This window comes from Agelaius tricolor, unplaced genomic scaffold (genome assembly GCF_023055355.1).
Source record: "Agelaius tricolor isolate 1412-34295 unplaced genomic scaffold, bAgeTri1.0.p SCAF_2, whole genome shotgun sequence".
Classification (NCBI taxonomy): Eukaryota; Metazoa; Chordata; class Aves; order Passeriformes; family Icteridae; genus Agelaius; species Agelaius tricolor.
The window spans coordinates 42,030,106-42,567,989 of NW_027269262.1; the positions used below are offsets into that span (position 1 = coordinate 42,030,106).

Consider the following 537,884-nt stretch of genomic DNA (forward strand, 5'->3'; position numbering starts at 1 on the left):
CAACCTGTTTTGCAGGAAATGCTCTAGCCTGCTTTAAAAATACTTTCATTTTACCTTTAAGTTGTTTCAGCTCCCCACCTTTAAAGCCTATAAAGAAGAGGTGGTGTTGACACCCCGGGGAACATATGTATGAATGTAAATACACTGTATGAGTCTGTAACTCTCATTCAGAATATTTCTTAAGAAGGCACCTGTTTAAATAAGACGTGAAAGTCTCTAATGCAATATTCCCTCTGTGAATAATGTAGCAGAAACGTTACAATGAATAACCAGAAATGTGGGAGTTTCCAGCAATCCAGTTTAATAGTTTCTTCGTATGTCTGTATTTAAACATCAAACAGACTTCAAACAAAACAAAAAAGAGTAATATACAATTCAAGAAAATACCTAAAGCTATTACAGTTTTGGTTTCCCCTTAGTTGATTTACAGTTATGTACAAAACTGTCTTATTTGCAATATCCAGTAATGTTTTAATGATTTATTTACATCAGCTGGTGCCTTTCACTATGCAGTGGAATGGTCTCCTTTTGTCATTTATATTCATAGTTGCAAGAGCCAACATTTAGAGGCTATTTATGGATAGGATTAAGAGATGGGCTGAAACAAGGCAAGATTCTCACTACTGACCTCCAGCATTCTCTGAAATCCCATTTTCAGATATAGCTGAAGGAAGACTCTATCCCCTAGTGCACTGATAATCAGTATACCAGTCAGCATAATAAGGGATCTCCACTGAGAATAACATTCCCACTGATGTCAGAGGGAGATATATGTGAGCTGGAGGAATAGTAAATTTTAAGCAGATAAATTGTATAACTCTGGCGCTAAAGGTGCACCTTACTTCTCCTGTCAGAAACCTCCTAAGCAAATGAAGACATAAAGTAGGCTCTAAGTGTGTGGAGGGGAATACTTTCCAATTTTTCTTATACAAGAGATAAAATTAGAAGGGGGAAAATAGAATTTTATCATAATATGCAAACTGTGTCATAGAATCACTGAATAATTTGGGTTGGAAGGCACCTGTAGAGGTAATCTGCTCCTAGTGGTTCAAAGCAGGGCCAACTTCAAAGTTAGTCAGCTTTCAATTTAGTGCAGATTTTTCAGGGCCATGTCAAGTTCTAAATATCTCTAAGATGGATTTTGCACAACCATTGAGCACCTGTTCACACATTTGACCGTCCTTATGGCAAATTAATTTCCTAAAACCCAATCAGGAATTTCACCTTGAAAATATAATCTAACACATATGGAATAAATCATAAACTGTCTACTGATAAACAAGAGTCTTACAGCATGTATAAACCAAGTATAACAAGCATTATTCTTACAGATTTCAGAAGGAAGAGTTCATTTTTTCAAGATATATTCAGCTATCTAGTCAGTAGTTTAACACAACTTGGAATCTTTCCATAACTTAAATCACAGCACAAGATATGCACCATTCATGCTCATCAAGAAATACCAAAATTTCTCCCTCTTTTGTAAGCCCAGTAGTTTGCACCTTACACAGCTGTTGCAGAACAGCAGGTTTATGAAAGCATGACTATATGCAGACTACTCACACAAAAGACATGAGGGTTTCAGCTTAGGATCCTCTCAACTAAGAGGAAAACTGTTTGTTTGGGGAGCAAAAGACAGGACTCTGTTATAGCTACATGTACCTGATGTTTCTAAATCCTTTTTTTTGCCATTGCCTGCCATGCCTTTTGATTATCAAACTTGTTTTGTGTCTCCCAATGTGAAAGATGAAATCTACAGTAACAACAGCTCTTCACATCCAAAAGGGTTTTCTAATGTGTATAGAAAGGCAGCCACTCACTCAATCTTTCCATCTCCACAAAATATTATACAAATATCTACAGGCTGTGTGTTCCCTTTGCTTCCCTCCCCTTGGCAAATTAAAAAAAAAAAAAAAAACCAAAAAAAACAGACAAACTAAAATCAGCTCAGTCTTCATATTCAGCCTTAAATTCCACGTGTGGTACATCTTGCTTCACAATGATTTGAACAAATATAGTCATATATGACAAAGTGCTGTATCCAACCTGGAAAATCTCATGGAAGCATTGGCGTCTTACACAATATAGATTTTATGACAGTAACAGTCATGACTGGAATACAAGACTGCTGACATGTGCATGTGTATTGATCATAACTGCTGACCAAGGTATATGGAGCTTCATAATTAGAACTACTTCTCTGATTTTATATCTTTAGAAGGAAATAGGAAAAATCTTCCACGTTAGTTGTGGGCATCAAAATAAGTCATGCTTGTTTTTATCTAGAGAGATACATTTTTATTATTTTTTTATATAGAGAGAGACAAATAACACCAAAAGAAACACACATTGAGAGGCTGGTGGGTTCATTCACATGGGAGAACTCATTCATTGCATTTAGCAGAAGTAAAAATAAGGTTTTCCCTCTATAATCCTCTTATAAATTCTAATCTTCAGTAGAGTAAATGAGATTCAAAATATCCTTTATCCCGATAATACAGATGCACTGAGTAGCTCCAACCACCAGCATGAGAGAGGTGTGTGGAGGGAAAGAAATGTAAAATCACATGTTTAAAAAGGGTTTCTGATTGCTGTGGGAATCATGACAGCTGAATGGAGAAAATGTTCCATAGGCATTTTACCAGAATTACAGGATGCAGGAAGATGTTGCCTTTCCAGTCTCTTCCCTGGTTTGGTTTTGTTATCTTAATATTTGTTTGATAAGCCACAGAGCATTCTCAGGCTATAGCAACAAATTATCTCTTTGAAGGTCTTCCTCATTTCCTGGCTACGAAAGGCGTAGATCAAGGGGTCGATCACCGAGTTGCACATAATGAGGATGAGGTACATATTGAAGTGAGACATGAAGCAAACACAGTAGAGGTTTTGAGGGCAGGAGATCATCAGGATGAGATGAAGGAAGAATGGAGCCCAGCAAACAATGAAGATGCCAAGAAGCATAGTCAGAGTGATGGCTCCTTTCATGCTGGTTCTTTGACGGACAGAGTTGTACCCAGGCAAAGCTGCGATTTTCTTCACATGAGTACGAGCCAGGAGGAACATATGGATGTACAGTGAGACCATGAGGAACAACATGGTAAAAAACATAGTGATGAGACAAATGACCACGTAAGTTGATTCATAGTAAAGAATGAAGATAATGCCACAGCCCGTGCAAAAGGTCCAGATGCATGCAATGATGAGCCCCGACCTTTTCACTGTCATGATGTTGTGATAACGCAGGGCATAGAAGATAGTGATATATCTGTCTACTGCTATAGCCAGCAAACTGCACATGGAAGCCACCACAGATATGCAGATCATGGAATCAAAGACATTGTCTATATGACGGACAAAGGCATCTTCCATGATGATGTGTCTATTGTTTATTAAGTATATGGTTATGGTCTCCCAAGCATTAGACACACTAACCAGCATGTCAGCCACTGCTAAACTGCAAACAAAAAAATACATGGGTGAGTGCAAGTTCTTGTTCTTAACTATTGCACATATAACTAGTATGTTTTCAAGGAGGCTTACAATGCCCAGAGTTAGGAACACCTCAGCTGAGATGACCACTTGCTCACATGGCGATGACTTGCTCTTCGCAGTAGGCACAGTAAAGTTGCTACCCAAGGCACTCAGGTTTAGTTCAGAAACATTGAATTGAGAGGATGTGTTCATCTCTGGGAGCTAACACATTCTGTTCCTTCTGAAGGGCTTGCCAAGGAGTGTGGTAAATGCATTTTCCAAAAGGCAGAAGATCCTGCCTAAAAAAAACATAGCATGACAATTACAGGCAGAAGTTGACAACATAAATACCAGCCATTTCTATTTAATTTGGCTTGTACATGTCCCACCTCTTCCACACCACATTCCTTCACTGATTCTAAATTAAACTTTGACTCAGAGATTTTCTACCTATCCTTACTGGGAAGTTAAAATCACAAACTGATTAAAAGATTCCTGCACTGTTCATTCATAGTTTTGTTTATTCTATCTGGTTCCCTGGAGTACTGCCCCAGAATGTCCTAGAAATTCTGCTGAAAAGCAAACAAAAAACAGTTTTCCCAGTCCCAGCTCTCAGACCCCAGAAATGCAGGAGGATGTGACATTACGTCCAGCAGAAACCCCTCACTTGAATACAATATAGAGAAGCTTCTATTATTGACACAATAAAGGATTTAACATTTTCAGTAAAAGGTTTAAATGCTTTCCTGACCTTTGTACATTGAATTCGGCATGAACTATATCATAAACAGCTTATCTGTGCAGTGTTAACATGCTCATTTAAAAGCACGGTATTAAAGACCTAACCAAGGCAAATCCATACATTTCAGGACACACTAAGGTTACAGAATTGGTGTGAGTAGATTTCTATTGTAAAAGAAGTTTTCTCTTCCAAATCCAGAATAGTTTATTCAATGGTTTTCTGGTAATGACAATATTTAGGGAAAGCTGTAAGTCATCACATTTTCAATAAAGGGAACATTTAAAGCTGATTGTCAGTGACTTGTTGCAAATACAAATTCAAAGCATATCATGCTAAACAATTTTCAGTTTCAAAAAGCCACTTTATATTTGCAATCAAGAATTTACTGTACCTATTTACCAGAGCTGCTCCTTCGGCTGCTTTTCCTTGTCTGCAACGTTTCCTCCAGAGAGCCGAAGTTTCAGCCCCCCTGGCATCTGGGACTGCAGACTCCTTGGTGGCAAAAGATGAAAAAAAAATAGAGGGAAAGGAATTAGTAAATCCATAGAGTCAAAGCTGACCACGTTTAAATTACTTACTGTGCAACTGCCTTTTTATAGACTCCAAGCAATAATGACTTCAGTACTCAAACTGTGGCTCCTCCTCCCCTTCTTTGCCCCCCTGGACTTCTCTTGCCACAAATCTCATAGCAAAGGCTTGGGTTTTTACCACCATCTAGTGGCCTTCCCCTCTCTTTCTAACTGAACAGGGATTCTGATTTGAAATTCATTATGAGCTTTCTATAATATTAAAGGGGGAAAATGGACCAGACATGCTCCTTTCCTTTGTTTTCTTTGTTGTTCCTAGTACACTGACAATAAGTTCATCCTACAATAGTACTTCAAAAGAGGAAAAAAGACTGTTCTTGAAGTGGGAGGCTTATTACTGCTATAAGCGTTTTTTCTCATATTCAGCTTTGCTGGGATTTTTTCAGAAATAAGAACCCCACTGTTATAAAACTTACAGAACATACAGTCAAACCCACCATGCCACTAATATAAAATATATTTAAATAATTTGTATTAAAACAATTGAACAAATAAACAGCTGTGTTCTGTGCCCCTTGCTAGAATAGAGATTTCAGTGCAGAAATGGAAGGAGCAGCGTATCATGCCAGGAGCCTGGGCTCCCCAAGATGGATGTGGATTCCCCCAGGGGCCCAAGAGTTGCTAAACTCAGTGCTCAGTATTCCAGTGGCTGAAGTTCCTCTGTGGGTGTAGCAGTCGGGCAGCCAATGCTCCTTCTGGGCCTTGCCCAAAAGGTTCAAGTCCTTAACAAATGGTCTCTGCTTCCAGGTGCAGGCTGGGGGACGCAAAGCACAGACCTTCCTGACACTGCCAAATGCCCTTCTCCTTAGCTGATAACCACACAGTCAGACCATGCAGGATCTGAAGTTAACTTGACACAGGAAGTCTCTGCTTCTCCAAATCACCACTTTTCCAAAAATCAGTGGGTTGAAGATTTTTCATGGTGTATAACAGATCCAATTGCTTCTTTTTAACCTACAGCATTTTTCTTAAAGCATCACCACCAATAAATCCTAATTTTCCTGTGCCACTTTGGTGTTTTCATTGTTCAGCTAAGGTTTATCACTGAAAAGCAGATAAATCCCTATTTCTAATTAATGTACTCCACAGTAGGTTTTTCTATTGTCACTGCTTGCTTCACTCTAACCCTTCACTCTAGGGATGCAGAAACACCAGGGCCATTATATGAAATATTTTTATGTACAAATAGTCCCTGCACAAAGGGTGACAATGAAAAACATTTTTTTATCATTTTGAGTAAAATGTGGCTCTTTTAGCATTATAGAGTTATAGTCAGGAGATGAACTTTGCCTATCCCTTCTCTCCAGTACTGGAGAGAAATTATCACAAACTAGAGGTCACGAACTATGGTCAAGTGCAGCTGTTAAATCTGAGTGGATCATGCCATCTCCTGAACACACACACTGCCTGCTGTATCTCACCTGTGTGCCAGTTCTGAGCTCTTAGTTCTTTGCCATGACCAAAAGAAAAGAATAGAAAAAGATCATCTGCAGTCCTCTTTCTGTTCTTTAATGTAAAGCATGTTTTTGGTAACAAGTTTTCAGCAAAGTTAACTTACCTCAGTTAACTTTGGTTATCTTTTCCATAGCTTTTGATTTTCCCATTGCAGATCCTCTAACTCAGATACCTAACAGTAAATGTTACTTGTTCCTGTGTTCTTATATCTAGCAAGAGCTGTGCAGGCATTGTACTCTTTCCCTTTCCAATTACTTCTCTTGCAGTACCCAACTTGCTTTTTGCTGTTGTATATCATATTTTCTCTTGTTAGGTTCAGTTCATTCCATTTACAAATTGCTCTGTATGTTCAGTTTAACAAAGTTCTTTGCAGGCCAGCTGAACTGCTTTACAAAAGTTTTCAGTGTACCTGGTAGGGCTCAGCAAACCAGCCAATTGCAGGAAATTAATTATTCATCAGACTGGGTGGTTTGGCTGTTATTCCTTAGAGCAATGCCAAGTTTCTTACATATAAATTATGAATCAGCATTTGGATTCTTCTTCCACAAGCCATACACTGCAGGTGTAAACCTTGGTACAATTGCTTATGCTACACCAAAAAAAGTCCCTTATTTACAAAACTTGCAGAAAAATTGCCTGCCTGGAAACTGGGTGGTGGTACAGATGCATTTTTTTCTTATGTTAGAGGATGAAATGAAAAAAATACTTCCCTCCAAAAAAGAGTTCTATTATTATATTGGTGCAGTAAGCAGCTCTTTAGTGCTATAGCTTGACAAGCAGGTAACTGAAAGGACACCCGAACAGCAGTGAGTGGAGGCAGGCAAGTGAGTTTTAAAGATTTGAATTAAAAGGGTATGGGAGCAGATCTTTGGATTCTCTAGGGAAGAATCAAAGAACAACTTCTCAGCTGCAGGACTCCTGAATGAATAGGCTTGGGTTTATGATCTCAATGTTCAGCTCCCTCAACCAAGAAATTTCTTTGGGTTGTAGGAAAAGAGATTGAAAGTGCTACAGAAAGACATCAGTGAATAGCAGAAAGAAGTAAAATAGGATTCTGACAGAAAAAGAGAAGCCAGGACCTGTCTCAGTCCCATGCCATACTTTTCAGCTGTGAAGTGGTTGAGAGAGAGCAGAAGCCACTCCAGATACATTTGTCTCTCAAGCTTTGTCACCAACCAGATTGGGAGCCATGACAACATCGCTGGCAGAAACAGCTGGGCCCTGCTTGCCATCAGCAGCGCCAACAATCCCAGCCAGAATCCCTTTTGCCCTGCACATCCACTGGAACTACACTGACGCATAGGGCAAGTTACATCACGTCCAAACCAGCAGGGAATTGCCATCTGAATGATAGCAAGATACTGATTTTATCAATAAATGGATAAATGAGGCCAATGGAAGGACATGTTCCCAAACAAGTTTCTATAGAAGAGTTGGTTACACTCAGATGCATTCTGGTATTAATCTATGCTAATCTTAACAGGTTCAGAGAAGTGTTGGTGGTGTTAATAAAAATTTACCAAACTTGTCTAGTGCTAACACATGTAAGAAATTCAATTCCAGTATCCTTCTGCAGCTCTTTTTATCTATTTGATGAAAATTTCACATATTGTTTCACATAACATAACTAGGATTGGTGCTCTTGGCCTATTTATGAAATCCCTCTTCTGTCTAATTCTTGTCTATGTTGTCATCAGCAGAATATTTCAAAGTCACAGAGGATCCTTCCAGACTGCTCTAAGAGATAACCTGTGCATGTGCCAAAAGGGAAGATCATGGCCTTCTCTGCATTCAAATCACATAACAAATGTTCTTTAATTTCTCAGACCGAGAAAACTATTTGTCCTGGCCTGTGTACTGAGTAGCCTTGTCTGAGCCCCATCAAGGTCCTCACTGTTAGCTCCTCAGCATTGCAGTCAGTTAGCCTTTAGGAATGACAGCCAATTCATTGAGATTAAAAAAAAAAAAAAAAAAGGCTTTATTACTCCTTGTCCTGAAATAAAAAAGCTGGATGAAATGATGACAGACTGTCAGTATTTCAGTCCTCTTGTCTGCCCAGGGGGTGTCTAAAAGCCTAAAAGTAAGGCTTTGCAGTAAGCAGTGGCCTAGTGAATACTTTCTTTTACCTCATGGCCCTAATCTTCAAATCAACATCTGATCTTTTGTATTTTTTTCAGAAGGAAAAGGAAGTCTGAAAAAAGGCATCAAAATATAAAGTAATCTGTGCCCTGTTAAGGGTAGGATCAGCCATACTTAGCATGACTGTACTAGCACTTTTGGCCATCAACCCCTTCAGCTGAGTCCTTCAAAATGGTTTGAGATAGTATCTGGCCACTCTCAGTTAGTGCCTATCAGTGGTGCTTCTTGCATTAGAGTACAAAGCTGAGAAAGATGCAGTATGGTACAAAAAGCATTTAAGAAAGATTTATCCTAATAACTTAAAATGGATGATGTTGTAACCAGCCTCCCAAACTGCAAAAGAGTGATTAGAGTTTTAGTAACCATCATTTTTTTGTGCCACTAAATGGAGCAATGAATCACCCCCTAGCCTTGTGCTAGAGGGTGGGTCAGCAGTACAGACCTGGTGAATCAGAAGGGCCACCTGCAGTCTCCACAAGGCACAGAGAACCAGCAGGAGACTGTAGAACTTTCTGACAGGAAAGAGAGATGATTCCATATTATACAAACAGACTGGGATAAAGAAAAAACCAAACCAGCAGGTGCTGATTTGATACTTCTTTCTGGAAGGACTGGTTGAGACCCCAGAGTAATTTACAGCCCTTTAAAGGACCTCAGTAGGTTGGAGAGATGAGCAAAGAAGAGTCTGAAATACAACAGAGGCAAATGCAGGGTCCTACTAGCAAAGAGCAAACCTTCCAAATACAGTGCACTGTGCTTAAATCATCCTTAACCACTTTATCTTAGTACAAAGTACATGCTCAAATCTACTTTATTTGAGTGTAAAGAGGCAAGAATTCCTTGGAGTGAGTGACAAAATTCTGATTTCTGACTTTTTTATAAAGTGCTGGTCTAAAGAGATCCCTTGAAAAGCTGCTCACTTCCATCTTCCTTTCCTCCAGATAAGCAGAGGAGCACAGCATGAACCCTTCCCTGGGAGCACTGCACTCCCCACCCTTTGGGATGGCTTGCTTTGAGCAGAGCCTTGACAACTCAGTGTCTCTTTGTCCTGTGCTGTCTCTCTAGTCAAGTGTTGGTATTTTAACATAGCATGAACATGGAAAGGTAACAAAGCAGCTGAAGAAAAACCTCAAGGAGATGCACAGTGAGAATTATCCTTAATTCTCCATCTCACAGACACATTGCTACACGCAGAAAACTGCAGATGCAGTAATGTGTGCATGCTGCTCCTATTAAGGCAAGTGCAAATGTCTCTGGTTCAATGCACATGGTAACTAACCATGGATCCATGTGCTACACTGGCAATTTTCAAGAACACCTGGGCAACAATATCAACATTTTTCTCTTTTGTAGTGTTCGGTGCTAATCTAATATCTCTGTACTCATACATAGGTTCTTCCCTCACTCTCTGTACCAGTTGGCAAAAAATGCAGCTACTTCCTATTCAATGAGGTGTCTTAAGTGCAAAAAGAATAATTAAATAACAGCCATTTAGCTCAGAACTCAATTTTTTTTCTGTCAGTCTATTACTACACTATGTTTTCTGATCTTTTTGGCAATAAAATCTTGCAATAAACAGTACCTTGTTATGTCAGGATTTTTTTAAAATCACTGTATCCTAACAGAAAAAAATAAGCAATATTATTTCAGAAATTGGAATTATTTTCCTCCTAGTATTCACCTGCTAAGGAGTGAAAGGGTGGAATATTGCTATGGCTGAAATGAAAGCTGTCAAAATTAAAAAGGTTAAGTTATGTTAGTCAGAAACAAAGAGACTTCCAGAAAGGAAAGTAGTTCAGTATCAAATCTGAACCCAGAATATCTTCTATACTGCAGTAACCAGTGCATGCAGTTGTACTATTGAGAACTTAAATCAGTTTACAATAAAACATTGTCCTCAATGGTAAGCTGTTCGCTGCCATACAAAAATCGAGTGACTCTCATGGTCCTCCCAGATTCTTGGCATTTAAAATTTCAAGCATCATTAATCCCTCACAAAAGCAGGAAACATGTCCTGATGTATTTGGTGTCTGATCCATTATTAAAAGTGAAGCAGAACCTGAGAAAACTCTTGTGATGCTGATTTGCTGAGGGTGCTGCTATGATGCACCTTCCTGGCTTTCCTGCATTTACAAATTGCGTAGTTACAAAACATCATACAATCATTTCCTTTGAGCTTGTTGTGAAACATGAATAAAAACCCCTTTCCTTTCTCGCTCCCCACCCAAACAAACAAATCACAACACAAGAAACACCAAATGATTTCAGAGAGAGGACAAGCAAGCTCTGGTTCTGATGAAATTTAACCCTGAGCCAGTGCATGGCTTAATCATTCAGCTAAGAGGGATGGCAGATTTGTGTATCCAAGAAATCACTTGCTTTTGGATCAGTTGGGAAATCAATTTCTGCAAGAGCTAAGATAGACTATGCAATGGTTACTCAACTAAATTGTATTTCTTCATTCCATCTCCAGCGGCTGATAAATAAAAAGAAAAAAATAATGTTTGGCATCTACAACTTTCATTACTTTTATTGTTGAGCTCCTCATTAATTACAGGGTGGAGATCAATGCTGGCTAAACATCACAGCCTTCAAAGGGGTGAATACCTGCATCTTGTCAAAGTGCTTATTAAAGATGTTGAATACCTACCATGGTTGAATACCTAACATTCAAATTCAAAGGGGTTTATCTTTAATCCCCCAGATGGGAATATTTCAACCCCAGCTAATTGAAAGCTGGGGTTGAAATATTCCCATCTGGGGGATGAGAGATAAACCCCTCAAACTTCTGGGCAAAAAATTAAGCCTTAATCTTAAGGAAAAATCCATTTTTTTCCCCCTTTGAATCTGTACTTGAGTTACCAGCCTTCATGGCCTCCAGGGCTGACAGAAAACTCCAGCACTCTTCAAGAAATTCCCTGGGGAGCTGAGAGGGAAGACACAATTGTGTAGATCCTTCACCAGAACATGACAGGAGCTTCTGTTCCACATGCCCATGTAAGACACATTGATGGACCAGCAGTTTGGTACCAGCAAAACAACATGACCCTCTAGCTCTGGAGACTGACTGTATTCCTTGTACTCTCCTCTGGACATACAAACCCAGCAGCAATGTTGTAACTGAGATTTAAACAGCAAGGATTGCACTTGTTAGCATAACTCCTTTAATGTCACATACAGCTACAGAACATGGCTCTGATTCTTAAAACCAAGTGTGCTTTTGTTGATATATCGTGGTCTGTCGATGATCAGCTCATACAAAAAATTTCCTGAAAGCCAGTAGGGAACAATTAAAGTCTGAACGCTTACAAATGCACAAATTTGTAGCTAAGATATAGCCTCTCCAGGGGGAAAAAAGGTTCAGTGAAAGTAGTAGCTGTGTACTAAATTTATATATATGCAAATATTTTTTTTCAACAGTAAGGGACAAGTTAATCCAAAGATTTAGGTGAATTAGAACAACCAGGCCAAAGAGAACTTGCAAGTCTTCTGACTTTTCTCCAGAAAAAAAAAAAATTGCATGGAGAGTAAGTTCACAGGCTCTTATTCAAAAGATGATACAAAAGGAGCCTCATCTCCAGCAATAAGAAAGAAACTTGGTCAGTATACATCTCAATTTTACAAACAGAATTAATATTGACCTGCAGGACCAACATTATCAAGTTCAATTATACCACCATTTCTGACAAACAGGAAACACAATGTATACTTCCCCATACAACACAAATTTAGACTTAGCAGTAGGACAGTTGGAGCTTTGTCTTAATACACAATGAGAAAAAAAACTAGAGAAAATCAATTATCTCTTTAAGTATGTTCATCTAATTTGAGGTTTGCAATAAGCTGATGTTTTTGACGCTGAGTTAAAATTAACTGTTACTAACATAGTGATTTATAGCCATGAGAAAATAGAACAGCAACACAAGTAAACAGCCTTCTTTTTCAGGGTTACAAAATTCTATTTTCAGCAGACTAGGCAAGACTGGGAAAAAAGTTGCAGTGCTTCTCAGTTATAAATAATACAATTAATTAAAATACAAAGGCAAATGAAGGTTTAATATTACAGCATTTATAAGAAAGATAATTGAATCAACTAATGAAATTTCCACCTCTTCATCTTCATTAGTCCTTTAAAAGGTAGTAAATTTGTCAGTAACTAGATGCAAGAAGAGTCTCTAAATTATTTTGACATTATCACAGCAGGTTCGTGAAGTGCCAGAAAATAACAAGAAGGCCATGGGAATTGCTTAGGAAGCAATATCCTCTACAAGTCAGAGGGTACAGTGAGAAGAAGTTCAGGACTCCTGTTTCTGTGGAATAGATATATTTTTGTTATCCTGATTGTTAGTGCTGGATTGAGCCCAATGTAGAGTTCATGCCCTACAGTGGATGATCAGTATCTGACCTGGCACAGAACGGGGTGGACAGGCAATAAGCACTGCCCTAAAGCATGACACTATCAAGTTAAGCTATCAAAATTGTTTAAAGAAATTTGAACCAGCTGAATGAGCCTGTGTTGCATCAGAGCTTTGCATCACAGCCAGGTTCCTAACAGAGGATCAGAACATTATCTTTACTCCAAATTCAAGCTGCAGCTCCTACATCCTTTCCAGCTGAGATTCTTGCCAATTTTAATGTTGCAGGCTAATGTGCCAACTACTTGAAACTGTGTTAATAAGGCTTTTTCTTTGTGAATATGTGTACATTATACACAGCCAATAATACCAAAATACATTGCATCTTTATCTTTTAGCCCTGACCATTTTTTTTCTATTCTGCCAGCCCATTTTTATTTTATACTTAACTTTTGATTTTGTCTTTCTTGAAGCTGACCTAAGAAAACTTTGATTTTTTTTTCCCAAAAAACATTTCAGAATAGAATTTTATTAACAGCAGAATGACTACTGCTTTTGAGATTCAGGAAATATGTTTGGGTCATTAAGTATTGACTTAAAGGCTCACTCCACCAACGGAACTCTTTGCCAAACCACACCCTTAGACACCAAAACCACTCTTCTACCTTAAATGCTTCTCACAAACACATAAAATAAATACAATTGACTTTACTTGTTGATTTGTTTGCCAACAAACTACACCTGTTAGCAGGAATGTAGATGCAATGCAGGGGGAGAGCTCACCCAGATTTGCTGAGGGAGCCAATTAGTAGATGAGGGCTATGAGGTGACCATGCCCAACAGAAGGATGACAGTGATTCCTGTGCTCCTCCTCTCCTGACCCAGAACAAATCACAGCATTTAGCTGCCTGAAAGACCACATATTTTCTTATTTAAGAGGAAGAAGAGTTGAGCCCTCTGACATTTGTTGCTGTTGCGAATCCAGCGCTGATAAAACACATTGTCCAGGGAAGCAGGCCCATAATACCAGATTCTGCTGTCTCAGAGGAGGGTCCTAATGAATGGTTGCTATTAAAAGATCATGACTTACACTTGTTTGATCCTCTTCCCTATCCAGAGAGCTCACTTTGGTGTAGACTCAACAAATAGCATCTCCTACAGTAGTCTCTTGGATGAACAACTACTATTCCTTAGAAAGGGGGAGGCTTGGAGTTGAAGCCCCTGACTCCAAGGGCACTCTGGCACCACTGGCCTGAGTGAGAGCTTGGGCCCCAAGGCTTTTCAATGAGATGTAGGCATCTCCTTTACTGCTCAAGGCCATGCTTACAGGGCTAAAATGCAGCTAATGCTATATTTATTCTACCTACAATCCCAATCTCAGTGTAACCATGATAGAAAGTGTGTCAGATGGAGCACAAAGGTTAAAAACACCAGCTCAAGTAGCTTCCCTTCCTCTCTCAGTGTCAACAATAGGTTAGAAACTGTTATAAAGTAGTTGATAATTGTGAAGCATGTTAGTTTGGTTATGGTAAAAGGGGTTAAAAGGGTAGTTATAGGAAATACAGTACTCAACATACCATAATACACCTGAGTAAAGTACACCACCACCCAAGCGAAACAAGCCAGCCTGGACAGAACTGTAATGGGCCAATCAAGAGCCTTCAACCTTCATGCAAATGAAGGATCGAAACAGAAACCAATCCAAAGTGACAAAAAACAGGAGAAAAAGGGGCATCTGACCCAGGTAATCTGTGCCACTCCACCTGGAACATCAGGGACATCACTGCTCAAGAAAACCCAGTGCCAGCACTGCAGCATCCTCAATGGGAACGCTCCTGCTCTGCACGTGGACCCCTTGCTTTAGGCCTTTTATTTTTTATAATAAATGCTGAAATCACTTTTAGTACTGGGAGTGTGATCCCGTTTCTAACACCAGGACACAAGGCAGCACTCACCAAGTGAGCGATGCTGGCAGGGCAGGAGCAAGAGCTGGAACACCCAGCTGTAAATAATATTCCCAAGCCTTGAAGGTTAGGAATGCGCACAATCATGACAGGAAGATCAAATTCCATTTCAGCTTCCACCATCTATTTTAGAACTGAAATATCACCTAGAGAGATGTGACATCTTTGCCAGGAGAGTTTCCCCTAGCACGCCTGGTTGTGCTTGAGCAGATGGAGATATTTCTGTGTATAACATCTGTCGTTCTGTCTGTAAATGCGCGGAGCAGTCCAACTACACCTCCAGCAACTACAGGCTTGCATCTGAGGGAGGGGTGTGGAAATCAGAAACAGACAAACAAACATTACTACTGATTTTGAAAGTCAGAGTTCTGCAGTTAATGACAATGGCTTTTTACTAGGGTCCAATTGCTGTTCTAGCAATTTTTTTATTTTTTTTCAATTTATGCACCTTATGTAAGGTGATAAGAGGTAAAGTATTGTATCTATGCCAGGAGCAGACACACATGTTGGGGACCAATTATCACAAGGGGCTGGAGAAAATGCTCAGACAACAGAACTGGAGCAGAAGGCAGGAAACCCCAGGTAGTACACTAAATAACTAAAATGTCATTATTTACCTTTCTTGGTCAGGGGTGAGAAGTTAAAGGAATCCACAGAAATACATTCCACTGTCCCAGATTTCTTTCATTAGTCCAAGATAAAATGTTATTTTATTAATTATTTCTGTTTCAATTAGCATTTGGGAAGCCAGTGTCTTCTGCTTGATCCATAAGATGAGTCAGCTTGTTTCTTAGTAATAGTATCAACAAACTAATAGTATTTTGCAAATTCTGGGTTTCCTATTAGATTAAATTCTACTAATTGCTTTCAATAAGGAGAAAAGTTTAAGTATACGAGATTGAAGTAATTTGTTACCTTTAAAACCACAAAAGTTGCACTGGGTTTTACTACTAAAATCCAGTAAAAAAAATTGCAAGATTTTAAGACAAAATTTTCTGAGCAATTGAAGATAGATACAATTGAAGATACCTCTTAATACATCTGCTTTAAGTAGTGAATTAGCAGCACATCTAGTTCAACTGTTAATGAGAGAAAAAGCAGAGCAACCTATCCTCACACACAGAAATACTGACTGATTTCAGAGAAAGCAATGGAGCTCTCAGAACATCAACAAGACACAGCTTTAGTGAAAATTCCATCCTTCAGCTTTTCACTGGAGCATTCTGCCCAATCTTTAAAGCAATAATGGTAAATTTGGCCACTAGTAGTTCAAACCAATTTGCTTTCTAATTTGTCTTTTTTATCTTCATGGACATTTTGACCACAGATTAGGAAACTGTAAGTTTCAAGGAACAGATTCAAACAGATGGAAGCGAAATACTGCACTGAAGAGGTTGCTGTGACCTTCAGGTCTGGGCGAAGCCTTGTCCAGAAGCCTTGTCCTTCAGTCCTTTTGCCTCTCTGTGTTTCTTCACTATTAGTAAAGGTCACCACAGCAGAAGTTACTGGAAGTTGCCTTGGAAAACAGTCATGGAAAGTTACTCAAAAGCACATTAAAGTCTTAGGTAAGGTTTGATATCCTTGGGTATATGTGGCTGCCATTATTGCAGTATAGAGTTGTACAATCAGATATTCTCTTCAGTGTTGCTTGTTTTACTGATGTTGAAGAGGTAATAGAGATCTTCTTGCTCATCTTCATTTTAGATTATTCCATTTTCAGGGTTTAACCCCAGCTGGCAACTAAGCACCGCATAGCTGCTTGCTCCCAGTAGGACAGGGGAGAGAACCAAGAGAGTAAAAGTGAGGAAACTCATGGGTTGAGATAAAGATAGTTTAGTAGGGAAAGCAAAATACATAGACATGCAAAGCAGAGCGAGGAATTCAACCACCACTTCCCAAGGTCATTCACCACATCCCTTTGGTCAGTTAGAGTCAGCTTTCCTGGCGGTGTCCACTGACAAGTCTTTCAACACCCCCCGATCCTCCTTGCTGGCAAGGCAATAGGTGAAGCAAAAAAGGCCTTGACACCGTGCAAGTGCTGCTCAGCAATAATGAAAATGTCCCTGAGTTATCAGACTGTTGCAACATACATTCAAAACGTGTCCCCATACCTGCTACCGTGAAGAAAATTAACTCTATCCCAGCCAAAACCAATGCAATAATCCAGTGATTTCCTTCTCTGCAACTTCAAGTGAATGTATAAATGTAAAAGAAAAAATAACTGAATACTTAATTTTTTCTCTTAGTTGTCTTTGTTTCTTTCTGGACATGTAATAAAAAGTGATTCAAGTCTGGCCAAAAAAATGCTTCTTACAAAGTCAGCAGTGAAAAAAGAAGTCTACTCTTGGAGTTGGAACAGCACTGAGTAAAGAGATACCAAGGATAAATTTGCTACAAAACTGCCCACACTACTGAAGTTAACACTGAACCCATGTAACCAAACTCCCCAAAAAGTCTACTTTCTTCTCTAAACTTATCAAAGGTGAGAAACTAAGTGGTACATTTCAAGCAGCTACAGTAATTAGCACCTTTCCCATCCAGTGTTAATTGCCTCCACAATAACAAGAGTCATAATTATGCTGCACTCCAATTTGCACTTCGTTACACTAATTGCACAGCAACCAAATTTTGAAACTTTAAGTAATGTACTGATAAACAGAATCTTCACTATGTGTCACAAGTGTTTAATTGCATTTCAAGGCAGCAAAAACTTATGCTGTGTAGGTGTGCTGAAGTAGATCACTGTAATGATCCCACTCAGTGAGTGGAGCACAAATACATTATATAAGGGCAGTCACCAGCAATCGTCTTGCCTTTAGCTTTGTAACTTACAGACTTCCAAACTTGCTCATCTTGCTATCATGTTACTCCTTGTTTTGTGGTACACACTGCTATTTAAATATCCATGTGCACAAATAAATTTAGCAGCTAATGGAAGTGGCTTTGATATTCATTAATACTTGCAGGATTTTAAGAGGGATCTGATTTTCAAGGACTGCCAAACAGGTCATCTTTTAAAAAATCAGATCTGTTAATATTAGTTTTAATAAGGTGCCTTAAAACATAATTTCCAAAATCAGTAGCTTCTTAAAATTCAGCTTTGTTGCATCATGGTGGGTTGGGCCTGACTAGCAACAAAAAATCCAGCCTGACATTTGCCCTACACCCCTGCTGTAGTATCTGAAGAAAATATCAGGAAGGTTAGAAGACTAATGGATCAAGATAATTACATTTTAATAAGAAAAGCAAAAGTGTTGCACACAGGCAAAGCAAAAATAATTAATTCACCACTTCCCATTGGCTGCTGGATGTTCAGACTCCTACAGGAAAGGTGGGTCCCAGCATCCACGATGATTATTTGGGAAAACTAGCACCACAGCAATCAGGACAACCACAAATGTCTTCCTTTCTTCCTCCTTTTCCCCAGCTTTTACTGCTGAGCTTGACATCATATGGTATGGGACCTCCCTTTGGTCAGCTGGGGTCAGCTGGCCCAGCAGTGTCCCCTCACACCTCTTGCCTATCCCCAGCCTACTGGCATTTGCAGGAGTGGTTTGGAGAGAAAACCTTGGTGCTGTGATAGCACTGCTCAGCAGTGGCCAAAACAATGGTGTATTATCAAGAGTGTTTTTGTCACAAATGCAAAGCACAGCTTCATTGATACAAGCTCCATCACAGTGTGACAGCAACAAAAGACAATCAGGTCTTTTTGCTTGTCCTACACACACACACACACACTCACCCTCGCTGTCTCTGATGGGCAGTCTGACTCATCCTAAGAAAAGAACATCAGGTGGGAATTGCAGAAGGAACTGTCTGGACAGTTGCATAATTGATAGGCTCCAGAAATGGAGGAGGTGTGATGATTGATACACATGGTACACATCTGCCTGCAGAAGGTTGTAAAGTGCTACTGGACGCTGGGAGACCTTGACAAAGTGGTTTCCTAAGGTTGCAGGCAGCTTGTGGTGCAGACTTCCCTCAACAGGGATGTCTGCAGGGTACATCCAGCCTGAAGATGCAGAACACAGTTTTGGATGGGTGAGTAGAAGTTCTGAGGTCTGATCACATACAGAGATAAAATCCTAAAGTAGCTCCTTAGGTGCTTTGTTTCTGTATTCCGCAAGGCCAAAGACTGCAAAACTGTACATTTCTAGCCAAACCTACTTATATTATAATCCTCTAGACCTGCTTGTATTAGATACTGCACTGGCAATATTTAGATACTGTACAAGCAATAAACCTAATTGTAATCATCCACATAATCAGTGTCATACTTCTCACACCTGACCAAGAGTCATCTCTCTATCAATCTGTCACACCCAGCAAGACCCCATACAAATACTTTCCATATTTGACTTCTCCAGAATTCCTGTAGACTTTGGCCATACTGATTTGTCTATGTTCTCTTTGTGCTATTCCTTCTCTTATTTTGGCATGTAGGCTGACTGCAAGCCCACTGGGCAATGCAACTAACTCTTCTATAATAAATAGTAAGATAATGCCCTCAGAGTTCAGCCTGTTCAGAAGAGAGATTACAGTAAATAATTTAGAATGCTTAAAGTATTACAATATGCTGCTTGGAAAATACCCTCATTCAAACTAGAGTATATATTACAATGCTTAAGTATCGCAGCCTAATTGTACAACCAGACACTGGATTTCTACCTTTAAGAAAAACTAAACTATTAGATTTTGGGACACTTTAATTCCATTCATCCTTTGTCCACCTCTCTTTATCACCATTCAGGCTGATAAGAACTCCATCCCAGCCAGACCTCACACCAGAACTTTCTCTTTCCTCTTTCTGGTAGCAAGGGACCGCTATACTTTTAAAGCTATTCCTCAGCATTACTTCAGTTTTAAGAGTGAAACTGCAGATGTCTAAAACTCTGCATTTGAGTATGTAGTCAGCATCATAAAACACACAACTTTCATTTTTTTTAAAAGCCCAATAAAAATAATAATTGTTGTGAATAATAGAGTGCCTGTATTTTACTAGGATGACATTAGCACCTCACAAAGCTACACACAGGTCACAAAGCACCTTTTCTCCTTCACTTAGTACACAATCTTGAAAAAGGATGCTACACGTGTTAGTGCTCTGGACTGCTCAGTGGTTTTTGTCAGGGTGACCCTTACAAAAGAGAAAGACACAAGAAAATTACCCTGTCCTAGGAGAATGCAGTCTTGGATTTGAGAAGTGTGGAACTCCAGGGAAAAGTTGCTATGAGGAAACCCGGCCCTGGTCTTGGGCCAGCAAAGAGGGGACTGAGTAAAAAGGATACATTCTGTCCTGGAGCCCCCATTACATCCTGCTGCTCCCAAGACAAGCATCACTGGTTTTATCTCCACAAATCTTCAGACATGTGATACCACTCAGCAAAGGGACAAAGGCAAGTGCCAAAAGAGGAAAAACCACATGTTCAAGATTGACATCTGCGTAACCACCGGGCTCCTGAGAATTAATAGGACCACATGATGAGCCTGCATCCTGATTACATCCCATCTGGGCAAAATCAACATGAAGGAGCTGATTGAACTGTGAACTAACTTGACAGAATAATTGTGCTGGCTGATAAAAAACCCCAGAGTTACAAACCACTCCCTTAGATTGTTAAGCTCCTCCTGAAAGAAGGTATAACAGCTCCACTAACAAGCCAAACAGTGAGAGCAGCAAAAATAGGTCATCTCCAGCACAGGAAGTCTTGACTAGATCAGTATTTCACAAGTGTTTCTTTGGTAGCATCAGAAACTGGAAAGGACAGTGACTCCTCTAAACACAGCATACAGCAAGTCCTAATTGCCATCTACTTCTGTTTCCCATCTACTTCTGTTTCCCAAAGGTCTGTAACAAAACTTGACCCTTTTTACAGTATTTTCCACCCTGGACCCTACTGAAAACAGTCAGAAGTTAAAATCTTAAAGGGAGCCTAGAAAGGCTAGGGATGAAAAAAATCACCATTTCTTTTGAATCAAGGGCACACCCTAGCTTTCTGTAGCCTCCTTAGAAATTCCCAGCCCCTGCTATTTTGGGAGATGGAGAGGTGTTAATGAAGATAGAGGGTTCTTGCATTAAAGAGTCTTTGCTTTATTTAAAAACCACTTTAAAATTACTGTACTCAAAATACAATAGAATAGACACACACAGCCTAAATAGACAATACTCACAGTGTTCCTGTTGATATGAAAGGGAAAGGGAAAACTCCAAATGTGAGGCTTTGAAGCCTTTTGAGTCAAATATCTTGCAGAACAGAGGCTATATGATACATGGACCACCATGACGATTTACACTTGAAAAATGATTAAAGGTATTCAAGTATTGAGGATCTCCAAAAATAATTGTATCACAATTTTAATTGTGAATGGTAAATGCAAGAAACAGAATTTAAAGATATATTGAGTGTGATTTTAAGGGCTACTACAGCCAAGTATGTCTTCTACTAATAAAACCTACTACCATGCTGTTATTGTGTACTTCCAGTTACACCAGCATTCTGATGTGTTTAAGGAAATACCTGTTATTTTATGCTTGACTCATTTTCCTCTGTCAGACTGTAATTTGTCGGTGTCATTAATGGGTTTGTGGGTCTGTGAATTACAGCTCCTGGCAAATTCTGCTTCTGAATTTGCCTGAAATTCCCATGTGATTTACAGAAACAGTTTCCAGGTGTTGAGGTATCATCTGGTTTCTAGCAATGGCAAGGAAAGTTAGTGCTGAAATCAGCAAGGCAAGGGATCAACTAACTTCTAAAAGAAGACAGCCAACAGTATAAAATCAACTTTCCAAAGTATGTTTTTAGTTCGGAATCAGGTACAATGCACCCAGTGTTGATATGTCCAGGTTCTCCTGCATAGCAAAATTGGGGTGAGTTATAGAGCACTGTTGGAAAACTCCCTCTGACTGCAATGTAGGTCAGACTGAAGCTTGGTCTTTGTTTCATGTGGCTTTTCATCCCAACAGCGTGTGCTAAACATCTTCAGCAAGTGTGAGGGGACTCAAGTTTAAACAGGCTCAGAAACTTTGGGACAAAAGTTATTGACAGATGTAATACTTTCAAACAGAAAACAAATGGACTTCTGTATTGGCACAGATCTACTGCAAAAATACCTACAGGCTTACAGTCCCTCCTTCTATAAAACTGGAGCTTGACCACAATTTTCCATGGTGCTGAGTACCAGGCACAAGGGTGACACTGAGCACGTTTATTTTGGCTCCACACAATTGTCATGATTGTCACTACTGGGCATGGGAAGTGCTGCTTTCGAGCCTGAGACTACAAGAAAGAGTCACATACTCAGTATCAAGGGAACACCCTCTCCCCTCATTTCAATATGATCCTGCTACATTCACTTCTGCCATTTGAGGATGCCTTGCCTAAATAAGGGATTTTCTTTCCAAGTACCAGTGAGCCTGCAGCCAGAGAAGACAGCCCTGCTGCAGTTACTCCACTTTCCAGTAACAAGCTGGAGATCTGCATATAAACTTTGGCTGCAGGCAAAGCAGCTTGTGCTCCATGAAGCACATGTCCTGGATTTATTTTTTCCCAAGCAGAGTAAAAATTACAAATATCTTATGTTCTTCATTTAATAAAATGTTCCTCAACTAAATTGCTCAATGATTCATAATTCAAAACAAAATATCATTTTAAATTACTGATCATTTTCTCTTTTCTGGCCTCTGGAAACAAATGAAAAGATTTAGAGGAGGATTGGAAATAAAACTTTGTGAAGGCATGAAATAAATTTTTGGTGATTTCATTTTTCCCTTTCCCACCCTGCTCCTATTTCTATCAACAGAGAACATGGTCTGCCAGCACTTTTTAATGTAAGGAAGGCCCTGGTCAAAATCTACAATGTTTGGGCTGAAGAATGGCTCTCTTGGCTTGACTCTGTACAGGCATTGTCCAAAGAACTAAGTCAGAAACCTATGGCCTTGGGAAAATGAGAGAAAAAGCGTTCTGCAATTATATTCCATGGAGACCTGGATCCGAGAGAAACACATTGTAGCAAAGAGGAAATTTTAGAGACACGCTGTCAGATCAGCTCTGTATACCAATTCAATTGATGCATAGGAATAGGGCAGAAAGACAAGAACCAACCTGGTTCTACCAATGAAATAATAACAGCTACAGGGAGAAAAAATGTTATGTTATAAAAAATGTTTCCTGGTTTATGGTACAGGCAGAAAAAAAATGTTATGTTATATGCATAAAAGCCAACAACGAGCAGATACAGCTGAATCAAATGGCTTTTAAGTGATTCTCTGACAGTGCTAAAACACTACAGAGTAGGCCTGTTGCTCCTTACAAATTCGTTTCTGGCTAAATCAGTCATCTTGACAGGAGAGCAGAAATATTTTTGTGTGCAACACCACACAAAGCCTTTGCTGAGTCATTTTTTTCTGTCTCTATCAGCATACCAATTGATATCAGAATTCAATTGCTTATTCATGTATTTGTACTAGTTCAGGATTTCCCAGACTCCTGAGCTCTTGCTGGTGGTCTGTATGTCTACCCTGCATTCATTCTGCTGCCTGCCATACATCATTTTACAAATTGGTATAATGGCCCATCAGAGCAGTGCCTGGCATGTCTCATTAGCATCCTTTAATTACAGCAGGACTGAATGGCATGTCATTTACTTGTAAAAACTATTCACTGTACAGTACAAAAAAAAGTGATTATAAGCTAATCTCTAAGCTCTGGCTTCAAGTTGGATGTGGCATTTTTATAGACATCTATACCTCATTCTGGTAGTTCATGACAACACATCCCCTTGACAAAGCTGTTGCCTGTTAATAAGCAATTTGTTCTAATTCGTTATCTCACACTTTATTAAGCATAGGGTAAACAAGGAGCTGGGAAATTCTTTTATTGCTTATTTGTCTAGTAAGTAAATGATCATGCTAATTTGAGCTACTCTCTTAGTTCCTACTTTCTGATTCCAGTGTCTAAAAGGAAGTTTGTATTTCAGCTGGAGTTATGTAAGTTTTGGAGTACAAATACAAACTAACATGTTCTGCCTGAGTGTTGGGGCCTTTGCCTGAGCTCTCTTGCTGTCCCTTCTTGCAGAAAGTGATGGCAATGAAATAACTCTGAAAAAAAAAAAACTTTTTTGGACTATGCTTACTCTGCTCAACATAGTCTTGAATCAGGATTCTCAAGGAATCAGCCACAGAAGGGGAGGGGAAATGTGGGGAAAGCAAGAAAAATGGTAGTGTTAAAAAAGAGGAAGGGGTTTCTGTAAGAATTTGGAGTCTTCTGAGCAGGTGTGTAGGAATCAGAACTTCAAATCCAAATACTTAAAATTCCTCCTCTGTCCAGTTTCAGAAATTTAAAACCTCTGTATTACCAGCCATTTGTACAATCTCTGCCAAGCCAGCCAGATAACAGAACAAAGTTTCACCTCACAGCACAAGGCTAAGTTGCAGAAACACTTATTGGTCTTAGTGATTGATCTACAAGCAACTCTGTCATTGGTGTCTACATAAATGTTATCACCTTAGTTGATGAAAGTAAATTATGTTTTTAGATCTAACATGCTTAAGTCTAAAAATAGTTTTAAGGTGACAGAAATAAAACAAGTGTTTTACTGTGCAAGTGCAAAGTCAAGATTAGCCAGGTTGGTTTGTTACTGAAAGAAGGAAAAATTACTACATCCTCTAGGGAATAAATGCCATTTTCCATTTAGGCTAAGGAGAAATGTGGTTAGCCCCACTAGCTGAATACAGAAACCCAGACCATGAGTTAGTTTTTCTCCACCACACTGAGCACAGCCATCTTTATACTGGACAAAGTGGGCAATATTAACATCCTCAATGAATCAGGATTTGGTTTCATGCCCACATAGGAGGTTCAGCACACCAAATGGCTGAATCTTTCACACCAATCTTGTGAAAGATTTATTTTTCTTTTTATAAGCCATACTTTAGTGTGTAACTGAAAGATTGCTTCTAGAAAGGGCAGCTGAAGAAGAAAAGACCTAATAAGCAAAACCAGATACTGTCTGGAGAGAAATGCATCTTCAAGAAGGGAATAAAGATAATATTCCCCTCACTTAAGACGTTAATTTAAAGGGGAAATTGCTACTCAAGGTGCAATGAGGTAATGTTCTCTGTGCCATTAACTGCCTCTGGCCTTGAATCTGAAAGCAGAATGTCATATTTTTCTCACTGTGGCCAATTTATGGAAAATTCCTTGCCTGCTACACCCAGAATGTCTACATTGCTTTGTCAGGCATATTCCATTCAAAACCTTATTTGTACTGCAGGATTCATGGTATTTTCTCACATGAAATAGATGTGTTTCATACAATAGGAATTGATTATTTAAGCCAATGACCAGTGAAGACTGAAATTCATTTTGAGTAAAACAGAAAAATGGGCCCTGGTTATTCTGCACTCCAATTTGAAGCAACTCCTGCAAAGCTGGAAAATGTATTTTATAAATAAATGTTCTTCTCCCCAAAATATTCTCTGTATAGAAGACTTAGTTACAATAATTGAACTGATCAACTCACAAAGGGAACTTGAAAAACGTTTTTTCAGCAGAGCAGTGATAGAAAAATAGGGAACAATGAGGGAAAAGGAAACACACACACACACAAAACAAAAAAAGATTTTTTTTTTCTCTTCTGTTTATTGTAAAGTGCACTGTCCTACCCTCCACAAACCATTTTTAAGACAAAGCCTAATGAAATTAGTTGCTGAGACAGAAAAATTCTACAGCAGGCTTCAGCAGTGACTCCTGCACAGGTGCACAGACACTGCATATGTTCTTCATCAGTGCACCTAAGTCATCTTTGAAGTTAGAACGCATTGACAACAGCAATGATGACTAAAATTAAAAATTGTACTACAAAAGTAATGTTAGAATAGAAGAAAATCATTTAAGACACTGACTCTTCTCTCAGGCTGGCTGTAGATGAAAGTCAGCTAAGAAACCAACATTTTAGACAGTCTTTTAAAAGTGACATCACTATAAAACTCCATTGTTTTGTCTTGAGATTCTTAAATAATGCCACAAGAATGACAAGTTTAAATGCTGCAGAATTAATGGACTTGTACCTGCAGGAAATTCTTCCCTCTCTTCTCTTCACGTCTTAGAAAAAAGGGGCACAACTTTGTTTGGTGTATGAAAATACTGAAGGCCAAATTACACATTTCATTCCCATTTATCTTAGGAGCTGACAGAGACCTCTGAAAAGAAAAAACATAAAACTTGCTCTTTTTGCCTCTTTTTTTCCTAATACATTGCTAGTGATTAATAAAACAGCAAGCCCATTTTCATCAAAAGAATAATTTCATAAAGCAACCGTAATTTTATAATATGTATTTCCATATATCCCTATTCCCCTTTCCCCTGTACTGCTGGATGGGAGGACGTAGAGAATTCAGGAGTGAAAGTTGAGCCCAGGGAGAAGAAAGGGGAGAAATTATTTAAAGATTTAGTTTTTCTCATTATCTGACTCTGATTTTTCATTGATAGCAAATTCAATTAACTTCCTCAAGTCAAGCCTGGTTTGCCCATGACAGTAACTGGTGATTGATCTCTCCCTGCTCTTATCTTGAGCCACAAGCCTTTCACTCTCATGTATTTTCTCTCCCCTGCCCAGCTGCTTGGTGGGCAGCTGGCATCCAGTCAGGATCAGCTCACCACAAACATACAATAAAATATTGCTGCTTTGCTTGAAACCCTTTAGCCTGGAGCTCCAGGGAGACATTGTTAGGTCTTTCAGTATTTAAAGAGGGGTTATAAAATAGGTGAAATTAGTATTTTATCAAAGCCTGTAGCAAAAGACAAGGTGTAACAGTTTTAAACTAAAAGAGGGTAGATTTGAATTAGGCATAATGAAGAAATTTTTCACTGTGGGGTGGTGAGGCACTGGAAAATGTTGTCCAGAGAAGTTGTGGGTGTCACATTTCTGGGAATATTCAAGACCTGTCTGAATGGGGCTTTAAACAATCTAGTCAAGTGAGGCTGTCCCTGCTCACAGCAGCAGGGATGGACTAGGTCATGACTACGTGATCTTTATTGGTCCCTTCTAACATGAACCAATCTATGATCTATGAAATAGGAAAAATATTCTCACAGAGTTAAAATAAAACATTAATTCATCTTTATTCAGGCACAAAGTCATAGTACTAGCGAAGGCAATGTTCCTCCAGGAAGGGCAACATAGAAAACCATTGTCTTCTGATTTAAGGACCGGTCTTCAGAGGATAATCCATTCTTCCACCTGTCTGTACAGCATCAAACATGCAAGTTATATCACATCACAAGTTAGTGACACAAAGCACCAGCAAAAAAAATCATATTTAATTTAACCATTGAGAGGTATATCTTTGGGGCAGCTTAGGAGTGTCTCCTCAATTTGTGCTACATATCAAATTTACCTTAAATGGGCATTAGACAAACTATGTAATCAGCCTCTTGATTACCATAGTTTGGATTCCATGGTTTTGCCTGAAAGCCTCCTGTGGGCTCAGACTCTGGGTAGCCAGCCCAGATCCTGCAGTTTCTAAGGGATCCAACAGTACACCATCATAATGAAGGTGCAGGGTGCCCTGCACACTCAACAGCAGCCCATTTCTTCCCTGAGGCTGCTGTTAAGAGGAAACAGTGATTTGCTTCCAGCTGAAGAAATACTTAATTAAATCTTTTATAAATTATATAAAGAAGCCAAAACTTTCCAACCTTGTAATTATTGTTATTTGTCCAGCTCACAGCTCTTTTATAAAGAAGCAGGCTTCAGTTCCAGCTGTTTGTTGCAGATATGTACACTGCAGGTGTCAAAATGAACTAAAGAAAGAAAAGGACTACTTGAACCAAAGAATTCCGAATAATTCTGCTACCAGAAAATTACTGTTCCACAGAGAAGTTTCCTTGGATTATAAAAATTAGAGACTTAAAAGCTGAATCTTATATATAAAGCAAGGCTTTCTTTGTGCTTATTATTTCATGTAGTATTTTGTAGTCTAAAACCTACAGAGTCTAGCCATGTGTCTTGTGTCTAAATAATTCCACCACTGTCCAGCTGGAAGTGAGTGCAAACCGGGAAGGAAGTTGTTACTAGCTGGGAGCTAGTAAGTCACCAGCTGAGTGGTCTTATTCCAAGATTGTAAGAGAGCCATAAAAGTTAAGAACAAAGTGAGACAGTATGACTCCAGCAATGACAACACTGTTACTCTAAATCCCATGGTGATGTTCATGCCACTGCCAAAAGCAGTAAATTTTTAGTTTAATCACAATTAGTGATTAAATCAGACTTTCAGAAACACAGCTTCAGTGAATTCATACAATACTGTGAGATGCAGAGGGAGAGAGCCCAACCCTCATGAAGCTGCCCATTGAAAAGATATGGCAAATGACCTAAAAAAAATTCCTTTCCTGGGACTTAAACTAATAACAGCACAGTTCAGTCAAACCTTAAATGTTCAAACACCTTATCCTGCAAATGGACCTCAGCTGCTGGGAGACACATTAACCTGAATAAAAAGACAGCAATGTTCAGAACCAACTTTAATAAAATGAAGAAAGGATGACAGCTTCCATTAAAATGGCATTAGAAAACCTTTAATTAGCAAAACCTAATTTATCAAGTTAGCTTTGTTTTACCTTACATCTGTTCTCTAAGTAACAGAAACATTCAAGGCAGTACATAAATCTCTGATGGGGTTTGCTGTAAGGGAGATTAAGGGAAAGCCATTTCACAGCCATGTAAAATGAAGCTGCCAAAAACTTAACTCTAGTAACAGTTAGTTTAGTACACAGCGTTCATAATGTCACCACAAAAGGATTTCAGACTTTTTCTTTATATCTCAGGTGAGGTTTCTTGTTCAAAAACCACTCCAACACTTTTCTCCATGTCTTTTGGCACTGAAATGACCTGATTTTTGTGCTTCAAATTTCTGAAAAATCAGGATGCTTATTTGCATTCACAAGTAGCATTAACAGATGTCCATTTCCTCATTTCCATACAGACATAGGTTCTAATTTGTGGCATACAAAGAACAACAGGAACTGAGATTACAAGATTACTGTTAATCCTGTTTGATATTAGATCCTGCTTCCTCCAGAAGCATTATTATTCTGGCTTATAAATGGCTTATATTACTCCACTTATAAGTGGATTGCAAAAGTGGATTTATTATTAGCCCCTTAATTACCCTGCAGATGTTTTACACTTGTTGCTCTTCAGCCGAATGTTCCTGAAATTAACAGTTTTCAATGTCTTTAAAAAGAGTTTAGCAATTAGGACACAGCATATAATTACTATTTTTCATAAAAATAGTTATTAGAGTGCTTTATTAACTAGACTATGACTCAAAAGGAAAACACTCATAGTCAAAGGACTGAGATGTTATTAATGTAAATTAAACTATTCAAGGGCTGTAACAGGAGAACGTGTAAGATTTGCAGCCCACCTGAAGGATGGGATGCCATTGAGAGGAATCTGGACAAGCTTGAGAAGTAGGCCCATGAGAAAATCAGGAAGGTCAAGGTCCAGTGCAAAGTCCTGCCCCTGGGTCAGGATAACTCCCAGTATCAATGCAGACTGGGAGATGAACAAATTGAGAGCAGCCCTGCCAAGAAGGACTTGGGGATTCTGCTGGATGAGGTTGGGCATGAGACAGCAATGAGTGCTAGAAGCCCAGAAAGCCAACAGGATCCTGGGCTGCATCCAAACCAGTGTGGCCAGCAGGAAGAGGGAGGGGATTCTACCCCTCTGCTCTGCTCTGGTGAGACTCCCCCTGCAGTGCTGCATCCGCCTCTGGCGTCCCCAGCACAGGAAGGACAAGGACCCGTTGGAGCAAGTCAGGGGAGGCCCCCAGGCTGACCACAGGGATGGAGCACCTCTCCTATGAGGAAAGGCTGAGAGATTTGGGATTGTTCAGCCTGGAATAAAGGCTTGGTGTGACCTTAGAGCAGCCTTCCAGTAGCTAGAAGAAGCATACAAGAAAGATGGAGGGGGACTTTTTACAAGGGGAACAAGAATAAGGGAACAAAGGGAAATGCCTTCAGACTGAGTATTTTTGAATCAGGTATTAGGAAGATATTCTTTACTTTGAGGGTGATGAGACACTGGAACAGGCTGCCCAAAGCATTTGTGGGTGCCTCATCCCTGGAAGTGTTCAAGGCTAGGTTGGATAAGGAGGTCTGCACAACCTGTTCTAGTGAAAGGTGTTCCTGGACACGACAGGGAGGGTAGAACTTGATGATTTTTAAGGTCACTTCCAACCAAACCATTCTCAAAGTCTGTCTTCTAAAGTCAATTAAATATCTTCCACCAGGCAACACAATTGCTTAAGCCTTTGCTTGAAACTTAAGCATGAAACACAGCACATGCTGACCCTCTTGGTTACAGTTCTCACACAGATCTGAACTGTTTGCCATTAGGGAAGAAACTAGAGGAAAAGGTTGCAATGTTTTCTAGCTCCTATTCCCAACTCATACATCTCACCACCTAGTTGAGGGAGGACAAAATGATCTACAAAGTTCAGTTGCCATTTCTGATTTCCTTCATAGTGTAAAGTGAATTTGAAAATGGAACCACTTAATTGGTGCAGTGTGGTGGTGTTTGAGAGTCCCCAGGATGAGGGAAGAGATGAGAATCTTGATTCCATGTTTCAGAAGGCTGATTTATTATTTTGTGATATATATTATATTAAAAGAAAATTATATACCAGAAGTGTACTAAAGAAAAAGAGAATGGAGACATCAGAAGGCTAGCAAAGGAAAGGAAGGAATGATAATAAAATCTTGTGACTGACCAGAGTCCCAACACAGCTGGACCTGTGGTTGGTCATCAAGTAGAAACAATTCACATGAGACCAAAGATGCATCTGCCACATTCCACAGCAGCAGAAAATTATTGTTTACATTTTGTTTCTGAGGCCTCTCAGCTTCTCAGGAGAAAAATCCTAGCAAAAGTATTTTTCAGAAAATACATCAGCGACAGTTCAGCACCAGGTATCACTCCTACTTCTTAATTCAGGAGATTACCAAATGCCTTCCATTGCAAAAAATCATCCAGCTCAGATGACTTTAGCACTCCCCTATCTTCAATGTCTCATCAGCAGTCCTGAGAATCTAAAGGCTCTGCTCACCTTTAATTGCTTCTCTAAGGTCATATGGTTCTACTGGGAAATCATGTATTTATCAGGAACTGTTGCAGGGCTATGACCTTGCTGGAATCATGGAGAAAGGTGAGATGACCTGCATGACTGAAGCTTTGCAATGAAGATTTTTTTACAGAGTAAGGACTAAAGAGATGACAAGTATAGGTGACATTATAGTGGTTCTTGGCTACAAGACACCTGAAGAGAGAGAAGTGGATGAGGTTCTCTATGGCTGGAAGCAGCTTTACATCTACAGCCCTGGTCCTCAACAGCTACAGGAGGGATAACACAGCAAGATAAAAGCAATTAAGGAGATTCCTGAAGAGCATCAATGACTTCCTGACCCAAGTGACAGAGGAACCAAAGATGGTCTGCTGGACCTCGAACCACCAACAAGGAGCTTGTTGAGGATGTGAAGGTCAGAGGCTACCTTGGCTGCAGTGAGCATGAGATGCTGGAGTTTAGGATCCTGAGATGTGTTAGCAGTGCAAAAACCAAGCACAACATTGGTCCTCAGAAGAGCAGATGTTTGCCTTTTCAAAGGTCTGCATTGTAGAGTCTGATGGGATAATGCCCTGGAGGAAAGGGGTTCAATAAAGCTGATTATTATTCAAAGATCACCTCCTCCAAGATCAAGAGAGGTCTATCCCCATGGAAGTCAGGCAAAAATGCCAGAAGACCTGTGTGATGAACAAGGAGCTCCTAACTAAATTCAGAGGGAAGGATACAGAGTGTGGAAGGACAGACAGGTAACCTACTCGAAATACGCAGTCAGGAGAGCCAAAAGCCCACCTGGAACTAATCAGGCCAGAGATTTCCAAGGCAACAAGGGCTTCTATAAGTGTATGGATAACAAAAGGAAGACTGGGAAAAAAGTGCAGAATGGGGCAGGGCACTTGTGACACAGAGCATGGAAAAGGCAGAGGTCCCAAATCTTTTCATCATCTCTGTCTCTGCAAGGAACAATGGCCTTTCAGGAATCTCAGGCCCAGAGACCAGAACAAAAAGTTGGAACAAGGAATGTGTCCTTGGTTGAAAAGGATCAGGTCAGGAAATACTTAAGCAAGTTAGACATGTGTAAGTCCATGGACCCTGATGGGATACACCCACAAGTATGGAGGGAGGTGACAGGTATCAATATGAGTCCACTCTCAAGGATCTTTGAATACTCATAGGAGAAGTGTCCAAAGACTGGAGGAAAGCAAATGCTGCTCATATCCTCAAGAAGGTCAAGGAAAATGATCCAGGGAACTACAGTACTATCCTCACCTCAAGGAGGTGATTGAACAAGATACTGGAAATTATTTCCAGGCACATGAACAACAAGAAAATTATCAGAAATAGTCAGCATGGATTCATCACAGGGAAGTCATGCTTAACTGACAGTACAAACTTCTATGAGAAAATAAATGTCTAGCTTGATGATGGAAAAGCAGTGGATACTCTGCTTTGATATTAAGAAAGGGGTTTTTTTTTGCATCCACCATCTTGGATGTACAATGAGGGGAAACTGCAAACAGAGTAGCCAGTCCAGAGAGTGGTGATCAGTGAAACAAAGCCTTGTTGGAGGTCACCAACAGTGTATGCCAGGAGTTGATACTGGGTCTAAATGCATTCAAAATCCTGGAACATCTCATACAAGGAAAGGCTGGGAGATCTGGAGCCAGGAGAAGGCTCAGGGCAGCTATCTTATCAATGCATTCAAATACCCAAAGAGAGCTTGTAAAATGGCTCTAGGGCCTTTTCTGTGTGCCCAGTGACAGGACAAGAGGCACACAATGCAACACAGGAAATTCCCTCTGAACACCAGGAGATTTTTACTGTGAGAGTGACCAAGCACTGGCACAGGTTGTCCAATGAGGTTGTGAACTCCCCACTAGTGGAGCTGTTCAAAAGCTGTCTGGACAAGGTCCTGGCAACCAGCTCTGGGTGAACATGCTTGGGCAGGGGTGGCGGTTGGACCAAATGACCTCCAGAGGTCCCTTCTGAACTCAACCATTATGTGATTATGTGATTGATATGTTAAGATTCACTTAAAAGAGGAAAGACACTTCACTGTACTCTCTCTGTTTTTATTATTCTTATTTCTTCCAAAAATAGCATAACAACATATTTTCAAATGAAATTTGATACAAGAAATCCAACAAAACTAGCTTTGACGCACACAAATTTCAAAGAAACATTTCAGTACTTCTAAAGTGTCACCATTTTTAGCAGTTTCGTAAGTACTAATTCTAGAAAACAAGAACATCTTATTGTCTTAATTTCAGCAGCAGAACTGACAGATTCTACTGCTTCAGTGAAGGTTACAAGTGTTCTTCTAGATAACAAAAAATAGGAGTCATGGAAGAGAGTACAACCTAATTACAGGGGGAAAGCAATACAGGTAAAAACTCTTATAATTTGAACATTTAAGTCTTAACAGAAATGTTCTCTTCTAGGTTTGCTATTACTTTTCAAAATACTCATGTACCATCATCATTTCATCTCTAAGTTAAATCTATTGCCCAACAGCAGCCATCAGCTACCGTTGGCCCAAAACTGGAGAGAGGAAACATGAAGTATTCAGGCCTTTTAAGTAATGGCTGGCTACAAGCACCAGGAAAACCGAGCTAACACTGTAGAGAAACCGCTAAGCCAGCTCTAAGAGACTAACAAGCAGTTATGACAGTAGTTAGGCACAGTTCTGCCTACTGTATCATTTGATTACATGCCCAAAGTAAGTATGTGTCTCCAATTTGGGGATTGTTACCCACAGGTACCAGAGTGTGTGTGCACATACACAACCCTCCCTTCCAGAGACAACTGCTGGTATCCTCAAATAATACACAGGCTCCCCTTTTGGTTCATGATCCATGACATGACCATGTTTTTTATGCCTTAAGACTGCAATGAGGTCCCCATCACCACCAACAGCTCATTCTACTGCCAAGCCCATTTGGAATTTTATGAAACAAGAAAGAAAGGCATCCTAAGATCTGTCTAGTAAGTTTCAAGAAACACTAAAACTATTGAAAAGTCAGGAGAGTCTTTAATACAATAAAAAATGTTCAGTAATCTGACTTAAGCAGCTGTTACTGATTACCGCATAGCCATATTTGGAAAACGAAGTCGAGATTTAAAACATTAGAAATTGAGTACTTTCAGAGCAGTTTTGTACAGAACAAACTCATTTAATCTTAAAAGCACCATGAAGTGACACTACATATCAGCAAGCAGGAAAAACAAGAACATCATGGGATTTTACCATGTAAAATACACCATGAATACCACTAAGGTAGATTTACAATGCAGGCTTGAGCACAGCACAGAGGTTCTCAAACTGACTTGGGTATTTTTTGCTCTGCATGCAATGTAGACATACCCTCTATGCTGAACAGATCTCATTATGAATTAACTGAGCTCTGCTGAACAGTATTTAGGCCCTCATTCTGCATTATCAAAGTCAATGTTCTTCCATCAACTTCAGAAGGTGCAGGGTCAGGCTCGTAATCACAAACATACTTCTACAAACAAAACATTTGTTTCTAACAAAGTTATGTGAGTTCAAACACAGGTTTTGAGAGCATGCAGATTGCTTACAAATGCTTAAAAAGACTGGTTCAGAATCTTTCTTATATATACACACACAAGTCCATCTGTCACAGACAGGCAATGTAACTCTGAATCACGAGCTTGCTCTAGTTTTTGGTAGTGTCCTGCACACGTCTGATAATTAAAAAATAAAAAATAAAAAAATAGTTGCCACAATGGATTTCTGATCATTCCAACTTGCACGTGGATATGATCCCTTCTTGCTGCATCCAATATGTGAAGTTTCATGGTTGCTTCTCAAATGCAAATACTAAGTAAATACCTAAAAAAGAAAATGAGAGTATTTAAAGTTTCAGCTTCCTTGGTGACTCAATTAAGTTTTCAAAATGTAACCAGGTTGATATTATGCCCAAACAACCTGTTAGCAGATTATTGAAATGACAAAAGATCTTATGATTTTCCAGCGATTAACTCTAGCATTCCACTCCAGCATAGTTTTACATGCTTTCAGAAATGTGAATCAAATTCATAAATTACTGTGCCATTCTACATAAAAAGAACATTCACTAGCACCTGAAAAGTCATGCAAGTTAAGTTTAAAGACTCCTTCATACTTGCAATAATGGACAATCAGGGTTGAAATTATTAACTTCATTTTTAATTGAAAAGTGAATGATCTCATGATACATATTACCAATTTTGATGGACAAAGATGAAATTATAGCATTTTTTCAAGTCCAGAACAGTATGATTCTATTAATGGATACTTGTACAATCCACACCAGCACCCTTAGTTGGCATATATTACAACAACTTAGTTGGCATATATTCAGTGCCAGCTAAGCCAGATGTTTCTGTGCTCCACACCAGACAGACATGTTAAACCAGTTACTTGAGACCACATTTATGGATTTCCACTTGATTTCAACTTTTATTTTAAAGAGTGAGGTGCCATAGCTACTTCCAAATCTTTCAAGACAAGATTATCAGACATTCCTCAGCAACAATGCAAAGTTCCATGTAAGGAACAAGCTGTGCTAATACTATTATCAGAAGCTCAATACTCCATATGTTTCTTGAAAAATAGACTCTTAGGAAACACAGTAATCAGTGAACTTTTAAAGGTATAAATATTTTTTTAGGTATGAAGAGGTATAAAATTATATAAAAAGCCCCTCTCAAATATCTAATTGAGATAATACTTCTAGATTGCAGGAAATTTATGTCTACCTTATAATTCACAAATTCAAAAATTAGATAAAGTAAACAGCATTTTTTGCTTTTAAACTACTATCACAACCAGTACAATGGCCTGCAAAAACACCAGTCCTGGCTGGCTGCACTTACACATTTCCCTCACAATTTCTTGAGATGTGCACACTACATAATCTATACACAGACATTTTGAATTACACAAATAACAACATCTTATTATATTTAAAATCTGGATTTTCTTCCATGACGAACAGGCTATTTTACACACTTTTCAAAGCAGTCATTCAGTCAATAGTATTTTCAAAACCATTACTTACTTGTTGCTTCCCATTCAGATTTACTCAAGGTTCCCTAGAAGGGGACAAAAAAAACCAGTTTCAACAAAAAACAAGGAAACAAAAAAACACTGATTTAGCTCCACTTTTCACTGACCAATGTCTAACCACCCACACTGACTGGCTATTTAGGGGCAAGGAAAGCATTACTGTAGACCACAGATATTTACAACTCCACTACAACTACGATGGTCGGGAACTGGAAGATCCAAATAATGGAACACACTTAAATTAAACAGGTACAGGAGAATGGGCCAACAGTCTGCTGGTCTGGATGCCCCTGCAATGCAGAGCATGCCTGTGTCCATCACCACCCAGCAGTGTGACCTGACCTGGCTCCAGGTGCTGTTCAGACCGAGATGCCCAGTGTGTGTGCAGAAGCCAGGAAAAGGCCTTACACCATGGTGCTGCCAACTTCCTCAGGAACACTGCCTGCCTCAGCCCAACAACACTCCACAGCCCACAGAAACTCTGTTTGCAAGAGATGCTCACCCTCACTCACACATTCTGGAAAAACAGCCTGCCTTCCAGCCTTGGAAATTCCTGGCTCGGCTGATCAGATGAAAGCAGGACAAGTTCACAAGTAAAAAGCTGGTGCCATTTACCCCACCACTTAAGAAACATAATGCAACAAAAAGCTGATTTTCTGTTCTGCCCACTCCATCCCCTTCCAAGGAGTTATCACTGGGGCCATAACATAGTCCATATGCTACCCACTGACCAAACCTTCACCTTTTAAAATAGCACTTGGCAACAGATGTTTTTGGTCTGACTTGGCTGTTCTCATGTTCTTAAGCCTATTCCTTAAAATAAGCATTTTTCTTTTTAAAAATTTTTGAATTTCTAATGTGAAGAGCAGGTTTCTTCCTTGATGCAGGATTTTTATATGTGCAGTAAAAGGACTACATCTTCAAGAATTCAGAATGTGAACAGTAAATGAATCAATGATTTTAAAAAAACTAAACAACAAAGCCAAGTGGAAAAACTTTAAGCTGAACACCCTCATGCTGTATTGATGACAATGGAAAGAATGATTTCAAATATATACAGTGTTATGAAGAAAGCTTTGAAGTCTCCCATCAGAGGATCGGAATTAATGCTTTAAATCAGTATTGAGAAGATCCAGACATATAAGAAGATTCATCAAATTAAGAATAGTTAAAAAGAACAGCTGTCAAGTAAGATGGAAAAAATATCCTTTTCCTTCTGCATGATTACAAATTTCTTAACAGCTACCAAATAAGGTGAACTTGATTCTTTGAGTATGGGATATAGGTTAGATGAACCCCTCAGCCCTGCAGCTCTACAATTTTTCACATGCAAGGAGACAGTCATACCAACTTCACTGCAGTTGAAATGAAGAAGGCAGCACAGTTTGAAAGATCAGGACCTCAGTTTTAAGACACCATTATCTCTAGTGAAGAATGAAGGAACTTACCAATGGTAACTTTGCCTTGCCATCTTTGATAAACTCTTTTGCATGCTCATAATCATCAGGTTTATCAGAAACAAGCCTGGAATCACCATGTGTAGAATATGGCTGGAGAACATAGAATAAAACATTGAGTAGTGAGATACATTAATCACATCAAGTAAAGGGTTTGTCACAACACAGTCCACAACAGAAGTCAGTAAGTCTTAAAAATATTTTAAATTTACATCTTTCCTTTATAGCACCCTCAGGAACAGGTCTGATGTTCCCTACTTACCAGAAAATCTGACACCCAAGAATTATAAATTAAGTTTTATCCATATATCTCTAAAGCAGGGGAAACAGAATAACTATAAAAACTCTCCTTCATGTACAGCTCATTATGAGCATTGCCCAGATATACCTTCTTATAGAAGAGCAACTATACCACCAACTCTTCAGCAGAAGTTCTAAGAAATGAGCAACTACAATTTCAAGCAGAACAATTAAAATGCTTCAATAACACTCAAGCTGTAACAGAAGTATACAACAGGTTCTTCAAAACTAAGATGTACTTATTAAGGATCCCAGTTACTAGTGATCTGTGTAAATAATCATAAAAATGCAGTTCTCAGATATAAGTGGCCACTACCTTAAGAGAACTCTCTCTTTCCCAAGAGGGAAGATGGTAAGACAAAGGCTGTGTCTGTGCTACTGCCAGTGAGAGCCCTTACAGAGCACCATCACTTTTAGAGTCAACAAGTGCAATCAACTTGCAGTCTGACTCAGATGAGTAAGTCACCAATTAGTTGATCCGAGAGTTTTCTGCAAAAGAATTCTACTGTTTGAGGGAGGAGGGAAGCACAGATAACTGCAAGTAAAACCAAAGCCTCAGAGGTGGCCTGGAAAAGCTTCTCTGAAGCTGTTAAAGTTATCCAGGGTGAGAGTTGGAGGATAAACAGAAAATGCAAGAACATTGGGCAAAAATATATGCTCAGTTACAGTTAAGTACCATTTTGTTCTATGAATACAGACTATCCTTTTATTCCTACAAAGATTCCTTTCTGTCTTTTCAGTCAATATTCCTTGCACAAAGGTCCCGTTTTCAGTCTCTCTGCTGAGGAAGAAATGGATTACAGTCACCACTATCTGACACTTGGCCTGACTCTTGGGCTTCTGTTTCCTGCTTCACAAGAACAGAAACTTGCCTCAGTATTGAAATATTATCTTCAAAACTTGAATCATCTATTGGGTAGGACCTGTGCTGAACTAAGAGAAGAGTGTGAGGAAGAAGGAGAGGCAGAAACAAAGTGTTATGAACAGACCACAATCCCCCTTCCCATGCAGAGGAAGGGAGAGGAGGTAGAAAGGTCATGAGTGAACAAATGAAGCTGAGCCTGGGATCAAGCAGTGGGTGGGACAAAGGTATTTTTAGGCTTTCATGTTTCTCACCTTTCTACTCTTTTTTTTTAAATTAATTAAATTAGCCTTCTCCAAGTTCAGTCTGTTTTGTCTGTGACAGTAATTGCTAAGCAATCTCCTTGAATTTATCTTGACCCACAAGTTTTTTTTTTCTGTTTTCTCCCCCTTTCCTGTTGGGAAGAGGGAACAAAAGTGCAGGTCAATGGGTGTCTGGCAGCCAGTCAAGATCAACAACCAGCCCCAGGAACTAAATACTTTCTATTTGTGGTCCTTACTTAATTGTAAAATGTTCACAAAGGGAACTTCAATTATTGTGCAAAAATTAACAAGATGTAAAACTCTATTAAAATCAAACAGGTCAACTCCAAATTTACCTCCAAGGCCTGCATTCTCCTTAACAGCATTTTATGCTCCTCGTTCTTGATTTTTTCTTCATAGAATTCCCGAAACGTCATTTTGTAGACTAATTTCATACCATGCTTCTTTGCCATTCTGTCAAAATAACAAACCTAATTAGGGAAGCCACAAAATTATTGTAGCTTTATTTCCAAAGGAACAATTTTAAGCCACAGTGACATCTTATGGTATTCACTAAAATAACACTTCTTTACAACTTGTTTCCTTAGTAAAGACATTTAGATTAAAAAAGCTGCAGTTCCACCACAAATTGCATGGTTTTGTTTTTTTAATTAGGACATCAAAAATCTACACAGAAGTAATTTACAAACGTTTTACTAGAAAAGATCTCTTCTCCTGAAACATATAAGTTCTATGTGGACTTCCAGAAAGACTACACTTTTCCCTGCAGTATCTATCATGTCAGATATTATGAATATATTTAGAGAACTTCTTTCTACTGTATTCAGTAGCTTATATCTCAATTTTATGTTGACACCATGGACATGCAACACTGAAGTTACAGCTGTAAGTGACAGATGCTGTTATTTTTCACAGAGAACTACAAATGAAGCTCTTGAACAGGCTTGAAGGGAAAGCTTAGTACTGTTTAACCATACTGAGCTTGAATAGCAGGAAAAAAAAAACAGTATGGAAAAATTTGTCTGTACCTCAGGATACAGCTGGGAAAACCAAATCCAAGGTCACAGAGAAGTAACAGCAAAATATATGCTTACAGATGAAGATCATTTAGAGGAAGAAAAAAATCATCATAGCAAAAATCCTATTAACATCTAAGGAAAGGTGGAGAAGACAAAAAAGAGGCACCATGATGAAGGAGATGCACAAGAAAGCTTACTGACAGACTAAAAAAGGGGTAGAAAGAAACACCTCAAAAAGTTACAAATAAAGAAGAGAAAGTTTTAAAGGTTTGCTGACAGATCCAATATATCAGATCAGATGGTCCCTCATGAGACATAGTTTAAATCCTTACAGCTTCTGACCAGAGCATCTTCAACAGAGTTCAATGGACAGATTACAGATATGGATAGAAATGCAAGAAACCTCTGTATGTGAAGTAACAACAAAAAAAATTTAAAGCTGAAAAATATAATAAGAAAGCCAAAACATAATTTTCTGCAAGCATTATGCAATGACACATAAACTAAACAAATGTTTATTGTGTTCCACAGTTTTTATTGTATAATAAATTTAAAACGTAACTTACTCTTCCAGTAAGGGAAAGTAAACCAAAAACTCAGGGACATCAACCACTTCTTCCAAATGAAAATCATACTTGCAGCCAAATAAGGGATAGTCTCCCTTCTTTTCAAATTTTACATTGTACACATCATTCCCAAATGAATTTGTTTCTGAAGCTTCGAGTCTCTTTCTATAGAATGAGATATAAACAAACATTTATTGACCGGTATTGAACAGGCAGAGAAAACTACACATAAGAAGCCTGAAAGTATTTGTCCCAGTAATACTCAGTGATCTCTCTAATTTCCCACTTCCCTTATCTCATAAGGCACTGAAACAATGAAATGAAGCAGCATACTGGGTTTTAACAGGTTATTATTCCCACACAACACACCAAGGACAAAATGGACCTAGAAGATGAACCTTTAGCCCAGACACACAGACAATCTACATGGACAAGACAGGCTTCTAGAAACAACCATAAAACCTTGACAGTTTTTCCCCAGGCTGTGGAAATTTTGACACTAATAAAGTCATGACAGAGGGATGAAGTGTATGAAGACCTGTATTCCCTAACAGAAGAGCCATGAGGACATAAGACAAGGGTAAGTATTACCTGTTTGAGTCAAGTTAATGAGTGAGATTCTTTTTTATTCGATTCCAAAATTGTTGCAAAAAATTATTTTTGCTTGCACAAACATATTGGAGCACTGTAAGAACATCTATCACTTAACAATGCTTCCCAGAGTTTTGGAAGACTAACAGGATATAAGAGTACTTACACAAGTTCAAAGCTGTTTGGAGTTGTGCCAATGAAATAACCTCCAGGAGAGAGGTTCCCACAAGCATTTTTAAGCATCATGTCAGCCTGCTCATACGTCTCAAATGAATAGTGGTACACAAATTGACAACTGCAAATGTCAAAGCGCATATCTGGATCATTGTACTTGGATGACAAGAGATCCTGCAACAGATAAAATAGAAAAAAAAACTACAGAAACAAGCATGATGCACTTAAATCTAACAAATACACTACATTCATGATAGAGACCAAAAGTCAGGAAAATTAACTTTTATGTACAAGGACAGATAGAACAAAGCATGCAACAGAAAATACATATGCATCTAAAACTAAGCTGTAATAGCAACATGAAATTATCCCTTTCTTCCCTAGCCAAGTCTCTCTTTCCTCTCCCCCAAGTTGACAGATGACATGAACCTGCAAGAGACTATTTCTCAGAAGAAGGAAAGCCAACCAAGAATTCAAGCAGACCCTTCATGCAAGGCTGAGAACAGGTTCAGCTTTTCCAGAGATATCCTGGAACCAGGTAGGTTCTGTATCAGCCTCTATCAGCAGGGCACTCTCAGCCTACACTTCTAGGAAGCAAAAGCAGTTCTGTTTACAAGACTGTCTCCCCTAAGGCTCAGCCATGCATTCACCACTGCCTCCAGACAGTCTAAGAAACCTGCTCTACCACACAAGTAGAGGTAGTTTTAAAGGTACCTATTATAGTAACCAAAAAGAATTTTTCCTTTCTAGTGGCAAAGTGTTAAATCAGCTAAATCAGAAGAGGTCCTTTATATATTCCAGCATTCACCAAAATAGTTTCCAACATCCCATGGTGTCTCACATAACTCCAAAGCTAAATTCTGTTCCCCTTGTCAAGTAAAGAATAGTGAAAGCCCCAGATTTACTATCTGGAAAAGAAAACAGCAGCAAAATGCACCAAAGTACATCTTAAGCAACCTTCCAGTAACCCCTATGTCTGATTCTCCTGTCAGTACAATAATCCAACCTTAAAAATGTATATACCCAAATTGTTGCAACACTACCATAGAGAACAATAAATCTCCGAAATATTACAAAGCACAGGAACTGTACCTTGGTACTATCTGCTTGTATGAATTCTGCATCAAAAATATGTTCATTATAGCGACACCGGGATTTCATTTCTTCATAGCGGTGCTTGCACTGCTGCACAGAAATGTCAGCAATGTCTATATATGGAAACAAAATAAACATAATAAATATAATGAATGGAAGTTTTAAAAATGTGTACACAGCTCCAGACAAGAAAGCTGGAGTGATTACTGGAACACAGAAGGTACAAAAAGGTAGGATAAAAAAAATGAACTTCAGTTCCATTAAAACAGCTCAGCTCCCTGGGATTCTTAATACTCTTAAAAATATTAAAGATGTTGAAATACATCTCTGGTATGTCACATATTCTAAGACTGCTTCTTTCTCAGTCATTGAAGACAATATGCAATGAATTCACCTAAGAACTTTGTAAGTAAATTGATTAAATGTATTTGAATGCTGCCCACTGAATAATGCAAGAAAGAACTCTAAAATGTGAAGTACACAAAATCCCACTGAAAGAGTTTTAGGGAATTTCAGTCCCTAATTAGATTTGGAGTTAAGTAATTCTTTCTCTGATTATACTTGGGATACTTTCTGAGAAAAGGGAAGATGTATCATTCTCCCAATATCTAAGCCAATTATTCAAACCAGAAATTTTTTTAATCTGCTTTCGCCTCTACCCCGTTTCTGAGTCTGAAAATCTTTAGTTGATTTTAACACCCAAGACCATTTTTTTCTCACAACATTGGGGGGATTATTTGGTTTTTTAAATGCAACTCTCCTGTATGTGTTTCAGAACAATTAAAAATACTACAAGAGATTAGATGTGGAAGAAAAGAGATAAAATAAAAAAGTCAGTATTTTCCCCAGGGCCACATTTTACTTAAGGCAACCTGTGGCAATGGTATTTTTCTTTAGTGATACCAGTTTTTATATTATAGTGACACCAGTTTTCAGTTGAACTGAAAGCTAAATATTGATGAATCTTATATTTCTGCTAGCAATCAAGTCATATCTTCAGATTAAAAGACAAAACACAACTTTTTGCACAAAAGGTGTACATTACATTCTTCGATTGACTGGAAAAAAAGAAATAATAAAATACTGGAGGTGTACTTGGTTTCCCATAAAACCTGATGTAGTTTCCCTAGAAAGTTATCACACTTCTTACCAGTACAGACGAGTTTTTTAATTCTGCCTTTTTTCCATTTCAGTAAGTCTCCACCTTTCCCACATCCTAGATCCAAAACAGTTATATCACTCTTCTTCTGTCGTACCCGGTCTATAAATTCACCTAGAAAAATAAAAACCAGGAGCATGTCAACATCTCTGCACGTGTATTGCACCTAAAAGCCTAAAGAACCAAAAGGAACTGAGAATTTTAAAACACTCAGACCTCACATTGCCTATAAATCTCTTAATATTACAAACTTAAATCTCTTTTTTTTTTCTAGAAGAATGAAAGGAACCACAAACTTTTAAAACTGTGGAGAAGATTAATATTTTCTGTGCTCAATGTGCTCTGCATGTAACTTGACTGAGGCTCTGAACTGTTTCCCTGGCTAAGGCAAAACTGCACATGGCTAAACAACCATCCTGGACACAGGGAGACAAACAGGGTTCCCTTTCATTAGCATGATAATGAATGCAGATGTTATTTGAAAGTATGGGAAAGCCTTTTGCAGAAAGAAAAAGCCAATTAAATGCATCAACCACAACATCTCCACCCAGTCACCTTACAGAAATGCATAATGTTTTTCACTCACTCTCCCAGGCTTTGCAATAACAGTAGCTACTCCTTTGCTGTCTTTCTACCCTACATACACCAGTCACATTTTTTCTTCCCCTCGAGGCTGCCTAGATTCTCTCTGCTCTGACTGATGTTGGCGTATTATGTAAAACATATCAGCCTGCTAGCAACTTTTCTTCACAGTAGGAGATATGAAATATGTTTTGATACAACTGCTATAAAGCCACACTGCTGAAATTCTTTGTGACAGAAAGGCTTCAACACAGGCTTGAGGAACAGCTTTATAGAAATCTAAATATTGCTTCTAACTGCTCTGATACAACACAACAAAAAGCAGCATGCTAAGACAAATGGTGCCAACATCTTCTGGCACAGATCCCTCTTCATGAACCTGTGGTGCTGTGCTGATGATTCTTTTCTTTGTTGGCAGATATTTGATGGCTTTGTTTCCTCAATTTGGAATTAATTTGTGGAACAGCAGACTTTGCCTTTAAATAAAAACCTACTGACTCTTAAAGAACTACATCCTTTAGCTTTCCATCTTTTCAACCACTGACTATGGGTAATATATGGGTAATACAGAAAATATTTATGTGTTCAAGCTTCCTGCAGAACTGCTTAACCAGGATCTGAACAGAGAGTGCTTTGGGAAAATGCCTAAGAAATTATTTGAGATAGATTGAGCTGTTCTTGTTTGAATCTAAGAACACTTAAGTTCTTTATGATTTAAAACTGTACTTTTCTCTTTAAAAATGCCATGGAGAAGAACAGTTTCCAGTATGAACTTTTTAAGTCAGTTGATCTTTAAAACTTAAGCATATGCTTAAGTTGCATATGCCACTTAAGGATATGAACTCCAACAATACAAAACACTATCACAGAGATTCAAATTAAATATAAATATAGACAATTTACTGTAGCCGAAAAACTTACTATATATTAGGAAACGAAGTGTTACACTCAACATCAGAAAACAGAAAAAATTACAGTTTGATACAAAAGTTCTTTACATTTTAATCATGTCTAAGCAATCAGTTAAGGGAACTTACCAATGAGGACACTCTTTGTCCAATTATTAAAGTTTCGGAGGTAGAATATGCGAGACTGGCTACGTTTTTCCAAACCAACTTCTTGAAGTTCATTATAATGTGCAGCTACAGCTTGCCCATGGCCAATCACATGCTGCAGAAAGGAAATCACACCACAGAAGATACAGTCTCAAGCAGTCAATTCTTTTTATGACTTAGTCATTTAATCAAAAGACACACATGTTCACTTCAAGGATTTAAGAAGGCAAACAAGCAATACTATGAAGAGCATCATCATTATAAAGAGATTTCCCATATCTGTCCTGGTACTGATGTCAGTATTTCAATTATCACAGCAACACTCACAAACTTAATCCCCTTTTCAGTTTATTCAAGCAATTTCTGGATGATAGATACTGCCCAGCATCTTTCCTTCACAGAAATACTTTCAGTTCTCTAACACTCTCAACCATGCTCAAAGAACACGTTTCATTCTTCTTAAGTCTGGGACAGAAGTAAAGGATGTTCCTTCTCAAGGCACTTTGAGCCTCTTCAAAGACCCTGTTTCAGAATTTCAGTGTTTTCATGTGACAGAAGTGTATAAACTGCCAATTTAACCAAAAGGCCAACTGCCTGATGTCACATTAAGGTCCAAGTGGATGACCCCACTGCCAGAGATTTAAACAGACCATGATAAAGGAATGAGAGGAATCATTTGACAACATATTCCATATAATGCTTAAGAGGTAGTTGTAGAAATGTCTCTGATTTAGCTTTAACTCAAAATACTCCAAGAGATTTCTGTCCAGCCTTAGCTTTAAGTACTACAAGACAGTACTCTCCCCTGTTACACAGAGAAGCCGTCTACATACAGATATTATGCTCCCATACAGATATTATGCTTCATATATATGCTCCCATATACATGAAGTGAAAATAAATTATAAGTAAAACCCAAAGTAACAGAACAGACACAACCACAACCAGCACCGACTCTATGAGGTACAAAAGCATTTGAAATAACAGTACAAACCAGAATGAAGCCATTAAAAGCATTCCTAACAGTTCACTACAGAAGTCAATATTCCTGCATCTTGCTAATCAAATAGCAGTTCCTCAAGGGAAAAGAAGGTTTGGCTGATAGAGGTGAATTCTTCAGTGTTTCATATACTTCTGGAAACATTCAGAATGAACACAGCCTTACTTGTCTGTGAAATCTTCATAACCTCCTCACCTGTTTATTACCACACTGGGCTGACCAATACTACCAAGTATTTTGACGACTTCTATTCTTTTCCAGGGTAAGCACAGATGGCTCCCTGAATAGCCACCGAAGGCGACAGAAGCTAGAACAGCTGACACAGACAAGTGTGGGGGACATGCTCATACAAACCATTAGCACATCTCAGCTGCAAACAGCCATCAGCAACATCTAGATGGTGGCACTTATGCTCAGTCACCTCTCTCCATCCTTAGGCTACACAAACCCAAGGTAGTTCTTGCTCATCTAAGCCTTATTCTCCCTTATTAAAAGGATGAAAGGGTTAATAATGTTTCTACCACAACAAAGGACACCCTTTATTTTGCCAGACTGCGAAGGCATATATTAACACACGGAGAAAATTCTGGGCAGATAAACAAAACTCTAGGTCAGACATTTTCAAATTATATTTAAATATCCTGAAAGGATGACCTAGAGTGGATATTAAAGCATCAGCTTCTACAAGCTCATACATAATAAAGGACAGCATCATGTAAAACATTACCCTTTTCACCTTCCCAGGTGGACATATAAAAGGAAATACACTTTCTGCTGCTTTTGAAGTCTTAAAATACAAAGAAGCACCTGTAAGTCTTTCACTGCTTCACTTTGCCAACAAATCATACTGAAATTATATCACAGAGGATGCAGTCTGTTGAGTTTTGCAAACTACACAGTACCTTACCAAGGAAATAAAAGGACAAAATTACCTTATGGAAGAACTTCCCAAGCACAGGTAATTAGACTAACACACAGATAAACAACATACATGAGAACTGAGTTCAAGATATGGAACCTGGACTAATGCCAGTAAACCCTACACTACACTACCAGATTGCTACCACAAGGAGGATGGAACAGTCTTAGAATTAGACTAAGTATGTGCTGAGATGATCATCCTAACTGCAAGGCCTCTTGCTCCTCTGTGAAGCCCAACATCATTGTGCACCTGTTACTTCCCTAGGAAACATTTCCATACTTGTTTTGTGCTGGCTCACAGGCATCTACCATAAATATTTTCATTTTTTTTCTTGAGCTAAGGCTTTGAAACAAGGACTTGAAAACAGCTCAAAATAAATGATACTCACTGCTTTCTTAGCAGGTTCATCTTCAGAATCTAAATTCTTCCTCTTTGCTCTGCCATCCTGACCACCACCATCAACTTCTTTGTCATTTTCAGTGGACTGCTCTGTACCTGAAGCAGAAGTATTGCCTTCACACCCAACACCTGAAGCTGACTCTAAAGCAGGAGGGGTTTTCTCCACTTCTTCATTTAAATTCTTCTCTACTTTCTGTTCTTCTGTCTTGGTTACTTCAGCCATTTTGACTGGTCCACTGATCAGAATGGATATCTAGAGGGAAAAGAAACAAACCACCAAGAATTTTCAGTGCTGAAAATTTCACTTACTTGTGGTTACAATCGTGACCTTCAAACATAATATTGGCATTTCACCCTAGACAACATATAGACTTCAAATTTGACCAGCTGTTTAATAAAGGCAGCTCAATAAAACATGTGGAACTTAAAAGTACTCATTAGATAAGTTCAAATTAAGATAAATTGTTACTTTTCATTTTAGAGTCATCTTACAAATCTTTATTGACTCAACTGCCAAATATTATTTGTTTTTTTCTTTTCTTTCCCGTAAAAGGTAACCTACAAATCAGTTTATGTTTAGAAACACAGAGAGATTCTCTCAAATTAGTAAATTTGTTATTTAAACTGATATGCTTTGAAACCGATGTCTTCAAATAGAAGATCAAGATGGGTTTTTATGAGCAAATTTTCTTACCAGTTGTGGATTTTCCAGTTCGCCAGGAATATCCACTATGCTCTGAGCTTAACTAATATGTGGAATATTCAGTTGCACCTGTATTTCCACATCTGCACCTCACAAATATCAACAGGGGCTGCAGGACTGCAAACAACTCCTACAAAGCTCACTTGGTCTCCAGCACATCCCAGCCTTCTTTACACTAGCACTACGAAGCAGAGCACCTACTTTTTAACATGGGATGGGAGATTTTTAACTTTTTAACAAGGCATGGGAGAGGGCAATTTGGCACCCCCTGTTCTGAAAGAGTGGCCTAAAGCACCAAAAAAAAAAAAAAAATAAATAAAATCCAAAAATCACATTTAAACGCCCCGTATCCAGGCTCAGCTCCTAATGAGGGCCGGAACACATCCACTGAATGGACCACCACACATAAGCACCAGAGCAGCTTTCCTCGGAACAAATGGCCTCAAAGTACGCCTTACAAAAATAATTCTTCCACTACTGCACAGCACCACAGCGCTTGGTTTGGGAGGCAGCAGCAGACCCCTCGTTATCCTCACCGGGCTATTCCAAGATGTTTCGAAAGCCCTAATTGTGAAACGATCCGACTTTCACAACTAGCGATAGCAACCAGAGGAAGCAGCAGCAGCTCCTTCAGCCGGAGAGCTCAAAACGCCTGCAGTGATGTGGGAATGGCCCCGCCGGCCTCGGGACGCTCCCGCCCCCTCCTTTCTCCCGTCCCTCCTTCCCTTCCCCCATGACGGGGCTGGGAGGCCTCAGGGCCTCCGCTCCCGTTAACCGGGCGGCGGCGCCCGTGGCTTCTCTGCGGCCCGCCCGGCCCCGCTGTCCGGCGAGGCCGAGAGCTTCGGCCGGGCCGCCGGTCCGCCCGCGGGCAGGGAAGGCGGCCCTGCACGGCCCCGGCCCGGCACTCACCCGGCTCAGCGCTCCGCCATCCCTGTTTGTGGAAGTGACGGACCCCCACGGCGGCGTCACGTCCTGGGAGGGACCGCGGGGAAAGGGAGCGGGAAAACGCGGCGGCGTGCGGAGTCCTGTGAGGAGCGGCTGGGGCTGCTTAGCCTGGAGAAGGGGAGGTCTTGGGGGGACCTTATCGCTCTCTACAACTGCCTGACTGGAGGGCGTAGTGAGCTGGGACCAGCTTCTTCCAGCGCGCCAGCTTTGGGAGAGGGGAAATTTCCATTACATACTAGAACAAGTTTTTCACTGTGAGGATGCTCAGGCGTTGGAATAGGTTGCCCAGGGAGGTGGTGGAGTCGCCCTCCCTGGAAGTGTTTAAGAGACGCCTGGCCCTTGCGCCGGGTGATTTGGGTTAGGGGGTCACAGTGGCAGTGCCAGACTGACGATTGGGCAGGGTGGTCTTAAAGGTCACTTCCAAACTTGGGTCTGTGAAAGGTGGCGGTATCTCAGCAGGGGCAGAGGAACTACGAGTCCCAGGGGGCCTTGCGAGAGGGGGGCGGTGCTCGCGCCTGCGCAGTGGGAGGGCGCCGCCGGGCCTGAAGGTGATGGTGGGGACGGGCGCCGCCGCACGTTGCGCGGGGCGGGCGGGGAGCGCAGGGGGGTGGGCGTGACGGGAGCGGCCGTTGGTGCCACCGGCGCGTGCCCGAGGCGCGCGGGCCCCTGAGGAGCGGCGCGGGCCCGGCACGAGGTACCCGCGCGGCGGGGGCGGGAGCGGCGGGACCCGCGGGATCGGGAGGGATCCCCCTCCGCCCCGGCTTGTGGGGGGATTGGGCTGCTGGCCCCTTCCTCCCGGCTGCCTTCCCTTGGACCAGTCCGCCTTGCCCGGCGCTGAAGGATGTCGGCCGCGACCCAAGAAAGCGGGGTGGAAAGAGAGATCTCCTGGTAGGGAGGTGACGCTGGATGGGCCTGGGTGTTCCGCGGTGGGCTGCTGTTGCAGCATCTGGGTGGACAGGAAGGGACTTGGGGGTGGGAGCTCAGGCTGTGACTTTTTCACGAAGGGCAGCGGCGATCCCGGCCCCCCGGTGCCCAGTGACAGGAGCCAAGGGAACGGCACGAAACTGTGTCAGGGGAAGTTTAGGCTGGATGTCAGGCGAAGGTTCTTCACCCAGAGGATGGCTGGGCACTGGAGCAGCCTCCCCAGGGAAGTGGTCACAGCACCAGCCTGGCAGAGCTCAGGCGTTTGGCCACAGTCTCAATCACAAGGTGTGATTCTTGGGATGTCCTGTGCAGGGCCAGGAGTTGGCCGTGCAGAGGACATCGATGATCCTGATGGATCCCTTCCAAGTCAGCATATTCCGTGGTTCTATGTTACCACTGAAGGACCGCGGGTGGCTTATGCCCCTTAAGGGGGTTCTTTTTCTAGACATGCCTGTGTCTTGTCCTTTCAGAAAGCTTGAAGTGACTGTACAAATGTTTTATTGTCCCCTGTTATGTTTCTCATTAGTAATCCGCTCCTGTTAATTAAATATATCCAGTCAGAGAAGTCATCAGAACTTTTGTTAAGGCTGTTAAGTGAAACATGGATCTATGTCAGCTATTACAAACTACTTCAGCCTCACTAATGTCTATTAACAAAACTCCCTCTACCAACTGTCCTGAAAAAGAAAACGTAACATTGGACAGCAGTATGTGAAGTGTCCTAGAATTCCTTACCAAAGCCAGTTCTTAAACTGAAAGTGTTCTTCAGCTTACCCCAAGGTGTCATTGCTGGTACAAGTATAAACATAAAATGGTTTGCCAAAGTTTTGCTGCTTTGGGAAGAGATAGGGTGCAGGTTCCTCGTTTGGAATGTGTTTTGCTGCCTGTGCTTATGTGACTTGCAGCTGTTTCAGTGTGGGAATTGCATGCACAGAGGATAGTATGTCCCCACTGTCCATCTCCATGGAGGTGGGGTGACAGCAGGTGTTGATCTCCTTTTCTGTTTAATGGCTGTTTGAGGTAAAAAGGGCACGACTGACCCTTGTGGCAGCGTTACTGAATTGCACTCACTGTCTAAAAGGCACTTCCATCAGGGAATAAAAAGAAGAAATCATTTGGTGATTTGGGTACGTGGATATCAGGTGGCTTCCACATGGCAAAAACTGAGTAGATAAATTCAGACTGTTAAGGAGTCTGTAAGGAATGTAAGAAGTTAAAGACTTGTCTGGTGTGACTGTGTGCAGGTCTGCTTCACAGGCTATAGCAGCTGCAAGAAAAGTTTTGATCTGGTTTGGTTTCTAAAAGATTCTGTGTAGTTCTCCTGCTGTAGATGGTCTTTTCTGCAGGTAAACCACCCCACCTCTTGTGTATGCTCATAGGTATCACTTGGAAACTGAAGTGTGGTGTTTTTGCCAGACGGGAGTTCTTGATGTCCCCTAATGTCAGATAAGAGCCCTCAGTTTGCATCTTGGCACATTTCTGGATCTGCAGGGAGTTTTTTCCAGTCTTGAAGACAAGGGCATGAGAAATTCAACAACAAGAGCAGGAAGAACACTGATTTTTAAAATTGTAAAACTGCTAATGGAATCTCAGCAAATTCCTTGTAATCAGTTTAGTCCTGCAGGTTGGAAAGACAATCCAACATAGTTCTTTTTGGTGTTAAATCAGATAGCTGAAGATGAACTTATTTTCAAAATTAGATGCTGAAGCAAATTCATAATCATCAATATTTCAGTATTAGGAATGGAATGAAATCACTGAAAGGACTGAGACCTGGGCCCAAAACCTGCTGGGAATCTTCCTGGACAGCCAAATGTCATCAGAATGGATCATAAGGATTTAACCTTGATATGCTGATAGGTAACTACCCAGTTCCATCACTTTAGATCAGGGATCAAACTCGGGGTCAGAGATTCTTAATGACTATATGTCATGGTATGCCCCTGGTAGATTTTTTTACTTGAGATGAATGGATTGTGCAGTGGGACAATAACAACAACAAAAAAGAGCACTGTTTAAGTTACAGAACTTTTTCCTAATTTTTGAGTTTTGAATCATGACACCTCTAAAAAACACACATTATTCTTTTTGTCCCTGACAGTATAATTCCAGTGAGAGTAAAATGTTATTATTCAGTTAAAAAATCCTTATGATCTATTCTGATGACACCTGTGATTCTATTTTCATAAATTTAGTTGAGTCTTGAAGGTACCAGTACAGGTGTGTTAAGTCCAACACGCTTTGTCCATATTAAATTTTGTCCAGAAAATTGTGATTTAAGCAGGTGCTGACAGGCAAGAGTGGTGTGCCTGCCTAGGACTTTTTGTCTGGTAAAGACTGAAGCCACATCTTTTAGGCATTGGCATTTCACAGTAGGATTTACTGTTTGGAACTTTGTGCTCCCTCTAAAAATCTCCAACCCTTTGTAGCCCAGTGCCTTCCATCACTCCGTTTTCCTCTTATCCTCTTCAAACGAGCCACATTTTTTGTTACGTTTCCAGACATGACCCTGCCCCTTGGAAATAAATTCATCTGGATGGTAAAGCTCTGTTTGTTCACATCAGGAAATGAAAGGGACACTTAGATGGGCTATAAATTTTAATTCCTTGCATCTCCTGTTTTATCTTGTCCTGAGAATTGACCTTGATCCTGTGTAACAGTTTTTATGTAAACCAAACAAGTTGTGTGGCTGTGATTGTGGCTTTGTAGAACATTGCAGCAGATATCTCCTGCAGCTCTTTAGGACTTGCCATGTCCTTGAGGAGAGGGATGGAGCAAGGGAATGGTTGTTAATACAGTCAGGTGCTCATAAAAAAATTATAAAACAAATCAATAACTTTTTTTCCAATGGATTAATTTTGTGGGTTGGAAATAAAAATGCAGCGAGTCTCTTCCAAAAGTGGCTGGTGAAAGATTTCAGTAAAACGTGACAGCACTTACCTATAACTGCAGTGGTAGTGCTTAGCCCCAGCGTGAACCAGGCAGTTAACTATTCTCTCTTAATATTTTGTGAATTTGAAAACTGGCTTTACTGATGTTAAAATTAGATGGCATCCTTTGCTTCCTGCTGTCTCAGGCCATAGGACAGTACTTTCTGATGAGAGATCTTTCTGTGCTGAGCCACAAGCCTTGGGCCTTGTTGATGACATCTGGCAGAAAGCGTGCTTGCAAAGGCTGCAGTGTTGCAGTCACAGGATTCCTTTCCCAATCTGAATACAGCAGTGTTGTAATGCTGCTGCTTCAGACTGTGAATAGGAATGTTATTAGGGTTCTAGTACTAAAGTCTCATCAGAGCTCCTTCTGGTGTAAAGACACAGCTCTAAATCTGATGCACTTTCAGACACTTGGAGATGGTGTAATTTTGTTGTTTGCATGCCTCTGTGCAAAAAATGCTGTGTAAGGCAGTAAACTTGAATAATGGGCAAGAAGGTGTAGGCACTCAGGTACCAAGACCTTAATAAAAATAATATTTCTTTTATAAGAATTGTTCACGTTCATTTGTAGAGATGTTGGGAATAGCGTTTACTGAAAATTAGATGAAGACTGGTTTTGAGTGTGTGTGTGTTGTAAATGTTATGATCAGCCTCTTCACACATAATTTTTCAAGATATTCTGATTGATACTGCACATATTTCCCCATATGGAGAAATTTGAATTCACAACAGAGAATTCAGCACTTACTTTGAATATTTAGAAAAGATTTGTACTGGAAGTGAATGTCTGCCAACAGTAATTCTGCTGAAAGATGAACGTTCTGTATTTTTTGCTGGGAAAAATGACAGCTTTTCAGTGTTTGAAAGTGTGAAATAAATGTGGTGAGAGAATAAAAGAAAAAATCTTGAACCCAATGCTTCCACTGTGAATTCTGTTTTTACGGAAGCTGGGATGTTTTTTTTCCAGTTTCACGCTGGTTTACTTTTATTCCTACTTTGTTTCTAATTGTAAGGCTCCAGAGTTCTTCCTTGACAATGTTTTCTGGGCATCTTTAGAAGCATTTTGGGTGAATTTGATGAGTAAAAGACTTGGTACTTAGAGCTTGTTAAGTGTCTTATAAAATTATTACATAATATAATTTGTCCTTAATGTATTATTACAGATAGTACTGTTGCTTGCTGTTGGGTTATGGAGAGAAGAAACAACAATGAGGCAAGACCTGTAAAGATCCAAGGTGGCAAAAATGGCATTTATCAAGGCTAGAAATGAAACAGGTTTGGTAGTCACCGTGGAAGGTGGGGCAGAAGGCTGTACAAAGCTGATTCTAAGATCAAAGTTTAAGTATATTCCTACTAAATGCCTTTTATAATTAGTCATGATAAAGTATTTGAATATCTAAGATTGTATTCTGTAGTTTGGTGTGGTAGTTTGACTCTGGCTGGATGTCAGGTGCCCACCAAAGCTGCTCTACCCCTCCCCTCCTCAGCTGGCCAGGGAAAAGAAAATACAATGAAAGGCTCTTGAGCTGAGGTAAGGGCAGGGAGAGATCAGTCATCGCTTGCTGTCATGGGCAAAACAGACCCAATGTGGGGAAATTGATTGGATTTATTACCAGTCAAATCAGAGTACGGAAATGAGAGGTGAAACAAATCCTAACATTTCTTCCTGGCACTCCTCCTTCCTTACTGGGTTTAACTGTACTTCCAGTTCTCTCCCTGCTCTTCCTCTCAGTGGCACAGGAGGACAGGGAAGGGGGTTACAATCCATTCCTCACGTGTTTTCTCTGCCACTGCTTCCTCCACAGGGGGAAAATTCTTCCCCTGCTGCAGCAGGAGGTCCCTCCCATGGCAGACAGTCTTCCACAAACCTCTCCAACATGAATTCTTTCCATGAGCTGTAGTTCTTCATTAACTGCTCTGGTGTGGGTCATTTTCCACTGTGTGCAGTCCTCCAGGAGTAGCCCATTCCAGCATGGATCCCCTATGGAATCACAAGTCCTCTCAGCTAACCTGCTCTAGCATGGACTCCTCTTGCCCCAGGTTCTTACAGGACCTTCTTCAGTGTGGGTTTCCTACAGGGTCACAGCCTCCTCCTGGTATCCACCTGCTCTGGCATGGGCTCCTCCACAGGCTGCAGGTGGATCTCTGTTCCTCTCTGGACCTCCATGGGCGGCAGGGACACGGCTCCCTCACTGTGGTCTGCACCACAGGCTGCTGGCTTGTCCCAGCTCCTGTGCCTGCAGCACCTCTCCCTCCTTCTTCACTGACCTTGGTGTCTGCAGGGCTGTTCCTCTCACATGTTCTCAACTCTGCTCTTCCCTGGCCTCAATTACATCTCTGCAACAGTTTTTTTTTTCCTTCTTAGCCGTGTTATCCCATGGCTCTACCACCATCACTGATGGTCTCAGCCTTGGCCAGCAGTGAGTCTCTCTTGGAGCTGGCTGGCATTGGCTCTCTCAAACATGTGGGAAGCTTTTGGCAGCTTCTCAAAGAAACCACCCGTATAGCCCACCCTCCACCAGAACCTTGCTGCACAAACCCAGCAGATCTAGGCAAAAAGGCTGAACTTTATTTGTGTCAGCACCATCTGTTTTTGTAAAAGTCACTGTATCTGCAGTGTGTCTCTAATTGTTTCATTACATTTTTCATTAAAAAATATTTTATTACAATTCCAAAGACTTTAAATATTAATTATTATAATCCACACTGTCTATATCAGTGATGTGCTGAGTGACCAGAAAAGCTATGAATTAAAAAATGAACTTGGCTGCTAGAATCCAAGTTGCAAGTAGCAAGAAGTCTTGAGCAAAAGTTCAGTTTTTGGCAGCAACCTTTTGACTCTCATTGATGACTCTATTAGTGAAAATGAGTGTGCACTGCAGCTCTGAATTTCATCATAAAAGAAATATCTGAGCTCTGAACATAGAACTAATAACCATATTTCCAGTGCATTTCAGTGTGTGTTAAAGTGTAGAGTCAAAACACTTTAGATGCTCAGTGAGTTGAAAGAGGTGAGGAATTTGTCAAATAAAATACAATGTACTATTGAGAGGGAAGATCCTAAGAGCTTCTCAAATAATGTTTTCATGAAGTGTAGAAAACTGATCTGTGTATTTTTTTGTTCGTGTTTTAGCATCTAACCCCTCATCAGCTCAGTTGTGGGTTGGTTTGTTTTTTTCCTGAGGGAGTTCAGAGTCATATGCAGGAAACTGCAGATTTGAGGCTTGCTTGTGTGAAGTCCCTTTCCAGCCCCTGTTAGTTATCCAGAGGAAGCTTTCCACTGGTTTGTACACCAGACCACTACACACATGGCCCTACAGCCCCCACACCTGCATGGCAAGGGCCCTGTGGCTGGAAACCCTCTGAGAGACAACCACAAATGTTCTAGGAGGAATGAACTACTGATACCTTCGGATTCAGGTACTACAGAAAGGTACTACCTAAGTGGAGTAGAAAGAGAGTCAGATCTTAGTTTGATCATTAGCCTAAAGTGGAAGGTAGTGTGAAGAAGCAGATTAATACAGCCCCTGCTTTTAGCTAACATAAGGCTTTTTTTGGCCTTTTTTAGCATAGATATATAATATGCCTATTTTTAAGCTTAGTTGCAATCTATAAGCATAATTTCTCTGCCTTGCTTATTGCAGACATGTCTGTAGAGTGACAAATGGACCCAAAAAAATCAAACCAGATAGCACTTTAAAAGCCAAATTTTTCCTTGACATGTGCCTATAATCTGAGAGGCTCTGGAACTGATACAGAGGATGATCCAGCAGCACTTGTTGGATGGAATCATACACAGCAGAAACCTTTTTGTTGAGTTGTACTTACATAAAAATTCAGTAGAGGGCAGAACGAAACTTGTGAAAGAAGGAACCAGCGGTAACAGATGGAATAGCACCAGGTATTAAAAACAGTTCTGAAGAGCAGAAAGCAGTACAGCTGATTGTGATCCTTTCTTTTAGAAGCATTTGAGAGAGAGCATTCACATTTTCATATAAGGGCCAGCTACATGCAACCTTAAGATCCAGTACTTTCCATCCCAGAGGGAAATGAGTTACCGTGGACATATTGACTGTGCTAAGGCTCCTGTTTAGCATTCCAGATGTATAATTCAACACACAGGCATTGCATTACGTTCTCCTGCTTTATTTGTCCTCTGAATCCAGTGTGCAGACTTTACACATGTCTGCAATATCTTTTAGTCTTCCTAAAGCTACTTCTTCTTGTCCTTTTTAATGTTTGAGTATCGGAAGATTGTAGCAGTGAAGATTACTCGGTGTATACGGACTGTGAAAAAGTTTATTTTACTTTTTTGATTTTGCTCAGGGTGTTTTAGCAAGAAGAGTAGTTTAGGTAAAATAAGACTAACAAAGTTGTTGTCTTATCTCCACTTAGCAGTATGAGTTGTAATAATATGATCAGTTATAGCATAGCATTTACTAAGTGAAAATAGTGTAGAGGTAGGGTGGGCCTAATGCTCTAGGGTTGTCTGTCTGCAAAGGTTTAGTCTTTTGTCCTTTTTAACATGATTTTACCAAGTTTTAAATAAATTCCACTGTGACTTATTTTGCATTACTCCCTTTAACCTAAAATGTGGTGTTATATTTTCAGACAGTCCTGAGTGGTAGACAAAACCACACAGCTAATGATGCCCAAACTTCAAATTATAAGCAATTTTCTTAGTTTAGAATGAATAACAGATAGTTTGAGTAATACTGCAAAAGTAGTAAAGATCAAAATAGAAATTCTAAACGTTCATTCATGCACTCAAGGTATTAATACAAAGCATAAAAAGTCCCTGTGCACTGCCACTTTCCTATCCATGCTTAGTGACTCCATGCTGTACCAACCCTTTCCAGTTACCAAGAGGTTTATAGTTTTATTTTACATTAAATTTAAGAAAAACAATGCTTTGCATGTATTGAACTAGTCTTAAAATTATTTTAAAATATGTTCCCAGACTTTTAGGATACCCATATATGTTTTCAGTTCAATTGTGGTTTTCCTATTTTCTTATTTTGGTTTATAAGCTTGGCAAAATCAGTTTTGGGGGTTTTTTTATATATGCTGTCAATGAGTTCTTGAAAAGAACAAGTTAAATCTGAAAACAAGCTTTGGGGGTTTTTTATTATGTTTAGTAAAAAAGTAAGCAGTATGGTGGTGTTGTTATTAAACTGAGCTGCTTGGATGAGAGCTCTGTATTTGCTTTTTATGCCATCTGAAAGATGAGTTGAAAAGGATTTCTGAAAACTTGATTTGTTTCCTTTCTAAATTCTGCTGTGTCTGCCACACACAATTCTCAAAGTTTTCTAGATTTTACACTAAATATGACAAGAATGTAAATTAATTCTCTGTTTCCATAGAAAGGTGCCTTGGGAGTAGAAAAAGCTCATGGATTTTCATTGGGAACTCTCCTGTGGTATAATTAATGTTCTTTTTTTAAACAGTAACAGAACAAGTGAAAATGCTTTAAAGTCATCCATATTTACATATTGTGTCCAGAGTGTTTCTGGTATAACTGAGAAAATAATCCAGTGTTGTCTACATATACTATACCCTCAATTCCCTCAGATGCTTTCTGACCTCTTTTACAAATGAACTTAAGTTTTTGCCATCTTTTATGCACTGCCAACTTCTTATATTTTAATTTTTCTGATAACTCAAAAAACATTAAATGTAGCAGGGTAACCATTTTTAGACAAATTATCCTGATGAAAGTGTCATCTGACAGTATCTGACACATTTTCTCTTTCCAGCAGTAAATATCCACAGCAGCCTTTGCCATACCTGTATTGGCCAGGCCTGTTACTTCTGTGTTTCCCAAAGATCTCCCAAGGTTTTTTTGGTATAGAACGTGTTAGCACACATCCAAAGCCAATGAGTTTGCAACAGTCACATAAACCAGCTCTGTGGCATTTAAAATTCCTGAACTTTTTTTGTCCTTGGGAACAAAAAGCAAATCTAATATCTACTTCCTAATTGTCACTGGAAAGTAGAGCAAATGCAAGAGCTAGGATGCTCTTGTAGTATATCAGATTCATGCCAAAGCTGATCTGAATTATAACACAAGTACAGAAGTTTCCTAACCAAAACCTTCAGCACTGCAATGAGAAGCTGATCTGTTCTTTTCCTTGAGAGGCCCCTAGAGTACTCCCTTGATGTCAGAGGCCTTCTTAACAGCTCACCACGAGACAGGGGTGCCTTTAGGAATTAAATGGATGTCCAAGAATCCCAACCAGGAGTTTGTCTTGAACTGCCAATATCTCTACAGCTCAATTTACAGTCTGCTGGAGATCCTACTAAATAGTTAGCTGGGATGTGACAGTGCTGAAGAGGAGACCATATCACAAGTGTCTGTGTAGCATTTCATGGTTTCTGTAGCTGATATCTATTCTGTGACTCACCACATGGAATTCTTGGAGCAGAGGACTTGAGTTATATTTGTCCTTAGACAGATTTTTTTTTTCTTTGTGGCATTTTTAAGAAAAAACTAATAAAGTAATCTAAGATGCTTTAAAACACCTTTTCCCCTGCTCCCCTGCTCCACCCTGCAGATAAGTGCTTTCTCACCTTGGTATTTGGAGCTTGTACCTTCTTGGTACTCCTTTTCTGTATCTTTGCAGCATGATGTAACAGCAGGAAAAATGTTAAACACACTAAAATGAAAAAGCAACTTTTCAAAAGTCACTAGGTGCAATTGTGGGTAACATTCAGGTTACTGCCCTGACTTCCTTAGAATCTGAGTGTTCTTAACAACCTAAAGTTACAGGGGCAGTTGTATAGCTTTTGTAGCTCCAGTAATTTCTTTGAGAAGTGTTACACTTGGAGAAGAAATTGTGTCTCAAATCCATAGGTTGACACACTTCCTGCTGCCTGTTGAGTGCACAGGGTTTTAGGAACTTCCTCTCACTAATTTTCTTAAATGACAAGTTTCTCTGTATTCATCTCACGTTTTAGAGGGATGAAACAGTTAGTTTCATATTTATTTGGATCTCCAACCATAATAATTGTGTACTTTATATGTCCTGATAAAAATTTGTTTGCATTGTTGAGCCAAGTAACTAAAGTACAATTGAGCAGCTGCACCCATCACCCCTTTAAAAATATTTGTTTCTTTAAAATGAATTTACAAAGTGTATGCTGTATTAATATGTTCCTTTATTCATGTGCCTTTCCTACATCATGCTGTAACCTTTATAATAGTTCCCTCATGCCAGTGCTTCTGGACAGCAGTGTAATACTCAATGTACCAACACTTCAAAAGGTCTCTCCTTTGTTCATTTAAATAAGCAAAGCACTTCCCTGTGAAACACAGTAAGGTCATTAGGAAAATTTTTACCTTGTTTCAAAAAATGTTGTCTTTTATCCTCTCAAACATAAGCACTGTCATATCTTACCCTTTCCTTATCTATCAAGCTATTGTGCTTCTCCACATTTTAAAGTGGAGAAACAACCAGTAAGCAGTTATGCAGAATTTCAACTAGAACCATACTATCTGCTTACAAGGTGCAAAACCTCTTCAGAGTCTACTGTAGATGTTTAGATAACATTCCTTTTGACCTGCCAGGTCATGCATCATAGAGAAGAAAAGCCTTTAATTAATGACTTTCAAGTCCATCTGAGAATGCAGGAACAAAAAGTGGCATGGAAAGTCTTGTAATAGCCCCAAAACTTTCTCTGCTCTAAAGCCATTGGTGACATTCTATTTTAATTTTTAAGTTTTACATGGTGCATGTAACTCGGTGAGCAAAGACCTTGAAACTCATTTACTGATCACAGCAGTGTCATGTGCTGCCTGACAAGCATTGGACACAGTGGTGACCCACACTCAGGAGAATGGAACCATTTCCTCCCCAGATGTTCTGCAGCCAGTGTGCTGGGTCAGAGGTGCTGGGACAGTGCTAGAATGCAAAACCTAGAAACAGTGCTCTGAGAAGTGCTGCTGTAAATACACTACAAGGAATGGGAAAATTCAGAAATGCTTCTTCAGCTTCTCAGTCCTATGCTGAAGAATGATCTCTTCTCAAGGCTGCTGGAATGCAGTGTCCTGTTAATAACATAAATTATTCAAAGTTATGGTTTCCCCCATGCTGCAATTTGCAAAGCTTGTTTGAACCAGGTATTTTTCAATAGGGTACTGGTGAACAGTAGAAGTCTGACTCAAGAGCCTCCAGATTCCCGTAGGTGGACGCCTTTTGCTGAGTCTGCTGGCTGGAAATTGAGAAAATCTACTTAGGGCAGACACTCAGTGCTGTGTACTATTAGTGAGAGAGGAAAACAGTTCTCTGTAGAGAATGTTATCCCTCAGGAAAGACCTGTAAGTGGCAGTAGGCAAGGAATGCAGTTGTCATGTTCCAAGTTTGTTGTTACAATTTCTATAAATCAGTGAAGTAGTTGGTGTATGATAGAGTGCCATCTGAACACTTGAGTTTTACTGAGTGTTTTCACTGCTTCTTGTTTTGAGAAGCAATTGCATTTGGATTTCAGAAGTAAGCAAGAATCTCTGCTTCTTGTAAAACTAGAGATACCACAAGCAATTGCTGCTTCCAATGAAGTCTTACAGAAAACTGAGTCGTGGAGAGCCAGTACCTGTAGCTGATTTACTGCTCCATGAGCAGCAGCAGCACTTCCTGACTCCCACCAAGTTCATACTCTGTCAACAGGACAGAGTAACTGCTTCATATATGACACAAGTTCCTTTTTTCCCCATTGATGCAGTACCTCCTGTTAGCAGGAGTTCAACAAAAGTGTGTGGCTGTGTGTCACAAGCAATGCAGAGGTTCCCAGGGAGTTCGAAACCTGGGAATTTGTCTTCTCCCCACATCAAACATTGTAATTCTAGTAATTTCCATTAATTCAAGTACAACAGTAGCATAAAACTACCTAGAAAACATACAGGCAGGACTGTTCCAACAGATCCATTTGGATTATGAAACTTTCCTCTCTTGGAAGAGAACAGTAATTCAAAGTTGAGGAACTTCTAAAATTACACAGAAAAAATTCTCCCATTAGCATGTCAGTATTCTAAAGGGAATTTACACCAATAACTCTTCAGTTGCAAGGTTTCAGGCTGACCAGAAATAAATCTTCATGGGATTAATTTCCTCTTGTTGCTATTTCTCTAAATGTGCCTTTTTTTCACTTTAGTAGGGGCCTCAATGTGTTCAAGACATATATTTGAAAGGTGGGGAACTAGTGGAAGAGTTGCAACTTTTTGCAGATACACACCTTACCATATCTAGAAAGTAATAAAGGGTATGTATGGTTTCACTTTTTTTTTTTTTTAAACTTCCTCCTGTGTTAGGAAGTATTGATCATTTTCTGCAGCCTAGAAAAATTCACTGCTAAAGCACCTGGCATATATCTAAGGTGAAGAGAAAGCATATGTGACGTTTCAATTAAATTTCAGTGATCTCTAGTTTGGATAAAGAATTGTGATAAATAAAAATGGAAAAGCATTAGTAATGTACAAAACTTGTAATGTAACTAACTTAAGTGGCATTTGTTACATCAATTAGCATCACCTTTTTTTTTTTGGAAGGGAAGGAGTGCTAGTTCCGTAACTTGCAACCATTGAATAAAGGAAAGGAAAGAGTATTTCACAGTTTCAAAGCATGCTTTCTGGGGGGTAAAAATTACTTCTTGATGTCTATGCATGCAAAACTAAATTCCTTTCTTCTTTGTGGGGAAGCTCTCAATAGTTATTTCAAACTTTCAGGAGTAATTGGTAAGTATTAAAAATCATAAAGTTAACTGGGTTATTCCACAGTTTTAAAATATTCTTTGCATTGCAGTGTTTGGAAAATTGCAATTCAGTTTTGTTCATGTTAATATATGACATTCAACAGTACCTTCCTCCTTCCTGACAAATGTTACTGACAGACTGTTACAGTTACATTTGTTACTATTTAGGCTATTGCTTGATCATTAATAATTATTTCTATTGGACTTTTTCAATTTTATGAACTTCTATTGAAAATAATATAGAACATGAAAAATTTTACCAAAACTAAGAATGGACTGACACCAAAAATAAATTTTAATTGCACTTACTTCAGTGAATTTATAATGCATTTATGTATGCTCAAGGTTCACTCAAGTTATCAGATGCTACTATAAGTGAAGTTTAAGGGTAACTTTTCAATGGCTGTGCCAGGTTATGTAGATAAAAGCTGTAGAAGTAAGTAGATTCCTAAACTCCTAAGAATGTTTTTTGGGAGTATTGCGATCATTTTAGCAGTGAGGAGCAGAGTATGTTATGTGAAGGGACTATTTTAGTTCAGAATGCTGAAAAAGTGAGAAAATTATTTCCTTCATTCCAGAACGTAACTATTTCTGCAAAGAAAGACAAGGAAAACCTCTTTAAAGTAGAATAGAAAGCCATTTAAAATTTGGGAATTGTAAGTGGCATTGGAGCAAGTAGAAATCACACCATTGAAATGCGGTTTGTTTACTCTTGTTTCTTCTTTATAGAAACTTCATCCACACTTCTCCAAAATGCAGCGGAGTCTGTTCCACTCTGCATCTCAGCTGGCACATGGGACGTGTTGGTTCTTCCCTCGCACCGGTGTCTTTCAGTGCTTAAAAGGACAGTCTGTGCTGCCTAATGTGGGATGCAAAGTGATTCTGGCACTGGACCCTCCTAAACGATGTCTTCATGCAGGTGCAGCTCACTTTGCCTCAAAGAAAACTGCTTTTTCATCACAGCCAGCAAACACTTCTCACAAAGTACCAGAAGAGAGAAATCCTTTGCCTTCGGCCACTGATGCGCCCAAGCAGAGCCCTGCAGAGTCAGATACTTCAGAACCTGATCCATTACAAGATAAATCAATTAGTCTTGTTCAGAGGTTCAAGAAAACTTTTAAGCAGTATGGGAAAGTCATGGTTCCGGTGCACCTTGTGACTTCCAGTGTATGGTTTGGATCCTTTTACTATGCAGCCATGAAGTAAGTTGGTATTTTGTTGCAGTGCCCAATACCATGGTTGAATTGAGATCTAGTGAATGGACATATAACTTATTATTGCCTGTTAAAAAGTGCCTTTATACTTAGAAATGTAGCTACATTTTTGACTAAAGCATAAGGTTAATGTTGAAAGTATATAGGATTCATGAGAGTGTCATGTAGATACTATTACCATGCAGTTATTGCTGTGTACCAGGTATTGTGCTGACATTTACAGGAATGCTCATCTCTCCAAAATGATGAATGGATGTAAACAGCATTGAAATTATTAGTAATCTCTCAAAAGGTAAAGATAGGGATTTGGAATCCTGATTATGAATGGCTAGTTGAGATCTTTATAGACCTTTTTTTTGGCCTTGGACTTCATCCCCAGTCCTTCCTCATAACTGGATTTTCATTTCATGGATTTACCTCCCTTAGCTGTTCACAATGTGTATCCCCTCCTTTTTTGTTTCTGTTTCCTGTCTTTCCTGCCATCCACTGAAAAAATTGCTGCTGTAGACCATACTTTTTAATTGGAAATTAAATATTTGTGTGCTTAAAAAAAAAAAAAGGTATAAACTAAGTATTCTAATTTTAGGGGTTTTTTTAGTTACAGCATATGCTAGATACAATTCTGGAAAATGGCATTTATCAGAAAAAACTACTACATCAATTATGAGCTGCTAGTTTGCTAGTTCAGATGAAAGAGGTTTTATTTATCTGGAAATAGTTTTCTAAATATAAGCAAATGTTTATCTCTGGACTGCTGGTGTTGTATATTTAATAATAGAAAGCATGAAACAACGGGGTTTGTGGTGGCAAGGATGGAACTCTGACATCAGAATGCCTTACTGCACAAGTGTTTGTTTTAGTTACTCTAACCAGCTGGCATAATTGCCCTTTCTGGGAGCTATAGATCCAAATGTCATTCTAAATTTAGCTCATGTCAGAGGAATAAAGGTCTTGAACTATAAAAATATTTTGCTTTGAATAAATTCAGGTTGATGCTTATGTCCAGACATTTCACACTGAGTGAAGATTACTTTTCTTGAAACTCCTAAGCCTGCTGCTAAAGGAGATATTTGGCAGATGAAAACAACTGAAATATTCAACTAGAAACTAATTAAACTAATTATAACAAAGCTTCAGTTTGTTATATCACAGGAGCAGTGCTCTCTTGAAGTGGAAAAATAACTCTCAGAATGACTAATCATAAAGACTAAACAGCAGTGGTTTATGAAATGGCACAGTTAGAGCTGTCTTTCAGCTCCTACTAGATCTCCATTCCCTACTCTGGGAATTCCCTATTCTCTACTCAGACTGTAGGTTCTAGTAACTGTTGGTAAATTACTGCCTGTTACTGTTCTTGCTGCTAAAGTGATTGCATGCTCAGAAGAATGCTTAAAATATTAGATAGAAATAGAAAATATTGAAAACTCAGGTCTTCTATAACTGTGTGTAGCTTTCTTCTATAATATAAAGATGAGCTTTCCTTTCTCTTTTGGTGTTTTCCTGGATGTCAAATAGAAAGAAATTGTGATAGGAGCTCCCTCCACCATCTTGACAGCTTATATTGACACAGTAGAAGAACTGAGCACAAAGCCCCTGAAGTCTTGTCTATGTAACATGTTGCTTCCTTTTCTTTTGCCACATTCCATGTTTGATATATTTAGAAGTGAATGGAGAACATTGTCTGAAATTTTAGTAGAAAAGAAGGTAATTTTAGGCATAACAGAGCATGAAATTGAACATGCACAGCTGGAACCTGCGTAGCTGTCTTACCACCATTACATCTTCTTACCTCAAACATAAACTGGGACACAGGTAAGTTAGAAACCATTCCATCCAACAGAGATAATATAAATGGGTCACCTTTTGAAATGCTGAAAAGAACATTAATTTTCCTATGGTCAGAAACATAAATCTTGTAAGTTTATTGCTTAGATAAAAAACCACTTTGTTTTCAAATTATGAAGTTTGTGTAATAAAGAAATAGTACTCTAAATTACTGTTCAGGTTTCAAATTCCCATTCAAGTTACCAATGTTTTTCTCTTTTATAGTGGGGTGAATGTCGTTCCATTCCTAGAGCTGATTGGCTTACCAGACAGTGTAGTAGACATCCTGAAAAATTCCCAGAGTGGAAATGCACTAACTGCATATGCATTGTATAAAGTAAGTATAATTATAGTTTGTAAATAAGCTCTAAGTCTTGCCTGGTGAACTAAACAGGGTTTACTTGTTTACAGCAGAAAGAATTAATTAGCTTTCTTCGATACCTACGTGTACTTAAGCATTCATTTTGTGGTAAAAATAGTCCCATGCAAGTTGATATGTGTCCTGTGTTCCTTCAAGGAGTCTATCTGTATTTCTAAAATAACTTCTTTGCTGCAGAAGTATTGCAGCCTTCTGAGATGACAGTTAAGTTATTCTTCTGTATCCCTGACACAATTAGCAGGGACAAAGAGGTTAAGTCTAAACACTTCATTGAATTTCAGATAAAAGGACAGTTATTTTTATCCTAAATGATTTTTTGTCTTCCCCTTAGATGTCCATCACTCTCAAGTATTTTCATTGTCATTTGAATCAATTACTTATATTCAGGTTTGGGTTTCCTTTTATTGTTTTATATGTGCAAAGTCTGTGTTTGGGAAACTTGAAACATGTCAGACCATTCAAAAACAAGGTACAGTATTCACTGTACATGCCACTCAATTTGTTTTGTTTCTAAAAGTGATGTCCTTCTTGCCTGTTTTCAAAGGGGTTACTTTCCCAAACAAAATGTGAAAGTACGACTCTTTCCAACTTTTCCTTTGCCTAAAAGAGACCAATAAATAAATACAGTTAAATATAAAGATGTTGTTATAGCTGGGAGATCTGGAAGTGTTGGAAGAAACTCGGTGTTCATATGCAGTCTGTTCTGAATTGCATCAAGATGCTGAATGCTTGTCTACAAGCTGCACAGGGAGGGTTTGTGTGTTGATGAGTTTATTTAAGGGTGGTCTAATGCCCTTGCTGGCTCTGACAAAATGATACTTTAAGTAAACGGTATGCATTTCTAGGGGATGCACTGTAAACTGGCTTATTTCCTTATAAATTGAAGATACCTTTAGAATCTGACACTGGTCAAAATAGATTTTCAACATAAAAAAATACCTTTTGCTGGATGTTATTTTCCTATTTTATCTATGTGGTGTATTCTTTGGTTTCTTTAAGATTGCAACTCCTGCCAGATACACTGTGACTTTGGGAGGAACATCTGTCACTGTTAAATACCTACGTAAGCACGGCTACATGTCCACACCACCACCAGTAAAGGAATACCTACAAGACAGGATGGAAGAAACAAAGGATAAAATCACAGAGAAGATGGGGGAAACAAAGGATAAAATCACAGAGAAGATGGGGGAAACAAAGGATAAAATCACAGAGAAGATGGGGGAAACAAAGGATAAAATTACAGAGAAGATGGGGGAAACAAAGGATAAAATTACGGAGAAGATGGGGGAAACAAAGGATAAAATTACAGAGAAGATGGAGGAAACGAAGGATAAAATTACAGGGAAGATACAAGAAACCAAAGAGAAAGTTTCATTTAAAAAAATAAAGGAATAGGAGAGATGCTTAATTTTTGGATATATCAAACTTAGCACTTTAACCCTTTGTGAGGCAGGATATGCAAAGTGCACTTCTTAGCTTTTCTTTCTTTTTTTTCTTTTATATTTTTTACCCTTTGTCTGGAGACAACAATTGCTACATGGATTTAAAGGTTAAAGTTCCTTGGGGAAGAGGTTGTGACCTAAAAGTTTCAATTTTCAGAAGGAAAAGTGAATCTCAGATTAGAAGTTAACATGTCCCTTGGTAATAATGTTAAGAATTACTCTTCCCTCTTTTTTTTTTTTTTTCCCATACCCTCTTCCTCAAAATGAAGACGATTTCTGCCAAGAGCCACTACTCTGTTCTTCTCCCATCATAGTGCACAGCCATGGTTCCACTAGACTGAGTCTTCCATTAAATAAGAATGAAGATTTCTCTGTTGGGAAGAGCAGCATGTTTAGAGTTTTAGAGCATGTGGTACCAAGCCTCTTCAATCGTGATCATCTCTCAATTTGGAGCAGACCATTGTCACTGATACTGCACATGAAGGAATTGATGGATGAGCTACTCAGCAGGAATTCATTACAATGGCTTCCTTGGCTTCAGCCAGGCTGCTGTGGTTTATGGGCTGAGACTATGAATCTTTCTTGAACAGTGCATCTCTTCAGAAATCTCAACTGAAAGCTATAGGAAGATGAGTTAATCACAGTAGCCATACTGTCAAGTATACTTTGTTTCCTGAAGTTGATTTACAGTACAAAGTCATTAAAATCAATAATTGTATATTAAACACTAGGATTTGTTCATTGTGTTAAAGTTTACAAACCTGCTCTGTTTCATTTTTGAAACAAAAAAAATTTGAAAGAAAAGTTTTTTCGAGAAATTGCTATACTAAGGGGCTTTTTAAACATGTGGAAAGTTAGAGTTAAAAGAACCCCAAAGTTCCTCCTCCCTCAGTAAAACAATTTGACTAAAATAGGCATGATTTCTGAGACAGCGATCACAGTCTACCAAACTTTTTTCCCCTAGATTAAGTCAAGCAAACACTTATTCATACCTGAAGGCTGAAATGTTGTCTCAGATGTCATAAAGGACTAAAGTTGAAAGTGTTCTATTTGGCTGGGCAGGCAAACTTCTCTCAGTTTTATTCAAATGTAGGCTGAATTGAAGTCTGTTTTTCCTATTTCTGCTACAGATCTCACTTTGTAGCAACTCAGCATGTGTAAGTTGTTTAACAAAGGTGCTTTTTTTCGGGGGGATATGGGGAAGCAATAGAGTTGGACCCTGAGCATTGCAATCGACTGGAGTGAAAAAAATATAGCTGATGAAGTATCAGCTGTGCCCCATTGTCCCGTTCTCATTCAAGTCACTGAGGGCTTCTCCATGTTTAAGTGAGTTGAACTTCATTAACTTAATTGTGCAGGATTCATTACATACTTCTCTGCCTCTGCCCACATGTTAAATAGTAACTGCAATCTAATGCCTACCTCACAGGGATGTTGTGAGGAATAATCATTGTATATTCAGTGACCTGAAGATGTAAAGTGCCATGTTTCTGATAAAAATTATTAAAAAAATATTTCTGTGAACTCTTACACTGCTACATACTACTGTTAAGGACTAGAGTTAATAGATTCTATTTTGTTTCTCTCTTTTAGTCTGCTTTTCCTTACTGTCCCCCTGCACACAGTCTTCTGATGTTGGCATTTCTTCTGATTTCCCACTTTTGGGGGCAATGTTACCCATGTCCTGCAGGACCCTGCAAGGCCCAAAGTGTGCCCTGGTAACATTGCATGGTTACTCAGTCTGGGGCCACATATGGGACCCTTTCAGTGCAACTTACACACAGCAGGGATTGCACAGGGGCACCTTGGTGTCCTAGGATGAGTTTTTAGCCCTGAGACGTGGTAGAACTTGTTCATTACAGCACCTCTTCTTGCCCTTCCCCTTGCCCAGCCGGCCTGTGACCACTCCAGTGTTTATTGATCCGTCTCTACTCGTGCTATATACAAAAGCTGGTTGACTTGGAGTTGACTGTCCTGTGTGATCATTTCTGTGGCTGCAGGAACAGCTCGCAGGGACTCTTGCCAAGTGCCTCCTCTGTTAGGTGGTTAATTTTGCAGCATGGAGAAGCTTGAGGAGTTTCTGGGACAACCACTTCCTCCACCCAGCATGTCAATTGACAAAGCACAGTTACATGGATCCATTTATACAAAGCCAGAGGAGAAATCTTCAAGACTTTGGAAATCTGACCTGGAGAGCTTTTGTGACAATTAGTCACATGCTTGATGGTCTTGTCTCAAATTGGCCTTCTATGGAACCTCTGCCTTGTTAGTGCAGAGAGCACCTGGGGAGTTTCCTGGGCCACCCAGGGAATGAATGTAAGGCCACTTGGTGCTCCAGCCATGCTGCAGTTTTAACTAGGCTGAAGTTGACTTCTGTTCTATATCTCACAAATTATTGCCATGATACTAAGGTGCAGTTCTTGTTAGTGACAGTCGGCCTTAGCGTGAGTCTGCATGGCTGGCAGCCAGGGGCCACTACCCTTGGAAGAGGCAGTGTGCCTGCACTCTGCTGGCAGGCTGGGGCAGGCAAGGGGCACCTGGGGACAGCGTCTCCTTCTGGTGCCCAGGCCAGCACAGTTGGCACACTCATAGTGGCAACTTAAGGTGGAACAGCATCAGTGAGTGCCTTCAGCAGCAGAGAAGGACAGGGGAGCAGGTGCCATGGCCTGGGAAAGCAGTTTGGGCACAGCACCAAGAGGCCCTGAGGCAGCCCACAAGTGACCCAAGCAAGGGAGTGCCCAGTGAGTGCCAGGAGTCCTTGGTGAGGTGAAGAGCCCAGAGAGAAGCCCAGCAGCACCTTCTATTGCCCGTAGGACCATTCAGTCAGTGCTACCAGGGCTTGTGTTTTTACCTCTTGCTGTTCAGCATCCTCGTGGGTCAGGGCTGTCCCTTCAGGCTCTTGAGGGTGGGTGGGGGTGTGGGTCCCTCCACCTCTGCAAAGCTTCAGAAATCTGGTGAAACTAAGACTGAGACATCCATCACTATCTACAGCAGGGAAATGGCTGCTTTGGCCACCTCTCCCACTGCTGTCTGCTCCCTGCCTCATGTGTAACTCCACTGCACAGCATCACCAAGGGGCTGGACCTGAAACTGGGACAGTGCTCAACTGTAAGCCTGAGCAGGCTGGGCCTGCAACTGGGCATCCCAAGATGAGTCCAGAGTACATGCTGTGATCAAAGCAGGGAATCTGTGCCAAAACTGGGGCCCCGGGATGGAACTGGAGTAGATGTTAAGGTCCAAGCAGGGGGCAGATCTGAAATCACAATCCAAGATGTGACTGGAGCTGAAGCTGCAAACCAGTGCAGAGCCAGAGCCAACATCACAACTCCCTGCTTGGCTCAGGCCTTAGTTGCTGCTCAAGATAGGGAAGAGACAAAATCAAAGCCCAAGCACTGTCCAGAGCCAAAATTGCAGCTAAAGGTGGGCCCAGAGTCAAGATAACATCCCTACTGGGACTGGAACAGTATTAGGACAGAACAGCAATCACCACCTGAGGCAGTGCCAGAGCCAAAAAGCTCAACCCAAGATGGGCTGAACCAAAGCCATGGCCAGAGGTAGGGGCCAGAGCCTCACTGCTGCCAGACTGCTGTGGTACTCACTGTCTGAGCATGGACCAAAGCCAAATTTGAGTTGGAGGCAAGTAGTGGTCCAAGACAGGCCAGGAACTGAAGATGATGAAGTTTTAGCTCTCATATTTTTCAGATTCTGTACTGCATTAGTATATAACTCTGAACTTCATATAAAGTGTTAGCAAGTTCTCTTCATAGCTGAAACAAAACAATCCTTTTCCAGCCTGTGAACCAAGGTCACCAGGCTCTTGTACTGCCCAAGGTGTAACCTTTGAAGGCCTTTTTTAATAAATACCTACTTTATTTCTCTTACTCTGTCTAGCTTCTGTTCTAGGTAACCTCTCCAGGCATCCAAGTCACAGCCAAATATTGGGCCAGAGCTGAAATCATGCCAGAAATGCCACTGAGATGAAGCCACAGACCAAGATGGGGCTACAGCCACAGCCACAACCTGCTATCCAGCCCTAGCCACAGTCACAGACCAAACAGGTACTGAAGCTGAAGTAGCAACCTGGTATTAGGCCAGACCTGTCTCAGAGGCCCAAGATGTGTCTGGAACTGAAATCATGGCCTAAAATTGCAATGGAGCTAAAGTCACATCTAGAGATGGGGCCAGAGCTCAAGCCATGGCCCAAGATTTCCCCTAGAGGCAGAGTAACAGCCCAAGATATGACAAGGAACAAATTAGCAACCCAAATAGGGGCCAGAGCCACAGACATGCTCTGAGATTGAGCAAGAGCCAAAGATGAGGCAAAAATGGCACCACCACTGATGTTACAGCTCAGATGAGGTTGGAGCTAAAATCACAGTCTGATATAGGGCTGGAGCCAAACTTATGCCTTGAAATGAGGCCAGAGCCAAAGTCACGGTTCAATATGGGACTGGAGCAGAAGCCATAATCCTCACCGGGGCTGGAGCAGGGGCCAGAGCTGAAGCTCTGATCCAAAAACTGAGCCAAACTCATGGCCTCACAGTGGACATGGCTTGAAAATAGCCACCAGTCACTGAACAGGGAAGAGGGGTGAAATCACTGCCCAAGAAGCAAAAGTTGCAGCCTGAAATGAGCTAAAGCAGAAGTCATGAACCAAGCAGGGACCAAAGGCAAAGTTGCAACTGAGTATCAAAGCAGAGACAAAGATGTGGATGGCCATGTGGCCAGAGTCTAGGCCACAGCTTGACACAGCAGTGAAGCTGAAGTAGCAGCCCAAATAAGAGCTGTAATAGCCTCCCAATGGGGGCCAGAGCCAAAGCTGTCATCTACCATCAAGCAGTTGGCAGAGCATCTGGCCAATATCAGGCCAGAGGTTAAGTCACAGCTCAATACCAATCCAGAACCACAAATGCAATCAGAGCCAAAGCAGGAGCAAAAGCAGGAGCCCAAGGTGGAAATTAAGCCAAATTTGTGGTGCAAGCCATAACTTAAGCCAAAGTTGCAGATGAAGATGTTTCTGGAGACAGTCACAAGCCAAGAGGGGCCAGACCCAAAGCCATTGCCCAAACAGTGGCCAAGTCACAGCAACCTCATCAGGAGGGGTCAGACCCAAAGCAGTCACCTGAACAATGGCCAAAGTTACGGCCAAAGATGGGGCTGACACAAAAATCTCAACCCAGTGTTGAGCCAGAGCTGCAGTAGCAGCCTGAGGTAGCCAGAGCTCAAACTGCTGCCATAGATGGGAGCAGATAGAGTCTCACTCCAGTATCTCTACAAAGCTGAGGTTAACAGCCCAAGCAGGCACCAGTCACAGCCCAAGCAGGGACCAGAGCCAAAGTTGCTGCCCCATGTCAGGCCAGACCCAAAGTCACAAACTGAGAAGGGCAGAGCAGAGTCAAAGACCAAGCAGGGGCAGAGCAGATGTGGGAACCTGAGCTGGAGCTGGATTCAGAGCCCTGTATCAGGCTGGGGACAAGCTGGGCCAAGATGGGACCAGAATCAAAGCTGTGGCTCAGGATGGGTCCTGGAGCTGTGACCATTACCAAAGACGGGGCTGGAGACACAGTAGAGGCCCAAGGTGGCTTCTGATCTCTACTCAGCCTGAACAGAGGTCAGACCTGCAGCCACAGCCTAATGGGACCGGATCCAAAATCACAGCCCAGCCAGGGGCCAGAGCTGAAGCCTGATACCAAGTTGGAGATGAAGATACAGGACCAAGGAGCAGAGGATGGAGCCCAGCTGAAAGAGTGATATACAGCCAGAGCCAAACCTATGACCAATGCAGGGCTGGCACTCAAGTACTGGCTTGAAACAGGCAGGAGAAAAAGCTGCAGACCAAGATGGAGCTGAGTGGAAATGGCAGCTCAATATAGGGCCAAAGCTGAATTCACATCCTAAGCAGGACCCAGAGTCAAAATCATGGGCCCAGAACCTAAGTCAGAGCCTGACAGGAGAACAGCTGAAGTCTCAGCCCAAGAGGAGCTCAAATCTTGGCCTAAACAATGGCTGGAGCTGAAGCAATAGTGAAAATGGGGCCAGTCAAAATAATGACCTGAACAAAGACCAGAGCCAGTCACAGTTGAAATTAGTGCCCAAGCTGAAGGTGCAGCTGAGCCTTTTGAGCAGGGTTGGAGCCAAAGCTGTGACCCTGTAACAGGCCAGAGCAAAAATAGTGACTCAAGATGCTGCTGGAGCCAAAGTTGAAAAAAATTCCTCTGATTGTGTCCCCTTCAGGGTGTCAGCTTAGGGCATTGCATCTCATTCATCCTTGTTCATCACTTACCATCAACAACAATAATAATTAGAGAATTGTAATTATCCCCTGGCAATTAGCTGCCTATTTTTATGATCTTCTTAAGTAGAAAGAATATATCTTGATTTCAAAAGCCCGCAGGGTAACATGTAGTGTTAAGTTTGGGCTTGAGTTTGATGAATTGATTGGACAATCAGAGAGGAGGGAACACAGGGGAGGATATTCAGGCTTGTTTAGGAATAATGCCCAAGCATGCTACAGTTCTCAAGTCAGCTCCATTGCCATTCAAGTATTGAATAGTCTGTGTCCTCCTCTCAAACTCATGCTGAATCAAAAATCTTATGTACTCTTGCAATCAGACTAAAGTCATAAAACTGATGTAATTTCCACCTGAAATGCTATGCTGAATCCATCAGAACTGCAGTTGGGATCCAATATTTAATATGAATCAGAACTGTACTGCTGGGAGGCTGGTAGTGGAACAGATCCAGCACCAGTAATTTCAATGGGCTGCCTTGGTGACCTAAAGCAGGCATGCAGAGACAGCACAGGCTCCTTGTGAACATTGCCTTGACCTGGCCCTTGTGCTTGCTGATGACCTTCCATCTGGGATCACAAAGCAGGTGGAGACAAAATCCAACCCCACCATGAGGTTCTAAATACACAAACTGCAAGTTTGCCTCACATCCTTTTTTTGTTATCACTTCACATGGATTTGTTCATAGGCACAAAAAGAGTTGCCAGAGCTCCTAAGGATGTGGATATGAGAGAACATGAGAGATCTCATGAGCAGTGATGCTGTACTTTCCCTTCAGCTGAACAGACTCTGCAGTAAGTGGTGCAGAGTCCCCTCAGCTGGCACTGTCAAGCACTTCCACCAGCACATTTACACCAGCTCTTTATCCAGCCACTGCCTGAGAGCCACCTTGGAGCACCTTTCCCCCAAAAACAGGTGCCTGCACACAGCTGTGGCCTCCAGCTACCTCCCAGATGTGGCAGCTGTGTTTCAATGCAGAAGGAGACCTTTGGATGAATTGTAGTGGAGAAAGGGAAATTTCTCAGCCTTGGCTAACTGATGACTAATGATATGGTTAGCTAAATACCTGAATAAAGTTTTTATCCTGGACTAGATTAGAAAAGCCATGAAAATAAAGAGAACACAGTGTCATTTTATAGAAGTGACCTCAAAGTTCTGCCTAATGTACTAACAGTGTATTTTCTATTGCTGGATTGCTGTGCACTAGCCCTCACACCTCTGCACAGCATGGGCCCACACACAGACAATCTTCTTCAAAAAAAGAAGCGCCAGTGCACAAGCAGCACTCAAGCTACAGCTGCAGTTTACTCTCGAGCACAGTTTCACTGCAGACAGGCACTTCACTTCTGTGCCCTGACAGGTGGGGATTTTAGTGCACCTGATGCCATTTCCCTGACAGAGCACCATTTTACAGTACAGTGCCTGATTGCCCTGGCATATGGCTGGAGATAGCATGCATATTATCTATAGGTATAAGATACAGCATGACTGTAGAAGGTGAGAGGGCCTGCATGCTGAGTACTTAATGCAGTTATCACTCAGCCACAGGGCTTTTCATGTTTGCCAATGCACCTCTCGCTGAAAGCTGTGACACCCAGTAGTGCACCTGTAACTTCCCAAAACAAACACAGTCAGTCACTATCAGCACCTTTGATCTGCAGAAGGAGGGGGGGTTAAAGAAACCAGACTGACTCTGCAGTCCCTCAGTCAAGCATTACCTGTTAGGCTTTTCCTGACAGTACATTAGTTGAAGTTACCTGCTCATCAACTTTTCCCCCAAGAGATATAAAGTTTGCAGCATAAGCAAATTTTATAGCACTTACAATCCTAACCTCATTGTCAGGAAAGAACTAGCTCCTATCCTTTTTGCTGTTGCCATAAACCCTACTGAGCAGTTATGCAAGCACACTTGTGCTTTTATATTTGACTTACATGTCTTCTTCACCAATAGTAAAGCCAACCAGGGCAAACTTGGCTCAGCTCATGAAATATTCACAGCACTGTAACACAATTACACGTGTATGCATATATACAGGGACATGTAATAAGTGGGAATGTTCTCACTGCTTTGAGATGAAAACCACTTTTTTTCTTTTCCCCTAAGAATTTCTTGCTGCCCAGGGTTAAATGTAGGTCAAGCTGTCTGAGCCCATGTCTGTGGCACACAGAGCAGGATTAAACTGGAATTTTCCACTCAACTCAACTGTCAATCACTATAATGTCTGCAAATGTTAAATTAAGCTGGAATGATCTGGTGTTGGCACTGACGGGGGGCTCAAGGGTGGCATTTTGGCCTCGGTGAAAAAGATGCCCTCTTTCTCTGAACAAGGGGTGGCTATGTCCTGGCTGCCTGCTCAAAGCCCTGCCAAACAAAAAATAGCTCTGTACAAGACAGTGGGATGTGTTGGAAGTGGGCAGAGAGAGGGACTGGGAATGGTGGCAGGGAAAGGTTATTCCCAGTATTGCCACAGGCTGCACTGAGACCTGGCATGTACTTCTTCATATGTTTCCTCATCTTTAAAATACTTCTGGCACCTTTCTGCTGCTGCTCTGCAACACACTTCAGAGTGGAAACCATTAAAGGATACAAAATACTTTGTCTGATTTACAGATTAGCCCCTTTTTTAAGGAGAGCCAGCCTTCAAATGTCCCCCTCTAGCCATAGCAGAGCATCCACAGGCTTAGCATGTGGCAGGTATCCCTGGGATGGATCATGCAGTCCTGCCAAAATAAACAATGTATTTAAGGCAACTTGGAACACCTAAGGCAAGCAGAAGTTTGCAGTTAAATAGTAAAAACTGCAGCATATAGCTTCCCCCTTATGTTTTGGGACATTCTGGGAACAAGTAGGGTTACTGACTATACAGGACACTGAGAAACTCAGCTCATCAATTTTACCACATGTAAAGAATTCAGTGTTTCAGCTCTAATCCCCATTCTCAGGCTCTCAGGAGCAATCATTTGGCAGCCAGTCTGGAGAAAAAAATGTAGAAAACAAGCAGAAAAAAAATCATGCAAGTTTTTAGTTTTCTTAATCAATGCTAGAGTTCTGCAAAAGCAGCACAATGCAAACTGCACAAAAAGCAGGGCATCGCCGCAGTAGAAGCGAGCTATTAGAAGAGGATTCAGCAGTGAGGGTTTTAAAATGTGCATTTTAATTAGAACTCACTTAAAGCACAACCGATCAAAACAGTGATAATGAGAGAAGCCTAATTAATTTTTGTCTAAGTAACGAAGTCTCATTACAGAGGGGTCTTTGGAAGAAAAGGGTTTGGGATGTTAAAACCAGGGTGTTTGTAATGAGACACAATACTGCTGGGAGCCTGGAAGCCAGACCTAGAGGTTTCACAGGACTGCAGCAGCCACTATATTAATCTTTCAGCAGAAAAAAAGTAACCCTACTGAGATGAGACATCCCATTTACAGCTGAGTTGCAACCATTGGCAGTGATATTAAAACACAATCAAACAGAATGGCATATTATAAACTAAATATAAATACAATTAAAACCAGATTAAGTAAAAGATCAAAGCAGGCTCAAAAAATGCAGTTTCCAGGGAGTTCAGGGTTCAGACAGTAGAGGAGGAGCAGAAGCTTGGAGATTTAGAGTACTTCTAAGGACTAAGGAACTAGCAATTTTCTAAATACTAAAGGAGAATTAAAATGCTGTAGATGGAGGAGAGCAATCTCAGGGTGGTTATAGGAAAAAAATATGATTACTTTTGACCCAAAAATAAGTACTGTAACATTTAAAGAACTAAGACATTTGAAAAGAACAGCAACAAGGGGAACCCCCCTGGTTCCTCTCTGATGGAATGTAAAAGCAGCTCCACAGCAGGCTGCCTGAAGTGGGATGGACCCTGGCTCCCACTGCAGACCTCCTCCTGGAAAAGACCTGCAAGAAAGCCCCAGGTTTGAAGTGTCAAACTCAGCATCACATCACAGCAACACAGACATCAAACTCCAGCAAGCACAGGTATAAAATATAAACCAAGAAAACTATGTTATTAATAATCATGCTAAATAAACCATCACTTTATACACAGAATGTACAGAAACTACCTGCTCTTTCCCAGTCTTGTTAAGCTTTAGTATGGCAAAGTGGTAGGTGCCAGCCATGGATAATTTGATCTCCCTTGCAAAGATCTGTATCACCAAAGACAAATCTTTGCAAAGGATCCTTTCATCTGTTTTTTTACTGAGAGCATCATCCCTCTCTTCATCCCATTACTGGACCACAACTGCTGTTTTTTAAGCACTGGCCAAAGCATGTCCCAGCTTTCTTAAACCGGGTTGTGAATCTCCCTCCCACAAGCCATATTTTGCACCTTCATTTTTTAAAGAAGTTTTGCAACTCAGTGCTTTGGGGGCACTGCTCATCCCCCCCTCCCTGCTGGTCAGTCGGCACTGCTGTGCCAGAGGCCGGCACCACCAGCAGGGCTTTAAATGAGATCGAGGTGGGGTTGTTGTCTGAAAGGAACTGAAACCACAAACTGGCTTAGATTAAGTGCCTAGACTGAACTCCAGTGTGTGACAGGCTGTCCCTGCTCCAGCCCATCCTATGGCAGAGGCAGGGCTGGAGCTGTCCCAGCATTAATCACCAGAGTGTGAGGGTTAGAAGGCAGATCTTAAACCCTCATCAGACACAGCAAGGGAAAGAGACAAGTACTTATTTTTACCAAAGTCACTCTAGTGTTCCAATGCTTTTTTGTTTTTTCACTACAAAGGGAAAATAAATCCAACAGGAGACAAATGCATTTAATAATTTTTAATAATTTTGTGCCATGGTTTAACCACAGCATATTAAGAACAAGCATAAAATCTGTATTTAAAACTAACAACAGCACTTAGAGCAACATCTTCCTTTAAAAGTATTGCAATAAACAGACCTTAGGTCTAAAAACTAGGACATCACCATTTGCTCAATTAAAAGAGTCAGATACACAACAGTTGAAATCTTTTTCTGTATATAACTGGGAGTTACGGTGGAAAATAAGCAACAAATTAATTGTGTTAAACACAAAATAAAATTTAAAAAAAATAAAAAGTAAAGCAAGCCAGGCTTGTCATAGCATCACATGAACAGCTATTGAGAAATTCCAATACAGTTGTAAAAAGACTTACTGTTCTTAATAGCTTTGTTTTACAACAATAAATTTTAAAAGAAAGATTAAATATTGTTGATAGTGCTGTACATATTTCAGAATAGCTTGAAAGAAAATGGACAAAAATAATAGATGTGTTGAAAATGTGATCTTGAAAGCCACAATGTTGGAAATACAAAAAAAAAATTAAAATCCATACAGCAATAAAGCATTTTACACTGTAAATTAACTAGCAAGAAACAACAAAGAAAGGGTAACACTCTAAAAACAGGCATTTGATGGTTAATTTTGAGTGTAACAGCCTGACTGATGTACATACCATCATGAAATGCTCTGAGCACAGCAGCATTGGGCAGTTGAGAGTTATACAAAGATAAAACCCCATCAACACTTGTGTAGTCTTTATATTATGAGTAGAAAAGCTTTGTTAAAGAATACTAAAGTGATTTTTTAAAAATTATTATTATTATTATTTTTGCTGTCCAGGTCTATGATGCCTGAGGCTCTCGTAACTTCTGCTCATAGTCCTTTTGAAATCTTGGCTGCCTGCTGTGCTTTGTGGTAAATGGAAAAGCGTGAACACAGCTGTGAATACACTTAATAGATAGATAGTCTGCTCTTTCCACTGCAGCTTCAAAGCAAATTAGTGCCTCTAAAAGAAGACATGCTCGTGTTTGGTCCACTCAATATGCATGTTTTGTTACAATAAATCCTACTCTAGATTCCTCCAGCAGGAGGTTTACTCTGTACAGTCTTCCTAGTGAAGGCCCGGGGTTTTTTGTTTGCTTCTCTTCCTTCATGCACAGAAGTGGTTCTGCAGTGCAAACAGAAACGTGAGGATGGCCAGGCAAGGCACACTTCCAAAACAATTACTCCACGCCCTGACAAACAATAAATGATTTAACAAGTGACAATCAGGAAATATGTGTATTTACCTATGGTACATGCTTACTGACAGAACAGCTCAACAAAGAGAAGAATGTGATGATACAAGCTACCTATAAGGGCACAATGATGCAGAACTGGCCATAAGAAACTTAACACACTTCTTTAAAACAAAAAAAAAGCCAAAACAACCATGGTCAACATTTAGATACAGGACTCCTGTGAGGGCTTTTAAAAAGATATTTACAGACAAAGGTGTAGATGCTTCAGGTTGACAGAGAAGCAGTGAAGGAGTGTGCCCCAAGGCACCATCCTCCAGCGTGACGGACGGGTTGAAAGCCCACTCAAATCAGAGGAAGCCCCACCACTGACTTCACTGGCCCCGGGTAAGGCCCCCTGAGTTTCAGCACAGCACTTTGCTAATCGTCTGAAAAACCGAACCAAAAGGCCATCTCAAACATCACCCAACACCTTGCTACCTTACATCTGTGGTTAAAGCCTGGCAAGTATAAAAAAGCTACATACAGACAGGAGCGTCTATGAAAGAGTAGTTGGCATCCATCTGTGAGAGGACGAGTCTGTCTCGGACTGTTAAACTTTTATATCACCTACTGTCCTGGGATAGTCAGAACTAACAGGTTAGAAAAATAAGTACAGCATCTGCAAGTCCCTACACTAGAACTTCATGGTGAGTTTTCCTGAGGTATTTGCTTTACCGAAGAGCGTGCGGGGCACGGGAATGGAGCGCCAAACACGGGGAGACACCGGGGGAGAACCAACAACCAACGGAGCCTGGCAAGAAGCTGAAGTGTAACATTACTTCACACACCACTTCCCCTACTGGGTTTGAACAGGTCTAAGCATTTCTCTGTAACCTTAAATATGAACCTGGGTAAGCCATTGCTGTCAGAAGCCAACACAGCAGCAGAGCTGCCAACTCAAAGCTCCCACTCAAACCCTGCATTTCAGCTCTCTACCATTGGGGCCACTCTTGTCCACCCTGCAAGAGCACAGGTCACCAGGGAATCCTTCCACACCCCAAGCCCAAGGACAGTCTGTAATGGCAGCATGGTGCACCAGCAGTGGGCACAGAGAACGGTTGGCTGTTGTCACAGAACTCTCATTGGCCTGGTTTTGATTTTGCAGGGATGGTTTGGGTCAGTTCCCACTTGTCTGAGCTTCATTTCAAATCTAGGATGTGATTAAAAAGGTTTGAAAGTTTTAGCCCATTTCTAAGTTAAAAAAAAAAAAAAGCTAATCAAGGATAGTAATAAATAATGTATCTGCTTGAGAAGTAGTAACTAATACTGGTCCAACTCAGCAATAGCAAGGCAACAACCAATATGAGAAGCATTTAGTTGCAAGGTTAAAGCTGTGGAGGTTTTGTTTGTTTTGTGGTTTTTTTCCTTTTTTTTTAAAGTGACACATTAAAAAAAAAAAAAAGAAGAAATCTTCACAGCAAAGATGCATCAAACGACTAATTGCTATACACAGGCTTGTCAAAAAGGATTTGTTTAACCTTTTTCCCTTATGATATTATATTGATATTTAATAGGAAAATAAAATACATAGACTTTTTGTCATTTGTATGCATTCATTTGCAAACTTTCTTACAAAAAAAGGACCAAGCACAGATTGGCATTCACAAAGTTTATGCCATTTTTTTGTGTTAAAATTGGTATCATCTGTACACTATCTTACAGTATTAACATCTATTTGTTTTCGTATGTTTGTTTGTTTGTTCTACCCATTGGGTAGGATATGTGCATAATATATTCAAGTTATACACAGCACCATACAAAGAAAAAAAAGAAACTAGAAAAAAAGACAGACAACTGAAAAAGCACCATTTTAAGTGAGGCACAACAAAGGTGGGAGTGTAAGGCCAGATGCAAAGCCCCCTGAAGTTGGCAAGAGTCTTCCTACCAACTTCAGCAGGCCTTGGATCAGGCCCTCTTGAGTGCAAGGGGATTCCTATTTGCTCAGACCTGAACATGAGGCACCTTAGTTGCTTACAAACTACTGACATGCAAACCTCCTCAAAATTATACCTAATAAGGATGTATTTAATTGATTAGTAAACCTACCATAGCAGACAGACAAGCACAAACCAAGGAGAGAAAGGAAGAAGAAAAGAGACAGCTTTGTCACCCACGAGATCCTACACACACCGTGTTGTTTCAGGAAGCTCACACACCAAACCACTTGAAACAGCAGCAGCAATATAGCAAAGAAAAAGCATCATCTCTGGCAGTAAATCACACTTCTGTCAGAGGGAAGGGGAAGTATATCTTCGTTACAGTTTTGTTTTTCTATCATTAATCAACATAAAAAGGTAAGCTCTTTTATAGCAAGAAAGCAACACTAGCAATACCCGGGTTGCTTGTGTTCAGTCTAAAAACAGAATTGACACCAGCAAGGCAGAAGTAAGAGCCAGGAGAGTCTGTGACACAAAATGGTCCTTGATCTTCCCTTTCAAAAGCAGGAGAATTGTACTGGGTGGTTACCAAAACAGCATTAGCATCCCTGAAATACATTTAAAGCCAATGACAATTTCAAGAAAACATCAGTAGGCCCTCCACTGCGTGTCTGTGGTACTAAAGAGTGCAGCAAAGCACTTCATCCAAACACCTACACTTCAGTTTGCTGGGAAGAGGCAATGCAGGTCTCAGGCTGGTTTTGGAGGATGAACTTAGTGGTGCAGCTTCTGTTTATTCCCCAGAACTGTACCAAGAAAACTACTCTTTTTTTTTTGCTGGTGCAAGTGTGCCCAACAGGGCTTTTGCCACCCCAAAAATGCAATCAGAGGTGGCTCAAAAGGTAATTTACATCTCTGATTAGTGAGGGTAGGCTGGCAAACAATATATTAACTAAAAAAAATCCTGCCGACATTTTCAGTCAGCATACTCTCAAAACCCTAAAGTTGAATTTCCTAATGAAACATACAGACCAGTTTTTGGACAGGAAACCTCTCTAAGTTCAACACATCCTCACAAGGGACTATTTCATGTTCTAAAAGGCCTCAGACAACTCAGTAAGACTGCCTCTTTCCAGGGACTGAAATGATTGACACATTTGGGGCTAGTGTAGGAGAAAAGTTGTAATTGTACTGGTTGGCAAGCAGGCAACACAGTGCAGAGAAAGACCAGATATGTGTAATTACATTATGTGCAACAGCCTTTATCTAAAAAGCAAGGATGTAATCAAAAACCAGACTTCATCTGAACCCACTGCACAGAAGGATCACTTGGTTCTCACCATCAGCTAGGTCTGAAAAACATGCTTATGAGATTTAGGGTACACTAAGTTTACTTTCTTTCTCTACATCAATACACGAGATCTGCATTGGGGTTATTTATCCCAAAGCACAACGATTTTTCAAAGCTCACCCAAAAGGAGAGAGAGCTGTTGGATGGAAGATGCATGAGCACACCAGGTCACAGGCAAGAACTGGTGCAGCAAGAAAGCCCCCTACTGATAAAAACATAGGTCATGACATTTACAGGACTGAAAAGCAAATACACCTCAGACTTCCTGCTGTTTGACAAATGACCTGCCATTGTTACTGAGAGCACAACACCGAGCCATTCAGCACTCCTGGAAGGTGATCATGGAATAGAAACTAGTACAGACAGAATCACAGGGACAAGTCTGCAAGCAGGTCTGCATATGCATGGACATGACTTAACTGTAATGACCAGAGAGAACCTGTGATAACCCTGAATACTTTCAAATGTGCCAGCAAGCCTATTGTTTATCCTTGGGGGGGGAAGAGGCAAAGAAAAATATTGATGTATATCTATTTTTTACACACTTGCTATTTTGTTTTCCTTTGCCTACAAAATCAGGTTACCTTAGCTACCATTAGCGCTCAGGGATAGAGTCAGAGAAAGGTCAGCAATCAATCCTCTCCAAAGCATTCAAACATTCCTTCCAGATTAGAGTGTCAGTTCTAAGGCCCAGTATCTCACTACCTGGCAGGGTTAGAAATGATCACCTCAGACAGCACTGTTCCAGACAGCCTCCACTCAGGGCTCTCCAGCAGGACAAGGATTTCTTCCCTATTGCAAAGAAGTGCATTCCTTAATAAACAATGCAATTCTGCTCCTTACCCTTCCCTGCACCTCATTCACAGAAAAAAACCAAGAACTCTCAATGACACTTCAAAAAAAATGTATCTGCACCAAGAACATTCTGGGATTTGGCACAACAAGCAGCTTCCAGCTGGGACAAACTGGCATAAGCAGTGGGCAAGCAGTAATAAAAGGTCAAATGAAGCACAGCTTCAGTCATGGCTCCTGCAGATTCCATGAGTGCAGGAACACAATCATCTTCCTCACTGGCCATCAGGAACTTGTACATGGGGCATATGCTTGAGTTGTCATACTCCCAAGGGAAATTCATGCTGTAATAAAGTCCCCTCAGCCCAAGACTGGCCTACATGCAGAGTCCATCAGTGACAAGACCAGGAGTAGCATAATTAGATCCTCCCTGATGAAAACATCCTATTATGCAAACTCCTTTGAATTCTGGACATGCCACACATGCCAGGAAAGGGATCTGAACACTGCACTGCTGGCTGGGTACCCCCCTTCCTATCTCTCACTCACATCTTTTAAGCAGCATCCCACTCAGTCTGCTTGTCCAGCACTGAGGCAAGCCCAAACACAATTGTTCTAAACATAGGTACAGAATTAGAGCTAAGTGCCAAGTGCTCCATTGGTAAACTGGGAGAGAAACAGGTTTTTTCCTTTGCTAAACCCCCTGCCTTTTCTAGCCCTGAAAGATCATACAAAACCACCAAAGATGGGGCATACTTAGCATCAGGAAGAGAGCCATGCCAAGACATGTAAGGGAAAAATTAGTCTTTGCAGTAGGACAGAGGTCACAAAACTTTATTTCATAAAGGTGCATTTAAAAGAAAAAAATAATCTTTTAACCTGAAAATTTCTAACGTGGGGACATCACTATTCTGAATTTTGGGAACATGAGTTACTGGGCAAAGTCAGAAGATGCAACCAGAATTCAGGCAAATATGATCCAGCACACAGAGAACACCACACACATACTATGTGGGTTTTGTGGTATGAGACACATACACCAGAAGATCAGTATGGAGGCAAAATCTACACAATTAATGCTACAGTGTTTGCAGAAATCTTTTATAATTTATACAAAATTTCACTGAGTGGCTCTGGGATACAGTCTATCAATTCTGGATATTTTCAAAGCTGGTCTTCCATAAATGCTTCATAGAATTACCTGCCTTCAGAGCTCACTCCCTAAGTCTATAAAGATTGATAGTGCTATCTAATTCTGGTACTTCTTTTGCCATTCTGTTCTGTTGTCAAGAGCAGATTTTCTACCAAGTCAATGGAAGAAAAAAATAGAAAAACAAAGCATTTCCATGTTACACTGTTGACTGCCTTTCCATTGGAGAGCACTAATATCCATCAAAAACCAGCCTATTTACTGCCAAGAGAGGCCCCAAAACAGAAGATTACAAGCTCACCTATAGCAAGTGAACTAGTCACTACACTCCCAGAGCTGAGAGTCAGCACATTACATGTGGGAAAGCAGAGCATGACCTTAAGCCATTAGAGTGTCCAAAGGAGGGCCCTGAGGGCGATGAAGGGTCCCAAGGGAAGCCATGAGGAGTGGCTGAGGTTACTTTCTTTGTCCAGCCCAGAGGAGACTGAGGGGAGAGCTCAGTGCAGTTACAACCTCCTCATGGGGAAAAGAAGAGGAGCAGGCACTGATCTCCTCACCCTGTTGACCGGTGACAGCATCCAAGGAAATGGCTGGAAGCTGTGCCAGGGGCAGTTTAGGTTGGGTATTAGGAAAAGATTCTTCCCTCAGAGGGTGGCTGGGCACTGGAACAGGCTCCCCCACAGCACCAGCCTGACAGAGTTCAAGAAGCATTTGGACAGTGCTCTCAGGCACATGGTGTGACTTCTGGGGATGGTTCTGTGCAGGGCCAGGAGCCAGATTCAATGATCCTGATGGGTCCCTTCCAGCTGAGCTTGTTCTATGATTCTAGGATGATTCTAGGATGAGAAAACAAAGATGCAAAAGGAGATGCAACTATTAAGTGAGCAAATACCAAGTTATTTTTAAAGCAAATACCAAGTTATTTTAAACAAAGTTCTAAAGCACTGGAAAAGGCAACATTTTTCCAGGCAGAAAAATTTTCTCATCCAAGAAAAATTAAGAGACAGCATACTGGACAATGTTAATGGGAAGTGCATAAATCTACTGGCATGCAGAGAGGGTAAAAGATACCAAAGGGCTGTTTTTAAAGAAAGAACGTTCCCAAGAGGCAACTTTGAAGGCAACTTCAAGGCTCACTCTGCTGAGATCCACACATGGAGAAAGTCAGTCTTCAAGCAGCCCAAGCCCAGGTGTGCTCTGCCCTGAAAATTGAGTTCCAGCTGTTCTCACCTCAAGGCTTGTCTAAACAATCCTCATTTAGGCAACAGCACAGTATCTGTGTAGGCACACACATTCTCTGGCTTAAAGGCTCACTCCTCAAGTGACAAAAGTCACTGAAGACCAAAACCAACATTTGCTGGCTTTGTCCTCTGGTTGGGTTTTGTTCGTTTGTTGTTTTTAACTAAGAATTATGTTTGTAGGTTCTTTGCAAAAATCTAATTTCACAGCTTTTATTCCCAGGAACCAGACAGTGGTGAGAGCCCCAGCTGACTGAAAGCCACCTAGTCATCTTCTAAACACCTGTACTGTGGGTCTGAGAGGAAAAAAAATAAGTGAACCCCACCATACAATCTCTATCTCTCCCTTCAATTAATACATACAATAAAAGGCAGCTTTACTCTGCATTACCAGCATGACTCAGACCAAAATAACAACTACAGAGACAAATGGGGCTGTGTATTCAGACTAACAGTTATACAAATGTTTTTAAACTAGAAAAAAATCAAATTAACTTATGAAGAAAACAAATCTACACTGAGGCCCAAAAGACAACACGCACGCAGACACACACATACACACAGTTTTGGCATTAAAACTCTGCATAGATCAAAGATGCACTTCAGTTATCAGAGTCCCTCGTGTACAGAAGTCCTGCAGAAATCCAGCTTCCAGCCATGGGACCAGGGCATTGATGCCCTTGGGGCACTCAGCAGCTGCTGCCCACAACCAAGCACAAGGCTCAGGAAAACAGAAAAAAGTGAAAGATCTTAAAGTGAAGAGGTCTATGACACACTCATACACCTATATATTAGAAACTATTCAAGCTAAGACTCTAAAGATTCTTACTTTTAAGTCCATTTCCAAAATGCATTTTAAGTGCAATTTGTGCTTTTTCATGTGCTTGTGATGCCACTATCACCTTCTGCCATCAACTGAATTCCGGCACCGCGCGTGCTTCCACACGGGAACAGCCAGTGGAGAAATACCCCAGATGCCACAACACAGGCAGGGAACACTTCCCAACTACTCTCCAGGCCAGTATAGCAAAAATCAGGGCTTACAGACACTTGGTGAACCCATGAGTCACCTTTAGCCATGAGCACAGTCCTGCTGGCGTCACGCAGACATCAGGCACCCAAAGGGTTTCTGCAGCAGGGCCCAGAGCAAATTGGTGTGCAGGGAGAATTCCTGGTGCTCCCATGACCTTGCCAGGGATACTTCAGGAGCCAGCACCACTGCCACAAGTGCCCTTGGTACTGCTGCAAAAACACCACAGGGGGGGTTTTGCCACAAGGGCTCCCTTCACTTCAACAGGACAGACCTCCAGGACTGAACTTCAGCATCTGAAAGGATGAAACGGAGAGCGAAAACCACGACAGCCTCACATACTTGAACAGCGGAGCAGGGGAAAAAAATCCCACCCTGCATTTTCAAACCATTTATTGCATAATGTCATGATATGTGACTAAATACATTTCAGGCTACAGTGAGGACAGAAATCTCTAGCACAGTAAGTACTGGTGATACTGCATTAGGACAAGGAAAAGAATGGCAGCACTTAGAATCAATACAAATCAACGCATCTGGGAATTGTAGTTTTGCCATTTATGAAAGAAATCATCTACACTGCAAAACAGCTAAACCTTAAGTGATGGAAAATGCTGAGATTTCATATTTGCCTTCTTCCATCCAAAAGTCTCCAAGACACTTCACTGATACACTGTTATTTGAATGCAAATTATTGCAAAGACAAGCGTCCCTGTATTTTTTGAATTGTAAAAGTCAAGAGATGTTAGCCTAAGTCCTGTCCCCATCTTTTAGCAAACCCGGGGGGAGGGGGCAAACTCCTCCAGATTACTTCTAGGGCTCTATCATTATTCCACAGGTGAAACAACAACATATAGAAGAACTTCACATAAAACAGTTCCCTCATATATATTTTTTTTTAAAACAGTAAGATAGTGCAACTTTTTAAAACACATTTATCACAACACAAATTAATTCCTTGCATTCATCTAAGTTCTCAACTTTATACCTTGGCACACAGAACAGGAATTTTGTTTCATATTAAAAAAAAATTCACATCCTGGGAGAAAAAAAAAGCAGACTGGCCAATTCTTCCCCCATTTATCTAGCAAAACCACCTTCTTCCTTCTGCCATTCAGTGAGTATAAAACAGGCTGTACAAGCCTCATTTCTGTGCTAAGTTAACTTTTAGAATTAAATAATTGAAATAGTTTATTAAAAAAAAATAATATATCCCCCCCCCTTTCCCCTGAAACACTGCTCGTAGACAAACCGAATGGAAGTTTGTATTTCTTTCAATCTGCTTTGCATGCAATTCCCCTGAAAGGAATCAGAAACAAAGAACTGGTTTGCACGTTTGGTTTTACTCAGTTGTACCACGTAACAACACTGTGCACCGGAGCACGGGGCTCTTCCTCCACCGCCCTGCTGGGCTCTCCCGTCTTCAGTCCAAACGCACCTGGGCAGGTAACCTAGACCAGGTTCCCTGGCTTCCGGTCCTGGCCTTTGCTGGGGACTATTGTGCTCTCTGAATTGTTCTGCTGAAACTGAAGTCTGCTCCCCCTCTGCGAGGAAGGAGGCATGTTGCTGTGCTGGTGATGGAAAAAAGAGGAGCCTGGGTAATGGCCCATGACCTCGCTGTACGTCGGGGGTGGTCCTTCCATCCTTCCATTACTGCTATAGTTGGTTGCACTTATGCCCGAGTTGCTGCTGGGTGGGCAGGGACCCCCATTGTACATGGAGATGTCTATCAAGTCGCTATCAAAAATGGTTCGGTTGGGCGGCGCCCTGACGGATTCCCGGTTGAGCTCCATCTGCTGCTCGGGGTCCCGGAGCTGCAGCGTGCACGGGCCCTGGTACGGCGGCGGCTCTTCGCCGTCCGAGAGGGAGATGGTGGGAGGAAGGTCAATCTCATGCTGCATGTAAGGGTAGGTGGGCTGGAAGCGACTGAAACGGTCCCGCTGCATAAAGGATGGGGTGGTAAACCTGTCCCTGGACCTTGGGGCGTACATGATCTGAAACGGGAAGAGAGACACGCGTGACTCCACCGCCGCACCCAGCGCCTCAGCTGCTCCAGTCCTCACCCCGAACTGATAAAACACAGAATGCTTCTTTCTCCACCTGTCTTAGAGGTTAAACCCAGCAGATACCATGCACAAGCGCAGCCACATGCCTGCAGGTGAAGAGGAGGAGATGCAGGAAGGATCCGGCACACTCGAGAACAGCTGCACGAAGGAAGCCCAAGACCCCACACAGCTCCTTCTGACACTAAAACAAATTATTCTGTTTCTGAAACCAGGAAATTAATTCTCTCTAGTCTGGGTAATTGCCTAGCTCTACAACAATGCCCCAGTACTGAATTTCAGCTGCAGTCTAAGCTAAGCTTCCCCCTCCTACTCAGAGTTAATGCATCCCCAAAGAATTCAGATGGTCATTTCAGTACAATTTGTAAAGCCTCAGCATATCTCACGCCTTCACCATCAGAGTGTATCAGATGTCCTCCTCCCCCTCAGTTCTCAGCCAGAACTCAGCCTCTGGGGAGAACCTACAAAGCTTCTGCATTGTGATGGAAAGTATGTCCTTGGTATATTAAAATCCTGGAGAAGGACAGGCTTTACAAAAGGAAGCATTCAAGATACTCTGTGAGTGGTGTTGCTCCTCACTTGGTCTATCCCAGATCTGGACAGATACAGCAGCTTCTTAGATCTAGAGCTATCAAAATGCTCTTCTCTTTTTTGGATCCCTGCAGGGTCTTCAACCTCTGGCCTTCACAGATGCAGGGCCAACCACCAGGAAGGTCTGCTGCTGGTCACAGGACAGCTGGACTACTCAGAGCAATACACCCACAAATAACTGTATAGACAAGGAATCTGTGCTAGCTGGAAGAAGGGAGACACTGGCGATAGGATATGTGCTGTAAATCCAAGAAAAGTTCAGAGACAAGAGGAACTGGTCTCCCAGCTTCCAATGAATACTCAAATTACTGAGCCACTGTGGGAAAGAGACACACCTCCATCACTTACTTGCGAATGCCTACTATGACACAGGGAGTGCTGATGGAGATGAGGTGTCAGGTAGGCAAAATTTCATTCTTTTATGAAAAGGTCTCAGGAATTTATGAAATGTGTGTTAAGGCGGGCTTAGATGACGGTGTGAACTACACTGAAAAAGCTTCCTTTACAAAAAATAGATGCATGTTTTTGAAAGAACCAAATACGCGTTACAGGAAAAAAAAGAAAGCACTTGGTGAAGATAGTCAGAAATCTGTCAGTACCTCTGAAGCACCCTGGCGTGAAACCGAGCTTTCTGAAGGCCACAAGCACCCCTCCTGAAATGTGGAAGAAAAGAACAAAAAAAGAAAAATTAATAGATCACATCACCATTCTGGCTCATTATCACAGCTCTTACCAGCAATCATCTTCTAAGGACTGGCTGTCTCCAGGAGCTAAACAAGCAACATCCCACCCCTTTCTTTCCAAAACATGAGCAAAGAGCAGCTCTGCTCCCAGGCAAGTCAAGCTTGGTCCATTTTGCAAGTGCCAAGATGTCATCCACTGCACCCAGCCCCACAGGCCATAAGGATGCAGCAAGCTGGTGGTGTCTGAGAGAGTGTGGAAATGCATGGAGATGACAGGAGACGCCTCAGCACCTGTGTGCTGAGCAGGTACCTGTCACCTCCCAAACCAGCAAGGGTGGCAGGTCTGACAAAGGTCTGCCAGCCAGGATCCCGATTACACAGCACAGGCAAAACAGTTCACAACAAAACCTGGCGTCTGTAATCTCAGTGGAGTGACAGACACGCTAAACCCGGGGATAATCTGGTCAGAACTGCCAGTTGCCCAATTCCCACCACAAACAGCAGTTAAAGCAGCTGAGGTTTCAGCCACTTTTTCAACCACTTCTCCAACCACCTTCTCAGGTCAAAATATTTTCTCTCTCGCCCCTTGAAATGCTGTTCTGACACCGTACCAGCACTCAGGGCAGAATAAAGGGGTGAAGAACAGTATGTCAATAAGGGAAAATTGCTTAAGGTGTATCATTATTTTTCTTCTCAATTAATTGTTTGGAGTAGCAGTAACTCCCACAGCGAATTTATTTTATTGAAAAATTTTGAAGCAGAAAAGGACATATCAGAGCAGCTATAAAGCTCAGAACTTCAATTTTGGTGCACAAAGAGAAAATCAAAATATTGACAGTCATGACTATTTTCTTGATGTTAATTCAAGTTTTACATACATAAGAAATTTCAGGAACTGGAAGGAAAACGCATACTGTCCCCAAAAGCATTACCATGTATAGACTGCTTCCAAATCTTACTGTACTGCTTCTTCTCACCATAGCATCTTTCAACATATTTCAGAAGTAAAAATAGACCCAACTAGATGTTCATCATGACACTCAGAGACCAAATGCCGTCTGTGATCTTGTCAGGAGAGTCCACTGCAGAGAAAAGCTGCTCTAAGAGGACTCTCCCACAGGATTCAGCTGCTAAGGGAAATGCTCTGAATAGCAAAGCTGGTACACTTCTCTTCCGCAGCTTTAGAGAGCAAAGATAGAGAGAGGCTGACAATTGCAATTATTTACAACTTCCCCAAGTATTCCCCTTTGCAAAGACACAAAAGACAAATCTTATGCAGAGTCACTTATTTCAGTGCCTAGATGTGGTTCTGTCACTTAAGGAATTGTAACTGTGGAACTATATACATACATGTATATACACACACTTGTGCACACATTCCTTTCCATTCCTTCAGCACCCAGATGCCCTCATTTTGAAATATCTGAGGGTATGTTTGCACAATTAAAGGCTATCAGGTTATCAGCAGTTGACCCAACGGGCTCCAAACCCCTTGCAACTGTTTGTAAAACATATTAGTCAAAGCTAAAGTTCTCAATTAACTGCTCCTGAGTTACAGGCTCAGAAAAAAAGGCAAAACCAACAAGCCAACCCAGAAAGAAATAAAATCTACCTCCACCACTCATATCACTTAAACTCCCTTATGAAAAGGAGCTGCTGATGAGGATGTGGAAACAACTTCCATTCTAGGGCCCATCTCCCCAAAGGCAAGAGGGTAAGATGAGCTGAGAGAGATGGTGCAGCATATGGAGAAAAACTCCTTGCATGGAGATGGAACAGGACGTGCTCACTGAGCCAAGTCTCCCAGATCTGCTACCAGCCATGCCTAACAGAAATAACTTTTTAGAAGAGAGGAGTTGCCTGTTACTTCTACCACTGATGCCTGAATGCCAGAACAGTCAAAGGCCCTGCCTGGAGCACTGCAGCTGCTACAGGGATCCCACTGAGTAACCAGGGCACTGGGATAGTCACACCAAGGTGAGACCAAAGGAGCCCAAAGCTCTCCCCACTCTGGGATAACTACTTGAGAAGGTAAACAGCCTGGGATGCAGTTGAACTCTGAGGCTGTGAGATCCTTAGGATGCAAGGATATGTAACAATGTTGTTCCTGTGACAGTATGTCCTACACTTCACCTGCAGCTCCTCCCTTCCCTAAGCTTTCCACTGGAGAGAGCAGCAGACTGAATCAATGATTTGGCAGCAGCCAACCCCCAGCAAGATCTCTATCCCAGGAGCCAGAAGAACTCCCCAAGCAGATGGCTGGGTAACATGTGCTCAGCATGCCCACACTTGGAAAATACCAGGCTCAAACCATGCAGACCACCCTCATGGCTGGTCCAATGACACAGCACAGAATCCTCTCCTCACTGCGGCCAGACTAACTGATCCAACACAGAATTTCTGCCCTCCTGAAATCACTGCATCTACCACAGGAGACATACTACCTACCTTTCTGAGTCTTTATTTAAGGGAAACTCCCCTTTCCCTGCACTGGGTAGATACCACCTAACCCTAGGCTTGGTGCCCATCAGCTCCACTGATCTTGGGGTGATGGAAAGAGGTGGAGATGAGAACAAAGTGCTGCAGAAGAAAAATATCCCCATGACTACACTTCTCCACCCTGAGACACAGATTTAGGAAATAATGTGCTGGGATCACCCTGACCAATCTGGGGTGACTTATATTGAGGGAAAGTGTGAGTTCTTGCTCCCTACTTGTCCCTGTGCTTACAGACCTTCCTTTGAAAGCTAAAATGCTTCTTCCCCTGTGCTCACATCAGTGAAAATCAGATGAGAACTGACAGCATTTGTATTTATATTAGGGATTTGTACAAGTAGTTATCAGGTATGTGCAAACAAGGCTAAACCTGAGCAAATGCAATTTACCCATATTTTGATGAGGGCAGTACCTCATTTACCTGCTTCTTACAGACTGTCAATAGCTAGGCCACCTCAACATGCTCCTTGTTCAAGAGACTTCAGGCATGAGCTTCAATACTTAAAAGTGACAAGGAGAGAAAGCTTATGTATTTATTCCCTATAGTGTATTAATTTTTAACACTGTTGGGCTTTGGAATGAAAATCCTAGCACCTACCAATAACACAAGCAAGAAAAACCTTGGGGATCCACCTATGTCTTTTGCTGACCATTGTAATTTTTGGGTTTCACCATAATTTACAGAAATTAACTTTGTGATTAGGTTTTGAAATAGCAGCATCATTTAATAAATCCAGCTGAGTGATTACTTAATTATCTCATGGTGATGATTATTTAACTCAATATTTAGAGCTTAGGAGACTCCATAAGCCTAGGATAATTTGCTATTTCATATCTTACAAAGCTTTAGAGCCTCCAGAATTAAACAGTGTAAGAAGATGACTTTCTGAGGACATTTTTAAACACTGGAGCACACACTGTCACCCAACTGCCTCAGCTGAGCATCAGCCCCTTGACAGCCAGCAGGAATGACATTTACCAGAAGAATGATTCTTAACTCAGGAGAAATTATAGGTAAAAATTTACACTTAGCAAAATGTTTTCCTCAAGCTGTAATAAAGCAAAAGGATCCCTGTGCTTGTTAAAACTGGGATAGAGTTAATTTCTTTTACAGTAGCAAGTATGGGGCCATGTCTTGGATTTGTGAGCAAAACATTGTTGCTAACCCAGGGATATTTTCATTATTGCTGAATTGTCTTTACACAGAGTCAGGGCCTTTTCTGCTCCTCACCTCAGCCCACCAGCAAGGAGGCTGGGGGTGCACAAGGAGCTGGGAGGGGACACAGCCAGGACAGCTGACCCCGCTGAGCAAAGGGACATTCCAGACCACATGGCATCATGCTCAGTACGCAGAGCCGGGCAAGAAGAAGGAAAGGGGGACTTTGGGAGCAAGAGCATTTGTTCTTTGCAAGTCACTGTTAGACAGCATGGAGCACCAATGCCTGGCAATGGATGGACACATGCCTGTCCCTGGGCACTGGTGAATGAACTCCTTGTTTTGCTCTCCCTATGAAACTCTCTTCTCAGCCCACGAGGTCTCACTTCTGCTCTCCCAGTTCTCTACCCCAGCCTGCTGGGAGCAAGTGGCTGTGTGGTGCTTAGTTGCCAGCTGGGGTTAAACCATGACAATCCCATGTAATCCAAACTTTTCTTTTTTTTTTGCTGACTGTTAAGGAGATTTACAGACTTTCTCCACTATTAAGTTTCTGCAAAATAGAACTTTGCCTGAAATTATGTTTTCTGAGAAACAAAAGTCAGTTTTTTACTTTCTAAAATGCATTACAATTATTAAGAACGTCCCTCTTTTCTCCTTAACACAGGTTTTTATTTTATTTTTATACAAAAACATCCACACACACACACACAAATACACACATTACTTTTGCAAGTGAAATGTTCCAGATAGCAGTGTAGTTTCTGCTTTTGGCCCTAGGTGGTACATTACACCACACTAAAGCACTGGCTTGCTGAAAACACTCCAGGAAGGCACAGGGGCTCATTCCTTCCAGTATCTTCCTGGGTCACACAGACCACCACAGCTTTGAAGATGGCAACAAACACAAACAAAACAAACTATTGTGCTGTCCCCAACAGAATGGTGAGTATTCCAGCAGGTTGTTCCTTTAAAAGCAATTCCTCAAGGGCAGGAGAGGTGACGCTGTCTAACAGAGCAGTGCACGGCCCCAAGCAGAAGTACTAGAGAATTACAGAGAGTGCCAAATCTCTCACACATAATCTGCCTCCCTACACTTACTGCAATTATTCCTGTTACTTAATGCTTTAAAAGTTTTATTTCCCCATCTTCACAGCACTTCATCACTTTAAGTAATCTTCATTTCATTCAACTGAAGGGAGTAAGTACTGTTATCCTTTCTCCTTTGTTTGGAGATGAAGCAAGTTGCCCAAGGTGACACCCAAAGCCAGTGCTCCTTGCTTCTAGCCCTACCTGCAGAATTCCTGGACAATCCTGCTCTTATTAAACATACAATGACTTTACCGTGGGAGACTTCAAAGGGCAGCAGCCGAGCTCACTGTCCCTCTTGGCAGCACTCCCTGAGGAGAGGCAAGCCCATGTCCCTCAAGGAGACAGCAGGAGCATACAGCGCACATCCAGACCTTGCCAAATGATGACTGGTACAAACAAAAAGATTTGGCAGAGCAGAGTGGTCTACAGCGCTCACACTCTCTCCTGGCTGTGGACTGGGTTCTTGTTCCCAATGGGATTTTCTTTCCTTTGCACATGTCAGTAAGAAAATGAGAATGAGTGGCCTAGGGACACCAGCAGGAAACAGACAAAATAATGCCAATGCCAGTAGGAAATAATTTAAAAGACCGGCAGGAAAGACTAACATTTGAAATAATGACAAATCCCTGAGCTGTCAATATTATTGACTATTTTCTGTCACCCTCCTGACGTTCCCCTTTTATTCTGAACTAGCTGGTGCAGGGCAGAGGGGAGTATTTTTTACAGCTGTGCTCCTGGAGCTCAGCATCCAAGACTGGCATTCCCAATGCAGGTTTAATGCAAGCTGAGCAGCCTGAGCAGCAATGCTACCCTCGGTGCTGGGAGGCAGGGGCTGGTCAGGGTGAGCATCCTGTGTGATGGATGCAGGGATTTGCTGCCAGGAGTAGGCCTGGGGCAGTACAAGTGTTCAGCACTCATTCAACATCTACTTTATAAAAGAAAACAATGCAAAGACACCAGGATAGGGAAAAGGAATGAAATTAGGAATGTCAGAAGCTTATTAAGTACCTCTCTGTAAGTCAGTTAATCTCTTTCCCCTCAATGTCCCCGTGGAAATCACTGGTGATGACATTAAGAGTTAATCATTGGGAAGCAAGATTTATATTTGTTTTATCCCAGCAAACAGCAGAGTGCCACAGCAGCAGCTCAGCTGCAGCTACCTACATTCCAGCAGGACACTTTTGGCTGCCAGCACCAGTGTCCTCCTGATATCAGGTCAACAAAGGCACAGCCAGCAATGCTGCAGCAACACGGATCTCCCCTGGGGTATCACACACACACCCTGTGCACACATGTGCCCTGCCAGGGCTGCCACATGGCTCTGCCCCAAATTCCCCCAGCACTGCCAGGAGCATCAGTTGCTCCCACACCAGAGGTTCTGCTGTTTCAAAGTGAAGCAGCCCCTGGGCAAGCTCCTGGTGTACTCCACACCCCACGGCTTTTGTATCCCTCTCAGGTGCTCTGCAACCCTTGGCTTGCTCCCAGCTGTGAGGCCCAACACTGCTGATGGATAAGCCAGCAGCAGGAAATGTTCAATATTTTATCCATTGTGATACAGACACTGTTCAGCACCTTGCAGGCTCACTCCAGGCTACTGCTCATGCCAGCATGGTTATTGCTCAGCATCTTTCCACCTCTCATAATGAGGGCCCCAAAACTCTTATTTCTGTTAATGTAAAAACAGGGCTGGAATGCTTAATGGCCTCACTAGGAGAGGGCAGGCAGCATCCCCAGCGCTGCAGCAGAAGCACCCACTGCTCCTGAGCCCTCACTGTTTGTCCTGCCCTTGGGCTGCAACCTGCTTAAGGCCTTGGCCCAATAACCAAGGTAATAAAATACCAAAGACCAGGGGAAAGACTGGAAGTTAATACTCCAGAAGAATGAAAAGAAAAATAAATAAATATAAAGATGAACAGAAAACTGTATTTACAGAACAGGCACGTAACAACATTTAACATGCACTTGCAGAAGAGCAGCCTTTTTTTCCTATGACTGGTCCTTTTTCTGCCCTTCAAACATTACTTCAAATCTTGTTAATAGTCTAACTTCTGACTTGGCCTGAAAGTTGAAATTCTCATTATCATCCTCTTTTATTTTCATTTTATTTGAGGGTGTTTCTTCGGGGCCGTTTTGTTGTTGTTGTTGTTGGGGGTTTTTGTTGTTTTTTGTTTGTTTGGGTTCTTTGGTTTGTTTGTTTTTGTATAACCACAAAGAAGTTCAACCAGAAAAAGAAATCCACTAATATCTTTCATTTAAAAAAAAGAAAAAAATAAAATCCACTAATATCTTTCATTTCAGAAAAAAAAAATCCACTAATATCTTTTATTTCATTACTTCTGATGCCTAACCCATGAGTTTTACAGGTGTGAGGCTGGTAATAAAGGCAGCAGGTAATTTAGCTGATCACTTCTATTACACTCTGTAGAGGAACCAGAATAAGAGAGATCATTTATTCAATAGTTGATCTTTATGCAGCCAGAAATCTGTGCAGGTCAGCCACCACTCAGCTGGTGGAAGGCATGATTATCCAGAAACAGGACAGGCTTAAGGAAAAAGAAAAGTGAAGGCAACAAAAGGACCAAAAAAAAGAAAAAAAAACCAAAAAACCAAAACAACAACAAACCAAACAAAAAACCCAAACAAACAAACAAAAAAACCCCATCTGAACAGGAAAGGCTGAGTTCTACATTTTGATACACTTCTGCTAACCCAGTTACAAGAAAGGGCGTTCACTTCAGAACTAGCCAACAGTCAAATAACTTGCTTTACCATCTTCTTTCAAGAAACATGTCTGAATTTCCTCTCTTCCCATTCACTATTTCTCTCCCAAAAAAAATACTTAAGTCACAATAATATTTTCTTCAGGTATTAGTGGTTAACAAACATTTATATCTGTTTTCAGAGTCTATATACCATTAAAAAATATTCCCTTGCAAGAAAATCCACTTGGATAGCGTGTGCACACAGAGCAAGGTGTGCCTGGCACAAAAAATGAATTTTAGAAGTGTATAACCTGCATCTCACCACTCACACTATCTATTATCTTGAGCAAGCCATTTCACTGTGGACAATGAGAACAGAGTGGTCATTTGCAGTTTCTCACCACAGAGCACTTACTTCAGTTTTCTGACCCTTGTTCTCTGCACATTGCTTTTAAGGTTTGCACTGCACAGCCAGTTTCTATCAGAATTTCCTTCTAACACCTGACACAAAAGAAAATTCAAAGTTTTTGACATCTCAACTCAGAGACCTGTAAATCCCCATTCCCCACAAGTATGACCTTCTTCTTATAAGAGCTGCAGCTTATCAGAAATTCAGATGAGTAATAGTGATGACAAATCTATACCAAAGGCTTTCAGAGGAATTAGTAACTGGTTCTTGCCATCCCCTCATCAATTCCCATGAAGTGCTCATTTGGCTGTGATTATCATTACTTATAATGGTGACATCAAACTGAAACTGAGACAGTGTTTTAAAAATTATTTAAGATCAGTTCTGGGCACTAAAGCAGCTCCCAAGTCCCTGCTGCCAAACTGCATGTTCTTCTTCACCAGAAGGCAAAGTTTTCTCCCTTGTGCCCAAGAGGAAAAAAAGAAAAAAATCACTGGCTCTGATAACAGACAATAGTAATGAACCATACAAAGGAAATAATGGGTTATTTCATGCATTTGACAGCTTACTACAGTTTAAAAAGATTTGTGAAAATGAAAATGCATTTCATTTATCTCAAACTATTTCATTTTAGGCATCTGTAGCAATTACAGCTAACATTTTTCAGACAGAATTGTGGTTCTTGAATTACAGTGTCCATTTCAAAGCAACATTCAAATTAATCTAGTCAATTTTTCCAGTCCTCAAGTCCATGAGGTGAAGGTTTGACAAGTTCCAGTTTCATCTGTAACCAAATTAGAGCTAACCATTCGTACACTACCCAAGTGCCAGGCAGTGAGGCAGTGAGCCTCTGCTTGAGGAGGCAGCTCCTTTCTTCCCCCTGCAGCCTCCAAGGAAAGAGCAATTCACCCCAGCAAAATGGCACAGGTGATGTACTAAGAGACAGCTTTGGGAACCCTGCATTGTCATATTGTACAGCTGACTTTCAGCAGGGAGCTGCCAACTGCCAGGGAGGCAGCTCCACAGCAGCCCCGTGGCATCTCTGCCTCCCCTGCTGAAATCTAACCCTAACAAAAAAAGCAAAAGCAAAAAGCCAGCAATTAGTGTTCAGCCAGAGCAGTCCCCTGAGGCCTCTCATCATTACCTTGGCAGCTCCCTAAGGAGCACAAAGAGGGAAGAAACATAAGACTGGGATGGATAAAAAGGTGAGACTGTGGTGTTAGAACTGGTGTAAACCATTATGATCACATCTCTCAGTTATAATCCGACTTTTTTTGACAGCAAAAGGAAGCTGTGAACTCAGCACTGTTACCAGGAATTCAATGCATCAAAAAGTGACTTCATAAATGGCCCCTTGGCCATCACTGTCAGCAAAGGGCACCTCTCTGGGAAAAGCACATCAGAAGGAAGGACCTCCCTGCAACACCACAGGATGCTGCACAGCTTGTGGGGGGATATCCCAAGGTCAGGGACACACTGTGCTTAACCCTCACAAGGGACCAGAGCATCCCACCCAGCAAACTCCTGGCTCACAAGGCAAATTAGGTGCTCATTTATTCTTGGGTTCACTAAACACACTCTTAACAAGTACTGACTGAGATTCTAATCTTAAGCCTTTGACTCTGTAACAACACATCTTAAGCACGCCAGGTCCTTGGAGAGATCCTTTTCCTAGCCCCTTGTTGCTGTTTTAGTGGAACAAACTCAACATTTTCCTGGGCCCTTACTGGGACAGTGGTTTTGATACAGCAAACAGCCATGGCAGCTTCACAAAACAGTAACAGAGATAAAACCCCAGGATATCAGACAATACATGGAAAGTCATAACAACATGTATTTCAAATCTTTGCACCCCAGCTCATCTCCATTCATTCCCCTTCCACGCTCCCCTCTCAAAGTACAGCAGCAGCAAGCACAATGTCCCATCTAAGCCTCCAAATGCAAAATGAATATAGGCTACATAAAACATATCAGGGTCTAAAAATAATTAAAGAGGGTGTACCTTAAATTTGCGTTACAAATTTGTTTTCTAATGACAAATACAACTCTGGCAAAAGACCTAACTATAGGGAGTATTAAAAGTGATATCAGAAGTTTTTCCAGCAGCTTCCTGTACCAGAGCTCTTTGGGAGACTTTGCTGCAGGCCCCTACAGCCCAAAGAAAAGGGAGTTTGGTGCAGGGGGTTCACACTCACCGTCTGCAGAGTTTCCTCCTGCCTTCGGCTTTGGCTCTGTCGGTTGATAAAGGAGCGTGTCGAGAGTTTGTAATGGTTCAACAAGCAGATGATGACTACCACCATAACAGTTATAACCACGATTATAATGATGATTTGAACAAACTCCAGTTCAGCTAAAACAAAGGAAAAAAAAGAGGAAAATGTGTCATCAACACACAGAAGGTTAACCCTCAAAGCAACAGCCTGAAAAGACACTCAATATTTCTCTGAGACTGATCTGGCTTGAGATACTCTTGCTGTCCATTCTGCAAAGTTTTGTGATGAAAACTGTTCTAAAAAGTATGAAAATTATTTCATTTTTGCCAGAGCAAAATGACCAGCATCAGTGGCTGTAGGTCAAAACTAAGAAGCTTCTTAGTGATCCTTCTCTGCAGCCTCCAAAGGAAACAAACTCTTCAACATAAACACCGCAGATGAACTTTTTGGATAAAACAATTTCACTGAACAAAAACCCAAAGAAACCTCATACACACAAACCCCACTCTATTTTAATAGCCACCTGTAGTACCAATAGAGTCCAGAGAGCTTCATAAGCTTCAAAGCCTGAGAGGAATCAGGACACTGATTATTTAGTACACTAACCTTAATTTTTTTATCAAGTCAAGAGCATGAAAGCTATTTAACTAGAGTGGAAAACCTTAAGCCTATTGAATCTACATGCAGTGTCTTTTTCAATTACCACCTTCTCTCCGAGTGTAACGCTAACTTTTCCAGGCCTTTCCCAGTCAGGTAAAAATCTAAAAAGAGCTCTGGTACTCTAAAACAAGAGATGTTCCCCCACGGATAAAAATGAAACCAGGGCCCTGGTTGTTGCAAGAGATACAATTACAATGAACTTCGTCAGAACCCATCATCTTATCTGAAGCCCTGCCTATACCACAAATATTAAGTATATTTAGAAATGAGTCACTCTTGCACCCTTTTGGCTACACTGGAGCAGCAAGGATGAGCAATGTAAGGGGAAAAATTGCCCTTTGCAGCTACCTAGTTGATGACATTTCTATGGAAACTGCATTGCTCACAGGGGATGCTCTCATCTTGAAAGACAACTCCAGTTAATGGGAGGAGGTCTTTGGTTGCTAGGCTGGTAGAAAAAGCAAAAAAGCAGCTCAAGTTGCTCAGTTTCAGTACTTTCCAAAAAGGGCACTACTTTTTGGATGCAAAAACATGAACTTTGGGGAACCGATACTAAATGTCTGTTTTAAAAAGTTAACAAGGAAAGAGAGATGCCATATGAAAATGAAAGGACAGAACAAGTATCAGCAAACAAGCCCCTTTTCCCCCCATCTTTAATTTGCAGCCATGCTCAGCTTTCTGTGTTACAGCAGAACACTGGTACAGACACAACACAACTATGAAGCTGAGCTACAAGAACACCACTAAAACATAAAACCCAAGATGAACCTGCAGTGGACCTAAAGGAAACCCAAGGCAGTTTTGTTATTCTAAGATCTCTTGCAAACAAAACGCAGACTGCAGGAGCCGCAAGCGTGCTGGTGTCCAGCGGGGGCTGGTGCCAAGGTCCAGCTGTCTGTCACCAGCTACCGGCAGGCACAGCCACAGCACCCGAGTGCCGAGGGTCTGCAATCGTCTCCTGAGGAGTAACTAAGCCTACTTAAGGCTAAGGAAAGAGTACAGGGCAAAAATATGTCTATCACTTTATCACTCTTCGCTGTAAAGTACTTCCCACTCATCATTAAGACCACCAGCGTTTTCAAAGAATTTGGTTAGTCAGTGCTTGGTGCTCTGCTTTTGCTATCAACCCCACAGGCAGGTCAGTGATCTTTCTTTTTCCCCTCTCTTGTGTCACTGGAAGCTAACAACGTCAGCGCCAAAAGATCAAAAAGCCAGAAGAACAGAATTAATTTAAAAATAAACCCACCCAAATCACAGTTAAAAGTCTTGGTTTTTCTTGGCTCAGAAACACAGAACACAGACTTCATACAGCTGACAACTTCTGCGATTCACGTTCTGTGGCTACTCAAGTACTAAAGGGTTTCTTTATACAAACTTTTTTTGGGTCCATGTCACATTTTACACTGGAAATTGAGAGACTGTTGCTAAAGGGCAACATGCAAAACAACCAATGTTTATTTGGGCTTTCCTAGAATGCACAGATCACTAGAATGACATGTTACTTCTCTATCTGCCAAGGACACAGTCTTCTAAATTTATCGAGACCCCTGCATTTCAGTGCCGAGGGACACTACCTCTCCCTTAGAGATGAGTGATTTGGTCTGTGACCACTTCCCGTGGGAGGGAATCACTTAAAAATGTTTGATTAAAATATGGCCACACAATAAAGAAAATAAAAACCACAGCACACAGCTGTGAGCACATGGGATTTCCCACATTCAGTTTGCATTGTAAACAACAAACTGCAACAGAACACCTTAATGATGTTCAAGAGGATTTCCTCAATGGAAAAGCACGGGGAAAAGATAATTTTAAATCCCTTCTTCCTCCTGAGTGACATTCCTGCTGCTCATTAGGTTATTAGCGGTAAAAAGCAAAGGCAGCCTGCAGCAGCAGCAGTCTGTACTTGCTGGCACTGATCGAGGCCATTTAAATAGTTCCTAGCGGCTGCTGACAGGCACTGGGTCACCGCGGCCCCCATCGCGTCCCCTGCCCGACACCTGCCAGGCGCGAAGGGCCACCGCCTTCCAGACAGGCATCTCCTCCTCCCCACTTTTCCCGTAAATTGACTGGGAAAGAAGCCGGGCAAAGGTTCAGGAGGAGAAATGCTCTGGTTTTACTACCCTGAGCCTGTCACACTCACATACATCCGCTTCTTTACGCGCAAGAAACAACGTTTCTAATAAAAATTCTCCAGCGGAAAAAACCCTAAAACCAAACACAACGTTTCAGGGTAAACGCCCAACACGGAAAAGGCAACGCGCTGAATCAAATTACCTTCTCAGAAGAGCTCGAAAAGAGAGACATAATTTACAGCCCTAGCAGCGATCACACCAGACCGTCACCCCGAGCGAGCCTCCCCCCGCACACAGATCCCGCAGCTCCGCCGCCGAGCGCTCCCGGGCTCTGCAGTGCCCCGGGCCGCATCCCGCGGTCCCTGCCCCTGCGGACCTCCGCGCCGGTACCTCTTTCCAACAACAGGTCTTTTAACCGCGCATCCTTCACCGCTGTCTTGTTAAGCCGCTCACTGGACATGCTCGCCTCCGCCGGGCGGGGGGCTCAAGCCGCTCCGCCAGCCCCCGCGGCGGGCACCGCATCCCCGGCAGCCCCGGGCTCCATCCAGCGAGGGGACACGGTCAGGGAGGCTGCCAGGGAACCTCCCGCCCGCGCCTCTCCCGGCTCTCGGAGCGCGGCTGCCGCCCCGCAGCCGCAGCCGCCGCCGCCGGAGCGGGCGGGCACGGCCGGCACCGGCCGCTCCCGCCCCGCCGTGCCCCGGCCGCGCGTGTGCGCGCACGCACGGACACCAGGGTCCCGCCGGGCTCCGCGCCCGGGGCGAAACGAGTTCGGAGAAAAAAAAAAAAAAAAAAATCGAAAATCCCAAACCACAACAACAATAAAAAGAAAAAAAATTAAAAAAAACAGTCGACCGGCGAGAACAAAAAGAACGGAAAGGCGCTGCCCCGCTGGTGGGCGAGCCCCGCGGGGAGGCGCGGAGCGCAGACAGGGAGGGAAGGAGGGATGCAGGAAGGTCCGTACCTGAGCCGCGCCGCCGCCGCCGCTCTTTAAGCCCGGCCCGGCGCGGCGCGCTCGGGGCGCCCCGGCTCCGCCGCCTGCCCGGCCCGCCCGCGCCTGCGCCGCGCCCGCGCCGCCCCCGCGCACGTGCCCGCGCCCCGCCCCGCCCCGCCCGCCGCGACGGGACCGCGCGGGGCCGGACGCGCTCCCGGCCCTGGGCCCTTCAAAAGGCACCGGCAGCCAAAGCTCGGCGCCAGCGCTACACCGACAGCGAGAGGGATCCCAGGATCCTCCCAGCTGCGCGGCCCCCGCTTCCTTATCCGAAGTTTCACGGGCAGTCGTGTGTGTCTCCGCGTGTGCGTAAAATATTAGGGAGTCGCATCCCGGAGCTGTACCGTAAAACCATAACCATCAGAAGGAACAATGATGGAACAACAACCTCAAGTTAAAAAAATAAAACCTAAAGAAGGAGGGGAAAGAAGAACACCGGGCTCCAGCCGCATGTGTGTTTCTTTGGCAGAACTCCCAGCTCCAGCAGTGAGTGCTGCCTTCCTCTGAAGCCCTGTGCCTGCCAGTGAACCCCTCTACTGTCCCTGAACCCCTGTGCCTGCCCCTCTCTGGCTCCTTTCTGGCTGAGGAACGCTGCCAGGTGGGTTCCTCATCCCCCTTCCCACCCGTACTCGCACTCAGCACCACAATGGAGGCCAGCAGCAGGGACTTAGGGCTGTCCCTGCTGCCACTGTGCAAAAGAGCAGCACAGTCCCACAGGGTCTCTGCCATGTTAGGAAGCACTGTCAGCACCGTGTCCCCCAATTCCCAGGATATTCCTTCTATTCTGGCTTCACCATCATGGCCAAGACTCCTCCCGTTCCTAGTTACTTCTCTGGATTATGGTGGCATCCCCAAAGCACTGAATGAGACCAGTGTGTTTACGTGAACAGGAAAAGTGAGTTCACCCTCTGGGCCACACTTGGCCCGGGCCTTGGAGCTGCTGAGAGCAGAGGAGATGGTTGCAATGCTGAGGAGGCTCCATGCCCCTCTCCAGCAGGCTGTGCATGGCTCAGCTCACAGCAGCACTGCTCTCCCCCACACACAGCACAGGCCCCCAGGACACGCTGGCAGACCATGGAGGCAGACCCACTGCTGCCCACGCCTCTCATGTTTGTAAATCCCAGGCACCAGCCTCAAATATAAAGATGCCCTAACTCAGAGTCAAAGAGCAAAAGCCAGGAGGGGAAAGAGGCTGAGAGGAGTGGGCCTGCTTGCAGTCACCTATCAAGCTAGCACTATGAAGAGCCAGGGGGTTAAAAATATTAGGGAGACAAATCCTGCTATATATATCCACAGCACACAGTAGGGCCCCTCTCCTGGTTACAGGCTATCCCCACTGTCTGGATTTATTAAACTGTTGTTGACGTTTAGCTTGATACTGCAAGGTCTAAGGCCTCAATCCAAACACAACAGTCAAGCTGAGGGACAGTGATTGTGGACTGTAAATATCCTTTGAGAGTTCCTAGAAGAGCAGAATGAGTTTAAATTATGTGTCAATAGAATGCTTTTGTGCAAGTGGAATATTAACCAAATACAGCACTGTTACCAGCAGAGATAAGTAATTCAGTACAGATAGCAGATGTGAAGCGCCTTCAAAATTACAATCTGATTGTCCTTAAACTACTTTGAAGACAATTAATTCAACAGACCAGACTTCTGAACATGGCTGTTGTGTGGGCATACCCACTCAATGTGTACAGAGCTGCTGCTGAGGCCAATTACCTTCCTGTTGCAAACTCTTTGTTTTCAAGGACGTTTTAAGATAAAGTTTCTGACCAAAGACTGACCTACATACATCATTCCCCAACCTCATGTTTAAAATTAGAAGCTGGTTTCAGATGAGTGCAGTTTAAAGACTACAAAGAAAGCAGAAAACAAACCCAACTAATATACTGTCATTAATGCTTGTCCTTTACTCATACAATTGAACTGTAGATGTTTAGAGTCTTCAGTTTCTGACGAGCAGAAACTCATGAGATAAAATAATTGCTTTAGCAAGACTGGGGACTCAGCACACAGACTGGTAACTAACACACTTTACTCCCTCTCTAGCCCAATACCCACCAACTATTATTGTGCAAGTGCAGGCATAATGACTGCAAAATGGTCACAGACTTCTGTGATATGCATCCTCAAGAACATCCTCAGAACAAATATTTGGCTCATCACCTATTTATTAAGAATTTATCACAAACTTTTTAATGTGAATCAAGCCCTGTGCCAGAGAGCCCATATAAGATTCTCTGTCCACAAAAATGGGGGAGCAGCTTCCTGCTAAAATTCCAACTAGCAGGTTCCACCGTGACCTCTGAGCAGGACCGCTGCTCTGGCGTCAGGGTAGAAGCTCCTTAAGCAGGTTCTGGCACAGAGTCATAATGCTTCTCCACAGGCCATTACAAGTCTAGCATATTAATGATAAAACCAAGGGCTAGTTAAACTTGGTAACAGGTGAAATTTTATGAAGGACATGTTCACTGATCTGTCTCCTCAGATCATTACTGAGAAAACTAAAGACTCATTCTGGAACCCACAAGAACAAAACCTGAATTTTTTATTTTACTGCTAGTAAAGATGTTAATCTCAAGCGTAAAGAAACAGTCATGCTTTGGTGACCAAAACTGCACACATACTGCTTTCTCAATATGACTTTTACATTTCTGCTACTCCTCCTTTTTTTTTCTCTGATTCTCTAAAGACATTACTGACTGTGGGCAGCTTCTTGGTCAGTTGTGATACTTTGAAGAATAAGAGAAAACCTGCAGTCGTCAAACTGGACAATAAGGGGGTGTTTCCTCCTGCCTGCAGCCAGCCCCTTGGGGAGCCTGGACAGTGGGTTTGTGTGCAGAGGTGCTTCTCCCTCCCTGCACTGGCAAGCAACTTCAAGGCTTCAAGCAACTGCAGATGCACCCACTGAATGCCCCATGCCCCCACCTCTCAAACTGCCTCCACCTGGGGGAAATCTTCACCTTTCTGATTAAATCTAGAGTTTGTCAGAAAAAGATGGAGGAACAGCACCAACCGAGGGAAAGAAAAAGTGCTTTTCTCATAGGCAGTGAACTCCAGTAACTGATTTGCCAGTAGTATGTGTCCAGATGTATTATGTTGTGTTTAATGTGATTAGGTGCAAGGAACAAGCAGATGGGAGCACTGTGGAGAGATTAGCAACAAAACCCAAAAGAAGTAAAGTTGGTGGAGAGAAGAAGACAGTATTTAAGGCCTCTAAATTAACTCCCTGTTAAAGCTGTTCTTTACTCTGCAGTAATAAGAAGGATTAGGAAATTCAGGCAGTCCTTCATATGCATAGTTAGTTGCACAGCCTGAGTGATCCCTGTGCTGGCCATGCATGCAGTGGTTTGTTTTCCTCTGCTGGAAGGAGGGTTCAATCAGGGACACTGAATTATAACATGCTGATTTAAAAGTAATCACCGTTTCAGACCTGACTAGCACTGGCTCTGTTTACACTGGCGAGTGAGAAAATCTACTTATGAATTATCCCCACTGCAGTTCTATTAGTCCTCACATGTTGGCTTGACATAGGCAATTTACAGTTGTCTGTTCCAGCAGGGTTAAATGGTACAGTGAGCATAATGCCCTGGCCCTGCTTACCCTGCAGATCACACTGCTGGTAACTTGGATGCTCCCCTGCCACTGCTGAAAAGCAGGTACAGAATTTCCTGGTGCTGATGCTTGAGGAATGAGAAGCTCTGAGCAGGGAAAGGCAGCTGTAAATATGAGGAAGATAATCAACCCAGACTATTCAGACCAGGAAAACATCTCCAAGGGGACAAAGTCACTGGGTGTCTGAGAACCACAATTTCCCACCATTAGGGTGAATATTGTGATCCATGTGTTTTAGTCATTGGCTGCTTCAATCCTCCATTTAGTTCTGTCCAAAATTAGTGAACAAAATCAGCTGTGCTGAAAATACTGCACCTCCTTCCACCCTTAGTTTTGATCACATTCCACAGCTTTTGTCACATTTTGAGCTCAAATCGACTAAGTGTAAAAATGAGCTATTTAAGTAAGAGAAAAGGCAAGAAAGGATCACAATATTGTTTGTTTGGGGTTTTTAAAATTCTGTTATTATTCAGAGCTCTCCCAGCAGTAATTGCAGTTAGTACCTGGTACTGGATTCTGTGGAGTCTCTGGTTGCAGCATGACTACCCTGCCTAAGCTCCCTGTGGTTTCCAGACAATTCCCAGCAAGTACAGGAAAGAATCATCCCTCATTATTAATATTTTTTTCTGTTCAAGCAGGAGCTGGAAGAAATGCACTAAGCACCACATTAAAAAGCTGAGAGATCACATCATGCATTATCCTGCCATAGGAATGGATGAAAGTTAAATGAGGGATAGAATTAGCATGGATGCTAGAATTAAGCACATGCAAAAATCCACTTCCAACACAAAACTGAAAGCCCTGTTGTAGAAGTATAGGTTGCTAAATAAGCTATTAGTGGTATTTTAGACACAGAAAGAACGTTCATTCTTCCACTAAAGAACATACTTCAGTTACAGAGAGTCTCCTGCCAGGTGGATTATTCGCTCCATAAATCTCAATTGCCAGCAAACTCCCTGGCAGCCAGGAAAAGAAAACAAGGGGCACTCGACTGCAGGTTAACAGACTATCAAACATTTTACTACTTTCTGACTTAGGTGTATGCAAAGACTTTAAAAAGCTGGACAGTGCAGAAACATCACAAGGAAACCCAGCAACCCTGGTCTAAAAAAAATATAATCTCAGGGCAAGACAGAACAGAGATAAGAAGGGAAAGCAGAACCAGGATTACAATACAGTACTAAAAATACAAGTAGAATGTGAAGAGCTGTGTTTTATTTCTGACATGAATATAATCAGCTGGTTTAGAGATACAAAGCTCTGCTTCACTGATGGTGCTGTCTTGTACCTGAAAGTAAAGGATGAAGAGAGAACCTGGAAAAAGTATCTGAAGACATATGGGGAACAAAGGAAATCAACAGAATGCAAAATTTGAGGTCAGCAATGACATAAAACTAATGCTTTTAAAGAACTACAATGCCAATATAAGCTAGTGTTAACATTTAAAAGAGGGCAAAGGAAAGACTTCAATACTGGTAAATGAATCTACATGCAAAACAAAGGAATTTGTTTTCTTTCATCCTGCAGTTTTCTTATCATTTGTCTTGCAGCATTTACATACATGCTGTCTGGATGTGTAATCATAAGGGAAATTAACCCTGGATAACCCCATGCTGCAGCACGTTTACAGAAATTGCTCTAGAGAAAACAACTCTAGGAATAAAATGAGGGATGTTCAAACCATCGGAAATCAAGTGAGTCACAGACACGATAGGTCTGAAGGATGGGAAAAATCTCTTTATGAGAACATGCCATTAAACATTACAATCAAGCATAAAATTGCTCTGCCACAGTATTTTGCTTTATTTGCATTGTTAAATTTCTTCTCCTAACAATAATGGATAGTTTATAGCACTAATGATTTATACAAAAGGAGCTGTGTAAATGCATCCCAAATGGGGCCTTCTTTCCTAAGAACCACAGACTCAGTTTCCTTCAGCTTGATGGCAGATCAGTGACTCACACAGATTTCACATCTGCCTCAGGATACAATGGCGCAGCTTCTAACGAGGTTTCACGATGGATTAAGCTCCTATGGTGCAAGAGAGGTGTAAAAACTTTTGCCAGTTTAGAAAAGCACACAGCATTTCCACGAATTGCCATGGTGTAAGAACTGCAGAGGCTCTGCCATTAACAACTGTTATCAGATTGCTAAATTCATTACTTCTGGCTTCTGCAAGGCCACTTAAAATAAAATACATGACTGGCATACAGTTCATGTATGTCCATGCACAGAAACACAGCTTTTCCCCAATAAATCAATGTAATTCATCATTTTGTATACGAGCATTTAAATGTGTCTGCAAAACACATTCACCTCATTTGCAGTGCACCCTCAAAAGAGTGAGGATTGAGATTTGTAGTGGACAAAATTATTTGGATTTGCTCTCGTTTATAACCCTCTTTATGATATAGCACAATAATTTATTCCCAATCCACAGCATTCCAAAACAGTAAAGTTAGACTCCCTGAAATCAGAAATCAGAAGAGTGACAGAAAACATCCCTGTGGGATCCACCTAGATCTTAACTTTCCAGAGTGTCCTTGACCTTTATGTCAAAATTAAGGTATTCATTCATGCTTGATTCCAGCAGCTGAAGCATTAAAAAAAATCATTTAATTTAAGGCAAAATCTTGAGAAAGGACAACACTGGGAATAAGAATCAGAATCTAGTCAAGATCTCTTAGGCCAGCAAGAATGAGAATAATTGCAGATAAAAAGTACTCAGGTCATGGGGAAGTATCAGGAAGTTTGTAATGCACTTCTTTTCTGACTAATGGCCTAAGTGAGAGTGTGTGGACAATAACCCTCAAGCAGGAGATGTGAGGAAGAAATAGGAGAAGAAGTCCACAGAGAATGTCAGTTGTCAGATGCTTCCTGCAGTTTTTCCATAACCACTTATCGGGAGCCAGTTTTAACGCATCATCACAGGCATTCCTCAGCAAGCAGCAGCGTTTCTGTCACTTCCTTCAGACTGGAAAAGGAGTAAGACTTCCCAAAAATACATCTTCTAGAAAAGAGGAAATTAAGCGAGCAAGCTCAGCACTCAATGGAATGGGATACCTCACTGCTACTTGTGAAAAGCAGACCTCTGAGTAAACCACCAGCGAAATGACAACCACACTGCAGAAGCTACCAGGATATTTTTACCACAGCAGAATATGTTATCTTTTCATTTTGTAGAAAGGCAATAAAAATTCATAAGATTCATGCTCTGCATTTAAAGAGAAAAGCTTGGTAATACAGCATTCAGACCACATGGTTTTTAACATTACCATGAATGGTCTAAGTTCTTCAGTCTTCTGACATGTTCACAGGGATGGTGTTTACATTGACTTGTTCATAGTACATCATATCACATTTTAATGATTCAGTTCACTCTGACAAAAGGAAACATCTGCCATAATTTTTTTCTTTCGTGAACTTTATCACAATTAAAAATCTGACGTTTCACCAGCCTGTGTGCCAACTGAGAAGAACGCCAAGTTCGGCACTTCCCGATACATACAAATGAGTGCGGCATGAACAGCTAGTACCAACAGCACCAAGCCATCACTGACTTGTCAGCTCTCACCACAAAAGAGAAGAAAGATCACAGTTTGTGGGCAATAGTTTTATAATCTTGATCTGGTTTCCATATGACAGAGTGCAAGAGAGAGAAAGCAAAAAAAAAAAAAAAAAAAGATAAAAAGAACGTTTTGCAGCTCTGTGTGATGACAACATAAGATTTCTATGTCTTGCCCTATTGCAGCCAGAAAAATATTAAAACAGCATGTCAAAACTGGCATCACTTCTAAAAATGATTTCCAAACATTGCTTGATGGACAGCACCCTAGCAACTCGATACAAAGCTTAAATCTGCATCTATTTTACATTAAATGAGACCAATCCCACCCAAGGCAATGACAGAATTCTCGTTTTCAGCAGAATTAATGGTATCTACAAACTCAAGCCACTTCTGAGACACTACATGTGACAGTAAGGCAGCTTGACCATTTACCACGAGTACCCTGTGTAAGGGCAAGCCAACTTCTGTATTTTTAGGCAGTTTAAATTACACTGTCATTTCAGGATAGAAGCCAAGAGCCAGGAGCAAAACCAGCAGCCATGCAGTGCTAGCTCATACGTAGAGTAGCAGAGTCCCACTCTACTGTGATGTTACTGAGTCCAGGCAGTCAGAGGGATGGATGTTTCTGAACAGAATCCAGGACAGAGATGGGGTCTCAGTGATGGTTGAGAGATGTTTCCTAACACTGCTGCTCCATCCATTTGTTCCCTGTAGCCCTAACATAATATTGGATCAAGTAGGATACAATTAAACTTGAAGTGTCTCATAGGAGAACCTCAGGTACCAAAAAGGAAAAATGACCCTGTATACAGAATATACAAGACTGCATACAAAGTATGGCATAGATGCTTAGGGAGATGCATAATCTGCTAGCTGTGAGATCAGACTGAGACTGAGTTTCTCCCCTTAACTCTGTCACAGTGACCTAAGGCAAGTCCTTTCAGCTCTTCCTGCCTGTCCTCTCCATTCTTCTCTCTCTTGGTATCACAGCAGCACCTATGCAGCACTTCCACAGAGCACAGCCTCACTCACCTCAGCCTTCACACGCTGTCCACTGCCAGTGCCATGTGTCATTTGGGCTGCTAAGCTGCTTTTGAAGATGACATGTGAGCATCAAAATCACAAAGATGCATTTTCAAAATATGCCCAGTGGTAAGTGAACAGGTGCCTTTTCCTAGTTAGCAAAAGGCTGGTCCCAAGGGACCGCAATGGTATTTTCCTGTGTGTGACAGCAAAAAAACCCAAAATTTGCTTGAAATCTTACCAGATGCACTGGGAGATGATATCTAATGCATCTTACAGTTGGTTGGCTGGTATTTTTGGATGGGAGGCTGCATTGCAAACTACTTCATCCTGTATTCCCACTCTGTACAACTGCACATCCGATATTGTACTGACTCACCGGTAGCATTTTTGTGCAGCCCACTAAAGAGATAACACTACACCCCATTTGGGTGGGGCAAGGCTTTCTGGGCAAACTGACTTGTTGGAGAGGAAGTTCTGAGAGTAAGATACTTGTTTTTGGGGTCACAGAGAAACCATGATCTCTTGTGTATGCATTCAGAGCAGGAAAAACACATCCACTCCCTCTCACTTCTCCATGTTACCCCATTGGGGCAGCAAAACTACTGATGCTTCACATTTGGTGCAGCCCTAATTTTTAATATAAAATGCAGTTTTTCATTAGGATTAGGGTAAAGGGTTAAAACCAAATAAATCCAAGTTTTTATGCAGCCTTCAGGGAGAAGGCTAAGCTTTGTGCCCAGCCTAGGAGGGGATGTTGCCCACACAGCACACCTTCCAGACTGCCTCTAGGCAAACCCAGGGCAGACAAAGCCTTCTGGAGAAGCAAAGGGCAGAGAGATCTCTCCATCATCCTTTCCACTCTGGGATCAGGGGTCTCTGCCACACTTCCGATCCGCTGAGTTTTAAGTCAAAGCTGCAGAGAATCAGCCTGAGCCAGGCAAGCATTTTACAGCGCTGCTCTGTGATCCCCCTGCCACCGGCGCCGCTTCACGCGTTCGTGCAGCGACTCCAGAAACAGCCTTGACTGCTCACCCATTAACTGAGAGGTGCGAGTCAGGTTTGCACTGCTGGGAGACAGGCTATTTTTACCACACTTAGGATGTGCTGTCACAACGTTAAATCCCAGTTGCAGATTTACCAAAAGCGCTAAGGGGATTTGTCCGGGATTTCAGGATGCCGGCATCCTGATCTGCATAGCAGCTCAGACCAGGCTTTTTGCCATTCATAAGTCCCAGACAAATGACTCGTGAGAGCGTGCAGCTTGCCAGCACGGCGCATACCCAGCGAGCACGCGGGGTCTGGGACGTGTCTGACACCAGAGGCATGTGCTGGCCACCTGCACACGGCATCCCAGCCTCCCCCACAGGCTTCACCCAACACCTGGCTGCGTCTGTGCGCCCTCTCTTCCGCGTACCGTGCCTCGGCACACCGCACCACGAGGACCACACATGTGGCACAAGCCTGGCCACACAGCCCCTGCCCTCAGGCAGGGCAGTATTCACTCCTCGTACATCCCACACCATTCCTGCTTTCTCTGGTCTCAACCAAGTGCAGCACAAACTTGCAGTTGCTTCCCTTATAAAGTTTACACCCTGGAGCAAGAGCTTCCCAGCCACTTCTGCCCTCAGGGATTCAATCTCCTGGCTGTGGTAGGTACTCAAAAGGGTCTCCTGGGAGAGATCATTGATGGCTCATGGATAAAGTTTGAGTCTTGGATAAAATCATGGATAAAGTCTAAATTGCTGTCTGACACACAGGATGGTGAGGCTGAGGTGCTGCCAATACCTTACCTGACATATTTCCTGCCTTGAAAGTTGCATGTCATCATATTAGCACAGTTTTGCTAAGTGAATTAGAAAAGGCACGCCCTTTCCAGGGTTTATCCTGGATTTTTTTTAGACACACCAAATACCTTGCTGTTAATGCATCTGGTCTCTGGTTTACACACCTAAGGCAGGAAGAAGGGAGTTGCTCAATCCATAGCTGTGCATATAAGAAGCATGAATCTGTCATACAACCCAAACTGGCTCTCAGCTTCAATCTATCCTTTTTTGGGCAGAAACAGCTTAGACATTTTGAATTTAAAAAGACTCTGGTAATTTTTTCTTTATTTCCTCTCATATTTCTTGCTCTGAAAGCTCAATCTACGACTTTTTGTTCATTGTAAGTGCCTTACCCAAAGCCAACTTAAACCTGAACACCTCTAAAAATTTTCAGGAAAGTGGTTTTTCTGTTTGGCTTTGGGTTTGGTTTTTTTGTGTTTTTGCTTTTGAGGTTTGGGGAATGGAAGAGGGCGGGGGGGAAGGGAGGGTTTAAGAGTCTTAGAGTAAAGAGTTTTGGTTCCTAGTATTAGAGGTAAGAGTTGTGGTTCCCAGTGTTAAATCACAGAATTTTGAGGGTCTGGTCTTCTGCTAAAAAAAAAAAAAAAATTGCTCTTTTTTTTAGCACAGCGTGAAATTTTGTAACTTAAAGAACTGAGTCCCAGTTTCCAAAATGTTCGTATTTTATCTTTTCTGCTCTATTCCGCTGTTTCTTCAGTTAATACTTTAACATCCTGCCTGAAACTGAAGCAGTTTTAGGTTCTGCGTTGCCTACACATTTTGTCATTTCTAACACGACAGTTCTGTAACCCGTTTGTTTTCTCAGTGCGTCTTTGAGCATCACTTGTACTTCACAGTGCAGATGTCTAATGCAGATCAAGGCGGGCGCTGCAGCATATTCTGTTCCAAAAGACATCCCCACCTCCTCATTTGTTTTGCAACATGGCTATCAAAGCACTAAATAAATAACATAATAGTTAACATATATCCATTGTCTTATATATTATGCATGGTTTATACATGTTACCTAATTTCTTTACTCTTTTGGAATAGATACAGAGGTGATCTCTTTATATAAATTGTGGATACAAAACAAGATAATAGCTAAACAAAATAATCAGATCAAAGCCCTTTCTCAAATTTCTGAGGCCAAAATAAATCCCATTTATAAGAAAGAACACACACAAAAAAAAATTGTAGACCACCTCTTGCAAACAAATGAAATGCAGGCTAAAGTTTGATTGCAGCTTTTTCTCAGTGAGCCTCTAGCCCAAATCTGAAACCTGACTTCTCTCCCTTAAAGCTCACACTCGGAGGCATGGCTCACTGGTCAATGCAATCTTCAGGGTTTCCCATCTTGAACAATTTATTTTCAGGAACAAAGCCTGGAAGAGATCCAAACCCCCCGTGTGGATTGGCAGCAGCTCAGGATGCTGTCTAGGTGTGTCTGGCTTGCCCAACTAACAACTCTTTCCAGTTCCTCCATGCAGAGCACACTTGTGTTTCACCATACTGCAGAAAGCCACCCATAAACTTCTATTCCCTCTTTTCTAAAAAGGACACCAGTTTCTCCCACTAGATCCCCAGCTTTTTGGGCTGTCAGACACTTTGGGGTTTAGCTGGTGGCTTAGAATTCAACAGTGAATGTACGGTTTAGAATTTACAGCTGGGAAAACAATTTCCCAAAATATCTGTATGAATGCAATGCAGAAATATGCCACATTATAACAGTGAGTATTCTTTCTCAAAATGGAAGTGTTAAATTTCAAGCACAGCCCTATGCCTCAGATGAGCCAAGAACCTTCTGAAATGAGTAGCAGGCCTTGCTCAGCATGCTGTGTGGAAACCAGCCTCTTCCTTCCTGTGCCTCTTGCCCCTCCAGGTAGCCCTGGCACAGCAAAGCAAAGTTTCTCAGCTGTGCTGTTAAGCCAAACTCCCCTTAACATTGTTATCAGGACAGTGTTTCCCAGCTGTTACCATCAAACTGTTAAATCCTGAAATGGGTCCATCTGAAGGTTATTTGTATCATAGAATCATTTAGGCTGGAAAAGACCTTTAAGATTATTGATTCCAAAAACAGTCCAATTTTTCATGTACAGAAACACATAGGGAAACAAACGCTAATATTAATCTGTTCAAACAGCAAGAAGTCCCCCCCCCTCCCCCTCCCCCATGCACGAAGCTGCAAAAATTAAATCCATAAGGACATTTATAAAGCATATCTTATTTCGGGGAGAAAACAAAAGTGACTGACACAGTTATTTGTCAGCGCCGGTAAATAAATTTGCACGGCTTACAATGTTTACCCTGGAGTACAGCTGAAAGATCCATTCGAGCTGCATTAGAAACCCGCCTCAATGACAAACTTCAGCTCCCCGCTCTAGCAAAGCTGATGTATTGACTAGACAGGTAGATATTAGGTGCTGCGACTGTCTGGATGCTATGGAAATGATGCCGCATGCATCTGACCGTTGTCAGTGGCAGAAGACAAGCGCCGGCCTCATTCTTATTCCAGCCAGGAAAAAGGCCTCGTCTGCATTAGCCTTTTTACTGAAAGGCTGCCATATTTGTCAGTTCAGACGCATGTAAGATAAGCTCTTTCCCCGTTATCTAATATTTCACCAGGCAGTGGAAACGAAGGATAAGCAGAACCTAATAGTCTATGTGGGCAGGAGATCTTGAATGCTGTCAAGCTCAGCGCAAGGCCTGGATGCCCTAGACAAGGGGAAGTTTACAGCAGGAGTTAATCACTTCATTTTGAAGAAAAACTCACAGGGATTTGGAGAAATGGCTAGGACTTATCCTGGCTACGCAGCAAGCGAGGAGACGAGCGTAAAACCCTTAGTGCAGCATTATACTCAGGGCCTCTCCCCTCTTGTAATGTAGGTACTGCTTGGCTAGAATTCCAGCCCAGTCAAAGGGGATTAAAGAAGGCAGCTGGAAAACCACTGCTTTTCCTAAGCAGCTGGACAAAACAGAAGGACAGGCAGCGAGAAGCAAACTAAAAAACGAAACTCTGCATTCTTGAAATGTCCTGGGCTGATCAGTCCCTTGTATTGCAGCTAGCAGAGATGCCAAAAGTACTGCTGCAGTCTGATTTACCTATACTTGTACACTCCAAAACTGCCCAAATTGCATGCAGAATTGGTAACAACCTGGCAAAGAGATCAGAAAGGCTCTTGCTCAGTCGCAGGACTCCCTGGCAAGCACATATCTTAACAGGCTTTTCTGCTGCATAATGTGAACACAACAGTGCTAAGAGAATTCAGAATAAAATTGAGATAGCCTGTTTAAGAGCTCACAGAGTAAGTCTGGTTTAACAGCATGTCTTCTTAAGAGATACACCATTTCAAACAGTAGTGACTATACGGTCACAGTGCTCCCTTTTAATGTACTGACATGAGAATCCAACCATATGTGGTGCAGCCCCAAATGTAAGCTTTATACGTTGTTCTGGCTCATCCTGAATGTCCAAGCTCTGCCCAAACAATTTTGTGGGGTTTTTTTCCATCTGCCAAAAGTGGAACTTTTGGGCATGACCGTTCAGAGGTGCCCTGCCAAAATGTATGCGACAGCCTTTAAGGGAAGGGTTATAACACACGTGTGGGATGTGGTATCCAGCATCCCTCTGCTGCCTGTTCCCAATCCACTGCCCACTCTTTAAATCACCACCTCAGTGACACTTAGGTGAGCTGTGTCCTGTGCATGGACTCCTAACGTCAATGCTGCACTTAATACCTCATGTGGTCACCAATAATAATTTTGACCCTCCCTGGAGTCAGCAACGCTTTGGCAGCCGACAGCAGCAGTCCCAGGATAGCTGCTGTCACCACGTGTGCCCGCACGTGACAGCAGCTCTGCCGTGTCGCCCACCTGCTCCCACTGTGGGATGATGGGGACTACACAAAGTCACAAGAAACCTATTCCCAGGGAGTCAAGTGCTCCTTGGCGTCAGCACTCGCCGTCCTCACGGAGTAGGCCAACTGGGGGAAGATGCATGTGGCATGTGAGCCTGCAAGGAAAACAAAGCCTAGCCTGTGTCTAATTTTAGGCTTGGCAGCCCTAAGGATGTTCTGGGCTGTCTTTATCTTTGGCTTTTCCAACTCCTCTTCCTTTAAGGTCATACCCTTAAAAGCTATAGTGCTGTCTCTTGCCCCAGGTCTCTTTCCTTCCCCACACCAGCCCAGTCAGAAGGTACAGCAGCTTGAAAGGCCTGACCCCCTGGAAAGCCTTCCTTTCAGCAAGCTGGCAGGACAGCCATCCAGGAAAAACCTTCCAGCCTGCCGGCTCAGCTGGGATAAAGAAGGGACTATCCCTCATGCTTTATTTCATCACCAGCTGGTTGCAAGGCTTTCTGAACCGCCCTTGTCCTCGGGTCAGTCAGAGTTTCTCTGCCTTTTTTCATGTGAACCTTGCAGTGTACTTTTTCTTTTTTTTCAATCAGGTACATTAAGTACTTCATTTAAGGTGAATCAATCCCAGTTTTATGTTAATGGAAAAGGAATGGGAAGGTACCAGGAGCTGATGCCACATGGCCAAGCTCCATTTCCCTTTACGGACTCCCTCCAACCCCTGTCCAACAGGACTCAGATTCACCCATTCCTCACACAGGAGCAAGATGCCATAGGCTAGCTCTGCAGAAATTGCCAGGAGGTACAGACAGGATAACACCAAGTATCGTCCTGCTCTAAGCAAGCCACAAGCTCCCTGCTGTAGCATGATGATGCTGGACCACAGTCCCCACATGGGAAAGCTGCTCATTCCCCAGGTGCATCAGCCTAAGACTGATCCCACCATCTAGGGCCAGCTCCAAATGCCAGCTGCAAGGAGCATTTGCACAGCTGCCAAGCCTGCACTTGCAGTCCCAACATCCAGCAAAGCAGTGCTCCATTTTCAGGGAGTCTAGAAATGCAAAACAGAGAAAAAGGCTAAGGTGGCTTTCCAAAATACTTTGTTTCACTCCTAATCCCCAGGGATTTATTTAAAAGCTGGAAGAAAAATATAACCTACAGGTACTCCTTTATCCTTTACAGCATTCCACCTCTGGCAGTGTTTTCCACCCATGCCCAGAGAATGCAGCAGGTTACCCAGCCTGACACCAGCATTGCATCCCAGCCCCAGGGGCACTGCACAACCTCCTGGCCATCTCTGGTAGGGCTGAACAAAAATACAGATTCTGGAGGAAAGTGTCTATGGTGCAGTCAGTCATACACCATGACCTCTTACTTCACATCCCAGCTGCCACTCTGAAGCTTGCACAGAAATGAATAATCTTATTTTCTCTGCTTTTTTTTTGGTTTTGTTTTTTTTTTTTTTTTTTTTCCAGGGGGAAGGGGGAAACCTTGATTACATAGATGTGGCTACTTAAAAGCAGTCTCTAGCAAGTCCATTCTTGGCTGAAACAACTGGGGCAGAATGGGTCTCTGTTAATGTTACATTTAGTCATTAAAAATGTGCATCTGTGATTCTAAAAGCTGCTAGAGGCAAAACACAAGAGAGAGATACATACTCAGATTTACATTCAGTTTCCAGCCGGGGAGACTCAGTGAAACTAAAATTAACATCTCTGCCTTTCATATGCATTTCTGGACAAACATATATTGAGTAATAACCACCACTGCTGTACACATTTGAATCCTCTTTCAGCAAAAGCCTAAATGCCTTTTGAAAAACTTAAATAATTTAGCACTGTGATAGTGTGAAGTGTGTTAAGACACTTTTATATACTACTGCATCTAGCTCTGGGGTACATCACAGGAGACGTCATCTTAAAGGAGCAACACACAGTGGCTTAGGGCAGAAAAACAGTTAACAGATAAAAGGAACAAAAGTACTTGCACTGGATGGGAAAATATCACACAGGAATAATAGATAATCAAATAAAAATAGTACAAACTATAGAGTGGAATCTTTAATTATGACTCACTACAAAGACTTTGGTTTCACATATAACCCATGCCGGTTAAACAACATCTTGGTAAAACTAGTGCATTCTCACCATTCATTTGTAGTACTAGAGCATAAAGATCCTTCAGTCAAGGATCACAACTTCAGTGGCCCGAGCACTGCACAATTAAAAAAAGACAGCCCTAGGATTCTGAGGTCTGGAACTATGACAAAGAAGATGACTTGCTTATGAAAAAGGAGGTGAGATTAAGGCGTAAAATGTTCACATCCACTGCAAAAAATTCCGGGTATTCTTAGCTCAACAGCTGCCTAGCCAAAAAAAACTAAAAAAAAAACCCCAAAAAGTGAAAAAAAAAAAAAAACAACCACTCCAAGGAAAGCCTTTTTAGGACTTTGACAGCAAATAGTCTTTCCCATGGATCAGTGTAGGGGGCCTTTTACTGACTCACCAAGACAGTTTTCTGTTGCACTGGGACAATCCCCTATGAAGCCACATGCAGTAAATGCACAAGCAGACTAAGGGGATTAGAAGGAGAAATTGGCATTGTATTTCTGTATTCCAAATTCTTTCTATTCTCTTTTTTTCTGAGCAGTAAAAGAAACTGTAAAAACAAGGTCCAGACACTACCTGAAATAAAGCTGTTTCCTCTTGTCCTATTGCCTAACTTTTAATAGTATTGGTGTCTGAAAAAACAACACACACTAGGAAATAAGTGAATGTTTAAAAAACCCAAAAAGACCAACTATAAGTAAATTAATTAGATGGACACACAGTTCAAATTCTGTGCCCACAGGCTGGACCCAAGTCTCTCCTTCATCACCAGCAACTGGAAAAAAAAAATCTTAACGCTGTTGCATTTTTGTGCAATCACCCAAATTTTGTTTTGTTTATAGGTTATGGGGATCAGAAACAGAAAACTATACCTGCTTTCCTGTAACAGTTTGCAAATTTCACAGCCCATTTCAAATAACTTCTGGCAGATTTTTTTTCCTTCCCAGAGCTCCTTGGAGCAGGGAAGTTTTAATAATTTGCTCATGCAATGCCAAGCAGAATACAAAGATGAAAAAAGAAAGGGAAAAAAAAAAAAAGAAAAGAATCACCAACAAAATAAGCTTCAATGTTAAAAAGTGGAGAAATAAATTAAGGTGAAAGTAAGGGGGTGAGATGAATCAGGCACCCACGCAGGTGCTCAGAAGTGATGATCCAATGCTCTCTGCTCTGATTTCACAGTTCAGGAGCTCCTTGCACACCGCTGCCCTATCTGCAGCATTTCCATGCTGGAAAGAAAAGTTTCCATCTACAACTCATTTATTAAAAAGTGGCTCTTTAGGCTATCATGATACACTAATTTACAGTGCTTAGGTTTACTCTGTGTTTTGTTGCTGAGGAGAGCAGAAACAAACTTACTGTTCTTCTTCTTCTGCAGTGGTTTAAAAGCACAGCACAATTTCAAGGGCAGATCAAAGTTAGACTAATTATTTCCTTTCTGTATATCACATAACTTAATGTAACAGGTCACTAGGGAAGGGGAAACAAAAGATGAATGTATTTGCACACACCAACAGCAAACACCAAGAAACAAGGAGATTATTTATATAATAAAAAGATGCATAAGGGAAAACATCAAAGCCTATATTAAATATACAAACCCACAAATATATCACCAATGGTGCCTAAATAACTAGGGAAATGAACTGGCTGCTCTCTTCTCCACACTTCACATTAAACGTAACTGCTGAGGTGGTTATATCCTTCAAGAGCCTTTAGCACTACTGATGATGAAGGTTTGATAATTCTAGTATTGCTCACTTGATGTTAATCCCAATACTACAAAATACATTGCCATTGTTTTCTCTTGTTTAGAAACATTTTAATTTACTCAGGCCATACCCAAAAGACTTGGGCTGCAGTCAGGAAGGCTAGAAACATGTTTTGCTGTATTTTTTTTTAATGAGACTTGACATTCTTATTATACAGTTCCAGGAATCAGAGTTTTAAAATACTCTAGCTGTCATGAGAACTGAAGAGTGGTCAAGAACACAACTTGCCTGTAGAAACTTGCAGAAGCAAAGAGCTTCTACTCTCCAATTCCTCTCTAGGAAACTTTAACAGGCATATTCCACTTATGTTACTGTTCCTTTGTCCTTTTCCCAGGTTACTTCATCTGCTAGTTGAGAAACCGCAAGCTTTGAGGCAAAAAACCCCCAGTGTGTAACTCCAGTGTGTTGTCTACCTGTCAGCAACTGCACAAGCAGACTCCATGTCCTATCCTCAGCATTCCTACTTCCACCACAGCTTCAAAGTACCAACAAAAGGTATGATGGCCCCAGCATACAGTGACTCCTCCAGACAGGACACAACACACAGTGGCATCTGTCAGGGGTCAGGCACTGTCCAACTTCTCTTAAGACCCATTACATTTTCTACGATTCAGGACAGCTTTTGGTAAAGGACAATACTGCTCCTTGTTTTGAGATCTTCCAGTGAAAACCATGTTCTTGGACAGTATGTTTTTCAATGCTCAGAGGGTGAAGAGGTTCACTGGAATAGGAGGAGAAAATGATAGGGCCATTTTCAAGGCATGGAATTGGGGCTCTTCAGGGAAAGCTCTCCTCCAGGAGTGGCAAAGTGTGCAGTCCTGCAGGAATAATACTTTGATATTTATTGTTCTTTTCTTTCACTTCTGGAGCACCAGGAAGGTTGTTGCCTGGCTCACCTCCAGAGAGGGTTGCGTGGATCAGGCCGAATGCAGAGAACTACAGCCTGGCACGCAGAGATCTGAGTAGCACACCTAAGTTTCTACAGTTAAAACCACAAACAACCCTGGGCGCCATCTCTACACACAAATAAAAGGCCTTTTATTTGCTTGACAGTACTCTTTATTTTTTCAGTGTGTGCCCTTTACTGTTCTTTGACTAAGAGTACAGATACAGGCATTTCTCGCCCACACAGTACTCAAATGACTTTCAAACCTTTGTGTTAGCTTGTCATTTTTTGGTAGCTTTCACACCCCTATTGAAACAAAACGTAGACAAACCCTGAAAACTAAGGATCTCTCCAGACATGTCTAGACTCTCAGTTCAACCAGGCACCATATTTCTGAACTCTCTAACCTTTATGGGAGGTGACCAAAGCCAGCTCAGACAGACTAAACTGACACACTGCCAGCTAATACCCTGAACACCTTAAAATGCAAATAGCTCTAATCTTATTAGAAATGATGCAATTCACCCTACCTCAACAGTAAGAGGGGGCAGGGAAGTAAAAATACTGTTCTTAGCACAAGCTACAGTTCTCATCAGAAAAACAAAATGGTAAAATTTATGAATTACAGCCATTTACAGTTAAAAGAGCCAAAGAATTAGGATTTTTTTTTTTTTTAATCCATATCCAGCCTGGTAAAAGACTATATCTAGGCTACGCGTGGGAGGTGAAGAACTGCCACCATCTCCCAAAGACATGACTAATACAAGATTTGGTAAGTCAGGATGACAATGCTGTCTTTCCTCATACTGTACAACTTGGATGAAAGCAAGTATGTAGGAAGGTAGCTAGAACATGCCAGAGGAGGCTCAAGCTGTACCCAGCTACTATAAGACAGGCATCTCACTAACTCATATGGAGCAAACAACATAGAAACAGAAAAAACAGCTCTTTGCAAGGCAGAGCTGTCATGCTCTCCTCCCTCCTACCTCCATTGTGGGACAGTAGGAAACCTGCACCATACAATGGAGGAGCTGGGCAGCTGTGAGCCAGTTCTGCTTGGAAGAGGAATTGTGCCACTGATGTGGTGAGCCTTGCACACCACCTGATTCAAATTGCCTAAACCCTGCTCATTTACAACCTGTTAAAGTACAGTCTTGACTTCTGAACATAAGGTAAATGACGAGTGGTGAAAAGTTCCCTTTTTCTGACGGGCTACTTGGATCCAGTACCCTGGAAAAGTAATGCTGCCTTGGATTTCTGCAGGCTCCTCCGGCAAAGAATTTCCAGATTCCTCCCAAAGACTTCCAAGTCCTGAATCTGTCCCTCAGTGGAAATACCTCAAGTGAGGCTGCCCAGCTTGAAGCTCATGATGGATCACATTTCCAGATACTGAATTCACTTCTTTTCCAGGAGCAGAAATGTATGACCAGCCAGGGTAATTAAAGTATAAAAAAGGACACTGATAATGAACTGGTTTCTATCGTGCCATATCAGCCAACAAGCTGTGCTGCAGTAGCACAAAAGCCTTTCAGCCATGCTAACAAGCAAAGGCACATGGGAGAAAAGACTGCTGGAGTTTTGGAAGCTATTTGCTGTGGTAATCTGCAACTGGTGTAGAGCAGCATGTACAGAAGGAGTGTGGCAACTTGACAGAAAGCGAGTAGCAAGCTGCTTCTCTTTTATTGCGGCTTTGCTCAGCTGGGTTGCCTTATGCAACCACCACAGGAGCAAATTCACCATGGGAAGCAAGAGAAAAAAGATTGATTTCTCTTAAGCCCTGTAGAGCTCCATTCTCAGTTTTGCAAAGAGTGCAGCCCCAAAGCACAGATCCTATCATATGAAAGACCCGCCAAAAATAAAAACCGTAATAATTCTCTAAACTCTAGGGCATCATCAAACGTAGTTTGTCTCTAGATCATGGATTACTGTTAAATTAGGACAAATCTCTTTTCAAGTGACATCTCAAAGTAAAACAAAACCAGCCACACCACCGAAACCCAAATGAACCAAAAGCCCTATGGCCTCCTCTCACAACCAGACGCATATATATCCATGTTTCTGTCTGTTTTGGATCACAAGAACATAAATATGAACCTATGCTCAGAAAAACATTCCTATGGCATTAAAAATTGCTAACCAGTCTTCCACACTGAAACCCTTGGTTTAAGTCAGGTCACAAAAGAAAGGATGGAACAGTCTTTGTAAGCGAGCTGGGTTTTGCTACTCCTTTGATGGATTTGAGATTAGGGATCTGGTGACAGTCTGGCAGTCATCAAATAGAAGGCCAGCAGGAATGTCAGCAATTAAGGGAGACCTGTGAGGTACAGGCAGGACCTAGAAAAAATCCTCAGTAATGAGAGTAAAGTTTGCCTGTGCCATGCTAGCTGGAAAGCAATTCTCTGCAGTAACTGGTCATCTTGTAAAGGGAGTTTCAAAAACTCTGGACAGCACAATGAGCACTGTCTCTCAAGTTGCACTGGGTCACAAAATTCATCAGTTCCATTAATAAAAAATGAAATGTTGCCAGTGTGGGGCACTTTGAGCAAACCCTACTCCATGGTTTTTATTCCTGCTTACATAAGGGTCCAGCTCACCTGAACTGCAGCTCTGCATAGAAATTTGCATGGCTACTGCTGGTTCAGTGCTAGAAATCTCAGACTACTCAGTCTCCAAATTACTGCTGAGTGTCATTAATGTCCCAAAATAAGCCATCATTCCTATTACCATTTGGATTGCTTAACTTTTTCCTACAGGATCAGAGCATTGACTTGGAACATTCTGGATCTTTATGTTGGTTTAAGTCTCAGAATGAGTTGGGCAAACAAAATGTGAAATCTGAGTGAACAGTGGATCACTGGGACATCAAGACAGAAGTTTCAGGATTTTCTTCACAGCCTTGCAGACTCCACAGAATTCAAGGACTCAAATGGCAACAATGTTGGAACAGAATAGTGTAAAAAACGAGGGGCAGGAGGGCTTCCAGTTGCAAGCCCCACCTTCAAATTGCTAGAAGGACTTAGGTCAGTCATTCCAAGTCAATAACCTGAGACCCCTAGTGCGGAGCTTCTCCCAAGGAAAGCATTTTGCTCACGTCTTCTGCTCCTGTTCTTTGGCTCTGGCCCCAGTGCAGCACTGCTGACTGTCTAACTCCCATAATCTGGCATGTAGAGACAGGAAATTGGAGAGGCACCACACTATTGGGAACAGAAGTTGTGCCAGCACAGCGACAAAGAAGTAGGAGATGAGAGATCTCTTCTGTAACGCCCCATGAACACTCTCAGCAAATCCATGTGGACTGCCACCTCTGTGCCACAGAGAAGGAAAAATATCACCCAAAAATAAAAAAATAAAAATAATCTGAACACTGAAAGAGGAATTGGGAAGTTTTGTATCATTTTCCTTCATGCTGCTAGCTCATTGAGGTTACTGAGTGCAAGGGAGGGATGGTAGATGGACCACAACTGTTCTGCATGGCATACACTGCTGCATGTCAAAGACACAGCGTCAGAAAAACAACAGGAACCATAACAACCTTTAAGAGTTTAACAATGCTTCAGCTGCTAGACCTCTACCTTGGAAACCTGCCAGGGATGGCAAAATGCAGAGGAACCACAGTGATCACAACATGAGGCAGAAGAGAGATCCAGGCCCTTAGAAGACACCTGTGACACAAAATAACTTTTTTCACCCATTCAGGCCATTTTCTTGGCTCACCTTGCCAGCACCTTTGAAAGCCACACAAGTCATTCTGATAGATACAGCACACACTGCAGCATTGACTGCCCATGAACTGGACAGCCCTGCCCAGAGCCATGGAATCCTTCAGGCTGGAGTGGTCCTGGGAGGTGCCTCATGCAATGCTATGCCCAAAGCCAGGTCAGCACTGGAGTCCAGATCAGGTTGCAATTTATATTCTGCTGCTCAGATCGACTGTTAAAAAATACCCTTTAACTCATCAGGACAAGAAGGGAACTCCACTAACTTAAATTAATCCACTTTTAAAAAGGCATTAAATTGGTATTTTTTTGGGTCTAAGTAAGGCTGGCGAGGGTTTCTGAAAACAAGACATCTTGGTCACTGAAAATACCTCTAGCATGAGAGAACTTTGACAGAGTTCATGAAGTTGTGGCACTGACTGTCTCTTACCCTTACACAGACTACATGTGCAAAGAAACCCTCAGACAGTACACTTTAGACCTGTCTCTTGGTGAAACAAGCTACACCAGCAGAAATTTTTTAAAAAAATAATTTCATTTATCTTCCAAGTTCTGCTGAATGTGCTAGGAGAGTGATTTACGCACAACCCTTGCTGATGTGCCATTTTCTAGTGCAAACTAAGCTGCAGTCATTAACTAAGAGAGAACTTCAGAGTACAACAAGTTTAAAGGAGCTTCCCAATCAGTTCAGAAATACATGCCAAGCAATTAATTTTTAGAAGTATAGCAAACAAGTCACTGATAAACACACAGTGTGGGTATTACGACTACAAGCTGATGTGATACCTTAAAAACTCTCCAGGTAATATGAATTCATGTTTTCAAGTGCACCAGTACTGCAACAGCTCTGCTTACAGCCCACAAGCTTCCAGGGACAAAACAGTAAATAGGAAAATTTTCTCTTTATTTAATTTAAACAGAAAAGTTCTCAGATCAGTCAATGAGTTATGTTTGTGCTACCAAGGTAAGCGACTCTCCAAACACACTAGGTTCAAAGCTGCAGCTTCCTCCTACACGTGGGATTCCTGAAACCTCACTGGAGTACTACATTTTTTTTAGGAAATAATTACATATGCTTTCATTATTTTACTTACTCTGCTCTGTTCTGGTTCCAGAGGGTTTGTTTTCCCTTGCCCCGAATGATCCATTGCCACTTAGGCTAAAATTACACATAGCTGGCACATACACAGAGAAATATGAAGAATAATTTTTAAAGTGATTTGCTTTTAAAGACAAACCAGCAGTTACTAATCAGTTGACCTATTTCTACTCTAATTTACCACACTTAAAACACACAACCCAAAAATCCCTCTACAGAAATGAAAAACCACCTCAAAACTTAACTGGGCTAGAGAAAGAGGTAAAGATGCCATTACCTATTAAATTTCCTCGGGGAAAGAAAATTGGTATTTAGAAATAAGATTAACTATAATAAAAAAGAAGAAAAGAAAAGCTCAGGGAAACGATCCAGGTCATGAGGATGGTATTTCCAATTTTTTTAAAGCTGCAATGCAACATTCCCAAGTTGAGCAAAACCTGCTCCCTGCCCTCATGGCAACCCCACCACAGAAATGCCAGTGGCCATCTATCTCCTGTTCCAGTTCTTCGTGTCCCACACCTTCAAACCCAGGGGCTGACTTCTCCAACTAAGCACGAAGCTTTCCACATGTCTGAAGGAAGACTAGCAGGACTAAAGACATTCCTTACAAAACATGTCCCTGTGGGTATTGGCCAAAGAGTCTGTTTTATTGGTATCAATATTTTCACCTATTTGTGCCTTTCCTTCTTTTTTTTTTTTTTTTTTTTTTTTTTCCCTGTGTTTTGGGTTTTGTTCTTGTTGTTTTTGGTTTTGGGGTATTTTTGGTGGTTTTTTTTTTTTTTAATTCTTCCTCCTTGAGCAGGCAATAGAAAATGCCTGATCGATTTCCCTCTTCTTGGCTGGCACAGATCCTGGTCCCAGTGCTGGGGCTGGCGAAATGCCTGTTGCTTCCAGTGGGAAGAGGATCAGGCCCAGTCCTGCAGATGTTACTCATGCAAGTAACTCCAGCTCCACCCTTCATTTCTCACATCCTCCATGCTCTGCTGCTTAAAAAACAGCGCCAAAAAAAAACCCAGGGCCTCTTATGCCTTCTTGAAATTCTTACATGATGCCCCTCAAAGCTCTTGGTCCTGCTGATAACATCCAGCATTTCACATCTGGGACTGCCAACACGAGGCCATTTGCAAGCAGATTTTGGTGGGAGCCACACACCATCATCTTTATTTGTCAAGGACTGTTGGTCTCCTGGTCTGTGGGAAAGTAGAAAGACAACAAAACCATCTCCAATGCTGCAGCATTTGCTCACTCTTTTAGAAGTCCCAGTCCCTGCAGTTATGTTTCTTCTTGAGAAACTTGGATTTCTTCTAAAAACTGAACTTTCCGGGTTCCCATAATTGCAGAGAATAGCCTGAAAATCTGGCTTCAGAATTTCTCAAGAGAAGATAAAAAGCCAGTAAACAAATAAAAAGAACTGGAAGTTTCTGTTGGTCAAATGTAATTTGTTGATTTTTCTTAACATCACTACTTTAAGCAATTCTCTCTTTTTTTTTTTTTTAGTCTTGGCAAATTATTTTTGAATGCTTTAGAATGGCAATTTGCTCTGAGCTAAATCCTGATTCAGACTGTCATCACTGAATAGTAAAAAAATATTTCTTCACCTGTTTGTCAGCATTATCCAACAATAATTAATTATATTTATTTATATATATATTCTTTTATAGTAATGCTTTAAACTGCTTTATTGGATTAGAGACATACTTGGGAAACAAAGTCCATTCCCAGTCTAGCAAGCCCTCAAGGCAACTAAGAGACTTGGATCTTGTTTTATGCTTATGAAGCTGATGTAGGAATTGTAAATATATACCTGTGAGACACTCTAGATTGGGAAAGAAAAGCTGACTGCCGCCCCTTCACAACTGGACAATCTACAAATCACTGTGTAATTGGGCTCTAGTTGCTGACCTGTGAAATGTGCATTATTTCACTATTTCCAACTCAAATAAAATGATGCTCATTAGAAAAATGTTCGGCTTGCATTATTTGAATACTCAAAACTGTTCTTCCCTAAGCAGAACTGAAAAAGCAAACAGGGATATATTTTATTTTTGTATGTATGTCTACAGATACAAGTAGGGTCGTTTTTTTTCTAACCACACTTTGTGCCTGTAGGACAGCAAGAAATGCAGCTTGGACCACTGCAGATGTCTAAGAAACTCTTACAGTGCTTAAGGAAAGAAAGAAGTGAATTGTATTTGCCTAATGTCTATGTATTTTATGCATGTGGGTGCAAGAACACATTAGCTGTAGCCCCCACTTTGCATTGTTGATCTTTAAAAAAAAAATACAGAGAGAAGAATGAGACTTTCAGTGCAGTGGGGTCAGGCCGTACCATGGGACTGGTGTCTGGCACTGGCATGGCCCAGCTGCACAAAGTCTCTCATGCCAGTGTCACAACCCAGCTGCTACAAGCGAGGGCTATTGTGCAGTGGTCACAATCTCGAGCAGCAGCCTGCGGGGCTGGACACACACAGCCCTGTCCTGCCCCCACCACCGGGAACCACGCCTGCCCGAGAGAAGTTCCCGCTCGCAGACTGGCACTGACTGGGACTTCCATGCTCCCAGAATTTATGGCCCCCTACACTCTGTATGCTTGCAGCAGCACAAGAGGGGCTGGCTGGCTGTGCTGGGGCAGAAATGCTTCCCCCACCCCTGAAAAGAAACCCTCTGTGTTTTCCCCTGTGCCCAGCCCCGACAGCCGTCCTTCCCCATGGCCCACCATCGCAAAACAAGCTGCATTCAGAGAAAAAATCACAAGGAGCTATTTCATATGATATTTTGTTTTACCAGAATTTGAGCATGGGGTTTCCAAAACACCAAGATGAAGATCTCTGGAATGGCCTCTTAACAAAGTATATCATCATAGCAAAATTAAAATGCAATTGATTTAAATTTTTTGATGCCAGAAATGAGAAGCAGGAGGTTGGAGAAAAGATTTTCAGCAACAAGGAATTAAACAAACTAATAAAAAACACTCATAACAACAGTGCAGTAAGCTTTGAGACAGCTTAAATATAATACATTTGATTCCAGATCTAGTCCTGCCAGGCAAATAGGAAAACTTGAAGCTATGTTGGGAAAGTCAGGCTTGAAAAACTAAGCTGGACTGTTTGCCCACCCCACCAAATCTCCTGGGTTTCTGCTGTAGTTTTCCTTATTTTAAGGGAAAAGTTAGGAAGCTGTTATCCTGGACCTTGATGTGAGAAGTAGACATGCTTGAAGAAGACCTACTTTGACTATGGTGTACAGACAAGTGAGTGAGACTCAAGGACACATTTCTGAGAAAAATAATTGCAAAGTATGCTGCTCCAGCCCATCAGGTGATGGAAAAAACAGCAAGCGAGTTTAAGGAACTGCCACTGCCATGCAAATAATAAGATGTTGCAGACAGGGGAAAAGATGGGACAAGATAAAAGTACCAGGAGAACATGGTGCTTTCAGGACTGACTCCAAGTTTCTACACCTGCAAACCATTCTCATGGATTAACACTAACACACAGACTTTTACTTGGGATTTTGATTCAGAGCAAATAAACTCAATAGTAAATCATGTAGAAATTAAGAATTACCAAGGCTTTTCCTTTTCAACTCTCCCCCAATGACTTCAGGTCTAATTTAAGCATAAAAGATATTTAATGTATTGAGACAATTTCTTAATGGTGAACTATAATTTGGGGGCAAAACAAAGACATTTGATTCTTCTGGAAAATACCTATTCCCTTTTAAAATGGTTCCAAAAAGCACCTGTTTGGAATGTGCACAGACTCAGAATACTGCTTGTGTTTACAACACAAAAAAGTAATGTATCAGTCCATGCTGAGCTGTCAGGAACTGTCGTCAACTGACCTCACCGTGACTGCACATGAAGGAATTTTCCAAAGAAAAACTTCAAAGAATTTTCAGATACTGAATGTGAGGTACAGTTTTGGGTGGGCTTTTTGTCCAGGAAGATTCAAATAATCTTTTTCTAGTTTGTTCCTGAATTTTAAATGAGATCAGGAAAAAAAAATCAAATCAGTCATTTCTTCCCTTCCCACAGAGGACTTTTTTGTGTATGTTCTCTGAGAAATGCTTATATTTAATCAAGTGTAGCCTTTCAACCAAACACTCCCTAGGATTAGGCCAGTATTTACAACTACACAGAATATTTTGCAGCGCATGCAAATCCTTCCTCCACTAAACTGCTCAGCCTTTAGTATGTTCAAGTAGTAACAGTCTTGAGGACTTGAGGAATTGCAGTTCTGTAAAAACCACCCAAAAGCCCCAACCAAACACATGATAAAACTCTTTAATCCAATTCCCACCTTTTGTTTTTCTCCTGTTATACGTGTACTTTTCATATCATCCGGATTTTTTATGCAGAGAAATCTGAGAGCGTGTTATTCCATATCTTATTTCAGATTTTTTTTTTTCTGCTTCTCTTTGTTTTTCTGGGAATATGGGCTAAGGAGAGGAGAACTCTTTATATCCACATGGAAATTGGACTCCAATTTTGGTTTCTCCCATAATGGCTGGAATCAACTACAAGCTCAGTGAAAACAACTGAGTTATTTTGGTGGAAACTTCAGCGAAAAAAAAAAAAAAGAACTAGGCTATTGCTTCACTACAGAAATAGATCAGTGATGTGTGTTTATGCAGTGGCATTTTTCAACCATGAACTAATAAGAACATTCAGCTTGAATATTCCACAAATTCCTTAAGATCCTGCTGCCTCTTCCTGGCACTAGCTCTTTGTTAAATTTAATGACTCCTTAAAAGAGAAAAGAGAAAATGTCCGTACCACCTGCTAGCAGGCGTGAAAGCTACCTAGGTAGACCTGGTCAAAAAAAATTACACTGGAAACTTCCATGCATAATGAGTATTTTCTTGAACACATGAAGGGCAAATAAAAACCCAACCTGTTTCAAGACAAATTCCTGTCTTCTCCTTATAATCATCCCAACCCCCACCCCAACCCAAAAATGTGATTTACCAGAAGGAGCTCACAATGCTGCTCTGGCTGAGAAAGTACACTGAGAACTTCACAGGAAGCCCAAAATAGCCTGAAAAGAGGAAATGGGTGGGGGTGAGGTTCTTTCTTCTGCTCACAAAGGACTTTGCCAGCCGATATAGATCAAGTAAAAACAGTCCTGACATGCGGAGCACACTTGGTGACAGTCCTCCCCTCTTTTCCCAGTCTGGTCTATTTTAAGATCACATCACAGGAAACTTGGCAGCTACATGTTTCCGAAAGTTGCCCCTGCCACTTCCACAAGTTCAAATCGTTTGTAAGGGCACAGCTCACGGCACAGAACATTCTGAGGGGACACAAAAGGTAGTGTCAAGCTACCAAAGGCAGGTCATTCAAAGAAAGGAGACAACAATTGATAATTAAATGAAGCTGAAAACACCCTCGCTCTTCTGTCCTCTATTACTGGTTTTTAAAGAAATACAACATTTACATGAGCCATCCAAGTGCTGGCAGTACTTGTGGTGGATACTGTCTGTGTGTCTGCCCAAAGAATGAAGTCCTCTGCACCAAGACACTCAGTTGTGTGGGCTGTGTCCCCATCATTTTGTTAAGGACTTTCTCTCACCTCCTTATCATTTTTTCAGAAAATTTTAACACTGTTAGCTGCAAATTTAAAAAGGACGTGTGTGTGTGTGTGAGATTTCATGCAGACACAGAACCAGGAACAAAGAACAATACTGTTGTTTTGTGTCAAGCTTCAACTCTGATTCCCATTAAGCATGAGTAGGAGGAATGTTAATGGCATGGTCTGGTTGGAGAAACTGATGATAATTAGAATACTAACAAAAATGCAAAAGCACATAAACATTGCCAGAGCCTTCACCCTACATTATAAAACCATCCATATGTACAAAAGCAGCAACGGTAGATTTTCTGAAACTAGGAAAATGAACAGCAATTATAACTAATAATAAGCTCCTATGCTTCTATTATTCTATAACCATATTTTTTACAAATGCCAAAGTTTCCCAGTCTCCCTTGTTCACATAACTAGGTTTCTGAGTAAACAGAGCTCAAAAAAATTTTGGGGAAAAAATATTCTGCAGAAGAAAGATATACTACTTAGGCTCATTGGGTAAAAAAGAGTCAAATAGATGCTTATCTCCATTTCTCAAAGTAATTTATTTCTGGATATGGGAAGAGCATTCTCATCCCCAAAAGTCAATTTTAAGATAACTGTAAATACAAAATACAGGTTCTGAAGTTCAGTCTGTACACTAATATGGCTATTGGAACACCATAAATCTGGAGTGGCAATCTAAACCCATTTTAAAAATGCCCAAAAACTAATACTGTCTATGAAGAAAGAGAGCACGCCCTTGCTGCTTTATGATGAGTAAACCTACACAAAAGCTTCAGGGAATTTCATGCAGCTGGTATTTTGTCTTTCAGTGACATCTGCCTCAAACAAAAGGCCACCAGAGGACAGGAGCATTAGATCTCCTCCTGCAAAGCTCACTCACTGCTCCCATGCTGAATATCACTGCCCCCTCATGCGAGGGCTCTCTGCTCAGCTTCCACACACAGATGGATTATCTTAAATTGCTCTAAATAACTCCTACTTGCTATTCTTGAGCCCTTTATTCCAGGCTACTCTGTATTCTTAAACTGTACCTGAGTCACCTTCATGTGTTATCCTTGTTGCTCTGGGAAGCTCGGGGTTTAGTAAACAGGTTAAGCAAATGAAAAGATTAGCCAGTATCCATTCAAATGGATGCAAGATGAGATTACACTGAAAGAAAGTATATTAATGAAGAAAGTTTTCTAGAATCTAAATAGCATGTACTGCACAAAAAGAAACCACGTGCAAGTTTTATGCTTGAGCCTTCTTGACTTGGTATTGAAGACTATTACCAACACTGCCAGCTTAATGGGCAAACTGGGATCTTTGGTTGCCATACAGGCTGGACAAGATGGATGTTCTGAGTTCCCTGTGATTGAAATGAAATAAATTGGAAGGAACTAAAATTAAGGTGGCGACTAGCTGATAGTATTATTTATGGAAGACAGAATAGCACAGTGTACTTACATTTACTCCTCACCATGTGTTAATGTGTATTGCTACATCAAACAGCATGAAATTCAATATACTGAAGTACTCTTCACTAAACAAAAGAACAACTAAGGCAAGTTAAAGCAAAGCTATTTAAGAATGAATACTGACATTTGAGAAAGGCTTGAGATAACACTTCATTCTTTTTCAGGTTTCCCTCCCCTCAAACAAACATGCTAGTGACACTTGGGCATGACAAGTCACCACCAGTTCAAACTCAAAGCATGCCAGGGACAAAAGCAGTAGGTGGGAAGCAACATGATCCAACCAGTATGGCAATGAACAGGAAATCTACAGAGGCATGGAAGCAATCCATTCTTCTCTGTATCTCTGTCACAGTAAGCCCAACCCTCACATCTCCACTTTCCACTGGCCAAGAGATAGGCCATAATAGCTATTTATCTATAAAGGCACTTTACAGACACCGTAGAAAAATTCTAAAAAAGAACCTTGTATTCCTATGTCCTAAAAATAACTCTTCACATGAGCTGGCTTTACAGTCTTTGTTTCTCCATGTTATATGGTCTCTCGGCATGAACACGTTCAGGTTCTGGTAATTACGCCACCATCTCTGTAGAGGGATCATCCATCATCTTGAATTGCTAACAAATCAGCATCCTCAAAATTGAGAAGGGCAAAGGAAAGGCTAGAATGAGTTCTCCCCTGAAAATTATCTGTCCTGAACAACAGAGAAAATACCTTGGATGTAAATCTGATCAAGCAGAACTTAAACTGGCTAAGTTTTCAGACTGAGGAACTGCAAACTGACAGGAAATGTTTGGTGCAAATAACCCAGCCCTCTTAACAGTTTTCTGCTGCAGTCCTTCAGCTGTGAGATAAGGTGACTATTACAATCACTCTTTACACAAGCAGAACCCACACAGAGCTGAAGAAGGTTTTCCAATTCAGTGAAATCAAAGAAAGGAAGCCCCCACACTGACACCACTGCATGTAGCAGCACTGCACCCACGAGCTGCTGCGGTGCCACGCGCAGCCCACGCACATCGTGCGGCCATAACCAATTAAAGTTTCAGTGGGGGATAAAGGCAAAGGCTGGGTTGAGAAATAGGCACAGCAAGATGAACCCACTGCCCTGAGTACCAGTTAGAGGCACATGGAAAAGCCAAGGGAAAAAACAGCTGTGTCTACACAGTTGTAAAATCTGACTCGTGGAGAAGCTGTGAGCATGACACATTCCTTGCCTTCAATATACAACTCTCACTCTGTGCTTGTCCTTACACCCATGCCATGCAGAACACCATTTTATCTTCTGAGTTATCTGGACTGCTACTTTTTTTTTTTAATTTTTATGACATACAGTAATTTCATTTAGTGGGCCACATTTTCAGAAGTTCTCAGCATCCAGAAATGTTGAGCTTTAGAAGAGCTCAGCACACACATTTTCTGACACAATAAGAAGAGCTGCTGAAACCCCTCCTTCCCCCCCTCCCCTCTCCCAATTAAAAGAGAAAAAAAAAAGTTTAAAATTACATTCTAGCTTTTAATAACAACTAAAAGCTAAACCCCAAATCTCTCCTGGAACTCGAATGCCCCTTTCACAGCAAGTGGCAGTGAAATTCTTGCAGGGATGCCACCAGCTCTGTATAACAACTTTTATGGTGGCTCTAATCTTTTGAGCCTATTGGTTAGCTCGAGGCATAGTTACAGCCATGTACCCTACCAGTCTAGTGTTCACACATGTACACTTATTTTGTTTTTAAATAACAATTTTTCTATAGCTTTTCAGATATGCCCATCACTCTGTTTCCTGTTAGCTACTCAAGAAAGAGTGGATCCTGATAAATCCAAAAACTAGCCCATAGAGACTTCAGCGCTGAGCCAGTGCTCACTGGGGTGACATCTTCTGCTCATTTACAAAAGTCAAAGTCTTCCAAAACCAAAGAATGGATCAGGATGGAACTGTGTACACAGAGCTACTGTGTCTACACACAAACATTAAAAGAAAAAAAAAAACCATAAAAAATCGAATATATTGGCAATCACATTTAAAAATGCAGCCTATCAGAGATATGTCTCATGAAGTGAAGGATCTGTTCTGCAGCTAGGAAGGGTTTGTCAAGAAGAAAACAGCCACTGTGGTGAATGCTAAGGAATGTAGCATTCGCTCCATCAGCTCAGCCCCAGGTGTGTTGGCAGGCTCACAGAGGGGCTGTCAGCTGGGGAGAAATGCCTGGGGCACCACTGAGAGAGGGGCAAAGGCAGGTCCTGAGGGACACCTGCACCAGGAGCTCTTGGAAGGGATGAGAAGGTGCTCCAGGCCACCTGGTGGGCTGGGACACACCGAGCAGAGCAGGGACTGAAATGGTGAAACGTGATGCCAGCAGACAAGAGGTGAAGAAGAAAATCAGGCAAGCTAGGATAGATACCACCAGCATTTCAGATAGGTGATGTTTTTCCACTCCTCTTTAGCCTCCCCTGTTTGGATCACAGGATGCCCGTCTCCTGCTGACGGAAAATGTTTGGTGAAATCAAGTCCTCACTTGCGGGCTCCACAGCTGGGAGCTTCCTCTACCACTTCCCCTCAAGTTCCCTGGGTGGGGGTGTGTATCGGTTTAGGCAGCTTTAAGGAGCTGGTTGGAAGCCTTCTGATGGGATGGGATGGGGCAGAGAAAGGCACTAAACAACCGTTTAGCTATGAAATATCTACGTTTAAATCCAATTATTAATTATTAAACAATAGGAGGAATTTGATTCACGTTTATTTATTGCTAAATAGGTGACGGCTCAGGCTCGCCCCCACCTCTCTCCCTGAGCCCGGAGAACTGCTGTACTGCTTCCCGGCCGGATGAGGAGGGAGGGAAGGAGGGAGGGAGCCCTGGCGTGCCGGGGCGCGGGAGCCCCGCGGTGGCGAGAGCCGCTGCCGGCCGGCGCCGGGGACACCTGCCGGGCACGGGCAGCGCCCCGCAGCCCCGGCCCGGCTTTTTCTGGAAACATGACAGCCGGCCCCGGGAGCCGGCAAAGGGAGGGGGACCCGGGTGCCCGGCAGGACGCGAAGGCGCGCCGTGGCGACGGTCGCTAAGGGAGTGACAACAGAGGATCAACAGAGGGGCTGGGGCCGGGGGGCGGCGCGGCTTTGGGAGCGGGCCCCGCGCTGTCCCCAGCGCCGCCCGCCTGCCCCGCACGGAAATAGCCGTGCCCGGCCAGCCCCCCTCTGCGCCGCCCTCCGCTGGCAGCCCACCGCGCACGGGCTATTTTTGATCGGCCCGAGCAAGATAAAACTTGAATCGGGGAAGCGCGGCTGATTTACGGCCGCTTGGAGAGCGGCGTGCTCGGCTGCGGACGAGCGGGAAGGCTCCGCAGCCTGCGCAGGAGGAACATCCCCCGCCACGGCAGCGCCCAGGGGGCCGGCTGCCCTCCCGCCCCCAGAGCAGCCCCGGCCGGGCCCGGAGCTGGCAGCGCCTTTCCCCACGGCCACGCTTCCATCCCGCGGCCTGCGTGCCCCCCACGGCTTGCCAGCCCTCTCACGAGAGGAGCGGATCGGTGTCTTGGGACCTATTTGTCGTGGGCCACAATACTGGCTGTGGGATCGCCATCCTCCCTCCTGCAGTTCAGCGCTGCATCCGCCCCGAAAGCTGCTGTGCCGGCCCGAATCTGAGCCTCTGCACCTGGACAGTGGGGATGGGCGACTAAACCCAGCTTGCTTAAGCTCATGCTGCCACATCGGACATTAGAAAACAAGGAAGATGTGGAATCCTCTCATGACAGAATTAATGTTCTGAACTGCAGCAAATGCCTTGACAATCAAAGTTATGTTCCAGCAAAGCACTAACAATAATCTCCTACACTGCTGTGGCAAGGCCCCGAGTTGTGTTACATACGCTTCTTTTTTTCTTGGTGAAAAGGAGAGGAAAGAATTATCTTCATTTACTAAACTTCCATAACAGCAAAGGATTGGGTACCTTTAAAAAAATAACAGTATTTCAATGCAAATATAAACTTATCACAAGCTTCCTGAGGCACATGCAGCATAAAGGCAGTATCACTGCAGAGAAGGTATCTGCTTTCAAGGGGATTTGCATTCTCATTGAATGCTGGACCAGGTCCAGAGCAGCCGGAGGATAACCACCCTCTAACCTCCCTGCGGAGACTTACAGAGACGAGACTGAAGCAGTATCATTTCTGACAGAAATCAAATCCTGGCTACTGCACTGCTGGGAACACTACAGACAAGAAGAAAAAAAATAGGGAGGAATTGGAATTAAAACAATTCTGTGAAGCTCATTTAAGTAATACCTTGTCAAAGGACTTGATATGGCAACACACTGCATATTTACTGAATGAATACAGAAGTTAAGTGTCTCCTAGCGTAAAATATGATTTTAACAAATGGAACATGCAAATGTTAAAGCTGACCAGTTATAGAACATGGGCTCAGCTGCATGCCTAGGTTAACCAAGCTAAATAATACATCTAGTCAAATCATACATGAAACCACAAAGAGCATTCAAAAAGCACAATTTTGTTCAAATTCTCATCAGCCCATATCACAGCACTAGCATTTCAGAGGACAGGATAATTCCTAGTGATGTGTCTCCGAAGATTCAAAGACAAGTGACCTTAATGGAAGCTTATGAATGTTAGGATATTGCATTACAGGTGCCAGGCACATATTCAGTACCTCCTTCTTGATGTAATGCACCCAGAGACATAGATAAGAAAATCCCAGGACAGACTGATGAGCAGCTTCCAGGTATTCCCTATCTTGCTGTACTCATTCTGATGTAGTGGTAGAAACCTTTGAACAGCCACACAGAACAAACTGGATCATAGAAATTGTAAGCAATTTTTGAATGCCAGCAAAGCACAGGAGGCAGCACAGGAAAGGGAGCAAAATGACTGCACAAGGCAGAAACCACTCAATTCTGCCAATCTGGCCAATAAATGAGTACTCTTCATATATTGTGTTCAGGGTCAGTAAGCTCTAAGACTGTCCCAAAAGAAGAAGCATCTGAATTGTATTAAACCTACAGAGAGAGACCCTTAGCTGTGGCTGGACTGTCTGTGAAAATATGTCTAGACTACAAGAAAATGTCATGTTATAGAATGTCCTAATTGGCTTGTTTAAGCTGTAATACTAGCAACCCAAATTATAGATATGCCAAACCCAAAAGACAGACAGATATAAAACCATTACCAAAACATTATATGCATTTTATTTTTCAACCGATACTTAAATGTGTACTTCTTTAAGCCACAGTTTAAAATACTTCTAACTAGAATATTGTTTTTTTCAGTTTTATAGCATTTGTAGCAGAAATATTAATATTGGTCTGAAGAATGCATGAACAGAAACAGTCTGTCAGTAAAAGCAACAGGAAGGGCAATAGAGCAAAGTCACGGGAAAAACCCCAAAACATTTTGAGAGCCATGGACACACTGACAGTAATCAGAGAAGAACTGAGGAATGTGGTGTTTGCACCACCAAAACTTTGTGCCCTGGGAAGCCCACAGCATGGATTAGCTGAAGACCTGTGCCCTGACAGAGAGAGGATAGCAGGGAGGTTACACCACACTCTACATGCCCCTTCTTTTCCTGTTCACCCAAAAGGGAAGATGATTGAAGCCAGGAAGACACTCACAGCAGGCAAACCCAGGAAACAGCCTGCAAGCTGAGATTCACCTAGGGTGAGGTAAGCAAGAACAAGAGGTGAAAGGATAATAGTGTGTTTGATTGCCAAAGGGTAGAGCAAGCTACACAAAAAACAAGGCATCCCAGATGCACAAGTCAAGCAACATGGTGACAACTTGGTGGGTGTCCTCCAGGGACAAAACTGATCCTGGCCAGATCACTTCTTGGGCACACATCCCTTAGCCCCCTTCTTAAAAGCATGGGGGTTGGGAGAGTGGGAATGAAAATGATAAGAAGCAAGTGTGGGACAAACCAGTTTTGTTTAAAACAGATACCACCTTCTCTTTCCATAACGTCTCTCTGAGGGTTTTTTTGCATTAATTTTCTTGTGTTAACTAGTGACATGAGCTTCTCAGATAATCATTAGAACTTCAGAGTTGAAACTTGCAGAAAATGGTGGAATATACAATGAAATCACAAGAACTAGCAGGCAATACTGCAAACAATTTAACACACTATCACATAAGAAGCCCAAGTGATGGAGAACCCCACTGCTGTTTATTTTATCTAGGTAATGATTTTTAAAGTACAATTTTCTCTATCAAAGTGTTTAAAGAATGTTTGCTTAAAAATACCTCACTTTCTTCCCTGCTTTTAAATGTCCTCCTGGCAGATTTAAATGGGCTCTATGAAAGCCTCCATCAGCAGTGCAGTTAAACAAGGTTTGGGGTCTGATTGTATGTTAATTTTTTGCATAGAGACATTTTCTGAAGAGACAGGAGAAGGAATATACAGTAATTGTAGCCTGCCTCTAAAAATGGGACAGATTTACCAGAGGGGACAGTACTTATAACATCAAGAGACCTGTCAGTGTCAGTGCTTTGCCATCACATGTCTGTGTGGGTTCTTTCTCTGCCTCCACATCCACAGAAATCTGGGGATGTTTGCCCAGGGAAGGCAGCTCTTCATCTGATACAGAATTCAGGAGCTAATGCAGTTTGCTATTACTTGAGCCAAACATTAGGAAAGGCAAAAAAAAACCAAAAACAACCCAAAAAAAAACAACCCAAAAAAACCCAAAAAACCTGGAGCTATTCTAGATTAACAATTTCCTCACAGAATTAAAGCTGAGACTTACCTGAAAATAAATTGACTTTTATGCTGAAATGAATTGGTCACAAAGCTTTGGGGGGAGAGGGAAGGTGCAGGGGGTGAGTGTCACATCAATATAGCTACAGCTGGGTAACCACTCTGCTAATGCTGTAGTGCAGATCCTCACAGAACAAACTAGCTCTAAGATCTGGTCTCTTGTTTCTGCACAAGAACACTTGGTTCATTTACAGGTGCGAGTCCTACCTAAGTCGTTTATACCAGCACATCTGTAACACAGACACCTCTACAGTTGTATGGAAGTTTCTCTGTGATGCTATACCTCTTCCTAAATGGGAATTCTCTGATACTGGACAGAGAGAATCAGTACTGAAATCAAACTGGTTCACATTATTTTCAAAATAATTTGTTGCAGTACAGTGGCTGCTTCCAAATGCTGGTTGCTCTTCAAGCACCAGTTGCTGTTTTCTGGGATTTATGACTGAAAGAATTAAAACCAAAGAAAACTAAAACAGATCTCCAAAGGATACTAATAACTCCTCCAAGCTCTGCCACATTCTAGATCTTATAACAATAGTAAAATATTCTTAAGGTAATAGATATGGCTCTCTAAATTTAAACATTTTTTACCAAAATGTAAATTCTAATTCATTATACAAATATCCCATATCCCAAACAACGATCCATGCAAATGTTAACTAGGTGATCATTTGCCCCATTTGTACATATATTTAAAGAGCAGCTGAAAATTTGAGCCGGTGTAAACGCATATGCATGCCATTGTTTTGCAAACGTAGGACTAGTGCCCTGGAAACATTCAAATGCCCAATGGCATCAGTGGGAATTGTAGGATTTCAGCATTTGGCAGAACTGAGCCTTTTCTACATGTGGGTATAAACACGTTTGCTTGCACATAGAGACGTTTGGAATAAAAGGCAGATGGACAATAATTTCCTATTCATCTGGACACTCCCAGAGATTACATTCCTGACCATAGTTTTAATGTTACAAATTAAGATTTGGTAGTGCCTTTAAACATAGTTCATTTATTTTCTAAGGATTCTGGATTGTGGTTCTTAGCAAATTAAGAAAACATATTTCCAGCCAGCAGACCAATCATACTATTAACTCTCTCACACTTGCTGATAACCTTTAAGGAAGCTTTACTATTTATATCACAGCCATGTGAAAACATCCAAGAAGCACATTAATTAATAGTGATAATAAAAAAATAAAGCCTTCAGTCACGCGTTCCATTCAATCACTTGTACCCATATATTTTTAAAATGAACAAAATACATTTCCAGTTTGACAGGGAATTATTTTAAGGCCCTGGTATCCCTTAGAATCTCTTCTCACGTCTTTAGATGTCTGCCTTTCGCTCGCGCGGCCTGAAATGTCTAGACATCCAAATTAAGGAGTGACCAATCACTGACAGGCTGCTCTCTCTGCCTACAAGGTCAGCACTACAGAGGCACACACGCTTACACACGCTGGCAGCAGGCACTGCAGCAGCAGACCTTTATTTGTGCACAGAAATATTGATGTTGCTAAGTGATCTGCAGGCAGCCACTGGCCCTAAGTCTTTGTGTTTGTTTGTTTATCGCTGTGACTTCTTTCCCAAGTAAACAATGCAGCGGTGATGCCAAGATGGAAGAACCTATCTAAATTAAAACAGCTCTGGAACCTAATTTATTATGTCTGCATGGTATCAACCTATTGCCTTTTTTTTTTTTCCTCCTGATTTTGTTCTGTTAAGTCAGAAGGAAAAAATTTAGGAGGAACTTCAAAGCACACATGTCCCAAATGGTCCCAATCATCCTCCTTTTCTTCAGTTAACCAATAAAAAGAATTTATTTGCAAAGGTCCTTCTGCATCTTATGCTTGCTGACACCACATTTAAGGAAATTTTTTGATATTAAAATAAAGGTCCTGTATTAAATTCATATGTTTAGTCACTGGAATAAGTCACTGACAATCGTATCTCATCATACCACATAATAAGTGTGGACAGACTTTCCTTATCTAAAAATTCAGTCCAGTTCCGTTCAGTTCAATCCCCCCAAACCGAACATACACCCACAGACGCACACACAACTTTTCTGAGTCATCCCTAATTTGAAAAACTGTATTTTGGGGTACTAAGAGTAGATTTTCAGAAGCACAGCTGTCCATGACAGGGAACCTGTTCAGAGTTTTCAAAATAAGTTTGCTTTCTTGACTTCAAGGGAGTCAGACTATGGAGAAGCTGGCTTTCCTTAATCACCTCCCCTGGCTGTCTTTCAAAGCTTCTGGGGCATCCCAGCAGTGCTGCAGGCCCCCAAGCTTGTGAGCCCCTGATCCACTGAAGCTCCCCAGGGGAGGTGCCCAGGTGAGATCCCAGGGAGTTCTGCAAATGCAGGTCCCAGACTTCACTGCACTGTCTGCAGGCGTGTTGGGAGAGAAACAATCTCCTCCTGGAAGCTTCCAGATTCCCAGAAAATTTTACAGTCAACATAGTAGACCATTAGATTGCAAATCTTTTTTTCAACAGAAAAATATTTCACAGAGCTTTGGCATAGCAGTGATGCCCCTGAAGCCAGGCCACTCTCCCTCTCACCTAGAGCAGTGCTACTAACACCTGGAACCACACAGAACTTATTATTAGGAAAACAGCGAGTGTATTTTGACTTTGATTTTATTTTAGCAGCAAGTTACAAAGATGACTACCAATGGCAACTGGCTGTGGGAAGTGCACCTTGAGGAACACTTCAAAACTTCTTACATCCTACTGGAACAGCAAAAGCCTGCCCAGCAATATAAAGATGAAAATGAGTTGAGAACTAATGTAAAACAGTAATTCAGGTAACTTGGTTTTGGTTTTACTCTAGCTTCCTACAAGTCCTGTAATAAATCACAAGACACCTATAAACTTCTGGGTTTAATTGTCATGCACATACCAGTTCCTCCCAAACTCTGTTTCTCCCTCTCCCAGAAAAGCAACAGCCAGTCTACAAACCCAGGATTCTGCTGAGTGACTACATTTTGGATGTCTGATACATAACCATAGCCCAAGCAGTGCTGCTCCAAACCATCTTCCAGTCAGCCACCTGAACCAGAGACGGCAGCCATCAGTCCAGCGGGGACAGGACAGCTCAGTCCCTTTCTCCCTACATCAGTAATTTGCAGGATAAGTCACCAGTCCTTCTCTGTCCCTGTCTGTCCATCTGTACAATGTAAACTGCAACAATACCTTCCAAGCCAAAAGCACTGCTTTTAGATTACATAGATCAAAGACCAGAAATGTACCTGTTCTGGACAAAAGGAATTCCTTGCCTTATTCCTGAGCTGCTTGCATGACCAGCACTGGGAGCAGACCATTCCTTCAGGAATCAGGAGGTAAGTGTACTAATCCTTATTCATCCAATCAATACTTTCCATTAAAACATTATGTCTGAAGATGTGCTCTGGACAAATACTTCTTTTGTGGGGTGTGCCCTGAACCAGCACAAATACAAATGAGGGAATAAATAAATCATGTTTTCATCAGAAAAGATGTACGTTAATTAGAAATGTTCTTTTCTAAGAGACTTCAATTTGTAAGAATGAGATGCTGAAAGAACAGGCACTACATTGAAGGACCTGACTTACCTGAAACTACAATATAACCTCTCAGGCAATCAACACACACTGAAGAGCACATAATCACATATGAACTTATTTATATTGCTCTTCTTCCTCTTTTCTTAAAAAGCATTTTACATCTCACTAAAATTCTAATTGTCCTACTGAAAGTTCACGCTTCTGATTTTGTGCAGAGGAGAAAGCTTATTCACAAATAAACCTCTCAGGATGGAAAAGTGACAAGGAAGAAAAGATCAAGTTAGACAAGTATAACTGGAAACTCAGATGTAAAGATTTCAAATATTTCAAAAGATGCCTTGATAGGTATATTCCCACCTCATTCCAAGCAAATAGGATTAGCATGTATTACAGAGAATTTTATGCCTCAGTAGACGGCCCTAATTATATTTCACACTGCTCTGAAGATTCCTGTAATATACACACATCTTTAATGTGGAATTTTATACCCTATTTATAGCATATAGGCTCTTTTTGATATTATTACTTTTCTATGAAAGTTCCTTTGAAGTCAGGTAATTACCTTGAGCGAAATATTTAGCCTGCTGTGAGAACTGAACCATAAGATTTGTGTAGAACAAGTAAGTCATCCTGTAGCTAAATATAAAGGTTTCCAAGCCACAAGTGGGGATGGAAACATTAATTATGAAGACAAAGACAAGCATGCATTTTAGAAGTAATTTAAAGTGAAAGCTGATAAATCTGTATGGTGCTACACCATGCTTCATTCACATCCCTAAAAACTATTTGAGCTAAGCACTAAAGAGAGAAAGCATTTAATTACTCGTTACTATCCTTAGTAAAGCCACAGACCTAGCCAGAGTCAGACTGTAACTGTGAAGAGCTCAGGAGGAGTTGCTAAGATGGCTAATAATGATCTGCAGAATCTTATCCCTAGCCAGAAATGGTGCAACATTAAAGACTTGTAAATCTCAATTCTTCCATACTAGATGAATGTGTGTCTCTTTCTCTGCAAAGCTATGAATCTCTTTAGTGGGATAAATCATAGAATCAAATTACGTATGGCTACCATTTATCAATATACAAAGTTGTGTCACTTTCGTATTGCATTTGATCTAGGACTGAACCATGACCATTTTTATTTGACAGCAGTGTTTTAAAGAGACATCCCTTGTAGTGAGAAGTCACTAGCAGATTCCCCTCTTCACCTCCTCAGGCACAGTTCCTTGAAAATACCTAAAAGTACAGGATGTTAAAAAACGATGCCATATGGGTTTGCAATTTGTCATGCAAACGTTGTCCCTCATAAGCAATGCATAGCATAACACATGAAACCAAAACTTCAAGATGTAACAGAGCCATACATACTGTGCATACACTCACACACAACACAAAAAGCCAGTCAGGCAATGCAAGACCACAAAACCAATTTATTATCATTTTTTACAGGGGGAAAAAATTCACCTAATCTGCTGCATCCAGCCAGGTTTTCCCAATTGCATGCACTTCAGCAATCTGAGAATTAAAACCGCTGTTTTGCTTAAATTTTTTGCTGAAGCAAAAGTCTAGCTTCATGTTAAGAATGCTTAATAAAACCAACACACATTAAAAACAGTCAGCAAGGAGTGCTGCAATTAGGTGCTTGCACAGTGCTTCCCTCTGTGCCTACATGCAAATAATTTTCATCTTATATGGACCTTCAGAATCTTCATCATGGTGCTGCAGTGAGAGAGACCTCCTCCCTTTTTTGTTCACGTGAGATGTAAATGTAAGGCCACTGATTGCTTATCACCATTAGTTTATAGAATATAATTACTTGGAAATTGGCTAAAAATATAAAGCTCCCTACTCCAAGTGGGATCTTGTCACAGTGTAATTGAAAACACTGATACCGCAGTTTCATCCCCAAAACTTAGGGTGGAGGACTACAACTAAAAAGGGAGATGAGATATGGTCCATAAGAACACAAAATGCTGGAAGAAACACTTAGGATGACAGAAGTATCCACATAGATTATAGGGAACATTTTCCTTTACAGAATATAAAAATGCTATTGAGTATGTTCTTCTCGGGAGGGGGTGGGAGGGGAAGGTTTGGACTAATAAGGGCAAGCATAGGGAAGACAGGCATAGAATATCCTCTCTATTGAGCTAGTCAGATGCAAAATTCACTCTGATTGCTGTGGGATTCTCTATATAAAGCCAGAGTCTACTGAGTCTACAGATTGCTTCATGTTCTCAGCGTAATTCCTTCCATCTGAGCGAACTACGCTCAGCATTTTAAGGGAGGCACTCTTCCATCCTGTGAAATTGGCTGCACATAACTTTGTTACAATGTCTGCAATTCTCTGTATTCCTATTCTTCCTTCCCAGAGTAACCTGCTGAAGGGACTGCAGCACGTACATGAAAGAAACTGAACTGTCAGGAGGAAACTTTAGGAGGGAAGAGGAGAAAGGCTCTGAACTGCGGGCTCACAGAATGGTTGAGGGAAGGAGGGACCTCTGGAGGTCATCTCATCCAACTCGCCCATGCTCAAGCAGGGCCACCCAGAGCAAATTGCTCACAGCTGTGTCTGGCTTCTTCTAGCCTTGCTCTGGCAAATGAGGGGCTCAGTTGGAGGGGAATAATTGCAGCTGTCTCACCTCACCCCAGGATGCTACAGGACACACGCCTTTCCTAAACCATTTCTACAGTGTCTCTTTTCTGAAAAGTTCAACCTTTCTTTAAAGGCTTCCAGTCAGAGCCTGGTGGCATCTGAAATCAACTTTTCTGATGACACAGTCTGACAAAGGAGAATTCCATTTTGTCAGAGCTTTGTTCCCAACTGCTGTATCCTAGCCTGCAAACATAGCAAAATGTCTCTACCGGGAGCGAGTATGCAAACAAACAAAAAAATGCTGCAAAAATATTCAGTGTGAAAGAAAGCCACACCCACCATCTAGGTCTGTCCACGTCCATCTTTTCAATGTATTTATATCCTCATGTTGCAGGTTTGTCGGTTTATTAATCGAAAAATTTGTCTGTGAGAGTCTCTTGCACGTTCGTTACACTCTTTATAAAGATATTCCTTGCAAATGCCTTGAGGTCACACTTAAAACCATGGTGTGAACTGTGCCAGACATGGAATTTGTGAAGGAGCTTCTCCCGGGCCCGTGCGTGCCGTCTGCCTCTCCGCGCGGAGCGCTTCCGAGGGGAGCTGCAAGCACGGCAGGCAGGGCCTTCCCCAGGCGCCACGGCTGCTCTGGGTCACGGCCGATTCCCACGAGATGCCACGGCAGCGTTTAATCTGAGTTTAATCTGAGATTTTTAACGATGACTCCTGCACTGACGCAAAAGTCTGCCGGCGCGCTGCCTCGCTGCACATCTCTCACGATTCGCTTCCCTCACCGAGTGCCTGCAATTCTCCCTGGATCAAAACACTGCCGGTCTCTCCCTGCTGACAGCAGAGCACTTGTTTCTTTAGGGCTCCTCTGCAAAACAAAGTTGCAGTAACTTGAAAATAAAGGGAGTTTTAGGTTGTGTGATCTACCTGAAACGCCACTCAGGCAGTGAAACATTGAAATGGTAAGGAGTTGAAAATAAAAGGAAAAAAAAAAAAAAAAAGACAAAAAATGAAGAGTGTGGTTTTGGTTTGCTTTAAGGTTTTTCAGCTTTGATTCTTGTCAGTGCTACTAGTGCTTTGATTTAAATCAGTCTTGAAATCTTTAGTAAGAAATTTAAACTGAAATGGAAAATTAACACTGGCTCATCAGTACAGCCCCTCAGTTACACAAAATCTCCAATACGAGTTGGGAAAAGAACAATACAATGACATTTCTTGTAGCCATGCATGAAGTTGGAGAGAAAAACAACCTTTTGCCAAAAGCTAAGTAAAAATTTCCTCTTCTTTTCACTATCTTTATGGTTTCTACCCCTTTTTCTGCCTGAGACAATATTTCAGCTGGCTGTCTGGGAGCATTCTGCAGAGAAGCTCCCACATCACTGGATGTGTCCCTGCCTGTCCATGGCTGGGGAGAAAACAGTTAAGTTCAGCAGCAAAGTGACAAGAGAGGCAGCAGCCTCTGGGAGCCATGGGAACAACAATTTCTACAGACTAGAGGCTGAAATTTCAGAGGGAAATAATCCCAACTGTCATAGCCAGGTCAGAGAGCAGGGCCCCAATGGCACTGGCTTGAGTTTTAAGGCAAAATGTTACCAGAGACATGTGTGGACCTGACTTTACCATCCTCTGAAGGGCCATAATAATGACATCCACATACCTGCAAGAGGTAATAAAACAAAGCAGGAATTTTGCCTGCACAAAATGTAAACATCAAAACAGATGGCGCAGTTATGTTAATCAGTTAATGTTTGCAGAGTGCTTTGAAGATGCAAAGCTCTGTAAAGGTACTAAATACTTACAGTCTTGTCTAGACATCATCAAGCTCATTTTTAGATTGCAACCTTTCCAGGCCAAACAAAGCCTCTCTGTATATGGTTGCACTGTTCCTTCTGTAGCAGTCTCCAGTCTCAGGATGCATTTGCAAGAGAGGAATAACAGAGGAGCGGCTCCTGGAGATGGAAAGCCCAAGCCAACAGCTCCTGCTAAAGCAGCATGAAGTAGCACAGCAGAGGGTAGGGCTGAATATCATCAGGGAATTAGATGGAAGTCAAAATGTACTATACCAGATTTCACCAGAGAAACAGGTAAAGATTGAGGCTGTCACAACAGATAATCCCTTAAAAAACAGTTTGCCACAATGGTGAGAACTATATACTTGCACTAACAAGCCCTGATGAGAAAAACCCATCTTTGACAGAATAAACTATGTATGTAGACTTAACAGAGCTGTGAGAAGTGCAGAGGCAATCTTCATCACCCATAGTACAAGTATGGAATTTAACAAAGTGAGTTATGAACAATGAGATCACAGATTGTTTTGAGGCTTGGGAAAAATCCATCTAAACCATTTCAAAACTCACACTTTTTATTTGCTCTAAGGAATGTGGAATGCAAATAAAATTAAACTCCAGGGGCTTATTCTGCAATAAGCAAGCCTTCTGTGTCAGATTGCCTTGCAACCCAACCCAAACCTTACTATTCTGACATTAAGAAACCACAGATCTCAGAAACCTTTTCCACTCACATTTCCTCATCAACTCAGACTTTAAATGGGGAAAGAAGTCTGGTGTTACACAAAAGGTGCAGACAGCTGAAACACGTAATCCTTATTCATGCCCTAAAAATAGACCCTAACTGACCACCCAGTGCATAACCAGTGCTACTGAGCATGGAATTGAAGTTTGGAATGGAGATTTCAGTTCAGCTGCTAGCTTGGGGCTAGGTGAGGAGCTGGCACGTAGAGCCAACTTCCAATCCCTCTGAAACAGCCCCCTTGACCCATTCTGAAATAAAATTTACAAGACCCACAGGGGAATAGCATCCCTTTGCCTTGAACAGAAGCTCAGCTCTGGTCAGGGGGCTTGGAATCAGGATAGAAAAGACTAAAGAAAGAGAGGTGTGTTTGTGTTTAGGAAATTGATCTTTTTTACCCTAAAAAGAAAACGTGGGTGTTTTTTTTAACCTTTTTTTTTAATTTCCAGACTGAAGGGAAAGATGGCTTTATTCTTGTTCATACTTTTGAACCATTCCCCAAAATCTACTTTCTTACTGTGCTGAGGGAGTATGCCAGGAGTCTGCAACTAACTCACTATTCCCATAGACAGCTGTGTAACAAAGGTCCTGTGCTGCAGACTCGCTTGAATCCTAATGACAGGTAAGGTTGTTCTCCTGCTTTTGAGCCTTTTCACTTCCGTTGTTAAACATTAATTTCTAAGCAGAAGGAAAGCATTATTATTATCATTATAGCTCTCATTTATCAATTTGTTCTCAAATAATTTGTCACCTTCCCCAAAAGAAAACTTTAATTGGAAATGGATTAAATTAATAAAAAAACCTTGAGTCCTTTGTACTGGCAGAGCACATTAAAGAGCAATGCCAACACCATGCTGACTTCTTTCTTTCCAGGGAAAGCACTGCCTCTCCCTCTTTGTTACAGCATGTATATATAATAAGTCAAATTTTCAGTCTCATCTTAACTGCGTTACCAACTTTCCTTGCCCATAATTTTGCATATGCTCAGATAATTATGTCCTGAAATTTGCAAATACAATTACTTGCTGACACACTTTGTTATCTGAATGATAAAGTATTTGATTGTATCCAATGAAAACAATATTAAGACAGGGAAGCAAACGTGTTTTAGCAAACGTAATGCACCAACTTAAGCTTCTGTTGTTTTATGGAAACATGATCCTCTCACAGCATGTCTACACCCTGTAGAGAAGTATTGTCTGGAGACCTGACATTAAAAGCAGGAAAGCCACATCCCTGCATTACCACGTTTGCACTTGCCTGGTAAGAAATACAGCTACTCAGGAACAATCACCTTTTCATTCTTTCAAAACACAGAAGTTGGCTTGCATAAAAATCATCAAGTTAATCATGACATATCAATGGAGTCACTAAACAACTAACAAAAAGGTGCTGCCCAGTTAAACTAGTTTAGCATTCATATTGCACCTTGGTATCTGTAGGTTCCCAACATGTAATAAAACTTCTTGATTTCTCTCCCTAAGAGAAAATTTGCAAAAAGTGTTGAATAAGAACCCTGATCAGAACAGCAACTCTCAAGATACTGGGATACAGTTTAGCAGAACTAAGAGGTTTTTGACTGAGTTTAGTTAGATTTGTCAGTAACTTCTGAAACTACATTTATTTCTCATTGGTTCAAATTTAGCAAATCTTCTATTACTAAAATTGAATAGGAAATCCTTAAAACTGCACACTGGGTCTCTGAGAGGGCTGGCCCTCTCTCACCACAGTTTCACAGAGCTCCTGCTGGATTTCCTAGTGCTCACCATAAATGCAAACAAGTAACTGGAAAATCCAGATGGGGTTCAACTGCATTTCAAGAACAGTTATGACATAAGACTTTCTTGATACAGAGCTCAGATGTGATGCTGAGGAGATTACACTAACAACTCTTTCTGGTTAGCAACTTACAGGAGAGACTGTGAAGTAGGGGTAAGCAGCCTGTCAATTATGTTTAAAGATATTATAAAGAAAAACCCAATTAATAAAAAAAATACCAGTGTACTTACATGCTTTATCAGTAAGATCATGAAGAAAAAAACTTTTCATTAACAATATTATTCTTTGTGTTTGAACATACTGTCATCAATGGAAGAAACTACTTAGAGCCTGGAGTAATTTGTTTTAGGTCTTGAAAGTGGCACTGAATAAAAACACATCCAAACACAGTGAGAGATATTTAACAAATTAATATTATATGGAATCAATCAACAGAACATGAGTTACCACTTCAAACTATTCAGAAATTGTGGCAGCACGTCTATCAGAGAGCTTAAATATTCTTTTTTCTTTAATTTTATCTAGTTTCAAAGCCTTCAGGGATCATATGTCTAAGCTTTTCTTTGCAACTGAGAGAGCTGGAAATTAACCTTTTTTACAGTGAGACCAAAATTCTTAAGTATTTCTATGATCAGTAGCCGTGGAAAGCAGGTTTTGAAGAAAATGCAAATCAATGTCTGACTACAGAGGAGGACAGTAAGAGTTGATAACTGTAATCCAGCAATGACAACACACCATAAATTGGATATTAACTTCAGCAAGAATCAAACAGCGAAATTTCAGTGAAGTCTTGAACAGTGTCAGCCTCCAGCTGTAATCCAGAGTGTCAGCACTGTGCTGGCCAGACCAGAGTGCACAGGCAGAGAACAGGTAGCCACTGGAAGCTGCTGAGTATTTACAGCTGCACTTGACACCAGTGTCAATGTACAAGGGTCAGGACTCCTTTGTCACCACAAGGTGACTGCACTCAGCCATCCATATCTACATGCTCCAGCAGCTCAGGAGGAAGCCTACACTTCACCAGACCCTCCACAGGACACATCCTACCAGCACTCAGTCCCTGGCTCCAGGGACAAGCACAACACTGTTCCCCATGGGCTGCCAAGTGTTGCGCCTTAAACCGACCTGAACTTGCGTTTGTGTTCCAGACTTTTGTTCCCGTCGCAGCTATGCAGGATCAAAAGGTGTTTACTCCTTTGCCTTGGTAGGTTCTACACCAGGGAGATTTCAGGAAAGTGTGCCAAGACTGCCAATCAGGGCTTTCATGTTGTTGTTAGAGCCTAAGGAGGGATGACACAGTGTGTTTACAGCTCATGCAGCTCTGAACTCTCCAGTTCCCTGGGCAGAAGAAAGACAGTCATGATCACAGTGCCCTGATTGCAGCTTGCACTTTGTTCAAATCTTTGCAACCTTTCTGGAGTATTCAATGCATTTTGACGAAAAAGTGCTCCAGAGTGCAGGCATAAACAGTTGGGAAAACATTAAGCCTCTCCTTATGAAGTGAGAATAAAAATAAGAAAATACAGGCTGCATTAAATATAATAAATGTCTAAGAAATCCTCTTTGAGTTGATACTTTGACTCTACTACATTCACAGGAGACAAATTATTTTGGCACATAGAGATAAAAAATTCTCAGCTCAAGTTAACATTGTACCACAATTATCAGATAATTCTAGTTTGACCTTTAAAAAATTATAGTATTTCCAACCTTTCACCCACTCTTAATTCTAAGTGCTGTATATCAGTTCTTGCAAATTAGACAAATGTTTTTATTTTGCAGACAAGGAAACAGAATAAAATTTTAAAGTGACTTTTCCAAATCATTACTAGACCTGAAGAAAACTTGAGAAGACCCCATCCTGTAACTTGCATGATCCATTAATCAACATTCCTGACAGAGTATGTAAGTATTACCTACCACCCCTATAAATGTTTACATTACATCTACAGAATGGCTACATAAGTTGAATAAATTGCAGTAAACTAATCTCTTACTGGGCTGCTTTCCTGTTGGGTCAGCACTACAGTCTAGGTCACCACACAGCTGTAGGAGAACTGTCACAAGGAAGTGGGCAAGAACATGTGGCCGGAGGTAGAGAGCAAGACCAAGTGCAGACAGAGATAAAATTAGACACAGAGAGCAGACAGTGATCTAACAAAGTCCTCTGGGTTAGCCACAGGGTGCTGTAGGGGTTTTTTATTCATGCATAAAAACATAGAAATATGGGGCTGAAGAATTCACATATTTACTAGGCTGACCCTCCTAGTCTAAGGTAAGAACAAGCACATGCACAATGCCCGTGGCTGATGGTTGTCTGAGCTGTTCTCTCCTCTAGTGAGGATACTGTATTGAGTAACCCTCAGGTTGCCACTGATGATGTTTTATCATCTCAGTAATGGAAAGATCTAATAGACTTTTAGCCAAAATCAGCTCTGTGGCACATTGAATTGATTTCTTTGCTTCCTCTGGAAATTATGGCAAGCCATTGATTACTGATACTTAAACACTGACATTTTTCATATCAAAGACTTCTGTCCTTTCTGGTCTCCTTTTTTTCCAATCTTTTCTCTGTGGTTACTTATTTGAAATCTCTTATAATTCAGAACTTTCTCCACTTCAGCTTTGTCTGGGAGAGAAGGAGAGAGGGAGGGAGAGAACTAAAACCAAACACAGTATCCCTCTGATGAGGATCAGTACCAAACATAGCAGCCAAAGACTTCCATTGTCTGATAGTTGATTTATCCTTACGTGCAACAGTAAATGCTGAGTGAATTCCAACAATATATTTTTATGTGGAGAATAAAATTAAATATGATGCAAGGAAAGTCCCTGCTCTACTTTTGAAACAACATAATTACACACACATTCTCACACACATTAAAATCTGGCTAGCTGCCTGTCTGACCTACAAATTTCATTTCTTGTTATGTGCTTTTATTTATTCAACATTCTTCATTGTTCAGAAATGTTGTGCTATGACCTTGTCACTACAGTCAGGAGCCTGAGCAGGAACATCCTGGATGAGACAAAAGCTGCACCTGTCAATAACTGCAAGGACTGTCCTTTCAGACATGGCCTCTCCAGCCACTTCAGAGGAAAGAAATTAAAAAAGAGAGCAAGGCTTCCAGCAGAAAGGCTTCCAGTGAACAGAAAAGAAGTGGACCAAGTGTCAAAGGTTCACTGCTGCCATGAGCTAACATAAGCAGGTGTTTGGGAGCAGGTCTTTCTACTTTCATAGGGCTACCCATATTGCACACTGCCAGTGGTCAGAGGGACTTGCATACACAGGTTTCTTTGCCAACTTCATATCTTTCTTTCAAAGATGGACCTGAAAGAACCGAGAACTGCAAGCTGCCAGAAAAACAGGAATGTGGGGCAGTGACTGCTTAAGCTGGATATGTGGACTGATCAGCACTGGCTCTAATGCCCTTTGCTTTTTTCCTAATTATTTTTCTGACAAATAAGTTCCCAGAAATATTTGACTGTAGTGGAAAACACTTGCATTTGCACAGCTCAGGACAGGTAAAAGTGGCTGGACAGCACAAGCTGAAGTCACCACCACTGCCTCAAATGTGGAGCCAGACTCCTCAGTCCCTTTGGTCAGGCCTGAGAAATACCAAAGAAAACCAGGAAATCAGTTCAAACAAAACTATTTTTATATCTTAAGAACCTGCAAATCCATTCATATTGATTATCTGAATATTGTAAACTACATGTTTTCTCATGACATGCTACACATGTTGGGCTTCACTCAAATTGCCTCTCATATCTCATCATAGCACAAGCAATCTATAATGTTTTTGCAAATCAAGGCAATGGATTTCCTTTAATTTCAGCCAGCAGCTGTTGAAGCAGACCAATAAACAACAGCGCAGTTCCCACTGAGCTCCAAAAAAAGGCTGTAAATACATTTAACAACCTGCAGCATAAACACATCTTCTGCTTTTAACCCCCACTGAATACCTTTCAGAGAGTGTTTTAGTTATGTGTGTATTTGAAGAGAAGAAAGGCTTTAAAGGACACGAATGAAATGCCTCTTTTTTCAACGGACGTATCCACACTCCCTGCTGCATTGCATCTCCCAGATGAATCAGCAATCCACAAATACCAGCAGCTAACCAACATTCTGAAAATGAACTCAGTAATCAGCCTGATTAATTTAACATTTACGTATTTTAACGTGGAAACTTTAACTTGGGGAATACGTGACAACTGGTAGAAGTCACAGCAGCCTGTAATTGTGTCTTGGTTGGTTGGAGGTATTTCCATAACACACTCCTACTGCCAGTACTTACACCAACTCAGACCTCTGAGTAGCCTGTGGTGTTTGACACCACCCCAAGCTGAGGTTCCAAGGGTCTCCTTCACGTGGACTCACACCCCAGCTAGCCACCACAGCTCTTTGTGCCACCATCCTACAAAAAACATCGTTGAGTTGGTCCAGCATAACGCTACCCAGCTTGTTTTTTCCTGCAGAGCTGTTTTTCCAGACAGATCTCTCCAGCAATGGCTCAGCAGCTCGGCCTTGCCAGCAGCCCTTCTGCCAACACCTCGGTGGTGGCAGGCAGATGCAGAGCCAGAAGGCTCTGGTGCTGATTTTGCCAAGGAAGCCACTGTCTTACCGAGTTACGCTCTCAGGAGGCAGCAACCTCTAAAACTCCCCTTGAGCTTAGCTAAGAGGTGCCACCACAGCAGCATATACAATGTGCTGAGGCAGCTTCCAACTTAAAAGACACAAAAATAAAAAAGGAGACAGAAAAATCAACCTGAAATATTTAAAAAGAATGAAACTTGAATTAAAAATTTAATTGTGTTTCTTTATAGCACTGAAGTACCTGGTGCTTCACCAAATCAGCAATTCATCCAAGAAGCACTGAATTTGTATAAAATTAAACCAATTATAGTCTTTGCCATCTTTACTAAAAGTGATGGGCTTATAACCCACTGCTTGGGAGAAGAGTCCTTGAGGAGAAATCTCCAACCAGGAGAGCTGGTGATGCAAGCCCCAGTGCCTCCCTGCCCCTGAGACCAGTCTATCACAAAGTCTGGATAAATTAAATCAAAGCCAAACATTCCCTGTTGCTGGTGCAGGATATCTCACATTCATACCAAGTGAAAACTTTGCCTTAGATTAAATCTCTGAAAAAACAGGATATGCTGGGGAAGAGCTGGTGTACATCTGCTTGCCATTTCAACTCCACCTCCAGCTGGGGTAAGCAGGAGTCACTGGGAAGGTATTAACACTGTTCTCCAGCCAGGACCATCCCACCAAGGATACATAAGGAATGACTAACAAAGGAGACATCTGTTTATGCAGTGTGGAGTGTCACTGGGAAAATCATCGTTTTGGCTGTGTACAAATCCACTCTTCTGTGTAAGACTGTAGATCTTGGTATGGTGCTGGACTCGGGGCAGGGTAAAAGTCAGGGGTTGGATCAGGTGGCAGATTCTGGCATTAGTGGTCAGGCAGTCAGTGAGAAAATCACTTTGCTTTCTGTCTCTGTTACTCCTTCCCTTGCTCTGTTCCTCGTCTTCTATTTTTGCCTTTGTTTTGCTTTATTTTTTTCATTTCAACACATTGAGTCAAAGATTGAAGACTTCTGTGCAGCTGTAGGTTGCCTGGCCATTTTATGACTTATTTTCTTTTCTACCTTGCTCTGTTTCACAGTTTTTTTTACTATTGCACAGCACTCCAGTCTCCAGAGAGTTTCTGTCCCTGTTTCTAATTGCAGTGCATGTAAAAGGTGCTAAGTTTTCAATAAGAACAATAAATCACTAATAAACCCAGAAAGAAGAATTTGAAAATGTTTTTCCTTTAAGCAGAAATTAAATTACTCAAGGGGAGTGGGGGAGAAGCAAAGACTGATCAGAGAAGGCTTACAAAATCTGTTTCCGAAACAGAGAGCACTTACCTGAGCAAGGAAAACTGCCTCTGCCAGCTTTAAAGAAAACACTCAACCTTGGGCTTCCCCAGGCATCCCTGTCAGGATACAAAAGGCTCTGCTGACACCTGTATCTGCTCTAAGTAGCAACTTTTACCAAGCAAGAACAAGACACACTATTTGGGGCAAGTAGTGACTCCCCATGTGAGGCTCTGCTGGGGTATGCAGGAGATCCAAGGAACTAGGAATAACCTGATTCATCTCCAGTTCTGCCTCCATCTATGAAAAGATCTTCAGGTAGGCACTGCACTGCAGCTCTTGTGCTCCCTTGGTTTTCTTAAGAGCTTTCTGAAGGTTCAACTACCCTTGACTCCAAACCAATCCACGGAAAGCACATGGTAATTAACTACAGCAGAATACCTTGTTCCATTGTAAATGTTTAACCTAGTCAGAAAACACCATGCAAAGAGTAGTCAATCATGCATTCACTATTGTTACTGAGGAAAAGACAGCTGGAAAGAAAAGATTTTACTACTGTTTGATAAGGGCAATGAGAAGTGCCTTAAAACAGGACAGCATTATTTGAAATTATATTTGTGCAGTAACTAACACTATTTTGAATGCAAGTGAGTGGAAACACAATAATTCTCAGCTAAAAAAAAAAAAAAGTAATGTGCTTTCCTGTCAGAAAACCTTCAAGCAAATTCTTTGTACACTGGCAGGGAACACCTTTGGTTCTGCTTTAGTCAAAGGAAAAAAGTCAGTCCTACACTGTGAAACAGCCCAAATTAGTGTTCCTAAAGCACTGATGGAAACATGGGGGGGGAAAGAGTTTGTGACAGTTTTTTGATTTTATTAGCTTAGGCATTCAGCTTCTGGAAAAGATGTACAAATTACTATCTACAGTGACATTACCTCAGCTACATATTTGTAAGAGAGGCTGAGCAGCAGAGTCTGGGAAAAGTGCGAACTATTTCTCAAAGTAACCTCTTGTCCGTCTGGCACATTTCAGGGGACAGAACGTCTGGGTCACATAGGAAAGAAGCTGGAGTCTCTGTGAACCTTGACAGAGCCATGTTGCAAGCTGCATGAGCTGCTTCAAATGAGGCAGCTGAGGGGGGGGAGAGTGCCACTCTAAATGTCTCACAATAGCAATTAAAATACTGTAAAGCTTCTAGGATAAGAGACTCAGCATTGCCAATCCTTGAAATTTTATTGTAAGTCTCATGATCCTCTATTTAAACTCATAACTTTTGAAAACAACTGATTACCTTGGAATCAGCTGACATTAAAGAAGGCCTCCAGCAGAGCTTACACAGAAGAGCCTGAAAAGTCCGAGTGGGCTACAAAGACTCAAGAAAATAACCTGTTTATTAAAGGCTCATGATCTTTAAGCTGACCATGATTTTGACAGACTGGCTCATGACTTTAACAGTTGGTGTGAGCCATAGCAGAGAGGTGAAAAAGCCCCAACAAACCCTGCCTAAAAACTAAGCCTAAATTAATTCCTCAACAGCATGAGAAAATTGGCAGCAGGAATGGAAAGCTATCTCCGCATTGTCTTGCCTTTGAAAGTCTCTGAACTGAACAAAAGAACATAAATCTCATACTTCTCTAAATCAAAGGGTAATAATTAAAATCAGCAGAACTCCAGAACTACGTTGGGTTTATGGAGCCATTCCCAGAGGAAAGGTAATAAAAAGTGGAAGAGAATCTCTGACTTGTTGGTTCCAGCACGATAGCTGGAGCCTGGCAGTCAGCTGCAAAATAGGTGCAGCAACTTCAGAAACAGGAGATGTGGGAGCTGGTGGAAAACAGATGGATGGTTTGCCTACTATGCCAGGGAAGGTTATTTTTTGCTGCTTCTGCTTCCATCCACACAAATTATAATATACATCCTGTGGATGTTGACTGTGAGGGAAGTGGGGCGAGAGGATCAGGCTGCGGCCACAGCAGTGGGAGAGAACCATCAACACTCATCAAAGGAGCCTGGATGGGGAAAAAAAACAGTCTTCAAGTAGGCCAGATCAAGATAAGAGAGATGTAACACCATGAATAAACTATCACTTCCACCTTTGCTACATTTATCTCTTCCTTCATCATTATTTCTCCACTCCCCCCCACCACTCCTTCAGATTTCCAAGTAAGACAGAACATCGAGATGTGCACTTTAATTTAAAAGGGAAGGCAAAGAGGAAGACACAAAGAGATTAAAGCAATCAGACTTACTTCTCGCTTGGAAGTTTTGTTTTTACAAAAGGGAGGAGGCTGGTCTGATTTAAGTCAACAGTGTTTTGTCAGGGTATCATTGCTGCAAGCACTGGAGCACCTCTAGCCAAGAGCAGCTGAGCCTGCTGGCGAGAGCCACACCAGAGACAGGAGCAAACAGGGCAGGGAAGTTCTTCCCATCCAGCCCATTTGGCACATCACCACAAAAGAATAAGAACGGTGCTTTTCCCGCAGGAAAAGGGTCTGTTTATCTCTATTAGACACAGATAGGTATATCCTTTTCATAGTCCTCATCTCTGTAAAGCTGCTAGCATGCCAAAAAACTGCTAACAATAAAAAGCACACTTTTTTCTAAGATGGAAATTAAAAATAGTTACAATCATACAAAGAATTCCTGGCAACTCTCATGCCTGTTAGGTCTATCCCTGCTTAACTTGCTGCATGGAAATAATTTAGAGGTGGAAAGCCAGCCAGGCAACTCACAGGAGACTTGTAGTCCATATTTTTCTAGATTTTGGTCAATGTCTTATTTCCCATTTGTTTTTAATATACCCAGGATTCCTCTCAGACCTGCTAAGCTCTGCATTGCTTTTGTTCATTCAGTTTAAAATCTGCTCCACACATACCAGAAAAAAACAAAAAAGGAAAAAAGCTTTGGGGAATGGAGCACATCTGCCATTAAGACTGCATTAAGCTTCCCCAAAGGCACTTTTCCCTGGCCCAACACACCTCTAGATAATGACCACAAAGCAGAAGGTTAGCAAGCCTGGTCTTCTTCATTTAAGTGACCATACACTGAAATGGTTAGAGGGAAACACAGATGTTGTCCTTAAAATGAGCCCATGGACACATGTCAGCCCTGCTCCCAACAGCAGGGCCCAGCTTCAACAGGGAGAAGGGACTAGGAAGGAGCAATGGGATCTAATCCAACCTTTCATGCACCTGTCCTGCGGTGAGCAAAGCAGAGTGGCTCAGCTGAGAAGGGCTTGTGCCCCTACAAAACATGAGGCAACTACTGCCTTGTACTGGTGTTGATAACCATTCCTGAAGCTCTGGCAGATGTTTTTACTTCTGGCCATCCTTGCCACAGGTCCTGCCCCCTCACCCTCCAAGAGCTGAGCTGGTCAGGGCTGAAGGAAAGGATGCAGTGGTTTCCAGGAGCAGCTTCTGCAGAGCTGACAGTTGCACTGCCCCAGCTGCAGAGATGAGTCTGCTGTTTGAGCACAGCTTAGCAAGGCTTTTGAAAGATGTTTTTGCTTCACTAGCAACGGAGTCAGTCGCTGATCGGGCACAGAGAACTTTCCACTGTGGAGACACCAGATAAATTGTTAGTTTATTGGACCCTGTAACCATTTGGAAAAACTGGGATGGTGCCAGGCCCAAGCTCCAAAGTCAGGCTGATGTGTTGCTTGCATAGTCTATGCTCATGCAATAACACTGTACAGACTGATAAATCAGTCCATGGAATCTATTTATATGTGCCTGCTGAGATATATACTACCAGGTAGAAGCCTTGCATAAATGGAGATATTTAACAGCAAAACAGGGGTAAGATTGTGCCTGTATCAAAATATTTTCAACCCAAGCCTTTACATTAAACTTATACCAGGCCAAATAAATGCTACTGCCTGCTTTAGAGAATGTAAAACTAATGTGTTCTGTTGGCGATTAGTATTTGTTTACTGAAACACTCCATGTGCTATTTGAACCTGACAGTTACCAACAATTTGCTACACACAACAGTCCTCAGAGTCACATGCTACCCTCTTTAGTATTTCCTGAAGTGTCCCAGCTCTGCCCTGTGCTACAGAGGAGCAAGGATGAGGCAGAGGTAGGACGGAACACGGCGTCACATACAGACATGTCATGCCCTACCAGGAACTGATAAGGCCGAAAGCAATTTTCATGTAAGCAGCTCAGCGCTACAGATAAAAGCACATGAACGCCTGTGTTGCATAAAACTTTTCAAAGGCTGTGTGTAGTAAGATATGAAATCAAATTAATGGCCAACACGATATTGTGTAAGCATAATTATCAAGATGATGGGATGTACTAAGATAATTTAAGGAATAGTAACAGGTTCGTAAATCTTGCCAGATATATTTATCAGATTGGAATATTTTGAAAACCTCACCAAACAAGCTCTGACTTTAGAAAGAGGAAGATTAGACTCTGCTGTTGCACATCTCATACAAAAACAAAACAGAAAGGTCAAAGCAGTGTGCCTAACATAAATTGCACTTGGAAATTTCATTACGGATTGGCACGCACTCTATTCGCAGCATCATCTAAAGTTACCTTCAGCCAGGAAACGAAAGATAAAAGCTTCCTCAATATTCAAGAGGTATAAAAAAAGGAAAACAGTATCTCAAAGTGTAAAGCTGTCCAAAATGCTCAGTAAAACATATTCCATCTATGAAAATTAGGCTCTAGTCAAAGGAATATTTAAGGACTATTCTGCTTCCTAGCCTTCCCACAGGACCCAGCCATGCTTCCCAGGCACAGATCATGTCCTAACTCAGCACATAGCTTTAGCTCTAATAACACAACTGCAACTCCTTTTAGCCTGAGCTACACAGACAAAATTAAGCATGCCATAACTTAAGATTTAACAGTATCAAATTAATTCTTTAGCATAATTGTAACTGTAGTTGATATAAGATTCAATTTTGCCCATGAAGAACCAAAAAAATTTTAGCATATCTTGGGCAATGATTCAACCACCTAGTAAGAAAAGAATTTATGTCATATATAGTTTAGGTTAACATCCACACATACCATACTAGGACCTCTCTCTGATGCAACAGATTTTATTCCATTCCATGCTATGCTGTCAACAAAAATGTTTCAAGGCTTATTGTTTACAACATTTTAAGCCAAAAATAACTAAGTGCGTCATAGGTGCTTACAGAATCATGGAAGTTAGCAGGAATATCTACACCAATGCTTTTCTCCTCTAACAAAGCTGAAGAATGTGCCTTCTTCTGTGCTGATTAATGTGAAATAATAGGATGTCCATAACATCTTGGGTGAAACTTCTGCAGTGAGGGTTAGGGACTTTCTCTTGACTTAATTCTTTGAATCAATTTTACTTCCAACCATGTACTTTTATTCATCTAAGATATTCAGTAGCTCAGTAATAATTTTAAAACCCTTCCTCTGTGCAATAGCTTGAGTCAGGTGTTTCACACGGTTTTAAAGAGTCATCTGATTTGAAATCTGGCCACATCATTTAACAGACCACCAACTCTAGCTGAAGGTGGAACTCTCTTCCAGGTTCTGCGAATTCCCCCCGCCCTTCCTCAGCTTCACAGATTCAAAACAGATGCCTTTCCATATGTTGTGAAGATTAGTATTTGTTTGCTATTTTGGGCATGAAAAATACCATAAAGCATGTGTCTTTATTCTAGGTGCACAGAGCCATACCATTCTAGGGCTCTGCAATCTCTACAAAGCCTGACACTGGGCAATCTGCAACTTGATCAAATCTAAACTAAAACAAGGCTTACTGGGCCTTGAGAAATACTACTGACTACTTTCATGAAAGGAAACACTTTTCCCTGCAATATGCAGATGACGGTAGAATTGGCTGCTGAAGGCTGTCGAGGGTAAGAATTTCACAAAGCGCATGATGACATCTGTACAGATCAAAAGGCTGTCCAGAGTTGCAACAGTTAAAAATTCAGCAAGAATATTAAGTGTCTGACTTCTGGGTTTAAGCCAATCATGATTAGAAATCAAGCTGAAGCTCAATATGGAGCACTTTTTTTTTTTTTTTTTCTTAAACATTCCTCTAAAACCGTAATGATTCACTCATGGACAATTAAGGCAGATTTTCATTAGGGGGGATTTTCATTTTCATTCCCATCCAGCTGTTTTATTGAGCCAAGGGTGTTCCAGAAAGAACATTCATCTCAGTCCCAGCCATAGTGAAAAGAAAGTATGACACGGGCTTCATCACCTCTCCAGGAATAGGATGAGCTCTCAGTGGGAGCATGACACCCTGTGGCTCTGGCACCCAAGAAAGAGGCTCCCACTAAACCCACACTGGGAAAAGGTGGAGCACACCACATGGATCATGCTGGGCTGTCAGGGCTTATCAGCTCCTGCTCAGCATAAGCTCTTTGGTACACTATGGTGCAATCTGAGGGAAAGGGCAGCCCAGTTCAGGCACAGAGGCAAGCCCTGAGCTATCTGTGCCTTATGGTACCTAAGGCACCAGAACTTGAGGAGGTCAATACACTAACAGCCATGTTCTTCTGCAAGAAGCCAATGGCCACCACCATAGCTCAGTGCTGATGACAAATGATGGCAGTGCTGAAATAATCTGGAAAAGATGTCAGCTAAAGAAATCCTTTGAAGCCAGAAGGGGCTCTGCAGGGGGAAAAGGCTCTATTACTCCTGATTCCTCTTAATCTGCCACACAGGTAGTTAAGGTTGACTATCTGAGTGTGGGACTCCAGTGTTCCTTATCCATAACCTATTCACCCTGCCTCATTGCATAACATCTCCTCCTGCATCCTCTGACTCTACTATGGGCTCAAATCTCCATCTTTTGTCTTTCTTTATGTGCTTATGAAAGAGCTGTACACAAGCAGGGCACTAAACAATTTACATGACTCACCAGGGATGAAGGGGGATTTGCACGTAAAAAAAGTATCATCGAGTTAGACAGATGGCTGTTCTGCAGGGGTTATGGCCAACAAAGAGGCAGCAGAGACTGATCAGAAAAGGGAGGTCCAGACCAACAAATTGCCAAGCACAGGTTTGGCAGGGACTGTTGATTGAGGCAAGATTTATGTAGGAGGCCATCCAGGTAATTTTAAGGCTAGATCCCTAGGCAAACACGTAGGCAAAGGACTGGAGAGGCTGCTTGTTAGATAAGGGGTAAGTATGCCAGTTTTGCCAGTATGCAAAGTCTGATGAATAAGCCTTGTTGCAGAGAGGGCTGCGAGCAAAAACTCCTTTCTCCAGCTGTGTAAGCCCTCCAGTCTCTGACAAGACACAAAATGAACATTGAAAGAGAGCAAGAATGCAAGGAAACCATCCAGTGATGTAAGTCAGAAGAATACCCTAACCTTATCACTGCCAAATTTCTGCAGACAAAACAGCAAGGGAGACTTCTGAGAAGGAAGGCTCCTATAGTGCTCAGAGGATGTGCTCCTGCAAAGGGGCTTCCAAAAAAGAGCATTGGTGCTGAAAGGACAAAGCTAAGGAAGTTTGTTCATGTCACTCTCCTTCTAATCCTTCCACCAATTCCTCTTCCTCCATACCAAAACTCCAGCACATAAATTGCTTGCTTTTGCTTTCAAGACCTATTCATTTCCTACCTATCACATCTCATTTCTCACTGAAATATCAGCTCCTGTCTCTGATCAACCAGTGATGCCAACATTCATCACTAACTTCAGTGACAAGCTGGGACAACAATCTTTGCAGGAGAATTTGCCATGGATATGAGCAAGACTGTGTTTGTCAGGGCAAGAGAAAGTACACAGCAGTAGTTGAAACATGAAAGTGAATTTTAGTTAGATGAGAAGGTGGATAGCAACAGAAGATGTTTTGAGAAAATTCTAATTTGTCTGAGACTCTTCTCAGACTCTTCCTGCAGCTGTAATTCCACATACTCTCTTCCAAAATCAAAACAAAGTTGTTTTCTGAGATTCTCATTACTTTTGCAGTCTTTCCTTGCTTTTGCCTTAATGCAAAAAAAAAAAATCCCTTGTTTTCTAAAGGAAGCTATCCAAACAAGTATAAGGAAAGATAGTAAAACAATCATATAGAAAAAACAGAGAATCCAAAATCTTAATAGAGGCAGTAGAATTACTACAGTAAATGCAGGGCTGAATGAGCTGCAGACACACTGCATGGAAACAAACATGAGAAAACTTTCAACCTTGGACTAAATTTCAGATTTAAGTCCCAGCTTGAGTTGGAACTTGACAAATACTTAAGACATCCAGAGAGCATTTAATGTTAAAAAAGATAGATGTCAATTACACTTCTGTAGCACTCTGCAAGGACTAAGTATTAATCTATCCTTTTGCCAAAATGTTCTAATTTACACTACGAGATAGTGTGAGGAGTAAGCAAAAAAAATATCATTGGCTCAGTACAAGCCACACTAGGCCAACAAAAGTATTTCCACTTGAAGATGAGAAATTATTTGCTAAAATTCTTCATACAGTTAGCACTTGACAGGGGATTTTTTGCCCCCGAAATGATACACATCCAATGATAATTAATCTGCCAGCAGATCTGCCAGAATGGGCCTGACACAGCAGCTATTACCAGTGAAGCACAAAGCCTTTACAAGATGAGAAGCAGCAAAGCTATCACGTCCTTCAGGACTGGCAAGGGGCCAGGTGATGATGGGTTGCCACCTAAGTACTGCAAAGCCCACCAAGACCGTGTAGGTCCAATCTCACAGGCAGCATTTCAGCAAATAGAGCAAAGTAAACTTTTGCAATCCCTCCCATTAAAATATCAGTTCTTTGATGGGCAGAGACCCTCAGACAGGCAATGAGGTGCCAAGGATAATGGACACAATGCAAGAATTCAAGTGGACTAATCACTGCAAGAATGATCATCCAATTTTATAACCCAGTCTGTATTTGAGCACTTGTTGAAGTACAAGAGAAGGCTTTAATACCACATTAACTGCAAGAAAGCAAATAATGTAAATGTAAATGTAAAATAATGTCTTCTTTGGCAGAGGAAGTAGGGGATCTGTTCCACATCATGGTAGAGTTGCTGGTTACCAAAAGGGCTTTTGACTGTGTGGAGTGAAAGAACTTTTCAAAACTCCCGAAGGACATACACTGCTATTTAACTGTGAGTATGCTTTTCTTTTGGATATACAAATTTTAAAAAACAAAACTTTTTGTGGAATACTTCTATTTCTCTACCATTTGAAGTACTTGAAAATATTGCTCACGCTACTATTTCAACTTAAAATTTCTCCTGGGAGCAAATGAGAAGAACTATACAAAAAAAGGCAATAATATGAACAACCAAGTCTATAAAAATTATACGATGCCAAAAGAATGCTGCAGCCATTCCAACATTCTGTTATTGATATTTAGAGGTTGGTTTGCTGAATCTTAAGATATTCAAATTAACCAAGTATTTGATGTCACTATTCTGCATTCCTAGGTTAACCGAATCTGAATGATAATTTAAAGTGAACAAAATAAAGCATGCCCTGGTTAGGTAATGGATGATGAAGTACAATTAACATCACTATTCAAAATAATGGTTCAGGTTCTGTTTGCTATAGAATTTCTGCTTGGTTCAGCAGGAAGGAGGGTTAGAAAAACATTTACAGCTCCCTACTTATTTGTCCAGCCTTGAAACACAGACAAGCCTCAAATTTGCTTTAAAATGCAGCAGAAAGAAAAACTCAAAACATCCTCTCTCAGCTAAAAAGAGATGAAGTACTTAAACCACAGCTTCTCCCTGTCTCCACCATGCTGCCTGAAAATACCCATGTCCTAGGATTTGGTGAGGATGGCATCAAGAGTAACTACCTTAGAACAAATCTCCAAGATATATCTGAACACAGCCCAGTATAGGTAGCTGTGAGGACACAAAAGATGAACAAATAGAAAAATATAATGCATTACATAGACAAAAATTATATTAACAGAAATAACTGGATTTTGTGGTGCTGCAACTAAATTGCAATGCAACAGCAAAAATCCCTGGAAGAAATATACAGAGATTAATAACAAAATAAAAATCCAAATAGTTTAAATTCAATACAAAGCAAGTAGCTGCCTGGGAAAATATTAAAAGCAGGATTAAAAACATGAAATTGCAAGCTTTAATATCTTTTGTCCTTTTTCTAGACCAAAAACCAGACAGAATTACCCTTACAGAAAAGACAGACACATTAGGATATAAGCATGTGTTGCACCAGACATAATTCACCTGCAGCTGCTAAATCAGAGGGTCCAACAGCCCATGGACAGATAACACAGATCTGTGCTCCTTTCCTTCTCAGCAGGTCTCCATATAGCACCAGCAATAGTTTTATCTGCTAAGCAACCCAAACCCGAGATGTGGCTTTAATAAAGCTTTTTCTGTTTGTTTGGTGTTTTATTGTTTTGTTCTGTTTTGTTGTGTTTTCTCTCTAATACCAAACAAGCACTGCCTTGCTTCTCAGTGTTCTAATACACTGTACTGGGCACTTCTAATTTGTAAAGAGAGCTTGTTTGAATGGAAGAAAAAATAATTAATACACATATACACAAAGCTACTTTAGACTTCTTTTGGGAGTTTCTATTTGTACAATAGAAAATGTACAGGATAAGATCTTGAAAAAAATCAAAAGAAGATTACACAACTTACATTTGAATAAGGTTTAGATTTTCAAAGCAGAGCATTTTGTAAATTATTGTAATGACATACACACACACTTTGCCCCTCTTCCTTTCTCTACCATTTAGCTTTCATAATATAAACATCAGATGCATTTCTAGAACAGCACCATTCTCCAAACAAAAGGAAGACATTTGACTTCGTTATGGTTGAGAAAACATAACTACAGTTTAGGAGAAGAAAACAAAAAAAAAAGAAAGGATTCTAAGGCATTGCAAAAAGAAGCAACTTTAGAAAGCAGAAAAATTCAGAGATCAAGCTTGAAATCTGTATGTGTAAGGCTGTGAAGATGCATAGCTGACAGAATAGAAACACCTTAACTCTGTTGTCTGGGAAGGCCATTTACCCCACCCCTTTCTCCTCTAAAAATCCCCACAGAAAATCTAACAACCTCAAGAAACTGTTATGGAGGGTGGAAAGTGGTAAAGCGACTTCATTCATAGCAAATTCATTAAATTCTTTATAGAAAGAGGGCATGTCAAGAAAGAAATCACAAAAACGGTCAAAAAACTGTTTGATGCTATCCCACTTCCCCTTCTTTGAAAAAGCTGAGGCTGAATACAATATATAATTAAGAGGTGGTAAAGTGTTAACCAGATAAATACTTTGGTATCTACTGTTGGAGGTGACAGAAAATAAATTGTGCCAATAATTTGCATTCATTGTCGGTACAGAGCTTCCCTGTCCCAAAGGCTCCATCTCAGAATTAAAGGTGGAGGCATAAGATGCTGCAACTGCCACTCACTCATACTTTCTTAAGAGTCCCCATTTTTAATATAAATGCTCTGTGTGACACTGGATGAAAGCCACAAGGTTTTTTTTTTTGAAAAAACAAAGTTTATCATGCAGGGTAACGGGGTAGAACTGCACTTCAATTACCTTCTTAGGTAGCAGTGAAAACCAAAAACAGGAACTCAGCATTCCAAGAGATGTTTTGCATGCCCCAACTTAATACCAAACATTTCATTTGTTTACTAACAGGCGCCATCTGAACAAAGCTGCAGTGCACTAAGTTACATGGGAAGTCTGATGAAGGTCAGGACATTGCTTGATGTTTCATTTCCACTTGGCAACAACCAGAAGCTGCCTGCTACTCCTGGAAAAAGAGTGCCCTGGAAGGAAACTCCATGCTGAACTGCTTCTCAGCTTCCCCAGCTAATTTATACCTGAAAGGTCTTAACCAGTAGTTACTGAATTTTTCCTGATGCAATTTACTCCATTTCTCTTTTCTCAGATTTTTTTCCAACATTATAATGGAGAATTTCAGCCCTTGATTTGCTACCAGGAACTTGTATCTTTAAGATTTCAAGTATTAAGAACATTTCCAAAGAAACAAATATGTTTCTAAACAACTCATCCATATCATATTGTGTATTGATTTAGATTTGCAAGGGCCTGGAACTCAGCAGGAATTTCAAATGCACAGGAACCAAGTGTGTTCCCATCAGCCTGCTGGTACCTACATATGTTGCTTCTGAAGAAGCTGATGATCCTGAACTGGCATCAAACACTTCTCTGGCAAAGAGATATTATCCATGGCATTAGATACCAACCAACAACCACCCAGAGCTGCCTCCTCATCACTCCTTGCAGGAAATGTCTGGTCTCAGAAAAGACCAGCAAGGCACTGGCACTACCCCTGCAGTGACTCAGGAGGGGTTTATCAGCTGCTGGCTCCTTTTGAAGGACTTCATACAGTCTGAGCTGTTCTTCTGTATATACAACATTGACCTATATCAGTACCACCACCAGCTGATTTCGAATTTCATTTTGATGACTGTTTTTATTATCATCTTCTCAGTAAATAAATAACTAATAATTGAAAAGAAAAATCAACAACAGACAGACATTGTTTATTTGTGTGCAGAAACATTTCAAGCTAGAAAATCTCAGAAGTGTTTAGTCTTATCTGCTCTTTATAGACTCACATCTTGCCCTCTCTCTCCTGCTTTACTAATCTCTGGTGCACATGCCACACCTCTGGACGTGTGGTAGCATGATCCTTACAATGATGTGAACCCCTCCAAAGTCACATGTCTTACTATGACTCAAAACCTGTCAGAACTACAAAATCTGGCAACAAAATTTCTAAGGCATTCTGTTCCCTTTCCTTCTGAGAAGGGAAATGCTTCCAGTCAGTCAGCAACAAAAGCACCTGAAATCATCTCCACCATTCCCGATTTCCCAATGCATCAAGCCCTCCTGGACTGCTTTCCCTGCTAAGGTGCTTTTTGCCCAGTATGGAATGATAGCAGAGACTGCATCATAGTGAGCAAAATGATGCATCACAGATTCCATGGGGAATTGTAGACTAGTACATGTGACACTGTGCCCAAGTGACGTAATTTTTGTGCAGCATTGCTTTGATAAGTGAATAAAAAAGAAAAGACATAAGATATAAAGGTCTGCTAAACAGCTTCAATCCTTCCCTGGAACTTCAGCAGTAAAAATAATTCACCATTTTACTGCTTTAGTCATCAAATTTTATTGCACTTTTGCTAGCATGAATGTTTTTTTTCTTTCTAACACTCTGGGACTCAGTGATTTGTAAGGTCTCCATGTTCAGCTTAGAGCAAAATAAAGGTGCAAATGTTAATACCTGTTACAGTCATTCCTCTCCACTCCCAGCTTCCCTGTGCCTGAGACCTTCAGAGCCTAAAATACATTTAACAAACTGAAGAAAAGCATTTGCAAGGCACAGGGTGCTCTGAAAGCCACTCACTAAAAACATCACATACATAAATATGGGGCTACAATCCCAACACTTTGCCTCTACAGTAATGGCACCAGTTTTCTGTTTTCAGAAGCAGTGTTTGTCTTTGGGGTTTTTGTCCCTCCGCAACACAAGGCTTCTTCCAATTGCACTTGAGTGGATACTTTCTTTGGGTTGTTTTTTTTTTTTTCCAGGAGACTTTTTTCACTTCCAGACAGCATCAGAGGAGTCATAAGATCTGGTATTCAAACCTGAAACTACTGAAGTGAAGGCAGTGTGAACCCAATTGCATTTCCAGCCACACATTTTTAATTTCATATGTATGATCACACACCACTGTCTTTGTATAAAGCAAAGAACAGACATTTTGAGAGTAAATTTAAGATGTGGCCCTTCAGTTAAGTGGATGTGCCAAGCCAAAAGTCAGGTTAGAAAGTAGCAGGCCAATGTGATGTGACATTTCACCTTTCCCTCTGTGCAATCTTCCCCTGTTCATGCATTAAAGGTTTATGTAACTGGATTTCAACATTACATAACACGTATGAACACATAATTCAGCATTCACAGCTGAATCGAGTAAGTGCATGCATTACCAATGGTCTAACAGTAATTTTCTAATGGTTTTAGAGTTAAAAGCTCTGGAGTCCAACTTTAATGATGATTACCTCCAGAACTCAGGAAAACACAACCTCTTTATGTATCACTCCATCTGCCATTTAAAAAAGGGGGGTGATATGATGTCAACCCCACTTTAAGTGTTTTCATGGCAGTTAAATTGCTATTTGTGAATTATATTAAAAGCTTCAAGATAAGATGTTTCAATTAAACTTGTTAAACTGCCACATTCAACACATTATCATTTGTCTGTATATCTGCTCTGTTACTTATTCAATGAACAGTGATTTGCACAAGTTCACAGTGCATAAAAGCTCTTGGCATGAGATCCAAGAAACCTCAGAAGGCTGGAAGTGACTATTGAAGATACACCAAGTGTGTTTGTATGACCATCAAAATATAAGCACATAGCTGTATCTATTCACATCTGCCTTTTTACTACATTCCTAGCATCACACAAGCTCTCTTACCTACTCTCAAACACTGCACAATCCAGAAAAAAATTACTACAGGAAGCAGCTTCATCTTCCACTATGCAAAACCGCATGACCCTGGTCTTTGGGGAATTCATTAAATCTTTTTGTAAGCAGTGTTTTATTTGAGCAAGGGTAGTAGAGGGCATCCCACACACAGCTGTGTGTACATGGGGACAGATACACACTGTGAGTAGAGTGAGATCTATGAACACTTTTAAGATTCTGAAAATTATTAACTTAATAATTTTTCCATAGATCAGAAAACTTTATGAAAATATGTTCTTCTCCTTACCTAACCTCCAATTCAACATTCACCTCTTAATTCAATTTATACTATTTTTAAGCTTCTCTCATGGTACCTTCCACAGTAGGAGATCAGAAGATCTCCTGATCTCCATCCAAAGATCAGAAAATATAGACTAAATAATGTAATGAATCAACAGACTTGAAAGAAGTCAGTGAAAAAAAAAAAAATCAACATTTTGGGCAGCCCACTAGCAGAGGAAAGTTCCCTAAGGCTGATGCATTTTCTTTCATACCATATTTTTACCACTTTTGAAAAATACTGCCCACCTTTGGTTATGGCCAAGGCTAACTCCTGTTTCAGTAACTAAACTGTGCTTTCAGAATTCTCTTATATGGCAACTAAAAAAAAACAGGCCCGAAACCCCCCTAAATTCTTACTAACTGCACCACCATGTTAATGATTAGTAAAAGCTAAAGTACTTAGGACATATTTTTTGTCTCCTCTTTAGAACATCTAAGTACATAGGATATTGCAAAACCATTTCAATTAAACTCTGGTTTCACTACTGTGATATAATTTATTAAGCCACTCTTTCTGCCAATTTTTAAAGCTTAAGAAAAAAACCCACTAATAAAACTTTAACCTGTTGTCCTTCAGTATCTGAGATACTTAAAAATCCAATATCTGTTTTTAACAAGATACAGAAATGTGAACAAAAAGGAAAATCTACAATAGATGTTGTGAATTGAAAATCAGTTATATCAGAACTACAACTGAAGCGTGTTAGTAAGAAAAAAGGACCCTTGGACTCTCATATCACTCCCCCCTCCTTCTGCCCCCAATCCCAATGTGGCCAGAACACAGTTTTTTGCTCCTAAATTGCCAATTCAAATCCATCTTTAATTGGTAATAACTGAAATGAATTGTCACCTTGAAGGCTTTTTAGATTATGTTAAAGAAATCTGAGTTCCAAGTCTAGCTCCTGGAGCAAAGGTGACCACAACATGCCCCTTGACAACTGATTCAACTTGGCAAGTTCCTTTCCTGGCTGATTCACAAATACAAGAATAAATGGATATGGAAGGGGAAGCACCTTCGAGCTTTTGCAGGCAGCAACAATTGTGCCTTTCTGAAGAGCTCTGATGAAACGTGCAGGCAAGGCACGTAGGCTGTTACTCACACTCCTTTGCTACTCTGAAGATACAAACATGGCAGTATTCATTCATCCCACATGTTCTTCAAAGGAGATGTTAAAATCACACAGGAGTCTGTGAACAGCTGAATTAATGACATCTGATTTGACCCAGAGCTTTCTGGTTCAGTAAGACACAAGCACTACACAGGAGTTCTTCCAGTAGCTGAAGCATCCATGTCATCCCCTTCTTGCCCCACGCTGGTGCTGACTGGGATGGGGCTCTTCCAATGGGCTCACTAGCAAGGACTCTCTTTCACCTGCTTCTCACTTTTGAAGAAACCATTCCATCTCTAAGACCTGCTCCTCTTTCAAGGAATTCTTGGTTCCAAAATACTTGAGAAGGGTGTGAAGCAGGCAAACAAACAGGTAAATGAATGTCTACATACGCATACACGCACACGTGTACGTATGAACACAGAGTTCACAGACTGTCACCAAATTCTTATTTCTTTGGGAATTTAAAACTGTGAAGAAATGTTTGGCACTGGGTTTAGTACATAATTTTAATTTACTTTTAAGTGTCTGGAACATTATCAGAAGAAAATATCCAGAGCTTAGCAGCATCTGGTAAACACAGCACTGTGTTAAAAAAGCAGTTTGAGCTTTGTGAAGAATGAAAGTCGGCCAGAGCTCCTGGCTCAGTGGAGATGAGTGCTCAGTTTCCCTGTCCCCCAGGAGAGCAGCTGAGCTCTCTCCATGCAGCTGCAGGAGCCTCCTGACACTTGCTCCCTGTCTCTGCTGGACCACAGATAACACTGCTGAGTACAGAGTGCATCCTCCCACCGCAAACCCAGGGCCACAGCAGCTGGGAATCAGCTGAAAATTTAGGATGTTGAGGATACTCTCTTCCCATGCAGCCTTCCCAGAGATCTGGATGCCACTGATGGAGTATGGTAAACAAAGACTCAACAGGCTCTTCTCAGATCTGAGCTCTGCCTATTCCACTTCTGTCTGCAAAATACATGACAGTATTTAAACTCCTGCTATTCAACCTTATGCAAAAAACTCTTCTCTTACAAGGCATGAAGGAAACTCTTTCGTCTTGTGTTATAATATAATGTGCCAAACAACTTTGTTTGTTTGGAGTTGCAGTTTTATCACTAAAACAATAAGGAACTGACAAAATCAGATTATCAATATCCAAAGTAGAATATGATCTGAAATGCTGATAAGTGAATGAAAACAATCATCTAAGGAATTGAAGACATTGCATATGGACATTGCATATCCATTTGACAGCTACTAATGATACTGCTATAAAAAAAAAAAAATCACCAAAAAAAAACAAGCTCTGCATTTTATTTATTTATTGATTGATTGATTGTATATTACCTTACCAATCCTTATTGATTGATTGATTGATTGTATATTACCTATTTATGAAGGTAAAACAGGATAGCTGTTACTTTTTAGTGGCATGACATCCTTGGGTAAATATCACTATGTAGTGAGCTCATAGGATTTGTAAGGAAGTGGTAAAATAAAAGAAAACATTTAAGTCAAGAAAATATAGAGGGATTACAATTCAGGGAGGGGGTGCAGGCTGAAGAGTTTATAATCATCAGGTGAAAGGATACATCTGCTTGCTTAATGCAAAGGTGCCACCATTTAGTCACTGAATCTAGGAGTCCATGGTCACATAGGATATATATTTAAGAGGAAGTAACTTACAGAGTGCCAGCCCTGTTTTATCATATTAACGCAGGCAGAGATTGCTGATAACCATGCCATGATGTTGGCAACCTGCTACATGTCCAATTTAGATGGAGATGTAAATTGTCAGGTCAAAAGATAAGCCACAGGACAACTTCTACACACATCAAATTTTTGAGCAGAAGCAAAAGTGCATGCCAAAAAGAAATGAGTAACCAGTGCCTTACACATTTTTTGTCTGAGCCCTGAAATTGAAAACTTTTGTTTGGAATATACTGAAAAAATTTGTTCACTTTTGGATGATCACTGGCCAAAAAGCAGCACAGGTTGTGCTGGCACAGTACATAACTACTGAAATAACATAATATTTTCTGTCACATCTTAAGCAATGCTGTTCTTTCTTTTGCCTTAAGTGAGGAAATATTCTTAAAAAAACCCCGAAGATTATGTTCCGCCTCTGTTTTCCCCTGAGAAAGATTTAGAGAGCAGTGTCATAACTCAATGTCCATTCTTCTCATCTGCAGATGACAGAATGGAAAATGCCACTTTATTTCAGAAATAAGCTACTTTTTTCGTCTTCTGTTAGTCATTCCTGCCTGCAGGCACAAGGGTTATGGAGATGACGCCTTCAAACTCGTGTTTGGAGTACTAGTGCTCTTCCCATCTGACAAGATAATGCTTGCATACTCTGATAACTTAGGCAGCTCAATCTTTCAACAAACCAGCTGGCCCCAATGCTATAGAAAATTTAATTCTTAAATCAAGAAGCCAAATTACTTTTATAATTTAGGTACAAACTAACATCCAGAAATACTTTGTAGTCTACTGGTACTTTCATAGAAAGGGCAATCTGACTTTGCCAGTCTTCTACTGGCAAAGTCTGAAACATGTTCGATTGAGGTCTTCTGCCTACATCAAACTAGTTCAAATCACTTGTAACAGGAGAGTGCCCTTTGTTTGACTGTGAAGTATTGGAAATACAGGAGTGATAACAGACTTTGATTATCTTTTATATTGCAGAGGAAAGAAAAAACAATTAGGTCAGAGACCTCCCTCAGATACTTTGGTGAAATACAGAGCTTTGACATAATTTACTGAGATCAAGCAAACATCTTTTTCCTTCCCTGCTCCAGAGGCCTATAACCTCCCACTGTTCTCTTGAGGAATGTCAGGGCACAGCTCCCCTTTTGCTGATGGTATGTCTTTTACACTACTGCCTCTTAAACCCTCACTATGAAATGGTGCTATTGTCTCTGAAAATGATAACAAAATCTTCATAACCAAGGCTGAACATTTGGTTCCCTATTTCTTTTGTGAGCTTTCTTTACCATTTCTGATGGAAATTTTAAGCACTGCTTAACCAAAATGATAGCATTAACAAATGAAAACATTCAGTTCTACCAATAACTGGAGAGTGGAGAACCAATGTCCACTTCTGTGTTTTTGTACTGTCTTTATCCCTGCAGCTGAAAGAAAAAGGATTTTTTTTTTCTTTAAAAGGTGTTTCTCCTCCTTTAAGACACTCAGGAAACAGCAACTTGCTGCTGTTTACCAACAGAAAACATCCCTGCTGAAAAATAACTCAGCCATTATATGGGTCTATTGGTCCTGGACTATACATCTCCAGTCCCCACACCATTTCCAGGAGAGTGATGCAAGTTTTGGCATACACTTTCTCAGAATTAGGACCAGTAAGTGTGAGGAGAAAAGTTACTTCCAGAGTTTGGCCACCCAGTAGAGCAGCTCAGGTAGAAGCCACATCTGTCCTGGCAGGACAGAAGAAGGTGGAAGAGGCCAATCAGCCCAAACCTTTTCTCCATTAGGTAAGTTCCTTATCGTTTTCAACAGCTGAGCAGACTGACCTTTAAAAATACATCCACTGATGAAAACATAGGAAATCTACGGTATAAATACTACTTCAGATTTATCAACATCAAACCAGAAGAACAAGAGGCTTAATTTCACTGTGACTTTGCTTCATGTTTTCTTGATAATGCAAGCAATGGAGCCAAGTCAAGAAAAAGCACAAAGGTATGGGGTCTCCAGCTTCCTGCAGGTTTGAAATGGAAATACCTGTATACATGGGAAAATACTGGCATGCCAGCACCAAGGGAGAGTGACCTATGGACATCTGCAGCTCTTGAATTCACAAAGGCATTATTGTGAGGACTTGGACAAATCAGTAACAGCGATACTGTATCCTGGAGTCCTTGAACCTTGCTATGGAAAAAAAGAGTAGCGGTAGCCAAGCAGGTGGATGCAAGAGTAGGATGCTCTTTTAAAGGTGTTGCAACAAAAGCAACTGTTGTTTTTGCTGGAGGTTTTTTTTCCTCCACTTTGTTTTTTTCCTATTACTATTTTTATTACTACTTGTCAGACTACTTGTCTGAAATACATTATGAGGCTTAATTTTTTAAGGAATATACAGCATGCTGGGAGTCTGTGATAGAAGACACTCTACACAGGCCAACTATCATAATTATGCTATGATTTTACACCCAGCAGGAAACTTATGATTTACACCCAGGAACAAAGCTAAAGAAATGATCTAAGGTAGCCAATTAAAGTTTTCATAAAGAAACCCTCATCTATTCTCAAAACCCCAAAATCTCCTTTTATAGCACAATCCTCTTAGCATTTATCTCTCCCTTCCTCATTAATCCAGTTTCACCTAGCTGGCACTGACACATGCAGAGACGGGGAGGCAGATACACATATACACACACACTTTTTTCCTTCTCTTCTTCTTGACCTTTCTGATTTGGTTCAGCATTTATACTAGCCCACCTGTCTGGCCAATCTCCCCTGCAACGTGCCCTTCAAGATGAAAAACATCGCTTGATAAGGCACGGTGACAAACCTCACAGAGAGCAAGCGTGTGAGCAAAAGGGAGAGAAAGCACTGAGGGAAATCGCTTCTAACCAGGATCTGCTGCTGCACAGCTAATCAGGCAGGTATTCAGTTGTTCACTCCTGCAGACTTGCTTAGCATAGAAATAGGCTGTCTGCCCAGGAAGATGAGGTAATGTCTAGGTTTAATGCCAATCTCTGTAACTGGCAGGACACATCGGGTAAATATTTCTGCTGCAGGAGACCACATTAATTTGATTTTGCTACCAATTTTCATTATTGTTATTATTTCTATTGATATGAATATGCATGAGTTTACCTGCTGACGCTGAGGATGAAGGGGGCACAGGGCTCCAGGTGAGGCAGCCTTCATGCTGCAGCACTGTTTTCCCCCCTCACACTCCTCCCCACACTCATTGCTGAACACTTTCTCCTTTCATCTTCTTTATGAAGGACCAGGCATTTGTCTGCTCAATTATCTCCTCTAGTCCATTTATGTAGTATTAGATCCCCTTTTCCACTCACAGCACATGTTTTTTCACTCCTTATTTGTACCACAGAACCCACCTTCCATTCAGTACTGCAATACTGTGGTCACCCACAAGTGCTTCTGCTCTACCTGCACATTGACACAGCCAGATCTTCTCTCAAACTGTCAAACATGAGCAAAACCTCCATCAAACAAAACTTCCCACAAGACACTGCCCAGCAAATAGGCAGAGAGATCTTTTCCCCCTCTTTGCTCTCTTCCCAAGCAGAAAAGATCTTAAAAGGGTAAAGTGAAAACATAAACAAGAAATGAGGGTCAGTCTGTCTGTCCCAGAGCTTCACAAACATAGCCAGAGCTCTAAAAGTTAAGAGATGTTTGAAGTAAGTCAGGAGCATAAAAGACTGCAAACAGTAGCAAGAGAGAAGAGGAAAAATCCTGCAGGAACAACAGCATGAATGAATGAATTCTCCACAACATGGTGGCTCCAAAATGAGCAAAGAGTTGTGTGGGGGAAAGGTTTCATGATAAAAGAGAACATCAACTTATGGTCTGAGCAGAGGGTTGCAAACTAAGAATTGCCCAAAGTGACTCATTCTTGGCCTTAATCATGCTCTCATTTCACTATCAGTTAGACCAAAACCAACTATCTGTGCCTTAAAAAAAAAAAAAATACCCCAACCTCTGCCCAATATACCACATTTTCCATTTCTAGATCATTTGCTTTTCAGCTCTACAATCTACTTGAAAACAATATCCTGAGGATACAACAGTGCTTGTTGTAGGTTCATATTTGCTTAGAAACAGAGACAAGGGCAAAAAATTTGGTTTTGGCAACTATAACAGTATTCAAAGTCTTTATGTTGCCTTTATTCAATTGTAAAAGCCTCAAATATAAATACAAACAGGTATTTTCCTCCCTTTTCATGAGGCCACTCCAGAGGAGCAGATTCCAACTACCTAAATACTCTCCATATCAATTTTAAATCAGGTTTCTCAGCATAATGGGTACAATCACATTTTTTGTGTGATACCACACTTGGATACCACACTCCAAGACAGTTCCATGAAAACTTGTTCCAGTCTGGAGAGACTGTGTCAGCATGGAGCTCAGGCAGAACCCCTCTCCTCCAAGGGGGTCTCTCAGCCCCAGCAGTGGGACACGCTCACATTGTCACCAGTTCCCTGGTCAGAACACATCTGCAAGTCCCCAGTTCAGACCCACCATGCAGATGTTTGCATCCCATCTTTCAAAACACTCATTTATATTTCTATTAATTGTTGTGCACAATTATATTAATTTGGGGTAAAATCAAACGTGGTTATTTTCTTCTGTTCAGAAGTTTACTGTGTTTAAAACAATCTTCTCAGTATTAAAACTGACCAAAATATTGAAAACTGCTAGCAAACCTTATGCATTAAAACTACTTTTTTTCCTGGTCCTACCTTTAATGTCTTGAATGTCAGCACATATTTTAAATCATATAACATCAAAGAGGGGAAGGATATGTTTGAGTTCATTCTTTTACCTTAGATACCTGTATATAGACTATATATTTCAATTTAAAATCTGTTACCACTTGTGATCAGCATTCAGACACTGAAAACAGCACTCCAGTTCTTCCCTCCATTCCTCTGTGCTTCAGGACATGCCCTCCTTTCAAACCATGCTGTTCCATTTGGTTCCACCATAACCACTCCTTGCACCAGATTTAATTTAAAATACATGCTCTACCAGATGAAATAGAAATATTTGTTTCTGTGGGGTTCAGCCAATCTAGGGCAGATATAATACAGACTTATTCACTTTTACTATATATGTGTATTTTTTAAGTTCTTTGTAGCTTCTGCTGAAGAAACTGCTCAGACATCACACTTCTATTACAAATTTGTTTCTGGTTCATCACCACCAGCAATTCAAAAACATGACAAGAACATTTTATGTAAAGGAAGACTAAAATCTTCATGAAGGTGAGAGGCAGAAAGTGTCACAATTTCTTCCAGAGAACTCTTTGTGGCAAACAGCAAGAACTGAAATGGAGGAAACTCATAGAAATTGTCTGACCAAGGCGAGGCATGTGTTCTTTCCTCTCATGTGCACTGGATACCAGAGATGTCTGACAAACCTGAGACTGAGAATGAACCAGGGACCTTTGTCAGAACTAGAAAGAAACGTGACTCTGTTTGGCAAGAATGTGGTGACTATTCCCACGCTGACTGCAAGCCAGAGCATGAAGAAAGAAGCCGATTTTCAGTATTTGGGATGGGCAGGCACAGAAATCCAGCCTGAAAGGGAAAACATCTCCCCTCACTATGAAGCACAGCTAAAGTAAGATCTGCAGGCTTGGTGCTTGGTGCTACTGGGACCAAGTACCACCAAGTACCTTTGCCCAGTACGCCTCAGCTACTTGAGCTGACAAGACAAAGGTTATAAATGTGCCCTGTAAACTGCTTTTCCTGATAGGATTATGTTTTCATATCACATATTCAACTGAGGCCATGCCCTGGCAAAAAAAGACCAGTACAGATTTGACAGGTGACACATTAAAATAAATTTTCAATATTTTGTAGCAGAGCAATGTGTCTGTTTAGAGAAAGGCTGGATATGCTGGCTGCAAAACAGTAATGGTATCCAAGTTTTGGACATTACCAGATTGCACTGTACACCAAAGTGCTAACACACGTCCTCGCCTGCTTCTACTTGCTGCCAAAAACCCAACAAAACAGGTTCTCATCTCTGGGTCCCTCAAGGTAGCATGTTTATAAGGGACAATTTCATTTTAAAAGACTGGAATTATTTTCAGCAACTCCAGTTTTAAGCCATGATGTCACTGATAGACAGTAATCAAGGAGAGCTGCTTTTGAGTGCCAGTACCCTGTCAGGTTGATGATACCTCAGTTTTATGCCCTGAAGTCCCTCATTCTCTCCTGTATGAAAGCTCCCTGGAGAGGTTCTTAGCAGAGACTTACCCACTTTCAGGTCCTACGCTTGAGACAAACTCCCATGACAAGATAAAAAGAAGACACAATTCTGACAAGATTCCCATTGCAACATTTGGTCTTCTCAAGGATGCCCAGGCTCAATAAATGTTCATAATTATGTCAACAAGAAGAGCACATCCCTATGAGTGTTTCTGAATTCATTTAGTAAAATGACAGCAGTTTTTTAAAAAAAACAAGGAGAAAGAGGTGGAAAGGAGTGTCCCAGCCAGAACACAGCTCTGTGGGGAGTTAACACTCTGCACTGAACAGGCCAAGCTTGAGACAAAATCCTGCTCCAGGGTGTCCTGCCAGGCTGAGGAAAGGGAGCAGGGCAGAGGGTGGGCATGCCCCATTCTCCCTGACACTCTGTGGGTGCAGGCAGCCGGAGCAGGAAAGCCACGGCCAGGTCTCTGTGATCACTGGGCTAGCTGTGACAATCACATGAGGTGGCAAACAGACAGAAGGGTACCTTTAGGAGGTAGGAAAAACAAAAGGGTCTCTTCTTTGGCACTACATGGGAACTCACAGCAGAGCTGCACAGCTGGAAAATGGGGATCAGGCAACTTTACCGAGCAAAGGTTTTGAAAACTGGAAAAGGAGGTGTGATGGATACAAAAGGGCCACAAGGAGAATTTAGTTTACTAAAAAAAACCCGAAAAAAACCAAAAACTGAAAACCAAAAAAAACCAAACAAAAAACCCCAAAAAACCCCAAAAACCTAAAAAAAAAAAAAAAAAAACAAAAACAAAAAAAAAACCCATATGAAAACAAAACACCCCCCCCCCAAAAAAAAAAAAAAAAAAAACCAAACCAAAACCAAAAAACCCCACACCCAACCAATAAACCCCAAACCAGAATCAAGAGGATTTTGACAACAGGGTGTACTAAGGGCATCCACCACTCAACAAATCTCACACATACCTCTAGGCTGATGTGAACTTTACACTCTCCCCTCCAATCTGCTGAAGAAATTCTCCCAAACCCCCTCAAAGTGGTGACAAGTACTCTTATTCCTGCTGGCTGCCAAACTTCCTTCCTCCCCCAACCTGTTAGGGCAGCAATGCAGGAAGAAGATAAAAGAGGAGGAAATAAAAGAGCCTCTAACATGGCTTTCCTAAAACAAAATCACTGAAGACCAGGTGGATGGATCTTTCCTGAGAAGCTTCTTATTTGTCATGTTCTAACTGTGCATCATAATCATGGGACTACAAAAAAAATATTCAGCTTCCTTCAACTCAAACAGAAATCAGGCAGCTGAAGACAGTGAATTAAGTAAATAGCAAACAAAGAAAAGCTCTCTTTTTTTTATTTAGTATTTAAATATTTTCCAACATATGTTGTCTTGTAAAAAATATGTGAAATTTAAAACTTAAAAAATTCTGAAATGAAATGTTTTGACAACTTAAAAACTGAAATACTGGAATACTTCCCTAAAAAATTTATTTACCAAGTGTGACAGAAATTTTTGATAAGACTGAATTAGCTGTAAACTCTTTTTCTCAGCAAGCTTACACCTCACCTTTTCTGTGGTTCACACTCCTGTGAAGTTTAGCTTCTCAGTCCATCTTCAAGATCAATTTTTCACCAGCAGGTCAGACTACACACAAGTCCAGAGGTCCATGAGAAAACTTGTATTGAGATTGACCTGTTGCCTTTCAGAGCATCAAGACATCATTCAATTCCCACTGATGTTAGCACAGAAAGTCCAAAATTCAAATTGTTTCCTAATTTGTTAACTAACTTTGTGGCAACTTCAAACACCAAACAAGATATTTCCTAATTACTTCCTTCACATAAAGCCACATGTTTTGTTTAATGCTGAGGTTTTGTGAAAGCAATCAAACTGGTTTTCTACCCTTCTTAAAAATCCTAGTCCACCTGATTTATCACCACATATCCTTGATGACAAACTTGTAAGGGGGTTTCTCTGAGATGCTCCTGAACCAGGAGTGAGCTTCAGATTTGAGAAGCTTCTTCACATGTCTCTACCATGTGTACTTCCAGGACTTTTAGAATTACAATTTATTACTTCTTTAAAAAATGTCTTGATTGCTTCCTCACCATGTGCTCCCAGCCCCTCTTTTGTGTTCCTCTGTTGTTCCTCTGGGTAGCAGACAAGCAAGAAAAAGCATTGCAGATATTTTCACATAGCTAATCTTTATGAACCATCAGTGTTTCTGACAAGCCATTACCTACAAACTATGGCTATTACCAGAGGAAAGACATTTTTCAGCTACTTACAAGGATACAGCAACAGCTTAAAAACACCCTGACAAGAACATTGTATGCATCACTCCAAAACTTTACACAAGCCTGTACCATCCCCCAGCAATCTTAAGTCTATGGGGAATAATTTTTCTTTTTGTTCTGCTTAAAGGTTTCAGGTTTGCACACACAGGCAGTAAAACCAGGCTCTTGCCAGAAGGTGAACAAGTTAATTCATTGGAAGTAGCAAACCTAAAGTTGTTTATTAGGCTGACAGAGACAAAACATTTGTTTTCTGAAACCAGTAAAAAACCAAACAGTAATTTTTTGTTAGCGTGGAGCTCTAATTTTTAAAAGGCCATTGACAGCTATACCTCAAATTAATTATCTTTGCACTAATGAATTAACTTTAAAAGTGTGATAGAAATGAATACTGGATTATATTAGCCCTTTCTCCAATTCCTCTTGTCCTTCCACAGATCTGTGTGGAAGGCTCCTCCTTGCCCACCACCTGCAGGTAACCCGCCTAGCAAAGGATGGACACGGTGGCGAGTTACCACCAGGGAAATAATGGCTCCTGTAGAACCAGCCCGACAGATTTGGCACCATTTCAGCTCAGAGAAGATCATATGAAGAAAAAATGTGAATGATGCTTTCAACCACCCACTGGTGCCCACTCGTGACACTGTTTGCTCACACTACCCACGCCGCAGCGCGCGGATCGGTTCCAAATTACCACCTCGGAGAGAAAGCGCCAAGTGGAAAGTTCCCCAACTGTTCCAGAACAGTGTGGTTTAACATCAAAATGCCTCAGCACACAACAGTACCTTCCTCACTTCTGACCACATTTATTTCCTACACGGTTATAGACTATCACATTTTACACTCCTGTTTTCCATAACAGCTCATGACACCGCCCCTTCTCTAGAATCTTTAGTGGAACTCAGCATATGGCAGGAGGATCACAGAGATCTGTTGTATCAAGGTCTAACTTAGCCCTGTGAAGCTATCATTGTTGAGCTGAGATGGCTAAAGCAAAGCCAGGCTTTCATCAGGTGGAAATGCACCAAAATTTACTCTTTAAATAGAGCACATGGTAGACTGCTGTTAAGTCTCAGGTCTTTCGCTACTATGATACATTTGTTAAAACCATTTTTTAACACAGCAAGCTCATCAAAGTTTTCATTTACCATAAAATGGTTTCCACTGACAATAATCTACCCTATATTCTTGACAATCAAGCTGCTGTAGCCCTTAGGACTAGAATGGAAGTCCCTTCAGCCTCTCAGATTTCGAAGGCTACATCTGCAACATCCCCAAATAACAGATCACTGTTGTTTGGGGGGTTTATTACACTTTGTTGTATGCAGGAGAACATAGACAAGGGCTTTTATTTGCCATTTTCACTGAATATACATCTCATGTCAGCCAAAGTGAAAGCTAACACAGTTGGAATATACTAAATGTCAATATTTAATCTGGCCTTTCCTTTCCAATTTTTTTAAACCACAACGCATCATCTCAGCATGATTAATAACAGCTCTTCTGTTTCTTTCCCCAAACCAACCTAAGGCATTTTAGTTGCTAGGTAATGTTTTGTTGCGAGCTGTCCTCCCAACTGTAGGAAAGATTAAGAGATCTCAGATGGAACCAAAGACAGCATGCCAGTAATCACAGCTGAAAGACACTTGCACTTGACATCTTGAGATGGGAACAACATGTCTATTGTTTGGAGCCATCAGTCCTTTGCTATAATGCATGACAGACAAAACCACTTACCTTGTCAAGAACTGGGAACCTTGTCAAGAAGTCATTTGTACTGATTGGATAAACAAAAAGGGGAATCTGGAGAAGCAGGTTCATAAAAGAAACAAAATGTCCTAGAAATGGCCCATATTCACCATTACATTCCAGAGAAAAAAGGAGCTCTCCATCTACTTTAACTGCTCCCAGGAGGATCCAATACTCATAACGAAATCTTGCATTGGCCTCAAGCTTCCACAGCAGCTTTTATAAGAATACAATGCATCGCTGCCAAGGGAGTGGGTTTAGCCAGAGAAAAGAGAGTTTTGGCCAAGACATTCCTCCATCTGACTAATCCTTGGCTTTCCAAGAGCCAGTTAGAGCCACTGGCAGTTGATTCAAAAAGCCTAACACCTTCTTAGTCCCAACCTATATGAGATAATATTTCAGCAGCCCTAAATCAGACAAACATGCAGTCATGCTGCATACTTCCTCCAGACTTTAACTATTCTTTTTCTTTTGCCGGACCAGGAAATTCATTCTAAAACCTAAAACACTTTTTCTTTTTTTTTTTTTTCTTTTTTTTTTTTTTTTGCAAGGATCAACATTCTTATTAGCATATTTACAAAAATACATAGCCATATCTCTGAGTTTCCCAGCAATACCCTTGGGAGAAATAAAGGAAGCCAGACTGATAGAAGAGTTATACTCCAAAATTACCATGCTGTGTTCTTTGCCAAAGGGCAATTTGTCAATGCAGTTGACAAATTGAAAAAGGGGAACATTTTTAGTGCCAGCCCCAGAAAACAGCAGAAGTGAAAAACAATGCTCAATCCCTCACTGAAAATATCACCACACAGCCTATAAGATAAGGAGAGGAAATAAAAGGGAAGAAAAAGAAATCGCTGCACCAAGGAACCTAGCTCCCTAATCTTATATTCTCTAAGACTATCCAAGTGAAGAGAAACACAGTTTGCTTTTTCCTAGTTAACAAGTTATTTGTGCATTCTGGAGGTACTAAGGCTCCCATCAGAGATCCTTTTGTACTAGGCACTGTAAAAACATACTAAAAGGACAGGCACCCCCAATGGCTTTATTATCTAGAATAAATAAATTACCATGACCTACAAATGAATTCTCTAGTAGGGTGGGTAATTAAAACCTGGAAAGGTTGCCACATGGTACTGACCATCACATGGAGTCTTGAAGATTGTATTTCTGTCTAAAAAAATGCTTTCAACTAACTTACAGGAAAAACTAAATGCCTAACTCCTAACAGGGAAGGTCAAGCTGAATAATTACAGTGATCAGTTCTGCCCCTTGAACCTATGAATACCCCTGATTCAGCCTCTTACTGTATCAAACCAAAGGCAGATAATTAACAGTACCACACTCAGCTGCTACTAATACCCACTGTTCTGCAAAAGGCAACAATGGCAAGCACAGTTCAGACCTTTGGCCACCAGGCAGGAGTGCATCCCAGTTTTATTTTCTTCTGCACATTAGAGCAAAGTGCTATGCCACAGCAAGTTACTGGATTGGATGGAGTGATATTCCTCAGTAACATGATATTCCACAGTAACACAGATAACTTTACTTCTTCAGTGCTTAATATCATGGGTGTTATGGCTGTACCTGGTTATGCTGGCAGCATCTCCCAGATTGGAACACTACAGGAATTTTCCTGCAGTGGTCTAATGACACATTTGCTTCCTTTTTTAGTGTGAATCACTTGGTTCAAGCCTGGATCTCAGCTTATCTTGATGGGCATATGAAAGTTTTGATTTGATCTCTGTTCTGACTTCTTTTCTGAATGTGGCATGCAACAATTTATTCCAAGTAACACCTCTAGTGTCAATATTATGAACACCATATACATGGAATTCCACAGCCTTTTACATCCTCAAACTAGTATGTCTAATGTAGTCCTTCAGGCTCTTAACTCTCTGGGGTTGATAAAGTGGCTTCTCCATAAGCAAAGGGCACCAAACCCATTCTTTTCTACCATCTACAACTCTTACTTTCAGTTTAATTAATACTGAACCGCTTAATCTTCATTATATATCTCACTGTGTCTATGCAACTGCTTTGGCTACTTGGAAGCACTAACCTACTTGTCCCCAGTGACTTCTTAATGAACTGCATTCTCCTACTGCATGTCTGAGAGCTCCTCTCCCTTCGTTATTTACAGGCCCACGTGCACAGGTGGTCATAAACAATGTGCTACATCTATACATTATTCATATGGTGACACCATATTAACGAAACTCATAAACGCAGAGCAACCTTAAAATAAAATTGATTTCTTCACAACAGTGTTCTCATGAATTAATACAAATCTCTGTGAGACATTTTGCTCCCTTAGGCCCCCAAAACCTTCCTGGACCAAAGCAGAGAAAAAGCTGCAATATGACCTTCAAGATTATACTGGGTTTTGTTATTGCAGCTTTAAGTAAGCTGGCAGACTTGCTTGCCACATCCCACACCCTTCCCACATCCCTGCCAGTTGTCTTGAAGAGTGAAGTCAAATTAACCTTAAAAACCTGAAGTAGTTGGCCAGCAGCTGTGGAAATACTAAAAACAAGGAGTGGTTGAGCCAGCCAAATCACTTCATTTCCTCCGGCAACAGCAAAGAGAAAATGGAATAGGTAAAACCCTGTAGGACCCGGGGGACTTTGGGTAATATGTATTTGTACTGGAGGGTGAAGTTCTCCCTTCCTGAATCAGAGAAGAGAAATAGATAAGAGAAGTTGGTGTTTCAGGTTAAAAGAACATCAAAACCCCAAGTAAACCACCACACTCAAAATTCAGCAGTTCTTCCTTCTTTGCTTGAAAGTCATTGACCGAGTATGACTTTTATTCTGTTCCTATTCTAGTTTGGATTCCAGACACAATACAAAGCACAGAGAACACAAACTCACTCGTATCAAAGAAAAACAAACCAGTACCCAACAGCTCACATAACCACCACTTTTTAAAACAGCTCTGCTTATAAAACATTAAGGGAAGAATCATTTGTGTCCAAATGCCATTTGAACTGGCATTGCCACCCAGGAACACTGCCCAGTATAATCAGTAAGACAGATTCTAACCTTCAGGGATATTTTAATCATCACAACCATCCATGGTTATCAGTTCAAATTATGTGTCCACCCCTAAAACGTTCTTCAAGGAGTGTTCAGTGTTCTGGCACTAGTTTTAGGGCATGTATTTTATGACACAAGTAGATACAAGTCTAAGAAGACCACAGCATTTGCAAAATGGCATAAGCATGCCACCCTCCTATAAAATATAATAAAAATCTACGTCAGATCAGCGCAGGGCCTAAAGTTTTATGTAGAGCAGACATCTGCTGGCAATCACCACCAGCACAGATCCTGGTTGAACACTGCAGCAGGAACATCTTAGGTGCTATTTGTCCTATAGGGTTGATGCTGGTTTCAAGCCTAAGGAAGCTCCATCAGGGCAAATAGCACTATCCCTCAAAACCAAAAAAACAACCCAAACCAGTCCACCCTACAGTGCTACTCATGACAGCTGCACCAGAGTTATTCAGCCTCTCTCGCTGGTCCAGAGAGGAGCAAGGAGCAAGATCAGGCAGCTCTAGAGAGGGAACCTTCAGGACAGCCCAGCCTCTCTCTAGAGGAGTGCAATTATCCAGATCTGACTCATCTCATGTCTGCAGTTCAGCCGCTTGCGCTGCATTTTACTGTTGCTGCCATCTTAAAAAAACCCCACCAAACTAAACCAAACCAACCCAACCCCCTTTCAGCTGCAGATAAGCATCATCATCTGCTTAATAGAATCATATCACTCTTTTCCAAACTCAAGAGATGAAAGGCTTCTCCTTCCAAAAGCTGCGAGACAGCGAATTAAACATTGTGATAAAAGAAGTTTCCGATCAGCAGGTGCCTCCTGTGCTGGCAGCAGGCAAAGATCCTCCTGTCTGTCAGCAAACACGGCGGCCCCCAGACAATGAGGGCTCCCACCTTGGGGCCCCTGCCAGAAGCTCCATCACCGCCAGTATCAGGTAGCTGACAGCACACAGCGTTGTATGAGCACAGATTGCCCCAAGGTCACCCAACATTTACCTTATGGTTAAAAGCCAAAATGAGATTATCCCCATGGATGCCACCTAATAAACACACACACCAAGCTGTAAGGGATGCCAGAGTGTCTGTAGCGATAACCACCCGCAGTGCTCACACAGGCTGGCAGCAGGGAAGCACAGAGAGGGAGCCTGCCATGCCTGCTCAGCCCCCTTTGGGAGGAAATCTAAACAGCCCCACGGCACACTTCATGGCCCAGGCATTGTGCTTTGCTTTTTAAAGCCTTGCCCTGTGCACAGGACGAGTGGCATCACCTGAGCTGCCTCAGTGTACCCAAAGCAGCACTGCTTCTTTTCAGCAGGAACTTTGTTGGGTGGGTACTTCAGCTGAAGTCTACAGATTGGCATGAGAGTTATTACACAGAAAACCTATGCAGCAGACACCTGAAATGTGGGCAGTCCTCAGAAAAACAACTTTGCTGTCAGTATGAGCACTGCAGAAAAGTTCACTTTGCACAGACTCCAAAGGTGTTATTTTTAATAATAAAGAGAAAGGAAAAAAACCCCCAAAGTAAGAGGAAAAGCATACAGAAACTATGGAGAAAGGGCTGAAATGAGATTGCTTGGGGTTTTTTTTTATTTGTCAGTTGCAAATATAATTTCTATGATGATGCATGTGTGTAAATAAATAAATAACAAGTGGATGCCATGCCAGGAAGAGATATTACTTCACAACAATTCAGTAAGTTACTGTCACAGACAAAACCATCCAGCACAGACCAGATGCTCGAAAAGTCCAGATCACAAAACCTCCCAGTTTCTGAATAAGGCACTATTTTGTCCTGAAACCTCCTCTGCCGTCCCAATGTGTTGACAACTGAAATTCAGGGGCAGCTCCACTGCCAACAAGGAGCAGAGTTTGCAGCTTGCCCTCTGCCAGCTCCTGTCACGTCCCTTCCCATCCCCTCAGGAACGGCCCACACCAGCACCCCCACCTGCTGCATCCCCACTGGTAGGTGGGACACCAGCAGCACACATCACACACATCTAACAACTTTTACAGTCAATCTGGGGAAGTACCACCAGAAAAATAAATAATCCTGCTCTGGCAGCTCAGGATCAGATCAGTTAAACACATCTAACTGCCCTGGGAAACGCTCTCTCTACGAATTATTGAGAGCTAGGTTTGGAGTTGTCTAAATAATTTTAGGTGCAGCCTCTCAGGTTCTCACCAGCAATTAAAGGCAGTGAGTACTGGTCCAAAAAAAAAGGTTAAAACCTTTTAGGATCATGCCCATATTATTAGCAAATGCCTTTTTAAAACAATTGGCAGTTTGACTTTGTTGCCTCACAACATCAGGAAAACAAACGTCACACCTCACCCCAACTAATAATGAGCTGACTTCACCTAGTCAGTGGACAGACATTTGTGTGGCCCCAAGAATATCCCACTGTTCACCCTACACCAGCAAAAAGCACCATATGGCCTACTATATTGGTGTCATATCTAATTTCTGAAATTATGTAGGGCACTCTTTCAGAGAACTAGGTCGCTGTGATATTTTGGATGCAAAGGTCTTCCACTCTTGGAGACCTGAATCAAACTTTCATGTAAGCACAGTGCTTGTTGCTATGACATAATTGCAGGCTTGTTTATGTTATGAATACTGTGTAATGAAGTCTGCATGCAGTCTCCTCTATTCTGGGATTGATTGAAAGTACTTTGACTTATGAATTATGGCAAACATTTTCAGTCTGGGTATCTGCTGTCACAGAACTATTTGGAAGGCAGTGGGGCAGAAAGGCGTGCACAAGGGGAAGGTGCTCAAGGACGTGATCAAAGGAACAAGAGTACTACTCAAAAAGCAAACTCACCAAAATAAAAAAGTGCATGAGGTAGAATGTTCCTTACATTGCTCTCTGCTTAAGCCAGGGTTATTCCTAGCAGCCCCCTGCCCCTCTCCAAACAAAACTGCTAACTGTGCCTAGGAGTCACTGATGTGACTCAGTGCATACATCAGTCTCTGAATACACATTAATTTAATTTGAGGCAATACACCAAGTCATCACTATTACTTCCCTTCCCTATGGCTGGCACAGCCCTCTAGCCCTCCCAAAGGAGCAGGGTATTACCAGAGCAGGAAACACTGGCATAACCTTTCACAGTTAATTTGCTCTTAGATCTCAGTGCAGGAAAGAAATATTTGGGCATGCAGTATTATAACCATAATTTCCCCACCCAAGGTGGCAAAGGGAACAGCTCTGCTCTACACAAATGCTTTTGAGTACTGATCTGAAGCTTAGAGACATTGAGATAGGTTAACATTTTCTTTTCCAACTTGCATGCTCCCATTCCCATAATATATATGAGAGAAAAAGCGTCTCCAGCTGACTCCCTCACAAGGGCAGTAAATACCCCAACAGGGTAACTTCACCTGCAGAGTCATGGGTGAGTCTTGTCATGGTCTCCTCTGACCAAGCCAGTATTTTTACTCTTCACAGAGATGTCTGCAATTTCATTTTAAGTGAAGTTTCAAAAATTGTGAACTATTTCAAGTGGGTAATGGAGAAGAGAAAAAAAGAAAGGAGAGAGAAAAAGAGACACACCAGCCTAAAGGCTATTTAAAAATAATTTTACAGTTTTAAGAAATAATTCTTCAGGAACATGGAAAGAACATTACTTTGGAATGGAGTATACAGCTTCACAGCATTAATTGCTCTACCTGAGAGCATAAAAATAATTTAGCCAGGCTTCTGCTCTCAGTGTGGAGCCAAAAAAATTGATTTCATAAAACTGAACCACAGTACAAATTTATTTTCACAAGGAAAATGTACCGATTTTCTTTTCCTCCAGAAAGTAATATTTTCCTTGAGTTTGTAATAAAAGGCAGTGGAACTAAATATCTAGTCTGTCTAGGAAAAAAAGCTAGGTGTCAGAAAGGCCACAAGACTGTATAAAATCGTTTTCAAAATGGAAGTTATGAAGAGATTAACTACATTATATGCTCTAGTAGGGAAAAATAATGGAGGGACTAAAGCTACATTCAACGAGGAAAGAAAAAGTCAGATTATCAAAGGGCAAACCATCACTCAGACCTACTTCAGGGTTTGGAAACCAGATTCAAACACTGCTGAAGAACTGTCTCCCAGGTGCAGACAACATCCCTGAACAGACAAACTCCAGTCACTACTTTCTCTCACACACAACCACACACATCCCACCACTGCCTGCACCTCCATAAGCCACCCTTCCCAAAGATGCTTTTTCAGGAAAAACCTGTCTGTGCTTCTGGGCATTCAAAATAGGGAACCAAAATGGTGGGAAGGCTTTGAAGGACCATTGACCCTCAAGTTACTTGGGCCGTGTTGTCCCTGCAAGGTGGCTGCAATACCGGCCTCGGTGAACAGAAGGAGATGAGCTCTTGGCTCTCGATCCTGCCTCCAAGAAATTCGTCTGCCTGAGGACAAAGCACCAACAAACTACACTGAGAAAATTTTATGCATAGATAAGAGCAAAGCTAAGGGCAACACCCGAAAAACCAAGTTAAGCCAGAACATGGAGTGCTGAAGAGGTTGTATCCAAATCAAAAGGAAAAAACATTTCCCTCCTGGTATTCACATTTTTATGGCAGAAATAAACACACACAGCACCTTTAACAATAGCTCCAAAATCAAGAGAGAATAGTTATGAGAGGGTGAGTAAACCAGAAAGCACTCACTGGCAGAGATTTGCATTCAGCTGGAGGAAAACCAAAACAAAATACAAGCGCAGGGTAAGTTGAGCGCTAGAGGGGTGCCAGAGGTCCCCATAAGGTACTGAGATACACTGACTGAAGCACTTAATAGAGTACCACGAGCTCAATATTACACTATCATGCTTTTTCAAAGTCAAACTAGAAAGTTACCTTACAGCAGAATTTATCTTCCTGAACAAGACTCTGTGCCGCCTCTGGTAATTTGCATATTGTCTGCATTGTTTGCCAAATGCCATCAACAACTTCTCAAGGCCATTTAAAATTGGTAACTTGCTATATCTGTTTTAAATTAGCTGTGCAGGTGTATATGGGTTCTTTGGAAAATTGGTTCAGCTTAAGGGGGAAGGGTAAAGCCTTTAGTAAAATTGTAATAACTGGAAGATAGACGTGCTTTTTGAAAAAAACGCCAAAGCAAGAGAATGACCTCCAGCTGCAAGTGCGAGCAAGCTCAGTACAAAAAAGCACCAAAGTGCATTTTGCTGTCAGCCTCTATGGGCCAAATCATAAGAGGTACTGTAGGGAGTGTTTATTTGCCAGGGACAGCAGTTACACAAGGCCCCCTTCCTCTCCTGCTGCATTACATAAGCTTCCCTGTCTAGACACAAGCTTGACTTTGACAGAACATGCTGGTCCTACATTTTTCCTGGGACTTTTCTCACCATCTGGAAGCTACAGGGGAACAACAATGAGACTCTGCCTCCCCTCAGCTGCTTATATAAAAAGTCTGGGCTCTTAAAGCACTCAGTGGAGGATGAAGAGAGTAAAAATCTAACTGCTTGGATTTAATTTCTTACTTCAGTGAAATTTCCAAGAGGTTGAGCTGTCATGCCAGCATAGACAAGAATCAATATTCCTCAGTTACTTCTGCAAATAAAAAACAGAATCTGCCTAAAAAAAACCCACAGAGTGAGGGATGAAAAGAAAAGAGGGGTAATAAAGGACAAGGAAACTACACATAAGCAGGTTATATATAAACTATTTTATATAAAACACCTTCTATACCCCACACACTTTTTCAATGCTTCCTGGCAATAACAAATGGCATTTTGTTCTCTGGAAAATAACATAGCCTAAATCAATGACATGTTGAACTCTAATACAAGAATGCACTGAAAGTAACATACGGGTTTGGTTGAGGTCACAATAATGCCTTTGCTATACAAGCTAAAATACCATCTTTTACTGGAGTTCCAAGAGAATCTGGCATCTTAATAACTCTTAAGGCAAAATTGGGGTAGAAGAGCATCTGTGAGACATCAGAAATTGGTTGGAGTTCATGTCCCAAGTTCTGTTGTCCTTTGACTCAAAACACAGAGAGACAAAAACAAAAAAGAAAAACGCCACAGCCAATATTCATAGCTACTGAAAATTTGTTTTTTGGCAGAAAGCAAACAAGAAAAAAAGATAACAAAGTTGATCTCTTAGTTGAAAACACTTGGACATCCCTTTGACTTTTGTCTGGGCATTGTTTGCCCATCCTGATCCAGTGGTCTGACATGAGCCAGCCTGTGCTCAAACAGGTGCAGCTGGACTACCAACAGAAAATATAATTTTGCATACCTTAACAAATTTCTAGATGCTAGCCAAAAACTCAAATCCAAATAGGATTCTGAAAAGTATCCTCTGGATCCCGTGCAAAGCAAGGCAAATATCACTTGAGAAAGGCCATAAAATTTAAAAAACCCCAAAAAACTGTAGTAGTAAGTGCCTTGTTAGTGAAGCTCAGCAGCAATGAGGAATTGATCAAGTTGGCTGTCACCAGTGGGAATCGCTATAAAGGTTTTTGGCAGAGGGACTAGGATAGGATGATGAAGTATTTGCTTAGCTAAGGAAAAGAAAAATAGTAATGTTTAATGCAATATATAGTAAAAGATATTCACAAACATGTTTCATGACAACCCTATAAACTCGAGAATTTTCTGCTGTGACACAGGAGGACTGAAGGATCTGATGAAAGGTGGAACAAAAAGCATTTTATTCTTATGCATATATAATAAATAACACCCTTGCCTTTTGTAAGAAGCCAGTTAAAAATTGTTTGGCATCTCCCAAGATTCCTCCTCTTTGATCTCTCTGCCAACATGATCCATACTAAATGAAGAAGCAGAGCTTACACTATATATCTGTCAGTAAGATTCAGGAGAGGCGTTGGGAGAGGCATCAGGAAGGCACATCATGACATTTTCACCTATGTCATTTTTGCAAATTAAGGCAGAGCTTGCTATACAAGGAAGAGGACAAAAAGCCATCACCTCTGTGTGCAAGAGCTGTTAAGTAATGGATGAATAATGCAGAACAATATGATTAAACAAAATGCCATTGTTCACTTACATATGTGGAAGAAGGGGGTACATAAACACATGAACACATTTATGCAACTCTCCTGGTCACAAAGAAGAAAAGGGTGCAAGTGTTTTGACTGCCAACACGAAACTTCCATCCTCCCCATACTGACAGTGTTCATATCAGATGTGATTCTGGGTTCTTATAATCCCTCCATTAAAGACTGATAGTCTCAGCACAGCAGTCTCAGGACAATAAGGAAATCAAGGAAAGAAGAGTACAAGTGACCTTGTAACAAGAATGTAAACCAGCCAGATGTGGACACACTGGCCCATTTATTCTCACTGGCAGCTTCACAGCTGTACAGTGGCCAGGGACAGTCGGTACCTGCCACCATAAGGAAATGTAGAAAATAAGGAACAATAAAACTGAAGTTACATAAATTTGGGACAGACCTTAATTATTCTGCATACAGCCAAAGAAAATGTCTGGCCATATAGTTGTTAAAAAAAAGAAGTGATGAACTAGCGAGATCTGAATGTTCATAAGAATTAGGAGAGGGAAGTGAAAAGCCAAATATATCCTGTATCAGCATCGGCTTGAACAGTGTTAAAATTGTTGCGAGTGGATAGCTTTTGAACAGCCTGCATGAGATCTCACCTCCCTGTGCATTGTACAAGTGTCCACAGCACAAAGCCATCAGCCCAGCTGGCACCCTGACTGTTACAGCAAAGAAGTCAATAGCTCTACCTGACCTGAGGACCAAAGACATAAAAGGTGTTTGCTGCTGAGACACCAATGCTGGGCAAGCTCGTAGTAGCAGCGTCCATATGTTCTACCCACTGAAGTACTGCCAACAACAAATACTCAAGAATGTGAGTCAGATGCCATAAAATTCCACATTTGGCATAAAAACAGACATTTCTTTTAACAAATAATGGACTTCAACATTTTATTTCCTTCTAATTTCTGAGCACTTACAGCTTCTAGGTATTTTTTAGGAACATTAGGAATGCACTCTTCAAAAGGAAGAGCTGAAATCTTGCTGAAATCCCAGGATGCTGGCAGACAGGCTTTCCAATAGAAAAGAACCATATACCATGAGAAAAGATGCAAATCAGAAAGTTAGCAAGACTTTTACATAAGCAACATCAAGATCATCATCCAGAGAAAGCCAAGAGGACGGGAGTGCGTATCTTCCTTGCCTGAAGTCCAGAGATCAGAGCCAATAGCTCATTTCAACTAAGGCTACTTCAGCTCTTGTACAATAAGTGATTTACTTGCCCTTCTTGAACAATTTGTGATTTTGACACTAAAATTCCACATTGCCATTGTCGATTTAGAAGGAGAATTGCAGTTCTGCATGCAAGCACACAACTGAGTTATACTTCCCTGTTCTCACTGGGGGAAAAGAAAAAAACCAACAAGTTTTTATTTTAAAGGGAACTGTAGCTCAAACAGACTTTTAGTTTTGGAAACAAAAACACTTCTCAGAAGAAGCATTTCTTATAAAAGCACTAAATTATCAGAAAGCAGCACACCACACCTAGGGGAGCATCATCATTCTGGGAATCACCAGATCTCTCTCTGCCAGCTCCACTGCAGAACCCCAGCTTTCCTTGGGGGACCAAAAGCAGTTCATTCTTCACTATCAACATTTCTTCAGTCTGACAAACTCAAAACTTGTAAAACTCAGTTAAATATCCTGTTATTGAAGAGAGCTGATGTCTCTTCTGAAGTGAAAATGTACTATGACTTGGCTACCTTAGAACTCTGTGACTCAGACCTGGGAAATTTGCAGTTTCACAGGATAGTGTCCCTTTAAATAACTTTTTCTCGGTTTCATTAAGTTGTGTATTTACTTTAAGGAACATTTCTTCACATCAGAGTCGACAGAGTATCGTGAATTATTCCTCAGTGATTTCTCATCATACAGACAGAAGGGCTTCCACAAAGAGGCAGTGGGTGGGCAGCAAGTCAGCTGATTATCACCCTCCCGTGGGAGCTGCTCTCCTGGAAGCTCCCCGCCCAGCAGAGCGGACACTGAGGACCTCCCAGGCAGTGACCCAGGGGCTCTCTGTTACTCAACAGTTGATGCCACTGGCTTAATTCACAAAGAGATCCACTGAGACAGAACAATTTGGTTTTCTTCATCCTTGTACGAGCGGTGTTAGCGCTGTGTAGTGAACAAAAGCCAAACTATGATTATGTCTGGTCAGTTATTAGCAAGTCCACTTCTCCCCTCCTCTCCTCACCCAACAAAAGCTGTTTCCTCTATTATTCATTACCCCCATTCTCTGTGGTTAAGCCAAGGCATAGAAGGGACAGAAGGAGAGAATAAACTAACCTGGGGAAAAGCAATGGTAAGAGTGGCCACTTGTGGACTATGTAAAAGCCTGAGGGACTGCCTGGGTCCAGGTACCCTGTGCTTGCTGCCTCTTACAGACCACTTTAAGGGCACTTCCCATTTGCCATCCTGAGGTTCCCCGCAAGTGCTGCCCACCTCAGCATCCCCCAGCTGCAGGACCTCGGCCATCCCAAGGCTTCTCTGGTGGCCAGCTACCCCTGGCAGCTTGGGATCTGCAGGGATGGCCACAGAGGTGACCACAGCACATCCCTGAGAGCTGCAACCCCACGGATCTGAGCTTTAACGTGACTGCAGTCAGTCACAGAATCAGGTCTGAGTCTGAGCTGGATTCACATCTTCAGGCAGCTGGGCTGAAGCTCAGCTTCTCCAATCTCCTCTCCTTGCAGAGCCTCAGCCCACGCAGGTTCTCTGCGCCCATCGCAATTAGAACTCCAAATTGCCAGGCAGGCATGGCAGTGACAAATCTCTCTCCGTGCCTTTACACTCCCCTCAGCCTTTGCCAGATCCAGCAGAGCCTGTGAGATGCAAATGCTTTCACACCTACGTGTTTTGTTTAATCAACCACAGATGCTCAGATTGATTGAGCAGTGATTTGCATAGATTAGCGTGATGTCAGTATTTATAATACAGCAGGAATATTATGCCAAAATCCACCCCTGAGGAGGTATCTACTCACCAACTAAACTAATAAGTGGATGCAGCTTATATCAGAAAAAGAGACTAAAATTAAAAACTAGGAATCTTCAAGTCAGATTGATCAGATTTACTCAATCTTCCTCCCTCTCTTGTGGGTTTCTTTCTTCTTATCTGTCTGGTGACATTGGAGATTTTCCTCCACACCTTCCCTAGAACAATTACAACAGCTGTCAAGGCTGTCACTGTGACCAGATCTACCTTAAGTAAAGAAGATATACAGTGCAAAGTGGGTGTTTCTACACATTGTAATTATTACCATCCTTGGAGCTAGTTGTGGGTGAAGATCATAAATGTTCCTATTAAAATATTTATGTTTTAACAAGAGTGAGAAATAAAATGGAAATTATTTCCAATTTCAGCTTTAAATCAGCAAGAGTTGGCCAAAATAGGTCTGAAATCTGTAAGTTTTTTGCAAATAAAAACTCAGTGTTTAAACAAGACTTAATTTCAGAAAAAAAGAAATTGTTAACATTTCTAAGCAGCACTAATCCTTTTTCTCCTGGCCTAAAATACAGATAGCTACAAGATTCACTTTTGTATTCCAGTAATTTGCATGGTGACTACCTTTATTTAAAAAAAAATAAATTAAAATACCCAGAATAAATAACTCAAGAAGATGAGCAAGAAAACTAGATTAAGTGCTGCATGCTTTTCTGGAATTCAAGTTACACATTTTTTTGAATTATAGCGATAACAGTGAGTACAGATTACTCTAGACAGGCGATAATCCCCATTTTGTCATATAAGAAATTAATACCTATGTAACAGCCAGCCCTAGAAAACATCTATCACAACAGCAGGGTAGAGAACTTCCCTTGCAATGTGAAGCAGTTACCATCACCAAAGGAGGAAAGTACAGTCAGCTGTCAGGAGATGCAAGTTGTACAAACAACACAAACCCCAGGTACTTCAAAAAATAAATCAGATGTTATTTTGCAGAGCTTCAGAGCAACTGGCAACATTACTACCACTGTACTGATATAGAAAACTAAAGGGTTTTGTTCACCCCAGAGTTTCAAAACAAGATTTGGCACTGACTTATCTATTTTACTGTGTGCTGCCAATGACCAATCTATTTTTTTCCCTTCTTTTTTCCCCCTCCTTTTCAAAAGAACAGCCCAGGAGCACATTCCAAACATTATACCACCAGTAGGCACCAAAATCCAGAACCACACAATGTAGCTCAGGCATTACTGCCATGGCACATTACCTACAATTTCTTTTTTTTTTTTTTTTCCCTGAGTTTACCTCCTTAGAGGATGACAGATGGTTTCCAGAACACTGAAAACTAGCTTGGGGTTGAAAAACCCATGTAACTTGTTTTGAAACCCAAAGGTATTCTGGTAAGGCTGAATAGGACTCTTAATTCTGTATCTGAAGGTTCTTGTAATATTAAGAGTAGTACAGAGACATTTTGTTGAACTGTTCTTTCTTTTATGTATTTGATAGTAAACATAGTGAATCAACAATTCAGAGTGTATTTTATCTATGTCTATTTAGGTTTTACTGTAAGATGCTGTCCAGTTCACTGCCCTAGCACTACCTAACATAACCATTCCTGGCAGTAACAGTTATTACTGACTGATTTTACTGCCCTCTTGCAGAGGCTTTGTACCAAAAAGTTTGTTTTACCCTTACTTTTACGTGAAAGTTGTGGTATTTCTAAGAGTAGCAAATTTTTAAATGGGATTTTAGCTGGAAATTTAAATGCACCTTTTGCTCCCATTAATTTTCATGGAGCATCTGCATGCACTGATGCATCTCCCTGTACTTCCACTAGAGAAAGCAAAGCTATTAATAAACCACAAGTGAAGAATATATGAAAAAAAAAAAATTAAATGGGAAAAATGTCCCCCAATACACAATCCTGTCCCCAAACATCAGGATAACACAAAATAGAAAGTGCACAAATTCTTGAGGATAACAGGCAGGGTAGGAAAGGACTCTGTGTACAGTGATGCCAGCAGAAAAAGCATGCATTCACTCACTATTTCTGAAGTACATGAATATGCACTTACCTGTCTATAAATTGACCAATTTACCATTCAGAAAAGGCAGAGTGATAATTAATGTACAAGGTTAAAGAGAAAGGAAAGAAAAACAAACTCTTTCAAGAATGCAGCAAGAGAATTTTCTGCCTGCGGCTACATTAGCCAAAATAAGAACGTCCACTGTACAAGATCTCATTTCATGCATGAATGCAGCTCTGGGTCACAGCTCTACGCTCTCTCCCTCTGAAGCTTCCCCATTCACACCTCTACCCCAGCCTAAAATACTGCTATTTATAAATGGCTTGGAAAACTGGTATCCCATCAGCCTCACAGGCTTTATAAACAAATGTGTCTGTCTAATCTGATACTGAATTTGTAGCATTTTTCAACCAGGAGTGGTAAACAAGATGATGCAGAAGGCCATTACTTCCAGATTCAGGCAGAATGTTATTGACAGATGAAAAATTGCTCCTATTTTTGCCTGCAGAATTAGGAACTCTGCTGTAACAAAATGAAAACTCCTTCCAATTTCCATTAACAATTTTTTTTGGTTTAATGGCAGAACCCAGGTTCATTTTTGGGAAACCATCCTCCTCAAAGCCAATTAAGATATGGTTTATCAGGATAAACAGTGCTATTTCTTCTATTTCAGTTTAGGAACAGCAAAATTGTTCAAATATGTCCTACATTACATCCTGGGGAGTTGAAGTCTGTTGAAATAAAATGAGGGCAGATACCAGGCTCTAGACCAACAACTGCAAGGCTGACTTATACAGAACAGAGTAGTAACATACATGAGCAACTAATTACATTGGACTTTTTTATCCACGTTAGCACAGCATTTTCCTAGACTAATGCAATTATGCTTCTGATACTTAACAAGTTTTCTGAGGTATCTCAGCAATCTTGACTGCGTCCACATGGATACATCTTCTGATGTTAGGTTGTATAAACAAACTGATTCACAAGTTTCAGCCATCAGTGGACAGTCTCCATATGCAAATCAGGCACAAGCCGAGAGGGAAGGCAAAATAAATCCAGTATGAACTTGCTCTGTGCACCTGTGGAATTGCTATGACTGCAAGTCAGATAAGCTGCAAATAACAGTTTTATCTGTCTAGACTAAAGGATTAGATTGGCTTGCAATCAACTGCTTCAAATAAGGCAAATCTTTGGAAAAGATGAAAAAGAAGAGAGGAAAATTAGTATACAAGAACTCCTTTAAAGACATGGAATCACAGAATTGTTGAGGTTGGAAGAGACCTCTGGAGGTCTTCTGGTCCAAACCACCCTGTTAAGCACGGCCACCCAGAGCTAGCGGCCTGGGCTGTGTCCAGGCAGCTTCTGAATAATCCCAAGGACAGAGACTCCCCACCCTCCCTGGACAGCCAGTGCCAGGGCTCAGTCACAGTGAAAAAGAGCATTTTCTTAAGTTCAGGAGGAACCTCCTTTGTTTCAGCTTGTGCCCACTGCTTCTGGTCCTGTCACTGGGAAGCACCTGGCTGCATCTCCTGTACATCCTTCCTTCAATGTATTAATGTACACTGATCTGATGACACCCCCTGAGCCTTCTCCCTCTCCAGGCTGAGCAGTCCCAGCTCTCTCAGCCTTACCTCAGAGCAGAAATGCCCATCATCATCTTCACAGTCCTTTCCTTGATTCTGCCTGGTAGCACCACATCTCTCTTCTACTGGGGATCGCTAAAAGACACTTTTTCCAAAAGACATTTTTCAGTCTGAAAATAGTAAATGTCTCCAAATTCAAACCAGCAAAGAGTAAAGATTTACTTGGGATGGTTAATACAATTCACTTTCTCACTCAAAGATAATAAGCTTTTTTTGTTTTAAGGGGCAAGTACTACTATTAGACCTACAAAAACCCAGGGAAGTCTCTAAACAAAACTGTTGATGCATACCAGAGATGCATACCATAATTTATACATGTCTTTTTCACACAATTTATAGCTGTCTTCTAGAAAAGGCTTGAAAATTACTAAAAAGGAAAGTTTATTAAATTGTTTACTGTTCAAATACATTCTGAGGCAAAAATAAATGCCTTGCCAGCTGGTGTTCCTGTGCTCTGTGCAAAGAAGCAGTATTCGACACTTATCTCATAGGACCCAAAATTCTTCTTTCTGACTTTTTTTCCCCCTAAACCATCAGTTGTTTTTTTCCCTTACATTTCCTCTTTTAAAAAGCAAGATCAATAAACAAATTCTTGATGTAGCTGTTTGCATAATGTCATCAACACTGTGGGTGAACACAAAGTGATCCTTGAACTATCCCTCACTGGCCAGGGCAGCTCGGGCTGGGAGTGGTGCCACAGGAGGAGCAGACCCTGTTGTGTCCCAGACCTGAAGCCTCAGGTGCCCAAACTCTGCAAATGGGGAGCTTTCCTGACCCTTTCAAAGTCCTGGTTCCTGAAGCTTGAAAGAAGGAGGAGAGAGGAAATAGGAGGGAAAACGCATATGCCTGAGTCCTCTATCTGAAAGGAAGTAACTTGATAAAGGTTGTTTAAAACCAGCATTTTAATGAAACCAAAGGCAGGATATTAACTTTTAAACTACTCCTGTGCACGAACTTTTCTAGTCTATGCTGGGAAAAAGTAACAGCAAAAACATGCTAATCTTGTTCTGGCTTACTAGGAAGTTATTTATAACACACTTCAAAATTTTGGAAGGTTATATTACGGAGGAGTTGTATTGTCTATTGTTTTACAAGCAGGTGCAGGAAACTCAAGCAGAGCCAACATGCTTACTAAAAAAAACCAAAACAACCAAAAACCAGAAACCTCTGGTTTGTTGAACTTGCTTTTTGTACTTATTCTCACATATTTAGCAAATGTAGATATGCCATAAATTAATGTTTACTAAGCAGAAATGGAGACACCATGCCATTGTCCTTATGTTTTTTGGGAAGCTGAAAACTTACCTTAAAATTGTTCCTTCTGGATGATTTAAGATGACTGAAGACATGTAATTGAAAGCAGCTTTGATAGGGAAAGGCAATTTTTTTTGCAATAGTCTGCTCTGTGTACTCCAAAACAGAGACCAGAAATCTTCTTGGTTTTCTGAACGGACAAGCAATAGAAAATTGTGGGCGTTCTTTCTTTCTTACTCAGTTCTGGCTACCCAGAAACAGGAGTCACCTATTGAACACACCTCATGTCACTGGGGAGGGCATTCCCCAGGTCCTATAAAGCAAAGAAATCCAAGCACAAACAATCCAACAGTACAAGCACTATCAAAGGAGTCTGTATTTTAGTCTAGGTGAAAAAACACTGACTTCAAGAAACAGATGTTGAACAACCACAACATCAAACAGCTGCCAATTCTGAATGCTTTTCTGATCTTGCACATTAGCAGCCAGAATTTTGCTTAATTTTAGTGTTAGATCAGGTAGTTGAACACAAAGCCTGTCTGGGGAAGCTATATTTATGTACCACTTATCTGTTCTTCCCCTCAGAAAATTCATTACCCAGTCTTCCTTCCTGCTTAACCTTAACCTCGGCTTCCAAAAAAGTATCAAATTCTGCTTGCACAGTGTTCTTTATAATTAGACACAAATTGTTCAAGACGTTCAATTACAAAGTTTTCTGCTCTAGCATCTAAAAATTCTGGATATTAATAAAAGTTTTAATCATCTTGAAAAAAGACTATGCTATCACAATTCTGTCCTGTGTTTTAAATTCCTCTGAGCAGACAGAAAGACTGATATATTAATTATTACTACTCACATAGCCACCATTCTGTGAATTTTAGAAGCTGGATTACAACAGTCTTACAGTGTTTAGAATACCTCTGTCAACTGAGTTTTCATCTACGGTGTTGGATACAGTAGAGCTTATTTCATACTATACTGTATTTTTGTTATTTTATATAACAATTTAAAAATTAAATTCTCTATATTACATTCTTTTGTGTTGATATTACTTTTTGGTACACTTGTATTATATAACCCCATACAATAAAAATATGCATAGGTGAATGCACATCCATATATGCATGTGAAACAGGCAAAAGAGGTGTTCATATCCTTAGCAGCCTTTGATAGGTAATGCACACACACCAGTCCAGTGAAATTCCTTAAATTATCCAGCCTAAGTGTTTAAGTACTTAAGTACCAGGTAAGGCCAAAACAACGTACCGAACCATACACTGTGGCAAAAGACATGCAACGTGTCCAAAAACTGTTCTTTCATTTCTGAAGATATTTTCATATTAATATACATTTTTAACCCGATATAGGCATAGAGGGAATTTGCTGTCTTTATATTCAAGTACATATTGCCTTGGTTCTTTCTCTCTCGTCTCAAACCTCTCTCCGTTGTCTGCTGTCTGCTAGCAGGTCAGTCTCCCGTTGTCATTTTGCACATTTTATTTCTTTGGTCACTGGCATTCATCAACAAAATTTATTTCACTGGCACTTGTCAACAAAATTTACCCACTAACCTGCTTGCTGATGTTGACATTTTCCAGGAATATGTGCGTCACTGTACGAGGAACTTAAATAAAATGAAAAAAAAATGCAGATTTCCTGGAAGATGCTAAATTACTTTGTCCCTTATGCAAAGTCCCTTCAGTTACACAAAGACTGGGCACCCAGTGTAAAGTCCTGCCAGATAAACTCAACCTCTGCCCTTTGCTCTTTCACACCAAGTGACTTTTTCCCTCACCAGCTTCTGCTTTCACAGGCTTGGGCTTGGGAGTTATCTGTGGCACTGCTGGTATTCTGGAGGATGTTTTGGTTTGTGTCTTGGTTTAGGGTAAATTTTGGGAGGAAACTTTTGAAGGGGTTTGGTAAGCAGTTACGATGGGTAAATACAGGAATGGATCACTGGATGCTGGAGAACCCTCTTGTTCCCTGTTGCAGGGAAGCCTTGCTCCCTGCTTTTTTGCATTTACTTCAGGAGCTTCTGGGCTTTTTCCCCTTTTATTTCTCTGCTGTACAGCTGGCTCTGATCATTAACAAGGGCAGACAGTAGCAGCTGTTCAAGGGCCAGCTATGTTTTCTTGCTTTTCAACATACCTCTCTGTAGTTTTCCTCTCACCTGTATGCTTTAGGTTGGAGAAAATGGTTTTCATGATGGCTTGCCTAGGAGATGATTCCAAACCTAAACCAGAAGGTTTCTAATTTAACATATGCTCTTTATTTCCTTCCCATGGGGAAAAAAAAAAAAAAAAAAAAAAGGTGTTGGAACTACAACTGGACAGTCACTGGTGGATGAGGCGTAGGATAGTCACAGATCCAAAGGACTGAGTGCCCCTTTCCCAGGCACCAAGAACATCACACCCAATCTGAAGATGCTCAGTGTCTCAGTGTTTCTGAAAATAGTTGGAACACATGCATGACCCAATGAAAATGAGGGGTGCAGTGACATCATGTGACTGGACACATTTCTATTTCCAGCAAAGAACTTTACATCCCAACTAGCACTGTTGCACTCACTCTATAGATCATAATCACACCTCCAACATGAAAACATTTGCACTGTATGTGATGAACATATCACAATTTACCATTTTAGGTAATTTGGATATTTTTATGTCAATACAGGCTTCACAATCATAAACAAAAAGTTTTTAGTCTTCCTGTTTACTCAGAACACATACAGATTTAAAAAACAACCTATTTTACAAGTTTATATCATAGGTCACATTTTCTTTTAACAAATGTTTACCCAACCAGAACATTATTTTTTTTAAACAACAGAGAACTAGGACAAAAAGTCCGAGCCTGAGGACACAACAAAACGATAAAAAACAAGGACTCAAGACAAGCCAACAAGAATTTTGGGGCACTTCACATGGAAGGCTCTTTGGGAGAAGATGAGTTTCATTATAACCATTCTTTGTTCCAAAAGCATTTTTTTTCCCCAGTACTCTTGTACACAAGTAGATTTGTTCTAAAGTGTAAATTACTGACATTCTTAAAGTCAGTAATGAAAAACAAACAAACAAACAAACCCACAGAAGAAAATATAACCTGTAAATACTTAAGTACAGCTACACCAGCAAGAGGTGAAAGATTATGCTTTCCTCAGGCAGCAAAACTAGTCTGTAGTAAGTCAACTTAGCAAAAAAATACCATGTCATATCTCCTTGTAATCAGTTGAAGGAAGCAGATCTTAACAGATAAATTAAATCCAAACAACAGAGATCCAGTGGAATCTTCCAAGAAAAACAAACAAAAAAAAAGGCTAACCCCCCCCCCCCCCAAAATAAACACAAAATCAAACAAAAAACAAACAAACAAAAAACCTCCCCACAAAACAAAAAGAAAAAATAAAGAAGAAATCAGCTGTGCTCATTTCATTGAAAAACATTAAGAAGTATTCCAAGAAGCCAGTTTCCAGGTTGTTTTTTTCTGGACTGAGCGACTAAAACTACCAAACAGGAACACTCTGATGGGGGCATGGTGTAGAGAGTACAAACCCACTTCTTCAAGAGCAGTGAGGAGGACCTAAATCCAATCACACTTTATTTTAATTAAAATTAGTTCATTAGTTTGTTTATAATAGTATTTAGCTTATCTTAATTGTGTTTTCCTTTTGTGTAAATGAACTTCAGCTGACATGCTCTAAATTTTTTTTATTACTCTTTTCCTCTCATGCCCTTTTCAACTGAGCAGTTTAGTTAACATCTATTTCTCAGAATACATGCCATCTTTGAGAATTTAGCTAAACATGCTGAATGAAGCCTGTTTCTGAGAAGACCTTTAACAACACACCAAGCTTCAGTGGTGTTTCATTTCCCAGAGCACAAATCTCTCCTTGAGCTTGCTGTAACATCTGACTTATCACTGGGAATGTACAAAGTTTACATTATGTTTTGTGGAAAAAAATACAGAAGTCAGCTCAAGTTAATACAGACCCAAATGACCTTCTCAAAAACAAAACAAAAAAAAACTTAAGCTTCCAGAAAATAGCTCTTTGTGATGAACTGGGTACTTTTTCAGCAGATTCTAGCTCTATAGAGCCTTTCAGTAAACACTGAGCACTCTGCACTCCCTTCCAGCACACTGTGGACACTGCCTCATACTAAGGAGATAATATAAATAAATTTAAATAACATAAATATATTGATAAATAAGATCTAAATCTTTTAAAGCTGAAACTGCTCCTTACACAGTGGCAAATTCATGCAAAGCAACCCTGTGACCTGACACAGGTCTATGAAATCCAGACTCTGACCCTGAACTGATTCTTGAAAACTCCTCCTACAGCGGTCATGTGGGATGATTTTAAAGAACAGGAGAGTGGAAAGGGAAGAGAGAAAGGAGAATGGAGAAGGGACCCAAATTTCCAGTTAATTTTCTTTTTTAAAATCCACATGGTTCAAAAACCTAGTGTACAACACAGGACAGGGTTACAATTCAGCAGATACAGTATGAATACTTCTTTGTTCACTTTATTCTTATATATTTTGCCCCAAAGAACAGAAGCCATACTGTTAGACTGGAATATGTCACCAACTTGATTCTTTCATCTGAAACTGAAGTCTAAATGACTCCTTTTATCTTCCTTGCTGCCTTATTGTCCCTTTCCAAATGCCTGAATGAAAGCAAGGAACCTCAAAGCTGTCAGTGGACACTCTAACACCCACACTTTAACCAGAAGGAGTTGGATTGATTTGGCAAAAAGGATTTTAGGAGGCAAAACATCAAAGGATGGCAGGATGCAAGAAGAAAGAGTGGGATCACTGGCTAGTTCCATCCTTGGCATCAACTGAATCAAAGAAAGACAAAGCCATATTTCAGGAGCTCCTTTCACTTCTTTCCTCAGCAACGGGCAGCTGAAAAAAGTAGGTAGGATTCAGTGAAAGGAAGCATTTTACTTGAGTTTAGTACTTTTACCTACAGGCATGAATTCAAGTCCTCACAACCGGTACCAGCATACTACACACCACCATCCATGTTTTGTACATGCTTGTTTTCAGCACCAGTTCGAGTTGCCAGTGTATCTGTTCACTAAGAGAATCACTATCCTACAATCAGCAAGTCCTCACACCCTTCTCTCCCAACCCAGAATTTGCTGAAGCTTACCCAATATATAGATTTGCTGTGACACGAATTAACTACACCAAGCAATGCTTTAAGAGAGCCCCCTTTATGCCACCATGTCCCAGTTTTGCTACTCTGTATGTCCATATTAAATAGGCCTCCCTGGATGTGTTCTGTGTGTCTAGTTCCCTACTTCTTTTGAAATTAAAATGAAAAAGTAGTAAGCCCTTGTACTATATTTGCTGAAGTAACTGAAGACATGAAAGAATTTACACTACAAACACAAATACTATTAAAACTCAGCTTCCTCTGTATTCATGCTATTTAACCCTCCTCACCAGCAATGGTGGCAATCTCTAACTTGTCTTCTTCCTAGTCCTTGGGCTCCACAGCTTGGTCAAAGGAGCTGCAGCTGAACCAGAGCCATGCACATGCTGCCAGGTCCCTGGTTTTTAATCTGCCAGTCATCCATATGTCTGAAATACATTCAACACTTGAAACATTTTAATTTTTTTTCTTTTGTTTTTTATATTTAAGCATATTTACTACATTTAGTACTTATGAAATTAACACTCAGGATGAATCATCAGATATCCAGCACAGCTCAATCAACAAAGCTTCTTTCGATGCGAGGTTCTTCCCACCCAGGCCGATCAAAGGGCCCCAGACAACTTCAGTTATGGGTCTTTTTAATCACTGCCTAATTTAGGAGTGAAAGAATGATGCCACGTAAGAAAGAACAAGGTCTGTTTTCACCAACCTGAGCTGAGACACTATATATGAGCAATTAGGACCCTAATCCTGCAGCACTTAATTTCCCAATTGCTTTTACAGGGTGTTTAAAAGGATGGATTATTGCTTGGTGTTTTCTTCCTGAAACACCAGCAGTACAATTAGGCGTTCCAAATGCCCCAAATCTGAATAGATGAGGATTTGCAGCGCTCCACCTGGAGCAGGATCCTCACTACCGAGATGCTCGTGCAGAGTAGAGTGGCTGACTGCATGAGCAGGACCATGAGCCCCAGAGCTGCCTGCTAGGGTTCCTGCAGAAACAGCAGGACCCAAAACCCCAGGGAGTTACGATGAACTGACTTCAGGACAAGCAGCAGGAGGGGCAGCCGGCACACACAGCGAGTTTCGGATGGCAATAGCCAGGCAAGGCAGGGCGATGTCTTTGGGAACTCCAGCAACTTTTTCTTCCCACAACCTGCCACACCTCCTGCTTTCTTCCCACCTACTGACTCGTCAGGCAGCCTCACTCTGCCTACCACAAGTTATCCATCTTCCAGTCTCTCTACCAAATCTCACCCAATCTGTTCACTCTCAGACTTGTACTGTCCCTGTTTCTCCATCCTTCATGGACACACCTAAAAAGCCCAGGTGTTTTTTCTGAGGATTGTCACTGTTGAAACAAGTCAATGTAACATTTTGTAGAAGTCTCAACTCTTTTAAGGCAATTTACACTACAGACGTGTGATGTAACAAATTAAAAGTTCTGTCAGAATACAATTACTCCTATGAGCAGTGAAAATACTGTGCAAAACTGCAGTGCATTGTAAGGGCTTCATGTCCATAAAACATGTTTTATCCATGCCTAACTTCAACACACTGCCAAAGGCCAGCGATTAGCCTGTGAAGGAATCAAATGGAGGCTACAAAGTCAAGATGGGGCTTTATTCCTGTTGAAAAAATAAAATATTGACAAGATTCAAAGGCCAGCAGGAGGATTTAGAGACCAAGGCCTTCAGGAGCGCAAGTGATTCAGTCACGTAGAAAACAAACACCTCTGCAACTGAGAAGATTGGATGCTTGCTTATTTGTATTCAAGAACCTTTAAAAGACCATCTTCTACCCCAGCCCTCTACCAAAGATGTGAAAAAACCCAAAACACTATTCTGCAATCTTCAAACACTCATGTATTTGTCACTTTTTCATTTCTATTTCCCAGTGTTCGTGCTCAGCCAGCTCTCCTTCACAAACATTGTACTTCAGCAGAAATCAAGGCACTGTTGGCAAGGAAATATAATGCCATGTGGAATAGAAGGGGTTTTTTTAAAGATTAACAGTTTAGGAATGTAGGTGATGTGGTATCATCACCCCTACCTGTCCATCTGGAAGTAGCACTTTAAACCCTGGTTTCTAACACACAGTGCCCTGCCTTCACTGTGTTTCCCACAGAGTAATGTTCTGTCACTGTGGATCATGGATAGATACAGCTTCATGCATAACATGAAGCAGAAAAAACAGTCTTTTTCTGATATTTTCTTCTGGTTTTAACTGAGATAAATAGATCACTAAGAAAATCCCAATAACTGCATTTCTATTTCAGATTCATGTGATGATCAAAGATTTTTAAACCTCAAAAACCTATTTCACATCTGCAGATTTCTAGCAGTGGCCCCACTCTGGAAAATCTCCTCTGGAGTTGGTTTTTTTTCCTCCCCCACTGGTAGACAACTATAATTAATTAGAAGAGAGGTGTGTGTGTGTATGTGTCTGTCTGTCTGTCTGTCTGAATAATGGAATGAGACACAGCTGGTAAAACTAGCAAAGCATAAATGTAATGTCTTGACCACTTGCTGCTATTACAAAATCCTATGGCATTTTTCCCTTGTGTATTAGTCTTGCAATGGGGATAATTACATTCTGTCTGCTTAAATCCTCAGCTTAAATAGCTACTATGGTCACATATAGAACACATTTGTGTGTCTAGCTCCTACTTAAATGACTTAACTGCTGCTGAAATCAGGGACAAATATACCTTTTGACTGGGGCTTATATATGACATAATTAAAGAAAACAATTTCTATAAAAAGCCTACGCAGTCTGTAGTTTACTAACGTAATTTTTCTATTTAGCTGGGAAAAAAAACCCCAACACATTCCCTATAATAACCAGTTATCCACCTAGTTAAAAATATGCTATAAAGTCTGTGATTGCTCTTTTTCAGTCAGAGACCACCAGTGTAATGAAAATGCACTCTGCAAGCAAGATTTTTATGTTTAAATAACATCTCACCTTTTTCACTAGAGAGGCCAAAAATTAGAAATATTAAAAACAAAGAAAACCTGATATGCTTCAAAGCACTAAGTTTAGTTAGCCCTGCAGAATGGAGAGAGGAATCCTATTTATTATTATTACTATAATTTAATCCAGCTCAGTATATTGAAAAGCACTGCAAAATTTTGTATCTGTGGGTGCAATTCAAAGGTCTCTGAAATCTATTTTTATTGTGCATAAACATTTCTGTACACAATTATTATTGTGACAAATGATGTCTTTATAGAATCCATACTAGAAAGTATGGCCAAATACATAACTGAAGTGTTCCAGACAATATGGAGAAACAGTTTTGCTCTAATTTCTAAACACAGAAATTAGGCTCTCCAACAGAGATCTCTAAAGCCCCATTTGTACTTGAAAGACATGTCTCTTGTTTTGCTTTATTCTTTGCTAGCCAACAAATATCTCATCTGTATTCAGCAAAATACACCTTTCAACTGTGGGAGGAAAAACAATGTTTTAGCATTCTGTGGGGAGGCAAGATAAGCAGGGGGAGAAGGGAAGGGGAAAAGAGGGATTATTTCCCCAGTTACCTGGAGGTTTAGAAACAGTCTTCTAATTCACAGGCTTTTTATATGGATAAAGAAGGAAGTTGTTCCAGGAAAATGTGAGAAGCATTTTACTAATGCAGAAACTGGATCAGAGAAAAATCATCTCTGTATTTATGTGCTGGCATCACATTCAGAGTCACTCTTTCTGACCTACAGATGTGCCTTTTACCTGGAATACAGCAGAGTATAGAGTAGAAGGTAATTTATAACCCCAGTGTGGCAACACTAATTGTGCTGTCTGCTACTGCCTGTTCCTATAATGATGTGCAGGACTGAAATGTATCTCGGATCTGGACTTCACAAAAGAAAAAAGTCTGTTCTAAGAATATATGCACATGTGTGTGCAAGCATGCATGGTTTTTTAGGGCATATAGCAGCTGGAAATACTAATACTTTGCATCAAAATTCTTAAGAGATAATACAGCAAAACACAAACTTAAGATAAATTGCAGTAGTTTTCCTAAGGAGCTGCTTGTCACACAGTAATATTATCCCATCATTTCCCCAGCTATGGCAGCTCAGAAATTGGCTCTTCTTTGCTGTCTCATCACTGAAAGGGGTACAGTGAGAATCACCAAGGGGGTAGTTTAAAGTTGAGATGGCACACACTGGGTTCATTAGTATGACAGGAAGCAAAATGGATGAGTCAGATTTCCCCTCCAGTGTTAACCCAAATGATAGCCCTTCAAGGGCACAGAGAGCTGATGGTCCTGTACTTACAGCAAGCTACACCAAGAAATTAATCTGTTGTAACAAGGAAGTTCTAGGCACATCACTTTCAAAACAATTTTAATTGAAGCATGTTACTTATGGGACTGTGCAGCGATTGAGACAAGTGTGAAAAGCAGATGCAGGACTGCACTCAAGCAATCACACCAACACCAACGTTATTCAACATTCCAGGCACTAATTAGCAGGAGGATGGTATCTGAGTAATAGCTGGTGGTGCATCTATGACCACACATCTGTTTCCCACCTCTCTGCATCACTGCATGTTCACAGCCTACACACATTTCTCTCCCAAAGTCCTAATTAATGGAGAGCTCGTGTTGCAATAGGCAAAGAAACTGTTATCACCTCCTACAAGAAGAGAAGACCTACAAGTGCTGTTCACTAATGTTGGACATTTATATATGGAGTTCAGTACATTGTGTTTAAGGAGTAGACATTTCTGAGGATCTGGTTTATTAACTGCATGAGTTGAATGGACAGAAGGGCTGTAGGAAACTTCAAAGAATCAAATACCAATCCATATTGCAACACATTTAATTCTAATCCTTGCTTGCTTAAACCGGCTTCCTTTGTAATTCCTAGTAAACTCTTCCCATCAGCGTGCTCTCCTGTGCTGGAGATGTGCTCAACACCCCTCCCAGGGCTACAGCACGGAGTGCAGTAGGAATCCAGCACAGGCTGGCAGAGATACCACAGTTTTCACTTGTTGAGCAACTCAGTGTGCCAGCCTCACTAGATAACCACCTTCTATGAAAGACAGATACACAAGACAGTCGAGATTTCTGTGTTGAAATATGACAGAGGGTTGTTACACGCAGTATCAGTAAATACTTAAGTCAGGGAAACTCCACATAAGGATTTTGATCACAGCTGCCACAAGAAGTATTATAAGCCACTTATTACAGACTTCAGTTTCACACCAAATTTAGGAACCCACATGTAGTCTTCCTGGATAAGGATGTTCAGTTCTCCAAAAGAATGAGAAAATGTCCTCCCAAGCTCTCAACATGATCTTGTAGCTAGAAATTAACTGAATGCCTGAAACTTCATCCTTATACATTTCTTAACAACCACCCCCTGGATAAATTACACACAAGTGGACTTGGTATTGAGAGGCTTCCTTTCTTTAAGTATTTCTAAATCCTGGCCTCAAAAGCATTGCATGGTAATGAGCTATACAGCCTAAAGACAGCAAAAAGATTTCTTTTGTATCAGCTTTGAATTGTACTGAATGATATTCTAATCTTACCACACACACCAAGTGTCTGAGCCACCTCTGTTCCACACCCAGAATTCTCTGTACCTTTTTATTTCCCCACCCTTTACCCAGACTCAAAAGAAAATTATTCCAAAATATTTGGGCTCTATACATATTCAGGTCTGTTCACAGTTTCTTTCTGGTTTTTTTCCTATGTTTTCAACATCCACAGTATGTTTCTGTGCTGCAGCAACACATCATTCTAAATAAAGGTTAAATGTTGATTTATGTAGCAGCATCGTAACATTTCACATCCTATTTTTATTGACTCAAAATACTTTATCTGACCACAACTCTATTCTCTAAAGAGATCTTCATTCAGCCTTTCATAGTGATGCTTTTTAGTGGTCCTTTTCCTTAAATTACACAATTAATTAGGACCTAATAAAATGTATAATACTTTGCCCTCCAGCATGAATTACTTGCATTAATCAAGATTGAATTTCATTCATCATTCTATTGACTGGTGACCTCATTTGATTAAATCCTTCCGAAGTTTTTTTTCAAACTTCACTAATACACCACCAAACATCATTATGTTGCATTACATTCACCACGTTTTAGGATATTCTGCTTCAATTGTGGAATTACACTTGACTAATGAAACTCTTCCCTCATCTTTTGTCTCTACTCACATTTTAATACAAATTATGTACCCAATTTTTATGTACCTACTTAGAAACTATCTAGCATATCCATTTCCTTGTTGCCACACAAGTAAAAAATTAAATATACATGTATTAATAACAGACAGTATGTGTTACTGTTAATGTACAATATATCACAAAGCACATACTTTCAATTTTTTTCTTCTTTCTGTCAGCTTATAATTGCACTTTTTTCCAGCACATAATACCCATTTTCTGAGGCTATTACAGCTTAACGTCCCTTTTCATGTTTTTCAACCACATAAAAATTTCATCTTCTTTTATTACTTCTGCAAAGTAGATGAAAATCATTAACTCCCTTTTTAAAATAAGGAAATTCAGAAAGAAAACAAAGAATTATTTCATCAGGATTGCACAGGAAGTTGGTGGCAGAGATGTCAAGCAAACTTGGAACTGGTGGCAAGCCCTATTCACTAATTGACAAGTCTTCCATTCCTCATATCATTTCAGTCCTTCCTTTAGTTTTCTAACATCAGTGAAATTTATTTTCCTTGCACATTATCCAAGATGCTTGTCAAATGGTTTGAAAATGTGGTTTGAAACCTGTGCTCTACACTGCAGCAAATTTATTTGCTGGAAGAGCACCACCAGCCTTGAATACTCAGGGCCGGTTGACTGATGACCTACATTGTCATAGCCTATCAAAAGTGATAGGTATTCTCAGCGAGAGATGCACCTGATTACAAACAAAAGCCACATGCACCTTTCCTGCTGATAATTAAACAAGCCAGTACTTTTGTTAGGGAGAAGGAAAAAAAAAAAAGAAGAGGTTTGCAACATAATGATCCCCATCAACATCTAGCAAATCTTTGACTGGTACAAAAGGTAATTTCTTCAGGAATATCCAACTCTGCTGGAAGTACGTCAAGACCATTTCCTATTGAAAGAGCTGAAAGGTTCCACAGGATAACAGCATCATTGTCATTAGCTGCAAGGCCCTGAACACAATGGAAGAGTGTGACCATTTGAAATGCCATGAGGTGGGCGGTGAGGCTGAGGCACTGGAGTGGAATACAGGCCACTGTGACTGTTCCCCATAAGACTATTGACTCTTCTCTGGGAAAGACTGGCAGTTGAGCTTTATATCAGACTGTGGCTCTACAGTTTCTCAAAGCAAATGGTTTATTCTGGCTCGATGAGCTCAGTTTTGAAACCAACAACAATAAAATGATCTGAAATTTAGTAGGAGATGTGGAGCATGAACTATCCAAGAACTGGAACAGCAATCCCCATCACCAAACACAAGGGTACACCGATTCCTACAGAGCCCCTATTTGAATAAAGATGGCCCTAGCCCAACCAGCTTTAGTCATACCAAATTATTTATACATTTGTTATCTTAGACCACAAAAAAAGAACATTCTAACTCTTAGTAAAATATCAAAGAAAGGAAGATTGTTTTGGAGGACTGTGCTGCCAAGAACACAATAACATCACCATCAGCCCCCACACATTTGTTATTGCATTCAGCACAAGTGCTGGATTAACATCTGCACTGTAAAAATTAAGCCCATTAGCTCCTTCAGCTTGTTAGCATATTTTAATACTGTGATCACAGCTTTCTATTTCTATCAAGGTGCTACTAGGTGTCAGACTCAGTATTCACATAATGCATCACTATTATCTCTACCCCCCCCCAGGTCCCTCATGTGTTTTGGTTTCATGAAACTATTACACAGTGATACTGAACAGAAAGAAAGAAGAAGGAGGAAACTGAGAAGGAAGGAAGAAACTATCAGTGTAGCAATACTGCTGGAAAGATAAGCAGACCTGTGATCTTATCAGGTATGGTTGGACAATGCTGTGTTCGATAAATCTCTAGCATCTTAGACTGCATTGTTAAGTTAGAAAAGTCATCTAACACACACAAAACACAATTGATTTAGCAACTCACTGTCCTGATCTGTTTTCTGTTAGCTCCTAACAGTAACTCAGTATAAAGAATTGGTTCCACTGTCTCATTTATGGTCTAAATAGAATGTGAAATCCTCTTTTAGTCATGATTTTAAGCCTTAACCTGTAATTAAAAGAACAGTTGTTTTTAAACAAAGATAGAAATACCAATTTGTGTTTTTTGTAGAAGCTGATTATAGATTTTTCTATGTTGCTGGTATTTTTCTTAACTCTAACCAGTCTGTATTCACTCCTTAGGTTTGCACACAACCTGCACATATAGAAAACAAAAATAAGCCCAAGCCTGCTCTAAGATACACGTGTACACCCACAGTATCTGATGCCTGTGTGCTATACAGTCACAGGTGACTAATGTGTTTTCTACATGCAGTAGGCTTTGTGAGTACATTTGTTTTCCTAAACAGCCAAGACAAATTTAAGCCTGCAAGATGAACTTGGTTCACCATTAACTATAAAGCTGACACACAATCCACAAATCCTGACTAAAAAAACCCACAACATCACTCAGAAAAAAAACAGTAAACTTAGAGAAACTAAAAGTCCATGTTCCTCACAAAATAAGTGAAAATACCTAGGCAAATTGTCTTTCCAGCTGACATGAATTCAGCACCTTCTAGCTCATGTCCTACATTCAGAATGCCTCAATATGAAAAGTATGCTCTGCATACAGAAGAAGCCAACGGTGCCCACACATCTACTGGTTAGTGAAGGGTTGGTGGATCTTTGCTTATTCTCACACTTCAGAAATGAGGTGTTTTCTCTTTACCCTAGTTCTGCCCTTTCTAAATGCTAAATTATCTCCAGAGGACATAAACCCCATGCTCTTCATGAAAAGCACTGAAGCATTTCTCCAAGGAATCAGGTTTACTGGGAAAAGCAGAACTGTTTATCTAATTTGCTTTTACTCTTTCACTTAGCATCTGCAACTGGCTAGTGCTAGATTTGATGGTGAGCTAGCTGGGCCTTTGATCTGACCCAGGAGAGCTGTTCCTATGTAGTAATTTAACTAGCTAGCATTATTCCAATAAAGCCCCATGACTTAAGCCAAGCTGCACTTGGATAACCAAGTAATGGTATATTACATTGCACTAGCCTTGGTTCAGTCCAAAAGAGCCCAAACCCATGGATGGTCCCAAGAGACCCAGACTGATGCTTCACTCTTCTGTTTCATTTTTCTGTTACAAAGAGTGACAAATAATGAGATTTTCAGAGTTATGGAAAAGGGGGAAAGTAATTGTTAGTTCTTAATTCCCAAACTCTTTTGTGTTCAGGGAAAGGTCTATTAGCATGTACTTTAGAGGGGGAGGGACTGAGGCACAGAAACCTTAAACCATTCAAGGATAAGCCACCACTGAACAGAGCCACTTGTATCTCCCTCTGCTTTTGTGCAGGCACAAGAGTCTGCACATCTGAGCTGAGAGCAGAATCAAGGACATGACACCAGCCAAAACAAAGTGGAAGCTTCTCAGAGCTCATCAGAACCAGACCAGTCTCCAACCCAACCCGTGTGCCTGCACAAACACTTGCAACCACAGGAGGCAACAGTGGCTTGTGCCACTTTCAAGCACTTGCAAAACTATGAAGACCATAAGGGTTTCTCAGGCTTTCCAGTCTGAGAAAAATAGCTACACACTAATGACCAAAGCAACGTGCTTCGATTAAACACTACATGATATGGAAAAACATAATTTCACTCACAATACAGACCATTTTAGAGATCATTGAAAAGCATGGATTTCTTTAAGCATGATGCTGTTAATTTACGTAGAAACTTCAGTGAGAAATATTTCAGTGTGCATGTATTCATACCAGAACTTACAAGCAAACTCCCAATTCACCTTGATCTCTAAAGCTGTTACTTTACAGCAGAAGTAGAAGATGAGCCTGCTTAGGAAAAGTTAAAGTGGTTCATTTCATCAGGGAGATGAAGAGTTTCTGGAGATAAATGGTCAGATACATATCTGCAGAATGAAAAGCAATCAAACATCACAGTCTGCAACATTCTTAGAGAAGGAAGGTGATCTGGTCTGACTTCAGGTCCTTTTCTGGTGATGATTTTTTTAAACATTATTTTTTATTAAACCTTAACAAAACACTTTCAACTATAAGAAAATATAATTTATCTTCATTCTGCCTAAGCTTCTAATGCTATACAGAAGAAATAGTTCCCAGTGGCTCCTCCAGGCTTGTAGTAGCCAAGTGCAAACAGTACAAATGCAGTGCTCCGCCTTAGGAGTATTTACCAGCAATAACCAACGTGACTTGAATGAAAGATGGGGAAAGCTGTGGCTGTAAAATTCACACAGCAAGATTTCAGAACAGCATTTACAGTTTAGCTAAGCAAACCTAGCTGTCTAGTGCACAGTCCAGTGTGACCCCTGCAAATGAAAATGTAGCAGGGAAGGGCAGCAATGGACAATACTTACTAATATACTGATGTGAACTGAAAATAAAAGTAACAAAAGTTGCTCAGTTACAACCTAAATGATTTCTGATGTTGTGTTCAAGCACCTACTAGGTGTATGTGAAATAATGTTGGAAAATAATTGTCTCTCAGTTTATTCTCTTTCCAGGGAGAGGATCTTGCCTGTGGTATGAGACTGCACTGTGGCTTTCCTACTTGAGTTTTACACCCGCCTTGAAGAAATGTTTATGCTACCATGCACTTCTGGTGGAGAACCAATGTGTACAAAGGATGCCCTCAGAGTGTGTGGGAGGTCATTTCACAGGCTCACAAAGGTCCAGGAGGAGCTCTGGTGACTTTAAGAGCCAAGTGTATCTTTAAGATACAAAGTCCCATCGTGCCCAGCAGTACTGCTCTGAGATTTTCAACCTGAAGTTTAATCACTTTCTAAGATACATAAAAATCAGTCTTTGAATGAAGATTTTATTACACAGTATACTTTGAGAGCTTGCAATTTGCATTTGTAAGAAATCAGTAGCCAAAAAAGGGGACAGAAGAAATCACAAGGATTACCCATCATGATCATACTGAGAAGTAACGTTTAGTAATGGAGGAAGTTTCCTAAAAGTTAACAGGAGTTGAAGGACAGGTGAATGAAATGTGCATGAAGAGCAAACACAAACAACTTTAAAGAACATTTTTTCTAGATTTTGATTAAATGTGATACAACTGACTTACATACTTTGAGGATGAATAAAATAGCATTTCAGAGCTACTGAGATTCCCACATTTTCATCTGCACAGTATTGTGAGCTTTTCTTTCTCTCTTTAACTGTAAATATGTGATTCATGTCCAGCTGTAAACTTTGTGAAATGGAAATTCCTTACCAGAAGCCCAGTTTAGCCCTGTCCATAAGCAGATGTAAATAACTAATTTTGTACCAGCACATTTCATGGTTGTTATTGGCCACATATGCGTGTGTGTGTGTCTGGCTTGTCCAAGTCACTCACAGTGTCAGGCGTTAGGGGAAGAATAGGTAAACTCCAACATTACTAACTTCCACTGCAGTTTTGTTACAGCATTCATGGGACCAGGATTCTATTTCATTTATTAAAAGCCAGGGAATACAGTATTTTTTAAAAAACAAAATTTTAAGAAAATAATATACAAAAGTCACTTTAATGTTTTGCTCTTTTTCAAATTTTCAAGATCATATAATTGCTAACGTTCCGTAATGTGCAATTTAACAATATGCAAGAAGGAAACTATTTCAGAACAAAGCACAGAACCTGATTATAGCACTTCAAGAAACAGGACTGCACTATAGGCTGAAAACCAACTGGATTTTCTAAATAAAAATATCTATTGAGTATTTAGTGACATACACACAGAACTAAAACCCAAAGCACTATGATTTATTCTGCAATCTGAATTCCAGAGAACCTCCTGCTTTTTAAATAAATTAGATATGTATCAAATTGAGGGTTTTTTTAAAACTCTGCTGGTCAAAAAATATTTCTCGCTCCATCTACATTAGAAATTTCCTTATCATTAATTGTGCTTGGTGACAGAGAAGGGACATGTAACAGCATGAGAGATCACTAAATAGCACAAGATGTGCCCTAGGCTGTGGGTCTCACCTGCTTACCCACAGCTTCTCCTTTCCAAAGGCAGCCTCCTGAAACCTCATCTTAACAGCCGGGGACACTGGGAGCCCCGGGTAGGGAAACAGATGAATCTTTCTGAGCAAGTGGCCAAATAAAGAAAACATAAGCAAGGAAGTCAGCATTTTCCAGCGTATACTTTAGTCACTTTTGTGGCTATAGCAGCTGATAAATACAGGTGACCGGCACTCTTTTACAGCGTGCGCTTCATGGCCAGATGCTGCCTCTCCAATGCCGCCCCTCCCGAGATGCACACTCCCGGCTAAACCACCCCGCAGTCCCTGGGCAGACGCGGCTGAAATCAATACTATGGTACCAACATCCCTCTCCTTTCCCCCCCAAAGCCCCCCAGCAGCCAAGTTTCGGCTGAGCCCGGTATTGACCGGCCCCCAGCCCGGCGGCAGGCTCAGCCCGGCTCGCTATCTCTGCGAGAGGGGAGCACGTCCTGCCTCTCCCCAGTCACTTAAGCCGGCGTCTCACTGCTTGTCCTTAGAGACCACAGCTCCACTCAGGCAGAGAGCGTCTAGACAGTATTCATGATCCATCTGTCTGGCACAGCCAGGCTGATGACAAACTCTATTAGAGCCGAAACAATTTTTTTTTTTCCTGCTCTTCCCTCCTCCCATCTCCCTTTTCCTCCGAGAAGCAGTAATCTGACACTGAAAATTACTATCATTGTTGCAATGCTCAAAATAGCAGTGCCAGACTTTCATTAACATCAACGCTAGACTGCTAAATATTTAAAGAAATGGATAAATTTCACCTGAAGTGGGACAGCCCGGCACACATGAAAGCAGAAGCACAATCAAAATGTAAATCTAAGCAGTTGTTTTTATCTGCACAAATTCGGTGTCACAGTCAGGAGGGGGATGCCAAAGGTCTCTTTAAACAAAATATTTTCCTTTGATTGAGCTTTTTGTTTTTAAAACAGAATCATTCTCCAACCCCCTGCAGATCCCTACAAAGCTCAGAGCTGACAGCAGTAGGTGGGGGTGGTGAAAGGGAGAGCTATATATTTGATTTGTTTGGGTTTTTTTACCTTGCAGAGGAAAATGAACTCCTACAGCAAACTCTTCTATGCCAAAACAGCCATGACACATCACCTCCATCAATGCTGACAACTTGAAATTTGATGTAGACATAATTTGCACATGACAAGAAGGATTTGTTCTCACTTATTTTATTCTTCTGTAAATTCTCAAGCATGTCAATATTTGTGTTTGATATACCCACAAACACATACAGATCACAGCAAAGACAACTACCTGCACTGTTTTCCACCAAACAATTCAAAACCCTAAAATCTCCACCACCACAACCCTTCTCAATAAGACATGACTTGGACACTGCAGTCTGCAGACAACAGACTACACTTCCCATTTCAAAATCTAATTTACTTTTAGCAGGACAAGGCAGGCTGATCATTTGTTGTGAAACAAAGGGAAATGCTCAAACAAATGAACTGTGTCCTTCTAGATGCAGGCACATTGTTTCAGTTCTTTGGAGTCCAAATTCTCCAGATCACATGGAGTGGCAAGCGGCTGCCAAGGCCAAGTCTGCAATGTTTAAAATCGTACTCTTTGCCTCATTTTTCCTATCATGGCTTTGTGCTGTTAAATACACCCTTGACCTCCAAGTAGTCTTAAAAGAACAGTCATCTCCATTATCTCAATCAATAAGCCTTTACAGCTGATGAAAACAAAAACAAGTAGCCCTACTGAAAGCTGAATGGGCTCTGCTCAAGGCGAGCTGCAGGGAGAGATGCAGCAGCACTGGGTGTCCTCACGGAGGAGGGGAGGTGTGCTTCAACATACATCACCAAACCTGCACCCTGGTGCAAATCAAGCAAGCTGTTACCTTAACATGTTCAGCTTAAATGCCTTAGCATGTATTTTGATCAACTTGCTGGACTGCAGCTTGTGTCATCTAAAATCCGACTCTAACACACCTTGGATTTTCCCAGCTGTCCTCCAATTTCTCTGTGCTATACAGAGGGAATCACCCAGCAGCAGCAAAAGGCAGCCCTACCTATAAGTCAGCAAAGGAAAATTAAGACAACCAAAGGACTTCAGAGATACTTTTTGTTTTCCTTTTCACATGTGAGACATTGAGTTCAGCAGCGACATTTTTACAAGGGCATGTAGTGATAGGACAAGGGGGAATGGCCTGAAGGAGAACAGGTTTTAGATTAGGTAGCAGGAAGAAATCCTGTACTGTGAGAGTGGTAAGACACTGGAAAAGGTTGCCCAGAGAAGCTGTGAGTGCCTCATCCTTAGGAGTCTTCAAGGTCAGGTTAGATGGGGTTTTAAAGCAACCTGTTCTAGTAGAAGGTGTCCCTCCTTGCCATGGCAGGAGGGTTGGAACTAGATGATCTTTAGGGTCCCTTCCAACCCCAACAATTCTATGATTTAAAAGACTAAATTAACAGCTAGCACACTGGAGCCATATAAGAATGGCAAGGAGAAAGGAGCACCAGATCTGGGAGATGTGAACTCCTCTAACAGTAAGATAGCATCTCCTATAATCACAAGATCTAGGGAGCAGGTCACCTACAAAAAAAAAAAATCTTTCTATGCTATTGCCCATGCAACGTCACTAAACTGAACAAGAAGCTCCAACAATCCATCCTGGATTTGGCTGCTGGCAAGAACACAAATAAGAAATGCTTCAGCAGCTGGGAAATATGAGGTACCACTAACACAGCACATACTGCTTAAATAAACTAAAGCAGAACTTTCGTATGAAAATTTATTTATTTAGACATTGGATATTTTTTCTATCACAGGAGAACAGAAGGTTTGAATACAGCATGACAAAGGGATTCTTTGAACAAACAGCAGAGGGGAAGGCATACTGCTTGTAGTGACGACAACGTGCTGTAGGTAAAGACAAGGGCAGTCCCAGGGAGAAACAGGATACCCTGCTTGGACGTTAACCAGCACAAACTAATAAGTGGCTCCTTTCAATAGTTTCTTTCTCATTTAAGAACTGCACAAAAGCAAGAAGATGCAAGAACAGAGCTTATATGTAACACTGACCAGAAAGAAATACCTGGTTTAACTTTCCTCGAGTGATTTTTTTTTTTTAAATACTAATTTTCTTCTTATTGAGCTGTATTACTGTCTTGTTACTAATGAGAGAGCAATGAATGTATGCACTTCTGTGTTGAAAGGCAGCCTGCTCAGCTGGGACATTTCAAGAGCATACACTCTGTTGTACTCTGGTAGGGATCCCCATTAAAATCATTGAGCAAAAGCATGCACACATTTCTTAATTCAACATGTCATCCCTCTAAGGCCTGGGGACCTCACTTCAGCAAGTATTCTAAAAGCATTTTTTCAAAGCTGGAATAAACCAACACAACTGATGTGTCCATAATAATCTTGTTTCCTATTACCAACTGGCACTGATTTCTACCATGTAGTAGTCTGTTTAATAGCCAGAACATGGTAAATATAATTTGAATACAGTTTATGGCTGTATTATTTTTCTGTCTGGCTTTGATCTTCTTTTTCTCTTTGTTTCACCATTAGGATCCTGTTTCACTGGGATTTGTTTGTTTTTTTATATTTAAAACCAAAGTCTCTTTATGTAACAGCACTTTTCACACAGTCCCTATTGCAACAAAACAGTACAGACCCTATCAATATCCCCAAATGCAACAAATAATGAACTGCTCTATCTGCCACCAGGTGAGCAAAAAATTAAACATTTCCAAATCCTCCTTAGCAATGCATTCAGTATTTCTTCTACAAACTCCTCATTTCCAATGATGTTGCAAAACTAGCAAATATGGTTCTTGAAAGACTTAATAATAAGACTGTTTATATAATTACCCCTCTTCACTTGGACTCTACTCGGGAGATCTCAAGTAGTAAGCCTGTTGAACACCATATTTTAGAAGCAGTCATAGAAAATTACCAACTCTTAACAGATTTAAGGAAACATAATTCATATGAATGAACTTGGGGGTTTGTTGGGGTATTTTTAAACACCCATGGATGGGTGGTAACAGCCCTCAGAGCTGTAAAAGGCTGACTGGAGGAGAAAGCTGACTGTCTTTCTCCAAGTCCACTGAAAAGTAAGAAAACTGCTGCCAACATGCACAACTTTCCAGAGACGGGATCATGAAACACACCAACTGCAATTCCCAGGAAAGCAGTAGGGAACCTTTTGCTGAAGGTTTTTCAGAGACACATTTTGTTTGGTTTGGTTGGCACAAACTTCATGTCACTGGAGGCTAGGGGGATGACTCGCCAGCTGACCAGGCAGGCCTGTCTTCATGATCTACAGCAAGACCAGGGGGGACAAATGTGACTTAGGGGACGACCAGGAAGTTTGCAGATCCTGGGTCAAGCAAGTAACCATTTATAGAGTCCAAAGGGCTTTTGAGGAGAAGGTGCCAAGATGATACTTGATTACTGCACAACTGTCACCAGCACAGGGGGATACTGCAAAACCACTGGCGCCCTCATTGTCAGACCTCAGATGAAGAAGGGTCTGGGAGCTCCACCTAAGAGGCTCCACCTAGGAACTCACAGGATGCCACCATCACACTGCAGCTGTGCAGGGCCACCACCTGCGATGCCACAGCTGCTCTTCATCACCAAAGCCCTTCCCTCCACCTGCTACCACTGCGGGTTTGGTGGCCGCTTTTGGAAAAACAGTCGTGCTAGCTTGGTTTAAGAGAAGAGCTGTACAGTATCTCAGTCAAAAACATTTCCTCTATTTGAACATTACAAATACGGTTACAAGTTTTGCATGAATAAATAATAAAATGTAACTTTTTTACAACTCAAAAGCCAATGTTATGGGCAAATGTGACATTTTGATTTGGATGCATCACCAAAGCCTATGTCTTGTCTGGGACTTGGGAAAGAGTTCCACTCAAAACCAAACAAAACAAAAATAAAATTAAATAGCCTAAAAGAATACATAGGTCATTATTATTTCAAAGCCACTGAAATCACTGCAGAGGTACCAAAGTAACACAAAGTACAAGATTTAAATGATTTAGAGTAGAGCATTTAGGAACATGTCCACTTGGAGGTTAGAGGGTACAGGAGGACAGATATCCAACACCTGACTCCATCTTCTATCCTGCTTATAGCCCCATGCATTAATTACAAAAATTACAGATACATGCTGCTCATAATTATATATAATATTACTAATAACAACATAACAAAACAGATATTCCTAAAATATAATCACAACCAGAAGTGAAATAGAATACTGAGGGATGTCAGTATGGGCAGAACAAAACTGTCTGGAAAGCAGAAGTAACATAACATACTTCTATTGTACCTCTGTGTAAGAAACCTTATTGGAAAATTTATCACCCATCCAGAAAGCTGAATTGTAGTTTAAAAATAAATTATTGCACAAGAAACAAAAGCAAAGGCAAAGTTTGATTTCAATGTACATGACTGAGGACAAAGCACTAAGAATGCAATTCCTGTGATAAACTCTGTGTGCAATATTTATGCACTGAAGAACAGCAACTAAAGATATTTTAAATATATCAAAGGTCAGTAACCTACCAAATGATGCTGATCTCAGCACCAATAAAACTAATAGGAATTGTGAACTCTAGAAAATTATAATTTTCTTGATAGTCTTAATAGCACATAAAGACTTTTACACAGACAGAGCATAGAATATTTTGTAGAATCCTGGAAAACAGATATTTAATTATGCTTTCTCAGAGGCCACATATGATCCATATGATTATAACCACGACGTGCGTAGCACAAAATCCCTTGGAATAACTAAAAATTTACATGCATAGAATCCTGGGGGAAGTGCATCACAAATCCTGCTAGTTCTGAGAAAAATATTATTTACTTTCTCTGTCTCATACTCCCTTGATATCATACTGCAGATCAAGATTCCAAAACGAGTCATTTCTGAGGTAGCCAGACATATTTGACATACATGGATGCTCGCAAGGAGCCAATACTCACAGCTGAAGATGCCTGGAGGTGGATGCTCTGTTACAAGCAGGCAGTTCTCTTCATCACTGTTATCCCCACAGTCATTCTGTTGGTTACAAATCAGTGAACCAAGATACAGGCATTTACCACTGGCGCAGGTGAATTTGCACTCTGAAAGGCAAAAGAAAAAGAAAAAGTGAGAAAATTGATGCCTACCCTTCTTCAGTGCTAAAATGACAATCTTTTCCAAGTAGATGCTATAATGGTGGGTGGGTCTCTGGCATTTCAACACCAACACAAACAATTTTGTCCTTACAGCATTGCATGTATAAATATATATGTGATGCATTTCTGATCACCAGAATCAAAACATTAGTAAACCAGATTTGCCACTTGGGAAAATTCACCTTTTTTAATAATAAGCAATATTTTTTGCAGTTCATGTTGATTATAGTTTACTTTGGACAAAGACTGTGTTCTCATACATGTTTGTGTGGCACCTTGCATATCTGGGGCAAGACAGCACTATTAATAAAAATAATTGTCCCACATTAAAAAAAAATCTTGCATCAGCTGTAAGGCAACAGTATAGCTTGTAACCAGGAACAATCCTGTTCAGTCACAGACAATTATTCCTTAACTACCTTCCCAAAGCCAATTTGCCAGTCTCCCACCTAATTACAGTCAAGCCCTTGGTGTCTGCACATTAGAATCCCACATGCTAGTGTTCTTTATAAGTTAGTAAACTTCTAAAATGCCTATAAGATGTCTGAATGCTAAATCAGGCATGGTGTAGCTTTTACACTTTGTTTTTACAAAAAAGAGAAAAGTTTCCCCTAAATATGATTCTGTCATGAGAACAATTCCTATGAGACCAAGTACACTTTATAGCAAGTACAGGAGATGTAATTAGGAAATATTCACAAAAATATACACACAATTATGAAAAGCTTTCTCACTAGGATTGCTCCAAAGTAAAATACTTGTACAGAACAGAGAACACACTATATCTAGACAAACTAAAATTTAATGATTACACTGCTAGTATGTTGACAAATTCTGGTGATTGTCATTCACAAACAGAGTCAAAGCAGACAGAAATAGAAACTCTCACAAGCAGTTTATTAAAGGAATGCCATTCCCAGAACCCTGGGCTTCCCTAGCACTACAGTACAGGTTGGCTGATTCTGCTTCAGAGAGATGATTTCTGGTCCTTCCCAGCAAAGAGGCAGAATTTGTTCATCTTCAACAGCATCAGCAGAAGACTTTGCTTTAATCTTAACTTAGTCTGAACTGAGCCAACAGGACCTCCAATTCTAAAAGGTCCCTAAATCAGTTACCGAGGTGTGACACTTAATCACACGTGTCTGTTACATAATGCAAGCACGGTAATAGCAAAGGAGAGGAAAAAGAAACTGAGAAAGGGAGCGAATTCATTCTCATTTTTCATTTGCTTTATAGATAAAAGCAATTTGCAGACTTCACTCTGAACACTTTTCAAGAGTATTAATGATATTTTGGTATACATACCAGCAAGAGCCTGCTGCAATAAAAAATTGTATGCATAAATATGTGTAACATATAAAATGTTACTTAGGAATATAAATAGAAGGTATGAAAAGCAAGGAAAATAAGCATTTCCTGAAGGGGAAAAAACAGATCTATTTTGCTTGGTGGAAGTGTACTTATAAAATAAGTATTTGCCTAAATGAGGTCCTCAAATTTAAGCTTTTTTCAGTCCAACCCTGCAGTCCCTAACCTATTAATAAAATACTGTACAAACAAATTATTTTCTTCTGTTTGTTACTCTGTTCTTCTCTGCAACAACAAAGAACTGAAGAGGTTTTGAAGGGCTTAGATTCCTTCTGAGTATAGACTATAAAAAAAATCATAGCCAAATGAAGTAAGCCTTTGAAACCTGTGGAACTGAAGAGGTCATTAACAATTACTTCTGACTTAAAAAAACAGGCTCAATATTAGCAATCTGATAATTACAATGCTTTAGGACTCATTTCTGCAATTTCATAAAGAAACTGGAACAAGAAATGAACAAAGCTGTCTTGGAAGGTTAGAAGAGTTGCCTTGAAAGGATTCAAACTTCCCAGGTATCTTAAAGGAAGAATATCACACCGGGTTAAGTTAGAGTGGTAAAGAACATAATGCTTCTATTAGAAAGAAACAATCACCATATTGCAGTTAGAATATGTGGCATGCTACTTTGGCTAGCTTTTACTGCTTTCCTGTGCCTTTGTGTTGAGTCCTAATGTAATGCTTTCCATGCTTCCCCCATGGCTGATGTAAAATGCTCAAGCAAGATGTCAAGTCAAAAGCAGTTAAAGCAAAGAGCTCAAGGTGTCTGTTTGCCACCAGATTATACAGTTTTCACACAAAAGACTAGACGAAGCATTACATTTTTCACAGCTGTATTAAAGTCTTAAAAGTTCTGGGGTTTAACTAACATTATCATAAGAGGACTAACCAGAAGAAAGGATTTGTGATTTAAGGTGAAGTGAGGGGGTTGTCATAGATAACAGACCACACTGAAATTTAGAATCAAAAAGCAGACTAAATCAACTTTTCTTGTAGAATATTAAGGATACTTCCTCATTCCCTCACACATGTGAAAATAGCCATTGTGAAGGTGCATTTTAAAAAAAAGTGTCATGAGGCCTCTTGTCCCCTTTTTGTTGTGCCCACATTGACTGGAACATTGCTCACAATACCAAGGAAATTCTGTGTTGACTTGAAAATGGGGCGTGTTGTCAAAAATCATGTTGCCTTCTATCTCCTACCAAATCTATTTGCCAAGGAAGCACTCATCTTCTACTGGCCCTGGCTGGGATGGAGCTAACCTTCTTCACAACAGACCCTGTGGTGGCTATTTGGATTTGTGATCCAAACAATCAGTGTTGGACAGTGTTGTAGGACAGTACTGATGTCACAACCATATTTTGGTTAGTACTGAGCAGTGCCTGCATGTCCATGGGGCTTCCTCTTTTTCTCACTCACACATCTGCAAAAGTAACACCTAAATCTAACAAAATATAATATCTAATGGAGGACACAAATTTGCAAAACTTCGTCTGCATAATTACATTCTGTTGAAGTTTAAAATAAATATTCAAAGAAAAAATGTATTGCAGGAATAGGATAAATTTATTAAACAGATTAACCAATGAGAATACAGATACTTCTGACCATAGAATATACTTAGCATCTGGTATTTGCAACTTGTGAACAAAATTTCAGTACCTTAAATTAGTTTGCTTAGTGAATGCATTTAAGCAGTGCTTTTACTAAAACCAGAGAAGAACCCTTCCTTGTAAAGCAAAATGGGTCAAAGTCAGGTTGAGGGAGGTAGTGGAAAGCAAATATTAGAGTATTTTCAAACTGAAATAAACCTGCAGAGGTCTGTACCAAAATACAAGAAGTGACCTCAAAACACTCCGACCAGGTAATCCAGACCAGTCCAGACTAAACCACTATGCCTAATGACACACCAGAGAGACCTTTTCAGTACAAAGTCTTGTACTTGGCCTGTCTAGACAAGACAGGGGGGAAAGATCCTGTTCTGACAACATGCCAGCATGATCCTTCTTTCATGAATAATGTTTCAAAGCTAGACAGTTTCCCTTTTAATTTTCAAGTGGCAATTAGTGAAACATCAGTCAGTTGGTCAGCAAGGCTCTGACTACAGCTAAACCTGAAGCAGGACGACAGCTACTGGAGGTTGAAAATATCAACCCTTCTTATAATTATGTCTTACTATGTTCATAATTATGTCTGGAGCATACTTTAAGAAAAAAACCTATATGATACAGTGGTTCTTCAATATAAAATTTTAATAAACGTACTTCCAGGTAGAACTTGACTATCTTGAAAAAAAAGGAATTCTAAGGATACTATTATGAACATTTCCTATTTTTAGAAACTGAATGCAAGTAGTATAAATACATATATTGCACACATGTTCAAGGTAGATGCCTGAATGCATAAAACTGTCTACAATTACCAATATACTACTGCATTTTAAATAGTTTCAAATAGTTAATTGAAGGTTATGTTTCTGTTGCTACAGCAAAATATGGATTTGCCTCATGATACAAAAAAACTACCCTGATCAGATTTTTTACTGTGAAATGCAAGATCTGATTTATTGGGTAGGCTTATTTTATACTTTCTGTGCCTAGCCAACAAGATAATTTTATCCTTGCATTCAACTTAATTCTTTTAGACTTCATTTACACTTGACTTCATCCATATGAACAGCATTCCCATTGTTTTGTCATCCCACTTACCGCAGGGCATTTTTAATTATAGCTAAGTGCTGTTTGTTTTTCTAATGTAAGCCCAACCACGGGCCAAGGAAAAAAAGCAACGAAGTGTCATATTGAAAAAATATGGTGGTTTAGGCCACTGTTATGATGCATGTCACAGCTGCTTATTTAACGGGTCTGAGATGATTATCTGACCCAGGGGCAGAATTCTCTTCCATCCATTCGAATAAAAAGTAAAGAACTCTACATGCAGCCAGTGACTCCAAACTGTTGTGACCAAACTGTAGTAACACGCTTCAGACGCACAAAGTGAAATCCCAAGTGATGGCTGGGACTCCACCGGAGCTGAAAGGCACTCTCCCAAAATCCAGCAGACTGGCAGCTGCCTGGGCAGCTCAGCCAGCAGAGGGTGATCAAATACCCTACTGAAGTCATGGAAATGGAAGGTAAGGATCTCTTTGCCTCCAGGTGGGTGGACCTAGATCTGCAGAATAAAGGCCTAATTTCTAATTTCTCATAGAAAGACACAATTTTAAGAACATCATCATACTTCCTCATACTCCTGCTCATATTGCAGCATGTAAGAGCCTGAAAGAAAATGTGTTTAAAGGGCACCATCACCTATTATAAGGCTAATAAGAGGCAGAAGCAGTAAAATGGGGAGGGCAGGAGGAACCACACTTCAGTAGAGATTAAAGAAATATAAACCACAAATACCAGAGTCAGTACAATAAAACCCTGTTCAGCCTCTCACAAACATCTGTCTGTGTATTATTTTTAATATTGTAGATTGTAGCTTTATAATGGGAAGTAAATCATAAATAGGAGACATGCACACAAGGAGCATGTTTATTTGGGAAAAAGCTTGGTTAATAAGGAAGATGGCAGGCTGCCATGCAATCTAATAAACCTCCACTGGTGCAGGGAAGGGAGGGATAAATAGGTCTGTACAAAACAAAAAAGCACTTCACAAAAAGAATGCCAAGCAGAACACCAACAGGAATGAAAGAGGATCAGCTTATGCAGGGTAAGGAGCAGAGCTGTAAGCCACAGCCAGAGGCCTGTCCTCAGCACCCACGGCCTCACACAGGACCAAGGAGTGAGGCTGCTCCCAGAGCCACGCCACGTGGGGACAGGGACCTCCTCTGCCCAGGGGAGATTACAGCCTTAAAACCAGGCTGATTGAAAGAAGATTGTTACTGGTTCACAACCAGTCTCATTTACTCTTACAGTCCCCCATGCTCGCTTGCTTATCCAGCAATTATCTTTTCATCTACTTCTTAAGGCAAAGCCTGGAGCTATGCCCTTTAATGAGTTACTATTTATGTCAGCAGCTAAAGGAAGCAAGCACAATATTCTTGCACACAGGTAGCGAAATCCACTGCTCAGTTCACCAGTTCAGGGCATTAGGACTTTTCACAAAGCTCACCTTAATTAATAGCCTGAATAAAATTACCCCAGACATTGTGGGGGTAACCAAAAGAGCTCCTTTATTTTGAGATTGGTCAGTGAGGTTAGTTTGTGCCTGTGATCTTTCTTCACAGTATATACCTGTCTCTGGTGTGAAAATAAAGAGAAAAATCTCATCCTGGGGGCCATGGGGGCATTAAGAGAAGAGTTTTTATCAACACTGGAAACTAAATTCAGGAGACTCACTGTCACTGAGCCACCATTCTGTCCACACAGCAATTCTCCACAGCTTCACCTTGAGGACCAGCAGCAGCCCTAAGCACATCCCCTCAGGAATGAGACAGCAGTTCCCATCACAGCACTCATCACTAATGGACAAAGCCTCTCCAAGGTGATCTCAAAGACTGTCAAGCTCACACAAATTGCCAGTTCTGGCAGCATAGAGAAAAGCCAAAAAAGGATAGGCTCTTCTATTGCCACCCTCATAAATGATTTGTTCTATTTATCACTTACCTTCCCATAAAACAGCAAGGCAGTATAAATACGGAGTTCAATTTTCTGCCCTTCCACCCACTTGCTTTTCCTGGACTGGCAGTGTTTTGCCTGCTTATGCCCACAGAGAACTGAAATGCCAGGACTTCTCAACAGAAGTCAAGAACTGTGTCTCCTTCTCCTCATTCATGTGAAGATCCTTTACATCCCCACTAAAGCCCCCTGACACCCTCTCCAGCCACACAGCTTCTGCAGAAACATCCTTCCGGCAGCGTGTGCCTGGCACTCCCCAGCACAGGGACTGGGACCAGTGCCAACAGCTCCAGCAAGTGACAGTCTGGACACTGCCCCAGGGCTCCACTTGGGTCAGAGCCCCCAGAGAGAAGGACGTGGCACCACGGCAGACACTCACTCCACCTGATGGGAAGAAATGACCTGTGAGGAGGGATGGGTTTCCAGAAGCCATGGGAAGGCCTCGTGTCTGCCCTGACAGACCCCACAGGAGCTGCTTGTACTCCTCTATATGCACCAGCAAAGTTTTCCAAGTCAAGTATGGGGAAGGGGGGAAGGAGCACCGGTGACTCAACTAATGACACTCTCATTTTCAGTTGAGAAATTACATGAGGAGACGATTAAAGATACATTAAGCATGTACCTTATAATTTTTGTCAAGCAAAATGTCATTATCATGGGCAAGTGCAGGTAAGAAGGGTATATGCAAATGAGATTTTCTTAACATCTCATCCTCCTTAATCATAATTCAAAGAATTCTTGAATTATGGTAAATATTTTAAAATTATCTTAGTTGGTGTTCATCTTAAGAAATCTTTAATGATCACAAGCAGTGCCACTTACTAGGTTTGTAGAGTACTGCATATGTAGAGGAATATAAAATAAAAAAATCACATTACTGAAGCAGTTTGTTGCTTTTCCTTTGGAATACTGTTTGCTTGACAAACAGCTCAAGACAAGACCGTTTTATCAGGCAACTTCATAAACTCTGAATCCACAGAAAAAAAGACTAAACCATGTCCCTTCACAGATACCTTGTGGAGTTTTGACTAAAACCAGGCCCAGATGAAGACACACAACAGTTACTGCAACATCCAATGATTATTTGGGGTTGGGGAATATGGTTTGATTGGTGGGGAAAAATGTTGTCCTTATGTATTTTGTTGTTAAATTAGGTCACATTAAGACTGTGACCCCTGTAGGGCAGGAACTGTTTTAAGTTAGCTCTCCTAGGAGGTACTGAAGAACAAATACCATTCTCATCAGAAATGGTGTAATGGTACTGAATCAAGGAGGGGTCTGAGAACAGACCCGAGAACTGGATTCTTCACAAAAGTAATGCAAAATGAAGGCAAGATTATACTGTGTTTCAGTAATCAACCTAATACTGATGACAGAAATCAAGCTAATACTGACGACTTTTTTTTTTTTTCATATGTCTTCCTGAGCACAATGTGCAGAAAATCTAAGAGAATTTGATGCATTTACTGTGTGTCAAGATGCAGGACAGTTATGGAGTTTCCACTGTAACAGGAGTTGCAGATTTCCATGGACAACAGCATTCTTCTTTCATTTCTCAGTGGCATTTGAATTGTGCAATGCACACTAATGTGAGTAATGAGAAATCTGTTATCACCTGGATCATGTTCTCTGATCCACACCTGCAAAGATTTGCGTGTTCCTGCAGTAAATATCTTGTCACTGTTAGATTTTGTATTTTAAAAGCAATTTTAACTAAAGTCCAATTATCTAAGAAGTGTCTAACTCAGTTCACTGTGCCTCAGGGTTCAGATAAAAATATTAACAAAATAATACCTAGATTAAAGGGAAATTGATTGCTCTCAGTGGTTTGCACCATAGAGCATGGACAAAGTTTTTTACAAACTAGTACTGTCTTGTATCAATTCTTACTAAACTCTTCCCTCTTTATTCATCTCTATCTCAAAAATGAGTCACACATTCTATTCACCTTAGTATTTTTCCCAGAAGTCCACAGTTTCTTGGCTAAGTCTTTTAAAGAAAATAAACAAAATAAATCCTTTCTACCTGTCTTTAATCTTTCTTTTTACCAATTGCCATGAACACTTCCTCTCAGGTATGTACTGTAGTGCAAATGTATACAGACTCCCACATATATGCATTTCCATACAGTGGAGCTGGTATTCATTTGGTTTGCCTAATATTTTCCACTATAAATACCTTGGAGAATCCCTCCCATGTTCACTGCATGTAGCAGGTCTGTGATGCTGAGCTGGAAGAATACCCCTAGCCTACAGAAGTGCCTCTTCTATGCCCCAAGAAAGTCTCTTCTGCTTTTACAGAAATAAAAACTGTTTAAAAAAAAACAACAAACAAACAAAAAAAAAAACAAAACAACAAAAAAAAAAAAAAAAAAAACAAAACAAAACAAAAAAAAAACAAACAAACAAAAAAAAAAAAACCAAAAAAAAAACCACCAAAAAAGCAGTTATCTTCTTATTGTCTGCATCAGGGAAGTCTCTGGCAGCACTCCCAAATAACTCAAAGGTGCAGACACTGTGAGGCTCCAGCAGTACCACTGGCAGAGCAACAGCCCAAGCCATACTGGGACAGCAGGGGAAGAGGCAGATGTGCTGCAGTGGGGAAGGGAGGTGAGCTCTGCTCCCCCTCACTTTGACACAAGATTTCCACTTAACTTCCAGGTACAGCCAAGTTCAGCCATTACTACAACCACCAGGTGCTCCTCTTTCCTCCCCAAGTGCTCCCAACATCAAGGACAGGAGGCAGACACAAAGAAGAAATGTCAACAGAGAGCCAGCATTTTATGCTTTGAGAATGCCTCATTTAGCAACCTGTGCAGCATAGTTTTAATAAAGATTATTTCAAACTAAAATTATGAGATTTTATTTAAGCATCAGCAACATTTTTGACCAGCATGCAGGTATTTAACCAAGATTATTTAACTATTTCCACGGCCAAAGCGCTTACAAAGCAGACTGTGCAGAAAACACTGATACAGGCATTGCAAAGAAATCTCTACCATTTAGATCTTTCTGTTGTTGCAACAGTATCACTTAAAAATAGACAGTGTGTTTAGGACAGTGCATTTCAGGCTGTGAACGTGAACATACTATTAACATGATGCTGGATGGCGCTGAGTCTCTCCTTGCACCATGCATTGTCTTGGGTAACTTCACAGCAGAGAAAAGCACAGCAGATTACTTCCCTTCCCTAATCTGTACTCAACTTTGCAGATACACTGAATGTTGAAGTGAAAAAGTACCTAATAAGTAGACCCAAGCCTAACACAATGCAAAACTTGAATATAAACAGAGGCTCTAGTTCACAAGCTCGGGCCACGACTACACTGCATGTGATAACCAACAAAAACAAAAACAAGCTGGAGCACCGTGTCCCCGTAACTGAGGGCTTTTTGCTGGCACTGCTGCCCAGTGACAGCTGGGGGGGACATGGCACAGCCTTCCCCCAACATCAGCTGCTGTTCACACCCACCTGCAGCCACTCCTCTGGAAAGAGACAGAGAAACTAAGGAGGCTTCTGACCTGTCTGCTTGAGTCAGGGGGACCACATGACCCAAACTAAGTCTTGGCATGGTGAGGAGGAAAAGACTAGAGTGGGTCACCCAGGGAGGACTGGTGGTGCCTGGGTGTCCAGGTGTGACAGTAAGGGCTTTGTCTTCACACCTACACATCTGGCTTGGGTGAAGCCACACAGCCTGGCACCCTCTTGACCGAGCTGGCTTTGAGAAGTTAACCATGCTTGTCGCTTCCTAAACACAGTTTTGCAAAAAAAGCTCAGTCTAGTGGACACCTGGTATGCACTGTACCAATACACCTGAGCAGTGCCCACCTGCCAGGCACATATCCAGCTGTGACCTGGGCTTGGGGTACCACTGATGGCTGAAACTGGCTTTTCTGACAAAATGTGCTTTGCATTCTGAGATCCAAGTAGGACTTGATCTACAAACCACACTCCAAAACTCTGACACATTACCTCACGCCTCTGGCTGTTCTGGACATGATTTCTGTCTGTGGTTTATCTTAATAAGCTGGACTGGAAACTGCTGTGGTTGACATGCAGATCAGTCATGCCAGCCTTGAGACAGCAACGTCTGTCAGAGAGGCAGTGCAGACAGCCAATAGCAATAACCATTTCAGACATCTAATTTAAATCTGCCACTGTATATCTGTCAGAAGCCCCACAGAATTTTTTGGGTGGGGACAAGAGAGGGGCCCAGGATAAATCTCCGGTTACAGCGCAAGCTATCAGTATATCGATGACAAGTTAAAGCATGTTAAAAATTGTACAAATGATGTGCTGAACGCAGAGAACCTCCCAGCCACGAAGGAGAATAAACAGCCAGAGCACTGGAAACTCAAGAGCAACTCACTGTGTTTTAACTCTAGGCAAGGTAGTTTGTATTATTGTACCAGCTCATTATTATAATCTGTTCAAAGATGGTGATAATTTTCTGTGTTTTTGTAAGTCAGGATAATTGAACTGAGGTCAGTTTCATAGCACTGTTCCCTCTTCAGAATACTTCAAATAAGAAGCTCATAGTAAAGCAAAAATGCAGTTAATACCACACTGATCATTTTCTAGCAATGACAAAGGAACAAAGTATTTGTTAGAGCTTCCTAATAACCCTCTAATTTAGGGTCCTTATGCTTAAAAAATTATTGAGACACTAAGAAACACCATCTAAATGGATTCATTTTCCTTGGCACTAGGAGGTATTTCTTTAAAACATAACATGTCTTATTATTGAATGTTACACTAATATACAAAAATTACTTCTCCAGAGAAGAGCCCAGTCTAAAATCCAGTATGCAGATTAAGAATATTTTATAATCTGCAGGCACTGCTTTCAGATAAATGGATAGAAAAAGAATGATCTTAAAGAAAGAAAAAAAAGTCCAACAGCTACCAGTACTAGGTAAAAAACAATCTAGCACACAAATGTTTGGAAATCAAATTCAAAGGTGAATGAAATTCTACAGCAGTGTAATATAAGGGTCCCTGATTTTTTCCTAGTCCAGTTCTCAGATACTTACTGAGACATAAAAAAGGCTACAGTTAAATAAACACTGTGAACACATTAGCACATTCTAATGTTTGTGCATCTAATCTGTTGTTTTTAAAATCTGAGCTGATATGTGGTTTCTAGCGTGCAAATATCATCTGCTCTACACAGTATTAAACAAAAACATTCACCTAAAGTACTTCAGCAAAAGCTTCAACAAACCCTTTGTATTGTGTGTTACAGTGGATTAGGAATTACCTAGAAAAGTTGCAATTAACAACAGTGGGGCAATAATAGTGAAATATGTATTTTTATACTTCATGAAGTAACTGTCTTGAGTTGACAGTAAAATATTTAAATGTGCTCTACTGCCTAAAAGACAGAAGCAGTGATGGCAGGACAACACACCCTGATAAAAGGTCATTTAAAAGGGTAGGAAGTCCCTTTCATAATGGATTAGTATTATAAAAAATGTAAGAAAAATTTCCTTAAATGACCTATGTGTTAGGGGATTTTGTGAAGTTCACCTATTTTAAATAGCAAACAGCACTTTAATACTTATTGGTATATGGCATGCAGTCATCTAAGCCTTCAAAATGGGATAAACTATTTAAAAAAGATGAGCATGTTTGTAACAGATATGCACATAAAAGAGTAATAACTTACAGTCTTCAGAGCATTTTGCTGTTGTTAAACTCATAGCTGACATGGTAGAACATTTGAGAGAAGAATACGGTTTGGGTTTAAACATGCTTTCTAGAGTTCCAAATATGACCTCACACACCCAGTGTTATTTTTGTCAAAGCTTAAAATACGGAATGAAACAATCTTATTCTGCAAGCACATATTAAGCAGACCATTAATAAAAGAAAAATTACATTCTCTTGTGAGTAAAACACTAACATTCACATGATGTCACACACCAGAGTATCTGATTACTCTTCTTGAATGGCAAAATTTTGGCAGAGCTGCTGTTAGCTGAGACGGACTCAGTTTGCTTTGAGGAACACTGCTCCTCAGTGCTATTCCTCAGGTTGCAGTCTTTGATTTCCATGGCAATTTTTTGGGAATACAGCTGTAGAGTGCTGTTGTTTGGAAACCTTAATTAACTAAGTTAGGGCAAACATCCTAAATGGCAGGTATTTGAGAGACACTCACAAAGGAATAGCTGAAGAAAATAATTCACTCTATTTCAGATTTCCAAATAGAACATTAGGATCCTTCAGAGAATCACTGGACTACAGCTTTTTAGAAGCATAAACCCATCAGACAAAAAATTGGGTAAAAATTAATTCTATTTGATGACATCAATGATGGAAGGAATTCACATATTAAGCATCAAAGAAATGGGCAGTGGGTATGGAAGGCTAGGCATCTTTCTAATAGTGTTCTGATGTTTGGTAGGTCTGTCTCATTTTGACATTTTGGGGGCTAATCACATGTATTTTAATGAGAACTCACTTCACTGAATTCCACTCCTAAACGTGTATTTTAAATAACTTGCTCGCTATTTTCTTTGACACTAAAGGTGACCTATATATGTTAAGATTGTGGAAAGATACTGTGAATATATAGAGAGAGATATAGGAACGTGGAAAAGGAAGACTAAAAAAAGAGAGAGGAATGTTTTGCCCCTTCTTATTTTTTTAGAACATTAAGTATTTCATTCTCTCATATTACAAGTACCTAGAGATGAGAGAGGACTACTCCTTAAATCACTTTAAAACTCTCTAGATAATATCTTCAACTTTAATGGGGCTTCACATATTTATTTCACTTAAAGCTTATTTATATCACATGCCTAGCAATCAGCAGCCTACATCTTGTCTTTTGCATAAAGATTTCTCCAAGTGTCTTCTAAATATTTTTTCTCTCTCAAGCCACGCATCAACAGCGAAACAAGGAAAGAATAACCTGATTTTAAAAAGAATCTTATCAGTGTTATTTTCTTATAAAATAATTTCCTTTTTCACAACATATAGGCAAGTACCTTGCAAAGAATTAAAATCAAAGAACAAAAAAATCCAATCTTTTTGTATTCTTTCCTTACAAAGTTCACCTTTCATGTACCATTATATAAAGAGACATGTAGTTTCACATGAATATATCTAACAGCAAACACAAAGCATTGGAGGCCAAGGTTTGAAGCAAAATCTGGCCTAAAATGTATTGACCTGGGGATTCCTTCACAAAGCACTCAGCCTGTGAATTACTTCATACTTCTTAAATGCAAGGACAACATAGAGCTCAAAATCTCACTGCAGAACCATCTTAAAAAAGCATTGGCTTGCTTTGTATGGAAATTTCCATGAGTCAATAGGAAATGCATTTTTTATTTTAAACACAGTATCAACTGATTTTGAATCCATGTATCAACAACATATTATATAACCTATGATGTGATTAGGCAACACAGGTTGCAAAAGCAGATTCCAAAAACACATGGAATAGTCCTGCCAGACTGTGCTACAATTTCCCAGCTTCCGTTTTAATACTTGATGTCTGCATACAAAACCAGCAGGCCAAACAAGAAGACTGGTCTGAATTATTTTCATTTGATATTCGGGAGAAAGGAGATTTGCTGGCTGCTGCACAAGGGAGCTGCCTGCAGTACTGCACTATTACATTTGCAAAGCATGCAAGACTCAAGTCCTGTAAAGAACATGGAGCAGCAGGAAGGGAATGCATAACACTGTGTACCAAAAGATCCAGGGGGAAAACTATGATGCTGTCTTAAATAATAGTTCTAGAAATTTTTCTTACAGTAAAGTCACAGAAGGTTTTGTAAGATCTTGAAACAAAAATGTTACAATTCTTTTCTTAGCTGCAGTTTTCCCACAGTCTATATGACACTGGGCAAGCTGCTTGGATCTTCCCAGCATATCTAGAGCTGTAATAATAGTAATAACAATAACAGCAATAATAATAATGATGATGATGATGCCACTACTGCTGCTGTTAAATTATGTAGACCTGTAAAGCTCACAATGACTGTAAGAAGGAAAGTATTTAGGCAAACTGAACAACATTACCATGTGTCTCAGTTTAAACAAGAATCTCTATTTTTAATAATTTTAATAATTTTCTAGTTCCATTATTTTTATCTCATCAATTATTAATAAACGTCTGTTATCTGCACAGATTTTCTCAATGGAAGCTGTTTCAGTTGGGCCACCCAGACAGCTATAAGATGAGATACAATGCTCTTGCTCACTTCCATTTAACCCAAACATTTATCTCTAAAGACAAAGTAAACCAAAACAGTTTTATGTCCCATCTTGCACGACAAGCCACTTTTTTTGTTTTCTATGTTCAGACATAGTTTCAAGCATCTCTTTTCAGCCAGCTACAGAGAACAATTAAATCAGTACATAACTAGCACTGCTGCAGTGGTCAGTGGAGCTTTACCTTGTTTATCTTTCATTTCCTGAGGTAGATACAACACCTGAAGAAGAAACCCGGAGCAATATACTTTTAGAAGACTAATCCATATTCTTACTTCCCAGGATCTAATCTCTGTTCTCAATGAAGGCAACAATAAAGCAGAACTTCCCTACAAGACTACAAAGATTTCAATGAGGAAGAATGATTAGAAATTTCTTGCACCAATATACAATGATGTCTTTTTCCCTGATGACATTTCCCCTAAATATTTCAAATTGAAGTAGTCAGAAATATGAAAATGCTTTCTCTCTGAATGAAGGACATGAATACTAGCAGGGTATATGAGGCATCCTAAGGATGGAAAGCTGCCATGAGCTCTGTCTAAAACACTGTGCATCACAGTCTGTGTCAATTGTCCATGACCCCGTCACCTCTCCACCCTGGAGGCCATGAAATTGGGCCTGTCTGAGACAGCCATCATATCATGATAGATCTGGGACAGTTCAGAACATAAAAAATTATTGCAATGTTAAATTATTAATTTATGAGAAAGGTGTAAAGGTTTGAAAGAGCTACTCAGAGATTTCTGCTGAACCTGAAAAAGGTTTTGAAGAGGAATAAAAACAAAAGCACAGTTAGTGGACAACTGATTCCAGCTATAGACTGTCTTTGTTTTATTCCTTGCCTTGGTTTATTATTCCACTCCCCAGTATCTTAGGGAAGGATAATTTTAAAAAGAACTAAAGATGAGCAGAGACCAGTAATTCTTGTCTTAACTGCTACTAAAATCTGAACAGCCATTTTATTTTATTGCCAGTTCAGCCATTAGTACCATGGGTCAAGGGCTCAAGTTCACTTCCCTTTGACACTGTGTCTTCAGTCACAAACTCAGTCATGATAAAATTTCTCACCTTTTTCTCTCAAGAGCCCAATTTCAACTGGACAGCTATAGGATTATAACAGGAATTTCAACAGGATATAGGACTACACCACAAAACAGGGACCATGCTTTTCTGTGACTGCATGCAGCCCTACACCCTACTGATACCCCCAACTCCAGTGAACAAGGAATGCCCAATGCTGATGGAAAGGAGTCTCCTCTGCAGCAGCAGTCACAGTTGTGCAGATGTACTTGCAGCACGTGACAGATCCAGGTGCTTCTCCCAGTTCTCCTATTCCAGAAAAATGAACAGGATAATTAAGCATGTTGGGATATACTAAGCTGGCAGATTTAGTACTGAAGGAGAACACCTTGTGCAGTAAGCAAAGTCCTGATGCATGCTACATTACCTGCAGGGCAAAAGGAGACAGCCTTATTTGTGTGTCAGCTTCCCCTCCATCTTGCATCCAGTGATTTCCTACTTTCTCCTGCCACGCAGAAAATACCCTTATAATACACAAGTTTTCAGTCTAATCTAATATTGATAAGGTCATAGTTTTGCTGGCAATGCCAGTTAGCTTCTGAAAGTGAGTTTCATGTATGAGCTTTCTTACTACAGACAGCCAACAGACACTGGTCCTTCAGAATTAAAACTAATTCAATGTTTAAAATATTCACAACTATTTTTTTAAGGAACCACATGCACACACAAATCAGTGCCAAATATAACGAAAAGGTGGAAGTCAGAAGATTTTGTGAACTGTGGATTTGCCATAGCTGTTTTTTTGCCATGACAGATATAATGCACATTATATACAAATGTCATAGAGGAACTGCCTCCACTGCATTCAGTGTGAAAATCAAACATTTTAAAAATTGATGAAAAGCCTATCATTGATATTAGCATATTATTTGACAATGTCATAAATTATTAGATGTAAAATTACACAGAAAGGCAAATTTTAAGTTTCTTAGAAGTCCTCAGTCTATCTGCACTTAGCACCTTAGATGTAGCTTCCTTATAATTGATATTTCTAGATTTTTTTTTAGGTATTTCCTTCCTTCCTCATGAAATGTAAAATCTACCATATGCTTGCTGTAAAACTCTAGTTTCAGAAAATTTTCTAAGGTTTCAGGCTACTGCTTCAATAATAAAAGTTAAAAGTTACTACAGAAACAAAAAATCCAAACTATTTTAGCATTAAAACTTCCTTTCTTAGAAGGAAGTTTTATGGGGCAGTTGTGAGAAAATTTTAAATGCCAAATGTGCTTGAATAGTTGCAAAAAGCCACCATCAACAAAACCATCTTACATGATGGCTCATGCAAGGTCTCCATGTACTCTTTTAAAAATAAAAAATTAAGTTAAAGAGTAACACATGTTGTTAAAGCCCAGAATCTAGGATTTCAAGAACCACAACCCATTTCTGCTCCTCCTGGTCCTAAGTTTTCATCACTTCACACACATTTGAATCACAAATAGTTGCATACCTTGCTGCTGCACAAGGGGAAGTGTTAGATGGCATAAGCAGAGCCCCTTTAGACAGTCTGATGGCAGAAAGCTTCTAACTAAAGCTTAAAAATCCCAATTTTGTAGGAAGGCTCCTTACACATGATCATCTCTCACAGAGGACGAGAAACAATGGTCTTAAAAAAAGATAAAAATTTTGGTCTTCCTCAAAATGTGTTGTAACTCAACACACACAGCCACCAGTCCATGCCCTGCTAGAAGGGATCTTTCAATCACTCCTTAGCATACCTCATGCACAGAAACTGCGACAGACAGCTTGGTCAGCTCTTGGCAAGAGAAGCCAGCAGAAGCCAATCTCTCGGGCTGTAAGCTGGAACAAGAGGGCTGTGATGGCTTCCAGCAGAGCCCCCTGTTTGACTGCTGCTTCCTTTCCATGAAGAAGAAGGAAAAACACACAGAGTCAGGCTCCCAAGCTACCAGCTGGACCACAACCCCTGAGAGGAGATGGTGAGTCTTATCCAAAGGCTCTCCTCCTTTGGAACAACCACCAGGAAAAGGTGATAAATGAGGCACATGCCCAGGGCAGCTGCCAGGAAACTTCTGGTCCATGTATTGAATCCCTTGTGTGCCCTTCCATTGGTCCCAAAAAATCTTGCCGAGGCAAAGGAATGTGCAAGTGGAATGTAGGCAGAGCTCTGAGAGGAGCCAGGGATCAGAAAGTAGGAGGAACATTCAAACTGACAGAAAACTGCAAATGCTACAAAGAAGAAAGTGACTAACCTGCTCTGGGAAAATTCCCCTCGCAAGGACGCAAAGCTGTGTGGTGTGTCCCTGAAGCCAAGGTGATTTGACTGAGGAGCATGAAACCAAGCTTTAAATAGGCTGCTTGCATCACATATGACAGGCCACAAAATAAATACTTTGGCTACCAATAAGGTCTGTAGTGAAGTCTGAGGGATGGGAACAACATAGAAAACTGAAAAGCAAATCACAGGCTCAACTGCTTCATCGGGTTTTGAGCTTAGGTAAAAGAGTCAGCCCTTCTGGCTATACCCAGAGTGAGAAATGTGAAGGGAGAACAAAGCAAAATGGCTGAAAGTAACTTTCATTCAGGCACTTCAAAGAAAATAAGGATATGTGTCCTGATGGCAAATTCTGAAATTACTAAGCTGTGGTTTATTGTAGACATGGCAGTTTAATCAAGGTAAGCTTTATAAAGAGACACGTTATCTTTTAATTGATCAACAGATACAAGTGGAAAAAACAGGCCAAGTTTGGAGCTTGCAGACCTGTCATTCAGGATCTTTCTCAAAGACCTCAAGAAGGAGTTGCAGTGCACTCAGATTGTCTATTTTCTCCAACTAAATCAGATGGTCTAATAAAAGAAACTACCACCTCCTATAATTTATGCCTTGTAGAAAGTACTGATATGGGGATGTATAGCTCCACATGATATATTTCACAGCAAATGGAACAGCTCTTCTCAGTAACAAGAATACCCATGAGATCATCAGACTTGCAATGTCTTCCAAAGTCAGCCTAAGTTATTACAGGGAAACTGAATCTCCAGATTTCTAACAACAAAGTCCAGAAGAATAAATTTCAGAAGGAACATTTCACTTGACACACTATGCAGTCACACACCTGCCAATATCAATATCTAAACTCTAAATCACATGCTATCTACTCTTCATGACACCAACAACAGTCGGTCAGGAGAAGACACAGAGCCATTAAGAAAGTACATTGCAAATTTCAATTACACTATCATAGGAAGTAAAAAACAGAGTCACTTTTTTTTCCCCAGAGGAAATACACTGAAATAAGACACCTGTTATTACTACTGAGAACCAAAAACCAAAGTTATGTCCTATCTCCAGCATGACAATTGTCATAGCTTTTCCAATTACCTTTATTTTAGTCTTTGTTCCTTCAATTTTTATTCTTTCAATTTCTTGTTTTAACATAAAACGATTTGCTATTTTCAGGTGCAGTTTGAATTCTCTGTAATTCTTTCTAATATACAAACTCAGACAGCTAAACTTAAATGGTTATTACTTGTTAAGAATACAGAAATCTATTAAGTGATCTTATAACCCAAATAACATTTTGCAGAGTCTGCTTTTGTTGTAAAACTTGACAGAAGAAAGAAAAACCCTTACAGTATTATCAATATTATTTCAACCAAGCTGCAGAACAAATTTAAAGTAAGGAGGGAAGGGTTATTGTCTCACTTCACACTAAGCTATTTAGTCATTCTTAACCAACAACAGTATCAATGGCAGGTAAAAATATTCTCACTATGTTAGAACATCTGCATAGTGGTTAGAGAATACACTTCCACAGTGGACCAGAGCAGTAATGCATCTCTCCCTATATATCTGAACCTTTATAACACTATGAAACTTGAAATACTCTTTTCTAAATGGACATATTTTTCAATTTTGTCTCTTCTGGTAGATGCATTTAGCAAAACTAAGTGTTCTTAACAGTTCAAGTTTTATTAAAATGGGAGCTCTTGTACCATTTACATGAAGACTACATTGTTCTTTATTTCATTTCTAGTTTCTGAAGAACAGTCTTGAAAGATTAGAGTACAATAAAGGCATAAGGGTCTGCAGATATTCTACACATCACCCTCACAGTTTAAGCTGCACTCTGGAAACCTCGTAACAGTCAGAAGATATTGACAATCTTACATAATATTAATCAATAAAAGAATTCACTTTGGAATGCCTTTGTAAAATTATTTCTATTTTTATATCTCAAGGATTATTGCTGCACTCAATTTAACGATTCATTACTACCACAGAAGTAAAATGAACATGTGAGGTTAACAGCTATAGCTATTAGGTGTAACCTAACCAGCATTATACTGCATAATTGATCTACTTTCTTCAAGAATAATATTCAGGAAAAGGGAATTACTACTACCATCTCTATAAATAGTACAGAAAGCCTGGGGCAAGTGTGTGGGATAATAGCAAAGACGAGAGACAGGAAAATGGGAGCGCACCAAGAGTTTATTTATAAATATCTGGGAACTCATTGCTTGGCATCATGTAATGTCTACACAGTCTCACACTGATCGAACTTTTAGACTGTGCCTCTATATTTAAGAGCATAAAAACTAAGAATGAGCACACTAGACTTCTGACACTCTTCCCCGAAATGAATGTTGCCCTTTCCCAGTTGAAACTGTTTCAAGATTGTCACTACAGGGATAAGATTTCCAGAGTTTGTTCACTGTACAAGTATTTAAGTTTGTTCCCTGTACAAGTATTTTTTCTGATCCACTGTTGGCAGAACTTCAGTGTGGTTGAAATGACAGCGATATCTGTTAAAAGAATCATCTTAACCACTATATATCTAATTTTATCTTCAGCTTTACCTTCTGCAACCATCTCAAGTCAGGCTTTGATGTTCTTCTGCCTGTCCAAGAGCACTATACCCAGGAGGCAGGCTCAAGCACATATTTCTTTCAGGATGGAACTCCTCAAGACCAGTTCTGTTTTAGATATTGTCCCTAGGTCTCACTCCTCTTGCCTTCTATTTCACATTAACATAACATCCCATTGCCTCTGAACAGCTGGAAAAAAAGCAATTTCACTTTCGCCAACCTCCTGTTAGCAGGAGGCTACCACCTACTCTGGTAACAACAAAGCTGTCTTGTGGGCTGAACCACAGTGCCATGAAAGGGGACAACTGGGGGGTTTTGTTCACAATCCCAATACTAATTGAAAGCAAAATGCCAATATGGCAACAGCTGATTTTACTTGCATGAGAATTTTCTCCTTGTTGCTTGTCCATTTCTGGTTTTAATGATGGTTTGTTTATGTAGCAGAAGATGTCTCTTAGCAAACTGAAGAATCTTGAATGCTTATTAAGAGATTTCCTGGAGATGAAGAGCTCATATGCCTGAATATTTGTGGGGTTTGGCATCTTCTTTGTTTGACTTTCAAACAGACCACTAGTTGTACTATGAAACAGAATCTTTCCACAAAGCTTGCCTTTCTGTCCTTCAGATAAAGCAAATCACATAAAACCCAAGACTTTCTGAGGATCTTCAACTTATGTCTTAAGATACCACATCAAGTCTGATCCATAAGTGTGTAAAGCAACAAACCAATGAGCCTGCATTACATTAATGAAATTATATTTTGCATTTAAAGACCTTTGAAAAAGAAGTGACGCTAATATGGACTGCTTTATTTGTATTCATCTCACTACATTTTGTTCTCATAAATTTCAATTAATCCTACTCTGTAGTTGGCAATTCAATGACAGAGTTTCTTTAAGCCTTTTAGTAATACCCCATATACTTTAAGCAGTTTGGTATCCCAGCACTCTCTTCTGCCCAATGCACAATTAATACTTGCAGATGAGAAGGGTTGGTTGTGTTACATATTTTATGGGCAGCTGTAATTCTTCTTCAGAGAACTTCTTTCCAGCACTGCTGGCATAAAGCAAGCCAACAGTTTCCACAAGAAATCTTACCAGCTTACATTCTTCTCCTCATGGCAGCAGGTAAAAAGTACAAAAATACAACAGAGAAAATATGAGAAAATAGTGCATTAGGTACATTAGTGCTTTTTGTTATAACCTCACCCTTCATACAGGGTTTAAATTCAGAGGCTGTAGCTTTAGTCCTCAGGTCTGCCAGGCTCCCAACTCACCTCATATCAATACTGCATCGGTGTCCCAGGTGCCTGTCTGCAAACACTGGACAGCAATACTTTTTCTTTCTGCTTCTATCTTGTCTTTTTTAGATGCTGAGGCTTTAAAAAGAGCTGTCCCTTCACTGTTTTGACACAGCAGAGTCCTCATCTCAGCTGAAGGCTCTTTGGTGCAACACTGATCACTACAAGCAGGAGTCATGCCTGAGAGAACATTATCTTGTTTATCTCAAAAAGAAGAAAAACATGGTTTTAAAGCAGCGACATACTTGAAAGATTGTACAAAAGCCACTAAGTCAATGCTATGGCACTTTCTCCATGCATACACTAGAGAAGCCACTGAATAAAAACATCTTCAAGAACCATACTTGTTGCCTTTCTTGTTTGGGCTTGTCCCTATTTCTTTTATTACACAGAAACTGTCCAACAATTTATATAAACAGCAGTGGCTTGGGCACAAAGGTTATGATTGCTACAGCAAAAAAAAAAAAAAAAAAAGGATCTCCAGTTTACAGATGTCACCTACTTCTTGAGTTAAGAAGAGTGAGGCCTTTCTGAACTTTAGCATTGCTGTGGCAGGTCATATGTCTCTTCAAATTCTCGCTCTGAGCAACTGGAAGCAGATATTATCCTGAAAGTATTTCTTTTGAGATAAACAAATCAAGAATAATAAAGATCAGAAAGAGGAAAAATGGAGATGCATGCCCAAATTCCAATTTTTCCGTTTAAATCAAGCACTGACTGAGTGCACAGCCAGGCTGTGAATCCATCTTCAGCCAGTATGAATTACTGGTTTGTATAGTCTGAGCCTCCAGGCTAAACAGACAATTCTTAAACAATTCATATGCAAGCCAGTCTTCCAGGCTTTTCTGAAGCCATTACCTTGTCCTGAGTCTACCTATCACCACCTCAGCATATGTACACCTACAACACAGGCATCCAGCACTATCAGCCATCAAATGGCATTGAACTAAATTATTTTACCCACTAACAGCAGAGACATATTTATCCTCAGAGGCGTGGATTGAAGGTGCTGCTTAGATGCTGGCTGTAGAGTAAGATTCTTCTTGGGCATTTTCATAATGAAAACTCTTCATTGTTAACTCCTCACAATTCAAACAAAGCTTCCTCTATTCTTGCACTGAAATCAGAAGGGAGTGACTTTCTTGTGAAGTAAGTGAGAAAGCTAAGAACACAATAGGATAGAAATTTTTAAGAAAAAAAATCAAACCCTACAATATATGAAAGACATACTGCTCAGTCTGTTCTCCATTGCTAACAGATTATACTGGGATGAAAGAGAGCATGGAGACAGACTTGTGGCTCTGATGAACAGGGAGAGTGTCCCAACTTGCCATCCACATACCAATACATCTGCTTAAACCCCAGGGAAACTCAACTTCATGGCTTTCAAAGTTTAAGGATTCAGCAGGCCAAACTACTGGGTAAGTTTCATAGGCAAATGATAGTGGTGTGATCCTAATAAACTATAGTGGAAAGGATTCAACTATGATACAGAGGAATGTTGGTTTGCTATCAAACTCCAAGTGCCTGGGCTCCAGATACTGCCAAAGCCTTCCTGCTTGAAGCCCCCTTGGCAGAGCAATCAGGACAAGCACAGCCTTGGGTCTCAGAAAGCACCATTGCCATTACAGCTATATCATGGTGATGTATTCTCACAGGGAAAAGAGTTTCTTTGTGTGTTTGTAAGAGGCTGGAAGGGCTTGAAGGCTACACCATATTAGCAAGTAATGATCTTACTAGAAACCGACCATTTTGGTTATTCACTGTTGCCGAGGGCTGAGTAGAAATTAAAAAGGGTGTGAGTATCCCTCTAGAAAGGTTTTGGAGCAGAGGTTGGGCAGCCCCCAGGGAGAACACCGGGGAGAGGCACAGCGTGGGGTGCACGCCCAGGTGGATCCATGCTGCTCCCTAATGAAGTGCTCCGGCTGAGAAAGCCAAGCCCCAGGATGGGAGGCGCAGTCGATGCGGGCACAGGAACCCGTGTGTTCACAGATGGGCTCAGAGCATGGACTGTGCCCACCCATAACACCCACACCAAACAGCAACAAAGAAAGGCCTAGAAAGAAGTTAACACCTGTGAAGCCTGGCTTCTTTTGCTAAAAAAGCAAAAGGTTGTGAATATCAGAGAAGTGAATGTAGCATTTAATCTGCATACAGGGTATTACCTTCTCCTCAGTAACTTTTAGGCTCTTCTACCACATTTATCTTGTAATGTCAACTTTCACTTCTCTGTTTACCCAGACTGCAGTCTGATTTCTAAAGGCATTACTGCAGCACAGAGCAAAGAAACATAACACTAATCCATACTGGTTTTTTTGGTGGTAAAAGAAAACTGACAGAATATCAAGTCAAATGGGTCTGCTTGACATTACAGAAAAACCAAACAGCAAAACATTAGCCCAAAAATTTATCTCACCTCAAGACAAGTGCCTGGGAATATCCCACATCATTTTTACATGAGTAAAATTTGTTTTTTTCTAACAGCATTTATGTTTCCAATTAGCCACTGCATCTCTTCAGCTTCCAACACGGCACAGTCAAGTGCTTCTGTAGCTTTGCACTGATTTGGGGCTTAGGCTTCCTCTTTTAGCGCTTTTAAGTCTGTAACAAAATGCATTTCTAGCCTGCCTCACACTGGTGCTCCAAGACAAGGAGGCAGCCCCACTCCCACTGCTGGAGACCACCAGCAGCAAAAGGTAAAAGCCTTTTCAGCAGTAAAAATACACTCAGCCAGCAATGGGCACAGCCTCTTTCCTCTAAAAAAAAAAAAAAAAAACAACAACAAAAAAACCAGCCTACCTAATTAATTAGAAAAACTTAACAGAAAGCATAGACTGCAAATTTAACAATCAATTTTCACCACTTTTTCTTTTCTGAGTTTTACTTGAGGGATGATGTGTGCATTTTGTCCTTTCAAAAAGTCTGCCTTTTTATTATGATTAAGCACTGAAACATAGCATATTTACAGCTAAATTTATTGTCATATTCAGTCTGGAATTGGCCATTTGGCTGACTAAGTTGTACCACACGAAGGCATCGTGACATGTACTATTAAGAAATGAGAAATGGCAGATGGGCATTTCCAAAGAACCATCAGCTTTGCAAATGGCAATGCTACAGCTGAATATCTGCTAAAAATGGTTACCCAAAGGTGAGGATCCAGGCTTAACATCCTCCCTGAACATGCTGGAGCGTTTCCTCCCACTTTGGGAAGAAGTTTGCCATTTCCAGCAATACACTACTTCATAGAATAATTTTAATAATAGCATTGGCCAAGATATTTCTCTCAATTTGAACCTTCTTTTGCTCTGGTGTGCCCAAACCACTGCTTTTCATTTGGCTCTAGACTGTCAGAACAAGCAGCCCCCACACATGTACCCAAAACTACACCTAGACTGAAAATTAAAGGACATCAAAATGAAATTTAAATTAAATAAAAAATGAATGAAAATTTAATTTAAAATAATTTTTTAAAGTGTTCCCATATCAGAATAAGCAGGATGTTGCTTGATACGAATGGTGTTATATCATGCAGTAGTCTGCAATTCCAGGTCCACAAAGAATCCTTTTCCAAGTCCAGGGAGCCTCAAGTTGCTTCACAGGGCACCACATCACTGCACTTCCTCTGGAGTCCCTTTGGCTTCTTTCCTGCCTTTTTTTAACTGCTATTCATTGAGCTCCATGTGGCTTCACATGACAAGGCCTCTTCTGGTAGTGACTGCCACCCAAATTGCCCCCCTTAGCAAGTGGAAAAGGATGTAGGGCTTCACTGAAACAAGCAGTGTACAGGAAGGAAGTCCTGTACCCCAGTTAAATATAAATCTGAAAGGAAAAGCATTTAAAATGTGAAATTTTTAGCCTGTCTGACATGTCCCTCTGTTTCCAAAAGGACTGCGACAGTTCAAGAAGCAAGTAGTTCCTGGCCAGTTGGAGATTAAACAGTTCTCCAACATTTTTAGGGGAACTACCCATTTTCTTGAGGTGAAAGAAAACAAAGAAGAAAATACAGTATTTGACCTACATAAAGTTTGGGATCAAAACTGAAAAGCCAGCCTTCTAGCTTGAAGAAAATCCTAAAGCAGAATGCATTCTTGTTCTAATCACTGACCATGAGGACAACAGAAGAACTGTGTTGTGACCAAAAGCTATGACTCTCAGGTGCCAACAGTACTTTCAAATTCATTTTCACAGTTTCATACTCTTCTGTAATTCTATTAAAGTTTTTAACCCTGAAGAGGAGACTTCCAAACAATGCAATACTATACTTAAAACAGTACTGCTGAATGCTACTGAATGTCACACATTTAGATGGGTAACTCTTAGAGACCATGGTTATATCTTCTTCCATGTACTTTGGCTGAGAATACTATCTGTACTCCAAAAATTGCTTACCCTAAATAAAATACCTAAGGAATACAATGGAATATGATCTGTTACTATCTGTGTGCTGAGTAAGGGGCTTTGCAAAAGAGCAATCTGTTTCTCACAAGAACTAAGAGACAGAGTTGTTTCTGAGTGACACAGTAACCTTGAAAATTCATAAAATAAGAATGCAATTGTTAAGTAAATTGCAAACATTTTAGTAAGGGCAGAACAGTTTCATGAAGGAGATGAAAACAAAACTAGAACAGAGAGGGGTGAGAATTCTCTGCTACATATTCAAGTTGAATTTTAAAATGAAATGTTTATCTGTACTTGAAAATCATGCAAATAATGAAAGCAGCAATGTGGGAGATCTGTATTAATGTATAAATTAATTTTCAACTGTTTTCAATATTAATTACACTATATACTTAATATAAGACATTTCAAACCTGTTTTTCTATTTTACATTGAGCCTCAATTATAATTCTGAGAAAGAAGGCTACCTTCATCAGCAGATATATCAGTTACAGATCAGTTTTGCTCACAAAAAAGAAAACAACCTCAGGGGATTGTTGATTTGGCTTTGCCTTATTTTTGGTTATTCTTTAAAATTACCTTTTAAATATGCTTACTATATAAGAGTGGCAAAAGTGTTTCTTAAAATACTTGCATACTGTGAAATGGAAGAATGGATGCAGCATTTCTGTAATATTAAAATATTTCTATACAAGTTGCACAGACACAGAAACATGTCACACCCCCAAAAATAAGACATCTAAACAAGGCCAAGCTATAAGGAAAGCAATGGAGTAATATCCCAGCAAAAGGAGAGTTAATACTTTAAACACCCACGACTCCTAATCTATTTTTTATCAATTATTCCAAGAGCTCAACAGAACCTACTTAAACACTTACATGATAGAATAGTACAGGTGAGTTACTAACTTTTAAAATGTACATTTATTATCCAGGGAACCAGCAATAAGAGCATCATTTTTACAGAAAAGTAAGGCTAGAAGTGCTCTCATGAAGTCCATTCCCCTGCCCCAGAGCAAAATCAACTATACATAAACTATTCCTGACAGATATTTGTCTAACTTGTTCTTAAAAACCTTCAGTGACAGAGGCTTTGCAACCTCCCTAGGCAATCGGCTGCAGTCCTTAACTATTCTTACCATTAGAAAGATTTTCCTAATGTCTAACCTCAGTCTCTCCACTAAAGCAAACCTGACTGCTACTTTGTGCTCTATCCCCAGCAGAACTGGAAAACAGTTTCTATTACTTTACTCTTTACATGAAATTTCCATATATTTTTAAATGGTTATCACATCTTCCCTCACTCTCTCATTCCCTAAATGCATAATGGCCAGCTAGGTCATATGCAACCTGCTGGAGCAATTTATCTGCTCTCCCATGTAGTCCCCTCAAGGAGCCTCCCTATTCTGGCACTGCCACCCCTGTACCAGAGACATCTCCACCCAAAATGCAGGCAGTTAAGCAAAACAAGATGCAGGGAGAGAAGCCAAACTGGATGGCAGCCTCTGAGATTGCCTTCCTGCAAAGAAAGGTCCCACACCAACCAGCAGAAGCCACTGCGGAAGAGATGCAATGTGGGGAAAGGTACTCACCCCAGAGAAGGGCAGATGAAGAGAGGAAGGGTTGAGTCTAGAAAAGAGGGAGAGAGGCTCTTATAGGACCTGGAAATAGGTTGCAGTTGGTTGTCTGGAAGTGGGAAAGGTCTGGAAACAAAGGTGAAGGAAAGCAGTGAAAAGCAGGAAGATTACCAGAAGAGTAGATAATTTGGACGAGAAGTGAAACCAAATGTACAAGTGGGGAGGGATGAAGGAGCTTCAATACAGAAAGAGGGGAGGAGATCTTGGTACTGATGGCAGAAGAGGCAAAGAGAGGTTGGGCCAACATGAAACACAGGAAGAAATGCAGCAGAAGTCCTGTGTGCCAGGAAATACAGCACAGAGGTGGGGACACTGGAGAAGCTCCACCATGTTTCTATGAGCATGAGCGTCTTCTAACAGATGAATTCTCTTTCTCTCCTACAGCAGGGCCTGTGGAAGTGCGAGCCAAGCTGAGGATCTGCTCCTTGGGAGTAACATGGTCTCTCTGGATATGGCCCAAGGTCAAGCTTCGATGACAATGACTTTCAGACATAAGGCTGCGAGGGATTACGGAAAGATTTGAGGGTGCCATCACTTTCACAGGGAAAGGTGTGAGGGAGAAGATATGCAGCTATGACAGAATGGGATCAGGAGATGACAGAGAAAGTCAGTGCTAGATTGAAGGGCAGCAGCACAGAGCCTCTTACTATTTATTCTGGTTTCCATAGTGCCAGAACTAATAATCCCTCCAGCACTGCTGAGGGTCACAGGGCAGGAATGCCTCTGAGTCAGCCCAGGTCTGACAGAGCTTCTGCTGAGATGGAGTTAATAAAATCCTCATGAACCTAGGCTGACCTTGCAAGGTCAGGAGACTTCATACACTGATTCCTAATCCATCCCACAGTGTTCCCATTATCCTTTGATCATCCTGGATGTCTCTGTGCCATACACTCCCCAGTGATGGAGGGCAGACTTCAGAATCACACTGTTCTCCTAAATGAGCACTCAAAACACACACTAGTGAAGGAAGTGGCTGATTTTAAAAATAGACCTTGGCTGTCCAGAATTGCCACTGCTGTTATCCCAGCACTGGCATGGCACTGGGAATGGCCAGTGCAGAAGGTGCAGAACTTCATGTGCAAGCGAGAATGTACAAAAGGTCCTTCTGACCATCACCCCAAAGCAGTGCTGTGTCACAGCCACATCTTGTCATGGCCCTCAGTGCATCAGACATGCCCTGACACAAATCTGTGCTGCTTCTGGCAACCAAGGGAAAAAAATCCTCAGAAAGTTTGAGTTACTGCTACTGGTCTGAAAAAGACCCTTTTTGCAGTTCCCAGGGGTCATGTTGTCTAGACCTCTGGCCATTCATTCTGCTCTTCTCTGGATGCTTCCAACAGACCCACAGAGCACTGCTCAGAGTAGAAATAGTACATCAGCCACACAAATGCCAAGTAGAGTGGAAAAATCATTTTGCAGGCAGACTCCTGTCCATATATTCTAGCACAATATTCATGGCACAGAATTGTTGATTGATAGCTATTTTCTGAACTCTTGCAACTGCCCATCTGTTTTCTGCAGACCTGGTGTCTCACCAGTTATTCTACATTTTGATTTGCACAGCTGATTATTCCTGTTGAACTACAATTTAGAACTTGTCCTTGATGAACTACATCATATTTATTTCAGATCAGTTCTCCAATATATCACATTAATTTTGAATTCTAATCCTGTGCTCAGAGGGTTTACATCCTCCCCCTGGTTGGTGTCATCTGGAAATTTTGCATGCAGATTCTATCATCTAAATCATTAATTAAAATATTGAATATTTTCTGGCAATCTAGGGCAGAATCCCACTTGACAGATCCTTCTGGTTTGACTGTGAATCACTAGTAATTATTCTGAGAAGAGCTTTCCAGCCAACTGTGTACCCACCTTGTAGCCCATTGTGCCACCTTGTTTATGAGAAGCTGAAAAGACTTCCAAAAATCAAAATATATTATTTCTCTGCTCACAGGAAAATTAGGCTCCATTGACAAGGTACCTTCTGGGAAAAAAAATCCATGCAAATTCATTTATCATATTATTATCTACAGGCTAATTATTAAAAAATTCAGTTGACTATTTGATTCAAACTTTTTTCTCCAAGAATATAAGGTAAGCTAGCTACTCCACGGAAGGACCCAGAAGAGTTTATACACAGGCGCAGTGTTTGCTCTTTCATAGATTTTTTGAACTTAATCTGTCCTCCAAATGTTCTCCAGTGAAGCCACTAATTGTTCAGAGATTGCTTCAGCTATTTCACCCAATGTTGAAGAGATAATTTAATAAACTCCATCTTGTTCTAAAACACCCATTATCCTATCTCATTAATTTATAATCTGTTCTTTTCCTGCTCTAGTTGGAATTCTTACCTTTCTCAAGGTCGCAGTTCTTTTCCTGCCACTTGATTCCAGATCAGCCTTTTAGGCAAAGAATGATACCAAAACTTACATGAACTACTAAGTCCTCTCTGCACCATCAGATTGAGTTTTTTAACTGACATTTTGTAATTCCCTGTCAACTAGTAGCCCAGAAACTCAGTCTTCCTCTTATAACTACTAAGAATGTGGTATGTTTCTTTGTTATCATAGCCTTTATTAGTTGTACCTTGTTCTGTGAATTGGCCTACCTGATTTAACCCTTGCATTTTTCTCATCTTCTTTTACACTCATCTCCAGTAACATAATGAGTTTCCACCTTAGGTGGAAAGAACTGAGGACTGGCAGAGAGCAGCAAGGACTAGTCAGATTATCAGATCATATAATTTTGTCTCTTCTTGCCCTTTTTTACTGGAATGCCTTTCATCTGGGCTTCTTTTACTCTTTATTTTGACTGGGAAAGAATAAGTTATTTCCTTTTAAAATTGCCAGAATTTCTCAGGTTTGTATCCCAGGAAACATTACCTATCAGTTCTATAAGCTCAGTGCAATATACTTTCTTGCATACTATTGTTTTTATTCTCAAATTCTCTCTTCTCACCTTCTGAAGAATGACAGGCTCACTCTTTCCTGATTGCTACCACTCAAATTGCATTTTACCATCACAGGCTCAGCCATCTCTTTCCTAACCAAGCCTAGGAGCACTTCCCTTCCACTGCTATTTCTACATTCTGTAATCCTGAACCTGTTATACTCACATGAGTATAACATGATAAATACTGAATACTGTACATATATAAATGAATACTAAACATAAATACTGAATTCAGTATTTAGCATGTAAAGTGGAAATATTCAAATGTTTGCTACTGTTTGGTAATACATGATAAACTGACTGGGTGAGCCCATGTCTTGGGACAAGAGCCATCTGCAAAAAAGGGAATCTTTGGCATCAGTGCCAGTAAAATAAGCATACAGACAGGATCAAAATATCTCCTAGCCATAACTGCAAACCTTTCCAGGTAACCGCAAATAGCAAAGTGAAAAGGAGGTTTAGGAAAGACTCTGACCGTGGCTGCACAGAGGCACTGTCCTCCCCAGGCTTCTTTTGCCAGCACTCTGGCCAGCTGTAAATTGAAATTATTCTTCTGGTTGTTGCAATAGCTGCAATCACTTAGCATGTCTAGGTTCAGTGTTGACACCACCCAGGCTTCAGATATCAAAACTTTTTTGTACAAATTAGCTCCCCTCTCATGTGGCCATGCCCCCTCTGCTGCTAGCAGATATTGTTATCTCCTACAGCTAAACTGGCATTCCAACAAAACAAAAGGAGCACTACAGCAAGGATCAGAGGAGTGACCATAGGCACCTGCCATTACATTCTTATTGCAACTCTTAAATTAGCATAATGCAGTCCAATAGATTTCTCTGAGAAATACATACCTACCCACTGTTTATTATTGCTGAGTACATCATATAAATCTAAAAAGGAACAAGAAAGATCTCCAAAAAGTAAATACAGATATCAATTTGATACAAGTTGGAAGTTTCCTCCTCATACAAAGGAAATATAATTCAACCTGTTTCTTTAACAAGTCTCCTGAATGTTTGGTGCACCTTTATGTTTAATAATTCTTTAGTACAGCTGCCAAGATTTGAATATGTTTATTAACATCTTTACCTAAGGGCAATTCCAAAAGAATATAAGAATTTCTTATAGGAGACCAAGCAATCTTCATGCCATTAAGTCTCCAGAATAGGTCTGAATCTGAATCTGCTGGGTTGCACCACTGTCTGACTGTTGTCCTGGGCTTCCCAGGACCCCAGTTTCATATCTCTGAATTTTATGCAGCTCTGCTTGCCAGGTGTTTTCCATCCAGCAGCAATCATGAAACCTCAGCTTTCCAACACAACCCTCCCCAAGCACCCTGTCACAGTGCCAGCTTCTGGGAGCTAAGGGGCAGCAGACACAGTGTCAGAAGAGTGTAAAACTGGACAGAAAATAATATAGTAATGCAAGGGTGTTAGAAATAATAGGGTTTCCAGCAAAGGAGAGAGCCAGGTTAAGGAAGAGAGCAGATATCCTCACAGTTGGGAATTTTGGTTGAAAGCAAAAGAGTGACAAAAACTCCCAGGAAAGAGCTGAGGACTGGCAGAGAGCAGCAAGGACTAGAACAGCAGTGGGGAGCTTTAGGAGTGTGCTGCTGGCTAGACAGAGGAAGGAGAGCCCTGGGGTTGTCCCAGACTTCACCTCTCCCATCAGCACTGGAGCACATGTGGAGGAGAGTTCCTGTTTCCTCTCCTTCAGGACACGTCTCACTGGCATGCACAGAAACCAGGCTGTAAATCAAAGCAAGGCAACACAGACAGTTCAGAGCTGCACCACCACTTCAAACTGCTGTGCTGGTGCAGACAGCTAGACACAGAACCACACCCCACTGCAGCCAAAACTCCTTCTGAAGGAAAATATTTTATATTAGAAAAATAAATCTCTTGCACGCACATCACTAGTTTACACTGTGGTACTAATCCCTTATCCAGACCTACCAAAACAAGAGTAATATCCAGTTGATTTTCTATGCATTTTTTGCTGTATCTCAGCTGGCTGGCAGACATGGAAACAAAGCAGCAGGATCTGCTCATCATCTCTTCCTCCTCCTGCCTCTCAAATTAGAAACTATCCCATAGAGGGAAAGCACTAAATGAACTCCAGCAGACTTTACACTAGAGGGAGCTTTCCTCAGAAAGTTACACCAGCGTGGCATCCTCTTTCTCGTTGCATTATTTTTAATCCATCTACAGAGAAATACACCAGACTGAGGTGAAACTGTTCCCATTTAAACCCTCCAGTTTAGCCAGTTCAAGCACTGCAGCAGGCCAGTGGTGCAGAGGGGGGAGTACAGAGAGGGTGCCTGGCAAGGTCTGCCCAGAGATGTGCTCCAGCAGACAAGATAAGGCTCAACACTGACATGTTGCTGAGAAGCCTCCTGATATGAACCATGTCCATCCTGCAGCCTCACCAAACTCCTGTGTTGAGCACAAGAGCAACTTTACAGACTACATTTTATACTGACCCAAGAGACCACAAATGGTTAAGCTGTTAATGAGTACTTTAACGAGGAAAGCTGAGATAAACTTTCCCCAAGGCTCATGGCCATCCATTTCTGAAAGCAGAAACATGGATAACTGTGTTCCTCACTGCTGATCCAAGTGTTGAACTGGTCTTCAAGTGAATTGTTTTTAAATACTATTTAAGCTGAAAGTACTACAAGATGCTAATGACAGTCAGGACCCATTCATTTTCCAAACTCCAGTAAATCATCCTGAGAATATGAGTGGAACTAGAACAGTGTCACATTCCTATTTTCTGGAAAAATCCCTTCGCCCAGGACTTTTCTCCTGGGAAGCTGAGAAGACTCAGAGAAAAAGGAAAATAATAATCTGATTTGCTTTTCCTGTGTTTTGCTGCTTTAGAATCTGTTTGGAGATTGTTTACCACAGGTGATTGTTTAATTGGATTTCTGGGGTGTTTTGACTCAATGGCCAATCAGGGTCAAGCTGTGTCGAGGCTCTGGAAAGAGTCCCAAGTTTTCATTATTATCTTTTTAGCCTTCTGTGAGTATCCTTTCTGTATTCTTCAGTATCGTTTAGTTTAGTATTCTTTTAATATAATGTAGTATCATAAAATAATAAATTAGCCTTCTGAGAACATGGAGTCAGATTCATCATTCCTTCCTTCCTGCCACGGGGCACCCAGCAAAGAGAACAGAAATCCTTACCTGTGAAAGCATTTGTGGCCTGAAAACCAGCTTCCTGCATACTGCTCTTCCAGAGAAGCTTGAGATTCCCGTCTCAACCTGTCCTTACTGGAGACAACTGCTGAGCTTGTTGCTGTCAAGTCACTTCCATCTTAGCTCCTCAGAGTCCATTTCTCTTTCCATTCCTGTATCTGGCACCATCCAGTTCCCACCTGTTCCCAGGTCTTTCGATGTGTAAGCAGAAGGGATCTGCACTGAAACTAAGGAGAAGTGTTGGACAGTCCCATCAACCAGCCAGCCAGAGGATTTGTGCCATGATGAATGTGAAAATGAAGCAAATCTCCTGTCAAGACTTCCCTTCCCTTTTACAATTAAGTTCTAATCCTGTGTTCATCCAGCACCATTTTTTCAGGTCTCGGCCGATGGTGATGTTCAATTGTCTCTCCTCTCTTGTGTTCCTCTCCCCTCAGGCACGCTCACTGAGAAATTAAAAAAGAAGAGATTATGTTTCCTGATGACCTGTAGCAACACTAAAATTAACAGACTCGAGGGAACAAAAACCCAAAATACATTATCAGGGATTGATTGTACACATTAAAGGAGATCTTCAGAAGGCAAATCTTGCGATTTTGCTGAGATGCAAAGTGTGACCACACAGCTCTTTGAAGTGCAAAGAGGAACAGTGCTGAGGGTGTCATATGCATCTCTGAGAACATGATATGATTTACATTTCAAAAGCCATATTTAGCAGAGATGGGGGCAGCAATACAATAACAAAATTGCAGTTAAAAGAGAAAAGGAAAAATACTCAAGGCTCTCAAGTCTAGTCTATTCAAAACCACAGTGAAACTATTAGCATTTCATATAGCTGCTTCCCTCCTTTTCTGGAGCAGGAAAAAAGAGAGCTGTGTGCCAACACTATATATGCCATTCTTACAGTCTTCTGCGGTTAAAAACCTCTGCATTTCTTCCTGTCGATTAACAAACTTTGTATGTCTTGCTGTAGATTATCTTTTAAAAATCTCAATTGTAACTCAGATGATACAATTCAGGTGCCTTCAGACATTCAATGAGGTTGGTTAAAAACACCCACAGGCTACACAGGCAGAAAGGTGGTTGCATTTCACTTGATACTGCTACTCCTATATAGCATGGATACTTACAGCTCACTGAAAACTACAGCTTGTTCCAGGCCCAGGTTTTAAAAACTAGGATAAAATTACTTTAATGGGGTGAAAGTGAACAGCAGACAGGCCCATGTTGAAGGAGAAGATTATTGTAGAAAGCAAGGAAGAAAGAAAAGAGGACTTGGAGGAGAACCCATCACTCCCCAGCCATCCTGTTCCTCGTGCAATGATGCTCGGCTCACTATCTCCCAGCTCAGTGGCACAGGCAGGTTGAAAATATATCTGTGATGATCTTATGACCTACTAATGGATTTTAGATTATGAGTCCAGCCAGGGCTTGCAGTACAGGATTGGACCCAAGGTCTACCTGCTGGAGCAGCCCCTGTCAGAGTATGGCAGTCCCAGCAGCCGCTGCTTTGCAGAGCATTGCAAGAGCCAGCTCAGGGAGCAGGTGGCAATAACGCACTGCTTGTTCCCCAGCCCCACATCACCCTTCACCCTGACCTGCAACATCTGGAGATGAGCTTATATGCTTTAGAACAAGCCTGTTTTGGACTCTGAATATCCCAGAGAGTCCAAAACTGCAGAAAAGACTTCAAGACTGCTCCTTGGGGTACAGTCAGCCAGGCCTCGAGGGCTTCATCAGAACCCACCTTGGGTGAAGGACAGAAAGGATCTCTCCTCAAGTGTGCCACTGAAACCAAGTGAGCCTGACACCTGATGAATGTCATCTTCCTTGCAACATATTGAATGGAAGCTAGCTGCTAGCAAAGATTAATCTCAATGGTATTGCTTTTCCCCCCAATTTTGTAATGCCACTATTACTGAAGAACATGTGTTTTTTGTCTCAACACACAGCACAGGAATGACTGATTAGTTACTTGTATTCAAAATCTAGTCATTTGCATTCAGAGCAAATAAGGTTACAGAACAGATTTTAAATGTTTTCCCCATTTCTTACCCAAACATCTCAACCTAATAGAGAAGAAAGTGGAAATTAAGGGAGAAAGAAAAAAAAAAATGTGTAGTATCTTTTATCAGAAAACACTGCATAAAAAATTTTAGAATAGTGTTTAAAAAGCCATTATTCCTGAATATTATAAAGGTCCTTGAGATACTTTTTCAACCCTTTGAAGTGCTCAATGCAACTAATAACAATTTCATATGAGGCTATTTTATTCTAAAATATATATAAAGGAGCAAATATAATATACATACACAGCAGCATATAGTTCTTTTGGGTCTTAACACTGTGCTCATTATTCTATAATGACTATAGGTGGATGCTGTACTCATTTCCCAAGCTTTCTCTCTAGAGGCCTAAGTTTCCTCTATATTTATAAGAGGAGGTCCATATTTACATTTACAGTCTTCTAACTTTTGATTTTGGTTTATAAATCCAAAATTTTGATGTTTCTACTTTCAACATTTTCATTTCACATCTTAGAGATGCTCAAGAGATGTGCAGTAATACATCAGCATCCAGGGAAATTCTCCTTTTTGATTTCTATATATTAGATATAAAAAACTTCTAATTCTTAAAAGAATAAAGTATTTTCACTTTACTGAAAATTAATATTTCATTAAAAGAATAATTATTCTCCACATCTTCAACAGTTCTGCTAAACTAGTTAAGAACCCAGTAGTGCTGAAGAAATGCTACAACACAGACACTTTCAGTAACCACTGCTTATTCACAAAGAAAGATGTAATTTTAACAACATTACAAGATACTGAAACATCTCAAGAGTTTATTCAGACCTTAATATTCAAAGGATAGTGCACTGCATCTGGTTTAAGTCCTTCCTTAAGGACTCAAGGTATGCTGGTATCTCTTGGTTGCCCTAAATGAGCATTTTCTACCACTGCAAAAGTGCTCTTCTCCAGTGCCAGGTAACGAAGTCAGAGGTGGATGCAGGATGGAAGGAACTGGAGCAGGATGTTGGGGCAAGCCTGTGCAGAGCTCAGCACTTGCTGGGCCTTGTCACAATTCAAAACCAAGTTCAGTACTTATAAAATGCTTCTTCCTTACAGCTGCATGGCCTATTTGGTGATCCTTTTCATTAGGCAGACTTTAATCAGTCACATTTGCACAATTTCAGGTTTCTCAGATTATGAATGCATCCAGGTGAAGATGACAAAGCAGCCCAAATGATACCACAGCAAATAAGGAAAACTGAAAATTTCAATTAAAAGAGCATGCAGAGCTACAACCTTTCTATTGTACTTCACATTATCCAGAAATTTTCCACTAAAGCTGAGCTTATGTTTAAAGGGAGGAGTTTTATGTTTGTTTCCCAACACACTGGTATGTTTGCATGCATGGAAAGGGTCAGGACCTCTGCTGACACATTTCAGCATGGCTCAGCCAACTCCACTGAAGCCATGTGCTTATCCTTTTCTACCAGAGTGGTGCAGAAATGCTGAACCAACCTGCTTAAGGGCCCAAAAAGTGAAAATACCCATCTGAAAATGACAGAATAAACAATACTGATAGAACTATAATAAGGTGTGATCTTTGATGTAACTTTTTTGCAACCTGCAGAGACCCCAGTGGGAACTGATTAGCTGGCAAGAGAAAATGTGGACTAGAAAGAATAGAGATTTTTCTCTTTGCTCCATCTGTTGCCTTCTTTCCAATAGCAACAAGAACTCTGCTTCCACTTCTGCTTTCATTCACCTACTCTGCAGTGTTTTATGAGTCTCAGAAGCAAACCAGAGCAAACCATTGTGCTGTATAAATATGTAGCTGTAAGGATTTTTGGCTACTATGCACTTACACAATGGAATATCTAGAAGAAAAATCAAATCCACTTATTTTCATCCTCTCCACTTTTCTCAGATTTGATCCTGAGAAAGACACCACCATCTAAACCTCACATGAATTGCAAACAGAAAGTATTTTGACTATTTAACACCTTTTGTGTCTTACACATTCTCATGTTATTTTTAGCTAGTAAACATGTTATTTCCCTTTTCTAAACTTTCAAAGATGCAAAAGGGTAACGGTAAAAAAAGAATCTGAGGGAGAAAAGTAAGCAAAGAGTATAATTAAATTCTGCATTAATATCTACATTTTATGGAGTATTATGCAACCATCAGCCAGGACAAGACTGGAGGAACTTGTTCTGAAAGAAGAAGTGAAATATTGCTTTTTCCAAGACTGATATTTCTGTAACATCTTGAAAAACTCAAAAGCACTGGCTGACATGTAAATGCTGCAAATTGGTTTTTTTGTTTGGAGAGGGGATTTTTCCATTTCCTTTCACTACATAAAGTCTGCTTCTCTGGCTCATGTTTTCGTTCCCACACAGGCTTGAAGAACTCACTCAGTGTGTTGCCAGAAGAGCTACATCCATAGGAAACACTTCCTGTGATAGCCCTTGGCATCCTTTGGGATGGTAAAGGACAGCATTTCACTAAGGTGTACAACACATTTCCCAACAGGAATATCTGTACAGGGAGCCCACACATTCACATTTTTAAGAAAGTTACTGGACAACTTGTGAGCTGTGCTTTAAATTAAATTAATCAAGGAAGATCTCATGCTTGGATTTCTTGCTTTCAGGTGAAGGAGTGTAAAAGGGGAAACAGCTGGAGCTTTCCTGCCCTGCTCTCCCCGTGGTCCCTGCAGAAGGAGGGTTGGCAGGGGCAGCCCCAGCAGAGCTCGGATGCTGCCGGCTCCGCCCTGCCCCATGGATGAATGGAGGACAGGAGCAGGGCAGGCTGGGCTGGCAGCATCGCTCCAGCTCAACGGGAGATGGGAGCACATCTCCAAGGAAAAAACTCCTCCGGCTGAAACCCACACAAGTACTCAACTATCAGCATGCTTCAACACTTGGCTGGAGTAAGGCCTATACATCCCATAGGTTAAGACAGCATAGACTTGGATATTTCTCTAAGTAGTTTTCAGGTAGAAAAACACTTCCAACATTTTTTTTTTTAATTGAACTGGTTTTTTTCAAAAAATCTTTTAAAGTTTGCTAAAGCCATTTAAAATGCTCTTGTGCACACATATAGCTCATCTGTCCAGCTCCTTTTGGATTTACCAAGTTTTCCAAGCTTTGTTTTTGCTTTTCACAGAGATTCAAAACTAGATAAATTAATAGCAACCAATTATACCTGATCTTCAGCGGTAAGGTCTGCATTTTACTGTGTGATCCTCATATATTTTATTTTATTTACTTCTGTCTATAATTTGTCTTCCTTCCAAGATAGCATTGCACCAGTGCTAAGTAAATCCTGCTTCTTAGGAAATACTGTGCTCCATAACTCAAAGACCACTTAAACTCAAGGCAACTTTCACAGGAGACCGTACACAAATCAAGCAGAAAAACAGATGTTCGAAATATGTTTATCTAAGCACATCTTTCTCTCTCTCACACACACACACACATATATATAATTTGTTTTTACTTTCAATCTCAATATTTGCATAGGTCAGTTGGGACTTTTTAAACAGCTGCTGTATTTTACTTTTTTGGTGCATTTCAGCAACATACAAAATGAGTTAGTATGTTAAGTTATGTTATACACATTTATATTCCTACAGATATTATCAGATACTCTTAGGCTTGTCAAGGAATTGTGTCCAAGCTTCTTCTTACTTCTTTTTTGCTACAGCACTCCCTACACTAGGGGAAATGGAGCACAAGCAAAGCAAGGTGGTCTTTTTTTATTAGCTGAAGCGGGAAACAGGTCTTGAGAAGAGCCAAACCCCAGCAGTGTTTTGCCTAGCCTGTTGAGAAAATGTTCTATAAAGCAAAATATATCCCAAACACCAGCACATGCCACAAAAAGCATTGCAGACAAGATCCAGTTAAAAAGGAAAAGGATAACTGTTTCAGTACTGACACTTCTCCTCTTCCTCCTGTTTATTTCTTTCTGGAGTGAAGCAACAAACTGAAGCAATGGCAAAAAATTGGTCTGTCTGGTAACTTCATGCTGAAGTAAATAGCCTCTGGTAACCATGTAGAAAGTATTATTCCCCAGAATCACAGAATATGCCAAGTTGGAAGAAGAATTATTGAGTCCAGCTCCAGGCCATCCCCAAGAGTCACACCATGTGTCCAAGAGCACTGTCCAAGCAGTTCTTGAACTCAGGCAGCCTTGCTGCTGTGACCACTTCCTTGGGAAGCCCTTTCACATAGGAAGAAATCCTATAAATAACCAAAAATGCAAACAAACATGCCACATTCCCTTCCATTCATCTTGTTAAGTGAAATAATTGAATCCTCTATTTTCTATCTCTACAAACAAACTAAGAAGCCATACATTATATCATATCTGTGCTGACAGAATGCAGTCAGTGGAAATCTTTACTAAGATCTCCATGGCAAACTACTGGATTTGGATGAGAGAATTATTGGGAGAAATTGTACAAGCTGTGTTACGCAATGCAAGTAAGAAGATTGCATTGTTTATTTTTGCAACTTAATAAAATTATAGTTATCCAAATCTGTCACACAAAATTATTAATCATGCTTCTCTGTGAACCTGATCAGTCAAAAAAAAACCTGACCTCTGAATTTCATTTGCCAAAATAACAAAAAGGTAGTAAGAGCAGAATCCAGTCTTAGTATTTTTCCAGAAAGGGTCACTATTTGAATTTGCAGAAGGCTGGTAAAAGCAAAAATTTCACTGAACAGAAATTGAACAGATTGAGAAAAAGATGACAAATTTTTGACTGGTGTTTCTGTGACTTGTTTGGGAAATGAGCAGTAGACAGAAACCATGGGAATCCTGCATATCTCAAGACTTTGAGTATCCAACATCCAGCTACAATCCAAAAGGCATTAACAATGCTGCACACCACTGGAAAACCGTGGTTGTTATTCACAGCTGCAGAACCTGAACCATCCTGACAAGGAGCAGTAGGACACAGAAGCGACTCATTTAACCCTGGCATGCCACAATGGATGTGTGAGCAAGGAGAGGACACCTCAGGAGAACACAACACAGCCACTGCTGCTCTGCTGTCAGACCATCATCAATGCAGAGCTGAGCATACGACGAGACACATTTGTCTCCTTCTCCACTCCCACAGAAACCCATGGCTGCTTCAAGAAAATCTTTCTTCTGGCTCCCTTTCACCTCATCCTGAGAACCCACCACACAGACACACTCACTGTATGTTGTTTACAAGCTCTCCATTTGCCAAGTTTCTGGTTTTTTATCAGCCAACACAAGCTCCTCAAGCTCTTTATTTAGGCTTTTAGGTGTAACAGGGGCACATGGTTATTTGCCATCTCCGTGCATTTCTGTTGCATAATAAAAGCAAATGGGCAGCGCTTGTTTTCTGGAGCAAATTACAATTATGTCACACATGCCCATCATCCCAAGAAGATCCAATGTCAGGTTTCCCCTCTCCACTGACAGCTTTTTCTGGGCAAGGGCATCACGTCCACCAAAAAAAAGGTGCACAGATGATAGCAGCTTCTCCCATTGCATCGATTAGAGCAGCCAAAACACCTTATTACACAAAATGAAGACACAGACACACATACTACTTGGCTCAAAAAAGTCAGACTTGTGTGGATCTAGCCAAGCTGCACTTTGTTTCTGAAGGCAGAAATATCTGCACATTGTTCTGGAAGGAAAATGTAGAAGACAGTATCTCTCATGTGAAAATCTCAAGCATCTTGGGGACACGGAATGGGAGAGTCCTCCCACAGTACAAGGGACAATGGAAGTAAAATATATGGGAATCTAAAAATTCAGGGGTTAATAAGAGTTACCCAAAATTATTCCAATTTCTGTCAAAACACAAGGTACAACTGAAAAAGCACAACACTATGCTCATTTCGACAAATGCAAAATGCAGAGGAGAACAGTTCTAACTGTAAAGAAAAAAGAACTGATGCTGAAGAGACCCTCAGGGGTGAGGAAGCTGCTGGAGAATGAAATCACTGTCTTGGAGTACAAAGCTACTACCTGCACAGCACTGGGGTTTGCTATGCACAACTCTGGGGAGTGAGTGTGCTCGGCCAGCCTCAAGAAGGACATAGTGTTCCTGTGCAGCTGGGCCTTGACCAAAGCAAATCCTCTTCTGCTAAGGAGTCAAGCATGAGTTATACAATTGAATTAGCATAAACTGACACCATATTATTTGAAGAAACACTGATAAGAATGGCCTAACTTTCTGGAATGCTGAATCAGTCAGTGCAATTAACGCCCATCTGCTGTGATCAGCAGCTGTTCAGGAGGGCAAGGAAAGTAAGAGGAAAGTCCACTAGTATTTTATGCACACAAAACTAGTTCTATCTTCCTGTAAATCAAGCCATACCACAAAACTTCATTTCGTTTATTGACAGTGTCTCAGGAGCCAACATCATCTGCATGCTGCGTGAAGAAATGCAAATGGAACATTATCCAGACAAGAAAAACCCAATTTGAAGAAAATGTTGACAGCACTGAGCACATCAGCTACAGGGTGTTCCCAGCACTACTTGGAGCAGCACAGGAGACACAGGCAGTCTGTGCAGTGCAGGCTCATGTGTATGCTTCTCTCAGCCTCAGGAAGGCCTGCAACTGTTTCTGACTGCACAGATCCACTTTACTTCCAGTACCATAGAAAACTTACAAAGATGTGTGACTGTATCCAAAGGGACCCTTGTTATAACAAATACCTAAAACTTCTGCTGTAGAATGGCACCAGATTTTAGATGACTGAAAATCCATGAGGTTTGCTGATGCACTCTCTACCAGCTTTCTCACACTAAACTACAACCATCTACATGAAATAACAGGAGTTTTAAATTCCTGTTTGCCTCCATTAAGACCAGGTCTCCATTTTGACCAGTATCTAACCAAACTGGTAGGTTTAAATTGCAGCTCCATCATTATGGGTGAGCTCTGAACTTAATGGAACAATCCAGATGGATCCAAACCATTGCTTCAACGTGGTCTCCTGCTGCTCTGCTTTCCAGAGCATCCACTTGAATGTTATCCTCTGAATGACACTACAAAACAACAAGATTAATATGTATCAGAAGCCATATCTGAGCAAAACTTTCTCCTGTGTCCATGGTGGTTTTGTCCATGCCAGACTAAGGAAAATGAACTTTGCTTTATTACTCAATAATCCAGATAACACTGAGGAAAGTGCTCTTTCAGCATTTTAAAGGTGTGTGCTTTTAAATCCTACAGTCAATGGGACATAAGTAATTGCCTCAGCAAGTCTTAGCTGCAACTAACAACACAATTTTACTCCAGCTTTCAACACATAAATGAGAAAAGGAACAAAATAACGGGTTAACATTTCTTGTATTTTTCTTGGACTTGGTACATTGGACTTCATATTTCTGGGCATGTTATCTGATCTCTCTGGGCTTCAGATCAAGTCACTAAAGTACATATAACTTCTACCTGTGGATTAAGGAGCTATAAAAAGTTTAGGGAACAGAAGTGTTACTGGTAAAACAGACAGAAAATGCTAAAGCAGAGCTTTGATTAATTTGATTTTGTCCTCAAGAGAGTACATCATTCTGCCAAAATCCAAACCAATTCAATTAGCATTGTAAAATCATGCCAAAGAAAGAGTTTTAACTAAGGTAGAGTCAATGATTCTTTATTTCCAGGTAATACCAACATACATACTCTGCTTCAAGTCTGGCCTTTTTCTTCAAAAAATCTACTGGAAAACTACTCCAAAAACTCACCAAAAATCACATGCAAAGCACATCAGGAAAACAGTATCCTGAGGTGATGAGCTAAATCTCATGTCCCAGAAAACCACAGTCCATTCTCTCCAAATCCCCATTACTCAAGATACAAAAGCAAAAGAGGTTATTTTCTTCCTGTGCTTGAAGGACAGCTTTTTACATAAACAAACTGCAAAAAGACATGGGAAGCAATGCTGTTACCAGTTAAATCTGTGAAATTCCCAAGAAGCTCTTGCTTAGCACAAATAAAAGAGAATCTCAACTCACTCACTTCAGCTTTAATTCATGAAGCATTCCTAACCCTAACTGGCAAAATCAAACAACTCATTAAGAACACTGTGTTTGTGTAATCTAGTGCCTTATCTATTTTCTGCCAATATTTTTAAAATAATAGATATATTTTAATATGCCCTTGCTATATTTTAAAATCATTCTTGCTATGCTCACATACAGTGTGTGGATGCAACTGAGGCCTGTGACTGCATGGAAGTGCAGAAGTGTGTAACTGACACAATGCTGACAGCGCCCCTCAGTAACAGCAAGGGGAGGTTGACCAAAGAACTCAACAATTGGTATTCTTATGAAGGAAAATTGGGCTGATTTGTTTTTTTTCAAGCAAACATCCCATTCAGCTGTTCTCTTTTCGTACTCTCCACACACACCATCCCTTAGTTTTGTTTTGTGTTTTGCAACAGCCTTTTAAAAGTACAAACCCACAACTTTTACTTTCAAATGTCCATGAGATTACATGTGCAATATTTCAAGCCTACTAGTCAGTCCTCTCCCCCAGCACCACAACCCTCTGCAATAAAGACAGATTCCTATAGGAAGGGCCTGCACAGTCGTAATTTATAAATAACTGCAAACTGTAATTAAAGCTTCACAACCCCATACAGAAACACTACAATCTCATATTAGAAGAAAATAATGATCTCTGCAGATGAACAATCATTATCTTCCTTGTTAAGTCATGGAGCTGCAGCTTTGTATTTCCAAGCTGTTAACCTATCATCAGTCCTACCATAAAAAAAAATACTTTTTGCCTTTCAACCCCCCCACCCTCCCTTTAAAACAAGGGGAAAATTTAATGAGAGTCCGACTTTGTGCCTTTGATAATTAAGCTTCCAATATCATGAAATTTGTTCTAACAGGAGCATCTGCTTGCTGCATTGCAGCCCTACAGCTAAGAAAGCATTGGACTTATTAATAAAATACAATAAAGAACTGAACATCTGGGTAGGAAAGATTCACAGAAAGGGAGAAGCTTGTTTTCCTCTCAAAATATTTAGGAGACAGCAAAGCTCATCCAAATAAAATGTAGTTTTTCTGTTGAGGAAGCAGCTGGAATCAATGATGCTGATTATTCTTATTGCACTATATCCTGCTGTAAGAAACAAACCTATTTAGAGGAAACAGAGGGGAAAGCAAGGAAAATCCCTCCTGTAATAATCTACCACACAGTAAAAGCTCCTGGTAGTGCAACCCATTGCCATGCCCAAGGAACAGGCAGATGGGTATACATAAGTTCTTTCTGCTAACAGCGCTGGCAGAAAAGGGCTTCGTATCAACACTTCAAATACTGAAAAGAGAAAACAGGACAAAAATAAAACAAGAAACACTAAGATCCCAGAAGAGTTAAATAGCTAGAATTTTGGATCAACAATTTGAGCATCTTATATAACACAGTTCATCATATGGTACCCAGTCACTCATGCATCAAGAGCAGAAACTGGGTTAACTACAAAATTTCTCAGAAACAAATTGAAACCTTGATTTTAAAACACTTCTAAATGTGCCAGATATTTCAGTACACTGTTCAAAGTTAATTACCATCAAACTAAATATCTGTGCCTCACATTCTTTTTAAATGCAAAATCCGTGGGGCTGCATGCAGATCCTGCAAATGGCACTCACTTTCTGGAAGGCTTTGCAGCATTTCTTTGCACCCTTGAGCTAAGGGAACATGAAGGTGTCAAAAAACCTTTCTGAAGCAGGATGGCCATCCCAGAACCCACAGGTAAACTGCAATCTTCCATTCAGCAGTGATGCACAGACTTGAGTGCACTGCCCCACCTCTGGCTGAAAGGGATACACCCCATGCCCTGGGGACCACTGTCTGCCCTCCTGTCTTCTGGGACAGCAGAAAAAGGGCTGCTATCACTGAGGGGACAACCCCAGAGGAGCTGCATCACATCTGTCTTCCTATGGCAAATGGAAGAATTACTTCTCTGAGTCCCATTTTTTGGAAGGAGTCAGTTGCTACCCAGTACATGCGTAAGCTAGCAAGACTGATCCTGATTTATCTAGACATTTTTCTGCCTCTTCTTATTTCTTCTAGCTTAAAACTCCTTGTCTGGTGTTTGTTGGTGTTCTTTGTTCTTAAACAAGGTGCAAGAAAAAGCAACCAAAACAATGTGTAATATTGTTCCCTGCCATGATGACAGAACTAAAACCAAACCAACCAATGTTAATTCAGTGCACATTATGGATTGGTAATGAGCCATTTTTAGTCACATATATCTTCACAATTTTAAAAGTCAAAGGTTTTGCTACTGTTTGCATCATCTTATACATAAAAATATGTCAATGTACACCCTATTTTTTATCTGTTGAGACTTCATGACATGACTGAAGCTCCACATTTATTTTAGAGTGCAGAAAAGGCTCTGGGCTTTTTTATGAAAATCACACAGAACTCACGAGGAAAAAAAAATCAAATATGCATTTGCAGAGAGAGCTGTGTGGATTTTTAACAAATAACCAAACCAAATTTACATTGTAGCCAGAAGCAAACATCAAAAACTCCAGTTCAGAGGGGTACTTTTTTAGTAACACAATCACTTCAGGAAACCATTAAAATAGCACAAACTTAAAAGCAGCATTGGCAAAAACTGAATGTAGTTCAATTCCGGTTTCCAACTCAATATCTCTTTTGCACGCATATGCTTTGCCTTCCTTACTCAGCTTCATAATATAAACCACCAAAGTGCACTTAAAAGTCTGAACTGACAATGCCAAATTTTAATTGAAACAAATGAGAGAAGTTGGGCAACATATGAGCATTTTATAGGGAACTTAGCAGCAGTCACAGCTGGGATAAACCTCCACCCCTACAAGTGAGAAAGGGATCTAGTTTCCTCCTTTTATTTTAATCCTTCCTTCAAAACCCCAGACAAATCCGCTAAATTAAAAAAGAAAAAAACCACTGCAAACGAACAGTCTGACAAGGAGTGACTTCAGGAAAAATGTAATCTTCTCCCTCTTAATGAATGAAAATACATTCTCCCAATTCAGAGGCACTTTCTTGCAGCCTTTTTATATGTCAGCAACTTGCAACAACCTCTTGTCATTTTAAGTGCTACACAAAATGTCTCTGAAAACTGTTGGTGTATTTGTGTACACACTTGTGTCTGTACAAAGTCCTAGATGCAAACCATGCCTGCAGTAAATGCTCTTTTAGAGCATTTCATGCCATCACTGCAGACGTTTTACTGCTTAAAGAGAAGACTAATTTACACTAAAAGGAAAAATCACTTCACAAGAATATGAACCAGTCCTCCTACAGGTGCTTTTGCTGCAATTAATAAAGCAATTTTGTCGTGAAAGTGAATGGAATAGAGGCAAAGGACACCTACAAAAATATCAGGAACTAAACACATAGCATTCAAATTGAAATCTATTAGCAATACCTCAAATCTAAGTTATAAAAACCAGACTTCTCTCTGTTATTCCAATTAGGTGGATGAAAAATTTCCTACTTCACTGTTACAGCTGCTCCTTAGGAAAGCATTCCCATGGATGATAAGGCTGGGTGGGAACAGCCCAAGGTGGCTGTCAGCCATAGCACTGTTAAAAATTATTTGCTTCTACTTGGTTTTGGGAATGCAAAAAGATCATCTGAGATGGAGGAGGGTAAATCTGTCTCCCTTTCCAACCAGTTCTTGACTCCTTGGGTGAGCTCATCAATAAAACATCACTGCTTATAATAGTCATGCAGTCCACAGAGAACTACTCTACGATTACAGATGTCACTAAAAAGTCACAGCCCTAAATTACTTCTCAAATGTATTATGCAAATGTAAGTAAATGTATTTATTTCTGCACCCAGCTGAATCATAGCAGAAGTAAACTTCCAGTTTTGTTGCCTTACTGAATTTTTTAACTTCAAATCTCACTTTCAATCTATGAAGTACATTATAATACAGCTGCACAGAAAAGCACCTCTATAATGACAGTGAAACCATAAAATGTAACTGCTGCACCTGTTCCCCTTGGGAATGCTGAAGATGCTGGGCAAATGCCCTTTGCCCACATCATTAAAACAAACAAAGCCATTGTCATGAAATCATTCACTGTGCAGAAACTTTTTAAGTTCTTCTATTATCTTTTATAGCTTAATTTGAGCACTGAGAATCTCTAGAGTGCTTTGCAGCACATTAATAAGAGACACTTGCTTTATAAAGTTTATCATTATTACTATACAGCCTATGTCAGCTCATTACACTCAAATTTGGGGGTTTTATTTTAAAAAATTTTCCTCAGCCCAAGACTTGACTTTTTCAGTGAATGATAAAGGCAGTGGTGGTTCCCGAGGTCTCTTTCACAGAACTGCTGCTGGTTCATTTTCCATACTGCTTTGAGAGCCCATTATTTCTAAAACTCTGAAAGGATCTTCTCTGAAGTCATGAGGCACCAGACCCTGACTGCACTGCTATTTCCCTCAGTAAAATCAGGGGCTACCAGAAGTGCTACTGGAAATGAAGAAAACAATACCGGAAGTGGCAGCTGGCAAACAAGGGAATGTTTCAGGTTTTAAACAAACTCGTGTTTCATACAGCACTCAGGCTACTTAAATACTGTAGAGCTTACAGTAGTAGCCTGAGCTCTTTATCCAATAAGTAAAGCTGAACCTGACCTGGAGTCAGCCATTAGAGGGGTTTGAAGACGTGACATGATGAAATACAGAGGCAGCAGAGGCCAGACCGACACCAGCAGCTTTCATCAGCCTCACAACAATCCCTGAGGGCCTTTCCTGTTCCCTGACAAACTCTCTGTGCAGGTGGATGCCCCAACAGCAGTAAGAGTATAAAACCCCACAACTGGGATGGCTTGGCTCAGCCCCTGAGGGCTAAACACCCCTTACCTTGGAGTCAGCTCCGTGTGGGCCTTCCCGAGGCTGGTGCAGCTCAGCCGCCCTCGGGAGCCCTTCCTGCCTCAGTGCCCAGGTGGGAAACATAGGGGAGGCCCAGAGCTGGCCCACCCAACTCCACCCAGCTCCCACTGGGAAGGATCCATGGGGGCATCATCAGCAGGGACCTCGTGTTTCTGGAGCCCTCCCCAAAGATGTTAACCCCCACCTGGATGTGGAGCACAAGCTGTAGCTCAGCACAAGGCACTTAGTCAAAGCCCCCCGTGATGAGTACAGCACATCAGAAGCACCACTGCGGTGCTTTTGGCAGAATTTTCCTGATGTCTGATGCTGTGCATGGCTGGTGTATTCCTGTAGGATGCCCAACAGACAGATCTTGGCCTAAATCTGCAAACAAACTTTTTCAAACAAATCAACCACACAAAGAGTTTTTCAAATCATGCTTCACTTTGTTAACAAATACTGGCTGTCAACACTCTTGTGGTTTTTTTTTCCCCCAACACATTAACCATGTTGGATTTCTCCCAAAAGGGGTACGAGAAGGGACAGGTTTGCTGGACCATCAAAGGCATATAACATTTTTCATTTTTCTTACACAGCAAAAAGCATTATTTAAACTCCCATTTCTTCATAGAACTTCTTTGAACAGAATTTATTTACCCAATTAGTTCTAAAACCCAAGTCCCTAAGCAAATAAATGAGTGCTTAAGTATGGTGATGTTTAATTAATATTGCCAGAATATTAACTCATTTTTAACTATGAAATCTCACTGAATCATTTTAGAGACACATAAATGCAAAAAAGTTTTTCCTCCATTTCTACCCAGATCCTTGTGTACTCAAGAGAGTGCAGGTAATTGATAAAAAAAAATTAAGAAATCTCAATCTCTTTACGATCAAGAAATATAAACAAAAACTAAAAAGGTGGGTTTTTTCTACTTTGAGTCTGATAAGGCTTGCAAAATTTCTCCATGAGCTCTGATACTCTCAAACAAACAGTGGAGTCATATCAGTCTCATGTTGATGAAAGCATCATGAGACATTTCTCTTTCTGATCAAACCCTTGAAGGTACAGTACAGAGAACATTATTAAGATGTTCAAATCATGTTCCTAAAAATGATTGTGTCGTTCCCAGTCTATTTGGGAATATGCACTAAGCCAATCAAACTGACAGGTGTTGCAGCAGAACTCAAAACAACCCAAGTCCTGCTGTTCCTGGAGCCCAGCAGTCCAGAAGCTCAGACCTTTTCATACTGACTGTGTCTTCCCAGTACTCCCCAGCACAGCACTTCCTTTAACACTATTTGTGTTTTTCTCAGAGTCCAGTACAAAAATGCTTTCAGAAATGAAATATGAATGTCTGATACTGCTTTTTTTCATTGTCCTCAGAACACTGCCTCAGTCTTAGTTAACAACTCTGTTCAAACCCTGCTTTGACAGGAGAACCATGTACCCCCTCAGGGGCTTTCAACAGAGCTCTTTATTGCATGAGTTAGATGTGGGTACACTTAGGTGAAACAAGGAACATTTTACTGGTATTTATTGGTAGCACTGGAAAGTTAAGAAGCAAAAACCAAATTTCTGCCCAATTTCTAAATAAGCAAGGACCATAAGTTTCTCAAAAAAAAGTTTGCCAGAGTATTTCCTTTTTATAAATGCAAAACATGCTTTATATTAATCCCATTATTGTAAACCATGGAGCCATTCTGACTAAAATAAAACACACCAGAACATACGCAGCCAGCATGAAAAACTTCAGTCCAAAAGTAAAAGACATATGAATTAATGTGCAGCTGAAAACAATCATACAACAGCAAATATTTAATAAAGAGCAGTAGTTAGATTACATACAGTTGTTTTACAGTATGTGGATGTGTATAATTCACACACATTCCCTTCTCACTTTGGAACCCTGAAGATTAGCAAAGATTCCCTGGAAAACTTCTACAAGAAGTATTTCCCCTAATAGCAAAAACTTTCATTAATAATACAGGAAAAGGAATGCCAAGAGTATGAGTGTAAATCCTTGGGCAGTAAGCAAGGTAGTTACCAAGACATTATTCTTATATAAACACACACAACCCATCCAAACACGCACCAAGAGTCCATGATCTGTTTACAATTAAATCTGATGCATTTCCTTGTATGTGTAAAATATGTATGTGAAAGATTCTAAATTTCTGAGTTTAAAAGCCTGTTCCTGTCTAGTTGGGACATTCAAGGAGACCTTCAAATCTCCGAAGAGGAGGCTTCCCCAAAGATGTTTCCAAGAAGAAAAAAACACACAAGGAACAACACTAACATATTGTAACACTAATGTAATCTATTACAAGGCTATGCAAAAGAATTTTTAAAACTAATTTAATGTGGTAAGAGGGTAGCTCTTTGCTCCCAATGGATGTGGATGTAAAACAATCTCCAGAGTACTGTCAGAGCACTTTCAGGAGCTATCACCAAGAGCACTGTGGTTACCAACCACCTTGCAGGCACTGCATCTTCCACTCTCTCAGAACAAGAGTAGGAGATAGTGCAGGCTTGACAGCTTCTGCCTGCTTGCAGGGTGAAGGCAGACATAGATGCTGTCATGATTCCATGGTGTCGGCATGACAACAAAATTAATGCAGAGTCCACTAACCAAAGACAACAAATTTTAAAACTTCAACATGTGAATTTGTTCTACTTAGAATAAGTGGGGGAAACAGGATCCTCCGCAGCTTGTCAAAAGAAAGGGCAAATATTTTTCTCTCTCCTTGAGCTGTCTTCTCACGAGGTTAGTCATAAGAGAGCTCTGCTATAGCAGAAAGAGTTTCACCTAAAACAGGTGAAAAACCAACCAAAGCCATTGTTGACAGTGGCTCTGCCTCATACTGTCCACTCCAGCCAGACCAGAGGAGAGTCTGGGTAGGACATGGGCTGGAGCAAAAGTGTTTCTTAAATCTCCTATGGTCTGCCAGAAACAGAAAATAGGAGGATGCTAAAATGCAAAAGTCACCTTGCTAGCCCTTTAGGGCCAAAAATAAACTTTAGCACATAGAAAAAAAAAAATCCCTATTTTATAAGGCATATTTTTAACAAACCGATTGGTCAGGCTTTTAGAGTTCATACCCAAGCAATTCTTAGCAAATATGAGGGATAAAAACTAAAGAATCTCAAACAAATCAATTTATCAACCAGGAAAGTCATAACCAAACATTTAATAGAAGACTCTACTGAACTCAGTTGCTAACTGCTTAATGCTACCACCTAAATTTGACTTGTTAATCGTGTCCTTCTTTTAAACCAGAGGTCTGATTAACAGCTTTCAGGTTAGTGTTTAAGCTCATGATATTAAGTCAAATGCAGTTAACGGAGCAAGTTTTTTCATGTTAAGGAGGATGAAAATATTTTTCTTTTAGAAGGTACAGCCTCTGGCTATCTCCAAATTAGAGAAAAACTACAAATCACAACTTAAAATAAAACATACTAGTGAGTATGTTACTAAAGACAAAGTAGAGACCATCTGAAATTGCCTAGAGGCAACTAAAAATACTTGCTGAGGAGAAACAAGTCATCTTTGCTCCAAATGTAAAACCACCTCCTGACAGCTCTCCAGGCAGAATAGAGGAGTTAAGAAATACAATTCAGCTTTGAAGGGTACGATCTCTCAGGGTTTGTGAAAAGCTGTTTTAGATAAATTATGAAAGAAGTGAGTAGCAGAGATGAAGGTAAGGCAAGACTGGAGAGAAAGAACCACGCCAAAATGGTTTGTAACAGCCAGGACAAATGCCTTTTGCCAAACTCTACAGGACAATCCCCAGTAAGAGCTATTTCCCCAAACAGCGATGAACAGAAATTATCCTCATGAGCACTGCTTTCTAGCCTTCTATGCTGATCAAGCTGCTGCATTTTCCTCAGGAAACCTCAGCCTCTCTAGTTTCTCCAAATGGGATGAGAAATGGTTTTAAGCCTTCCAGTAAGAACACGAGGAAAATCCATGAGGACTTTCTCGCCCTGCCCTCGCAGCAGCTGTGCACTCAGAAGAGGGGACAGGCAGCCAGGGACTCCTTCCACCCCCACCATCCACAGAGTTGGTTGGTGCCCTTCACTCCTCTTCATGGACTCACACAGGTCTCTGCAGATTTGGTCCAGATACCACTGGGACCACTTTTGGGACAGCTTCTCCTTTCCCCTTTCCCCAGCATGTGTTCCAGCTATGCTAGTAACTCCATCCCAGCTGGACACAGCACTCCCCACTGCTCTGTCCTCCCTAAGAGCGATAAGGATTGATGATTTTCAGGCTCAAATCACATCTCCCTGAGGTAGTGGTGACTGTGAAGGTGGAAGTCCCACAAGCAGACTACTCCTCCCTGGCAGTGAGCAGGGCTTGTGTTTTGTGCCAGTTTTAAGTCCAGAGCCTAGGAACAAGCTGTCAGGGATTTCTTTCAGTGCTGCAGTCTTCACGATGGGTTGGCTTCTGCTCCTCAATAACCCCTCCATACAAAGTATGAGAGCTGAAAGCTCTGCTTTCATCAAAACAAGAAAACAATGAAGGCAGCACCTCCACTTTGGTTTTATAAGTCTTTTTATGAGTCATCATACAGCATGAACTAAAACTAAAAATCTATGTTGCCTAGTCACTTAAAGACAAAACACAAGAAAGGCCTTTGTTTCACAAAACGTGGTTACTTGAATAGGGATAATATGAAGAGCTCCTCTAATTAGGATTAATACTTCTAATACTTTGTGCCAGGAGACTGATTCCTTTAAAAGGAAATGTAAATGGACATAAAAAGGTCGTCAAACTGGAGAGGTGTTTATTAGTGCATCATCAATAAAAACAATCGATAATTGAACACAGTGTAGTATATGGTAGAGATAATTCATGCTATTTATGTATAAAATATTGTAAAATCCAAGCTATGTCTTTGACCACCCCAGCCGAGAGCAGAGCCTTATCTGTTAACGTATGAATGGAGCCTTCCTGGGCCATGATCACTGACTTCCCTGGAATGTTCCAGCCACTCAAGAGTGATCTTCACATCGGAGATTGCATCTACTACCCAGTGCCACCCTGTTACATGTGAATGCCAACTTCTCCGGAGTGCTCTGACATCATCTAGACACCTGGAACCAGACTTTTGTCTAACCCTGCACATGTATGGCCCCGGTTCTGCATGTGAAGGAACACAAAGGAACATTCGGTCATTTCTGCCCCAGGCAGAATAAACTGTATATAAGCTCACTGCACAAAGCAGCTGGTGTGAACCAAGGGGAGACTCTGACATTCAGGGGTCAGATCCATTTGTTCACCCAGCGCCGAAACCCGGGCTCGACGCTGACTCTTGGCTGTGGTGGTTGTTTTTCGAAATTCTATTTTGCTGACGATCTAATACATCATTGCTAAATTTTCTTATAAATTTGGCTTCCAATTTGATCATTTATAACAACAGTGAGCATTCATTTCTATAAGACTCACCCGGATTTAACTTAGTATTATTGTTTGGAGAGAGATGTGACTTAGTTTGAAGAGGAGTAAATACATTTTTTCTTTAATAAGGATGTAAAGTTTATGAGACAGATATACTATATACTTTTCAAATATGAATTAGGGGTTTGGTTAATTTTTTAACCTTGCACTGGATTTTAAGTGTCCCACGTGTCAGCGAAATTCTGCCCTCACTTCATGCAATGGGAATTTTACTAATAACTTCACTCTGAGCAGAATTTTACCTAGGGGACCCACATTCATTTCATAATTTTATAGGTAAACCCAAGAGCATGATGCCTTATACAATGAGGACAGAGCTTGAAGAAATCAGTAGATCTTCCATTTTATGCATTTTCCAGGCACGGATACTTAAATACACTAAGACTTAGGGTAGCACTGTGTGTATTTACTTTAGTTTTCAGCCAAGGATCACAACAAACTCCTAAGCTTCATTTTCTCATAATCAACTGCAAACCTTTCTAAAACATTTGGGATATTTTATCAGAGCATAAAAAGGTTTGCACAACTACATTACTTCAAACTCCTATCACAAATTACAACTTCATATTCACTATGGAAACAGAATTTGAGTTCACTTGAGAAATAACTAAGTCATAAGGATTTAACTCCCCCTGCTATTCATTAAAAATAATTATTCACTGCATAAAGGCTTGGTGCTGAGTGAGTGAACGGTCAGGCTGGAGAAATCCATTTAGCCGTGGAACAGACATCTCAGATGCACCAAAGGTGCCTTTCCTCACGCAGCCCCCTTTATTGCTCAGCTGGAAAGACTATCTGTAGAATAAGATGAGACCTCAGACACCCATTTAGTTCCCCACTCCTATATTGGCTTTGCCGATAGGAGCACTGATTACCGACAGACAATAATGATTTTTGCAATGCAAACATCTGTGCAACAGAAAACAGACTGAGATCAAATTAATGGCCTGTATCTCACTATTAAGCAGGTACCAAATAGTAAAGATGTTTTTAATTGCTGATAAACCTGAATTCTTACTGAAAATTTAGCCAATAGAAACATCAAAAGTTTTATAAATCTACAAGTGAGATGCCCTTCAATACCCTTTTGAAATAAAAGAAAAACATATTTTTTAAAAGTAAATAATCAAACTACTCTTAGGCAAAGCTCTAACTAAGGTCTGAACATACAGAAATCCAAATTATGTTAGTTATTGGTCTCACTGTAACAATAACTCAGCCATATTGCCCACGAGCAGCAATTAATTAAATTTAATAAGGAATGCTACGAGTTGTTCCTGTCTTTAAAAACCCAGTCAGGGCCCTAAACAATGCTGCCTTTCTTATTCCAATTTTCAAATGTTTAAAAATCCAATTGAACAAAATCATCTTCAATGCTGGAGAAAATCCCAATGCATAAAAAATCACTTAAGTGCCCTATTAAACGAACCAACCAAATCTACGTGGCAAAGGAAATGTCAGTTTTTAACAGGTTACTGAACACCTCCTTTCAATAATAGAAATATAATTTATCTTTAATAACACACAAGTAGTTTTTCCCCATCACTAAACTCTGAGTCAGGAATTCACTGAGGATTAAAAAGCAAACATTAGAAAATAGGAACTTGGTGTGCTGAAAATTCTCTAGTCACTTCAATGCATGCAGAAGATTTTCCCTTTCTTTTTCCAATGAACAGGAGGGTGATCTTAAAAAGCTTGGAATTCTTTTCCTCTCTTTACTGTTTGAATATGAAATGTCATCATACAACAGAAAGCCAAGGGAAAAAAATCAAGCATTATACAAGTCCATAGTACCCATCTAATTTCCTGGCTACTACAGCACAAGTGATGAATGGGAAACCAGCAAAATTTTTCCAACTGCCTTTCAGAAAAGCATGTCACCTGAAAAGACAGTGTGAAAAATAGTGCCAAAGTCTCTCAGAAAAAGTGATCAGAGACAGCCTTTAAAGGAGTAACATTACAAATTACTGCCTCCTGAGTAAAAAGTTAAGTAACTGATCATGTAAAACCATAAAACTACCAAGACAGGGACCAAGGTATCCCATCTACATTTGGAAGACAGGTTAATGCAATCAGCACAAAAAATCCATCACACTGGAAAACCACTTGATTAATCCAGTGTATTACATGTTCACACTGTGACTTCTCTAATCTGATGTTGCAAAACTCATCTGCTTCCTCATTTATGCTTATTATCAATGCCATCAACATTATGCTAAGACAGAAAAGTTTAACTAGCTTTGCAGAGTTAGTACAGAAAGCACTATAGCAGCATAAATTCCACTGGTCTGCTCCAGATTGGGAAAAAAAAAAAGCCTGAAATAAATAGGGAAAAATGGCAAACAGTAAGCACTTTGAGAGCTGGATTCATAAGTGCCAACAACTATCTCTCCTAAGAAATTCCTGGGTTTGCCACAAATTGGGCTCAAATTCTGAGGATTTTCAAGCCATATTCCACAAGGAAATTCTACGTCAGATTCAAAGTCTCTTTTCCAAATTCAAGGTGCAGCTTTAGCACTTTTTACTTGTTCTTTGAGGAAAAATGTCTACAAGCTGGCTAGGACCTATACTTGCAAAATCTGCTTATGAAGGCAATCACTCCTGTTCAAGCCTATGGCAGAGTTCCAGGTGCTTAGAGTGTGAAACAGGAACTCCACTGAAACGAAAGGTCAACGAGCCCTGCATTCCCACCAGGAAGGAAGACTGGAAGGGCTTTATAGCAGCAAATACCTCAGGAAGGATGCCCTGGCTGTCAAATGCCCTTGCAGACAGGTGGTGAACTCCTCCCAGCATTGTCAAGGGCCACAGGTTCCTTTAGACTCTGAATTCCCTTGCCATGCCACCAAACAAGGATACTTACCCTAAAGGAATTACTTGCTAAAGAAAGCTCCTCATAGACAACCTCTTTCAGTCAGGAAGGCTGAGAAGAAAAAGAGGAAGAAAGCAGACGAGTATTTTCCGTCCATATTTCCCTTTGTTGGAAGCTTGTGTGCTACCTTCAGTGCAGATCCCCTCTTGCCTATTCAGCCTGGGGACCAGCATGCCAGCAGCAATCAGTAAATAAAAAAACTGACTCCCAACTGCACATGTTATTTGCAGCTCAATAAAAAATAATGCTGGGTCTTTGACACGTGTTTATATAACACCTAATATAAAAGGCTTGTTTCTCATGAATAAATATGTGGTGCAGGCCGAAGTCTGGAAGCATTTTCTAACTAAGAAAATAAAATCTGTGAAGTCTAAACTCCAATTCAAATTTCTCCTAAGCTTTTTAGACCTAGGGTTCAAGTTTGAGACCATATGCAATTAAAACGAAGTAGACTTGCCAAAATAAAGCATATTTTGTGATGCAGTGATCTTGACTGATTTGGTTTGTTTATTTCTGCTTACACAGAATTTGGTAAACTGCGACAAGTGACTCTGCTAATGCAAGACAAATTCACCCACCTGGAAACAACCAGTATTTTAATATATTTTAATGAAAATGCTCTAAGAGTAAACAGTAGCCTTTCCTACTGGTTGTACTAGTTATTGTAGAGCCTTATATAGCTTAATCTGATCATGCAGCTTCTTCTTATCACACATTACAGTGCTTACACTTGGAAAATTAGTATTATAGCACTTTAATCTTTATTATTCTCTACAGTTTGGAGTGACCTGCCTCTTCAACTTTATAAATAACCCAAATACTCTGTATGCTTAATTTGCTATCACCATAGTAATTTTTTCAAAGGATGACTCAAATTCTTCCTCCAAAATTAAACGCATTTTTTCAATCAAGTCTCTTTTTGCAGAACTAAAGCACTGGACAAAATTTTTATTCAAAAAGCCCTTTCTTCTTCATGAAAACGTCATTACAGCAATCATAATAATCCTTTCTTTAACATGAAACACTAAGTCTTATATAAGATGTGTTTACAACATTTACTACCTTGTTAATTCTTTTGTTCATGGAGCAGGCATTTGCTATGACACAGTCTGTCATTCTCAGCAACTCAGTGATTCATCTGCCTTTCCTACACTTATCTTCCAACCTGTCTTTCCTAATTTTTTGTTTCACTTATCACTGTTTCAGTACTGCTCTCCCTCTTTAGGTTCTGAACCAGGCTTTTTCTTTTTCAATACAAGGTCTAATGTTTGAAAAGCTTTTGAGCTCTGCCATTTGTGGTACTGTGATTCATTTATGTAAGAACTACTGTTTTCTGCAAAAGAAAACCAGTGTTACATGCCAAATAATTATAAACAGTTAACTTACCCAGGTGTTATCCAGGGTCACTGTCGTTAATGGAAGTCACAGCTACCAAAGCAAAGATACATGCAACTAAAAGCCAGGTCTGGAACAGGGCGAATTCCCTGATACAAGGAAAGGAGCTCTAGGAAGTTCAGTTAGGTCTGACCTCATCCTGACCATTTTGGATAAACACAAATACACTGGTTTAATTAATCACCCTATATATAAGTGTTTGCTTTGTTCAGCTGCTAGAGAATCTCTATAATAAGCGTTCTTTCTTTTCCAGAAATTTAGATTTTTTTCATGGCTGTTGTTCTTACATGAGATGAAAATGGAGAGCTGTAGCACCCACATTATTTTCTTCTCTTCCTCACTGACACTGAACTTCCAACATTCAGAAACTACTGGAATAATGAGATTACCAGTCTCATATTAATTTTCATATGCTAACATAAAAATAATATCACACCACCGTTCTCACTCTGCCATTGTATATGGTCCCATTTTTTTAGTTTTAAACTAAAAGATCCCTGAAAGATAACACCCATAACTCTTAAGTTTTCAAACTCCAAAACCCTTCAGAAACACTTCCCACATGGCTGGCTGGCACTCTTGATCAGTGACAAACTGATGATTGCACAAGAGGTCAGTTGCAGTACAATTTATTTTTTCTTTAAAATAATCCTGGCATCACAGAACTTCATGCTTTTCAGACATATTTGCCATCCAAAACCCAGTGGACAAGCCTACACTACCTTCAGCTTCATTACTTCTTCAATCTGAAATGCAGGTTCACACACATACTTAACTAAGACACTGCTGCAGATCATCTCATTAAAAGTAATACAATACTTATTTTATCTTACCTTTTTTTATTGAGACAATTTATCTACAAGACCATCTTTGCTTTATCAAACAGTATTTTTTAGAAGTTTAGAATCAGTTCAGTGGGATTCTGTCATGCACTGCATTCACTCAATTTATATCTGCTCAAAAAACTACTGTCAGAAAACAGAGCAGTCACTTGCAGAGCATCTACTCTGTCAGGCACAGAACAATCCAGGCTCTATCCCAGAAACACAAGCACGTTTCCACAGGTAATTTCTCCACATCCTTCAGATGGCATTAAACCCCCATCTAAAACTCACTAAATTCCCAGGACTAAGGTAAATCAGAGAGAGCTACAGATGAACCGAAGTCCCAGGACTTCTAGAAAACATCACAGTGGTTTGCATCACCTTTTACTAGCCACCATGAAGTCAGAAGAAACTCTCCACTTTCCACAGACAAGTGCTACTAGATTTTTGATTGGATAATGGATTACAAAGCAATGCATCTTGACACTTTTGAAGTTAAATTTCAAAGATACACATACAATACCAAAGATAATTGTTTGCATCTTTGATACTTTCAGTAAACATTTTGCAAAGAAAACTATAAGCACTGAATCCCCTGAACATGTTACTACTTTTTTTCTTTCTAATATTAAAGCTATTGAAAGAGTTGGGATGAGGAAGAAAACAAAAAATACATTTCTGTTTCATAAATTGCAGCTAAAACAGACCTTAGGAGGACACAGTCTTGGCCCATCTGCCTCTCTGATGCTCCAGCAGAATATAAAAATGGTTGGAGAGCTCAGAAGAAAAGTCAAAATTATCCAAATGCCTGAGGCTGTAAGATGCTCTGCAGTAGAAGTAATTCAATCAAAAACCACAACTAACATTACCTTGCTAGCCACAAAAGATTTTTTGCTATTCTTTTGTCTCCTGAAATGACAACTGAGAATCATAACCTTTCTGGCAAGCAACACAAAAGATAGATAACTGTAACAACATTAGAAGAGCTTTGGAAGACAGATGAAAAGAAGGAACAGATGTAGAGCAGGTGCCTGCTCTCTGCTTATAAAATTATGTCTTCTTGGGGTCACTACTGAAATAACAGAAACCTGAAGCAGAACACAAATCCTGACAAGGTTCCCCTCTTGAGCTTTTAGACATCAAATATAAAACTTCAGGCATTCACTGTTACTAGGTAAAGTCCAAGGGCCAATGATTTTCTTACTAATTCAGGGAATGACCAAAAATAGAAGACAGCTTGCAGCACTCTTTTCAGAGCCAACCTATGGAGATCACAAATCCCAAGAAGGGTTCTTGCTTCTTCTCTCACTGAGGAGTGCCTGACATGACAATTCCCTAATACTCCTACCAGGCACCATAATTCCATATCCTCCCCTCCTGGCAGGCCCATTAAAGACCAGCACCAAGCTCTGAGCCACAGGCTCTCCTGACTAAGCTGTGCCCAGTAACAACTGCACTTATTAGGAACTAACAAGGACTGAGCCACCTGAGACTTCTTTATCACAAAATCTTGGTTCAACATCTTCACATGCCCAGTAATGATTTGCCTCATATTTGAGTTTCTCTAAATCACATGAGGTGCTTTAAGCTGCATGAGAGGACACATGAAGAAGCAGATGGCTCTTATCCCCATCAACTCTGCAAAGACATTCCCTTCAGATGAAGTTTGTGCCATGAAAGCAACTGTTTTGGGGATCTAACTTAGACATCATGTTAATGACTCTGTCTCTGCTCTGCCAAGGAAGCTGGTAGAGTTGTATCTCCTGAAGAAACAGAAAGCCTCTACTGGCACACTGCACCTAGCACTATCACTAAGGGTTGATGTACCTCTTGACTAGTGACACAATGCAGGACACAAAACACCACTGCTGGCCTGTAATGCTTGCCCCATTGCCCAGGGCCAGGAAATGTTGCAAGGTGTTATTAAGATGCTGCCTGGTGTTGAAGTGAAAATCCTGGAGCTTACACAGTCATTGTACACTAACCCAGAGAAAGATCCCATGGACTTCCTAGAAACCTTTTCTTTTAACCTTATGTTGATAGATCATCTCTAAATGCACATGCACAAATCCACTTATTCTTCAACTTTCTTCAGCTGATATGCAAGGAGGAAACCTGCAATGCCCCTGGCAGAAATTGCCTAGCAGAGAACTCCCATAAGCTTTTAGCAGCCTCTTTCACCTGCTGAAAAGATTGTCTCCTCCTTGAACTGACACCAGGCTACCAGAGGACAAAAAGCTTTGAAGTCTTCAACAGCTGCTTTTCACTGTAAGTCAACAGGGGAAATGTATAAGCAAGAGAGAGAGTTTTCAAAATAAATGGATACTATTTTATGATACTTTGCAGTCAGTCAGTGGTGGCAAGAATGACTAACAGGTTCCCAACACTTAAACAAAACCTGTGTTTCATCTAGATCTTCCCCAGCACAAAGCTGGGTTCTTACACACATGGCAGAGGTGTGTGGTGAGATCCTGGGCTCTGATGACTAAGAACAACAATATCCCAATCAAGGAGCAGAGAAGTATTTTTTTGGAGCTGAAAGCTTATGCAGAGAAGTTTCAGCAGCTCAGCAACTTCCTAGTATCTGGCTGGCCTCACTGAGCACAGCAAGATGAATCACCATGTTCTGCAGAAGAGATCTTCATTCCCTCCCCAGACAAGATTAAGACCTTTCTGTAAGTCTTTTTAGGAGGAATGTGTTTTGTGGCAACATAGAACCGGCTGCCTGTAACTTTACGGAAGTACTATCGGCAAAAAAGGAAAATCACTTGTATTCCTTGTATCAAGGAATCAACACCTTGTATCGATGTACAAGTGGCATAGAAACATGTGCAGATGATGATTTCCACTAGCAAATATGCCTACAGAATCATAGTATCAGAAAATACCCTGAGCTGGAAGGGACCCAAAAGGATCATCCAGTCCAGCTCCTGGCCCTGCACAGGACAACCCCAAAATCACACCATGAGCCTGAAAGCATGATATTTCTTGGCTGTGAAAGGTATTTTAAAAGGCAGTCATAAAGCATTCATCTCTGTGAACATTTCTGCATAAAAACTTGTGGATACCTAGGGGTGATGTGATTAAAGGGTTTCTAGAGAAGTTGTTAGTGAGCAGAAAATCATCACAGCCAGCATCTAACCAGCCAACTGCTTGAATAATACTGACCTTAAACACTCTGCTACCACATACAGCAATACATAAAATAATTTTTCCCATTCCCTCCTGTTATTTTTCTCCCTGCTAAAACATCAGTTCTCTATTCCTGCAGCAAACAGCAAGAGCAAATAACTGGCTTCTTCATCAAAACACAACACTGCCAGGTAACTAAAAGCACCCACATTTCACATTTTCAGACTACAACAATAAAACTGTACATGACTGTTACCTGCTGTTGGAATTCAAGCTTACAACACAACACATAGTCACATACCCATTAGTTAAAGTATGAAACATGTTTCTTTCTTCTAATCTTGCTATTTATTTGCTAGTAATGTCCCCAGTTCTCAGGTCATGTCTCCTTATCATTACTGCAACAACAAAAAAAGCTGCCAGCAAACAAGTACAAAGATTTCAAAACTAGAACTGACTACAGGGAAGTGAAAGCTTCCTGCAGCTGCTTAAACAGAGGTTTTGTTTCATGCTGTGGTCTTAACAGGACAGCAGGACACTGTCACTCAACTCTGCTAAATCCAGTAATTTGAAATTAATTTTTTGTTCTTTTTTTTTTTCCTGGTCTGTTTGTTTGTTTTAATATCCCCCCGCCTCATCCAACTGATTTTTATATATAACTTGTCAGGAGCAAAGGTTCCAGTCACATGTGAATGGAAGAGCATCTAGCAATTGAAAACAAATGAACCTGTTTCCAACTGTGCCTAAGTTGTATTACTTCATTTTCACAGAAAAATCTTTACAATAAACACAGAAATCCTGGTAACATTTAGGGCAGGGATGGGAGAACAAAACTGGGAAAAGGTTTAGCATCACTTGGCTGCTGTGCTTAGGTAGGTTGACATGAATAATTTCCAGGATGGAAATTGTTGTATGCAGAGGAAACTAGTTTCATACACTTGGAGGACTGACATTTGAAATATCAATAAGCTACCTTTCCCTTGAGAATAACATAGCTGCGTTTTGCTGGCATTGCAAATTCCTTGAGTTATTATCTGATCAGGGATTAACAAAGAAAAAATGTAAAAATTAAGCTTGCTGATCAGTCACTCTTGTCCATTACCTTGTAATGGAAACATTTGCATTCAGCTTCATGAAAGTATCATCCACTTTGTGGGTGTATCATGGAAGTCCATCATTTGTCCTGTGAACTCCATAATCCTGACTGAGTTTTTCCTCACTTGTGATGGAAACAGTTAATTGATTGGAGACACATTGGCATTAACATGTAATCATGGCTACAAAATTATCCACGTTTTGTAAGTACTCTGTATTTTACCTCCTTATTTTTCAAATACTAACTTGGGTTGAATAAACAAGACCAAAAAAAAAAAAGAAAGGCGGTAAATTTAAGAAACCCATGCATGAAAAACAGTATTTAAAGATTACTGTTAGTCTGGAAAGCATTAAAAAGGGGGACATAAACGTTTAGTTCAGGTCTGGTTAAAAGATTTCCTGGCTTGTCATTAAAGAAGAGATTTTCTGAGAGGCCCAAGGAGACAGTCTTGAAAGTTAAGCACAAAACTGGGCATTCAGACAAGTCTTTTTCTTGCCTGATTCTGGGTGGGTTCATTTGACCTCTGGCAGCCCACATAAGTCAGTTCATCAAAAAGAGTAACTAAATTGGGGTACTCGGTCTGAAAGGTTTAAAGCCTGACAGAGGTGCTGAATCCTGTAGTTCAAACCTGAGTGAGCACAAGGTAAGAGCACAGGATTTCTCTTTAAGTCAAAGCCTCCCTCTGAAGCTTGGCACCCAGAGCTGATGCCCAAAATAGACTCTGTGAAAAATGTTAGCCTGAATTTCCCTTTCCCTCAGCCTGAGCACTTCAAACTGTGATCTGATGTGAAGTAAAAATGAAAATTATAAAGTATATTATTAAATACTTTAGATGTTGCCTGGAAAGAATAAAGTTATATTTTGTGAAGAGCCATAGCTCCTATACCGGTGTGGCTGCAGAGGGTGGAAAGTTAAATGAAGCAAAAAGTAAACTGACTGCTGAAACAGAAGTAGGGGAACATCCTGATCATTTGCACTGGACTCCATCTATTCTGTGACTGACAGACAGTTTTTCACCACTGTATATGTCTGGCAACTTGAATGTGCCAACCTGTGATTATTATTGGGGTGTCAGACAACGATGTAGAAACAATTGTCTAAACCAAGCCATTTTCCTTTTGTTTACTTCCCTCTACATTCTTGCTTCAAACAAATTAAAAACAAATTAATGAGTACTACTTTTAAAAAGAAATTTTCATTTTTCCTTATAGCATGGGTTCTCAATTCAGGCAATAATTTCACTAAATCAGTGGTCATTCAGAAATGGTACAAACAGCTCTGGGTACTACAACACAGCTTAAAAATAACTCCACACGAATTTTAAAAAAACTGTATTGCTATATTCATACATGCTCAAGATAATTCAACTTTACAGTTTTGACATCTGTAGCTTATTAGTCTCTTAAGTATGTAAAAACACCATTGGCATTTTTCATATTGCAAGTGTCTGGAGATAATGGCCGTGCAGATTTTGTACAGAACGGTGCAAATAAACTTGCCAAACTTTCATCATCACTCCTTCGGAAACTCTGAGGGGGCCGATTAAATTGGCATTTTGTTTGACATGTACACAGAATGTGCTTAGCATGCAGAAAAAGTATGGCAATAAACCTTGTCTTAACAGCTGTGTTATTTTAGCTAATGATAAACATGTATCCACATATCACCACAACTTAAATTGGTGAGAAAAGCTTAGTCACCCCATGGAAAGAGAGGCCATCCCAACAGAGGAAGTTTTTTTTTTTTTTATTTCTTACTATGCAATTAATTGTTTCACCAATAAATACAAATACATAAACAGTTGTTCTAAACTGAGTAAAATTTATTATCCTTGTAGCTTATATTCTGTCTCTGACCTTGCTGCATCTATTCTTTACCGACTCACTCCTACCCACGGGCACATGTGTGCAATTACCACTGATCTCAGTGGAAGCTGTGATTGCATAAGTGAGCAAAGTTTATTTTTCAGAAAGTTTCCTTACAGTCAGAGGGCTTTGGAGGGCCAAAAGGCTCTTTTTGCAATCACCGTGGCTCATTCCATTGTGACTGCATTCAAAATGCAAAATACCTTGACATGTGAAATGCAGACGTTACCAAGCAAGACAGCATATTGATTTGGTTAAGCCATTTAATTTTGACAAACTGCCAAAACAACAAGAAAAGAATCGCAAACCTGAAATATTGGAGATTTCAGCAGCAGCCTATAATGAACAGGGAGACAATGAGTACCCAGCAACCTCTAGGAAGGGATCGATGCTCTCCATGGAACTGCAGTGACTGGGAATTTCAGACAGTACCCTTCGATTTTCTCCGAAATCTTATCTTTACAAAGTAAACAAACACAAGATAATAACCTTTAAACTTTCCACAGCCATTCATAAGGGGATTCATCACTGCAGAACAGCAGCAGACATTCGATATCAGTCTCTGTTCAATGCATGGTACCCCGTGTATCACAAAACTCCCTCTTTTAAAAGGCACAGGTTGCCTTCTAAATTAATTTCATTGCCTTTTAAATTGCCAATTCCCAAAATCATGGCATTTAATAAAATAATCAGGGTGCCTCAGAACAATTTTCCAGTTTTTCTCTGGATTAAATTTATCATATAATGCATTGATTCTGCAATTTGAAGTCTTAAAAACCACTAAATACTACCAAAAACACTGCAAAAACCGATATCTAAGTTTCAAAATGGAAAAAATTACCATTATTTTCATCATTAAATAAAGAAAAAAAGACAAAACTCGGGTCAGATTTTAAAATACTTACTTTTTTACATAACAGCAACCAATCTTATTTTGGCTCCTATGTTCATAAATACCTGACGCAAACTAACTATGACAGAGCTTTTAAAGAGCACGTGCTGAAACATTACTGGACTCTATAGATATGTTAACTAAATATTTTAAAACACCCTCAAAATTAGGTTAATAGCTACATAAAAGCAGACTTTTTCAAACCCAACTTTACATATCCATCTTCACTGAATAAAAAAAAAAACCACAGGTATTTAAAGGTTGACAAATACCTTCTAATTCCTTGGAAACAACAGCATTTAGACTACATTACCTCTGTATCTTCTTCAATCATAATTGTATAATTTTATTACACTGGATATAGAAAAAAGAATAAGAGGTAAGTGCTGCTACATTACTCCCTGTATTATTTTTTACAGCAATTTGCAGGACATCAAGAGTAAACACAGCAGTTTACAAACCACAAAAGAAAGGTCATTACTCCAGAGAGCTTACAACTACAGCAAACAAATCAAGTACAATAAACCTTCCATTCAAAGGAGATATGAGGACATTCCTCTTTAACATATTAGTGAATCATCATTAAAGAAATCCCTAAGTCAAGCAGCACCAAAACAGCACCAAAAATTGACAAAAAGGGGCACATTTTTCTCCTTGCCCTTCCTTACTCACAACGTGGATCCTGTAAACAGCAGGCAGATGCATGTCAACTCACTTCTCCATCATAGGCCCAGAAGGGAAGACATGGAAACACATTGTGCCAGAGACACAAGTGACACCTGTCCAAAAACATCCTTTTTTTTTTAATTTCTTTGATTAAAAAATCTAGTCCTTGTTGTTGTTCTATTATTTCTCTAGAGTCCTATAATGATATTCTCAGACTTCTAAAGCCCATACCTCTTTGGTGTATTCTCATGGTTGCAGACCTTCATAGACTCCTTCTGCCACATGCTGTTCTCTCTCAGGTCAGGGCTCCTGCAAGGCTCTCCCTGACTGGCTAACCCACCCCCTTTTATCCCAGTCATCTTCATTGGTCACAGCTGCAGCCCAATTAAGGACATCGCAGCTGCAGCCCATTGAGGGCAATGTGGACCTCTGGGGCAAAGCCTCTATACAGATATTCAAATACATTTCCTCTACTATATTTCCCCCTTTTCTTTTACTTGAGTTAACAGTTGTACAGATGTTCAATTACAATACATACATTTCTCCATGACTTGCAGAACATGTACAACACCCATATTTTCCCATGACTCACAGGCCATGTACAACCCACATAGCTCCTTGCTCAAAGGCCATACTCTTTCACAGCTCCTTGAGCCAATGGCTATGTTCTGTCGCAGCTCTTGGCCACCACAGCTCTCGGCTGCCTTATCTTCTGTTAACTATCACACCGGGGTCACTAATTGTTGTTGTTCTATTATTTCTCTAGAGTCCTAGAATGATATTCTCAGACTTCTAAAGCCCATACCTCTTCGGTGTATTCTCGTGGCTGCAGACCTTCGTAGACTCCTTCTTCTGCACGCTGTTCTGTCTCAGGTCAGGGCTCCTGCAAGGCTCTCCCTGACTGGCTATCCCACCCCCTTTTATCCCAGTCATCTTCATTGGTTACAGCTGCAGCCCAATTAAGGACATCGCAGCTGCAGCCCATCAAGGACAACCAGGACCTCTGGGGCAAAGCCTCTATACAGATATTCAAATACATTTCCTCTACTATAGTCCTTAGTGATCACTGCTGAGGTGTGCACTCCTTTCAATTGAAAGAATCCATTCCTCCATAGCCCAGGAAATTTCCTTTCTGGCTTATGCAGCATCATCAAACTCCTCCTTCTACTTTTGAGGGACACATTTCATAAATCCTCACCTGCTACTGCCTACATGTTACCAGAATTTTCCCAACACTGAAGAAAGCAAGGAAGCTTGGAAAAAACTGTGAGGGGACAAATACAACCTTCCATAAGCAGGACACATTTAAACCTGTAGGTGTCCGTGGGGAAGGGTGGCCAGGGAGGTCACTGGGGCCTCGAGCAGAGCCCTCCAGGAAGAAAAAGGACAGGAGAAGTAGGTGTGGCAGCTTAATCTATGAGGCAAAATAATGTTCTCTCTAGAAATAAAATATCTCCTCAAAATTATTATTTAATCCTATTTTTCTTTCCACTACCACCCCCAAACTCAACCCTACTTTCCAACCAAAAAAACACTGGAGAAGTCTACCACTTAGCTAAGTGAGAAAAAGTGGGGAGAAAAAAAAAAAAGGCAGTGCAAACACCAGTAAAGAGAAGGTAAAAATGCTCAATATCTTTAGCATCAGTCAATTCCCAACAGTAATGTTTAGGAAAAAATAATTACTCAAAAAGATGTTCCTTTTAAGAAATTGTTTCCAAAGATCACTGTCAGACTCACCAAATATTAAGGTTTCATTTATAATTGATTAACATAGATCATCTCTTTCCATACCCACTTCAGACAATTAATTTTATATTATTAATCATTATGAACAAAAGGTGGCTATCAATTAGCATGGTGTTTTCTTTAAAAGATGTACAGCTGATAATGAGTAAGGTATGAATACAACAAGGTCTCAATTGGAACTGTCAATTGCTTGCCCATTCATTAAAAAAATCATTCCTGTGTTACTTGTGCATGACTATAAACCTGAATATAAAGTGGCACATTATTGTCTGACCTCCTGCCAATCCACCTGCCCAGCTGCACTGCTACAAGAAAATTACTGAAGATGTTTTTTGTAGCTAAGTCAGGAAAACGTCTGGAAATGTTAATACTGAGGTTGGCCTTTGTTTAACAAAAGCAAATAGAGATATATTGCATTTCCCCAGTAAGCCCCCATCCTTATGCTTAGAGAAGAGGGAAGATAATTTACCAGGTGTACACATAATCTATGCTGAATTACAAAAACACTGGAATGAAAACAGGAAGCTGCTGAAACACAAGGGAAAAAAAACCAACCCACATCTAGGTAAGGAATCAAATAGCTTAGCTTGATTGTATGGGAGACCAATTAAGAGCCTGGATCAGTCAATTACTTCAGGGAGTAAAGTTCTCCTGGACCACATTCAAGCTGACCAAATGGCCTATGCTAGGCAGAAGTGTCTTACTTTCAGTATACCCAAATTTGGAATTTTTGGGACTTGCCATCTAGTCCAGTGTACACCCATTATGGTAACTTCCATCTTGTATGTACCCTCACTACCTTAGATTTTATTTGCAACTTAGTTCTGTAGATTAAAATTATTTTCAGGATCTTTGTCCCATTATCTAGTCTGTACTACATTTGTAAAGTTTTGGGTCAAAGCATATAACAAGAATTTAGGGGAAAAAAATTATATCGGGCCACATGAGATACTGTTAGGGAGATACTTTATTTATTTTTTCTATAAACCAATGTCAGCTTTTATTTTGCTGCTGTTCTAAATTTGTAAACATTTTAAAATGCCATGTTTAACATTGTCATGGGATTAAAAGCTTTGGTCAAACACAGTCATGTGCAATACACCATTCTTGGTGTACCAAGCAACAAGCAATGTGAATTATCCATCTTTATGCCCCAGTGCACTCAATGAGACATCAAGTCCTAGGAGAAAGAGGGGGTTCAGTTCTACTCGATTTTTAAATTGTATTCTTAGACAAAAAGTCAAAAGTTGACAAAATCAAGCCTCTTCCCTTGTCCTCATAGTCTCAGCCCTTCAGAACTCAACCCTTCAGAATGGTGTAGGCTGGATGAGGCCCAAGGCATCCATGACCCAGCATTGCTCCCCACAAATGCCAGAGAACAGATGTTTCAGAGCAGTGGAAAATAAGAGCACTGGAGATGCTGGTGGCTCTTCCACTGGGTTTTCTAATAACAGAAGTCTTCAAAGACAGAGACAAATGCTAAACAAGCACCCAAGTGTGTTGGAAACAGCATTTGGCAGCTGAAGCTAGACAAATATTGTAAGAATGACCTTGTATAGCACAGACCTAACAGAATTGCAAGGTGCTGCAAATTTAGGCAGTTGCACCAGAGGAGGTTTAGATTTGATATTAGGAAAAATTTCTTCACTAAAAGGGTGGTCAGGCACTGGAACAGGCTCCCCAGGGAAGTGGCTGAATCACCATCCCAGGAAGTATTCAAAAAATGTGTAGATGTGGTGATTAAGGATATGGTTTAGCGGTGGACTTGTCAGTGCTGAGTTAATGGCTGGATTAGATGACCTTAGAGGTGTTTCCCAACCTTAATAATTCTCTCCTGTGGAGGGACATCCCTACACTTTACATACACAAAGAAGGACTGTCCTATAGGAAGCCAGGAACCTTGCAGTTTGCACAGTACATAAATCATCTGGTACCTACTTTGTGAGTGTTTGAGAATAAACTTAATTTCATCAGTGAAGCAGCAGCAGTGACCTCAACCAGAGCCTCAAAGAGAAACAGACAAGAAAATATAAAGGTGAGATACCAAACTTGGAATTACTAACAGACATCAGGAATGGAAAAATCAAAGCCAAACAAAACACTGTGACGCTGGGCAGTGGCTTGCCTAACTTAAATAAGCAACAACCGTGGTGCATAGAAACAATCACCAGAGGATTTGCTTGAAAGATGAACTCTCATCTATCCTTTAAATGCCCAGCAATGAAAACACTGGCGGAAGAGAAGAGTGAACATTACTTAAATATACTCCTAAAAGCAGACTCAGAATGCTTTTCCTTTTTAAGCAAACATTAGGAGAACAGACCATTCTGGTGAATCAGAACTTCTAAGCTAACCAAGTGGGGTGAAAGAACAGTAATTCATGGAGAAACAAAATAGGAAACAAAAGGAGGAAGAGCATTTACTCTTTGCAGAGTTCTGCTTCAGACTGTAGTCCTATAACTACAGTGAAGAGATAAACCTTTTCCTCACTATTTAGGAAACATCTCTTCCTCATAATAGAAAAAATGCCAGATCATCTAGAACTCAGAGATTTAGGTCTGAAATGACACAGTCTGCATGATGGACACATACTTTTGTAAATAAAGTAGTCCAGGATGGGAGGTTATCTATGAACATAAATGTCCTGCAAGACACTAGAAATAGTTGGCAAGTCTGATATACTGCATTATAGCTTAAAGTTGTTTGAAGATTTTCTTTTTTACAGATATTAACATGTGTAAGTTTTATATGTACATGTTTTATAGAAAGTGTTTAAGAATAACCAGGACCCAAATAAAATTGCAAGAGCCTAACTGAAATCATACTTTAGTTGCACCTATTTTATTATTTAATGTTACGTACACAAATTGTACACCATGCTCACAATATTTTATGAATGATAATAAATAATCAAAGCCTTAGAGGAAAAAAGGCATAAAGCTTTAAGTAAAAGGGGAGAGTCAAATGCTACTGTAAAATGTAACATAAAAAAAAATATAAGGTAGACTTGTTTTGTTTTGGTTTTTTTAATGTGTTCATCAAGTGAGAGTAACTACTACCTTTGCTTGGCAAATGGTCCCAGGTAACTACCAGGAATCATTGCAGGAAGTGGAAGAGTTTTTCTCATTAGAAGGTAAAGAAACACAGGAAGCCTGGAAATGAGAATAAGGCAATTCCAGAACAAGTAACACACTTTGGGGAACGCTGCAGTAGCAAGAGTTGAAATCAGACAACCATCCTAACTCAAATGAGCCAGTTAAGTAAGCCTGTAAGATTTTGCTTTTCTTTCCCACTGCCTAATTTAAGATGTTTTACCACCCCTATTGATTCCACCCATTAAACTGTGGATTTTGAGATTGCAAAGAACAACAGAACTTTTCCAGGAGGAGTCCAGCCCCACGCGAGAAGGACAGAAGGACCAGCAGCTAACTCCAGCAGATGTGACCTTTCTGAAGCAGTATTATTCACCCTCTGCAAGCGGGGCTTTGACACATTAGCACTTTATGACATCTCCAGGCAGTATTTTATCAGCAGGGCCCATCCAGGCATGATGTGCACTTTCACAGTGCATTAGCATATCCAGAGGAGGCACACTGCAATGGCCTTTCCTTGTAGGACAGAGTTGAAGTGTGAGACAACATCACTGACATTCTCACTGACATCCAGGAGCTCCTCTGCATGTCCAAAGTTCATAAGCATGTAAAACTCAGCACTGTATAGGGAAGAGACTAATTCTCACCTGTTAGTACATTCATCTTTGACCTGCTTATAGTCTTATATCCTGAAAAGTTCATCACCATAACATGCAAAATAAGGAGGAAAAAGTTAGGAAAATACTGCTCTATATTCTACGTACAAGCTGAATGCTGTCAAATGTCACTGACAAAGTAAACAGAAACCTTGCTTCTCGCCTTACATTTGTACTGAACAGAAGTAACCCTGGTGAAATCAGTCAGCACAGGTATACAAAGAGAGGGAATGTGGTCCAAAGAGTAACATAACCCTTTGCACACAGACGCAACTCAGCAGAAGAAAGAGCTGAGGAACCGATCTGAGGTCACACAGAAAGATGGCAGAGCAGCCTGTAAGAGATTTCTCCTCCTTAATCCACAACCAGTTTTGCACTCATTGTCGCTGGTGGCCACTGAATCCTGGTCGCCTGAGCAGGGAATTCCCGCAAGGTGAAAATTCCCCGCATTGCTCAAATCACGAACAGCAATCTGCAGTTACCCCAAACCAGTTTGTAGCACACGAGCTCTGGGTGTAAAACTAGACTCAGACCTAGCTCATTATTATTGAAAACATTTAAAGCTGCTTCAAAATAGAACTTGCAAATTTTAGTAACAAAAATTTGTCCTTTCTCTTCCCTCTTTTATTAAACATAGCAAATGAGCAGAAACTTGGGCTTACAAGCCCTTGGATCTGAGCACCTTTGCCAATGTCTGACTGCCTTCACCATTTTCTGAAACACAATGAAGGCATTCCTGAAGAAAGACTAGTTTTGACTTCACTGTCACACTTTGATTAACTTGAAGACACAACATAGCTCACTGCTTGAAAAGGCAGGACAGCAGGCATTCTTATAAGCATTAGGATAAGAAATTTGGTTAAATCGTTACAATATTGAGACACTCTTGTCGACCTTGATTTGACTTTTTCAGGAATTCCAAGAGGTTTTTCTTAAATAATAGATGCTAAACAAGGGAGAAGAACTTCATCTTAAAAACAGAGGCAAACTGACTGCATCCCAAGTGTAGCTGTGCTTCTCAAAGGATTTGCACCAAGAATTTACCTACTTAGTTGAACACTTTATAACCAACGTTCCTATTATAAAATATAACTTTTCTTAAAAGGCATTTATATCCCCATATGACCGTATGATACATTTCACTCAATTCTGCAGTCAGAGAGAATCATGTTTATATTATAAAATTTTGGCTAATGTTATATACAGAAACCAACTTTAATCTGCATAAATCTATTTCAAAATAAATATTGCAAGCTAATGTTCCTTTTTTTTTTTTTCTGCATCTTTATCTTTAGGCTTGAGCACTAAGTGTTGAAGTTTATCTCATACATAAGACAGTAACACTAATCTACTCCCTCCCCAAAACATCAACAAATGGAGCTATGGGTCATTGAGCCAAAAAATTAAATGCTGAAATGTACATCCAACAACTACCCTTCACTAGCAGATATCCGGTGGAGAAAAAAATAAAAGTCAAACCAAAACAATTCTAATGTCTAGTCAAAAGAAAACATCCAGAAAAGAAAAGGCTTAAATTCAGTGCCACTCTTCAAGTATGAAAGGCATCTTGTTACAGCTTCAAATCTTCTGTATTGTCTGCTTAAACACAGCTAGAACATGAGGAGAAAATTTACGGGACTTTATCATGGTTGGCTTGGGGGAAGGAAGAGGTTTCTCTGTGAGGTCAGGCACAGGACATTATTAGCTTTTTTCCTTCAGCTTTTCCACACATTTTCCTTCTACTGCTAACAGGGCAGTCATTTTTCCCATAGAAAACTGAGTGGCCAAAGCAGCTCTAAATTAAGGTTAACCCCCACTATAAACAGGCTGCCACTTCAGTGAAAGGTATGCTTTTTTCCACTCAAATTCCAGTCCATATTTCAGCTGTACGTTTGCACCTGATGAGCTTCAAGCACCATACATTTGACAAAGTGCTGCAGTCTGAAGAAAAATACAAAAAACTTGTAAATATACTGTTACCCCTACTACTATTTTACTTTACGGGCCTTCTCCTTAACATGGGGAGGGGAGACTGGGGCACAGAGGAAAAAGCTTAATTAAATAATATAAAAATAGATTACTCTTCCAATTTAATTCATCATGATTTTATCAATGGGAAAGAGACTGAATTTTATAAATATATATTGTCTAAAAGCTGTCTCTGCAGTGTTCCCAGTTCAGCAGTTATTCATGCAGCAACTGCAGTCAAAGCTCAAGGCAGATGTCCTAAGAACAGGACATCAGCAACCTCACAGGAAAACAGAACTGGAAAACATTTTAAAGCAATGTTGGGGAAAAAATAACATTTACTAACTAAAATGAAAACAGAAAGATCAAACACAGCCACCATACAGTTCATCCTTTTCTAAGCCCAGTAGGGATTTAAGAGAATTTAAAAGAATTTCTTCATATTGAATTGGACAAAGCTGAGAGCAACTTCATTGTAGTTTGAAGTGGATTTAGGATAATTGCTGTCCAGAAAATTGATAGTTGGAATGGCTCTAAGCACACAACCACAAGTGTTCTGTAGTCACAGAAAAGGAAAGAGCTAAAAGACATCATATGACATTTCAGAGAGTTACAGAGAAATAGAGGGAAAAATAGGTACAAATGCTTGTAACTAAAATGCATTTACTAAAAAAATATATCTAGGCCTGGAGTCATTAAAAGGATGCATTAATATGAATATTTATAATATATTAAAACAACTTTCAAGTAATGCACTGAAGAAGACCAGAGAACAATAATCAAGAAATGAGGAAAGAAAACACACATATAATCAGCATCATTTAAACAGCTATGATAAATGAAATAAAATTTTGCTAGGCAATACTGCAAGATATGCTATCAAACTTACAGTTCTACTGCCCACACTGGAATATTTTTAATCACTAGCAGGATAAATCCTGGGCACAACATAGGAAAAGAGAAAGCAGAAGATTCAATATTTGAAATGAAAAAAAAATTATCATCCAGTCTATCTTCCTCATTAGTATTTCAGTGTCTAATGCACTTAAGTTCAGGATGGAGAAAAGCAATTCTCATTGCCTGCCCTCCAAAATAATCAAATCTGTACATTTCTTTTTCTTAGAATTCCCTTTTAAATATAAATTCCTTGTGATATATTTCCCCTAGTACATAGTAATATTGTAATGTGCTTCTGTATAATGTTTGCTCTACAAGTTTGACATGAATTCCTTAAATTAGAGTGGTATTTTAGGGGGAAAAAAACCAGCTTTGAAGGATGCATCATTTTTCCAGAGAATTCCACCAGATACAAACTTTGGACCTGATGATTAACAAGACCAAACTTCAGCTGTATTAAGATAAAATCCAAACCTAGTATTTCACATTCCATCAAGAAGATGGAAAGGAAAAAGGACCACTAGAAACAACCCTCTGCACACATGAAAGCCACCCTACCATCACTACCAATCTCCTTTGGTCACATTAACTGCCAAGCAGCTGCACCCTCACCAAAAAATCTCAGCCAGACTGATCTCAGTTTACTAGAATTTTTCAGAAGACAAGATCTTTGGTAGCAGTCTGCCATAGCTCATACAAATACTTTAATTTTCCAAAAGAAAAGGAAAATGAAAACATCTCTCTGGTAATTAATACACAGTTCAATATAAAATATTAATGTACCTTCAAACGCTGATTATTCAGAATTGGTTTTTTAAGTGTTTTGAAATTTGATGTTCATTTTGCACTAAATGTGCTTATTTCATCTTCAGCAAGAAGACTGGTTATAAGCCAGCAACTGAAAAGGTAAATGAAACTAAACCAAAAACTTGTATTAAATTTTTTTAAGTCCTGTATTTTAAGTGTATCTTTCTCTCTTTAACTTAATCCTCAAAATTATAATTAGAAATTTTAGAACAAAGACCTTATGCTGAAAACACAAGTTCTCATCTTCCAAGGTTGTTCCTTGGTGTCACATTTGTATAAATACTGTTAGTGTCACACAGTGTCGGTGCATGGCAAAGGCTGCTATCACAGCCTGGAACACTTCCCCAGTGCAAGCAAACCCAGTGAGTCCCCAAGAATTGCCCAGCAGCTCCAGCTTAATAAAGCCAGAGTCATGCCCTGATGACCAAAGCTTCACTTAACAAACAGTAAAACACATGAGCAAGAGTTTCTCTGAGTTTTGAGTTAAGGGGGGAAAAAAAATCAAACCCTTTTCTTTGAAAAGCTAGAAAGTCTAAAGCACAAATAAAAACTAGAAAGTTGGCAACAGAGTGAGTTTTTATAGCAGAAGTGTAGAATTAAAGCAAGAGCATTCAAATTTGCCTTCATCTAAAAGAGCCTCCTCAGAACCATGAAAACTCTATCAAGTGATAATTTGTTGAGTGTGCTTTAGCACTGCAATTTGTATTTAATTACAGTTCCACGGTTATTCCTTATTTAAGCTATAATGCTCTCCAGGTAGAATGCATCTCACAAGGTTTATTGCATACCAAGGGAAGAAAACCTTGCTTCTTCAATCACCAGAAGGGCAGCAAAATTTCCCATGTACTCACTACTACATTACAGAAATGGCATTTTTAAATATTACGTTCATGTACTTGGACTGAAATTCATACATTACCTGAAATCAATGAAGATTTAATCAAAAGTTTAATTTGCATCTAGAGTCTAAGCCTGCAATATTAATTTAATATCACTGAAAATGTAATCAATTTCATAGGTGATAAACAAGAGGGCAAAGGGTAATATTATCATAAAAACAGAGCAACTGCCATATTCAATCCTTTGGGATTCTTTAGATCCTGCTATACTAGACACTTATGTTTTATTTAATCAAGAACTTCAGACAACAGCCATAACTGCATGATTCAGAAACAAATCAAGGCCCATCAGTCTGCAGATGTATAAAAAACTTTCCCCACTTCCCTGGTCTGTGTCTTAGGCATTTGTTAAGCGTTGAAGCTTAACAAGACTTAGTGTCTCTTCCAGTGAAAACTCTCAGCATTTTTGCAGTAATTGGCATTAATGTTGATATTTCCTACTCCAATGACATCTCTTTTTTGTTGGTGAGGAGAACACAATCCATGCAGCAAGTGATGAGCTGCCCCAAAATTAAAACAAATATTAACAATGAGGAAAAGTTCCAAGCTCAGAAAATCTCAAATTACATTTTTTAGTTCTGCAAGACTGCAATTTCTTCCAGATGACAAAAAAAAAAAGCTAATGAATATGTGCTGAACTGAATTTGACACAAAACCACCACTCTGAACTTAGGAAGTGAAGCACATCTTCAGTAAAACAGAGAAAAACACAGATAAAAACAAGAAAAATTAGGGAAAACATAAGGTCTCCTAACAACACAGCAGAAATATTCCCTGCTCCTTCATCACGTTTCCCTTACAAGACCACATCAGAACTTCCTGCTCTAAACCAAACCCCATTTCAAAGCAAACTTTTCTATCATTAGGCTGTCATCAGTCAAGCTGTGCTCCGCCACAAAGAGTACTGTGTTTAAAAAAAAAAAATTGAAGCCAAAACACCAGGTCCTGTGAATTTTCCTTAGAAAAGAGATCAAACTCATGATGTCTTATCAAAGCCACATCACCAAATAAAAATAAAACCTAAAGCAGGTAAAAGAAACATCTAGTTCATGAGACAATAATAAGCTACTAAAAGCACACTAGGTGCAGATCTATGTCTGGATGCAGTTGCCAGCTACAGGATTTCCATTTTGTACTGAAGTTCAAAGCAGAACTTCCCTGATCTGTGTGCCAAGCTGTATAGGAAGACGAGAAAGCTTTGGTCGTCTCTGATATGCATCTGTCGTAACTAAAAGTTTGTGCTGCTAAAATATCACAGATGCCACAACAAAGTTGTTTTTCATGTGTAGGCACTGAGGGTCCAGTCATGTCAATACCTCTACCCACCTACATCTGGGAGACCTCTCAGCATTCCTAGAGGAGATGCCATCATGGCTAACATTCAGGCCATGTGGATGGCCTTGGACAAGTCTAATCACTGTACTGACTGTATGGGTGAGGAGCTGTAAAATGAGGTCAAAATTAAAGGTAAACGGAGAAGATTTATTATTCTTTCATATTTAAAGTGGGTTTTTTTTAACTGAAGTCTTCATAAGATTTGCTTGTTAAACCTCAAAAACCTCACTGCTCTAGGACACTGCTGATTCACTGTGGAACACAGGGTATTTACGTAAGAAATCCTTTCTTTTGTCATGTTTTGGATATTGGCTTTCCTCACATGTGTGCAAACACATGTTCTTCTGAATTAGCTTAGACAAAAAGGCAGACTAGCTTGCAAGAGTGAAGGAGTCTAAGTGGTGCTGACTTTTTCACATTTCAAATGCAAATTATTTATTCAACTACACAATGCCAAATCATTTAAAAAAAAAAACTCTATAAAACACATTCCCACAGCTAACCCTATTGTAAGTACAGAATGGAGCAACTAAATTAAAATGCTACCTAAAAATGTTATTTTATTAGTACTTGAGGCAAGTAAATTAAGGTTTATTCGAGGTCATTTGCATAATAAATATAAAACCAGTATTAAACAGCAATAGCTTCTTCTAAAATGGCTTTTGATGCCTCTTCCTCTGATTCAATGAACATGATACAAATACAGGCACATAATTCTAAATCAGCTATAAAGTCCTAAACACTTTTTCCATCAGAAGTGTCTCCATAATAACTATAAAGACAACATTCAAGAAGCAATAATAATACATGCAGAAACTGTGCTCATCTATATTTTCTAAGCTTTTATATAAAGATTTGACTTAAAACTTACATCAATTAAGACAGTAGATATTCAAATGCTTCCTATAAACAGCAAAACCGGTGTCATGGCCAGAATTTTGGAAAGAAAACAGAAATTATGTAGAAGAGACAACCTGGCTGCAGTACCCTAACACACACTTTCAATGAAGACTGGAGAGGAGGAGTCTGGAACACCCCAAGTTATCACAATATTATAGAGTCATTGCTTTACAAGCAAATAAACTGCATTTCCAAAGACAGAACAAAAACGACACAAACTTTTTCAGAAGTTACTAAATGACAACACAACACAGTAAGGTAGTTAAGCTTCATGACATCATGAATCTTCAGTATTTTGTCCCTGCTGCTTTTCCTCTCCCAGAACCAAACTGAGAAATGTGTGGATATGAATGAACAGTTCACATTTTTGTAGGTATTACCTGAGGATCAGGTAATACATATGAAAATGTAATTCAAGAGTAATTCAAGAGAGCCTGCAATTTGCTGGGACAACTGCAGGAAATGTGTTTTTCAGCCACACATATTAAATCACTGCTTTCTTTATAAACATTAATGGAAGTGTTGAGGCATCTAAGACCTTTACACAAGAAGATACAAGCTGACAGCAGTAGCAAAACCACAAGAGGTATGGCTAGTATTAGAAACATGGATGTGGATTTGATTTTTCAAGATGATCCTTTGTTAAGAGCCAATTTCAGTTTTGCAATCCAGCAAGGAACACCATGCCTCATACCAAATTCAGGGGATAAGCTCTGCAATTCAGCTGAACAACATTTGTCTTCTCTAATCATGATGCCTTGCACTTTTAAGATTTACACTAATTAAACTAGAAAAGGTCACGCAACTGAAAATGTTCATGATTTGGGAAAGACTTCATAACAAAATCTTTCCTGTCTATCACTAATCTTCTATACACAATAACTGTCACTTTGATAAAGTGTCTCTGTCAGCCTGCTTGTGATTATACACAAGAAGCATCAGCCTTTATCCATTGCAGGAGTTCATGAGCTTTTTCTTGCAAACCTCAGTGAGACAGAGCCACAAAAGAGAGGAAGAGGAAGCAAAACCCAGCACTCCTCAGGATTACTCTGTCATCTGTTCAGGAAACAATTTCTTTGTAGTTTAAGAACTTCAGATTTTACTTAAGGATTTCAATATTGAAATTCCAGAGTAAAAATATGTATACAGATAGGAAAAAGAGGAGACAGAAAATACCACCTTGGTTCTAATCCCAATCTCTGAAGATCAGCTGCAGTGTGATCTGCAGTTCTTATGTGTCTCTTTCCTCATGGGTTATCTGATAATATTATTATTCTTCCAATGTTTGAAACCTTAAGACCCTTTATAGAGGATCCACTCCTTCCTCATCCCATATAGTACCTTAAAAAAAAATGAGACCAGAAAGCATTAATTATGTCTTAGACTTTGTCAACAACCAGTGAAAATGCTTAAATGCTTAAAATGCTTCCGCATTTACAGATAATTGGTGAGAAACTGATCTGTCTTTAGTTTAGTTAGGAATTTGAAAAGATGTTGGGGTTAAGCCCTGTGTTCTGAAGTCATTCCCAAATCTGAATAATCTTCCAGGCATAACCCAGAAAGCTGCTCCCTCTCCAAATCTCTTCTTCTCCAACTTTTCTTATCATGCAGAAAACTTTTTTGCCCCAACAGCCTGCTTTTTCTCAGGTATTTAATGGGTGATTTGAAAGAAATAAAAGGATGAAAAGAAAAAGGTTCCTACCCTTCACATCACAGTGACTGCACAGGACCAGGAGGAAAGCCTGCATTGCAGCACAATTCTATCAAACCTTTGGGCCTTTCAAAGGCTGCAGAAATGCCTTCCTATTGCTGAAGGAGGTGAGAAAAAATAAAAATCACACAATCTAACCAGCCTGAGAACAGTGGGCTTAAGAGTAAGTGTTCATTCAGCACAGATGCTGACCGAGCAGGTGAAAATAAAATGCTTTCAGAACCTTTCACAATCTATTTCTGGATTAAATTCCCAGCTTCATATGGTTTCCTGCCACTTTGAACTACACCTTAATGTAGCTACCTCTTCAAACAGTATTCAGTATAGCAGACACAAAGAAAAACTTCAGAAAGTACCAAAAAAAACCTCACAACTACATATGTACCTAAATACATGTGCTGCTGCCATTCAGCCCAGACCCAGGAAGTTTTTCCCAGGGAAAAAAACTTAAACAACTCAAACAATTCATACAACATAAAAAGGAAACCCCAACAACCTTGCACCTTGTGTAAGGAAACCATATCCTCAAGTGGAGGAACTAACATACATATATCAGAAATATAGTATATACTAGAAATCTCCAATAAACTCACTTCCAAGATAGCCATGCCATAGCTCTCTTTCAACAGAATCCAACAATCAGACTGCAGCTACATTTATTTCCCTTCTCATATTGCAGGCTTTCAGGATATATTCCTCTTTTGTCACAGTCCTCATCTTTTTCTTTTTCCATTAGGACACTACAGATTGCAAAGGCTAAGAGGAAGCATGCCTGAGCCAAAAGAATTTTCAGTCTAAAGAAAACTGGTACAAAATGAACTTCAGAACTGCAAGTTAAGAGGAAGTTGGTCAAATTCAGTGTTCAGAAAATAGAGCATAAGCTTTTCTGTGGGAAAGCTTCTCCATAGTAACTAAAACTGCAATCTGAGCATTGACTCCTTGTCAAAAATACCCTCAACATAAAAACAAAGTACAAAAGCCTCTGAAAAGCGAGAGATTTCAATGACCCAAAAAAAGAGGACAAGAGGAGGATCCTCTAAGCATATACAATTTCTCTGCTGCTGATCTATTTTACTAGTAAGGAATGACAGAAAAAAATATAACAAAAGATTACACAGGTATTTAAAACATATTCCAGGTAATATTATTAGGGCAATTAGTAAATTGGTGGTATTGCTTCTCCAGCAAGAGGAAGGATCAATGCAGCTGACTCTCAGCATTACAATTAGGGATCAGAGAACTGTTCATCCCTTAAAACTGCTAAGCTTTAGAAATTGGCCTGTATTTTTTCATGTCAAGTCTCTGCCTTGTCTTAATTTTTAAAGTATTTTAATTTCAGACAGAACATCTCAGTTGTTTCACAAAGAAGAGAGAAAATATCTTGTTTAGTCCTTGTTAAAAAGACAGACTTTATAAGAAAAGTTTCAAAGACTGGTGTTTCCAAGAAAGGGTCTGGGGTAGTTTTGGATAAAGAAGATACCCTGTGACCCTCAGGATAATTTCTAAATACATCTCACACATCTTTCAAAAGATCCAGATTGCTCATATTTTTTGTAATACAGCTGAGGTCCTAAAAGGGTCTGATCTGACCAACCACTCCTTCTTTCCCACCCCACAAGGAAGAACCCCTGAAGAAATGCCCACCACCACAGAGAGCAAAGCAGTCCAAGGAAGCAGTCATTGTCACAACTACGGCTGCCTCCTGTAAGCATCAGGACAAGCTACCATCAGAACTTAAATTTTTGCAAATATACATAGTAAGGAATCTGCTTTTCAAGAAGAGGGGAATGTTTCTAACACTGGAGGCCAAAATTCTAGTTGAATGATATTTCAAAGTTTATGCGTGCAAACAGTTTCAGCAGCCACTAAAGCATCACACCCTGATAAAGTGTACCTCTATCCAGAGGGATCACATTGTGCTTGGAGGTTCTTAGGATTCACAGCACAAAGGAAACACCACATGCATGCCAGTCACCAGGAATGAGAGGCACAGCCACTGCCATTAAAACCTGGCACACCCTAGAGAACACAGTAACAAGGACAGCAGGGAGAGCGAGCTCGCTGCACCTCCAACTTGCCTTTGCCTCCCTTCTACAGGGAGGTGATGAGCATGAAAAAACCTATTACGGTCATTTTCCCCACCATAAAAACCATAGTAAATGATAGGGACAAATGAACTATGGCCAAGAACACTCCATTAAGTCAGCACTCTGAAAGTCTCATGGTTTCTTTTTGCTTAATATTTTGTACATCACAGCAAGTTTCTCTAATAACGTACAGCTCAGATTCTTACATTTCCAAGGGCTTATTAAATTAGCATAGGCAAATATGAACATTTTCATATGGAATTAAAGACAAATATTCAGAATTGCAAGTGAAAATAAAATAATATCTGGCCCTGTACTTAAAATACAAGGAATAATAAACTTGATTTATTAATATCACTGAAAAATAAATTAGATGTTCATAAATTAGGTAACTCCTGAACAATCAGGAATTTTCATCCAAAACATTGGGGGATAATGTGGAGAGAAATTCTTTCCATTTATTATTAAATTGAAAACAAACCAAAAAAAGAAACCCACACCACAGGCCACTGTATTTTTCCCAAGATCATTAAATACAATCTTGAAACAACTCTCCAACCTTCAAAGAATTTCTCTACCCTAACTGAAACCAGGACAGAAACTTTGCCATTTTTTCTTGGAGGAATCCTTGCAACTGATTTCATTTGAGAACTTCCTCATTGAAGACATTAGCAGAGCCAAGAAAAAAATGTGATGCAGCATAAAATCATGCAAAATCAATTTATATAATTGTCAATACATCCATTTTTTGAATAATAAATTGTTCAAAATTTCAAGAAACTACAAAATAAAATCCTGATGAATTTTCCTTAAAAATCCATGATCTTTTCCCGCTCTGTACAATTTCCAATAAATTACCCTCAGCTTCAAAATAGTTCATTCCTGTGAGACTGGTTTCAGTTTCAGGATTGCAACTGTGTGGTAACTGCTTCTCTTTCTGTTGTTTTCCATTTCCAAACGTAGGCTTTGATCCCCTCGCTCTTGCTGGTAGAGCAGTCGCCTCACACACACAGTCTCTCTTTGAAGCCTTCCAACAGTGCCAAGAAAGAAGCAGGCTATGGCAGCAGGCTCAGTATTCTCTGGTTATGCAACAGATTAGATCATTATCAACAAAACTGGATGCCTCCAGCAGAGAAAAGAAATGGGGAATTTGAGAGCAAGTTTTTCTTTACTTATTGTATTAAGGGTGGCTGCTTGGTCAGTTTGAAAGGAGGAAAAAGTTACCTCCAATTAAGAGCTGGTCATGTCAGATAAGATTACAGTGAAAAGCCCCATAATAAATATTACTGTCACATTTACCAGTCAGTTCTGTTCTTTCCTTGGCACCAAAGTTTTCCCATTCGTTGTGTAATGCAAAAGAAATACTTGGCTCAAACTAATGCCAATAATTTAAGAAGTCTGATTTAGCCACATGGATTTCATTCCCCATAGATCAATGACCGTGTGCCAACAGGATGCAGGAGAAGAGTCTGGATTCTCACATACCTGCAGAGGGAATATGTGCTTCTTATCTATGATATATACACAGCCTGTGCATGTGGATATCTTACACATCTGTCACATTTCTGTCTTCTCTAGTTGCTCCAACAACTTTTAAATCATCAATTAAAGATATTTCAGTTCAGAATTCCACTTCAGTTAACGGATAAAGCACCTACTGATTGGGCATGCAGTAAATATAGGGATTTTGAATCTTCATATACAGCAGAAAAATACATACTTAGTAATTTCTTAAGGGAATTCCTTGTATAGCTGCATCTTCCAGATAATTTTGGTTTCCTGCATGAAACAAATCCCCCGAGTCAAGTTCTGACAATTAATGTATAGTGAGGAGGAGAGATTAGAGAATATTGAACGGATTAAACAATTTACTGTTTGTATGTAAGAATCCAGCCACTGAGGCTTACAAATGCATGCAAATGAAACCAAAAGGCTTTGAGAATCTTAACTGAAAGCTTTTATAGCTTCTACAAAAGACATTAAGAGTAGTTAGATGCTGGTTATAGGGAAAAAGCAAGTATAAACAGTTTAATATAGAAAAAACTATATGGTTGCTCTTAATAAGAGAGAATATTCTTATAGTGTTTCAATGTGTTAATTCTAGATCATTATAAATTTTTAAACTTGGAAAGCACTACAGAAGTTGAGTTTTGCTTTTCAAGTTCCTACAAAACAAGCACTGAAAGTATTGTGCATTACAAGATGAATGTAACACTTAAAATGACATTATTCAATAAAAGAAGTACTGTTAAGAATGGCAGAAGTTACATGACCAGTGTAATTTGTGTACAAATGCATATTATCATGAGATCATCAGTAGCTTAAAGAAAATCTAGAAATCAGAAGCTCTGTGTTCTGGGCTTTATTTGCAGGAGATACTTTCCAGACATGAGATTGCCTTTTTTTTTTTTTAATTTCTAATACAGCTGAAAAATATTAAGCCAAATAAATTATGAGCATAATAATGAGCTCTTAGTCCTCACTTATTACTGCCCTTCTTTGATATTATCACTGAAGGATCAGAAAACCATGTCCCCCATCTCTCTTGAGCAATCATACAATACTTTACTGTATGATTTGACTCTTTAGAAGCACAGACCTAAATAAAATCAGGTGTTTAGCTGGACTGCCTTCATCTCTATCTTTATCCCACAGTCAATAATTATTAAAAACTACATATGAAAAAAATAAATGGCATTCCCCCCAAATCATGCCAGAAGAAAAATCACTGATGAGTCAAAGCTAGTCTGTAAGTGGGACACAAAGTATGATTCATAAGTCATTGATTTGGGTTTAATTCTTGAGAGAGAAAAAGCTCCATCAGTAACATCAGACAGAAACTCAAACTCTCATTACAAAAACATAACATTAAATTCAGTGAGTCTTTTCATTCTGAACATTTCTGTTATGTGTGTTCACCACAAGGGTTTGAAGCCACGACCAGTAACCTTCAGCAGCTCCTGCAGGCAGTGAAATCTTGCAGAGGACACTGAGTGTGCTGGGCCACATTCCTGAGCTGTCTTCTACACAGCTGCAGGGCACAAGCTCTGTGTCCACCACTGGGGCAGAGGGAATGGGACCTCTCTGACTGAAACCACAACAGAACACCAATTATGGCTCAACTCGGCCATTGCCAGCATCAAGTTTATCAAAGCAGATGAGATTCACTTAATTCGCCTTCTTTTTTTTCAAATGTAATATTTAGGCAAACTAGACTATAACACTAAAAAAAGGAGATGAGTCCAATGAGATGATGGCAGAGGAACCAAAAGGAACAAGGAGCACCACCACTACTTTCAGACAACAGATCAGACACTAAGCACTATGTCAAAATTACCTCTGGGCCACAGCTTTTGTAGCAAATTGGGTTTTCAAGGGCATTCCCTCTCCTCTGCACTACATATTTATCTCATGTCTTTCAGCCCACACCCAAAACAGAGGCTTTGTGCAGTAATTCCATTTTAAGCCCAAAGGACATTTATTACAAGAATATTTTTAATATTTAAAGTATAGTAGAATATATATATAGAATTCTAGATCAATAAAGAAACAACAAAAAAAAAAAAAAAGAGACCAGGGAGCCTTTTTCATTAAGGAGGTAATAATACAGTAAAAGGATCCATAAAAAGCCTCATTCAAAACCTAGTATGACCTTGCTGTTCACTCACATCCTTCAAGCTGACCACTGAAAGAAATATAAAGTAATATTCATTTTCCCACATGCTCATGGCAGTCCAAACAACAGCTCTGACACTGGAAACAGACTGGCAAAGTATTTTATTTATCTTTAACCTCAGCCATGAAAAATGTGAGAAATAAAAAATTAAAAAGCCACGCTGCTATCGGACATTTCACAATGTAATCATACATCATACCTGTACAGCAGAAAACATGCAACAAGACTAAACTTCTAAAATGTAGCTGCATATAAATGTATGCTGCTTTCCCTGTCCTGTCAGCTAGCAGGCCTTTAAAGGAAGATTATCAAAGGCACTCCAGTCACTGTGATGTGAAGACAGAATAAGTGAGCACGACCTTGAGTTCTCCCTTTGTATTTCATGGCATTTTTTTAAGTATTTTTAAATCATCCAAACAGTAAGTACTAACATAGCCACTACTGAATTCACATGCTTTTCAATAGGATGATGAAAATTACTTGAATGAATGTCTTTTGGCTTATGTGCTCATTTACATTCCCCTCAGGAGTAATATATTAGCAATGTCACTGCTATGAACAAGTAGGTGACATATCAATAACTATCATCTATTAATAAATACTTTACTCATTCCATGAGGTTAATCTTCATATGCACCCGTGAGGCAGGAAATTATAGTCAGTATTTCCCCTGGGGATGCTAAAGTCATGTTATAGACTGTCCTAGTCCATGCAGTGATTCAGGTGTCAAAGCCATAAGTAAAAAACTGTCAGAGACCCTGCCTCCTAATCCTACATTCTAATCACTGAATTTTGCCCATCTGATGAAAGAAACTATAAGAATCATGCTGCCTTATCATAACTGAAATTTAAAACTGACATTTATTAAAACTTTCCATTAAAAGGGGAAATTATGAAACCCCCATGATTTATCAACTGATCTCTCCTTCATCTTCCAAGGACATATGTGTGATAACTGCTACAGAGTTACTGCTCCCTCAGATTAACACAGACCTTTATTTGGAATAAACATCTTTTATAAGGAACTTGATAATCTTTCCTCTATCTAAATTTATTGACTTCTCTTTACCTGGCTCCTAATCCTCAAATACTCGCTGGAATGTGAACAGAACATTTATGATATGAGATACTGCTACTGTTGCCAAGAAAAGAAGGAGAAATACTGAGTTAAAAAAAAAAAAAAGAGAGAGAAATGTTAGAAATGTTTTGCTGCACAACACAAAATCACTGCTCATTTCCCCAGTTTGTTTCTAATAAAATTAATAAAGCAATGAGTTGGTAGGCACTCCTCTACTTCTACAGGAGTTTAGTGATTGCCTTCAGGAAGGGAAAACTCTTGTGGCACTCACAAGATGCAAGAGCATTATAAAAGTAAGATTCTATCCATATGTTAAATGTTTATTTCCAGCACATCTGTCTTAGCTCAGTAAATGTTTTTAAACTTACAAGGACACTGACTTGAAGAACTCCCTTTAAAACTAGTAGGAAGTGTATGAACAAATCCCTTAACAAGCTTTCAAATCTCTACTCATGAGTTAAAAGAAAAATTAGGTTGCAAATCTTTCAAGATCTCAAGGAATTCAGAATGTCACTTGTCCAAACCCCCACCCCCAACATGTACCCTCAATGTGTGCAGCAATGCATTTCTGTTATCACCCAGAATCCAGGAGGTGAGAATGTGAGAAATAGTGAAGTTCTAATGAATTTTTAAAAATCAGTTAGGAGCTCAGCAAGGAGATTTGAATGGGTTCAGGGGTTTGTGAAGATTCCTTCCATCTCAATTGTCAACTGCCTGCTCGTGCTGAACATACTGATGAGGAAATCCTCGGAGCATGCAGCAGCAGCCCACTGCAGGGACCTACGTCATTGGAAATGTTCCAAAAAAAACTTTGGTGCCTGAAGAGTTCTTTCCTATCCACAAGTTCCTTAAGATAGAAGGAAATTAATGTGGCAGGTTCTGGTAAGCACAGACAATGGCACTTTTTGGGTGGGTATTACCTCACCCAAGAACACCCACTTGCTCATTTTTCAGCTGACTGAAGACCAGCTTCTTCTAGTTACAGCCATTTCCTCCTATGGGGAACACTAATTTCCACTGTTGCTCTAACAATTAGAAGACAACACTAATCACTGCAAGTACTACAGGCCTCTGTACCCCATCACACACACACAAAAAACGCTGCTCATTTCTACCGTGAATTTCCAGCTTAAAGGGGAGTAGACAGATCAATCTTCACAAAGTCTTGAACACAGCTCTTAAAGCATATTCTTCCATAAGAGCTGGGCCAATACAAATGTTATTAAAAGCAAAGGGAAGGGGCTGGATTACCCATGGAATTATATAAATTATGAAAACCATAAAAGCAGATGTCAGTCTTGAAACAAAACACTAATTTAACTGTCCTCCGTGTAGGCAAAAAAGCAACAACACATTCCTTGATGAAAACCACTCCTTCTAAGCCTGAAAGCAAAATTAAGCTGAAAATACAGGATTAAGCACTTCACCTTGTTTTGTGGGGAGTTTCACTGAGCACAACAAGAATATTCCTGTGTGCTTTATGCAAGGGTGTTTACAGGACAAGACTGAATTGCTGAGCCATTATTTTACTTGTGGCTCAGGAATCATTCCAAAGCAAACATGAGAGTGAATATAGCAAAATATATTTTCAAAATTAATCAAATGCATAAAAAAATTTAAGCTATGAAATTCTGAACTTCATCCAGGTTGCCAAAGTTCAGGTCTTGCCCTTCAGTTGATCATCAAGATTATTTACTGCCTCACTACTAGTCAGTACTGACAGACAAGCAACCCCAAAGTCACTATCACACAGCTCAGGAGATAAATACTTCTTCCAAAAAGTAAATATCTCCAGAAGGAAAACAAAATCCTGTATATTGCTGATAGTACAAATAAACAATACAGGAAGTGCAAGCTTTTCTGTTCTATATACAACATTTTTCCATGAAGGGATATGTTTGCTCATATGTGAGAAGGAGAATGAAAGTAAAGGTCCCTTAACTTTATTTCCACATGGTGGTAGCTAATCCAGTGTATACAACAAAATGGGATCCAACAAATCTTATCTATTAAAGTGAATGTTCTGGAATCTCACATTCATTCTCCTATCTCAAGAGTGAAAATTATTTTTATCTTCTAAAAAAAATTATTCTATGCTTATGAGCATGCACAACATTTAAGATTGTCTCCTCATCTTTTAAATTCTTGCTTAAAACTAGCTCTTAAAAATTTCCATAGTATTTCTTGCTATGCAGATAAACAGTTTCTCTTGTGTCAATGTCAATGGGGCAGTATTTGATACAACTTTACCCAAAAGCAAGCCAATACCAAAAAATATGGGTAAAATGTAGAAGATGCATGCGTTCATGATGCTTTATCTTCTCTTCATTTAGGAGAAATTCTGAAATTTGAGCCATCCACTATAAGAAAAGAAACAACCTCTAACAACAAGAATTTCATCTACCCAAAATGCTCCTCAAGGGTCTCCAGAGAACCAGGACAACCCAGTGTTTCATGGCACAGACTCCAAAGCACTGAAGGAAGCACAAGCCAGATCGGAAGAGTTAAATAAAGCAGCTAAAATTCAGCAGCATTGTGAGCCATTCCAGACTCTGGTTACTGTAACCTACACTGGGTGTCCTCTGCATAAGCACCAGTGTGACTTTGTGGACTGCTGAGACTCAGTCTGTTGCAACTGGCATAAGTTGCCACAGGCGAGTAATCACAAGAAACTGACCTTGGCAAAAGCACATTTTACACTTCACTGCTGTTCAACTGTGTTATACTAAAGAGAGAGCAAGTGAGCACAAGCAGAAGGGGGAGGGAGAGAGAACAAAAGGGATAGACAGCATAAAAGTGAATGTAGCCATTTTCAGCTTTACCTGCTTTTAAGATTTTAAGAGAGGTACATCACACCTCCAATGCACATCACAACCTACACATAGTTACATCAATTCTGCATGGCATCATTTTTAAACCATCAGGGTGTGAGGAGATTTTTGGAGGGGGAGGAAAAAGGAGACTAAGTACTAAATTAGAAATGAAGATCTAAAAAAAATTCTCCCAACAAGGAGGAGCGAAGTATAGAAGACAATTACAACTTCACATTTTCTTACCACTGGATTAATGCATAAATGAGGATTTTTAAATTGTTTCTTCCTCTTGTTTGGCTACACCTGTTGAGAGTACATTTTTGAATCAGCTGCAGCTAATAAAGCCTAAATGTATTCCATGAGGTGTGCTGCAAGATGTCTTAGTCCTAATTTTTAATGTTTCAGCTCAACTTTACCTTCAGCTCTCAACAGCCTGGCAGCAATTTGCAGGAACCAGTATGGTAAAATCCCCACTGCTGCACATACAGTTGTGTCTGGCTTTTCTCAACCATCTTTGATCTCCAATGGTTTGAATCAGTTATTTCCTGCTAAATAATTTTCTTAGTTTCTGCATTACTTTTCTTTGGTATTGATTACTGCATCTCCAAAGAAACAGGACCTGGCAGAGCAAGATGGCACAGGATCCCATCATTAGTGCTAACCCACATCCTGCCCAAATGTTACAGCAAGTTTAACACAAGGATCTAACCTTGAGGGTATGTTGCGTTTCCAGGACATTCTCTGGATGAAGCAAAACATGCAGAAGCTTTGTACGAGTTCCAAAATACCGAATCACTCTCCACTTGGGAAGTGTACAAGGTATGCAAGTCTAGACAAAATAAAATGAGACCACATGCATTTGTATCTGCTTCCTTACTGCTCTTAGGTCAGTGGCCTAACAACTCAATGCAGCTTCTCTTCCAGATCTTGAAGTCTGCTTTTTTCCTGTGCAGACAGTTTCTCTATTCCTCATCTGGTTCCATAAATAACTCAAAACCCTGCTAACAAAAGCCAGCCTTTGTTCCTCTCAAACATGCAAACCCTTCACATCTCTGTCTTCACAGTCTCCATTCCTCTATTAAAACTCCCCGTCCTCTGCCTCAGTCCTCCAAATGTCATTACTACCAGTAAGCAGAAGTGACTTGTTTTGGACACAGCCATGTTGTTACCTTAAACCATTCCCATCTGACATGGTATAATGACCTCCCCTGTCAGTGGCCAGGGAGATACAAGACTCAGCCCTGACAGCAGATGGCTGCTTCACACACACAAATTCGCTCAGCAACTCAACAATGATACCATCACGCTTAGCCTATAAATTATGAAAACAGCAATTCTATGAAGCATGACCTAAAATTCCAAGGGACTGAAGTATTTCCAAGTCTGAACTTCAGATCTGGGTCAAAAAGGTGTCAGCTGTGGATCTGCAGAATTTTAATCATCTCATCAGACTGCAGCTCTGTCTCTCACAAATACATGATGTTTGTAAGGCCCACAGGCATGCTTCCTGACACTGAGGCAGGACTGTCACAGAGGGCTGGATGGGCCACAAAATACTCACTGCTTCTGTGAAATGTGTGAGAAACTCTTGCAGGGTCTAGACAGAAAGTAAACTGATGTCTGTCACATTTTTCTGACTACACTTGGGCACCAAATAGACTTATTAAAATTTTTATTTACTAAGACCTATAGTAATTAGTTATAGTACATAGGAAAAGATAAAGTAAAAAGGGCTCAGTAGTTCTGCAACAATTTCTGTGGTCCCTCAGGCTTGGCTGCCTATGGTCAGCATTTCTCACAATGACACACAGCAAAAGAAAGAAAAGGGTGATGAAAAGAAATACCTGATGGGTACTCATATCCACAGGAAGAACAAGTCTTTGCTTATACTAGGCCAAAAGTTAGCAGATATTGGTATTACACAAGAGCACCCTCAGCTGAATGTAAGGATTTGACATCTCTTACTTCTTCAATACATATCCTAAACAACAGGTTATTGAATTAGTCTCTCTCTTTGCAGCTCCCTCTGGGTCTCCCAAACCACACCGTATTTTAAGTGTATGTGTCAATCAGTACTGCTTCAGTCATTTGACTATATAGTTCACTAGCTAGGATCTCATTTTCAAGTAATTTTACTCATTAGGCAGAACAGAAACATTAACTGGGCCTTCCCCATCCATACAAGTAATTACAAACAGGCTGGCTACTGCAGGCATCTCTCTTCTCTTTCCTCTTCCTTCGCCACCTCTTTCAGGTTAGAAATTGCTTGAAACCAGTACATTTCCACAAAATATACAAGGGCTGACAAATCAAAATCTTTTAACATCTAAAAATTACCAAGAAGGTTTAGCTATAGAAATATATATATGGGTATGTAACTACACAAAGTATCCAAAAGATGATGATTCTCTGGTGTAGTATGGTTGAAATGTTACTAGAATGGGATTAATTTGACCTAACAATTCCTTTACTGGAAAAAGATTTGTTTGAATTACATTTACCTTTCTTGAAGCGTTTAAGAAAGAAGTCTTGTCTAGTTTAAACTCATCCAATACAACATAACGATATCCTTGAAGTCCAGAGAGTCAGGAGAGTCTTGCTTCTAGTTGTGAATACTGAGTGTGATCTACAAGAAAAAGAAAGTGGGGGAAAAGGTTTGGTAGACAATTCTTTATCTTTTCAATGGGTCAGTGTTTTCAAAATCCTTACAGATAATGGCCTTGACTCCAGAAGTTCAATCAATCAATCAATCAAACAATCACTACTTGGTTTCCAGAAAGAAGCCAAAGCAGATTTATTTTTCTATGTTAAATATTCTGTCTCTCTCTCTTCACTGTCTTAAACATGAAGATATTAGAGTGAAAGGTGTGATTTCCTCTCCGTATTTAAAAAAAACCAAAAAAAAACCCAAAAAAAACCCAACAAAACAACTTGCAATTCTTTGCATATTCTGCTGTAAATTTAAAATTACCATCAGGGAATTTATAACTTTGTTTTAGAACCTACAGAAGAGAAAGGCTACAGTTTCTCTGATGTGTAGTGCTAACACAAGTCATAAAGCCAGTAGCAACTCTTGAAACAGAACTAAAGCTATGAAAAACATAAAATATCCTTTTCTCTTATTAGACACTTCAATTAATCAACAGCTATTGGGGAATAAATTAAGTACTCAGCAGCTTTGTTGAATAAGCGTGTTTTAGTCTGGAAACAGCTGTGAGAAGTTCACCAAATTTTATTCTCTGCATTGTCCTGCTGCCTCTGGAGTTTCCACTTTCCTAAGGAACATCACTTTTTCTGGAGAGCACATTGAGCCCATAATTTTGCAGATACTCGTTGGGTATAGTATCAGCTCAGTCTTTCCAGTTCTTTCAGTGACAGCAAGCAAACTCACAAAAGCTTTGCCTCAGATTTCACAGGCATGTGTGTGCCTCTCTCTCAGTACCCAGGCCGACGTGCCAATATGTAGGATTAAACTTTTTCCAAGGTTGAATAAGCCACCATCTGTCTATCTTGTGTGGTGCTGTGCGCCATCCGGGAGACTTGTCCCTTAGAGCATGTTTCTACCATATGTCACTCCTGAGTGATCAGTTATGCCAAGACATTTGGGAAAAAATGACTAAGTCGAGCTGGAAAACCCTTTCCGAATTCCAGAGGAGGTTTGCCAAGCCTGTATTTGCAAATAACTTCACATCCACTGGTTTTTGCATATATTGTGCATAACAATAAATTATGACCTTTACTCAAACAGACATGAGGTATGTGCCTTCCACTGTCCAGAACTCAGGGACTTTTTAATAAGCCAAAGGATTCAAGTATGACACATCTCCAGGAAAAATACAAGAAACTTTTACAGCGACTTTTACGATCGCTAACTTAATAAAGGAAAAAAAGAAGCAGATGATAAGAATATATTTCAAGAAAGACTCAGTCTGTTTTTTTAAAGCCACAACAACCAGTTATTTCTTTCAGAAGACTCAACTAAAAATAGCTAAGGCAACTGAATACAAGAATTTTTCCTAATTGCAACCATCCAACAATGACCATCTAAAGTGCTCACCTGCATGCAAAGTGATCACCGAAACTAAACGTTAAACTGCTGATACAGTCCATGCAATTAGAATTTGTCTAATAAAGAATATTACTCTATCCTATTTTAGATTTAAAGAACCATTTTATGTTCCAATTCCTCAATTATTAAATTAAAACTCAAGCCAACATCATTCTTATGGCCAGCTCAAGGCTGCTCATTTACATAACTGACTTTCAAGGGCACTTCCTCACACAGCAATTAATACCAGCAAAAAATCCACCAGATCTGTTACCTAATATTAAGGAGGACATTCTTGAGAACATTAAAAGAAGAAAGAAATTAGTAAATCGTTAATCCAGCCTCCCTGAGTAAGATTAACATGGAAAGGAAATCTACTCCTAAGGGCAACAGGAGAAATATTAAATATGAGAAGACAAATTATAGGAATTATTACATTTAGTGACAAAAGTGAGATGAGGAGCAATCCAAGAGAGAACACTGACCTTTGTGTTTTGCCTTCAGAATTTGGACAATCATTGAAAAAGAGGGAATACTTGAAACAAGGATTCACTACAGCCCACTAAGATTTGTAGAAAAAAACACATCAAAAAGCAGAAAATGTTCATGTTAAACAAAGAAAACCACTACTGAAAAAAGGTTATTATTAAAGGAAAATGAGGTAAATTATCACCTTAGAATGGATTATGATTTTTTTTTAATGTATCTAATTCAAACTGCTTCCTTATGCACAAAGAGTGAAACTTGCAAAGGTGAGGATGTTGGTAACAAATTAGACTACCAAGGAAAGAGAGCCTCCTACTGCAACATGGACTTGCTGAATGGAAAGAAGAGAGGAAAATAAATATAGACCAGCTAGGCAAATCTGGACTACTTGCCTACATAACACACCTAATGATATTGAAGCCAGCATATTTTCTGAAAGGCTCAGCTCCTTCCTGGCCCACTCCAACAGCCTGAGGCATTCACACTGTTGAGCCAAGAGAGACTGGAGAGGCTGGTTCTACAGCACCAACTTTCTGCTAACTCTCCTTATTCCAACAAGAAACCTTTAGGGTAACATGCACCTGCCCTAATGTCCTCCTTGCATCCACCTACAGGTCGCAATAATCTTCCCTTCAGGATGAAACATGATTTGCACATAAGACTGACCAACTCAGAAAGTTGCAAATGGGGACAAGAGGGGAGGAGGGAAATTCATCAAAGCTGCCAATTAAGAAAATTCTTATTCTGGAAAAAATTTGCACTGTGAAGCCAGTCAACAGCTTCCTCACAGGAAGAGCAGCCATGCAGCTTCTGCACTGTCATCTCTTGCCAGAACTACAGCAGAAACAAGAGTTTCTCTTGAGCTTCTCAACAAGTATTGTGGAGATCCACACATATCAGTAAGGAAAAACTATGGAGCAACATAAAGGGAGAAAACACTGAAACCTGGACAAAGATTAAAATTTTTCTTCCCCTTTATTTTCGGTTTGGGGAGGCTCAGGATCCATCACCCATTTGTCCCACACCAATGCAGACATCCAAACAGGAATCTTATCACTCCTTGGAAATATGATGTTTTTTAATTTGGTTTAATCACTAGAAGTTCCTTGGAAATTCTTGGCACATGCAGGCTGATTTCTTTTGTGTTCCACTTCAAGTATGTACTAAGCCTCATCTCTCCGTTGTTCTCACAAACTTTTTAGGGAACTCTCAAGTCTCCTGAAATTCAAAAGTTCAGGATTCCAATAACCACATGCAAATCCATTCTTCTAGAAATAAATTCACTCTTGTGGCACAACTAAATGTTTCTGTTATGTAAATGCAAAACTTAACTGAAACATCTACTGAAAAACACAAAACTGCAACACCTCAAAGGCAGCAACATTGAAATTTATTTCCACAGGAAATCTCATTTAGTGGGTATGACTTCAGAGACAGTGTTTAAAGACAAGAAGGGCTCTTCAAGCACAAGGCCAAACCCAAAGAGTAGTTATGTCCTCTGAGCCACCCATCTGCAGGGTATTTCATACATTCCCACAATCATTCATCACAATTTGCTCCCCAGTGGAGACTCTGGCAAGACTATTTTATTTCAGTGACCACGAAGTAATGGAGAAAATGCAGGTTGATGGGAAGCTATGAAATGTCTCTAAAAACTGCCAAGCAGCCAGTCCTCTAACATAAAGTCCGTTCTGCAAGGGCTATGGTACTGCAACATAAAAAGAGTTTGCTTTTCAAAAATGTTAATGCAATATTAAAACAATACACATTCTCTTTTCTTATGAATAATCAATACTCATAAACTAACTTGAAGAAAGACAATCTCCATGTGCCATGTGAAAGCAGTTCAGAGTTACCTTTGCTAGGGGTGCAAAAAGAGGCATTGTTGAGGCAGAGGTAAGCCTTGCTTTTTCCAATCACAGAGATAAAGCAGTTTTACTCACATAGCTTTCCTCTTCCTCACTTCCCCCTCCTCCACACAAAACCCAAGAAAAGCTGCCATTGCTTCAGGTCAAAGGAAAAACAGGCCCAGCTGCCGTGAGCCAAACAACGTACAGGTTTGCTATCTCCCCTGCTGTTTTGGCTCGGGCTCTTCAGACTGGAAAATTCAGAAGCACGATCTCCCAAGCTCTATAAATGCCAGAACCATCTAAGAGGAAAATAGGACAAGGCCACCCCCAGGCAAGTTTGTACTAAAATCTGCTGGCTGCAAGGCAAAAATACAGTAAACATCACATAGGGACAGACTGCTCCTCAGAAAATATTCCACAAGAACAATATAGCTTCCAAAGAAAGGCTGCGCTAAGGGGACTTCTGGAGGGAAAAAAAATGCAATGTTTTAAAATCCTTGTGAGGAGTTAGTAAGCTAATGGCACACTCAACGACAAATTGTTTGACAGGCAATATGCTTTTGACATTAATCCAAAGAAGAAATGTAAAAGCGACATTGAATGTTCTCTATGAAATAGTAACAAATTGGGTATCCTAGAATAGTCCTGCAGCTCACTAAGGAAATTTTGCTTTTGTCTGAACAACTGATTGTGTGGAATAAAACAAGTAATAAAGGCAATTAATCATCAATATCACCACCCTGTCTTTTCAGGAAGGACAATTTTAGTTAAATTTTTGCAGTCCTTGAGAAATGAACTTTGCAACTGATTACAGTATGTTTTAACGTGCACTATACTGACTCAACCTTGAAAAACAAGCCAAAAACAGAAGTTGAAACATCCTTTTTCCTGTGTAGCTCCAATTTGCAGTAGCAAGAAGCTAAACAACATGCTCTCCACCAGATGGCTGAAATAAAAAGAACACTCCTTCTGATTAATTAGGAAACAAATGAATCTGCTGTTAGCACAACAAGTTACCATCAGGAAACCTGGGTTCCCATTAAACTTTGATATCTGTGCTTTCTCTGCAACTGTGTTCAAGACCATCCTCAGATCTGTCTCTCATTACAGAAGCAAAGTGTTAAACACCAGTCCATCACACACAAGTATCACACCAGCCACTGCACAACCAAAAGGGGAACTGGCCCTTTTCACAGACATCACCACAGTTCTCCTAAAAGAGAAAGCATCCATCACAGCAGAAACTAATTAAGGCCTCCTAGTGCTGTGAGGAGAACTGATAGGTAAAACCACCCATCCCTTGTCAGGGTTCAGTGAGCAGGGGAGGCTCATGCATGCACACCCAAGCTCTCCAGCTGGTCCTGGAAACGGAAATCCCCAGAACAGATATAGTACAAGGAGCAAGGATGTGACAGCCCAAGCAGCAGAGGCCAGCCCATGGTTCCCTGCCAAGGGAGGCTGCCAAGGCTGACTGTGAACATCTCAAGTGAAGGTTCAGGATCCAGTGCAGGCACTGGGAGGAGAGGGATGACGGCATAAAGCACGTGGGACTTGCACAAAAGATGTGTGAGTGCATGCACTTAGAACATGAATATAATGTTTGCTGCTATGAGCTGAGTGACTCTGGGAAGAAGGAAACTGAGCCTACCTGACGCAGGAAGGTGCAGATAAAAGCAGTTGGTATTGTCATTATTCCTCTGGTTTCTTTGCATGAACAACTGCAGTATTACACCAAACTTTAAAGAAGGACCATTTCAGAAGCTGGCTATGGGAAAGAACCTACCACGTTTCAGGTATAAAGGACAATTTTGCCTTCTTTACTGATAACATGTATGCCTAAAGAGGCACAATGCCTTAGTGAGAATCCAGGACGGCCAACTAACCCACACCTCTACAATTTAGAGTATTTCTCCTATGTGCACAATTGAAGTTCTCAAACATGTCAAGTGTGTTATTTTCTAGGGCCAAAGGGAATGGTGGAGACATTTATTACAAACTAAATCTAGTCTCCTTTTTAAAATCCAAGTAAAGGTACTGTATCCTATTAAGTAATTGAGAAAGCTCAGACACTTGAATAAGAAAACCCAAAAACACTTCTCCACACATAAAAAAAATAGGTTTCAATAATTTTAGATATCTAGGAAGGCCGTTGAATTGTGCTAAATGACTGTATCTCATTTTTTCTTATAGGCTGGTGATAGTTAGGCACTCTGGGAAATACAGGGATACACAAAAATGCAAAAGAGTAGAGAAGACACTAATATTTCAAAGTGCACCTACCCATTACATCACACATACAATTACAAGGGGAAAACTATTTTTTGAACCTTTACATAAGGTTATGAAATAACCTTAAAATGGAATAATAATAAATGGAAATACTTATAAATAATAAATGGAAAACTTCAATAAATGCAATATTCTTTGGCACAGTGTTTTTAGAAGACCCACTTCTGTTTGCTTACAATTTACTTGATGCCTCCTCTAAGACTCATGTTGGCAGAGACAGTGAACAATTAAACCTGTGTACTCTCTCCCCACTCACCACATTGAAGATCTCAAGAATATCTTCCAATGTGTCTTCTTCTCAGGACAAAAAAATCCCTGTTTCCTGTGGACATAAGCCGTTCCATATCTCTTAAAAATGCTGCTTTTCCCAACATTTTCTCATCCTGTTATATTGTTTCTGAGCTGAGGGACCTGAACTGCACATGATGCAAGATGCTGGTGAGCCATGAACATACAAAGTGGCAAAAAGGATGCCATCTCTTTAATTCTCTATTCCTTTATTAATATTTCCTAGTATTTGATTTGCTTTTCTGATCAGTGCAGAGTAGTGAGCTCTGGTTTTACACTGCTGTTTATCATTACCTGGTAACTGACTCACACATGGCAACAGCTCAAAACTCACCATTATTTTTCCCCTATGTAGACCACTTTATCCACACTGAATTTTACCTGCCTTTCCACTACTCAGCCATGTCAGTCAGTCCTCCAGTTCTTCATGGTCCACTTCAACCTTACTACTATGAGCAAGTTACTATCATCAGCACGCTTTCTCACTTCATCAACAAGGTCCTTTCCAGTGTACAATTTATGGGCTGAATGCACCAACCAGTCCAATTACTCTGGTGACTGAGAACCACTTATTCCTACCTTATTCCTCCCATCTTCTACTGACTCTTCCCAGAGAGCTTGTATTCATCTTGGTAACACGTCTGTAAATACTGCATTATGAAGTAGATAGTATCCTTGTTATTGACAAATTCTACATTTTTGCAGACAAGATGTAGGGGAAAAAGTAATGTCATTTTCTGCCATTTGATTAAAAAAAAACCCCTAAGTGTTTGCATATTTTAAACCCAAATATCCAGGGAATATAAAGTAACACCTCCTTCCTTTACATACAGCCGTAAGTAAGAAGTAGCACAAGCAAAACAACAGCAATTTCTCCTCTTGTAACTCTTCCACAAAGACAAGACTTTATTAAATCTTCTAATAATTTTTAACCTGAGGATCAAAAAGAAAGCAAATATTTTTAAAAAAAAAATTAAATATTTTTCTGCTGTCTGCCAGCTGTGTGGGAGTGCCAGCAACTGCATAGCAACAGAAAATTTTTTGAGTCAGCAAATTACAGCTTCCCCCAAGTTTTCTCCTTGATCTTAAGCAAATTGCTACTATTCTTTACTAGATTAATTTATTAATATTCATCCCCCTAGTGGCTCATTTTTGCTGACCATTAAGTTAATGGTGCAGGGAATAATGTCTTTCCAGCCTCCTAACCTGGCTGTTTCCTACCAGCCTACCACAAAGGGCACCTGAATTCTGAAAAGATACGACTATGATTTGTAGGAGTTAGCCATAGGAAACTGATTTCACTTGCTCCCATGTGTTCCTGCACATTAACAGTAGCCACAGCCCAGCCCTTGAATGATTGTCTGAAACCTGCAGTGACTCCTCTCATCAAAGTTCTCTCCTAACATTTATCCTAGGACTATTTGTGGCACCCTCAGCCTCTTTGATATCACCAATTCCAGACTCTTTGTACCTGGCTTATTAGTGTGAAGAGTGGCCAGAAGCTCTGAAGAGCACAAGACACAAGGTGAGTGCTGGCACCCTCAATTTACATTACATCTCATACCAAATAACTATGTTGTCATCAAGCTAAAAAGACCAAGAAAACAGCACAATGGAAAATTTCAACAAACTGTGGCTTCATCATTAAAATCTCTATTTGAGTTTTTTTGTTGGTTTCATTATACAGAGAGGCAGAGAGCTCTCTAAATAGATTTGCTTAGTTTCCATGTCTGTTGCCAAATTTCCATCCTGTGGAACCAATTTTAAATAAAAAAAAGTGTCTCTTCCCATCCTCTGTTCCTTGGTGTCATTCTTATTAAGGATACAGAGTAAAAAATGAATGGAAATGAACTAGTCACAGTGGAGTTCAAATCCAAATATTAACTTTTTTAATTGCCAAAAAAAATTCAGATCACTTTGATCCATAAGTCTGTCTTTCTTGCAGCTATGGAAAGTTTTTAAACGGAAGGCTGCCAACAATGACTTTGTTATAAACTAGAGTTCACAGTTGTTTTTATGGAATTTTGTCTCGGTAACTTTTAGCTCAGCAGTTCTCATGAAAATATTTCCAAACCACCAACTTGGCTAAATATTTCCAGCAAAGCAAAATAATCCCTAGCTCCTAAATACAACTCTGCTTCTTTTTTTAACTTCAGTTTATCCTTCAGAAAACTAGTACAGCTTTAAACATGGGAATGACAGAGAGGGGAGAAAGGAGACAAAAAAAATCTAAGAACTTCAAGCAGCCTCTCATATCTCTGGGTCATAGCAGATGCAGGTCTGGAAATGGAGATGAGATTTGGGAAATAACCTCCCACATATACACAGGTATTAATAGCAATAGCAAATAAAACCAGAATGAACACTGCAATTTGGAACAGTGCAGTACGTGCCTAACAGAAAGCTCTCAAATAGATTTAGCCATTGTTAGCCCATGCTCACTGAGAGAATTTCCACACTAACACAAAAAACATTATAAATGGGAAAGAAAATCTGATGGGCTTTGTATTGCCATTCTGTTTAGCTCTTTTGAAGAGGGAGTGTAAAGGAATCATTTATTATAACCCTTTTCGTATCCGTCAGATGTTGCATGTTTTATGTAACTATAACACATTTGGCAAACTCTTCCTACCTACCCATATGCCAGGGAAAAGCTCAAACTGTGTAAGAGAAACCTTTCTTAACAAAGTGAATTTCCTCGTAGAGAGGAACTGCAAGTTGGACTAGGGCTCCAAGATTTCCAGGCCCTCCTCTCTCCGCGAAGACTGAGACTTCCACACAACCTAGAACGCACACATCTGCCTCCCTGGGAAGCAGAACTTTCCATCCTGTGCTCTACACATGCCAAAACAGCAGTTGCACTGGGTCATTCCACACATCAGACCACAATACAGACGCAGTACAACCAAGGCAAGCCCGCGTCCGTGCCCCTACAATGGCTCTTTCAGAATGAGTGCCAGATGTGCTGGCCAGTGCCCTCCATCACCAGTGACCAGGCCCATTATTCCCCAAAGCACAATAAAAGGACCCTGGCATCCACAACTCCACCACAGACTCCAGGGCAGCCAGCTGGGTGTGAGAGTCCACGTGGGATGCACTGTTCTGCATGCAACAAACCCCTGGTCTTTCACCTCAAGCACAAGAGGCCCCTGCCTCTGATCTTGAACTCAAACCTCATCCGTCGTATGTATGAGACCAAAATGTGCAAGCTCCATGGGTAGTCCTGAAACTTCTATCTTCCAGCTTTTCCCCACAGTACATGGGGGAAAATGGCAGCAGCTGTGATGAGTGGGAGCTGCCACGAGAATACCCCAGCAGAGGAAGGAGAGGAGTGTATGGAGAACATGTAGGAAGCTATGGAGAAACAGAAGAGGGTACACCACAAAGCACTTACAGCACAACTTGAGAGAAAAACAAACCACCCTCAAACAGTGGGGCCAAAAAAGAAATGGCAGTGAGGAAGAAAATGATGAGAAGAGTCCAGGTGCAGAAGAATGGGGAGGCTGTTCCAGGCAACCAAAAAGGATCTTCCTTCTTGATTCATCCTTAAAACACATTTAAAATTTAGAATTTCAGACATAGATTTGCAGAGCAAACTGATAATGCATTTCACTCACCAGAGCTTTCACCTGCAACCTATCTATGCAATTTTAAAATGTTCTCAACTAAAAACATCTGTTAATTAAATACTTCACATAAATGTCAAACAGTTGTGTTATCTTGGTAAATACGTGACAAAAAAAGCAACCTCACTATAAAATTCATATTTTCACTAGGAGACTAAGCAGGAAATACCCTTTGCCTTCAAACTTGTGTGGGACTTTGCAGATAGACCAATTGCTTTATGTAGCAGGATCATCCAGTCAAGTTTTGTTGCTGGCTTTGCTTGGAAAGCTGCTTCACTACCCTTTAGAGACTTTTGAGTTGCAGACAAAAATATCTGTACCTCAAATATATGGGCACAATTTAAAACTGTGATGCATTGTGTTAACAAGAACTCAGGCAGCCATGGATTGCAGCAATTGTGGCAGGGTTTCTGCAAGAGAAGATCGGAGGTGACTCTTTTGAATGCAGAAAGTGAGCGGCCAAGTGACCAAAGGGGGAGGCTGCAACAGGGCTAATTGCATCTGTAGAAAATAGTGCTAAGCTCATCCATGAAACAAGAACAGAAAAGAGATTGAAGAGATTAAAAGACACAGCACTTGATTTTTAAGCTAGGAAATGAACCCTGCAAGGAAGTATGAAAGAATCAGGATGGGACAGACAGAGGGATAAGAGCAGGCTGCATGAGAGACCTACAGGACAGAGGTTGTCCTGACTGAATAGGTTTGACCAGTCCAACCAGTGCTTTACATTGTCACTGCAAAGAAAATGGGAAGCAAATCCTTGTATCACCTTTCTGGCCCACCTGAATGCACTGCAGCACTAGATCTGAACCTGATGGGCAAAAGCAATCTTCTGTGGACAGGACAGGGAGAAATGCATTCATTTGTCAGCTAAAAGGGACTGCCTATCACCTTGAAGTCTTGTCTGTTATTTCTAAAAGGGTACCAAGGCACTGGATATTAACATTTAGAAACCAAACCAGGTAGACAAGCTCACAGGAAGGAAGATTAGGTTTTCTGACTTGTAAGAGACGTCACACTAAGCAAAGCATGGGTTTTGTTTTCCAAAATGTAAATTTATATAACAAATTGTTTCAAACAGCTAATAAATGCCTCCAGAATTGCAGAGTGGTTTATACACCCAAAAATTATGGAAATTAATAGACACTTCTGGATATCAATTTTCTGAGATTCCTTTTTTTCTGGCCCACTGCTCTACAAACAAAATGCACATTGAAAGAAATGCACAGATGGCCAAAAATACTCCTGCTTCACAAATATACCAGTACTCTAGATGGATTACATAAAATTCTCAAACTTTCTAGATCTGTCAAGTACACTGTGTGAATTATGCTTGCTTAGAATAGTGATAATGCAACAAGTAACTCCAGTGTTGTCTTATACAAGCACAGAAAACAAATGTATCAAGTCACTACTGATTTTCAAACAGGCAACTATTTAATCCTTACTAAAGTAGGCATGAAGAATATCAATTAAGGTATCTTTACACACAAACTGAATCTCTTCTCCAACCAGTTTATGATCCTGTTCCCAATTAGGCTTAAAGCTACTGATGTTTTTTAAGGTCTGTTTGGGTTTCTGTGGCAAGATTTTGGTAGCAGAGGAGCTACAGGGGAGGTTCCTCTGAGAAGCTGCCAGAAGCTTCCCCTGTGTCTGACAGAGCCAATGCCAGCTGGCTCCAGGTCAGACCCACCACTGGCCAGGGCCAAACTCAGCAGTGATGGTGTAGCACCTTTGCAGTGGTGTAGTAAAGAAGGGGGGAAACTCTGCAATTTCAGCCAGAGTGAGGAGTGAGAACTTGTGAGAGAAGCATCCCTGCAGATACCGAGGTCAGTGAAGAAGGAGGGGCAGGAGGTGCTCAAGGCACAGGAGCTGGGACAAGCCAGCAGCCTGTGGTGCAGACCACGGCGAGGGAGCTGTGTCCCTGCAGCCCATGGAGGACCACAGTGGAGCAAGAGCCACCTGCAATCTATAGAGGAACCTCAGCTCAGAGCATGTGGATGCCCAAAAGACTAAGGGAAGTTGTGGGAAGCCCACTCTGGAGAAGGCTCCTGGCAGGATCTGTCAATCCATGGACAGAGGAGCCTGCACTGGAGGCACGGAAGAGTGTGAGGAGGAGTCCTCCCTGAGGAGGAAGGCGCAGCAGAGACAACATGCCTTGAATGGACCACAACCCCTATTCCATCTTCTCCTGTGCCACTGAGGAGGAGGAGGAGGTAGAAAATACAGGAGTGAAGTTGACCCTAGAAAAAGGGAGGGGTAAGGGTGAAAGATTCAGTTTTTATTTCTCATTATCTTTCTCTAATTTGATTTGTAATGAATTACTTACCTCCCCCAAGTCAGGTCTGTTCTGCCCATGAGGGTAGTTGCTGAATCATCTCACTCCATCACTTTTATCTCAACCCATGAGCCTTTCATCATATTTTCTCTCCCCTCTCCAGCCAAGGAGGGGAGTTGTACAGCAGCTTTGTGAGCACCTGGAATCCAGCCAGGGTAAATCCACCCCAAAAAGTCCCAAATTATTTCAGAAACAATGGTCTCAGCTCTATAGACTGAGGCCAGCCCTGATGAGAATCACATTCTCCTGTGTCTTGACCAGGCTGGATGGGATTTTGAGCAACCTGGTCTAGCAACAGGCATCCCTGCCCAAAGCAGGGGGGTCGGAACTAGGTGATCGTCAAGATCCTTTCCAACCCAAACCATTTTATGATTCTATGACTTAGCAAGTTTTTCTTTCAAGAGTCCTCTCTGTAGGTGTGTAGGAGTTTGTGCTTTGAACGCCTCCTAAAACCAACCAACTTTACCAAAAGGAACTCAGAATATGTCCAAGAGCCAGGCAATGTATTCAGGGATGGAAACGCTGACAACAAATCATTTCACATGTGCATTGTACATTTCTAACTAAATATTGCTAAATAAAAAGGCAAAAGCAAAGAAAGCAAAATGCTCAACCAAAAATACTTTTAAAGAAAATTGGGGGAAAAAAAATATATATATACTTGTCAAACTGTCTGCAGTAACACTAGATTTTTCCCACATGCACCTATTATGCAAATTTTTAATACAATTGTATCTCAACACATAAAAAATGTACTCCTATTACACTTGACATACTATCTCAATTATTTGATATGCTTGTATTACCAATATCCTGCATAGTACATCACATATATTGTATGCTTCGTCCTACTCTGCTCCCAGACACCTTCTCCAATAAGGCTGTCACAGCACCATCTCATGACTTGTACATTTTATTAATCTGTAGTGAAACAAGCTGAATGCGAACACAATCATTTTAACTGTTCACATTTCTAAAATTTTGACAGTGTGTGTCCTAATTTGACTCCATGCATCCCTTTAAAACATCAAAGGTGTATTCATACCTCCTTATGTCTCAAATGATTTTGGTTATGGTATTCAGTATATAGGTAATACTACACATGCATGTAGAATGCCACGTGTGACTTAGTGGCGACTGTCATGCGTCACACATTGCAACTTCCACCCTCCAAGGAAGAAAGGAACATTTATTTACAGTTGCATCCAGAGCTGAACTCCTCTTTGAGACAGAGAAGAAAAATTACACAGTCTACTAAAAAAGTAAAATAAAAGGAATTTACTAATTCTGTGCCTAATCTTCCCCTTTGTAGCTGCATTAAGACAGTTTCAGGCGCAGAGAGCGCAGTGTGCTGTGACAACCCCATCCACTATGTCACGATACTTCACCACGTTTCTAAGTTCTGCAGCTTATGCAAGCTCCCAAATCTTCCGCATAATACTTACTCATCCAGCTGGAGAAAACACAAATAATCTAAAGAACCAATAATATACATGGTTTACATAACACACCCTGCAAAACAGAACTGTGGGACCAGCCTAATGAATTACAGCCAGACTGAGGCTGCGAGGGCCCCGAGTCCCCAGCTGGCTGCGCTGGGCACTTTGCACCGTGCATGCTCCTGGATCAATCTCTGCCCTGAGACACGGACACAGCATCTGCACAGGCAGTACCTGCTCCACTTGTTAGGGCTCAGATTCAGCTAATGGCACACCATTTACACTGTCTTCTAATATTTGCCTCACAGCAGGTGCTATCACAGGAAAAACTTACCACCCATTGCCACTGACTGCTGGGGGAATGGTAACTGCATTTGACTGACAGACAGTGAGTGAACCAACTCAACAGAGTCACCTGTGCCAATGAGGGTGTCACAATCACCAGGAATAGAGGGAATCAGACCACATGGTTGAAAAGAAATAGTTTTATGTACATAGAGTGTCTTCTCATAACTGGCTTCGTCTCAAAAGAGCTCCACTTTTAAAAACACCTAAACACGAAAAGTGATTCACTGGTAACCGTATCTGAGTTTTTCAGTATCTTATAAAAATCTAAACCATAGATCTTAAAAGGATACCAGCTTCTAGAAGATCAGAGTTCCATTTATTTTCTCTTATCACATCATTTTCACGTTTGTTTTTTCTGATGTTCATTTAACAACTTGCATTATTTTGATGTTCATTTAACAAACAGGTCCAGACAGCTACTTTCCTTTTCCTGTCACCAGGCTTCTGCTAAGCAGCAGGGGTAAAATCATTACAATACAATAAGGAAACAGAAGTTACTAGACAGATTTCAGCAGCTTTAGTATACAGAACTGCTTGCAATTTAGTCAGTAGTTAGGACTGATTATGATAATTTAACTGTTGATGTTACACAACACAACTCCCAGTGACAGAAACATCTATGACATGGAGAATCAAGTGAGGGAGAAGGGGCAAGAACAGAAGAAATGTGAAAATCCCAAGAAAAAGGGAAAATAGCAGATTCAAAAAGCTTTGGAAACTGCAAATGAAGGCAGTGAACTGAAAACGTATTTTATAAAAACACAGACTGTTTTTCCAGACAGCTAAATATTTCTGCTAATGGATAACACTTCCTTAATATGTAATTTCTACATGGTAACACTGAAATAAGGAAATGGAGGGGAAAAAAAAAAGAAGCAAGCATCATATACAAAAATTGCCAATTTCTGTCCCTAGCCATCTTTTCCTTCTCTGGTCTGTTTTGGAGAAACCACAGCATTAAACAGAATGAAGGCTGTAACTAGAAGCTTAAATATGACAGGATACAGACACTTGCCTTCCATGCACACTGTCACTGTGAATTAGGCATGAGTTGACAAGCTAAAGACCTGGCTTGCAGTCTCATCATTCAATCATCCATCCAATCTCATCAATTGAGCAAGGCAGTAACACATGTCCCCTCCAGCTTAAATGACAGCAAAACTGTGGGTTGTAATCACAGGTCATCTTCAAATGACACTTACCATTAAGGATGGCTTTGTTCCGAATCAATTTTTATTGAGAATTACTGTAATACAGTACTTCTCTTTGCTTCTTCTAACTCCTGAATTTAACACTGTTTAGAAGAATATTTCAAAATTATAATTTCATCGTTCTCTAGGAATAAGGTAACGGCAAATGACATTAAGCAGAAGTCAAAATTAGCCATTTGCAATCCAAAAGCACTGACAACAATAAGGTCACCTACATGAGCACCCACAACTGAATCTTTAGTTAGTACTAATCTATGGTGTCTTAGCTACAGTCTAGACTATTTTAACCATGTAGAAGCTGTCTCAAATTCCCTGGACATAAAAATTTGAAAAATAAATCAAAATGTAAATAACAACATTAAGTATCCTTAAAAAAACAGTTACACATTTATACATAGCCTCTAATGTTTTCATAACAAATAAAATGCATCCTTTTTCTAAATTTGTCAGATTGATATTTTGTTCTTTATTTCTCTTCTACAGAGAAGCGTTCCTCTCTTTTTTTGGACCTTGAGCAGTAATTCTGTACTAAGTCAGCTGAGTGTGACCTGAAAGAATGCTGATGGAGCCAATGGGAAAAACAACAGGAAGAAAAGTTTTAGTTCTATATAGGGTATAGAAAGGGTAGAAGTAAAGTGAGAATCACTACTTCAGAAAGAGGACAGGCTCATCTGGAACTCATTTACCAGTTTTTAAACAACAAGAATCCCTTAATAAAAAAGGGTCAAATCCAACAGACACCACAGCAGCATCTCTGATTTTCAACTAGTCAGAGAAATATAATCAAATCTCTATTAACATAATTTGCTTTGTGATAGTTTACAACAGCTGAGGATCTGCCTTAAGGATAACTGGAAATTTATTTGTTTGTTCTCCCACATCACTAGACAAGATGTGCACATTTCCCAAATTTTACCAAGTTTAAATGAAATTCTAACCACCCAGCACAGATACTTCATCACAAGTTTATTTTTCTCTATGGCACCCTCGCCACCTTCTCTGGCATATCAATCTCAAACATTTGATAACAGCTACCGAAAATATGGGAATAGACTTCTGTGACAGCATATAAACACTACCAAAAATACACTTGATTATCAGAAAATGTATTTTAAAATTTGCACCTAGTGAACAGTTAAATATACAATTTTTCCATCAATCTGACAGAAATGTGTTTATCCAAGCCAAAAGTAAGGAGCAGCTTTTATGATATAAGGATATATCATAGGCTCATACAGTAGCTTGCATTGGAGGGGACCTTTAGAGGTCACCTGGTCCCATTCCCCTGCCATGGGCAGGGACATCTTCAGCCTGATCAGGTTATTCAGAATCCCATCCAACCTGACCTTAGATGTTTTAAGGGCTGGAGCATCCACTACCCTCTTTTAGCAATCTCTGCCAGTGCTTTACCACTCTCAGAAGTAAAAAACTTCTTTCTTAGATCTGATCTAAACTGTCCCTCCTTCCATTGAAAGCCATTCCCCCTTGTCCTGTCACTAGAGACCCTTGCAAAATGGAGAGGGCTCCAGCTCTCTTGCAGGCCCCCTTCAAGTACTGGAGGGCAGCTCTAAGGCCTTCCTGAAGCCTTCTCTTCTCCAGGTGGAACAGCCCCAGCTGTTCTCTCTCAGCCTGTCTCCACAAGAGAGGAGCTCCAGCCCTCTGAGCATCCTCATGGTGCTCCGGACTCACTCCAACAGCTCCATGTTCTTATGCTGGGGACCCCAAGGCTGAACCCAGTACTGCAGGTGGGGTCTCACAAGAGCAGAGTAGAGTACATCTATTATGTGGATAAACGCACACAGAGTTTTCCAATTAACTGCAATTTCAAAAAGATAGCTATTATATTTTAAACAATTCACATTTTCACTTCAGTGATGTTATAAATGATCCTATGTTTCCCAAAAATTAAAGTACCAGAACTGATGGAGATCCTGAACTGACCATGCAATCTGGCCCCTCTGCTAGTTCTCCCATCCTGCCTGGATGCATCCCTTGCAGCTGATCTTTGAACAGAAAGCCTAAATTTCAAAGGATTTTCAACAAAATATTTCTGTTGTTTCCAGAACTGAGTGCTGGGAGATGCAAGGCATGTACAGGTAATTATTTACTCTTTCTAGGTTTATATCAAGTAAAATTAGATTCAGTTTGTTCAGAAAGATCAGTGTGACAAACAGTTCAGTCAAGGAAGAGTTCTTATACCAAAAATCACACTAAAAATTGCTTTAAATAATAGATGTTAGAAGATAAGGAACAGTTTAAAGCTCAGCTTCCTTTGTATTAGAAGAGTTTTAGGCTGCAACTTGATTATTCCAAAAGCTTTAAAAAAAAAAAAAAAGAGAAGAGGCTAAGTGCATACAGACCAAATCAAGTATTTTGGGATAAGCACAACAAACTTGATCATTTGTATTTATTTTTCTTCAAGCTCTATCTCATACCACATATCCTCAAGGTTATCTTTTTATTTAATCTTTGTCCAAATACACTTTATTTTCTCACTGAGATAAAATATTTTCATTACACTTTTCAAGCTAGGGAAAAAAAGTACTAAAACTTATTGATATTATCAAAAAAGGAAACTTCTAAACCAAGATTTACAAAATAACTTGGAAAATAATTCCAGATGTCCAACACAGAACAGTAAATCTATGAAAAATCCATGAAAAATGAGCAATCAGAAGAATATTACCTTTGGCATATTCATGATGACAACAAACTTCACAAAAGCCCTGAGGAATGGCAGATATTCCGTAATTTCTTTCCAGTCACTTCTTTATAATTAACTTTAAATGTGCATGGGAGGTTTCCACTGCCAGAGCTGCACTGCTTCTGTGTAAATAGCATGTATCCAACCAGGGATACCAGAAATAGTTGTGCTCCCCAAAGTCAATACAATCACCACCTCACTCCACTGGTATGGAAGCCCTCACACTGGTGGTTCTTGTGGTGTAATGTTTCTTCTAAGTAGCAAAAGATCTGCTGAGAGCCAGGTAAAAAGAAGATTGTTACCCATAACAGCTCCAGCCACACATGAGACATGGTCTCCCCATATGACAAAGCAAATCCAAAAGGCAGAAGGCACACAAGGTATGTCATAGGCAGGTCTTTGTATGACCTTCCAACAAGTGAGGCTCCCGTAGCAATATTTTAAAAAAAAGGGAACTCGACTTTTACAACTGGCTATAGAAAGAGTGACCTTGAACCTATGTACCACACCCAATAACTTTTTTTTCTGAGACAGTGCTTAGTTAGAAGGACTTCATGTTCAAGGTGACAGACTGGCAGTAATGAAATGTGAACTTTTCCACTTCTCTTCAAAATCACCAGCAACAACACAGGGAACTTCTCACACTGTCCAGTTCAATTTCCTTCTCACTTAATTATAGATCAGGAGTAATTCCACTACAATTAATTAAGTTACATCAGAGGCTGACAAGAGAAGTAGCAGTCTGTCTACAGGATGACACAGGGAAAGACGGCTGTTCTCCCACCACAGCCATTCATTTTTAGCCTCAAAGAACATTAGCCCATTACAACTGCACTAATGACCAAAGCCATTCAATCAAAGAGCAATTAAAGTTCTGCAAAATTAAAGTCCAGAAGTCCAGTCCTATTTTTTAGGAAAGTACCTTAATGAACAATGTAAAGACAAGCCTCAGAGCAGAGCTCTGCAGCTTTCCTGTTTAAACTGACACAAGAGCCACAAGCAGAGGAAAGGAGGGACAGTCTGCAAGGACACCGCCAATGGAGAAATGTCCATCAGTGTGGTCCTTCTCACCAGGGCTCTGCTTTTAGCATTCCCTTTGGCAAACACCCAACATTTGCTGGACAAAGAATACCCCCCCCCCCCCCACACACACACACAAACCTTTTTTTTTTAATTTGCTCCTCCACAGCCATAGTACAGACTTCATATTTAATTCCCCATTTTCACTGCAGAAGGAACAAAATGCTCTGGTGAATGCTCTTGTACACCCAGTCTACAACATCCACTCCAGAACCAAGCAAGACATCCAACACAAGTGAGAGTTTCCAGGCCTGGGCTGAGTGTGAATAACTACAGGTGAAAGTCACCTATAACCAAGGTTCCTTCATTTCTGAATATTTTTTAACAGTATCTACACTTTTTCAGTCATTTGCCACTCCTGTCTCAGAATCTGGTTTATCCATCAGTTTCTCCACATCCACCTCAAACATTCAGCATTCTCTCAGCTAATCTCTTCCCTGCTCTGCTCATTTTCCTGCCACTGCTTCTCTTTAGCTCTTCACTACACAGAGCAGCTCCATGGTCTCTCTCTCTATAAGAGTCACCACCTCGCTCATGTTTTACCAACAGCAGAACGAACCTAACTCCCACCCAGCCATGGGCCAGTCACTGCAGAGTGACTGTAAAACCGCTGTAAACCCAGTTTAACAAGCAGAGTGCAGACTGGCACTAGGACAACAGACCTGGAGCACGGGAGGGGAAGAGAAGCAAGCCAAGACAAGCAGGGAGGCAGACACAACTCATATTCTTTTGGGGGCTTTCTCTGTACTGCACAGATGTTGCCTTATGCAGCTCATCATGGGAAGCAGAGTGTGAACAAGAATCCTGGTGCTTCAGAGACTTCCAGGGAAAGGCTACCCAACTTAGGGTATGCATAGGAATGCAGCTGAATAAAAAACCAGAATGCACAGGAGAACAACTTTTAATGGAAATACCAATTACATGTCAGAGGGCTAAGAAAATGGCATGGGCTGCATTACAGCAGACATCGTTTTAATACTTAAAAATTAGTTTACTGTCATTTAGAAAAAAATAAATTTGAGGCAACCAGCACATGCTTGAGTATGACTAAGGACAAAAAGTTGAGCTGCACAAATCTGAACCAGCCACCTTTACAGAGTGGTGGCTGCTGCAAACCTGAGCTGCAGGGTGGGCTGGCACTTTCCAAGGAAACTCAGGGACAGTCAGTTCCTCCCTGCATTTGCATTCACATCAAAAAGTCACAAACTCAACATGAGACTGTATTTTAAGTCAGTACCCAAGAGGCACTGTGGAACCTTCTGTTTGTACTTGAGTATTCCTTCTCCCTTTGTTACAATCACAGAAGATGGAGACACACCCCTGGATCTGATCCATCGAAAACCTCGTGGATCCTCTACATTCCTAACAATGTTTACTGACATTCTGATGGGCCACCCTTAATAAACGCATGAATAAAGACAAATTATTTATTACCTCATGTGAAAAATGCACAGAAGTCTGCTTTAACCAGCCATTCCAGATCCATTTCCACTTCTTGTATGACAGCATGTGTTCTTGTTATTTACTGGGAGTAATCACACAGGTTACTGGATAACTTTACAGCAACATGTTTGCATTTTTTTTTCTTGGTCTAACTCTCCAGCAATGTTTCTTTCTGCATTTATCCTGATGACTTGAAGTGAAATAATTCTTCTAGCCTAGCCATTTCTTTGTTTAACAGCAGAAATCCAAGTGTTTCTGGATTCAGCAAGTCTGAAAACCACAGGCACTGGCAAACCACAGTTCCCTGCAGCATAAAGTTGACAAATAGCATGGGAACAAGAGTTAGAAACTATGTATCTTTTCAGCTGCATCCCAAGTACCTTACATGGAAGACTGGCCTCACTGAACTCACTGACCAGCATTTTATTGAACAGCTCAAACAAAAGGGGATGTACTTACATCTATTTTAAGCCAGTAATAAAAAAATGCCATCCATTGCTGTCAGGCAGCATGGCAGGGAAAATTATTTTTCCATAGTTATTCTTCACATCGCTCTTCCCTCAACTTACTCCCAAACCCAGGTACTTGCAATTGTTGACACAATTAAACAACCATTTTTATAGAACTGGTCCCATAGAGGGTAATCTATAAAGGCTCCTTGTTTCTAAATAGGGGTTTTTATTGTTATTTTTTCTTATAAATTCCTCTTGCTACCTCCTGCAGGCTTTTTACATGCAGCCAGGACCTAGGACCCTTGGAGGGACATTTTCCCCAAACAACTGAGAGCTCTGTGCTCGTATACATCTGGGCAGATTGAGATCACAGAACACACACATAGGTGCTCCTCCAGAAACCATCCTTTAAGTACAGCTCATTCTCTTAAACAAGAGGCTTCCAAGTGAAACATACTGTGATAGTCCTGCTGGATCGAAGACTGGCTTCAGCAGCAGACCTTGTTTGAGAGATTCCCACCACTTCCAGCCCATAGACTGCTGACCATTCCTCTCCCTCCCGCACTCCAGTCGTGCCTCCACTTGCAGGGCTGCAGTCAAATTGCATGGCTGGAAGGATCTGCATCAGCAGTAACTCCCTTCCTATTCCCACTGGGAGGTTTAGTCTAAATCCAGAGCCTTTCAGTAACCCACTTTGAAGTGCAGCACTGCAACATCTGTCCTGGCACAGCCCCAGCAATGCTCAACCACCACATGTCAACTCTTGCCTCCAAGACAGTCATGAATGGGTGAGACCTCACCACTGAGACAGCAGTGATCATCTTCTTTCCTAAATTCCTGCTCAGAAATACTTCCAGCTGGTTCACTGCATCTGAAAAGCCTTCCAGACCAAATAACCAGTCCAAAGCAGATAACCAGCATGGAAAATTTCCAGTCCAATTTCCAGCTCCTACTTGAGAAAGCTACAAACAACCAAAATAGTCTTTATTAACTGAAAACCCCATCAATGGATACTCGGTCTTTTATAATTTGAGCATATTATACTAATTTTTATTCAATAGCATTTTACTTTTTGCACTTTTTTCCTCTTGAAGATCACTAGAAAGTGTTTTGTGTAGGTAAATATTATAGACACATTTTATTTAGAAAGTATTCTCTCAAATTAATTGATACCAGTCCTAAGGGCACAGAAAGTAAAGTACTAAGCATAACCAGAAGACTCAAGTTCTTTTTCCACACAACCTGGTTGTTTTTATTAAAGCACAAAGGTCTTATGCATCATGACAGCCCAAAGAGTGATCTACAAAAATGAAAGATGAGAAATTCAATTCAAGAAACTAACTTGTTCCTCTTGTTGAATGCATGCTTTTACATCTGTTCAAACAAAAGGGAAAGCAACCATTCAAATCTTCTTTCCTGGTTCATTTCAAATCTTTTGCAGGGGAGAAATAAATAACATTATGGTTGTCCTCCAGAAATAAAAGAATGGCAACTCAAAACCTCCACCTCTTACCATCAGCTTCATGGTCTTGACCACTGCCTTCCTCTCCATAACATCTCCAGATTTAAGACAGATATTTCAAGAAAATACAAGAAAATCTGTTACCTTTCTACCACGAATTTAACATCCCCAAACCAACTCCTGCCTCTGCAAATTTATGCAAAATAATTTCCAGGGATTACTCACATTGCTGTAGATTAGAACACTGCACTAATATGCTTTTGGACTACTTCTCTGGACAACAGTAGTTTTGCAGAAGAGTCTTCCATTGCAGATTCAAAAGAACACACACAAAAAGAGGGTTTATCACATTACATCCAAGCTTTCAATCAGCTCTTCAGCAAACAGGGACACACAGCAAGTGGGGGCTGCCAGTCTGAGACAAACAGCAGCAGTGCCACACCACAGCCCAATCACCTCCAGTGTTACATGGCAGATGAATGATGTCTTTCTGAACAAAGGCATTTTGCAATAAAAGGGACTCTCAGAGCTCATCTTTCACAGTTTCAGCAGAATAGTGATGTTTCCAGCATATGTGACTTTAAATACAATGTCCATTCTTTCACAAATAGTTAAAAAAATAGATCTCACTGTTAAATCTTCCTTTAAAACCAGATGGAACCAGAAAAAGTGAGCTTGTCCAAACTAATTTACACTAACTCCCACTCCACTCCAAAATGCAGCCCACAGAGGATGTCTTTCATGCTGTGTAACAGTTCCTTCTCTCCACTCCAGAAAAATTCTGCAGGTAACCAAAAAGCCTTCGTGGGTTTTTGTGCCTTAACTGAACGTGACATTTACACACAACTTCTGCTACAAATTCTTTATGCTACCTCCTCTAAAGCACCCTATATGCAGAGGAAAAACTTAATGCTGAGCCAGAACTGCTGCTCCTCTTCAGAATGAGGATCAGAACTTGAGTTCCATGTTTCAAGGTCTATTCCCACCCTGCTCTGGTAAGAGGCATTATTAGCACAGCAGAAATGCTGATGAGTGATCTGGCTCTTCTGCAGAAAAAATAGAGATAAAAACCTAATATTCTGTATAATGAAAGTTATATATCTTATTATATAGTTATATAGATCTTATTGTTGTCACATGTTACATTGCAAATAAAGAGTCATCTTTGCAGCAAACTAGCACAAAAAAACATGTTTTATCACAGAAAAAAATAGCATCTAAAAGAGATACAGATGAAGCCTACTATAAAACTGTTGTGCCATGGTGAAGCCTGAACTTCTCCTGCCACAGATCTAAAACAAATATATTTCTGTTTGAGGTCAGCTCTCAAACTCAGAAATAAGTTTGAATTTTGTGAGAATTATTATATATTTGGACTTTTGGATTCTTTAGTTATCTATTATTAGGTGGAGCTTAGTTGTCAAGACAACAGTTTCCACTTCTACAAAATGCTTGAACTGTCAGCAAAATTTAAGAGTCTATATCAAAAGGTCACCAGATTGGTCATGTCTATAGCCAGGAAATAAGAATATCTCCTGAGGGTAAGGCCAGGCAGCCTCCAGAACAATGGCAATCAAACACAGGAGACTGGATGTTTCTGAATGATCCACCCAGTAGAAACAGAAGGATTCAAGGAGCAATCTACCCCACACAAGATCTACTGCCCTGCTGGGCTTTTGTGCAGTGCATTACTACGATGACCACTCCAAAGCAGCGTATGGTGCGAGAAACATAACTGATGAAAGTACATGTTTCAATAGAGAAAAACTGGATTTTAGATATCAGAGATATCTGAGGATAGAGCAAAAAACACCCCAAAAAAACATCATAATGCAATGAAATCCTGTTATCCAAGAATTGACAGTCAAAGGAACACAGCAGTTAGGTACTGAACATATTCCATTGCAGAAATGTGGGGGAGAAAGGAACATGCTCCCAAAATTAGGTCAAGCCTGATATCAAGAAAGAATGTGATTAGACACTTAAAATTCTTTTATTTTTTACTATGACATGTAAGCATGATAGCAATAAACATATTTCAACATAAGCTACACCCCAAAATCTCTAACTCAGAATGTTCCTGTATGCCCACAAGTCACCACTGGGAAACCCTACCAATATGCAGTTTAGTTTCTGTAAAACCAAGTACCTTAGGATCACATCTATTTTCCTTATACTTTATTTTTTCCCCTCACAATAAGTATTTTGTATCAAGAGAAATAAAACAACAAACAGACACAGCAGACCAACGTGATGAAACAATGTGACATCCTCCTAAAAGTCCCAGACTGGACTCTTCAGTGTGTGACTGCATGTACCAGACAAAACAACACACAACCCCTTGGCAAGCAGGTGCAATGTGCTCCCTCTTACTACTCACCTTCAGCTTTACATGAGCCAGAGGTTGAGACAACAGCAGAATCATCTTCCCAAAGCATTTTTTCCACCCAATTTTTTTTTTTTTTCATTCAGCACAGGGGAAAAGGACAGAGGGAAAGATACTCAAGGGCAACTGTGCACAGAATATTCTAAAGGACTGAGAGTCAGCTAGCATTAGTCTCCTCACTTTAAAGATGCACGTGACTAATTTTTTTCTTTATATATAATGTATGTCTCCATGCACACACAGCTCCCCTACGCAGTCATCTCCTGCCTTTTATCTCCTTGTCTCTCTAAATATACACATGATTTAACTTAAGAGAAAGCAACTGTACCCTCATCCCAACCTCAGAAGCAATCCTTGCCCTCTCATGGGATGCTTCAAAAATACTTGCAGTACTCAGTCAGAACATTTATTTTGTTGCAAGAACAGCTGGGAATAAACTACCTGAAAGTATCAATATTAGCTCCTGTTAACTCAGTTTGCAAAGAACCAGAACAGCTCACAGGCAGGAAAACTCAGTGGAAAGGCAAGGAGAGAAAGGAAGAACAGAACATCAATATACAAATAACCTCCTCAGTGTGTCATCCTGATGGATATGCAGGGATGTTGTCTGGAAAATTAGAAAACAGTCCTCTTGGACAACAGGCACTTTTGTCAAATTAGCATTTCCTGGGAGGTGAGAGTGCTGTTGCCTCCATACCTAAGTTGGAACAGCTCCTCAGCTCAGTGAAGGCATCAGACACTCCTTTGCCAGATTTAAATCTTCTGACCTTTCTTTTTTAGGCATTATGCTTTTATTTTTATGGCACAGGTTATTTCCAACATATGGAAAAGTAACCTCTCTAATTTCTGAACCAATCATGTCTTTGTATTAAACTGGGCCAGTGATAATCTACTCAGAAATGTTTCTTTTCCTTTAGATTTCTATATTTACTTCCAACCACAGGTTGAAACCTACACATCATAAGGAAGGGTACAGTCACCTGGGTTGTTGTTGTTCTTAATTATCATTTCATATTAAGACTTACACGATATATTTTTCTTTTTTGTTGTTGTTAATGGTCATTGCTTCTTTCAATATCTTTGATAATACACTGTAAACATCATACAAAAACTCAGCATTTCAACATTTGACATTGCATTGTTTTTGATACATAACAATAAACCAAGGTTCTCAGATTGCTCAGGGTATACCAACTCCTAAGTCTGAGCAATAAACAATATTGTCATGTGACACATCGCTGTGATCCCGGTTTTAGAAGAGATTTTTTTTCCTTCTGAAAAGTTAATCAGCTTGTTTTGTATCTGGCATAACATATAAGAAAATCAACAAGGTCTGTGAGCACTGCTAAAATTACACTGCTAACATTTCCCTTTCAAATAGCCACAATCAAAATATTACCTATATGCTGGGATCCTTCTACTACCCTTAATTTAAAGCAGTTTTTTTTTTTCTTACACACACCCCAAATCCTAAACTACGGAGATGAGCATTCCTAAAGCTTTGTACAGCACAAATCTCGATGTGTTCAATAGCTCTCCTCATATCAAGAGGACCTATATTTGCACAGACACAATATGCAGTCACTTAAAACATAAGGACATTTTCCCCCTCACAGACACGAACAGAAGTTCAAATTTGAATATATCCCACACTTTCAGTTACAAACACAGACTTGGGTATAAAAGGAGAATCCGTATTGAGAGTAGTCAACACGTTTTCTTGGTTATAATCTCACTTGAGAACCGTTCTCTTGCCAATGAACACAGCCAGCCATCAATATCAGCACAGGGCTCCTGCAGAGTTAGTACCAGTAAATTTGCTTTCCTGAAAATCATAGCTGGGAAGTACTTAATTTAACCTCAGTCATCTGGTAAGCTAGAAAGAACTGGGAAGGGAGGAAAATCATGTTTTATAAAAAATTAATATAAAATACATAAAAGTACTGATCAGGGAAAACCCTTTACTGTGTATTTGTTGATAATCATATTTCCATCTCTTCTACTCTCCCTGTTTTCTTGACAACTCTTAACCTGGAGTTAGGAATAGGAAGAGGCCACTGGATAATTTTTTGTTCTTTTTTTTAATGCAGAATTCAAACCACAGGAGCAAACCATTCTCTTGCAGTGAAATAAGCATTGCCTGTTAACAATTCATGTCTGACCCCTTCTGCAGTTTTTAATGAAAATGGCAGCAAAGCTGGTGGCAAACAAGTGGCAAAGTTTGGCACTTTTCTGCCATCATGGCAAAATTTCTTGCAGTAGGAGCATGACATAAAACCTCCAGCCCATACAGAGCCCATAACTTACCTACTCAAGAAGGCTATTTATTCACAAAGTGAAATTTAGACCTGGCACCCAGGAAACTCTTACTAAGCTAAGATTCCTGAAGTTCATAGAAATGGATTGAGAAATAGTCTGAACAACAGTGACAAGAAGATCTAGAAGTCATCTTGGTGGTTCTGGATGACAGATGATAGTCAAGACCAGGTTTTGGCTGGGGTAGAGTTAATTTTCTTCCGAGTGACTGGTATGGGGCTGTGGTTTTGATTTGTGTTGAACACAGGGTTGATGATACAGAGATGTTTTTGTTATTGCTGAGCAGGGCTGACACAGAGCCAAGGCCATTTCTGCTTTTTGTACTGCCAGGCTGGTGAGAAAATTGGGGGTGCTTGGGAGGTTGGGAGGAGACACAGCTGGGACTGGTGACCCAAACTGACCAAAGGGATATTCCAACCCACATTCCATGCTCCACATAGAAAGTGGGGGAAAAAGGGGGAAGGATATTTGCAGTGATGGTGTTTGTCTTCCCTAGTCACCAACAGACATGAGGGGGTCCCCTGCTGTGCTGGAGGTGGCTGAGGAAGCAGTGATATCATTCTGGGTTTTGCTTTGCTTGTACGGACAGCTTTCATTTTCCCTATTAAACTTTCGTGATTTCAACCCATGAGTTCTTCAGCTTTTACCCTTCTGATTCTCTCCCCAGTCCCAGTATGGGGGAGTGAGCAAGGGGCTTTTTGAGGTTAAACCATGACCACCAGCCAGTTTAATTAAATAATAAGAGACAGGAAATGGAGTCTTATTCCTTCCTTAAACTTTTGAGATAGCATGAATCTAACAGCCATTCATGCAAAAAGAACAGCAAGTAATTTTTTTTTTGAAAAATTATTAGAAGCCTCTGCAATATATACTTCAGGTTGGGTTGTTTGTTGGGGTTTTTTTCAAGTCCTTGCCACAGTTCATAGTGGATTTTAAATATCTATGAACTTTTACTTCAACTTTTTTATATGCTAATTAACATAATTATATGTATCATAAGCATATTTAGGTCCTGCATTATCCATATTTCTCTACCCCATTTTATCAGTAATTTTCAATTATATGGGATATTGTATTTGTACCATTTACCTTTTACAGTCTCTCTAAAATGAAGATGGAAAACATGAATAAAATGCATAACTTATTTAAGGTTAACAGAAAAAATTATGTTTTCAGGCAGGTATCATCATGAATAACTGCTCAACAATTATTCTTAATTACAAAAAATGCAAAAAAATATTTAATGGCCCACTCTTTGCAGGACTGTTTGACACTACAAAGGGAATACAGAGTTCACAGCATAGCTACAAAACCAGTACAGAGGAGACTGCACAAGGGTACTTGTTCTCCTTTAATCAAACTCTAATCTGATGGTTTTACATTCTGACACAGTTTTGGTGAACACAGACATACCTAATTAAAACATGACTTGTTTATCCAGCAGCACATAAGGTTTTGACTGTAAAAGTGATGTTCACAAAACAAATGCACACCGTAGTATGTAATTTGCTTTGATATTAAAAACCTTGAACAAAAAAATTATACTGTGCCAGCAATCAGACAGCTAAAATGAAATGTAAAAGGTGGCTAATTGCTTCAGCAATAAATAGCAAGTACTTGAAAATAAAGTCAGTGTTTTGGTATCATCTACCATGTCTAGTAGGTCAGACTTTGATGTGAGAACTCACTACTTACTGAAGTTAGACATTGTGTCCATCCTTAATTGTGTGTTCCAGGTTTAGTCTCAGCTGATCCAAGTTGAAATGAGCAGGGGCTCATTTCAGCTTGGATTTGACAGCATTCAGGCCTGTCACATGCTCAAGCTCACCAAAGAAACTTTCCAGGCAAAACTCAAAGTCAGTCTTTCCCATTTATTTTCTGAGCCTTTTTTTTTAATTTAAGTAGCATAAAGGCTATATCACAAAACAGTGCCAAACAGAAACCACTCAGCATAAGGACTTCCAAATATCTATGTAGATCCCTTTTTTTCCCTTATTCCTGAGTATCCAAATATGAAGATAGGATTTAAAATTCTACCACTGTGAGATCCAAGCAACAGGCATTCCAGAAATTATTCCAGAAAGATGTACCACCATTCTACATTCCCTTTTTTATCATTATGTGTTAAAACACTACCTTAGTATACATAAACTAAATTGGATAAGACAGTCCAATTTTATGCTGATTACTTCCATAGCTGTCAGGCACATAATCTTCTTTTGAAGCAGAGCACTTCTGTGTCACTGGACAAGAATATTTAACAACAAGGAAAACCTACTCATCCACATATATGAAGTGCTGGAAGAAGGAAAACACTTGGCTAACGGGACAAAGACCTGACACAGCCAGTGCTTTGCCCTTCAGAAGCAAAACCTCGTTTGGTTTTCTGTGAGTCTCAGAAATTCTAAGTGAATAGAAACATAAAGTGGGTTCAAAATTATTTTGTATATATCTTCTTCCATTAAGCTACACAGGATTAGCAGCAGGTAAACAGAACTGGGAAATCAGGAGCAGGAGACACAAAAATAATAGTTAAGGTCTTGCACATATAAGTATCTGCACATGTCAGAAATTAAGAAAGGAAGATTAATATTTCTGGTTATAGAGTCAGACAAAACATATCCAGCACACAAGATAAATCAGGAAGATGCCCCATCATTTCTATACATTAATATATTCTCTTACATGGTAAAACAAATACAAAGAGGAATGAAGCAATGAAACAAAATGAAGCTTCAAATCAACTGAATTTTAGTAATATCCCTAATCAAGTTCCAGATTTGCAGTGGAAATGCAAAGAAAGTTAAAGCACTTTAAAAAATTCACACCCAAAACAAATAAATGTAACTAAGATAAAGAAATTCTTCCCAAACAAGAAGTAATCAGTTCTTGTTAGAAATACTCCTGCAGATCTGTTTTCCATCAGAAAATCCAATGCATCAAAACAGAAATACTTCCCTTTGATTACAACAATAATAAAATAAAAACTGAAGCAGGCACTTTTAAAGGCAGAAATTTATAAAACTTCATAGCTTTATGACTTCTAATTCTTTTTTAAAATTTTATTATGCATGGTATCATACAAGACTAAAGAATGCATCAATCCAATGCAAATGCAATTTCTGTGGAAAACTACAAAAATGCTTTTTTTCATTCTGTTTTAATCAAGTTTTGATCCTGTAAGCTTTACAACAAGATGTAGATACCCCTTTTCTCCAAAGGGGTTGATTAAAGTTACTCCAACCAAACAGAAGTCCTCTGAGAGGACTTCTATGTTTTCATAAGGTGATATGGAAAAGACATTTTTATCTTATTTTATTTAACAATGGATAGTAGCCCTGTGACAAAAGGAATACAAATAAGTATACATAAGCTCATATCAGTGAAGAGTTGTCAGCTGTTTCCCTCCTCAGAAGGGAAACTACAACATTCTTTAATGATTTAGAACATCTCAAGGAAATAAAAGTGTTGCTTAGTTAAAACACATGCAACAGTTTTCAGATACTCTTAACATGGTCCCTCCCTCCCATCTACAGCTAGAGTTGTGTCAACTTTGCTGGCTTTGGCACTTACGTAGCATCTTTAGAAGTAAGATTCTCTTTTCTCACACTTTTTTTCCTTCCACTTGACCTTTTCTGCACTTCTGCCTAAACAGAAGCAGTTCAAAACATATGAAAAAACACTGAGTTTTGATCTAAAGATTTAAGATCTATTTAAAATCTAAATAACAATTTCTAGATTCAAAAGTAATTCTTCAGAAAAGCCTTAGTGCTGTTACTGCACACTGGATTAGAACTCCAGAAGGTTCCTTCCGACCTGAATTATTCTACGATTCTCTTTGTATCATTAGAGGATGAAGCAAAAGTGAGTACAGTTCACCCCTTCAATCTCTACACTCCTCCATGGAATTGTCCTGATTTCACTTTCACCTACTTTTTCAGCTTAGAACTGCTAATGGGCTCACACACACACACCAAAAAAAACCAAAAAAATCCAAGAGACCTCTAGTGTGCAAGAAAGCACATTTTTTTCTGTGCCTTACTTATGATCTGTTTCTCACCTATATTTAGGACTGGCACTGACTACTGATTATTTTTTCCTTGAAGTTCACTAAGTACTTGTATACCTGTCTGCTACTTTAAACAACATCTCTCAGGTAAAATTTACCAATCTCAGTAGACAGCCCTATCTTGGCTTCAATCCATTGAATCCACCGAAATCCATGGGAAGCTGCATATAAACTTCCTTGCAAGACATGGATGAAGATCTGCTGGATCTAATTGTACAGTGATCTGAATATACATCTGTATTTTTCCACATTAAATTCACTAGATTGCCTCAACATAGATTAATATAATTGCCATTAACACAAAACATTTTCATCTAAATTTGTATTTCTCCTGTTGTTTTGTCCCCTTCTCAACTTAAGTCTGACTCACCGACAGATTAGAAATTAGATCAAGCTAGAATTTGCAACAAGAGTGACTTGGCCTCTTTGGACTACAAAAAAGACCAAAACAGTGGTATAGAGTGACTGGAAAGTTAAGAAATCAATGACAGACAGTCCCAATTTTACCTCAGTATGAATGTGGAGTTTCTGAAGTTTACAGAGCTGGTCTTCCCAGCACAATTCTTGGAGCTCTGACTTTCTGCAGGGCCATCTGACATTACAAATACATGTATGTGGAATATATGTATGTGGAAGACTGTGAAGCCCTTAGTCCCAAACAAGCACTTCCACACAAGTCGCCCAGTGCAACAATCACTCGGTTTATTGCAGTTTATTGCGCGTAGCCGGGTGAAACGTTCACTGTGACAATTCCAGCTCTGCCCACAGCAGGAAGAAATCCTCCCACAGCCAGCCCCATGTGCTAAAATAACACCCTAAAGCAGCAGCAGCATGATTGGATTTCCCCATGCAGCTCAGGTCACCCAGGCCTTGTGCCTGCTCCAGGATTCCCTCGGCCCCCAGCCCTGCCCGGGCTGCTCGGTCAGGGAGGCTGGAGCTGCCTCCCAGAGCGGAATCACTCGGAATCTCACTCGGAATTCAGGACTGCAGCATCCCCAGGCAGATAAACAGATCAAACCCACGGAGCCACAGGCTTCCTGACCTTCTCCAGAGCAGGCAGGCTTTTCTCCTCCAGAGCAGGGAGGTTTTGGTATTAATGTGAGCAGGGAGGAAAGCTGAATTCTGCTCTGCAGAAACATCGAGTCAAATAAATACGTCATTAAGCTAACTAGCTACAGGATTGTCTAGCAGATGGATGACATCTTGGTTGCTAGTGGAACACTTTTCTATAGCCTTGTTTGAGGCAGACACATATGGCTCTCCCAAGCATTGATGCAAGCTCCCAGATGGACTAGATCATTGCTGACACCTTATTATAAATCCTAGAGATGAAAGAAGGGAGCACAATTTTTGAATCACAACACAGGACTCTAAAATATTCAGGCTTCCTAAAAATCAAATTTACAACAGAATATCTTAACTTCTTTATGTTGAAAGAAGCTATTTCTAACCAGGAACAGAAAATAGGGCAAAATGCTGCATCAAGAAAGACTAGAAGAGCCTTGAGGAAGCTTAAAAGACCAGAAGATCCTTAATGGAAATGTATTTCATAGCTACCTATATGGAGTTACAAATATTACAGTTCTAAGGATGCAAAAAATTATCTGCTGTGCAGCTGTTACTAACATCAAAGAGCTTCCATCTGGAATTTCTTGATTGAGGTGGAAGGGAAAAAGAAAGAAGAGGAAGCCACTTAGACATTACAGATGCATCTCTGAAATGTCTGTACCCTAAAGGACTACCAAGGGGAAAAAAAAGAGTGAGAGAGAGAGATGTCTAGATGGCCACAGGAGCAACAGGAGAACTACCAAAACTATGTGGGAGACTGGCAGATAACAGAACCAGCTGCACACAGCATTTGGCTTTTTGTAGGTGTCAGGGATACCTGAGAACATCTCAAGTACACAAGGGTACTACAGTACATCTTACACATCAAAGTCAGAGGCAGGAAAAAATATTCTTTTGACACTTTTACACTGTGAAAAGAGACAATCCTTAGCATCCATAAGAATTTGACTCTTCAACTTACCCAAACAGGAGACTCAAAGTGTGGGGAAGATGACTTGCTACATATTTTCTCTCTAATGTCTGCTATACCATGTACACTAAGAAAGTTACATCTTGAGAATGTTGTAACTCTGTGACAAAATTTTTCCATTTCAAAAGCAAATCAACTTGTTGACTCTGGGAATAGGTCAAGAACTCTGTACAATCATAAAAGAGATTCTTAAGGTGCTAAAATTTATCTGCCTCTACTGCAGTGGCCATAATCCTAATAAGCAAGCAAACATCTTGGAACAATGAGCTAAATGTGGGACAGATAATATAGTATAACAGCGCCTCTTGTTTTTTCAGACATGCAAGTGTACTTTCAGTGTCTTCAACCATAAAAGAATTCCAATGTATTGAATTCAGAGTGGCTCTCGAGTTTTCCTTCACAGCTTTTAGTGTGGCAGTTATCTTCCTGACCAACTGAAAGCTCAGGAGATTTTTTTTTTTTTTTTACAGAGGGAATACAACAATGCCTGAATTATCTCATAAAATATAATATTTAATTAAAAAAAAAAAAAGGGAGGGGGAGAGAGAGAGACTCAAGAGAACTGTCCAGGAAAAGTCTTGATTTTGTAAGAGTCACTTACAAAAGAATGTCCAGCTATGCACACTGCACCTGCAACTACTTCAACTGGACAGTTGCTCTTCTCTGTAGCACAGCTCCTTCTGGGAGGCAAGTTCAGCTGCCTTCTTTCTCAGATCCCTGAAGAATATATGCTTCACTACTCATTTTAATATTTTGGAATATAGAAGCTTCAGGATATTCTTTCCTGTATGTAAGTCTTCCTATGCAAAACACAGGAAACTGCAACTTGCAAACCTCTGTGGTAAAGGCTGACATGAAAAGGGGGAAATTAAAGACTTTAGGCAACAGAGGTTTGGGTTCTCCTGAGGTACTCTATTAGATGAACTTCAGATTGAAAAGAAAGAAGAGAGATATTAATTGGCACCCACAAAAGCATGATAAAACACAGCTCCAACTAGAACCAGACAGTTTCTGGGCTCTCAAAGCAGACAAACCCCATAAAACTCCAAATTTCCCACCAGCTGAAGGCTTCAGTTTTAAAACTGTCAAATAGAACTTTTTTTTTCCTTAGTTTTAACATTTAAAAGACTGACAGCTTCAAAAGACAGATACCGAGGATTACTGCAGGTCCCCAAATATGAGACAAATCCATGAGAGGTTTCTTCAGCCCCTGACTTTGCAGCAGACTTCTCTTGCAGGCTGTCCAATGAAACCACATGTTCCTAGAAACACAGCACCCCTGGTCACAAGGTGGAATCCTTGGCAGTTTGTCTCTATGACAAGGTCCATGAAAACACCAGGCTTCTGGCCAAAACAAGCTCACCAGGAATCAGAGAGAGGCTCTATCTTATTTTGATTTGGGTCAAAGTCTGTCAGGTCTAAAATATTTGCAGTGAAACTTAGCAATTTCAATGAACTGCCACTTTCTGTGTAAATTACATCCACTTGAAAGTTTGCAACTAGGCCCATTTCAGATATCTCTAAATGGTAGCAGCATCATGAAAACTGATCAATAACAAGCAACACAGAGGAAAGTTGAGATAAATGAAGTAGTATAAAACACTGAAGTTACAGCATAGTAAACATCTGTGTCAAGAGCCTCTCAGTCATACACAGATAGATCAGTGTAATTTAACTTACATTCTGAATTATGATCTCCACCAGATGAGAACATTAAATGACCTTTGATGGATTCAAGCTAAATAGATAAGGCTATTCTGTATTCAACAGAGCACTCACACACAAGTTTAACATACTCTAACATACACATCCTGACTCGACACTTCAAGTGATTTGCCCTGGTGTCTCCATGTAGACATGATTAAAGGCTTTCATCTCCAATTGCTAACAATACCCAGGGGAGAACAGGGAATGGGAAAAGGCAGAGTCTGTTACTGGTTACATATTCAACTGAAGAGAGAACTCAACATTTCAGAAGACACTTCCAGAATGCCTTGCACACCTAATTCCCACTCTGCAAACTAAAGAGGTCCTCTTATTCCTCTCCATACTACTTTTAATTCCTTTTGCTTTGCTCTGCTTTGAGGTAACTTGAAATAAAATTATGAATCATTATTCAAATGCTTTTTTAACTCATTACTGTGCATTATCAGCAATAATATATTAGCACTGTGACACTTCTTTCTTGAAATTTACTTATTTGCCCATCCACTCGCTATGAGAAAAAGGAGACCAGGCTACATAGGTTGTAGGAGCTTTCTGCTGTAGCAACTTTACATTATTCCAGCTGTTTTCTTCAAAAGGCTGTAAAGATCATTAGAACAGAACACTGATTTTCACCTACAGCTGCAAGTTACATATCATCATCTGTGTAGCCACTGCAGGTGACTTCTTCTTGCAACTGAAGAAAGCTTTGTCTCCCTAAGTCTTGGTAAATGAATCCCTACAGTAAAAAGTTAGACTTCTGTTGTTACCAACCTAATAAGGCGCTGTAAGAATAAAAATATTTGTAAAATGCTTTGATGAGAAAGTTTTGCCATAAGGTGCTAAGTAGAACAGGTCAGATAAAGCACACATTTGACAAACACTGGCAGTATTTCTGTTCATCAACAGATGGTTGCTTTTTAAAAAAAATTATTATTGTAAGCTATGTGAAAGTAGCCACAGAACAGTACCTGTATTCAACATTATCCAAGCTGCTTTAATTGGACAGATGGATCACATGCTAGAGGCTTCCCAATTAAACAAGGATAACTCATACTTTAAGATATTCTAAGTGAAAATAGGTTATTTGCAACAAGCTAATCTCAAATGTGCTGTTTCTAAAAGCCTGCTAGAAAGGTTATTACAACAGCAAGAGGAACAAGAGAGGGTCACAAAACCCAAAAACATCTGTGTTGGAAATATCCACAGAGCTCTCTTCTACCTCACTCAGTTCTAATACTTATATAAGTTTGATGAGGACTTATAGTCAACACAAACCTTTGGTAAAACAAAACATCTACACATGAACTGCACGGTCAACAGATGCCATTAGTCAGCCCAAGCCTAACTTTTATATGACCAGGTGCAATCTCTAATTTAGGAGTACTGAACCTTATCTGCATGCATTTCTACAAAGATTCAATTTAATTTTGCTTAGCACTAGTTAAGGAAAACCTACAAAACCAGTCATCCATTGAGGTGAAATTGTAAGGGAAGAACACACACCAATGTGGTGTCTCACCAAAGGCGCCAGTTCCACAGCTATGGAGGTTAGGTTGGGTTATTTATAAGCATTCCTTACATTTTCTCTCCCACATCTTCTGCTGTGCTCCTCAACTCTGACCCATGGGGCAGAAGCCAGAGAACTCACTTTTGTCTTTTGAAAATCCCAAGCAATCAAGGCAGACATCCAGCTGACATTCTGTGCAGCACAGGCCCAAAGAGGCTCTATGGATTAACATCACTTCACTCAGTAACAGGGCTGAGCAGAAGCAGAAAGTGAAGCAACACCAACAGTTCAATAAATACTGTTACATCTAGGCAATTACATATACTAAGTACATCCCAACTAGATGCAGGACTAACAGATTCATATTAATTCTTGCTTCATGTGTCATTAACACCTAATGGAATGTTCAGAGGTGTTTACAAGTCCAGAGTAATAATGGATCACTTTTAATTAATGCACAGGAAAAATTTTTTAAATGAAAGTCTCAGTGGAAGAAGGCAGCTGTTAAAGAGATTGCTTCATATCTCAGTCACAGACTGCCCCCTCCTTTCCCTCTATAAAATGGAGAACAACCAGGTTACAGGTGTGAGAAACCAAAATAATAGGTTCAGCCACACAACACAAAGAGGCAATTAAGAAAATGTCACACATTTTCTCTCCTATAATTCTTTGAAAAGTTGAAGAGTGGAACTTGTGTTTAAAAAGCAGAGTACTGTACTGTTTGAAGATGCTTCAAGCACTGGTGCTGAAAATTGAAGGCAAAACACAGTACCCTTGTAATGGCATATGCTAGATAATATGAGTCAACGCTCAACACTTATTTTAGAACTCTAAGTATATTTCAGAGTTTATCCAGAAGAAAACACTATTTTCCAGTCTTTTCTCAATATGAGAGAGATTCTAGATCTTGTTTTATTAAGCATTAACATTTGTTTTAACAGAAACCCTAAGAGAATTCTGTACTGTCCTCTAAAATCACAACTTAAATACACTCAGTGGGTCCAAGGTTATGACAGAATCGTTCAGACCTCAAGGTATTTCTCATACAAACATGCAAAAAAAAGCTCATCTTCCCCAAAGGTCAGTACATCTTTTACAATTTCAGAACATAGAATCTAAATGAAATACTGAGTTTAAAAATAATTGAAATTTCCAAACTCATCTTTTACAGGCAATACAAATTCTCTATCATGGCTACATTTTTTCAGAAGCAGATTTATTACTAGTTTTTAACAAAAAGGGTACCAGGGTGGTTAGCACAGAAGAAATCAAGAACACCAGCAGATGGAAAGACAAGGACATTCCAACAGACACTTCATCAGCCTGATCCATTCTCACATGCAGCATTTCAGCACTGTATTTTCCTAGGCAGTACTGTCCTCCCTTTTAGAACTAATCCTAAACACGTGCTAGATTCAAAATGTGGGTACAATGTCCAACACTCTTTTTGTTTTCCCTGTCCTATAGACAGCCAGGAGTCAATGTCAACACAGAGAAAACTTTGCAAAGATCCCCACACAACTGGCAAAATGCTTTTATCCACTGCAATTAGCATTGAAGTCCAATAACTTAATTTTTCATCTCACCTTATTGAAACCAAACAAAATTAAACAGGAGCATGTGGATTTCGATTTAGTCCTACCCAACCATACTCGTCAGGTAGGTGCCACTCTTCTAGTGAGTAGAAGTCCTCTAAAGAGGAACAGTTCTCCAAAATGGTGAAATACACAACTGAAACCTGTACTGAAAAGCAGGTAACAAGCATACATATTTCCAAATTCAGCCATGTACAAAAAATACTCCAATTAGAATTATTTTGGATTAAAAAATTATTTTCAGTCATGCCTACCAACCAAATGTCTATTTATAAATTTGTCTATAGAGGAGGAATACTTTTTTGGGTAGGTAAGGGAGACACTAATGCCTGGGAAAAAATGCTGAAAATTTTCACACTTTAAATGTCTGAAATAATGTTCAATTCAGAATATAGCTAAGTTTGCTCAGCCAACCTTTAAGACTAAATATCTGATTCAACACAAACCAATATATTCTGGTTTTAATGCCACTCTTATGGAAAAATACCTCATCTGGGTGAATGACTGATTCTTTTAACAGTTACCTAGCCATCAGAGAATCTATTACACCTGCAATTCCACTTAACATGCAGCAAATCCTAAGCTCAGAGAATCAGGCAGAGCCTCCACCACAGGTTTACACTCAGCAGAGGTGCCCAGCAGCAGTAATTTATCTATCCCTGCCATAACAGCTTTTCTGTGTGGATCTGGCAATCATTGACTTCCATCGTCCCCCAAATTGTCAAAAACCACATTTTCAAATGCTTTTCAGTTTTAGCAGATAATAAAACATAAAATCACTATCATATCCATCCTCTTTTGGTGCTCTCCTCAAAAAACTAACCCCCCTAACTCATAAACTGCTCTCCTAACAAAACTGTACTATGAGAACACAGCTCTCCCAATTTGAAGGATCCAGACTCCTGCTCCCAGCAAGTTTTCAAAATCCTGTGGTAAGGACTTTGATCAGTTTCTCTGCAAATGCAGACATTAAAAATAAATTATGGGTGTGTATGTGTCGCCTTCCCAGCCCTCTCCCCACCGCATGCACTTCCACCCCCAGCTCCTTTGCTGGTTTTCATGCAGATTTGTGCCAGACATTCTGCATCCTCATTAAGTGGTGTCTGGCAACCTGCCTAAGCTTTAGTGGGTTCTGGGAATGCCAATATATTAACCAGAGGACTTTTTGCATACCCTGGAGGGATTTTTTTTCTAGAAAAGTCAACCACTTGGCACTAAGAAAACTTACTTCAAATCTAGGAAAGCTCTCCATTGGCAATAAGAAGAAAAAATGCATTTACATTCCTCTTAATTTCTGTCTCCTACCTGAAAGAAAAGCTTGATGTAGAGCAAGATCATTCAAACACAGTTTAAAAGGTCGGTGTGTTCTCTGTAGCAGGATTTTAGAGAAAAGAACAACAGATACGAGCAACACAGACACAGCACAACATCATGAAAATTACTCATTTTCAGTCCCTTGTCTCCTGTGAGCAAAATAATCTTAATCAGGAAGATTAAATTTACCAATTATTATGCTGAGTGATAATGAATGGTGATATTGGTGCTTGAAAATTTCCATTGCTTAACTAAACAATAAGAAAAAGCATTTAGTAAAATGCATCTACACTTAGCATACTGCAAATATGTTAAATCAAAGCATGCACAACAGAAATCCATATATTAAATAAATACAGATGATGAATACCAACACATTCTGCCAGCATGAAATACAGGACACACTGTAATGTCATGCTCCTATTCACCTGCAAGCATTCTTTCTACTGCTGTCCCCTTAGAGTTACTATTATTCAACTGACAGTCTCAGAACTAAGCAAATAAAACTCTCAAAGAGGAAAAAAAAAATCACATTTCTTTTTCAAATATGAGGTTCAAAAGAACACAATGGAAAAAAAGAAAGGCCCATGGCTTTCCTTCACTTGAATATTCTGCCCATGCAGCACACAGAGAATTTTAAAGTACACTGGACAAATGTGTCATTTCAAGATCATTTCTTCAGGCTTGTGTACCCAGAGAACCCAATTCATTTCAATAAGTTAGTCAAGTAATCTGCTACCATATAGATATCACTACCCATTATTATTGTTTCTTCAAACTGACATCTACTTCAAACTCATCATCTTTCTTTGTGCAAAAAATTGCCAACTTCCTGACATCAGCTCCAAAACACCACAGTCCCTTTATAATGGCCAATTAGAACCAGAGATTCAGCAAGAATCAATTAAAATCAATTCCATTTAAGTGTTTTAGTGTACTAAGATTATGTTTGGTGTGAAAGAAATTTTTAGCTATCTAGGCTGCCTTTGCTTAGATATCAACCTTCTAGGCAAGACAGCTATTCTTAAAAATAGCTGTCAACTGAGAAAAGAAAATGTATATGCATGAATCATTTCACTACAGGGTTGGATTCCCAGCAACTGATGCACCACTGTTCTGGCACCAGTGCCTTGAACGAGCAGCTGATACTAGATTGGTGCCATTGAAGAATTTCACGGTTACCACAGAACCAATCTGCAGAAAAATTCATCTCCAAACTCCTAGAAGTATTTGCATTCTGTAACTGGCAATGCACTTGCAGGGAGCTGTTTTGAACCATGAAAAACCAGATAGGAAAAAAAAAAACAACACTTTTCCAAGACCACTCACAAGTTAAACGCAATAACCTCCTGATGCAAGAGTTGTTGGACAGGCAGGCACTTTTTAGCACTTCATTTCTCTTAGAGACTGCTAAGTTAAAATACTTTTAAGGTATTTCTCTATTATTTCAATAATTATTTCCTTTTTTCTGTCACATCATATTCACATTTGGAATGTATTCCAAATTATTTCAGACAGTGTCATTGACATAGAACTAGTTTTTGGTGGAAGGGCAGCACTAGACAGAGTACTGCAGGGCAGCTGAAAAAGAACTAAATTTTGGTCAAGATAATCAGAGAGAAAACTTTCAATCCCCTCTTCCCCACAAGCCTCTCTTGCAACAATGCTCCTTCAATGCAGGGGAAACCAACAATTCCTCATTTCAAGTTTCACTTTAATGTTCTGTGCAGAGAAAACAGGATTTTATCTACTTAAAAATAACAAAAGGTGAGGTTAGTTCTAAATTCCTAGGTTAAGCTACTGCCCAATGGCTGTAATCTTACCACACTTAATACAACTGTGCCTCAATCTTGAATCTCAACTTCCTTCTACTTGCATAAGTTTTCTTGTAATAAGTCTAAGGTGCTGAAGACTAAAAACTGCATCAGTCAAATGATGCCTAGTGCCTGTAACGTTTCAGTTAACAAAAACCAATGATCTGAAATATTGTGTCTCACACTGTTAACTCATTCTGTGTTACACGCTGCTCATCATTTAGGCCCACTCTGGCTTCTGAATTTACTAGAGAACATTAATATGCCTTATGTGTGTGCAACAATGATCTTCACATACCGGAGCTGCAACTAACTGTGCTGGTATAAACACTGATTATACAAAAAAGATGTGTTTCTACTTCTATAGGTAACTGTAGAGAGTTGACACATTCCAGTTTGAGTCCTCCTCATACTGGTTACTTTGTGTGTCACAGTAACTTAATACCTTGTGCTAAACCTCCAGTACAGATATAGATGTTCAGATTATCATCTCTTTCTCAGCTAATATAGACAAGGGGAAGTTGATTAGGTTGCTTCCCACCAGTGAGTGCACTGGTTTTCCAGCAAAACTTCCCCTTCCATTTACAGCCACTAAGCCATAATATTTATACATTCATTAGTGGAATCAAATACGTGTGCACCGTGCACAGTATTTTAATTCTACTCAAGGATGTATCGTATGTTAGAAAGCTCTGGATCATTGCAAAGAATAGGTTTCCCAAAACGTTTTCCTAGCAATGAAACTGGAAAGCAGAATTGAAGTTCTGTCTAACCAACATACCCAGGTGTTGAAGGACCAGCAAGAACACTGCCCCTGCTTAGGCAGCATTTATGTTCTTACCTCATCTATGACTACTGGTAATTGTCCCTTGGGCTTTCTTACTGGTGAAAACTCTCTCTTCCTTTTGGCCAGCTTCAGATTTATAATGCTGGAGACACTTCACTCCTCATGCTATGTGATGCACCTTTCCAGTCCACAAATATTTTAATGCAGAATGTTTTTGGTTTGGAAGCTCAGGCAAATCTCTTAAAGGAGCCTTCCATCCTGACTAGAAGATGTCTGTGGTTCTAGATGAAGAAACTTTTATAACACCAAACAGTATTTTTAACACCACATAAAATTATTCACCTGATTTTTTCTCTCCTGCACAACCACCATTTGCTATTCAGAAAAGGTTCTGAATCCCACTAAAATCTGTACCAGTCTAGGTGTTAAGATCACCCAAGAAAACAGAAGTTACTTTTCATTTTGCCTGCTTCCTGTTTGTTCTTTACCGAAACTTAAACCTACACACAACGGTGTGTTTGCCTCTTCAGCAAGCATCGAACCATAGCCTACACATAACCACCAACCCACCTACATGACAGGAAACCTGGCACACCATTCAGAAATTCGGGATGCACATATTCACTGCAAACAACGCAGGCAGGCATCTGATACGGCCAGGCAAACCTAGACTTCTGCTAATAAACTTTTCTCTAAGAAGAAAAAGGCACTCCATCAAATATAGGTCACTGGTGCGTGAGCCCGGCAGCCGCACCGCCGCTTTGCCTTCCTGCCAAAGTTGCCCGCCCGGCGCTGGGCGCGCACCGCGGCCGGGCATCCCCGGGAGGGTCACCCCGCGGGGCCGGGCATGTCCCGGCAGCCGGGCTGTGACACCAGCCCTGACCGCACGGAGCTGCGGTGCTCACCCGCGAGCAGCCGGGGAGGACGTGCCGCGCACTCCGCGCTCCCCAGCGCCCTGCCCGCCGCCGCGGCTCCGCAGCCCCGCTCGCCGCCGCCTCTCCCGCGGAGCCCCGGGGCTCTCCCGTCCGCGCTGCCGCCCCGGCTGCTTCCCGGGCCAGCCGGGGCAGGAGACGGCAGCGGGGCTCCCCGGAGCCTCAGCCGGCCCCCGCTACCAGCGGTACCTGTCACGCTGCCCTCGCCCGCCGGCACCCCCACCTGCCCCAGGTGCCGCGGAGGGACGCGCTCAGCGCGGCCCCGGCAGTGCCTCCGCCGAGGCAGGCAGGGTGGGCGAGCGCCGCCGGAGCCCCACGGCAGCCGCCGCCGCCTCGTCCCCCGCACGCTCAGAGACCTTCAAGTCGGGCCTGCCGCACTTTCTCGGGCACTTTGTGACGCGGCGCCCCCCGGCCGCCCCCGGCCCCGCCGCCGCGGGCAGCACTCACCTCCCGCCGGCCCCCGCCGCTCGCCCCCGCGCCGCGCCGGCCTCCTCCGGAGCGCCTCGCCTCCTCCCCCTGCCTGTCTCCGGCAGCCGCTCGCCCTGCGCTGAGGCTGTGCCTGCCTCCAACTCATCCCCAGCCTCTCCTCCTCCTCCTCCTCCCCCCGCCCTGCCCGCCCCGCTGGCTGCCGCCTGTCTGCAGCGAGTCTGGCTCCGGCGAGCGGGCGCGGGGGCCGCCGGCGGGGGGGCGGGCGGAGCGGGGGAGGGGAGGCGGCGCTGCCGCCCGGCCCCGCAGCCCACACTGACACCTGCCGGGTGGATGTGCGCGGCTCCCGCTCCGCGGGACCGGCCCCCGACAGCCCCCGAAATGCCGCCCGGGACTCGCCTTCGAGGAGAGAAACCTAAGGAGGTTCAACAAGGGCAAGTGCAGGTTCCTGCGCCTGGGGAGTGGGGAGGAACAGCCCCAAGGGCCAGCACAGGTTGGGGCTTACCTTCTAGAGGGCAGCACTGTGGAGAAGGACCTGAGAGTCGTAGTGGATGACAAGAGCCGGCAGTGCCCTTGCAGCTAAGAGAGCCAATGGGATCCTGGAGTGCGTCGGGAAAAGTGTGGCCTGCAGGCTGAGGGAGGTGATCCTTCCCCACTGCTTGGCCCTAGTGAGGCCACATCTGGAGTGCCGTGTCCAGTTCTGGGCTCCTCAGTACAGGAAAGACAAGGAGCTACTGCAGAGGGTCCAGCCGAGGCCACAGAGACCGAGCACCTCTCTTATGAGGAGAGGCTGAGGGAGCTGGGCCTGTTCAGTCTAGAGAAGAGAAGACTGAGAGGAGATCTCATTCATGGAGGTCAATATCTCAAAGGCAGGTACCAAGAAGACAGTGCTGGACTCTTTTCACTGGTGCCCAGCACCAGGACAAGGAGTGATGGCCATAACCTAAAAAATAAGATTCACTTCAACATGAGAAAGAACTTCTTGACCTTGAGGGTGGCAGAGCACTGGAACAGGCTGCCCAGGGAAGTCATAGCATCTCCCTCTGGAGACATTCAAACCCCACCTGGATGTGTTCCTGTGTCACCTGCTCTAGGTGACCCTGCCTTGGCAGGGGGTTAGACTGGGTGATCTCCAGAGCTCCCTTCCAGCCCTAAGGATTCTGTGAGCTGCTCCATTAGTGTGGGAATGGCTCTGCTCACAGACTTGTGGCAGCCCCAGGATCCATGGGGCAGCCCCAGCACACACCCACCAGCCCTCAGGCAGCACCTCTGTAAAGGTCAGGACAGGCACAGGGTGCGGGAAACAAAAAAAAAAAAAGTACATTTTGTCCCATGCAGAATGAGAAATTTTTTAACTTTCCCAAAAATGTTGCAAGACAGGAAAACCCAGTTCACGTCACAACCCAGCAGGCATGAACCCAAGGCAGCTTCTACCTTGCCTGTGTTCACTTGCAGGTGCTGTCCATTCCAGGCTCAGTAGTGCAATCCCACACAGAACATTCACTAGCCCTTGGCCTCCCCCTATCCCTGTTAATATCCTTTGGGATGCAGGCCTGTGGTATGGATGTATGGATTATCTTGTAAAAATCCCACCTTAATCTCAACTATGCCCAAACCACTTGGGTACAACCAAAGTTGCTATTACATGTTTAAATGCATGCCATTCTCATAGAAATAAAGAAATCCCTGTTTCTGGGAGCACCAGAACAGGTCACCCAGAGAGGTTGTGAAGTCTCTCTCACTGGAGATAGTCACAAACCATCTGGACACAATCCTGTGCTGTGTGCTCTGGGATGACCCTGCTTGAACAGGGAGGCTGGAACAGATGACCCACTGTAATCCCTTCCAAACTTGCCCATTCTGTGATTTCTGTTAATTTAGAGAATCAAAGAGAGAATTAGAGAATTTAGAGCCTCCATTCACATTCCCATCCACAATGTACTCTGAAGACTTCTCCTCTCCCAGTTATACACGTAAGCCTAAGAATGAAGAGGATAAATAGTAGGGTTGAGGTAACATAAAGAAGTGTAAAGGTTGCTGACTTTAAGCACGTGCACACTTGATTCAAATGTGCTTGTTTCACTTTTTGCCTCACCTCTTCCAAACTGCAGGTTGGAAGAAAGATGTAAATCTGCTTGAAGGAGCCAGGAATCTGCCAACCCAGAACCCAGAGCACCAAGCTATGAAGATTGTGGAGGTGATGGCCTCAAATATCCTTGGTGCTGTGGGTCACCATACGACTGGAAAAGGGGAAATTACCAGATTACTTCCAAAACAGAGAAACAGTCAGAACAGCAGTGAAAGATTATTTTAGCAAATATAGTTTGGATTAAGCCACAAGGAGCCAAAGAAACATCAAACACTACAGAAAGGAAGAGCTTCCAGTAATATAGATAATTTTCGATATTACATAATTGGGGCTATTTGTCCTGCAAGTTGCAAAAATCATCAAGACGTCACAGGGTTAATCCATAACTTGGTATTTATAATTCATTTATTTATAATATAACAAATTAGAAGAAATTTGATATAAAGTTTGCTCTGTAGTTAGCCACCAAAACTCAAGTGCTCCATTTCCAAAAGTGCCCTTTTAATCTGTATCCACTTCATAACAAATTAGTCTGACACACTTCAGCTGTATTCTCTTCAATGACTTCTCAAGGAATACCAGTCATTCACTTCCATCAAGAGAGTAGAGAGTCCTCCCATGTGCAGAGGAGTATCCTAACCCATAGAAAACCTTGTAAAGCATAACAAAATCACCTACCAAGTAACAAATTATTCCTATACAATACCTTTTGAGTGAAAAGATTTGCCTAGCAGCAATTTGGGATATTTTGGGCACATAGGAGGAGGAGGACAGCAAAATCTGATGAAAATGCATAGACATGCTCAGAAGGCATTGTGATGGATGCACGTCTGGAAAGTGAAATGCCAAGAACACTCTATGCTGCTGATACTCTTGCTCCTATCCAAAATGTCTCTGGAAGAGAGAACCTGCAGCCCAACATAGTGGCACCTGCCAGGGGACATTTCCTCAGGTATACAAACTCCTTTACCTTTTCATCACCAAAATTTCCATTTAAAGCTCTGTTCAGTGTCTTGCTCTACTTAAACGCGTCTGAAGACTGTCAATATTTCTGAAGCTTAGAGAGACAGTTAAAGGGGAGTGTAAACATTTTTCCCCCTGACAAAGTTATAAATCATAGGAGAACTTGGAGTCGTGTAGAGGTTTCACTATAAAGAGAATAAGAGGGAGAGTTTGGTTATATGAAGAAACTTATCTTAAAAAAAAATTTAAAAAAACCTAACATTTCTTAAGTGAAAGCCATAGTCACACATATCATGAAATTGGGTTCTCATATCCATAAGGCTGCACAGACATCCTGACTGTTTGTTTTCTGGATACAAAAGTGAAAATTCTTATAACTGATTTAAGATGTAGGCAGATCTGTGATTTTTTTTTTCCTCTATCTTGCTCTCTAAACACAGCAATGGCATAGTTAATATTTGGACTGCTGGGGGTTTTGTTGGGGTTTACTACTTTATTGTTCATCTGATAGTAAAAGTGACTTCCATGTTACTGGCAGACAGCAAGGTGCTGTGTTCCTCAGGGTGTGGCTTAACAACAGAAGCACCACTTACCCCTGCCGTGTCCAGAACCCCAGTGCAAGAACCAAGGAAACCTGGCAGACACAATCTCTGCTATCTTATAATAAATACTTGGCCCCATCATGCTATTAGATATGGTAGGAAATACACAGTCTGGTGAAGCACTAAGATCTGAGTGTCCACATCCATCCATGGTGGGCCCCTTTCCTGGGCTTGTTACACATGCTGTAACTGCTATCACTTCTTCCTTCCCAGTCTGGCAGTCTGCTGCACTGCCAGGGAGAAGTCAGTGGGGAAAGCAAGTATTTGAACAATTATACTGAGAAGAACCAATTTGAATCCAGGGACATGAAGGCTGTTGGTTTTAGTTACTGGTGACTCATCTTGTTTCCCACCAGGAAGCCACAGATCAGTGTATTTCAAGTATTGCTGATTCCTATTATCTGTTACGCTGAGAGAACAAGGAGGAAGAAATTAAAAACACTCAAACCACAGTAAGGACCCAGCTAAAAAAACATATGGGCACGTCATAAACCAACCTTGATAAACTACACATAAAAAAGCATGCTACAAATAAAATACCTACAACTAGTCAGATGAGTATTTTGGTAGGGTTTGTTGCAGGTCATCCAGACTGCTCATAATTCTAAACCTGGAGCTGTTTTGGAAAAAAAAAAAAAAAAAAAAAAAAAAAAAAAAAAAAAAACCAAAACCTGCAGCCTTGAACCCTGAACCCTGCAGTACACAGCAGTACACAGGACAGAAACACCTTCAATATGCCATCCTCCAAAAATCCCCACTCAATCTAGCCTCTGGAGTGGGCAGCAGGGCTTGGTTTTGGTGGTTTGTTATCATGGCAGAGTCTAGTGAGGGAAGCACTACAACAGAGAAAAACATGACAATTCTCTCTTATTAAAGACAGGAAGTTATATTCTTTCTCTTGGATGATTCCCATAAAGGTCATTCATTCCAAAGGCTTCCACTCTCCTTCCTGATTAGACTAATCATAGCACACCAGGGGAGAAAATTTCTATATTAGGCAATTTATGGAACTAATGGCAAGCAATCAAATCTCTTCAGAATTTTGAAAATCAGTAACATGCAAAAAACCATGCCACAGGCTTGCCATTATGGTTTTGGCCATTTTGAAGGAAAAAGGTCTGTTAAAGTACCACTTCTCCAAAGTGGTTCAAGATCTTAATTCAAATTCTCATGTTTCAGTTGTAGAGGGACAGAGGCCTCAGTCTGCACTGGACTTCAGTGAGGTGCAAGGCTTTGACAGGCACCTCAGTGCCCCAGCAGATGTGTGCAGATGGGCTTAGTGTAGAGCCCCTCGAGCAAACACAGACCCAGACTGTATTTCCAACGTGTCACTGTGCTGTGAAACTGTGTCACTCCAGCAAGTGCACCTCTGTGCCTTGTTAAGTAGGTGCTAGGTAGGAAAGCAATGACGGGGGGAAAGGGATGCAAGGATGGCAGCACAAGAAATGTTATGGTTTTATTACTTATAATATTTTTGTGTTGTAGAAAATTCTCTGCCTGTTCCAGTCATTCACTGAAGTTAGACTCTGGCTCCTCTGCTGTTCCTGGGTGCACACACACGGAGCTCATTCTGCAACACGTTGTTCATCTGCCAATTCCACCCACACACCTGCAGACCCCATCACTAGATGCCAATCTCAGTTTTAGATAATCCCACATATGTTAGGAGATGTTTTGGTTTTCTTATCATGATGGACATAACTAAAAAAAGGTTTTCATGCTAAATAAAATGTAATGTCAGACTGTAAACTTAGTGAGCACTATCAATACCAGAAGCACTGATAGGACTCTCCAAACTGTAACAGCAGCAACGCCACTCTTTTTCTAAAAGGAGGCCTAAAATAAAAAAGTTCACAATGAGTGAGCACAGATCAGGTTGCCAGGTCTACCTTCAGCTTCTGATAAATCAGCCAAGAAAGCTATGATGCCAAAACTCTCTGCAAGGGACCAAGAAAAAAGGGCTAGAATCAAATTGGGTCTCATAAGATAAGACCACGTAGCTTACCATAATAAACAGAGAAATTACACGGCCTGTGCAAGAGGGGCTGGGCTTCATCTTATTATACAGAGTCAATAATGTATGTAGCAATTAGACAATATTTGATCATCAAATAAGAAATTAATTCTTGTCTTAACGTGGACGTTCTACAGGATGTACTCTGCTGTCACAAATTTACAAACAATTTACAAATAGGTACGTTTTCAGTTTTGGAAAAGAAAGTCTTTGCCACGTGAAAGGTACAAATTTTTTGTTTATAATACCATTTCCCAAATATATTTTTAATATCTTTCCCAAGTCTCAGACTGGTTTTTGTTGGAGGATTAGTCTCAATTTTCAGCTATATAGACACAGAATTTAAGTTATAAAATAAATATGATTTGCTTTAAGAATGTACTGTGAGAACAGGCATAATTGGGAACTGATTCAAGTTCTCCTGGTTTATTCTATGGTGTTCTGTCTACTGGATCACAAAGCAGCTATTCACTGCTTGTTATTCTACACTTTTTGATTTAATGTATTACCAAAACCCCCTTTTTCTCCAAAAACATTTCCAGAATCACTTTCTTAGCTACCAGTCCTACTGAATGTGAGGTAAGTAATTAGTTTGCAAAGGACTTGTCAATGAAAGAATTGACAAATATTGTTGGAAAAGATCCTCTTTTCAAAAAAAATCCTACTGACTTCAGTAGAATAGAAATGATCAGACTCATTTGTCACATGCACACACACACACAGAGAAAACTGACAGAAAAAGTATTCAATAAACAATGTGTTGTCCACCTACTACATCAAATGAAGCCATGAGTCAAAAACTCCAAAACCTTGGAACGTCTTGCATTAAGAAAGGGATATTATATGACAGGAATGTATAACAGAACTGATAACCAAGAACAGCATCATCATCTTATATTTAACTGTAATGGTAAAATCAGTACTACAGTCTATAACCTTCTGGTTTTATGTTCACTAATTTCCTAACTCCTATTCAGCTGCCCATCTTCCTATCTTTCATAACCTTCCCAATAACTGGACACATCCACATGTGTTTAAAAGCCATTCCATTCTTCTTCAGGTCACCTTAGAATATTTCTATCTTTCTATTTATGCACTCAAAAAAAGCCCTCATTTTTGGAAATAAGGACCATTTTCACTGTTTCCCTGGTACAGTACAGAGGCATCTGTTCAACGCTTAAACTTTAAAATATAACTATAATCATTTTAAGAACTCTTCCCTTCCAGTAAAGTACTTCTGGTTCTGCCCTTCAACTCTCCCAAAAGATAAAGCTGCAGAGCTCTGAGAACTTCCCAGTGTCCACTTACTACAACGCCTCCTTTTCTCTTTCTTGGGTTTGGTTTTTTTGGGTTTTATTTTGCTTCTGCTTTTGGACTTCTTTTCAATTAAAGCCTTTGCATTAATGCAGCATTGAAAAATCTGAAGGTTTTGCCATCAGAGAAGACAACTAAATTAAAGCAAATAGTTTGGACAGAGGACACTACTCAAACTGCATATATTGTCACATAGTATAGTAGGTGAGTGTTTTTCATGCCTAATAGGAACATCACCTTCAGGGACCCCAGGCTAACACTGACCACTGAATCAGATATCCATATTGTCCATAACAAGCACAAGTGGAACCTGCTGCTGACCACATGCCTGCTTTGCTACATGTGCTGCTCTAAGCAAAGGCATCTTTTCATGTCTGGAAAAATGTTTTCACAACTGATTACAGAAATACTGAAAATCAGAAATTCCCTTCTAGGTAACTCCTCCCAAAAGGGATTTTAGGAACTGTTCTCTATGCTCTTTCTTGTTAAATGAACCTCAGTGACTTTTTTTTATCCTCCCCACTGTTTTTGCATATTACCTATAACATATTTTTAATATTGAAAATCTGCATAGCATGGAGTTGTTTAATGCCTTCCATTAAAGGCTCTCAAAGCATTTTGTTGTCACTAATCAGTTCAATCTCACCAAGCCAGGTGTACACAAGCATTATCCCTATTCTGTAAGCAAGAAAACAACTACAGAGAGGGCTGAGTGGAAGAATTCATTCCTGCATTCAAACTCCAACCACTAGATCACAAACTGCTTGCAAAAAGGCAAACTGTTCTCTATTGCTCAGATCTGTAGGACTTCATTAACAGGAGTTCCTCCAATAACTTGCTGTGTCTTCTCTCAAATACTTCCTTAGCAACTCATTTAGTGGCAGGTTACCTACAGATGCTAACATACCATACAGACACGAAGAACAGAGGCCAATACAAAATAAGCTATTAAAAGGCACTTTCACAGTTATTTTAGCATCGGTTTAACAAGTTGCAAAAGTACAAAATACATAAAAGCTACAGATTTTTACATGTTTTTACTTTAACACACTGTTTACTCCTTGGGCCAGCATCTTCAGCATTCTTCACTGTCAGCTGAATTACTTTAAACAAGACACTACCGGGAAAAAATATTCAGAATATGTGATAGGGAAAGAATTTCTACATCTCAAAATCTTAACTTCAAAGCTCTATTTTTTCTTTCTAGGTACCATCCTAACAGGTCACACATATATCTCTCAAGTGTTAGAAGTACTGAGATGTGCCCTGTTATGTTGTGAAAATAATACTTTGATTCAGATGTTTAACACAATGAGATGCACAAAACCCCCCTGTTTTTCTGTCTCAAATCCATGGAGTGGGAAACTACCGTGTTCCAGGATAGTCTTCTGCAACTGATTAGAAATGGTACAGATGATACATGATGTAACACAGATTTTCACAAGTGAACCAGTTTTCCTAGGTTAGGAATTTACGTAATAGGCGGCAATGCCATATACTAGAGGTTTGGAGGTTTTTATAAATGTTAAGTGACATGATGGATTGTAATCCTAACAGTGAAAAATAAAAATCCTGTTCCAGAGTAATGCAACTTTGGAAATTATTCTGATATAATATTAACATTTGCAGAAATATAAGTCAAATTACTCTGTAAAATTAACCTCTACTTTTGTTTATTTTCTGTTATTATGTTACCATTTCTATAGTAGCTTGACTTTCATTTCATAGAATGGAAGCTGCTTAAAGGATGAATCAGCAATACATATGGAAAGAGGATCCCCTTGGTAGAAACTTTGCCTCATTTGTGCAGATTAACATCTTGCTCTTGTTCAGTATCATATTGACTACATCACACTCTAACAGTAGGGATTCATGAAGGAATTGTCACAAGTTAAGATAGAATGTCAAATTTACTATAAATCAGTTCATCTTCAGTTGTTTTCTATAAAATGTATACTATGCCCCAGCAGCACATGCAAAAGAAGTTGGTCCTTAACCAAGAAAATAAACAGCTTGGAATTGTCTCATACTGACCTGACAATAACAATTTGCATGCAGGCAGTTAATGCAAAACAGCTGACTTGGAGTAATTTCCTTAGAATGAGGAGTTAGAGACCGAGCAGGTTATTGGTGTATGTGTCCTCTCAATATACATGCACTACCATTATGTCAGACAGCCTGGCAACATTTTGATAAAATACAGCTACACCTGGAGCTTATGCCAATCTAAGTTACCTTGTTTCCAGAAAATTTCAGTTCTTCAAGCCACATCTTTCTGGCAAGGTGAAAACATGGGAAATAATGTCCTTATTCTGCAAACTTGAGGCTTTTCACCATTGTGCAAAGGAGGGCACAAAAACACTACTGCCATCTTATTGCAAAGGTCCCACACCTCCTCAGTGATTTCTCATAGGCAGCTCTTCACAGCACTGACTCCTCCTTCACAACCAACAAACTCCAGCTCTCCCCTCAACCAGCTAGCCCACTCTTTTATAGCACTCATCCTTATTGGACACAGCTGTGGCCTGTTAAGGGCAGGCCCATTGCTAATCTTTGGTGATTAGCACAGCTGCAACTCCTCAGGGGTGAGACTACCTTCTGCACTATCTTTATTTTTTTACATTCTATCCCTCCACAAAATACCTGCTTAGGTTTATTTGTGGCTATGCCATTCACAGTCTTGTAGCACATAACTATCCTAAACTTCAAAACTCAACAACTCTAAGACAATAAAGCCTGTTCCTGCTCTCAGGTTTTAGAACTAATTTCTTAAAGTTTATTTGTTTATTCTTTATTGCTTTTACAGTGCTATTTATTTATTTCTTTGCTGTACTCCTTTTGTTACACCAAAAGCATGAAAGATGAGCAAAAACACAACTTGAATTACACCCCATGCAGGGAGGCTACGCAGAGACCTCAGAGCCTCCCCAGGCAAACAGGCACAATGTTATCTCCAAACCCTTTCTCCCTCCAAATATCTGCCCTTCTGCTGGGGGCAAGGCAGCAGAGCAAAGAAGACATTGTTCTGTCCTATCCCATTCCTGGCACCGCAGCCCAGCAGCAGCATGGAAATCTTGGCAGGGAACACTGATGCCAGGGCCACTTGAGCAGTTGCATGGGGCACACAGCCAGAGGCTGCCCAGCTGCTGTTGGAAGGGGCTCCAAGTCACCCTCTCACCTACTGGGCCTCCCTGGCTCCACAAACCACTCACCCAAATGCTGAAAACTGGAGCAATATCAAGGAGACTTCTCCCCATCCACAAGCCCTTCTATTAACTGGTATAGGCTCTGCTTGGTGGGTAACTGCATGATCCAGGCACAGGCTGGATGCTGAACTCATTTAAAGAGGCCTCAGAATCACGTCTGCTACCAGAAATAAAACCAAAACCACTTCAGAGTCAGTATAGTTGTGATTTGTCTGCTCCTAAAGAGAATTACATGAGCATAGGAATTTATTTGTCAGTGGGCAGTCTCAGCTTTGTACTAGACATATGATTTTATATGAAATCCAGATGTCATTTAGAACAGTGTCAAAAGTCAGACTAAAATTAGTATTCACTGAATGAGTTTTTAAAAGAAAAAATATGCCTTGCAGCTTAAAGAAGGAACTGTAAAAATATCTCAGACTCATGTATTTCTCTTAGCAATGTCAATGGGGTACAAATACATAAGTCTAAAGAGACAAGAATGAAAATACTTTCCGTGTTTCTGTTTGGATATGGCTCATAACTTGGGCCATATCCATCAAATTAGGAGTCACAGTACAGATCTATCCACCACTACTCTTTGATTTACATGCACAAAATCTACCTACATGAAAAGTCTTCAAAGGACCAAGATGTTTAGCAAACAAATGAAATTACTTTCAACAGTTTTAGGTTTACCTAGGTAATACCAGAACTCTCTGCACACTAGTCTACTAGTCTCTGTGCACTTCCCTACTAGTAAGTAGGGAAAAAAAGCCCAAAATACTGCTTATTTTGTTTTGAGACAGCCACACCAAAGCTCTACCTTCCACTCTACAGAGTGAGTTCACCTTCATGCCATGCTGTGCCTACCCAAATTGTAGCAGTCACCCACTTTCCCTGAATAAAATGGTGCTTTATTTGTAAAGATGTAAATAAAGCTCTCTTTGTTCATGAAAGATCCCTATTCTTTTCAGCAAAAGGCATGATCTCATCATTCTGATATAATTGTCCCATTAGTTGCATGAAAAGGAACTTTGCATTGCCACAGCTGAGACAGATCACTCTAGCAGGTGAATTTGAGAGTCTAGAGGGATGTTTACAATTTACCTCATCAGCAGGAAGAAGAATATGTGTCATTTAGCTGTTCCCTAAGAGTGAGAAAGAAAGCGAAATCAGCATGGGGCTAGGCTGACATCGAGATGCCATTCAAAGAGTATCCAGACCCAACAATGTCTCAGCCTCATAATAAGCCTTTTACGATCAGTTGGCCCTCAGCTGCACTGCAAACTTCCATTTCAGAAAGGGATTAAGGATATCTTTTAGTCAGGAACATTTCCATTGCACCTTCAGGAACACCCATTTACGTCAATGGTTGGCTTTGATATTTTCTGCTGCATGGTCCTCTTTAAGTTCTGCAAAGACATACTTCATGTAGCTTTTTTATTAATTGCAGGTTTCTGGTTAAAAAATGTTTAGATTTGTAAGCCACAGCAAGGAAATTTTCAGAAAGGAAATATTATTACAGTTTGGGGTTTGTTTTTTTTTATTTTTTTTTTAAGAAGAAAACATTATGGTCATACAACAAATAAATTTCTCTGTTGTAATAGAGACTACTATTCAATACAAATTCTGAGCTAGACTTTTTTCATATCACTCTTCCTTCCAGAGTTCTAAGCAAAGTTAATAAAAGGTGATCAGACACAATAGCTGTATGAAAGAAAAATCCTTTCTTTCAGATGCATCTCAGTAAGTAGTCTCAGCAACTTAACACTCACTCTTGGACTGACACAGTACTTGAGTAGTTTCTAAAACAAACATTGCCAGAGTCAGCTACAATAACCAGTAACATGATGTTACCCTTCAGTGCTTTGAGAGTTTCAATTTATTGAGACTGACAATTGCAGAAGCTTGATGCTGAAATAGCAGTACTGATCTGGGGAAGTGGTGGAGTCACCAACCCTGGATGTGTTTTAAAGAAGACTGGATGTGGCACTTGATTCCATGGTTTAGTTGAGGTGTTAGGGCATGGGTTGGACTCGATGATCTTGAAGATCTCTTCCAACCTTGTGATTCTGTGATCTGGATGCAAGAACGCTGCATTAAGCAGCCAGCATGTTCCATAAGTCCCTCTAGGAAGACTGAAAGTCCTCATAAGAATATGCTGTTCTTGGTGATTAAAGCCAGAAATTCAGGAATGTGGAGTTACAAATTAGACCTAAGCACTACAAGAAGGCAAGACCAAGTCAAACTATCTCCAGTACAGGTCCTTCTACTACTCCCAGTTGGATATAGTGGTGCAGACTGACACCATGCCAGAACAGGTCAACAGACTTTTCACCTTTCCTCCAGCTCATCCTCTCCTGGCCCCAGGATTGCAGTTCCACCCTTGCACTCACATCACTGCTACTTGGATTTCACTTCAAATATCCTGTTTGCCTTTTTTGTTTCAGAGTTTGTGTCTGACCTCACATGTATGGCTGTTTTATTTGCTTAAGACCATGACCTCTTGGATTTTGGGACTGAGTGCAAATACATCATCATCATCTTCAACAGGAAGCTCCATTGAGAAACCATATATGTCTGACCTGCTAGCAATTAGGCCTATCATATTAACATAGAAAATGGACCTGATCCTATCCTCAGATAAACAAGTAAGGAAAATTCTTGGCAAGAGGAACCATAAATTGCCTCCTTAGATATCATTATTTAGATATCTTTTATTTATAAAGTTTAATATCCTGAGATATATAAACTAGGCTGAGCACTGTGGAATTCTTCCTCTGCAGAGAGGAAGTTTGGCCTCCCACACTAATAAGTCCTCAACTCATGCATCTCAATGAACAAATGCTTGAGCAACTCCCACATTACCACATTAACTCAAAAGCATCTTAGGACAACCTTCATGTTAGCATTTCAGCATATATGAATGGGATTCCTGAGAAATCAGGTTTTCAAGAGCTGCAGTGCACTCCAGGGCATTGACAGACCCCCACAGTCTCTGCTGTTGCTCCTGCAGCATTTGTTCCCCATTTTGCTGCAGTTACAGGATGAGAGCATCTGGATTTCAACCCAATTGCATCAAAGAATGGCACTACCCCTGTAGGTGGGCAGATCCTTAGTCAAGCTGACAAAGGCATTCTCATTCTCAGCATCACTGTTCCAAGCTGGCCTGCTTTCCACTCCAGCATGTCTTTTTGACTGGAACAGGCTCTAAGTACCGACACCCTGCTCTAAGTCACATGCCTGTAGAAGGGAGCAGATCAGCAGCATGGGTGGCTCCTGGCTGTGGAAGTGTCAGAAGCAGCTTTTGCAGGGTGAGGGGTGTCTACAAGACCCCCACCCCTACAGCAGATATGCTTGCTTCCACTCAGGTTTTGGAATAACTAATTTATCTCAAGAAACTCCTCCAGCTCAGAAGAGGTTACAACCTCCAGCCGCCTGTCATCACCCTTCTGCTTGAGATTATCTGCTGGAGGGGCTCTTATTACAAATGTTCCACAATCTGTTGCCTTCAAAGAGAACCAAGTTAACTTGAAAAAAAATAAAAAGTCTTTTCAACCTAACTCATTTTGACAGACAAGTTAGAAAATGACAACATGCACAACGAACGGATCTGAGATGATGATAATCACCAGCTGAAAAGATGGTGACAAGCAGCTGAAGGGCAGTTACCTCTTCTGAAAACATAGCAAGATCCAGGCAGTAACTTCTGCCCAAGACTTCATTAAACTACAGTTTTGTCTTCTAAAACACAGCTTACTTTCTATACATTGCTAGACTAAAGAAAAATTAGTTCTCATCTGTGTAGCTAAAGCTAACATCTACTTAATCCACCAACAACCCTCCTGCACCGCCAAGTGTTAAAGTATACAAAGTCTTTTCCCAAAATCTTTTTTTAGTGACCTGTCAACTTCCTTGCCTTCAATGAATCAACATTTTTCTATTTGTCTCATTCTATACCCCACCAAAAAAAAAATGCAAGTTCCATGTTAGTATACAAATTTCTCTTTTATTCTATACTCATATATGCTTTTGCAAGGACACAAATTTCATCTTTCTACTAAAGAGTGGACAAGGAACTTCATGCCATAAAAAAACCACCCATGATAACCTCCTTGCTGAAGCAGTGCAGGAGAATCTCACCTAGACCCTTCCTAAGACAGTAACATCCTACTGCAGCATAGCTGCTTTCATGTCTGGTGATGCCAGTGATTATTCTTCTTGTGAGTAATCCTGCAGTGCTACAGTAGTTCCAGCCTCAGCTCTTCGGGGAGAGGGTTCTGTTTGCTTGGAGTTTGGAGGGGATTTTTTTAAAATTCAAACATCTTTTCATGTTGGCAGCAGTACTGACAAGCCTAACAGACTAGTTCCATACAGGCCACACAGGGATGCCTGGAGCTTTGGCAGTAATTCCTCTGGGGACTCCAGGGGTGATCACAGTGGAGAGGGGTACACAGAAACTATGGAGCCTATGCAAGAAATAGGTAGCATATGCAAGAGGCTTTGAAATAACTTCCTAACATACACCAGCTGCCTAACATGGATTGACTGACCCCAGAAAAAGCTATGCAGTTGTGAAGGAGCAGCAAAGGAGTTTTGGGGAATCAAAAATTTGCCTGCATTAAACGGTTTATACAAGCAAATGGTGAGATTAAGCACCAACTGTTGCTCCAGGTATGCAAGGGCTTTCAATATTTTGTTCATCATTTAATTAACTTGATTTCTAAAAATGCCAAACCCCTTCAACTGTGAGCCTAAAACTTACATGTGGAAATAATGTTTAGTACTCAACTATACAATGGATTGCTAGTCTGTAAATCAACATTATTTCCACATGTAAGTTTTAGGCTCATGGTTTTGTTTCCACAGGTAAGAATCTTTATCTCATGATCTCAGCTTATGTTCACATCCTGTTCGTACACATCTTGCTTTCTGTTTTATCACAAGAACAATAAAGCTCAGACTTTTTACTACCACTTCTGTACTTTCATTTAATTCTTTTAGCTTTTTAATGCTTGTAATATTTATTCAATTTTCAGATATTGTCAACAACCAAGGGGATCAACATTTTCTTTTCTTCTTTTTGACTCCCTAGAGAAAAAGCTAAGGGGCTGGTGAATACACAGTTTTAAAATTTAAACTAAAACCATTAAAAGTTAATGCTGTGAGTCCTTTTCCTCTATGGTTATTCATACCAAATATGCCACATTTACAAAACCATGAAGTACATAAGGTAAGCCTTCAAAAGGCAGGATTTTGTGAGAGCTTCTTAGAGGTAATATCTGTTTAAACCATTAGAGAATGAACTTAAACAGGTCATTAAAGTTTGTTTTGTCAAGTAATCTCTAGATTTCATTAAATGAATCTTTCCTAACAATTTCTTTCCCTGACACTCAGCAATACAATTTAGAAAGGAAAGTGTATTTGTTCAAGAGCAGCTTGCAACAGAACACAAGGTCCAAATATTCTGGAATTTTGAGAAGTCTACTCCACACTGTTGTCTTTATTTACACTGGAAGAGAGAGAAAACTGTGAGAAGCTGTAGCAATATCAAAATGAGAAGGACATTTTAATACTTTGCCTTTGTGCTGAGTGTTTCCTGTAGAGCAAATAAATCAAGAAACGATTCCAATACCAAATACTGCAAAGAAAATGGAAAACCCACAATGCAATACTAAAATTTCCTAAAACCTACCATACAGACTGTAAACAATCCACAGGGTGACACATCATGATTTACCAGAAAGGTGGGTTAAATTACAAGCCTTCATTGTTTTGGCATTGCCCTCTCTTTCTGTGGAGGCCCTGGTCTCCAAACATTGATAGATAGCATCCACAGGAACAAACTGAAGCTCTGAGCTGATTTTCATACAATTGCTGAAAACCTGTAAGATAAAGGTGAAGAACCACTAAAAAACAGATTACTGAGACAGAAAAAAAAAATCTGTAATATGAGGACACAAGATATTTCTTTCTGAATACAGAAATTCCATTTGCCTATCTATCATCCTTTACTATGAACCACCTTTTAAAGACTATTTCTCTCTAGTACTCATGAGTCATTTTCTAGCATCACGTCTTTGGCAGCTTGAAGCATTTTGAAAGTGAAAGCAAATAAAATTGCTTTTAATGCACTCATAAGAGGGTACTTCAGGTTTTTTAAAAGCCATTTTTTCTCTATCTTTTAGCTGCTAGGAGGCTTTAAATGGGACCCCTGTAGGTTTTTGTCTGTAAACCATACGAGAGCATAAAAGCTTGGAAAACTTGCAGAGATTCTGAAGCAGGTTCACACAGCTTCATTGAAACTGTGTGTGGTTTTGAAGCTCACCAGGACTCTACTCACCAGGAACCATTTAAAATTGCCAACTTATGAAGTAGATTTAAAACTCAAAAGATTATGATGAAAACCTAAGACTTATTTTGTAGGCTTCCAGCTTGAAAGAAAAAAAAACTTTCTGTAAATAGGGAGGAATGGGTTTTCATTCTCTAAAGGTTTTGGGGTATTGTTTCTTTGAAAACACATACAGGAGCCTGAAAAGGGGATCAGAATAACCTCTGTAAACACAGCCTGAATTAACCTGCATCAAACTGATTTACCTGTATCAAAAGAATCAAACTGATCAATCCATTATAGCAACATGTGGTGGCTCAACTATCCTGAAAGCACTTGCAGGATAGTTACAATTGAAATGCATCAAATCTTTCCATCTTTGGAGATGACTCTGCTCAACCCACTTTACTATCAATCAGAACAGCCAGCAAGAAAAGAAGGCTTGGAAAATCACCATGAAAATCACCAAAATATCATGAGAAATGAGAAGCTACTTTCATTTATATGAAGAATCAGTCAAAGAAGATGTCATGACTCATACCATTCGCTCTCAATTTTGTATTGTAAGGTTTAGGACTTGGTGCTGTAAAAGAAAATGGAAAAATGTTGGTTTGAATGGCAAGGAAGACATGAAAATTTATCACAATAGAGTCTAATATAGTATTTTCTTCTTTCTGTACCTATACAGTTATCTTTGAAGGCTCTAAAAGCTCTGTGAACAAAGATTGGGTTTTCACTTCAGTCAACCTAGAAACTCTAGCAAGATCCCAAGAAGTTAATGGACAGAAATGAAACTGCTTTTCATGATTTCTGATGGCAAGCAGTACAGTGGAGGATGTTTGCTACTATTTAAATTTGTTGTGGGACTGATTTTTCCACTAGTGATTGCTTTTGGCTTTTATACTTATTACTTATAAATTTTATATTCATTGGTAATAAAGAATATTCAACAGTCCTGTTGATTTCATATTAAACATTCAACACAACAGCAGCTGTGCAGTGCCAAGAAATCAATGTCACTTTTCACTAGGGTCATAAAGAACATGGAGTTGATCATAGAAGCTTATTTTTCCACAGTCACAACCAGTCATGGAATTAATTCCTAACTTGGGAAGGTCTATGCAACAACTCTGCTGCTAATATATAAATACACCAAAAGCTGTTGACATTTTTTTCCTATTTGGCTTGGAATCCATTGGCCCACACCAACTGACCAAAATCTGTAATATATGAGCCCTTGCACAAGAGCAGGAGGAAGTAAAGATCAGCAGTTTGTGAAGCCCTTACACAAGCTGAGGTTTTTAAGAGTTTGCAGAGGTACAAAGGAAAATATTCAAACCTTGAAGAGGATGCCAAAACATTTATCCTTGCCTATTTGGAGGGGACAGGGGTCCTGACCTCAAATGTAGGGACAGGAAGCAAAATACACTGACGAGGTGCTTTAAAGATTGGTGCCAAAGGAAGTTCCAGTGAACACCTTATGTGTACACTTGTAGCAACCTTCAGTGAGGGAAGGGAAGGGAAGGGAAGGGAAGGGAAGGGAAGGGAAGGGAAGGGAAGGGAAGGGAAGGGAAGGGAAGGGAAGGGAAGGGAAGGGAAGGGAAGGGAAGGGAAGGGAAATTTCTTCCTGAAGCTTAAGGGTAAGTAGCAATTCTGAAGCATGGCATCAATACAGCAAAAGTGTAATGTAAACAGATACTCAAGTAGTCTGTTAAAAAAAAAAAAAAGTGAGAGAGAGGAGGGGGAGAGGTACTATTCAAGTACTACTCAAAGAGAGCAAAGTCTGGAAGAGCACAGCCCATGGCTGGCATCTCGGCATTTCTTTTCCACTAGACCAATTTGAAGAAAATCCCTGCAAAGAAGCTTTCATAAGATGGCATTTTTGTGATTCAGTATAGCACCAATATTCCTTTTGAGTTTTATAACTGTTCCTAGAACATTCTTGGCAATGAATTTAAACTTTTTGAAAGAGGTCGCATTTCACTGTAAATGGTTATCTGGTATTCACAACACAAAATAAGCATTTGAATATTTATTGTGAGCACATTGCATTTTAGGGAGAACACACAAAGATTCTTACCACAATTATCTTGTTCCAGCTTTAATATATTAGCTGTCACCTCTTTAATGGATCTTGTGAGAAAGGAAAGTTTCTTTCTTTAACTCTCTTTTCCCCCTGAACGCAATTACCACCTCATTCAGAGCTCTTTGTGTCCACCTAATCTCTCTGATTATGTCTCTGACACCACCACAATACTCCATGACTGACATACCTGACAGCTGTGACTGGTGACAGAGCACTCACAATGCAAACCAGCTCTATGCAGGATGAGTATTACCTACCGCCAGCCTCCCAGAACAAACATGGAAGGAAGGTAGAAGGGGTGGGGGCATTTCACCACCAGCCTAACCCCTGCCGATTCTGCCTCCTTTTAGAGCCAAACAGCATTGACAAGCAGAGCCTCTTTGTACATACCTACCTAATGAACCAATTGTTGGATGAATACAAAAGCACACCCATTAGTATTTTAATTTTTAATTTATAGAGTGGAAAATGCATGTTTGGAGACCTGACTTACAAGCAGGACTTGATGGATCATTTTGTCTCGCTCCAGCCCTTTCATGCTCCTCCGGGTCATAACTCCCAGCTGGTGCTCAACTGTCAGATTGAGGCAGGTGGCTATAGATGAGAGCCTGTGAGGAAAGACATACCTGAAAATGTCATTCCCAGACAACAAACTGCCCCTGGAATCAAGGACAAACCGTCTCAGAATTCAGCATTTTGAGCCATAAAGACATGGATTTGTGTTACGAATAGTTGCCAAGTACAACGGCAGTAATGAATACACTAATCAGGAAAAATATTAGAGTGCTTTATAAAGAGTCTTATACTTTAAAATTCCATGGTTTTCAGTAGTATTTATACTTGAAAAGCTTCAGCTTGTCAGCACTGACTACCTTTTCCCCCCATGGGAAAAAAAAATACCAAAACTTTGAGAATTTTGAGAATAGGGATAAAGCCAATTATTCAGAACAATTTTGTTGCATCTTTCTGAGCTTTTGAGCAGCTCTAGAAATTACATATTCCTAGAATGAGAGAAAAGGTGCAAAAATAAAGAAAAAAAGCATTTTCATGTAGGAAATGTCTAGAGCCAAAAAGTACCACCCAAGCATCCAGTTTGCAAAGACGATCAGATCATATTTACAGAAAATTAATACCAGTGCATTATATCAATCTAATTTTATATCTAAAAACTGCTCATGTAAGACTGTCCTCCAACAATCATGCTGCAAAAATAAGACATCCAGGATCGAAGGATATGCTTAGGAAAGCTTTGTGATCAAACTGTATGTCATTGAAAGCAGAATTTTCATTTTCTATCTTAACCTCCTTATGCTACAAGTTAGGTGTTTATGCTATTAGTATAGATTTAGCACATTGAACTAAGTTTGAAAAGATTTCAGGATCAGTTTTAGCAAATTAATAAAATGTCTAAAGAAAATCCTCTTTTTAATCCACCATGGTCCAGCCTGCAATACTTCTTTATTCTGTACTTGAAGTTACCACTCCACAGGAACCTGTAAGGCAGATTCCACATTACTTGATGTATCAGTGAACTAATGCAGTGATCTAAAGGCTAAAAATCATTACTGCTATAAGAACATTGAGGAAAATCTTTTCTACTGTTAATACCAACTCAAAATTTCAAATGGGAAGCTAGAAACAATATTCTACTTAACTGGCAAATTTGGGGAGAAAATTGGTATGATGCAAACAGTACTACTTTAAAAATTATTAACAATCACCTTTCTTACTGAATATGAGGCATCATGGCAGGCAGGTGGATCCTTCACCCAAATACTTGATGTTTGTCATTCTGACAAAAAGATGTATATTCTTCATTTATGCTATACAATGAAAGCAGTAAGGCATGAACTTCTGTTACCTAGAGGCTTTTTGGAAACAAGGTAGAACAAGACAGCTGTGAGTAAAAGTCAGGATACTCAATTCCAGTACCAGGGACAACTGATCTTATGTCACCTGCCCACTCTCTCACTGACTTCCAAGGACTTTTGTTCCCAGAATGTCTTTTCTCATTTCCAAAGATGCTGCAATATAGCAAGCTAACATGCATAAGATACATAACCTACTAACATAACCTACTAACCTCACAGTGAACTTTGTTACCCCTCAACTCCTCCACAAATCATAGGAGCAAGAACATAACCAGCATCTTACCTGTCAGGCATTCCCACAACAGAAATGCCCAGAGTATTTAGTATTCTATTTCAAAAGACCAGCACTGGCCTCAGAAATTTACTTTATGTATCAAAAAACACTCACAAAATTCTCTTTACTATTTTATGCTTTTATATAATCAAAATAATCTTCTAGACAGCCAGGCCTTGATATGCACCTATACAAGGTTTTCTGAACACTAATTAGTTTCAGATGCCAGGGCAACCATCTCCAAAACACACTGAAGCACGTGTACAGAATGTATTACAACCTCATTTGCAGCCAATGATGTGAAAACTTTACAAAGCTCTTGAATAATTATGATTACTAATATCCCAATTAGGTTGAACAGGTACACAGACATCCTCAGTGCTAGACACTTAATGAATTTTTAAAAATAATTCTTTTCTGAATTTCCTTTCTGACTGGTATTAAAATCAACAAGTAAGATGCCTGTAATTAAAAAGACATAGTTTCAGGTTTGTTTGGGTTTTTTTAAAGTTTGCTGCTTGGGGCATTTGAGTCAATCTTGCCAGTCTGAGACAAAAGATTACAGCCAGCAACATGAGAAAATGGAAAAAATGCTTCAAAGCTGTCAAAGATCAAAATGAGAAAAGAATTATACCTAAAGTTAATTCTGCTTACTTTATTAAAAGTATTACAATCTAAAATCTTAATCAAATCAAATTCTGGATAGAATTGTTCTGTTTTTCTGCAACTCTAAAAGAAGTAGACAGAAATCAGGATTTCTTCACAGTAAGAATCCAAGCAAGATTGTCTTGTCTACAAAAGTTTATTATATAAATAAAGCAACCATGGGAAGAGGAAGCAATCTCGTTTTGGGGAGTAGGAATGGAACCAGTTTGAAGTGACTGCAAAGAAAGTGAAAGTCATTATTGGGAGTGAAACAAGCACAGTGGGCTGCAAACAGGTACCAAAATAATTCACATCATCTGCAAATCAGGATTCCCCTGGATTATGAGGGCAGGTCATTTGCTCATACTTAGATTATTTCACCTGTATATATTTACATATTTATGCACACAAGCATAGTTCACCAGAGTATCCACAGCAGCACATTCTGCATCCTTTCCTTCCCTCACATCCAACCCAGGAGAAAACATAGGAAAAAATGCATAACCATTCTTCCCAATTCTTCTTCTCATCTCAAGAACTCAAGAAAAGCCCATAGCAGAAGCATGAACAGGGTCACAGACAGCAGGCCTAGCACAGGAACAGAACACAAAGACAATTCTGAATTTACACCAAATACTTAATTATCCAAAGTCAGGGCTTCTTATTGTAATTCAAAGGCAGCTTAGTCTTTTTTCCAGCTCTAGAAGAGACTTCCAATTGTGCTTCTAAAACTGATCAGCCACAGGCTTTTGTACACTAAGGTCTTTCTCAAATGAAGCAGCCAAGCCTGTCAAGCTAAGGCAGCAGGCAGAAGATTCCCTCTATTCAAATTCTGTATTCAGAAGTACACAGGCATCCCATCAGTTAAGGAAACATGAAACATCTGGCAGAAAGAGGGCAAAAGGAACATGGTCACAGTATCTCACAGACATGAACTTACATGTTGGGAGAATAAGGAGGTGCCAAGACTTCTCATCTCTAGTTTAATTTCTTTTAATAAATCTGCCCTTCCTGGTTTCCAGATTTCTGAGAAACAGCAGCTTTAGTATACTTGTACTCAACACTGATGGTATGTACCAAAGACAATGCAGAGGGTACTTCAAGTCTTTCCACCTGCTTTTTCACATTTCAATTGTTTTAAAATGCTGCTAAACCAACAACCTCCTACTAAAACAAATTTCACTCACACTCCTACCAACCTGAAGAAGGGAATAATGTACACATGCTATGACAGAACAATGCTGTCAAAAACATGCACTTCTGTCTTAAAGCAACTTTGGCCATACATGCTACAAAAATAAAATAGAAGACAGAGCCAAAGGCTACAAGCAATATGGTATTTGAAAAGTCATGATGGTGAAGTCCCAGGTGACTGAAAAAAGGCAAACATTGCACCCATTTTTAAAGGGTAGAAAGGAGGAGCCCAGGAACTACTGACCCACCAGCCCCACATCTGTGCCTGCAAAAATCATGGAACAGCTCCTCCTAGAAGCTATGCTAGAACACATGGAGGACAGGGAGACAACCCTTCACCAAAGGGAAATCCTGTCTAACCAAGCTGATGGCCTTCTGCATGGAGTGACTACATCAGTGAAAAAGGGAAGGGTTACAAATGTTATCTCGACTCTTTAAAGCCTTTGACACCGTCCTGCACAACATCCTTCTTTCTAAACTGGAGAGAAATGGATTTGATGGGTGGACTGTTAACTGGCTAAGAAATTGCTTGGATGGTCACATCCAGAGGGCACTGATCAATGGCTCAGAGTCCCAATGGGCACCAGTGCCAAGTGCTGTCCCTCAAAATTCCATACTGGGACTAGTGTTATTTAATATCTTCATTAATGATACAGAAGAAGGGATGGAGTGCACCCTCAGCAAGTCTGCAGACACCAAGCTGAGCAGGGAAGGACTCACCTGAAGGATGAGATACCATCCAGAGGAACCTGGACAAGCTCAGCAAGTGGGCACTTGGGAGTCTCTTGAGGTTTAACAAGACCCAGTGCAAGGGGCTGCATCTGGTCAGGGCAGCCCCAGCACCATTCATGGGAATGAACAGATCAAGGGCAGCCCTGCCCAGTCCAGCCTGGGGTGCTGGTGAGTGAGAGGCTGCCCATGAGCTGGAAATGTACACCTGGAGCACAGAAACCCAATTATACCCTGGGAACAGGTTGCCCAGAGCAGTGGAAGACATCTATCCATGGAAGCAAAAGTTCAGGTCAGATTGAGTTGGGCTCTGAACAACCTCATCTAGTTAAAGTTGCTCCTGTCCATGGCAGGGGTGGTGGACAAGATAACCTTTAAAGTTCCCTTCCACCCCAAACTACTCTATGAACCTATGACATGGCAACAAGGGATGGGGGAACAGTTGTTTAGTGACTCCTACAATATAAAAATTAGAGAGTACTCAATTAAATCAGAAATAATACAGTTTATCACAGAAAAACCCAAATTTTGTTAAAAGAATAGACAGTGAACTTTTTGAGTTTGCTACCACATGGAGATGTGGAAACAGTGTCAAAAGGGTTAAAAAATGTGAACAGGTGAATTCACAAACAGGCCAATAAATGCAGAGAAAAGGCAGAGGTGGGATTCTACCTCCCATCCTTATTCATCTGGTGGCAGATACTGAGGAAATGGAATTGAACCAGTAAGCAGCCAGGCTTACATCATTTCTCAAAGTAACATCATCTTTGTGTGACTTTCAGAGACAGAATACTGGGTAAGATGCATAATTCTGGAGGGCTGAAGGCACTATTGGTCATGTTAAAATTTACATTTTTCACACTGTTAGATTAAAAACAATGCTTATGCCTGCCAATGAACTGTGTAAAAAGGTGGGGGCTGACTGTCAGATCCCAGCACTACCTCATGGAAATGTGATATAGATCAGCTTCTGGACTGCAACACATACCCCTGTTCCTTCACAGCCCCCCAAAAATTTAGCATTGTCTAAGAGAAGGCAGCTTGATCCCTTATGTACAGCAAAGAATCCTCTGAAACAGACAGAAATCAGGCAGAACCAACTGTTTACAAATAGATTTTATTTCTGAATTTACAATGTTTAAAATAAAATATATCAGTATCTAGCTATTTCTAATAAATGCAAAAATACAAAACTTCCATTTTCTTTAAAAGTGCAGAAACATAAATTATAAAATGGTAACTTTACAATATACAATGTTATTTCTCACTGTTTTTACTATCAAAACAGATTTGTGAAACAAGCACCATAATTTATCTTACAGAAGACTTTTCATCAAAGCAGCATCACAGGGCAAAACAAGTAGGACATTAGTATGGAAACGTAGTAGCAAATATTTTAATATTTTAAATAATATAAACTGTTATAAATTCTTATAAACAGATAAAAAACAGTTCTATTTTTTTCCAATAGCTTTACCATATAGGCGAATTTTAATTGGGCCATATTTGCTTGTCAGCACAACAAAGACATCTTCAAACATTCCTTCTACCTTTGGCTTGAACTGGACTGGCACAGCAATGTAGTGACAGGATCTAAAAAGGCAATTGTGGGCATAAAAATTGTTAATAAACAAGTAAATACTACCTGAGAGACAAATTCTTGTCTAGTTTGGATTTTCACCACAATGGTATACTGGATGTGTACCAGATCATCAAGTTTAGTTTTATAGATTTGATTATCTATTTTTCTTCTGAAGGACTTTGATCTTCAAGGTCATTTTTTCCTTCTGATTATACAAAGTAACACAATACTTTATTGCTGCTTGTTTACCTTGGTAAGCTTGGTCTGCCTCTTGGCAATAATGACAGTGCATAAACTTTATTTAGAGCAAAATTACTACATTTCTTCCCTTCAAACATCACACAAGTACATTAAAATTCCCAAATCTTTTCTGAAATCCATGCATTTGAAGCTACTAAATTCTATTACTTCTAATTGTCTCCACAATAAGAAATATTTTGCTGAATTATTGTAAATCAGTATGTCCATCCTCAAACAGCATTTTAGAAATTTTACACTGTTTTTACATAATTCCTCTTCTATTTGGATTACATAAAAACATACCAAATGTAATGGGTATCTGTATTAATTGCCAAAAGCCTAGACTGAATTACTTAAAAATATAAGCTGTAAAAGCAGTAGCTGAAAATTCTGAGTGGCAGTCTATTGGATTCCATGGCATCCAATAGAAACATCCAGCACTGAAACAGGTGGCAGTAACAGGCACAAACTGAAATAAGGAATTATGAACACCCCCACTTAGTAGGAACAGAAAAGACAGCTTTGTTTGCTTTTACCATTCCTTCAATTTCCTTTCCTTAAGAGTGTATAGTATTGTCCAAAGTCCTCTGGAATGTGCTTATTTCTCCTACTTTTTCTCAGTGTTCCTACCTTCTCATACTCATTTTCTCTGCACTAATTCAAGCTATCATAATCAGTCTATGATTTTATCCTTCTACTCTATCCCCTACCCACATCTGAAATCGTAACACCTGCCCTACACACAATTCTCATTTGCTAGTATCATCCTTAGTGTTGAAGTAACCACACCAGCAATTTTTTTTTTAACAACATCCTGGTCAATCAAATAAGAGTACACACATTTAGAATAAAGACTGGGAGGGTAGTGTATTTTTTCCATCAGGTGAATACAAAAATAAAGTACTAATTGTACATCCAACAGTGCACCAAAGGAATACAACCAAATCAGTTTCATGTCTCATACTCGACTGCCAAGTGTTGTATAACAAATCTGGCAGTGTCTGTCTTTTTAACCATCTATGATATACAGGCTGAAGATATTCACTCAGCTCATTTTAAAAAAATCAATTTTTTTAAAGTGAAGGACATCAGTATGACTGTTTAATCTCTAACATGCATTATGTTGGAAAACATAAATTTTAGTAGGAATAGAGTGTGAAGCTGCATATAAGTAGGCCACCTGAGAATTTACTGAAGTAAAAGTAAATTTAGTAGAAAGCCAGAAGAGATACAGAAGTCTGTATCATCTCCAAAATAATATAGGTATGCTCCCTGATACATTACATAACACTTACTCAAAAAGAACAATATGACCACACTCAAACATACACTTTATCAAAAACTTAACAGTAAGTTAGGTATTGCTCTTTCAAAAAGATGGCCACATCTGGCTGGCAAATTTTAATTTCCAGAATATGTACCATATGGCTTCAATGGTACTGAGGCAGAGCAGTTTCTTAGCAAATGACAACCATATTAAATTCCTCTTGATCTCTAAATTTAGGTGTCCATTGGGTGGGTCTAAACACATTACTGTTCTTCCCTAAAAGCAGAGTAAGTCAGACATTATGTAGTCTGTTTTGTAATTCTCACAACTGTGATAAGACTCATCACACTTGCTTCCATTTCATTTTCTCAGCTACAAGACTGGAAAGTTCAGACTCCAGATGTAACAGCTCTTTGGGCTACTCCATAACATAAATATTCTCAGAAATTAGGCAACGTGGAAGATTTTTCTCAAGTACAGTAATCAAAAACTATAGTTTCAGGACAAGTAGAATTCTGCTGCAGTTAACTCTTTTTCTCTTAAAACACTCCTTTCATTTCAAACTTTCCACTATGCCAGCACCTCAGTTAGTCTCTGATTAGTGTATGGCTTTTACAGGTTGTTGCACCAGTTTCAAGCAGTATTTCTGAGAAGTCAGGCATGTCTGAAGCCTGCTTCACAGACAAACCAATCCTCTAATCCTCAAAACACAACACTGCAACAAGTTGAAAAAGAAGAGCATGGGCAGTTAGCCCAGTTTAAGCCATAGTAACCAGATGGTTCATCAATGAACAGTGACCATTGACACCCAGAGGGGTGGCTACTGGAAACAACCATAATTAGTGAAAGGAACAACTCAACAAACAGCTTTACCTTTTAGTAGTATCTGGAAAATACACTACCCTGTAATCAGATGGCTTCTGAAAGCAATAAAATTGGGACACTTGTGTTCTCAAGCTTTAAGTAGGCATAGCAACCTGGCAGTCCTTCCAGAAACAAACTGGTCATTTTTTTAATGCTTAATTCATGTGTTTGTATCACTTAAGAGTCATATTGTTAAAAGTATTCTCCTTGCAGTAAAAGAAATTCTAGTCTGTAAACAAATAGAACTCTTTTGGGTGTAGATTGCAGACAGAATTCCACAGCAGTGCTGTGTATTGGTACTTGGGATTGCATAATCAACTGAAGAACTGGCAAAAGCACTACACCAAATTCTGAAGGCCAAGACTCTTGATATTAGATACAAAGTTTCACTTTCTCTATCAAGATTTAAAACTTAATTATGCAGGATTACTTTTAAATTTGGCCCTCAAAATTAAGAGCATCCAATAGACAATGTTTAGCACATTATAATTTTTTGGCAAAAAACATATAGGTAGATAGTACTTTCTACTCTTATACTCTTATTTACAGACTAATATTCCAAGTTCCTGCAAAGAGTCTTCTCATCCAGTTTTGAACATTACTTCCTCAGATGCCCAAATTTAGAAGGAAACAGTTACCAGTGGCTTTACTGATATCCTTCTTGATGCTAATCTTGAATAAAAGCCATTTAAAACACTTTTAACACTTTTTTAAAAAACATCTATCCAAGTCAAGCAAATCTTCTGTGTTTTATGCTCATAAATGGGAGAGCATTTTATAGACTTCAGAGAAATTATTTTTTTTAAGACAGGAAAAGCTGGTATTTACAACTGAAGAAAAAATTGACAAAGTTACTAGGAAAAAAATAGTAGACTGACTTTTAAACTTGTTAAGTCTACTTTAGATAAATGCAGTAGGAGTTCATAATCTCATGCAGAAAATATACCAAATAATTTCTACATCATTCCTCAAAAATATTTCTGAAATATCAAGTGTTTTCTAGTGAAGTTACTAATTTTTTGTCAAGGATGACTAAATCAAGACATCCTGTCCTTTGTGTGCTGCTGTACAGCCTCAGACAGATCTAGCTAGTTGTCTTTATTTGAATAGATGTTATCCTGGTCACTACCCCCCAAAAAAACCCTTTTGTGCCATCTCATGTGAAATATTTAATAAAAAGATGACATTTAAATTGAAGCACTAACACAAGCCTAAGAGGAGTTACAACACTTGGCACTGAAAAGTGGCCTTAAGAATACCTTGAATACCTCTGGCTAACACCACCACAGCCCTGTCTCTGTGATAAATGTGGAGCAGATTAGGAGGCAGAATATCTAACTCCATTTACAATTTGCTCCCAATTTCTGCTCTCTATAGCCTTAGCTTTCCTGTGTTTAAAATGGGAACCTGTTTAAACACTGAGAATGTATGCTGCACCACTTCCAATGAAACAGTTGCATTTCTGCTCCCTGAGAATCCCACTGTTGCAGATGAGCATGTGAGATGCTGCACTTCTTGAAGAGATGACGAATACTACTGGCACATGCTTGTAATGAACTCCACAGATGACTGGGTTTATTCTCAGGGACTGCTATCCCTAACTCAAAAATTTCTTTTATGCAGGTAAAATGCTGAAATAGTTGGTATGACCAGACAATTCCAGTGGCTGCTGAAACCTTGTGTTTGCAGAGAACCTTTGATGCAGCTCTGCAGGTTTGTCAAATTAGAAGCATGATGAAGACAATTTGCTTGGTCTGTTGTGCAGAAAGTATAAATGGAAGGAATGACTTGATTGTGCACAGCATGCCAAATGGTTACATGAAGCATTAGGCTTAACATTAAAAGCAGCAGCACTGTTAGAAACAATTTGCAGGGAAGAAATTGGCAGATGCGGAAATAACTGTGTGGGCTCATTCTGCTTCGAACAGAGAGTACAGTTGAACAAGAAAAAAAACAAAAACCAACCAAAAAAGCCTCACAACCCCCTCCCCCCCAAACCAGTAACCATAAACAAAAGCATCCAGAATATTTTTTAGCACTGTACATATATAGAAGATATTTATCTTACTGAATTACTTGGTTAATTTTTTTTGTTAGGAGAAAATGTTAGCATATGCATTACTCACCTTAGAGAGTATTTCAAGTGCCTGATGTAGAAAGGCTCCCTGGGACTTACAAATTTCAGCTGTAATTTAATACAAAATGCTTAAAAGTGCACTATATTTAAGTCCATCATATTCAATTTATGACATGTGTAAGATAAATCAGGTCATTTACAAATACAGCTTTACACAGACCCAGGGTTTAAAAATACAGAATGCCCACATTTGTGAACAGTAAAGAAAAAAAGACTTACTTCAATATTTTGAATTAATTAAAAAAATTAAAATCAGCAAATCAGAACAATAACAAACCTATGCAAAATATGATCTACCGTACTTTACTATTATAATATTACAAATACACTCAGTTATTTTATTATTTGTAATATACTATTACAAATACACTCAGTTATTCAGTCAGACAAAACAGAAAAATTACACATCAAAATTCTTCAAATATTGATTTTTGGTACTAGCAAACTAAGACATGTACTATTGAAATCTTTGTCAAGAGTAAAAGAGAGAAAACCAGTGCAGCTGAGCAACTGAAAGGACTGACAAATATCTATTTCAGATGAAGTCTGTCAGACTTACCACGTGTGTTGTACGGGAGTTATTCCGCAAGTGCACCTTTAATGTGCATGCTTCCCCAACTCTGGTTAGAGGAAAAACGTAGACATCTTCTGGTGCATACACCCCTTGAATCACCTCTTTTTGTCTGATTTGAAAAAGGGATTTAAGATATTAACATTTCTGACCTGTATGATCAGGGTATGTTGATTGCATACTTGAAGTACAAGTGTATTTTCTGAGAATAAATCAGAAAATATAGAAAGATCCAGAAAACATCAACTTTCTCACCTTAAGTTTTGCAAGATAATTTAGCTAGAAAGAATAATGAAAGTATCACTCTGGCATAAATATACAGGAATTTCCTTATATGTACTTTCACAGTCTGAATTTTTCCCCCATATGCTTTACCAGAGACCTAGAGTCTTATTATCAAAGATTGCAGATTTGACCAAATGTTTTACTTTCCTGCCATATTCACATCACCCTGTTGTAAAAGAACTGACAATCAACTTAAGACTGAACAGCAAGGTTAAGACATGCACTACTGTGGTTTTCTCAGAATTGACTTCGTAGTCAATTGGAGTGTCCAAAAGGCAAATACATAAAAAGCATAGACAAAATTCTACTGCCAATACCATTTCATTCACCACAGAACATTGTAGTTAGACAACTTAGAAACTCAACTGAAAACAAAAAGCATGGAAGATTGAATAATACAAAGCCACCAAGAGTTTTTGGCAAGTCTGTTTTTTATAGCTGCTTATTCTAACATAGAATCATAGGATCATTCAGGGCAGAAGATATTCAGATGGTTTGTAGCCCAACCTCTTGCTCCAGTCAGGGTCAGATGTGAGGTCAGAGCAAGCTGACCAGTTAAATCCTAAAACCATTTGAGGACAGGGACTGCACAGACTCTCTGTGAAGCCTGTTCCACCCCACAGATGTCCCAATGGTAAAAAAGGTTTTGGTTGTGGAGTTGGGTTCTACTCCCTGACCCTTTTGCCCAGCTGCAGACACACTCTTGTCAGGTTTTGTCCGTACGTACCTTATTCTTTTTGGTTGTCCATCAGGGTAAGCTTTCCTTTCTGGTGTAACTGCAAGCTCAGCTTTTTTAAGGGCACTTGGAGAAGATTTCACAACTGGTGTTTCATTTTCTGCTTTAGTACTCTATTGGCAAAACCAGAGAAGATTGTGAACTTCAAGTTCAAAAGTACTTAAGTATTCAGAAATGTAAGTCATTCCCGTAACCCAATCCAAGACTTTTTATTTCAAGAATAATCTTTCAGGAGCATGAGAGTCCGGATCATCAAGATGGAAGCAATTAGTTAGGAGGATTACACCAACAGGCTTCTGTGCTTTACAAATACTTATTTATTACAAGACAGTTCACAACAAACTAGGAGTGCAGGTGGAATCTCAAAAAGACTGCAAGCAACCAAGATTTTACTAAAAGCCAAAAAACACCTCACTTCCTCTGCAGATATTATGCCCACATGCCTCAAGAACAACCAAGTTGGCAAAACAACTGCTCAGAAAGAAGGAAGACATAAGTCAGCATTATAATCTGAATTCTCAAGACAGCAAAAAGCTTGGTAATAATTTTGTACTATGAGCAATACATCCTTCTCAAAGAAAGGCCTCTCCAGAGAGGGAGAAACAGATAATGCACTATATGGTACTTTCTGCATTCAGAAATTAGGCCAAAATATTTATCATCACCAAGACTCCCATTTAGGGTATTCTAACACAGGGAGACCAGATCACCCAACGGGAATAATTGGACAAATAACCAATTTCAAATTCCGTGTTGCTTAGTGAATCTTGCCAGATATTCTTTGGAGTCCCCTTGGGTCACAACATCTTAAACAAAGTTAAAGAACCAAAAGAACCTCCTACACTTATGGTTGTACAACATTATGTCAATTTTTGAAATGGTGCTGACGTTTTAGACAAGCAGTTGATTCCCTGACGCAGGGAAGATGAAAAAAATAGATTCATCTTCAATAGAGCTGCTATGACAAACTTGTCTTTTAGACATTCATTTCTTCTATTGAAAGAGCTGCTAATCAGTCTGTCAGAAATAGCAGCAGCCATAAAAAAAAAATTCTTAATCTTATTTTAAAGAATATATTTTTCAGTTGCAAATAACCCATGAACCCCAGTAGAACCTAATAAAGACAAGAAGGGATTTGCACATGTGTCCCATTTCAAGAGCTTTTATTTTTCCACACAGTGAAAAACAGTGGCCATCATGCCTCTGTTATCATTCAAATTCTAATTTATCAAAAGGCAATTTGACTGCATGAGAATAAGGTACATTATGGAAAATGATCAGAAGTTACCCCAGTCTTGATAAGGGCATCTTGAAATACTGATTGCTTTACCACAGCCTGTACTGACTTCTGCTGTTTCAAATGAGAGCAGTACATTAACACTTCAAATGGTTACAATTGAGTGCTGCAGTTCCAAAGACACTTCAGGAACACAGAAATTTGTATAGCTTGAAAATTGGAATTATTTTTCTCACAGAGTTTAAGAAGGTTTTCCCTCTTCTCACTTCTGAGATACACAAAGATAATGAAGCTCTGTGCTGCTGATACTTTCAAACTTATTTATTGTCACTTATGTACATTATTTAACTTTTTAAAGTACATAAACCATGTAAATTAAGAAATGGCATGCATTCAACATTTGTAGTATCTTAAAAAATAGCAAGGGTTCTTTATTAAGTCCTCAACTTTCAACATGCTAAAGGAGCAGTCAGGACTTTGCTGCTGTCTCAGCCTCGTGGCAGGTGCTTGCCAGTTCACCCAGAAGGGACTGATAGTTAGACCTAAATACCAGTCCAAGACTCCTGTGCACAATATTCATTTTCAGCTCAATGATCTTCAAAGAGCCCCCAGGAGCAGCTCCTAGCGGCAGGAACAAATGTTCTTCAGGAAAGGACAACACTAAGTTTGAATGACCAGCACTGAGAGGCTGGGGCTCAGAGCACACAGAGAATCCCTCCTTCCTCTGTCTCTCAGACTGCTTTCAGAGACATGATGAGCTGAACTCCTGACTACAGTTTCCAATGGTGAGGACTGCAAACACATGTAGACCATAATCAAAATTACAGTCAATTAATTTGTCAGGAAACAGATTAAAGTGGTAGGTGCCACTGATTTTCCTAACTTAATGTTGTTCTTTTAGTTCCTTCCTGAGCTCTTTCAAATTTTTCATTTCTTCTGAAGTGGTGCTATAAATAAACATCACTCAGTCACTCTGAATGACAGTCAGTCACTCTTCCCCCTTTATTCTATCAAAAGTCACACTAACCACAGCTGTAGCCCCCTGCCTCAGCAAAGCCACCAGATTCCAAGTCCTTTTCAAAGTTTTAGTAACACTGCCTAAACTCTTGATCCCAAGAAGATAACAGATTATGACTCACTTCTCTTGCCTTCTCAACTAAAAGCTGCAACACTCTAAATGTTCTGTGTTGATCCCTCTTCTGAACAGATGTTCCCTACCTAGTTGATAAATACAGTACTTCCTTTTCAAATCTTTCTGAAAATGATCGTGACATGCATTTCAAGTATTTTCTACTAACTTTTTTCCCATGTGCAGAGATGCTATCAAGATCTAATTGTTAACAGCTCTGAAAAAAATCAAGAACAAATCTGACACAGTAGTAGTTTGAAAACATTAATATCAAGTCATGCAGCTCAAAGATTTACACAACTCTGACAACCAGTCACGTTTTAAGAAGAGACTTCCTTAAAACTCTAGAGTTCTGTTAAAGAATTAATCTTCTCCACACTTCAACTAGCTTTAAAAAGACAAATGATTTAGATGTTTTCCTCATTTTCAGAAAAATTATGACCAAAGAATTTGATGAAAGTTTAATAAAAAACCCTCTAAAACCAAACATTATACAGAAAAAAAATCAGAAGTCGTTTAATATTAAACCTTTTTACAAGTACTCTTTCAACACAATTAATTTGGAAAGAACAAGGAACCTACAAAACAAATGTAAGAAGGATAAGTAAGGTTCTTACTACTGAAGCATGCTTAATACTCCAAAGAAAGATGCCAAATCTTTGAGTGGACTTCTTAGAAAAATCAAAAACCTTCTAAAAAGGACAGCAAAGCATATATAGCAATAATGCCATACTGAATGTACAAAGTTCTTCAGCTTATTTAACTAATCATTATAATTAATTCTTCTTTATGGTAATAAATCCTCTGTCCTAGATAAATTCCTCTTGTATAGATGGGATAAAAAGCAAGGTAAGGAGAGAGAGCACAGAAAACCAGATGCAACTCCCAACCCACTTCTTCCAAGCCTTACCATGAAGTTTGAGCTGAGGAACAAACAGGGAGCAAAGGGAAGCTCAAACCCAGTTGCTGCCATGTATAAATTTCACAATTATCCCCACCTACATTGTTACTCTGATAAAATACTGAACCAGGTTTTATTAGAGACACAAATACCCATTTCCAGGATGGATATTTGAAAATTCCAAAACTGCATTGATTTATGTATTATAGCAAAGGTCAGTTACTTCACTACTTATTTACAAAAATAAAACCAGCGAGCAAAAAACCAAACAAAACTGGTAGAAATACCTTTGTCTACAGAAACAATTCCCCTAGAATGTAAATTTGTCTCTACTGTCTTTGAGCTAAATAAATTTTTATATCATGAATGGCAAAGGATAATGCATTATCACATAAGGAAGAGGAACATAAGGAAAAAAATACAATTTAACCCAGCAAAAATACTACCAGGGTTGAGTTTTTTTGCAGAATATACCAATGTATACATGAAAGAGAAGTGTATAGTAAAATCAAGATGTTATCAAAAATTTATGTTCGAACAGTGTTTATAGCTTTTATATACTCACATTTCCAGAAAGCTGAAATTTTAATTTGTGTTTCCTGCTTGGATTTCCAACTGAGTAATACTCAAGGTCCCAGAACTGGGAGTAATCTCCTTTATCTCTAGGTGAAAAAATTACAGCAACCTACGAAAAAAAAAAAAACAAAAAAAAAAAAGGCAAATTTTGCAAACACTAATAATCTTCAGGACCTTCACAATTTAACCTGAACAAAGTTATGGTTCAATTTAACCTGTACAAAGTTATGGTTCAGCCAGCACAAAATTTACACACTACAGAACACACATGGCACACACAGGTGATCTTGCAGAAAACTATACAACTAGCTAGTCCTCCTCTGCCAGCAAGTGGAAAAAAATGGATGAACTATGTTGTACAAGCAATTTTGAATAAACTTGAGTTCAGATAATCTGCTTTAAGCAAAGTCAGCAAATGTTGGCACAATTATTTCTGTTAGTAAAATGGAGAGAAAGGGGACCAGAAAGGGAAATATGTGCACCTGGAAAAACTTCCTTCATCTGGCAACTAAGTTGTGAAGAACTTACCTCCTCCAGCTCCAAATCTCTAATTCCTGCACTACAATTATTAGAAAGCCTAAAATTTAAGCCAACTTGCAACCTATGAATTTGATCATCCTTAAAGGTCACCTATGTAACAAAGGGTTGTCTCCATATAGTGCTGTACCAGGTTAATTCAAGAATAAACTTCAGAAGTGAGGTTGAGAGAAGAAGAGAAAGAGAGCAGCAGATTAAAATAGATCACTACAATTATATCTCATTAGCCAATCATAATATCCACTGCAAAAAACCCAGCCAGTCACTATAGCACTGTACCTTATCAGCTCCAGCCCACAGCCTGGCATGCCAATGATGTAAATGTTATTCAAATAGGCCTGAACTAGGATTGCTAATGCAAATATCATCGTTTAAACTGAAATAATGGCTTGCAATATTATGAAATTACTATGAAAATGGACAGGAATAAGTTTTTTATTCTTGCAAATAGATTACAAATTGCATCTCTATGGAAATAATTATCCATAACAATGAAAAGATAGGTTTTAAGGAAGATAAAAAGATAAAACTCAAGTAGCATTATGAGAGAAGATGAGGGAGGAAAGACCCTTACCAATCCATTCAGTCTATCCTTGCATGTGCTTTATAATTGTGGTTATGAAACCCTCTACTGGCCAGGAGATAAAATTGCAAGTCAAATGAAACCAACTTTAGGAGCAGACAGCTGTCCCTGAACAAGTACAGCAAGAATGCTTCAAGGAAGGGAATCAGGTGCTTACACCAGTTTTGTAAGAACCCAGGATTATTTGCCATTTTCTTCTGGAATTTTACAAAACATTTAAAATAATTTTCTCTTCTGAAATAATTTGTCCTTAAAAACCCCCAAAGAGTAACACAAACACACCACCACTTTGAAATCAAACTACTTTGATTGCATGAATTCTTAGAATTAACTCTGCTGAATTAGGCTGATGCAGAATATCTGACACACTCCAGAGCCCAGTATTGAAAGGCCAACATTTCATCATTATCAAATAAAATTTATTTCTCATTTAAGATCTTATTTTGCAATTGAGATACATTAATATGCCTGAAATATTTATAAATGTTTACCTTCTCTTGTTCATGAACTTCAAGGGTACCAGAAACATGGGAAAATCCAAAAGCAGAGTAAGGAACCCTATAAACAGTGCCACTTCCATCCACACCCTGCAAATCAATTGATGAGTCAGATTTGAAGGGAAAGGAAAAAAATAGCCTGAAACCACACAATACACCCACACATACACCCCCCCTTGCAGAAGACTGAGGAAAATACACCCAATTAAGGTACTTTTAAGAAAAGAATTGAAACTGACTCCCTAAAAGCAAATCAATAAAGACTGAAACTACCAAATCCAGTCACCACTACTGACTTACAGTTCAGAGGTGGTGCACTGGCTACAACATGACAAACTCAGTCCCACGGGTACTGGTAAGGGTGCTATATAACCATTTTTCATCATTTCACAACAAAAGAGCATAATAATAATTCTAGCATAAAATCAAAAATCATCACAGCATTTCAGACTATCAAAAAATAGGGCAGCATTTACAAATATCAACAGCTAGGCAGAGGCAACAGCACTGTAATTAAAATATCCTTGACCTAACTCAAATTTCTACAGAGATACCACGTACAGTGCAATGTCAGCAGCAAAAGCCTGGAACAAGACAAGTCTGGCATTCTGCAGCCAAAAAGAGACACCAATCTTTCATTTATGCTTGATCACTTAATGCAGTCTGGATGGTGACACTGTATGAGCACAAGCCAACCCTGTAAAGCAGTAAGCGAAGCAGAAACTGTACCACAGAGCACCGATTGATTCATAGTCAGGGAGCACATCAGGGATGAAAAAAAGGAGCAAAACATTTCCCTGATATGAACAGAGGAAAAAAACCTTTGTAACTGAAGTCATGCTCAAATATATATTCTTCCTTGAGAGGCAGCAAGGAGAGAGAGCACAGCAGGAAAAGTTAAAATAAAACCCAGAGATTTGCATAAAACTCCCAATGCAAGCATTCACTCACTTTAATATAGGGTGGTGCAAAAGATGATATTTTCCACTTCAGATTTTCATTCCCTTTATTCTCCATTTCCAGGTAATTCTCTAAAAGAGAAATATCAGACCAGCATACTAAACATCTTTGTTCAAGTATCCCTGGTGTAAAGAGTTAAGCAGGAACTGTGTCTCTAGATGAACACAAGTTTAGTGGAAACAGTTTTCATTATAACAAATCTCAAGAGCAGACTCAAACAAAGCACACTGTCATAAAATTTGTAGAAGCTTATACACAAGAAATTTAGACTCCACCAAAAAATCCCCAAAAGATATCCAACTCCTTCCCAAGATATTATTTGATCATTCAGAGACAAAACACAATATCCCAGTCTGGGACCAAATAAACTTGTACCAAATAATGTGTTTTGTTACTCAGCATGCATATAAATATATGTCTCTTGGCAAGAAATTATTAGGACAAGATCATCTCAGTCTAGAAAAGCACTTAAAAAGTTGAAGTTGCAGACATAAATTATATAGGAAATGTATAAACACCAAAGTATTATTATTACAATACTTTCATAATTTTAGCAAAAAACCCCAAGATATTATTGATAAATTAAGCCTTGAAAGTCCTCAAGTCTGCTGGAAAAAAAAAATAGTGGCAATGGTTCATTAAAAAAACCTTCATTGCCTAAAAAGGTATGTACTACAAAAAAACTGGTCTGTAGATAACAGAATGAGAGCTCCATAGAGTTACTTTGAGAATTTTAAGCATGACTGGAACTAAAAGTACAGTCCAAGCATTTCAGCCTCCATTATCTACCCTGGCCTCCTCAATCACTACGTACCAAGACAAGGACAGCCAGCCTCACAGCTGACACTCCTATTGTCCTCAGGAAGAGCATTTATTTCCCTGCTAAACACAGACAGATTGGTCTCATCTCTTATGGGCATAAGTGCAGATGACAAGGGATCTACTGCAAAGGTGCCTGTGCCAGAAGAGTTTCAAGTGGACATAGTGACCTTCTACACTCTCTTTTCCCAGGCACAGCATAGCTGCATTCATTGTAGTGGCAACTGATTTGCCTGTACACAAACCTAACTGTGGAAAAAAAGGTGGGACTATACTGTATAAGGAGAACTGGGGAAAAAAAAAAACACCAAAAAACACCCCAAAACCAAAACAACAACACAACAACAAAACAACAACAAACAAAACCCAAACCAAAACAACAATAACAAAAACTAAGAAACAAAACCCTCAAAACAAACAAAACAAAACAAAAAAACAAACCAAACCCAACAACAACAAAAAAACTCCATAACTCCCAATATACCAAAACACAACCCCAAAAACCCAAAAAGCATCTCAAACTAAAGGCAGAAGTGGGGAACTGGTCATTCACACTTATTAGACTAAGAGAAGAAAACCAAAGCACTAAAATTCCCAAACATGCAATATAGTACACAAAGCCTCTGAACACAAGATATTCCAGATGCTATATTTAATAACTAATTCCTCTTACCTGAGCTTTGTCCTAGTCTTGTTTTAGGAAAAACGATGTTTCTGTTCTTTATGTCCATTTCTGTTAGAGGGAACCTGGGGAGAGGCTTTGGCACATCAGCAGTGGGATTTTCAGACTGTGGAGTAATTATGTCACATCTTCTACATGGAAAGTCTGATCCAGACACACTCTGTGTGACAGCCTCTTGAATAAGCACTTTAATAAACTATTGCACAATTTGGAGAAAAGCAAAGTTTTAAACATTGAATATTGATATATCAATAAGTCAAACTATTTAGATTGCACACAAGAGATTATATTCAGCTTTACATTTCAACAAAGGAAAGCTCTCATACATTACATCACCAGATCTTCTCCAACCTCAAAAGTCTAAAGATTCTAGGATGAGTTTAATTTAGGAGAAAAGAAAGATTCACTGAAAATTTGCTATCTAGGCATTTTAATTTGACAGGAATAATAATTTCAACTAGTTTAAATGACAATTCCTACAACATTCTCTGTTGCAGATAATGGAAACAGAGCTGCCTCATTCAGAAAGAGCTTTGTGTTCCCTTTTGCTACATAATTAGAAATTTTACAAGTTTCAATTAATGCTAGTAAAGTCCTAGCATACTTTATGCTGATTTGGAGGGGTAGCAAATAAATGACAAAAGCATTATTAACTACCAGATTTCTTATAATTTGATGGGCTTTGCTACATTCTCTACACTTGTCCCAGTAGATTTCTTAAATCCTTTTCTCATATTGTAGAACATAACATTGTAACTGCACACAGTTAACTGTGTGCAGTTACAATGTTAATCTCCTTCTCAACAACTTTCCTGTTTATTTGGGTTTTTTGAAGGCAGTTTCCAATTCTATATCATACCTCACACTTCCCTCCATGCAAAAGGAAAGTAGATACAGTTTTACCCTTTCAGTGTCTACTTCTCTCTCCATGCATTGTTACAAGTAACTCAAAACATACACTGACTGTAAAAATAAGAAAAAAAAGTCTCTTTCTTTAGGAGAGATTACCAAGGAATCCTTCTGCTCTTACATAGAAAAAAGAAAAACTGTTGGCTTCATAAATTTTATTTCTATGCCTCAATTTTATCAGGAAAATGTCTTGGATTAAAATCCATGAAGAGGCAGAACCTGTTCTAGACATTCTTTATCCCTGACCTGTCATACAGAAGGTCAAGATTACCTTAAGGGAGCTCAAAAGGAGCTATGGCAGTTTGTCCAATACCCTCTTTTAACTTTTTATTTTACAATATGATACAAACTACTTTTATGTGTGCACATCTACATATATTTATTTAATGTTTTAGAAAATGATGCATAAGGCAGTGGTGGGTGCAATTTTGTTGGAAATTCAGTTAGTGTTCACATCATAGTATTTCTTCAGAGATCAATGAACCAAAAATCAGTTTACAAAATGGCATCTTGACAACTTTTCTTTATGAGAACTTTACAAATTAAAAAGAATAATGGAAGTTGACTGAGCTTCTGACTCAAATCTACAAGGTTTCAGCAACTTTATTAGAACTGACAAAGTAAAATAAAAAGTTGCAACCTGAAGTCCCAAGTAAACCACATACCTTTAGTCCATTATCACAATGGATATAGATTAGTCCACTCCAAGGAATTAGTACGGGCCTTGTGGCAAGTGATGGATTAGGACTCACCAGAATTAGTGTACTGCCCCTAAAAAAAAAAAAATTAAAAAAAAAATCAACTAGCATGACTCTTGTACTAGAATCAGTATCTACAACATTTGTCACTAACCCACCCAAAAAAAGGATGCACTTTTAAGATAGTAGATAAGTGAAGATGCTCTACAGATAGTTAAATCTAAGGTGCTCAGATATGCCATATATTAAGCTTTAAAAGCCATGATCCCAGGATCTACTTTCACCATCACTGAGAAATCAGATCACCTCTTTTCATGGCCTAACTCAGTTCAAGAATTCTGCAGGCTCCAGCCCTCACAGTGCAGAGTATAAAATATTCTGGCTGGCTCCTATTGTGACAGGTTGACTGCCCTTGGCACTGTGAGGAGATGGTCATGAAAAATAGAGAACTGGGCAAGTGCAGCTTGCTGTGCTTAAGTCAGCTGTTCCCATGGGTCTGCTTCCTACTTGCAGACCTCTGTTCTTGATCCAAACTACTTACTTGGACCCAAAATGTGAGGATTCTGCTCACTCTTTTCCAGTGAACACATTTTAATATTCTACACTGCAATAAAATTGCTTGCAGAAGGCCTTCAGTACCCTCTTCGTAAGAAATCATCCAGACAATCTTGAATTTGGGGTATGAGACACTCAGTATGTCCTTACTTTCACAGCTACTGGAAAGTCATTCATTGTTACTGCTCTTTGAGATTATTTTTCTTGGCACTGACTGAATCTGCAATGAGTGGCAGATATCCTAGCCCTCCCATGGAACTCTATTCTGTTCTCACTAGTGATGAAAGTTTCCCAGAAATTTACATCTACGTGAATATGAAATTAAGTGTTTAAAATGCAATCAGCCAGGCAGGACTGAAGAGAAAGTATTTTGGGTAAACATCTTCAAAGTTAAAGCAACTACTGAAATATAATTACAAAAGCAAAACCTATTTTTTGGTGGGAGACTTTATTTTTGGAAGATGAGAATAGTTTAATAACAGGGTCTTAAAGCTGTTCTGAACTGAACCTTAAAAATACCAGAAATTCAGAAGGGAGAGGTGGGCAGACCTTTCAAACATAAATTGTGGAAGTCTTTGCTGCCATATGTGAAAAGTCATACATATACAATGATATTATGACTACTTTTCCAAGAATACCCTAATTAAGGCATGGGCAAGTTGACACTGGCTCGTCATTATTTTCATACCTACAGATACTGAGAAGCCAAAGGTTGAATGGTAAAACCAAGTTTTCTCCAAATAAAAAGAATCCCAAAATCAAGTTGTGAGGAGTATCAGCACATTTGCTAAAGAAATGTTAAGCCCCCAGAAGAGAAGCCTTCTAGAAGAACTGTTATTTTGGGGGTTGAAGAACTGTTATTTTGGGGGTTGTTTCTTGGTTGTGGGAAGGGCAGAAGAGTTTTTTGCTTTTAAATGCACAGCTAAATTTTACACAAAAAACTACTGTGAAAACAGATTTTTAAGGCTTCAGCTTCACTGACCATTCAGCTCCTTGAAAACTACGCAATAATAATAGTATTTACAGGCACAGAAAACTCCTGGCATCAAGGTAATTATACCTGTGACAGAAGAACATTCCCATAATACACAACTGTAAAAGGATAAGGTCCTAATAAAGCTAGATTTGCATGTTAGTTGACAAAATGTCTATACCCAGCAGCTAAAATAGTTTCAGGGTGCAGTCTAAGCAAACTAAAGTAAATTCCTAAAAACCAACTAAAATTCCTAAACTAGTTACACACTTAAACTAAAATTAATTCCTCCAAAACCTCACCACACTTTCACACATAAAGGAACTTATGGAAATATACTTACCCTGGTTCAACATCTCCATGTTGTGGGGTTACAGTAAGGCAGTGAGCTGGCCATGAAAGTTCAAATGCCAGCATTCGATTGGAATTGTTGAGGATTTGTACACGTCTAGTATCTGATGTTTCACCTGGAACACAAAAAAAAAAGCTAACACATCCAAAAATTCACAAAAATGCCCAAGATACAGAGATGCAGCAATGAAAATCAAGTATTTTCTGCCAATCCACACTTACAAACATCCTATGCAGCACAGTTATCCTAATAGTTAAGTGGCTATTTCATTAACTTCAAAAAATACTTACCAAGAGTAGGAGATCTCAAAATCAAATACTCAGGTGTAACAGCCCAAGTCTCTTGAGCATCTGATTTATTCTGAGCTAGATCATTAGTTTTTGCAGATAAAGAAGTACCCTGAGGTCCTTTAACAGGAAGAACGTCCAAAGTTGCAGCAGTATGTGTGACAAAGTTCTCCAACCTGCAAATAAGACTGCATTAGGCAAAAGCAGTAAAAAAATATCTCATGAGTAATTATAACAGCCTTCTCTTAGTATTTCTCAAAATTTTATTACTGAAGTACAATACTTTTTACATGGGCCCACAATTTAATTCAATTCTTCATTAAGTATAAAACAATCCAGCAGCTATACCAGGACACAGCTTTTTCACAGAATGTTGGGAAGTGGAAGGCACCACTTAGAATGAGAGGAACTAAAATTAAAAATGATCTTCAGAAGATAATATAAAATAATTTAAAAACATATACAGAGAAAACAAGTACTGCATAGAGAAATAAGGCAATGCAAGTTGAGTTTCACAGCAGGCTGTGCAACACATTCTGGAGATCAGGAGGGACCCGTGGAGATCACCCAGTCCAACAGCCCTGCACAAAGGAGGGGCAGCTACAGCAGGTAATGCAGGACATTGCCCAACCAGGTTTCTGATTTCTTCAGAGATGAAAACTTCACAGCCACTCTGGGCAACCTGCTCCAATGCCTAACCACTCTCACAAGAAAAAAACATATTTACATACTAATTATGGTGCCAGTACCTGTCCAATTGGGGTCCAGTAGACTGCTGAAAGCCATCCTGATCATAAGCAGAATATCCAACCACAGAAAGGAGAACCTTTTGCATATTTGCATAGAAAAGATGGATATCATTTGTCTCTCGTGGGACATCACATACTAAAAATGAGAGTAATAGAGAAATTCTAGTAAGACCAATTCAATAATACTCAGAAATTACACCAGAGAGATTTAAGACATAGACCTAGTTATTAATCCATCAGCTAAGAAATCCTAGATCATTCCAAAACTACTTCCTGCAAGCTTAGCTATCAGGTGTAGCTCAACACTAACATCAAATACAAGATATAAATCTGAATACACACCAATTTAATACTTCTTATTATAAGATATAATAAATATGACATATAAAAAAAATAGAAAAAGATTATAATATAATTTCCACCTTTACACAAATGCTATATACTAATTTGATTCTATGCCAAATTAAGAGTTAGCTTTTACAGTTTTCTCCAACACTGGCTTAACAATTTCAAAGGATAGTCCAAAACCCAAGTATCTAATGTTCACCAGGATTTCACCTCAACTAAGATGAGTGATAAAAAAAGTCTTTACTTTTCCAAGTAAAGACAATATACAACTCAGGGAAAGAAACAGACCACATTTATTCAGCTCCATGTGAATATAACTTGCTCAAGAATAGGGTTTGACAGCAAATTTATTCATGACACTTGTGGGATTGAACACTTGGGGGGTGCTTTAAGGAACCCTTTACAATATACTGTATTCTTATTAAGGCATTTCTTACTAACAAGCAGAAGAAAAAGCTATTTAGGAAGGAATATATATTTTTTAATGTCAGTCAAGTTGCCTGCCTCTTAATTTTCAAATATATCTGTGTACAACAAACTGAATCTTTCCCAATAGTTAATAAGGCAAACACTTTCCAAATAAATTCAGCATTTTTTATGCTATAATATTTACAGACTGGGGATTCATGTTCCTAGGAGAAAATTACAGAAAATCATTTAAATAAATAGATACCAAATGAAAAAAGGCACATTCTGTTGTGATGGGTTGACCCTGGCTGGATGCCAGGTGCCCACCAAAGCCATTATATCACACCTCCTCCTCAGCTGGACTGGGGAAAGAAAATACAACAAAGCTTTGCCCAGTACAACTGTCCAAATTCAGAATTTTTCTTCTACATTTATAAAAAAAATAGTGAAAAAGTAACTAGGATTCAAGCCAAAAGCACATTTGCCACATGAAAACAAGTATTATATTTTTCTTTTAAGAAGTCATAGTCTTACCTTCTGTCACAAGCTGCTCCCCTTGAAATTCTTCATCAAATACAGCATTTCTCACTAAGTTGTTTTCTGGGATGATGCGTTGTTCTACCTCAGCTTTATACATCACAGCTCTGTTAGAGGTAAACAGGAGTCATTAAATTAAACAAAGTACTAGAAACAACAAATTTAAAAGATTGATACGAATCGTAAGAATCCAGCATAATTTTCATTTCATCATTTCTTGACTACACCAAGTTCAAATCAGGGAGCATCCATTTAAAACTGAAGTCTTTACACAGTCTTAAAAGGGTTAAAGAAATACCTGCTCTATTGCTGCAGAGTAAAAGGAAACACTGAAATAATGGTTACCATATGTTTGTCTTTCCATACTTGCTCTCTGCTGTCAGTCACACCTACCTAGATTTTTGATAAGTACATCAGGCATCTGAGTGATGTTTCAATCACCACAGGAAGCAGGAGAATGCTATTTTGGTTACAAGTGAAAGTTTTTTGAGAGGAAAAATTGACTAGTCAATGTCAGAGTGGCAGCAGGTGCCAGCCAACAGCAGGAACACAGAGCCAACAGCATGACTGCCAACAGAACAGAAAAGACTGAGAGGCACAGGGATATAAATAGTCCTGGGAAAAATGGGAAGCTATGGGTCAGCAAGAGGAAATGGAGCACTCAGATAAGGTCAGGGCCATGGAGGAGGAAAGAATACCTGAGCACTACTAACTCTCAGATCTAAGCTACTTACTGGCTGCTGACTACATATAATTTTGGAGTAAGGAACTTGGGGCACAAGCTGGCAGATGAGGCAGAGTACTCATTTCACATTCCTGCCTTTAAGTCCTAAATCATGCTCTCATTCTAGTGCACAATTATAGAATGGGGTTGGACTGGCTTGGAGAACTCAGTCATTGCAAGACATACGCATCTCTTTCAAGTTATCAAGGGAGATTTTAGAAAAACTCCAATCAAGAAACCAGCTAGACCACTACTTTCAAGAACAATATGCCAGCCTGCTGACCAATAAAATCAACAAGTCATTTTGCATACATAACAGCCACAATCTGAATTTAAAAAATGAAGTTTCCAACAATAGCTATGTAGTTGTATTCAGCTTCTACATGGGTTTTCTGTTGATGTGTAGACTAAAAGTGTTCCCTAAGTACTTCATCCCTTTAAGGAGGATTCCAAGATAGAGAGCATTGCCTCACACAAAACAATTCATACAAAAAAACAGGAACAAGCATCATCTAAGATATGTAAAATAAGCCAGTTTCCTATCAGGGTCAGGAACTCAGCTATTCCGTAAGCTTTTTATTCAAAGCCACGCAGTTAAATCCAGACGTGTTTAACACTTCATTTGGATAAGAATATACACAATGACTTTCATAAATTGTCAGGCAATAGCATTTAAAATCAATAATGAAATAATGCTGTTTTGAAGTTTTGCACTGAATTATGATTATCAGCACCTTACTGCTCTACCTAGTCTGAACTTTCTGCATTACACTGAACCCCATGGACAGCACAGTCACAAGTGCACCTTCTGTCACTGAAGGCAGAATATGCCATTTCTGTGTGTTTGAGTTACACAAACTGAAATGCAGAATAACATGGCCACTATTTAAGATCAGCAAGGTATTCTCAACCAGTTTCCTTAGTGTGTCATGAGCATATGTGGATGTTATTTTTCTCATATACACACCTACTCAAACACACTCTTTGTCAACAGAATTCAGCAAACCAAGACATGAACTTTGTTTGAAACTTAATACTCCTGGATTTCAGCCCTATTCTTTTCATAAGACTTTTCTTTAAAAATTCAAGTTACATACACATTAGAAGAGATACCAAGACAGAACACAGATCTCTTTCAATACATAAAAAAAAACATTTCCCCAAAACCCAACACACTTGAATTTAAGTAAGTTAAAACAGAATAAAATCCTTAACTAGGATTCCAGCTACAGTATGTAAGCAAAGCCATAAATGAACAAACCCCCATCAACAACTTACACGTGCAAGGTTTGCTAGATCACTACATATCATCATCATATTTTAGCTTGTTCTTGCTCTTTTTGGAAACACATTAAAACCATGCTTGTGGCAGCACATACCCCTAGCTTTAATTCCTTATTAAACATCTGTCTGTTCCAACAGCAAAGTACATCTCACCTACGATACTGCTGCCTAGAAACTTCATCTCCCCAAAAGAGACATAGTGTTGATACCACCATGCTTGGAGAGAAGCTCTTTTCCATTGGATTCCATGTTACAGTGATCACCTGATAAAATAAATAGACAAGACACTGAGGAAAAAAAATCTTAATGTTTGCATTAATGTTTGGACTATGAGTCAACAGATTACTACAATAAAAGTGAAACAGGACATAACAAAAAATAGGCAAGATTTTAATAAAGAACTAGTCAGACATTTTCAATGATGACATTTAATTTAAATTCATAAAATTTGCTCAAAACAAAGCAATGTACTTACTTCATGTGTCCCTTCTCTTAGTACAAACTGCTCTGGAGACACTCTCATAACCTGAGGATCAATCACTGTTTTTGTGTGCAGGTTTCCCAAGCACAGCACTTTAACATAGGCAGCCCGGGAACCTGTGTTTCTCACGTGGAAAGAAGCTTTCTGTGATCTTGCAGACAATGAGCCTTCCAGTGTAACCAAGAAACTATCTGACAATTTTTTAACATTTTCCAAAATTATATTGCTTGTTCCTCCATATCCAGATAATGGTATCTGGGAGAGAAACAAAACCCGCCATCAAAAAAAAAAGTCCTTCAAATGAAAGAAGCTTCTTAGTAAAACACATTTATGTACAACTATGGTAAACTATATAGATTTACAGAAAAACAAATGAAAATGTTAAAAATGTGAACTGAAAAGCCCTTGCAAGAAATAGAAAAGCTTAAATTTACTCAATCATTTTCAAGTTCTACTTCCAAGTTTGTTTAAGATCTACCTATAGAACAAGACAAATTCAGATTTTTTAACACTTCTAGAGTTAAAATCTTAGGCTACTTTTAATATAGTACATCAAATATTTCATCATTCTCAAAGGACAGAATTATATGCAAAATTGATACTCATGTTCAAAGCATAAAATTTAGTGCCCATATGACTTTAACAAGTATACAGATGTCCATAATATGTATCTTGAATTTTCAGGTTTTTGACAGAAACACCTATTCGATGCTAGATTTTCAATAATTATGAAAAAAGTACATTTAAAATTTTTAAAAGTTATGTTGGGACTCTTACAGTAAACTTAATTCCTGGCTTTGATTGAATCCCCAGCTGTTTGATTTCCAGTTTTGCAAAGCAGCAAGTTACTCGAGTGGGTGTAAACATCAGGTATATGTTAGTATCTTCTTTGGGACGCATTCTGAGCTCCCAGTTACTGGTTAAGCGTTGCTCTGATCCAAATATACTTTGCAGCTATAAAAACAAAGACATCAGAACTGAGTGACTATAATAGAAAAAAATATGGCAGTAAAATTTATTACACTAGGAAGGAAGAATCAATCAACCTCTTTGAACTCCATTAACTTCTCGGACAATGGCATATTTAAAGTTGTAATGCTTAATATGCAATGAAACTACAAAGTCCAAGATACTTTATATTCCCATAATGAACACTTCAATGCCTCTCAGTTTAGACAGATTTTTTTGTGCTCAATCCCCAACCTGTCAAGGCTGAACTTTACCAGCAGTACATGAATTCTCTGTCAGTATAAGACTTTAAATTTAAAAAATCTGAACATTTGAGGGAAAAGGGGATATAAGTCAATGCAGGATAATAACAAAAAGACCTATTAGCCATGGTAATTCCTAAAGGCTAATTCCAGTTTTTCTATCCTCATCTAGACTCCCTCCTGCAAGAAGAGCCATTGATGGACCACTCCACCAAGTACTGACTCTGCTGTGAAACGGTGGCTTAGAGAGCTGTAAACTGAGCTCCAGTTTGCTCCAGCACTCCTATTTCAGCGGCTCCCAAGGATACCAGTGCAGCTTAAGCTCTGCTACCACACTCATCTTGGCAGTCTCAAAACAAATACAGGCTGCTAACACTTCAGGGCAAAAACATTTTCATTATAAACATAGCCTGGTAACTGTCATAAACACTAAAGAGAAATTTTAATGGCAGGCACCTGAAAGGAGTCTTGATCCTGGCCTCTTATCAACAATCTTAAATGCTGGGTCACAGATGGAGAGTCATTTCTTAGAATTAACTTCTTCTGTCTGAAAAATACATTTGGTTAGATTTTACAACAAATACAAATTAACTGCATATATTAATTCATGGAAACAATGGAACTGGGACAGTCAATTTTGAAGTAATTTAATGGAAAAAATCACCTCTTGGAGCAATAGAATATGTTAAATAAAAAGTTATTTCTGTATTATCAAACTTACATATCCTATACTGTTATTCACCAAAACACACAAATACTCATAGCAAAACAATCCCCAAATATACATATATATTAAAAAATATATACTTTTCTGAAGTTCAATTATTGTACTTAACAGCCTGAACTTTCAAAGAAACCAGCAATTGTATCAATACAAAAACTCCATAAAAATCCTCACTTCAGGACACAGTTATGATGAGATTATCCAGAGAGACTTAGTTATGCAGAAACAAAGTCTCATGAGTTGTCTGGCCCAGATTCACAGGAACAGTTGTAAAGAACTAAATTCAGGATAACTTTTCCTTCTCATGTACTTCTCAATGTAACAGCAACACAGAAAGTTATGGTCCCTTAACAGAATCAGGTTGATTGAAATATTTTTTTTCTCTGTGATACATCCTAGCATTGACCAGGCTTCTGGTACTCAGAGCTTTCCTCAGCAGAGGTAGGAAACATCTCCAGCAAGAGCAAGTGCCTTTGTCATTTTAACAAGTCAAAAAACATTGGCAGATGAATTTGACAAACCCTAAAACTGCTACAATATAAGAGAACAGATCATGCAGTTGGAATTAAAGAGGAGGACAGAGAGAGCAAAACCTCCCTCTATCAACACTGGCAGACACTCTTTTGTACTCTGTTGAAACAAAATTACAGAAATAATTTCAGCTTCCTAAAACCAAGGGTTCCTCAACACTGATTTACAGGAGGAACAGAAAATAAAAACATTGCAGCATAAAGTAAAGAAGCAGTAATTCCCAAACACCAAATAACCAAAACTACTGTTAGAAGCACACTACACCTTAACAAACCAGAAACACAGAAATGCAGCTATCAGAAACAGTTCTTGGATACAAACATGGATTGATTTTAAACCATCAGGAACATCATTAGAGTCCTCAAAAAGTTCAGTATCAACCAACAGTGGATTAGTCCTTCAAGTAATAATTACTGAAGTTCAGAGATCTGCAAAACTTGCAGAATTTACATATAAAAGAATCAAAGAATATCCTAACAATTAGGAACAGTTTCACTAAAGCATAGAATACTGAACCTGTAAACTTGAAATAGAAAAGTGTGGACAAGAAGTAGTCTGAAGGATAAAACAATGCATAATTAGGGGCAAAACAGACTCTCCACATTAGAAGATTTAACCCTGAAACACATTCAAATCAATCAGCAGTTCATGCTATTCAGATGGTCAAATTACATTACACAGACTGGACTCTGTTCCTTGTCATGGATGAGATGAAGCATAATTAATCTCTTGCAAGAGATAGGTATCAAAAGAACCAACAGAATTTTTCTATCCACTTAATTGAAAAATACTTTTCTCCTCATTTCTACTTACATGACACACTAAACTTACAGAACCAGATATTCTAATCATAACTGAAGAGTCCTCAAGAACACACAAAGCTCCAACAAGATCAGCTTGTTTCCAAAACTTTCTTGCACAAGAAAAATAATTGCAATATACTGCTTCTTTCACTTGAGGCACAGAACAAATTACTGCCAATTATCAATGTGAACGGGAAATTTTATTTCAAATAAGTGCAATATAAAATACTTAACATGATATTCTATATGAACAGCCATCCAACTTATACTTACACTGATGATCCAAGTGATACTGCTCCCCAGGCAATGAACTGCTTGTTGGAGAGGATGGGTGGAATGTCTGAGCACCCAGCAGGTGTAGACACAGGTCTGTTTTGCCCAGATTCTACCTCACCTTCTATCGTCACTTCAAACTGAGGCCCAGATGGCAGCACAAGGATTTTCAAGATACTTTAAAAATAAATGCATAAATTTAAATCCCACAATTGAACAAGATTAGCTGATGAAATCAAAACATAACTGAAAAAATATTACAGATAGGCATTTTTAAAACTACCTTCTTAAGGCAAAAATATAAACACTTCTTTTTATTTTATTACAAAGGCCAGCTTTAGGTATAGCCCTACATTTACATCCTTTGGGCTGTAAGTACATATGCCTCACATATCTCACACAGTCTTCTGGGTATTTCATCTGGAAATTATTCAGATAAATATTTCAGAGACTACAGCTCAAAAGTATTTTAGGTCCATTCTAATTTCTAATTATTTTGACACACTAATTTTAGAAAGAAACAAAGTCTGACTGTAGATTAAAGAGATGCCTTTTGAATGCCAAAAGAAACTTTACTGAATTTTTACAAGTGTGAGATAACCAGGAGCACCAAGGAAGGAAATCTGGCTTTTAAATAATAGCCTGAATCATTTGTTATAGCACTAAGAGATTTCAAGTCAAGAAAAAAAACTCAAGAACCTCCATTGTAGCTGTCAGCTGTCAGAATCCCTATGATGCCTGCTGACAAAGCCCTGAATCCCATCAGCAGGGAACATGGCCCTGGTTACTGCCTCAGTTAGTTTATTAGTCTTTAGGCAGCACTTGGACATAGATTACCAAGTTTCCAAACCTCCTGAGTACCCCAAGCCTGTAAAAATTCAATAGGATTATACTGTCACTAGCACAGAACTTCATTGTTTAATTTAAATGCACTGGTGAGACCTGGTTAAGTTAGCCAGTGAACTGAACATATTTTGAAGATACTCCTTTGTCCATTCTTGCAGAAACTGGAAATCATGTAGCAAGAGGGAAAGCTGCTCTGGAGAAATGAGTCATTGCCAAAGACTCTTACATGACATCCTAATTGTCACTTGAACCAATCAAGTTTATTTTGCAGAATGAAGTTCAACAGGAGCTAATAAGCAAAACTATGAATGCTTCATCCATCTGCAAAAGGAACTTGTACATTAGTGTTGTACCTAACAAACTTTTATTTGATTACAGCAGACAAATAAATACTTGGGATCCTGATCTGTTCTTGACATTTTTCACATGTAAAACAGAAATAACATTTCCCTTGCCTCAGCAGAGAGAAAGAGGGAAGCAACTGAAGGGGCTGCTGAAGGTAAGTATTTTGAAGCTTTGCTGTACTTTTGAAATAATTACCAGATAAAGGGCCACAGGGATTTACTCTGTTTATTTACACTAAACAAGTCTTAGAATATTTCTTGATAGGAAATGTTATCTATTCATTTTGCAATACACACCTGTAAGAGGGAGATATTCTATAGAAAAGGTGAACATTAACAAAAATCCTTTTGTAATGGATGAGAACTCTCATGAGAACAACTGAAGTCAAAAACTCTCATATGGGTGAAACCTTCAATTTGTTCATTACCTTAAGGTCAAAAGTAGTTCAGTTTAACACATGCAGCACAGAATCAGTTATATTACCTTTCTGTAGCTGTTGTGCTTTTTGGAAAAAACTGGACAGTCACTACTTGTTCTTCTCCAGGAAAAAGGAAAAGGTCCTCAGGTTTAGCAGCAAAGCAGCTGCCCTGATCTGATGTCTGAAAGCAGGCAAAGGAAAAAGGGAGGGTTAGTTACCTATCTTTTTAAGGGATTAAATCCTTCTACAAAATGTAATACAATTTGGTTCTGCACCTGTTTTACATGCAATTCAGACAATCTGAATACACCTGGAGTTGTCAACACTTTATCAATCAGCACCCAGTACCATCATTTAATGTGGCATTTGTGATAGGGGTCATAGATCCTATTTCCACGGCCTCTGATCTTAAAAATGATGGGCCAACACATCTCTTTTTGTAAAATGGAACCAAGTGCTCCTTCTGTTGACTTTGAAATGTAAGTATCAAATGTGGTTAGTTATCTTTCAGTCTGGAACCACACTTTCCATAGATTCTCAAAAAAGTCAAGTAAAGACATTGCGTATCTGAAAAGAACTCACTTTGAGTTGGCAAGATGTACACTAAAAACTACTGCAGTTTTGTTAGAAAATACAGATGTTTCCCAATGCTAATATTCATCTTTGCCTTAAGCAGGCTTTACCAGCTAACTAACACCTGCTGTGCAGCACAGGCTTCACTACCTTTACATATAACAAATATTTTAGCTAAAATTTAGTAAAAATCATAAAAGTATGTTTGTTATAACAAATAAAACTGAAGTTGAGCAAAAGAACACCCATAAGCTTTTTCTAAAAAAGTAAGCAAATCTCTTTGCCATTTTTCATTCCCTATATGTAAATTTGTGACGTTTTTATTAAACCACAGAGCTGAGCAAAAATTCCAAGGCTCAGCTCTAGCTTCAGTACAATATGAACAGCACAAAAATCATGATTTCAAGAGGGAAAAGCCAACCTACCTGAACTTTCAAATGTACACTAATGTTTCCAGAATTTACCAATGGCAGCTGCTGCTTGACTGTTGAATCCACACTAGCAGACAGACGTATTTTCTGCAAAAATAAAGTAAGTGTATATCTGTATATATACATATGTAATAAAACCAAACATTACAAAAGTAAGAGGCTAGGAGAGGCAAACTGTTCTTGAAATACAGTTTGTAAATACACACAAACCTGTAAGTCCTTTGGAATACGGATCCTTGCTGTTCCAGCTCTTGCTCTGAGAAAAATACTTTTAATCACAGTGCTAGGTCCTGGACTATCCACTTCCACATCCACTCTTGCCAGGAACTCCTCTGCTGGACCCAAGGAATCTAGGAACAATTTCATGAGTAGCAAAAGCAAGTGTGCCAACAGCAAAGGCCATTCCTATAGATGCACACCTCACTTCAGCTACTCTTCAATCTTAACATATTAATGGAGTGAGAATAACAGCTCTCCCATTACTCCTGCAACACTTTTTTTCCTCTTTAAAATGAAGTCTCACAGGACCTTATTTAAGAGTTTTACCTTTTTGTCATATGTGACTGAAATTGTCACTAATGCAAACAAAAAAACTCATCCTACCACACGAGCTGAGCTAGTTGATATATGTACTATTTTCTATTCAGCAAGTCAGAACAACTCAGAGATTTCTTCAAATTTATTATCTATTTTGCAATTAATGCAATGTTTTAAGTGATGCTTAACTCCTTTTACTGACGGAATTAAACACAAATTCCAGGCATCTTGCAGTACAAGCTTTGTACAGCTTCATACTTAAGTAAAAATGTCCCTGGTAATATATAAAGGATTAAGACACAGAGACATTCTGCCTCCTACAGTTACTAAAAATGAATATGATACCTGAAATATTAGCACACACAAACCAAACATGGTTTCAAGTTTGCAGCCTGTTCCTGCAATTCTAAAACGTATACATTGAAAGTCAAATCTGTTTTAGCCAAAATGAAAATCAAGTTACTTTACCTGAAGAAGAAATTTGTTTCTTAGGTGCATGGAACAGAACCCAAACTGTTAAAGCTTCAGGATCCTGAAAAAGAAATTGGTTGACTCACCTTAAGGAAGGGAGAAAATTATTGAGAGGAGAAAACAAAACACCCACAAAACCTGAACATGCAAAAGGTGTGCTGCCCAAAAATCATTACTGTGAACTCAAATATTCAGCACTGTCATTTCAGACAGCAAGTAACAAGAAGAATTGACCAACTACAAACTACTCACTTGCCCATCATAGCTTGCATGTATCACATGGTTTACAACTGATGGAGCTGATGTCTGGGAAACTGCATCCATTTGTTCATTAGAAGTATTAACAGGTTCCTTGGAAAAGGTGAAGCATCTCCAGGCTACTGCATTCTGTCAAAAAAAGAAAAGTATTACAAGTATTAAATCTCTTATTGTCAGTAACAGCAATGCTGACAAAGCTGAGAAATGCAAGACAAGTTTTGAATGATCCAAGTGGCTTGGAAAAAAAAAAAAGAATCAAATTTAGGCTGTAGCTTTGAAACATGAAACAAAACCCCACACACCTATCCCAGAAGCATTTTTATTGGTACCTTTACAGCAGAATCAAATAACCACCCTGCAAAAACTATTTCCTGACTAACAAAAGACTTCTTGAGAGGTCTTACATCAAGTGTCCAAGATATATTTTTTAATGATATGCAACAAAGTGTTTGGGTACTAAAATTCAGTATCACAAGATGTTAACTCTCACATACAGAAGTTTACTGTACTTACTGCGTTAATAATAAGTCTAATTGGCATAAAAGCATGGGTTTTGTTGATAAGTTTTAGGGGAAGAGCCTTCAAACTGCCAAAAGGCAAGTCACCAAAATCCAGGCAATCTCCTTTTCCTGTTTCCACCTGGTTTTAAAACAAAGCAGAACTTAGAAGAAAGGAAAACCTTCAAAACACCCTACCCTACAAAAGTACCAGGATGTTACCCTTCTATTCCACCCTCTTAACACTATATCCACATAAAATACAAACTATTGCAGTCTAAGAATCATGTTTTCTTTGATATTAGAAGGGGCTACAGCCAATTGGCTATCTCCCATGCATTTCACCTCAATCAATTAAGCCAATCTTAGTGCAATGTTTATCCACCAAAATCCAGCATACAACCAAATTATTTTGGATAATTCAAATTAAAAGTAAGTTTAAACCATGATTATTGCTAGCAAGTAAGAAATGTCAGTTTCAGATAGTTAAAAACACATTGCAGCAAGTTGAAAGTTAAGAAAATAAGGGACAGTTAATTTTTGCTAGCTTAAAAACACTTAAGTGTAATGATCTGCAGCAAAATACAGCTTTTATTTGGTTCTTTTCCAATCTCAGGAATATAACAACATGCAGAGATTGAGCACAAGGTTTATATTTTATTTGAAAATGACACAAGTTTGAATATACTATGAATAACATGGAGAATGGACTACATGTGAAAAACTAAAAAATGCATTAAAAATAAATAAAAATTTATGGAAGAAGCATTAAAAATTATACCAATTTGTGTGCATTCATTACTTCAAAACACATAATTAGCCCAAAGCAAGTTAAAAGACCACCATAAATGAAAAGAAAATGTCCACTGTGGCTGATGACTGAAAATTTTACTTTTACCAACTGTGTCACAGACTACCATGAAATTTGTTCAAGAACCTCAAGAAGTATCATCAAGCCTTTTTATGCCTGTCCATACTCTTAAATCTAGAACTATATGAAGCCACATTTAATTATTAATGTCACACTCTCCCACCTGGTTGTTCTTCATGATAAGACACAAGACAAAAGCACTTTACACATGCACTTAGTTTTAATTTTTAATTAGTCCAAAATAAGAAAATATTCTCTACAATTATAATCAAGCTAGTGGTAGTGAGAAACCAAGACAAAGCCTACTTGATGTAAAAAATAAAGAAATCCTTACAATTGGAAATAAATGCTTTTTGTTACAATAAATTTCCAATCCAACACAGCAGATACCTAGTAAGCATCAGATGTTTAAGGTCTTAACAATGAAAAAGTAATGCCCGATCTTTTAACAACAAAAAAGTAATTTTAAATTTATTCTTTCCACACTGAAGCCTTCATTTCTAGCTGGCTGCTTTTGCACAACTGGAACTTCCCAGATAACAATATGCTTCTCAAAAATTTCCTCTATTCCCACTCAAAACATATGAAATTCCAGGTTTCTTTGAGGAGCAACCTTGCAATCCTATTATTTTCCAGTGTCATTAAATTATTCATAAAATTGCAACAATGAAAGACCCACAATAAGCAGCAACTTACTTCTAAATTAGGATTTTCAGCAACTGCTGTCAGAACTACCCTGCTTGCCAAAGCTTCTGCCTGAACGATTGTCTCGGCATCGGCAGAAACCGGCCAAGATGAAACATTGAGGATACACTGGAAGATCCCCGAGCGGGAAGGTAAGAAAAGGATTTTCAGGTCGTTGGTAGAGTAGGGTCCTACAATGGTTTTATTCTTGAAAACCAAACATGGGTATTTCATAGGATCCATCTGAAAAACAAAAAATATCTGTCATTTTCAAATAGGCCTTTTACCAGAAGACATTTCCTTCCCAAATACCATGGTTACCTGGCTGCTTAATACAGACATTTTGTATATATTTTTTTCTCCATTTAATTAATGCATTTTCATATCCATGGCCCATTTGCATCTTGCTCAACTGCAGGCCTTTTCTTTTAATTTAAACAGACAAGTCAACCTGAAAAATGCTGAGGTTTCTTTCTACCATCTAGTCAAAGATTGACACTGGGAAAATTATTAAGTAAAACCCTAATTTTTGAGAAAGAACAGCAGTGTATCTCAGAGTTGACTGAAAAAACATTGGTTTTAATCACACTGTGCAAACAATTGCCTATATTTATTCATGGAAACAACTGTAAAGCAATTTCATTTTAAAAAATCACCTCTTGATCCAACAGAATCGCTGGTTACAGGAGCTGCAGAAAAGCTCTATGAAGCTGATTAGAAAATTATGCAACAAATCCTTATTCTCATATACACACACAGACATATATATATATATACAAATACACACACCCACACACACAGGAGCACACAGTATTGTGGCCTGATGTTCTTTAAAGAGGAAGCATTCTAAGAAAACAAGATCAAAACCAGAAATCATACTCCTGGAAAGGCACATGCTACATCTGCTCAGGAAGAATATACCTGAGAGATGCGATCAGGATTTCTAAGACTTATAAGATACAATATTTAAAGCAAATAATTGTCTGCTATTCCTCAGTAATATGGACCAAATAAAAACAGCATGAACCATATCTTAAAAAAGAAAAAAGCAATACTTGATACAATCTACAGCTGAACTGAACTGTGGACAACATTGCATTGTTCCAACAGATGAGCTAGATAAAGAGCACTATACCAAAACCTAGTAAAAACAAAAATAACAGCTAACTAAAGTTACCAGGTATCAAACTGCCAGAAGCTCAGAGTATCCTATGTTTGTTCTGTTGTTATCTTCTTCTCTATTAAGTATATTCATCAATAAAAGAAATTAAATCCTTCTGATGGACCTTGAATCTAACTCATTCTCAAGTTCTCAAGATATTTTACTTCTGGAACTATTAGTATGATAACAGAATTATACAGAATTTAACAAAATTGAAGTGCAAGACAGCCAACATATGGCCTACAATCTACGTACAACCCACAGAACAACCCATCTAGCTTGAAGCCTGCTCTAGAAGGCTTCTAAAAAGCCTGCTCATTTTCCATCACTCAAGATCTCCTGATTTCAAGAAAAAGAGGAGTAAACGAACAAAAATGATTTTGCAGTAACAGTCCTCAGCATGGATGTTTTCTGGCCTAGGGTTGACTTTTCTTGCATATACAAAGGTGGGAATGAATAACCCATAAACTCAAACCTTCCACATTTCATGCACACAATATAATTCTACAGATCAATAACCTCATGTGGCATTTACCTCACAAAGTCTGCTTGCTGGAGGAAGTCAGGTGCCCTGGCTAAAGAAAGTAGCATTGCTTTTGTGCATATTAACGATAAAACAGGGAAGAAAATCACAGATCTGTAAAGATGGTCTTAATTTTACATATGATATCTGGTAACATGACAGTATTAATCAGTTTTATGAAAAAGAAAAAATCTCTTACCCTTTCCCCATTAACTGAAACACTGAGTATCCCAATGTTGACCTGCAACCACCGGTCAGTTGGATTATAAACACTAAGAACCGTCTGAGATGCAATTCCCACACAACAGGCATTAGGGAACTTCAGTTCTTCTGGGACTTTTATATGTCCTTTGGAAGAAAATATGCTCCTGTTAGTTACAGGTACTCAGAAGCAAATCAGCACTCAGGCTGCCACCAAATTTATGAACTCATCTGACAAATGCCTCATTATGGTGAGGAAATGTTTGACTCCTACAGTTCTCATAAGGATATTTTCCATAAGCATGAAATTTGAAATTTCAATCATTTCTAATTTGCACCTTAAAGTTCTACTGTCACACAAACGAATATTTATGGAAATGGCACATTCCATACAGACCCACAAAGTATATTTTTATATATAGACCTAATATAAAACATTCAGTGGTCACAATTTAATCAGCACTAGCCTAACTCAGAAAATTTGAACATTACTATTACAAAATCTTGTTAGTATAAAAATAGGTAAGGAGTATTTCACTATTTTAAAATGCACTAAGATCAATGACTTGGAACCATCAATAAACAAGCTCTAAACTGTCACAGATTCAAATCTTCAACCCCACTAGCTTGTCATTTAGGCTGAAAGAATTAGCCAGAAAAAAAAATACAGTAAGATTGTAGGTTAAAATAAGTTTTTAAAATTAAACAGTAATTTGGGTTGCTTAGGTTTAGAGCTAAGCCTAGATACAAAGTAAGAGCAGAAAGGACAGAGGACACCTGGCAGCTTGTCTTTTCCTTCATAACCAGCAAACAGTTTCAACCTCTAAGGGGTTCAAACTTCTTATGAGTTTTGGCCTTCACGGACTGCTAATACCAAATTAGGCAGGAAATAGAAATGTCCTCTACTTTCCAGATAAAATACAATGGAATTTCAAGAGCATGACTTGTCTTGGCTAAAACTGCAGCTAGGATTTCTCTTCCTCCTATGAAAGGTAGTTCTAGATCCTTTACACAAACACAAAACTACTTAATATTGAAGAATGCTGAAATTCTGAGAAATGTTTTTAAGACCATTGGGGGAGCTCTAAGAATAGACATTCAGAGAATAACATTAAACAAGGAAAACTAGTAATAGGGTTTGCATAAACAATAATTGCAGTTACAATTAGTACCATCCTAATTTTATTAACTATAACTTAAGCAACATCACTATCACCATTCCTGTCCACAGCTGTATTTCAAACACACTATAAAAATCACACTCACCAATACCAGGTGACTTTGACAACTCCCATTCCCTTCCCCCAGCTCCAAGAGGTTGTCCAGTACATGGTTTTACATTTAAGATATTATTATTCCATGAAGTACTGTGTGGATTATAAAGTGAAGCTGCACCCAAAAAGCCAGGACCAATATTTGGACCTAAAGGAATTCCTAACATAAGTGGATTCTCAATATGTCCTCCTGGAATACCAGAACAAGGAAGCCCTGCTGAAAGGCCAAAACCTGCAGCGTTGCAGCCATGAAAATGAGACAGAACTGCATTTCCTGGAGGTTGTTTAGCTCTCAGATGCTGTTGTGCAAATGGAGTTGTTGCAAGACAATGCCCTGTAAGCAAGGTGGGGACAGAAGAAGAAATTGCTTGACTCTCAGAGGTAGTGACATGGGATTTAACAGTTGATATATGGACATGCTGTTCACCAGATGAGTTTTGTTTGCATGGCAAACAGGTGTTTAATCCAGAATAAACAGGCAATCCTTGTCTCTGTGCTTTGTTTGTTTGATCCTGACACAGTTCTTGTGCATCCATGTTGACAGAATGTGGCAGAAAGGTGCAGAGTTTACTTGGTAAAGCTGATTTAACATGGTCTAGCTCTTCATGATTTGCTGGTACATTTGAAGGAATAAAAGGAAGCTGATTCATCCTCAGAAAACCTTCTTTGGCCAGTTCTTGGTCCTGTACATTATGAGGTTTTCTTTGAAGACCAGCAAGTTCATTTTCTTCTTGTTCCTGGTCAATACTAAGTATTGCTTTTTTTCTATTTCTTTGACGTGAGCGGTCTTCTAGATTTTCTTTTCTATGTTCCTGCAGAGGAACTGGGCTGGCCTGAATTATTGTTGTGCTCAGCTCACCAGCATTTTCATCCTAGTAAACAAATATAACATGCAGTATCACATATTTAAGAAAAGCAATAGGGTACATAAGACACACCTAATTCTGTACTGCCTGGAAACTTTCCTGTCTGATCATTATTGAGACTGCCATCCAATATAAATAATCCAGTTTGTCTTGTCTGAAGTTTTACTTTTTTAACTGTGACTCTTCACCTTGAAAAAGAAAACCTGCAGCATCAACCTGTCTGCTATCCTTAAGACACATTCTACTGGGTTTGGCTGAGATGGAGTTGATTTTCTCGACAGTGGTCTCTGTGGTGCTGTATTTTTAGATTTGTGTTCAAAACAGCATTGACAACACACCAGACATGCTAGACAGATTAAAAAAAACCAAAAAAACGGAATGGTCTTCAACCAAATCAGTAACCGAAAAGGATTTGAGATGCATGAAAATGCACTGATACAGACATTTTCTTTGTGTGCTCACAAGAAATCACTGAAGTCCAGAGACCTGCCATTTTGACAGGTAGGGTATAGCTGGAATAAGCACTCATATTTACACAGACATGCATGTAAATTAGAAAGGTTCTTCAGGTTTTATCTGTCTGTTTTTAAAATTCCATCCACAATTAGAACATCACGCCACTTTGGAAAGGGGGAGATGTAACAGATTCCAGATTCCACGTGTGGTTAAATAGGTATGATTCATGCTGACAAAATTGAAACAGTAATCAATATTGATACAGTAATTAATATTTGGAAATAATAAAACAGTTAAAAAGTGTAATGCCAAGAAAGAAAGGGAGAGGAGGGGTTCCACCCCCCCCCACTTTCCGGCAGATGCTCAAGGCAGGAAAAAGAAAGAGAGAACAGTTACTAAAAATTAAAAAGAAAGATATAACAGTTACTAAAAATTAACAGAAAGAAAGGAAAATCTGATTGGGTCCCCGGAAAATGTTAATTATATGAGATTAAAGGACATTGAAGAAGAGGAGAGGCCTTCATCAGAGACGACCCCCAAGGAGTGGTGAGACCACCTAAAAGAGTGGTGGAGCATGCGTGGTAAAGATGGTGATGAGGGCAGAGGTAGAAGTGTGATTAATCGAAAATGGGAGGAGATGGCATTGACACATGGCATAAAAGGGGGAATTTTCACTTAACAAGCTTGTATGTGAGGTGGCAGGGGTCCAAGGACCCTGCAGTCCATACCCCATGGTTATTTATTTTTTGCTTATGCGCTATTATTGGAACCAAATTATCCCTTATTTTAACCAAATTATGTTATCAATATTTCAAGTGTATCCGATTTTATATATTCTAAGCTGTTCAATTAAAATTGCTGCTACCTTTAATATTGTTTGGTTTTTTTGATGATGGGATAATTGGGCAAATATAACACAAGGAATGCACAAATTCAGATAAAAGATTGCCAATTATTTTAATCAGGGTAAGACTGCAAGTCTGAACACAAATTTTACCCTCAGTGCACATTCTCTTCTAAACCAGTAAAAACAGTCAGAATGACTGTCAGAGGTAGAAAATTATAGTTTCAGTCCTGAAAAAGTAGTGCAAGCTACATTATGTATTTATAAATATTTCTCCAGAAAAAAAACAAACCGGGAAAATTATTCTCCCAACAGCTGAAGCTGAACAGCAAGGGAGCCTCAGGTATGATGAGAACAATATAGATCCTGCAAAATACTACTGGAATACTGCAGCACATTCCAAGAACAGAATGACTTAATGAGAAACTATTGAAAAGAATTTAAGGAAAAAATACATCAACTCAAACTTTTTCAGAAGTTCCTAGTTCTTTGATTGTTTTACTATGTTTGTATTTATTAGAGTGTGTGCATTTAGCAGAGTTGATATCAAAACTCAAATTTCCACATAGCTCAGAAGCTGGAAAGAAGAATACCTTCTCCCTATGCACAGCACATCCTAAACTGTTTGAAAACCCTTCAGGCTTTTCTAATTTAGAATTACTTTGACCTATAAATTTTGGTTTAGGGGTAAGGGGGAGGTGCTGGTTTTTTCCTTACCCAGGATGTCTCTGGACTATGCGTCACTGCTGAGTTCTTACGGGTGCTGCCGGATGCAGAGACATAGGTTAACCTGCTCATGCTTGGACTCGAGTAAACAGACTGAGGTACCACATTCTCTTTGCAAGGAGATTCCTGATAGTGTGATGGGTAAGTAAAGTCCACTTCAGATCTGAAAAAGAGATTCAAAATATGCCAATATTAAAAGATTTTTTTTAATTTTCTTGATGGCAGCATTAATGCTACCCATTACCTATACTATTCTAAAGTCAACTTAATTAGCTGTTTTGTTAAATGCAGTCAGTAGAAACGAGAAATCAGCTCTCAATTAAGCTTTACAAGTTCTGGCTTTGATGTACATAAAACACATTTTCATTCTACATAAATCCATATAGGCAAAGCATCAGATTTCCAAAACTGAACTCAGATGCTAAAGCCACAGAAGCAACACAACTTATTTAAAAAGGTGAATAAATATACTTGTATCTAACTAGATTAAAAAGTCAAATGAAATCATTTAACTCCCATCACACCATTAGGTTTCCTATTCACTGCTGAGATTCTCTTCATTTCAAATACCTGAAAACACAGGGTCTCTCAGCACTTTCCTCAACAAAAAAAGCTAACATGACAACAATTAAAGCACTGACAATTTTAACTGGACATCCTAAGAGCTATATAACATGCCTGCAAAAATACATCTTCTCCTGCACATATTAATTCCTGAGAAATGCCAGACAGCCTGTAATTCTAATAACACATACAAACACAAACAGTAGTTAAATACCAAACAATGAAGTTCAAAGTTAAGTCAAGGAAATCAGTTGCCTCATCTTATCAGACTGCACACAACCATTAGCTACTGGCCATGTTAGTGTTTAAGATTGCAAAATGAATTTAGTTGGAATCTTATGACACTTACTGTTGCTGGAACTCGTTTAAGAAACATCATGCTTTTAGTTGCTAAGGAAACCTTAAACCTTGCACACAAGTATGGATCAAAATACAGAATAGTCAAAAGCCACACAAATATTTCTACCCACCCTCTCCCACAATAAGCAATTATACAAATCAGAGAACCAGATGAGCAAAATACTTGTAAGTTTAAAAAACACATCTATATTGGTCTATACAATGTCCAGCCTAACGTATAATGAAGTCTTAGCCTAATAAAGATCACAGTCAACATTCAAACAAACACATGATCCCTCAACAATCCTCATGAAGCACTAATTCTTGTAACCTGCACCAAGAAATTTACCCTGAAAATGCTGTTCCAGAAGTCTCACTAGGAGAAGAGTGAATCAGAGGTGAAGTTGAAGGTCTGAAGCTACACTGCTCACCCTCCAGATTTAAGTCACCTTCAGGCAGAACGGGTTTATGCTCTGGCAAATAAACAAAATTCAAGGACCATATTTATTTATGGACAGGAAACAAGTTTACTGACAAAAAAAAAAAAAGCTTTTTCAACAAATAATTGCATCTATATAGGTTTACTTACCAGTATTAGTCTGGAAAGTTGGGGACAGCTTCTCAAAAGTTACATGTTTTGCATTCCCCCTACGAGGAGTACTGGCATCCTTGCTCCTCTTCTCTGTATTTTGCTTCCTGTCATCACTGTTCAATTTCTGCACGGGCTTGGCTGCTGTAGGACTTACTGAGACATAGTTACTAAATTGCTTGGCAGGTTTTAAGTTGCTGAGGGACACAGTATTTCCTGCACTTCTCTCCACCAAATCATTACACGGTTCAGGAACAGCATTTGCTGCTTGATCTACTGTTTCTCTATCTTCCCCTATACTACATGCATTAGTGACATTGCTGTTCTGGTAAGCAAGCAGATTTCGCTGTGCCACTTCCAGTTTTGCTGCTGAGAGAATTCCACATGTGTGGGCTTCACTTTCATTAAGTGTCTCTGATCTAATATCAGCATCCATTGACTGTAAATGTTTACGATTTACCAAATCTGACAACTTTTCTGAACACCGAACATTATCTGCAATTACATCTCTGTGGCTGGCAACACCAGACAGACTAGAAAAATTCTGACTGTCACTTTCTTCATCAAGATAATCAAGCAATCGCTTCTCTATTCCTTGCTGTTTGCTGTGATTATTGATCCAGTCTTCTGCAAAAGCATCCTTATGTTTCTCTTTACCCACTAAAAAGGTATCAGATGTAAGGTTCTGGACAGATGCTTCATGTTTCATGACACTCTCGTATTCACTTTCACATCTGTTCTCATCTGTTTTTTTGAGGTATTTTTCCAGATCAAATGCACTATTTTCCTCATTGCTGGAAAATGCCTCATTAGCAGAGAGTTCAGCCTCTTTAACAGCTCCAGGAAGGACACGTGTTCTTTTACTTTTACTGGAGAGTGCCATCATCATAGCAGCTAGCTGGGAAGGTTCAGCACTGGAGGAAGCATTAGCAATAGCATCTGCAATTGTGCTGATACTCAAGACAGAGTCAGAATGATTAGACAAGCTATCCTCAAACTTGCCTTTATGAATTCCATCCTACAACAAAACAAAATTAGTTAAGCACCACGGCAAAAAAAATTTTGTTTAGTGTTTTGTTTTGTGTTTGCATTTCAGGATATGGCAATATATTAACACTCTTCATTGATGCATTTTTAAACACCTGTCTAGAAGGAACACTGCAACAGGCATTCTCATTCTCCTATTTTTTTAAGTCTACTTCACAAAGGCTTTTCTAGATTAAATAATAATAATAAATAACTCTGCCTTCTACTAGGAAGCCTTAGTTCCTGTGAAACTTTAAAATCCTAAAATGCTTTATTTAGTTCAGTTGAAAGAACTGGGAGGAAAATCCTATCAGGGACAAACAGCAGAGAAGTTAGTTACCATGACCAAATATACAGTAACTTCTAATTTAACTGTAAATCATCTGCCTCTGCAGAGAGAAGACACAGCTATTCCTACAACTTCTTCTATTACTCAAGTCTGATTTCTTCTTTAGTTTTCACATTGGCTATTCTTAGCAAAGGACATAGAGCAGGTAGACAGTTGGAAACTGGGCTCTGGACCTTTCTGTCTCTCTCAGACAGACACAGACTCAGGAAGAATTGAAAACACCTGTCCTCCTGTAGATACACATGCATGAATTAACAACATCCTCATCAAAAGACAGACAAAGCACAGAGCACACACGTACACCATGACTGGACTGAAAGCAAGCTGAACTGCCAGGCTCAAAGGGCAGATCAGAAGCACCCAAGTCCCTCAGGAGGCCAGTCACTCACTGGTGGAGCATCCTGGGGATCAAGACAGGGGCCAGTACCATTCAACAACTTCAATAATGATGTGGATGATTGGGCACCTTCAGCAAGTTCCATCATCATACAAAACTGGGAGGTGTGGCTAATAAGCCAGCAGTCATTTAGAGGGACCTCAACAGGATGGAAAGATTGGCTGAGAAGTTCAAAGGGAAATGCCAAGACCAGCACATAAGGAGGAATAACCCCAGGCTCTGTACAGGCCCTGGGCCAACCAGCAGGAAACCAGCTTGGCAGAAAAGGACTTGAGGGTCCTGGCAGACAGGAAGTTGACCACAAGCCAGGCAAAGAAGATCAACAGCATCCTGGCCTGCATTAGGAGGAGCGTTGACAGCAGGCTTAGGGAGGTGACACAGACAGGAAAAGTAGGTATCAAGGACTACCAAAGTAAAAAGACACTTTTTTCAGACTTGCACCATGCTTATATTCTTAAATCCTATCAACTAAAAGATTTTATTCCAACGCTAAAGGTAAGCTGTTTCATTAAATAAATAGAAGGGGAAGACACAGCTGAAATTCAGAAACTTGATCACAGAACATCAACAGCCTATGAGTCTCTGAAAGACTATGGGCTGACAGACTGAGCAATTCCCAAAGTGAAGTGGGAAGAAAAAGGAAAATCAGATGGTGATAGTATCACCTGACTTACTACTACTACTAATGGATCATGCCATTCTAATGAAACTATTCTAAGAAATAGGGGCACCTGCTAGGATTCAAATGATCAATATAAAAAGCTGTGAGCTAATGTGAAAGTCAAAATTTAGCTGTATTCAAAGAAACAATAATCATTGGAATTATTTGAATTTTGTTTCAGTTCATAGTTGCACTTTAAAGAAAAATACAAGAGAAATACCTTTGCTTTACTTTTGGTAGCAGCTTCTGTATTAATATTTTCATGTATTCCAGCAGTAGTGTCCACCCTATGCCCTGAACCTTCAGAGCTGGTAAAATTTGCATGTTTTTTTGTTTGTGCTTCTAAGTCATCTAACAACAACAACATCAAAAAAAAGGAATTAATTTACAGTAAGGAAATTGTCTAAAAACCTACATTCTTGGATGCACACTCTCCCTTAATACCCCACAGGATAAAAGAGCTGTTCCATAAGTACCTGAAAACACCTCAGACAACTGTGAAATCTCTCGGCCGATGTCACCTCCCGATGAATCAGATCTCATTAGCAAAGGAACAGGCTGCCTCTTCTTTGGGGATGTAATATAGTAACCAAAAGATGGCTATAAAAAATATCCCAGAATACAGCATGAGTAAATTTAATAATAAACAGACAGATTCAATACACATGCAAAGCAGTTTTGGCCCATGGTGCTTGCTTGGTATACCTCTCATACCACTAAGAAATAACACAGCACTGCAAATGCCCAATCTGAACACATACTCTGCACTTCCCATACACACATCAAATAAACTAACAACTGGCATGGCTGAACCCCAGCTAGGGACTAAGTACCACACAGCTGTTTGCTCACTCCCCACCTCCTTCCAACAGAAAGAACTGGAAAGAACAGGCAAACCTCTTGGGTTGAGATAAGAACAGTTTAATAACTGACACAAGAATAAATTGTAACCATAATACTGGTAATGACAAGGAAGGAGAGGGGAATAACACCCCAGAGAAACACAACTGTGGTGCACAACACAACTGCTCACTGGCCATGGACCAATACCCAGCCTGTCCCTGAACAGTGATCCATGGCTGCCAGCCAACTCCCTCCACTTTACAGACTGAGTTGGATGTTCTATGATACAGAATATCCCTTTGGTCAGTTTGGTCAGCTGTCCTGGCCGTGCTCCCTCCGAGCTTCTTGTACACCTGCTGCACTGGCAGAGCATGAGACACTCCCAAGTCCTTGATTTAGAGTAAGCACTACTTAGCAACAACGAAAACATCAGTGTGCTATCAACATTATTCTCATACTAAATCCAAAACACAGCACTGTACTAACTTCTACAAAGAAAACTTAACTCTATCCCAACTGAAACCAGGGCACAACTTACTTATACCAGTTACTCAAAGTAAGGAAATAAAGTACATCACATCATCTCTGCCTGAAGGTATGGTCTGCCACTAAGCCTTGGAATGCTTAGGACAGACTCTAACTCTGCCAACTCCAAAACCTCCTTATTGTACAAGTGAATTACACAAGCATGTGTGACGACTACTTCTCATTGTACACACTTCCCCACCTTTTTTTTTTTTTTTTGCAAGAAACACAGGTGAGATCCTGTCTACCAACAGCAGAAGAGAGAAGTGTCAGGTATCCACCAGATGCAAGAAGTATACAGATGTTGTTAAGTCAGAATCTAAATGACTACATTTTTACTGAAGTTGGGCATTGCCCAGATAGTACATCAACTACCAATAGCCACTCAGAGATGCCCTCAATGTTTAAATATCCTTGTCTGACCAGCATTTCACTCAACTGTGTGGGTAATTTACTGGGACCTCCAACATGCCTCCTGTATATGGTGTACTTTTCTCCCTCTAATCCTACACATAATTAGTTCCTGACCAAAAGGCAAAGATCAACATTCAACAATAACACCAGGCAGCACTTCAGATCAGAAATTCCAGTAGGAAACCAGTCAACCCACACCGGCAAGACACAGAATTTCCTTCCTAAATCAACTTAGAAAATTAGATCTGATAAAGAACCGTTTACAAAATAACAAAACCAGTGCTAGCTGTTGTTTGTCTTGTCTTTTCTTTGTTTCTCAACACAAACATTTAGATACATACCCGTTTCACATCACTGCCTCCACCTAGACATCCAAGAGCTTCGGACCTCTGACCAAAGAACTCCCCCAAAGACAAACGTAAATAGCTGGCATCTTTATGAAGATCAGATGTTCTTGGCAGAATGAAGCTATTAGCAGATCTCCATGAAGTATTTGCTAATTCAGATGCATTTAGACTGCCCACCTTTCCTGCCTGCAGACAAAGAGATTTCAGAAATTGCAATTTGTAAATAAATTAGAAAACTATTTTGTTTACATTGAGGTTGTTAGTTACCTGCATAAGCCTGTGTGCTTTCTCGAATTCTTCCTGGTCTTGTGCAATCATAGCTGCTGCTTCAGCTTAAAACCAAAGAGAATATTTATTAAAATAAAGCAAAAGTTACTAAGTACCATCATTACTATCTGTCATCATTAACTCAATTTGATGGAAAGTTATTGCACATAAAATTCTAGACCTGAGACAGTCTGGGGCACACTAGGAATTATTCAATCCCAGTTCAGTGAGAAAAGTTATACAAAATTAGTTTTAAAGGAGTACTTGCTGGATCTTTAGAAGCCAAAGTAAAATCAGCATTTAGATCATTAACTGTGGTCAATCAAGAAAGTTTCTAACAGCCTTAGGTCCAAGCTAAACTATAACTTTTTATAGGTTATGATACCCATACTAGCTAGAACCAAACATCGCATGGCTAACTCAGATCAAACCTTTACTATATTTGAGGCTGAAAATTTTTTCCATCAAGGTGGTACCTTTGAATTGGAGCAAAAGAAAGATACTGGCTTGTACCTATTAATGAAAAACCCATGCAAATTAACAGGCCAAATAACTCAATCTTACTTTTCAATTCAAATGCCTGTACTATTTTCACAATTATCATCTACAGAACAACTAACACTTAAGAATCTCTTCACCAAAATGTTGTGAAAAACTGATCAAGAGATACTACTCTACCACCTGACTGCAATGTTAATGCATCATTAAGCTCATCAAAACTTCAAAAATACATGTCCTTGTACACAGAGCATCCCTAGGAATAGAGGGCAAAAGCAGAGAATGGATGCAAACTTGTAAGGTGAATACAGCTGTTGTCCATAAAATTACTCATGGGAAGTCACAACAAATACTCTGAGGAAAAAAGAAAGTTGAAAGTATATCTTTATTGAGCAATTCCAGTTCATCTCCTAAAGGCACTATCACTGACATGTTGTTATAGCCAGTTGAACTCTCAGTCAGCAGCAGTTCTTTATTTTCTAAATGAGCCCTACAGCCCCCAGAGACTTTATGAAGCATCCAACACTGTCGAGTGAGCACTCCTGCACTACTCCATACAAGAACACACTGTGTGCACAGTTTGCTGACAGAGAGACATGTCATAAATGAGACTCCAAAGAATCAGATGTAACATGTCCTTTCTGTCCTTACAAATAAAATTTCTTCAGCTGTCAAACACCACTGCAGACAGACAAGCAGACTAGCAGCCAGAAAAATGCCAACCACATGGAAGCTGTCAGTGTGTTATCATCTACCACACAAAGAGGTAAGCTCATTGACTTGAAAGCAGAAGTGTTTAAAAATCTATCAGGTGGAAAATCCTAAGTAGCCTTGGAAAAATTTACAACAGTCAAATATTCTAATCACCTTAAACTCCAGTCTAAGATACAGAAGGTGCCTGAAATATAATGGTTCTGAAAAATCATGGGAGAGTTCTACATTACTGACACAGTAGATGGGAAAAGTGTCACCCAAATGATATTTACTTGAACCATCAGAAAAATCACTACAGTGTTGAAAAACATTATTTCAACCAGTCAACTGTTTGCTCATTCAAAATGAACAGCATTAGACATAATTGGCTTTGAAAGAAAGAAGAATCTTGAGTGGACATCTTGAGAAGGCATTAGCCCACCTACATGTCAGCTTCAGAAACTAGGAGAGATTAGGAGAAATTCTGTTGCACATATTGCTTGAATCTCTTACAAAACAGATGAGCAGGTGACATTTTGGTGCTAAGGAATCAATTTGCCTATGGTATTGCATGTGTATTATCCAAGCCTGTAGGACAAATAGACAGACTCTCACGAAGATCAGTCTGATATAATTTAAGGACAATAAACAACTTTTTAAGTAAACAGAGGTTCAAAAAGCCTGGAATTCAAGGGAAGATGAGAGTCCCCAATTCCCTCAAAAGCTCCAATATTTTTCAGTACCTGTACCATTTTTAAGCATCAAGACATTCCTAAGGGACTCCATAAAAAATCAGCAGCTAGCCAAGTCTCTCAAATTTTGTCACTGCAGTTGCATCTATTTGATTTTGTAGTAATTCTTCATTGATAATTATTTCCTCTCTTATAAGCATCACTCAACACAAATTACTCTTCTTCTCTTTTTCTTGCAAGAAAGGAAAACAATCATTAAAGTCCAAAGGAAAAATTGTGGAAGTGAGAGGAGTTACCTTAGCTCATACAATAGGTACCAATGGCAAATGTTAGACACCTTTTTGTTTTGTTTTAAAACACACTTCATGGGAAGACTACATAGCAAGAAGCTAGGTACTATAAATAATGATACAATATCACTACAGATTACTATCAGCATCAGCTTTCAAATAATTTGTATTATCTAAAACCTGGAGGCTTTGCAACACCAAATACTGATTTGTTGAAGTGAAAAAAAAAAAAAAAGAAGAAATTTTACTTAACATTATTACAGACAATAAGAGTTAACCAAAAAAGATGATTACATACAGCCAGTAATGAACTCCTCATTTCTTTTATCATCTTCAGACATATTTAAATCTTGTTCTTCATCAAATGCAGTATAATATGCAAGATCAGTCACCCATTTGCCCTCCTCATTTTGATAGACAATGCTGTGTGGTAAATCACCTAAAAGATACATCAAATGCTACATTATGGATTAAAATAACAAAGGGATATGGCAAAAGTTCCTGCAAGCTCAAGTTGCTGCATCTGCAAGCTTAAACTCGTTTCATCAGCAAATAAGTAACAGTTAAGTGCAACATACAACAATCATTGTTTCTGAAAACAATAGCAAGTCAGAATTAATTCATGCTACATCGGTTTTTATTACTAACTCCTACAACTAAATAAAAATGCCTAGCTTACAATTTTATTTCTTTTTCCATGCAATAGAATATGGTCACAATTGCATGGACAGGTTTAATGTAAGGATAGGTTGTATGTAAAGCATCCTACCTTTGTCTGTTGTAGCTAAACTTAAGTTCTCACAGCTGTCCCCAGCTGGAGACAGGTAAGTATCAGGAAGACCAACTTTACATTGAGTTGCATCTGCCTGAGGAGCATTTGCACTAAGAACCTCAGGAGTGGTGTCACATCCCAAAAATCCTCTTGCTGTGTGTAGCACTTCTGCATCAGAAGAAGCAGCCTGACAGACAGAGGACTCCAGTTCTTGCTTTGGAAGGACATCTGAGACATCAGCTTTATGGCTGTCCATGCACTGGAGGTACAGGGAATCTAACCGTAGCTCAGCCGCTGTGCGGGAATCCAGCACATCCCCAGCAGTCATGGAATTCTTTGAAAACAATCATCATTTGAAAAGTGACAGAAGCACAGTTAGTAACTGCATGTATTAGAAGTTCTAGATACAAAACAGTCCAAGCTGACTATGTTTGAAAAACAGGCCTAGAACCAAAGTGGTATTATTAATTTTTTGTAAAGGAAGGTTGGCTGGTTAGCTAAAGATCTAACAAGTTTTCAAACACACTGCCATCACCTACTACAGTCTTACACTACGTGAATAATAGGAATTTAAATGGCAATTTCATACCATTTGCTGCACTGCTCTGGGCAGCATTTCTCTTTGCACAGGACATCCAGTTATCCCTTCATTTTGTGAATCTTCATCACTAGCACTTTCAGAGTCGATTTCAGTCACAGCCCCATAACCGGCAGAATCCTTAAAGTTCTCCTTTAGATAAAAATTATAAAACATTTAGGTAAAATAGATATACAAAAACAAAACACTACAGGGCCTTTTAGAAAAAATTCTCTAGTAGAAAAGAGATTAATGATCCTTTGTTCACTCATATAACACTGCCAAAGCCAGCACCTCTAGTTAGCCTCTACCACCAAGAACAGTTCCTGGCCATGCCAATACATAGATGTGCCTGCAAGGGCATACACAGCAAGAAGATGGGAAGATCTCTTCTTATTCCTACTACATCTTTTCATTCCCTTTAACATGGGTTCTGTGTTATTCTCCTTTCTTTCCTAGCTGGCCCATTGTTGGATGAGGGCTCCAAATCAGACTCAGAGCCTCTTGCACCTAACCTACCCTACTGTCTATCTACAAGGCAGTGAAGCAGGGACATCTTGCACAGAGAAGCCCTGAGAGCAGAGCTTTGTTATTCTCACTCTTAAAACCACTTATCCCTTCCTTCATGCACTGCTGTAACAAATTGCAGCCTATCCAGACTACTTGCACAGGGTTAACATCACTTCCCAAACAGCTTGGAAACTCTGATGTCAGTTGGGAAATTTCTGAAATTTCAGATGCTGCAGTTTAACTGTTTAAATCACACTTTTCCACTCTGGTCAAGCATGAGACTGCCAGGATCACACTGACTGTTGCAAAGCCAAGAAAATGGAAAGGAACTTAATCCTTGGCAACTCGTTTGGAATGGAGCTAACTGTTGCTCATAGGCAAACCACAAACCAGCCTGTTGCTGCCCTACCTTTAACTTCCACATATTTACCAATTATTTAAGAGAATTATTGACTCTCCTGGAAAGACAAATCTCTGTGCTGCTATACACTTAATAATACCTTGGACTTTGCTATGCAAGATGAAATAAAAGTGATTAAAACGATTATTTATAAACTTGTATCATAAAAAAGAAGTGCCAGCATGTTGCCTTAATACCTATAGAAACAAAAAAAAAGAAACCAAAAAGACCATTAAAACGAACTCTGTTTAGAATACCAACAAATATCTGAAAATTTAACATGTTTAAGAGCCATTGGGCATGCTGAGCTTTGAACTTTAAACCTACTTTTAGTAGGACATTTTCAGAAAGCTTCAGTGCTGCACAGCGTTCTGAGAGGTTTTGCAGGTTGGTGTCTCTTCTTATTTCTGGTTGTATCAGCTGCTCAAAATACGCTTCTAGTTTGTTATCAAATTCTTCATCATCAATATCATCACCTACGAAAAGAGAAGAAAATATCCTTTTCACTTTTAACAGACATTTTATATCACCTGATATACTATCAAAACAATTCCATAATTTACACTGAATACTGAACTGCATGATAAAAATAAAAAGACCAGTTAGCTTCACCAGTACTGGAACCCTGAATAGGCAAGTATCTTCAGCTAACTGCTACCAACTCCTTGGAGGGCAATCAAAACTAACTTCATCCTTTGGAGTGTAAAAAAACTCCAACAGTATTTCTATTCAATAAACTATTAACTTAATTCTTATTATGCTTAACTCTCAAGTGAAGTTATGCAACAAGAAAGAACTAGACAACTTCAAAAGACAGTTATGACATACATAGACACCATGGGAGAAATGCAGTAACCCTACTTTACTGCAAGGGTACCTCATCTCACAACAGTAACCCTATTGATCACTCTGCCTCCCCCACTGGCACATCCAAGAACATGCCCTGTCATCCTTCATGTTGTGGGCAAAGTCAGCTGCATTAATGAAGAAGAGCATGTTTGTCCTTCTGCATCAGCCCCTCGAAGGGCATAACAAGTTCAAAACTCTTAGTGATATAGAACTCATGCTCTCACTTTGATGCTTGCAGGTAAACTAGATTTAAAACTCGGATGTCACCGCACACATGCAGCATCTAAAGAGAGCTGAACTCAAACTCAAGTAAAAGTCCTTTTTAACTGTGTAGCTGTGCTCTTCACCACAGAATTTTATCTCTACTGAACTGAACTGAAAATGTAGGTAGAGTTACCATTTTATTAAATCAATGCTGACGTTGCCACTTCTATCTTTGATTCACAGTAACTGAGGACTACTGTTTAATTTTTCAGATTAAAATTCCAATTGTGATCTTCTCTGACAAATTCCGTAGCCACCTACTCCTGTTACAATTTAAAAATAGTCAGTTTTCCAAAGAACAGTTTTCTTTAATATTGTTAATACTACTTTTTTATCAAGCACAATCCAATATAAGTAAAACAGAATTTTCTTCTGAAGTATCCAAAAACATTGAGTCAGAATTAGACTCAGCTACCAAGAGTTATAAACACACCTACCAGCGGAATCTTCATCTGTACTTAGAAGAGATGAGAGTTTCTCATTCTCCAAAAAACTTGAAAGGCTATTGCTAAGATGAACACTTGAGATAGCACCTTCCATCAGCTTTTCAGAAGGTTCAGATGGACCAACCTGTGAAAAGCACCCATAAAGAAATGTTTCTAGAAATTACTAACTATTGTATGAATTCAGTTAATAAAAAATAATTAATGAGGTGAATAATAAAAATAAAATAATTAATGAGGTGACTAATATTGCAAAAGTCTGCACACATTTGTTTTACTTATCCCAGGAAACACTGTAGCTCCAATGGACTTGGCCTGCTAGCTTCCAGAATGGATGCATGCAAGAAACATGGGAATCAAAAGGGGAAGAGCAAAAGAGCATCTGAAGGACACCAAACTTAAGAGACCTCAAAAAACTGAAACACTGCATTGAAGAGTTTAGACTTGAAAAAACTGTCCTCCATCATTCATTGAGCTGCAATCCCAACTTAAATATACAAAGACATCTCTCAATAGTTTCCTGTGCTGTTAAAACAGAACCTCTTCAAAAATGGTACACACAGATCCAACTTTTGTTGGAAATTTCTCCAAAGGAGCACACTGAATTACTCAAAAAGTAATATTTCAGCTGAATCTAGCCAACAGCAAATACTCTATCTTTTGTATAGCTGAATGATTTTTAAAAACAGCATGATGTAATGTCTGCTATGGATTTAGTCTCATATTCTTTGTGATGCACAGATCTTGGACACAGCAAAAAAAAGTCCAAGTTCATAAAGTAAAGAATTTGAAAGGAAAATGAGTTATGGTTTTCAGAAAACAGCCAGCAAGCATTCAACTGCAACTCACTGACCACCATGGCCCCTACAAAAATCAAATGACAGAAAACTAAATCAAAATACTAGCTGACACAATAAGGAGTATGTATTGGACAGCATTTGGTTTGAGCCTGATGTGTTTTCTAAAAGGAACAGGAGACCTCCCATTCCTGTCTGCATTGGATCTCTGTGACCAAAACTGTTAGCACCTCTAATACAGTAGATAAAAATGGGTGAAGCATAACCCTACCTGTCAATACCAGCAGCTATTTGCTAGCTCTGGATTGCGTACTTCAATTTCCAAAAGCACTAAAAAAAATTCCTCAAAAGATGCTTCACTAAGATAGACTACAACTGGGATAAAATGCAAGGTCCTTACAGTGACAAAGAACTACAAAACAGTGGAGGCTAGGAACAAACAACAGTTTTCACAACTGAGGAATATCCGATGGAGTCATGCTCACATGGTACTAATGAAGTGATCTGCAAAGTGAAGGCAAAGTGAGTCATGCCAGCACCTTTATAAACTTAAGGTATACACAATCTAAGACAATAACAGCTCCATTCCTCCCTTCTCATCTCACAGAATTAAATCTATTTATCTAGATTCATATTAGAAAACATTTAATTTCACTGTATTTGGAAAAGCTTTTACCTTGCTGTTTTTAACATCTGGGAGAAAACATATTCCAGTTGGCAAATCTGAAACATAAGAAAGTGGTGTAAGCAGTATTTTAGCAGTAAAACATGAGAACATAAGTGCTGACTGTTCTCTAAGGTTAAACTGAGCCTCTGGAAGGTCTTGGCATACACTATAGAAGTAACCCAAACATACAGATTACCACAACACTAAACCTTGTACGTTCTTATGACAATGATCTAAAGGATCTTAAATATGCAGTTTCATCAGGGCTAGAACTCTAAAAATGATGAAAGATATTTATTGCCTTAAGGATTTCCACAAGGCAACACAAGAAAGCAAGGAGTCCCAGTTTGTGCTAGCAGAAGGAGGAACAAGTGTTCTGTTCCACTGTTGCATTTCACCTGTTGGATCAATTCTTGTTTTGGATCATTTTAAGCAGCTTCCAAATGTCTTTTAGATCCACACATAATCCAGCTGGAGGTCCCACATGACAGAGAACAGTTTAGACTTGCACACACAGATTTTAGCAAAAAAATTTTGTAATTCTTCAGTAATAGGTGTGAATAAAAGACAATTTCCAAACAACAATTTCCAAGTTAAAATCGAGTAACTAAATCTGCCTGGCCACTATCAAGTCCAAACACTGGGTGGTCTCAGCTTTCCAAAGCATCACCATTTTGTTGCCATTTACTGCCACTTCTTCAAGACTACAGCAACAAATGAGTGGAGCCAACACTTCCCTGTTAGAAGTGGTTTTTTATAAGGGTCTATTTATGTTACAGGTCACAATACTTTCTAATTGAACATGTTGTCTGTCAAAATTATTAATACTTCACAAAAATCTATACAAATACTCAAAGCTTGGAAAAGGATAATGTCTAAAAGTATATATTTACTAATTGTATTTACTGAATTTTAAAGGACAAGTAGAATTTATTCACAGAACTGTCATTAGCAAAAACCCCAGACAAGCTTAATATCATGTAGCTATGCTATTAAAATTAATTTGGGAATATTCTTTTGTTTCCGGTACTCTACTCAGACATCAGAAAAAGTATAGTTTTCACAGCAAGTATTCAAAACTATTTTTTCATGCATAACCTCACTAGAAGGGTATGCTTCCAACACCTACAGCAGCAATTAAAGACATCTATTACAGGTTGGAATAGGGCAAGAAAAGAGATGCTAGCTTGCAACCTTACACTTACTGAAATAGAAGGGGTAGAGAACAAGCCTCATACACTTCTTCCATAAAGTTCCTGAACTAAGTCAGATTACTACTGGCATTCTATTTATGCTACTATACAGCAAACACTTTTTTCAACAACTTGCTGTATAGCAAGAGAACATGTCAACCACAAGCTTTCTCTGTTTTCAATTTGCTGAAATCCAAGAGATTTTTTTTCAAAACCCATTTATAACCTGACATAAAACAGCTAAAGGGTCAAAAGAAGACATCTGTAGCATAAAAAGCTAATTACAGTGACAATAAGTACACAGTTTTTCTCAAAACATAATACCTTCCAATTGCTCAAGAGGCAAAACTTCATGTAAGGTACTTTGACTATGATTTGAGTGTTCAATGACATTCTGAGGTTGCTCTCCATATACTGAGTGGGATTCTTTCAAATTAACACAAGGCAGCTGAGGCTCTTCAATTTGCGTAGCAATTTCCCTAGAAAGAGAATTATTTAAATGAAAAATCAGTTAGTTGCACAGATCATCACCTCTCATGATAAAGATATGATAAATTTTCCAATTGCTTTGTCTCAGTCTGTTGTTTTCAATACAGGATAGATTCTAGACACCTGTCATTGTACAATAAAAGAAAACATATCATAATTACAAGGATTTCAGTTTCACAATCTAAACTGTGAAACAAATAGTGAAATTTCATGCAAAGCATGCCTCTCTAGCTATTTGCTCTTCTCTTTGATTTCCATAAAAAGAGGGGAAAGTATAAGGACAAAAGGTCCTACTCTGGCCAAGTTCCAAGATCCATTTGAGACCAAGACAAACACAAAACAAGATTTTGCCAAGTTCACAATATCACCATTTTTGTTACACTAAATAAAGGACCAAACCATAAAGAACATGAGTTACTGAAATTGCATGTAGTTAAATAACAGCTTTTGCAATTATGCAGGAAAGTTATCCTTCACTTCTGGTTTTACAGAACATCCACACAGGCTTATAAACTAATCACGCCAGATGTTAAAATTTCATACTTTTGCTTCAATATTTTAGATAAATAAATGAAACTAACATTTGAAAGTCTAAAACACAACTAGTCCATGTTCTGTAATTTGTTTTCTTACTTGAGTACAATCAAGACACTGACTCCCTCTCAAATCTTATGCTCTTTGTTTTGATAAGGACACACTGCCTGGAGCTCAATTTTATCAGTGAGAAAGGCACACAGTGCAGTTTCTGTCACAACAGGAGCACATCTGGCCTTGGTCAGAATAACCTATACAACAGCTTCCAACACTTCCACCACTCAGCAATGCCTTCTCAAGTGTATCACTAACAATAATGATTTCCTAAGAAATACCAATCACTGAGGCAACAAGAAAAGCAAATTTGATAGAAACTGTTGTTCCTTTCTGTGGGCAAACTGCCTGCTACTTACTCAAAACATATTTATATCAGTGCAAAATGCTATTCACACACATGACATAACCAGAAACACCAGCTTAATTCTAGATTATGTAAAGCGAACGAGATAAACACAGGCTAAATTCAGGTAAGTCAATTAAATAATCATGCTTAGGACATTTTAAATTACTGTGACAACAAAACAAAACCTCACAGTCCAAGGAACATTCCTTGTGAGGATTTCATTCCTGTCACATACATGAAGTCCAATTAATCAATCAAACAGCAGAATGCTGCTGATGTAGGGCTGCACAGGCTAAGTGGCATCAACCACTGAGTGGAAGGCCACTGGATGCTTCCACTTGGCCCAGCACTATCCCCCTTCAGAAAACATGGAGGAGGTGGTTTTGTAGGAAAAGCTGCCCAGGCTGCCAAATACTGTAAGCTAACAGGCCAATGCACAGCTGAGCTCTCCAGCTACTGCAGGCTAGTAGTAAAAGCTGCTGCTTTCAACTCTGCAACTCAATTCTGAAGTAGCCTGTAATTAGCCATATAGTGCATACAGATCTACATACTAACTTACTGGTGCCTGCATTTTAGGACAGAATTAGATTTTAACTACCTCACTTACATGTCATCACGAAAGCAGAGGGCAAACCTTTCCACTGGCTCAGGATGTGACTGACTGCTGTGAGAAGATCCTGATAGAGGTGAATGCTTTCCTTCCAAATACGATGCACAGTCATCAGGAAGCCTGTAAATGTGGGGCAAAAAAAACACACATCTGAGTCATTCTAATATGCACTGCTCCTGTTTTTCAAAAAATTGGGGGAGCAAAACTTATATTTGTGACTACTTATTTCCTGTAAGCTAGGTTATTTCAATATTTTAGCTAATCTGTATTTACAGATACACATATGTATCCTGAATGCTTCTCTCCAGCCTTCTGTAGCTCTTTAGAGCAATACCATGTTACAGTTTTTAGTGGCTAGTGGTGTCCTTCTGGAAGGACAGGGTATTAAAGTCTCATCTTACTTGTTGTTAAGTAACAGGACAGCAGTTAAACACAAAGGCTTCAAATTGTTACTCTTTGCTCTACTCCTTGCTGAGCAAGTTTTAGTTTTTGTACATAACACTAGATCTTGGAGTTTCTAAAAGGAGCTAAATTCAGGTAAGTTCAGTGAACAGTTAACAGAGAACACACGTGTAAAAAACACATTATTCTCTACACAACTTCAAACTCGAGTCAAGTAAGCTGAAGAGAGGAGTTAAAAGAGACTTGACTGTTACAGTCTAAAAATTTAATTAGTTCTGAAGGGCAGTTTTTGTAAATGTTAAGTATTCTCCTAGTTACAAGTTAAATGCAAAGTTTACACTGGTAATACAGACAATCCTATGTTTACTGATTACTGAGATACTGGTTGGTAAATAGTTTTATCACTGCCCAAGTAATTTGCGAAATTAATTTTTGTTCTCCAGAGTTAGATGCTTCAACTGTTTTTTTTATATTTCTGAATGGCACTTACTGAGACCTCACCTGTTGTCACCGCCCTCTTGGCTCCTGGCGACAGTGGAGGCCGCCACAGGTAACCCCGGGTTGGAGGAGACGGTGACATTCTCAAAGAGCACACTCGCGCTGCTGTTCAAGGACTGGCCCAAGTAGCTCGGGAAGGTCTCGTCGGCGATATTCCTGAAATCTTCCATCATCCCGCCCACACTGCCTGGAACAGCACTCGGCCCGGCACCACCATCAGCCCCGCTCGGGCAGCATCTGCAGGCAGGACCCAAACAGCTTCACACTCACACACGGCAACGCACTTCACTCACACATCACCGCCAGTATTCCTGGGCAACCACCCCGCTTTAGCCACAAACGTGCTCAACAACCATTCCCAGCCCTCTCCCACCAAGACTTTTTGGGGACACACTTTCACAGCCCTCTCGGAGGGCCCAGCGAGAGCGGCGACTCACACCAGCGCCGCTGCGAGACGTGCCAGTCTATATTTAGCGTGTAAAGCCGCCCGGACCGGGCAATCCCAGCCTGCTTTCCTCCCTCCGCGGCCCCTCCAGGGAGCACCTGAGGCGACACCAACTCCGGGTGACCGCGGCGGGAAGGCTCCCGCTGCTCACCGGCCACGCTCCACGCTCCGCCGCGCAGTTCGGCGACGGGGGAGCGGCTGGAAGCCGGCGACCGCCTTTTTGTCCAAAGAGGAGGGAGAGAAGGGCCCTGCCTTTCCCGAGGGTCCCAGACGCAGCAGGAACGCTGGCGGACAGACGGACCGACCGCCAAAACTCGGAATGGGATGGGATCCGCCCCGCGCCGCCGCCGCAGCGCCCCCCAGCGGCCAGGCGGGCACCGCTCGCTCCCCTGGCGCGCAACGGAAACGGCCGCGCGACCGGCCCGCCCCACCCCCCGCGCGGCCGACGGCGCGTGCGCAGCTGCGTCGCGCGCGCCTCCCAAACTTTGGCGCTCCCTCCCGCGCAGCCAATGGCAGCGCCCCAAGCGGAGCCGGCCATTGGCGGGCACGGCGCGCGGCGGCAGGCGGGGAGCGAGACACTCTGGGCGGAGCAGGCGGCGGCGCTGATTGGGCGATGCGCGCGCGGCACCGCCCAGCCCCACCCCCAGGCCGTTAGGCGGGAACGGGGGCGGGTGTTGCCTGTGGGAACGCATGGGAGCGGGAGTTTCCTGAGGGAACGAGAGCGGGAACAGGAGAGGAGTGGGCGGCGGGGCCGCGGGCAGTGTGTGGGGGGGGTGATGTCATCGGTGTATTTTGTCTCAGGTATTTGCTTTCAGGCCGGCCGGGTTTGGATCCCCGTACCAGGGAAAGGGCCGGTGAACATCCCGCCCGACCCTGCTGTCCCCCATCCTACCTAAAAATGAGAAAAAAGAAAAAAAAAAAAAGGTCCATTCGGATTAACTCATGTGACGTTGTTTATATTCCCGGCTTTGTTTTCTGTCCCGTTTTTGCCATCTGAATCCACTAGATGAGTGTAGCTCTTCGCAAATATTAAAATAAATATTATATGTGTTACGTGAAAAACGCCTATCACTTGTTTTTTTAAAATTTTAAAAGTTTAATAGTAATAAAATCGTTATAAAAATATTATTACTATTAGAGTAATAATCATTTGGACAATTTGAATTAGGACAATATGAGACAGTAGAAACAAAGAGTTACAGACGTCCGGGTACCTTTTTCTGGGCAGCACGAGCCTGAAAAAGGGACATTCGTTAACAGAGGATTAACCCTTAAAAACCATAGCCTGTGGCATATTCATACACTTCATACAAGATGCATAAATTCCATTCAAACAAAGGATTCTGTCTGGTCATCGTCAACTTCTTCCTCTGAATCCTAACAGCGCCTTCGAGGCGGGAAGAATTTCATTTCTCCTGATAATGAAGCAATAAATTCTCTTCCTCTGAAAGATTTAGGTGTCCTATGGCTGCTATCTCGCTGCGAGTCCTTTCTTTAAAAAAAGTATCCTACATAGCATCGTTTCTATTTTAACATTTTTTTTAACCTAAAACTATATTTAACACATTACTTAAGAGAATTAATGCAGCATTACTTTCTAACACAACACATATAATATTCACTTTAATATTTGTGAAAAGCCAATCATAAAATATCCATTTTTCACAGTTATGTTAGAAAGTTATGCTGCATTAATTTTCTTAAGTAGTGGGTTAAATATAGGTCTAGGTTATAACATAAGGTTAACATAGAAACGATGCTATGTAGGATACTTTTTTTAAAGAAAGGACTCGCAGCGAGATAGCAGCCATAGGACACCTAAATCTTTCAGAGGAAGAGAATTTATTGCCCTTTTATCAGAAGAAACGAACTTCTTCCTGCCCCGCTTAGGCTTGAAGATGCTGTCAGGATTAAGAGGAGGAAGTTGACACTGACCAGACAGAATCCTGTGTTTGAATGGAATTTATGCACCATGTATGAGGTGTATGAATATGCAACAGGCTATTGTTTTTAAGGGTTAATCCTCTCTTAACGTGGGTCCTTTTTTGGGCTTATTTTGCCCAGAAAAAGGTACCTGGACCGTCTCTCAATAGAAACTCTTTGTTTCTATTGTCTCATATTCCAAATTGTCCAAATTATTATTATTCTAATTGTATTACTATTTTTATAACCATTTTATTACTATTAAAATTTTAAAAACAAGTGATTGGCGTTTTTCACAATGAGGCTGAGAAACAGAATCGTTAGGGGTGGAAAGAACCTCTGGAGATGGTCCAGTCCCACCCCTACGCCAGGGCAGGGTCACCCAGAGCAGGTGACTCCAGCTGGGGTTTGAATGTCTCCAGAGAGGGAGGCTCCACAACCTCCCTGGACAGCCTTTCCCAGTGCTCTGCCACCCTCAGAGTAAAGTTCTTTCTCATGTTGAGGTGGAACTCCTTCTGTTCTAGTTTATGTATAGAACATGGAAAATTTCATTTCCATGCTGAAGCGTACATGTCACAGGGTTTTTTTAAGTAGAGGATGTGAGCAGGTGCCATCCAAACGTGTGTGTGTGCATGAAAACTTCTACAGATCTATATCAAATTCAGTGCTCTCCAGGATGTTTTCAGAATGCATTTCTATGGTTGTATTCCTTGTATGGAGAGTGAAAATCCACATTTGTCGTAATCAGAAATTCATACTGCTTCAAATATGTTCAAAACAAAACCAAACGACAGCAAAAGCAAAACCACCACAGACACAAACCACACACACAAACCCACAAAACCAAAGAAAAACAAAGAAAACCACCAATGCCATCTCACGGCTTCTACAGGACCCAAAAATTTCTAATCCTGGCAGCTCAAACTAAGATGTGCTCCAAGCACAGAAGCAGTAGAAGGGCTATTGTGGGTATTCATGCAGAGGAAGAAAAAGGAGTGTAGCCTTAAAAAGTGCTGCATAAATTTAAAATATGGTGTGTACCTGCTCTAATTACCCCTTTCAAAGCCTTTCTATAATCTTCCCTCCTAGAGTTCTGCTGCCTGTGTCCAAGGGCCCAGATCCTGCACAGAAGTTCACAGGCTTGAGTCAAGACAGCAGAGTTGATGAGTTTGAGAAGCAGAGGTGGAAAATCAGGGATGTGGATCAAAGGCTCCTGGTTTGGAGAGAGGTCAATACAAAATAGCAGGTAGGGGGCAAGGCAGACATTGGCCACAAAACCAGCCTGAGTTCATTTGCTGAGGTTAAAGTACCTGGCCACTGTGTTCTAACATGACTTGTTTGCACTGAATCTTACAGCATGTTTCCATTAGTAAGAAGTGTGACTGGAATTAGGGTATCTAATAATAACACATGTTCATCACAGAGGAAAATAACGTGACCATGCTGAATAAACTATTAACAACGCACTACTAGAAACTGCAAAAAATTGTCATTACTCTAACTGGTTAATCAGTGACCTCTTCCAGGGTTAAGACATGAATTCTGCAAATGGTTTAACACTTTAAAAATATGTTTTGTTCCTTCCATACCGAGAAACAATTTGGTTTGGTTTAGGACTATATCCCAGTGTAATAGTGTTGATTTTTATTTTTTCAATTATTCATTCTCCCTCAGAGGAATAGTTACTTTCCACCCACCATTTAAGCATTATCTTTTAATCATGTAACATTTCTGTTTACCATACAAAGTTGGCATGGTTTTGTGTTTACTTTTTCTAGTAAAGGTATAAAACTTTTTTCCTTCTGTTCACTTCTGTTCCTGTTGGCTGGAAAGTATCAGCAGCCTCCCTCCACACATGTTCAGCAAGGACATTCTAATACCAGTGTACCTCATGGGTTTTTAAATTAAAACTTGATTCCTCAGAGAGAAACAAAGAAACAAACATGGTGGATCTGAGCAAATGAAGTTTTCAGAATACATGTAAAGCTCATAGGAATATGTCATTTTGGAAAAATAGAAGTTGTCCTCTCCCTTACCTCACAGCAGTGGTCTAGGAAACAGGGTTAGTTCATTTTGAAGTGCATTGAAATATACAATTACACTTTGGATTTCTGCAGCACAAAGGCCTCCTCTTTCCTTCCTTCCCCCAGGATCTGCCCAAAAACCTCAGCAATCCCATCCTGTGCAGTAATGCTACTCCTGAGCAATACCATGCATTCTTTGTCCAGCATTGTCTTCCTGCCCGCCTTGCACCAGTCTGAGTCAGTGCCAACAGCTGATCCACAGCAGTAATGCTCCCGCGCTGACACAACACAAAAGACATTTGGCATTTTTCAAGCTAGCACTCTTTCTTCAAAAGGCCCTGTTTGAATTCAATCACTGGAGAAGAACTGAGAGGTAATGTGAAACCCAACAGCTCTTGCAGTCTGCACAGACCTCCAGCATAGCCATGGGAAAAGTGAGAGCACACCTTGTGGCAGACTGGGAATATGCAGCTGCACATCAAGAATGGCGCAGAGCAGAGCTAGGAAAGTGGACACCTGATTCAGAAAAACTCCTTCTTCAGGAACCTGTTAAAAATTATTACAAGGAAAAACATACGAATACAGACCTTTCAGCACAAATTTATTAGTCAACCACAATTATAAAATTTAAATATTTATATAGCAAGATGGAAAAATCTTAAGTAACCAAACACTTCAAGTTATTTTGCTGCAGTATACACAGGAATGGTTGTTTCTTAAACAAGGTGATCCAACATCATTCTTCACTCACAAGTGTCTTGAAGGCATGTCTAATTTTGATAATGTGTTTCACACATAAATGGAGTATACAAAAAGAAAACAATAAAGACCATACTAAACTGATTCAAAAAAGATTAAAAAAAAAAAGGAAAAAAAATCAGGCAAATTGAAGCCATCTACTCCATAAAGAGCGCGTGGCTAATACTGTTTATGTACGTTGCCAAAATTCAAAGGGTAAAAATTAAAATGGTCTTTGATACAGAAATAACACGTTCTAAATGTTTTTTGTTTCACAAAACATGCATGAAGTTCCCACATGTTTAAAAAAGTCTTTTGTACCAGAGAAGGAATACCAAGGCAGCCAGAAATGGAAGCATTCACAAACACCCAGAATAAGGCCCTTCAGAATTTATTTAAAGTAACACATTAAACCCCTTCATTCTCAGGTAAAAGATTAAGAGGCCGAGATACACATCGTCTGCGAGGGTGAGGATACTGGAGGTTGGCAGTGTCAGCATCACAAGACTGCTCTATCAGAGGAGGAGGAGGAAGGAGCTGGGCATGACTGGACCATCTCGATCCAGCCCGTGGGGAATCCAGAGGGGGAAAGAAATACCTGAAACAATTAAGAAAGGAACAAAACACCAAAACAAAAAAAAAAAAAAAACAAACAAAAAAACAAACAAACAAAAAAAAAAAACCAACAAAACAAGAAAAGAAGAGAAAGGTAGTAAATACAAGGAGAACCAAAGGGGAGAAAAGACATGCTGGAAAAAAAAAAGGCTTTAGTATATCCATGCCAAAACCAATAGAACATAATAGCAGAAATCAAGGCGTGTAATTCAAAACAAGACAAATCTGGAAACTCTTCTTTAAAGCAAAATAATAGTCTTTTCCACTGAAATTCATTGAAAATAATACCATAGTCATAGCCCTAGCATACATTTTTACAAAAGAATTGATTACTTTGAAGTCAAAAAGGTGGTGTAGTACAGCTATTAACAGGCTTTCATTCTCCCAGAATTTCTGTGATTTGTTAACAGCTTTCAGTAATGCTTTCTTTGTGACACAAAATATACATTAAATATTATCAAAGTACACTTGCTGCATATGCATCTAATTCAGATTAACTTCACAGCATTTCTAGAAGACGTTAAAACACCACTTTTTACATTAATGATATACATTTACAGAGAATAACTGCTTTGAATGAAATACAGTCCTTGTATCTATTTACATATTTCTGCAAAATCCTCAGTGTAAATTCAAGATTCCTGGTGAATGCAAGATTCAAAATTATGCCACTCCATGTCATTTTGCTGCTGTTTTTATTAGAACTTACCCGTAACACTTGTGCACTTTAGTATAACTATATTATGTTTTCTGTCTTGTTTACAATTCTGTGGACTTACAACAAAGAACAGCTAGGAGTTTATTAAGGAAATTATGGGACAATTAACAACAAACTGCATTTTGGTTTCTATCTCTGTATAGCTAAAGTGTTTGCATTTTTCAAGGATATTACGTTGAGAGAATTTAAGTACTCCATGTAATTATAACTATTACCACAGGAATGTACAAATATGTAACAGAGAAAGTACTTATTTTAGGATGAAGTATGACAGTACTTACAAAACATTTATTTGAAGTCATACTAAAGAATATAAATGAAGCAATAACAAACCACTAAAAGCCATCATCTGTACAATTGTCAAAACAGATTTCTCACTTCTTTAGAACTAACAGTTGCATATATATTACAAAGCAGTTACAACCTTGTAATGTTTAGGGAATCTTTATCAAATGCTGAACACTCTGAAATGCAAAACAAATTGGTTCTCAAAACAATTTTAATGGAAGTTACTGTAATGGTCGTTTCCCTCCTCCCATCCCAATCAAGGACAAAAATTCTTGTTTTTAATCACAAACTATCTTTTAATTTTACAAGCTTTCAAAAATACGTTCTGATGAAAGTTTTGGGGTTTGGGTGGGTTGTTTATGTTTTTTTCCAAACAAGATGCCTCTCCAAGTATTTTTCTATCAGGCGTTCCATCAGTATCAAACTGTGCAGGCTAGTACAAAAAATGCACACAACGTGTTTTAAAAAGGCTTTTTGAACAGTATTTAGTAGTTAGCAGGCTGCTGGTGTCTTGGGAGAGGTCAAACGGCGCTGGGGAAGGGGAAAAAGGAGTTCGTTTTCCATTCCTGTGTGCATGCAACAAGCAGCAAAACACCAAAGTTACTCCAGTTAGCTTGGTATCAGCTCTGCTTTCTGTTAAAAAGGACATAATACAAATGGAGAATGGAAATTGTATCATAAATCTACACACACAATTACATCAACATAATAATACAGCCCTACTGGTTTATTTCCTAACAATCTACATCACATGTTCTGAAATTTATTTTGAGTACAAATCCAGTTTGGCCATAGTGCTTTTATAGCCTTTTCCAGATCTGCCTGTGCTATAGCTGTTTTAAGTGTTTAAACATATAGACATGAAAAACAGCATGTACAGTCAGAGACAAGTAATGTGTAGGATACCTATTTAGCCAAATGTCAATGCATGAATCTTTATCAGCATGTTAACACTAACACAGAAGTTAGCAGCTGTGCTGACACAACTCAGGCCAGTATCACTACAAAAGAAAGCCTGTAGTAAAGCGTGCATTTTTTAATGTAAGGCTTAACCTAGGACGAGACACCATATGTCCCGAAATTCCACAGCCCCTGACTTAATTCTGGAAATAACACTGTCTTACAAATCAGAGGCAAGAATAATTTATTAAAAACCAAAACAAAACACCTTGCAATACAGAGCAATGAAGGGAATAGAAATAATGCTAGAAGTTTCAGCTGCACAATGGCTTAGCACCAAGTTCAGGGACAGGAGAAGAGCCACGAGAGGGGTGGGGATGGTTAGTCTTGGTGGCAGCAGAGTCTTATCTAAGGAGATTGTAAAACCACACCCTATGCCAAAGAGCTGTAAGACAGCCTGCATTTCCCCACAGGAGCCCAAGCAAATGCAGCTAAACAGCTCTGGATATACCATGTCCAAGGCAGGGCTGCATTCATTTGCTACACTGCAAGTAGAATCTGGAAATCTGGAATCATGACTAACATAATTTTGCTGCCCTTTGTTGTAGGGACCAGGCCCATTACCACCTCTTGTGTCCACATTTATCTTGTGAGGAAAATGTGAAACCTGTTCTCTGTTCAACAGGGCTAGGGATCTTGAACTGACATTCAGGACTGACTGCTGAAAGGGCAAGAGCCTGGTGCTACTCTCCAAAAGCAAACTTTGCCAATAAGCTTTCCAAACTGAAAAAACCCCACGAGTAGCTGCACATGGATGGAAAAGGAAACTATCCCAAGGCACTTGAAACAAAGGTGGCCACAAAACTTGGAAACCACTGCTATGGAATCTTGCCACATCTCATTCTTATATAGGACTTCTAATTCTGCAAAGCCGGTTGTACACACTGCACCATACACATGCAAGACTCAGCATATTTCTACATTTCAGTGTGCACAAATGAAAATGTTTTTTCAGAAGAGGCAGTAAAATTTACTCACTAAAAAGCAACTATTACAGAATAAAAACCTAACAGAGATTGAGGCAAATTATTTGCAATATGAATGCCATATGAGGAAAAATTTAAAACCACAAAACTTTTATTCAATTGATGCTACACACCTGCAAAAACCAAGTAAACTAGCACTAACATTTGATTGTTGAAACTGTTATCAAGTAACTTTTCTTCCTTCCCTTCTGCTATATTATCCCAGAGAAAAAACAGAATTTGTTGCTGGCATTTTTGCTTCACTTTTAAACATATATCTAAATCAAAAGGGCAGTTACACACCAGTAGGATGAAGCTTCTCCTTTGAAACGATTTCAGAAATGTTGTTTTTAATAATATGAAAGGACTAAAAATCAAAATAATTATTTTGATTGCTTATTTATACAGACTGATTCAGTATGACTTACTGTTTTGTTCATTTTCCTCTTAACACTTGCATAACAGACGAACCACAGAGCAAAACCAGAGGAGCTTATAGAAGTACTCATGCAATAAATGACACTGCACTTTAAAAACATGTAAAACAAATATGAGAGCTAAATGAAATGAAGATTCAGAGAAAAGACTACTGAAAACCAGTCTCTCTACTACTTAACCTACCTGCTGGCAGATGATCCATTTAGTGAATTCTGCAGACTTGTATTGGCTGAACCTAGAGAGGCATTAAAAATTCCCTGCTGAGAACTACCATTCACTGGACTCCCATTACCTTTCAGTATACCAGTACACTTCCAGTTGTCCATGTAATTAGCTGCAAACACAGATATACAGACACTGTTAGTTTCTGTTTCTCTGCAGATATGTTTCAACTGCCCCACACCTGGTTGTGATCAGAATCACAACTGAACTTCAACACCTCTATATAAATTCCAAACAGCTGAGGATCCGGCCCTTTAGCTGCCTGATATTCTCTGCCTGTCCATAATTTAAAACTCAGTTTCCACTATTACAATACTGAGGAACAAATGAGAATGTGTAAGGTAACTGCCAGTAGATTTTTTTTTTTATTGTTGTTGTGGGGATTTTGGTTTGGGTTTTTTTTTGTTTGTTTCATTGATGAAGGGGTGCATTTATTTGTTTGTTTTTCTCTTAAAATGTAAACAGAAAAAAGCCATTTGCCTGGACATTGTGACTGAATATAGATTTTCTAGGTTTAGCAGCAGGAAAAAATCTACCTTACTTTTTAAAATGAGAACTTAATATAGCTCTAGTCTGGTGTAACAATTTCTGAGTACAGTAACAACTAATTACAGCAGCTTAAATCATGCAAGTATTTAACACAGGAAGTTATTTCTGAATTCTGTTTTTCTTAAACGTAAACAGAAAAATAGGAAAAAAAGAAATCTGTATTTCACAAATCTAAAATGGACACTCGCTCCAAAATTATGTTTTGAGTATAATTTCTCAAGTATATTCAGCAGACTACAAAGTTAATGTGTTTCAAGTGGGTGACCTTACCCTTCCAGAGCCTAACACAGCCATCATCACCAGAGGAGGCAAGCACTGTGCCTGTAATATTCCAGCTCACTCGCCACACCTGGGAGTTGTGATTATCAAACTGTGCCACAATATGAATTTCAAATTTTGTTAATCCTCCTGATGAAGTCAATTCTTTCCTGTTTAAGAGAAAAGTGACAGTTCTTCACACAACTGTTCAAAGGTCTGGGCTTGAACATGATGTCAGAGACTACTAAATCTTTCTAATAACAACTGTTATTAGATTAGATATTCAGACAAAATTATAGACTTGCTCACAATCTTGTCACCTTAAAAATCAGTCTGCTAAAAACAATCCTGCATACATTATTACTTTTGCTTTGCAGAGACAATTTGAACAAGATTGCACAGTATGCATCACATCACACCAAACCATCTTCCTCTAAAGCTCACCTTAGAGGTTTTAGTGTGAAAATTCGTACATCTTTGGTTGCTACAGCCAAGATGTGGAAGGATCTTCCCAGATTTGGAGCAAATGCAATATCATGTACAGGATCTGTGACTGTCATCAGAGCTTCTGCTTTTGCATATTTCCTGTACAGGGCAAGAAATTAACCTTTAATGCCATGATAATTGCCACTGATGCAAATTATATAAACCAGATATAGTGGAAACGGGAAACAGGGTTAAGTATACATGGTAAGATTTGCAAAAAAAAAGAAAAATTTTTAAAACATAAATTTCTGCAATAATTTGAAGCAAATTTGTTCAGAAATTGAATCTATCAGATACAGTAGCCACTAAGTACAGTATGCTAAAGTATTGTGAGTCATACAACAAACAAGAATTGCAGTACAAAGGACATTTTTGTCTGCAATTGGAAAAGGGAAATGAAGAGAAATATTCCATTCACAAATCTAAAGGGAATTTGCATCTCAGTAACTCACTAAATTTTCCATGCTTTTAAGCAGACCACTGTCTGCCTCCTCTGCTGTATGATAAACACATATTCCATTTTCTTAGTAAGTTACAGTAACTTTATTGTTAATGCATGGAAAGCATTGCCTGAAGCTGGGCATAAAACCCACAGAACACTCTGGCTCCTTCCCCACATTGGTCACTCCCAATCAAACACAATTTCTCTGTTATCATTTAATTGGAAGTGGTGGTGCATAAACTTAGTAGCCTTTTCCGGTTCTGTGGACTCTTGACCGGAGAACCTGAACTTTGACAGACCATGAGCAATTCACAGTGCTTTCTGTCATTGTAATAATGCCTTTAAAATCATTGTAAGGTGGCCTTGAACAAAACAGTGCCTGGTGCAACATAATTCAAATTTCAACTGTTAACTCCTTGTGCAAAACTAAACACATAATTTAGTAGACACAGAAACAACAACTCTCCCTTGAAAATGCTGGTAAGAACACTGACATTTCTGCACTGACAGTGAATAAAATTATCAATGTAATTTCTGTTAACATCAGTTACCACTCTGAGGTCTCCCTCTCTTTTCCTACCCAGTGGATGAGAGACAAAATTAAGGTATTTTTATTTACTATTCCACTTCACACCTAATGATAGGAATAAAAGGCCATATATTATAAATAACTTCATGATCCCACCAACGCTATATATTATTATTTAGCATACCTGGTATTTTCATTATATTCATAAATTTGAACCTTAGCCAGTATGTTTGGACTGTTGTCATCACTTCCTACAGCAATCATTGGAGAATGTGCTCGAGAGCTAAAAGGTGAAAACAAATATTGTTATATTTACATATTATATCTACCTATCTATCTATATATATATATAGTATTTCCCACAGAAAGTACACCAAGCCATTTGTTAAATTTCAAACACATTATCTATAGAGAAAACAAAACAACACCACAAAATACCACAAGGAAAAAATCACAACAAAACAGGAGTTAAATGCTATTCAGTTACCACTATCTCACTCTGTTGTTTCAAAAGCCCACCCTATACACCCACTAAGGTGAAATCATTAGACAATATTATTTAGCAATTCAAGATGATATTCTCAGAGAGAAGAATTGACTTTCTGTAACAGAAATTGCATCTGCAGTCTAGTATTTACCACAAGTTTCATAGCAGAGTCTGCATTCTTTGCAGTGCTTTTAATTATTGGTTTAGTGATACTTCATTCAGGTTTCAAAAGATAACTCACGTAAAGTAAATGTACATGAATTCTAGTTTTTAAATCAACTTTTATCCTATCCCATGCATTAAAATGAACTCCTGTACTCTGAACCTTCAGCATAGACTACTAATGAATAGAAGAGTAACTGGATCATTAGGACACAACACTGTGTCTACAGGGAAAGCCATTAAGTGCTTCAGGACAAACAGATATCAAAGAGGTTCAGCTTTGAATGGTTTTTCCCTTCCTATTACAGTCATAAAGCAAATGTTTTAGTAACATACCTTGAAGGATTCCAAGAAATACAACTGCAGCTGAGCTTACACGAGATTTCATGCTGAAGTGACCACTGGCTGAGATTCATCACATCTGGAGCTTCATAGATCCTTACAACTCCATCTGCTGAACAGGTTGCTAACATAAGACCCATGTGCTTGGGAGCAAACTTCACATCTGTAACAGATGTTCTACTGTCTACTAGAGTGGTCCTCTTGACCTGCAAAGAAATTTCCATCAAAAATTTATTCCCTAAGGAAGGCTAATCAAAGTCTGACAACACCATTTCATAGGACTGCTTACATCTTCCACCAAAAAACTCCCCCCCCCAACTTATCTATTGTTTGAAAGATGAGCAAAAACAGCCAGTGTTGTTTCAAATTATCTCTTGCCAGAGAAAAACCCAACTTTAGGTGGGAATTCATGTCTGCCAGTTGTTTGCCAGGGAACAACTTATTATGAAACACCCATAACAGTGACACAAACTGGCCTGAATGCAGCCAGTTAGCTGTTTTCCTCAGATGTTTTAGAAATACTTCCTTTGTGTTGGAATGTTGCCACAAATGAACAAAACATAGCCAAAATCCAAAACTTTACAGCTACAGAAAAGAAGTCTCACCCAGTGACTCTGGCCTCGCAGTTTATCATTAGACTCTCCCACTATTTCTTCCCATACAGCTGCTGTTCTATCAAAGGAGCAGGAAGCCAGGACCTGCCCAAATTCAGGATGGGCCCATGTCACACGCCACACTGATCCACTATGTGTCTGCAAGAAAACATCAGAACACTGTAGAGCAACAAACTTACTGCGTTAAAACCATATATTTTCATGACTTTCTGAAGAAGAGAATTCGAGGAAGTAGTAACACTGTTCCTCTGCAACCTATGTTCTTTTATACAAAGTTACATATCAGCTGTTGCAGTTCTTTATTCCAAGCAGCACTGCAAAGTTGTTGCTCTTAGCGGTTAAATGCGATTATTACAAGCGTATTTCAAGGCATTCATTATTACTACTTTAAGTTCCAAACTATGATTCTGCCTTGATGCAAAAAGTACAGTTTTGTTCTCAATCAAATTTCAGCCATTTCCATGTTCATTTCTAGCTTGCCTGTACTTTTCAAAAGCACTTGCAAGCATTATTAATCTTCTTTTTAATATGAAGTTCCTCTTTCATTCCTAGTCAACATTCCTGTCTTAGAGAAGGGGAATTCACAAGTCTCCCTAACGTTGCCATTTACAAAGATGAATGCATTGTGCTCCTATTAAACACAAGTTTAATAACAATTCAGAAGCTGAATACACCAATTATCCAGATGAAGCACAGCATCTATATGACACAGTTCTCAGAAAGGTTTTGAAGAAAAAAAAGCAGAGGTCAGATGTTGTAACATTTAATAGCCAGACATATTCCTTTTAATTTTCCCCCCTTTTATTTTTTTTTTTTAAGTCTTACTATATGTGAAAGGAAATATTGAATTAAAAATTAAGGTACTGTTTTCTACTCCCTGAATACCAGTCACTGATAATATTTACTAATACTAGTCTGCCAACATAACTAGGTACTAAGAGCAGACTGCATGTTAGCATCTGCTTTAAGTGAGAGGCACTAGAGATGCTTTACAAAAGCAAAGAGAAAGTATTTTATACAAGACATACAAAATCTACATCAAACCAAAAGCATTTCTGCTCTAAAATTCAGCAGAAAGAAGTGAAGCATGTTTCTCCAAAAACAAAGGAGAAATTATGATTATGCCTGTGTAATTTTTACAAATACAAACCTTCCAGCTGGCAGTGCAATGCCAATCTCCATTTTCACTTTTATCCCAGACCTATTGAGAAATCAAAGTACAATTATACAATTTGTAAATACGCCTTACCGACTAGTACTTTACAGACAGAACCATTCCTATATATAAAATAAAAATAAACAAAAACATATACACACATCCCCAGTAAACCTTTTCATCCAGGACACTGTATCTGGTTCAGTACAAAATTGCACTTTACTCCACCATGAAACTATCCCTATTACAAGTAGGGAGAAGAGGCACTGCCTGCAAAACCCACTGTTGTATGACTTCTATCTCTTTTTAAACAGTAAATTACACAGAAGAGAAATTATTACAATTCCCAAAAGTTCATTCACTTTGTTCCAAGAGCACACTGTTCTGTTTCATTCTAGAGCCCCCAGCACCCTCACGTGCTCAGCTCTGGTTGCAAAACCCAAATGCAGCTCCCAGCACTCATCCCAAAAGCAGAGCAGGACAGTAGAGTATACACCAGGGTAGTGGGGGAACAGATCTTGTTTCTTTTTATGAGATTTCTGCCTTGATTTTTAACCACATCCAAGTCACTGAACCTTCCCCTCTCTTGATTTCCCATACATCTTAATACTTATGATTTTTTTACTGAAAAATTATGTAGAAAGTCATGAACATAACCAAATGAAAGACACTACCTGACACTCACTCCTATTTGTCACTCATTCACTTTGAAGCTGTACTGAAAGTCACCTCAAGTCTGCCACTCTGGCTGTCCAACACAGCCTGGGTCATGCTGCTCCTCTGGTTGGAGGGACATTCTGAACATTCTCATAAAGGATTCAGTTATGACTGGAAAGCAACATTACACTGCTAGAGAACAGTTTCTGCGTTCAACCCACCTCGTGGCATCTTTTTTAAGAACTGCACACTCTTGGTACTCAGTCTAAATCAAAGATCCCCATGGCTTTGGCTTACTTTCTGGGGGGGACCATTTTATTGTGGTTGGTTATTTACTTTTTAGTCTGTGATCAGGGAGAACAGGCTGCTTCTTTCTTTTTAAGCCTTATCTACATGTGACACAGCTTTCTACAAAAAAAAAGTTACTTTTTCAACCATTTATCTGGATTTAATAACAAACATGTCTGCTCTCTGCAAATTAGATTTCTTAAATCTATCCACGTGACTCACAAATATTTGCCCATCTTCTCAATATGCACAAAAAAAGGAAAAAAAAAATATCAACTTTTCGTTTGAGTAAATGTAAAATGCTACTTTATTTCCTCTAAAGGAACGTAAAAATGAAGGCTTCCAGTATTCCACCCTTTCCCCAGTCTGCCAGGGCACACACGGAACACTCCGGGGTTTTGCTTACTGGCACTTCACCTTCTTGCCACAATAAATACAGATTATTGTACTAAATTATGAAACAATAGGTTTTTTCGTAAGCATTCTTTAATAAACACAGATTTTTAGCTGAAAGTGGCACGGCTGCAGGCACAGCAGCCGGGAATGCTTTCCCTGCCGCAGCACCGGGTCGGAAGCGGATCTCCCGTGTTTACACACGTTAGCGCACACACAGACACAACGCGCACTGTGCGCTAAAGCCTCCCGCCCTCACGGCCCGACACAGCAGCGGGACCTGCCGCGGACCGAGCCCTCGGCCGCGCCCCGGCCCGCCCGCAGCCCGGTAGGCCGCGACACTGGCCCAGCACCAGGCCCGGCGGCTCCCCGCTTACCTTGACGCTCTGGTCGCTGGAGCAGGTGGCCATGCGGCGCCCGTGGAAGTCGAAGGACACATCGTGGATGAGGTCGCGGTGATCCGCGGCGATGCTGCGCGCCACGAACATCCCGCCGCGGCCGCCACGCGCGCGCACCGCGCACCGCCTCACGCGGCGGGGCGGGGCGGGGCAGGGGGCGGGGCCGCCGCCGCCGCGCGCGCAGCCGCCACAGCCCGCCCCGTGCGCAGGGGGCTGCTCCGCGCATGCGCGACCACCACCGGGAAACGCGAGGGAGGGCGGGGCAGGGACCCGAGCGGACCGGACCGGACCGGACCCGACTCGACTCGACTCGACTCGACTCGACTCGACTCGACTCGACTCGACTCGACTCGACTCGGAGTCGGCCGCAGAGGGTCGGGGCGGTGCGGTGCGGGAAGTTACCCTGCTGCCGCGCCCTCGCGAAGTGACAGGACGAGAGGCCGTTACCTCAAGCTGCGCCAGGGGAGGTTTAGGTTGGACATTAGGAGGAATTTCTTCTCAGGAAAGGTGGTTAGGTATTGAAGTGGGCTGCCCTGAGGGGTGGTGGAGACACCGTCCCTGGGGGTATTTGAGGAAGGACTGGACGCGGCACTGGTGACATGGTGGTGTTCGGTCTCGATGGTCTCGGAGGTCTTTTCCAACCGAGCTGGTTGTGGGATTCTGTGTGGTTGCTGTGCCCGCAGCGCCGCAATCGCATTCCGTAGTGGATCCGAAAAGCTGCGGAGGTCGCTGTGATAACGCAGATCAATAAATAAACACTCAGGGCGGCGCTGCGGGATGTACTGCGTTTGCTTCCTTAATGATTTACGCTGTTAATGAGCCCTGTCAGGTGAGCCCTGTGGTGCGAAAGAATCTGAGACCTGCATCCTTGTCGGGGAGAGATTTGGGACGGTGAAGTGCGTGAGCGACAGTGCAGGCAGGGGAGGAATCCGCGGACTGGTTGAGAAACTCCTCTGAGGAAAGGCTAAGAAAATTGAGATTGTTCAGTTGGGAAAGAGATGGCTTAGGGGTGACCTAATAGTGGCCTTCTGGTACCTGAAAGGAGCCTACAGGAAAGATGGAGAGACATTTTTTATAGGGGTGTGTAGTGACAGAACAAGGGGGAATGGATTCAATCTGAGAATAGGTTCAGATGAAATATTAGGAATAAATTCTTTACTATAAGGGTGGTGAAGCACCAGAACAGGTTGCCCAAGGAACCTGGGAATGGATTCAAACTGAGAATAGGTTCAGATTAGATATTAGGAATAAATTCTTTACTGTGAGGGTAGTGAAGCACCGGAACAGGATGCCCAGGGAAGCTGTAGATTCCCCATCCCTGGAAGTGCTCAGGACCAGCCTGGCTGGGGCTTTGAGTAAGCAGCTCTAGGAAAGATGTCCCTGTCCATGGCAGGGGGGTTGGAAGTAGATGGTCCTTAAGGTCCTTGCAAGCCAGGCTATCCAATGATTCAAAGTGAGACATGGTGGGTGCTGGATAAGATCCAAACTATGAAGTAGAAGAAGCAGAATGGAGCCTGGCATGTGGTAGAAAACACATCACAAGTTTTCTTTTTCTCTGCAGTGATGACCAGTCTGTAGTCAGAGGGCTCTGCAAAATGAACGAACCACAGCAGATGGAGATTCCTGAGGGCTCAATTCTTTCACCCCTGACCTACCACCTTTCAAGGAGCTCCTCACTACAAGCAGCGCTTTCTTCCAGTTTGTGTCCTGCAGTATCCCATCACAAACTGGGTCATGCAGCTCACAGTGCCAATACCTTTCAATTACCATTCATTTGTTGTAACAGGGCACAAGACTGTTACACCATCCTGTTTTTAAGGAATGTTTCATCTGCAAGCTGTGTTATTTACTGACTGTTCTGAAGATAACTACAATAGTGGACAAGTATTAGCAAAGAGGAAATAATTCATGCACTGTATTCCAAATAGCAATAATGCAGTCAGTAGATTTAAGAGAAAAAGTAATAATAAAATTATTGTGGCAATAGACAGCAAAAGCAAATACATTTGGATTTAACTGGTTTATATTTGAGGTCCAAAACAGTACTGAAGTCATCAGAACATCTCCAGTGCCTTAAAGCTATGATCCAGTTTTCTAGTCATCTATTAAAGGGGAAAGGATGAAATTCCCTGATACCAGACATATTAAAATTCTCCAGATTCAAGTCAGATTCAGACCTTTTCTAGAAGATTTTTGGTAACTGCAGCTTTAACAGAAAATTAATTTTGACATTTTCAAAAAGACTTTTGCTTTTCGCTATCTCATTTAAAATTTTCATGTTTTCATGATCTCATTTAAAATTTCTGTCCACTCAGTGAATGGAATTTGTTCAGAGATGTCCAAGTTCTTCACAGAATTATAAAGAAGCTGTTATGTGCTTCTGAAATAAACCTGACAGCTTGCTATTTAATGCATTTATTTTTACAAACTGCAGACTACATTCAGCAGGGACTGATGGAGGTGCTGTTATCACATGCCAGAGGGATCCTTTCACTCTTTCTGCATAACCTGCATACAAAATATGCAAGTATTTAGCACCCTAATGCATGAGTTTCATTGGCAGGCCTTATATTAAGAGTAGATATGGTGGTACCCAAATGTGATAAGGAATTACAATAGATAGAGAATAACAGATTAAGGTAAATTACAACAAACTTGGACTTTAGGGTACACCACGGCTTTAAAATGCTAGGATTCAATTATTTTGTGATACTGGGTAAGGAAAAGTTAACATGTTGAAAAATATATTTCTGCCCAAGTACAGCAAATATAAAAAATGCTTTCAATTTCACTTCAACAGAGGGTCAAAAATGTGGAAGAATTTGGAAGAAAAATCACCAGCTGATTTTACATTCTTGTCCAAGTTGGCCAATATTAGTTTTAAAAATATATTTTTTAAATACTACAGAACTAAATCTCAATAGATAACAACATCTGGAGCTGAAAAGAGGAATTTGCAAGAAAATTGTCAAGAAAATTTAGATATCTAAGCTTTACCTGTTTATATTAATGGAGAAATTTAGTTGGCATTTATAAATAAGAGAAAACTTGCAAAACATTTTTAAAAATGAGAAGTTAATGAAAGGAAGAGGTTATTATTTTCTCATTTCTGAAGATGAACTGGTATTGCATAATTCCTCTCCTAGAGGGAACCTCACTGGGCTCTAGGTCTGGAGTACAAATACCCTTTTATTCCCCTGCAATCACATGCAATCACTTTGGAAGCTGAAATTTCAGAATTTTCCAAATAATGGCTAAATTTTAGGTAATGCAATAGAAGAAGCAAGCAAATGTGATTGTGACTGTTTCAGTGCTGTAATGAGAGAGATAGTAAATTTTTCATGCTATCCTCATATGTAAGAAAAACAAAGGGCAAAAAAAATCCAAACAAATAGTAGTAATGCATGTATTTAGATTACTAAGGAGGAAGATTTTAATTTTTTTTAATCTTTCAGCATAATTAGAGACGTGTACTTTGAAACTTCAGTTATTGCTTCATTCAAACAGCTGGAGAGACAGTGCCCAATAAAAACATTAAATCTGACTTTTTAGTTCTTTAGTCTGTGACAGTATCTGAAAGGTCGATTTTTTTAGCTATTTGGGGAAATGTCTTTTACTGTAAACCACTGACTATGTTTATAAAAACTGCATTTTTTTTCAGAACAATTGTTTCCAGTCAGTGATTCAGCTGTCAAAACCCAATTCTTTTGCAATTTTAGTAATGTAATGGTTTTATTGAGACTTGAGTACATTTCAACTAGTAAATGAATATATTTCACCTGCTCAAATTTAGTTTATTTCTTCAGCCAGTAGTATTGGTATAGTTGGAGCAGGGCAAAATTGCCAGATTCACAAATAATTAGCATCAATCATTTTCATTTGAACAATATATAAATATGTAAATGTATCATAAAGGCACATTATGACCTAAAATGTTTGTTTTCTCTGACAAGACACAAAAATTGTACACTTCAAGTCAAGATTAGGCTTTATTTCTGACATTTTAGTTTGGTCAGTAAGCAAATAAAAGAAAATCAAACCCAAATAACTATTATTTTTTTAATACATGTACACATACACAAATATTTGTCCATTTTTAAATACAGCCAGCCCCTGACCTCATTCCCTAGATTCAAAGCAAGTTAGGTCAGTTTAGATTTATTTAGAAACTGGGTCCAAAATCATCACTTACTTAAAAAATCCAGGCAACATGGATGATTGTCATCCCAGAATCTTCGTTTACTGTAGTGTCTGGTTTTAGTCAGTGCCCAGGAATGAGATAAATGCATTTACATCATGTAGACAATTGTATCTGGTGTTTTCAGCTAGTAGAAAGACTGACACAGAATTAAGGTCCAATAGAGGAAACACTTCATAGTGAAACACCAGAATTAGCAAAGGGATGAGAGGACAAGACACAGCCTTTGTTAAGGCAAGCAGTCATTAAATAGACAGCCAATTAGGATGGAAGGCATCCAGTCTAATGAAGAGGCTTCATATTTTCTGGGAAATGAAACAACACTTGTTCAAATTCTTTTAAATGGCCAGAGTATCTCTCACATTAAAATAAAACAAAATTTATTGAATAAGATCAAATCTTTCTGGACCTCTTCAGGAAGACTTCAAATGTTACCAAATATTGGCTATAAAAACTAACATGCTACATCAAAAGAGGGATTTTCCAATGATGTAACATGAACACAAATTATCTTGGACCACAGAAGTCTTGACATCTGGGTTAGTATGGTAAATCAGATGGAAATAGTATGAACAGTATGTGAGCACTTTCCTTTTGCTTCCTCACTTAGGTCTAATATAAACCTTTGTTATGAATAAGTACTTCAATTTCTTTTTATCTTAATCTAGGTGAAGTTAATAACAAATTCAATACTACTGCCTAGTGAGACATTCCCCTTTGAATGGTATAACAAATCCAGAAAGCAAGACACTTAGTGCTGGAAAGTTGCAGCAGCTCCCTGCTGCATTTCCAGAGTTGTTGTAAAGTTGGTGCACAAAGGGACAGTCCCCAGTGCACAGCAGTGGTTGGCAGCTGCCATGGCCACGTCAGGGGGGCACAAGCATCTGCTGCTGATGGTAACCAGAACATTTCCTGTCACATAGCAAGATAATTGGAAGCAAGCTGGAGCTCAGGGGAACCACAGGAACTTTGCAGATTCCAGTTAGCTGAGGCGTGAATCAGGATTCAACTACCAGCTAACCTTGGAGACTTCCTCTTACAGCTGAACAGTAAGGAAAGACATTCTGTTTGTGGTGATGGTGTGCAGGAGGTGGAAAAGACCTCATGCACACCATCACCATCAGTTGTATTTTAACATTACTATTTGCATAATGATGTGCAGAGGAAGATCACACAACTATGACAATGCTGATACATATTTTTTAACATTTTGATTCAGTATTATACCTTGATTAAATTAAATTGAACCACAGCACAGAAGAAGAAGTAAAAGCATCTATAAGGTTAGTTTTTCACTTTTGACACAGTAGGCCAATTTTGTTCTCAATTTGACTTTATAAAACTGCATAACTTAATTTATTTCTGCTGGAAGTCCAGTGTAAGTGTATTAGCATTGGTAGAGATTTCTCATTCAAAATGACTTTAGCTGGCATTGTTTTGAATTTTAAAAAGTACAGTTAGTACTTTCCTTCTCCCTTTTGACTACCTTCTTCAAGTAAAAGATGCTTTTGCCTGTAGAGAGAGAGCTTATAAAAGGCAAAGGCCTACCAAAAATAAAGTAAATAATGAACTGTACTCATTAGGAATGTTTGTATCAGTATGGGATAGATATAAAAGGCAAAGGCCTACCAAAAATAAAGTAAATAATGAACTGTACTCATTAGGAATGTTTGTATCAGTATGGGATAGAGGGTGAGGAAACCTGCTTAAAATGGCTACCCCTGTTACATGCTTCAGTCATGTCTGCACTAGAAGCTGGTCTGTTAGAGGCACTTGTGGGTTATCATGCCAACAGCAAACAGCTTTCAGCAGAGTTAAAGGTTCCATTCCTGACAATCTTCTAAAAATATTATTTTTGGCAAGGAAGACGTGCCTGACCCTGTGAAATTCACACAGTTTTTTGTACCTTGTTTTCCTTAACTTAAAAACTGGATTCACAACAATTAGTAATATTTCACAGAGAGTAAAATTATATCAATTATTATATATCCTGGATTAAGGCAATGTAGAAATACAAACTGGTGTTATTGAGCAATTAGATTTAGGGGAAAAAAATCTGGTAAACCCAGTCATTTAAGAGTTTGCTTAGCTTCAAGAATCTGAGGCTTAAAACTTGAAAAGAGTTTGAAAATGTTAGCAAGTGTTCTTGTATGTGTAACAAAAGTGTCATGCAAACTGGAAATCTAAAGGTGGATGTTTCAGAGGAAAGCAGGCATAATCACAGCAGTGTGTGCAAGATGTGGGTGGAATTCCTGTTCAGAAAAAAGAATACCAGCAATTACTGTTAATGAAGAGTAAGACGAATTAAGAGGATCACTTAACAGGCATGACTGGCCTCTGACGGCAAGAAATTAATAGCAAAATATTATTTTGTGGGCAAAAATGAGGGTAAAGTACCCAAGCCTTTATGTGAGTAACCTGAGAGTAAAACAGGCGCCTAAAGCAGAACAGTGAACCTTTACATATCACCCTGCTTTGTTGCTGCTGCAGAGTTCCACTTAGAACCTGTTATTTATTTTGCTAGGAACTCAATAGAATGTCCCAAACTAGATGTAAAACATACTGCTTTATCTAAAATAAAGGACTATTAGAAAGATGCGAGAAAAAAAATGCTCCGACTCTGTAAAATTAGGTTTCACCACTTCATGTAAAAAAGAGTACAGGAAGACAAAGGAAGCAAAATAATTATTAGAAATGACAGTCAAGCAAAGCAGTTACTCAGTTGTGATCAAGTATAGCTGTGGCAGCACATAAAGTTGAGTTAAGGAGAAACAGAAGTGGTGTTTTATGTAAGTAAGTGGCTTATGGATGGGAAACTATTCTGAGTCATATGAATGTGCAAAGAAATGTGAGGGAAAATTGGAACGACAAGTTGACAAGCAACATAACTGACAGCTAGGAAGGGAATACTGATGGCTTCATAACAGATGAATATGAAGGTTGATCTCAGATGGTATAATTACATCAGAGCTATCTTTAAACTACTGATCTTAAGTTGGGAAATAGAAACAGCTTGTAGGAGAAAAAGTAGAAAATAGCTGGCCCTGAGAGTTTTCACAGTAAGATCAGACAGAAAAGTCTAAACTTAGCAGTGGTGGCTTTCCTCCGTCTGTTCCGGAGTGTGGAAAGAAACATCAGAAGTAGAAAACAGGGTATAAATGCTGACAAAGTTACCAGTTAAATAATTTTTGCAGACTACAATTATGATAGAATGTCAAATGCATTATTATAGCTGTTGCTTACAGAATGGTTGTGTGTGCTTGTTTATGGGCAGAGGAAGCCTTTAATGCCTTTACTATTGGGTGCTAACACAAATCTTTCACTACCTTATAAAGAGATTTCCCAGCACCACCAGTTACCACAGTAATATTTAATGATTTGGACAGCAAGGTCAGGCAGGGTTTGGTGAGCTGGGTTTGAAGAAGGACTTCTGCCTTCTAGATTCCATAGCCTCTCAGTGACCTCAGAGATGAGCCAGCTCCCATTTCCTTCAGCAGTTTGCTCATGAAGGGGCAGAGCAGTGCTGAGGGAAGGAGCACGTGCTGCAGCCTTTCCTCTGCAGCCTCTCACCAAGGATGGAGCTGCAGGATGGCAGTCCTTCTGCTCTGTGGGGACAGAGGCACAGCTGTGGTGGGCCACAGAAAGCAGGGCTGCACCACTGTACGCATGGTCTTTGATGCCAGACACACATCATGATGCCATCCATTCTGAATGTGACAAAATTAATTTACTACAGGTATACTTTTAGATTATTTTTTCTTTTATTTGGAGTTTTTCTTTCTCACATATTTGAAGTGAGCGTACAACTTAATGTAATCTGCTTAATAGATTGGAAAATTTTAAGTAGCTGGTTCCTGGAGCTGACTCAAGGCTTCTCCATGTACAGGAAAATTTGAATTTTGCAGCAGTACTAGACTCTGCAGAAAAGAACATGGAGGTTATAGAAGGTGTATGTGCATGATCAAGAGCATGGAGGAAAGAGATCCATTGTGAAGGCCATTCAGCAAGTTTTGGGATGACCAGGAGTAGAATTAAGATGCCTCCTTCATCAGCCACTGGATCCCAGCTCTCCAGTCTCCAATTTCAGGAGATTGTTCCTCTCCTTGCCCACACTCCTCACCTCTCAAGCAGCAAACATCTCATCATTTACACCTCCTCCACTTCTTCCAGGGCTCAGCTGCTCTGGCAAAGGAAGGGGCAAAAATGGGATTGGCTCAAAAAGTCAAGTTTGTTACTGCTGCTGATGCATACTGACTCTTAGAGTGAGTATAAAACACACACACATACAATGTAACACATATATCCTTACAGTATAAAAGTATAAATTACCTAGTCTGATCGAGTTTCCTGTCAGAAGGTAGAGATCAGTTGCTTACAAGATATGAACAGCTTAAATGCATGGTCTTCCTATCCATAGGAGAAAGGCCTTGGCAGAGGAAAGAGCAGAACTTGGCTGCTCTTTGTTGGGGCCCTTGTGCCACCCTGAACAGCTGCATCCATAGGCAACCTGCCCACATATACTGCCTATACCTGCTGTTTTCTGTTCAAATAAAAGAAAAACTCTAAATTTAAAACTCAGCAATAATTTTCTTGAAGAATTTCTTCTTCATTTGGAAAAAGAAGAATAAATATTTATATTAGGTTGTAATATCCAAATGTTTGTCTGATACCAGTCTGAGTTTATAGTACAACAGAGCTGGTACAATGCAGTTTGAAGGATGATAACAACATGAAGTAACTTGCTTATTACTCATTACATTTTGTTGTTGGTAAGTATAACAAACATGCTTCATTAAAATGCTATTTAGCTATAAAAGTCTAAAGAGCTTTTGAAATCACTGTTTTAGGAAAACCACATATTCCCCAAACACAACAGGATTACCCATTCTAAAAAAAAATTACTTAAGCAGCTATACAGAACATTAACAAATCTTTGCATCTACAAGCAGAGCAGCTTAACAAACTCAGGGTCCATCCCAAAACCATCCTTATACTTCTGTCTTCCAGCAAAATAATAATTCTTGGAGCCATTTTCATGTATCTAAAAGAAGATGCATAAGAAATAAGGACTTATTATGTGCTCTGGGGGTAACAGGAATCTCAGCTAAGGCAAGTGGCAGTACCTACAGTCAGCATCAGACTTAAGGAATGTTTATGAAAGGGCATAGCCCAAATTTTCAAACTGTTAGATGATTCTTCAGTCTCTTCTCGTTGAGAATAGACCCCGTCTCTCTATCTCAGATTTCAAATTAAATTTCTGCAAGGTGCATGGGGAGACTATGTTATAGATATGGAATCACATATTTAGGGATGTCATATGCTATATATAGCTTATATATAATCATGAGGCATAATAAGACAGAGTAAATTTGACTAAGGAACAGTCTGGGGATATAGTCCAGATAATATATATCAGCAAATTTTAAATGGGCAGTGTTAGAGTAATTTTCTGCTTTGACCATCATTAGTAGAAGCAAAACATATTTGTCTTGGGAGGTTTCAGACTCCAGTAGAGAGAACACCAAAAGGCTCCCTAGAGATGTGCTAAGCACTCCTCCTCCCTCTGACTTTTCTAAAAGGAAATGTGATTAATTTATTCTGACAATAGTAATAGTTCATTGTTTCCAAAGCATTTGAAACATCTGGATTAAGAGCATGTAATGAAATCCTAGACAAGATTCCAGGGCAAGCATACTGAATTTCTGGAAGACACATGACTACAAAAGCTAATTTCCCATTCACTGGAAATTTTGAAAATATTTTGTTGTGCTCAATTCTGCTCTCCTCTGCCCATGAAATTCTCATTACCAAAAATGCTGCCTTACTGTCAGATGTGAGGATGCACTCCCTTTAAAGAGAAAATGTACTGTGACTTCATACTAATCACCAGCCACTTTATTCATATTATGTCTCAACTCAGCAAAGCTGTTAGATCAGAATCATAACAAGGAGAACTTCCCATCAGGAACTGCTATGAGGACAGATTACTCAATCATTAGAATCATTAGAAGCAGCGAAGAATTTATATCATTTGTAAATGTTATTGTGTAAACTGTATGGTCACAGTTTACGTTAACATATTTTTAATTAAATTATTTCTAAATCTCGAAATTTCATTGTTGCAAGAGAAGAATCAAGTCTGCCTGTCGTTAAGTCTCTTTTCTACAGTCTTGTACAAATTAGCACGGTAAGTTGGCCTTACAGGAATAAGAGATTTTTGTGTTGTGACAGAAATTTAAACTGAAAACTCAAGGCGCATGCCAAAGCAAACACAGCCCAAATCTGTGAGAGCATCCACCATACGAACATGCTGAGAAAAGTGCTGAGTATTTTAAGAAATGTTCACATCGTGCCGCAGGATTAATGGCACATTGAACATTCCCACACAGCTCTATGAGGGAGGTGTACAGCAACTGCTGTATAGGGGATGCTCCTTTCAGCCAAGGTCCAGTCAGTGACACTGATTGCCAGCGACTGCTTTCTGCCCAAGGTAACCCATTGCTACATTGTGGAGGAAACAGTGCATGCCTAAAATACATAATTTTTACCCATGCAGCTTTTTCAGTATTTCCCCCAGCATTATGCTTTTGAACAAGATGAAATACAACTATTTCAGATAAATGTATCATTGGTGAGTGGCTTATGTACCATCCCGAAGGGCTGAGCATCTCTTCTGAGCCCCTGCCCTTGAGATGTCTGAAATACAAAGAAAATACCCAGTACATTGAAGCGCTCTGTGGGAGGACAGCAGGAGCAGATGATATTTATATACACAAGTATCATGCACAAAGTATAAGCCTACAAATGGAACACTGAACAGTGTACAGAGACTACTTAACCACCATCTGCTGACTTGCATAGATTAGTGAAAGCAAAAATATTATTTCAATTTTTCCCCCAATAATGCTATATTCTGATGAAAGAAGTAAACTTCCAAGAGTTAATAATGCAGTTATCTGCATGATCATTAAAAGTATCTGCCTTACTTCTTATAGAAATATTTTAATTATCAAGAAAAATATAATTCAGCACTTGATAATTTTAGCTAATTTAATTTTTATCACGTTGTGTTAGAATGGTAGATTTAAAAGTATACATCTGTGAAATTCCCATTAGAAAAACAATTGTATAAAATGCTGTGCATATAAGTTTTCAGTTAGAGTAACAGAGGGCTACAACTTTCAGCATAGATTTCTTAATCTGATTAATTATCAAACCTATTAATGACTCATTCCTCTGTGTGAAAAAAGCACCCCCACTGCTTCCTCTCTGAGAAAAGTGAGAGGTAAAAGAAAGAGAAGGGAAAGTTTTAATATCACCCTGAGAAGCATATGTATTTATGTTTTAGAAATGTAATCCTTGCATTATTTCATTGGAACCTCCTGTCTGAAGAAATTCAAGATTTTTGCCATTTGCTGTGACAGAATTGTGTAAATTCAGTAGTAATATTGCACACTGTTGATGCATATTTGACAGCAGAATTATCTGTAATGACTGATGCAGTCACCTCCTTCAGTTGTCCTCTTCATCCTGCTTTCCAAGGTTGCTGAAACTCTGGAAATTACGTGAGAGTTATCCTTACCACTTTTTCAGAGACAAAGAAATATTGTCATCACATGATTTGTGATGTTCCCCAGAGAAAACCCCAGGACAAAAACTGTGCACGTGGCAGAGTTTCACAAATAATACATCCCACTTCTCATTCACCATTGCTGCTGGCATATTGTTCCTTGTATGGCATTTACCAGCCAAAATATAGTCTGAATCTAGAAATTGATTGTGCATTTATAAATTCTGATAACAGTATCTGTAAGGTATTACCAATGTGCTGAGAAGCAGTGGGAAATCCCAACTGTTCTGATTATGACATACATGTTAATGTAACAACTTAGGGAATGCAGACATGGGTTTATGGCAGTTGTATCTCCTAATCCCTACTCCTAATCAATTCATTGTTCTTTCTTAAGTAAGAAAAACAAAAGGGAAAACTGAGGTGGTCTTTGATGAGCACAAAACAAATTTAAAAACTCCAAACATCTTTGGTTTTACTCTGCACCTTGCCTTTCCTTCTCAGTGCTTCAGAGGGGGCTGATATGAAGAAAGCAGCCATATTGGACAATGAAAATTAATTTCAAGTGAATTGAGCTTCCAAAATTAGCGTAAGAGAATGGGAGCTAGAAGCTACCTTGATGTTGACGTGACCGTGTGGGATATTTCTTGAGGAATGCAATCTTAGTAACATACTTTGTTTCTTTATTTCTTTGTAACATTTTTTCCTTTCTGCAAGTCTGTGTTAGAAATTCTGCCACTAAAGAACTTGCAGAGGTCTGCTCGAGGAGGGGGTACCATATGATTTTTAAAAGGAAAATAGTTTCTTTTAGTGATGTCTCTTTGTATGCAGCGAGAGAGTAGGAGAAAAAAAAATTAAAATGTATAGCATGTAAAAGATCCAGAGAGTTTAATATACCCATTTTGATACTGGACACGTTCTGCACAAGGGCACTTATCTCCCTGGGTTGTTAATTCCAGTAAGTGGTCATGTCATGACTTGAACTGCTGGAACTGTTCCACTGGCTAAAATAAGATGTTAAAGACCTTGACAGCATTCCAATTGGAAAACGCATGTTATGGATCCTTCTTTGAGTACATTACATTCAGTTTTTCTTTTCTTTGAGAAAACAAACAAATTGGCTTAGCAGTTATAGCCCATTTGTATGCCACAAGGGTATGAATTAGAGGTTTGAAATGTCTGGACCAAAGGAAATATAGCATACATTCAAAAGCTCTATTATACTGGTTATGCAAAACAGATTTTTAAGACTCCTTACTTTAGTAGATTAATTTCAAAGACATTTTTATAAGAGACATTATGAAATTAAAAAAGGAAAGGTAAATTTTACATGCACTGCTAATTTGTTTTTGTTAGGAAATCATAGTGCCTGAAAAATTAACAATTTTTTCATGGCTCTTTGCCACCTACAGGCAAAATCTATTTTCCTCTTTGCTTTTTGATTTACTTTGGAGGTAAAAAGAGAGGTGCATTGATTATTGCAGTCCTGCCTTGCCAATTAAGTGCAGCAATGTGAAATTTGCTGTAGTGTTCCATGGCCTCACAAGATCCAGTGCCCAAGTTTCCACAGTGACACAAGTGTGAACACCTTGTCCTCTATAACATACCAAAGGACATCTCAGCAGGAGAAACGAGCCACACACTCATGGAACTCTGCCATCAAAACAGTGACTCAGAGAATGTGGCTCCTACAGGGCTGCTCATTATCTCAAGAGGACAAGCTTCTACGGGAAATTGTATGAAATTCGATATATTAATGTCAACTTGAAAACAGGCAAAGATATCACAAATCCTGTACAGACCTACCCCTGTTATCACAGGAAAGACAGAAGTAATTATTGTAATAAATGCTAAAGGCTCACAACCACATGGTAAATTTTAGTATCTATGAAGCTGGTAACAATAAGATATTTTAAATCCCTATTACAGCAAGTAGTACAAGGAAATCCTTTCCTGTTATTGGCACATCAGATTGTCTAATGCAGGAGTATAAATTACAAACATGGATTACAATCTGAAGACTCTTATTTTGAACAACTGGGGCCAAAAAAAAAAAAAAAGCAAAAACAATTCAGCGATTGTTAGACCCATGAAAATAGTCACAATTGCTTTGTTCTGATGCTGGGAAACCCAAAGGAAAACCGGAACATAAAACTGAGAATACAAGTTTATAATAGAAACATTTACTGTTACTCTTCAGGAGAAAGTCTTCTGTCTTCTGCTAAAACAGTATTTTCTTACCAGGACTTCTCCTAGCAAACAACAGTGGTCTGGTGCATCACAATCTTTCCTGCTGTAATTCAGAAAATTACCTTAATTTTGTAATTTGGAAGATAAGCTTGAATATAGATGAAGATACATATAATCAAGCATGGAAACCACTAAAATACAGAACCTGTGCTAGAAACAGGTGACAAGATCATGTTAATGTGACTTCACAATTGTAAGAGAACTTGAGTGAAAGACTCCCTAGCCAGCATAAAGAACTACTCCAGAACTGTTTCCAGAACTGCTCGTTAACCATTATGCCATCATACAGAGTAGTGCTGTGAAATAATCTGTGAGATTAGAAATGGTCTAAGCAAGGAACAGCCCTATTCCGTCTGTGAGGAAATTTAAAAGTCTAATAAACCCCTGATCTTCAAAGAAACTTTCAACATAAAAACTATGTCAGCTTCAGGCAGTTAGTAAAGATGTCATTTCTGGCAAAAATTGACCTTCTGACAAGGACCATGGAATGATACTAAGCCACACTCACTAAATTAAGAGTTTCTCACTTGCAAATGATGATTTCAATAAATGTCTCTGTAGCTTGAGGTGAAAAGGAAAGAAAGATAGAAAGTCAAGTAATGTACACAAATCATCCCCAGCAAGCAAGATCCTCTCTACAAGCAAGAAAAATAATAACTTGGAGTCATCTTTCTCTTGGCAACTGGCTCTTTCCTTCTTCCCGTAGCTGTACCCAGCACCCCCTGCATTGACTCATAGGCATTAGGCTTTGTGGCTGACTGCACATCCCAGCTTAGGTTGATGGAAGGGCTGTTTCACAAAGCCACAGCAGAGCCTAAAGTTGTTCTATCCCTCAGACATCCTGGCTGGCTGCCTTTTCTGCCAGCTGGTGTGTCCATTCATTCGTGACAGCACTTCTGCCAGTTACCCTTTTCTTTTCATACTCCACAACTATTTCAGCTTCACCACGGGACTCCAGTGCCATACAGACTGGCACAAATCTCTAGACTGTGAAACAGACTTCCTTAATAGTTCTTAATATTCCCTTTCTTCTTTGGCTGTGAATTTCTTCTACATAGAACTCCAGACAACAGTTTGGACAATCGTATAGTCTGGGCACAGCTGTATTGCCCTTCCCGTCCATAATCCCATCACCTTTACTACAGAGGTGGTTTTTATCAGACACTAGACACTAGGATCCCACTGTTCTGGATTTCTGGCTGATGTGAAAGATCTCAGCTGAAAGCAAATCTGTTTGAGGCCCTTGCACTTCTGCTTTTGTTGCTGCTTCAATGATTTGCATTTTGCTACATACATTTTGAAGGGTTTGCTATGGGGGTCTGGGTGTTTTCTTTCTTTCCCCTCCCCCCCCCCCCTTCTTGTTGTATGCTAGAATACAATTTTGGGCAGGGGAAGGAAAGCAATAATATAGCTGAGGAAAAGTATTTGCAGCAACACCCACTTTCAGCTATGAAAATTTTAACGTTCACTCGAGCAAGGAATACAGCTTCCAAAAGTCTGAAATAGGAGTGCACTGAAAATGCACACAAAAAATGAAACCTGTTTTATCCTGACCACTGGACCTTCTCATTCAGCTTCTCCTACTCCTACCAGATGCCAGAAGAGTGGCCAGCCCTTCTGGGTTTCAAGTCCTATCCAGTTCATCAGGGAAGGAGGATCCTCTTCTCCTTTAGGCCTTGGGCTATAAGACTTAAATCAGGAATTATATGTTCTCCTCCTTTCACATTGTGGCAAGCTCAAGCACATTACAGCTCTCTTCCTTAACAATTAAAATTGATGTGGTGTATTTGTGAATAAAACTGCCTCAGGGAAGAATTTGTTCTTCATCTACCAATATCTAAAATGGTTCTCAGAAAAGCAGCACAAACCAGATCATTTCCAATAAATGGTGCTTAAGTAGTTCCAGTGAATGACCCAAAAAAGTACACACAGAGGAACAAACACTTAGTCTGTTCCAGACTGGTACTAAAATAATTGTTCAGCCAAGGTCACTGGACAAAAACATTTAAAATTAACTCAATTGGTCTTCATGGGCACCAAAGTCAATTTTGAAATCAAAACTGCTACAGATACCAATTACTTTGGGGTGACTGCTTTGTCAGTACAGCAAAGGGCTTCTCAAATTATCAGAGATTTTAATTAAAAAACATTGCTTGCTTGTGTTTATACTAAGACAGAAAACACTACAATATACTAGACATTCCAGCAACTGTGTTGTCCCTCTTTGCATGTCTCACATGGTCTCAAGGGCATAAGGCTTCATGTAGTAGTTCATCTGGGCTTGGCTGCACAGCTAATACTGAGTGGGAGGTTACTATTGGCAGAATAAATTTTCTAATGAGTGTAATTGGTTTATGTTGTATATACAGTTCTCCTTCACAGACCATTAGAAATGTAATCTTGGGCCTATCCTGGGCTCAGATACTAAAAGCCAGAGAACTGCTGCTGCATTTTCAGCATATCTGCAGTAAAAATAAAGCAACCCAAATATGGACAATAGCAATTTCTTCAGAAAACCCTGGTTTACAAGTTACTGCTTTTCTAAGCCAGCTGCAAATCTCAACTAATAAACATTTAGCTTTCCATAAGATGTCTCTGGGCACTGATCTGTATTAGAGATTCTAGATGGAGCTGCTACCATAAAACTCCCTTTCCTAACCACCCAATTACATTGCTGACCCAGTATTAACTACATCCCCAAATATCACAAGCACAATGAAAAGCACATCATGTCATAAATGCTATAAATCCAGACCAATCAGCAAGCTTATATACAGGGAAAAGCCTACCAAAGACTAAAATCAGTGAAGAAGATTTCTATTTTAATTTCTTTATTAAAATACATTATTTTGCAGACAGCTTCCATGTACCTATTTTCTTTCTTACACCCAGCTTGTGCAACAAAGGTTTTCTGATGTAAAGAACAATTTTATTCATTAAATTAAAAGAAATCTATTTCAAATGAAAATCAATCATTACCTTGAGGATGGGCACTTGGACTCTTTTCTGTACTCTTAAATCACAAACATTATTCACAAATGTTTTCTTATTTGCTTGTTTCAAAATTGATCATACATAGAACACTGATTAACTAGAGAGCACCTGCAGAACTACAGACATGACCCATGCCTCAGTCGTGCAGGCAGAAAAATCCAAGAAAGCCATTCCCTATATTGATTTCAAAGCTTGAACCCATAGTTCAAGAAAAACTTGTGCAACATTTCCTTGAGTTTCTTGGAAAATCTTGCTATGAACTTACTGATCCATGCTGTCCCATCTGCTGTACTTCAAAGGCGTAACACAGTCCCATGGTGTCCAGGACTCCAGCTTTTCTTCCAGGGCTTGGGGGAGCACATGAACCAGTGGACTTGGAGCATTGTGTGGCAGAAAGGAAATGCAGCAGCATTCAGTGACAGGTATTCAAAATCAAAAATCTGTTTCCAAAAAAATGCTGCTTGTTGTTGTTGTTGTTGTTGTTGTGCTTAAACATCAGGTGAGGCCCACAGGAGGCAGGGGCTGTGGTGGGGCTGCGGTGACAGCACATAGGGAACCACAGCAATGGCACAGCCACACTCAGCATTGTGCCACTGGTTATCACAGAATCATATGATCTGGAAGGGATCTTAAAGATCCCCTAGCTCCAGCCCCTTGGATTCCACTAGAGCAGGTTGCTTAAAGCTCCGTCCAACCTGGCTGTGAACACTTCCAGGGATGGGGCATCCACAACTTCTCTGCACAACCTGTTTCAGTGTCTCACCACCATCTGAGCAAAGAACTTCCTCCTAATACCTAATTTAAACCTACTCTCAATTTAAGACCATTCACCCTTGTCCTATCACTACATGCCCTTCTAAGAAGTGCCTATCCATGTTTTCTTGTAGGCTTCTTTCAGATACTGGAAGGCCATGAATAGATCACCCCTGAGCCTTCTCTTTTTCAAGTGGAACAATTCTTTCAGCCTTTCTTCATAAGAGAGGGACTGCATTCATCTGATCAACTTGTTGGCCCTTCTCTGGACTTGCTTCAATAGGTTGATGTCCTTCCTGTGCTGGGGACTCCAAAGCTGGATGCAGCTCTCCAAGTGGGGCTGACAAGAGCAGAGCAGAGGGGAAGAATCCCAGGATGTGGTTGGCTTTCTGGGCTGTAAGCTCACATTGCTGGTCCATGTCCTGCCTCTCACCCAGCAGCACCTCCAAGTGCTTCTTGGCAGGGCTGCTCTCTATGTATTTAGACCCCAGTCTACATTGATGGTGGGGTTTGACCTTACCACTGGGTCTTCTTAAACCTCGTGAGGTTCCCATGGGTCCACTTCTCGAGCTTGTCCAGATCCATGCCATCCCTTCATCTGTCAGTCACAGCACAGTTGTCACGCCCAGCCCCTGTCGGTGTGTACGTGCCCGCTGTCGGGCACTCCGAGAGGCCCGGGGCGGTGGTGGCCGAGCAGGGAGCCGAGGGGAGCCCCTGGGGCCCGCTGCAGGGCGGAGGGCCCTCGGGCATGGCAGAGGGCAGATACAAACGTTTCCAGGGAAACCTCCCAGCCCGTGAGGGGCCGTGTTGGGGGTGGGGGAGAGCCTGCGGCACGGAAAGGGTGTGCCAGCAGTTAAGGTTCAGGACAGGAGCCCTCGGGAGAGGAGGCGGCGGCGGGGCCGAGGGCAGGACTGTCATCAGGGTGCAGGAGGCGCTGTCACCTCTCACAAAATGTGGGAGATTGGGAGAGATCATCTGATCCAGCCTCCCTGCTCCAGCGGGGTCATCCCAGAACACATTGCCCAGAATTATGTCCAAAAGGTTCTTGAGTATCTCCAGTGAGGGAAACTCCACAACCTCTCTGGGCAATCTGTTCCAGTGCGCGGGGAGCGGCACAATAAAGAAATTTCTCTCCATATCCAGGTGGAACTTCCTGTGCATCAGTTTCTGCCGTGGCTCTTGTCCACCACTGAAAAGAGCCTGGCTCTTGGCACCCTCCCTTCAGACACACACACTGATCGTTCGTAGTTCCCCTTTGTGGCACTAATTCACTCATTTTTAAGGCGCCGGGCGTTACCCAGCGCTCTGTGCTGACCCACGATCTGTGCTGGGCCCCGCCTGCCCGGGGGCCCCAGGCTGGTGTCCCCCGGCAGCGCAGCCCTCTCTGGCCGGCCCGACCCTGGGCTGTGCCCAGCGTCTGCCGGAGCCGCCCCTTAAGGGACTTTCTGTCCCAGTGAGGCAATCGCTGCGGGACACGGCGTTTCTGCTTTCGGGACGGCGAGCCCTGCCGAGATTTGTCTGTCCGACACGTCCGTGTCTCCGCACTTCTGCTTTTCGGAACCAGCGGCTGCCGGCGGGGCACAGGGCCGGGGGTGTGGCGCTGAGCCCGGCTGGGGACTCGCCGGCGACTCGAAGAGCTCATGCACCCTTCCTTCGGGGCCCGTGTCCGCTCAGTGACAACGGCACAGCGATGCAGCACTATAGGCTGAGGGCGGAGTGGCTGCAAGGTGGAAAAGTGGAAAAGGACCAATGGTCAACAACAGCTGAACGAGAGCCAGCAGAATGTGAAGGTGGCCAAGAAGGCCAATGGCATCCTGGCTTGTATCAGCAATAGTGTGGCCAGCAGGATCAGGGCAGATTGTCCCGCTGCATGCACTTTGGTGAGGTTGTACCTCGTATACTGAGGTCAGTTCTGGGCCCCTCAGTTGAGAAGGACATTGAGGTGCTGGAGCGTGCCCAGAGCAGGGCAATGAGGCTGGTGAAGGGTCTGGAGCCCGTGTCCTGTGAGGAGCAGCTGAGGGAGCTGCGGGTGTTTAGCCTGGAGAAGAGGCGGCTCGGGAGTGACCTTACCGCTCTCTACAAGTGCCTGAAAGGAGGTTTTGGCCAGGTGGGGGTCGGTCTCTTCTCCCAGGCAACCAGTGACAGGACGAGAGGACATTGTCCTCGGGCTACGCCAGGGGAGGTTCAGGTTGGACATTAGGAAGAAATTCTTCACAGAAAGGGCGATTAAATACTGGGACGGACTGCCCAGGGAGGGGGTGGAGTCACCGTGCCTGGAGGTGTTTAAAGAAGGATGTGGCACTTAGTGCCATGGTCTAGGTGACGCGGTGATGTTCGGCCACAGGCTGGACTCGATGATCTCGGATATCTTTTCCAACCGAACCGAGTCGGTGATTTTTGTGACAACAAGCGCTCGGTGCCCGTTTGGCGACCGAAGCCCCCGGCCCTGCCGAGCCCCCGCGACACCTGGGCGCGGCCCCGCCCCCCACCGGTCCAGTGACGTCACCCCAGGTGCTTCCCGCCTCCTCGTGCCGGGGAGGCGTGATCTCCGCGGTCCTCGGTGGGCGGGGCGAGGGCCGCGCATGCGCCCGGCGCCGGCTGCGGGACACCCGGTCGCGAGCGTATGTGCGCGCCCGCCGCTGCCGTGAGGCGGGGGGCTGCGCGCGAGCGGTTGCGGGCTCGCCGCTCTGCCTCCTGCGAACAGGCTCGCGCGCCCTGGCGGCCGCCGCCATCATGTCTGCCGCCATTGAGCAGGAGTTCCAGGAGATCGACGCCACGAACGACTGGCAGGCGCGTTATCTGGTGAGCCGAGCGGCGTGGTCGGCTCTAGCCGGAGAGCCGCAGGGAGGGAGGAACGGCGGGGGGGAGAAAGACCCGCGGGCCGGCTGCGCCCGTGCCTGGCGTGCGGCTCCGCCGCCGCCTCAGCAGCGGGGAGAGCGGAAGTCGCTGGGCCGACACGACTCTCGCCCTCAGGTGCGAGCAGCGGAGCCGTGGGCAAGCGCTACGCATGCGCACTCGGGGCGTACTCGGGAGGGGGGCGGTGGCGCGCAGGCGCGGGGCGAGGCGCGTGCGCGGGCTCGGCGGCGGCGCCGGGTCCGCGCTGCCGCCGGGGCTGAACGGAGCGGTGCCGCTCCGAGCCGGGGCCGCTCCGAGCCGGGACAGCCGCCCCGGGACTCCCGCGGCTTGCGGGCGGTGTGGGGAGCTGTGCCCGATAGTACTGATTCGGCCGAGGCTTGGGTGCCCCCCCCAGCCCTCCGCTGCTTCGTGCGGCTCCTCAGGCAGCCGTACTCCTTCCTCAGCCCCCGTTCCCGCTGCCTTGGCCAGCTCGGCGTCTGCTGCGGGGGCTCTGCACGAGTGGCAGTAAATAAAATGCAGTATTTACAATTTTATTTTTAACGAGATTAAGAACTTCCAAGAACAGTCAGTTCCTTAAACAGGCATTATGTATCAGCTAGCGTCACTAGAGCAATTATTTAAGCTCGCAGTATTTTATAGCACTGTTTCACAAATTAGGAAAGAGAACCGAACCAAAGTTTTCTTTACTGACTTCAAATTATGCTTTTTCTCTGTTGAATCAGTAATTTATTTGATTTATATGTGACTCAAATACAGCATCTCTACTGCAGTATTTCAGATGTTGCAGTTTTGGATATATTTGTATTACAAATAAGGAGGATCTAGCACCAAGCCTGCCAGAACTCAGGAAGAGTTTGGAAAATGCTTTCAGGCACATGGTGTGGTTCTTTGGGTTATTCTGTGCAGAGTTAGGAATTGGACTTGATGGTCTTCGTGGGTCCCTTCCAGGTCAGGATGTGCTGTGATTCTGTGTGATGGCTGGATATCATGTGGGAAAACTGATTTCCGAATTAGTCATTAATAAATTTAATTCTTTTTAGCAAGCCTGCCCTCCCACACCATTACTGTAGAAGTTTTTCTAGCTATTTTAATGTTTCTTTACCAAAGCATGGGTCTGTTTCTGTGCACTGATGGTGCAGGTGCTTTAGGAAACAAAATATGTTGCATCCTGTTACTGAGTAATACAAAACTTACCTTTCATGGAAACTTAGGTATGAATGCCTGCCAGATCCATTTGTTCCATGAGCAAGTTCCCAAACTTGTCAGCCATGTAAACAAGAGAAGTTTCAGTGTGCTGTATAGATCAAGAGGTTTTTATACAAATATGTGGAGTATTGCTGCTTGGCAGTTGCTGCTCCACGCTGTGATTTATGCTCCTTGCAGATTGGCAGTACATTTTAAAGAAAGGTCATGCAACCAGTGCTAGAAATTAGAGCTTTCTTTTGTACGTTATATTTCCGCTCATGCCCTTTCTGGCTGTGTTCATTGTCTGGGAATAGACTAGACTATTTAGGAAGTTTGAGGACAGAGATAGTGGGAACATTGAGAAGACCAAAGAATGCTCAGTTGTAATAAGAAGTTTAAATGCCCTTTGGGACATAATGATCAAATGTAGCAACATAATCTAAAAACAGAAGGAGAATTCAAAGTAAAATATTGTTAATTCTGTACTAAGCAACATTTCTGCTGAGATGGCATCAGTACAGAGATATAAATTCAGAGCAGAATACACTGAAGGCCATTTTCAGTTTTCTACATAAGGTAATTCTGTATGCCTTAGTGAGGTTGTAGAAAAGGTGCACTCAGGGAAGAAATCAATAAAGTAGAACATTCAGAACATGTGAACAGTAGGGTCCTTAAAATAGTGTGTGAGTCTGAGTATCTCCAAGATTATTAGAAGGTTTGTGTTAATGTGTGGGGAGAACAGGCTTTGATTCACATTGATATTTGTGACTTCAGAATTCTTCATATTGGTTTACATTTAACTACAGCTGTATGGGTTGAGCCATCAAACCACCAAGAATAATCCTATGGCCCTTAATAGCAGCCATAAAATCATTAACTGGTTCACTTAGGTTTATGGGGGTTTATGCTGCCAATCGCTTTAAAGGAGCCAGCAGAATACTGCTGTTGCATCTGAGTCCCTTACTGCTTTGGGAGGAAATGTGCAGCTCTGAGGTAAACTGTAAGCATAATAAATATCTGGGATTAGGGGTGTTTTTGCCCCTTGGTCCTGATGCATCAGTTGCTTGTCAAATGGTGCTTACATTTGGTAGTTTTAGCCAAATATAGGAAGATCTAAATGGTAGCAGTTTGGCCATGAGTGAAGTGCATCTTCTGGGTGAAAATGACACTGGGGCAATAAAACTTGGTTTAAAAAATGTTGGTTATTACTAATGTTGCTTAATTAATAGTATGTGTAGAATGTTTATGTGTAGAATGTTAATCTTATTCATGTTGCTGGCTATAAGTCAATTATTTATTTTGTCTTTTTAAGGAAATCCGACACAAATCCAGTGACTACCCTCACAGAGTTGCAAAATATCCAGAAAACAGAAATCGAAACAGATACAGAGATGTTAGTCCATGTGAGTATCCTTTCTGCAATCATTGCACTAGGCCTTCTCTTACCCTGTCAACACTGGAGGTGGTAAATCATGGTCATTGCAAATTTTGCATTGGCATGTATCCTGTGATAAATGTGGGATTTTTGGTAACACATACACAAGTGTGTATAACAGGAGGGAGAAGAGTCTGCAGGTTAAGCTCATTGTGCCAAATGGTGAATGAGAGGTGGTTGCAAATCACAGGTATTAGTGTATTTTTTTGTGAGCTACAGAGTAATGTTTTAGAGGTATTTTTCTCATAGGGAAATTATTTGTTTAATAGTGCTTTATCTGTTGTAAAAAATGAGTATAGAGGTTAAGTTAGTACACGTTGACTAAAAGAAATGTTTTCTTTTTGGACTGAGCATTTTTAAGGTGGTGTGGATAAATGCCACTCAATTTCTACTGTTGCTTTAAAAAATGCTTGAAATTATGTTGGTTTTGCCCATGTAGTAAATAAGGTGTGGAGTGCTTTGTAATTCTACTAATTGCTATAAAATGGTCTTTTTGACATAAGGATCTTATGTCTCACGTGAAAAAAAATTTTTTTAGACCACCTTCTCTGCTACAGAGCTGCTGTGGGCTTCTTTTCATCAGCATTTTACTTCAGAAATTGTAAGCCAAAATTATTGCAAAAAGATATGTGAGCTACAGATAGTTTTAAAAATTACACAGCTTTAATTTTTTTGCAGTATATTAAAGTTGGGACAGACAACATGTTTATGTGTTCCTTATGAAGTTTCCCAGAATACTGAAGGGTCCTAAAAACCACCTTGTTACTGGATCTAGAGGTTTTGGAGGGTTGCTGGTATATTGGGGCTTTTTGAGCCTGATCTGAATACCTATTCTAAGATTTGGAGAAGTGCTGAGCTCCTTGTTTCCAGTTGAAAGTTGTGGTGAAAGCATGTGCACAGCACTTCTCAAAATGGCACAGAAAGGGTCCTGGATTGAGTCACACGGGTCAGATGCAGTGCTGCTCCTTAGGCTGCTGCCAGGATGCTCCCCTGGCTCAATGAATTCCTACCAAATGGGTCCAGTCTGGCGTGGTGCTGACCCCCCCCTGAAATTTTCTGTAAATCCATTTCCCACACATGCTGATGGAACTCAGCCTCGGAATTCAGTGCATGGCCTCCTTGCTGTGTCTGCATGGCATCCCAGTGGAGGAGTGTCCAGTGCTGAGGAAGATCCCTCAGATGGGCCAAGGCTGACTGATTGTCACCAGGCTCAGGAAATGGAGCCGGGCCTCTGGTGGACACGAGTTGGTCTGTGCAGAGGCACTTGGGTGTCCTGGCTTTGCTGTCCTGTTGCAGCACAGCATTAGCATCTTACCAGTGCTGAAAGAGATGTTTTTTTCAATTTCTGTTTCCTACCTAAGTTGCAATGGGGGTTGTAAGATTAGAAGTCAAGAAGTAAGATTTGAGCCCAGAAGTCCTAGGTTCTAGTCCTGGGTCTAACATCCTATACAGTTTCCATGTCAGATGCTGTATCTGTGCATTTATCTACTGTTTCTCCCATACATGAATGTAATTCATGTAAAGAGAGTGAAGATTTACTTTCAAACTGTTTGTACATTTTTAAAAATAGTGTTTCTAAAAGAAATAAAAATACATTATATTATTTAAATAGTATCTAATAATACCTCCAGTAGTACCTTACAGATCTGACTTGTATTCATCTCCTGCAGTTATGTGGAGCTCAATATTTTCCTTAATCATGGCATGCCTTTTACAGTAGTGGGGAGCATCAAATGCCTTTGCTTTAGTCATAGCAAAACCTGCTTCTGAAATGCATGTTTAGCCAGTAGAAAAAAATATGAATGATTGCATTAATTCCTGGACCCAGTGCAAAAGCAGAGAGACAGATAAAATCTGAAATTGAAGTACTGGTTTGGCTTAGGAAAAGGCTAGAGCTTTTCTGTTACACTCTGACATAGATTATTACATGATGAATGAACTGAATAAGATGGTGAATTTTATGAAGAATGAGTAAGTTTCTAGCATTTATAAAAGAAGGATGGTTTGAATTGGTCCACCTAGACAGCTTGCAGAACTGGGCACTAGGGATAAAGTTGTATCAGGAGAACAGAACAAAACACTATTTGAACTAGCTAATTCTTCCTGAATTTTACATCTGTACTTTTAAATATGACTCAATTACTTCAGTAAGAACAATGAGAGTCAGGAGCAGAAAGAGGCCTGGAAGGGGAGTGTGTGATAAATAAGATTTCAAGATAGCAGTGCCTAAATTTCAAAGCAGCTGGGATAAAAGCTGCATAGTTTGGTCACTGTGGTGAACACATCTAATTGTGGTGCATGCATGCAAGGACTTGGTGTTGCAGAAATGTGTGACAACTCAGTCTCGCACAATCTTGACATTTCAGTCCTTCACTTTGCAAATTTCGCTGCTTTTTAACAGTGTTTAGATGAAAAACGGGTAGCACTGATATTCTCAAATAGTCAAATGCCTTCAGAACCAGCTGTTGGACTTTTAAGATCTAGCTACTTAATCATACTGGAAAATGTACTTTAAAGAAAGAGTTTTATTTCTCCTAAAACAATGAGAAAATGGTTTGTTAACCATGGTAGCTGCCAAGCCTGTCTAAAATCTGAGGTGGTGTGTCTGCAAGAGGAAGTGCAAAGGTTGTTCAATTTTACGGGAAATATGTCAATTACGAGTCCAGGAAAAAATGTTTTGGGTTGATTTGCCCCATTTCAACTGTGATACCTGGGACAAGTACACTGAAACAAAGTTGTGTCTGTTACATACATTTCTAGATAAAAGTTGATTTCTGTTTGCTGGGAAAGGCTAAGCATCTCTGCCCATTATGGCTGAGTTTCACAGTGTTTCCTGTTTCATAAGTATTTTTGTTAGTGTCCGTTTTCATTGGCTAAAGATCTGTAGCATGTGTAAGTTTGGTTTGGTAAAACCCCTCAAGAATTACTGCCTAGATGAGAAAAAAAATAGCAGTCTAATAGTTTGGTATTAGTCTAGAATAGGCAGAGGAGTATTTTGGCTTCATAGTACTGAAACAGGAAGTTAATCTGAAATAGGTTTGGTTTGACAGCCAGTCATTTCCGGACAGATGAAACCATTTCTCAGAAAACGTTGTTAACAGAGGAAAGTAGCTTGTGGGGTTGTTATTTTTTCTTAATAATTTTAATGAAACTCCAAAGATTTCTGTAATTAACTTTCTTTCTAAATCTTAACCTTAGTTCTTATCAGTGGAGTCTAGTGTCTCAGATTGACTGTAAAGACCTTTAGAGCTGAGGTCCCAGATTTACAGGCAAGAAGGAAATCCCCTCAGCAAAATTGGCAGGATTTTTTTTTTTTGCCTTTTGCTTTTGGAGGGTAGATGGGGGTTTACACAATTGTCTCTTTAGCCTTCCTTTGTAATATGGTGTGTTGCTCAAGAACCTGGGTCATCTGAGCATTTTTGCTGTGATAGATCATGTTGCTTTTAGAAGATCTTGCAAGGTAGTGATTTCTCATGTTTTCTTCCTGTGGCCTTGAGTAGATTTTGTGTCAAATCTTTCAACCATAGGCTTATAGAGTACAGGAGAGGAACATGAAGAGAATTGTGCTTTACAGGGAACAGAGTTGGAGCTGATTTGAATGATTTTACACATGGTGCTGATTAATTATCATTGCAGGAATGTTTGTTCCCTTTCTGTCCTGTGCTTCAAGTGTGTGTCCTGAAAACAGGGAGATGTTCGGCCCAGAATAAGCCTGCTGCATTTCTTGTCCACATTAGAAGCTGACATTGGTGATTTTTATGACCTTATCTAAAGATTCTCTAAAACATCTTACCACGTGAAACATTGTAAAATAAACTGAACTTGCTGTTGAGTTTGGAGATACTTCTTCCTTTGGGGTTGGGGAAGAGGGGGAATTTTATAGCACATGCTGATCTAAACTTTATTGTGCCCTAAGATTTTTTTCCCATAATCCTGCTTGCAGTTGTAAGGATGCTATGTAGTAGTGACATGTATATTTCAGTATGAATACCTTTCAGTGGTGAGCTAGGCCATGACTGATAGGATGGCATTCATTGTGTACAACCAGTGACACGGTGGTGAGGAAAAGTAATTTTGCCTTTCCTTTGCCTTAGGCTACCTCTGAAACTTGAGGCTGTAAGTCTAGTGACAGAGTATTGCAATTTTAATAATTTAGCAGCTCAGATAGGCTAGATTTAGATTAGTGAAATGGAAGGGATTTGTTGGTAGGCGGGAAAGGTTAGGCAGGGTCACTGGGATGTCTTGCAGCTGCATGTTTTATTTATGACTTTCTTTAATCCACTAAGTAGCATTTCTCCTTCCTCTATTGCTAATAGCCCTATATTTGGGGGACCAGAGATGTCTCTTGGATAAAAAATAATTTTGAAGTTATACAGTGTTCTAGAAAAACACTTGTTTTATAATGAAAGCCCTTCATTAACCAACTGCAAGAACTGCGTGATGTAAAATGCCAAACATTTTGTATCTTGATTTTAACTGAATTTGTCATTTTCTGTTAAGCAAGAGGTGAGCAGATGGATGAACATGGTGAAGTTTTGGGAAGTATTGTCAGTGGGATGGAGTTCCACTGGAAATGGGTAATCAGAATTTGCTTACTCAGATGGGGTCATTCTGGGAGTATTTTTTCTCAGTGCAGGAGCCAGAATGAGAATAATTTTTAAGGTTTCCACTTCCTTTTCAGGTTGTGTAGTTTGTCAAAATAGGGGAATTAGCGCTTCAGAAAAGCAGTACTGTGTTTTAGCTGCTGTGGGCATAGCAACACATAAGCTAAATCTTATCTTAAAGATGGGTTTATCATTCATATAAATCTAAGTACTTGGTAACTGGAAATTATATACATACGGGAAATACATTACAGCTAACTCACTGTCAAAAGCTGGCTTGCTTCAGTTAATTCAGAAGAGCAAGCCAGGGTTTGAATGAGGTTTCTAGGTCATTGTGTCCTTTAAGAACCTCATCCCTTGAAAGAAGAGAAATCAATATATTCTAGTGGTTTGTTTTTTTTTTTTTTTTTGTCCTATGGACTGTCTGCCAGAGTACTTACAGGATCTCTTCTGTTTTGGTTGGGGAGGGAGAGAGAGGCTGGCTGTGCATAGAATTAGTTATTAAAGGGACTTAAAAAAACCCAACTTGCAGAACTTTATTTGTCATGTTTACAAAGCAAAATTTGTAAGAAGGGAAAAAATGAATCTGAGAATGTAAGGATTAAAGTAGGAAGCCTCCTTGGGGGCTGCAGTTATTTGTCCCTGGCAGCAGTACAGCAGCTGCCGCTGGGTGATTAAACTGTTAACTGTGCTTGCTTGCGTCACCTTTCCGAGAACACTGGTACCGGTATGTGTGATTTACTATAACAAGATCTTAAGTTTTTCCTGTTGGCAAATGACATGTAATATTTACAGAGGTCTTGGTTTCTTTCCAGTAGAAACATTTCAGATAAAGTGATACATGAAAGGAAAAAGTAATGCTTTCCTATCCTGGCAAAATAATACAAAGAGATATATTTTACTTTAAAATGCACATGTGTCTTAATTTTGCTGTGTCTTGGCTTTGATAATTTTTTTTTTCTTCACACAGGGGTATCATAATTCTTTTAAGACTAGAAAGTTAAGATGGCCTTGCCTTACAGCTGGAATGCTAGTGAAAACAGACTAACCCAGTATATTTCTCAGGCTTTTATATCAAAAATAAATTTTCAGCATTTTTCTGTTCTCTGCACGTTCATATGTGACTGCATATAAAAGCCAGGAGCTAAGGGAGGTGGGACAACAACCCCAAATTTGAGTGCTTCAGCAGCAGCAAAACAGTTCTGCTTTACTGTTGACTTCTTTACTCAAATCCAACAAGATCATCTTTGGTGGTTGCCAATAGCAGTGGGTGAATGTAAAGGCAGATCAAGACCTAGTAAATGTACTTTTCCCAGGTATCCAAACACATGGAAAGTATTCATATTAAATCATACAAGCACTCTGTAGAACAAGAATCTATCTAATTCTTTAACTGTTTTTTGATTGCCATCAGCTTTTTGCCTATCCAGGTTTATATAAGCCTGGTGCTGCGCAGGCTGGCTGTGAGTTCATCTATTGCAGTTGTGCTGAATTTCATACTTGGTAGTTGCTAATGTCTTAGTGCGTTTCCCAAAGTGTTTGTCTAAAGGAAGTGAGCCTTTTGGTGCAAGGATGGGTGGGCTGGCATTTTAACAGCAGTCTGGGCCCTAATTGAGTTTTGTGGGTCAGGCTAGGTGAATTCAGTTTTAAAAACTGATATTGCATCATAATTCACTCTGTTGTCAGTTTCCTTATGGAATCTCTTCCATCTCTCCCTGAGATATGTTGAATATTCTTAAAGTAATTTTAGTTTGCTATTTTTTATTTACTCTTCTTATTCTGCTAGATGTTAAGCTTCAGGAGGTTTACAGTCAGTTGAATCTCATTTTCTGGCATGTAGCTGTGTGCAAATTTTAAACTGAAATTACTGTTTATTTAATACAGTGACCGATAAATGGCTGAAGGATTACTTACTGCCAACAACTCTGATTACCTAAATATCTTCTAGAGGTTCATAAACCTCCTAGAGGTTCATAAATCACATACTAAAAGGTTCTAGAAACAACCACAATGACTTTTTATTATGCAGTTTTTTAGTTTGACAGTACGATAATAAAAGTTTCTCATTTTAATGGTAGAATTTTAAACAGAGTCCTTTGCTTGCCTCTGCCATAAAAAGGGGAATCGTCAGTCTTGCTTGTGTAATTTTGAGATGAAACCATGTTGTTAGATTAGGCTTCATTTAATTGGATGATTTGTTGACTATTTTTGGTTTTGCATGTGGCTTTTTAGTATTTTTGTGTTGTATAATATTAGACAATAGCTTACAGGGAAAATGAAATTAATCAAATTCAAGCCTGACTTGAATGACTGCAAGTAGATTTTCCTGGGTTTTTTTTTTAGCTGTGTGAGCTTAGCTTTATGATTCTAGACCAACCTTTGAAACTTCAGTTCACCAAAAGTCTCAGAATTTAGGAAATAATGATAATGAACTTAGGAAACAGTGCTGTGGAGTGATCTGGTGTGATAGGACAGTGTTGCCTGGTGTGAGTTGTGGTGCCATTGTATTAAGGAGATGTAACTGTTGAGGGATGACTGTGAGGACCTTTAGGCTTGTGCGGGAGTGTTAATTTGTTTGCTTGGGTTTTTTAAAAGAAAAATAGGTATTCCAGTTTTCTGAGCAGCTATTCTATTAATAGCTGCCTGAAATTACTCTGATGAAATGCCAGTGGGAGAATGGGACTGTTATCAAAGTTATGTGAGAAATTAGTTTTTCTTATTTGTAGTTTGCTGTTTGGGTCATACAGCAAAATTTAGTTCTAGTTGCTTGTAGACTAGACCTAAACCTAAACTTTCCTGTTAGAGAGTATTCATCAAGATGGATGCATCATTAATTCTTAATTTTCTTTGAATTTTAGATGATCACAGTCGTGTAAAACTCCAGAACACCGAGAATGATTATATCAATGCCAGCCTAGTGGTCATAGAAGAAGCCCAGAGATACTATATTTTAACACAGGTAAGCAGTACAATTACTGGGTTATTACAGGGATTGAGAATCTAGGGAGGGGGATTTGTACAGTTGTAATTCATATTTGGATTGTTTCATCTCTCTGTGAATTAAAAGTATCTCATTATTACATGAAGTACAATATCTGTGTGATATAGTTGCTAACAGATTATTTTATGTTATAAGAAAAGCTAAAGGGGATATTGAAGTATGAGTAATTTACTGCATATGAAGTTTCTCAAATACTTCTTACACTTTTCTTCAGTTCTTTTGTAAATATGTTGCAACAATACTTTGACCCTTTAAGCCATCTTGTACGTTCTGAGCGTGCCTGCAGTAGCTTTTCTTTTAACAGCACAGTAGTAGCAATGCTTAAACTAAAACAACCATTCCCTGAGTTCTTACTGTTTTGTTGTTTGGTTTTGTTTGGTATTTTTTTCCTTAAAAAGCCCCCAGCCTTTTTAAGTTCTGGAATGATCTGTGGCTACTTTCTTGCCTGCCGTTTCTATAATTCTATTAATAATTTGTTTAAACTTAAGGGGAAGAGTCTTTCCTGTTTCCCACAGTGAACTATTAACTGTGCTCAAACACTGCTTTGCCTATACATTCTCATGCCTATTTTTGTATTTTTTACTCCACAGGGTCCACTACCTAACACATGTTGTCATTTTTGGCTAATGGTATGGCAACAACAAACCAAAGCAGTTGTCATGTTGAACAGAATTGTTGAAAAAGAATCGGTAAGTGACATTGGGCATAAAGTTGTAAAATAAGCCACACAGTTTTAATACAGTTGAGCAATGTTTGGTTGTTACATTAGAAGAACTAATAAATATCCTCACTTGTGTGCAGTATAATGTGTATTTAATATGACAGTGAAGTGTGGGAGCTAAGACCTGCAGTTCACTTTGGTGAAAATAGCATCTAACAAACGTACATCCAGAAAGGTGAAAATAGCATTCTTAGAAAGGATGTACAGATAGAACTGGTGAGGAGTAGAGGCAGTGCAAGATGTTCCCAGGACAAAATGGAAGGTGGGAAAAAAAGTATCTTTAGATTGATTCTTCTAAATGTAATGGAGTAGCACATCTGTTATATAGAGGTGTTAGCTGTGACAATGAAGGCAGACTGCTGCCCAAGAGCTGTTGAATTGATCTATTAAGTTAGTTATTTTTGATTCTTTAGAACCATTGACATATGTGCAGAATACACAAATCTTCTGTTATGATGTAGTTTTTCTGCTATGGTGCCTAAAACCATTGCAGATTTTTGTTATAAATGCATGTCATTTGAGATTAATGTTTTTTATTCAATGCAGATTTGTGAAAAAAATTTGACTGGTCTGTTAAAAAGTCACCAATTTTCTTGTGCAAAAAATTTCCTACAGAAAGTTTGAGTGCAGAGCAAGAGGAATACAAGACAAGGAATAGTTTTGCATTGGTTTGTTAGTTCATTCTTTTGTTTAACTAGAACCTTCCAGTATTCAGCAAGCCTGGGTAGAACTAGGTGTGATAGATGAGTTCTGTAAATGTGCAGGTGTGCAAATCAGAAACGAAGGGGAGAAATGCTGAAATAGCTGAGCAGAGATCTCAGTTCCCTGTGGAGAACTGGAGGGGGGAGGGGGAAGGCTTAAGATGTATTTCAAAGCTTGATAGCCGTGTGATGGAAGAAAGCATAAACACATAAAACTGGAATGCATAATAGCCACTGAAACAGTTGTAGTAACTTAGCTGTAAACATTGTGGACTTCAGGAATTCCTCAAAGTGGGAGCAGGTACTTGAGTCTTCTGTATTGAACAATGTGGACTCAGAATTTGCACATGCAAAGCCTAAGATACTAGGATATTTAACAAGATTTTTCTTTTTTTCTTTTCCCTTCTTAAAAAAAATCCATTAGGTGAAGTGTGCACAATACTGGCCAACAAAAAAAGACGACGTTATGACATTCAATGAAACAGGATTCCGTGTGAGACTGGTGTCTGAAGATGTCAAATCCTATTACACAGTGCATCTACTGCAATTAGAAAATATCAATGTAAGCTTTGCTCAGTCTGTACAGCTCCTATTTGTGGGCTTAAGTGTGTCATGAGAACAACTTAGCATGATGTCACTTCAGGTTTGAGTGAGCTGTTACACTGGAAATTTTAATGCACTTTGCTTCTGAGAATGTTGAAGATGTTTGTGTGGAAATAAGCAGGTGATTTAGACCTCAGTCTATACATTAGGAGAGATAACATCTTTGGCATTTGTGTACTTGTATTTTCCATTTGGCAGTACCTTAACGTGCTGAATTCTAAATGATGGTAGTGGTGATTCTAAGAGGAGCTGTAAGAATTAACTTGAGGGAGGAACACAAGAGTGGAAAATTCTGATTTCCTTTGAATATCAGATACCTGACTGAGTAATTACTGATTTTGTACTGGAACTTGAGTTTTCTGTGTAATTTAGTCCAGCTGTCTTAAGTTTTTTGGGGGAGGAGTGATTACCACCTCTAGGTAGGTAACTTCATTTTCTCTTGCTCCACCTCCCCTTTTGCTCCACAGGACCAGCCATCCTTTTCTCTTAAAAAATTAAGCACGTTGACAATTTAACCAAGTTAAGCTCAAAATAATTGTTTCTGGCCTGAGCTTGGGTTGGAATTGCTTCTGTTTCAGATTGGAAGACAGGATTGAAGAGCTCATCTGTTTGTTCCAGCTATGTCTTGTAAGATATTCTCTCTTCCTATAAATCTTGCCTTATTTTAATTGAAAGTGCTAGTATGGCAAGTTTTCAAGGTCGTCTTTGTCAGAGAACTTGGGAAAAGAAAGCTTGAAGGTGTTCTGCATGTTGTTCTATACAACTATTGATATATTTGTTCCCAGATATTTGAATTTATAGTAACTATTGATGGCATTCTGAGATAATATTCATTAATTCATAACCTCCCTCATGACATAATTATGATAAAACTTGGCATGTTATTGCTTGGTCTTCTCCATTTTAGAAGAACTTTATGAGATATTGTCCTGCTGACCTGAAGAATTTCTCTTTAGTAGTTTGTTTATTGACAGCAAAGGCAAAAGAAAGATGAGTAATGCTGGCTAGCTAGTGCCTGAAAAAGAACAATTCTGCCTTTTGGAAAGCTGAGGCAAGTTTTCCTTACTACCAAAAGGGCTTCTTTGTGAAATTGTTCAGCTGATGTTGGCCCTTACTTTTAAACTTCCTATTTTCAAAGGATGCAATTTTCTTTACATGTTTATGTTTGAACATAACTTTAACTGGAAAATGCAGAAATGCCTCAGGGAACAGCACAGTGTGTACTTTAGTAGACTTTTGGATTGGTACTATTGAGCACTTAAATTTCTGGGTTTGTTTTGGACCAGCAGTGCAGGCCTGTCAGCATTGTACAGAGTTTCTTGTGTGTCATTGTCCTGGTTTAAGATGGCAAACCCAGGACAGTCATATAAATCAGTTTCACAAATACCAATCTTTCTGTAATGAATTTTTATTTTATATCTCTAGCACTCTGGTAAGGCTCCATGAATATTAACTCCAACACATCATTTTTGTAGGAGAAGCAGAACATACTTGGTTACTCAAGCAAAAAAAGCTGCATAGTTTCTAGTCTAAAACTGTCAATGTTATATGCAGCCTTTTGTAAGAATTTGATAATTATACCATAAAACTTGTGGGAACTGGCTATTCACAGTAACTTGAAATGTGAGCTTAACTGTGTTTATGTAAGTTATTCTGCAGGGGCCTTTGGTGGGGGCAGAGTGTAAGACATTTAGCCACTCAGTGCCTGGAATATAGGATGACTCATGAACAAAATATACTCCGAATGCCCAGAATACTTAAAATTTACTATTTCCTTGAAAACAGAGAGAACCAAGGTTGTCTTTATAATGCAAGCATTCTGAGCTCAATTAAGTTTGTCTTACTGCAGCAAATCTCTTTAAGAGATAAACAAAATATGGGTATATGAAGAGTAAAGTGTTTATGTTGTTACCAATGAAACAACCTCTGAGTAGTTGGTTGGTTGGTTTTAAAGATTACTTAGAAATACAAGTGGGATTTGGGGCTGTTCTTTCTCAGGATTGTATCCAGGTATTTGTTGGTTTGATTTTTTTCTTTTACATCTGTTCTAGGAAAATTTTGTTCTTGGGGCTAGCACAGAGAAAATGGAGAGAAAATAGTGTTTATTGGTATCTTTCCAAATGTTTTGAAAAGATGCCTAATGTTCTTTGTTTTGCTGGTGATCATTTTTGAATTTGCTTATTTTTTTGCCTGACCCAATCTGCATTTTAGAATCTGCTTTTCCACCATGGTTCATTTTGTATCTTCCATGGGTTTGGTGGTGTCAGTTGTCAGCTTTTCTGAAAGTTGAGTGCTGCTTTCTACTGGAATAGTTCAGGTATCAGAACTGTCCCTTAATAGAGACTTACTGTGAAGGCTTCCACCAACCAGTGCCTCTTGGAAAATAAAGGAGAAGGAAGATACTGTGCTCATGTTAAAATTTTATAATAATTTATGAGTGAAGCTGTTGAATGGCTGTGGTTTGAAGCAAAGTCTCCCAGCTTATTGGAGAAGTGATAGTGAGGTGGAGAAGTGATAACGAGAGCCTATTAAATCTATAAAATAACCTTTGCAAAATGCTGCAGGAGAATTGTTAGATACTGACATCTAACTTGGGAAAGACTCCACCTTGTGTTGAATATGTATTTTTATATTATTCTTTATTGTTGCTTTTAGCTTTTTTATTCCTTAATGTCACAACTTTCTGTATTGGTCTTTAGAGAAAGAAAACTTTGTTTTCAGTAATTTCAGGTACAGAGGAATTCAGACAAACTATGCAAGGGCAAATGAACATCAGATCTTCAGGGAGGACAGGGATTGCTCTGATAAGGAAATGGAGCAGTAGAATTTGAAATTGCAGAAGGAAACTTTCTGAATGTATCTCAGCCTGTGTTTCTGGAATTAAGAATACAGCAGTGGAAGGAGAGGTTTGCAAAGAAAATACTTGTTGGCAGAGAAAGGACTAGGACAAATGAGCTAAATTTGATGTGACACTGGTGCTGTGATACTTTAGAGCAAGGACCATTAATAAATCTCTAGTGGAATCTTGAGTCTTCCACAAATAGCAAATATTTGGAAAAACCCATTAGTAAAATGGATTCTCAACTTAGTACCAAGCTTCTGTGTGGCTGTGACTGTCGGATTAAGGTAATGCAAGGCTGCTTAGCAGCCCTCACTAGCTGATCCTGTGGATGAACCACAATGTTTCTGATAATTATGTGGCCCCCTTATCCTCAAGGCCATTTTTATTTAAATTTTGGAAAACATTTTGGCCATCATGATTGAACAAATAGAGGAGGCTCTGGTAGAAATTGATTTATGATTTTGAATTTCAATTTGTAGAATAATGCAATTATAGGATGCCTTTTCATTTTTATGTGATCAAATTAGTTGTTAATGACTTTAAGGCATGTTCATTAAATATGGAACCAATGTAAGGTTATAGGTTATAAAAGCCATAATCAAAGTGCTACTGAAATAGTCAAATATATCTCCATATATTTGACTATTTCAGTAGCACTTTGATTATGGCTTTTATAAGCAGCGTGTGGAACTTGACAGACCAGCATTGTTTTGTTATCCCCTGTATAACTTGACCCTGAAGGCACTAACTTAACCTTTGAGCATTTTGGTAGTGTTTTATTCATGTTCAAACTCTCATGTGACTGAAAGACCTGAAGTAACTCTGAAGATTTTTGCTCCTTTTTGTTTTAAGTGATTGGATAGTCACTGTAAAAAGGTTATGGCAAGGCTTGTTTTGCTGGAAGTTAATCTAATGGGATATTCCTGTTCTGTTCAAGTCCTCATGTGGCTCTCTGTAACTTGGAGCTTGTCCTTTGATTATACTGTTGATGTTTCCAGCAGTCAGTGCAGAGCTGTGCAGTATGGTGTCTGCTTTACAAGTTCATCAGGTTCAGCTATCTTGTATCTTGGTTATTTATGGAAAGCTTATCCCAGTAGTTCGTAAAACTTCCACAGTTTGAGTAATTTAAAACCAAAATAGTTGTTTTAGTGTTGTTCCATGATGATTCAAGGATATTTTTTTTTTGGTAGCTAGTTTTAGGGAATAAATCTTGGAAAATTGCGTTGTGGTTACCATAGAACTAGCTGGTTTTCAGTTACCATGCAGAGATATATAATATTTCTATGTTACGTCCCTTGTATATTACATATAAAATTTTATAGCGCTGCCTGAGTCTTGGAAGTCCAGGGGTTTTTATTTGAAAAGATTAGCTAGTTTCCTGGTAACACTTTAGATTAAATTAGTTGTTATTTAAATTTGACTTTTTGTCCATCAAGAGTTGTGAATCAAAAAGCCAGACCTCTTCTCGTAACAGTCCCACGTCACTTCATGGAAGTGCTGCATGGCTCAGTGACTGGGAGTTGTTTAAGAAAGGGTGGTACAGATCCTCACAAAGGCAGTGTTTCAGCTGTACAGCTTGGCTGCCAAGCACCACTTGAAAGAGCTATTCTGTTTAAGAGAGCAGTGTGGGAGGTTTGAAATACTCAAATGGGATTTGGCTGTAGGATTAGAGACTGCGAATTCAAAGATGACCAGCTGCTTCCAGTGCCTCGCAATGGGACTCTTGTAGAGAGATGAAGAGACTAGGTATTTCTAGAATGAGCTGAAGGGATGGAAAATCATGGGATGGATAAAGCCTTCATACAAGAAAGGAAGGAAAAATGTAGTTCTGTGGGTTAGAGCAGAGTGACATGTACAACAGCACTGTTTCATCTCTTTTAGAAGTAACTATTTCAGATTAGTATATAACTAGGGTGACACTTAGCCATACTTTGTTCTTTTTCTTTAGGAAGAAGATGCCAGTGCTTGTTATGGATGGGATTGGGGTAAAAAAACCCACACAAAAGAATCCCCCCCAACCAAACAAAAGCCCACACAAACAAACCCCACAGGTCACCTTTTCTGAGGTGACAGAAAAGGCATTTTTACCTTCTTGAGGTGTAAGGGATGCTTTCATCTGGAATGCTCTTTCAGAATGTTGAAGTAGGGAGTATCAATTGCTACCTACAGAGACCATCTAGATTCACAAGAAACAACTTCAGCCTTTACTTAACATGTGCGTTTAGCTCACCTCTCTAGTATTTTCCTTAGTTTTGTTTCTAAAGTGATGAATTGTTTTTCTTAGAAATGGAGGAAATTGCTTAAGTGTTACTTACAGATTTCTTATGAAAAATGTTCCTCCTTCATAACTTTTAAACAAACAGGTCATTCAGTTCATTTGTGAGTTAACTTGCTACTTGAAAAAACTAGGTACAGAAGAGCAGTAGGAGAGCAAATGCAAACTCTAATGCTTTGCTCCAGACAAGGGGAAGTCCCAGTATATTTATACAATTTTGGGCCTGATATTCCTTTTTTCCTCTATGAAATCTTAACGTAAATTTGTTTTCCCAATATTGTAGATCACACTTTGTTGTCCTTGTTGAGCACCTAGCCAAAAGACAAAATATTTCTGGAAGATAGCTGTGCATCTGAGAGTGACTGGACTCATGTTAATATCCACTGTTTTCTGTGAAAGTATTGGCAGTCTTGCAGTATTGGGCATTGAAGGCAAAAGACAAGTTGAGAGATTTATTTTTGTTACTGCGGAAACCACGAAATGGATTCTTTTAGTTTCACAAAGGAATTTCATAAGTTGTCTGTCATAAGAAGTAGAAACAGACTGAGCAGATGAAGAACAGTAGAATTTATTTTATTTCATGGCTATATTTCACTCTTGCTGAAGAAGAATAGCTTTTCTGGAATACATTGATTTTTTAAAATCCTTTTGTGTTCAAACTTTGCCAAGGTTTATGTAGGTGTCAGTCTATGTGAAAAATTAAATAACTGAAATAATAAATTATAGGTGAATCAATTAAAAATTAAATAACTGAATTAATACATTTAAAAAAGTAACTGAACATTTATAAAATTCCTGAGCTAAAATCAGAATCACCATGGCAAGGAGCAGCATTTAACAGCAGGTCTGGAGTGAGTTCCATAAAAATGTGATCCAAATTTCATATACATATACTCTCTTGCTGTCATTTCAGTACTTGCAGTTAGTTGGTTGCATTAGGAGAGGAACTCTAACAGAGTGGTTCCAAAGCAGCTGTATGATTTTGGAATCCCCTTTTTTTACTTAAAAAAAGATAGAAGATGTCCAGCAGAAGTCTTGCTAGACATCCTAGACATCCATTATGCTGTATGGGTTTTATAGCCTTTTCCAGGAAGGAACGCTTCCTGCTGCTCTCAGTAATGTGGTTAGTATAAAGGAGATGTAATACCTCTTGGCACTACAACTTGCTTGAAGCAAAGTGCAGAGTGTGTACAATGCTGACATGGGTTATTTCAGTCATGTTAATTCTAGCTGTCTTGTAACTGCTGTCAGACATTGAACTGCATTATTGGTAGACAAAGAAAGACATTTGGGAGTAAATAGTAAAGCAAACCAAACATAATCTTGGAAGTTTGAGAAGAAGAAGAAAAAAAAAAACCACGTGTGGTAATAATTGCAAAGGAGAAAATTACCAACTCAGATAAAACTGCTTCAGTGTGCACTGTTGGTTGTCGTCCAGTTTGAAGCAAGTTACTGGGTTGTTTGTCTTAATGGGAGGTTTAAAATAGACAAGAGCTGTTGATTGAGCTTGGGGGAATGGGCACTGACTGAGCCAAAGAGGAATCCTTTCTAGTTCTAGTGTTTATTTGTTTTCACTTCTAGAGTGGTGAGTCCAGGATGATCTCTCATTTTCATTATACTACATGGCCAGACTTTGGAGTTCCTGAATCCCCAGCTTCATTCCTGAACTTCCTGTTTAAAGTCAGAGAATCTGGTTCACTGAGTCCCGAGCATGGACCTGCAGTAGTTCACTGCAGTGCGGGAATAGGACGTTCCGGCACATTTTCATTAGTAGATACTTGTCTTGTTCTGGTAAGTGTTTGCATTTTCTCTGTCACCCCTTCCCTTATCCTGACACCCTGCCAACCTTCCCAATATGGGCTTTCTGGTCAGAAGGCTATAAAAACATTGAAGTTAATGACATTCCAGTGGAAACTTAAATTAAGACATCATGCTTTTTTTTTTCCTTCACATATTTTGATGGCAAAACCACAGTTCTTGAAATGCATTTACAAATTCCTCTTGAAGTACCCCAGGACAATTATATATTCTCAAAGCTTCCTGGAAAATAAATTGTAAACATTCTTTTCCTTTTACGTAAGATGTGCTTAGAAAAGGTTGAGGATTGGTTGTTTTTTTTCCATATGAAAAAAGCTTGTGAATATATATTGAGATGATTGAATCTGTAAATCTTTTTCTCCAGGGCCTTTTTAAAGCATGCAGAAAATTGTTATTGTTATCTGAACTAGGATGAGAACTCAGGCATGCTCCTAATTATCCTGCAGTGTGTAATGGAGGGTGATGCAGAATTTCCCCTGCTGTGCAGCCCTCTGGGTAGTGGGGCTTGGCAGCCAGTTTCAGTGCCACATGGATGTATAGATTGTTTGCTTATAGTGAACTGCATCATCTATGATTGCTCATGACATGAGTGAACCATGAATGTTAAATAATATTTTAAATAAATAAAAAATTTTATTGGACTTGAAAGTCCAGGCACAGAGTTTTCTCTTTGTGCTTGGTAATAGTGAAAAAGACAGGTTTAACTGAAATAGAATTTCAATTGAATTACAAGAGACACATTTTCTGGTTTGATTAGATCCTTTCAACTTACTTTTTTGTTGTTGTTGGATTTGTTTTTTTATTTTACTTTTATTTTTCTTTGCTTTTATGCATTTTGAAAAGCATAGGGGTATGAGGCGTATGTTTTGATGGAAGTGTACTTCAGAAACACCCTGTGAATGTAATGTGGGGACAAGCATGTTCATTGCTTGGGTTTGGGGTTCTGCTTTATAAAAGGAAACTTCTGCCATAATCAGTCAATCTGAATTGCTGTTCTATTCAGAAGCAGTAGGAAATATTACTTTACAGCTCTGATTCTTATAGTCCTATTTCAGAGTCCAAATACAAGCCTGAATAAAATTATGCATATCTATATGTCGTAATTTTAAGACTTAATGTTAGGGTACAGTTTATTTGTTTAATACACTATCCTTGATTTGTTCACAGTAGGTTTTCATTAGATGGTTTGCATTTTTCCTTCAAAAATAAATTAGAAATCATTTGAGATGTTAATCTTCCTTATAACTAATAGAAGCATAATATGGACAAATTAGATTTTAGATTGAATTTTATGATTAATTTTTACTTGTAATTATTTTTATGTACCATTGACACTTTCAATGTAACTTGCTTTACAGATGGAGAAAAAAGACCCATTTTCTGTAGATATTAAGAAGGTATTACTGGATATGAGAAAATATCGAATGGGACTTATTCAGACTCCTGATCAACTAAGGTTTTCATATATGGCTGTAATAGAAGGAGCAAAATTTATAATGGGGGATTCAACTATACAGGTAAATGTTTACCTCCATGTATTTGAACAGCAGATTGCAACAGTAGTTAAAAATAAGCTCCAGATGATTTTAAAACATGTAATTTTGTGAGATCTAAATGATTATCCTTTTTCAGTAGATGCCTAGGAGGTATCAAAGGGTATCTGTTCAGTGACTTCTATCAAACTAAACTCTTGACCCTGTGTATACGTCCCCTTTTAGATAAAATATGAAAATAATTTGTCTGTCCAAATGTTTAAAGGAAAAAATTGTTCAATTGATATTTTCAATGCTAAAAAGGGAAGGCAATGCCCAGTGTCACTTTGAAGATAGCAAGGATCTGTTTTAGAATTTCTTTGCTATTTTCCTAGCAGATAAGTTGCCTGATGCTACAGATAATATTTATTGTTAAAGTTGCCTTTACCAATAAATAGCCTTTAAAATTTGTGTTACAGTTAGTATAATCTAGCCAAGTATAATGATTTTGGGTGCAAAGAGATTACCAAATCTCACTGTTTTATCAGTGCAGCTTGCAGACATAACAGCTTACAGCTTTAAGTGGCTAGCCTGGGTGGGAGGGAGAAATGGGAGGAGAGGCTTTGAAACACATTTAATTTTGCTTTCGTATGCTAGGGCTCTTTTATTTTGTTGATTTCTTGAAATCATGAATAGAGCAGATAAGCTAAAACACATTTCCTTTCTTTGTGGTATTGGTAGTGGTCTGATTCTTCCCTTTAACAAATGTTTCTTGATTTGCTGTGTAAATAAAGAAATAATTTTACACTACTGCTAATCAACACCTAGATAGTGTGCTGCTGGTCTGGTACCTGTGCCATATGTCTAGAAGACTTCATGATTCATTCTAATGCTAACAGCAGTTTAGTCTCTTCATTTTGTGGAAGCTGTTTCTGGTGGTATGAGGTATTGTGTGTCTAGTAATATTTTTCTGCTTGGCTTTTTCTGAAAGCCATGCTCCAAAGTGAGCAGCTCTGGTTCCAATACTTACCCATCTAGATCACAGGATTTCTTACTTCTGGATACAAGGGAGCATTGTCAACTCAGAATACTGCTTGTCATGTTCAAGTGTATTATTTATTCATAGTAAGAGAATGCCTAGGAAGGTATACTTCTCATTTGTTCTCTTTTTCTTGTTATGATTGTTCAGACGATCTTCCTTAAATCAGTGTTTCCTGTAGTGCAAGGCATTTGTCCTGATGCTTCTCTCTTTAGGCCTTGGCATTATGTGCAGAAAATCAATTGGCAGCACTCAAAAAAGCACATTTCTCTTTCAAGGTCAGCTAGGTCATTTTTATTCCATAAGGAATGGTTGACTTTTCAGAGTGTGAGAGCTGTTCACTTCTCTCTGCTAGTGATGGAGAGGGCCTGAAGTTATTGAATGCCTCTCTTATTTAACATTAGCCAAATGTTCATCTCTGATGTCTCCTTGGACTTTGGAAGGCAGTAAACTGTGCAAACACAACTTTAGATTTTAATGGAGGAGTCAGTTCATTGTTAAAAATCATTTTGCCAGCAGTCCATTTATAAGTAGCTGATTTTTTATATCACTTTGAGTTTGATATTTAGTTTAGGCCAGCAGTCTTGAAATCATTCCATGGACAGGAGTCTATTGCTTGATTTAAGAAGATTCAATTTTCAGTTCATCTACTTTATCATAGACTTCTAAAAGTAACTGATTTTTTTTCCCCCAAGGTATTCTATGTCTCTGTAGGCACTGGCTGATTTGTGTGAGAAAAGTAATTGTTTTTTAGGGCTGATTCTTTTTCTTCCTGTGCACTTTCTAGGCTTCTTTTCTGCATGAAATTTTGTTGTAGCAATTAGTTCTTCAGACCATTTATCATTAGGACAGAGATCTAGCAAAACAGGTTTATGTCCAATTTCTTTTTTTATTCCATCTTATTTCAGATTACTTCTCTAAACAAGATGAATAACTGTTTTATGATGCTGCAGATCTCTGGGCTAATGGGCCACTAAGTGAAATAGTAGGCCATGACTCTGGCATAGATAACTCTTAAGTTAAATTTTCCCAGTTCTCTCTTTTTAGGCAGTTCTTGTATACAAGGTCCTGCTGTATTTTGAAGCCATAAAAGGTAAGAGCACAGCACAGGCCTGTAGCAAGTAGAGGGACATGGGAAGTGCAGGACAGTGCAGGATTTTATAGGACACAATGCTTCCTAATTGTGGAGCTGCTGTGGACAGTACAAACCCTGAAGGTAGAGGCCTCATGCCTTTGCAGTGGCACCATCCTGGAAAAATAGAAAAAAGGATCATTGATGGTTGTTGGAGAAGACACATCTTGACCTAACTTTATTTCTTCATCTAGCAAATTTTTTTCTTGATCTGGTAGTTCCTTTCATCTACTTCTGTGACTGTTCTTTTGGAAGACATCTTGGCAAGGGGGCCCTTTAATATTAGGGGAATGTTTGAAATGTGTTCTGCTTGTTTTCAGGAACGGTGGAAGGAGCTCTCTAAGGAGGACCAAGCGCCAAGTTCCGAGCAGTCTCCTCCACGCCCAATCAAAATAACCACAGAGAAGTACAATGGGAACAGCATAGGCCTGGAGAACAATGATCAGATGGAGAAAATAAACACTGACCTGTCCACTAAGGTTCAAGATATCGTAGATGGGAACATTGAAAAGTAGGCAAGATAATGGAACTTTAAAAGGCAGATACACTCTCTCAAAAGGCTGAATTATTAGGCTGCTTTACTTATTGTAAAAACATTCAAGATCTTTCTGCAGTAGCAAGGGAGAACAGGTGGTATTTGACTGTCTTATTTAATGATTTTAAAAATACCACCTCAATGATTCCTTGTGACTTGGTTTTATTATTCAGAAGTCAAGAGAAGAAAAGTTAGTGTCTCTAACTGAAGCGGCTCGACCTCACACTTTGAAAGCATTTTCTTAACAGATTATCAGTGAACTCCACTGTGAAGTGTGAATAAGGTCCTAAAATTGTCCAGTATTTCATACTGACTTTTAAATGCAATGCTGACCTGTGTTTCAAAAATTACATGGTTCCTCAGAAACACAAAGGTTTTATCACATACCACTTTCTGTGTCATGGTCGAAATTGTATCTCTGGAGCCATGAATTACCCTCTGTTCATGTTAAATCTGCCTGCTGTGAGTAGGTTCCTGTGGTTTAGCCGTGTCAGGTGAATTTGCCTTTCCCTCAGGAGTGTTGATGCCTCAGCTGGGAGGCACGGTGTCACTTGGGCCTTCCCACATGTGGGTTGCCAGATGTTGATCCATAGCCAGAGATCCAGAAACTGGGCCAGGACTGTGCCAAGCTGAGCCATGTGGTGCACAGAAGGAGGCAGGGTGTGTCCCAAAGGGCTGCAGCCTGAGATGAGACACAGCAGTTCAGTGTAGATAGGCTGGAATTGCAAAATAACAGTTAATGCTGTTATAATAACAGCTAATATAACAGTTGTTATAAAAACACGACTACAGAATTGCAGTCATTCTCTCTCCAAACACTTCATGGGTGTTTTGGGAGAGAATGACAGCAATTCTGTAGTGGTTTGAAGGAGCCCCTCACAAGAAGGAAGAAGGAGCGAGGTTATGGGGTTGTGTGTTAGAAGTCAATCGAAGTTGGTTTTTGTGTCAGAGTTATGCTGTTTAGAGATTTCAAGGGCGCTTTGGAGACATAAATTACAAGGTTGTCCTGCTAGTGTAACACACAGAACTCGGTTTATGGTGTGTCCTGTATCAGGATCTGGTTTGCATCCTGAGATGAGTACCCTTAATCCTGCATGCAGCTGTGAGTAGGGGTTGGAGTCAGTGTATCATTGAGGCTGCTGTGAACTCTGCAGTGGAGGCACCCTTGTAAATACTGGGACACTTGCCGTGGTACCTGGCACTGCATATAAAGGCAGCCTCCACACAAAACATCTCAGCCATCAAATGGGGCCCAGACAGGGGTGAAAGACTCAGCTCAGATAACTTAACTAATTCTGTTCTCTGTCAAACTCGTAGATGAAGTACCGTGTACATCTTTACATCTGTCATTTACTTATTTGTGGGGCTTTGCTATCTGAAACTCTCTACAAGGTGGTTAAAACATAATAAAAGATTGCTTGGTTTGGATTTTATATACTGCTGCTGTATGCTGCTGCTGGGTTAACTCTTGGGCGTGTTGGAAAGAGGTTTGTTTTAATATTATAATAGCCTTTTTTCCTGTTCTTCAGTGTAAGAGTCACCTTTTTTTCTTTTTAAGTTCTGTCCGAAAACGACTGCGGGAGGACAGAAGAGCGCAAACAGCACAGAAGCTGCAGCAGATGAAGCAGAAGCTAAATGAGACTGAAAGAAAAAGAAAAAGGTGGTTATACTGGAAACCTATTCTCACTAAGATTGGGTTTGGTACACTGTTTTTAGTTGGTGCTTATTTTTGCTGGAAAATGTATTTTCAAAAACATTCCTTGTAAGTGAACAGTAAGTGTGACTGCTCCAACAGCTGATTTTGCTGGAAGGTAATGAGTAGGGGTGTGACTTTAAGCATAAACTCCTTATTCCTGGAATGGGTAGAGACTGTTACATACAATAGAGAAGTGATGTAAACTTGATCTCATGTTGACATCTCAGGACTTTCCACTGCAGGTACTTAGAAAAATGAACCGCTGCCCCCCACAGAATTGATGGTTTTTGTTTAATATGAGCAGGTACAAACTTGCTGCAACTGTTTATACACTTTTTAAAACAGTGTTCTACCAGATCTTGAACAAATGCTGAACCATGGAGGTTTAGCTACTGAAGGCTGTCTGGATTTAAATTTACATGCCTGACATAAGCAATAAACAGTGTTGTATCATTTACATTATTAATGCAAAGAAGTTATCCTTAAATATGTGTAATGTGTAATGTACTAGTGACATGAACATAAGCATTTTATATTCTTACGACCTAGGATAAATATATTTTATAATTGCATATTTAATCTTTTTGTAGTTCACTGTACTTTTAAAAGCTCAGTTTGTACAAATTTCTGACCAAAAGAATTTCATTTTGAAACTAAATGTAATTATAATTTGTGCATGAAAAGAATAGTGCAACCATTCCCCACATTTGACTCTCCAGTTTGAAATGAGCAGCTAGGGGTCTGATGAAGCACTTGCCAATTTCTACTCTGTTAATTTGCATTCCTTATTTATTTTTTGTAGTTTTCATTATTTAAGACTTGGAATTTTTTTTTAAGGCTTTTGAGAACTTAGCCCCGACTGAAAGTCATACTGTTGATTAATGTATTCAGACTTTAGCTACTGTTTGAAGGCCAACATTGTTCAAGTTCTGACATTCCATTCAATGTAAAACATGATGTTTTGTGTGTCTATAGATTTTTATTGCTAGAACGAATAAAATTATTTCACCAGTAATAGTTGTAGGAAACACATCAAAGGAAACTGTAGATGAACTTCCAAGGGTGGCTCTAATAGAAAAGAAATGTTGGTAGTGTTCTGCCATATCCAGTGTTTTCAGCTGTATGAGCCACTTTAGTAGCTTCACAAAGTCTAGAACTGCTTTTCAGGTTCCCCAGCACTGTATTAGACATGCTAGTAAAACACTTTTAGGACTAATATTTTGGGAGTATGTGTGCTAAAGCCCCTTTAAGATTATTGAGCACTCCCTTTCCATTACTTGAGTAGTAACACTTCCTAAATAGTAATTCAACACAAACCACTTTCTGCCCTTTAAATTAACTTTGAATACAGAGATGGTATATGGCTGAATGTAGCTTGTTGTTCAGGCTAGGATCTAGTAATTTGTAGGATTGGATTGTACTTTGAAACGGGAATTTTATTTATTCAAGCATTGCCTTGTTGGGTAACTTCAGAGAAGTTATGTTTTCTCCTTCCGTTTTCTGAGCTTGGTTGTTTTCTGTTGGGTCCTGGGGGTTTTCTTCCACTCCCCTCCCCCATTTTGTAAAGTACTTCTTGGATTTACTGTTGAAAAATACTCAAAAGAGCTGGATGATTATTTGCTCCTTATTCAAAGGAATTGACTTCAAAGCTTTCCAGTACGTCCAGGCTTGGTAGTCACATAAGAGGCATGGGGCCCAATTCCTCTGACATTTACTACACCAAGCTAAGTACAGTTTACTCTTTAAAATTCTCATTTCACAATAGCTAATACTATTCTGGACCACACTGTTTGTATAGTAAACAAATGCTGATGGGTCCAGATGAGGAAAACAAATACAGTTTTGTGGAGCACTGGATTTGGGAAGTTGTGTGTCAGTAGAACGAGACAATTTGTTCCATGGCATTGCTGACCAACTGTGCAGCTCCAATAGCAGAATGACTGCTGGGACAGCTAACTGCTGGGACATAGCACAGGCAGGCAGCTCATGTATTTTAAGACATTTCACAATTTTTACAACCACGGTAACTTTTAGCCAGCAAGAAGACTGTCAAAAGATTTTTTTTTTCCTTTAAATTGAGGATAGGTTTTTCAGTATCAGCTGTAACTGATAGTAGGTGTAAATGTATGTGCCTTATAAAGATATTTTGGTTATGGAAAAATACATGGAATGTAATTTAAGTGCTTTTGTAACAGAAATATTCCAGATTTTATTCTAGATACTTAAAAGCAGCTAAGGAAAAAGTGCAGGCAAAACTTGGACTGATACCACACTGTTATTTATTGCCCTTCTTTTGGCATGAGGAGGATTTCCTCGGCTACCAGTATCCTACAGGCACTGAGCTCTAACTGCAGCTTGTCAAGTTGTCACTTGATTTTTTTTTTTTTCCTAATTCCATCTTCTAAATTCTGGCTTTTCAGTTTTCTTGATCCTGAGTAAGCATTCCTCAGTTCAGGGTGGGGCAGGGCAGGGGGCAGCCAATTCAGATCACCTCATACTCTGTTACCTTCTTGATGCAATAAAGCAGGACTTGCACATTCAGCAGTTGTTCTGTAAAAGTTGGGTTCTGTGATTGCAAGTACCTTGGGAGTCTTAAATGTTAATAATTTAAGGAGGATGAACCAGTACAAGCCTTGGACAAAACTTTTGAACAGTGAATTGTTCATGGTAGTCTGAGAATAGTAAGAAAAATCAAATGATTGGTTTCTTTTTACATTCCAGGAAATAATTTGGATTAAAATCTTCTTTCTGGTCCATCAGTAATCCTTAAAACCCAAAATCTGGAGGATTGTTTTCCTTGATGCACACTAAGCCCTTGTGATACTTTGTTATTCTGGAGGATTTAAATTTGCAGCATTTTTGCACAGCTTGGATGTTAAATAGGAACAAATTTGGGCCAAAATGAAGAACTGTCAATCCCGGTCATCTCTATCATAGGAAATGCTTAAAGGGTGAAATTGAAGGACATGCCTTCTGACCTCTCTTCTCTCCCTATCCCTGAGTTCTGGCAAACTGCTGCCTGGTCCCATGCTACTTCTAAAACATCATTGGGCTCAATTCAAAATTGGTTTTGGTTCGGTTGGTGTTGGTTTTCCTCCTCTTCTCTGGAAATGCATCAGTCAAAATATTTGATGCATAGTGGGCATCTCTGATTAAACATTTGGCTCTCAGATGAACACTTGTGTACAAATCACGCACGTTTTCATAAAGAAATACCGAGCAAACATTTGGACCTCCACTGCAAGGGGTTTGCAAGATTGGAATTAATCCTCTAGGTTTCCTGTTTGTGTTCTTGGTGCAGGGACAGTCCACTTAGTGACGGTACATCTGTATTTTCTTTGAAATGTATTAAGTAAAATAATTTAATTCAGTGTGAAATAGCAATTTGGAAAAAAAACCTCTGGATTTGTTATGGAAGTGAGATGTTGCCAGTGAAATGTGGCTTATTCTGTTAAACCTCGAGTAATATGGTTTACTGACATCAGTTTATGTCCCCCTGAAAAGGGAAGAGGCGTAAATGTGTATGCATGTATGTGTGACTGGATCATGCAGGCGATGAAAAAGCCTGGTTAGCTTTATGTTTAATGAATGTAAACCAAATTATTTAGTTGTTTGGCATTATAGTAAAACCTGAGACACTTGAGGACTGCACGAGAAACTAAATTAACAATGACAAAAGAGGAAGTCTTCTGCAGGGCCAAGTGGCTTAAGCTAGAGGACGGTATTTGCAAAGGTGATGTGACACACAGTAGTCTTCCTGGGCCTTTTTGTTTGCCCCCAAAGTTTTAAGTCAGTCTTTCATTTTTATGTACAAAAAATAAACGTGTTCAAAATTGCATCTCTGTCTGAGTCTTTATTTAATTGGAAGGATAAATACTTGGAATCCCTCTTTCAATGTGTCATACCTGGTGGAGGAAAGCTGCTTTATGAATCAGTGTAGTACTTGCAGAACTCAAATGCATTTTACTTGTAGTAGCTCGGGGGTGTGGTGCTGTGAAAAGTCTCTTTCTGTAGACTCTCGCAGTAGAGCTTTTCCTTGCCTAAAAACAAAATGTCCAGTGCTGGGGTGTCTTTCTCACTACAGGAAATCTATGCCTAGAAACAGTTACTTTTGAGCTGCTGTAGCAGGATTGGCCTCCAAAGCTGTGGGAGGTGATGTGTTTTGAGATGCAGCCTGCCGTAGTCCCTCTGAGGCCCAAGGAGATTTCTGCAGTGCTTGTGGGTTACATGTGTGAGGAAGTGGTTTGCTGGACTGAGACCTGTACTTGAAGCTCTCCAGCAAGGATGTGCCTTACACTGTAACATGGAAATATCTTCTGAAAAGCAACGGCTTTCCAAGAGTACTTGCTCAGAGGCAGTAGTTGCTCCAGGGAACACATGAGAAGCTGTTTGGTGTTGACAGTGAGCTGCAAACCTGCTGTCAGTTCTTAGCTCTTTTTTTTTCTTGTTGTTTTTTATCCCCGTACTCTGTACTGAATCGGTGACTTTCTTTTGGTTGTATGTCGCAGGCCGAGACTGACTGACACCTAAGCCTTCGAGACTTGGGAATATTCTGCAGCTATAAACTGCAAATTATTGACATGCAAAGCAAGACATGACCCCCCCTCTTCGGGAACAAAAAGTGAGGTCTGTTAAGTACCAAGAGGACCTCAGTTATCTGTTTACAGCGTAAACTGCACCGAGGGGATGAAGACCACCAGCAGCGTGTGCTACTTTGCAAAACGAAATAATTTGCCATCTTGTGTTTTTATAATGCCTGTATTAATGTAGAAAGATGTAAAAGAATTAAATTAGGAAGTATTTTGTTTTGTACTGCCATTCTTATTGTATTTTTATACTTTCTGGCAGCATTAAATATTTTTTTAAATTGATGATGTGCTGTTGTGTGCGCGTTATGTTAGGGAGAACCTGTTAAGAGTGTGTGTTGTGGAAAAAGAAGGGGTTTGCCTTAAGGTTTCCTGATACCTGTCTTAACTGGAAAATGGCAAAATTATTAGAGTGTGCTTTTTGCAAGTATTTTCATTAATGCTAAGTATTGTAGTTTGATTTAGGAGGAACTCTTGTACATTTCTTTTGTAATACACCACTAAGAATATTATTTTAATAATCTGACCAGTTGGTTTGGTAATTCTTTTTATGTTTGCTATAAAATATGCACAAAATGTTCAGAGTAACTTTGTGATGGGAAAATGTTCTGTTGGTGATTGCTTTAAAGGAAAAAAAGAGGTTGAACTTGACCTTTCTTGACCCAGAGTCCTGTGTAGTTAATGGGAGCTGAGGAACAAAAACGAAGTGCACAAAAGTCAATGGTGTCTGTAATTAAACAGGTTTTGGATTGTGCCACTGCCATGTGTTCTACGTATGGTATTTTCCTCACATCTCCCACTTCTGTCAGCCTTCTCCTTGATATAGTCAGGATGGATTGAAAATGGGTAAGCCAGAGTGCTGCTTAAAGGAGCAGCGAGGTCAGCAGGGTTTCCAGCCCTGTGCCTTCTGTAACAGAGCTGATACCAGTTCTGCACTTGTTCTCTGATGGTTTTGGATAAACCTTAACTCACAAAACTATATTTACTATGACTGTCTAAACAGGCATGTGGTGGGGTTTTACATGGTAGCAGCCTGAAATCTTATCAGAACTTGGTCTTGAGGGCCGTTCATGAAAGCAGTGATATTCAGAGTTGTGTTCAACTTGAAAGGGGAAACAGAAGCAGGGGAGTACTTAATGCTATTACTTGAGCTAAAGACACACTTGACACCATCCTGAAATAGTCTAAATTTCCAGTCTGGTTTGTCCAATTTTTTTTTCTTTCCGTGATTACCATTGTTCTGAGCCTATGCTGGAGGAGAAAAAACATTGTGACTTGATTGAGTTTTCATTTTCAAGTTGGTGCAGCTGTGAAACCAGGAGTGTTTATAGCAAGAGATTAAGCTCTGCCAAAACCACTGCAACAAACCCTGCTATTGTTGATTACAGGAACAGGGCCTGTTATACCACTTGGGACATCTTTGGATAAGGCTTTCAGCTGTTCATGCCTTTTACCTTTAGCTAGGGTTTAGGTTTTCATTCTTTTCCCCCTCTTGGGAGTTGTGAGGAAGCATACAGTGCATGACTACTGGCAGTGTGCAAGTGCCGCCTTATTCTATCTACCTGCTGCTATCACATGCTTGTTTATCTTGTGGGGCATAAACAGCTGAATATCCCAATAAAGATGCTGATTGCCCTTAGTTTTTAAATGGTTTTCAACTACTGAGATGCTGGAATAAAGTTGATGTCAGCCAACTTGATGAATCAGCAAAGGAGATCAAGATAGAGTAGTTCCAAAACTTTTGTTGTGTTTAGTTGAATGCTGTCTTGTGACAGTAGAAGTTTTGCTTTCTGACCTCTATACTTGTTTGGTTATTTCTACACAGGCCCCAATTCTTGACAACTGTTGAGAAAGTGTATTTAAAAAGGTGAAGGAAGGGGAGAGAAAGGACCAAGTGAGTGTGTAATTGTAGCCTTTAAAGAAATGGCATTAAAATGATCAGACTTGTGAAAGGCATTTCTTTCCAAATGAAGAAGCTGTGATTTAATGACTGCCATTTCTTTTCTCCATGCTCGAGGGCAGTGTTGCAGAGGTGTTTTTGTTTTTGCTGGTGATCTGAACAGCAGGGCAAAGGCACAGCCTTAGTCCTGCAGGAAGGTTTTGGTGCATGCAGGGCTGTGCTGGCCTTGGAGAAGCTGCATCCTTGTTCCTCCCACAAGGATCCGAGTGCCCTCTACCTTCTTCACAGGGAACAGGAAAGCCCTAAGGATTTGCTCTTTCAGAAAGTACTCCCAGTGTTCTCCTTTTCCCTTCTCGAGGTTTTGCTGGCCATGCCTCTTGAGGAGGTACTGAACATCTTTGGCTCACTTACGAAAAATACTGTGAAGCAAATAATACCCCTTTCATTGCTTGTGTCTGCTCCTTCAGTCCCTCTAGACTTCATTTGCTCTCCTGCTCTATATACACCTCATAGTCACTTGGCTCAGTTTGAATATAGGTATTTTTCCAACTAGCTTTAGGCTTATCAGACTTGCCTTGTGCTACACATGGCCTTTTGTCTACATTCTTTGACTACATCTGCATTTTGACTCACCAAATTTGACTTACCAGTCTGGATACCTGTGGGAGCTCCTAAAAACAGATTTTGGTTAATTCTCACTTTTCAACTCTAGAACTGACCATCTTGCATCCATGATTTAAAGTTGTTTTTAAATCAGCTGATGTGACCAAGCACTTCCAAAAGGTCAAAATTGAACACATAGCTAAATACTATAGTGCAACAGGTACCATGACAAACATGGAACACTGAACTGACCATCAAACAGCTGCTCTCTCAGACTAAGCCTGTGAAATATACAGATACCAGACTGCCTGATATCAGACAAGGTTTCCTGATTCCTTTAAATTTCAGGGCACTGTATTAATGTTCAGTCTAAGGCGGCTCATTGACCTAGAAAGCTTTAGTTTCAGCATCTTAGCAGCTTCTGGAAATTGAATGGAAGCCTGGAAAGGAGAAGGCTTAGGGGTAACCTAATTGTGGCCTCCCAGTTCCCAGAAGGACCCTACAAGAGAGCTGGAGAGGGACTTTTTAGAAGGGTATAGTGAAAGGATAAAGGGAAATGGCTTCAAACTAAGAGTAGGTTTAGGTTGGGTATTAGGAAGAAATTTTTTACTTTCAGGGTGGTGAGGCACAGGCTTAAGTTGCCCAGAAAAGTTGTAGATGCCTCATCCTTGGAAGTGTTTAAGACCAGGTTGGCTGGGGCTGTGAGCAGCCTGGTCTGGTGGAGGGTGTCCCTGCCTTCTGCCTCCAGGGATTGGAACTAGATGATCTTCAGGATCCCTTCCAACCCACACTGTTTACGACTCTATATAGACAGAAAAGACAGAGCAGGCTGTTACACTGCTTGCAGTCTCCCCAGTTGAAGCTACCACAACAGCATTGGGAAAAGAAGGCAAAACCAGATCACTTCTGACCTTCACTTACTTCACCAGGAAGTCTTGGAAAAAAAAAGTTAAGATCCCCAGAGGACATGGAAGTGGAGGGTTTTATCTTCCAAGAAAATCCATGCCTACACATCACTCTTAAGTTCTCAGCTGCATTAGAAAGGAGCACCTTAAGCTTGTCCATGGCAGTAACACTTAACCAGGGAAAAATTTTGTCAAAAAATATTTTATTAGAAAAAACTTCCAACCAAAGTTACTCAATAAACAACTGTACAAAACATATTTCTTTGGTGAGATTGTGAAAGTTACCTTAATTTCTTTAGCTACCCACATACACAAAAGGAATTTGTTTTAAATAAAGCATTTATGTAGACAGACACCAAAGCAAGCTGCTGCTCCTTGGCAATTACTGTGTAATCACCAGCTCAAGGGACATCTCTGACTGCACACGTGACTCACAGCGAGCTCAGAGCTGATCAGAAGAGGGCAGGTGGGAGACCATTGCCAAAAAGGAGGCGCCAGGAACTCGGTATCTTCCACTGTGAAGAAGGATCTGAGGAATTGTTGCTCTGCAACAAACCCAGGATAATTAAGTTTTAAGTAGTAATGATGTAACTGGGTATTAAAATAATAGGCAGCAGTACAAATGTCAGTGTCATGGTGGGTTGCTTTAAAGAAAGGCACTGGAAGAGAGAACTCAATCAAACCTTTACACAATTTTTGCCCACACCTGTCAAACAGAAGAACTGGTGTTCAGATTTGTTTTTTCAGGTGGGGAAACTCCCTGTGAGATTTTAATACAAATATATATTTTATTTGGCATATTCTTGATGACCAAGAGCCAAAATGAACCCATCTGGACTGAAGAAAAATTAAAATAATGGATATAAAATATGACAGCAAGAACTTTAGATCAAACAGTACTTACTTCACTTTTAATTAGCTGGAGCCATTCATTAAGATAGTTAACAAGAACAAATGCATCAGGGATGTTGTCTCCTTCTGAGCAAAATTTCAGAAGAACTGCCATCTGGATTCCCTCTGAACAGCTGCAACAGAAATGAGCAGGCATTTATATTGAGTTTTTAGATCCACAATAATTATATTTATGTATTAAGAGCAGCAACAACATGCATGTATCTTGTGAAAAGCCAAAACCAAAAAGGAGAAATGTATGTGTATATTCTTTTTCGTCCAGATTTCCTAGATCACATTCTCACACTTCATGCTTTTTTGCTTAGTCTTGAATTTGTTCCTTACTTTGCAAAGCAAGAATCCTACATCTTGCAAGAGTATTCAGGCCTTTTACATACTTAGTTTGTATTTTTGTGCTGGTGAGGTGCCTATACACATCCTTTGATACAATCACTCCTTATCTTTCTGTGTATTTTAAACCAGCAGTTTTGCAGGCTGCATATCAGTACTTCACTCAGAATATTCTCATTTTTTTAATTTAGATATTAAGATGGTTATTTTTAATCGTTTTACCTCAAATCCTGGCAGTGTTTTTCTTTTGCAATTGTATATTGTTTCCATTCTGAAGTCAGTCTAAGTGTAAGCATGGCATTAGTAACTTTGCTGCTGTTGAATGCAACAGTGTGGTCAGGTTAATTAAAAAATAAATAAAAAATAATTAAAAAATAAAAGTCAATTTTCCACCATACACAACACATCTTTTGTAGAGCCACACAGTTGTGTTATAAGTAAGTATTAGTTTCTAAAATTAAAAAACTCAGCTTTCAGCACAACTTCTGATGCATGTACCTTTTAACAAAACCCCCACATCTCATTTTTTTGCTGGCCCTGAAATCTTAACTCATTCATGGTGCTCAGAGTTGTTTGTGGGTTTTTGGGGTTTTTTGTATAACTGACGTTGGAACCATTTGCCTCAGGAAACAGTTTTAGTTAAAGTAGCACAGGTACAGGAATTCTACTATTTACAAATAGTGGTTTGGATATTATCAGATACCAGATTGATTGTGATCATAACTGTAAAGACTTCATTATTTTCCTTTAGCCTATTCCCTTATATTTTTATCTTTTTCTAACTTTATGATTCAGGACTCCCTACTTCTCTTCCTCCTAATTATGCACCTGACCTGAAAAAAATTCTTTTCCTATAAACCCCTGTTCTATAAACAGGACTTTTCTTTTCCTGTAACATAGCAGTTGGTAAGATAATTTTATCCAAGTACTAAAAATAAGACTTCTGACATGTTTCCGTGCTTATCTTTAGGCAACTCACCTCTCAGTAAACAATAGTTTTGTGATGCCACCTCCAGGTATATGCAGAACTTTGTCTGTATCATTTATTCCAGGATAAGCTGCTACTTTTTCCATTTCTTTCCAGTTTAGCTCCTTCATGTGGCCTCCAACTGCTTTCTCCAGATCGGGTGTGAGCAGGTAGCGCAGTGGTGTCCTGGAAACAAGTCAAGGATGCACTCAGTCTGCCAAGGAAGGACTCTGCCCCACTTAGCACTTGTGGCAGACAGAATGTGCCAGCACCGAGGATCTCACACACCTGCAGGGAAGAACTGCTCTGACATTCTCTCCCTCTTCAGATCAAAGTGAGTCTGTGGCCTCAAAGCTGTACAAACTATTCAACTTTATGCCACAAACAGAATTTAGGTACCCTTTCAGGGGCTCAGTTAACTGGCAAGTGCCAAATACATAAGCACCTAAATAGGGAAACTGCTTATGGTTGTTAAAATAATTTCGAAATAAAATGTGCTTTTCATTCAGACAGGAGGTGATTAATTCAAAATCTGTTTGGGTAAACTTAGACTTCACCACAGTACAGTATTTTTAGTAAGCTCACACCACTAATACATTTAGACTTTGGTCAAGGTAAAAGTATTTTCCAAATGCACTACCCTCACTCTTTAGTAAATCTTCTATAAGGGAGTTGTTTTGTGGTGCTGAGGGAGCTGGGAGGGTTTAAATCACAACTTATGACTTAGACCTCATCAAATAACCATCAGTCCCTCTCACTTCATTCCATGTTAGCTGGCCATCCTGCAATTGTATGGATTTACTACTATATCTGGGACATGCATAGATGTATTTCTGCAGCTGTTATCCTCAGGCTCTATAGATGGACAGGGCCTCAAAGGAGGCCCCATGCATCTAGAGAGCCTGAGGATAACAACTGCAGAAATACTGATTTTATTTGTTTCTCATTAAATCACCAGTTATGATGCCCTCAATCATCAAGAAATGCCTGGTTTCTGGATGGGTAATATCTAGTACAAAAATACTGCAACTGCATCCTTGCAGTTGCCTCCCAACAAATAATAACTGATAACTTCCTATAAAAAAAAAAAGAACAACAACTTACTGTACCAAAGAAAACCTTTCAAATGTAGAATGATGACAAAGAGGTCAAAAACACACCACTACTGCAATCAAGTATTAAAAATCTAACCTGTGACCTCTATGTCAGCAGTTAATCCCTGACATTGCCTGCAGCCACAGGAACTTAAAACTGAGGCAGTGCAAGCTGAGTGCAATTTGCTTACAGCTTTTCATTTGATCAGTACATTTGACAGCAGTAACCCAGAAAATTCGGTGACTTATCCTGTAATATGTCATGTTTTAACAATATACTAAGCATTTTATGCACACATGCAAGCAAAACCATCTGCCAGAAATACTCAGGACATAGAAGCAGAGGGAAATATGTCAGTCAAAAAAGCCCAGAAACATCAGTTAGGTCTTTTAAGGACCCAAACATACCCCAGAAGCTGCTCATCATCACGCTGGTATGCGTGGCTGCTGGACAGAAGGACAACGCTGGCACATTTGCTGCTCTTCACCCAAGAAAGCAGGGTTTCACAGAATGGCCTGTACTTGTTCTTCATGCAAAGACACAGACAAAAATGTGAAAAATTTAATGTGTCCTTAACAATACTAGGTTTTACATATAATGTTTAGCACTGATGTAAATTATCCTTCATATCCACTTAAGTCTTCAGCCCCACATATATTATTAGAAAGCAGAGAACTGCCCTGGTTGTTTACTTAAGCAAAACTACACGCAGAATTACAAGAATTATCATTAAGACCATGTCAACAACAACAGTACTACCTGTTTTGTGTGCCATTAATACCAGAGGGAAAAGCTTTAGAGCAAGTTGGGATGGCAGGATCACACAGAATTTTTCCACACTTTGAACTGCTAAAATACTGCGCCACAATTTTTTTTTCTGTCATGGCATTCTGCTTATCTTAAGTTATAGTCACTGCCCAGTTAATGAGTAATACTAAATTCCTCATTATTACCAAATGATTACTGTTAAAATGAATCTAGAATACTATGAAATAATTAAATTGGCATGACACACAAAAATAAAGCTATTACAAAGAACACAGAAAAATAATAAATGTAAAGGAAAAAAATAGACAAAACACAGACCATTTTGTATTTTCATGACTCTAAATAACTAAGGAGATATTTACATTAAAATCTACCAACACAGGCTGCTGTTGTGGGGCATGGAAAAACAAACTGCAGAACTCGATGATGCAAAAAGTCTCAGTGAATGCAGAAATCAGTAAAACTTTACCAACTGCAGAAGGTGTTACAGCATGAAGTAGAAAAATACTTTTGCCAGGCCACTTAGTATTTGCCAGCAGAACTATTCAAACCAAAGGGTGAAGTAAGGACAATCAATGAACATACATACCTTTATAAAAGGTGATCTGATCTGCAGAACTACAAGTTTCTTTGAAGGTAAGGAGTACACTACAAGAAGAAATCATTAAGTCTTGATAAGCAGACACTGAGAAAGAGATCTGGGTTTAAATATATCAAGAATTACCCCATTTACAAACTTCAGGATAATAAACCTTTCAGCTATCAATTCATATGGGAAAGCCTGACAACATCCACTATGTTAAAAACAAGTATTTCTGTGCATTGTACTTTCAGTTGTACTAAATTCAAGGACTGAATTATGGAAGATGTATGAGGATATGCCTCCTGTAATGATTCAGATAATGTATGCATCTTTGCAAAGATTGACAGATTATTCTGAGATTTCTGTGATTTAAAAGGGTAAAAAAAGGAGATACATTGATCAATGTAGGGAAAGAAACTAAGAATTTGTAGGGGGACTGGGAGAAACATTACACAGGGAAAAAGGCAAAGGTATGTAGGAAAGAGGAAGAGTGGATAAGAATCCTTCTAAACCAGAAATTCAACTTGTATTGCAATAATTTATTTTAAATATGTGCACACTTGATATTGCTTTGGATTAACACCACAATTTTGGCTGCACTGCAATGGCTCAAATTCAACATTTCTCACTGGTTCCAAATGTCAAATTGGTTTTTCAAAATAACAACAGGAACGGTTTCCTTTGTGAGGAGTCTGTAGGTTTCTGCAGCTGTTATTACTGACCTTAATTTAAGAACATCAGCAGAATACAACAACCACAAAAAAAGTAAATGTGATGTTCTTGAATCTTATGTCCCTTGCAAATACCTTCAGCATTCAACACCCACCTTCAGCATTTATACTCAGCTCCACTGAGTTTTCCTCTGCTGTTGCATATGGATTATTTCCAACCATTGGCACCAGGCAATCAGTGTAGAAGTAACCAACTTTAGTCATATCAAGTGTGGAAATCACCAGATCTATTGCCAACTGACCGACATTCCCCACGGACACTGCTGGCTGAAGGAACAGAATGAAATTAATTACAGTGTGCTTTGTGGATGGCATAAGGTGCTCTTCAAATAGTGAAAGCTTAAAATCTGCTCAAGCATGATTTCTAAAAGTGGCTGCTCATCCTCTGGCAAAGATGACTATTTCCTACCAGAAGAATTGATAAATATAGGATTTGGTCTCTGTCTGACAAAAAACATCCTGGCCACTTTTGTGAATAATTCTGTCTCATTGTAAACTGAAACAACAGCTTGGAAATTTACCTCTTTTTCCACATTTTTGGATTGAGAGTAGGTAAAAGGCACTCAAGTAACTGATGTGAGACTGGCAAAGCTCACTTGATGTCCAAAGGCAACTCTGGTATTATATATTAAGCCTCTAAATCTCAGACTGACTCATAGACAAGAGTAGGTTGTTCTGCAATTTTTTTTAAGGATAAAAATTATAAGAGTGCCCTTAAATTAATTTCACAGGAATTGCTGCGGGTTATCATCAATCGAGGCAGATACTGACCTAATATGATGGCATGGAAGGAGAAAGTCAAGAGTCTGTGTCCTTCCAAAGAAACTATTACAGGAAGACAACCATAAAACGTTCGGTTGCTTTCCTCTAATTTATAATCAAACCTAAGACTTGCTGCTGCCCATTGGGGAAAGGCAGCGAGTTTGAGGCTGGCAGAAGGTGCGGGGAGCCGCGGCAGCACTGAGTGTCCCTCGCCCTGGCTGGTCCCCAGGTCCCCGGTAGTGCCAGGCGCGGAGCCCGGCAGTGATGTGTTTCCTGCTGCTGGTCAGCTGACCGGGAATGCCTTCCTGTGCAGCCTGCACAGTCATGCCGGGCTCTGCAGCCCTGCCTGGGAAGCGATGGGGTCCCTGAAAATGACGGAGAAATTGACGGCGTTTGTCCCTCCGCAGCCTGCGGTGGAGCTCTCGTCCCACAGCGACATCGTCACCGCGGGCACATGACCTGACCCTGATGTCACACCATGTGTGAAGGCGATAAAAACACTTCCTAAAGCAATCCTAATCCGAGATTTAAATGTAGCAAAATGATGTTTTTAACACTGGAAGCATTTATATATCGCATCTAAATGAAAAAAAAAAATCCTAAGCTTTTATTGCAGTGACAACCCACGGGTGCTGCCAATCCAGTAAAAGCGCATAGGGCGCATCAATTTTTAGAACAACAGCCACATAGCTACAGCTCCGAAATAGCAAATAGCTATTGCTCTAAAATAAAATACAGCTGTTGCAGCTCGGCACGGATCGTCTTGAAGGGGCAAACCCGGGGTTCTGAGGAGGGAGAAGTGGTCAGAAACGGAGAAGACCGCGCTAAGCTCTGCTGCAGACAGAGCCCTCCAAACCCTCTTTTCCCCGGCAGAACACCCCACAGATTCCACACACACCGCCTGCTCTGCGCCTTCTCCGCTTATCCCGCGGCCAAGTACCCAGGGACGACCCTCGGGCAGGGCAGGGAGGGACACCAGAACCCCCCGTGTCCCGTCCCACAGGAGCGGAGCGGAGCCCTCAGCACAGGGACCGGGGGCAGCGACCCCTCAAACCCACCGAGGGCGGGAAAAGGGGAAGCACGAGGGCGACTCACCATGAGCAGAGTGAAGCCTTTAAAGTCGGGGGCGGCCGAGCCCCCGCCGCGGTCGCACGGAATGAACATGCCGGCGGTGAAAGGAGGAGGGAAGCAGGCAGTGAAGGAAGGAAGGAAGGGAAGGAGGAGGGAGGGAAGGAAGGAAGCGGGGCGCGGACGCCGCACCCCCGTGCTGCCGCCAGGGGGCGGTGGCGGCGCTGCCCGCGCTCGCCGCGAGACCGTTGGGGCTCGTTCCCTGGCGGCTCCGCCATGTCGCTGCCGCCGGAGAAAGCCTCGGAGCTGAAGCAGATCATCCACCAGCAGCTGCTCAAGGTGGGACCGGCGCCGGAGAGACTCCCCCTGGCCCTCAGGGAGCTGTGCCGGCCCCCGTGCCGCTGTCACACGGCCGCGGGTGGCCGCAGCGCCCGCTGAGGCGGTGGCGGAGCGCTCCCGCTCCGGCGCCCCGCTTTGTTTTCCCAACTTGGGTCGCTGCAGGTGGTTTCCAGGCGCCGCTTGGTCGCTTTCGTGCTGCTTTTTGAGCGAGGGTCTTGAAACTGGCCGGGAAATAAGTAAGGAGGCTGTAACTCCTGTATCTCTTGTCAGTGCAGTGGTGAATATCCCTGCCTGTCACACAGGAGAACGGGGTTCTTGGACCGAGTCCGAGGAGGCCAACAAGATGATTAGAGGGAGGCAGCTTCGAGGAAAGGCTGAGAGAACTGGGATTGTGCAGCCTGGAGAAGAGAAGGCTCAGTGGAGACTTCATAGCAGCCTTCCAGTACCTGGAGGGAACCTGCAAGAAAGAAGGGGACAGATTTTTTACCGGAGTGTGTAGTGACGGGACAAGGGGAGATGGATTCAAATTGAGAGACAGCAGGTTTAGATTAGATATCAGGAAGAATTTTTCACTGTGATGGGTGCTGAGGCACTGGAGCAGCTTGCCCAGAGAAGTTGTGGATGCCCCATCTCTGGAAGTGTTCAAGGCCAGGCTGGGTGGGGTTCTGGGTGGCCGGATCCAGTGGAAGGTGTCCCTGCCCGTGGCCGGAGCTTTGGAATGAGACGATCTTTAAGGTGTTTTCCAACAAGCCGTTCTGTGATTCTGTTTCAGGTCCCGATGGCTGTGTTCTTAGCATCCTTCCAGTGTGAGAGTCAGCTCTATAAATCCATCTGCTTTCACGGCTCAGATGATGGGCAGACATTCTCAGACTTCCCTTTGAGCATAGGGAAAGCTTGCAAGGGAGAGCTACAACTTTTCTGCCTAACCTATATAAAAGCGTATTTTTTCCCCTTAAAAAATAAGGAAGTATTAAATTAAGCTTGAATTTTGGGGGAGATGAGAAGTTGGAACAGTGGCCATTTTGTAGTTGACAGATTTGCAGACCTTTTTGTAAGGAGGGAAGTTCAAGATGAATTGCTGTCAAAGAGCACTGAAAATGTTTAGGTTTTGTATGCTTGTAATTTTTTTTACTGGGAGAGCTGCTTTTGTAAAATAGTGGCTCATTTGATTAGTTCTGCAAGGATCAATATTTTGGTGTAGTTATTTCTGTGTTCTTAGGAAAACCCCCTAGCCTTACAGCCTACAACTTAATTGGTAAGTTGTACCTGCTGCCATACAGAGGGCTGGTGTTTGTAACACAAAATGAATTTTCTTTCAGATGGATGTCCATGGGAGGATACGAGAAGTTCTTGCTGAGACTATACGAGAAGAGCTGGCACCTGAGCATCAGCAGCTGTCCACGGAAGATCTGATAAGAGCCCTGAGACAGCGGGGAATCATTGATGATGTTATGAAGGAGCTTAAATTTGTAACTGTAAGTAGCTTTTAAAGAGGGGAAATATTTCTGCTTATTCCTCTTACTGACATGGTGTTTTGACAAAGTGAAAGTGTGCTGCTTTTGGAGGTTTGTAAGGACCTTACTGATGTGAGACATAGGAGCAGAGAAGATTAATGCATATGCTGAAATCACTTTGGTGATAGTACTGCACTGAAAATATTTGTTCAGTTTTAGAAGGGAGCATACCTAAGGAATGGCATTCAGATGAAATGGAGGATCCTTTAGTTTTTAGAAGACTGTGGTAAAAGCACTGTTGCATCCTTTGAGTCCTTAAAAAGTCTTAATTGTAATTCCAGGATGTGAATGAAACGGGGAGGACTTCAGCTCCAAAACCATCAACACATTTTGTTGACAGAGAACCACCAGTTTTGAAAAAAAGTATGTTTCTTGTTTATTTAAATGTTGGATCATAGTTTTGAAACAAATTTGAGGTCTATGATTTTTGCACTCTGAATTAGTAATCCAGTATGAACTGGCATAAAGGTGGATGTTTCCTCTGCTTATCCACAGGGAGTTAACTCGTGTAAGCAGCAGCAATCAGTGTTGCATTAAATATGATTTATTATTATTTCATTTACTTTACACTAAGATAACTTCCATATATTTTAAAATCACTTTCTCCTAAGCATGTTTCAAAGAAGTTTCTTTTTTTGCTAGTCTCCTGTTAGCTGATATTTAGCAAATTAATCTTTCTAAGATCTGTTTGTAGTCTCTTCATTTTTATTGCTACGCTTTACAGCTAACATTGACCCAACACGGAGGTATCTTTACCTTCAGGTTTTGGGTGGAAAAGCTTTTCTGGAGCATCTTCAGGAACCAGAGCCTCTGCCTGGCCAGATCTGTTCTACCTTCACTCTGTGTTTACATTTTCGAAACCAGCGCTTCCGTTCCAAACCTGTACCCTGTGCCTGTGAGCCAGATTTTCAGGATGGTTTTCTACTTGAAATACACAAAGATAGCCTAGGTAAGGAATATTATGGGTTTAAAACTGATGGTGTTGGGGTTTTTTCTTACCTAAGAGTTATTGTGAAATATTATTTTGTTATATATTATTTTGTAATATATTATTTTGTTATATATTATTTTGTTTGATATTATTTTGTGGATTTCTTTCCTGGTTTTTGTCATGTTTTCCTGAGGAAACTGATTACTGTATTGGGTTATGCCACTTGTAGATCTTTTTCTGCTCTTGCTCTTTTCCTTCTTTTTCACTCTAAAATAACTTGAAATTGACCAGCTTTATAAATTCTTAAATGTTAATTCCATTTTAATTTTTTGTGTATCTGAACTAGTTGTATAGCAGTACTCAACTACAAAAATCATTTTATCTTCTCTGTAATCTCTCTGTAGCTCTGTCCTAAAATGAGTATGGTTTTAAAGATGGGACCATTGCTTACACTTCTGGACTCGGGATCTTTCTTTATACTTCCTTGCATTTTGTTGCATACTGTTTTAAAATCCTGAGGAGAACTCGGGATGATAATATTATTTCTTATTTTGGTTTAATAATGGCAGGTGATGGAAGCAAGATGGTGGATGCAACCACTATGTTATCTATATGTGACCCAGTGCATATGGTTCTGATCAAGACAGACACATTTGGTGAGACCACACTGGTAGCATCCTATTTCTTGGAGTGGAGGTCTGTCTTGGCTGCAGAGAATGGCGTAACAAATGTTGCTGTGGAACTCCTGGGTGTTGGTAAGGATGAAAAATGAGCGTATTATGATGACTTAAAATATTGGGTACTGAGCTTGCTTACAAGCTTGAAGCAGTATTTTTGATCTAGTTAATTCTTTTCTACAATTCAGATGTAACTGTAAAGTATCCTTAGAAAATGCCTAGAAGACTTAATGGTCAGATTTTTCTGTTACCAAGCTGCTAAAATGAGTATTCCAGATGCCATGTAGAAATGGTCCTCATGTTTGGGAATTCTCACTATTGATTATCTGCAAAATCTGGTTAAGGTGTCAGAAACAAACCAACCAAACAAAAATCCAGTAGTTCATCTCCAGGAATATATCTGATCAGTGCACTGGGGAGTAAAATTGAGTTTGTGTGCCTTTCATAGCAAACCAGTAATTGCTGGAGAAAGGGATCTCTGCTCTGCTTCCATTTATCCCAGTGGCTTGAAGTGTGTTTTCTGAATGGCTTGGTTTAGGTGCTCAGCAGTTAGTACACGTGTCTATTTTTGTGTGTCACTTGTCCCCAGTCCTCTTCTCAGGAGTTCCAACCCAAGTTTTTAGGTTATGATTTAGTGAATAAAGACTAGGTCTCTCATTACTTCCTACAAGACTTTTTACAAGAGCAGGTAATGACAGGACAAGGGGGAATGGATTCAAACTGAATGAGAGTAAATTTAGATTAGATCTTAGGAAGAAATTCTTTCCTGTGAGGGTGGTGAGGCACTGGAACAAGTTGCCCAGAGAAGCTGTGGATGCCACATTCTGAGAAGTGCTCAAGGCCAGGTTGGATGGAACTTTGAGCAGCATGATTTTGTGGAAGGTGTTCCTGCCCATGGTAGGGGGATTGGAAATAGGTGATCTCTCAGATCCCATCCAACCCAGGCCATTCTGATTTTAATTTTCTATAATGAATTGGAAATGCATAACCAATAAGTTGGGTTTAATTCTCAGATGGTTTATGGAGCAAGTTAAATTTAATTCTCATAAGCTTTTTTCCAAGTAATAAGGTATCAGTCCAATAAATCCAGTGCTTTTTCTCCTCTTCAGAATCCTATCATTGTACAAAATGCATCAAGAGCATCAAAGGATGCTTCCATCTCAGATAAACAGATAAACTATTATGCAAGGTTTCCACTGTTTGTATTGCTTATGGACCCATCTGTAATCTGTTTTGTAATGCTTATTGTTGTTTATGTAATCTAAAATTTTCAGGGGGGTTGCTGTTTGTTTGTTTGTTGTTTTGGGGAGTTTTTTCTAAGTTGAATAATTTCTTTGTATGACAGCCAGAGTCCTTCATAATGAATTGTGTCCTGATGAACTCCACTTATTTCCACCTATTTAAATTTGAGCTACTTGTGTAATCAGTAGAAATAGGCACATTTACAGTGTGTGATTCTCTGACTTGATTTTAGATGCCTATTCTAGACATTTCTAGAATGCCAATCTAGAATTCATCTCATATGTCCCAGTACTGGCTGCAAATAGGGCCTTGGATAATTGTCTTGGATGTCGACACCTGTGCTTTTTTTGTATATTATGCTTTCTTATAGCCTCATTTGAGTTTGAAATTTAAGTAAAAATTCCTACTTTGCCTATGTTGAAAGAAGTTTAGTTACTTTTTGTGATTATGTAAGGCTAAAATACATATTTTAATGGTTTGCCCCTGCCTGGCTGAAATAATCTAAGCAAAATGAATATGAGAGAACTGATGAAAATTTATTTCGTTTCAAAGGTACAGAATCAAAGGTTTCTGTTGGTGTTTTAAACATCAGACTGGAAATGTATCCACCGCTTAATAAAACACTTTCTTCAGAAATAACTAGTACTCAAGTAAGTAATTTTGGGGAGGGCTAACTTATTCTTTTGTTGGTGGGGGGGAAGATCACTATAGAATTGTAGATGTTGAGGACTGTGGAGTTTTTGAATGTTTAATACTTCTTTTTTTCTATTAAATTTAAATATAATTCTTTTTTTAAACTGCTTTGTCCATATTGAACATTACTAAAAATATTACTGTCATAGGTTTTTCTAATTACTTGTATCAAAACCTCTGAAGAAAAAAGAAGGATGCAATATATCTAATTTTCTTCAAGTAGTATATATGCTTTCTTGCTCTTTCCCATGTGAAACAGTAATTTCAAGTTAGCTGTTCCACTTGGAAAGCCAGTAAATGTTGGCCTGAAGGTGCATGCAGATATTTTTCTGCACATTAAAATCCAAGCAATCCTTCTGTGCAGAAATGCATTACTTAAAATGAACAGTACTTCAGTCAAGCCTAATATATGAACCTACAAACAAGAAATACAGCTTGAAGTTTTTCCTAATTGGATTTCCATTTAAAAATACTATGGATTTGCATGATACACTTAAAATGTTAAGCTTTATTTTACATATGGTGTTAATGTACTTATTGCGTATGATTCCTTGAGAGGCTGCCTAGAACAAAGGCTAGACAGTGTTAAAGGAATAAAGTAGGTATTTATTAAAAGGCCTTTAAAGGTTACACCTTGGGCAGTGCAAGAGCCCAGCCATGGCTACACCCAAGATGGACACTGGGTCACGAATTCTCACACTTTTATAAGTTCTGGTCCATTTACATATTGGGGTTAATTATCCAGTTACAGCTTCAGGTTATGAAGCCCCATCTTCTCAGATTGCTTTTCTCAGTTCACTGTTTGTACTTTTTGGGCCTGAAGCTGCAACAGTGACCTTGGTTCTCAGGCTGGAAAAGGATTGTTTTGTCTAACTACCCTGTGAAGAGAACTTGCAAACGCTTTATAGGAAGTTCAGAGTTATATACTAATGCAGTATAGAATCTGGAAAATATGAAACTTAAAACGTTAGGCATCATTCATGGGCTTTTTTCTCCTGGTTGGAGTTAGTATGTGCAAGATTGTTTTTTTTATTCCTACCTACAGTTCACTTTGGAACGTCAGAAAACAGCAGAAAAAGAACGCTTATTTCTTGTGTATGCTAAGCAGTGGTGGAGAGAATACCTGCAGATCAGGCCTACCCACAATGCAAGGCTGGTAAAGATCTTTGCACAGGTTGTACATTTTACAAATAGACCAATCCTTTCTTTAAGTTATCTTTTGATTTTATTTTGAACTTCATGCATACGTGATATCTGTATAGATTTATGATGTGCTTATGTTTGGGTCAGGGCTAAATGTGGTGTATCTTCCAAAAAAATGAAATTTGTAAGGATTGAACTTCTGTTTGTCTATTGAAGCTTAAGAGAATGATACAGACAGGAGGATTGCTCTGACTACTTTTGATGTACCAAATTAAAAAGCCTGTTCAGTCTTGTCCTTGAAAACTCACAAATGTCAGAGACTTAGGTGATCTGTACAAACTATTTCAGATAAGTTTTGTACCAGATAAAACAATTACAAAAAATTGACTTCCTAGATGTATTAGAGCAGATCCTCAAAACATTTGAACTCTGCAATGCAATCTCTCTGGTTTATGTCACACAACAACTACAGTCATAATTACTTGAGTCTGATAAGTTACTGTATCAGTTACTCCTCAGTAACTGTTCCTCGGTGAAAGGAATGTTATGATCCTTGCATTTTTCACGCTGTGAATTTACCCTGCATAGTAGCAATTTTCCTACCACAGTAACTTCTTATCTCAGAGCAGTGTCCTGAAGGGATCTGTGCCTCCTCTTGAGTGAGGCAACAGCGTCCCTTCTGGCTGTGCCCGGAGTGCACAGGAATGATGAAAACTTCCCAATCCCAGCCAGCAGCTGAGCCTCCATCCTGGCACTCTCTCACTCCTCATCAGCGGGATGGGGGCAAGAATAAAAACTGCAAAAGCAAGGAAAACTTCATGTGTTGGGAGAAAGGTGGCTTAGTAACAGAAAGCAAGGAAGGAAGGAAGGGAGGGAAAACATTGATACAAAGACAGTCAGTCCCCTTCTCCCAGAGCAGACAGATGCCCCAATAGTCTCCAAGCAGGGGCAAGTTTAGAAGAAGTCTGTTCCCCACCCTCACTGTTTTTATTGCTGAGCATGCCACTGTATGGCATAGAATATCTCTTTGGTCAGATCAGGTCAGCTTTCCTGGCTGTGTCCCCTTCCAGCTTTTTGTCCAGCTGAACCCACAACTGTGTGGTGGCAGAATGAGAAGCAGAGGTGGCTGTGATCCTATACAAGCCCTGCTCAGCAGCAGCAGCTAAAACCCTGGGGTGTTCACAGCACTGTTTGGGTCACAGATCTAAAACACAGCACTATGAGGGCTACTGTGAAGAAAACAAACTCCCTTCCAAACAGACCCAATACAAAGGCTAAAGGGTTTCAGGGCAGGGTATAAAGAGAAACAAGTCTATAATTAAATAGGATAGGAACTAGGCCCCTGCTAGTTTAGTACCTATATAGAGCTTATCTTGAGTTTCCCATTGGCCGTAGCAAATCTTAGTAAAACTTTCTGGGAACAGAAATGAGTTAATTAGATTAGTTTGATAATGTAGTTACCATCAGGTTTCAGATGAGTAATGCAAAACAGGCATTATACAAATGAGACAAAATTTAAAAATAAATCCTGCCTGTGGGGTTTTTTTAAATTGCTTTTGAGCTGTGAAATAGTTTTCAACAGGATTCCAGTCAGCCTCAAATAAATGCTTTTTTTCCATCAGCTTGCTGGAAAAGCATGACAAAGCCTTAACGGGGACAATGTGTGACTACAGTAAAAATATGAGACCATAATCTCCTGAAGCTGCAGAGATTCAAAAGGCTTTGATCCCTTTTAAAATATATATGAGCATGAAAGTACCAGTTTAGCCCAGTGAGGAACAGAAGTCCTCTATGTTCCTTGAAATAGTTTTAATAGATGATAATCATAGTATTTGCCTGCAGCATGTAATAAAACAGATTTTTAAAAGTCATCTTATTTTTTCATTTTTACAAGAACTTAGAAATTCTTAGTATTATTGCTTAGTTTAGATCTAGTTACTAGATCTAGTTGCTTAATAGATCTAGTTACTTCATTTTGAGTAATTTTTATTGCTTGCTTGTGTTATGAAAAGAGATATTCAAATTTAGAAGCAAATAGACACCTTTTTAACTCTAGAATCAGTTGTTGAATGTTTTAATGTTTTTGGGGGAGGGTTTTTTTGTGGTCGTTGTGGAATTTGGTGTGTGAGATTTGTTCTGGCTTGTTTTTATACTTGATGATAATGTGGAAATTGACAGTAAGTAGAGAATAAACAGTTCCTCACCCATTTGAGAAAATTAATTGCAGCCTGTGCTGTTCCTGGTTTTCAGACATTTAGTCCAGAATGCCCTGTGAGTGACAGAGCCCCACTGAAATCTGTGATGTCTCGAAATGAATGGTCTTAGTGGTCTTGCGTCCTAATTCTGGGGGTATTTTCGTGTCTTACTGTTTCTGAGTGATACTTACTCCAGGGAGGATACATCCCAGAGGAAGAACAATCTAAGCTCAGATTAACGTTTCTGGGACACTTTCGCGCTGGCGAATAACCCCGTTTCCATGTTCAGGACGAGAACGGGGCGAACCGGCCGGTGTGTTCGTTCGTGCGGCCCCTGCGGGCCGGGCGGCTGCTGGACACGCCGCGGCAGGCAGCGCGCTTCGTCAGCGTCCTGGGCCACGAGAGAGCGCCCGTCATCGGCGGCGGCGGCGGCAAGCAGGAGCAGTGGTGCACGCTGCTCGCCTTCCTGTGCCGGAACAAGGTGCGTGACTGTGCCCTGCTGTGGCACTGCGGGGCTGGTGGCCTGCTCTAACCCAAGGCAGCAGGTTAAAACAGGCTGCAAATGCATGCATTAAAATCAGATTTGGGTGGTTCTGTTGCAGTTGCCCTTGAGGTGTTTTTAAGGAGAAACAGGTGATAAATAGTAGACAAGTGTTGTATTGCACTAAATAGTTTATTTAGTTGTTGTTTTGCACTGGATGATTCAAAATGTGTACTGAGTATGTTATGTCTTGTAGATTGTTATTTCCCTTCTCCCGTCGCATGGTCTTTCCCTCATCCACCCCTCTGCTGTACCCCCTGGTGGTCTGGCCCCTCGCCCCTCCTCAATGCCATCCCATTGGCTGCCCCCATTCCTCGGGTATAAAAGTCCCCTGCACCAAGGCAATGCTCTCTTTTCCACCTGGAAGGTTGCTGGAGCTTGAAGTGTCTCTTCCCAAGCTAATGCCACTCGTCCCCAAGTGGAGAAGAGCGTTTCTTGTCTTTTGCTTCCGTCTATGTGAGACTGTGTGAGCCAGGGTCCATAGCTAGCCAGAGTGGACTCAAAACAACAGCCCGAGAGACACGGATTCTTACAGACAAGAAGGCTTTGGAGCAGACTTCCTTTACTACTGTACTTGGGGTCCATTTGTCAATGCATATCTTTGACACTGAAATTTCATCTCTTCTGTTGCATTTCTAAGAACACTTATTGTCATCCAATGAATCCCTGCTACTGTGCAGGACACTAGTTAAAATTCTGGACTAATCCAGGAAGAGTAGAAAAAGTCTCTTTAGTCTCTTTTGTTGATTTGATGGGTTTTTTTTTTGTTGGTTTTTGTTTTGGTTTTGTTTTGGATTTGTGGTTTTTTTTTTTTTTTCAATAGATGGACTGAAATATGCTGATGGTTTTTATGTTCCATTTTTGCAAGACAGGAATCTTCACTAGATGTTTCAGCCTGTTTCTTGCTGGTCTGACATTTGTATCATATGACTCTAATCAAAAAGCAAATCAAATTGTAACTGGTTCTAATTTATAGCTCTTCTGTTTTATGAGCAGAAGTACCAGTGATCACTACTGATACCTCTTTGGAGTGGTCAGTGCTTTTCATTGCCATGGAGATACTTCCACCTTCAAAAATTACATCACTGATGTGTTTGCATTTAAAAGATGTGTTCAGGGCAGCAGAAGCTGTATCCCAGATTTTAGACCTGCCTCCAAGACCACGTAGAACAGGCATTGGCTATTGTCTCTGAATATCAGATGATGCATAGGTGCCCTATAAAGGCAGCTCTGGCTGCTCACTGGCTTTCAGATGGAGATGGCAGTAGGGACTTTGAGGACTGCTGTGTTTGGAGGCACAGAGAAAGGTGTTCCTTCAAGGCAGAAATGGAAAACTGCATGGAAAATAACTGAATTTAGTCCCTGAGACACCAGACACCATTATTTTTCTTGTGGAAAGTTGTATAGTCTTATTAAAATAACAGAGGTTCACTACAGACTTGTTTAAACTTACCTTTCTGCATATTTCACTTTTATACTGTGGTAGGGCGAGATTGTGTTGTTTTGATACATCCAAGAACTCTGAATTTTACATTTTCAACATTCTGAATAGTTATTTGACTAAAAAGCCTTACTGTTCTGCTTCTGAATGCTGTACTTTGTGTTATGAAGCCTTCATTGTTTGAGCAATTTTTGTTCTTACTTTACAGCTAACAATTGTAAAGAGCTCGAGAGACAAAAGATATTAGACATTGCATTTGGAAATTGTTTTCTGTGAATTATCAGTGGTAGTAATGTGTTTATGAGATAAATGTTTTCCTGACTGAAGGAAAAAAACAGCTGCACATGATTCCCAGCTGTTTTACAGTTAGATCTGTGGGGGGCCTTGTTTTATCTTTGTCTAGTTTCTGAAGATTGACAGCACATTCAAGAAGGTGAAATACCAGTAGAATTACATTTTATTAAGTGAAAAAATTCCTAACTGTGTAAAAATACTGCGTAATTTCTAGTCTTACCTCAGGTGTTTGCCTTATATATATTTTTACATTTAATTAGAACATTGTTTTTTGTTGTCATGGTCAATAGATTCTGGTTTTGGGTTTCTTGAAGGTATCTCTGTAATCATAAGAAATATTTCCCAGTGTTAATCATACACTATACTTGAACAAACATTATCAACAGTCTATCATTAGAACATTAATTTTAAACTCATTTATTCTATTACAGAAAACCAAAACTTATCTAGTTTAAATAGTAAAATCCTGACTTTTGATACATTCTTTAGATAAATAGGAGATTAACATAACTTGTTAAATGGTGGTTTGATAAATACCACTATTTTATTTCTTTAAGGTTTTATTATTAATAATAATATTTATTGATATTTACTGTCTAGGGTGACTGTGAAGACCATGCTAATCTTCTGTGTAGTCTTCTTCTTGGGTTTGGATTGGAAGCCTTTGTGTGTGTTGGAACAAAAGCAAAAGGAGTCCCCCATACTTGGGTAATGACTTGTGGATCTGATGGAACAATTACATTTTGGGAGAGCTTAACAGGACATAGGTGAGTAAAAAGAATATAAGAAAACAGAACAGTGTATTTTGAGGTTTGTGTAGGGTATTTCTGCTCTTGTGGGTTTTTTTAAATCTTCATATCCTGTCATGTAATCCAGGTGATGTTTGTCTTTGAATTTTTTTTCTGTCTAGTGCTTTTGCTTGGAAAATAACTGATTCAGTGTGAGGGGAAGTATTTCATCGGTTTGTAATATATTAGTGTCCTTAATACTGTATGGTAATTGTTTTGTGTCTTATGGCAGCTGATTGCCATCAATGTTACTGCTGCAATCATTTGTAAAGGAGATGAAATCTGACATGATTGTTTAGGAACCCATATTTTTTGCATGATTTCATCAGTGAAATCAGTGTTGCATTACTTTTTTTCCCCCTGAAGAAATCTCTCTGAGTTCTCTGAGATTTTCCCTTGGCTTGAGTCATTTCAGAAGGGCACATGTAGTTGTTTGGTGTACTAAAGGTTCTGAAACATGTTCTTTCCAGTGTTCAAAACAAGCAATTCTCTTTTGCCACTGTTTGTGTATCCTGTGATTAGCCTTTGCAGGTGTATTTCCCTAAATGTGATGAATAGCAGGGAAACTGTATGAGCATGTTCTTATAGTTGCAAAATTTAACTGTTTGATTAAACAGCTTATTTTTCTAGATTTAAAGACTAAAAATGATGTAGTATTTGGTTGTATATTATGCCTCCAAAGCGTATACAATAACATTTCTGTAAACAAATTAATGCCATTTTGGGTGGAAAAGTTAATGACAAACTTGGCTTGTATTTTTAAAGGAAAAATGGCTGTACCTGTGCCATCCAAATATTCTTTACCTTGCCTTGAAAGAAGTTGTATTAATGAGAAATTGAATCTTTTTGAGTAGGTACATCCACAGACCTATCAACCCTGATGACCCTCCCCTAGCTGAGCAACCCAAGCCACTGTATCCATACCGCACAATTGGTTGTATCTTCAACCATGAGAAGTTCCTTGGAAATTGCCAGCCCTCTGATGCTGTGGAGGTGTGTGTGTTTGACCTGCATGATGAATCCAAATGGAAACCCATGAGTGGAGAAGCAATAAAATCTGTATGTGCTCCTGGAGCAACGTCTTCAGTTCCCCCTTTTCCTCCTCTGTGTGCTTCTACAATAGATGCTGCTGTGACAAGCAACGAGATGGAAGTGCAGCTGAGGATACTGGTCTCTGAACACAGAAAGGTGAGAAAGATTGGCAGTGATCTGTCATGGTAACAGAGGTTCTTGTGTTAATTGTGTACTTGTTTTGGATAGCCATTTGCTAGTTCACATACTTGTATCTTTGCAATGTGTTTTCCGTCAGCTTTTGCAGAAATGTGATATGGGAAAAGTGAAACAACTGAAAAAAAATGTTTGGGAAGACTGTAATAAACTGTTTTAGACTATTATTTGCAGTGGTGATCCACAGCCTCATGTGTGGGCTTTTCCCCCCACCCTGCCTTTGCCCCTCATTCTGGGTCTGTGATCTTCAGCTTACTGACACCTGCAGACCACCCATGAGGGGTCTCTAAAAGCACCAGGAAGATGAAATCTAGTTATTAGTGGGCTTTGCCAATCCAGCACAAATGTTTCTGGTTCCTAGTTAAAAGCAGGCTTTCAGCTTTCATGATCTTACTCTGACTGCTTTACAAAATCTGAGATACTTTTAGAAGTTAGTTTTGTCCTTTACCAGGATTTTTACAAGGCATAATGTGCCAGAAATGATACTTCTTGTGCTGGACGTGAAGGCAACGATATTTTAAGTCCCTGTTAGCTTATGTCTGTTTTTAAGGAGTTTTTTTGATTGTTTCTGTTTTATCTCCCCACACAATGCTCAGCCTTTAGGGTAGCAAAGTAATTCTCAGAGTATGAGTCTGATGCAGTGTTGAATACATACATAGAAGATTTTTCTACTTCTTTGCATTTGGGATGCTGGGAGGAAGGTGCATGTACATGGTGGGAAGATAGATGGTAGAAAGAAGGTGCCTTTGTGTTTCGGGGAGCTGTTGTGCATCATTTTTTCAGAAAGGGTTTTCCATGAGACATTTGAAAAAATGTCAGGTGAATCTTAGTTGATATTTTCCATAGTTTTGCTGTGTATTTATGCATATCTTCTTACATTTCATATCGAGACGTTGTAGCTGAAACATCTGGTTTCAACTCTGCTGACCTTATGTTTTAGTCTAATAGTTTAACTTCATTCCTTGATAAATGTTTGACACTTGTGGTGTCACTTGCTTCTGGTGGTGGTGTTGCTGCTCCTAGTTGGTGTGTGAGTCAATACACCAATCTCACTGCTTCATGAATTCACTGCCATTAAGTACCAATACAAAGATTCTTGGATTTATTTTAATCTATACAGTAGGCAAGTTTAGGCATATCCTGATGTACCTTCTGCACAGCTCTCATTGTTCTGTGACTTGCCTCCCAGGATCTTGGCCTTTCAACTGTTTGGGATGACCAGCTGTCCTATCTGTTGTCACAAGCATTAGCAGCCTATGAGCTGGAGCGCACAACAGGTGTTTCTGCAGGGAATGAGGAGTTTCAGGATGCCGTAAGGAGAGCGGTACCTGATGGTCACACCTTCAAAGGGTTTCCCATCCATTTTGTGCACAGGAATGCCAGGAGAGTATTTGCCACCTGTCTTAGGTAAGTCTAAGTGTAAAGATACAGGTATATGTTAAAACTAAATAGTTTATTTTTTTTAATAATGAATTTTAAAGAAAATGAATTTCCTTAGGTTAGAGCTGGAGGAAGAGCGGTGTGGTGTGTGTAATGGATCATGAGGTACAGAGCTTTTAGGTTATGTTGGTGATTCAGTGGTGATAGACTTCTTGTGTATTAAATTGAAGAATGAGGAGTTAATTTAATTTCTCTGTACCTCTTAAAAATGATGAGTGGTGGTGTCATTTTCCTCCAAGGCAACAGCCCTTGCACTATAGAACGATATTATCATTTGTAATGACAAACTCATGATATTCATTTTTACTTAAATGCTAGTCACACTTTAAAAAATTGCACAATGTAATTAAAAGCTTCAACAATATCTTAGGATTGTCTGTTACTCTTGTGCTTCTTTTTGTCATATAGGTCTCCTTTTTGTGAAGAAATAATCTGTTGTAGGGGAGACCAAGTGCGACTTGCAGTTCGTGTACGAGTGTTTGCATACCCTGAATCTGCGTGTGCTGTTTGGATTATGTTTGCTTGTAAATACCGCTCTGTCCTTTGAAAAAATCTCAAATTGTTCATACCTTTTTAGTGCTGCAAAATAATGTATGTGGGTGTAAAATGATTCCATTAAAAACGAATATAGTATTTTATATAAATGCCACTGATTTTGAACACCACAATGTGTGTATTGAAGGGGATTGTGTACACAGTAATGATTGTATTTATAAAGAGAATTTATTCTTTGTAATAAAAGTTACTTTTTATATTTATAGAAATGTGAGTCATGTAACTAAAATGTGTCCAAAAAACATTGGCTTGTTTTTGCAGTTCTGAATTGGTTTAAAAGTTTGTTTAGGGCTGCTTTACCTCTGCAGAGTAAGAGACTCTTTTCTACCTCACCTGTTCCTGTAATGTACAGTGTGTACTTTGTGAGTGACTGAGATCCAGAAATACTGATGTTTAGGCATGTGTCCTTCAGACAACAAAATTTATTTCTGCCTCTCGTGGATCTTACAGTAACTTTTGCATTCAGCTTCTGAGAGCAGTTCATTCAGATAAAGGTAAACTTGTTAATCTGTGAATTTAATAATATATGGATTTATTTCAAAAATAATCATTAAGACTTGGATACCTGAAGATGTGAATAGCTATGATGGGTTAGATAAAGTAGTTAAACCTGATGCCTTTTGCCTCTTGTTACCTTAAGAAGTTTCTGAGGTAGAAGTTGTAGCCAGGCCGTTTTGCTTAACAGCCATTCATGATTTTGTCTAATTCTGATGCTCAGATCTGTACTTAATTAACTATCTGTGATTTTTGTCATGGGTGATGATTTTGCTGAGTATCTTTAGGTCTTTATGCTTTGGAAAATGGCAAGCTTGTTGGCCTTACTGAACTTTTCCATACCAAACTTCTCAGGTTTTTCCCCATGTGGACTCCAGGCATCTCTTCTTGTGGCTGGAAAATCTGAAACTGTTTGGTTCCTTCTGTAGAAGCCATTCTGTGTCAGTGATAGCCCGTGACCACCTCCTTTGGTTGTCCTTGTAAGAAAGAGGTAGCTCTTTTCTGCTGGTGCTGGACCAAAAAAATTACCTTAGAGAATCTTGCAACAGATAGAGCAGGAGTGAATGTTGGCATTTTGCATGTACATTTAATCAGCACTATGGCAGTGTGACACCATTTGTATCTTTTTTCAAGAGGTGTTAAATACTTCCTATGGCAGCACTGAGGTTTTTTAAATTTAGGACTCTAATAGTACATAATGTACTTACTGGCCCTGCTGCTAACTTTACAAGTCTGCCTGCTCTACAGCATACAGGATGGTGATAAAAGCTTCACAAGTACAATTTCTCCCCCAATTTCCTTGTATCTAAATGTAGCCTGAAAGGCTGGATCGTATTGCATGGTGAATATCGCCAAATTCAACAGCATTGTTTAAGTACCAGTTGTATCTTGTACGCAGTGCTGTATGTTACACAAGAGGAAAGAGGAAAGAAGCAGCTGCGTTGAGTACAGCTGGAAGTGGAATGGGAGGAGGGGAGCTGGAAGTGGAATGGGAATGGAAATGAGGAGCTGGAAGTGGAATGGGAAGAGAGGAGCTGCAATGGGAAGAGAGGAGCTGGAAGTGGAATGGGAAGAGAGGAGCTGCAATGGGAAGAGAGGCGCTGGCTGCTTGCCGCGG

The 537,884-nt window shown here is 39.9% G+C and overlaps 8 protein-coding genes and 1 long non-coding RNA gene across 21 annotated transcripts; 3 read left to right on the top strand and 6 right to left on the bottom strand.

The window, feature by feature from the left end:
- Nucleotides 1-278: 278 nt before the first annotated feature.
- On the bottom strand, nt 279-4,850 carry MC5R (melanocortin 5 receptor). 3 transcript variants are annotated; one of them, XM_071456605.1, is made up of 2 exons: nt 4,613-4,850; nt 279-3,770 (listed from the first exon to the last, which is right to left on the bottom strand). In XM_071456605.1, exon 2 carries the CDS (start codon nt 3,682-3,684, stop codon nt 2,707-2,709), a length of 978 nt encoding a protein of 325 aa, XP_071312706.1. In that variant the 5' UTR covers nt 3,685-3,770; nt 4,613-4,850; the 3' UTR covers nt 279-2,706. The 3 variants fall into 3 exon arrangements, with proteins under 3 accessions (XP_071312706.1, XP_071312699.1, XP_071312717.1); XM_071456598.1 differs by having other exon boundaries at nt 4,605-4,850; XM_071456616.1 differs by lacking the exon at nt 4,613-4,850 and having other exon boundaries at nt 279-3,454; nt 3,541-3,679.
- A 28,042-nt stretch (nt 4,851-32,892) lies between these two features.
- RNMT (RNA guanine-7 methyltransferase) lies at nt 32,893-49,122 on the bottom strand. Its single transcript, XM_071456629.1, has 11 exons — nt 48,967-49,122; nt 47,344-47,607; nt 45,016-45,148; nt 43,388-43,510; nt 42,235-42,350; nt 41,135-41,316; nt 40,378-40,542; nt 39,128-39,245; nt 37,359-37,460; nt 35,903-35,936; nt 32,893-34,692 (listed from the first exon to the last, which is right to left on the bottom strand). Exons 2-11 carry the CDS (start codon nt 47,575-47,577, stop codon nt 34,655-34,657), a joined length of 1,245 nt encoding a protein of 414 aa, XP_071312730.1. The 5' UTR covers nt 47,578-47,607; nt 48,967-49,122; the 3' UTR covers nt 32,893-34,654.
- A 406-nt stretch (nt 49,123-49,528) lies between these two features.
- FAM210A (family with sequence similarity 210 member A) lies at nt 49,529-68,989 on the top strand. Of its 7 annotated transcripts, none has more exons than XM_071456650.1 (5): nt 49,529-49,550; nt 62,007-62,114; nt 63,333-63,805; nt 65,867-65,978; nt 67,020-68,989. In XM_071456650.1, the coding sequence occupies exons 3-5, from the start codon at nt 63,357-63,359 to the stop codon at nt 67,416-67,418; spliced, it is 960 nt and encodes a 319-aa protein (XP_071312751.1). In that variant the 5' UTR covers nt 49,529-49,550; nt 62,007-62,114; nt 63,333-63,356; the 3' UTR covers nt 67,419-68,989. The 7 variants fall into 7 exon arrangements, with proteins under 7 accessions (XP_071312751.1, XP_071312739.1, XP_071312768.1 ...); XM_071456638.1 differs by lacking the exon at nt 49,529-49,550 and adding an exon at nt 49,568-49,696; XM_071456667.1 differs by lacking the exon at nt 49,529-49,550 and adding an exon at nt 49,568-49,696 and having other exon boundaries at nt 62,007-62,104.
- A 7,898-nt stretch (nt 68,990-76,887) lies between these two features.
- Nucleotides 76,888-363,792, bottom strand: LDLRAD4 (low density lipoprotein receptor class A domain containing 4). 4 transcript variants are annotated; one of them, XM_071456688.1, is made up of 8 exons: nt 363,652-363,792; nt 320,177-320,301; nt 260,886-261,343; nt 227,091-227,231; nt 100,609-100,763; nt 90,478-90,531; nt 88,663-89,218; nt 76,888-77,650 (listed from the first exon to the last, which is right to left on the bottom strand). In XM_071456688.1, exons 3-7 carry the CDS (start codon nt 260,923-260,925, stop codon nt 88,676-88,678), a joined length of 933 nt encoding a protein of 310 aa, XP_071312789.1. In that variant the 5' UTR covers nt 260,926-261,343; nt 320,177-320,301; nt 363,652-363,792; the 3' UTR covers nt 76,888-77,650; nt 88,663-88,675. The 4 variants fall into 4 exon arrangements, with proteins under 4 accessions (XP_071312789.1, XP_071312784.1, XP_071312794.1 ...); XM_071456683.1 differs by lacking the exons at nt 76,888-77,650; nt 320,177-320,301 and having other exon boundaries at nt 78,509-89,218; nt 363,652-363,780; XM_071456693.1 differs by lacking the exons at nt 76,888-77,650; nt 227,091-227,231; nt 260,886-261,343; nt 320,177-320,301; nt 363,652-363,792 and adding an exon at nt 104,323-104,460 and having other exon boundaries at nt 78,509-89,218.
- Nucleotides 363,793-377,646: 13,854 nt separating this feature from the next.
- On the bottom strand, nt 377,647-384,543 carry LOC139600663 (uncharacterized). The gene is made up of 5 exons (XR_011682632.1): nt 384,372-384,543; nt 383,939-384,085; nt 382,711-382,825; nt 380,673-380,714; nt 377,647-379,685 (listed from the first exon to the last, which is right to left on the bottom strand). It is a non-coding gene; the product is annotated as an uncharacterized lncRNA (long non-coding RNA).
- Nucleotides 384,544-388,031: 3,488 nt separating this feature from the next.
- Nucleotides 388,032-460,544, bottom strand: CEP192 (centrosomal protein 192). Its single transcript, XM_071421969.1, has 56 exons — nt 460,342-460,544; nt 458,621-458,671; nt 457,462-457,608; nt 456,851-457,062; nt 456,050-456,148; nt 454,853-454,993; nt 454,421-454,578; nt 453,563-453,713; nt 449,807-449,993; nt 449,104-449,203; nt 445,551-445,602; nt 445,195-445,388; nt 444,862-445,099; nt 444,269-444,502; nt 443,363-443,485; nt 441,654-441,808; nt 440,146-440,192; nt 438,667-438,799; nt 437,444-437,592; nt 436,219-436,359; nt 435,627-435,963; nt 435,156-435,296; nt 432,685-432,749; nt 432,412-432,603; nt 430,765-430,888; nt 430,509-430,639; nt 427,856-428,873; nt 427,616-427,739; nt 426,355-426,526; nt 423,464-424,343; nt 422,196-422,344; nt 420,324-420,554; nt 418,773-418,898; nt 418,254-418,388; nt 417,999-418,062; nt 417,204-417,343; nt 416,988-417,080; nt 416,055-416,170; nt 414,381-414,557; nt 412,506-412,596; nt 411,616-411,792; nt 410,833-411,093; nt 410,511-410,620; nt 408,347-408,456; nt 407,057-407,192; nt 406,311-406,483; nt 406,012-406,135; nt 404,108-404,213; nt 402,525-402,729; nt 401,024-401,103; nt 400,067-400,162; nt 398,445-398,564; nt 394,604-394,725; nt 393,580-393,703; nt 393,010-393,068; nt 388,032-388,523 (listed from the first exon to the last, which is right to left on the bottom strand). The coding sequence occupies exons 1-56, from the start codon at nt 460,450-460,452 to the stop codon at nt 388,385-388,387; spliced, it is 9,471 nt and encodes a 3,156-aa protein (XP_071278070.1). The 5' UTR covers nt 460,453-460,544; the 3' UTR covers nt 388,032-388,384.
- A 20,178-nt stretch (nt 460,545-480,722) lies between these two features.
- On the top strand, nt 480,723-510,913 carry PTPN2 (protein tyrosine phosphatase non-receptor type 2). Of its 2 annotated transcripts, XM_071456848.1 has the most exons (10): nt 480,723-480,929; nt 483,481-483,571; nt 491,066-491,166; nt 491,799-491,897; nt 493,055-493,192; nt 499,932-500,141; nt 501,527-501,685; nt 504,132-504,322; nt 505,905-506,006; nt 510,551-510,913. In XM_071456848.1, the coding sequence occupies exons 1-10, from the start codon at nt 480,861-480,863 to the stop codon at nt 510,570-510,572; spliced, it is 1,182 nt and encodes a 393-aa protein (XP_071312949.1). In that variant the 5' UTR covers nt 480,723-480,860; the 3' UTR covers nt 510,573-510,913. The 2 variants fall into 2 exon arrangements, with proteins under 2 accessions (XP_071312949.1, XP_071312938.1); XM_071456837.1 differs by lacking the exon at nt 510,551-510,913 and having other exon boundaries at nt 505,905-509,880.
- A 3,309-nt stretch (nt 510,914-514,222) lies between these two features.
- PSMG2 (proteasome assembly chaperone 2) lies at nt 514,223-521,499 on the bottom strand. Its single transcript, XM_071456857.1, has 7 exons — nt 521,280-521,499; nt 519,518-519,689; nt 518,698-518,756; nt 517,748-517,866; nt 516,258-516,431; nt 514,941-515,061; nt 514,223-514,581 (listed from the first exon to the last, which is right to left on the bottom strand). The coding sequence occupies exons 1-7, from the start codon at nt 521,346-521,348 to the stop codon at nt 514,489-514,491; spliced, it is 807 nt and encodes a 268-aa protein (XP_071312958.1). The 5' UTR covers nt 521,349-521,499; the 3' UTR covers nt 514,223-514,488.
- On the top strand, nt 521,460-536,481 carry CEP76 (centrosomal protein 76). The gene is made up of 12 exons (XM_071456808.1): nt 521,460-521,591; nt 522,911-523,066; nt 523,387-523,468; nt 523,830-524,054; nt 524,606-524,791; nt 526,508-526,605; nt 527,694-527,822; nt 530,276-530,467; nt 532,863-533,029; nt 533,905-534,238; nt 535,467-535,684; nt 536,126-536,481. Exons 1-12 carry the CDS (start codon nt 521,529-521,531, stop codon nt 536,262-536,264), a joined length of 1,989 nt encoding a protein of 662 aa, XP_071312909.1. The 5' UTR covers nt 521,460-521,528; the 3' UTR covers nt 536,265-536,481.
- The last annotated feature ends 1,403 nt before the right edge of the window (nt 536,482-537,884 follow it).

Coding starts and splice junctions, on each gene's coding strand:
- CEP192 (XM_071421969.1), bottom strand. CDS start 460,452: ATGTTCGTGGCGCGCAGCATCGCCGCGGATCACCGCGACCTCATCCAC. Junction 445,603..449,103: donor TATTCCCAGTCTGCCACAAG/GTGTGCTCTCAC, acceptor TCTCATTTTTAG/GTAGGATGGGGGACAGCAGG. Junction 427,740..427,855: donor AACTTTCCAGACTAATACTG/GTAAGTAAACCT, acceptor TTTATTTGCCAG/AGCATAAACCCGTTCTGCCT.
- MC5R (XM_071456605.1), bottom strand. CDS start 3,684: ATGAACACATCCTCTCAATTCAATGTTTCTGAACTAAACCTGAGTGCC.
- LDLRAD4 (XM_071456688.1), bottom strand. CDS start 260,925: ATGCAGGAAGCTGGTTTTCAGGCCACAAATGCTTTCACAG. Junction 90,532..100,608: donor AGGAGGAAACTCTGCAGACG/GTGAGTGTGAAC, acceptor TCCACATTTCAG/GAGGGGTGCTTGTGGCCTTC. Junction 89,219..90,477: donor CACGCCAGGGTGCTTCAGAG/GTACTGACAGAT, acceptor TTCCCGTTTCAG/ATCATGTACGCCCCAAGGTC.
- PSMG2 (XM_071456857.1), bottom strand. CDS start 521,348: ATGTTCATTCCGTGCGACCGCGGCGGGGGCTCGGCCGCCCCCGACTTT. Junction 518,757..519,517: donor GCTGAGTATAAATGCTGAAG/GTGGGTGTTGAA, acceptor TTCTTCTTGTAG/TGTACTCCTTACCTTCAAAG. Junction 517,867..518,697: donor TCAGATCACCTTTTATAAAG/GTATGTATGTTC, acceptor CTTTGCATGAAG/AACAAGTACAGGCCATTCTG.
- FAM210A (XM_071456650.1), top strand. CDS start 63,357: ATGCAGCGGAGTCTGTTCCACTCTGCATCTCAGCTGGCACATGGGACG. Junction 63,806..65,866: donor TTTTACTATGCAGCCATGAA/GTAAGTTGGTAT, acceptor TCTCTTTTATAG/TGGGGTGAATGTCGTTCCAT. Junction 65,979..67,019: donor CTGCATATGCATTGTATAAA/GTAAGTATAATT, acceptor GGTTTCTTTAAG/ATTGCAACTCCTGCCAGATA.
- CEP76 (XM_071456808.1), top strand. CDS start 521,529: ATGTCGCTGCCGCCGGAGAAAGCCTCGGAGCTGAAGCAGATCATCCAC. Junction 524,055..524,605: donor AATACACAAAGATAGCCTAG/GTAAGGAATATT, acceptor TAATAATGGCAG/GTGATGGAAGCAAGATGGTG. Junction 530,468..532,862: donor CCTTCCTGTGCCGGAACAAG/GTGCGTGACTGT, acceptor TTTACTGTCTAG/GGTGACTGTGAAGACCATGC.
- RNMT (XM_071456629.1), bottom strand. CDS start 47,577: ATGGCTGAAGTAACCAAGACAGAAGAACAGAAAGTAGAGAAGAATTTA. Junction 35,937..37,358: donor GCAAGGCAAAGTTACCATTG/GTAAGTTCCTTC, acceptor GTCCCCTTCTAG/GGAACCTTGAGTAAATCTGA. Junction 34,693..35,902: donor ATCTGAATGGGAAGCAACAA/GTAAGTAATGGT, acceptor TTTCTTTTTTAG/GTATTTACTTAGTATTTGCA.
- PTPN2 (XM_071456837.1), top strand. CDS start 480,861: ATGTCTGCCGCCATTGAGCAGGAGTTCCAGGAGATCGACGCCACGAAC. Junction 480,930..483,480: donor ACTGGCAGGCGCGTTATCTG/GTGAGCCGAGCG, acceptor TGTCTTTTTAAG/GAAATCCGACACAAATCCAG. Junction 500,142..501,526: donor TAGATACTTGTCTTGTTCTG/GTAAGTGTTTGC, acceptor CTTGCTTTACAG/ATGGAGAAAAAAGACCCATT.